Source organism: Podarcis filfolensis (assembly GCF_964270895.1).
Source record: "Podarcis filfolensis genome assembly, chromosome: Z".
Classification (NCBI taxonomy): domain Eukaryota; kingdom Metazoa; phylum Chordata; class Lepidosauria; order Squamata; family Lacertidae; genus Podarcis; species Podarcis filfolensis.
This window is the reverse complement of record NC_139617.1, coordinates 15,352,554-15,929,269: the sequence shown is the minus strand read 5'-3', so window position 1 is coordinate 15,929,269 and position 576,716 is coordinate 15,352,554. Positions and strand designations below refer to the sequence as shown.

The following is a 576,716-nucleotide window of genomic DNA, read 5'->3' as shown; positions in this document are numbered from 1 at the left end:
ATGAGAGGGTTTCTGATTCAACAGAATGCAATAAAGAAGAGAACTCAAAATGAGAAAAAAGATAAAATATTGGAAAAAATAAAAGAAGGAGAGAAGAAACTAAGAGCGAAACCAAAATCGCAAGAGATTCTGAGAGAAATTAAGTTATATCAAGTACAATATATGAGAATGATAAATCAGGAAGTAGAATGGAAAATTAAGCAGATGAGACAAAAGACATTTGAATTGGCTAATAAATGTGGGAAACTGCTAGCTTGGCAGATGAAGAAAAGACAAAAATTAAATACCATTACAAATTTGGATGTAGACAGAAAGAACATACAGAATCCATTGGAAATTAGAAAGTGTTTCCAGAGATATTTTAAACAACTATATACACAAGGGCCACAGAAAGAGACTGATTTAGACCAATTTTTATGAACAAATGGATTACAAAAAATCTCTCAAGAAAATAAGATAATGTTGAATCACAAAATTACAGAACAGGAGGTGGAAGGTGCCATCCAGAATATGCAGTTGGGTAAATCTCCAGGGCCAGATGGTTTAACCTCCAAATACTACAGATCTTTGAAAGATTGGTTAATTCGGCCACTAAAGGAGGTTTGCAATGAAATTTTAGAGGGGAAAAAGGCACCGGAGTCGTGGCAGGAAGCCTACATTACACTTATACCAAAAACTGAGTCTGAAAAGACGCAACTTAAGAACTACCGGCCCATATCCCTGCTCAATGTGGATTACAAAATATTTGCTGACATTTTGGCTAACAGGTTAAAAAAAGTATTAGTGGAAGAGATTCATAAGGACCAAGCTGGCTTTCTCCCAGGTAGACACTTGTCTGACAACACGAGGAATATAATTAACATTTTGGAGAAGTTGCAAGTGAACATAAATACCAAAGCAGTTTTAATTTTTATAGATGCGGAGAAAGCCTTTGACAATATTTCTTGGAGTTTTATGAAGAAAAATCTTCAGGGGATGGGGGTTGGCCAAGGGTTTGAAAATGGTATAAGTGCAATTTATTCAGAACAAAAGGCTAAACTAATTGTTAATAACGTGGTGACAGAGGAATTTAAGATAGAGAAAGGTACACGACAAGGTTGCCCAATTTCCCCACTGCTTTTTATTTCAGTCCTGGAGGTTTTATTAAATATGATTAGAAGGGACCGTCTGATTAAAGGTATTCAGGTCGGAGCCAAACAATACAAATTGAAGGCTTTTGCAGATGACCTAGTTTTAACGTTACAGGAGCCAGAAGCTAGTACGAAAAGAGTATTAGAACTGATTCAAGAATTTGGTCATGTGGCAGGATTTAAGTTGAACAAGTCAAAAACCAAAGTTCTCGAGAAAAATTTAACATCAATTGAGAAAGAGAGGTTTCAGAAGGAGACAGGTTTAACATTAGTGAAGAAAGTTAAATACTTGGGTGTTAATATGACTGCCAAGAACTTAAACTTATTTAAAGATAATTATGAGAAATGTTGGACAGAAGTGAAAAAAGATTTAGAAATATGGTCAAATTTGAAGCTTTCCTTGTTGGGCCGAATTGCAGCTATAAAGATGAATGTATTGCCAAAAATGTTATTTTTGTTTCAATCTTTGCAAATTTTGGACAAGATGGACTGTTTCAAGAAGTGGCAGAGAGACATTTCTAGATTTGTCTGGCAGGGCAAGAAGCCCAGAATAAAATTTAAAATATTAACTGATACAAAGGAAAGAGGCGGATTTGCCCTGCCAGATCTTAAACTTTACTATGAATCGGCAGCATTCTGCTGGTTGAAAGATTGGCTGCTTCTTGAGAACACAGACATTTTGGATTTAGAAGGCTTTAATAATGTTTTTGGGTGGCATGCATATTTGTGGTACGACAAGGTTAAGGCACATAAAGCATTTAAAAACCATATTGTCAGAAAAGCATTGTTTAATGTTTGGATAAGATATAAAGACTTATTGGAAAATAAAACCCCAAGGTGGTTGTCACCAATGGAAGCAAAGGCTCTAAAAAAGCCCAATATGGAGGCCAAATGGCCAAAATATTGGGAAATATTGGAACAAGAAGGAGAGAAATTGAAATTGCAGAGTTTTGAGAAATTAAAAGATAAAGTGCGAGATTGGCTTCATTATTACCAAATAAGAGAGGCTTACAATTTGGACAAAAAAAATTGGCTTCCAGGTGGAAAAATCAAAATTGGAAATTGAACTGTTAGATCCCAATACTAAGACACTTTCAAGAATGTATAACTTGCTGTTAAAATGGAACACGCAGGATGAAACAGTTAAATCTGCAATGATTAAATGGGCACAAGATATTGGTCATAACATCATGTTTGCTGACTGGGAACAGTTGTGGACCACAGGTATGAAATTTACGGCATGTAATGCCCTAAGAGAGAATATTATGAAAATGATATACAGGTGGTACATGACACCAGTCAAGCTTGCAAAAATCTATCATTTGCCCGATAATAAATGTTGGAAATGTAAAGAAAACGAAGGTACATTTTTTCATCTTTGGTGGACGTGCCCAAAGATTAAGGCTTTCTGGGAGATGATATATAATGAAATGAAAAAAGTATTTAAATATACCTTCCTGAAGAAGCCAGAGGCCTTTCTCTTGGGCATAGTCAGCCAATTGGTACCAAAGAAGGATAGAACTTTCTTTATGTATGCAACAACAGCAGCAAGAATACTTATTGCAAAGTATTGGAAGACACAAGAGCTACCCACCCTGGAAGAGTGGCAGATGAAGATGATGGACTATATGGAATTGGCGGAAATGACTGGCAGAATCCGAGACTTCGGAGAAGAGGTGGTGGAGGAAGACTGGAAGAAATTTAAAGACTATCTTCAGAAATATTGTAAAATTAATGAATGTTAAAATTATGTTTGGATTTGCAATAAGTGGTATTCAGCAACAAAAGTTAACAAGAATATGCAAAAATGAATTGATAAATGGATGAAAATATAGAGTTATAATATGCTATGATATAGAGTTAAGATAAATGAAAGAGGGTAAGGATTTGCTGAATTGATTATGTAAATGGGAATACAAAAAGGGGAGGTGTGAGGAGGTCAAGGAAACAAGCAAATGAGCTTAAAGATATCAAAAAATGGATTTGCTTTTTAATTATTTCCTATCTATTTGCTTTTTGTATTTTGTATTTTTTTTCTATGTATTTTTGTATTTTTTGTATTTTTTATTTTTTCTTTTTCTTTGTTTTCTTTTCATTCTGTAAATCTCTGTTTTTTGTAAAACCCTAATAAATATCTTATTAAAAAAAAAAAGATCTCCAGGTTGATGGACTATATGGATCTGACGGAAAGGACTGGCAGAATCCTAAACCAGGGAAAGGAGATGGTGGAAGAAGACTGGAAAACTTAAAGTGTATATTTAGAAATATTGTAAAAGTAATGACTGTTAGAAAAATGGTGGAATGATATTTTATGGATTTAGCAGAAATGCTATAAGAAGTTAAGTATATATAAGTAATTTAGTCTTAATGGGAAATAAGGTTAAAAAATATGTTATTTATTTATTATATGATAGAAAATAGAGAAAGATGGAAAGGATTTGCTGAAACAAGTACTAGAAGTGGGATACAAAAAGGGAGGTGTGAGGAAGTCGAGGAAACAAGGGAATGAAGGATAGAGTATGGAAAAGGAGGGATGTTTTTAAATTGTTTTTGTTTTGCTTCATTTATGTGTTTAGTTTAATGGGTTCAGGTTGGGTTTTGTATTGTTTATATATTGTATTGTATTGTTTTTGCTTTTTTCTCTTTCGTTTTTTTCTTTTATTTCTTTTTCTTTCTTCTCCTTTTTTGTAACTTTTAAAAGTAAGAAATATTATTTTTTTAAAAAAAAACAATAATGGTTGCCATTTTCAGAGCTGGGAAGGAATTTTCCTCCAGACAGATTGACCCCGTTTGGAGGCTTTTGTCTTCACCATAGCAATAGCCACAACTTTGCGGATAAGGCATTGAAGGAGCAAACGACCATAAGCAGTGTGCAGTAAAGGAGAATGAGTTCCAGATGGGTTGGCATGTGATATCATGAGAGAAGCGCATCCTTGGACTTCCGGGTTAGCGCCATCGGCGAAATGGCAGAGTTCCTCCAACCGGAGGAACTGTCTCCGTGGAAACTGGGTCTACCCGCTGCGGCGAAGGTGGGGACCCGCTAGAAATCCCAGGTGGAAGAAGCCTGGGAACGTGGGGTTCGGCAGAGCACCAGGAGCGCCTCCCCTATTTGTGGGGAACCCCATTTTGGGGCTCCGGAGCGAAGGAGGGTGATCGGCGCGGTGCCGCGAACTGACTGCTATTTTCATGGAGGGAAGCCGCATTGCCATTGCCGGAGAGTGCTGACTTTTTCCTGTCGACAGTTGGATTCTAAACAAGTACCCGTGAGTAGAAACGGAAAATTGGATCAAGAAATATTTTAATTTGGCACCGAAGCGGGAAGGTTCAAAACAGGAAGTCCGCCTTCCGCTTTCTGTAAATAGACTGAAGCAAAAATCTTGTAAGCTAATAGCCTGGAAAGTCGCTTTACAAAGGTCGAAATTTCCTTCATTTATAACCATTAACACCCCTTGGAAGCAGGAGAAAAGGGGGGGAAATTAAACTGTTCAAGCCTGCTGGAGAGGGAGTAAAGGAAAATAAGTTTCCACCATCTCAAACCTGGGAACGGGGTGCCAGAGGCAGAAATTATCGGAGACGTTCATTGACTGTGAATGGAACATTTTGACAGATAGCAAGAAAAAAGAGAAACAAATTGATTCCACTGCTGCCTGTTGCATTCTAAAGAAACAAAATATTTGAAAACTGAAAGTAACTTTCCTTTGTTGGACATGATTTTAAAAGATGGACACAAATTGTATCCTCTAGAGGGAGCTTGTCAAATTGTTGCTGCAGTTTACTTGGGGATTTCACAGCTGCGAGATTAACATCGTAGGACCAGACTGTGACCTTGAATAAAAATGTGTTTGGAAGAAGTCCTGGCGCTTGCTTTTTGCAAGACAAGTGCTTTGCTGGAGCAGTTGCATGAGAAGGTGGATTTGATGAATGAGAAGTTGGATTCGATGACTGTTGCAACTAGTCAATGTGGACAAATAGGGAGTATTGACATAGAAATTATACAGGGACCAATCCAGGAAACTGGTTCGACTGGGCAAATGCAAGGCCAGATAATAATGGAGGAAGCTACGGTGCTACCTCAAGCAACACAAATGGTGAGACCCGAGGCCCTGCAGGTGTATATTTAGAAATATTGTAAAAGTAATGACTGTTAGAAAAATGGTGGAATGATATTTTATGGATTTAGCAGAAATGCTATAAGAAGTTAAGTATATATAAGTAATTTAGTCTTAATGGGAAATAAGGTTAAAAAATATGTTATTTATTTATTATATGATAGAAAATAGAGAAAGATGGAAAGGATTTGCTGAAACAAGTACTAGAAGTGGGATACAAAAAGGGAGGTGTGAGGAAGTCGAGGAAACAAGGGAATGAAGGATAGAGTATGGAAAAGGAGGGATGTTTTTAAATTGTTTTTGTTTTGCTTCATTTATGTGTTTAGTTTAATGGGTTCAGGTTGGGTTTTGTATTGTTTATATATTGTATTGTATTGTTTTTGCTTTTTTCTCTTTCGTTTTTTTCTTTTATTTCTTTTTCTTTCTTCTCCTTTTTTGTAACTTTTAAAAGTAAGAAATATTATTTTTTTAAAAAAAAACAATAATGGTTGCCATTTTCAGAGCTGGGAAGGAATTTTCCTCCAAACAGATTGACCCCGTTTGGAGGCTTTTGTCTTCACCATAGCAATAGCCACAACTTTGCGGATAAGGCATTGAAGGAGCAAACGACCATAAGCAGTGTGCAGTAAAGGAGAATGAGTTCCAGATGGGTTGGCATGTGATATCATGAGAGAAGCGCATCCTTGGACTTCCGGGTTAGCGCCATCGGCGAAATGGCAGAGTTCCTCCAACCGGAGGAACTGTCTCCGTGGAAACTGGGTCTACCCGCTGCGGCGAAGGTGGGGACCCGCTAGAAATCCCAGGTGGAAGAAGCCTGGGAACGTGGGGTTCGGCAGAGCACCAGGAGCGCCTCCCCTATTTGTGGGGAACCCCATTTTGGGGCTCCGGAGCGAAGGAGGGTGATCGGCGCGGTGCCGCGAACTGACTGCTATTTTCATGGAGGGAAGCCGCATTGCCATTGCCGGAGAGTGCTGACTTTTTCCTGTCGACAGTTGGATTCTAAACAAGTACCCGTGAGTAGAAACGGAAAATTGGATCAAGAAATATTTTAATTTGGCACCGAAGCGGGAAGGTTCAAAACAGGAAGTCCGCCTTCCGCTTTCTGTAAATAGACTGAAGCAAAAATCTTGTAAGCTAATAGCCTGGAAAGTCGCTTTACAAAGGTCGAAATTTCCTTCATTTATAACCATTAACACCCCTTGGAAGCAGGAGAAAAGGGGGGGAAATTAAACTGTTCAAGCCTGCTGGAGAGGGAGTAAAGGAAAATAAGTTTCCACCATCTCAAACCTGGGAACGGGGTGCCAGAGGCAGAAATTATCGGAGACGTTCATTGACTGTGAATGGAACATTTTGACAGATAGCAAGAAAAAAGAGAAACAAATTGATTCCACTGCTGCCTGTTGCATTCTAAAGAAACAAAATATTTGAAAACTGAAAGTAACTTTCCTTTGTTGGACATGATTTTAAAAGATGGACACAAATTGTATCCTCTAGAGGGAGCTTGTCAAATTGTTGCTGCAGTTTACTTGGGGATTTCACAGCTGCGAGATTAACATCGTAGGACCAGACTGTGACCTTGAATAAAAATGTGTTTGGAAGAAGTCCTGGCGCTTGCTTTTTGCAAGACAAGTGCTTTGCTGGAGCAGTTGCATGAGAAGGTGGATTTGATGAATGAGAAGTTGGATTCGATGACTGTTGCAACTAGTCAATGTGGACAAATAGGGAGTATTGACATAGAAATTATACAGGGACCAATCCAGGAAACTGGTTCGACTGGGCAAATGCAAGGCCAGATAATAATGGAGGAAGCTACGGTGCTACCTCAAGCAACACAAATGGTGAGACCCGAGGCCCTGCAGGTGTATATTTAGAAATATTGTAAAAGTAATGACTGTTAGAAAAATGGTGGAATGATATTTTATGGATTTAGCAGAAATGCTATAAGAAGTTAAGTATATATAAGTAATTTAGTCTTAATGGGAAATAAGGTTAAAAAATATGTTATTTATTTATTATATGATAGAAAATAGAGAAAGATGGAAAGGATTTGCTGAAACAAGTACTAGAAGTGGGATACAAAAAGGGAGGTGTGAGGAAGTCGAGGAAACAAGGGAATGAAGGATAGAGTATGGAAAAGGAGGGATGTTTTTAAATTGTTTTTGTTTTGCTTCATTTATGTGTTTAGTTTAATGGGTTCAGGTTGGGTTTTGTATTGTTTATATATTGTATTGTATTGTTTTTGCTTTTTTCTCTTTCGTTTTTTTCTTTTATTTCTTTTTCTTTCTTCTCCTTTTTTGTAACTTTTAAAAGTAAGAAATATTATTTTTTTAAAAAAAAACAATAATGGTTGCCATTTTCAGAGCTGGGAAGGAATTTTCCTCCAAACAGATTGACCCCGTTTGGAGGCTTTTGTCTTCACCATAGCAATAGCCACAACTTTGCGGATAAGGCATTGAAGGAGCAAACGACCATAAGCAGTGTGCAGTAAAGGAGAATGAGTTCCAGATGGGTTGGCATGTGATATCATGAGAGAAGCGCATCCTTGGACTTCCGGGTTAGCGCCATCGGCGAAATGGCAGAGTTCCTCCGACCGGAGGAACTGTCTCCGTGGAAACTGGGTCTACCCGCTGCGGCGAAGGTGGGGACCCGCTAGAAATCCCAGGTGGAAGAAGCCTGGGAACGTGGGGTTCGGCAGAGCACCAGGAGCGCCTCCCCTATTTGCGGGGAACCCCATTTTGGGGCTCCGGAGCGAAGGAGGGTGATCGGCGCGGTGCCGTGAACTGACTACTATTTTCATGGAGGGAAGCCGCATTGCCATTGCCGGAGAGTGCTGACTTTTTCCTGTCGACAATTGGATTCTAAACAAGTACCCGTGAGTAGAAACGGAAAATTGGATCAAGAAATATTTTAATTTGGCACCGAAGCGGGAAGGTTCAAAACAGGAAGTCCGCCTTCCGCTTTCTGTAAATAGACTGAAGCAAAAATCTTGTAAGCTAATAGCCTGGAAAGTCGCTTTACAAAGGTCGAAATTTCCTTCATTTATAACCATTAACACCCCTTGGAAGCAGGAGAAAAGGGGGGGAAATTAAACTGTTCAAGCCTGCTGGAGAGGGAGTAAAGGAAAATAAGTTTCCACCATCTCAAACCTGGGAACGGGGTGCCAGAGGCAGAAATTATCGGAGACGTTCATTGACTGTGAATGGAACATTTTGACAGATAGCAAGAAAAAAGAGAAACAAATTGATTCCACTGCTGCCTGTTGCATTCTAAAGAAACAAAATATTTGAAAACTGAAAGTAACTTTCCTTTGTTGGACATGATTTTAAAAGATGGACACAAATTGTATCCTCTAGAGGGAGCTTGTCAAATTGTTGCTGCAGTTTACTTGGGGATTTCACAGCTGCGAGATTAACATCGTAGGACCAGACTGTGACCTTGAATAAAAATGTGTTTGGAAGAAGTCCTGGCGCTTGCTTTTTGCAAGACAAGTGCTTTGCTGGAGCAGTTGCATGAGAAGGTGGATTTGATGAATGAGAAGTTGGATTCGATGACTGTTGCAACTAGTCAATGTGGACAAATAGGGAGTATTGACATAGAAATTATACAGGGACCAATCCAGGAAACTGGTTCGACTGGGCAAATGCAAGGCCAGATAATAATGGAGGAAGCTACGGTGCTACCTCAAGCAACACAAATGGTGAGACCCGAGGCCCTGCAGGTGTATATTTAGAAATATTGTAAAAGTAATGACTGTTAGAAAAATGGTGGAATGATATTTTATGGATTTAGCAGAAATGCTATAAGAAGTTAAGTATATATAAGTAATTTAGTCTTAATGGGAAATAAGGTTAAAAAATATGTTATTTATTTATTATATGATAGAAAATAGAGAAAGATGGAAAGGATTTGCTGAAACAAGTACTAGAAGTGGGATACAAAAAGGGAGGTGTGAGGAAGTCGAGGAAACAAGGGAATGAAGGATAGAGTATGGAAAAGGAGGGAAGTTTTTAAATTGTTTTTGTTTTGCTTCATTTATGTGTTTAGTTTAATGGGTTCAGGTTGGGTTTTGTATTGTTTATATATTGTATTGTATTGTTTTTGCTTTTTTCTCTTTCGTTTTTTTCTTTTATTTCTTTTTCTTTCTTCTCCTTTTTTGTAACTTTTAAAAGTAAGAAATATTATTTTTTTAAAAAAAAACAATAATGGTTGCCATTTTCAGAGCTGGGAAGGAATTTTCCTCCAAACAGATTGACCCCGTTTGGAGGCTTTTGTCTTCACCATAGCAATAGCCACAACTTTGCGGATAAGGCATTGAAGGAGCAAACGACCATAAGCAGTGTGCAGTAAAGGAGAATGAGTTCCAGATGGGTTGGCATGTGATATCATGAGAGAAGCGCATCCTTGGACTTCCGGGTTAGCGCCATCGGCGAAATGGCAGAGTTCCTCCGACCGGAGGAACTGTCTCCGTGGAAACTGGGTCTACCCGCTGCGGCGAAGGTGGGGACCCGCTAGAAATCCCAGGTGGAAGAAGCCTGGGAACGTGGGGTTCGGCAGAGCACCAGGAGCGCCTCCCCTATTTGCAGGGAACCCCATTTTGGGGCTCCGGAGCGAAGGAGGGTGATCGGCGCGGTGCCGTGAACTGACTGCTATTTTCATGGAGGGAAGCCGCATTGCCATTGCCGGAGAGTGCTGACTTTTTCCTGTCGACAATTGGATTCTAAACAAGTACCCGTGAGTAGAAACGGAAAATTGGATCAAGAAATATTTTAATTTGGCACCGAAGCGGGAAGGTTCAAAACAGGAAGTCCGCCTTCCGCTTTCTGTAAATAGACTGAAGCAAAAATCTTGTAAGCTAATAGCCTGGAAAGTCGCTTTACAAAGGTCGAAATTTCCTTCATTTATAACCATTAACACCCCTTGGAAGCAGGAGAAAAGGGGGGGAAATTAAACTGTTCAAGCCTGCTGGAGAGGGAGTAAAGGAAAATAAGTTTCCACCATCTCAAACCTGGGAACGGGGTGCCAGAGGCAGAAATTATCGGAGACGTTCATTGACTGTGAATGGAACATTTTGACAGATAGCAAGAAAAAAGAGAAACAAATTGATTCCACTGCTGCCTGTTGCATTCTAAAGAAACAAAATATTTGAAAACTGAAAGTAACTTTCCTTTGTTGGACATGATTTTAAAAGATGGACACAAATTGTATCCTCTAGAGGGAGCTTGTCAAATTGTTGCTGCAGTTTACTTGGGGATTTCACAGCTGCGAGATTAACATCGTAGGACCAGACTGTGACCTTGAATAAAAATGTGTTTGGAAGAAGTCCTGGCACTTGCTTTTTGCAAGACAAGTGCTTTGCTGGAGCAGTTGCATGAGAAGGTGGATTTGATGAATGAGAAGTTGGATTCGATGACTGTTGCAACTAGTCAATGTGGACAAATAGGGAGTATTGACATAGAAATTATACAGGGACCAATCCAGGAAACTGGTTCGACTGGGCAAATGCAAGGCCAGATAATAATGGAGGAAGCTACAGTGCTACCTCAAGCAACACAAATGGTGAGACCCGAGGCCCTGCAGGTGTATATTTAGAAATATTGTAAAAGTAATGACTGTTAGAAAAATGGTGGAATGATATTTTATGGATTTAGCAGAAATGCTATAAGAAGTTAAGTATATATAAGTAATTTAGTCTTAATGGGAAATAAGGTTAAAAAATATGTTATTTATTTATTATATGATAGAAAATAGAGAAAGATGGAAAGGATTTGCTGAAACAAGTACTAGAAGTGGGATACAAAAAGGGAGGTGTGAGGAAGTCGAGGAAACAAGGGAATGAAGGATAGAGTATGGAAAAGGAGGGATGTTTTTAAATTGTTTTTGTTTTGCTTCATTTATGTGTTTAGTTTAATGGGTTCAGGTTGGGTTTTGTATTGTTTATATATTGTATTGTATTGTTTTTGCTTTTTTCTCTTTCGTTTTTTTCTTTTATTTCTTTTTCTTTCTTCTCCTTTTTTGTAACTTTTAAAAGTAAGAAATATTATTTTTTAAAAAAAAAACAATAATGGTTGCCATTTTCAGAGCTGGGAAGGAATTTTCCTCCAAACAGATTGACCCCGTTTGGAGGCTTTTGTCTTCACCATAGCAATAGCCACAACTTTGCGGATAAGGCATTGAAGGAGCAAACGACCATAAGCAGTGTGCAGTAAAGGAGAATGAGTTCCAGATGGGTTGGCATGTGATATCATGAGAGAAGCGCATCCTTGGACTTCCGGGTTAGCGCCATCGGCGAAATGGCAGAGTTCCTCCGACCGGAGGAACTGTCTCCGTGGAAACTGGGTCCACCCGCTGCGGCGAAGGTGGGGACCCGCTAGAAATCCCAGGTGGAAGAAGCCTGGGAACGTGGGGTTCGGCAGAGCACCAGGAGCGCCTCCCCTATTTGCGGGGAACCCCATTTTGGGGCTCCGGAGCGAAGGAGGGTGATCGGCGCGGTGCCGTGAACTGACTGCTATTTTCATGGAGGGAAGCCGCATTGCCATTGCCGGAGAGTGCTGACTTTTTCCTGTCGACAATTGGATTCTAAACAAGTACCCGTGAGTAGAAACGGAAAATTGGATCAAGAAATATTTTAATTTGGCACCGAAGCGGGAAGGTTCAAAACAGGAAGTCCGCCTTCCGCTTTCTGTAAATAGACTGAAGCAAAAATCTTGTAAGCTAATAGCCTGGAAAGTCGCTTTACAAAGGTCGAAATTTCCTTCATTTATAACCATTAACACCCCTTGGAAGCAGGAGAAAAGGGGGGGAAATTAAACTGTTCAAGCCTGCTGGAGAGGGAGTAAAGGAAAATAAGTTTCCACCATCTCAAACCTGGGAACGGGGTGCCAGAGGCAGAAATTATCGGAGACGTTCATTGACTGTGAATGGAACATTTTGACAGATAGCAAGAAAAAAGAGAAACAAATTGATTCCACTGCTGCCTGTTGCATTCTAAAGAAACAAAATATTTGAAAACTGAAAGTAACTTTCCTTTGTTGGACATGATTTTAAAAGATGGACACAAATTGTATCCTCTAGAGGGAGCTTGTCAAATTGTTGCTGCAGTTTACTTGGGGATTTCACAGCTGCGAGATTAACATCGTAGGACCAGACTGTGACCTTGAATAAAAATGTGTTTGGAAGAAGTCCTGGCGCTTGCTTTTTGCAAGACAAGTGCTTTGCTGGAGCAGTTGCATGAGAAGGTGGATTTGATGAATGAGAAGTTGGATTCGATGACTGTTGCAACTAGTCAATGTGGACAAATAGGGAGTATTGACATAGAAATTATACAGGGACCAATCCAGGAAACTGGTTCGACTGGGCAAATGCAAGGCCAGATAATAATGGAGGAAGCTACGGTGCTACCTCAAGCAACACAAATGGTGAGACCCGAGGCCCTGCAGGTGTATATTTAGAAATATTGTAAAAGTAATGACTGTTAGAAAAATGGTGGAATGATATTTTATGGATTTAGCAGAAATGCTATAAGAAGTTAAGTATATATAAGTAATTTAGTCTTAATGGGAAATAAGGTTAAAAAATATGTTATTTATTTATTATATGATAGAAAATAGAGAAAGATGGAAAGGATTTGCTGAAACAAGTACTAGAAGTGGGATACAAAAAGGGAGGTGTGAGGAAGTCGAGGAAACAAGGGAATGAAGGATAGAGTATGGAAAAGGAGGGATGTTTTTAAATTGTTTTTGTTTTGCTTCATTTATGTGTTTAGTTTAATGGGTTCAGGTTGGGTTTTGTATTGTTTATATATTGTATTGTATTGTTTTTGCTTTTTTCTCTTTCGTTTTTTTCTTTTATTTCTTTTTCTTTCTTCTCCTTTTTTGTAACTTTTAAAAGTAAGAAATATTATTTAAAAAAAAAAACAATAATGGTTGCCATTTTCAGAGCTGGGAAGGAATTTTCCTCCAAACAGATTGACCCCGTTTGGAGGCTTTTGTCTTCACCATAGCAATAGCCACAACTTTGCGGATAAGGCATTGAAGGAGCAAACGACCATAAGCAGTGTGCAGTAAAGGAGAATGAGTTCCAGATGGGTTGGCATGTGATATCATGAGAGAAGCGCATCCTTGGACTTCCGGGTTAGCGCCATCGGCGAAATGGCAGAGTTCCTCCGACCGGAGGAACTGTCTCCGTGGAAACTGGGTCTACCCGCTGCGGCGAAGGTGGGGACCCGCTAGAAATCCCAGGTGGAAGAAGCCTGGGAACGTGGGGTTCGGCAGAGCACCAGGAGCGCCTCCCCTATTTGCGGGGAACCCCATTTTGGGGCTCCGGAGCGAAGGAGGGTGATCGGCGCGGTGCCGTGAACTGACTGCTATTTTCATGGAGGGAAGCCGCATTGCCATTGCCGGAGAGTGCTGACTTTTTCCTGTCGACAATTGGATTCTAAACAAGTACCCGTGAGTAGAAACGGAAAATTGGATCAAGAAATATTTTAATTTGGCACCGAAGCGGGAAGGTTCAAAACAGGAAGTCCGCCTTCTGCTTTCTGTAAATAGACTGAAGCAAAAATCTTGTAAGCTAATAGCCTGGAAAGTCGCTTTACCAAGGTCGAAATTTCCTTCATTTATAACCATTAACACCCCTTGGAAGCAGGAGAAAAGGGGGGGGAATTAAACTGTTCAAGCCTGCTGGAGAGGGAGTAAAGGAAAATAAGTTTCCACCATCTCAAACCTGGGAACGGGGTGCCAGAGGCAGAAATTATCGGAGACGTTCATTGACTGTGAATGGAACATTTTGACAGATAGCAAGAAAAAAGAGAAACAAATTGATTCCACTGCTGCCTGTTGCATTCTAAAGAAACAAAATATTTGAAAACTGAAAGTAACTTTCCTTTGTTGGACATGATTTTAAAAGATGGACACAAATTGTATCCTCTAGAGGGAGCTTGTCAAATTGTTGCTGCAGTTTACTTGGGGATTTCACAGCTGCGAGATTAACATCGTAGGACCAGACTGTGACCTTGAATAAAAATGTGTTTGGAAGAAGTCCTGGCGCTTGCTTTTTGCAAGACAAGTGCTTTGCTGGAGCAGTTGCATGAGAAGGTGGATTTGATGAATGAGAAGTTGGATTCGATGACTGTTGCAACTAGTGAATGTGGACAAATAGGGAGTATTGACATAGAAATTATACAGGGACCAATCCAGGAAACTGGTTCGACTGGGCAAATGCAAGGCCAGATAATAATGGAGGAAGCTACGGTGCTACCTCAAGCAACACAAATGGTGAGACCCGAGGCCCTGCAGGTGTATATTTAGAAATATTGTAAAAGTAATGACTGTTAGAAAAATGGTGGAATGATATTTTATGGATTTAGCAGAAATGCTATAAGAAGTTAAGTATATATAAGTAATTTAGTCTTAATGGGAAATAAGGTTAAAAAATATGTTATTTATTTATTATATGATAGAAAATAGAGAAAGATGGAAAGGATTTGCTGAAACAAGTACTAGAAGTGGGATACAAAAAGGGAGGTGTGAGGAAGTCGAGGAAACAAGGGAATGAAGGATAGAGTATGGAAAAGGAGGGATGTTTTTAAATTGTTTTTGTTTTGCTTCATTTATGTGTTTAGTTTAATGGGTTCAGGTTGGGTTTTGTATTGTTTATATATTGTATTGTATTGTTTTTGCTTTTTTCTCTTTCGTTTTTTTCTTTTATTTCTTTTTCTTTCTTCTCCTTTTTTGTAACTTTTAAAAGTAAGAAATATTATTTTTTTAAAAAAACAATAATGGTTGCCATTTTCAGAGCTGGGAAGGAATTTTTCTCCAAACAGATTGACCCCGTTTGGAGGCTTTTGTCTTCACCATAGCAATAGCCACAACTTTGCGGATAAGGCATTGAAGGAGCAAACGACCATAAGCAGTGTGCAGTAAAGGAGAATGAGTTCCAGATGGGTTGGCATGTGATATCATGAGAGAAGCGCATCCTTGGACTTCCGGGTTAGCGCCATCGGCGAAATGGCAGAGTTCCTCCGACCGGAGGAACTGTCTCCGTGGAAACTGGGTCTACCCGCTGCGGCGAAGGTGGGGACCCGCTAGAAATCCCAGGTGGAAGAAGCCTGGGAACGTGGGGTTCGGCAGAGCACCAGGAGCGCCTCCCCTATTTGCGGGGAACCCCATTTTGGGGCTCCGGAGCGAAGGAGGGTGATCGGCGCGGTGCCGTGAACTGACTGCTATTTTCATGGAGGGAAGCCGCATTGCCATTGCCGGAGAGTGCTGACTTTTTCCTGTTGACAATTGGATTCTAAACAAGTACCCGTGAGTAGAAACGGAAAATTGGATCAAGAAATATTTTAATTTGGCACCGAAGCGGGAAGGTTCAAAACAGGAAGTCCGCCTTCCGCTTTCTGTAAATAGACTGAAGCAAAAATCTTGTAAGCTAATAGCCTGGAAAGTCGCTTTACAAAGGTCGAAATTTCCTTCATTTATAACCATTAACACCCCTTGGAAGCAGGAGAAAAGGGGGGGAAATTAAACTGTTCAAGCCTGCTGGAGAGGGAGTAAAGGAAAATAAGTTTCCACCATCTCAAACCTGGGAACGGGATGCCAGAGGCAGAAATTATCGGAGACGTTCATTGACTGTGAATGGAACATTTTGACAGATAGCAAGAAAAAAGAGAAACAAATTGATTCCACTGCTGCCTGTTGCATTCTAAAGAAACAAAATATTTGAAAACTGAAAGTAACTTTCCTTTGTTGGACATGATTTTAAAAGATGGACACAAATTGTATCCTCTAGAGGGAGCTTGTCAAATTGTTGCTGCAGTTTACTTGGGGATTTCACAGCTGCGAGATTAACATCGTAGGACCAGACTGTGACCTTGAATAAAAATGTGTTTGGAAGAAGTCCTGGCGCTTGCTTTTTGCAAGACAAGTGCTTTGCTGGAGCAGTTGCATGAGAAGGTGGATTTGATGAATGAGAAGTTGGATTCGATGACTGTTGCAACTAGTGAATGTGGACAAATAGGGAGTATTGACATAGAAATTATACAGGGACCAATCCAGGAAACTGGTTCGACTGGGCAAATGCAAGGCCAGATAATAATGGAGGAAGCTACGGTGCTACCTCAAGCAACACAAATGGTGAGACCCGAGGCCCTGCAGGTGTATATTTAGAAATATTGTAAAAGTAATGACTGTTAGAAAAATGGTGGAATGATATTTTATGGATTTAGCAGAAATGCTATAAGAAGTTAAGTATATATAAGTAATTTAGTCTTAATGGGAAATAAGGTTAAAAAATATGTTATTTATTTATTATATGATAGAAAATAGAGAAAGATGGAAAGGATTTGCTGAAACAAGTACTAGAAGTGGGATACAAAAAGGGAGGTGTGAGGAAGTCGAGGAAACAAGGGAATGAAGGATAGAGTATGGAAAAGGAGGGATGTTTTTAAATTGTTTTTGTTTTGCTTCATTTATGTGTTTAGTTTAATGGGTTCAGGTTGGGTTTTGTATTGTTTATATATTGTATTGTATTGTTTTTGCTTTTTTCTCTTTCGTTTTTTTCTTTTATTTCTTTTTCTTTCTTCTCCTTTTTTGTAACTTTTAAAAGTAAGAAATATTATTTAAAAAAAAAAACAATAATGGTTGCCATTTTCAGAGCTGGGAAGGAATTTTCCTCCAAACAGATTGACCCCGTTTGGAGGCTTTTGTCTTCACCATAGCAATAGCCACAACTTTGCGGATAAGGCATTGAAGGAGCAAACGACCATAAGCAGTGTGCAGTAAAGGAGAATGAGTTCCAGATGGGTTGGCATGTGATATCATGAGAGAAGCGCATCCTTGGACTTCCGGGTTAGCGCCATCGGCGAAATGGCAGAGTTCCTCCGACCGGAGGAACTGTCTCCGTGGAAACTGGGTCTACCCGCTGCGGCGAAGGTGGGGACCCGCTAGAAATCCCAGGTGGAAGAAGCCTGGGAACGTGGGGTTCGGCAGAGCACCAGGAGCGCCTCCCCTATTTGCGGGGAACCCCATTTTGGGGCTCCGGAGCGAAGGAGGGTGATCGGCGCGGTGCCGTGAACTGACTGCTATTTTCATGGAGGGAAGCCGCATTGCCATTGCCGGAGAGTGCTGACTTTTTCCTGTCGACAATTGGATTCTAAACAAGTACCCGTGAGTAGAAACGGAAAATTGGATCAAGAAATATTTTAATTTGGCACCGAAGCGGGAAGGTTCAAAACAGGAAGTCCGCCTTCCGCTTTCTGTAAATAGACTGAAGCAAAAATCTTGTAAGCTAATAGCCTGGAAAGTCGCTTTACAAAGGTCGAAATTTCCTTCATTTATAACCATTAACACCCCTTGGAAGCAGGAGAAAAGGGGGGGAAATTAAACTGTTCAAGCCTGCTGGAGAGGGAGTAAAGGAAAATAAGTTTCCACCATCTCAAACCTGGGAACGGGGTGCCAGAGGCAGAAATTATCGGAGACGTTCATTGACTGTGAATGGAACATTTTGACAGATAGCAAGAAAAAAGAGAAACAAATTGATTCCACTGCTGCCTGTTGCATTCTAAAGAAACAAAATATTTGAAAACTGAAAGTAACTTTCCTTTGTTGGACATGATTTTAAAAGATGGACACAAATTGTATCCTCTAGAGGGAGCTTGTCAAATTGTTGCTGCAGTTTACTTGGGGATTTCACAGCTGCGAGATTAACATCGTAGGACCAGACTGTGACCTTGAATAAAAATGTGTTTGGAAGAAGTCCTGGCGCTTGCTTTTTGCAAGACAAGTGCTTTGCTGGAGCAGTTGCATGAGAAGGTGGATTTGATGAATGAGAAGTTGGATTCGATGACTGTTGCAACTAGTGAATGTGGACAAATAGGGAGTATTGACATAGAAATTATACAGGGACCAATCCAGGAAACTGGTTCGACTGGGCAAATGCAAGGCCAGATAATAATGGAGGAAGCTACGGTGCTACCTCAAGCAACACAAATGGTGAGACCCGAGGCCCTGCAGGTGTATATTTAGAAATATTGTAAAAGTAATGACTGTTAGAAAAATGGTGGAATGATATTTTATGGATTTAGCAGAAATGCTATAAGAAGTTAAGTATATATAAGTAATTTAGTCTTAATGGGAAATAAGGTTAAAAAATATGTTATTTATTTATTATATGATAGAAAATAGAGAAAGATGGAAAGGATTTGCTGAAACAAGTACTAGAAGTGGGATACAAAAAGGGAGGTGTGAGGAAGTCGAGGAAACAAGGGAATGAAGGATAGAGTATGGAAAAGGAGGGATGTTTTTAAATTGTTTTTGTTTTGCTTCATTTATGTGTTTAGTTTAATGGGTTCAGGTTGGGTTTTGTATTGTTTATATATTGTATTGTATTGTTTTTGCTTTTTTCTCTTTCGTTTTTTTCTTTTATTTCTTTTTCTTTCTTCTCCTTTTTTGTAACTTTTAAAAGTAAGAAATATTATTTTAAAAAAAAAACAATAATGGTTGCCATTTTCAGAGCTGGGAAGGAATTTTCCTCCAAACAGATTGACCCCGTTTGGAGGCTTTTGTCTTCACCATAGCAATAGCCACAACTTTGCGGATAAGGCATTGAAGGAGCAGTGTGCAGTGTGCAGTAAAGGAGAATGAGTTCCAGATGGGTTGGCATGTGATATCATGAGAGAAGCGCATCCTTGGACTTCCGGGTTAGCGCCATCGGCGAAATGGCAGAGTTCCTCCGACCGGAGGAACTGTCTCCGTGGAAACTGGGTCTACCCGCTGCGGCGAAGGTGGGGACCCGCTAGAAATCCCAGGTGGAAGAAGCCTGGGAACGTGGGGTTCGGCAGAGCACCAGGAGCGCCTCCCCTATTTGCGGGGAACCCCATTTTGGGGCTCCGGAGCGAAGGAGGGTGATCGGCGCGGTGCCGTGAACTGACTGCTATTTTCATGGAGGGAAGCCGCATTGCCATTGCCGGAGAGTGCTGACTTTTTCCTGTTGACAATTGGATTCTAAACAAGTACCCGTGAGTAGAAACGGAAAATTGGATCAAGAAATATTTTAATTTGGCACCGAAGCGGGAAGGTTCAAAACAGGAAGTCCGCCTTCCGCTTTCTGTAAATAGACTGAAGCAAAAATCTTGTAAGCTAATAGCCTGGAAAGTCGCTTTACAAAGGTCGAAATTTCCTTCATTTATAACCATTAACACCCCTTGGAAGCAGGAGAAAAGGGGGGGAAATTAAACTGTTCAAGCCTGCTGGAGAGGGAGTAAAGGAAAATAAGTTTCCACCATCTCAAACCTGGGAACGGGGTGCCAGAGGCAGAAATTATCGGAGACGTTCATTGACTGTGAATGGAACATTTTGACAGATAGCAAGAAAAAAGAGAAACAAATTGATTCCACTGCTGCCTGTTGCATTCTAAAGAAACAAAATATTTGAAAACTGAAAGTAACTTTCCTTTGTTGGACATGATTTTAAAAGATGGACACAAATTGTATCCTCTAGAGGGAGCTTGTCAAATTGTTGCTGCAGTTTACTTGGGGATTTCACAGCTGCGAGATTAACATCGTAGGACCAGACTGTGACCTTGAATAAAAATGTGTTTGGAAGAAGTCCTGGCGCTTGCTTTTTGCAAGACAAGTGCTTTGCTGGAGCAGTTGCATGAGAAGGTGGATTTGATGAATGAGAAGTTGGATTCGATGACTGTTGCAACTAGTGAATGTGGACAAATAGGGAGTATTGACATAGAAATTATACAGGGACCAATCCAGGAAACTGGTTCGACTGGGCAAATGCAAGGCCAGATAATAATGGAGGAAGCTACGGTGCTACCTCAAGCAACACAAATGGTGAGACCCGAGGCCCTGCAGGTGTATATTTAGAAATATTGTAAAAGTAATGACTGTTAGAAAAATGGTGGAATGATATTTTATGGATTTAGCAGAAATGCTATAAGAAGTTAAGTATATATAAGTAATTTAGTCTTAATGGGAAATAAGGTTAAAAAATATGTTATTTATTTATTATATGATAGAAAATAGAGAAAGATGGAAAGGATTTGCTGAAACAAGTACTAGAAGTGGGATACAAAAAGGGAGGTGTGAGGAAGTCGAGGAAACAAGGGAATGAAGGATAGAGTATGGAAAAGGAGGGATGTTTTTAAATTGTTTTTGTTTTGCTTCATTTATGTGTTTAGTTTAATGGGTTCAGGTTGGGTTTTGTATTGTTTATATATTGTATTGTATTGTTTTTGCTTTTTTCTCTTTCGTTTTTTTCTTTTATTTCTTTTTCTTTCTTCTCCTTTTTTGTAACTTTTAAAAGTAAGAAATATTATTTTAAAAAAAAAACAATAATGGTTGCCATTTTCAGAGCTGGGAAGGAATTTTCCTCCAAACAGATTGACCCCGTTTGGAGGCTTTTGTCTTCACCATAGCAATAGCCACAACTTTGCGGATAAGGCATTGAAGGAGCAAACGACCATAAGCAGTGTGCAGTAAAGGAGAATGAGTTCCAGATGGGTTGGCATGTGATATCATGAGAGAAGCGCATCCTTGGACTTCCGGGTTAGCGCCATCAGCGAAATGGCAGAGTTCCTCCGACCGGAGGAACTGTCTCCGTGGAAACTGGGTCTACCCGCTGCGGCGAAGGTGGGGACCCGCTAGAAATCCCAGGTGGAAGAAGCCTGGGAACGTGGGGTTCGGCAGAGCACCAGGAGCGCCTCCCCTATTTGCGGGGAACCCCATTTTGGGGCTCCGGAGCGAAGGAGGGTGATCGGCGCGGTGCCGCGAACTGACTGCTATTTTCATGGAGGGAAGCCGCATTGCCATTGCCGGAGAGTGCTGACTTTTTCCTGTCGACAATTGGATTCTAAACAAGTACCCGTGAGTAGAAACGGAAAATTGGATCAAGAAATATTTTAATTTGGCACCGAAGCGGGAAGGTTCAAAACAGGAAGTCCGCCTTCCGCTTTCTGTAAATAGACTGAAGCAAAAATCTTGTAAGCTAATAGCCTGGAAAGTCGCTTTACAAAGGTCGAAATTTCCTTCATTTATAACCATTAACACCCCTTGGAAGCAGGAGAAAAGGGGGGAAATTAAACTGTTCAAGCCTGCTGGAGAGGGAGTAAAGGAAAATAAGTTTCCACCATCTCAAACCTGGGAACGGGGTGCCAGAGGCAGAAATTATCGGAGACGTTCATTGACTGTGAATGGAACATTTTGACAGATAGCAAGAAAAAAGAGAAACAAATTGATTCCACTGCTGCCTGTTGCATTCTAAAGAAACAAAATATTTGAAAACTGAAAGTAACTTTCCTTTGTTGGACATGATTTTAAAAGATGGACACAAATTGTATCCTCTAGAGGGAGCTTGTCAAATTGTTGCTGCAGTTTACTTGGGGATTTCACAGCTGCGAGATTAACATCGTAGGACCAGACTGTGACCTTGAATAAAAATGTGTTTGGAAGAAGTCCTGGCGCTTGCTTTTTGCAAGACAAGTGCTTTGCTGGAGCAGTTGCATGAGAAGGTGGATTTGATAAATGAGAAGTTGGATTCGATGACTGTTGCAACTAGTCAATGTGGACAAATAGGGAGTATTGACATAGAAATTATACAGGGACCAATCCAGGAAACTGGTTCGACTGGGCAAATGCAAGGCCAGATAATAATGGAGGAAGCTACGGTGCTACCTCAAGCAACACAAATGGTGAGACCCGAGGCCCTGCAGGTGTATATTTAGAAATATTGTAAAAGTAATGACTGTTAGAAAAATGGTGGAATGATATTTTATGGATTTAGCAGAAATGCTATAAGAAGTTAAGTATATATAAGTAATTTAGTCTTAATGGGAAATAAGGTTAAAAAATATGTTATTTATTTATTATATGATAGAAAATAGAGAAAGATGGAAAGGATTTGCTGAAACAAGTACTAGAAGTGGGATACAAAAAGGGAGGTGTGAGGAAGTCGAGGAAACAAGGGAATGAAGGATAGAGTATGGAAAAGGAGGGATGTTTTTAAATTGTTTTTGTTTTGCTTCATTTATGTGTTTAGTTTAATGGGTTCAGGTTGGGTTTTGTATTGTTTATATATTGTATTGTATTGTTTTTGCTTTTTTCTCTTTCGTTTTTTTCTTTTATTTCTTTTTCTTTCTTCTCCTTTTTTGTAACTTTTAAAAGTAAGAAATATTATTTTTTTAAAAAAACAATAATGGTTGCCATTTTCAGAGCTGGGAAGGAATTTTCCTCCAAACAGATTGACCCCGTTTGGAGGCTTTTGTCTTCACCATAGCAATAGCCACAACTTTGCGGATAAGGCATTGAAGGAGCAAACGACCATAAGCAGTGTGCAGTAAAGGAGAATGAGTTCCAGATGGGTTGGCATGTGATATCATGAGAGAAGCGCATCCTTGGACTTCCGGGTTAGCGCCATCGGCGAAATGGCAGAGTTCCTCCGACCGGAGGAACTGTCTCCGTGGAAACTGGGTCTACCCGCTGCGGCGAAGGTGGGGACCCGCTAGAAATCCCAGGTGGAAGAAGCCTGGGAACGTGGGGTTCGGGAGAGCACCAGGAGCGCCTCCCCTATTTGCGGGGAACCCCATTTTGGGGCTCCGGAGCGAAGGAGGGTGATCGGCGCGGTGCCGTGAACTGACTGCTATTTTCATGGAGGGAAGCCGCATTGCCATTGCCGGAGAGTGCTGACTTTTTCCTGTCGACAATTGGATTCTAAACAAGTACCCGTGAGTAGAAACGGAAAATTGGATCAAGAAATATTTTAATTTGGCACCGAAGCGGGAAGGTTCAAAACAGGAAGTCCGCCTTCCGCTTTCTGTAAATAGACTGAAGCAAAAATCTTGTAAGCTAATAGCCTGGAAAGTCGCTTTACAAAGGTCGAAATTTCCTTCATTTATAACCATTAACACCCCTTGGAAGCAGGAGAAAAGGGGGGGAAATTAAACTGTTCAAGCCTGCTGGAGAGGGAGTAAAGGAAAATAAGTTTCCACCATCTCAAACCTGGGAACGGGGTGCCAGAGGCAGAAATTATCGGAGACGTTCATTGACTGTGAATGGAACATTTTGACAGATAGCAAGAAAAAAGAGAAACAAATTGATTCCACTGCTGCCTGTTGCATTCTAAAGAAACAAAATATTTGAAAACTGAAAGTAACTTTCCTTTGTTGGACATGATTTTAAAAGATGGACACAAATTGTATCCTCTAGAGGGAGCTTGTCAAATTGTTGCTGCAGTTTACTTGGGGATTTCACAGCTGCGAGATTAACATCGTGGGACCAGACTGTGACCTTGAATAAAAATGTGTTTGGAAGAAGTCCTGGTGCTTGCTTTTTGCAAGACAAGTGCTTTGCTGGAGCAGTTGCATGAGAAGGTGGATTTGATGAATGAGAAGTTGGATTCGATGACTGTTGCAACTAGTGAATGTGGACAAATAGGGAGTATTGACATAGAAATTATACAGGGACCAATCCAGGAAACTGGTTCGACTGGGCAAATGCAAGGCCAGATAATAATGGAGGAAGCTACGGTGCTACCTCAAGGAACACAAATGGTGAGACCCGAGGCCCTGCAGGAGTATAAGCCGCTGTTTTGGAAGAATGAACTTGAATTAGGCCTGATGGAATCTCGAGCTGAGGAGGATCTCAACTTTGGAGAGATTTTGAAATATGCTGCTAAAGATCTTTTGGATTATATTGATGACTGTGGGGAGTGGGACTGTGGGGAATGGGATGGTTTGACGTGGGGAGATGGACATGAGTATGGATGGAAATTCCCTGGAGACCTACTCCCTAAGGAGAAAGGAAAGAAACTAAGAAAGAGACCAACAAAAGACAAGGAAAAGTGCAAGCATAAACAAGAAGAAAAAGATCTGCAGAAGGGGCATGGAAGAGACTTAAGAGCCTCGGATATCAGACTACCAGGTTGATGGACTAGATGGAATTGGATAATAAGGACTGACACAACCTGAGACCAGGAAGAAGGGACGTTGGATGAAAACTGGAAGAGTCTATAAAGAAAAATTTTTATTTTGGGAATTAGTGTAAAATTAATGAATATTAGGGAGAATGTTGGAATGAAATTGTCTGGCTTTAGCAGAAATGATATAAGGATAAATAAGTAGTAAGTTTTTAAGTTTTAAGGTATTTTACGGTATTTTATGGTAAGATAAGGTTAAGGTATTTTATGGTAAGATAAGGTTAAATAAAGTAAGGTAAATTGAACATCAGAATATGGTGAAAGATGGATAGGATGTATAGAGTTAATTAATTGGTTATAAGATAAAATATAGAAAGGATTTGCTGAAACAATGGCTGAATCAGGATACAAAAAAAGGGAGGTGTGAGGAAGTCAGGGAAATAGGCAGACGAAAGATAGGATATGGAATGACTGATTTGTTTTTAACTATTTTTATTTGTTTTTTTCTGTATTTTGTATCTTTTGGTCTTCTTTTTTCTTCTTCTTTTTTTCCTTTTCTTTTTATATTTTTTGTATTTCCTCTGAAATTTTAATAAATATTATTATAAATGAGAGAAGCGCATCCTTAAGTTGCACTGGATAAACTGATTGAAATCCACATTGTAGATGTGATCTTGAAAAGAAAGGCATGGTTCCACATACCCTGCTCAAAAGCAGCAACAAGTGAAAAAGACTCTTCATAATCCATCCATTTCCTTCCAGTAAGCCTACAATTGTTGACAAAGGAATTGGGGGGTGCTGCAGTTTGACAGTTGCTTTACTTGGTCAGATGGCCGAAATGGTTGGAGCACCATGGTATTTAAGGCATGCCTGCAAGGAGGTCTGGCCAGCTCTGACACAGAGCACTCTGCACCCAAAGGGCAGAAAATGCAATCAAACTTCCGAATCTGAACTACACACAGGCTAACACCAGGCAGGCCCCAGAAGAAGGATCTTTCTTGTGTCATTTTGTTTACAAGGGGTCCTTACTGTCATAGTAGCTTCTCTGCTAGAAGAGTAGCAGGTAAGTTTCTTTTCCTGCTGCTGCTTTTCCAACAAATATTTTAAATTGCTAAATTATGGCTTGGTAAAGGTAAAGGACTCCTGGATGGTTACGTCTAATAAAATACAACTATGGGGTGCTCATCTCCATTTTTGTTTACAAGGGGTCCTTGCTGTCATAGTAGCTTCTCTGCTAGGGAGGTACGAGGTGAGTTTCTTTTCCTGTTGCTGCTTTTCCAACAAATATTTTAAATTGCTAAATGGCGACTTGATTTTCTTATTTTTTGTTAAATGCCTTGATCTTTTCAGAAGGAAAGGAAAGGAGAGCAAAAGTAAAAATATTTTAAATAAATACACAAAGATATGCAAGGAACCCATTGCTGTATACAGTGTTAATGTTACCATGGATTAAACTAGGGTTTTTTTTTTTTATTTGTTTAAAAACATTGTATAATTTATTCTTTGTACCACACCCATCTGGCTCGGTTTCCCCAGCACCTCTGGGAGGCTTCCAAGCAGCCCATGGGGGTCCTTTAACCGGCCTACGAGTTGCCCCTGAACTGAGCTGCCAGCTTTGCGAGTCCCCACGTGCTGCACAAAACCAGCGCAGCGTGGCGTGGGGACTCGCTTCCACAGCACCGAAAATTGCATCTGCGCAGACACTGATCCTGAAAATTGTGGGTGCACATGCATGAGTGTGTGCATGATCTGGCCCATGGAAGGACCTCCACAGGACTGAACCGGCCCAGGCCAGGTAACCTTGCCAACCCCTGCTTTAAGGCATGTCTGCAAGGAGGTGTGGCCAGCTCTGACACAGAGTACTCTGCACCCAAAGGGCAGGAAATGCAATCCAACTCCTGAATCTGAACTACACACAGGCAAACCCCAGGAAGGCCCCCAGAAGAAGGATCTTTCTTGAACCTTTTACATTAAAACGTATTAAAAGTACATTAAAACATGGGCATTAAAACTCTGGGCGGCTTCCAACAAAATCTTAAAATACAATAGTTTGTCAAACATTAAAAGCTTCCCTAAATTTAATGTTATCCCTTGCTTGTATGTTCCACTGAATTTCATCCATACCAATGGGCCTGGTGTGAAACATTATCAAATCACATTGGACAACATTCCTTTTCACATATTTCTGTTCCCTCATTAAAATGGAAGCAAAGAACTATAGGTAAAGGTAAAGGACTCCTGGATGGTTAAGTCTAATAAAATTCAACTATGGGGTGCTCATCTCCGTTTTTAGGCCTTCCACTGAAGGAACTCCATCCCTTCCTGCTGTAGCCCTCGCAGGAGAGGATCCTCTAGGTGTTTATTGTGGGCTTTATCCTGCTGCGTGTGTCCTCCTACCACCTCAAGAGGGCTCAGCTTTCACAATGGCAGAAGTGGCTCTTTTCAGGTGTAGCCTATCTGAAGGCAGAAGAGAAATGTTCCCAGATACACTCAGTAGAGAACCAGAGGGCCAGAGCCTACCATTGTTGACAAAGGAATTGGGGGTGCTGCAATTGGATAGTTGCCTTGCTTGGTCTGATGGCCCAAATGGTTGGAGCACCATGGTATTTAAGGCATGCCTGCAAGGAGGTCTGGCCAGCTCTGACACAGAGCACTCTGCACCCAAATGGCAGGAAATGCAATCAAACTCCTGAATCTGAACTACACACAGGCTAACACCAGGAAGGCCCTCACAAGAAGGATCTTTACATTAAAACATAATTTACATTAAAACACCAGGCAGGCCCCAGAAGAAGGATCTTTCTTGTGTCATTTTGTTTACAAGGGGTCCTTACTGTCATAGTAGCTTCTCTGCTAGAAGAGTAGCAGGTAAGTTTCTTTTCCTGCTGCTGCTTTTCCAACAAATATTTTAAATTGCTAAATTATGGCTTGGTAAAGGTAAAGGACTCCTGGATGGTTAAGTCTAATAAAATACAACTATGGGGTTCTCATCTCCATTTTTGTTTACAAGGGGTCCTTGCTGTCATAGTAGCTTCTCTGCTAGGGAGGTACGAGGTGAGTTTCTTTTTCTGCTGCTGCTTTTCCAACAAATATTTTAAATTGCTAAATTATGGCTTGATTTTCTTATTTTTAAAACTGCCTTGATCTTTTCAGAAGGAAAGGAAAGGAGAGCAAAAGTACAAATATCTTAAATAAATACATAAAGATATGCAAGGAACCCATTGCTGTATACAGTGTTAATGTTACCATGGATTAAACTAGGGTTTTTTTATTTGTTTAAAAACATTGTATGATTTATTTTTTGTACCTCGCCCATTTGGCGGGGTTTCCCCAGCCATTCTGGGCGGCTTCCAAGCAGCCCATGGGGGTCCTTTAACCGGCCCACGAGCTGCCCCTGAACTGAGCTGCCCGCTTGGCGAGTCCCCACGTGCTGCACTAAACCGGAGTAGCGCGCCATGGGGACTCGCTTCCACGGGGCCGAAAATTGCATCTGCGCAGACACCGATCCTGAAAATTGTGGGTGCACATGCATGAGCGCGTGCATGATCTGGCCCATGGAAGGACCTCCACAGGACTGAACCGGCCCAGGCCAGGTAACCTTGCCAACCCCTGGTTTAAGGCATGCCTGCAAGGAGGTGTGGCCAGCTCTGACACAGAGCACTCTGCACCCAAATAGCAGGAAATGCAATCCAACTCCTGAATCTGAACTACACACAGGCTAACACCAGGAAGGCCCTCACAAGAAGGATCTTTCTTGAACCTTTTACATTAAAACGTATTAAAAGTACATTAAAACATGGGCATTAAAACTCTGGGCGGCTTCCAACAAAATCTTAAAATACAATAGTTTGTCAAACATTAAAAGCTTCCCTAAATTTAATGTTATCCCTTGCTTGTATGTTCCACTGAATTTCATCCATACCAATGGGCCTGGTGTGAAACATTATCAAATCACATTGGACAACATTCCTTTTCACATATTTCTGTTCCCTCATTAAAATGGAAGCAAAGAACTATAGGTAAAGGACTCCTGGATGGTTAAGTCTAATAAAATTCAACTATGGGGTGCTCATCTCCATTTTTAGGCCTTCCACTAAAGGAACTCCATCCCTTCCTACTGTAGCCCTTGCAGGAGAGGATCCTCTAGGTGTTTATTGTGGGCTTTATCCTGCTGCGTGGGTCCTCCCACCACCTCAAGAGGGCTCAGCTTTCACAATGGCAGAAGGCAGAAGAAAATTGTTCCCAGATACACTCAGTAGAGAACCAGAGGACCAGAGCCTACCATTGTTGACAAAGGAATTGGGGGTGCTGCAATTGGATAGTTGCCTTCCTTGGTCAGATGGCCCAAATGGTTGGAGCACCATGGTATTTAAGGCATGCCTGCAAGGAGGTCTGGCCAGCTCTGACACAGAGCACTCTGCACCCAAATGGCAGGAAATGCAATCAAACTTCTGAATCTGAACTACACACAGGCTAACACCAGGAAGACCCCAGAAGAAGGATCTTTCTCGTAGTTTTTTGAGGTAAGTTGCTTTTCTTGCTGCTGCTTTTCCAACAAATATTTTAAATTGCTAAATTATGGCTTGATTTTCTTATTTTTAAAACTGCCTTGATCTTTTCAGAAGGAAAGGAAAGGAGAGCAAAAGTACAAATATTTTAAATAAATACATAAAGATATGCAAGGAACCCATTGCTGTATACAGTGTTAATGTTACCATGGATTAAACTAGGGTTTTTTTTTATTTGTTTAAAAACATTGTATGATTTATTCTTTGTACCTCGCCCATCTGGCGGGGTTTCCCCAGCCATTCTGGGCGGCTTCCAAGCAGCCCATGGGGGTCCTTTAACCGGCCTACGAGCTGCCCCTGAACTGAGCTGCCCGCTTGGCGAGTCCCCACGTGCTGCACTAAACCGGAGTAGCGCGCCGTGGGGACTCGCTTCCACGGGGCCGAAAATCGCGTCTGCGCAGACGCTGACGCTGGAAATTGTGGCTGCACATGCATGAGTGATCTGGTCCAAGGAAGGACCTCCACAGGACTGAACCAGCCCAGGGAGGTAAACCTTGCCAACCCCTGCTTTAAGGCATGCCTGCAAGGAGGTGTGGCCAGCTCTGACACAGAGTACTCTGCACCCAAAGGGCAGGAAATGCAATCAAACTTCTGAATCTGAACTACACACAGGCAAACCCCAGGAAGGCCCCCAGAAGAAGGATCTTTCTTGAACCTTTTACATTAAAACGTATTAAAAGTACATTAAAACATGGGCATTAAAACTCTGGGCGGCTTCCAACAAAATCTTAAAATACAATAGTTTGTCAAACATTAAAAGCTTCCCTAAATTTAATGTTATCCCTTGCTTGTATGTTCCACTGAATTTCATCCATACCAATGGGCCTGGTGTGAAACATTATCAAATCACATTGGACAACATTCCTTTTCACATATTTCTGTTCCCTCATTAAAATGGAAGCAAAGAACTATAGGTAAAGGTAAAGGACTCCTGGATGGTTAAGTCTAATAAAATTCAACTATGGGGTGCTCATCTCCGTTTTTAGGCCTTCCACTGAAGGAACTCCATGCCTTCCTACTGTAGCCCTCGCAGGAGAGGATCCTCTAGGTGTTTATTGTGGGCTTTATCCTGCTGTGTGGGTCCTCCCACCACCTCAAGAGGGCTCAGCTTTCACAATGGCAGAAGGCAGAAGAAAATTGTTCCCAGATACACTCAGTAGAGAACCAGAGGACCAGAGCCTACCATTGTTGACAAAGGAATTGGGGGTGCTGCAATTGGATAGTTGCCTTGCTTGGTCAGATGGCCCAAATGGTTGGAGCACCATGGTATTTAAGGCATGCCTGCAAGGAGGTGTGGCCAGCTCTGACACAGAGCACTCTGCACCCAAATGGCAGGAAATGCAATCAAACTCCTGAATCTGAACTACACACAGGCTAACACCAGGAAGGCCCTCACAAGAAGGATCTTTACATTAAAGCATAATTTACATTAAAACACCAGGCAGGCCCCAGAAGAAGGATCTTTCTTGTGTCATTTTGTTTACAAGGGGTCCTTACTGTCATAGTAGCTTCTCTGCTAGAAGAGTAGCAGGTAAGTTTCTTTTCCTGCTGCTGCTTTCCCAACAAATATTTTAAATTGCTAAATTATGGCTTGGTAAAGGTAAAGGACTCCTGGATGGTTAAGTCTAATAAAATACAGCTATGGGGTGCTCATCTCTATTTTTGTTTACAAGGGGTCCTTGCTGTCATAGGAGCTTCTCTGCTAGGGAGGTACGAGGTGAGTTTCTATTTCTGCTGCTGCTTTTCCAACAAATATTTTAAATTGCTAAATGGCGACTTGATTTTCTTATTTTTTGTTAAATGCCTTGATCTTTTCAGAAGGAAAGGAAAGGAGAGCAAAAGTACAAATATTTTAAATAAATACACAAAGATATGCAAGGAACCCATTGCTGTATACAGTGTTAATGTTACCATGGATTAAACTAGGGGGGTTTTTTATTTGTTTAAAAACATTGTATGATTTATTCTTTGTACCTCGCCCATCTGGCGGGGTTTCCCCAGCCATTCTGGGCGGCTTCCAAGCAGCCCATGGGGGTCCTTTAACCGGCCCACGAGCTGCCCCTGAACTGAGCTGCCCGCTTGGCGAGTCCCCACGTGCTGCACTAAACCGGAGTAGCGCGCCATGGGGACTCGCTTCCACGGGGCCGAAAATCGCGTCTGCGCAGACGCTGACGCTGGAAATTGTGGCTGCACATCCATGAGTGATCTGGTCCAAGGAAGGACCTCCACAGGACTGAACCAGCCCAGGGAGGTAAACCTTGCCAACCCCTGGTTTAAGGCATGCCTGCAAGGAGGTGTGGCCAGCTCTGACACAGAGTACTCTGCACCCAAAGGGCAGGAAATGCAATCCAACTCCAGAATCTGAACTACACTCAGGCAAACCCCAGGAAGGCCCCCAGAAGAAGGATCTTTCTTGAACCTTTTACATTAAAACGTATTAAAAGTACATTAAAACATGGGCATTAAAACTCTGGGCGGCTTCCAACAAAATCTTAAAATACAATAGTTTGTCAAACATTAAAAGCTTCCCTAAATTTAATGTTATCCCTTGCTTGTATGTTCCACTGAATTTCATCCATACCAATGGGCCTGGTGTGAAACATTATCAAATCACATTGGACAACATTCCTTTTCACATATTTCTGTTCCCTCATTAAAATGGAAGCAAAGAACTATAGGTAAAGGTAAAGGACTCCTGGATGGTTAAGTCTAATAAAATTCAACTATGGGGTGCTCATCTCCGTTTTTAGGCCTTCCACTGAAGGAACTCCATCCCTTCCTACTGTGGCCCTCGCAGGAGAGGATCCTCTAGGTGTTTATTGTGGGCTTTATCCTGCTGTGTGGGTCCTCCCACCACCTCAAGAGGGCTCAGCTTTCACAATGGCAGAAGGCAGAAGAAAATTGTTCCCAGATACACTCAGTAGAGAACCAGAGGACCAGAGCCTACCATTGTTGACAAAGGAATTGGGGGTGCTGCAATTGGATAGTTGCCTTGCTTGGTCAGATGGCCCAAATGGTTGGAGCACCATGGTATTTAAGGCATGCCTGCAAGGAGGTGTGGCCAGCTCTGACACAGAGCACTCTGCACCCAAATGGCAGGAAATGCAATCAAACTCCTGAATCTGAACTACACACAGGCTAACACCAGGAAGGCCCTCACAAGAAGGATCTTTACATTAAAACATATTAACAGTACATTAAAACATGGGCATTAAAACTCTGGGCAGCTTCCAACAATATCTTAAAATACAATAGTTCGTCAAACATTAAAAGCTTCCCTAAATTTAATGTTTTCCCTTGCTTGTATGTTGCATTGAATTTGATCCATACCAATGGGCCTGGTATGAAACATTATCAAATATCATTGGACAACATTGCTTTTCACATATTTCTGTTCCCTCATTAAAATGGAAGCAAAAAATAAAAGTAAAGGTAAGGGACTGCTGGATGGTTATGTCTTGTAAAATTCGACTATGGGGTGCTCATCTCCGTTTTTAGGCCGAGGGAGCTGGCGTTTGTCCACAGATAGCTTTTGTGGGCCATGTACAGGGAAGATATGGGTAACACATGTTGTGACTGACTATAAAATAAATAAATAATAATAATAATAATAATAATAATAATAATAATAATAATAATAATAATTTATTATTTATACCCCGCCAATCTGGCTGAGTTTCCCCAGCCACTTTGGGCGGCTCCCAATCAAGTGTTAAAAACAGTACAGTATTACATATTTTAAAAAAGTGTTTAAAACAGTACATTGTTACATATTAAAAAATTCCCTGAACATGTGCCTTAGCTCTTGGAGACAAAACTATAACAAGGCGTCAGGAAACAAGTGGTCTTGCAGATAGCCTTCCTGGTTAGCTCAGTTGGTTCGAGCATGGTTTTATTATTATTCTTCCTTCAGTAATGGAGTACCATTAAGAAAACTGTTTCGAGAACCAGTCTATTTGCCATTTTATGGCCCATTCACTCCATTTGGACTTGAGGTGAGTCCAAGACGCCAATGTGTAAAATGCGGAATTTGAACCCTGGTATATCTTTATCTTCTTTCCCTTGTTCTTCTCTTCCCATTTGGAAGTTCTGCCTTTTTTCCATGTCACTCATGTTTTTTGTCCTGAAGACTGAGATAATTCAGAGATGCCAACATTTAAAATGTGTAATTTGCACAAGGTTGATATATTTGCATCTTTAAAATACACACGCAATCAAGAAGAAGAAAGTTTCTGGTGACAGAACAATGTATTCCACTGCACCTGAGGGCAACAGGCTAGGTTAAGGGAATGTATGGTAGGGAATGTGGCACATACAGATCTGACTTCCAGGATGTTGCTGCTGCCTCAACTCTGCCTAGTGATAGGGTTGGCCCTGAGCGGGACCAACAGAGTGTTCCTCACTCCTCCTTGTCACATGAGGTTTCAACACCTGACAAGGGCTTTTGACAATGGATAAAGTGGATTCTGGGTATATAAAAAGTTTCAGGAAAAGTTTCTGTACTCCTTTTAATCCTAGGAACATCTATTTCCCAGCATAGATTTGTGAGCCTCCCCCACTTTTAGTGGTTTTAAGAGGACCTTGCTTTATCATGCAAGAATCTCATTACAATTAATCTCCTGCGACAGAAATCCTTGTATTGTTAGGCAACTGCTCTGGGTTTTGATACTCTGAATCTATTTCAGTTTTATTGCCACATGGAATGAAATGGAGCAAGATGGGTCCTTGGTAGCCACAAATCAATGGAGAAGTCTTTGATCAACTGCCATGAGGTTCATTCAGATAACTAAAATATTTCTGTGCTCTTGGCAGCCTCCCTGGCAGGAAATGATCCATTAGGGCCTGAAGAGGGGAGAACAGATAAAAGTTAGGCAGGATGTCAAATTATCCCATCTCCTGCATTCCTACTGATAAAACTGCTCCATCTGGATGAAGCGTTTGCTTGCAGATCTCCCAAGGCCGACTAAAAAATTATTCCCAGTTAGGCCCACTTCAGTGAGATTAAATAGAGAATTATGTGTTTATCAGCACTGTTTTGGTGGGACTTACTGGAATGAAGAGTGTTGGAGGTCATCACCTTTAATATTTCACATGTGGATATTCTTTTATTTGCTTACAAAATTCCTATTCTTACAACAAAAGTCACTTTACTCCCTGATTGTTATGGCAGAACATGCATTTCATGGTGGCCTTATTAGGGCACATGTGCCCTATTTTACAGAGGGCGGTCCTCTACTGTTTGGAGGGCTACATGATCCATGTTGGGTTGAAAAATGAAGAACAATAAAAAGGGATGGCAGTAGCCTTGAAGGATATTGCTGACCAGCAAAGAGTTTTCCTCTCCAAAAGAATAATGCTGTATACATAAACACATTAAAAACACCCCCTTGTTAATCCTTACCCTAGTCAGTGATGGCCCATTGGAACTAGTAGGACAGAAGGCGGCAGACAAACAGAAGGTGGAGTCAAAGCTATGACAGCCAGAGACAACTAATGGCCAAAACCAAACCTTCAACTTTTAAGTAAGAAACAGGCATTTGGAAATAGAGGCTAACTGAGGGCAGAATGATGTTGGTAGGACAGTGCTCCATTTGCTTGGATAGACCAGTCTCCACGGGACCAGGTGATTTACCAGGAAGTGGGGATGGAAAACAAGAGAGTTGGAATAAATGTGAGGTTCAAGCCCTCATTTAGTGAGACTGAAACATGTAGATGTTTGTGGGGCAGGTCTAGCTCGTGGCTTGGGCAAGACTATGAAAGCAGGCAGAGGCTTCCCCCTCACTGAGTCTGGATAGTGCCATTCTACACCTTAACATAAGATGGTTGTGTGTCTTAGCACTACAAATAGATGGCAGTCTTTGGTAAACTGTCTGTCTGTAGGGCTTCTGTCTGAAGGAGCCTTCAGTGTGAAGATCTGCCCAGTTCAAGACTGGTTTTAAAGTACAAAATTTTAAGAAGGGAGAACAGAGACCTTGACATTGTTCATCAACTGTTAATACCTTAGTGTACGCACACAGCTATAGTATGCAACCGTGTGTCCTCTTTTTTTGCAGCAGGCAGTGCTTGAGTGCCTACCATAGTTAAGTGTGGTAGCCATAGTGGCTGCAATAGGTGGCACTGGACTTAGTTCTGTGTGGGTTGGAGTTTGACATTTCCTGTGATTATTCTGTTTCCTTGGATTCCTGTTTTCCCCCGACTTAGTATGTAGCCCCTGAATGTAGGGAATGTATCTCTCAGGATGGAAAAGTTCCACACCTCTTCACTATATTAACACCACTGTTTCCAGAGTCTCAATAGCAAGGGATTTCCACTCTATCAACCTAACAGTGCAAGGTATGGGGCAGGAAGTCACACAACCAAAGGCTGATGCAGGATGCAGGCAACAAATTTCTACTTAGTTCTAAAACAGGGGCTGGAAACCTCTAGCTCATGGGTCAATCTGGCCCATCAGGCCATTTCTCCCCACACCTGACATCACAAATGACTTCAGGCGGGTAAGGACAAGGCTACTTAGGAATAACTGGGAGCTCAAATTGAGCTCCTGATTGTTCTGCTGCAACTGGGGCTCCTTGTGGATCAGTTGCACCTGGCCCTCGAAACAAGACAATTTTTGCCTTCTCATTGGCTACACTGCATGAGGCCTGCATGACTTATTGGACTGCTCAAGGCCATTGATACTTGTCTGCACCTTTCCCCCTGCTGGGTGCACAGCTGCCCTACCCCTGTTGTGCAGAGGGTGGGGAGGAGTAATACAGGTGAGGAGAGGTAATATATTGCAGAAACATATATGTTTCTATGCCTCTTCAGGAGGAAACCTATCATTCTTCCAAACAGATCTCAAAAGAGCAAAATAGTGACTGCTTTAATTCCCAGCTCAAACCACCCTTAACCTTTAAACCACCTTAACTGCTAAACACCAGATAATTTAAATTATCTCGTCTCCAAATCCAGAGATTATTCATTACCTATGCATTTTTATTATGAAAAGAAGAGAGGAGGGAGAAATGCAATAAAAAGGCATGCCTCTTCCTGCTTGGGGAAATAATAGACATATTTGCATAAATATATTATTGGGTACAAATTGCCAGGCTTCAACTAGGTCGACTATTGCCTTGATAAACTCTCTGTGGAAAAGATACTGGAAAGCTTTCATTTTTATTTTAATTACAATGAATTTCTTCTTATGTGAAGGTGGAAGGGAGTCTTGTGCAAAGCCAAGTCTCTTTCTCCACTACCCCCACCGTCTTTACTTCAGGAAGCTGTTTCATTTATGGCCAATCCAATTTTATGCAGTCCAGATACATTTTATTAGCATATTATCTGTGCAGGTTATTCAGTCAGTCAGCTGTGCACTTTTCAGAGATAAAGTGACATAATTTCTCCTGTTGTGGGTGCTACAATGCTTCCAATCCCCCCGCCCTCTCCATACAGATAAAAGCAGTAGGGGAAATAAAATGATCATGAAGCTATATTTTCATCTTTGACTATATTAATGTCATGAGCTCAGGCTCTTAAGATCTTATAGGGGGGATTTTCTGAGAAAGACAGCCCAGAATATGTTATAGCTATAAGGGTATGAAAGGGAGTTGCCAAAAGAAGAAGAAGAAGAAGCACAAGCAGAAGAAGAAGCACAAGCATTTGAAAAAGGCTCAGATGCATGAATAAACCAACTGAACCCAGAACTGCCAAGCACTTTTCATTACTGCTTACAGGGAAAGGTTATACAAGCTCTAATGACTGTCTTTAATGTAGGGTGGTGGAACACTTTTCTGACAAGAGTTTTTAATTTCAAGGAAGCGAGCCCCAAATAATTTGGTGCCATTTCTGATTAACCCGCAGGACACTGGAGACAATCAGGTTTCCACAGGTGCATAGAGGCATTCTGATGTGGGAGGGAAGCGAGCGAGCAAGGGGGATAAAAGAGAAAGAAAACCCTCTATTCCTTGCCCACATAGGAAGGAGAGTCTTTCTTTGTATGTCTTCTTTCCCATATAAAGTGCCTCAAAATTGTACAAGACTGATTACAAGGTGCTTTTGGTTAAATATATCCTGCAGGGGTGGAAAACCTTAGGCCATGCATCAAATGTAGCCCTCCAGGTATCTCTGTCTGGCCCTCATACTCTCGCCTCCTCTCCCCAGGCTGCACACCTGATCAGCTGTTCTTTGCAACTTCCTTGGGTGTTTTTGGCTCAATCTTCAACTCTGATAATGCTTCTTGTTTTCCTGGATGGAGGATGGGGTGATGGTATGAGAGTCAAAGGTAATTCCCCTGCCCATCTTTGACATGTGGCCTACAGAAGGTTGCCTGGTATACTGTAACTCTTCCTGTAGGGCCAGAACTGGAATTTCCATATTGTTTGTTTGTTTGTTTGTTTGTTTGTTTAATCTCCATCCCACCCTTCCTCCCAAACGGTCTGGCTGGCTGGCTATATGGTTATAGTTTAATTACAGCTATTTATTAGTCTTTTCCCTCCAGAGAGAAGCCCTCTCAGAGGTATGTACAGAGAGAAGTAAAAACAACAGAACAGTAGACAGAAACAACATGAGAGAAACTGAATTAGATCACTGTAAGTGAAATCTTATGAAGGACTTCAAACTTAAACACTCTTAAGGAAAGGCAAAACTTTTTCTTCTTTTTTAAAGGTGAAGTCTAAAAGCCTACTTGAATGCGAGAACCAAAAGGATCTAGCAAATATTAACTGGAATATTAAATATTAAAGTTCCACAATGTTGGAGTCACCCCTACAAAATCTGTCTTGTGTGCTCGCTAGCCTCACACAAGCAAGAATTCAGTTCTTAGGCGTGTTTTCCAAGGAAGTATAATGGTTAGGGTTCTCTGCCTTTGATGGGATGAGTGTTACTTTTTTTATCAAGTAAGGCCTAATCTAGCAAAGGCTACAAACCCCATGGGGGCAGGGCGAGCCAAGGAAGGGTGCACTGCATTGAGCCTCTCTGCAGCCTCCCCCTCAGCTGTAGGGTGGCTGAGGCAGTGGGCAGATGCAAGCCCTGCGCTGCTCAAAAAAGCAGTGTGGAACTTGCAGGCAGTCCGTCGCCTCCCCCTCAGGAGAGACGCGTGGCTCTGGCATGCTGCAGGTCCCACAGTGTGACACCCAGTGCCCCCCGCCTCACCTAGCTATGCCTCCGGATTAGGCAGATTCAAGGAGAAGGGGGCTGTTGAAGGCTATTAGCCTGCAAAGTTGGAGGCAGCTTCTGGTTTCTGGAAATCACTCAAGGGGAGAGTGCTCCTGCAGTGGTGCAGGAAGGGGTGGGCGGTGGGTGCGGAAGTTATATTTTCGCCATTTTGTCACTACTACCCTCCCTACGCCACTGGGTTTGGGAGTGTTCTTTACTTAGAAGAACTCTCCCCTCCTGGCTGTAATGAGACCCAGGTAGCCTGTATTCCCACAGCTTCTACCTCTCCCGGCTCAGACTCAGCCCTCCAGTTAATTCCTGTCTGTACTCAACCCAGTCTTCCTACCTAAGGTGCAATGCCCTTTCCTCTTGCTGTAGATAGTCTCCTCAGAGTGGATGTTCAACTCAAGTCAGAACTAGTTCTCCCTCTGTCAAATCCTATCCTAATTCCTATCTCCCATCTCAAAATAAACTATCTCTGTCCCTATCTAACTCTCTCACAGAAACCGCTCCTTTTATTCTCCCTCACAGACTACTGCTCCTCCCCACTTGTGGTTAGCTGGCTTTGTAGCCAGTCAGCAAGAGGCTCCAACACTCTGATAGAGTTTCTGAGGGACTGCATCATCAGACTCTGGTCTGGCTCTGCTGTCCATCACACCTGCCTATAAACAGCAGCCATTTTGAGACAGGCTGGCAGTATTAATCCTGAGCCTGTCATGAACGCCTACAAACCACTTTCAATAACATTGATCTGGCTGTCAAAATGGGAAAAATGTCAACATCTCAAGCTATCCAATTATAGTCTAGGAACCACACTATTCTTTGCAGGGGAAAACAAAGGGTCTGTTTCTTAGCATCCCTAACATAAGTCACTGTTGTGTGCAGAAGAGAATACATTATGATAGAGATGCTTCTTAAATCCAATTGTACCTTGTTTAGTGAGATTTGTGCTTCAGGGGTGGAGAATGTCAGCACTATTAAGGCAATGGAAATGAAACAGATGTGCTCCGACACTTACAGGTGGGTCAAACATTGCAATAAAATTTTTAAAAATGACAACTTTTTTTTAAAAAAATGGGGTGAACATTTAAACATTTTTTTCAATCCCCCCCCAATACAGGTTCATTAATTAATGGTTGGTTATCTTTAATTCAGTTTCAGACTATGATGTGCCCCTCTATTTTTCTGCAATTTCTTATGAGATTGATGATGAACTGAGTTAGACACAAAATGTCAGAAAAGTAGGTTTATCACCCAATTAAAACTTAGGCTACAATGCAGACTTTATTGGGAGCAAGTCTCCTTGTATTGTAATGAGAGTTACCGGTATTTCTGAGCAAATATGCCAAGTTATACTATCCAGGTTACAGCACAAACCTATGGAAATTCACTGAGAAGTAGATGGAAGGATTTGACAATTTCATTTCTCTGTTTCTCACTTTTCCAATCTTAAATTCAGTTCTTCACATTTCTGCAGCAATGTGGGAATGCTTTTAAAAATATCCTCCTGAAGATTCATCAGTATTTTGGTATGAATTTCTCTTAATGAACACATTTTTATGTGCAGTTTTTACTAATGTGCACATTTTTGCAAAGCACTTTCTCATAATATCATGCCTTTTTGCTTGATATTATATATCAAATAATATATTCATTTTTATGCTCACTTTCCCCTGATATATAGATAGATAGATGATAGATAGATAGATGATAGATAGATAGATAAACATTAGCTAACTGGAAAACAGCATTTCAAAATTTGGATAAATGCTGATTTCAGAGAATGGCTGTGTGGCGTTTGCCCTTCTATGTGTGTGACATCATACTGGGTTCATAGGGAAAGGGTTAACTAATTGCAAAATGATAACCATTGGGAACCCAGGGGGCAGAGTTAACTGTGTATAAGGTTTAAGCAGAGACTATTTTTAGAGAGTTAGAGTTGTTGAGAAGACAGTCTGGAGTTAGAAGAGACAGAGAAGATAAGTCTGTAGGTTGGGCTAGTCTGGTGTGAGAGAGGGAGAGAATTTGTTAAGAGAAGTCAGTCAAGCAGTTGAGATAATCAGTCAGAAGGTATTAGGAAGGTATAGGCCGGTAAAGAAACTAAAGTTAAGATACTGACAAGAATATTATCTGAGAAACCATAAACTTGTTAATGTTTGTAAAATAAACTCTCTTTTTTTGTTCACTTTTAACAACTGACTGGACTCAGTGTTTTACCAGAGAGTAACTGCTTGGTGGCAGTGGGGAAGCGAGCACAGGTGTGGCACAGGGATCAATAGACCGTTAAACGTCCGGGGACCCTGTGTGATCACCACAGGCTGTGTCTCTTGTTGCAGAATGCATGACTTTTATAGATTCACCTTTAAATGCAAACTGAGTTGAATTTCTCCCCCATCCCTACTCAGTCATAAGTCCTGCTATAGTGACATGGAGCCTGTGGTCCTCCATGTGTTGCTAGACTACAGCATCTGTCATCCCTGGCTACTGGCTATGTGGTATTATGGGAGCTGGGGTCCAAAAATATCTGGTTCCTCAGCTCTGTCCTACTACATAATATATGGCCTTCTGTCATGTCAGTAGTTCTCCTATGGTACATGTGTGTCATGTGACAAAGACACATGACAGCAGAAGCAGCAAAGCAGGCTGAGAAGTGCTGGGACTGCACAATCTTTTGGGCCTACTAAAGTTATTCAGGCCTAACTGCTAACTGTTGAGTCATTCTGACATGTGACTTAGCAGCCATTTTCTCTGTGTGTTCTCTGTAAGATTTCAGTCAGTCAGTCTGCTTCAGTTGTGAGCAGTATGTAATCTCAGTCAAACTATCTGGAACCATGTTGTTTATGAAGAAGCTTATTTTAACTCAGTAAAGCTCTTATTCTTTAAAACTCTGCATTATTTGTCACTGATGATGACATCTCAAAAGACAGATGGGAATGGGGTTTTTTACTTTAAAAATGGTACCTGCCATTTGCAGTTTTTATAGTATTTATATTGAAAAAAATGCTTTTTTTAAAAAAAGTGTGTAGGTGCATTAATTAAGGATGCCTTTGTAGTCAAATAAACATATTTTAACCGATTAATATAAACAAACATTCTACTCTAACAAATAACACAAGAGGCATCCATAGCTGCTGAGGAATACGAAAGATAAAAATCATATACAGTGGTGCCTCAGGTTACATACGCTTCAGGTTACAGACTCCGCTAACCCAGAAATAGTGCTTCAGGTTAAGAACTTTGCTTCAGGATGAGAACAGAAACTGTGCTCCGGCAGCGCGGCAACAGCGGGAGGCCCCATTAGCTAAAGTGGTGCTTCAGGTTAAGAACAGTTTCAGGTTCAGTATGGACCTCTGGAACGAATTAAGTACTTAACCCGAGGTACCACTGTACAACATAAATGTTGTAGTGTAGACATAATCTTGAAATGTTTGGTTTTGAGACAGTTTATTCCACTTCTAAAATGTGCTCTTTTTAAAACTAATAAATCCACAAAACTTGTTTGCATTTGCAGTGCCAAATGCAATTAAGGTACTGCTTGCCTATTCTGTATAATTTCCTTATTGTAAGATGTTAAATAAAAGTGGGCATCAATAGATTCCCAGTGGACAGAGAGGCGGGCACATTCCCATTCCATTCTCACTCCTCTGCCATTTGTGATTACCCTTTGCTGATACTTGATAGTCACTTCTCTCTTCCTGTACAGCTGTGTTCAGAAGTACTGTCGTTATTCTTCTGGTCACTAACAAATGGTTTTTGTTTCTTTGTTAGATTCTGCAGCTCCACCACCAAGGAAAATCTTGTCAGTTCCCCCCACGGATTGAATTTTCTGTGGCATAGCTTTGCCATCCAAGCACATCTTGTTCTCAAGACCTTCACATTCTTCTATTCCCTGCATCTCAGCTTCCATCTTTTTATCCATGGAATTAAATTAGCAGATTTTGAGATAAGGAGGGACCGGATAAATTAACCACTGTGTGGAGAAAATGAATAATACTCTCTCGCATAATAGTAGAACGATACTTAGAGGTTTGTTTGTAGAAAAAGAAAAGAAAAAGAAAATAATCACATAGTATATAAATTTTTTTAAATAAACAAATACAAGAACATGCAATGAAGTAAAATGTTGAAAGAGTCCACTCGAAGTTAATCTCTGAAATTTGCTCTTACAATATTACCTCAGCATACCACTCACTAAAGATACGGGGCTAGATTGGAATTGATGAAATTGCTCAAAGTTATTACATTTTACATATTTCTGTAGCATTTTGGGAAGTATTATTGATATTCACATCTGTACATCCAAATTGATAAAATAAATGCACTTCTGCAACCATGCTTGAATGCCCTGCTGGACCAAACAAAATTTCCAGAGTGGTAGGATGAGAGTTGCTGCTCCTAGCAGTCTTCTCACTTATTAGCTGCGTAACAACAACAGCAAGATGCCTGACCACAAGCATCTTTCCTCTGGTACAGAAGTTGGGGCCCTAATGAACCACAGCTAGGAAAGACTAGCTGTCTGCTCAGGACTTCCAGGGAGAAAGATGACAGACTAGACATCTCTGGTCGACAGAAATAATTATGTGCTGATATCTTTGGCAAAGCCAAAAACATTGAGTATCTTGTCCAAAATGTATAACTTACTGTTGGAGTGGCATACAAAGGATGAACAAGTTAAATCTGTGATGATAGATTGAGCAAGAGATGTGGGACATAACATAATGTTTGAAGATTGGGAAAGGTTGTGGAGGAAAGGGGTCAAGTTCACTGCATGTACGATGTTAAAGGAAAATGTTATGAAAATGATGTATAAATGGTGCTTAACCCCTGTAAAACTAGCAAAGATTTATCATGAGTGATAATTTATGTTAGAAATGTAAAGAAAGAGAAGGTAGTTTTTATCATACGTGGGCCTATCCCAATGTGAAAGACTTCTGGGAGAAGATTTACAATGAATTGAAAAAGATGTTGAAATATCATCATCAATCTCATCATCATCACCATCATCATCAATCTTTATTACAGTCCAGAGACCCAACAAATCATTACAAAGCAACACACAATTCATACAGCCTACCTCCAGGTTAAACAAGCATTTTGTTCAGAATATAGGGATCATTGGTTCTTGCAACCACCGATAAAAACTTTGCCACTTGTAATGCTCTAGCATTTGTCCGGTCTTCCAATAGGAACCTGACATAGGGAGCCTCTAATTTTCCCGGGAAAGGTACCAGCAAGGGTAATATCAGTTCAGCCCTGGCTTGCTCATATTTTGTACAGTGCAACAAAATATGTTTTATGGAATCGATGTCTCGAGCCCACGAGCAAAGTCTGTCCTGGTAGGGAACTCCTCTCAACCTGCCATCCAACACTGCAGAAGGAAAGACGTTTAGTCTGGCTTTGGTGAAAAGCCTTCAATTTGGTTTGAAACTGTCATATTTTTAATGTAAGATGTTAACTTAAAGACATGCCTATATTGTACTCCTACTGCCAGCGGACTACAGACTGTGTGTGTTTGAGATCGCAAGTCACTGTGTGCATTATCCCATAATCTTTGCTTTAACGTCTTTAGGGCGATTTCATAACCCAGGTAATACAGTTGGGGGGGGGTGACAGACCAATAGAGGTGGCTTTTTTAGCCATGGTTTTCTGCCATTTGCTGACAAATTCCTCATTGATGAGGTGTTGGTACAAACCCTTCCCTAAATCAAACACTGAAATCCTGAGCCAATGTTTTAGGGCAGCCCACCACGCTTTAGTTGAAATTGGGTATTCACCAGCTTCTAACAGAAGTATGGAGTTGGGGACACAGTTGGGTACCTGCAGCAGAGATCGTAGAAATTTTGCCTGAAAGCCACCTAGCTTTGGCCGGTCCCCATTATGCAAGACATTTGCAGCGTACAGGAGTTGGGAAATGGGTTTTGCGTGGTGCTTCCAATATCCTGTATCATGGAATGTGAGCCCTAGATAACTGAAGTATTTGATTTGTTCAAGTTTATGGGCCATCCAGCACCCATTTAGACCAGGAGAAGCTTCTTTTGAAAACTAGAATTTTAGATTTTTCATAAGCTGCTCTTCTGCTAGGCTTACCAACTTGCCGGCAGTCACCCATCATCTCTACGTTCATATGCACGTTCTTTGTGATGTAGAGTGCCTGCCTGTTATCCTAGAATGTGGATTCAGCCGAGAACCTTCGAACTATCCTAAGCCTTCATTTGTTCTCGTTTGTGAGTATGTTTAGCTAGTGATGTTAAACAATGTTTTTATTTTCTTGTTTGAACCCTGTAAGAGATGTGCCAACTTTTAAGTTTGAATAATCTTGTTTTTAAAATAAATTTTGGGAAAAGGATTTTTCCTGTTCTGTCTTTTGTGCCTTCTGCTCAGGAAGTCTAAATCTAACGCCAGGAGAGGCGAGTCACCTGTGAGCCGGGACCACCCTAGGCCCCAGAGAAGATAAAAGCCAGTCAGCTTTTAGGTTGCGGGAGCAACGACGTTGGAAACCTGTTTCTGCCAGCACCCAGACCTGTTTTTCCAGAGTTCACGACCACAACAGTGGTAAATGATGAAGATGAAGATGAAGATGATGGACTTTTCGGAGCTAGCCGACCTGACCGGAAGAGTCCACAACCAGAATGAGGAGGAGTATCAGGAGGAATGGATGAAATTTAAAGACTATTAATCTAAATATGCTAAGATAACTTAAATAGAAATACTTGCAAGTACCAAATTGGCCTAGGATTTAAATATGTGATGTTATAGAATAATATGTTTAAATTTATAATGAAAAGAAAGAAAGATGTTAATAGACTAAGTAAATTTTATGTGAAAATAGTTTTGGAAAACCGTTACAATGATATACATAGAAACTCAACCAGGGGGATTCAATGAAGTCACCCAACAATGTTAACAAAAGTGGAATTATTGCAGTTAGGTTTTATCTTTGTTTGTTTGTTTGCTTTTGGATATTTGTTATAAATTTGGAAAAATCAATAAAAAATTTGAAAAAAACCCAAAAACATTAAATATCACATTTTCTTTAGGAAAACAAAGAGACCAGGGGATTAACCTCATGCTCTGAAAAGGCTGCAAAACAAAAATCATGTATAAATTCTGCCTAAGGAAGGTTCTAAACAGCTGAGGGGTGTAGGTTGGTCCTGCTGCTAGTACCCTTCTGGCTGTTAATAGCCGCAAAACTGCCGCAACAACCGCAGCAAACGAGGGTTGTTTAAAAGATAGGGAATATAGAATGCAAAATGATTGACAATTCAGACTGCCTGCTCTGGTCCAGTCCTGTACTGACAGTACCTTCTCAGAGTATGATATTGCGATGTTTCCTACATTTCAGCCATTCAAACAGTAGCTTGAGTTGGGCGGTAGCCATCGCAGATAAAGTGCCTTTGCCAGTGCGAGTGGAGGGGAGTTGGCGCTTTCAGCTTTTTGCTTTGCACCTTTTGGGCTTGGGAGCTTTCAGTATGTTAAAAAGTCATTGTCCACCTAGTCATAGGAGGAGGGATGGAGGGAGTATTGAGGTTCTGCTTGCCCTCTGATGGCCAGATGACTTTCTGTTGAGATTTAGACTTTCAACCCACTTTTTCCCTTTCTAGAGGCAAGGGACCTATTAGGATCATCCGCCCCTGGAGGCTGATGTATCTAATGGGTTTCCAGGTAACGCTGAGGGTTTTTTCTGTTTGATATGACTGGCACTCCTATCAAAGCCCTGGCCAGCCTCTGGAACATCTGAATGGCTCGGGCTTTTAACATGATCACTTCTGAGCATCCTTTCCCACTTGACTCCTTGGTATACTGCAGAACTTAGGGAAAGGAAACAAGTTGAAAGATGGCTCCGCGCAAGTGGAGGAAAGATCTGGCTGCATACAACTGAACAGTAGTGTGGACTCATCATTAAGCATACATACTGGTATTGAAGTTAGCAGTACTACTCAGCTACAAGTGATCGCCAAAGAAGAAGAAAGACAGTCTGACTCAAGGAGGTGGTGGAACCAATGGTAGCTATGTCTAACCACTGTGACTTGTTTGCAAAGCATTTTGAGGATAAAACCACTTGCATCCACTGAGATCTTGACTCTGCTGTTATAGCAGATGAGTCTCATGGGTGTCCAGAGCACTGTCTAGTCCTGTTGTTTTGGATAATTTTCAGATAGTAAGGCTTGAGGATGTGGACAAGGTGTTTTTGTATTAGTCAGGGCAACGACTTGTGCTTCGGACTCTTACCTTTCTTGGCTGATAAAAACTAGTGGGGTGGTGGTAATTGACTGGGCCAGGAAGGGTGTTCCTATTTCCATCTGATATGCAGGACGGCATAGCATTCTGATCCAAGTTTCATTAAGAAAACATTATCCATAATATCAGTAGCAGGCAGCTGCAGTCAAATTGGCCAGTCAGAATGGAAAATCCTATTTTAACAAAACCAATAAAAGAGAGCGGCAATACTATTTTCTTGTTTCCCTTGTTCAACTACAATTCCATAAAACAGTGGATTTGTAGGTTCTCATTAATAAAAAATAAATAAAGGGTGTGAGGGGTGGGTGGGATCGATGTGCCTATACTTCTTAATTCCACCCCTGGGCCTTTTCTATACTGAAAATAGTGTTAATTTGTTCCCCTTCCACTGCTGTAAATATTGCTCCCTTAGAAAATAAGTGATTTATTTGACTGGAACAAAATCCATCTTGTGTCTCCAAGTGGTTTAGGGTTGTATGATCTATGTCTGGATTGGCCCACTTAATGCTATTTATTGCTCTATGAATGATATTAAGATGGATTTCTTAAGTCTGGTGGAATTACTTTTTCTTCTTTCGTGCAATTTTTACTTGCCATAGCAAACAAGGCTTTGTCCATGTACCCATATAAAATAACTATTATCGTTCTTTTCCTCTGCATTTTTAAAGCATAAATATTATTGGCTTTGAGGCAACAATGACAGAATGTGCTGACATCAGAAAAATGCCAGCTCCAGCCCAACCAGAAGTAAAATGTATAGGGCATATTGAGAGATGGGTGGCAAAGCTGTGCATATGCTTTGTCCTCCCCAGCAGTATATATTGTGGGAGAGTAGCTAGAGGAAGCAGAGAAAAGCTCCAACCAGTATTATTTTTTCTATTTTTTAAATTTTTTGGAGTTTGCTTGTTTATTTTAAATTCAATTTATAAAGGTCCCTTTAGAAATGAAAAGATACAAACACAAGTTAAGCACACAGTTTGCTTTTAGTTTAACACTTTCTTCATCCATCAATTTTACCCAAAATCACAAAAGTAATATTACAAAGCTTTTGCAGTGCACGTTTACATATTCTGCATATACATCTATTCACTCTTCAAACAATGCATTTCCATTGCATTTGGCTTAAAAAACAACAACACAGCCCCTACATCAGGCTGGAAATATATAACGTTTTAAACCAATGAGTTTTTCCTCTTAAAAAAATATATATATTACTTGGAAAGAAGCCCATATTACACAAGACATGGACATAAGGCAGGTGAAAAATTAGAGGCCAGTCTCGCTCCTAAATAATGATTACAAATTATTCGCTAGTATATTGTCCAATAGACTTAAAGATGTATTGGGAGAGGAGATTGGAAAGAATCAAACTGGATTTCTACCTGGTAGGCAGATGAAGGACAATGCTAGAGATATAATTGATATGGCAGGCGCCGGGGTGTTTTTCTGACAGCTCAGAGCGCTGAGCAGGGCTGCGGCCGTCGGGGCGGCCGCCTATGGGGGTCACAATTTCCGTCGCAGTGACCGAGATGACTACATGAAAAAGCTCTATGAGACGGCAAACAAATACCACTTTTTCCACAGCCTGGCCCTCCTGGCTGTGCCATGTTTATGTATGCCACAATGGCTGCAAGGACACTTCTGGCTTAGAAATGGAAGCAGCAGGAACTTCCAACACTGGAAGACCGGCAGGTCAAGATGATGGAGTTCGAAGACATAATCCGGACTCAGCGTGACGAACTGTTTCAAAAGGACTGGTACAAATTTATATTTTATATGAAAGAAAATTGTAAACATTTGAAAACGTTTGTAGGCTTGAATTGAAATGTTTTGTAATGTAACTATAAGGAACTGATTTACTGATAATAAGGTGAAATATTATAACTTGACAAAGGGTAAATAAGTGCTTATAGAAATGCGAAGAATATGGAAAGTTATGTGGAAGTCAGAAAGAGGGAGGGCAGGAGGTCGATGCTCTTACAGAGTAATATATTAAGTCATAGAATTATGTGACAAAAGGTGAATATGATTTAATGGAAAACTCAGTAAAAATTACTTTAAAAAAATAAAAAGAGAAAATATATTAGGAGTGGCTTTTCTTTTAATAAGTTAATAAATGAACTACTTCATTGGCACAGCATCCAAATGAGGTGTAGTGGTTGTATAGTTCTTGATACGTTTTGTTTCATAGTTATATTTGGGTTACTGCTTTTTTTAAAAAAATGGTTAGCTTTTTGTATCATAAAGTTCACAAAACCGATTCCTAGTATACAACTGAAAGCAGAAATGGGCTCACGATTTCCATCGCAACGACCGAGATGACTACTTGAAAGAGTTCTATGAGACAGCCAACAAATACTACTTCCTCCACAGCCTGGCCCTCCTGGCTGTGCCCCACTGCCGCTATCCCATGATAGCCAGCAGCATCCTGCCTCTGGGCATGGGGATGTTCTCTGCCGCCCTGTATTACCACACCGTGACAGGGGACCCGATCCTGACCAAGGTGGCCCCGTATGGTGGTTCCCTCCTCATCCTCGGCTGGATCGCCATGGCCCCTTGGCACCCCGTTCTGTCCCCATGTGGCCCCCATCTCCCAATGCCAGGGCAGCCAGCCCTGCCCCTCCCTCCTCCCTTAGGCTAGCCAGAAGGGAGCCCTAGGAGAGGAGAGATTTCCAAATGTCAGAGTGGGATCCCTTGAGGTCTTTAGCCAGCCCTGAATGCGTCTCCGTCCTGCATCTTGGAATTCCCCAAATGCCGAATCCCTTTTTAAAAAGCCAAGATCCTTCCCCCCCCCAAAAAAAATTGCAACCAGATTTGAGTTTGCGATGGAGGCCTCAAAATGCAATGTCTGATTGGTGCTTTTCAATTGGTGTTTTTTAACTTAATAAATGATGAGAGTGATTTTACTTTTTAAAAAACCCACGCACTTTTTTTCCTGTGAATAAATTTATTTTTTGGGGGGGAGAAAAAAATATATAATTGATATAATGGAATATCTGGACTCCAGGAGAGACAAACAAGTCGCCCTAATGTTTCTGGATGCTGAAAAAGAATTTGATAATGTGTCTTGGCATGTTATGAAACGAAATTTAGAATTTATGGACATCAGTGAAAAACTTTTAAATGGCATTCGGGCTATTTATTCGGAAGAATATGCTAAATTGATAGTTAATAATAACTTCACAGGCAAAATTGAGATAACAAAGGGAACCAGACAGGGGTGCCCGCTATCGCCATTGTTATTTATAACAATACTAGAGGTCCTGTTGAGGAAAATAGAAGCAACAAAAGAAATAAAGGGGATTGGTGTAGGCTCAAAAGAATATAAGTATAAGGCCTTTGCCGATGACGTTGTCTTGAATTTAGAACAACCTATGTCCAGTGCAATAGAAGCTTTGAAAAAGCCTGATGAGTATGGGCAATTAGCAGGCTTTAAGCTCAACAAAAATAAGACAAAAATATTAACTAAAAATTTGGACAGTAAAGAAATAGAACTACAACAAAAGACAGGTATGTCGATAGAAAAAAAGGTAGAGTCTGGCTCACATCTAAGAACATAAACCTCTTTAAAGACAACTATGAAAAGGTGTGGAATGAAGTGAAGAGCGATCAGGAGATATGGACTAGAATGAAATTATCAATGATGGGTAGAATCTCAGATATCAAAATGAACGTGTTACTGAGACTGATGTTTTTATTTCAGACCATTCCGGTTATCAGTGGAACAAAACAATTTAATGTATGGCAAGAAGATTGTCTAAATATATCTAGAAGGTTAAAAAGCCAAGAATTAAGTATAAAATATTGACAGATGCAAAAGAAAGAGGCGGTTTTTCCGTACCAGATCTAAAAATTTACTACAAGGCGGCGTGTTTTTGTTGGTTGAGAGAATGGATAACCTTAAATAATTCAGATATATTGGATTTGGAGGGATTTGACAACAGATTCGCATGGCACGCCTACCTGTGGTCAGAGGGTTTTTGAACCATACTATTAGAAAATCATTGTATGAGGTGTGGAGCAGACATAAAACATTATTGGAATGCAAAACTCTGAGGTGGCTCTCACCTCTGGAGGCTTTTGCAATCAAAAATAAATAAATAAATATGGGAACTGAATGGGCGACATACAAAGACTTGCTGATGGAAGTGATAATAAAATAAAGTTAAAGACATTCGAAGAACTAAGAGGAAAAGTAGCCGATTGGTTGCAATACCATCAGTAACAAGATGTGTTTAGAGAGGATAATAAAAGAAACGGATTTGGAAGTAACAAATCTAAATTAGAGACAGAATTGCTGGGTAGTAAAATGAAAATGCTGTTGAAAATTATCAGTTACTACTGCAGTGGCACACAAAGGATGAAGAGGTAAAAAGTGTTCTGATTAGGTGGGGCCAGGATTTGGGGCACAATATTAATTTTAAAAGGTGGGGAAAACTGTGGACCGAAACAATTAAATTCACAGCATGTGTGTCATTCAAAGAAAATATATTTAAGATGATGTATCGATGGTTTTTACACATGTCAAACTTGCTAAAATGTATAGAAATCAAGACAAAAATTGTAGGAAGTGTAAGGAGAAGGAGTGGAACTTCCTCCATCTGTGGTGGACTTGTTCTAAAGTGAAAGCCTCTGGGACATAATATACGAGTTAAAAAAGGTTTTGAAATATAATTTTAATTAAAAAAAACCAGAGGCATTTCTATTAGGCTTAATTGGTGAGGAAATGCATAAAAGTGATGTAAACATGTTTATGTATGCCACAATGGCTGCAAGGACACTTCTGGCTGAAAAATGGAAGCAGCAGGAACTTCCAACACTGGAAGACTGGCAGGTCAATGTGATCGAGTTTGAAGACATAATCCGGACCGAGATGACTACTTGAAAGAGCTCTATGAGACAGCCAACAAATACCACTTCTTCCACAGCCTGGCCCTCCTGGCTGTGCCATGTTTATGTATGCCACAATGGCTGCAAGGACACTTCTGGCTAAGAAATGGAAGCAGCAGGAACTTCCAACACTGGAAGACCGGCAGGTCAAGATGATGGAGTTCGAAGACATAATCCGGACTCAGCGTGACGAACTGTTTCAAAAGGACTGGTACAAATTTATATTTTATATGAAAGAAAATTGTAAACATTTGAAAACCTTTGTAGGCTTGAATTGAAATGTTTTGTAATGTAAGTATAAGGAACTGATTTACCGATAATAAGGTGAAATATTATAATTTGACAAAGGGTAAATAAGTGCTTATAGGATTGCGAAGAATATGGAATGTTATGTGGAAGTCAGAAAGAGGGAGGGCAGGAGGTCGATGCTCTTACAGAGTAATATATTAAGTCATAGAATTATGTGACAAAATGTGAATATGATTTAATGGAAAACTCAGTAAAAATCACTTAAAAAAAATAAAAAGAGAAAATATATTAGGAGTGGCTTTTCTTTTAATAAGTTAATAAATGAACTACTTCATTGGCACAGCATCCAAATGAGGTGTAGTGGTTGTATAGTTCTTGATACGTTTTGTTTCATAGTTATATTTGGGTTGCTGCTTTAAAAAAAAATGGTTAACTTTTTGTATCATAAAGTTCACAAAACTGATTCCTAGTATACAACTGAAAGCAGAAATGGGGCACTTTATCCTTTTGCTTTGCTGCAGATATGCATGCTATTTTACCGTAGCTCACAGAATGGCATCATGGCACCTTTTTACTATGTATGTGAATTATTAAAAAAAAAAAAACTGTTACTCGTTGAAATTTTGTCTGGTCAATATATTTCAGCTTCATGTTTTGTAATGCGTATAATATTTTTTCTATTTTTAAAAAAGTGTCAGAACTCATGAACACTTCCCTTGTTCTCTAATGGTACCCACCTGAGAGGTGCTGGATCTGTTCAAGCAAGTTCCAGCTGAGAAAAAGGCCTGGTTCTAACTTGCCTAAGTGGGGAAAGTTGGCATTACTACAGTGAATGAACAGATGCAAGAAGCAGCATCCTTTGGCCATAGAGCACCAATGCCAGGGAAATTGAAGAGAGTCAGGGCAAACTTAGTTGCCTGACAGCATGAGTGAAGCTAACTCTGCAGACAGGTATATAGGACTGCGGAGTGTGCTAGGAACCAAGATATACAAAACACAACCTTTTTGGTGCCACTGCTGGAGTGGCACAAAAAGGATGAAGAGGTAAAAAGTGTTCTGATTAGGTGGGGCCAGGATTTGGGGCACAATATTAATTTTAAAGGGTGGGGAAAACTGTGGACCTAAACAATTAAATTCACAGCATGTGTGTCACTCAAAGAAAATATATTTAAGATGATGTATCGATGGTTTTTACACATGTCAAACTTGCTAAAATGTATAGAAATCAAGACAAAAATTGTAGGAAGTGTAAGGAGAAGGAGTGGAACTTCCTCCATCTGTGGTGGACTTGTTTTAAAGTGAAAGCCTCTGGGACATAATATACGAGTTAAAAAAGGTTTTGAAATATAATTTTAATTAAAAAAAACAGAGGCATTTCTATTAGGCTTAATTGGTGAGGAAATGCATAAAAGTGATGTAAACATGTTTATGTATGCCACAATGGCTGCAAGGACACTTCTGGCTGAAAAATGGAAGCAGCAGGAACTTCCAACACTGGAAGACCGGCAGGTCAATGTGATCGAGTTCGAAGACATAATCCGGACCGAGATGACTACTTGAAAGAGCTCTATGAGACAGCCAACAAATACCACTTCTTCTACAGCCTGGCCCTCCTGGCTGTGCCATGTTTATGTATGCCACAATGGCTGCAAGGACACTTCTGGCTAAGAAATGGAAGCAGCAGGAACTTCCAACACTGGAAGACCGGCAGGTCAAGATGATGGAGTTCGAAGACATAATCCGGACTCAGCGTGACGAACTGTTTCAAAAGGACTGGTACAAATTTATATTTTATATGAAAGAAAATTGTAAACATTTGAAAACCTTTGTAGGCTTGAATTGAAATGTTTTGTAATGTAAGTATAAGGAACTGATTTACCGATAATAAGGTGACATATTATAATTTGACAAAGGGTAAATAAGTGCTTATAGGATTGCGAAGAATATGGAATGTTATGTGGAAGTCAGAAAGAGGGAGGGCAGGAGGTCGATGCTCTTACAGAGTAATATATTAAGCCATAGAATTATGTGACAAAATGTGAATATGATTTAATGGAAAACTCAGTAAAAATCATTTATAAAAAATAAAAAGAGAAAATATATTAGGAGTGGCTTTTCTTTTAATAAGTTAATAAATGAACTACTTCATTGGCACAGCATCCAAATGAGGTGTAGTGGTTGTATAGTTCTTGATACGTTTTGTTTCATAGTTATATTTGGGTTGCTTCTTTAAAAAAAATGGTTAACTTTTTGTATCATAAAGTTCACAAAACTGATACCTAGTATACAACTGAAAGCAGAAATGGGGCACTTTATCCTTTTGCTTTGCTGCAGATATGCATGCTATTTTACCGTAGCTCACAGAATGGCATCATGGCACCTTTTTACTATGTATGTGAATTATTTAAAAAAAAAACCTGTTACTCGTTGAAATTTTGTCTGGTCAATATATTTCAGCTTGATGTTTTGTAACGCGTATAATATTTTTTCTATTTTTTAAAAAGTGCCAGAACTCATGAACACTTCCCTTGTTCTCTAATGGTACCCACCTGAGAGGTGCTGGATCTGTTCAAGCAAGTTCCAGCTGAGAAAAAGGCCTGGTTCTAACTTGCCTAAGTGGGGAAAGTTGGCATTACTACAGTGAATGAACAGATGCAAGAAGCAGCATCCTTTGGCCATAGAGCACCAATGCCAGGGAAATTGAAGAGAGTCAGGGCAAACTTAGTTGCCTGACAGCATGAGTGAAGCTAACTCTGCAGACAGGTATATAGGACTGCGGAGTGTGCTAGGAACCAAGAAATACAAAACACAACCTTTTTGGTGCCACTGCTGGAGTGGCACACAAAGGATGAAGAGGTAAAAAGTGTTCTGATTAGGTGGGGCCAGGATTTGGGGCACAATATTAATTTTAAAGGGTGGGGAAAACTGTGGACCTAAACAATTAAATTCACAGCATGTGTGTCACTCAAAGAAAATATATTTAAGATGATGTATCGATGGTTTTTACACATGTCAAACTTGCTAAAATGTATAGAAATCAAGACAAAAATTGTAGGAAGTGTAAGGAGAAGGAGTGGAACTTCCTCCATCTGTGGTGGACTTGTTCTAAAGTGAAAGCCTCTGGGACATAATATACGAGTTAAAAAAGGTTTTGAAATATAATTTTAATTAAAAAAAAACAGAGGCATTTCTATTAGGCTTAATTGGTGAGGAAATGCATAAAAGTGATGTAAACATGTTTATGTATGCCACAATGGCTGCAAGGACACTTCTGGCTGAAAAATGGAAGCAGCAGGAACTTCCAACACTGGAAGACTGGCAGGTCAATGTGATCGAGTTCGAAGACATAATCCGGACCGAGATGACTACTTGAAAGAGCTCTATGAGACAGCCAACAAATACCACTTCTTCTACAGCCTGGCCCTCCTGGCTGTGCCATGTTTATGTATGCCACAATGGCTGCAAGGACACTTCTGGCTAAGAAATGGAAGCAGCAGGAACTTCCAACACTGGAAGACCGGCAGGTCAAGATGATGGAGTTCGAAGACATAATCCGGACTCAGCGTGACGAACTGTTTCAAAAGGACTGGTACAAATTTATATTTTATATGAAAGAAAATTGTAAACATTTGAAAACCTTTGTAGGCTTGAATTGAAATGTTTTGTAATGTAAGTATAAGGAACTGATTTACCGATAATAAGGTGAAATATTTGACAAAGGGTAAATAAGTGCTTATAGGATTGCGAAGAATATGGAATGTTATGTGGAAGTCAGAAAGAGGGAGGGCAGGAGGTCGATGCTCTTACAGAGTAATATATTAAGTCATAGAATTATGTGACAAAATGTGAATATGATTTAATGGAAAACTCAGTAAAAATCACTTAAAAAAAATAAAAAGAGAAAATATATTAGGAGTGGCTTTTCTTTTAATAAGTTAATAAATGAACTACTTCATTGGCACAGCATCCAAATGAGGTGTAGTGGTTGTATAGTTCTTGATACGTTTTGTTTCATAGTTATATTTGGGTTGCTGCTTTAAAAAAAAAATGGTTAACTTTTTGTATCATAAAGTTCACAAAACTGATACCTAGTATACAACTGAAAGCAGAAATGGGGCACTTTATCCTTTTGCTTTGCTGCAGATATGCATGCTATTTTACCGTAGCTCACAGAATGGCATCATGGCACCTTTTTACTATGTATGTGAATTATTTAAAAAAAAAACCTGTTACTCGTTGAAATTTTGTCTGGTCAATATATTTCAGCTTCATGTTTTGTAACGCGTATAATATTTTTTCTATTTTTTAAAAAGTGCCAGAACTCATGAACACTTCCCTTGTTCTCTAATGGTACCCACCTGAGAGGTGCTGGATCTGTTCAAGCAAGTTCCAGCTGAGAAAAAGGCCTGGTTCTAACTTGCCTAAGTGGGGAAAGTTGGCATTACTACAGTGAATGAACAGATGCAAGAAGCAGCATCCTTTGGCCATAGAGCACCAATGCCAGGGAAATTGAAGAGAGTCAGGGCAAACTTAGTTGCCTGACAGCATGAGTGAAGCTAACTCTGCAGACAGGTATATAGGACTGCGGAGTGTGCTAGGAACCAAGAAATACAAAACACAACCTTTTTGGTGCCACTGCTGGAGTGGCACACAAAGGATGAAGAGGTAAAAAGTGTTCTGATTAGGTGGGGCCAGGATTTGGGGCACAATATTAATTTTAAAGGGTGGGGAAAACTGTGGACCTAAACAATTAAATTCACAGCATGTGTGTCACTCAAAGAAAATATATTTAAGATGATGTATCGATGGTTTTTACACATGTCAAACTTGCTAAAATGTATAGAAATCAAGACAAAAATTGTAGGAAGTGTAAGGAGAAGGAGTGGAACTTCCTCCATCTGTGGTGGACTTGTTCTAAAGTGAAAGCCTCTGGGACATAATATACGAGTTAAAAAAGGTTTTGAAATATAATTTTAATTAAAAAAAAACAGAGGCATTTCTATTAGGCTTAATTGGTGAGGAAATGCATAAAAGTGATGTAAACATGTTTATGTATGCCACAATGGCTGCAAGGACACTTCTGGCTGAAAAATGGAAGCAGCAGGAACTTCCAACACTGGAAGACTGGCAGGTCAATGTGATCGAGTTCGAAGACATAATCCGGACCGAGATGACTACTTGAAAGAGCTCTATGAGACAGCCAACAAATACCACTTCTTCCACAGCCTGGCCCTCCTGGCTGTGCCATGTTTATGTATGCCACAATGGCTGCAAGGACACTTCTGGCTAAGAAATGGAAGCAGCAGGAACTTCCAACACTGGAAGACCGGCAGGTCAAGATGATGGAGTTCGAAGACATAATCCGGACTCAGCGTGACGAACTGTTTCAAAAGGACTGGTACAAATTTATATTTTATATGAAAGAAAATTGTAAACATTTGAAAACCTTTGTAGGCTTGAATTGAAATGTTTTGTAATGTAAGTATAAGGAACTGATTTACCGATAATAAGGTGAAATATTATAATTTGACAAAGGGTAAATAAGTGCTTATAGGATTGCGAAGAATATGGAATGTTATGTGGAAGTCAGAAAGAGGGAGGGCAGGAGGTCGATGCTCTTACAGAGTAATATATTAAGTCATAGAATTATGTGACAAAATGTGAATATGATTTAATGGAAAACTCAGTAAAAATCACTTAAAAAAAATAAAAAGAGAAAATATATTAGGAGTGGCTTTTCTTTTAATAAGTTAATAAATGAACTACTTCATTGGCACAGCATCCAAATGAGGTGTAGTGGTTGTATAGTTCTTGATACGTTTTGTTTCATAGTTATATTTGGGTTGCTGCTTTAAAAAAAAATGGTTAACTTTTTGTATCATAAAGTTCACAAAACTGATACCTAGTATACAACTGAAAGCAGAAATGGGGCACTTTATCCTTTTGCTTTGCTGCAGATATGCATGCTATTTTACCGTAGCTCACAGAATGGCATCATGGCACCTTTTTACTATGTATGTGAATTATTTTTAAAAAAAACCTGTTACTCGTTGAAATTTTGTCTGGTCAATATATTTCAGCTTGATGTTTTGTAACGCGTATAATATTTTTTCCATTTTTTAAAAAGTGCCAGAACTCATGAACACTTCCCTTGTTCTCTAATGGTACCCACCTGAGAGGTGCTGGATCTGTTCAAGCAAGTTCCAGCTGAGAAAAAGGCCTGGTTCTAACTTGCCTAAGTGGGGAAAGTTGGCATTACTACAGTGAATGAACAGATGCAAGAAGCAGCATCCTTTGGCCATAGAGCACCAATGCCAGGGAAATTGAAGAGAGTCAGGGCAAACTTAGTTGCCTGACAGCATGAGTGAAGCTAACTCTGCAGACAGGTATATAGGACTGCGGAGTGTGCTAGGAACCAAGAAATACAAAACACAACCTTTTTGGTGCCACTGCTGGAGTGGCACACAAAGGATGAAGAGGTAAAAAGTGTTCTGATTAGGTGGGGCCAGGATTTGGGGCACAATATTAATTTTAAAGGGTGGGGAAAACTGTGGACCTAAACAATTAAATTCACAGCATGTGTGTCACTCAAAGAAAATATATTTAAGATGATGTATCGATGGTTTTTACACATGTCAAACTTGCTAAAATGTATAGAAATCAAGACAAAAATTGTAGGAAGTGTAAGGAGAAGGAGTGGAACTTCCTCCATCTGTGGTGGACTTGTTCTAAAGTGAAAGCCTCTGGGACATAATATACGAGTTAAAAAAGGTTTTGAAATATAATTTTAATTTAAAAAAAAACAGAGGCATTTCTATTAGGCTTAATTGGTGAGGAAATGCATAAAAGTGATGTAAACATGTTTATGTATGCCACAATGGCTGCAAGGACACTTCTGGCTGAAAAATGGAAGCAGCAGGAACTTCCAACACTGGAAGACTGGCAGGTCAATGTGATCGAGTTCGAAGACATAATCCGGACCGAGATGACTACTTGAAAGAGCTCTATGAGACAGCCAACAAATACCACTTCTTCTACAGCCTGGCCCTCCTGGCTGTGCCATGTTTATGTATGCCACAATGGCTGCAAGGACACTTCTGGCTAAGAAATGGAAGCAGCAGGAACTTCCAACACTGGAAGACCGGCAGGTCAAGATGATGGAGTTCGAAGACATAATCCGGACTCAGCGTGACGAACTGTTTCAAAAGGACTGGTACAAATTTATATTTTATATGAAAGAAAATTGTAAACATTTGAAAACGTTTGTAGGCTTGAATTGAAATATTTTGTAATGTAAGTAAAAGGAACTGATTTACCGATAATAAGGTGAAATATTATAATTTGACAAAGGGTAAATAAGTGCTTATAGGATTGCGAAGAATATGGAATGTTATGTGGAAGTCACAAAGAGGGAGGGCAGGAGGTCGATGCTCTTACAGAGTAATATATTAAGTCATAGAATTATGTGACAAAATGTGAATATGATTTAATGGAAAACTCAGTAAAAATCACTTAAAAAAATAAAAAGAGAAAATATATTAGGAGTGGCTTTTCTTTTAATAAGTTAATAAATGAACTACTTCATTGGCACAGCATCCAAATGAGGTGTAGTGGTTGTATAGTTCTTGATACGTTTTGTTTCATAGTTATATTTGGGTTGCTGCTTTAAAAAAAATGGTTAACTTTTTGTATCATAAAGTTCACAAAACTGATTCCTAGTATACAACTGAAAGCAGAAATAGGGCACTTTATACTTTTGCTTTGCTGCAGATATGCATGCTATTTTACCGTAGCTCACAGAATGGCATCATGGCACCTTTTTACTATGTATGTGAATTATTAAAAAAAAAAACCTGTTACTCGTTGAAATTTTGTCTGGTCAATATATTTCAGCTTCATGTTTTGTAATGCATAAAATATTTTTTCTATTTTTAAAAAAGTGTCAGAACTCATGAACACTTCCCTTGTTCTCTAATGGTACCCACCTGAGAGGTGCTGGATCTGTTCAAGCAAGTTCCAGCTGAGAAAAAGGCCTGGTTCTAACTTGCCTAAGTGGGGAAAGTTGGCATTACTACAGTGAATGAACAGATGCAAGAAGCAGCATCCTTTGGCCATAGAGCACCAATGCCAGGGAAATTGAAGAGAGTCAGGGCAAACTTAGTTGCCTGACAGCATGAGTGAAGCTAACTCTGCAGACAGGTATATAGGACTGCGGAGTGTGCTAGGAACCAAGAAATACAAAACACAACCCTTTTGGTGCCACTGCTGGAGTGGCACACAAACGATGAAGAGGTAAAAAGTGTTCTGATTAGGTGGGGCCAGGATTTGGGGCACAATATTAATTTTAAAGGGTGGGGAAAACTGTGGACCTAAACAATTAAATTCACAGCATGTGTGTCACTCAAAGAAAATATATTTAAGATGATGTATCGATGGTTTTTACACATGTCAAACTTGCTAAAATGTATAGAAATCAAGACAAAAATTGTAGGAAGTGTAAGGAGGAGTGGAACTTCCTCCATCTGTGGTGGACTTGTTCTAAAGTGAAAGCCTCTGGGACATAATATACGAGTTAAAAAAGGTTTTGAAATATAATTTTAATTAAAAAAAACCAGAGGCATTTCTATTAGGCTTAATTGGTGAGGAAATGCATAAAAGTGATGTAAAGATGTTTATGTATGCCACAATGGCTGCAAGGACACTTCTGGCTAAGAAATGGAAGCAGCAGGAACTTCCAACACTGGAAGACCGGCAAGTCAAGATGATGGAGTTCGAAGACATAATCCGGACTCAGCGTGACGAACTGTTTCAAAAGGACTGGTACAAATTTATATTTTATATGAAAGAAAATTGTAAACATTTGAAAACCTTTGTAGGCTTGAATTGAAATGTTTTGTAATGTAAGTATAAGGAACTGATTTACCGATAATAAGGTGAAATATTATAATTTGACAAAGGGTAAATAAGTGCTTATAGGATTGCGAAGAATATGGAATGTTATGTGGAAGTCAGAAAGAGGGAGGGCAGGAGGTCGATGCTCTTACAGAGTAATATATTAAGTCATAGAATTATGTGACAAAATGTGAATATGATTTAATGGAAAACTCAGTAAAAATCACTTAAAAAAAAAAAAGAGAAAATATATTAGGAGTGGCTTTTCTTTTAATAAGTTAATAAATGAACTACTTCATTGGCACAGCATCCAAATGAGGTGTAGTGGTTGTATAGTTCTTGATACGTTTTGTTTCATAGTTATATTTGGGTTGCTGCTTTAAAAAAAAATGGTTAACTTTTTGTATCATAAAGTTCACAAAACTGATTCCTAGTATACAACTGAAAGCAGAAATAGGGCACTTTATCCTTTTGCTTTGCTGCAGATATGCATGCTATTTTACCGTAGCTCACAGAATGGCATCATGGCACCTTTTTACTATGTATGTGAATTATTTAAAAAAAAAAAACTGTTACTCGTTGAAATTTTGTCTGGTCAATATATTTCAGCTTGATGTTTTGTAACGCGTATAATATTTTTTCTATTTTTTAAAAAGTGCCAGAACTCATGAACACTTCCCTTGTTCTCTAGTGGTACCCACCTGAGAGGTGCTGGATCTGTTCAAGCAAGTTCCAGCTGAGAAAAAGGCCTGGTTCTAACTTGCCTAAGTGGGGAAAGTTGGCATTACTACAGTGAATGAACAGATGCAAGAAGCAGCATCCTTTGGCCATAGAGCACCAATGCCAGGGAAATTGAAGAGAGTCAGGGCAAACTTAGTTGCCTGACAGCATGAGTGAAGCTAACTCTGCAGACAGGTATATAGGACTGCGGAGTGTGCTAGGAACCAAGAAATACAAAACACAACCTTTTTGCTGCCACTGCTGGAGTGGCACACAAAAGATGAAGAGGTAAAAAGTGTTCTGATTAGGTGGGGCCAGGATTTGGGGCACAATATTAATTTTAAAGGGTGGGGAAAACTGTGGACCTAAACAATTAAATTCACAGCATGTGTGTCACTCAAAGAAAATATATTTAAGATGATGTATCGATGGTTTTTACACATGTCAAACTTGCTAAAATGTATAGAAATCAAGACAAAAATTGTAGGAAGTGTAAGGAGAAGGAGTGGAACTTCCTCCATCTGTGGTGGACTTGTTCTAAAGTGAAAGCCTCTGGGACATAATATACGAGTTAAAAAAGGTTTTGAAATATAATTTTAATTAAAAAAAAACAGAGGCATTTCTATTAGGCTTAATTGGTGAGGAAATGCATAAAAGTGATGTAAACATGTTTATGTATGCCACAATGGCTGCAAGGACACTTCTGGCTGAAAAATGGAAGCAGCAGGAACTTCCAACACTGGAAGACTGGCAGGTCAATGTGATCGAGTTCGAAGACATAATCCGGACCGAGATGACTACTTGAAAGAGCTCTATGAGACAGCCAACAAATACCACTTCTTCCACAGCCTGGCCCTCCTGGCTGTGCCATGTTTATGTATGCCACAATGGCTGCAAGGACACTTCTGGCTAAGAAATGGAAGCAGCAGGAACTTCCAACACTGGAAGACCGGCAGGTCAAGATGATGGAGTTCGAAGACATAATCCGGACTCAGCGTGACGAACTGTTTCAAAAGGACTGGTACAAATTTATATTTTATATGAAAGAAAATTGTAAACATTTGAAAACCTTTGTAGGCTTGAATTGAAATGTTTTGTAATGTAAGTATAAGGAACTGATTTACCGATAATAAGGTGAAATATTATAATTTGACAAAGGGTAAATAAGTGCTTATAGGATTGCGAAGAATATGGAATGTTATGTGGAAGTCAGAAAGAGGGAGGGCAGGAGGTCGATGCTCTTACAGAGTAATATATTAAGTCATAGAATTATGTGACAAAATGTGAATATGATTTAATGGAAAACTCAGTAAAAATCACTTAAAAAAAATAAAAAGAGAAAATATATTAGGAGTGGCTTTTCTTTTAATAAGTTAATAAATGAACTACTTCATTGGCACAGCATCCAAATGAGGTGTAGTGGTTGTATAGTTCTTGATACGTTTTGTTTCATAGTTATATTTGGGTTGCTGCTTTAAAAAAAAATGGTTAACTTTTTGTATCATAAAGTTCACAAAACTGATACCTAGTATACAACTGAAAGCAGAAATGGGGCACTTTATCCTTTTGCTTTGCTGCAGATATGCATGCTATTTTACCGTAGCTCACAGAATGGCATCATGGCACCTTTTTACTATGTATGTGAATTATTTTTAAAAAAAACGTGTTACTCGTTGAAATTTTGTCTGGTCAATATATTTCAGCTTGATGTTTTGTAACGCGTATAATATTTTTTCCATTTTTTAAAAAGTGCCAGAACTCATGAACACTTCCCTTGTTCTCTAATGGTACCCACCTGAGAGGTGCTGGATCTGTTCAAGCAAGTTCCAGCTGAGAAAAAGGCCTGGTTCTAACTTGCCTAAGTGGGGAAAGTTGGCATTACTACAGTGAATGAACAGATGCAAGAAGCAGCATCCTTTGGCCATAGAGCACCAATGCCAGGGAAATTGAAGAGAGTCAGGGCAAACTTAGTTGCCTGACAGCATGAGTGAAGCTAACTCTGCAGACAGGTATATAGGACTGCGGAGTGTGCTAGGAACCAAGAAATACAAAACACAACCTTTTTGGTGCCACTGCTGGAGTGGCACACAAAGGATGAAGAGGTAAAAAGTGTTCTGATTAGGTGGGGCCAGGATTTGGGGCACAATATTAATTTTAAAGGGTGGGGAAAACTGTGGACCTAAACAATTAAATTCACAGCATGCATGTCACTCAAAGAAAATATATTTAAGATGATGTATCGATGGTTTTTACACATGTCAAACTTGCTAAAATGTATAGAAATCAAGACAAAAATTGTAGGAAGTGTAAGGAGAAGGAATGGAACTTCCTCCATCTGTGGTGGACTTGTTCTAAAGTGAAAGCCTCTGGGACATAATATACGAGTTAAAAAAGGTTTTGAAATATAATTTTAATTAAAAAAAAACAGAGGCATTTCTATTAGGCTTAATTGGTGAGGAAATGCATAAAAGTGATGTAAACATGTTTATGTATGCCACAATGGCTGCAAGGACACTTCTGGCTGAAAAATGGAAGCAGCAGGAACTTCCAACACTGGAAGACTGGCAGGTCAATGTGATCGAGTTCGAAGACATAATCCGGACCGAGATGACTACTTGAAAGAGCTCTATGAGACAGCCAACAAATACCACTTTTTCCACAGCCTGGCCCTCCTGGCTGTGCCATGTTTATGTATGCCACAATGGCTGCAAGGACACTTCTGGCTAAGAAATGGAAGCAGCAGGAACTTCCAACACTGGAAGACCGGCAGGTCAAGATGATGGAGTTCGAAGACATAATCCGGACTCAGCGTGACGAACTGTTTCAAAAGGACTGGTACAAATTTATATTTTATATGAAAGAAAATTGTAAACATTTGAAAACCTTTGTAGGCTTGAATTGAAATGTTTTGTAATGTAAGTATAAGGAACTGATTTACCGATAATAAGGTGAAATATTATAATTTGACAAAGGGTAAATAAGTGCTTATAGGATTGCGAAGAATATGGAATGTTATGTGGAAGTCAGAAAGAGGGAGGGCAGGAGGTCGATGCTCTTACAGAGTAATATATTAAGTCATAGAATTATGTGACAAAATGTGAATATGATTTAATGGAAAACTCAGTAAAAATCACTTAAAAAAAATAAAAAGAGAAAATATATTAGGAGTGGCTTTTCTTTTAATAAGTTAATAAATGAACTACTTCATTGGGACAGCATGCAAATGAGGTGTAGTGGTTGTATAGTTCTTGATACGTTTTGTTTCATAGTTATATTTGGGTTGCTGCTTTAAAAAAAAATGGTTAACTTTTTGTATCATAAAGTTCACAAAACTGATTCCTATGTATGTGAATTATTTTTAAAAAAAGCACCTGTTGCTCGTTGAAATTTTGTCTGGTCAATATATTTCAGCTTCATGTTTTGTAACGCGTATAATATTTTTTCTATTTTTTAAAAAGTGCCAGAACTCATGAACACTTCCCTTGTTCTCTAATGGTACCCGCCTGAGAGGTGCTGGATCTGTTCGAGCAAGTTCCAGCTGAGAAAAAGGCCTGGTTCTAACTTGCCTAAGTGGGGAAAGTTGGCATTACTACAGTGAATGAACAGATGCAAGAAGCAGCATCCTTTGGCCATAGAGCACCAATGCCAGGGAAATTGAAGAGAGTCAGGGCAAACTTAGTTGCCTGACAGCATGAGTGAAGCTAACTCTGCAGACAGGCATATAGGACTGGGGAGTGTGCTAGGAACCATGAAATACAAAACACAACCTTTTTTGTGCTTAGGAAATATGCACAAAAATCAACTGTAGCTCCTCTGGTGAATTTCCTGAATTAAAATCTCTTTCTGTCTCTTAAATTCTTTCCAAACCCATCTCCTATTTGGGAGTGAGCCTGGATCATTAATGTTCCAGGTAATGAGAGGCCTTGGTGAGTGCATTAAAGGAAGATTGGGACTCTTATCATAGAATGATATCATATAACATTGGACAACATTACTTTTTACCGATATGAAATTCAGTGCAACATGCCATCCGCTTGGCCAGAAAAGTCAACAAATGTGTCATTGGCACAGTGTCTAATCGGAAGTGAGGGCAGTGGAGGAGTCTGGTCTTTCTGCTTCTCTTTGGTCTTAAGAAGCAGCCATGGATAGCGACCCAATTCTTATTCTCTTGCTTTTTGAATCTTGAAAAATATGTACATTAGAAAAAAAGGTATCAATTTATTTTCTGAAATTTCAAACTGCTGCTGCTGCTGCCCAGGACTGACCTGCTGATAGCTTGAAGGGCCCTGCCCTGCTTCTCTTTACCTGGGTTGTGGCGGGGCCTGACAGGCTCAGTAAAGGACTGCTGCTCAACAACTCTGAACCCCCCCCCCCCGCACAATGGGTAGACCACTGCCAGCCCCTGCCATAGGATTTTATGCAGTGATCATTACAGACCCCATACATCATTCCTGTATACTTCTATCCCTGTACAATTTTCCTCAATACAATTTCATCCTTTTTATATTAATTTGGGGTCAGTCAAGCAAATCTTTCAAACATCACCACCACCATCTAATTGGGGTTTGTGTGACCCCAGCATCAGACTGGTAAAGCAGTTTCTACACATGTCAAAGATTTAAATAAAAGTAAAATTATCACGCAATATCTTGAAAGGGAAAGGTACCTGCATCCTTTTCAGATCCAAATAATAAAGCTGCATATGGTGTCATACAAAGGACCCCAAATCAAAAGGTTAGTTAAAGAGCCATTGAGAGGTGGGAGACAAACTATATAGAGAGTCTTGCTGTTTGCATTATTAGCTGCTTGTGTGCTTGTTCATGGCAGTCATGTTTTCAAGATGCTCTTCAATCTGACAGATAGAAACATTATTTTAAAAACAAATTTAAAAGGTGGGCATTCGATCCATTTTCACTATGAAGTCTCCCAATTTTTGCCTTCAACCATCCTCGAAAATTGAAACGCTCTCAAAAGCTTCACTAAGAGTTGACATCCTTGTGTGTGACATCTCGTTACACTGGCAGTTTCTTGAACATCCAGCAAGAATAGAAAAGAACTCAGCTTATGTTGACACAAAACAGCATGATGAATTGTGACACACAAACACACATCTGTATCACCACACACACACACACACACACACACACAATGTATTATTTTTCCCTGTGGTGGAATAATTACAATTCTTCTACCTGCACCAGGAATGGAGAATCTTTGGTCCTCTGAAGGCCATCATCCTTGACCACTGGCCATGCTGCCTAGGGAAGATTGGGGATATTGTTTAGCATCATCTAGATGGGCCTACAGGTCCCCCATCCCTACAGTAGACATTTCCATTCTTCACCCAATGATAGGTATATTCCCTGCTTCACTCTCACTAGTGAACCCACCGTGAAAAATTTGTTTTATGCTAAAGGCATCCTTAGCATTCTTTTACTACAAAATGCAAGTTATAAAAAGGAGCTTGTTTTTCAGACAAGGAAAGAGCACCGAAGAGAACATACCTATGGAGTGCATTACCAAAATACATCCCAGCAGGTATAAACTGAATGGAGAAAATAAAAAAGATCACTTTGTTTGGATCACAGAAGCAAATACGTGCTTTCTATTCAAAGTTCCTGTTTAATGGCTAAAATTTGCCAGTTTTCAAGAATTCCACAGCAGGAAAGGGAGCAAGGAAGGGAGCAAACTAATATATTTCTCCTTAAACAAGAAAACATTAAAATAAAAAGGAGTACTCATTAGCATGGCATGGTACAGAGCCAACAATATTCCCATTATTGCTTATTATTACTATTACCAAGACTCTTTTCAAAAATAGATTAGAGGTTTGGCAGCAACTCAGCTGACAAAGGAATTGTGAGAAGCAGAAAACTCCATCATTGTACCCATTATTTGCTTTAAAGGAAAACCAAGCACCTCTAAGTAATCATCAGGTATACTTTATTCATCAGCACTAACTATATATGAAGCATCCAAGTATGAAACTAAGGCATTAATAATGGAATAACTAACTCTAAGAGAATGGTTTTAAGTCCTTTTATTTTACTCAGCCCAAATTTGCCCAAGTCTGCAGCCCAACAAATTCTCAAGATCTTTACCGCACACTGTTTATGGTTGCTTGCTCCATCCCTTCCCACTGTAGCCCTCGCAGGAGAGGGTCCTCTAGGTGTTTATTGTGGGCTTTATCATGCTGCATGGGTCCTCCTACCACCTCAAGAGGGCTCAGCTTTCACAATGGCAGAAGTGGCTCTTTTCAGGTGCAGCCTATCAGAAGGCAGAAGAGGCACATTTCCCAGATACACTCAGTCGAGGACCAGACCTCCTTGGACAGAGACCTTTTCCATGGCACAGGAGCATCCTGGATAAAGCCTATTTGCACAGACAACTTTAACCCCTGCTTAGCCTGGTTAGTTAATAGCGCAGTTTACTTTGCTAGTGTTTACTTTGCTAAGGAAGCCTCCTACTTGAAGAACAATGCCAAACGACAAAGTGTTTGGTGTCGACTGGTCACTATTGGAGAAGTAGCTCAAAGCTTAGGTGCTGTACCCCCAGATTTTTGAAGAAAAATTCAGTGGTGCATCCCGAGATATCAGCCCATGTGTAGTTCAGATTCTGCAGTTTGAATGCACCCAAAAGACAGAAGATGCAGAGTGCCCTGTGTCAGAGCTGGCCCACACCTCCTTGCAGGCATGTCTTAAGGTTTAAGACCATGGGCCTCCAACCATTTGGGCCATATGACCAAGTGAGGCAACTGTCCAACTGCAGCAGCCCCATTTCCTTTGTAAAAGACGATGAGGAAACGAAAAGGTGAAGAAATAAGAAAGCACAGATTTTTGAAGAAAAATTCAGTGGTGCATCCTGGGGTATCAGCCCATGTGTAGTTCAGATTCTGCAGTTTGATTACACCCAAATGGCAGAAAACGCAGAGTGCACTGTGTCAGAGCTGGAAACTCAATGAAAAAATTTGAAAAAACCCCAGAAACATTGAATATCACATTTTCTTTAGGAAAACAAAGAGAACAGGGGATTAACCTCATGCTCTGAAAAGGCTGCAAAACAAAAATCATTTATAAATTGGTTCTAAACAGCTGAGGGGTGTAGGTTGGTCCTGTTGCTAGTACACCTCTGGCTTTTAATAGCTGCAAAACTGCCACAACAACTGCAACAAACGAGGGTTGTTTAAAAGATAGGGAATATAGAATGCAAAATGGTTGACAATTCAGACGGCCTGCTCTGGTCCAGTCCTGTACTGACAATACCTTCCCAGAGTATGATATTGTGATGTTTCCTACATCTCAGCCATTCAAACAGTAGCTTGAGTTGGGTGGTAGCCATCGCAGATAAAGTGCCTTTGCCAGTGCGAGTGGAGGGGAGTTGGCACCCTCAGCTTTTTGCTTTGCACCTTTTGGGCTTGGGAGCTTTCAATATGTTAAAAAGTCATTGTCCACCTAGTCATAGGAGGAGGGATGGAGGCAGTATTAAGGTTCTGCTTGGACTTTTCGGAGCTAGCCGACCTGACCAGAAGAGTCCGCAACTAGAATGAGGAGGAGTATCAGGAGGAATGGAGTTTAAGTTTAAGTTTGAATAATCTTGTTTTTAAAATAAATTTTGGGGAAAGGATTTTTCCTGTTCTGTCTTTTGTGCCTTCTGCTTGGGAAGTCTAAATCTAATGCCTGACCAATTGGTCAGCCTACCAGACCTGTTGAATTTCTGCCTGTATTTGTGGTAAAGCAATACAGGGCGGGGCAGCCCGGTAATGCTGAAGAGATGAAGATGAAGACGAAGACGAAGGTGAAGACGAAATCTCCTGTTTTTCCGGAGTTCCTGACCACGCCCGGCTTCTTGCTTTGGACCCAGCTTTGCCCTGGGTGGGCAGTCTCCAGACCCTCGGCCCAGGACCGGACTCTGACTACGCCTCATAGTAAACCCCTTCCCCCGGGATCAGCACACACCCAAATGGCAGAAGATGCAGAGTGCTCTGTGTCAGAGCTGGCCCACACCTCTGGAAATGATGAAGATGAAGACGATGGACTTTTCAGAGCTAGCCGACCAGACCGGAAGAGTCCGCGACCAGAATGAGGAGGAGTATCAGGAGGAATGGAGTGCCTGCCTGTTATCCTGGAATGCGGATTCAGCCGAGAACCTTTGAACTATCCTAAGCCTTCATTTGTTCTCGTTTGTGAGTATGTTTAGCTAGGGATGTTAAACAATGTTTTTATTTTCTTGTTTGAACCCTGTAAAAGATGTGCCAACTTTTAAGTTTAAATAATCTTGTTTATAAAAAAGATTTGGGGAAAAGGATTTTTCCTGTTCTGTATTTTGTGCCTTCTGCTCGGGGAGGCTAAATCTAACGCCTGACCAATTGGTCCGCCTACCAGACCTGTTGAATTTCTGCCTGTATTTGTGGTAAAGCAATACAGGGTGGGGCAGCCCAGTAACTCTGAAGAGATGAAAACGAAGATGAAGACGAAGATGAAGGTGAAGACGAAAACTCCTGTTTTTCCGGAGTTCCTGACCACGCCCGACTTCTTTCTTTGGATCCAGCTTTGCCCTTGCTGGACAGTCTCCAGACCCTCGGCCCAGGACCGGACTCTGACCATGCCTCACGGTAAACCCGCCCCCGGACCAGCACACACCTAAATGGCAGAAGATGCAGAGTGCTCTGTGTCAGAGCTGGCCCACACCTCTGGAAATGATGAAGATGAAGACGAAGGTGAAGACGAAAACTCCTGTTTTTCCAGAGTTCCTGACCACGCCCGACTTCTTTCTTTGGATCCAGCTTTGCCCTTGCTGGACAGTCTCCAGACCCTCGGCCCAGGACCGGACTCTGACCACGCCTCACGGTAAACCCGCCCCCCCCCCGGGACCAGCACACACCCAAACGGCAGAAGATCCAGAGTGCTCTGTGTCAGAGCTGGCCCACACCTCTGGAAATGATGAAGATGAAGACGAAGATGAAGACGATGGACTTTTCGGAGCTAGCCGACCTGACCGGAAGAGTCCGCGATCAGAATGAGGAGGAGTATCAGGAGGAATGGATGAAATTTAAAGACTATTAATCTAAATATGCTAAGATAACTTAAATAGAAATACTTGCAAGTACCAGATAGGCCTAGGATTTAAATATGTGATTTTATGGAATAATATGTTTATATTTATAATGAAAAGAAAGAAAGATGTTAAGAGACTAAGTAAATTTTATGTGAAAATAGTTTTGGAAAACCGTTACAATGATATACATAGAAACTCAACCAGGGGGATTCAATGAAGTCACCCAACAATGTTAACAAAAGTGGAATTATTACAATTAGGATTTATGTTTGTTTGCTTTTTGATGTTTGTTATAAATTTGGAAAATCAATTAAAAAATTTGGGGAAAACCCCAAAAAAATTGAATATCATATTTTCTTTAGGAAAACAAAGAGAACAGGGGATTAACCTCATGCTCTGAAAAGGCTGCAAAACAAAAATCATGTATAAATTGGTTCTAAACAGCTGAGGGGTGTAGGTTGGTCCTGCTGCCAGTACTCTTCTGGCTGTTAATAGCCGCAAAACGGCCGCAACAACCGCAACAAACGAGGGCTGTTTAAAAGATAGGGAATATAGAATGCAAAATGGTTGATAATTCAGACGGCCTGTTCTGGTCCAGTCCTGTACTGACACTACTTTCCCAGAGTATGATATTGTGATGTTTCCTACATCTCAGCTAGTGATGTTAAACAATGTTTTTATTTTCTTGTTTGAACCCTGTAAGAGATGTGCCAACTTTTAAGTTTGAATAATCTTGTTTTTAAAATAAATTTGGGGAGAAAGATTTTTCCGGTTCTGTCTTTTGTGCCTTCTGCTCGGGAAGTCTAAATCTAATGCCTGACCAATTGGTCTGCCTACCAGACCTGTTGAATTTCTGCCTGTATTTGTGGTAAAGCAATACAGGGCGGGGCAGCCTGGTAATGCTGAAGAGATGAACATGAAGATGAAGACGAAGGTGAAGACGAAAACTCCTGTTTTTCCGGAGTTCCTGACCACGCCCGGCTTCTTGCTTTGGACCCAGCTTTAACTTGGTGGGCAGTCTCCAGACCCTCGGCCCAGGACCGGACTCTGTCCACACCTCACGGTAACCCCCCCCCCGGGAGCAGCACACACACAAATGGCACACCTCTGGAAATGATGAAGATGAAGACGAAGACGAAGGTGAAGACGAAAACTCCTGTTTTTCCGGAGTTCCTGACCACACCCGACTTCTTGCTTTGGACCCAGCTTTGCCCTTGCTGGACAGTCTCCAGACCCTCGGCCCAAGACCGGACTCTGATCACGCCTCACGGTAAACCCGCCCCCCGGGACCAGCACACACCCAAATGGCAGAAGATGCAGAGTGCTCTGTGTCAGAGCTGGCCCACACCTCTGGAAATGATGAAGATGAAGATGAAGAAGATGCACTTTTCGGAGCTAGCCGACCAGACCGGAAGAGTCCGCGACCAGAATGAGGAGGAGTATCAGGAGGAATGGAGTGCCTGCCTGTTATCCTGGAATGCGGATTCAGCCGAGAACCTTTGAACTATCCTAAGCCTTCATTTGTTCTCGTTTGTGAGTATGTTTAGCTAGGGATGTTAAACAATGTTTTTATTTTCTTGTTTGAACCCTGTAAGAGATGTGCCAACTTTTAAGTTTGAATAATCTTGTTTATAAAAAAGATTTGGGGAAAAGGATTTTTCCTGTTCTGTCTTTTGTGCCTTCTGCTCGGGGAGGCTAAATCTAACGCCTGACCAATTGGTCCGCCTACCAGACCTGTTGAATTTCTGCCTGTATTTGTGGTAAAGCAATACAGGGTGGGGCAGCCCAGTAACTCTGAAGGGATGAAGATGAAGACGAAGGTGAAGACGAAAAAGTCCTGTTTTTCCGGAGTTCCTGACCACGCCCGACTTCTTTCTTTGGACCCAGCTTTGCCCTTGCTGGACAGTCTCCAGACTCTCGGCCCCGGACCGGACTCTGACTACGCCTCACGGTAACCCCCCCCCCCCGGGGACCTGCACACACCCAAATGGCAGAAGATGCAGAGTGCTCTGTGTCAGAGCTGGCCCACACCTCTGGAAATGATGAAGATGAAGATGAAGACGAAGGTGAAGACGAAAACTCCTGTTTTTCCAGAGTTCCTGACCACGCCCGACTTCTTTCTTTGGACCCAGCTTTGCCCTTGCTGGACAGTCTCCATACCCTCGGCCCAGGACCGGACTCTGACCATGCCTCACGGTAAACCCGCCCCCCCCGGGACCAGCACACACCTAAACGGCAGAAGATGCAGGGTGCTCTGTGTCAGAGCTGGCCCACACCTCTGGAAATGATGAAGATGAAGATGAAGAAGATGGACTTTTCGGAGCTAGCCGACCAGATCGGAAGAGTCCGCGACCAGAATGAGGAGGAGTATCGGGAGGAATGGAGTGCCTGCCTGTTATCCTGGAATGCGGATTCAGCCGAGAACCTTTGAACTAGACTAAGCCTTCATTTGTTCTCGTTTGTGAGTATGTTTAGCTAGGGATGTTAAACAATGTTTTTATTTTCTTGTTTGAACCCTGTAAGAGATGTGCCAACTTTTAAGTTTAAATAATCTTGTTTATAAAAAAGATTTGGGGAAAAGGATTTTTCCTGTTCTGTCTTTTGTGCCTTCTGCTCAGGGAGGCTAAATCTAACGCCTGACCAATTGGTCCGCCTACCAGACCTGTTGAATTTCTGCCTGTATTTGTGGTAAAGCAATACAGGGTGGGGCAGCCCAGTAACTCTGAAGGGATGAAGATGAAGATGAAGACGATGGACTTTTCGGAGCTAGCCGACCAGACCGGAAGAGTCCGCGACCAGAATGAGGAGGAGTATCGGGAGGAATGGAGTGCCTGCCTGTTATCCTGGAATGCGGATTCAGCCGAGAACCTTTGAACTAGACTAAGCCTTCATTTGTTCTCGTTTGTGAGTATGTTTAGCTAGGGATGTTAAACAATGTTTTTATTTTCTTGTTTGAACCCTGTAAGAGATGTGCCAACTTTTAAGTTTGAATAATCTTGTTTATAAAAAAGATTTGGGGAAAAGGATTTTTCCGGTTCTGTCTTTTGTGTCTTCTGCTCGGGAAGTCTAAATCTAATGCCTGACCAATTGGTCTGACTACCAGACCTGTTGAATTTCTGCCTGTATTTGTGGTAAAGCAATACAGGGCGGGGCAGCCTGGTAATGCTGAAGAGATGAACATGAAGATGAAGACGAAGGTGAAGACGAAAACTCCTGTTTTTCCGGAGTTCCTGACCACGCCCGGCTTCTTGCTTTGGACCCAGCTTTAACTTGGTGGGCAGTCTCCAGTCCCTCGGCCCAGGACCGGACTCTGTCCACACCTCACGGTAACCCCCCCCCCCGGGACCAGCACACACCCAAATGGCACACCTCTGGAAATGATGAAGATGAAGACGAAGACGAAGGTGAAGACGAAAACTCCTGTTTTTCCGGAGTTCCTGACCACGCCCGACTTCTTGCTTTGGACCCAGCTTTGCCCTTGCTGGACAGTCTCCAGACCCTCGGCCCAGGACCGGACTCTGACCATGCCTCACGGTAAACCTGCCCCCCCAGGACCAGCACACACCCAAACGGCAGAAGATGCAGAGTGCTCTGTGTCAGAGCTGGCCCACACCTCTGGAAATGATGAAGATGAAGATGAAGACGATGGACTTTTCGGAGCTAGCCGACCAGACCGGAAGAGTCCGCGACCAGAATGAGGAGGAGTATCAGGCGGAATGGAGTGCCTGCCTGTTATCCTGGAATGCGGATTCAGCCGAGAACCTTTGAACTATCCTAAGCCTTCATTTGTTCTCGTTTGTGAGTATGTTTAGCTAGGGATGTTAAACAATGTTTTTATTTTCTTGTTTGAACCCTGTAAGAGATGTGCCAACTTTTAAGTTTGAATAATCTTGTTTATAAAAAAGATTTGGGGAAAAGGATTTTTCCTGTTCTGTCTTTTGTGCCTTCTGCTCGGGGAGGCTAAATCTAACGCCTGACCAATTGGTCCGCCTACCAGACCTGTTGAATTTCTGCCTGTATTTGTGGTAAAGCAATACAGGGTGGGGCAGCCCAGTAACTCTGAAGGGATGAAGATGAAGACGAAGGTGAAGACGAAAAAGTCCTGTTTTTCCGGAGTTCCTGACCACGCCCGACTTCTTTCTTTGGACCCAGCTTTGCCCTTGCTGGACAGTCTCCAGACTCTCGGCCCCGGACCGGACTCTGACTACGCCTCACGGTAACCCCCCCCCCCGGGGACCTGCACACACCCAAATGGCAGAAGATGCAGAGTGCTCTGTGTCAGAGCTGGCCCACACCTCTGGAAATGATGAAGATGAAGATGAAGACGAAGGTGAAGACGAAAACTCCTGTTTTTCCAGAGTTCCTGACCACGCCCGACTTCTTTCTTTGGACCCAGCTTTGCCCTTGCTGGACAGTCTCCATACCCTCGGCCCAGGACCGGACTCTGACCATGCCTCACGGTAAACCCGCCCCCCCCCCGGGACCAGCACACACCTAAACGGCAGAAGATGCAGGGTGCTCTGTGTCAGAGCTGGCCCACACCTCTGGAAATGATGAAGATGAAGATGAAGAAGATGGACTTTTCGGAGCTAGCCGACCAGATCGGAAGAGTCCGCGACCAGAATGAGGAGGAGTATCGGGAGGAATGGAGTGCCTGCCTGTTATCCTGCAATGCGGATTCAGCCGAGAACCTTTGAACTAGACTAAGCCTTCATTTGTTCTCGTTTGTGAGTATGTTTAGCTAGGGATGTTAAACAATGTTTTTATTTTCTTGTTTGAACCCTGTAAGAGATGTGCCAACTTTTAAGTTTAAATAATCTTGTTTATAAAAAAGATTTGGGGAAAAGGATTTTTCCTGTTCTGTCTTTTGTGCCTTCTGCTCAGGGAGGCTAAATCTAACGCCTGACCAATTGGTCCGCCTACCAGACCTGTTGAATTTCTGCCTGTATTTGTGGTAAAGCAATACAGGGTGGGGCAGCCCAGTAACTCTGAAGGGATGAAGATGAAGATGAAGACGATGGACTTTTCGGAGCTAGCCGACCAGACCGGAAGAGTCCGCGACCAGAATGAGGAGGAGTATCGGGAGGAATGGCGTGCCTGCCTGTTATCCTGGAATGCGGATTCAGCCGAGAACCTTTGAACTAGACTAAGCCTTCATTTGTTCTCGTTTGTGAGTATGTTTAGCTAGGGATGTTAAACAATGTTTTTATTTTCTTGTTTGAACCCGTAAGAGATGTGCCAACTTTTAAGTTTGAATAATCTTGTTTATAAAAAAGATTTGGGGAAAAGGATTTTTCCTGTTCTGTATTTTGTGCCTTCTGTTCGGGGAGGCTAAATCTAACGCCTGACCAATTGGTCCGCCAACCAGACCTGTTGAATTTCTGCCTGTATTTGTGGTAAAGCAATACAGGGTGGGGCAGCCCAGTAACTCTGAAGGGATGAAGATGAAGACGAAGACGAAGGTGAAGATGAAAACTCCTGTTTTTCTGGAGTTCCTGACCACGCCCGGCTTCTTGCTTTGAACCCAGCTTTGCCCTTGGTGGGCAGTCTCCAGACTCTCGGCCCAGGACCGGACTCTGACTACGCCTCACGGTAACCCCCCCCCCCCGGGGACCAGCACACACCCAAACGGCAGAAGTTGCAAAGTGCTCTGTGTCAGAGCTGGCCCACACCTCTGGAAATGATGAAGATGAAGACGAATATGAAGACGATGGACTTTTCGGAGCTAGCCGACCTGACCGGAAGAGTCCGCGACCAGAATGAGGAGGAGTATCAGGAGGAATGGATGAAATTGAAACTATTAATCTAAATATGCTAAGATAACTTAAATAGAAATACTTACAAGTACCAGATTGGCCTAGGATTTAAATATGTGATGTTAAAGAATAATATGTTTAAATTTATAATGAAGGCATATCTTGCACGCATGTCTTAAGCTTTAAGAGCATGGACCTCCAACCATTTGGGCCATATGACCAAGTGAGGCAATTGTCCAACTGCAGCACCCCCATTTCCTTTGTAAAAGATGATGAGAAAACAAAAAGGTGAAGAAATAAGAATACACTGATTTTTGAAGAAAAAATCAGTGGTGCATCCCGGGGTATCAACCCATGTGTAGTTCAGATTCTGCAGTTTGATTGTACCCAAATGGCAGCTACATGCATTCTCGGAAAACACAAGATTATTAAATCATTTCCCAGCTGGATTAAATCCTGGTCATGGGGGCTCAGCCCCCCCCCAATATTGATGGGGCCACTATCCCCCATCGCCAGGTTGTAGTTATGGGGCTGCAAATGACAGTCACCTACAGCTGCAGGAGGCACACACCATAGGTAGCCGAGTTGGACATGGGAGAATCAGAACAGGTGGAATCTTCACCATCTATCTCCTATGAGAGAAGCAACTGTGACAGTAAGGACCCCTTTCTAAACCAAAAGATACAAGAAAGCAGGGGAAATGGGTATATGGGGCTTCAGCCCCCTCAATATTTCTAGACGGGGGATCAGTCCCTCCGATACCGAAGGGGCCACCATCGGCCACCGCTGGGTTGTTATGGGACTGCAAGTGGCTGTCCTGAGCAGCCACAGAAGACATGGGATGTAGGTAGCCAAGTAGGACATGCAATGGACATGGATGGACACTCCTGGGTCACATCCGAGGAATTTGACTGCAATTTGGCAAAAAGCTGATTACAGAATAGCAGCTGCCTCTTGAATTGTGCCCGCCATCCCTTCTCCTGCCTGTGGGTAGCTGCTTGGTCTGCCTATGCAGCTTCAGTCAAGTTAGCCTTGAAAAGTTTGTGCATTCTGGCCCCACCATTCTCCTCCCCACCTCCGCCACTGCTTAACTATTCGCCTACTTTTCACCTTTGAATCCCTGGATTAGTACATGTGGAATGTGCACATAAGCACAGAGAGTGAAATTATGTGAACAGTCAAGTCCACAGTAATTTGAAATGAAGCATTTCCAGGTACAGGAGGTAATTATCCCTCAGGTGAGAGACAAATTTCTTTCATGAGGAATTTCTTGGTAGGCTGAAGCAGTATTTGCCTTACAGCGCCTGTCACCAATATCTCCTGGAACTGAATCATAGGCTTTCTAAGCACCGATCATTGCAGGCAATTGTCAAGATCTAGTGGTGACCTGATGCTTAACAATGTAGCAGAAAATGTGATTTATTGTTTTTCATACCTCATTATCTACCACAAGATTCTCTGCGGGTCATTATGCCATCCACAAGGACCTCGTTAGAACTTCAACTGTTCCCCTTATATCCTTACCCATGTCATTTAATTCTGTCTTACGTGTGTGTGTGTGTGTGTGTGTGTGTGTAACAAAACAAAAGTGAGAGAAAAGGAAATGGCTCTATCAGGCAGTTTTTTACAAAAGGTACGCATTATTTTGAGCAGCAATTGAGGAGAGGTGGAGACTTGAAATATGCCACTTAAAAGCACACAATTAAGTTCTGCGTGTTGTTACATAAGCTAACCAGAGCAAATCACAAACACATGGAACTGGTCAAACTTTAGTCCTGTGGTGTGCTGAAAGGAGAATGTAGAGAAGGATCTAATTCCTGGATGTTTTGCAGAACAAGAGTGTTGATATTATCTGCAGGGGTGTCCAGTTAATTTACACCCTCTTTCCGCTGCGAAGTGAAAGCCTTATTCTTGCCTCATTCTTCGTAATGTTAGAATGGAGGAGGTCAAGAGAACAGGGTAAGTAACCAAGGAAGGTCACACATTTCATTACTTTGATGGGGTTCCTACTGTACATTAGTAATTTGAATGGTAACACTCCTGTGCAATATTGTTTGCATTTCTAATTAAAACTAAAGCTGCATTTGCACTGGCTGAAGATTTTGTTAAAGCTCAGTGTTTTGCAAGTTGTACTTATGCAGTCAGAAATAAATTTCATTGTATTCAATGCGGCTTTGCACCAAGAAACTTTATGTAGGAGCATAATGATCCTAATAAACTGGGCCTTGTGGTATTTACTTGCATTGAGGACATGACTTGGGACTGTCATGGTTAGCTCTAGCACTGCAGAATTAACCATTATACCACTCCTTTAGTCATATTTAAATCCTATGGAAATCAATGAAACAAGATGATGGAATTACCACCTTTCCCAATTCTTAGGGAGTCAATAAATGCAACTTCCCAGTCAGCAGGCCTGAGGCCAGTCTCTGTCAATCTGTATATTTTCTTCTATTGTCCACCCTTTCCCCTAGAATAGTTCGTATTCTGACTTTCAAAGCACACTTCCAGATCTGTTGCCTTGATCTCCATTCCTATTCTACCTTGTTTGTTGTTGTTCTTTTCAAAAGAAAACAAAGGGGGGGGGAATGATCCTCTCCTGCTTTCAATAATATAATTCAGGCATTGTTTCAGTGAAGGAAATAGGTTGCAGACAAGCTAGCTCAGGAATGCCTGATCATAGTCTATGGAAGGAGAGAGGGAGAAATCAGGATAATATGTCTTTGTATGTTTGAAGATAGGGACAGTTTCCAATAGATTTTGCACAGCATGGGTAAGGTTTGTTAGACGCTTGTTCTGTGGGATGCCGAATGCAGACAAGACAAAACAGTGAGTTACAAAAAAGAAAGGATTCACATCTGCACAAAGACCTGTCACTTATCCAGAGTCTCATATGTGGTAACAAGGACTGCTTTCGGCACTAATTAGTTCAGACCATCAACAAAGCAAAGCAGAGATAAGAACACAGAATTGGGATGAACTACCGCCTTCTTCCAAATAATAGCCATCCTGCCAGTTTAAGGAAGAGATGTAGTTTGGAGGCCACATTCTTGTGACCCGTAGGCCATGAGTGAAACCACACTCTCTTATTCTTTTGCTTTAAGTGTTCTATCTCTGAGGGTTTCAAAGATTAACCTTCCATACAGGAGAGAGGTCAACCCCAGATGCCTCAAATTCTGGTTGCAAATAGGAAAAGGGAACTGAAAGATGTACTACATGGTGCTAAGTAAGTATGGACTACACTGCCATTTTTGTGTGTGCGCGCGTGTGTGTGCATGCACCATTCTGTCATGTATGCTCTTCCAAAAGACATTCAAAAATGGATAAGAAAACTTGTTACAGTATCACCAGTTAAATGAAATGTTCAAAAAAGACAACTTGCCATTTGCCTCTAAAACACAGAGTAGATTGCAGCTTGGTATTGAAGAAATAATAAGCTTGAGCCCTGTGGGCCCAAGCCTCTGCTGATGTAGAACATCTTAACCCTTTAAGTACCCCCAACCAAGGGTCTAGAGCTACTACACAAGGTATCTGCTTTCAAAGAAGAGACCATAATCTTAGAGGCAGAGCACATACACTGCACGTTTAAGGTCCCAGACTGAAATCTTGGCATTTCCTGTTAAGAAGATCAGATAGCAAGTGATTGAAAAGACTTCTGCTTGACACCTTGGAGAGGTGCTGCCAGTCAGAATAGACAACACTGTGCTTGATGGACAAACCAGCTGACCTGGTATAAAACAGCTTCCTATGTTCCTAAAACTCACTTTGAAACAGCCTGGTGTTCTCTGGACTGGCATAGTCTAGTAATCCAGGTTATCAATGGTAGCAGCAGAGATGAATTTCTGAAACAAACTTGACAAGACTGAGGGTTTTTGCTGTCAGACCTGCTAAGTTTGTCTGCAGTTTTGTGCTAGCTTCCTGCACACACCCCTCCCATCTCCCTCATTTATTCAATGAATGACACGTTTCAAAGTTGTGGGGGGGGGGGAGGGCACTCTTAGGGAACAGACAAATAAAGTGATAAGTGCCAGCTAGCTGAAAATGAAAAAAATATAGCATGCTATGGAGCCTGGCAACCCAACAAAGCAAGATGCATACGCGAGGGCACTAACAATGAGCAAAAAAAAAGAGGCGAGAGCACAGTTTAGCCTTTTGAGAAGCAGAGGGGCTTATGGAATGTTTGTGTCAAGTTTTGCAACCTCTGGGGAACTTGCTTGTGATGCTGCAGAGTTACTTGGCACTAAGAAACCAAACATCACATCTCTCTTAACTGAACCATCCTACAGACTGGAAGTACTGTACATTACGAGTGCATGGCGAGTTGCTGCCAAATGTTTGCCTGCTTAATTTCCCTAGCACATAAGCAGACTTCAGCTGAAAGCACATGTGGGCATGTAAGCATGAACTGAACTACTGACTGAAACACTGGCAGGCATTTCTGTGGACACAGATGTAATTTTCTTCCAGCTATGATCATGGGGACAGCTGTACCTGCCTCTGTTTACAGTCCAAATTGCATTAACATTTCCCTGGTTGGAAAGACAGACACAGCCAAAGAGGGTACATCTGGTCAAGTGTAGAAGGAAGTCAGAAAATGGGTGATCGATACCCAAGTCACTTCTTTCCCCTGGGATGTAAACAGCTTTTGCCTTCTCACCCACACCCCACCACTTTCACGTGACAAAGAGTGTTCTCCTTAATGGAGAGCCCTAGTTGCGGTGGGGTCTATCAGGCCACCCCTTGGTTGCCAGGCAGGATTGGAAAGTTGGCCTGTGGCAATGATTAGTTGGTCGAGTTGCTGGGGCAATTTGGTGGGAGGGATCTAATGCTTTATATTCTGTGCACACAGCTTGGAAACTTTCTCTTTGCTGCGTGCATCGGAACACCCGCCTGCCCACCCTGAATTTAAGGGTTTTCTGCGTTGACCTTGCTATGCCTGTCATGGGGTCATCTGCTGTTGTGGCAGGGGCCTGGTAGGAATTTTGTCCATCTGGCTGATTGGCTGAGTCATTTGGTTTTTGCCCACTGCGTAGCAAATCGTCACAACTTGTAAGGTTGCGCTTTGGCATTGGTTATAAATTGGTTGGAGGAGGGTTTAGGACAGGCTGGGCCTGCCCCTCCATGGTTGCTGCGGAAAGGGAATTCCGTTAAAGGAACCCAGGGGCTTGTCATGCTTTCGTCCGAATCCCTGGAATGGGGCTAGGGCCGGCAAGCCCTAGGGAGCATGCGGGGAGAAGTGAGGGCCTGTCGCTCAGCTCCATTTCTCCCCAATATTGTTTTCCCTTACTGGCTTTTGGTGGAATCCAGAAGTCAGTTCTGTCCCCAGGCGGGGAGGGGGGGCAGATAGTCTTAACTAATGCCTAAGCAACCACTAACAATCATGTATGTTAATAAAGTTGTGGCCAAAATTATGCCAAAAACCTTAAACAACAATTATGTGTGTGTTGTGAGTTATTTGAGGGGTGGCTTGGGGACCTCAAGACACAATTAAACTTATCAAGTAACAGCAAGGTTGTGTGAAATGCCTGTAAAGCACATGGGGTGTTTCCCACATTCAGTACCAGAGAGGAAAGCAGGAATGTGTTTAATCTAAAGGTGTACTTTGATGTTTTGTTATAAAGCTTCTGAATTTCATGGATTAGGAAGTACTGAAATTTTCTACTATATATAAATGTATTAGCTGGGCTTCTATGGGTGAAAGAAAATCAAAAGCCTTTCTGCCTCGCCCTTTTCTCCTCTAAGAACGCTGAAGCCTCATTATCAACAGCTGTGCCTTTCCCCAGCTATTCCTGACTCAGGGGCTGATTCTGGTGGAACTTAGGAGTCCCAATAGCATCCAAAAGAGTCACCGATTCTTTCTACGGCCATACTACCCTGAACACGCCCGATCTTGTCAAAAGAGTCACAGATTCTCCATTACTATTAGCAAGCAACTATGGGAACTATAAGTGAGTATTGTTAAATATGTTTAAATGTTTTCACACTTAATATTAAAACAGCACAATCTTTTGGAAACATTGGTTTTGAAATTTTTGGTCTGGGCCTAAAGCTTAAGTTTGAATACTGCCTAAACGCAATAGGCTATGTAAAACGGCCTTTGCTTTTTGCTACTAAAAAGTTGTATTAATATTTGGTTTTTATGTAATAGGAAAACTGATAGACATAATAATATTTGTACCTACTTAACATTTTGTTTAAGTGAATAATTCCACACACACACCCCCACACACAAACAAAAAAAATAGTTCCTGTCCTCGAGTTTACAGTCTCATTGCTAATCCTTTTTGGGTAGTCTGAAAGATTTTTTTCTTTCTTTTTTAAGGTGGGGGAAACCCTGAAAGTAGGAATGCGTTTAAGCTAAAGTTGAATTGTAATGTTTGTTTATAATGCTTCTGAATTTCATGGACTGGGAAAAGCCTCAATGACCTTGCTCCCAGCCCTCCCCTTATTGCAAAAAATAAAATAAAAATATCTACAACCACAGGACTTTTAACCCACATTGCCTGAGATGGCTAAGCTAACATGTTTAATTAGAGAAAAATCATTACTAGGGTTTGTTAAGGACTGGAAGTTTCCTATGGACCTTTTGTGTGAAAGAGAAAATGAACTTGCAGTATCTGAATTTGAAGATTGAAAAAAAATACTCTCTTTAACATTCTATTTTCTATAAACCAATATGATACGTAGCTACTGAGACCCAGACGTCCTTTTATTCTAGTCTCTCCCTTTAGTTTTTTTCTTTCTTTCCCTGTCTTCTACTTTTGTTTTCTTGTATTTTCTTCCTTCTGACTTTCTTTCTGCTCTTTCTAATGGATACTATTTCTGTCTATCTTAGAATAAGAATCAATCAATAAATAAAAACTTTTTTTAAAAAAAGGATTTTTACACCACAAACTCTTTCCCCAGTGCTGTATCACAAACTGTTCCCCCCAAGAAAAACACCCTAGCAGTTTCTTGCTGCAGCTCCAGCCCCAAACCTCACCCTGCCAGCCCCACAAATCCCACCCTCAGCCAAGTTCTGTATGCCTCACCCCTTCCTTCTCCTCTATAAGTACCCCAAAGCCTAATTTTCAACAACTGTGTCTTTCCTCAGTTGCTCCTAATCCTGCAAATATCCTCCACCTGCTGACTAGGGACCCAATACAGCATCTATGCAAGAGGGAAATCCAGAGGCCTGATATCTAGCACGCCCTGTGGCATGACTGCACAGCCTATGGTGGCAAAGGGCTGGGGGCCCCCAAAATTTTAAAGGAGGGGTGGGCCCCTTCAAAATTCCCTGGGACAGTGAGACTTTAACACTCCCTACGGTGTGCTTGAGCCATCTACGGGGTCAAGGTACTCCCAAAATTTTCAATAGGCGTGGGCCCCCTCAAAATTCCCTGGGATCACACAATGTCAGCACACCCCATGGTGTGCTTGTGACATATACAGGATGGGGAGGCCAAGGACTCCAAATTTTCAAGGGGGTGCCCCCCCTCAAAAATTCCCTGGAGCGGTGTGATGTCAGCACACCCCATGTTGCGCTCATGCCATTATGGGGGGACATGGGCTGAGGGCACCCAAAATGTTGAAGGCCCACGAAATTCCATGTGGTCATGCCATTTCACACACCCCATGGTGTTCTTGTGCCATCTAGGGGGACATGGGCTGAGGGCCCCCAAAATGTTGGAGGGCCCCCCAAAAATTCCCTGGGGTCATGCCATTTCTGCACACCCCATGTTGTGCTCATGCCATCTAGGGGGACATGTGCTGAGGGCCCCCAAAATGTTGGAGGGCCCCCCAAAAATTCCCTGGGGTCATGCCATTTCTGCACACCCCACGTTGTGCTCATGCCATCTAGGGGGACATGGGCTGAGGGCCCCCAAAATGTTGAAGGGCCCCCCAAAAAATTCCCTGGGGTCATGCCATTTCTGCACACCCCATGTTGTGCTCATGCCATCTAGGGGGACATGGGCTGAGGGACCCCAAAATGTTGATGCCCCCCCAAAAAAAAATTCCCTGGGGTCATGCCATTTCTGCACACCCCATGTTGTCCTCATGCCATCTAGGGGGACATGGGCTGAGGGACCCCAAAATGTTGACGGCCCCCCCCAAAAAAATTCCCTGGGGTCATGCCATTTCTGCACACCCCATGTTGTCCTCATGCCATCTATGGGGACATGGGCTGAGGGCCCCCAAAATGTAGAAGCCCACCCCTCAAAATTCCCTATGTCCTTATCTAGGGGGTCATGGTCTGAGAGCCCCCATAATTTCCCTCAAATTTCCCTTGGGCCCTATGACATAAGCATGACCCATGGTGTGCTCATGCCGTTCAATGGGCAGGAGACAAGTGCCCCCCCCCAAATTTCAAGGCTGGGGCGTTCCCCCTCAAAGTTCACTGGGACCATGTGACGTCAGGATTCCCTGTTGTGTGCTTGTGCTATCTAGGGCAATGGCGGCCAAAGGTCCCCCCCAAAAAAATTTCAATAGGCGTGGGCCCCCTCAAAATTCCCTGCAATCACACAATGTCAGCACACCCCCATTGTGTGCTTGTGCCATATACAGGGTGGGGAGGCCAAGGACTCCAAATTTTCAAGGGGTTGCCCCCCTCAAAATTCCCTGGAGCGGTGTGATGTCAGCACACCCCATGTTGTGCTCATGCCGTCTAGGGGCACATGGGCTGAGGGCACCCAAAATGTAGAAGCCCACCCCTCAAAATTCCCTGGGGTCATGCAATTTCAGCCCCCCTCATGGTGTGCTTGCGCCATATAAAGGGAAGGGGGGGCCAAGGGCCCCAAAATTTTCAAGGGGGTGGCCCAATTTTTTCCCCCAAAGGTGCCCCCTCAAATTTCCCTGGGATCATGCAACATGAGCACTCCCCGTGATGTTCTTGCACTGTCTAGGGGGTCATGGTCTGAGAGCCCCCATAATTTCCCTCAAATTTCCCTTGGGCCCTATGACATAAGCATGGCCCATGGTGTGCTCATTGCTCATGCCATTCAAGGGGCAGGAGACAAGTGCCCCCCCAAAAAAAATTTCAAGGCTGGGGCGTTCCTTCTCAAAGTTCACTGGGACCATGTGACATCAGGATTCCTTGTTGTGTGCTTGTGCTATCTAGGGCAGTGGGGGCCAAAGGTCCCCCCAGATTTCCAAGGAGTGGAAGGGGCCCCTCAAAATCCCACAGGGCTGCACAACGCTTTAGTTATTAACTATTAAGTAGTTCCTGAATTATCCTTCCCTCTCCTCTTGTATTCTCTCCCGCCTGACCTTTGTGGTATACATGGGACCATAGCTATCAACGTTTCCCTTTTTTTAAGGGAAATTCCCTTATTCCAAATTGGATTCCTCGCAAGAAAAGGGAAAAGTTGACAGCTATGCATGGGAGGTGTTGTACAATATCTGTGGCCTTCCAGATGTCACTGGATTCCAACTCCCATAATCATACTTGGCCATGATGACTGAGTCTGATGGCAATTATGTGTCCAGCAACATCTTAAAGGTTACAGGTTCCCATCCCTATTTTAGATGGTAAGCTTGAGGATGGGGGGGGGGCTTTAAATAAATAAATAGGTTAATACTTTGCTGGATCACCACATCAGATTATTTCCAGCCCAGAGAAGTGTTGCAGTTGTCCCCAGCTTTTGATATTCTGAAACCTGAGAACTCCTCAGGTGCATGAAATTAGCTTGCAGGCTGTCCATCCCTGATCTAAAGCAGTGGTCCTTTGAACTGGGACTCGTCATCGTGTCCTGGGCTTCCTGACTCCAAACACAACTACAAATTAAGTGGGATGGGGGGGGGGAGAATGTGAGGAGACACAGAGCTAGCCTTACAACATTCGTTTAATAGTCATAAATGCATCATGAGCAATTCTAGACTTAATTATATTCTGGTTTTCCCCTTCAAAACAGTAGAGAGAGAGAGAGCGCTTTTTAAAAATCTATCCCTTTAAGCCTTAAAAAGGAAAAAAAAATACATGTAGGTCAGGAAGGTGAACGTTGCTTTGCAATGAAAAGTCAGCATTGCAATGTGCGTGCGCTTTCCCCAGCGAAGAGTTTTGTCACGCCCTTTGCATGCACACTTGATTCAAAAGCCATTGAGGAGTTCTGGCCCTCTGTGGCTTCAGGTGGAGACCTGACATATTTTGGCTGGAGGGAGAAGGTAAACTTTGACTCTGTTTTTTTTTTCTAAGAAGCCAGCTGTCTACAATATGCTTAGAGGTTTGAATTGTGAAAAACTATCCCAGTGGAGGTGAAAAAGTGTTGGTTAGAGAAGCAGTGGTAGAACTTTTGATATTTTGTTCTCTATTCTTTTTTATTTTTATTTTTAAACACACCCACAAATATATAGTCCAGAGTACACCTGAAGAGCAATAGGAACTTTTGCAAGGTTGACTACACTACATAGACATAAAGTATAAAAGACACAATGCCCCATGGCATGTTTATATATCAAAAGCATTTTTGTCCCACTTCTCAGTTAAAAATACTCAACATGGTTAAAGATGCAATTAAAACAATGAAGGCATAACAGTACAAGTGGTCGTATGAAACAAATATATGGGGTGGGAGGGTCAGCAGGTACCATTTTAGAAGCAAAAGGGCCTGGGAGACCATTAAAACCCATCAATAGCCTAGAAAGTCAGATGAGAAAAGGTATCAGAAGACAGAGCAGGCTTTCAAGGAGTTTCAGAGCCTCTCTCCCTCCTCTCAAATGAATGCATTTCAGGGCCTAACTTGACTTGATGGAAGTGTCTTTAGGGTAGAACCTGGACCAGCACATCACCCATGGGCAAAGTGGAACCCTTGACATCTTCTCCCAGTACCCATGGCGTTCCTTTGAGCTCTCCCCTCTGCCTGCCAATTAATTGCCCCCTCAGTCATGAAGAAGTGAAGTTGATTACCTTTTTCTCCCTTGAAAAGTACATAGAGCTGAAGAGGGAAGCTGGAAGGAGAATGCTGTTTCCCATTTTCTTCTTCAACTCTCATACGATTTTCATGGCTCGTATTATTATTTTTTGGGAGCCAATTTTAACTCGGATCCCTTGGGAAAGTGAAGAGGGTGGTTATGCATGCACTTGCCATCTTTCTATCTGTCCATGGTGGAAGAAGATGCAGCAGAGAGGGGAGGAGAAGCAGTGCCCACCGTATCATTCAAAAATCTGAATGTGTCCAGAGGCCTGGACTCTCCTTCCCTGGAGGTTTTTAAGCAGAGGTTGGATAGCCATCTGTCATGGATGCTTTAGCTGAGATTATTAGCCTATGTACTACCTCCACAATCAGAGGTAGTTGCTGGCAATTGGAAGTGGAGAATGTGCTGTCACTGTCATGTTCTGTTCATAGGCATCTGTGATAACTGGATGGTGGGCTAGGCGGCATTTTGGCTTGGTCCAGAAGGATCTTTTTAAATTTTAATTGAATGGTGTGTATTCTAAAATATACATATTTCCAAAAGACAGAAAGAAAAGAAAACAAACAAAACCAAAATGCACATCATGGACATAGCAGGTATATGAGAGAGAGAGAGAGAGAGAGAGAGAGAGAGAGAGAGAGAGAGAGAAAGCGTAAATATAGATTTTACAGTCCTGAATATATATAATACACATTTATTTAAAAAGAAACTCTAAGGAAAGAGTATTAACTTCTAATTGTAAAGAAAATAATAAGGTGTGCGTGGGGGAATAGACAAGCAAGGTAGGTCATTGATGAGGAAAACAAATGAGGAAAAATGAGTTTTAGTTACTTCCAGATGAATTCATATTCTGCGGGGACTATATTGAGATGGGGTGATTACTAATCTACGTCATAAAGGTCCACCAGATATCTGCTGCTCCCCAAAGCCCACACAGATGATGAGTAAGCTTTTACATTACTGTGCATTATTTTTGAGCCAGCTACCAGTAGTGAGATTTGAACCATCTTTCCATCACTGAGTTATGAGAAGGTGGACCGTCACCACAAGATAAAAGGACAAGTGGTTTTAGTGTTATTGAGGAGTTGTTGCTTTTAAATATGGAGAGAAGGCACAGAGCCAGATCTGGCTGGATTAAATTACCAATAATGGTACTAATTTCCCCCATAACTACAGTCCAGACAGTATGGAAAAATGGACACGTCCACCTTAGGTGCCAATGTTGTTCTTATGTACTTGTGTTTCAAATTATACATTGCTTAACATGGAGACTTTGACAAAAACAATAGAAAGGAAAAGTAAAGATAGAATCAGATATACTTAAATCTAATCTATTGGCAATTCAAACTTGCCTCCCTTTTTCTTTCACCCAGACTCAACCAGAATCTTAACGTTCTGAGTAGTAAATCTACCAGTTAACCAGTACTGGGATGTTATTGTTGTTGTATTTAATTTATATCCCACATTTTCTCCAAGGGGCTCAAGCTGATCCACACACATTTTCCCTGTTGCATTTTATCCTCAGAACAAAGTTGGTTAGGCTAAGAGATAGTGACTGACCTAAGGTCACCCAGAGGGCATTATGGCTGAGTATGGATTTTGAATCTTGGCCTCCTTAGTCCTAGTCCAGCATTCTAACTGTACCACACTGGCTCCCAAAGAAAAATAACAGCAGAGGAGAGAAGGGTCTGAAAACCCTGCAGTGCTCCTAGCACTGACATGCAGTAAAGGTAAAGGTAAAGGTACCCCTGCCCGTACGGGCCAGTCTTGCCAGACTCTAGGGTTGTGCGCCCATCTCACTTAAGAGGCCGGGGGCCAGCGCTGTCCGAAGACACTTCCGGGTCACGTGGCCAGCGTGACTAAGCTGCATCTGGCGAGCCAGCGCAGCACTCGGAAACGCCGTTTACCTTCCCGCTGGTAAGCGGTCCCTATTTATCTACTTGCACCCGGGGGTGCTTTCGAACTGCTAGGTTGGCAGGCGCTGGGACCGAGCAACGGGAGCGCACCCCGCCGTGGGGATTCGAACCGCCGACCTTTCGATCGGCAAGCCCTAGGCGCTGAGGCTTTTACCCACAGCGCCACCCGCGTTATTCTGCCCCAATTAAACAGATTCTATCCTGGCTGTACATTTGAGCCAGACTCCACTAGGGCACCACTCCTGATCCACCAGTCACCACTCTAATTCCAGTTGCTATAGCTCTCCTCTCTAGCACCACCCAGGGGGTTACTTTAAAAAAAGAAAAATGGAAAGTTGGCAGCTCCGCCTTCAGTGAGTTAGGGGTGGGATGAAATGTTTGGTGAACAAAGGAGGAGTGAAAGCCAGAATGCTGAACTAAGTGACAGCAATGATGCTAAGCTTAAAAAAAAGAAAAATGAAGAATCAAGGGGCAAGATGGAGATGATCAGATTTCTTGGAGGGGAAGTCACCCAGATGAGAGCTGTGAGCCCAAAGCTGCAGTAACAGCCATCATTTCTTCCCTGAATAGAAGCCCAAGACTGGTTAGTATTAGCTGCCAAATCTTGTTTTCAGTTCCTGACATATCCCATCCCACAAATTAATGTTGACTGGCACTGGGCCCCTCTGGCTTGCAAGGATGATTTCTTGTTGCCCTGCATTTTCTCGCTTTTAAATTCTCTATTGAATTTAATTAATCTTTCCTCAGGCTCTCGTGTCTGGCAAATGTGGACTTTTTCTTTTCTCCCCTCCTCCTCGTTTGCAGCCTAGCAGATTAACTGGCTCTTTTCTGCTACTATCATAGTCCCTTTCTCTTTATTAAAGAAAAGCATTTAGCAAACTAGACATTGTGCTTGGCTGGTGTGGCTGGCTGTTTGTCCTTACCTTATTTTTCAAATAGCAACAACGATAATAAAATAAAATGTAAATGAAGGTGAATCAAGACAAGTATGAATGATTACTGCCAAGTGAGAGAAAGTAAGGGAAGAATGCTTTTTATTTCAGTTTCTGATATGATATGTTCAAATACCTTTAGGGTACAAGATGTCAGTCTGCATTTCAACATGTGGTGTGACGTAATGCAAAATGACACGCCGATTGTTTTAGCACAGAAATGTAAGACAGGAGAGAGGGAGGAAGGGACTCGTTGCTTCTGTCAGTAAAGGAAGGCTTCTGAATAGAGAAATAGCCAGATGTCCTGCGAAATATTGTCCCCCCACCTTTTTGATGCAGTCTCTCTGGTGCCACCAACTGCACAATGGGAGAGTGTGTGTGTGTGTGTGTGTGTGTGTGCGTGAGAGAGAGAGAGAGAGAGAGAGAGAGAGAGAATTTTCCACCAGCCTTCAATACAGTATGAATAGAACAAAAGGAATATTTTAGTGTGGAGAAGTGAAGAGTTGTAATGAAAGTTGAGGGATATGACATGGATTAAGCAGAGGGTCAAATCTGGGCTCATGTGTCTGGGGGTGGAAGGATTTCATTCTGCTTCAAGGTTGAAAACCAAATATTTATCTTTTGCTGATATCAAATACATTGTATGCTATGCATTCAAATTTGTAACTATAGAGCTCTAAAGTGCTTTCAGAGTTCCCACCAAGTGAGCGCCTGAAAACAAAAACTAGAGGTGTGCATTAGCTCTGTGCGTACCCCAAACTGGGAAAGAATATAGGGAGCTTGGTAGACCAATGGCCTGATTCAGTATGTCTGCATGGACTGATAGCATCTCTCTAGAGTTTCAGACAAGGGGCACTCCAAGCCCTACCTGGAGATGACAGAGTAAGAAACAAGGATCTTCTTCATGCAGAGCAGATGCCCTCCCAATGAGCTATAGCCCTTTATTCTGCTGAGGGGCAGATGTTCTTTTTGGATTCTGAACACAATGAACAAACAATTGTGGTGAAGGCTAAATATTTTATTAAATTAACCAAAGAAAGCTACAAAGCATTACAATTATGCTTATGTCCCTGCAGTTTCTCATCAGCAATGGATGTGATTCCTGGAGCTGGAGCTTGGACAGTACCCTGCACTTTCTGCCATCTAAGAAGTTCTCTCTTGCAGAGGTAGGTTCAAGGGTTCTGTACTGCTGGGTTTGTCTAAGTCACATCTTGTGTTTGGATGGTGAATCTGTTGCCACCCAAGCGAAAGACTGCTCACACTTGGCAGCAGCCAACATAGATAATTTCTAAGACTAGCTGACTCTACCTATTCCAGATACAAATGTGGGATTGACAGAGGCCTGTTTTAGAGATAATGCAGCCTAGACTAGCACAAGCTTTTTTGCTGCTGTATCACACTGTTAACTCATATTTAGCTTGTGGTCTAGATCCTTTTCATGTGTACTACTGGCAAGTCAGGTGCAGATGGTTCTTCCTGCCTAAGTATAGAACCTCACATTTGCTCCCATCAAAAATCATTTTGTTAGTTTGGGCCCAGTTTTCCAATCTGCATCTTGAATGTTGATTCTTTCTTCTGCAGCATTAGCTGCCCCTCCTAAGTTGGTGTCATCTGCAAAACTGATGATCATCTCCTCAATACCTCCATCCAAGTCATTTAGAAAGATGCAGGTCTAGCCTTACTCTCAAGACACATGGCTATAGTACTAGATAAGCATTCAATCCTGATCATTACTGTGCTGTGGCTGAGTTCCCAGTATGTTTCCAAGCACAATTCAAAGTGTTGGTGCTGTCCTTTAAAGCCCTAAATGGCCTCGGCCAAGTATACCTGAAGGAGCATCTCCATCCCCTTCTGGCAGTTCCCTCACTGCGAGAAACAAAGTTACAGGGAACCAGGCAGAGAACCTTCTCGGTAGTGGCGCCCTCTTTGTGGAACACCCTCCCATCAGATGTCAAGGCAGTAAACAACTACCTGACTTGTAGAAGACATCCGAAGGCAGCCCTGTTTAGGGAAGTTTTTAATGTCTGATGTTTTATTGTATTTTTAATATTTTGTTGGAAGCTGCCCAGAGTGGTTGGGGAAACCACGGTATAAATATTTATTTATTTATTCCCCGCCCATCTGACTGGGTTTCCAATAAGACGCCTGGTGCAAACAAATGACTTCCTAAAAATCACTCCCCCTCCCCCTTCCCGCCCACATGACCTGAGTTGCTGTGTGTAAGACAAACCTGGTGGACAAGCAGCGGCAAGAACAGGCCCATCTGCTTCATCCAGCCAAGTCTCCATCACACATGCCAGGTCAAGTCCACAATCAGGTCGTGGATGGCAGTGGTCTTATTCATCATTGACCTGGCATTGCACAGCAACACTTTCAGGTCATGTGGGTTTCCCTTGCTGATTCCAGTATCCTTCTGGTCAGGACCAGACCTGGAGGCAGGGATATTCCTCAAACAACAACTAAGCCTGCCTCCTCGGTAATGACATGGTCTGGTCTTAGCGTAACTCCTCCTGCTGCCCGTTATCACTGAGATTGGGTGTCCTGGTGCTGCTATTGTTATTGTTATTGTTATTGTTATACCTTTGCTGTACAGCTTTAGGCACATGTTTGGGCTTTCCAGGTCTATGTCTGTTTTGGGTTTGGTTTTGGTTTTTGCCCTGACACTTTCACTGTTAAAAACTGCTCTTTACTGCTGAAAACAATTCTGTGGAAAAACCTAATTGACTTTTGTTCCAATTAAGCAGTAAAGACCAGGTTTTCCTAGGGAAAGCAGTTGTGCTGGGGGGTAGGGGTGGGAGAGTGCTTGGACATGAACCATGAAAGCTGTGCCAAGAAAATGTGGGGCAAAAGGTAAGTGTAGAATAGATGAACCCTGAGTATGTTCAGGACACTGAACTTGATGATCCTTTGGTCTGATCCAATAGGTCTCTTCTTAATTTTGCAACAGGGCTTTGGATATGGGCAATACCAAGCTTCCACTGTGCCATTTTTTAAACCAAAGCAACTTTCAAAACTTGTAAAAGCATGGAGATTCTGCTGCTCTGGGCGGTGGTGGTATAAAAACCCCACAGAGTATGCCTAAATTAGCGATTTGGATCCCAGCTTAATTCAAAGAAATGACTTCAACCAAGAAAACTGGGCCTCATCTAATCACCATTTGATTTTTTGTTTAATTATAAAGCCAAACACAACATTTCTGTGTGAACCACCAATGTTCATCTCTCACTATATACTTAGTTTAAAATAAATTAGTTCCTCACACTTCCCTTTCAAGCTTGACGGACTGAAAAGATACCAACTTGACACATTGGTGCTCAAGCTTTTTGTTGTCTGTGTAACAGGCTGGCACCCTTCAAAATGAAGCAGAATCTGAATAAGGATTAAACTCTGGCTGCTTAGAAAGTAGAAGTTCATTCCCACGGAGTTCTTCGTGTATAAGGCTTTACTTTAATACCTTTCCCACCATCTCTTGAATCTCCTCCTGTTGCTACTAAGGACCTTGATACCAATCAAGACCTCTTTTCACATTACACTAGCAGGGAGCTCCTGGGATATGAATCCTTCCTGGAGCACCAGACCTCCCAGACTAAGGTTGCAACTCACCCCTTGCCACAATAGGGGAAAGCATCACCAAAAAGAGAGCACAGGGGGTAATTTGCATATGATGTGCACCTGCAAATTTAGATGTATGGCTAAGAGTTTAGAAACACTTGCTATAGCTTACACAAAAATAATATATATCTCATGGCTGTAGGAAAGGCTTTCACCAGGTGAGCTATGTCCCTGCTCAGCCTTCAGCCCAGGTAACTAACTGTGGATGGGCAACTTACAACAAGACAAAAGAACAGTCTGCTGGATCAGGCCAATATCCCATTTACTCCAGCATCCCATTCCTACAGTGGTCAACCAATTGTCCTCACTTTAGCATTAACAGCAGTCTCTCCACTTATGTGCAAAATGACACCTTCCACAAGTGCAAACTGGTTGCCTTGCTGGAAGAGAAGGCACAGAAGCTTGAGGCCTGCTATCCAAACTTCCAGCTACTGGGCAAGATGCATCATTTCTGGATACAGCAAAGTGGACTATCCTGGAATACTGATGCAGGTAGGGTCCCCCTGCAGATAATTCTGTGCCACAAGGTTCTGTGCTGGGCCTGTTGTTGTTCAATGTCTTTATAAATTATTTGAATGAAGGCATTGAGGGAACACTCAACAAATTTTGCAGAGAGCACCAAACTAGGAGGGGTAGTTAATACCACAGAAGGCAGAGTCAGCATTCAAGTTGACCTGAACAGACTGAAGAACTGGGCCCAAATTAACAAAATAAAGTTCAGTAGGAACAAAAGGGAAGGTTTCACACTTAGGCAGGAAGAATCAGCTGCACAAATATAAGATAAAGGATGCTTGGTTAGCCAGTAGTACACATTCAGAGGATCTAGGGGTCATATTCTGATCTTAGAATACCTCTCCTCATCCAGGTGCTTATAACATTAAGGAACACAGCTGATGTGTGCATGTATAGGGTGGGAAAAGAACCATATCAGGAGCAACTATTACCAGCAATGTGGGAAAATGCAGGCATATGCCTTATCCTTACCCTTTTGTAAAGGATTCCCCCCCCCCCCATGAACTCTTCTAAAGGTTTCCAAGCTCAGGCAATGAATACATGGAGCTGTTTTGTTGCTGTTGTTTTTAATCCTCCAACTACTTTTTCACGCTGATATGTCTCAGGCTTATTTCATTCAACCGCTTAGCGATTTGTCACGACATATCCTATGCGCAGCTGGAAAAGCATTTGATTTTATACGCTTACTCTGGAGGTCCATTGTTTAGGAAAACCAATTGGGTGGGGATTGGGGGACAAAAATGCTTTCCAGTCCTATTAAGTGTGGTGAATATGCAGTGCTTAATGCCAATGAAATAATACTGAGCTGGAAATAAGAGGCATGGCCAATTTCTCCTGAACCCCATTGTCCTCCATGTCAGCATTTAAAAACATTACAGGGCAAAGATTTCTGGAGGAGTGTAAATGACTTGATTTAGGGAAAGAAAGAAAGAAAGAAAGAAAGAAAGAAAGAAAGAGGTTAGGGCTCTGGAATGTCCAGCTGCTAATCGTAGCAATGAACCCCAGATCATGAAAGCAAAATCTCCCTTTTGAATATGGGCTGAAGGCCAAAAACACTTTTTATTTGGGGGGGGGCATGGTTTGCCAGCCCACCCGTCCTTTCTGATTTTCATTCAGAAACCGAACTGTCAGAAAGATAGTGCAACAAGATGGACAATGAAGCAGTTCTACATAGTTAATTCATGGGTTCATAGTCCCTTTTGTGTGGGCTGCAGGCAATAGGTTTGCCCCTGCTTATGTTACAATGCAGATAATGAATAGGAGGCTGATCAATGGAAAAGATTCTGCGCTTCCAGCGAGGCAGCTGCGTTAGAAATCTGGAAGAGAAAAGAGGGTTTGAATGCCAAACTTGTTCTTAGCTTCTTGTTAAAAACAGGGGGCAAATGAATGCATCTTTTAAAAAGAAAAAGTATGTTGTTTCATATTCAGCAAAACCTGGCAGTAGCACACCTCCCCCCATTTATAATTTCAGCCATTCTCTCTTTCTCTCTCTGTGTGCACGCGCACGCATGCTTAATATTTACTTAAATTTATATCCCACCACATTCCAAAGCCTTGGGACAGATTAAAAGTGTTGTATCTGTAATAAGTTAGTCACTTGTCACTTAATGGTATACTTACTCCACTGGCAAAATGTTTTGCACCATCAGAACGTTGTTGCACAGGAAAATGCAAGTCCAAGTTGTGGGTAACATTGTTGTGCTTTGGGGGGCCTCTGAGTTTCCCCTCTCACTGCATTTGCCTGACAACACTAAAAGGCACCAGAGCTGCTTTTGCAAGGGCACTTTTAAGTGCCATTGCTTGCAGGAGGGCTCTTGGGGTGTGGCACTGGCAGCGAGGGACTACTTTTGGCACTTTACATCCCCAAAGGGAATGCTGCCATACCACCAAGGGGAATATTGGCTGCAGCCCAGCATTCACCATCCCCCCTCCCATTAGGGATTGCTGTATAGCTGGGCTACCTCAGGGAAATCGGCATGCGAGTTCCGCTCTTCCTGGTTGCGTCAGGCTGATGGCCTCACTGTTGAAGTCACAGCCAGGAGAACTCATGACAAGGATGAAACTCCCAACATGTGCAGCTGTGTGTACATAAGCATTGCATTGCATTCAGCATGCGTGCCCCCTTATCTGTGTATTTCATTACAAAGAGGTAGTGCTTGGGTCTTCAAGTGAGAGCAGCATTCTTGGGTCAGTGGGATAAATTTAGGTGCTTGCTTAGCTGTTGTGTTGAAATTGCCAAAGCAGGGGAGATGGGAGATGTGGTCCAACAACATCTGGAGAGCTATGGGTCTCCCCATCTACACCCTCCTATTCTGCAGTATACTTGCTGTTTGTAGCAGTATGTGACACAGAAGGTATGTGTTGATCTGTTAGGGTTCCTGGTTTGACAGTCCTTCCTTTGGTGAGGACACTGGACTAGAGCAGTCTTTCTAGACTGCAGGAGTTCCCACATGGGGTAACCTAAAACATCTGGAAAATGCCAGGTTGGGGAAGCCTGTTTCAGATAATACTAATTTCCCCAGATATGCTCGTTTTCTATGTGAAGTGACCTTTACTGTTGGTTGCATTTGGAATACATGCAATACTCACCTGCAATCCAAAAATAGATGGTTTTTGGGATCTACTACCACCATTCTATTTTATTCTCCATTTTAGGATGGCAAAAAAGATTATTATTATTATTATTATTATTATTATTATTATTATTATTTATACCCAGCCAAGGCCGAGCTCAGAGCGGCCTACAAGCAATAATAAAAACAAGTTGAATGATTACAACTTAAAAACAAAATTAAAATACAACATTAAAATATTGAAACATTAAAATATTAAAATGTAGCCTCATCGCAGGAGGAGAAGGAAAAGAAAAAAGAAAGAGAGGGAGGGAATCAAATTGGCTCCAAGCCAAAGGCCAGGTGGAACAACTCTGTCTTACAGGCCCTGCGGAAAGAAATCAGATCCTGCAGGGCCCTGGTCTCATGAGGCAGAGCGTTCCACCAGGCTGGAGCCAGAGATGAAAAGGCCCTGGCTCTGGTTGAAGCTAATGTAACTTCCTTAGGGCCCGGGACCACTAGGGTGTTGCTATTTATGGACCTTGAGGCTCTCCGTGGGGCATACCGGGTGAGGCAGTCCCGTAGGTACGAGGGTCCTAGGACGTGAAGGGCTTTAAAGGTCAAAAGCAGCAACTTAAATCTGATCCTGTACTCCACCGGGAGCCAGTGCAGCTGGAAAAGCACTGGGTGAATATGCTCCCATGGCAGAGACCCCGTGAGGAGCCTCGCTGCAGCATTCTGCACCCGCTGGAGTTTCTGGGACAGCTTCAAGGGCAGCCCCGCGTAGAGCGGATTACAGTAGTCAAGCCTGGAGATGACCGTCGCATGGATCACTGTGGCCAGGTCGGGGCGGGAAAGGTAAGGGACCAACTGCTTGTTATGCCAATCTCATGGGTAGCTGACAATTTCTACAAGCCAGGGCTTGTAGAAACATTTGCTGGAGATATCAAAAAGGCATAGCTGGTTTTCAAAAACAACAACAACACACCTCTCTTTTGCAAGATCTGCTGCCTGAACACCAACTCATTCTTCACTTCTGGAGTAGCACGGCTCATCTTGTGTATTAATGAAGTATGCATTTTTCTGGCCATTGTGTACCTCTGGGCCACATCTGTCTAAATTCTGCTGTCAAATAGAAGCAATCCTGATGATGGCTTTTTGCAAAACATGCAGGAAAACTCATCATAATTAATTGTTTTGCATTAAAAAAAACCCTTTAAAATCCAGTTGAAATCTATCTGGAAGCAAAAGAAGTTGTATTCTTTGCTTTCAGCTTCATATTTGCTTGCAGTGGACATGGGGTTTGCTTGGGTTTAACCCTTTTGGTAAAAATCAAGTCAATCTTAATGAACTGATGAAAGCAAAGAATTTCAGGGAATTATTCTGGCTTCTCTTTGTGTTAGAATGAGGTGCATTCGCTCTGTGAGTAAAATTTAAATGTTTGCTGAGATATCATTGCTGCTGCTGCTTTCAAATGTCACTTTGTGGCATCCATTCATTTGTATTATGTCTTTGGATATCCATCCATGTGAGACCTAGCATACAATCCCAAACTGTTCACATGCTGTTGAAGGTATAGTTCTGCATATTGATGGGTATATATGGCTGGCCATATGCTTAAAAAGCTTCACTACTCATCCAACAGCTGAAGAGGTTGAAATAAACTGAAGTTAAACTCACATTTGTCTCCAAGACCCTTCTGGCATGGAGCTGAAAGAAGGCTGGGATTTGGACTATCTCCTTTTTAGCCTTTGCTTTAGAATGAGGTACTGTAGCAAAATAACTGCAAAAACAACCAGTTATCCATGATTTGTTCATCTCCAGATATCATTTCGGGCACATTTCCAATTCTTCCAATTGTATTGTTAACGACTTGTTTTCACAGCAACAAGGATTGTGGTTGTGGTTTTCTTTTTTTAGAGAGAAACACTAGACCATATTATCTCTGCTTGGAAGTGACTCTCATCCCAATTAAAACATATTCTTGCCCACCTGTAACTATTGCTGGAATAAAACAGCAGAATAACAGTTCACAGAAAGTGTACAACCATTCACAGACAAGCCAAAAAGGGCATCAAGCAGTGCAGCAGAAATGGAAAACTGTGGACTTCCAGATGCTGCCAGGACTCCAACTCCCACAACCGCTGGTGATTGGCCATGCAGGTTGTGTTAATGGGAGTTAGAGTCCAACAACATCAAGAGGTTCCCTGTTATTTCAAGAACTGAAATAGCTCAGCAGATAGTCTGTATGGCAACTGACCTCACTGATAGACTGCACACTGCAGCTCTACTCTTGAAGCTAAGAAGATCTGGTTCTAAGTCTCCCATGAATGGGAGAAAAATGCAGCAGCAATAGGACCATTGTGAAGTAGGCCTGGATATTTCGGGAGTCTGAATATGACTCTGAATGTGCCACAGAGACTCTAAACTCTGTGGGTTTGTTTCTGAACTCTCCAGTTCCCAACTTTGCGGCTATCAGTTATTTCAATACTATGCAATTACTGTGAAAGATGTGATAAGGTGCTTTTAATGGTAGCCTATTGTCCGTAATCTGCCACCCAAATTCTAAATGACATTGAGATGATTGCAATGTCTAGGTTTAGATCAGGGACACCTCTTTTTTAAAAAAAGAAAAAAACATTTTCTTCTCAGTTCCTCACTACTTGTTGATTCAGAATGTAATTCGTCATTCTATTTATCAGAGGATTTTTTATTCTATTTTTTGAAACCTCCGTACCCTTTAATTATTGTTATTTTTGCAAAGAATTCACTTTGAAACTTGGGGATGTTCCACACATTTGCTCAGCTGTGGATACTGTTCATTGCTGTCAACTTTTGGATTTGAAAATAAGGGATCAGCAGCCTCACCTGTCCCAGAGACAGTCTATGGGATATCTAACAATCCAGGATAGCGGTGGGGAGCAGTGGGAAACGGTGCTGGAATAAGGGAATTTCCCGCAAAAAAAGGGAAGGTTGACAGCTATGATACTGTTGCTTTGCTCCCTTATGGAGGTTGGTGTAGCACGCACCTTAAACTCCACTGTGCACAAAGCTGATGGGAACTCATAAACTTAACCCCTGACTGTTAAGACCAATCGCCGACGACTCTGGGGTTGCGGCACTCATCTCACTTTACTGGCTGAGGGAGCCGACATTTGTCCACAGACAGACCACAGCAGCACACCGAAATGCCATTTAACTTCCCGCCGGAGCAGTACCTATTTATCTACTTGCACTTTGACGTGTTTTTGAACTGCTAGGTTGGCAGGAGCAGGGACTGAGCAATGGGAGCTCACCCCATCATGGGGATTCGAATCGCCAACCTTCCGATCAGCAAGCCCTAGGCTTAGTGGTTTAGACCACAGCGCCACCCACGTCCCCATGGGAACTCATACTAACCTCTTTTAATTAGCTGGACAGGTGTTCTAACAATTGGTGAGTTAACCATGTTTAACTATGTTTATCTAGTGTTATCTGTCCACCAGCACAAGGGCTCTTGTATTAGAGGATGGTCAGTTTTGTTGTTGTGCAGCAGAGGAATCCACTGTGTTAGTGTCCTCTCCTTCTAGCTGAAAGAAGCCACTGAAAGAGTCCAGCAGTTGCAGCAAGCCATATGGCACAACAACTGCCGCCGAGGCTCAAGGTGAGAGGAATTTATCATTCTTTCTAATAGCAAACGTAGTTGGTAGGTGCTGATAGAAATGGAATCGAAAGAAGAGGGAGGTTATCAGTATGGTAGAAGGAACAAGGTTTGCAGAAACACAATAAAAGTACCATACTTTTCTGTGTATAAAACGAGGGGTTTTTTATTATTATTGAAGAAGTATGTTAAAAAAAAGAACGGCTCGTCTTATACACGGATATTGCATAGCGGGGACGTGGGATTGGTTGCTGCCGTGAGCTGGAGATTTTCAGCAGCGATTGTGCGTGTTGTTGGTGGCTGCGGCAAGGACAAGTGTTGATTGGCTGTCACTGCGGCAATTTGGTGTGTGATTGGCTGGCGTGGGGACAGACGACAGGTTGCATTTGCGACGTGGGCGGGTGAGTGAATTTTGGCAATCTTTCCTAAAAAAAGCTCAAGAACTCTGGGGTATCCTCCCCTCCCCCCCAAAAAAGCTCAACAGCTCTGGGCAATCTCCCCCCATTTTCTTAAATTTTCCCCCAAAATAGGGTGCATCTTATACACGGGGGCGCGTTATACATGGAAAGTACGGTATGTTTTTAAAAACTCTCAGTAGTGCAAATGGAAATACAGCTAATGAAGATTGTGAATGCTTAGCAGTCAAGGAATGCTGGCTATCCAGTAAAAAAAAAAAAAAAGACAAAATGAATCAAGAGGAAAGGATTAGAATGTCCTGCTCTTAAACTCTTCATTTATTTGTTTGTTAATAAAATGTATCTACAGGTTAAAACTGGAAATAAATCATCAAAGCATTTTACAAAGAATATAAAAATGCATTAAAATTGGTTTGTTTGTTTTTCAAAAAATTGAACAGTCTAAAATAGACATAATAAGAGAAAATTACAGACTAAAATACATGAATAGGAATTCAGGGAAGCATGGCTAATAACACCACCTTTGCGCCTTAATTTTCTGTTTATCTTCTGGTGGAATGGGGTTGAGATGGATCTGCTCTTTTATGCATGTTATAGACAAGCATTTTAGGTTGCTTTTACTCTGTTTTTTTACACTTGTTTTTAATGTTTTTTTTGTAATTGCTTTGACTTCACCTTTTTTTTTTGGAAAAGAGCAACTAAATCATAATCAACAGCAATAACAACAGAACGTAGAAGCTAAAACTGACAGGGCTGGCAAGATCCCTGGACAGGAACTTTGCTGCAACATTTTGTCACATCTCCCAGTTCTATCTTTCCTTATCAAACTTAGCAGAATAGCGAAATATAAGAGGTTTCATATACTTGGTGAGCTTCACAGCTTTGCAGGAAAGTATTAGCTTTAAAAGAAAAGGAGAGAAGGCACACACAGAGAGAGACCTCAAAGTCTCCTGGCAAGTGCTGCAAATGTGCCAAAAGAACAATTTAAACCCTTATTGCGATGAAAGCAAGGGAAGCAGGGAATTGGACCCTTACTCTGTATGGAAGTTATCTGAACAACTTACAGAACAGCCATCCTTGAAACTTTTCCATCTAAAGGACTAGCCGTGCAGCATGGGGGCAGAGCTTTCTCCATGTTCCTCCTTTCTTACAACCGCAGTCGTACCTCGTGTTGCATTAGGTTCATGTTGCGTCTTTTCGGCTTGCGAACGCGGCAAACCCGGAAGTTTCGCACATGCCCAGAAGCGCTCTATCGTACTCTGCACTTGCACAGAAGCGCAGCTCTAGTTGCGGACTTTTCGGGGTGTGAACGGCACCCCGGAATGGATCATGTCTGCAACCGTATACCTGGGACTCCCTAGTGCAGCTGGTCCCATCTATCAGGGCTTCCGCTATGCACTTCATTTTGAAGCTCCAGGAATCAGCTGATAGTCAGGGTTTTGAAGCACCTCGCAGAGGGCTTTGTGAGAGCCACTGAGCAGCTGAGCATTAGTGCCCATAAACCCCTTTTGCTCCCAGCTGAAACTTAACATAGAGCAGGTGGGTGTGCCTTGAATAAAACTGACCCTCCAAGTGTCCCTATTTTCCAGGGTCAGTCCTGGATTTACAGAAGCTATCCCAGTTTCTGAATTGATCCCGGAATGTCCAGCTTTTCCTTAAAGGTAAAGGTAAAGGGACCCCTGACCATTAGGTCCAGTCGTGACCGACTGGGGTTGCGGTGCTCATTTCACTTTATTGGCCGAGGGAGCCGGCGTACAGCTTCCGGGTCATGTGGTCAGCGGAAATGCCGTTTACCTTCCCGCCGGAGCGGTACCTATTTATCTACTTGCACTTTGACATGCTTTCGAACTGCTAGGTTGGCAGGAGCAGGGACCGAGCAACGGGAGCTCACCCCGTCGCGGGGATTCAAACCGCGACCTTCTGATTGACAAGTCCTAGGTTCTGTGGTTTAACCCACAGTGCCACTCACGTCCCTTAGGTCGCCCCTATTTATATCAGATAAATGTTGGAGGTGTGGCATTATCTGACCCCAAGCCAAGAAGATAGGTAACAACCTTTAGAGACACCTGAAGGCAGCCCTGTATAGGGAAGCTTTTTAATGTTTAATGTTTCATTGGAAGCCACTCAAAGTGACTGTAATAATAATAATAATAATAATAATAATAATAATAATAATAATAATAATAAAACAGGACATCCCTATTTTCATTAGAGAAATGTTGGGAAGTATGCTCAAATGTCCTGGCAGGCCAAATGGGGAAGCCTGCTGGACCCAGCTGCTGGGTCCATGGGTCAGAGATTCCCACCCCTGCTCTATCACTTGGGTCAGAGATTCCCACCCCTGCTCTATCACTTGGGTTGTGATCTCTACCAATCCATCTCCTCCCTCCCACATGATTGCTTTGGGAGAGAAGGAATCATGAGCCCCCAGCCTATAAACCTTTTGGACCCTGACCTTGCACATCTATAAAATTAGGGTGTCAGTCTTTTGAATTTTAGGTTGTTCACTACAAGTGGCATTAAAGGCTGAGCTTGGAGTGTGATACTTTGATTTTCAGGAAAGAAAAAAAGGGGGGAGAGAGAGAGACTTATCCTAGTGATGAGGAATTAGGCCCTGAAGTCCTGAAAATTCTCTTGAAAACTTTACTTGCCATGAACTTTTTAAAAATGTATTTTTAATTCAAACACTTAGGAGAAAAGCCTATATCATATTTTTTTCCCTACCAGAACCCTTTACAGTAAAAGCCTGAAATATTAATATCTGACTCACCCAAAAATTCCTCCAGCTAAAATTGGGAAGATAGGGCCTGGTAACATTAACACTTGAAAAAATTATTTCCATTCTAATGTACATACTGAAGAAGGAAAGCAAAGAAGGATTTTATATTCATATAAAGTAAGCACCATGGGCAGCTGTCTTTTGGAAATTGCAAGGGAGGAAATCTACAGCATCTAAATCAATTGCAATGTACTGTATATCCAAAGAGGTTTTTCCAGACCCATAAAGTTCTATTCAGGCATTCATATTCTATGTTAAATCAACACACAAATGGAGAGTGTGGCACCATTCCTGTCACCCTTTGCCAGTTTCAGACACTTATCCACATCAGCAAATATGCAGATTTCACATTTTAAGCAGAACATCGTAGCTATTTTCAGCATCCCAACTCTCCCCCACCCCCAACGTTCATGGACATTGCAGGGCACTGTATTTGATGTGTGAAAGAGTCACTATTTTCTGCTGTTTGCGTCCCAGCTGTTAGTGTTTATACTAGGAGGGTTTCAGAATATCAGGTCAGATGGCTGTTTCACTCAGGGTTTACCTGGTAAGATGCTGTCATAGAACGCCTTAGGTTGGCTTTCCAAAACAAAGTTTATTCAGTTTCCTAACTTCACTTGGCTTCTTGCACATAATTAATTTACAACTCAATAGCCAACAACTTAACACCCATCCCTCATTCTTCAGACGCTCAAACATCACAGACAATCCTCCCAGATTAGGTTTTTCATGTATTTTTAATCCCCTGTTGGAAGTCGCCCAGAGTGGCTGGGGTAAATTGTTGTTGTTGTTGTTGTTGTTGTTGTTGTTGTTGTTGTTGTTGTTGTTGTTGTTGTTGTTGTTATATCTGGTGCCTTGAGTTTCTCAGCATCCTGTCAGACATACACATCTTTACATGTGAGTTTTCTGCAAGAAGGAGCTAGTGAAAGATGGCTACTCTTATCCCTAGCCTATAGTTTCTTCCTCTTGGCCTTCAGCAGCTAGTCACAGCAATCTTCCTCCAGTCTCTCTAAGGCTCCCCCTTCATACTAGCCTTCCCCAAACAAGTTCAAATTTTATAAACTACAGCTCCCATCATCCCTGAGCTTTAGCTACGCTGACCAGGCATGTTAAGACCTGTAGTCCAAAACACTGGAAGGGCACCAGGTTGTAGAAGTCTAATGTTGACTGTAAACCTGTAAGTGCTAGTATTAAATTACCATGCCTAGTACATTTTTAGCAATTTTACAAATGTCAAATGGTGATGGTGATTTTGAACTCATCTTGGACTTGAGGGATGGAGAGGTTTAGCCTTAAGGTTTTACAGCACTTCTTTTATATAAACTGTGCCCCTCGAAAGTTCCTAATAGTCTTGTAGAAGGATAAACAGCAGATAGAAATGCATGAAACTGCATTATAGTGAGAAATGTCAGTTTGTGTTTCTTAGTGCAGAAAGTATTGATCTGATGTATGGAGATCTTTCCTGTTCTGCTTAATGCAAGAGGGTTCTGGAAGCTACCAGAAGCTTCTCTGTATGAGAGAAGCAGACAGAAGGGTTAATGATTGTTTGGATTATACCTTCTGGGAAGCTGGTTTGAACTGGTTCTCTTATCTCTTCCAATTAAGGTCATGCTGACTATAAATAAAGGCCAGAAGGAGCCTAGATATTACCTTTCTCTTTCTATCTCTCTCTTTCTTCTGGTGTGGTGTTTCTGTACATAGGATGCTTAGTGCTAAAGTTTAGTCTTATTATGAGTTAAGTTTATAAATGCTGCAACTGGATTTTTGTATGAACTGAGCCAGTCCTGATTGTATTTGGATTTGTGACCATTAAGCTCCATTTGCCTTCAGCAACAGTAAAGCTCTGCTGAATGAAATATTACCTCTGGTCTATTTTTGGGAACTCTGCTACATGTTTAAGCTTTCCCTCCACACGTATGACAACGCATGACAAGAAAGACCATTAGTCAAATCTAACCTAGTATTGTCTTCTATGACCGGCAGTGGCTATGGAAGAGCCCAGATGAGGTTTTTTCCCATCACCTGCTCCCTGAGATCCATTCAGTAGCATATAGTCAGTATTAAAAGGTGGAGTATATGTATTTGATTTTTTTAAAAAAAGCAAAAGAAATAATTGTAGATGCTAGCTTTTGAATGTAAGCCTATAGGACAGTATGGGCCTTTGTTCCATAGGCATCAAAATACACGGGTGATTCAAAAATATTTTTTCTGTAGTGTGTTCTTTGTCCTCCTTTGTTTCATCATGCATCCCTTTCTCCTTCTCCCCCCTCCTGCAAGTAGGGCTGGTGGCAGAGAGGAGTCTTCTATTGTAGCCAGTAGATGATGTCTTCCATTCATAACTGGGCTGCTAATGTTAAGGGAAGGGACACAGCTTTGGAAAGAAGTGTTAGCTCTCCCCTCCCTCCACCATCAACACCACTACCCCATGCCACCATGAGGCTTGAAATAAGCTTTCTACTGTGTGGTGGTGGCCATGCCCACTTTTGCCTTGGACACTCCTACCCCTGGTATGCAGCCCAGCAGGGTTGTCCATGAAGGAATGTATCCCTTAAGCTGATGCCATACATTCCTTGTCTTAGGGTCTGAATCTTTAGGGGCTCAAGATAGATATTGATGAGATAAGCCTATGAGTTAGAACAGGGTATAATATTCATGCATTCATTCACTGTACTTCTGCACATTTCAGTCACAACTGGCACCACCCTGTCAGCTAACAGGAGTAATAAAAAAACAAAACCACCCAGTTAAAATATGACAATTAAAACTATATGTGTGTATCAAATAACTAAGTCAATTTATACACAAGGTGTGTGTGAGTCCTGGTTCAGGTTTCTCTGGGGGGGTTATAAAGCTGATCATGATACAAATCTAGATTAATGGAATCAACAAATGAATGTGGTTCCTGCCTTTCTTTCATCCCCATAGGAGTGCCTCCTTTGCACTGCATCACTTACCACTCAAGCAGAGACTCATTCCTATGTCAAGTTTTGCTCAACCCTCTCATCAAGTTGCCATTACCCTTGAGCACCTGGGAACCGTGTGCAGAGGTTCTGCAACCCAAGTTTCACCATTTCAAGGTGGGAAATTGATTTCCCTCTTCTAGGCATGCAAAGGTGCATAGTGCAGCCACTGATCCATAGCCGTGGCATGTGCACTATGACACAATCAGCAGTTGCTGATGAGGGAACATCTTACTCCCCCCCCTCCCCCCCAAAAAAGGGAGGGAAAGCTGCATCTTTTGCAAAAGGAAGAGCGCAAGGAGCAAACAGACTGTGTTGGTGAAGAATTCATCTTGCAAAATGCCATGAAGTCAGCTTGCTTCACCGCTGCTGGAGGCTATTGTCAGTGTTGCTAAGTAAGCAGTGAAAACAGTGTTTCTTTAATGAGAAAAGGCTTAGGTGCCATGGTGATTGCTTTTTATAGAGCACCTAACAAATAGATAGGGAGGGAGGACAGCCATTTCTGAAACAAGTGTTGAAAGTTGGAACCATGGGATATATTTCGTGTGGCTCTCCATTTCAAAGAGCAGTGCTGAAATTTGCAAGGAATTTAAAACCCAGGTGGGGAACTAAAGACCACCAGGTGCATGCTTGAGGCACTTAGAATGCTCAAGGGAACCTCTCTATTTTCTCTTCCCTCTGCAGCCTCTAGGTCTATATCAGCTGCCCCTCCAGAAAGTTCCCCAATGCTCAGGAGCAGGAGGGGGACTACAAGGGGTTGTCATAAGATGGGGGCTTAGCAAGCTTTGGTGCATATGAGGAAGGCTGCCAGTGGTCCTTAGGAATATAGGAAGAGCCTTGTTGGGTCAGAACAAAGTTTAATCTAGTCCAGCATTGTCTTTTCCGCAGTGGCCAACCTCAGGGAAGCCCACAGCAGTCCATGGAGGCACTAGCCCTCTCACACTAAATCCTAGAAGCTGGTATTCAGAGAAATGCTGTTTCTGAACCTGGGCATCATCATGGCTGATGTAGCCTTTGAAAGCTACTGGTATGTCTCTTCCTCTGTTAAAGTCATTGAAGCTAATGGTCACTGTCACATTTTCTTGAAACAAATCACATCAATTAATTATTGTTTTGTGTGAAGTAGTATTGCATTTTGTCTGTTGAGTTCCCTAGTAATCAGTTTCACTGGCTCACCCCAACTGCAATTACAGTGGTACCTTGGGTTAAGTACTTAATTCGTTCCAGAGGTCCGTACTTAACCTGAAACTGTTCTTAACCTGAAGCACCACTTTAGCTAATGGGGCCTCCTGCTGCTGCCACGCCGCCAGAGCACGATTTCTGTTCTCATCCTGAAGCAGAGTTCTTAACCTGAAGCACTATTTCTGGGTTAGCGGAGTCTGTAACCTGAAGCGTATGTAACCTGAAGCGTATGTAACCTGAGGTACCACTGTATTATGAGAGAGGAACCCAAAAAAAAGTTCTACCACAGATAATTTCTTGTAAACCCTCACCAACTCCCTCCTTATTTTCTAAACTTTAAAAGCCCCAAAGATTTCCCAAAGACTTAGGAAAGGGCCATGTAAAGGTGGATCTAGGAGTGTGCAACTGGTCCGATTAAACTAGTGATGAAGCTTCAGGGGTGCTGCAGCAGGCATCACAGCTATGGCACCCAATGGAAGGTGAAATTTGAGGTGCCAAGGTCCACCACTGGACCATAGCTCAATCATAGAGCATGTGCTTTGCATGCAGAAGGTCCCAGATAACAAACCCCAGCATGTCCAGCTAGTGCTAGGAAGTACTTCTGATCCAAACCCCTGGAGAGTCACTGCCAGCCAGTGTAGAACATACTGACCTAAATGGTCTGACTCAGATTCAGTTGGAATCTCCTTTCTTAGATTCAAGTTATAAGAAAGCAGATTCGGAATAAACAGAAAAAGCAAAAGGAGATTCCGACTATACATCAGGAGGAACTTTATGGCAGGAAGAGCTGTTTGACAGTAGAACAGATTCCCACAAAAAGTGGCAGACTCCTTCCTTTAAGGTTTTTAAGCAGAGGTGGAATAGCCATCTGTCATGGATGCTTTAGTTAAGATTCCTGCATTGCAGGAGGTTGGACTAGATGACCCTCAGGATCCCTTCCAACTCTACAATTCTATGATTGTATGAGTATAAGGCAGCTTCCTGTGGTGCGTATATTGAAGTTATACCTTGCATATCTGGCTGGGTTGCTCCAGCCACTCTGGGGCATAATAATAAAACATCGAACATCATCATCATCATCATCATCATCATTATTATTATTATTATTATTATTATTATTATTTATATACTGCCCTATATCCAGAGGTCTCAGGGCAGCTCACAGAACAAAATCAAAATATAAAACCACAAAATATATAATCAAAATAAAAAACAACAACCTAATAACACCCCCCCCAAAAAAACTCTACATTTTAAAAGGGCATAGGATGTCAATCAAATCAACCAAAGGTCTGGTTAAAAAGGAACGTTTTTGCCTGGTGCCAAAATTGCATAATGAAGGCGCCAGGTGAACTTCCCTGGGGAGAGCTTTCCACAGTGTTGCCACCCTCCTGACCTTTCGAGGAGGAGGTATATGAAGCAGGACCTCAGAAGATGATCTCAGGGTCCAGGCAGGTTCATATGGAAAGAGGCGGTCCTTGAGGTATTGCAGTCCTGAGCCATTTAAGGATTTGTAGGTCAAAGCCAGCACTTTGAATTGGGCCCGGAAACTAATTGGTAGCCAATGCAGTCGGACCAGGATCAGCATAATATGTTCAGACAGTTTTGCACAAGTGAGCAGCCTGGCCACTAAATCCAGCAATGGCTGAAGTTTCCGAACCGTCTTCAGAGTCAGCCCTATGTATAACACATTGCAGTAATCTAACCTTGAGGTTACCAGAGCATAGACAACAATAGTTAGGCTATCCCTGCCCAGATAGTGGTGTAGCTGGGCCACCAACCAAAGCTGATGGAAGGCACTCTGGGCCATTGAGGCCACCTGAGTCTCAAGTAACAGCAAAGGATCCAGGAGTACACCCAAGCTATGAACCTGCTCCTTCAGAGGAAGTGTAACCCCATCAAGAGCAGGCGACCTCCCACCCATCTGGTCTAGGGAACCCACCCAATAACAGTGCCTCAGTCTTATCTGGATTGAGCTTCAGTTTGTATGTAATAATAATAGTAATTCCTACTCCACAATACCCCTTTGAATTCAAGCTATCATTGCACCAAATATTATTTTATAAAAGAAAGCTTACCTTAAAAAAAGATGTCAAAGAGAACAACTACCAGACTTTTAGAAGACATCTGAAGGCAGCCCTGTTTAGGGAAGCTTTTAATGTTTGATGCATTACTGTATTTTAATATTTTGTTGAAAGCCACCCAGAGTGGCTGGGGAAGCCCAGCCAGATGGGAAGGGTATAAATTATTGTTATTATTTAGCCATATAACACATACACTAACTAGCAGTTCAATCGGCTTTGGGGCAGTTGCATGGCAAATTGTAGGCTGTCCTGGCCCATGTGCATTGGAGAGCTCCTTGGGTGTGCATAGAACCCATACACACATAGCCTGAAAGCAGAATGAATTGCACCACCTTTGGATCACAACAAGATATGGAAAACATTTGATGCCTTAAAAACATAAGAAGAACCTGTCTGTTGGATCAGGCCAAGGCTCATCTACTCTAGCACTCTCTTCCTTCAGCAGCCAACTTGATGCCTATAGGAGGCCTGCAAGCACAACCTGAACATGACAGTGCTCACCACTGTTGTACAAGTGGGCTGTCCACAAAACTAACAGTGAATAAAGAAGGCTATCCACCAAGGTGTAACCTCCCAAAGTGGGTATGTAACTGTGGGCTAAACCAGTTGGTTGTAAACTTTACTTTTCGTTCATATGCCAGCTTTCGCACTTTGTTGGAAGGGTGGCACATTAACTTGATTTTTTAAAAGATCATTCTATATAAGTGTTTATTTTGCTTCATTTTTCACATGCCTTTCATTCCACACATGGAATAAATCAGACCTTCAGGGTGGCACGACCGCCCACTGATACTAAGCAGGATCCTTCGCAATACAGTTTGGGGGCCTGCTAAATATATTTCTGTTTAAGGAGTGCTACCAAGGCATGTAAATTTAGCATGACGTTTAATATGCAATTGTAATTTACCTTTTTTTTTTTTACTGCTGATTTAATGTATATATTGAGAAAAACATATAACCTTGTTTTGCAACCAATTTGGGTGATAATTTTAATTTGTTTTTTTAAATAAAATAAATAAATAAACTGCTTATAAGCTTTTATGATTAAGCAGTATATAAAACTTGTGAAACAGATGTCTTCAAGGTGACTGGTACTCAAAATTCATAATACAAAACTATTTTTAAAAGAAAATAGTAAGTGCGATAGAAATTCTAAATAAAAAACACCAACAGCACAAAACTGAAAAGCATTGATTGCTGTGTTGCATCTGGTTTTGATGGGTAAAACTTTTACATCATTTCTCACCAATCTGATGCCCTTCAGATATGTTTTGGGCCACAACCCCCATCAGCCCCAGTCAGCAATACACAAAACAAAAGATAGCTGTTCTTCAAAATTTGTAGTTCTCTGGGTTTCGCAATGCAGTTCTATAATACACCCCCCAACCCCCCCAATATATATATATATATTAGGGGAAGTGTGCACAACAAAGCATGTTTGTGGAAAATAACATACCAAATGCATTGCACTGGGGGGGGGAACTGCTGGCAAAATGCATACATTTGGCAAAATTCCACACACTGAAACACAAAAAAGGAATGTGAATTTGCATGCAAACATTTAAAAAAGGCAAACATGTGAAAACAGGGTGAATGTAGGTTTGGACAAATGAGAAATGGATAAATACTGCCTGTGAGCTTCCTCCTCCTTCGTACTGATGTGCCCTTCTAGAACTCAGCAGGAGAGAGGATGGGACATAAGTAGAACTGATTGACTGGAGAGCAGGAGAGCTCAATCTGTAGAGCGTGAGACCTTTAATGTCAGGGTCTTGGGTTCAAGCCCCACATTGGGCAAGATTCCTGCATTGCAGGGGGTTGGAGTAGATGACCCTCATGGTCCCTTCCAAATCTAAAATTCTGTGATTCTTTCTGTGATTCTATGATCCTGCCTATCATTGGCGCTGACTCCAAATACTGCCGGGCTCCCTGGCTTCTGCCTTCCCTGGTGCCAATGGGCACCAGGCTTCACAGGATCCAATGCTGAAACTTAAAATTTGTACATAAAACTGCCATAAGATTTTGATAAAGCTGTGATCACTTTCCCAAACCTACAAAGGACAGAAATGTAATACAACAGTCGAGGACAGGCACTACTTATAAAGCTATTACATGCTCTCCTGACAAAATGGTTTTAGAAAGGAAATGAATTTTAGTTACAGGCACAGGAAATGCAGCCTGTAGGCCTCTCCCTTTTTAAAATCTATGATGACACACTTCTCCCAGATCAGAATATTTAGAGAAATGGCCACTGCAATTATTTTCTTGTTTGCTATAACTCAACTCCAAAAGTATTTCTTCTCAATCGCTGCAAATTTCATCTTGGTTGGCACTTTGGAAAATAACTCTTGAAAGTGATTTGGTTCCCACAGCACTTCGGGCTGTAAAACAGACATTTTAAAGGGAGGGAGAGGGAGGGGGAACAATTCCTGCCAAGGGCATTTCATGTTCTGTTCCTACGGAAGGGTACACAGAATGGAGGTTTGGAGGGCATCATCAAATCTTCTGGAAACTGTGGAACATTGCCAAGTGAAGACTTGCCAACTTTTTATCTGGCAAGGGCTCCTATGCTTTTAAAAATCTGCATGACAACCCCCCCAGAAAAACAACAGTTGAGCTTTTGCCATCATTGCATCAACATGTCAGGAAAAGCATCCCCTGACAATTTTTGGTCTGGTATGCTAATCTGTTGAAAAAATGCAGGGGTGAGCCATCTCAGGCATGGGGGCACATAAGGCACACCATGCTGCTCTGTTTAGCCCTCAGGAGTCACTGCGGGCCACACAGCCCCCCAAGCCATACCCCTCACCAACCCTGCTTCACACCTTCCTCAAGTGTTGTTGCCTAGCTGGGATATGTTCTGGAACTTTGATAATACTTCTTGCTTGCCTAAACAAAAGATAAATTGAGGGTTGCATCGAACTGAAGCCTGTGAACTAGGCTACACATTGTCAGAATCTTCTAAGCTGCTACAGGCACTGAGATCCTCTTTCCAGCCCTCACAGTAGCATAGCTGCCCAATCACTTCCTTACACTCTTCTGGAGTTCAGCATTTGGGAAGAAGCCAGGTTCTAATGGACAGTCGGCTGAAAGGCCGTCTCAAATGATGGATTTGAGAACCAATTTTGTTCATAACCAATAGCTGCTACAATCATCCGGTGGCTTCTGACTATTGGGAGCTTGTTTGCAGGCTCTTCTGTGAACTGATCCAACAACTGATGTGCGCCTTGGCCAGGTTTCTTGGTCTAATTGAAGGGTTACATTGTGCAGAGAATTCCCATTCTCAGGCACTCTTAGCTCAAAGTGCCAACTTAATCTCTGGTCTCAGTTTTTCAGCTATTCATGGAACAGGAACTAAAGAGGAACATCCTTAATACAGTGACTATTAAGTGCTATCTTGACAGGTAGCATTTCATATGACTGAGAAAGATGGGCTCAAAGTAAAGGACCAGGATTAAAAAAGAAAGAAAGGATTAACTTCAAATCTTCATGAAATCAAAAGGGCAAAGTAAAAAAACAGGGGCCTGCAACAAAATAGTGGAATGTTACTGCTCAGGGTAACAGTTGTTCCACTATATTCCACCTCCTCCACCACCCTATCTACTTCTGGTTTTCCATTTCCCCTCTTTCCCAGCATTCTGTAGCCACTGAGCATGCTCAGCCTGGCATTAGACTGCTTTGGGCATCCCTCCCCCTTTAGTGTTCTTAGCTGACTTAATTTTCAAAAGAGCCCTCAATAAAAGTGCCCATCAGAAGAGCAACTTTTCTCCAACCTTACTTTGCCTGAAATATAGTGAAATTAATAGACTCTTTCAGGCTTAAGCTGGTAAAACAGTTGTACGTTGAATGTATGACTCGTTAGGGTTATTCCTTATCATGATTAATGGCAAATCACTATGTGAAATGTGGGTCATTCATCAGCAAAGAAATGTGCCCTTAACACAGGTGCTTAGGGGAACTTGGCGGACTTCGTAGTAACAGAGATTGTAAATTTCTGTGTAATAGAGCTGTGTGTGGAAATTCATTGACTTATATCTACCTCCTGTTTTCTCTCCCCCAATATTCTGACCCACCATCGCTTTGCCTTGCAAGATGGAAATCTAAATCCAGTTTTGGGGAAGGGCCATTGCTGGGCAGTAGAGCACTCCAGGTTCAATCCCCAACATCTCCAGTTAGGGCTGAGTACTGTGTGCTGCTCTGGTTCGCCAGAAGCGGCTTAGTCATGCTGGCCACATGACCCGGAAGCTGTCTGCGGACAAATGCCGTCTCCCTTGGCCAGTAAAGCGAGATGAGCGCCGCAACCCCAGAGTCATCCGCGACTGGACCTAACGGTCAGGGGTACCTTGACCTTTACCCTGTCTGAAACACTGGAGGATCACCACTTTAATGCAATATTGAGCCTGATGGATCAATGGTATGACTTTATATAAGGCAGCTTCCTGTGTTACTGCAGCCTTGCCCAACCTGGTGCCCTCCAAATGTTTTGGATTACAGGCACGCATGCACGCACGCGCACACACACATTTACATATGTGCATTAAATATGTGTATGACCGTGCTGAACCCAGAAGTGACCCCAAAATGTCACAAAAAAGAGCAGAAGGGGATGGGGCAGATCGGGGTGTTTGCAGGCTTTTTCAATGGTGTTTCAAATACATGTGATTTCACTGATGCACACAGTGCCTCAGAATGTAAGCCCTGTGTAAATGGGGATTGTGTGTGCCTGCACAATTCCTATCAGCCCTAGGCAACATTGTCATGCCGGCTAGGGCTGGGGATGTAGTTTGCAGTTGTGTATCAGTTCAGTTGTCCAGTTTGCTGAAGAGGCAACTAATTAAGGCCCCTTGCAGTTCAAATATCATTATCTTCTGCTACTGCTATTTCGGTCTTGTCCATTGTCAAAAATTACATTATTGTTTTCATTTTTTTCTAACTATTGTCTGATTCTATCTCAGTTGCCTATCAAGGGGGCATCGTGCCTCAGGGTTACTGTCTGTCCAAGGAGATGGTTTCCCCACTCTACTCCACAATTAAATGAGGCTTTGGAAGTTGATTTTTCTCTCTCTCCACTATGTTGTGTTGAAATTGGAAACTGAACACAATTTAACTTCAGGTCTTCAGTTCTGTGTACTTGACTGAACAGGTAAACTGCTTGAAGTAGACCAACCAAAACTTGATAATGTTGGATCCACCACCACAGCAATGAACTTTTTATTGATTATTTTGCTTCCTTCCCCCTACCCCATATCTCAGCCAGTTTTTCAGTGTCCTGGTGAGATCCTTTTTGCCTGAGGCAACAGACTAGTAAAGAACAACATTTATAGTGAAGCAAATGAGTGAGCCATATATCTGTGTCACACTGGCAGACGTGCTGTATGAATGCCGTATGAAGGACTGCTGGATATTTTTTTAACGAATAAGATAAAAAGGGGTAGACAGGTTAAGTATCAAACAATGAATGTTAATGGCTACCATCATCGCCTCAACATCAGAAAAGTTAAAAGAAACACACATTTCAGTAATTCAGGTTGGACAGAGAGGCAAAGTAATTAAAATAACAATGAAGATGTTAAAAATAGTTGAACAAATCATCATTAACTTTGACCATGTATCAAGAATAATGTCATTATATTAGCTGCTGTTTCTTCTTTTTTAAAAAAAATAATAATTAATCCTCTGTCGGAAAAAGCCATAGAAACTCATAGCAAACAAGAATTCGAGAAGCATATTACCAAAAACATTAGTACCAACAATAAGAAATTCCTTAAATATATTAGCAGCAAGAGGTTGTCTAGGGAGGTGGTTGGACCCTTAGATGACAAGGGTGGCAAAGTTATGCTAAAGGATGATAAGGAGATTACAGAGAAGCTGAATGAATTATTTGCATCTGCCTTCACATTGGAAGATATATGGCAGATCCCAGTGCCTTAATTATCCTTTGCAAGAAGCAAGTCTAAGCAACTAGAGATGAAGTTCTAGGCCTGTCAGACAAAACAAAACCCAAGAAATTGCTTGGTCCTGATGGAATCCACCTGAGAGTTCTCAGAGAACTCAGAAATGAAACTGCTGAGCTTCTAACAAAAATTTGTAACTTCTCCCTCAGATCAGCCCCCATACCAGAGGACTGGAAAGTAGGCAATGTAACAACCATCTTGATAAAGGAATCAAGGGGAGAAATTGGAAATTACAGGTCAGGTATTTTAACATCTGTCTTGGAGCTCTCTGGGTGAAATAGGGTTCTCCCAGAGGAGGATTTAGAGGAGCACAAACGGTTTGGTCACATTGGGTATGGAGTCTCGGGGGCAACACAGGGGGTGCCACAACTATGATGTAGAATAGAAGGCGAGAGGCAGGAGGCACCAAATTTTGATGTTGCATAGGGCGTCTCTGAAGTTTGAGACCCCAGTGTCCACCACTAGTTCTAATAATTCTGAGCACCCTTATTGAAAGTGCATTTCCCTTGAGTCTGTTTAAAGAGGTATAATACTGCTTTAAATGCATGGTACAGATGGACAATGAACCATTATCAGAGTTCAAGGGCACAATCTAGACAGGCTAACTCTCAATAAAAGCAGGACTTGTGATGATGTAGTCCGGGGGAAAGTGGTATGGCCTAGGGTGAGAGTTGGCAGGAAGGAACACTGGACTTTAGCCTGTGAAGTTTTTCCAGGCATGCAGTGCAGCAAAAGCTTTATCCATTTAATTTCTATGTGCTTCATAGATGAGCAACAGAACCTTAATCTTGGCGCAGTAGTGAACAGGCAGTGCTGCTGTTTCAGCAAAGGTGCCACATGTCCATAGTTGGCTGCTCCAGTTAACATCCATGTCACTGCATTTTGCACAAGCTGCATCTTTTGGACCAACCTTATAAGAGCAGTCCTGCAAAGAGCACAGCAATCCAGCCATTAGGTTACCAAAGAAAGGATCACAATGGACAGGCTACCGGTGTCCAGAGACAGTCATAGCTGCCACACCAGCTGAAACTGGGAAAAGGCACTCCAAGCTACTGTGGCCACCTGGTCTTCCAATAATAGTGAAAAATGTAAGTGGACTCCCAGCCTTCTCCACAGCAGGCAACTTGCCAAATTTCCAGGCCTGAGAGCCACCGACACACAATGCCTATGTTTGCCAGGACTTGGTTTTAAATTATTGGCCCTCATCCATCCCACCACTGCATCCGGGCACTGGTCCAGGACTTGCATGACTGCACCTGATTCAGCTGTAACTGAATAATAGAGATGGGTGTCATCTGCATATTGATGACACCATGCCCAGACTCCATTTATATCTGTTGGTTAGTTTGTTGTGATTCCATGGAATGCTCACAAACATTCTAACTTCTGAGGGGGTAATAGGCTTCTGCCAAACAATGCCACTTCTGTGAGGAAAATGGAAATTCATGTTGACCTTAAGAATAAAACCTGTAAAAAGCAGGATGATATATGTGTTGTTTGTGGAAGTGCCCAGACAAAGAAACTTAGGAAATTAGTGTATCATAGGCCAGGAGCTGCACAGACAAAGCAGCAAAAGAAGTGGTTTGGGAAAACTAGTTCTTATATATACAAAACAATTTGGAAAGCCCCACTTCTGCTGTTTCTGCCAAGGGACAGTAATTAGGTCAAAACAGTTCATATAAAAGTGGAAATGAATATATTTTCTGCAGAAGGAAACATGGTTAGGTACAGCTAAAGAGGACAGGCGAAGAGAAGGTAAGCTTGTTCTGACATGTAAAATGGGGATGGATGCCTCTTCTACAGGAAATCATTTGAGTCATAACCCATTACCATCTGCAAAGTGCTTCCGGATCTTTGGGTGGAAGAAACTATAGATGGTCTAAAAATTTAATCACTCATTATTATTGCCCATTTATTGCTATTGCCTGTGCTCTGTTTCCCTTCCCCTGCATTAGCATGCAGAAGCATTTCTGATGGTCTGACTTCCTGACACAGACACTGCAGATGAAATTCGATCCATAAGCTATGAACAACGAGATGATTTGTTAAGGGAATCTCGCAGAATGAAGGATGTTGGGGCCAATTTGCATGACTTTCCCTTAAAACAGATGCACAGGAAAAATTAATCTCACGGAGATCTGGGGAACTTTCAAAAAGCAACCCAGAGGAACAACATTCACATCATGTCTTAAAAACTGCAAAGTTTTGCAACCTGAAGCCCTCCTCTTATTAGATTTTTATCTTTCCAGTGCCAGTGTAAAACACTGTACTAGCCAAAGCGCACAGATCATGCCTCTTCCTGCTGATCATTCCCTCTCACTGGCATCATCCTATCTCATGCTTTGCTGCTTGTTCAGCAACCCACTAGTGGTCTGCAGTATACGAACCCCATTCATCCTTTTAAACTCCCTTTAAAGCTAGAAGGAATTTGCAAAAGTAATTTTCTTCCATCATTGCAGAAGCGCAGGCACTCTTGATGACCCTGCCCACAATGTCTCGCTCTAAGGAAGGACCCCATTCTCAGAGAACAGAAAGGACCATGTGCACCACCACCACCACCACCAGGTAGGCAAGAGGGAATGGTTGAATGGGAGGGCAGAAGCATCAGTGGTGGGGGGAGTAGCACAGGCAGTGTTGGCTAGCCAATCAGCTAGCCAGTAAGTCATGGAAGGTGGCCAGCCCTGTCGGTGGCAAATGGAAAGATCCAGGGATGCGCAATGCTTTCACGCACACACCCCGTGAGTCACTGCCTAGCCACATAATTGTATCATTCCTAAAGTCTATCCTCAATGATCTGAATAAGTTGCACTCCTGAGTAAGCATTTGCAACCCAAAGAAGATATACCGTATTTTTCACTCTATAAGACGCACCAGACCACAAGACGCACCTAGTTTTTGGAGGAGGAAAACAAGAAAAAATATATTCTGAATCTCAGAAGCCAGAACAGCAAAAGGGATTGCTACGCAGTGAAAGCAACAATCACTCTTGCTCTTCTGGCCTCTGGGATAGCTGTGCAGCCTGCATTCGCTCCATAAGACGCACACACATTTCCCCTTACTTTTTAGGAGGGAAAAAGTGAGTCTTATAGAGCAAAAAATATGGTATTTAAGGCAGAGCTTCCCAAACTTTTCATGTTGGTGACACACTCTTTAGCCATGCATCATTTCACGACACAGTCATTCAATTTTACTAGCGAACCAGAGGTTAAACTAATGCCTCTCCGGCCCTGGGAGGAGTGTGAGAAGCCTATGCGTGACACACCTGCACACTGCAGCCACTAACATGTCGCGACACACAGTTTGGGAAGCTCTGGTTTATGTATGCAACTACAGCCGCAAGGATGCTACTTGCTCAGAAATGGAAAGAAGAGGAAGTACCAGTGAAGGAGGAATGGATAAGTAAGATGATAGACTATGCCAAAATGGCAAAGATGACTGTGAAAATTGTTTTAATTGTTTTTGTTCTGTGACTGTGCCCCCAAGTGTGTTTTATAAGCTGGTCTCCGACCGTAATAAATTATCTATCTATCTATCAATCCAGGGCCAAGTTGAAAAAAAGTTTATACAAGACTGGACTAAATTTATAGAATATCATAAGGTCCACTGTAAAGACATTAGCAGGATTGACATAGCATCTAAGAAGTAATGTGAATCAGGGTTATCAATGGACTTGTAACTGAATGGGAAACTAAAGATGTGTAAAGTAATAAAGGGGAGAAATTGGAAACCAGGGGTGGGGTGGGGTGAAGTCTAGAAGGGATGAATAAGTAAGTTATTTGGGTGTTAAATTTTTAAATTATTGAAAATATAAAAAAAAATAGGGGGGAAATGGAAAGCTCTGATTTAAGGTGTTGTTTTGGATTGGGATGGCTAGATCTGTTAGGAGTGAATCAGTTTTCCAGTCCTAAACACAGTTATCCACATTTCCACATTAGTTTGCAATTGTTTCAAAGAAAAGTACTCATAAAAATTATCAGTATTTTAGCGTTAAATAACAGCAGCAGCAGCAGCAGCACCACCACCACCAACAACAACAACACTAAAACCACAATAAATCCATAAACATTAAAACTTCTCTGAACAGGGCTGCCTTCAGATGCCTTCTAAAAGTTGTGTAGTTTTTTTATCTCCTTGACATCTGATGGGAGGTTGTTCCACAGGGAGGGTGGTACTGCCAAGAAGACCCTCTGCTTGGTTCCCTGTAACCTCACTTCTCACAGTGAGAGAACTGCCAGAAGCCCCTCAGAGTTGGATCTCAGTGTCCGGGTAGAATGATGGGGGTGGAGACGCTCCTTCAGGTGTACAGTGGTACCTCGGGTTAAGTACTTAATTTGTTCTGGAGGTCCGTACTTAACCTGAAACTGTTCTTAACCTGAAGCACCACTTTAGCTAATGGGGCCTCCTGCGGCCGCTGCACTGCCAGAGCCCGATTTCTGTTCTCATCCTGAAGCAAAGTTCTTAACCTGAAGCACTATTTCTGGCTTAGTGGAGTGTATAACCTGAAGCGTATGTAACCTGAGGTACCACTGTACAGGACTGAGTCTGTTTAGGGCTTAAAGGTCAGCATCAACACTTTGAATTGTGCTTAGAACCATACTGGGAGCCACTGTAGATCCTTTAGGACAGATGTCATATGGTCCCCAGTGGCCACTCCCAGTCACCAATCTAGATGCCACATTCTGAATTAGTTGTTGCTTCCGTATCACCTTCAAAGGTAGCCCCATGTAAAATGCATTAGAATGCATTGCAGTAGTCCAAGTGGGAGATAAGCAGAGCATACACCACTCTGGTGAGACAGTCTGCGGGCAGGTAGAGTCTCAGCCTGCATACCAGATGGAGCTGGTAGACAGCTGCCCTGGACACAGAATTAACCTGTGCTTCCATGGACAGCTGTGAGTCCAAAATAACCCCAAGGCTGTGCAGCTGGTCATTTAGTGGCACAGTTACCCCATTCAGGACCTGGGAGTCCCCCAACCTGCCTGCTCCCTGTGCCCAAGAAACAACACTTTTGTTTTTGTTGGGATTCAAGCACAATCTCTTAACCTCCATCCATCCTCCAACCGTGACAATCACACAGTTCGCTCACTGCCCTCCCTGGGTATCATTTGCATAGCCTACCTTTTCTCCATGGAGCTGAAAGTGGTATACATGGTTCTCTAAAGTGGTATACATGGTTCTCTTCCCCCACCCTTCATTTTATTCTCCCAACAACCTTGTAAGGTAGCTTTGGTCATCCAGTGAACTTTGTGGGTGAGTGGGAAATGGAACTCCGGTCTCCCAGGTCCCAGTCCAAGACTCTAACCACTACACAGTACTGACATATAAATGTGAAACAGCTTGTATTGGGACCTCAGTGGAATATCAACTAACCATTGCCAGAGAATTTTTTTGCACTCGATGGGACGGGTTCCTCCACCAATTGTATGTCATAGCTGACATTTTCTATGCACCTATTTTGCACATGTAAACAGACAACACTTCTGCATAAATTGAACATGCAACCACTCCTGACAGAATAAAAGAGTGTTTATTTCTGTTCTTGCTGAGAATTTTGTGCTCCTCTCTCTTTTCCAGTGTCTGTGTGTGTATATATATATATACATGTATACCAGCTGGTTATTATAGGCTTGGATCTGTTCATATTTGCTCTCTTCTCAACACCTGTGTAGTTTCTGCATCCTATTTTTGCACTGTAAGCTCCCTGCTTTAAAACTGCCAGGCTAAGCCTCCCTCTTGCATTGAGGAGAGCACACTACTTGTTCTTGTCATACATCTGTGCAATGAAAAGATATTGGCCAGGATAAGAAGAAGAAGAAAAATAGGCAGGTGCGAATCATTTTATTGGCCCATATTTTAAACCAGAGAGAGAAAGAAGTAAATCAAATTATATTAAATTACCCTTACATGCAACGTGAGTCACTTAACATATATCCTATAAAGAGGCTCTTGGTATGGACCTTTGAACATGTCATGTACAAGCTAATGATGAGAGATGGTGGTTGTACTTCTCACCAGATTGAGAACCCACCCGCAAAACTTGAATTCTGCTGTAAAACATTCATTATATACACTAATAGCGGTCTCAAGGGCTGTCAGTCTTTATATAGCCAAAATAGCATCATCCGCGCACAAGAGGGAGATACTAGCAGATCCAGGTAAAACTAAGCAGGGGCAGAATTGGTTCCAGGTTCCTGGGAACTCCTGGCACAGTGCTGCCAATGGACCCACACCCACCCTCAACACAGATGCAACATCCCCCCACCCCAGTGTAACCATGCAATATTTTTCTCTCTCTCTCTTCAGCTGCTGCCCCCACCAAGCTCATCTCCCATCTATGATGGTCGCTCGTCATCTTAATTTACCTAAAATGCAAAGCCTCAGTTTATAGATCTATCACTGCTACTTGCCCGGTAGGGGGCCAGTGGGGAGGGTGGTGAATTTCAGCACATCCTCCTGGGTTGCTATGGAACCCTCTGCGTCCCTGGGACCCTTCTCTAGTGCTTAGCTTGGCTGACTGCTGGCACATCCATTCCATCTATTCCAATTAGGGTGTTGGAATAACATGCTATTAAAATTTTGTTGCAGTAGCTGCCCTCCCTGCTCCCTGAGTCCTCATTACTCATTCGTTTTAAATTTTTCCTTTGACTTGAATGTTGTTCTTTGACAGTTAAGTATATAAGTCACTGATCACATTTCTTTTTGGCTGTTAATGGAGCTTTTCTATAAAAGATGCAACTCAGATCGGCTGCTTACGCTCTAAGTAAATGACAGCTCCTCTAATCAGATTACAAGTAAGAGGGGGAGAAACCCGTTGAGATTTTATTGGGTAACAAGCTGTTTGAGTTTTGATTCTACCAGGAATAGAAATTAACAGTGCTAATAAATGTTCCTGCTAAGTGACTGCATTCTCTGCAAATGGAATATAGAGGCAAAAACACCTTTTTAAAAACTAGATTTTTTTTCTGATTTGCAGAATTTAGTTCAATTATGTAGTTTCCTTTTGTGTGCCAGCACTCTGGGTTCAACTTTGTAAAGCAGATGAGTCACAGAGAACTGAGAGTTTTGTGAGCAGAGAAGCAAGCAAAAATAAAATAAAATCATCACTTGAACACGGTAACCTGCAAGCACAACATATTAATCAAATTTTTATAGCTGAACTGTGAGCAAAACGGCACCCTGATGGTTAGAGATGCTTTTCCTCTTTCTCCTTCCTGGAGTTGTTATCTTGATCACTCGAGGGCCTGACAGGATGTCGGGGACAAGTAATGCTAACTTGCATCTATGTCGAGATGCAAAAATGCTTTCAATCACCACCTCCAGAATACGTTTGCACCTTTAAAGAACTCATTTCTTTGCCACCATAGTTGCAAACTGGGTAGCTCTGGGCATTTGTTAGACTTCGAGATGCACTGTCGAAAATTATGGTGTTGCAAACATTTGACACAAATGTTGTGTGGCAATAGTTGTCAGGCACAGAAACCTTCACCTCAGGAAAAAAAAGAAAAGAAAGTACAAGGCTACACGAGTGTGCAAAGGCCAGGAAAAAAATGACATCTTGCTAAATAATATAGGGATCCTGAATTCAGTGAAGATGGGCGGAGGAAATTCTCTGCTGAAAACTGAAGAAGGTTGATGCTGAAGTTTGAGCCATGAAAATGCTGTTGCTTTCTCTTGGGACTGATAATAATTTCAAAAACAGCAACAACTCTATTATTCTTTGCAACTTTGGAATGGGATTATTAAAGCCATTCTAACAATTAGCAAATTCAACCACCACCCGATGGTGGCTTCCTACGCAATCATTCCCCTGACAATAGTAACTACAAGTGAAACCTGCAACACAATGTTGCAGAGTGGCAGGATCCTGTTCAGGATTCCAGCAAGCCATTGCACTTTCCCAAGATACTCCATTCCATCCCTCCTCCCCACCTTTCTATTTATACCCCTGCTCAACAGTCAGGTAGCAACTCATAACAACTATCTGTGCTCAGTCATCATCAGGCTGTTTTGTGTTTTTTGCTCTATAGAGAGATAAAGAGTCCCTTACCTTTCCTGCCCTGATCTGGCCACAGTGATCCATGCAACGGTCACCTCCAGGCTTGACTACTGTAACTTGCTCTATGTGGGGCTGCCCTTGAAGTTGTCGCAGAAACTCCAGCAGGTGCAGAATGCCGCGGCGAGGCTCCTTATGAGGTCCTTGCCATGGGACCACATTCACCCAGTGCTTTTCCAGCTGCACTGGGTCCCGGTGGAGTACAGGGTCAGGTTTAAGGTGCTGGTTTTGACCTTTAAAGCCCTTTGTGGCCTAGGACCCTCGTACCTACGGGACCACCTCTCCTGGTATGCTCCGCGGAGGACCTTAAGGTTCATAAATAGCAAGGAAGATTATCCTCAACCAGAGCCAGGGCCTTTTCAACACTGGCTGCGGCCTGGTGGAACGCTCTGCCTCATGAGACCAGGGTCCTGTGGGATCTGATTTCTTTCCAAAGGGCCTGTAAGACAGAGTTGTTCCACCTGGCCTTTGGCTTGGAATCAGCTTCATCCTCCCCCCCCCCTTTCCTTTTCCTTCTGTGATGGAACCCCTATTTGGGGACTTCCCTGGCTTTTTTCTGGCCCACGTGGGACCAGTCTGGATAGTTGGCCTTGGTGAAGATTTGATGTTTTCTCCCCCCAAACAGTTTTTGATCTGGGCTTCCACTGAAATGAGGCTGCATTTTAAGTTGTACTTTAATCCTGTTTTTAAGTTGTATTTTAATCAATTGTGTTTATACTTGATGTTAGCTGCCCTGATCCCGGTCTTGGTTGGGGAGGGTGGAGTAAATAAGTAAATAAATAAATAAATAAACAAATCTTGGGGTCAGCTGCAGTTCCAGATTTGAGAGGGCCACAGCACAAGATACCCAGAGCACTGGTGGAGGAACAGGGGTGTGGAGGGAGCGCACTGCCCCTGGCGGCACGATCCCAGTGGGGTGCCATTGCAGGATGCACACCACGTACCTGCGAGCAGCATGCCATGCCCCCAGGATGCACACCGGCCATGCCCCTGCCTGCTCCCCCCCCCCCGAGCTTGAATCTCCACCACTGACCCAGAGTGACTTTCTGTTCCTTCAGTCTATGCACTTGCCTTCTCCTCCAGACCCATCCAAAGTGACCACCGGGAGACAGTGCAGGGCAACTGAATGATGCAGCTCTATTTCCCTACTACGGTCCCTGCCACACCTGTCTCTCTTCTTTTGGGTCAGGTATGTGGATGTTTTGCTTTCTGTTTGATTGTCATTATTTGCAGTGCTGTTTAGAGCAGTGGTGGGCAGCATGAAGGGGCAGTGCCACACACCTGACCTCCTGGCAGCAGGTTCACCGTTGTTTATCAGATTTTCTGTTGCATACCATTTGACCCAACCTGGATCTTTCAATCATCATCTGACACCCCTTCTTCATGTGCCCCCTCCGTCAGAGGAGTGGCAACACAAGATTGGGCCTTTTCTGTGGTGGCTCCCCATTTGTGGAATGCTTTCCCCAGGTAGACTTGCCTGGCACCTTCATTACATATCTTTAGGCACCAGAAAAAGACATTCCTAGAGCCTGGATAGCTGAGTTGGTTAGAGCATGGCACTGTTAACACCTAAGTTGCAGGTTCAATCCCCGTGTGGGACAGCTGCATATTCTTGCATTGCAGGGAGTTGGACTAGATGATCCTCAGGGTCCCTTTCAACTCTACAATTCTATGATTCTCCTCTCCCAGGCCTTTGGCTAATTAAACAACAACAACAGGGAGGGGTGGGGCAGTTGGGCTATTGGTGGAGTCCAGAGGTGCCAAATTCGAGCCGTTGGTGCATCACTGCTGCTTCTCCCTCTTCCTCTCCTTTATGGAAAGTAGTAGCAAGTTCACTGCTGGGAGACTATTTGCATGGCAGAATACCTCCTCACTGACCTTCCTGGTTTCTAGGTAGATATGGATATTCTATATCATTGCTCTTGTTGAATTTTGCTGTTGGCTGCCTTGTGCATCTCATCGTCATTAGAGAACAGACAGGATACAAAGAGTATATAGTCAGCAAAAACAAGACCTGGAGCTGACTGTGGCTCAGATCATCAGCTTCTTATAGCAAAATTCAAGCTTAAACTGAAGAAAGTAGGAAAAACCACTGGGCCGGTAAGATACAATTTAAATCAAATCCCTTATGAATACACAGTGGAAGTGAGGAACAGGTTTAAGGATTTAGATTTGGTGGACAGAGTGCCTGAAGAACTATGGATGGAGGCTCGCAACATTATACAGGAGGCAGCAACGAAAACCATCCCAATGAAAAGGAAATGCAAGAAAGCAAAGTGGCTGTCCAATGAGGCCTTACAAATAGTGGGGGAGAGAAGGCAAGCAAAATGCGAGGGAGATAGTGAAAGATACAGGAAATTGAATGCAGATTTCCAAAGAATAGCAAGGAGAGACAAGAAGGCCTTCTTAAATGAGCAATGCAAAGAAATAGAGGAAAGCAATAGAATGGGAAGAACCAGAGATCTGTTCAAGAAAATTGGAGATATGAAACATTTCGTACAAAGATTACCATAATAAAGGACAAAAGTGGAAAGGACCTAACAGAAGCAGAAGACATCAAGAACAGGTGGCAAGAATACACAGAGGAATTATACCAGAAAGATATAGATGTCTCATATACCCCAGGTAGTGTGGTTGCTGACCTTGAGCCAGACATCCTGGAGAGTGAAGTCAAATGGGCCTTAGAAAGCACTGCAAATAACAAGGCCAGTGGAAGTGATGGTATTCCAGCTGAACTATTTTAATTTTTAAAAGATGATGCTGTTAAGGTGCTACGCTCAATATGCCAGCAAGTTTGGAAAACTCAGCAGTGGCCAGAAGATTGGAGAAGATCAGTCTACATCCCAATCCCAAAGAAGGGCAGTGCCAAAGAATGCTCCAACTACCGCACAATTGCACTCATTTCACACGCTAGCAAGGTTATGCTTAAAATTCTACAAGGAAGGCTCAAGCAGTATGTGGACCGAGAACTTCCAGAAGTGCAAGCTGGATTTAGAAGAGGCAGAGGAACCAGAGACCAAATTGCAAACATGCGCTGGATTATGGAGAAAGCTAGAGAGTTCCAGAAAGGCATCTACTTCTGCTTCATTGACTATGCAAAAGCCTTTGACTGTGTTGACCATAGCAAACTATGGCAAGTTCTTAAAGAAATGGGAGTGCCTGATCACCTCATCTGTCTCCTGAGAAATCTCTATGTGGGACAAGAAGCTACAGTTAGAACTGGATATGGAACAACTGATTGGTTCAAAATTGGGAAAGGAGTATGACAAGGCTGTATTTTGTCTCCCTGCTTATTTAACTTATATGCAGAACTCATCATGCGAAAGGCTGGGCTGGATGAATCCCTAGCCGGAATTAAGATCGCCGGAAGAAATATCAACTACCTCAGATATGCAGATGACACAACCTTGATGGCAGAAAGTGAGGAGGAATTAAAGAACCTTTTAATGAGGGTGAAAGAGGAGAGTGCAAAATATGGTCTGAAGCTCAACATCAAAAAAACGAAGATCATGGCCACTGGTCCCATCACCTCCTGGCAAATAGAAGGGGAAGAAATGGAAGCAGTGAGAGATTTTACTTTCTTGGGCTCCATGATCACTGCAGATGGTGGCAGCAGCCACGAAATTAAAAGACGCCTGCTTCTTGGGAGAAGGGCAATGACAGGCCTAGACAGCACCTTGAGAAGTAGAGACGTCACCTTGCCAACAAAGGTTCGTATAGTTAAAGCTATGGCTTTCCCAGTAGTGATGTATGGAAGTGAGAGCTGGACCATAAAGAAGGCTGATCGCCGAAGAATTGATGCTTTTGAATTATGGTGCTGGAGGAGACTCTTGAGAGTCCCATGGACTGCAAGAAGATCAAACCTCTCCATTCTTAAGGAAATCAGCCCTGAGTGCTCACTGGAAGGACAGATCATGAAGCTGAGGCTCCAGTACTTTGGCCACCTCATGAGAAGACTCCCTGGAGAAGACCCTGATGTTGGGAAAGATGGAGGGCACAAGGAGAAGGGGGCGACAGAGGACGAGATGGTTGGATAGTGTTTTCGAGGTTACCAGCATGAGTTTGACCAAACTGTGGGAGGCAGTGGAGGACAGAGGTGCCTGGCGTGCTCTGGTCCATGGGGTCACAAAGAGTCGGACACGACTAAATGACTAAACAACAACAACAATAAACAATACCCTGTTACTTAGCTGAACTGCAGCATGGCCCCAGCGTAGTTTTGATGAAACCTAGCCTTGATAAAAGCAACAGTGGGAAATGGGAGGAGGCAGGGGAGGAACTGAAAATATTTATAATTACGGATATTCAGCTTTCCTAGCTGACCAGAAGCACAGAAAATCTAACCATATTTCCTGCGAGGGAAGTGGATCCTCAAAGGAACTTGCCTCTTTTATATCCGCAGGGTGGCCTGATTCTTGAAAATGCCACAGTTGTGCTAAACACGATTTGAGATTGCATATGAGGGAGGAAGCAGTGATAAAGGACTTCTCATGCCATAATGAGAACCAGTCGCAGGGCTCCATTTTATTCGTCTCAAATGCTTCAGAAAATTGGATTTTTATTAAGTTTTTGCACCTTAATTTCCTCTCCCCACATTCCTACAAAGGATTATTACATAAAACACTGGTTTAAAAGCTGCTGCACAGCCGGAAGGAAGACAGTCTGTGCAGTTCGAGATGTTTTATTGGTTTCTGTGAACATTAGGCATGGTGTTCGTACCGGCCACCTACCAGCAGACCGAGACAAGGAAAAAATTAAGTCTGTGCCGCAGCAGTAATAATTAAAAGGCTTAGCAGCATAACTTTCCATCCCCTCTCCCCTCTGACCTTAGGTTTAAACTCTCCCCCCCCCCAAGGTTTGCTTATCTCTAATTTTTTTTGTCACTACTTTCAATACCCTTCTTCGTTCCTATTCTTTTCGACTTATGGAAAGCTTAATTAAGTTTAAGTCACCTTTGGTGCACCTTTTAGATCTTCAGTTTTTGTTCCCCTCCCTTATTTTAGGGTTGCTTTAAAGCCTTTTCCAACCTGTATTCCATGTAATATAGAAAACTAGTAGTTATTTTTTTCCAACAGCTGCTGGCCAACCCATCATTTTTTAAAAAACTGGGTTGTTGGCTAAAAACCCAGGGTGGTCACTTGGTGTTTGTTCATTGGTTTGATCATGATTAGGAGATTGAAAAAATAATATAATATAATATAATATAATAATAATATTTATTTACAATCTGTACACCATTTCATTGTCAAAACCTCTAAGCAGTTTACATAGAAAATTACCTATATTCATTTATGAAACATGGAACAGCCTGAACCACAAAAACATCACAAAAAAGATTGGGGCTGAAGTAAGTCCCACGGAATTTCTGAGGGGACGTGTCTAGAATCACACTATCAACCTAGTACAGTCATACTTTGGGTTAAAGATGCTTCAGGTTGAGCGTTTTCAGGTTGCGTTCCACAGCAACCCGGAAGTAACAGAATGGGTTACTTCTGGGTTTCGCCACTCGCACATGCGCAGACGCTCAAAATGACGTCACGCGCATGCGCAGAAGCGATGAATCGCGACCCGTGCATGCGCAGACACAAGTTGCGTTCTGCTCAGGATGCAAACGGAGCTCCGGAACGGATCCCGTTCGCATCCAGAGGTACCACTGTAGTGCTTGAGTGAAATGTGTGTTTGCTAAGAGAAATAGACAGTTCATATCAATATTGCATATAACACATGCATGTTTGCACACGGATGCATGTGTGTGGATACATACATACATCTGCTGAAAACTGCATAATAATAATAATAATAATAATAATAATAATAATAATAATAATTATTATTATTATTATTATTATTATTATTTATACACCCTCCCCAGCCAAGGCATGAGCAGCTTGGCTGCTCAGAGCAGCTTACAAGCAATAATAAAAACAAGTTGAATGATTACAACTTAAAAACAAAATTAAAATGCAACATTAAAATATTGAAACATTAAAATATTAAAATGTAGCCGCCTCACAGGAGAAGGAAAAGAAAAAAGAAAGAGAGGGAGGGAATCAAATTGGCTCCAAGCCAAAGGCCAGGTGGAACAACTCTGTCTTACAGGCCCTGCGGAAAGAAATCAGATCCTGCAGGGCCCTGGTCTCATGAGGCAGAGTGTTCCACCAGGCCGGAGCCAGAGTTGAAAAGGCCCTGGCTCTGGTTGAAGCCAATCTAACTTCTTTAGGGCCCGGGACCACTAGGGTGTTGCTATTTATGGACCTTGAGGCTCTCCGTGGGGCATACCGGGAGAGGCGGTCCCGTAGGTACGAGGGTCCTAGGCCATGAAGGGCTTTAAAGGTCAAAAGCAGCACCTTAAATCTGACCCTGTACTCCACCGGGAGCCAGTGCAGCTGGAAAAGCACTGGATGAATATGCTCCCATGGCAGAGACCCCGTGAGGAGCCTCGCTGCAGCATTCTGCACCCGCTGGAGTTTCTGGGACAGCTTCAAGGGCAGCCCCGCGTAGAGCGAATTACAGTAGTCAAGCCTGGAGATGACCGTTGCATGGATCACTGTGGCCAGGTCAGGGCGGGAAAGGTAAGGGACCAACTGTTTGATGCGGCGAAGGTGGAAAAATGTCGCCTTGGCTGTTGCTGTAACTTGTGCCTCCATGGAAAGGGAGGCGTCAAGGATTACACCCAAACTCTTAACGGAAGGCAATGGCACTAATTGGGCCCCCGCAAGAAAAGGGAGTTGGTCCCTCATCTCCATGCCATCCCGACCTAGCCATAGGACCTCTGTCTTCGAAGGATTTAGTTTCAATCAGCTCCCATGAAACTATCCAGCCACAGCTGAGTCGGTGTGGCCATCCATCAGCAAATAGAGCTGAGTGTCATCAGCATATTGGTGACAGCCTAGCCCAAACCTCCAGATAATCTGGGCAAACATAAAGATGTTAAAAAGTCTCGGGGAGAGAATTGCGCCCTGCGGCACTCCACACACCAAGGAGTGGCGTGACGACATTTCCCTCCCTAGTACCACCCTCTGTCCCCGACCAGAGATAAAAGAGCACAGCCAGTTACGAGCTATGCCCTGTATCCCCACGTCTGCGAGGCGGTGGTCCAGAAGATCATGATTGACCATGTCAAAGGCTGCTGACAAATCTAAAAGAATCACCAGTCCTGACCCGCCTTGATCCAGTTGTCTACGGAGATCATCTGTTAGGGCAACCAGAGCCGTCTCGGTCCCAAAACCAGGACGGAAACTGGACTGAAATGGATCTAAAGCCGATGTTTCCTCCAGAAACCTACCAAGCTGTTCGGCAACCGCTCTCTCAATTACCTTACCCAGATATGGAAGATTTGAAACTGGGCGGTAATTGGGTAGGTCTAAGGGATCTAATACAGGGACGCGGGTGGCGCTGTGGGTAATACCTCAGCGCGTAGGACTTGCTGATCGTCAGGTCGGCGGTTCGAATCCCCACGGTGGGGTGCGCTCCCGTTGCTCGGTCCCAGTGCCTGCCAACCTAGCAGTTCGAAAGCACCCCCGGGTGCAAGTAGATAAATAGGGACCGCTTACTAGCGGGAAGGTAAACGGCGTTTCCGTGTGCTGCGCTGGTTCGCCAGATGCAGCTTGTCACGCTGGCCATGTGACCCGGAAGTGTCTTCGGACAGCGCTGGCCCCCGGCCTCTTAAGTGAGATGGGCGCACAACCCTAGAGTCGGACACGACTGGCCCGTACGGGCAGGGGTACCTTTACTTTACCTAAGGGATCTAATGAAGTTTTCTTTAAGAGTGGACACACCACTGCTTCCTTCAGTTCCCCTGGGAATGTTCCCGTGTCAAGGGACAAATTGATAATTTCAACCAGGGGGTCCGCGCAACATCTGGACACTCCCTAATCAGCCAAGATGGGCACGGATCAAGGAGGCAGGTGGTGGGCCTACCAACTTGGAGGAATCTATCCACATCAGCAGGGAGTATCCGTTCGAAATGGTCCAACACTGGACCTGAAGTCAGTCGAGGGGCCTCCAGTTCATTCACTGTATCTAAATTGGCAGGGAGGTCACGGCGGAGCAACAGGACTTTCTCTGCAAAAAAGCTCACGTATGCCTCACAGCTATGGGTCGAATTTGTGCTTAAATTTGGTTGTCCTCCTAAGGACGTTATTGACCTAATTATTCTAAATAGTTGTGCCGGGTGAGAGCTAGCGGATGCAATGGAAGCTGCAAAGTAAGATGAAGAGGCAAGAGAAAACGAAGGGAAGAAGACAAAACTTTTGCCAAAGCTTTCTTCCCTCTGGCTCCCGTTCCTGATCACCTCTCTCTTCCTTCCCCTGTCACCTTGAACCCTTAGTACTTCTACCCTCCCTTCTGCTCCTCCCATTTCTTCTCTTCCTTTCCTTTTCGGTGGCTTTGAAACCTATTTTTCAATTCACACTTCTTAGAAATTTGCAGTTATCTAAGTAAAGGGTACAAAACATGCACATTTTAGAGGGAAGCATGCATACAAGTGCATATATTAATGAAAATAACTTGTAAAAATGCAGTATGTTAGGGGGGATTGCTTGCATAAATGAGCATATTAGGAATATGGGTCAAATAAATTAATAATTGTATTCCTCCCATTCCTCCCAAAGGAGCCCCAAGGTGGCAAATGCAAAAATGTTACAGCAATAAAATAAAATAAAATAAAATTATTCAAAACATTTGAAAACAATCACATATCCTCACAGGGAGCTGCCACCAAGAAGGCCCTACTATGGCTCAGTGCCAGCCAGGCTGCAGCCAGTGCAAGCACCACAGACAAGGCCTCACAATAAGGCCTGAGAAGATTGATATTGTGCTCCTTTAGGTATATATGTGGAGAAATTGTTGGGAAACTGTGTACGTGTAGCTACTCACACAGAGTCAGTTAAGGTTTGGCAGACAGCCAGAAGGCAATCTGAAGAAGTAAGTCTGCCTGGTGATAACAGAGACATGGAGACCGCTCTGATTGGTCAAGCTCTCTCAAGGGAGTGATAATGGCCTACTAACTGGAATGTGTTAGTTCAGAGGTTCAGAGGTTCAGAGTTCTGTGTCAGTGTAGGAGTTGTGAGTCCTGTCAGAGAGAGCTAGCAAAAGATCCATGTTCTGTTCGTGTAAATAGTCCACTGTATATAATAAACACCTAACTACAAGTTCCTGGTTCCTGCTTCGTCTATCCTGTCTGCAGCCAAGTCGCCAATTGCTTCCGTGGATTCTGCGTGTACTCTGCTAGGTCTGGCTAAGGTCCTGCAACTAGTCAGAAAGCTGCGAAACACCAGTAGGTTTTGCCAATAGAAATGAATGTTAATGAGGACATTTAAAAAATGCAAACTGCTGCAGAAATGTGGAGAACCAAATTTAAGATTGAAAAAAAAGAGAAACAGAGAGAAATCAAAATTTACAAATTCATCAATTGCTTTTTATGAGTAGATATCCCCAGTCTGCCAGTAGGCTAGTATACCAATCCATAATTATATCTGCATACGAATGAGCACTCATTGTGGCATTCCAAGGTAGAGGCTTGTGCTCCTACTCAATAGTAAATGCCCCTGCTGCATGTCATTTGTTCTGTCTCCTGTTGCCCTTTTGTAACCATGTTTGTTATTGTTTCTATTATCAGTGAATTGTTTGTAATATTTGCAGTTACTTTAGAAAAGCTTTAGAGAAGCTGTGGTTGTGCAAGAAAAGTCTGGAAAGCAATTCATACCATCACCACCACCCCACACAGAGATATGGACATTTAGCAGTCCATCTGGATACACATTGACCTTTAGTAGGAAATGATGGAAATAGGGGTGGAAATGGGTCAGTAAGTAGCATTAAAAGAGTTTTGTTTTGTTTTGGGGACTTCCGGGTTGGCGCCATCGCCGAATGGCGGACTCCCTCCGAGCTCCGGAGGGAGCCGGCTCGGCAGGGGCTGGGTTTTACCGCACCGGCGATGCGGGGACCCTTAGAAACCACGGCCACGGGGGCCGTGGACTTGGAGACTCGGCTAGCACCGCTAGCGCCCTCCCGACTCGTGAAGGAGCCTTTTTAAAGGCTACGGATCGGGTGCCGGGGAGAAGCGTGGTGCTTTGAGTCCTCTGCCATCCCTGCCGAGCGAAGCCGCATGCCATCCGGCGGAGAGCGCTGACTTCTTCCATTGAGAATTTGGACTTTTAACAACAACCCGTGAGTAAATTGGAAATCGGGTTTAAAAGAAGAAAAATTTTTTGGATTTGAGACGAGCGGGGGGGGATCTAAAAAGGAAGTCAGTCCCCCTCCCTATTGTAGACATTTTAAAACAAGGATTGGGAAGCCAAGGCCCAAAAAGAACGGTATCTTTGCTAAAATCAAGAATTCCATGATGGGAAAGTACAAGAATTGTGCTGGAGGAAGAATTGAAGGAGAAGGAAAATGCACCCCCCTCCCTGGGAACCGGGGCGATTGAGGAGTGAGCCTGGTGAAAAGAGCCGGTGATTTTGACAGCTGTCAAAGTAGCTGTCAAAGTCGGAATTTTAAAGAGGATTTTATTACAAGGACCTGGCTGGTCAAATTTGTTACAACTTGATATAATTTGTTAAGACTCGAATACAAAATGGCGAAAATACGGAGAACAATCGGATTTTTGGAAACAAAGTCACAACAACCCCCCTAGAGGAGCTTCGGGACATTACAAAGATGGGCGTAAGCCGGGAAAAATACAACACTTCGGAATTTCACAGAACTGGTTATCTCCTGGGAAAGCTGCAAAACTGAAACTGAATCTCGTCTACAGGGTGTTTAGACTAAAAGGAGACAACAGAATACTTTACTGAAGAAGGAAGGGACTGAACGCAAGTTTTTGTTCCTGAATAACAACAACCCATGTAGAGTTACTAAACTTCTGAATAAGAAAGTTTTAGCAGCGGAACAAGAGGAAGCTGGACTATAACCTTGAAAGAACAATGGGGGGAATTTTATAATTTGACATTTTTAAAGATTTAGGAATTAATTTTTAAAAAGTAATCCTAAAAATGGGAAATAATTCTGCAAGGAGTTGGGGGAAAAATGGGATTGATGGACTTAAGACTTCCAGGCTGGAAACATAGATTGGAGGATAAGGGAAATTAAACCGGGGAAGGGGAGGGAGAATTAGAATCCAAAGGCTTGCAACTATTTTCTGAATTGGTTTTTTTTTTTCTAATATATTTCTTATTTTTTTATACTTTTATTCTGTGTGCTTTTACTTTAATGGGAAAAAAGGGGGACATTGTGGAAAGAAAAGGGGGCGGGCTACGGGGAGAGATCTTTTGCTTTTTTTTATCAAGGGTGTTGCATAAGGTTTGTATAAATTTAAATTTGAACAATGGGGTATATAAATTGTGCTTTAAATCAGAAACAGAACTTGTGGAAACAACAATATGAAAGGGGAATACGGTAGGGGTGGGGGAAGGGGGGAGTCCCAGAAAGTGGATGTTTGAAAATAAGGTTCTGAATGTATCTTCATAATTTCTTTTCTTCTCTTTCTGTATTTTGGAAACTTCAATAAATATTATTTTAAAAAAAAAAAAAAAAAAAGAGTTTTGTTTTGAAGCTTATCACCCTCTAGTTCTAAAGTAATATGCTTTACCCTTTGCTCATTCTTACCTTTCTAAGTATGTACATTTCACCACAGTTATCTCAAGCTCTCCTTATTCACCCTACATGTTTATGCTTTCATTATTCACTATGGCCCTGTCCAGGCATTCAAAGCATCACATGGTTAAGATTTGTGCGAGTGGAGAGCTGGGGTGCAGCCTTGCCCTTTGCATTATCTCCCTTCTGCCTGGCCCAACTGTCCTTCATGAGTTGGAGAGTGAAGGTCTGCAGTAGAGAGCCTCCTTGACCTATGTAGACTTCCCATGTGACGTAAAGCCCAAAGCAGCCTGGGTTCTACATTGCCCAGGAGTGCCTGCTATATATCTTCACCATCCAAGGTGTGATGAGTGATGGGTGTCGGTGATAAGGATAGGCATTGTTAGTCATGCTGGCCACATGACCTGGAAGCTGTTCGCCGGCTCCCTCGGCCAGTAAAGTGAGATGAGCACCATAACCCCAGAGTCGGCCACGACTGGACCTAATGGTCAGGGGTCCCTTTACCTTTACCTTTATCCCTGCAGTAATCAGGGTGGTGGGGAGAACCAGGGCAAGCAAACATAAACTGAGAGAGAGTGCTTTCAGGCAACCTCTTCTTCTGGCTTCCTTCAAGGAATTGCACTCTGTATTCAGAACTCCCTGCCTCTTGTATCCCCTACATGCCAAGCCTGCAGTTGTTGGACATCCTGTAATGAACTGAATGATGGATTTTGTGGGTAAATTGTTTTGCTTGCTGAGTGACTGTCACTCTGTTGTGATGTATATTTACAGGGAACATGTTTGTTTGCCTACAGTGGGGGAGGAGAGGATAAAAGGAAAGAAATCAATTTATATGTGATGGCATAAGACTGCTAATTTTACTAAGTGAACTTAATAGTTCCTGTAAATTCTTCCTGACACCCATTTTGCCTCCTTCAAAAGCTGCTGGATTAAATTGATGGCAGCACACACCATGGAACCAGGCAGCACCATCCCCCCCCCCCCCCCGCTAGAAGCAAGACCAAGAAAGGAGTTGAGCAAACTGTGCTAAGTGTGCCAAATCTAGAGGCTACGGTGTAGGGGGTGGGACGGATCCCATTACTTTGCATAAGACTCACTTGTCCTTTGACAGGCTCTGGTCCTTGTCACTCAACCTCTTCAAACCCGCATGGGGTCAAACTACACATTACACTGAATTAGGGATAGGCAAATCTACCAGTTTCAATATCTTGAATCCTATGGAGATATCCCTGAGGGGGTGTTTGGACGAAGAAGAATGTGAAGAACTTGCCAAGTTGGAATTAGGGAACCCTAAGGTGACTCTGGGTCACAAGAGATCTCTGAACCCAGGGAGGAACCAAGCACCTGGGAGGCATAGATCTGAACCCAGGGAAGGGACCCAGAAGACTAGTAGTAGTTAGTCCCACCATTCTCCTATCAGACTACTGCCTTCCAGCAAGGAGCTGACTTTGGCTCCTTCAGGGGAGATGGCTGAGGGCAAATCTGATATACAACCAGCCTCAACTCTGCCTTTGACACCACAAACACAGGAACACCAGCACTGGCACAAACATCCAGCCCACAAGAAGGAGTGTCTGTTTCCTTGCCAAGTCCAGGGACTCCAGTCGCTTGCCATGCCAATAGCTGTGACTTCTTTGCTCTTCAAAAAGCAGGTGAAGGGAATGTGTTGCTTGATGGATCCATGTCTTAACTTATGCTTAGCTCATGCCTTTAACCTCTCATGCACCTGATGATTCCTGTACAGTGGTACCTCAGGTTACAAACACCTTGGGTTACAAACACTTCAGGTTACAGACTCCACTAACCCGGAAGTAGTACCTCGGGTTAAGAACTTTGCCCCAGGATGAAAACAGAAATCGCACAGCAGCAACGGGAGGCCCCATTAACTAAAGTGGTACCTCAGGTTAAGAACGGTTAGAGGTTAAGAATGGACCTCTGGAATGGATTAAGTATGTAACCAGAGGTACCACTGTAATCTGTAACAGGCGTACCTCATGTGCCAATCTGACCTAAGGATTAAAGCCTTTGCCAGAACTGGAGTCATGAGTTCAAATTATTCAACTGCAGGACATTTGCTGTCTCGTGTTTCCAGCCTAGGACAAATGGACCAGTGACAGGATTTCTAGGTTCTTTTTCATTTTGTTGTATTCCTAAATTTTCAGGTATGAAGTTGGTCTGAGGGAGAAGAAATAGATGGTGATTGTGTGTATCTGTGTTATCAACAATTGTCAGCTGTTTTTCCTTTTCCTGTTATACACTTCTCTAATTCTTATTGAGAAAACTGCGCAATATAGCTAGGTTTTCTGAAAAGGGTATTTTAAAAAAGCTGAAGAACATTAAGATCACTCAACAAAGTTTTAATCAATTTTTGGCTGAGTTAGATGCGTGTCAAGTTATCCATTGTCTTTAAGACGTCCACTATGTTCTTTCACCACCTGCCATACTAGGGCGGTCAATTACCCTCACACCTTCTGCTGCCATTTAAATCATACATAGGATTGGTCCAGAGAAAGGAAAGTTTTGACAAGCCAAAGGCATTCCAGGCTCTGTGGAACAACTAAAATGGGAAGAAAACTCATTATTTTTGTGAAAGCTGGCAACTGGTTCATAACCTACTGGGCCCTTATTTTTCTCTATGTCACTTTCCAAATAAGGGAAACTTGTAGAGAACCAGTATAATATATATTTTTTATCTTAATGAATACCAACCAAGGTGGTTCCAAATTGTGTGGGAATCTGAAATGCATTGGTTCTAGTTAAAATTTATTCCTTCCAGCAGGTTGGTACTGGTTCCACCCAAAAGAACAACAGATACATCTCACCATTTTAGGCACTGCATATTAAAATGACAAATACATTGGTGCAACTGAGAGATCCAAGCGGTGTTTTTTCTCTCTCTCAACAGAATCTGTTAACAATTGCTATGCTTAACTTCTTCTAAAGACAATGAAATGGAAGATATTCATAAGAGATTGTGCAGAAAGAAAGTCGTTTCCAGGTGAGCTTAGCAACCTGTCAGATTGTGAGATTTCATATATAGATAAGTTATATGAGTCTGGCCTGGAGAATTATATGGGAGGAATCATAAGATGGGGAAGAGAGGCCTTTCAACCTTGCAATAGAAGGGCAGCATAATCATTAAGGCAAAAGGAAAATGGCATTCTTCATGCGGGAATTGAGGTGGGGGGGGGCTGTCTCCAATCCCCGAAGGAAGTTTACCTGCCCAGACCCTATTGAGCCTATCAAATTTTAATGGGGATATGGTTTAAAAATAAGTTTGCTCACAGTTTCTCTTGCAGCTGATGAAGTGAGTTTCTGTATTTCATATAAATGTTATATGGTCCCTGGAGAGAGGCTGTAGATTAGTGATAGAGGACAAGTCTTGCACGCAAAAGGGCCCAGTTTCAATCCCTGGCTAGAAGGATCAAATAATAGATGAGTTGAAAGCCCTCTAAGCTGGGCTAATTAGACAAATAGCAGCTTGTTAACTTTCTTAAACTTACATTGTTTCTCTGAAACTCGACCTGTTCCCTGCACAAGCCCAGGTAAACAGAATTGGGGGTCCAATGCATAGATAAGATAGGAGGACAGGTTTGGATTTGTTAGCCACTAGGGGATGTTCTGGAAAAAGTCAGGCCTGTGCAAAACATGACCTGACTGCTTCAGCTTAATAGAGAAGAGGTTTCAATGTGACTTTTAAACTCACTGCTGAGGAAAAAGCAACAGGGGCTAGGGATAAGGATGGGTAGGTATGCCAATTTTAGTTTCTTTTTGCTTTTAGTTTTTTTAGTCTTGAGTTCAGTTCTCCACATTTTCACATCAGTTTGCAGTTGTCATTTTTAATTCCTCATGGAAATTCTTCAGCATTTTAGTGCAAGTTTCACCCAATATTTACCTGTCTGGAAACTGAATTTTGAAGGATGGCTGCGTCAGTTTTTGTATCATTCTGGAAAGTGCAAATTAGGTAATGTAATTAAGTAAGTTTGCCTTTAGATGTGAGCTGAGGATGTGATTCAGTTTGGACTGAGGCTGAAAATGTTTCTGAACATCCAAATGGAAATGGATGTGGTGGGGATGTGCTTCTCAACAATTAGTTCTGTGTCTGTTCATTGCCACTCGTCTAGTGATCCCTCAAGGGTGGAAGGATGTGTCTTGTTATTCCTTGGATCTATAGTTTTTAAAAGTTATGTCTATTGCCATGGGGGGGGGGGACAACACTGACTCATAAAATGCATGCCACCAGGGGTGATGTGGACCCTTCCATCTTTGCTTCTGCTTGGGGGCTGTTTGTGATTTATATGACCAAACTATCTCGGGGTTGGCACATTCCCACTAAATACGAGTTTATTTGGTAACATTCATGAATATTTGGCATGTCTGGTAGAAGGAAGAATCTTGTATTGCACTAAGGAATATATTTTAAGGCATTCATTTTTTAAAGCTTTTTACAAATATTTTGATTATCTTATTATCTTGCAATTTTATTTTTCCTGCTGTTAAGTACAGACAGGGTGAAACTACAGCACTGGCAGCTAACTACAATGAGCCCTTCGTATTTTTTCCCTCTCTATTAAGGCCACTTACTTTTAAGGAAAGAGCTGGTGCTGTGATTGCAATAACTTGTATGTGATATTTTATATGTATGTATTGTATCCTTATCTGTATATATTTTAATTCTACTATAAATGTCTTGCCTTCCATTCTGTGTTACTTCTTCAAATCTTGGAACCCCCTTCTTTTCTCAACTAATAAAACCTGCTATTTAAAAAACAACAACCCCCAATGCCATCTGTTTTCGGGGAAACTTAATAATTTTAAATATTTATAATTTGCAGTTCTGAAAACTGGCGTGCTTTGACTAACTCTTAAGAACATAAGAAAAGGCTGTTAGATCAAGCCAGTGGTCCATGTAGTCCAGAATCCTGTTCTCACAATGGCAACCAGATCCCTTTAGGAAGCCTGCAAGCAGGGTATGTGCGCAACGGCACTCTGCGCATCTGTGAGTCCCAGAAACTGGGGTTCAGAGGCATACGGTTTCTGCCAGTGGAGGTAGAACTTGGCCACCATGGCTAGCAGCTGTTGATAGCCTTGTTTGTTCTCCATGAATTTGTTCAATCCTCTTTTAAAGCTATTGAAGTTGGTGGGCATCACTGCCTTCTGTGGAAGGGAGTTCCAGAGTTCAACTATGAAGAAGTGCTTTCTTTTGTCTGTCCTAGTGTTATGAGAGAGAGACAGAGAGAGAGAGAGAGAGAGAGAGAGAGAGAGAGAGAGAATTTTTATCCATTTCTCGATGCCATCCATGCTTATAAAAACTTCTGTCACTTGTCCTCTTACCTAGGTAAAGTAAAGGGACCCCTGACCATTAGGTCCAGTCGTGGCCGACTCTGGGGTTGCAGCGCTCATCTCGCTTTATTGGCCGAGGGAGCCGGCGTACAGCTTCTGGGTCATGTGGCCAGCATGACTAAGCCACTTCTGGCGAACCAGAGCAGCACGCGGAAACGCAGTTTACCTTCCCGCCAGAGCGGTACCTATTTATCTACATGCACTTTGACATGCTTTTGAACTGCTAGGTTGGCAGGAGCAGGGACCGAGCAACGGGAGCTCACCCCATCGCGGGGATTCAAACCGCCGACCTTCTGATCAGCAAGTCCTAACCTCTGTGGTTTAACCCACAGCGCCACCTGCGTCCCTTCTTACCTACTACCTCCTACCTATTTCCCTAAACTAAAAAGTCCCAGATGCTGCAACCTTTCCTCATTGGGGAGTCACTCCATCCTCTTGACCATTAACCATTTACAGAACCTTTTCCAACTCTGCAATATCCTTTTTGAGGTGAGTTGACCAGAACTGTACATAGCATTCAAAATGCAATTGCACCAGAGATTTGTATAACACCATTATGATATTGGCAGATTTATTTTCAGTTCCTTTGCTAACGATCCCTCGCATGGAATTTGCCTTTTTCACAGCTGCCACACACTGGGTTTTGAATTGTCTTAATTGGTATTTCTTTGTGATTTATATTGTAATGGCCATTGGCTATAAACAATAAAGATCTGACGGACTGACATTTGGAGTGGGTTGACAAATATAGGTGTTTACATGCTAAAGCTAGAAGCCTACAAGCCAAAATGTGGGTGTTGGAATGCTTGGGCTTAAATAAGATAAATATCAGGGGTGTGCAGCAGCCAGAAGATTCATATTGTATCTGTAGCATTTGGAAGTAGCCCGAGCTGTTTTGGATTTGCTCTGTGACATTCCAATTCAGTTTGTTATTTGAATCTGATCTGTTAACTCTGGCAATGCCAGACTGGTGACTTAATGCTGGGAACATAGCAATGCTACTCCCCACCTGATCAAAATGAGCATTCATGTGTAGGAAAGTGACCTTGTAGCCAAAAAGAAAATCAAGGAGGCATTCAAGGACGAAGTATACATTTGTTGTAATGGCTGGTGTTGTTTTGTTGTCGTTTAGTCATGTCCGACTCTTCGTGGCCCCATGGGACCAGAGCACACCAGGCACTTCTGTTTTCCACTGCCTCCCGCAGCTTGGTCAAACTCATGCTGGTAGCTTCAAGAACACTGTCCAACCATCTCATCCTCTGTCGTCCCCTTCTCCTTGTGCCCTCCATCTTTCCCAACATCAGGGTCTTCTCCAGGGAGTCTTCTCTTCTCATGAGGTGGCCAAAGTATTGGAGCCTCAGCTTCAGGATCTGTCCTTCCAGTGAGCACTCAGGGCTGATTTCCTTAAGAATGGATATGTTTGATCTTCTTGCAGTCCATGGGACTCTCAAGAGTCTCCTATAGCACCATAGTTCAAAAGCATTCATTCTTCTGCGATCAGCCTTCTTTATGGTCCAGCTCTCACTTCCATACATCACTACTGAGAAAACCATAGCTTTAACTATACGGACCTTTGTCAGCAAGGTGATATCTCTGCTTTTTAGGATGCTATCTAGGTTTGTCATTGCTTTTCTCCCAAGAAGCAGTTGTCTTTTAATTTCGTGACTGCTGTCACCATCTGCAGTGATCATGGAACCCAAGAAAGTAAAATCTCTTAAAATGTAAAATGTAAAATCTCTTAAAAAGTAAAATGGCTGGTGTTAGTTACCTTCAAATATGTTCAGTAAATGCATGCTCCAGTTTCAACAAATGTCTAAAGTGCTCTGTCTGAAGACAGTTGACCAAGGAACCAACCAGAGGGATGGACTCGGCCTGAAGTGTTGGCCAAGACCTGGTGTGAGGCATGTTGTTGGATCAGTGGTCACAGTGCTATCAAATGAAAAATGAAACTTCTCAGAAATGAGAAGTTTAGTAAAATGGAAGTTAAAAGGCAAAGCTTAGGGAATTCCTGAAAAACCAAAGTAATAGAAACTTGGCTAGAATATATACCACAGATCAGGAAAGTTACCACCTGATCCCAAAAGCTACGACCACCAACTAACATAGCAATCCTAACTAAAGAAAGCAGAAGTACCTCACACCAATGTAAGTTTCCCCATTCTAAATGCTGCTCAGGAGTCTCTGTGTAGGGCTACTCCTGTCTGAGCCAGCAGGTGATTATGGGTGGTTGGTTTGATGATTGGGTCATAGGTCACATGACTGAGCTGAATGGGGTTTGAAATAGGTGTAAGTACCTCCTTGCCCCATCTCACCCTCACCACTCCCCCCAAAACACCTCTTTGCAGAGGTGACTTATGCTGATGTAAGTTCTGCATGAGCCCCAGTTGAGCTGGAGTGAGGGATTTATGCCAGCTGAACCCTATATCTTCCAAGTGCCCAGGGAAAAAAGGGACACCCCACCTTTTCATGCTTGCACTGTGCACTCACCTTGACAAAAGTTCTTTTTGGGGGTTGTGATCTTTCATGGTAACCCAAAAACACATGGCCCCCAACAACTTTTTGCAATGTTAAAAGTTGGACAGTATGGAACCCTGGCTCAGCCAGGTAACCCCAGGATCCAATGAATCTAAATTTTCTCATCCCAACATATTTTGGGTTTGGATTGCACTGTTAAGATTGCTTGAAAAGAGAATGAAACTGATAGCCTTCCACTGATAGCTTCTAATCGTGATGTCTATATGCTATGCACATGTTTCAGAAGTACAATGGTTGGCCATTGTAGGACAGAGAATACTGGACTGGATAGGGGCCTTTGCATGGATCCAGCAGAGCTCTTCTTATAATCCAAGAGTGCTATGCCTTCATCCTATTGACCTGGTCCATCCTCTAGGCCAGGGGTTGCCAACTCCCAAGAGACCGCAGTCTACTGACAAAATTAGAAACTGACAGAGATCTACCGCCTTTTGGGGGGCTCAGGTCAAAGTTGTTGAGCTTTTTTGAGGGAGGAAGAAAGCCCCAATTTTTGAGAATTCAAGCCTAAGCTCAAGGGGAAAGGGGGAACAACAACTCACCAACAGCCGCACTGAGTAAACTCCGTCTTCCATTCTGCAAATAGTGCAACAATGGAGGGCGGGGTGAGAAGGCAGGGCTGGATTCTATTTTATCAATGCTAAGGAAAGGGACCCAGCGATCGACTTCAGTCTTCCAAAACCTCCCGGGGATCAACCAGTAGATCGCGATCACCCTGTTGGACATCCCTGCTCTAGGTCATCAAACTTCTAAAATTTGAAGCCCAATTTCGAAAACCCTGACTCATTCTTCATCTTATTAGCATTTCTGTCTTGCAACCAGAGTGAGCCCGTGCAGAGATGTCTATGCCAATATTTTGATTGTTAGGAATCCAATGACTTTGATAATTGAGGGTAGTTATTGAGTTTATCCCAAATAGCCTTCTGCAGTGTATGTAAGGAATTTAATTCTGTGTTTAATTTAATTGTCAAATGGAATCCATGGTTGTTGTGGTTTAAAGCATTTATTAGCACTTAAGGATGGGGGAGCTGATGGTATTGATCCTTTGTACTTAAAATAGCTGAAATGATCAATTTTGGGTTGTAAACCTGAGATATTTCAATGCATTACCTTAATACTCTTTAAGCATGGCCAATTGTCAATCTCATTAACCCACAGAATGAAGTCATTTCTTACAAACAAAGCATTGATTGGTATTATATAAGAATGTTTGTCAAATCAAAATTCCCCTTTTGTGCTTAACCTCTCCTGCAAGGCAATCCCATACATTATGTCTCATTCTCTCAGATTCATTGATTTTGTTTCTTGACCCAACCTTATGACACAAGCAGCATCCCAGCAGAATTTGCATTTTAAGGATATCTTTTTTGGTGACAGTGCAAAATAGGACTCAGTAGATTAGAGATTTTCAGAAATGTAATTTTCACTCCAGATTTTCAGCCCCACCTTTTATTTTTAGAAACTTTAATTGCCTGCTTGAAACTAATATTTAATTTTGAACTAAATATATAGAAATATGTATGGTCTATATAGGCTATAAATAATAATTATTTTCAGAAGTACCAAAGAAAGAAAGAAAATCATCTTATGGAGTGACTACAAAAACTACTTCATGAAGACTGAACATGTGGAGGGCCACCGAATGCTGGCGGTTGATGGCAGTGGGGAAAGAAAATTGGGGAGATGAAAAGGGAGTGTCCTGAAGACAAACACTCCAGACTTCAAGATTTTGTTGCAGGTCACACATGTAGTTTTCAAATAAGTGTAGTAACCAGTTTGGTAACTCAGTGCTGGTTTTACTGATCTGCTTGGCTGGTAGGTGTGTCAGAGAGTCAGAGCAGGGGGGCTATTTTTTCATTGCTGTTAAAATTGTTTTATTAATGGGCATCTCCACAGTCCCAAAACATGCCCCACAAGCAGAACCTCCTGCTGAGGTTTCCTGGAGTTGAAGAAAGTATGCAGCATCCCAGCCAACCATGGTGAGTTCCAACAGACCAGTCCTACTTGTTACAATGACAGATCAAAGTGGGTGACAACAAAACCAAGCTCTTCTTGATTTAAGTCACTGTAGTCCTCCAAAGGAAATGATTCCTCTAAAGTGATCATCCATAGTGAGATTTATTCAGTCCTTGGCTTTCCTGGGTCCGACAGACTTTATGCTGCAGATCTTGGAGCCACCTTGACGGCTAGCATGCTCCCAGGTTGCTGGCAACTTGGGGATGGGCTGTGGTTCAGTGGTGGAGCATCTGCTTTGTATGCAGAAGATCCCAGATTCAATTCCCAGCATCTCCAGGAATGGTTGGGAGAGACCGCTATCTGAAACCCTATCTGAGACCCACCAAAGTCAGTGCAGAGAATGCTGAGCCAAATGGACCACTTGATTCAATATAAGACAACCCCTATGTTTCTAGCTATGTCACCAGTCTCAATGTGGTCCAGCACAGAGCCTCTAGGCTTGTGCAATCTTCCTATCCTATAGCTGAAGCCTCTTCCAGTTTTCTGGCTTTCTGTAGCTGCAATTTTCTGGGCAGCAATCTGGAAGTGTCATCATCTCACCCAACTCTCACACCAGCTGCCCTTTTTTTCTAGCATCTACTTGCTGGTTTGTGCCCTGGTTGCATTGCAGCCAATTTCAACCTAGGCAGAGAGCCAGGGACAAAGGTATAGCACAGCTCAGCAGGCATCCAGCATGGGCACCCCCAAGGTGGGCACATGTGGGAGACTAGAGAACCTGGCTACAGATGCCATAGTCTTCCCAGAGAATGGTCTGATGGGAAGACAGCATAAAAATGTTTCAGTAAATTAAATAAAGCATAAATGTTCTGCTGCAGCCTGTATCCATATAAGAAAAGAATCATGTGCTGGTACAGGTGGTTCAGTAAATCTGAGCCTAGGCTTTGCACATGAAAACATTTCTGGTACTGAATTTGATCCTCAGTCGCCCCCACTAACCTCTGGTTTTTCCCTGCAAGTCCTCTCCCAGTGTTCTGTGGCTTGGAGGTTTTTAACTGTAGAAGTGCTTGTTCTGTGATTAATGACACATGTATAATTGGTGACACACACTGTACCCTTCTGGGAAGAGTGGGAAATGGTTTTCCCCTTACTATGATGGTTTCATTCAGGGAGAGAGGCAAAGTACATCATTTTGAGGTTTGCTTTCATGCACTAAATGAAAAGGCAAGAATCCTAGGAGAGTAAAGTGTGGGTTCACTTTGGCCAACACTGTGCTCTAAAGTTTAATTGCTGCAAGGTTTTCTGTTAAACTGGTTGTGTTAGTTCTCTAACCCTCCAGAATGAAATGTATTTGTGGGGAAGGTAAGCAAGTTTGCTTGCAACAAGTTTGTTTACATATATTTTACTGATATTACTGATTCACATTAATTTAGTGAGTAGGGTGGAAGGGGAAGAACATGTTTTGGGGAGAAAAAAGTAAAGTGGAAAAGGAAGTGTAATGGTATGGATTTATTTACTTTTGGGTGCTGGATTCCTTCATGTGACAGACGTGGGGCCATTGGGTATTGTAATGAGATGGTGGGGTGGGGTTAGAATGGTCTACCAATTATCCCCTGTCCAATTTGGTGACTGATTCTAAAAAAAAAAATGCAACAAATGGAGATAGCAAGCAGATTCCCTTTTGCTGGGCAGATGGACCTTCACATAATAAAGACATGGCCAAGTATAAGTGATTTGTGATTGAAGATTCTTCTGGAAGATAGTGTGTCTTCCTCCCTTTCTTCCCTTGGCAAGATGTGATGTCATCAAATAGTCACTGTGTGAAAGAGAACAAGTCCATGTTTTAAAGACCCATGCCTGAGCATTTTCTCTTTTTTTGCCTTGCCACTTTCCCCATGAAAACATGCTCTTTAACTCTGAATCAGAACAAATGGCAATTCAGGTTTTTCATGGATTGCTGTTTGCTCCTATTTAGCACTAAAGACTGGGTTTTCATTTCATTTCACTTTTAATTTGTATACCACATTTCTATATTACTGTACACAATATTACTATTTACAAGCTGAAGAAACAACAAAATAGACAACTTTCACGCGGAAAGCACTGGTGGAGGGGCGGAATACTCAGACATGTTCACTCTAAATAGCGAACATGATAAAACATTACATGCAAAAAGCATAAGCAGTCTCCAGTGATGTCACTCAAAGGAAACTAACCTAGAATCAGTGGTAGAACCACTGAAAGCCATAATTGGTCAGAGATCGCACCTGCAGAAACCTCTGCAGTTGTCCTTACTTATTGGTGAACTGACAGTAGTAGGGTGGGAGACAGGCATGCTTGGGTGGATTGGGGGAGGTGTTGGTTCTGCTGAGTCCAAAACCCACCCATTTCCCCATGTCCCCAAAATGGGGAGCATCCTTGGCTCAGTAGTAGATGATTTGCTTTGCATGTAGAAAGTCACAGGTTCAATCCGCAGCATAATCAGGTATGGCTGGGATTTGTCCCCTGTCTGAAACTCTAGAGAGCCATTCTCAGTCAGTGTACATGATACTGAGCTAGATAAGCCCGTAGTTTAATGTGGTATAAGGCAGCTTCCTTTAGGATGGGAGAATACACCAGACTTGTACCTGGCATACTGATTTTCCCTCCCCATTAGGAAAACATGGAGGGGGAGAAAAACTAGACCCCCCAAAATTAGTAATGCCCAATCGCCAACTTCTGCCCAATCAGGCTTTGGATTTAGCAGTTCCTTCACCTGGAATTCTCCATCCACCGTGCCCTCTGGGTGCTCCACCTGATGTTGCCATTAGGCCTGGTCTTCTGAAATAAGGATGGGAGAGAAGTCTAAAGTTGTGATTCTTTACTTATAGAATACTTTCCCCAGTGGGGTCTTCCTGACACCATCATTAACATCCTCTCTGTACCAAGGGAAAACATATCTCTTCTCCCAAGCATTTGATAGATTGTGATAATCCTGTTTTCTACAGAGGGTATGTTTTTGCTGCTGTTTTATTGGGGTTTGTTTGTTTGTTTTTAATAGGTGATGATTATAAACAATGCTGTGTTCTTTTTTCTGATTTTATGCTTTATGGCCACTGTAAGGAATCAAAGGCCTGTAGGCCAAACTTGGCTGTTTTCTCCAATACACACCCACCTGCCTCACACCTAATATTTGACATTATCTATATGGTACAGGTAGAGATGCAGCTGTACAACTAGCCTTAAAATGTGCTCCTTGTTGAGGATTAGCAGGGAAAAGCAGGTTTCTAGTCCATTAACCAAACAAAACTCTATCAGCTGATAGAGCCAGAACCTGGTGGATCAACTGTGCATTGTACTGTGAAGCCTATTGAGTTACTGACTTCCGGTTAGAAGATGGCGCCTGAAGCAAGTCTCCTGTGAGTCTCAGCACAGTGAGTAGGAACTCTTAAAAAAATAATAAGGGGAAAAGATACACTCCCGGAAAACAAGCTTATATCCCAGCCAGATAAGGACTCCGGGAGTCGCCAGATGACACTTTAAACACCCTCCCTTCCTTTGAGGCTCTTCTGAAGCCCCTCTGAAATCCCGCTGAAGCCATCCAAAACTCCTTGAGGTTATCTAAAACTATTTGAGGCTAATTACAACGCTCCGAGTTTCTTTCAAACAAAGCCCTCAAATATACGGACGGGACAAAGTAACCCAAATCTAGTCCGGGGATGGTTCTCACAAGACAGAGTTATAAAGAACTGGGAATTTCTCTTACACAAGCTGCAGAACCTCCCCCCACCCCCAAGGAAAAAGCAGGCCAAAATCTTACACTATTGAAGTCTATCTGTCTATTTATATTCTTAGGGTTGATCCCGGTCTTACTGGACTGATAATTCTTCCCTTCTGTATTTCACAGATATGTGCTTTATGTATATATTGTAACGACTACTGGCTATGAATAACAATGTAATTTAACCCTGACTAAGATTCTGATAAGGATCTGACCCACAGATCGAAAAAGGCTCCTTCACCCCCCCCTGCTTTATGCTCTTAAAACTTTGTAAGGCACTTGAAGACTCCTTATGCGTCAAGCGACTAATAAATCGAATGGATGTGTGGGTGGTGATGATGATAATATGGAACAAGCATACAAGCAAAAGGTAGAAGCACAAAATACAGTTCAGTGGGGATTTCTCCTAAGCAATCAGAAAGGCACTTCCTGAAGGTGATAGCCAGACAGGTATTTTCATCCATAACATCCTTGCTGCTCCATTTGGGAGAAGGGAGATGCATCAGAATTTTTTGCCCCTTGTACAAAGCAAGAGATTTAACTCAAGCATGAGTCCACTGTGAGGGGAAAATATTTTTACCTTAGCCCATATAATTCCAGCCTTGGTTCCCCACATCCCTTAAGTGTCTCTCCCTTGATTAGATCTTGCCCTATTTTGCAGCAGAGCTTGGTGGGGTACTCACCAGGCACCAATCTATTGGAAAGCTGTAGCTAATAGAGGAAAGAGAAATGAAAAGAAATCCTTGTATTCAGCCAAATAGTCTGGAGCAGGGTGTCAGGCTCCCGCTGAGGTGAAGGCAGAATTGGTTTCTCTTTTTTTTTCTTTCCTATTCAGCACCACAGATGAAATTCCATTGACACACAGCTAATTTTGCAGCCTGCCCAACATATCAACGAAGATGCATGCTAGAAAGCTACATCTCAAGACAACTGGAGCTGTGTTCACATGACAGTGTCTTCCATATTCCTAACTATTAATTCCCACATTACATTTGAGCTTTAACCTGATGTAAAAGCCACTTCCAGAAATGTTGTGTTATGTAGCACAAGTTTAATACTCATTTCCATGTTATTTGCTTCCAGGAAAAGAAACAATTTTCATGGAATAATAACATGGAAGTGAAGCCAGCTATATTCCGCTATATTTCTGGAAGTGGCCTTTACATCAGGCGAAAGCTCAAATATAATGTGGAAACCAACTGCTTTAGTCTAAGTTAGGGGAATGCTGGGGAAACAGAATAAACTGCCATGTGAAAATATAAAATGGTGAAAACAGGAAGCAGGAAAAAGTGGAATAAATGAAAAACAGAAAAGGGAATAAACTGCCATGTGAATGCAGTCTGGGGACATGACTTGTCTTTTGTCTTCCATCTTACTTTAAGAACAGTTCTGTGCACCTGCACACAAGTGATTCTTTTTTTTTCCAGCTCTTTCATTATTTTAGATTATTTGTTTGTTTCAGGATTTATAAACCACTCTTCATTCAGAAAATAGCAGAACAGTTTACAGAAATGGGAATAGTGGAAGCTGCCTTGATACTAAGAATACTTATCAATCTAGCTTAATGTTTTCCACATTGAATGGCAGTGGCTCTCCAGGGTTTCAAGCAAGGAATCTTTCCCAGCCCTACCTAGAGGTGCCAAGGATTGAACCTTAGACCTTCTGCATGTAAAGCAGATGCCACTGAGCTATGGCTTTGAGTTTGTTGTCATCCCTAAGCACCATCAACCTAACATTGTAACCGATGTAAAATTGTGAGTGAGTTCTCTCTTTGAATTGGGTCAGTATCTCATGAGTCTTTGTCAAGCATTCCCCTAAGTTTTCATAGAATAACAAGTGTTGTTGTTGTTGTTGTTGTTGTTGTTGTTGTTAATATTATTAGTATTATTGCCCCACCCTTTTCCATAACAGGACTCAAAGTGGCTTTCATTTAAAAAAAAATGAGAACCACTAAACGCAGAAGAGGTGAAATCATTAAAAAACAATTCAAACAAGCAAAACTACAGCGGACGCTCGGGTTGCGAATGTGGTCCATGCGGGATGCACATTCGCAACCCGCAGCGTTCGCAACCCGCAGCGCCACGTCTGCACATGTGCGGGTTGTGATTGGGCGCTTCTGCACATGAACAAAGCACAATTTAGTGCTTCTGCGCATGCGTGGCCGCCGAAACCTGGAAGTAACCCGTTCTGGTACTTCCAGGTTTCGGCAGTCCGTAACCCAAAAAAACACAACCTGAATCGTCTGTAACCCGAGGTGTGACTGTATATTCTTTAGCTCAGTCAGTAGAGCATCAGACTCTTAATCTCAAGGTTGTGGATTCGAGCCCCATGTTAGGTGAGAGATTCCTGCATTACAGGGGGTTGGACTAGATGGCCCTTGGGATCCCTTCCAATTCTACATTCTGTGATTCCATGTAAGATGATGATGACGATAATGATTATATAAAATGATAACGAGCTTCTTCAAAGTGGTGAGCAGATTTCTTTTCAGACACTTGAAGGCAAAATAAGTAAATAACATTCTGGAATGATTTGGACTCCTGGGGTAGCGGTTGTGTCTGTGATGCCACAGTTTTAACAAACACACACACCTACTCAGAAGGTATAGCATGGCTGCAGATATGCAGTGGGATTAGGGCTGGGGAAGAAATTCAATTCAGCTTGCATTTCAAGGTGAAGTTACCTAATACACATTTTTAGAAGCAATACACGTATTGAAAGACAGCCATCCTTCAAAATGTGCATTGCACTTCTCTAAATTTTACAATGCAGTTCTGCAGCCAAGTAATGTGTGCAAAACAAATGCATATGCTGTGGTAAACAATGCATAAACATCCATATATTAGTGAGGGGGGGTGAAGCATTAAAGCTTGCCCTTAAATAAATGAATGTGAAATGTACACACATGATCCACCTATTCACTCTAGCAACAAAAATAAGGGACTGCTTTATATGCCCCAGTGTTTCAAATAGGATTTTCTCCCAGCGCTGCCTGTAAATGCCAGGGATTGAGGGTGACTCTTCAGGGTTCCAGCAGGGGTCCTTTCAAGCCCTACCTGGAGATGCCTTCTACATTCAGAGCAGTTGCTGAACCACAGAGCAGTGCTGTCTTTAGCATATGCACCGCCGGGGTGCAAAGATCCACCCAGCACCCCCAAATTTAGTTTAGCCCCCAAATTAACTTTTATTAGGCTTATGTCAGACCCCACGCTTACGCCTTATCTCTTGTTTACGAAAGAAGGGAGGAAAAAGAAGCAAACTTTTTTATTTGCTCATTTATTTGCAATACACTTATACTTAAGTATACAACACCACCACACTTAAACTTATAAGTATTGTTTAGGCACCTACTTAGGAGAAACATCAGTCGTGTCAAAGGTGCCGCTGACTCCGCTGCCGCATAGCAGCTCAATACAATACGCACATAATATTTTGATGTAAGAGGTGCCGTTGTGAATGACAAGCGCCATCGTTGAGTCTGACAAGTACCACCACTAGCACAGTGCATCTTTGGTAAATGAACGCACAAAGTTGAAAGTCCTTTAGTGAAACTGTAGGTATACATTTCAGTAATACCTAGGTATATATGTATTTTGTTTTTCTAGCTTGATCAAAATTATTTATTATTTCATAACAGGTAAATAGTTAAGAGCTTAGGCGGCTTCAGCAGCGGACACCTGGTGCCCCCCAGAATTCAGCACCCAGGTGCCCCACACCCCTTGCACCCCCGGGTAAAGACAGCCCTGCCACAGACCTATTATCAGGCTTTCAGGCTAAGTACAGTGGTACCTCGGGTTAAGAACTTAATTCATTCTGGAGGTCCATTCTTAACTGAAACTGTTCTTAACCTGAGGTACCACTTTAGCTAATGGGACCTCCCACTGCCGCCGCGCCGCCGCCGCACGATTTCTATTCTCATCCTGAAGCAAAGTTCTTAACCCGAGGTACTATTTCTGGGTTAGCGGAGTCTGTAACCTGAAGCATCTGTAACCCGAGGTACCACTGTATACTGGTCTATTCAACTGAGTATTGTCCACAATGATTGGCTCTCCAAGGTTTCAGGAAGGAGTATTTTCAAGCCTTGCTTGAAGATGCCAAGGATTGAACCTGGCACATTCTGCCCACAAAGCAGATGCTCTACCAATGAGCTATAGCCCTTCCCCCCTTCCTCTCACCCACATCTTCCTCTCTCGTGTCAAATTTTTAATTATAAGCTCCTGGGAACTGGGAACCGGCTCCAGATTGATGCTATTGTACAAATAATGAAGAATAGCAGGTTGGATGTAGTTTCAAACCTAGGGTGATTCGAATCTTGGATCTCTTTCTCTTTATTTTGGTATCTGCAGCTTTGCTCATGATGTCCTAAAAATGATGAATTGAAAGACAAGTTGGGGGGGGGGATGCCGCGTGATCAGAAGGAGCTTCTGGCACAATGTCTTGGCACCAGAACAGCTCATTTAGCACTAATATGGGATTCATGACTAAATCTCAGACTTCAAAGAGGTCACATAACACACGACAGATTTCTTGTAGAACAATTCTGATAATTTATTCATCAAGATGGTGCCTAGTAGGATATGACAGTGGGGAGGAAAAGAGAAGATTGTACAAAGCAGGATGTTAGAAAGGTATAGTAGAATTATAAAGTATTGGGTGGGCAGGAGGCAGCTTAAAATCTAATTAAGAAACAGCCAAAACTGGGGACGGGAAGAGAGGGGGTGAACATGTAAGGCAATTTAACACAGAGAACCAAATGGATAATTTTATATCTAACTAATGGGAATGGTAGGGAGACAAATTAGGCTGAGTCTGTGTCTAGAGAGACAGGGAAAAAATCTTTAACCAAAATGAAAACCAGCAAACCATCAGGGTTTTGGCACAGTTTTGGCACAGAAACTGCTTTGGTCACCCTGCATGACTTCTTTTAAGAGAGAGACTGGGGAGATGTGTCCCTGTTAATTCTCCTCGGCCTCTCAGCAACTTTTGATACCATTGATTATAGTGACCTTCAGGAGCTGGGGGTGGGTGGCACCGCTTTGCAGTGGTTCTGGTCCTACTTGGATTGTCATTTCCAGAGAGTGATGCTCTTCAGTCCCATGTAGGGTTTGATTTTATCTCCCATGCTTTTTAACATTTACATGAAGCCACTGAGAGGAATCATCTGGAGTATATGCTGATGACATGCTGATAAGCTGTACTTACCCTGTATATCTGTGGGTGAGGCATTGGATGTGCTGGACCATTTGTTGTCTTGCCTCAGTAATGGACTGAGTGAGAGCCAATAAACTGAAGCTCAATCCAAATAAGACTAAGGCATGCTAGTGGGTGGTTCCCTAGACTAGATGGACGGAAGGTTGCCTGCTCTTTATGGGGTTACATTCACTTTGACGGAGTGGGTATGCAGCAAGAGGCTTCTTCTGGATCCATTGCTATTGCTAGAGGGTCCATGTGGAGTGTCTTCTATCAGCTTCGGACAGTGGGCCAGCTGTGCCTCTACCTGGACAGGGACAGCCTAACTTCAGTTGTCTATGCACTGGTAACCACTAAGTTAGATTACTGTGTCACATGTGGGGCTGCCTCTGAAGATGTTTCAGAAACTTCAGCTGCTGCAGAATTCAGTGGCCAGCTTGCTCGGTGGAGCAAACAGATAAGTATGGGATTATGCAAGATCAGGGCATGGAGGGTAGAATTATGAATTACCAAATATTTCACAATAGTAGTTCATAACCAGGTATGAGTGAACATCATGCCCCTTTTAAAGTGCTGGCCATCTTGATATTATATATGATGCTGGACTTTTGTTGAAAAGGTGAGACTATTGCACACATATTGTGTTATTAAGGAACATAGTGGACTATTTTAAGTCTGATCCATCTTAGCAGTGTCTACATGGACAGGCAGCAACTTCCTGGGATTTCAGATGGGACACTCTTAATATTAATATCAGGGACTGAACCTTGGAGCTCTATACACAAAACAGATGCTGTACCACTGAGCTATGGCCCTTCCCCAATTAGTTTTCTTGTACAACAACTTTTCGTATGTATGTATGTTTGCATGTATGTTTGTATGTCTGTATAATAATTATTCAGAAACCTGTTTGGGGCATGTATCTGTAGTTTCAAATTGGTGCTGCATTTTTGTTTCATTTTTAACCTTGTTTAAAAATGGATATAACCACTGCATCCCTAATGGAGGTGGTGTATTTCTGAATACCAGTTTCTAGAAGCAGCAGGAGGGGAGAGCACTGCTGCACTTGTAGGCTTTCCAGGCTTTCCAGTGGATGGCCACTGTGAGAACAGGATGCTAGACTAGATGAGCCACTGACCTGATGCGGGTGAACAGAGCAGGAGAAAATATATTTCCATGCACGTGCCAGCTTTGGGCTATAGCATGACTTGACTTCCCCATTCTTGGATGTACAAAAATGATGCTGAGGAAGCCTGCTCTTAATAATGCTGGCCTCCAGCTTCTTATATTTTTTAATCTCACAATCTTGTGAAAATTGGCCCCACCAGGGGCTTCCAGAGCTTTCCATCTCGGCACAGCAAGCAGCTGCCTCCATCAATGCAGAGGATGTTGGCATAGGAACAAGGCAAAGCTCCTATCAAGACCTCCAGTCGTTTTCAGGCAAGCATGGCTGCAGGCATGTCTGTGAAAAAGCCCCCAGTTTGAAACACTGGAATGTGCCATCTGGCAGGAGGAAAGTGATAAAGTTCAGAGGCATGACAGCAGTGCCTGCAATTGCTCTGCTACTTCCCTTAACTTGGCTGAAGAGAAGGCTAGCATAAGGAAGAGCAACGGATGCAATGGAGATGACAAATCACTCCCTTTCTTCCATCACCTCCAAGATGAAGAGAGGAGCTCCAGAGTACAGGAGCTAGAATGGTTTCTGGAAGCAGCTGACGGGACCATATAGCACCGGTCCTAAAGGATCTACAGTGGCTTCCAGCATGTTTCCAAGCACAATTCAAAGTGTTGGTGCTGACCTTTAAAGCCCTAAATGGACTCAGCCCAGTATACATGAAGGAGAATCTTCACCCTCATTGTTCAACCCAGACATGAGGTCCAGCTCTGAGGCCTTTCTGGTGGTTCCCTCATTGCGATGTGAGGCTACAGAAACCAGGCAGAGGGCCTTCTCTGTAGTGGCCCCTACCCTGTGGAACGCCTTCCCATCAGATGTCAAACAGATAAACCATTATTTGAATTTTGGAAGATATCTGAAGGCAGCCCTGTATAGGGAAGTTTTTAATGTTTGATGCTTTATTATGCCTTTCTATTTGTTGGAATCTTAAGAAGCAGAGACATCACCTTGCCAACAAAGGTCCGTATAGTTAAAGCCATGGTTTTCCCAGTAGTGATGTATGGAAGTGAGAGCTGGACCATAAAGAAGGCTGATCGCCGAAGAATTGATGCTTCTGAATTATGGTGCTGGAAGAGACTCTTGAGAGTCCCATGGACTGCAAGAAGATCAAACGTATCCATTCTTAAGGAAATCAGCCCTGAGTGCTCACTGGAAGGACAGATCATAAAGCTGAGGCTCCAATACTTTGGCCACCTCATGAGAAGAGAAGACTCCCTGGGAAAGACCCTGATGTTGGGAAAGATGGAGGGCACAAGGAGAAGGGGACGACAGAGGACGAGATGGTTGGACAGTGTTCTTGAAGCTACCAGCATGAGTTTGACCAAACTGCGGGAGGCAGTGGAAGACAGGAGTGCCTGGCGTGCTCTGGTCCATGGGGTCACCAAGAGTCGGACATGACTAAATGACTAAACAACAACAACATTTGTTGGAAGTTGCCCCAGCTTCCAGCTTCTATTTGTTAGAAGCTGCTGGGGTGACTCAGTCCAATGGTCAGGGTACAAATAAAATAATTAATAATAATAATAATAATAATAATAATAATAATAATAATAATTGCTGCTGCTTATGTGCAGACCACCAAAGTGATCATAATCTTGGTCACAACATAGTCTTTAATCCCCACCCCAACCCTTGTCTGTGCTTCCAACTAATTTGGCTCTTCCTAACTAATTTATAGGGATGTGGGTGGTGCTGTGGGTTAAACCACAGAGCCTAGGACTTGCCGATCAGAAGGTCGGCGGTTTGAATCCCCATGACGGGGTTGTTCGGTCCCTTTTCCTGCCAACCTAGTAGTTCGAAAGCATGTCAAAGTGCAAGTAGATAAATGGGTACCGCTCTGGTGGGAAGGTAAACGATGTTTCTGTGTGCTGCTCTGGTTCGCCAGAAGCGGCTTAGTCATGCTGGCCACATGACCCGAAAGCTGTATGGCAGCTCCCTAGGCCACTAAAGCGAGATGAGCGCCACAACCCCAGAGTCGGTCATGACTGGACCTAATGGTCAGGGGTCCCTTTACCTTTACCTTTAACTAATTTATAATCTGGCATTTTAACTTTTTAACCACCTCTGCTACTCCCAGTACTGCTAAAAGGGGAAAGAGAACACGAGACTGGGAAGAATAGCACTTGGAGAACCATAGCTCAGTGGCAGAGAATAAGCTTTGCTTACAGAAGGTCACCTATTCAGTCCTCGGGGAGGACTGGGAATGTCAATGGAGAGCTGGTGTCAGTCTCAATGACACTGAGTTGGATTGGCCAACGGTTTGACACAGTAGAAAGCATCTTCCTATCCTCAGATGCAGCCTGTTCCAAAGCAAGGCTCCAGAACTGATACATGCCTAGAACTCACTCTTATGCACACTCACAGGTCTGTCTACCTTAACCCTACCTGGAGATGCCAGGGACTAACTTTAAGACCTTCTGCATGCAAATCAGATACTCTGTCAGTGAACTACAGTGCTTTGCCAAAAAGGCCAATGTTTTAATCCTTTAGTGGAAGAACAGGCCTGGGTAGCTTATGCACCAAAACTTGTGCCTGTTGTTGTATCCTGTTGCACATATAACATGAAGTATTTTTTCCATACAATGTATACCCTTTATTCCAAGAGGCTGAAAATCTACAGTGGTTATCATGGAAAGAAGCCATCAAATTTCTTACCCCTGTGGATTCCCACCTAGCTTCACACCAGTTTAATGGAGACTAAAATTTGGACATAAATTTCCCCATTTTATTGCCATCTCACTTGGCTGCCATTCCTCTTGATCAAACACCATGTACTAGTAAAAGTTATCCATCAAGGACAAGCAGACCTGCTAGATTTTCAGTATCACTAGGCAAAGGATGGAGGCTGGGAGAAACCACCAGCAGACAGGCATTGATGACAGATTGGGCAGGAGATTTACAGCACAACCCTATTCAGAAATCAAGTCCTATTGGGTTTGATGGGACTTTCTCCCAGGGAGGGAGAGGGACAAATCTGTCAATTGTTCTATTTTTTTCCCAATCTTAAGTTCAGTTCTCCACATTTCCTAATTAGTTTGCAATTTGTTGACAATTTAAGGGTCAGGAATTTGACTCGCTGTAGGAGGGGGGACTTACTTTCAGTGTGGGAAGCTGGGGTTTATTTATTTCATTTTATAATGTATATAAAAAACAGAGAGAAAAATTATAATAACAGACAAAAATTGTAAGATGGAGGAGTATAAAATAGGTACGTAGAAAGAGAATATTTGCACATGGGTGTGTGTCAATCTGAATTTATTTCCATGGTTTATTGCTGTAGATCATGGCATTAATAATAAGGGTAACATCTCTGGATGCAGGTGGCGCTGTGTCTAAACCACTGAGCCTCTTGAGCTTGCTGATCAGAAGGTCAGCGGTTCGAATCCCTGTGACGGGGTGACCTCCCGTTGTTCAGTCCCAGCTCCTGCCAACCTAGCAGTTTGAAAGCATGCCAAAAGGTGCAAGTAGATAAATAGGTACCGCTCCGGTGGGAAGGTAAACAGTGTTTACCTTGCCAAAAGCATGCCAAAAGGTGCAAGTAGATAAATAGGTACCACTCCGGTGGGAAGGTAAACAGCATTTCCGTGTGCTGCTCTGGTTTCACCAGAAGTGGTTTAGTCATGCTGGCCACATGGCCGAGAAAAACTGTCTGCGGACAAACACCAGCTCCCTTGGTCTGTAAAGCGAGATGAGCACCGCAAGCCCAGAGTCATCTGAGACTGGACTTAACTGCCAGGGGTCCTTTACCTTTTTGACATAACTCTAATAATACAGGAGACCCTCCATGATGAACTGTGGTGACTCTGGTACAAAGGCATTCAGGCATACCCTGATCTATCTACAGTGGTACCTCGGGTTAAGTACTTAATTCATTCCAGAGGTCCGTTCTTAACCTGAAACTGTTCTTAACCTGAAGCACCACTTTAGCTAATGGGGCCTCCTGTTGCTGCCACGCCGCTGGAGCACGATTTCTGTTCTCATCCTGAAGCAAAGTTCTTAACCCGAAGCACTATTTCTGGGTTAGCGGAGTCTGTAACCTGAAGCATATGTAACCTGAAGCGTATGTAACCCAAGGTACCACTGTATATCTGACCTAAGATTAACACATGCAAATTTAGACTAGATTTGACCCTCAGGGTCCCTTCCAGCTCTACAGGTCTATGATTCTGTGCGTGGACTTTTCTAAAAAGATTGCTGCCAAACTTATCTGAGATGTGTCAGCTTGCAAAACAAACACCCCAGAAATGGTTGATGTGGGCCTATATTGGAGTTGATTCATGATTTGGATACCTGCTAAAGTCATCTGTGGCAGGAGGTTTTAGCCTCTGCAAACGCAGGTATGCAATTTTAACCTGGTGCGTCTAGGCGGGAAAGCAGTCGTACCAGGAATTTTCCTCCTTGTGCCTCCACAGCAGAGAACTGGTTTCTATCTTGATTCAACAAGGCATTTTGATTCAACAAGTGTGTTGAGGGCTTCCTATTTTACTCCCACCCTTGTACTTTTGTTCCTAATTCTTCTGTCTGCTGCAGCTTACTAAAACTTTAATCTATAACTCAGTAGCTGTGGTAGTTTAGATATAGCACAAAACAAGCCAGACTCAAATTATAAGTAAAAAAAAAAGTTACAAGTGATATTTAGGGTTTTGTAAATTAACTTTATAGTTAAAAGGGGGAAATAAGGTAAACACTATACTTAAATTGGTTACTATTTCTTTAATGTGTGCTCTAATAAGGTTATTATTACCTTAAACAGCAGTTGCTTGTAAATACAAAAGCATAGTAAAGTACAAAAGCTTGTAAAGCTTACTTCCTCCTCCTATCAGACATTTATGCCAGTTATCCTTAGTGCCTCTTCCTCAGTCATTCTGTTTTACCACCACTTGGTACAAAGCACTTCTGTTGGTTTTCTATGAGCTGGACTTGCAAGCGGTTCTCTTTCTGGCCAGCTCTAGAAACTCCTTACTCAGCTCTTCCTCACTGCCCTTTGATGGCCTTTATGCCAATCTTCAGCTTAAGCTACTGATTCAGCTCTTTTGGAAACAAACTACAGCCGTACCTTCGATCATCATCATCATCATCATCATCATCATCATCATCATCATCATTTTATTTGTATGCCGCCTTTCCATAGTTAGAACAATGCTCAAGGCGGCATACAACATGACAAGATTCACATAAACATCCTGAGCACCCTAGAACATGGACATTTTGGCTCCCGAACACTGCAAACCCGGAAGTGATTGTTCCAGCTTGTGAACACTCTTTGGGAACCCGAATGTCTGACGGGGCTCCCGTGGCTTCTGATTGGCTGCCAAGGTATGACTGTATACGTCAATAACCTCTAGCATACCCTCCAACATTTCTCCAATGAAAATAGGGACATCCCATTCCGTAATGATAATTTTACTATTTATACCCCACACATCTTACTGGGTTGCCCCAGCCACTCTGGGCAGCTTCCAACATGTATAAAAACATAATAAAACATTAAACATTTAAAAAAAAAACAACTTCCCTGTATACAGGATTGCCTTCAGATGGCTCAGGGGTCAGATAACTCCATACCCTCCAACATTTCTCCAATGAAAATAGGAACATCGTAAGGAAAAGTGGGACATTCTGGGATCAAATCAGAAACTGGGACAGCTTCTGTAAATCCGGGACTGTCTCTGGAAAACAGGGACAGTTGGAGGCTCTGTTCTTGTCTGCCTTCCACCGGAGGCAGTTTTAGGGTAGGGTGACTGGTGCAGCTGCACAGGGTGCCACACTGCGGGGGGCACAAAAACAATACTGTAGAATGGAGCGAGAGGCAGGGGACACTGAATTTTAGCATTGCACAGGGTGCTGCTGAAATTTGAGAGCCCCAAATCCCCCACTGCTTCTACCTGCCTCTGCTCTAGCCTTCTCTCCCAGCTTCCTCATCATATTGTAGTTAGCAGTCTCCACTGTTAACTGTGGCAGAACAGGCCTATCTATATATGTTCCAGTGAGCATACCCTTCAACCAATCGGATTTTAATGGTATAGAATTCTACCCCCTCACCAAGCCACTTCTTCTGTATAACACGATGCTGGGGGTGGGGGTGGGACTAGCTTCTTGGGCCAGTTTTATGCAACTTTGTTTTACGCAGCTGCCATCCAGCAACAAAACTTAGCATTTCAAACTTGGCCTTTCACATTCGCAGTAAACTATAATACATTGTATATAAAACAAACTCTACCTCAGTAAACACATTTCTCCACAAACCCCAATATGGGAAGCAGACCTTTCAGTCAATTCAAATGACCTTTCAGTCAATTTCAAATGACCTTTCGACCAATTCAAATGGATTATGATCTCATAATGCCAGTGGGTTGCTATATCTTTGATAGTGTCCTCATGTAAGAACATTCTGGCATTTAGAAAGCATCCCTAATACACTTCATATGAATGTTGGTTGGCTTGAGAGACAGTGACTGGTCCAAGCAGTCATTCAGCATTGGAACCTCCATGACTAGTAGTAGCCCTTGTTAGACACCCTCCATGAATTTAATTTCCATTTAAAATCTATCTAAAGTGAATAACCATCACAACTTCTATGAATTGTGTGCTGTACAAAGCATTTCTTTGATCATCAGAGGATTCATGACAAATACCTTTCATTGTGTGGCCCAGATTTCCAGTAAAGTGAAAGGGAAGGGAAACTTTCCCCATCCTACAATGGAGTCGTGTGTTCCAGTTCTGCACTCCTCCCCCCCCCCCATGCCATGGACCACCAGGGAGTAGGGACCTATATTTTTTGAAACACTAGAAGCCAGAATGCCAATAAATCAACAGACAACGGGAAGTCCATGTATGAAATCTCCATTTCAGCCATGGGTGACCTGAGGCCAGACACTCTGTGTTAAAACTCCTTTACAGTGTCATTTTGAGGATAAAATGGGATGACGCCATGTATATTACCCTGAACTCTGCAGAGGAATAGAGGGATACAATAGTAATAAATAAAAACCAAAGAACAATGAGGGCTTATCCTCATAATGCAATTAATAACAGTGGCTCATTTGACCATCACCAGAATTTGTAGATCTCTAAACGCAGACGTATAAAAAATGTGGCTATCCCAGAGATTTAACATTAATGGACAATTTGACTGGAAAATTATAAGAATGGACAATAGCCAAACAGAAAGATGAATACTTTGACTTTTTTTCATATGTGGACACACACAAAAAACATGGTTATTCACCAGCAACCCATAGCAGACTGTGGACAGACTCCTCTGTTAAATCTCTCTTCAGAGTGCACTAGTTCCTGCTATTCACACATGCTCTGTATATCAATCATTATAAAAAATAATGAACAGTTAAAAAGGAGAGAGAAGCAGTGGTGTCCATTGACACACACACACCCCGCCCCCGCTCTTCAACCTTTCCCTGGAACTCCTTGCAGATGCTATTCAAATTCATATTAATGGTTGCTGGAGGATAAGGTAAAGGTAAAGGTGCCCCTGACCATTAGGTCCAGTTGTGACCGACTCTGGGGTTGTGGCGCTCATCTCGCTTTAGTGGCCAAAGAGCGGTGTACAGCTTCCAGGTCATGTGTCCAGCATGACTAAGCCGCTTCTGGTGAAGCAGAGCAACACACGGAAACGCCACTTACCTTCCCACCGGAGCAGTACCTATTTATTTACTTGCACTTTGACGTGCTTTCGAACTGCTAGGTTGCCAGGAGCAGGGACTGAGCAACGGGAGTTCACCCCGTCGCGGGGATTCGAACCTCCAACCTTCCGATCAGCAAGCCCTAGGCTCTGTGGTTTAACTCACAGCGCCACCCGCTGGAGGATATTTGTCCATAAATAGGGGGTTCTTATTGCAGTGTTTACTTCTTTGTGGTGCCTTGTATTTATATGTGAACAAAACAGCAGAGAGTACCTCTTTCTAATGCCAAGGACTTTTGTGTTGACTGCAGAAGAGAAAGTTCTGTATGTGCAAAGGGAAGGATGAAGTCCAGCTTCTACATCAAGGGAGAAGGTAAAATCTTATAAATAAGCTAAAACAGTGGCGGAGAAGGGATGAGTGGCTTTCTAAGCCCACCTCCTGCCCCAGTTGCTGAGAACTAATGGTTTTCCATAGCCTCAGCAGGAACGTAGAATGGATTTCTGGGTTTCTTAAAATTGTTTCTAATGTTTCCCCTACTCAGAGTAGAACCATTGATGTTACTACACATTACTAACTTAGGTCCATTAATTCCAATGGGTCTACTCTGAATAGGACCTAATTCTGTTTGGAAGGGAATAATTAATGAGCTAAGTCAGGCCCAGGCAAACTTGGCCCTCCGGGTGTTTTGGGACTACAACTCCCATCATCCCTGAGCACTGGTCCTGTTAGCTAGGGATGATGTGAGTTGTAGTCCCAAAACATCTGGAGGGCCAAGTTTGCCAATGCCTGGTTTATCCAATTATTTCCATGGTGCCCTGGGAAGAGATAAAGGTAAAAAGGTGTGCTTTTGAACTGCTAGGTTGGCAGGAGGGGAAGAGATAATAACTGATCAGAGTAGTATATGTCTGTATCATGGGCTGACGACGCAACGCCATAGCTCAGTTGTAGAGTTTCTGTTTTGCATGCATAAGGTCCGAGGTTCAATCCCAGGCATCTCCAGGCAGCACTGGGAGAGAATTCTGCCTCAAACTCTTGAGTGCTGCTGTCAGTCAATGTAAAAATACCGATCTAGATTGACCAGTCGTCTGGCTCAGTAAAAGGCGGCATCCTATGTACCTGCTACATATTTGAATACCTGAAGAAGGCTCATTTTTGCAGCTAATTGCCTGGCTACAGAATCACAGGATTAACGGTCTCATTCCTAAAGACGCTTGTTACAGAGAGAAGGATATGAAAGCAGAGAGGAAACATTATCAGAGCAAAGGACCACAGATGATGTAGGCTGAAGAAGACCCAGGAAGTGCAACAAACAGGGAATGAGATTATGTACAACAAGGCCATCAAACATGGAAAGGGTGTTAAGCATCCTGCTGACAAGCTGAATATAAAAGTGTTAATTCAACTTCCCCAGCACAGTGGAGGAAGACTTCACCCCCTCCTTGTTTATTTCTCACAAAGTAGCTGTTTGTAGAAGCGCTTCTTAAGTGGTCGCAAGTAAGTTTTTGGCACCTCTGAGGAAACCAATATGTTATGGAATAGAGTTCACACACCTCTCACAACTCCTCTTCTGGCTGAATACAATTATTTTCTTATTTAAAACAAGTGTATTGAAGAATGGAGCAATGCAGCATCTCTGACTACATCCTCACCATGCATTTGAAGTGCATGGCTCCTCCCCCCCCACAGAATCCTCGGAATGCTCTCCCCAGGGATGTTCACCTGGAACCTTCATTATGCACCTTTAGGCACCAGGCAAAAATGTTCCTCTTTAATCAGGCCTTTGGTTGATTGTCATTCAATGGTCTTTAAAAATGGGGTGGGGGTGGGGGGTTGTTTCTCTTTTTATTTTGATTATGTATTCTGTGTTCTTATATTGTAATTTTATCTTCTGAACTGCCCTGAGATCTCCAGGTATAGGGTGGTATATTAATTTCATCATCATCACCACCACCACCATCATCTATGGTTCCCAGGCCTCTTGAGGGGAAGCTAAATGGCTAGGAACGTGGTGATGTCTGCCTGAGATCTTGGTCTTCAGAATAGACAATACCAAGAGATAAGCCAATGATCTGATTCAGCGGAAAGCAGCTCACACGGTCCTTATTTGCACCAGAGATTGTATGCTGGTAATGGATCTCTAGGGGTAGGACTTTAAAACAAATAAATGAAGTATATACCGCATTCCTCTACTGAATCTTTATTAGCCAACTCAAAACTCGTTTAGCTTCATGCATAGGTATATCAAGGTGTTTTGCCTGAAAAGAAGCCCTCAAGTTCATTTTTAGATTTCACTGCAGATTGAGTGACAGTTTCAGGATGTGTGAACCCATTTGACAAGTTTCACTGTAAAGCGATGAAAGGGTGAATCTGTTAATTGTGTCTTTTCTCAGGTTCTAATTTTTCTAATCACATATTCTTAACTCTTAAATTCAGTTTCTTGCTTTTAAAAAAATAAATAAGCAGTATTAAAATCCCTGTGCATTTCTGCTAGTGTGCACATTGTTATGTGCAACTTTGCCTAACATATATCTTTTTGTGAGCAGTTTCCACTGGTATATTACAAGTTTGCATGTTATTTTCACTAACAGACACATTCTTGTTCAAACTTCTCCCCCCCCCCAAAAAAAAAATATACCTATGATTTTGTATGCATTTTTGTTGTTGTTGAATTGCTTCATATTGGTTTGGAGAAGTGTGAATTTCAAAGTTCCATTTCATTTCATATATTGGTTCAGGAAGTACAAATTAGGTAGGTTTGCATTACAAATTTCTCCCCCATGCAAAATTGGAACTCTTTAGGTTTACCCTTGAAATTCCCCAGACTTCTTCTTCTTCTTTAACAATGATTTCCACTTGAAAGTTTACTTTAGCTGGCATTTTGATGGCAACCTTAAACTAATATGCAACGTTCAGCCTGGCATTAGTGAAGGCTGGTAAGCTGGGACGAGCCATAACACAATGAAGCCAAGAGCTTAATTTCCTCCTTATCTAAGCAATACAGCAAGCCAGGCACAGATTTTAGGGAAAGAAATGGAGAGCCTCTTGCAGGTGCATGGAAACACTAAGTGCTAGTATGCCATCTGCACCTGGCTAATTACAGAGATCACTGGGGAAATCCAAAAGCATTTTTTTCACCCTGATCCCAGAATGAGCAGGTTTCAACTTCTCAAGCACCAGAAAAGGATTGTGGTTAATGGTCAATGTAAAGCATCAAGGCTGGGATCTTCCCAAATCTGGTGTCTACTGGCAATGCAACAGCCCAAACATCTGCATGCCAAAGACGTACAGATGTTTGTTCACTGGGGCCTCGGAACAACATTGTAAATGACTGCTGGATGGGGGGGGCTTGATGGAAAGATAACACTTTTGTAACAATAAAATGGGAGAGAAATGTCTTACAATTAGGGAAGGGAGAGCAATGGTAATATGGATTGGGGGATTAGAATCTGCACTAGTTAAGTTTGGGGAAAGCCACAATAAATATTTTCCTTTCATTTAAATGGTGAGTTATTTTACAAAATAGGGAAGAAGCACATACATGGAGAGCAGGGGTAAAGATCAGCATTTGGGAAAGGAGGAGCAGAGATCAACGTGGGGTAGCAGTGGGTGTGAAGATCAACACTGGTAAAGTAGCAGCTTCTCCTTCTCCACCTTCTCTACTGGCCAGCCCTCTCCAGCCTCACTGAAAAGAAGGCAGAGTTCTTCCTTCACAGAGGCCTGAGGCAGAAAAGGAGGCCAAAGCCAAACCAGAACCAGAGGCCAAAGAGGGAGAGGGGCGACAACGGGCAGCAGCTGGAGGAAGTGTTAAGGGGAAGTGGCACCTATGGGATCAGCTGCCTTGCAATCACCTCAAGTGGCCTAGTGGTTGAGTATGTTCTGCCTTTAGGTTGTGAGGTAGGTTTTATCTCCTCACAGAAAAAAAGAAAGGGAGGAGGGTTTCTCTGGAAAACGAAGCTCCTGAGAATGTTTGTAGATGGGTTCCTGTGCCAGCTTATCGAAAAATACACACACACCCCTTCATAGTTTAGAGTCACCAGAGGCGGATGTACTATGAAACCAAGGAAGCTTAAGCTACAGGGCACCTAATCCCAGAGGGGCACCAGGGGCATTAGTCCACATTGCCTAATTTTTTTTGGGGGGGGGGTCCAGTAGACTCAATCTGAGCCGCACAACTCGGAAACTATAAGGCATAGGACATTTTTATTCACATCAGTGACTTCGACATGTGAGATAATCCAGTACAACAATTTTAATCAAAATCTGAGATGCAGTCATTATTTTCTTTAAAGAATTGTGGTGATCTGTCATGGAATAACCCAACTGAAGAAGATAACAGTGGTTACCTGGACCTGGTTGCTGGTTGTGAAGGGGCCCCCATAACAGTTTAAGCTTCAGGGCCCCAAACATGTAGGTCCACCACTGAGGGTCATCCAGATCTTCTTGGGCTCCCCAGGCTGATGAGCCCCATCTGCCCCTCACTTCCCTCTGCAGCATGTGCAGAAACCACCTTCTTGACCATTGGACCCACTATTGGTCTCATCTGCTCAATCCACCAGAGCCTGTCTTCCCATGCAGAGGAAGTCCCCAGCTCACCAAGGGTTTGAGACTCATCAGGACGGCTACGCTCACCTAGTTTAGCCGGCCAGTCAAAGCCATTCTGAAGGGGTGGCTGCTGTCATTGACAGCTTCTAGAAGCCACAGGTGAGAGTTGAGTGCAGGGTGGGGACCAAAGGTGTACAAACTACTCCAGAAGGAGCACAGTATGTCCCCCACCAGAAGTACTACCCCTGCCCTAATTCCCCATACACCCCATTGCTGGATCCAGGAACCCAGAAATTACAAGGGCCACAGGCATCATGCAGACTGATCATCCCCATCCAAACACAGAACAATCCTTGGGGAATGCCAGGTAGTGCCTAAATATCATGGAAATAGACATTGCAAAGGAGAGTGGTATATATGTGCTGTCTTGCTATGAATTTTAAATGAGGAATAACTGACCTCTCCCTTCCAACTTCAATGTTTTAATCCTGGCTCAAGACTTCCTTAAGGGAGGGTTAATCACTCAGTGAGAGAACACCTGCTTTCTACACAGGTTCAGTTCCTGGCCCCTCTGGATCAGCTATCAGGTGATAGGAACGACGCCTTTCTCTTCTAGTAACCTTGATGAGCATGTGCCAGTCAAAGTCATAGAATCATAGAATCATAGAGTTGGAAGAGACCACAAGGGCCATCGAGTCCAACCCCCTGCCAAGCAGGAAACACCATCAGAGCACTCCTGACATATGGTTGTCAAGCCTCTGCTTAAAGACCTCCAAAGAAGGAGACTCCACCACACTCCTTGGCAGCAAATTCCACTGTCGAACAGCTCTTACTGTCAGGAAGTTCTTCCTAATGTTTAGGTGGAATCTTCTTTCTTGTAGTTTGGATCCATTGCTCCGTGTCCGCTTCTCTGGAGCAGCAGAAAACAACCTTTCTCCCTCCTCTATGTGACATCCTTTTATATATTTGAACATGGCTATCATATCACCCCTTAATCTCCTCTTCTCCAGGCTAAACATGCCCAGCTCCCTTAGCCGTTCCTCATAAGGCATTGTTTCCAGGCCTTTGACCATTTTGGTTGCCCTCCTCTGGACACGTTCCAGTTTGTCAGAGTAATTTATGCCGGACAAATAGTCTTGTATAAGGTGCCTTCCCATACTTTCCACCCTTTAGGACAAGAGGCAGGAACTGAGTTGTGATGAATGTGGGGGCACCTAAACTTTTCCTCCACTATCGCAAAACACAGCAGATTCCTATGTCTGTTTTCTAGTCCATCTTCTCAGACCCAGACACACAGCCCAAACAGAAATCAAATCAGGCAGAGATTTAAGAGAGTAATACATGAAACCCAATCAAATCATTGCAGGAGGTAAGACCCAGGGGGATTGCCTGAGAGTTGCTCTCACTTCTCATTGACTTAGCTCGTCCGCAAACAAAATAAATATGGAATTGTGTTTGCTTTGGCAGCATACAGGTGAAATGTGTATTGACAAGTGAAGCTTAATTTAGAGGGATGAGATTCTGACTCAACCACCTCTAGCGAGCGCTCGCTCTTTCCAGTCATGCAACTACTTTAAAAGGTGGGGAGGGGAGAGCCCAACTTCCTTTGTTCATTTCTGAGGCCTAACTTTTGATGAAAACAAGCAGTCCCTGAATTCAGCCAGTTTGAAGGGGTGGAAGCTGAGAGGGGAAGTTTCATAAGGAGTGCATCTTTGTGTGTGTGTGTGTGTGTGTGTGTGTGTGTGTAGCTTTTTACACAGACAAGTCGAGCATTAACAATTTTAAAAGTAATAATCAAGGAACAGCACTATTGACTCCATAAACTTTCTGTTGTGTTATAAGCAGCTACTGTGTATAACATGTTTCCTACCGGTTGTCTTTTCGTCTGGCCAAGACTTTCAGAATTCACCATGTGTCTGTGGTGTCCTTGTTGTTGCCGTTGGGTCTCATTTCTATCTTAGAAATCCATACCATTGGATAAAAAAACCATCTTATTTGTTTTCATTTCTCATTACTACAACTTGATTAGGCAGTTTTCCATGTAGTGATATGTGCCAAACCGTATTTGGAAGGAAGGACAACATTTTTGACGACGATTCAACCTGGATACAGAGCAAGGGTTGGATCCCGAGAACCGAGATTGACATAGGGCTGATGGAAGTCACCACCTTTTCTGTCTTGCAGTTCCTCTGAACCACCAAAGAGGGTTTTTGGTGATTCATGGGGCCCTCTTGAATAGCACAGGGATGAGGAGCAGGAATCCACAGTGGGAAAAGTGAGTTACCCCAAATCAGGCAGAGGCAACCTGCTTGACTCTTCCTGCACATTAGCCTACAGTAGGTTTGGAGAGCCTTTCTCAGCCCAAGGGCCACACTCCCTAGTGGATGACTTTCTAGGAGCCACATGCCAATGGGTAGTGGAATTACCAATGTAACTCTTTTCATTGTACAGTAGACTGCAGTCCAGCCAAACAGTAGCTAGAGGTTTCTATACTTATATCTCTTCATCAAGGCAAGCAATTCCACATTCAAACCATACTAAAACAATGGAGAACAGTTACTGAAGCCCATGGTTTAGGGAAGAAGCATGGGCTCAGCAGGAGTCTAAGGGGCCAGTGGCATCGGAAGGTGGGGGTGGGGGGGGTGCACCCCAGGTTCCATGTCTGGGGGGTGACAAGAAGGCACCCCTCTGGCTGCTTGTCCTGCCGCCCCAGCCCGGGCGCAGCAGCACAAGCAGCCATTGCACCGCTGCAGCTGCATGTGAAGGATCCTCCATTCACAGGTACAGCCGTGAGCAGAGGATCCCACCACCGTCTGTATGGCATTCGAGCGGTGCCAGCAGCAAACCACTATGCACAAGGCAGGCTCGGTGTTTCACGCATGCGCTGTACATAGCAGTTTGCTGCCAGCACCGCTGGAGCGCCATATGGATGGCAGCGGGATCCCTCCGTCACTGGCAGGTGCTGCTTACAGTGAGCCGGGGCCCCCCCTCCCAGGCTCGCTGTAAGGGGCTCCCGCTTTGCCGCTTTACAGTGAGCCGAGGTGGGAGGGAGGGAGACAGATGGGAGCCGTGGCTCCCAAGAGGACAAGCTGTGCAGCTTTGCCAGTGCCCTGGCAAAGCAGCATGGCTCCCCCCTTCCCTGATGGCTCGGGATACTTGGGAGTCATGGGGGTGGGGGTGCAGAGACGTAGGAAGGGGGTGGACCACCCCAGGTGTCATCACTGAGGGAGTGACATTCGGCGCCCGCCCGTGACTCCCAAGCCTACCCTGAGCTGACGATGTGGGGTGACAAATTTTTTCCCCACCGGGTACCACCTGGGCTTGCTACGCCTCTGCAAGGGGTCAGATATAAAGGCAAATATAAAGGCTGACCTCCTGGGTAGGGTTACGAGACATCCCCGGATTTGCAAATATGTCCCCAGAAAATTCCGTCCCCAGAATGTCCCCGGATTTTATTAAATGTCCGCGGGAAACGTGGCAGCGGCTATCTCAGCAGCCTGGACCCAGGCTTTATTGAAAAAAATCTGGTAACCATAGGCTAACTGGATGCAGGAGAGGAGTTTAAGTGGGGAGGGAAAGAAAAACACTGAAGGGACGAGAAGCACGTGTGAGGGGAAGGAGGTGGCTAACTGGATGCAGGAGAGGGGAATTTTAGGGGCAGGGAAGAAAGGAAAGCAAAAGTTCTCCCCCTCCCAAGCCAGACTCCCTCTCTCTCCCATCTGCATGTTTTCCAGCTGCCTGCGCATCCCTAACACGCTTCCCTGGACGCAGCAGCAGCACCGGAGCATGGAGAAGAGGAGGTGGCGGCTGTTGGCTGCGCTCCTAGCTGCCAGAAGCTGAGCTTCGTGGGCTGGAGTCTGCATGCAATGCGGCTAGGAAGGAATTAGCAGGAAGGACACGATCCTTTCCCCTCCGCTTGCCGTGAGGGCTATGAATTTCCTTGCTCCTTGTTGCGTTTGTCTGCCACTAGTCCCTTGCTCAGCGCATCTGCTTACTGAGAGGTGACGGCCGGCACTGAGCAACGGAAGGTGAAAGGATCGTGTCCACCTGCTAATTCCTTCCTAGCCGCATCACCTCTCGAAAAGCAGACGCACTGAGCAAGGGGACTGGTGGCAGACAAACACAACAAGCAGCAGGGAAATCCGCTGTGCTTAGCATGTGTGCCGGTGTTCGTCTTGTTTTGTTGGCGCTCGGTTGTGGGTACATGTTGTGTGCCTGTGCTTCGCTGAAGGAAAGGGAAGAGCTCCATTCGCGCTTATTGCCCATTGTTCCGCGGCGGCTTTTCAGCCGATTCCCCATACCTTGCGTTCAACGCGTCCTATGTGTGTTTGCACCAGAGCTTTTAGGGAGGAGCAGCGCGCTACGCTTGCCATCCCGATGCTCATGCTCATCCCTCCCCTTTATGCCCCTTTCCTCTTTGGGGCATGCCAGCCACACCTGGATTCTTTAGAACACTCCTGCGCATTTCTTCTGCAGGATTTAATACATTGCATGGTGGGGGTTTATTGTTGTTTTTAAATCAACCAAAGCTCAGTTTTAAAGCAAACTTTGATCTGTGGTGTTGACTTTTTTCTTTATTTTTTTTATTTTTTTTTTCTCTTTTCAAAAATATATATCATTTTTTATTTTTTTTATTTTTTTAAAAAAGTGTCCCCAGATTTATTTTTTTAAAAATTGTTAACTCTACATCCTGGCCCCAGGCTTACAGCATTCAGAAGGGCCCCTGACCCTTGGTAGGGTTTGGGAGTAGAGGTGCTATAGAGGGGAGTCAATGAGTGGAGTAACAATGAGTTTCTTTGTGGGGAATGTCTTCCTCACAGTGCCAGTTTTCTGAGATATGGTATGCAGGGACTGGTGAAAGAGAATATTGATTAAATAGGGGCACCCCAAATTTGGAATCTTCTCCCTTCTCATGTACAAACAGCACCAACACTGATTGTGTTTCTTTGCCAGATAGGAAAGTGGCTATTTATCCAAGCATTTGGCTAAGTGGTGTTCCTCAGTTTTTTGACGTTGTTAGTGTGTCAGAGTACATTGTTGTTTCTAGTTAAGCTGCTTTTAATTGAAATATTGTTTTATTGCTTTTTAATATTGTGTCTTACTCTGAAATTGTTTGAGAAATTAAGAGCGGGTTATACATAATTTAATTTAATAAATATAAATAGAATAACTATGTTCTGCTTTCAGAATCCAACTCATAGAGTTGGATAGAATATGCACACAGTCTCAAATGTGGGTTTTGAAACTGCTTTCCCATCTCACAACATGGCAACAACTACGTGTCACATGATAAGAATTTTGATTATGCCCTGAGGTAAAAATAGGAAGGGTAGTCACTTTTCATTAACACTCCCAGCCTTGGGGAAAGGAATCCCACCTCAACCATTTTCCAGGAGACTGGATAATGTTTACATTATGTAAATCAAACAAATTTTGCTATGTGATGGTGTCGGTAAGGCCATGTAAAGTAAATTCAGAGTGAAGGATAGTCTTCCTGCATGATATTGCCCTCAATTTGAATTGGTGCAGCTTGCTGTCAGTGGCATAGTCACTTTAGCCAAATGTTAATCTTTTCTCTCCTGGCCACTCTTCTTCCAAAACTTGTAGCTTAAACCTACTGCGAACTAAGGAGTGCTAGGCAGCACCATGAAGGTAACACCACACAAATAAACATCTGGGGCAGAATGAAGTATAGTTCCCTGCGCCTGCCTTTCCTTCATGATTCCTTCCCAAGAAAATGAGCATATGGGCCACTATCTCTCCAGGACTTATTTTGCTCATTGCCGAAATCCAGCTACCTGTGGGAAGGAACACAGCAGCTGTTTCCTATTACACTGCACTGCAGTTTAGAGCAGGAAATGAAAAACACTCTCTCTGGAGCACTCTAAAGTGGTTCCTGTGGCCCACTAGTGGCTCTTTAAAATGAAAGCTTAGTGTCTGAAGAATCTGAACTTATGATGAAATTCTTGAGAACGTTTCAGAAACTGCGTTTGACTTCCATCTCTAGAGAGGAGGAGGTGGCGGCAGCAGTGGCAGCTTGGCTGATATTCCAAAATGTGGAAAAACTAAGAACCCTTCCATTTTCTGAGTCAAAATGCTAACCCTGAAATCATGTAAGTGTTCAACTTGCGTATGTTGATAGTTTTCGAAAGCAGGTGACCACAGGTGTGTGGATGTATGTGAGAGAAAGAGAGAGAGAGAGAGAGAGAGAGAGAGAGAGAGAGAGAGAGAGAGGCTTTTCCATTGCTTCTAATATGGTAAAGGTAAAGGGACCCCTGACCATTAGGTCCAGTCGCGGATGACTCTGGGGTTGCGGCACTCATCTTGCTTTATTGGCCGAGGGAGCTGGCGTACAGCTTCCAGGTCATGTGGCCAGCATGACTAAGCCACTTCTGGCGAACCAGAGCAGCACACGGAAACATTGTTTACCTTCCCGCTGGAGCGGTACCTATTTATCTACTTGCACTTTGATGTGCTTTTGAACTGCTAGGTGGGCAGGAGCAGGGATATGGTATTTAATGGTTAATGCATATTTTCATGCTGGCCTGTTATTCAATGCCTCTTCTTTTAGGAACATAGGAAACTGCCTGAAAGAATTGGTCCATCTAGCTTAGTCTTACAAACAAAAACTGGTAGCAACACTCCAGGGTTTCATGCAGAGAAAACTTCCCAGCTGGACCTTGAGGGGGTTGAGGGTCAAACCTGGGATGTTTTGCATGCAAAGCAGATTCTCCACCACTGAGCCATACCACCTAAAGAGCACCTAAATAATGTCAGATAGTGTGGTAAGTATGAACAAGCTGGTACTGAGTATTCTATATAGCTTTCGGACCATCTTCAAACAACACGATGTGTTTCAGGCACACACTTCTACTGAAACCCCTTACATCAAATTAGAGCTCATTTCTTCCCGCAGAAGCACTTCTGTTAAAAGGAGAATAGTTCATTGGCACTGGCCCCTTGCGCAATTAGGTCTGGCTTAAGAATGCTTGCCTGTGCACACCTCACTGGTGCAGGGCAATATCCTTATGATTTTCACAGCTGTACATCAGATAACTGACACGAAGAACTGGTTTGTACTTCATTCGGGATCAGCTCCTCTTCATCATGAATCGTGAAGCATTGCATTTGATCAGAAAAGCAAAACTGCTGGGCATTTCAGGGACTGATCAGAGAGCACATCGTTGGCGCACTCAATGGGACAAAGTCCGAGATCATGAATTCAATTTTGCACAATTACCATCACTTGGACACTGACAGTGAAGGAAGCTAACGTATAATAATCAAGCACATAGGCAAGTGACGATTTAGGAAGATTTAATGGAACTATGATTTGAGGACTGGCAAGGAGGTTCAATTTGTCATTTGGAGTTCATTAATTATCACTTGTCCCAGAGGCAAAGGAAAAAGGTCTGCACTCATAATCTTATTTCCCTGCAAATGCATGGAGCAAACACTTGCCTTATTACAGCTACTGTGATGGGAAAGTATGGTAAATAAGTCTACTAGGGATGGAGGCCTTTGTTCAGGTTGCATTTTAAAGCAAACTAACCTAATTTGTCCAAAAGTTATATGTGTATATAAAGCCCATAACATGTTGGAACCAGGTAAAAGCCTCAGCGCCTAGGGCTTGCCAATCGAAAGGTCGGCGGTTCGAATCCCCGCGGCGGGGTGTGCTCCCGTTGCTCGGTCCCAGCGCCTGCCAACCTAGCAGTTCGAAAGCACCCCCAGGTGCAAGTAGATAAATAGGGACCACTTACTGGCGGAAAGGTAAACGGCGTTTCCGTGTGCTGCGCTGGCTCGCCAGATGCAGCTTTGTCACGCTGGCCACGTGACCTGGAAGTGTCTTCGGACAGCGCTGGCCCCCGGCCTCTTAAGTGAGATGGGCGCACAACCCTAGAGTCTGTCAAGACTGGCCCGTACGGGCAGGGGTACCTTTACCTTTACCTTTAACCTAATTTGTCCAAAAGTTATATGTGTATATAAAGCCCATAACATGTTGGAACCAGTTTACCTATGACATTGGCTTACCCTACTTAACCCCTTCAGTCAGTGGAATTGGCACAACTACTGGTGCCACACAACAGCCATTCTTCATTTGCAAAAACTCAATCATTTAGTGTGGCAGCATCTACTTTGGAACTCCCTGTCTGTTGTATCAAGCAGGCACCTTCCAGGTATTCTTTTCGGCGCCTGCTAAAAAAAATCTAGTTTTTACAAACCTACCCAGGTGCTTAGAAAGTTGAATTATTATTAAATCTGTTTCAGTATTTTAACGCTTGTGTATTTTAAAGTACTGGTGTAAACTTCTCTTGGTTTTATTGTTTTGTCTTCTTGTAAACAGCTTTGAGGGTTTCTTTTTCTTTTGCAGTCAAGCAGTGTATAAATTTAATGAAATGAATAAATAAGGCCCTCAAAGCAATATGGACAGAGTTAGAACGCAGACGGTGCTGGATGGGCCAATGGTTTCACTCTGTATATTGCAGCTTCCTAGGCCCCTTTGTTAGTTCTGTAGTGGTGCTGGTGAGCAGTGCTCACCCCCAGATTTACTATAGCATAGAAGAGCAGCATGATAAACAGCTGCAGGGAAATTTAGACAAATAGAATATATGCAAGCTGATTAGAATGATTGATGGCCGGCACATTCTATTTTATTCACACGTCTCCTTGTAAATCCCTGTTTGTTTCACAGCCAAGCAAAAAAGGCTGCCAAGAATTCATGGAGATTTCTCCCGGGCATTCTTGTTTCCAATACAGAGAAAGAAGACCTTAGAGTCTGGGGGCATGAGACCTTGGTTTAACCTTGTGAGCTGGAGGCAGGCCCTTGATCTCTCTTCACTGTTCTTGTTCCAACTGCCTAATTGCATCTTCCCAATTTTCTCTACTCTAGAGTGAGGGACGTTTGCTTGCTCCTTGCCAACTCCTCCATCAAAGACTATCCCAAGCATGAATTCCCGCTTAGTGATATCTGGCTACAGAAAGCAGTTGCCATTTTGACATTGGAGTTAAATCAATGAAGATTTGTTATTTATTTTTTCATAACAGTCCATAAAACCACCTAGGTCAACTTTTTTTTGGGGGGGAGGAAGACATTAATGTTACACAGAATTCTTTATTTTGGATGTGACTAAGCTAGGACCTCCCTTCAATTTCTCTTTTACCAGTGTCCATGAATAAAAATACAACCCCATTTTTTTTGTATTGCCGTAATATTTAATTTTTTTGCAATCAGCCCAGCACTGTACCTAGGGTTATCCTATTTTATCATTACTACAAACATAAAAGGATAGATTAATTTGAGAATATGGAGGTGTACTCACATTGCATTCAGCAAGTGTACAAGCTGTGGACCTGTGTATACAACAGCTTGACTGTACACTCGTACATTATTCACATGTAACGCTCAATGCATGTAGAGTCTGTGTAGTTGAGGCACGTGAATCAACAACTGCATACTCTTTCACACAAATACTTGCGCACATGTAGCTGTAGATAGTACTTGTGTTCAGTATAACATGGGAACAAACCTTATGATTGGCTCAGATAAGCATGACTAAAGGAAGTGATCTGGGTTTTCAGATATGAAGAGACCTGATCTGCACCTCGGGGGTTAATATGCTCAGGGGCTAGTATGAAATTTAGTTCTTCACAAGTTCTCACACTTTCAAAATGTTCTGACACAATACTCAGCATCAGAAAGCATTTTAAAATGTGTATTTTAAAAACGCATCCAGGCGATCTGTTCTAGAGGTGGCAATAAGCCAACAGAACCCTTTAAAACACAGTGAGAGGCACAGTGAGACTTAGCTTCAAATGAGCTTCCTGGGGCACCTTCGTCAGGAAACATTTTCTTTGAGCCATTAGCAAGAGCTCCACCCAACCCAGAAAAGCCTGCTGGCTGGCGAGCTCTATTGGCTAGCTTGGACCATCAATCAGTAAGCTTTGGAGGGAGGGCTCAACTTCCAAGATGCCTAGCAAGCTAGGCTGCACAAGGCAAGCAAATTAGGGGGAGCACACAAAATTTTAAAATTGATTTTTAATGACTTTGAAAACAGGACAAAATGCATCCCATTTGAAGTTCAAACAGGACAGGGAATGTTGTTGTTCAAAAATGGGACCATCCTATTTTTTAAGGGATGGGCGGCAACCCAAGAGAGTTACAGTCCAACTTCCCATCCTTGTCCATTGCAGCATTTAGCAATAATAATGCTATTTATCACTGCCTCCCAGTCATCTAATACCTTTCTCATGCTGTTTTTGAGCACAGAATCCCCCTTGAAAGAGGGACTTGTTCACCCATTCTTTTTAAATGTACATGAATGATGCCATGTATATGGAAGACACCATATAAACAAAGAAGTAAGCAAGCAATGAGCTAAATAATTTGGTTTATGCCACAGTAAGTGTGTTAGTTGTTGAGGAAGGATGCTCTGGTGCCTAAGAATGAAGCAGTTTAGGACATGTAAAGCTACAACGAGCTTTTGCTGCAAATGGTCACTACAACTAAAAAGAACAGTGAATTTTATGTAAGACCCAAAAGGCATAAAAAAGGATAAATCTCTCTGGAGCATTGCAGCACATCATTGGTCTCGTCCCGAGAATGTCCTTTTGTTCACCTTCTGCCAGGCTAACTCCGTTTACATGCAGAAATATTTCTGGTCTGCAACATTTGTGCTAAGAACTGGAGGGTCTTTTTAGGACTATGAACTGTGACGCTCCAATAACAAGAGTCCTTTCCTGGCTCAGTGGCCCAGAACAAAGGTTGCAATGGATGGGGAAGGGGTAGAGTTGGGAGAAAGAGGGAAAGTTCTGAATTAACCTGGGAGGATGATGTGCTCTGACAGTAGGAAGCAGCTACTCTCATGCTTTGCTGCAGTGGTAGGAGAATAAATACAGGCTGAAGGCACAGCACAGGGTAGACAATAGAATTTCTGCTGAAGAATGGAAGAACCAGGGTCATGGAATTCTATACATGATGCAGAGGATGCACATGGAAGAGACGGTTGTACAGTGTGACTATGTAGATGGGGGTTGAGCAGTTAATTCCATGCTATTTTGGTCTCACTGGTGCTGAATTATAGGTCTATACCATGCCATTCCACCCTACTCTATGCATTTTACTCCTGCCTTGCCGTGAGTGCTATCAACGTTTCCATGCAACTTTTGTGCAAAATACATATTTTTAGTGCACGACTTAGCTGTATGCAGTTTTCTGTGTGGGTTCACCATTGGCACATGCACCAATTTCAAACATCAACAATGCATGAGAAGTATACTTACATTTCCTCAGATGACTGAGAGGCTGTCACTGTAGAGCACTGTAGAGTGCATCCTACAATCCCTTGGCATCTTGCCCACCATCATCTTATACAAGCCTCCAAAAAGCTAAATGCCTTTAAAAAATCAATTTAAGAATGGTCACCTGCACCTGTGTGCTACATAGAATTATTGTCCTCTTTTGAGCCTCTTTTGAAGCTCAGCAACATGCTGAAGTAATACCCCATACTGCCAAATTCTCATTGAGCCAAGATTTGCTCAGTTGTGTTTGCTGCAGGGTGGTAGGATGGCAACAAGGGAAATAGCAAGTCACATCTTCATGTGTGTGGGTGTGTTTTACACCTGATTTTGCTGAACGGCCGGGTAGTGTCAGCCAATTAATGTAACATCCTGTTAAAAGCATATTTGGGCACTCAACTCCATGCAATTCCAGTCATTCAAGGGGGAGAGTGGGGCCACACTCATAGGCCCCACCCACACTCAAGGGCCTGGACCTACCATTTCGATAAAGTCTGGAAAGTCTGAAGTGAGGAGGCTGTTCTCATTGCTAATGGAGATGATAAAAATACAAATACAATGCTGGAATGCAATGTGGTAGACAGAGCAGGCTTCCTGCTTCAGACATTCTGGGTCTTTGAATTATAAATAACGGAGCTCAGATTATACCTACTTCAATCAACTGTTGGAAAACCTTGTTGCATTTTTTGAAGCCATCGAGTTCATTTAACAGTAATGAATAAAAAATAGACCATGAATAAAAATAGACCAAGTTGTAATAAACTCATCTTGCCATTGCCTCTTATCTCGTATTCTTAATGAAAAATGTGAGTTTAGCCACTGAGCCAAGCTCCAACATTGTTTCTGACTGCTCCTTTATGGATGGGGTTGTGTGCACTCTCCAATTAGATGCCTACATAACCCTTACAGCAGTGACCTTATGAGAGGTTAGTTCTTTACACTATGCTTTCACCAAGTCATTCGTATAACGTAGTAAGAAAAAACAGGGTCTTATAGGATCTCATTCCATTTGATACTAATGGCCCTACCATTAGGCAAAGTGAGTCAACTGCCTCAGTCAACTTCTAGGAGAGAGTTCCCTGGCTGTTCCCACCTGTTGCAAGTCAGAGCTCTGTATTATACATGACCTGTATTAGCTTTTAGCGAAGTGCACAGCTCACCCCCCTAATAATAATAATAATAATAATAATAATAATATGGCAGTTTAAAGGAGACCTGATCTGATGCCCTGGGGTGATCTCAGCTGACCCAAGCCCTGAATTCTCCCCACTTCTCCTCACCACCAAACTGCCTTCCCTTTTGACAGTCCTGGATCACTCTGGATGAACCTGATCTGATCCTGAGTGGTACAGGGCTTCTCTAACCGGATCTGGTTGAATCCCAGGTTGACCCAAATTGGCCTAAGTCACTTTGGGATCTGGAACCCAGCTGGGTTTGGTGCACAGCTCTACTGGCTCCCTGAATTAAACTAGCCTGCTGCCTCAGGTGCACTGGCGGATTCTCTTATGTCACTAGTACTGAAGGAAGACACTGCTGCCAATTCAGACAGCTTCTGTATGTCGAATAGGGAGGGAGAGGGAGCCATCTAGTCCCTCACCTCAAGGCGCAAAATGTCTTGGGCTAGCCCAGCGCATATACACATACACATACACATTCCCCTTACATTATCCAAGAGATATGCTTACCCACTAACCTCTTTAATCTGAGATTATCCCAGAGTGTTCTCCATTCAACATTCAGTTGGATTTTGCAGACTTCAGAAAAAGAAAAGGTAGAAGAACCTTTCTTTTTTTTTCTTTTTTCTTTTGCTGCTCTCACTAATATTTTCATATATCTCTGTTAGCAGTAGCAGGCTTTACACAAAACTGTTACTAGCTGCGACAAAACAGTCTTAATAAGAGTTTCAGTGGCTCCTCGCCTATGATCTGATGTGTTACATATACTGTCACTCTTCAGCAAAATGCCTAGCACCTATATTAAGCTTTAAAAATACCAGTGTTTTTAAACAAAAACACCACTTTCAAATACTGTGCACAGATGACACATTGGAAATGAGATTTACTTCCTACTGTGGAGAACTTCAGAGACAGGGAATGTTGCCAGACAGGTAAGGGCTTTTTCTGGGTTTTTTAAAAATCAACAATTTCATTGTTCTATTCTTTTTTTATATAAATATTTATTAAGTTTTCCAATTTTATGCAAACACAAAAAGAAAAAGAAAAAGAAAAATATTAAAAACAAATCAATTTCAATAACAATTTTTCAGTAACATGTTTCTTTGACTTCCTCATACCTCCCCTTCTTGTTTTCTAGTTCAAATTGTTAATCCAGCAAATCCTAATCTCTTAACATTCCTTTTAACTAACACCTTATTTTCCAATCAACTTTTTAAATTTTATGACTTAAACAATTTTAATCCCAGTTATCTTTATCATAACAGCTAGAGACCACATAAGTTCAATCCAGCATCTTTTCAGAGTTCATTAATTTTGTAGTATTTCTGTAAATAGTCCTTGAATTTCTTCCAATCTTCTTCTGCCGACTCTTCTCCCTGGTCGCGGATTCTGCCGGTCATTTCTGCCAGTCCCATACAGTCAATCAACTTCATCTGCTATTCTTCCAGAGTGGGTAGATCTTGCGTCTTCCAGTGCTTTGCTATAAGTATTCTTGCTGCCGTTGTAGCATACATAAAAAAAGGTTCTGTCCTTCTTTGGCACCAAACGGCCGACTATGCCCAAGAGAAAAGCCTCTGGTTTCTTCAAGAAGGTATACTTAAATACCTTTTTCATTTTATTATAAATCATTTCCCAGAAAGCCTTAATCTTTGGGCACGTCCACCAAAGGTGAAAGAATGTACCTTCAACCTCCTTACATTTCCAACATTTATTATCGGGCAAATGATATACTTTTGCAAGCTTGACTGGGGTCATGTACCACCTGTATATCATTTTCATAATATTCTCTCTTAAGGCATTACATGCCGTAAATTTCATACCGGTGGTCCATAACTGTTCCCAGTCAGCGAACATAATGTTATGTCCAAGATCTTGTGCCCATTTAATCATAGCTGACTTAACCGTTTCATCCTGTGTATTCCATTTCAGCAGCAAGTTATACATTTTTGACATAATCTTAGTTTTAGGTTCTAGCACTTCTGTTTCTAATTTAGATTTTTCCACCTGGAAGCATTCTATTCTTTTTGTAAACCCCTTTTATAGTTTTTTTCTTTTTCTTTCAATCAAGCAGTGTATAAATCTTAGGAAACAAATTACAAAATATAGTAATTGCTTGATTAAAGCAACCACAACAATTATTGGGGAAGGGCCATAAGCTCAGGAGTAGAGCATCTGCCTTGCATACAGAATATCTGATGCCCAGAGCAAAAACCCTGAGGAGCTGCTGGCAGCCAGTTGAATAACCTGGACTAATGGGCTGTCTAATGGTCACAGGAAGCTTCCTATGTTCCTATTACAGAAGCAGCAGCAGAAACAACAACCTGTTGCACTCCCAACATTTTAGACTACAGCTTCCATCAGCCCCAGCCAGCGCAACCATTCTCGTTGCAGTTCAAAACATCTGGAGCATATCAGGTTGGCGAATGCTGCCTTTTTCAGAGGCATTGATTTGCTTAGAGCGCTGTGTATTTCACGTGGCTGCCACCTTAGCAAGCTTTGCTCCCAAACACAAAAGCAGAGACTGAAGAGGTTTTCATCATGTAGTTGGCTGAAAGCCACTGAAACAGGGGAGTTTATCCTTCAGAGCGGTCCTTTTTCTTTATGTGAAAGGGATTATGCCTCTTGTGATTTGGTGCACTTTTAAAGTAGCCATGGCACCATAAATAATGCTTTAAGAGAGAGGAACGATTTAGGGGCTGAGCAGAAGGGCAATTTCAGAGAGCCTGGAAAGCACCTGAATTTTCGCAGAATCACTTAACCCTGACCCTTTTTCATGTGTCACAGCTACTAAAGTAGATGATTAATATTAGGAATATGATATCTTGGAAGAGTGCCAGTTGAAGGAAAGGACTAAGTATTTGAATTAATTCTACCAGCCATCTCACTTTGGTACGTATTTAATTTGACTGCATATTAAGAAGATAGATATGTCTATTATTGGGCAAGAAAGGGGCTTTGCTTGAATAATAACATTACACCCCATTTAGAAATGATGTAGTTTGGAAAATATGGCATTTACTGAACCTAAATGTAATTTGAAAGTGGTTTTAATACTGCTGGTGAAACCTCCGCCTTGACATACATTTTATGTTCATAAAAACGAAGAAGACTACAGCTGCATTTCTATGCACACTTACTACCTGGTAGCAAATTCAATTTAACTCCATGGGACTTCTGAGTAAACATGGCTGGGATCAGACTGGTCTGTGACTATGAAGAGCCATATGTGATGAAGAGCATGTTCCTGAGGTCTCAAGTAGGATCTCTGGCATTTCCTGTTAAAAAATCGTGGAGGACAATGCTACCAACAACTGGTAGTCATGCTGGCTCTGTCCTACCTCCACTGTAAAAGACATTATTCTTCTGGATATCAGCTGTTAGGAATAACTAGTGAATGAACTGCTATTGCACTCAGGTCCCGCTGGCAGGCTTCCTATTGGTATCTGCCTGACCACGGGAAGCTGTTCTTACAATCTCAGGCAACAATACCTAAGAACTTAGCACAGCCCTGCTAGATCAGACCAACATCTGACTAGTCTAGCATCCTGCATCCCACACTGGCCACTCAGGTGCCTCCAAGAAACCAGCATGCAGGGCCTGAAGGCATTCAGTAGCATGCTATTTCACTTCCTCGTCATTACTAATGGCCATTAAGGGATTTATCCTCTGTGGATTATTTTAATCCCTGCTTTTAAAGCCATCAAAGATGACCATCAACGCATTTTGTGCAGTGAATTAATTAGGTGCTGTGTGAAATTATATTGCATTTGACCCAAGTCAGTTTCATTGTGTGATCCCATCATTCTAGTATTATGAGGACAGCATAACTTCTCCCCGGCGACTTTCTCAACACAATGGTTTTGTTTGTTTGTTTCAGTGATAAAACTATGAATATGAAAAGAGATCACTAATGCATGAGAAAATGGCATGTAAACAGTACATTTACAATGGGCTGCTTATCTCATGAAGGATATCCATGAACGTGATGTGATGGTGTTTCATTTTCTTGCAATGATAGGATCTGCCTAGTAAAGCAAACTGCTGGAATTACACTGATATAATAGACCAACTATATTCAGGCTTGCGATAGGATAGAAGGGAAGTCATATAATGCTGCCCAGAAGCTGATCAACAGAAAATCAGTCACTGGGACAAATGACCAAGTGGAATAAGGGGTACCTTCAGCAACTATCCCTTCATTCAAGAATGGATCCATTGATAAATGAACATATTGGCCTACACATAAAGCATACAGGAGGAGGCTTAACAAAGTAGCAATAATTGCAGGTGTTGGCTGATCTTGTTCATCCTGATGTTTCTGTTAAACTAAAAATAGCTTGGATTTAAAGGACATGCCCCAAAACCAGGTAAATGTCTAAATTTCTCCCTCCTCTTACCCTCCTAGTATTCCCAAGGAGGAAAAGTGTGTGTGTGTATGTGTGTGTGTGTGTGTGTGTGCATAAATCAAAACACGTTAACAAATAGAGGAATGTAAGATTGTTCCTCCACCTTCACTCACATTCTGCTTTGTCAAGAATAGGAAGACACTGGCTATGGCACTTCATATTTTGCTCCTATTACCACTTTAGGAACGTGGCCTTATCTACTGTGATTCAAAGCTGGTCTTCAGCTACGAAGTGCTACGTTAGAAAGAGAAGCTGATCTCATAGATATATATTCATTTATTAAATTTCTGTACCACCCTTCTTCTGAGAACCCCAAGGCAGTTTACAAGATAAAAACACTAAAATACATAACATAGTTAAGAAACAAAAACAATACCCTGCCCCCAATTCAAGTACAGTAATACCTTGGGTTACAGACGCTTCAGGGTACAGACTCTGCTAACCCAGAAATAGTACCTCGGGTTAAGAACTTTACTTTAGGATGAGAACAGAAATTGTGTGGTGGCGGCGTGGTGGTAGCGGGAGGCCCCATTCTAAAGTGGTACCTCAGGTTAAGAATGGACCTCCAGAACGAATTAAGTTCTTAACCCGAGGTACCACTGTACTTCTTACAACATAGTTTGCATACATTGTACTATATTTTTCTAACCTTGAAAAGTGAACCCAATGTACTTTTGTGTTCCAGAATGTCTATTAAGTAGGGCCTGTTAAATTGTTATGGAATATACCAAGGGCACCTGAAACTCCCCTCCACTCTTTAACAGACACGTTAACAAATAGAGGAACTGCACCGTTAAAATTTCATACTAGATCCCATTTTATCAAAGCCATATTGTTCAGTAAGTTATACGACTAAGATTCATTGGTTAAAAAGAATTTGATCCAATAACTAATTACATAACTTGCATACATTGCACTTCATATCTTCAACATAAATGTATGTTACCAGTGTGATTTACAATGTGTTGTTGTTGTTGTTGTTTAGTTGTTTAGTCGTGTCCGACTCTTCGTGACCCCATGGACCAGAGCACGCCAGGCACTCCTGTCTTCTACTGCCTCCCGCAGTTTGGTCAAACTCATGCTGGTAGCTTTGAGAACACTGTCACACCATCTCGTCCTCTGTCGTCCCCTTCTCCTTGTGCTCTCAATCTTTCCCAACATCAGGGTCTTTTCCAGGGAGTCTTCTCTTCTCATGAGGTGGCCAAAGTATTGGAGCCTCAGCTTCACGATCTGTCCTTCCAGAGACTTACAATGTAGTATGAAACAATAAAAGTATTTTTAGAAGTAAAATAAAACATACAAAATAACAAATGTAAACATCACCGATCAATTCAAACAGATAGAGCACTTTAGATTTTACTAAGTTAAAAATCTTAATATTAGCTATTCTTAAAGGCCCAGGGGAGGAGAAATGTTTTTGCCTGGAGCTGAAATAATAGTGATGATGGCAATATAATACATTATTATTATTATTATTATTATTAGTAGTAGTAGTAGTAGTAGATAAGATGATGATGATAATAGTGGTAGTAGTAGTAGTAGTAATAATAATAATAATAATAATAATAATAATAATAATAATATACTCCTGTGTGTGAAAAAATAGGAAATATATCTTCCATTATGATGCCAGCTGAGAGGTAAGCAAGCATCATCTAGAAACAATCAATGTTCTTTTATTTAAGAACTCCTTTTTGTATATAGATCTAATAATTCAATAATTTTAGAAGTACACTCAGTCAAGTAAATAATATACAATTCATCAAATAAAATGAAAGATTAGCATGTATTATTACATGCTAAGTGTTAAGGCATCAACTACCCAAGGCTATAATATTTCGTTTCCAACAGTGGAACACACTGACTTGCTAGAAAAAATTGTCTTTACAATAGAAGTTGAGTGCCCTACATAGTTCATCTTTGAGTTGCCATTCTGCTGTTTGATGTGATAAGGGTTGGCAGATCCAGCTGACAGGTTCCCATGATATTTGGAGGTCTTTAGAAGAGGATGCATGTTAGGCATGTGGTCATTGCTGTAAAGTTTTAGAAGCTCTGATCTCTGCCAATTCAAAATTCCAAGTCTCTCATTACTTTCCCACCAAATAAAGGTTAAAGCATCCCAGAGCACAAGTACTCTTTAATGAAGTAATTATGAAATTGGTATTACGTAATGAGGCAATATGTTCTAAGAATAAATATTTATGAAGCGGCTCTGAGAACAGACATTGCATTTGATTAAACTTCCACATCCCATATGTTCATTGCTACGTTCATTGTGGGTATCAAAATGAGAGGGCACATTTGAGATGTAGTGGATAGTTTGCTGATTCAAGTTGCCATAAACTGGGCCTAATGAAGAGCAGTCAACATTTGACTATTTTAATGTACTTACAGATAATCCAAGCTGCATAACATTTCATTATCTGCCCCCTCTTTCCTTGAATTCAGGCAAAAATGCCCCAACCTACTGCTGCAAAGGGGATGGAATCATGTGGCCAGTGGAGTCAATCACTCTAGGATATGCATGGGCTTTTTAAAGGTCCGGCACCCACTCAGGGTCTGTCTCTTTCTTCCAGCCAGACAGCCTGCCCACCTTCCCTTTTATTAGCCGATTGCCCATTTGACATCTAATGAAGATTTTTGTGTGTGTGTTCCATCACCTTTTTACCAGCTACTCCATATTGCTGCTCCATATTGGCCTGGATGGGTTTCATTTGATGTAGGGGTAGGTAGCACGGGCAGGGAGGTATATTATATCATAGACCTTGTAGGGAATCAGAGGCACTATTTAGATGAGGAGCACTTGAGCAATGATCCTCACATTGCTACCTGGGATAGCTTGGGATAGGGGGGTATATGTTTATGGGTGTTTTTTTGGCTCTGGAACCTGATCAGCAGAGATAGGGTGGACTAGCAGAATGCCCTTTGATATGGCACTAAGAAGCCCAATACCGTCGAAGGGGCTTGAACATGGGTAGCATTGCTTAAGTGATAGGCGCTGGTGATTTTCTCTTCTACGTTCTCAGATCTGAGTTACCTGCAGGCAGGGATGGAAGAGCAATTCAATTTGGTATGCATTTAAGGCTGAATATATCAAATTTGCACAGTCTGTAACAATATGCAGGCTGAAACACAGCTATCCTTTGAAATCCGCACTTATCTGGATTTTTCAATGAAGCCCTCCAGCCCATGTTTATAAACGTGTATATATTAATTGTACATAAAAATGAAGAAAAAATTGAAGTGAAAGCAATATACAAGAACACATCGTATTAGAGGAAATTGCTTGCAAAAATGTGTACATCAGTCGAAACTGCATATAAAAATGCGTTAATTAGGGTAAAAATTCACACTAAATGATAAATTTTGCTAATTGCTTCAAAATGTAGAAAACTGAATTTTGGAATGGGAAAATTCCAAAACTGAGAGATCTGAAATTGGCAAGTCTGAAGTAGAGTTTATTTGCTGCAGACCTTCTATACGTTGTGATCATTTAACCATAAACTTGTCCTGTGTCTTTATTCTGAGTTTTGGGGCAAGTAGATGCTAAGCATCATATTACCAGAGCTCATGGATTTGTATCAATTTGGATTTCTGGTCAATTTCAGTTTCCAGCTGAAATATTTTGGGATAATGTCTGCCTGCTCTGACAATAAAAGGCAATTTCATGTACCAGTTAGTAGGGATGTAAACCTGCACATTTTTTATTGTGATGCTAGGTATGGGATTTCTGAAGATGTGTTACATAACACTTGGTTGGGTGATGATGCACTATAGTTGTGGATCTAATTTAATGCAAAGTATCCCGCCAATAACCTTCTGCTTCCACTCATCCCTTCCCTTTCTTCCCTCTGACTTGTCTGTGAGCTCAGAGGAGCCATCTATGCTGGAAGAGCCAAAGACAATGATTCTGTCATTGTTTTGTTTACCTCGTTTACTTTGGAGCACAGAGAGAAACAGACAATATATGATTTCTGAAACATTGCTTGGCTACTCCACCATTACTGTCTTATAGTTTGTCCCAATATTACAGAATCTTTGGTTCTGAACGTGTTTGACTTGAAATCTTAATTATATAGTCATCTCCAGCTCCATATATATTAAAGCTTTTCTGCAGAGCTAAAAAGCTGCTGATTTGACTGGCGTGATTTGCATGTCATTAGCAAGAGACCTGGTGCCCTCCAGTATCCACTAGCATTTCCGCGGGCTCTTGCCTCCCCTAGCAGTGGTTTTGTGTTTTGGCTTGTGGTATTGCTAAGATGGAAGAGGCAATAAATTACCCTTATTACCTTAATCATCACAAGATTGCTGAATAAGCTTCACTCCATCATACAGAAATCACATCCCAGCAGCTGCTACAGCTCTTTAAGATTAGCTGCTGTTTCCAAGCAGCAAGGATATGAGTCAATCAATATAAAAAGCATTACGATTGCACAGAGTACCACATGCAACAGACTCTTGCATATAGTTCAGGCTCTGATTGTATCTCTAGAGAGTTTACACATCTGATGTGAATTAATACAGTAATAGGATCCTTGGAGGCATTTTCATTGCAAATTGCAAATGCAAATCAGTGTGATAGGCCAGATTTTTCTTATACTTCCTCTTGAAATACATTTCTCGTACCAGTGTCTCACTCTCAATTTTGTAACAGGACTTGGAATTGTGCTCAAATGAATAGCGTTGTGGAGATGAAAACAGTTATGCTAAGTGCCTAACAAGGGGAAATGGCCACTCTGTTGCCCAAGGGATCAAATACAATAGGAACATCTACTAGTAAAGGCAGCTCATTCGGAGAATCATCATCTTGGCCAGCCTCTTCAAAATATGGAAACAAACTGGCAATTTCAGGGGCTGCAATTTTCAGTCTGACTGGCATCTCTTAATAATTCATTTTGGTGCATTGTGCTCACTGTAGGATATATCTGTCAGCAATTAAACTTGTTATTAATGGTAGTAGTACAGCTCAGTTAACCATGGGTCACCTTCACCCTAACCATATTAGTTCAGCAATATGGTACAAAGTCCAGCAAAGGGGCTCTCTGCTGGTAGGAAAATCATTTATGCAGAAATGGTTAACTCCAGCCAGTGTCGGCCCAAGATACTTTGTCACCTGGGGTAAACCACTAAATGCCCGGCCCTCTACCAGGAAAGAAAGGGTGAGTGGAGATCTGCACTGGGAACAAGGGTCGGGGCAATGAAATCATCCTTCTCTGATGGTTGAAGTGGGGAACTGAAGTCCATTGTTGCGCAGAAAGGAGCCTACTCTGAATCATGCTGTGTGTGTGCAGAACTCAGGAGACCCCAGTGAGCAGCTCCCACCATTTACTCCTTAGGGGTGGGAGGATATCAGCAATGCCTCCTATTTGCCGAGAAGCCACTGTGGAGGCAGCCCTGAAAAGCGGCCTCTTGGCAAATAGGAGGCACTGATTATGGTCTCCTACACCCTTGGGGAGGAAATGGTGGAGGCTGCCCTCTGGAGTCTCCAGGGAGTGTTCTGCAACCATTGTCACTGCGGCGGTAGGCGACACATTCCTTGGAGGCCAGACCTGCTGCCCTTGTGGATTCTGCTGCCCGAGGTAGTCGCCTTACCTTGCCTCATGCATGCACCGGCCCTGACTCCAGCCATTAAATATTCATTTGAGATTATTCCCATTTGAAATATTATATTTTTTATCTCTACTGCTATCATTAGAGAATATCAGTAAGGGAAACCATTCTACTATCAGAAATGTCCTTTGGATATTTTTTAATGCATTGTTCACAGTTTATATGGTGGGGGGGTTATATTCTGATGGGCAATAGATAGACTGAGTTTATCTTTGTGATGCAACAGGGTCAGGTGACTTGTTAAGCTTTGCAACCCATGATGATGTTTCTATCCTTGCTCAGCAATATCCCATTTTCATAGGGCTTCTTCTCTAACCTAGTCAGGTAGTTCTTAATTCCTTCAAGAACATGTGTGAAGCTTCATCAGCAGGCTGTCAACTTAGCCCTAATATGGTGCCGTGCACTGGATCCATCACTTGTCTTCAGAAACACAAACAATCTGAGCGACTTATGATGCCATCCTCCAATTGGGTTTTATCAATTGCGAAAGCTAAGTTGATTATCATCATGGGGCAGCTCAATGCTGAAGAACATTATCTGGGACTTTATCAGCCTTGGCAGCACCATCTCTAATGACAGCTCTTTGGATCAAGAGACATCAAAAGAATACAAAAGGAAAGCCAGGCTTTTGAAATACTTTGCCACAAGGGTACTCCACCAGCATACTATCCAACTGTCAACAGAACTGATCATCACTTTTACATGGGTGTGAAATATGGACAGATCACTGCAGGCATATCAAGCAACTTGAAAGATTTCACATGTGCTATCTAGTAGGTCTTCTGGCAAGGTAGTGTCAGATTTTGCACTTGTTGAAAATAATAATAAAAAACAGACCAGCAAGGCATTTATCATTAAAGGCCAGCTTTGATGTGTGTGTGTGTGTGTGTGTGTGTGTTTAAAACTGACCTGCCCAATGCAAGACTTTCAGGCTAAGCTTTCCACAGAGGGCTTGTCCTTCTGGTTGGCTGTCTCCATTTGTCACTTGTTTGGTCACCCAGCATGCTTGGTGTTGTCAAAGCAGCTTGGTCACTATTACCATGCATATATGCATCATAGCACCAGAAGCATGCTATGTATTGCACCAAACTCAAATATTATCCCTCTGTAGAAGACTTAGAGTTTCCCTTGACATTGCCCTTGTCTTTGCAAATGAGTGGTTGGATAAAGACATTTCTCTACCTTTGGAAGAAGAAACCTATCATGGTCTCAACACTGGACAAAGCAAGCAAGGAAGTACAAGGACAGGGGTCAGCAAACTTTTTCAGGAGGGGGCAGGTCCACTGTCCCTCAGACCTTGTGGGGGGCTGGACACCGCCTCTCCCAAAAGCACCCCCTCCCAAAAGGACCCCTGCCGCCGCCACTCACACCGTTGCCGCCTCATCTCCGGCAGTGTTTTCATCATCCTCTGCCTCTGCACAGAGCCCATGCTGTTAGCCTGGGTGCCAGAGGCAGCCTTTGCGCCGCTGCCACTTCCTTCTGCTCGGCTTTTTCTGCTCAACCACCTCTGAGCGCCGCCACTTCCTTCCTGCTGAGGTGGTCAGCAGGTCATTAGGAAGCAGCCCAGCAGGAAGAGCCGAGCGGGAGGAAGTGTCGAAGGCATGGAGGCCACGTCAGCGTAGCCGCCCACCCAGAGGCATCTGCGGCTTCTGATTGATTGCAGGAGCTTCCTGCAGCCAATCAGAAGCCTTGTCGTGGAAGTCAGTCCCCACGCGAGGCCTCCGCGCTGCATCACGTTAGCGCGGGGACTGACTGAGTGGGCAACAGAGTCCGCAAGGTTCACAGGCTGGATTAACAAGCCCGGCGGGCTGCATCTGGCCTGCGGGCCTTAGTTTGCTGGCCCCTGCACAAGGCTGAGATCCAGAGGAGACCAACAATTTGTTCTGGGGCAAGAAAGTCTGGTAAGCAAGGAGAATCCTAGATCCTTGCAGGAATTGTAACAGAGGGGGCTTGAATTGACAATCTAGTACCAGTTGAAGGCTTTTAAAAATTGCACACTTTCCCCAAACAGGTTTTATGGTCCTTTTTTTTAAAAAAAAAAAGTCTCAATTCGGGAGTGGGAAATGCAGGGAATGTTGGTGTTTTCAATGTGGCGAATCTCAAGCAGCTTCATTATCTCTGATTGGGCCTGTAAAAAGTAATTTTTAGGGGAATAAGTGGGTGACTCTAGGCAGGGGCTGGTAGCTAACAAAGAGTTTGCAGTAACAGCTTGTCTGCTGCAAAACTGGGACATGTTTCCCACTCTTCAGTTAAAAGTTTTTATCTCTCAGTCCCTTTTCCCTCAAACTATACTTGTGCAGGTACTGACAAAAATGGTTCCCATTGAGTTATTAGACTAGTTTCATTCATTCATTCATTTAAGTGCTGTAAATTATTTGAACTAGGAAAAAGTGACTCTCTAATTTAAGGTCTTACGCTTATCACAAATTCTTTAACGCAATTTACTGTCTTAGAAATAAAACACAAGACATGTTTTAATGTGCTCAATGACTGCATTATATTGTTACATTTTAAACTTGTATCACAAGGTGTTGACAGTTTAAAAAGAATATAATCTCTGAGTATTTCCCCCCAAAATTAGCCGTTACAGAAGACATTTGCCCTGCCCATTTCAAACAAATATATTTGACACTTCAGAGTAAAAAGGATTAACCCACCCCACCCACTCCCCAAACCAAAACTTCATAGCACAGAGGTACTTCAAAGTGATGATGTTTAAGAGGTATTAAATAAACATAAGCAACTGCACAAAGTATTGCAAAGCAAAAACAAGGTGTTTTTTTTAACAACAACAAAGAAGTTAGGATCTGTTGATGACCAAATCTGAAATCACCAAAACTAATTTTAATTTGCAAATAGGGAAACGTTGGTATTATACACAAAGGTTTTCAACATTTTAGTGCATGACATTTGCAATGTACTTTTGATATCTATCATATTAAATGCTATCATCCAACTCAGAATTATGTGCTAACCTGCACTCAAATAAATGATTACAATTTGCACTAGATGGCAACTTAACATCTTGACAGGAGGCTGGAATTTACGTAAATAACTAGGTTAGAGAGAATTGTTGTGTTTTATGGTATCTCTGAAGAAGTTTTAGTGGAAATAGTTTTTGCTTACAAAGAGTATTTCTTAGATCTGGGGAACATCAACTATCTCAGAAGACTAAAATATGCTTTCAGACATCCATGCAATGTTTAGGCAGCCCTCTTTAAATAAGACATGGAAGTGGCAGGTGCAGTTACATGAAGCTCACAAATACAGTATTTCTTTGCTTTCTACAGTGGTGGATGGCCCAGCATGTTCCTTTTTTTTTTTTTTGCCTGAAAGTGTGGTTATTTCCAGAAATCACTGACCATCCACAGCTTCTGGGCAAAAGGAGGAACAGACCTGGGGAACACCGTGTAATTTGCTGCCTTTATGGGCGCAATAGTGGTGTAATTAATACATTTGCCTATACATATGCACAACTGATGCATATATTCCTTATGAAGGACTACATATCTCAGCACACTTTACTTCCATACAATCAAGTGAGGCATTCATGGGTGGACTGCTATTATAAATGGTATTGGTGACTCGTGTACTTAAATAAATGTGGAGTGATTTCCTCTATATGCTGCTAAGTGTCTCACTTCCAGAGCTGCAAGGGGAAGGAGGATAACAGTGGAGATAGAGTTGTAAAGTTTTGTTTTTACTTTTACAAGTGCCTGCAGTATGTTATAAAAGGGGCTATTTCATGCTATGTATTTATTCGACTCTATAAAATCTTTTTATCCTTTCTCTTTTTTGAATACACTATGGCACATGGGAAGCAAGGACAGTTTCTTTTGTTAAACAGAAGTGTCAATACATTAGACACTGGAATCACTGCTGTGGGTATTTTTTTGTTGTTCTCCAACCTTGTTTAGACATGGTGAAGGAATGCCACAAAGGGACAACTTTCATGCAATTATGAATTGATTTCACTCTGCCATAATCAAGTAGATATTAATATAGCATTTTTTAAAAGCAGAAGTTAATAAAATATTCTCATGTTAATTACTGAAACTCTTACATGCATACTGTCATAAGGTTACTACATTTACCAGCCTGTCCTCTATAGTTAGGCAAAACAGCTAACTAAGTGAGTTCTAACAGCCAGGTTGCCAAAATTCATGTAGGATGAGTGTAGGAAGTTTAGGCTTCCTTCCTCTGCTGGACTGTATAAAAACATTTAACAGCACTTTGTAGGGCAAAGGCCTTAACGTGACCTGTCACAGACTTATTTTGAATATGCTCCTATGAACCTACACTATGGGCCTTCCTGCATGTCTCACCCTAAAGTGGCTTATGGCCTAACACGTTTGCTCTCTCTGTGCCTACTCATAATATCAGGAATGGAATGAATGGAAGCAAGGCAAGAGTTGCACTACGGAATGGTTGGGCATCTGACCCGAGGATGAGTTCTACCCTAAAAGCACGGGCAGCTGGTACATTAGGGCAAATGGGGCATTACCCACCAACCTCATTCTGCTGTCAGCCTTCCTACTTGCAGCATGTCCAGGAGTAGTTGGCTTGGTATAATTCAGCAGGGAGGACAAAGGGGACAAAACTAGAATTAGCTGACTTCTGTCTACTATTGACACCAGCTCTAGCTACTGATGTTCTCCTTGCCTTCTACCCTGCCCATTCCAATGAGAGCCAGTCACCACTGTTTAATAGTGTTATTGAAATTACCTGCAACTACCACATTTTTTCTTCTTCAAAAAGGTGCCTACACATTTCCACTAAAACTCAGATTAAATGTATAATTAGAGCTGTACAAAAATGTTTAGCAAAAGTGGATGGATTTTCTTACACAATTTAATCCATAAGAGCTTATTTTGATAACTTTTTTTTAAAAAAAAGTTCCTTATGGCAATCTATCCCCAAGTAAAAGTTGCTTGTTCGTGAACAACCGGTGAACCAGAAGGTGGGCTGTGGCTGCTGGTTCTAGACAGCAAAGCACAAAAGCCCATGAGCTCCTGGCTCTGGTGTTATGCATGTTCCAGATAAAACACACTGTGTGACACTTAAGAGAGCAAAAATGCCATCTGAACTGGTCTCTCGTTACATGAAGGTCTCAAGAAGCAATGATCAAGCAAGCTCAAATAAAATATAAGCAAGGTTGTAATCCTAGACATCTGACATATTGGAGATCTATGATTAGACCTCCCATCCCTTAATTTACGTTAAAAGCAATTGTGGGGGGAGGAGGGATGAATTAGATCAGGACTATAGTACCTGAGCTGCTCTTTGCCCTATTAGGGAAAATGTGTGTGTACCCATATGTTTTCCCTAAGAGGAGAAATAGCAGCAGTATATGTGATTTATTTCATTTTCTGTATTTCTGTTCTTTCTGGAAAGATACATTGAAAAGACACTTAGATTGGGAACACACACCATGGGGGAAAGGGTTTAACCTCCTTTCCCTGGTGTTACGATCCCAGTCCTATTCAGGGGCCCTGGAGATCTGAACACAGAACAACAATATCTAGTCTAGCATGGCCCTATGTTTTTAGACAACTTAATTTTGTGGTGGGAGGAAGGAATGTGTATAGCTATACTGCATTCTGAGGTAGTACATATAGTGATATATGCAGATGTAAAGGCAAAACATTTAATTATGTGACATTTATGTATAGCTGTGATAAGCTCTGTAAATAGGGGTCAGTTGAAACAAGGAAGCTTTATTCACCATGGCCTACATATACAGCTCAGAATGTACCGTTTAAAGTGGCTTGTTTAGAAATTCTTCATAGTGGTTTAATTTTCAAATAAGGAACTTTGCCTAAAAGGGCTTTTTTGGTCTTGTTTGAAACTGGTACAATTATATTTAAGATGTCACTCCTCAACAAGAGAAGGGCAGTTGTATGAGAGCATAGCCTATTATACGTTATGCTTATATGATTTGTACATCTTTTTGCCTTTTGAGAAATGTTAAGATGCAAAGCACTTAAAAAGATTAAGTGTTGTGCTCAGCAGAGTTCCACTTGCGCTGGGGCAAAACAGCAGAAAGCCATTTAAGTGGATCCTCCACCCCCACCCCAACCCTCTCTAAAGCTGCGACTGGGATTTGAAGGACCTGCTGGAATAGCAAGGAAGGTTTTGTGTGAGGCTGTAGGTGAAAGTGGTGAAACTGGTTGCCCCCTCCCTTCATTCAGTAGAAGCTGCTGCTCAATCCTGGTTCCCACTGCAAATGGAAGAATCCTTTCCGTTCATGGAAGGACAAGTTGGGAACCAACTCAATGTTTTTAGTTAATAAATTTAAAATATGAATGCATGCTAATATTCTGCTATATTCTAAATACATTTCATGTTAAATGTATGTGAGTGCTAGATTCCTAAGCGGTATTTCAGTGGTTGCATAAAGCTCCAGTGATTAACTTTCCATGAATAATTTGAGGCCTAGTCACCCCATCCAGTCCCTCTGCTTACAAGGGAGTTTGGTAGAAGGTTTCCTAGGAATATCTATTTGGAAATATATCTTCAATAATTCCCCCTCTTAATATTAGAAAATAAGGCAAACACTGTTCAGAAAAAGGTGCTATGACCTCCAGACTATGCTTTTACTAGGTCACCAGGTAAACATATGACAAGAGTGGGAATCATATCAATAACAAAAGCAAGGCTTTTTGTTTTTAAATCTGCATTTTCAAATAGAATAAAAAGCTATCAAAAGACTCTGTGACCGAACATAATATTCAGAAAATACTTTTTAGGCTTTATAGATACAAGCTTCCTATATTTACAATATATCTTCTTCTAACACCGCCACCCCCCATTTCCCCTTTAAGAGACATGTCCATTAAATTACATAACATGTTCCAAATGTGGAATAACATGACTGGGCTAGTAAAACTGAAGCATCAGGCCATCTTGCATCTTTTTGGACTTGCTCTTTGTCAGAATTTGGTTCTGCAAAATCTCTGGTTGCCAGCTACCAGGCTGCTCAGAAGCATGGCAGGAAACAGAAAAAAACAACAACGCAACTGCCATAATAATTAACATTAGTGCAAAAAAAAAAAAAAGTAGTATGTTCACAGATGCTCTAATAATCACTTTAACATTTTGGCTTTTAAATTCTAGCAAATTGCTTCTTCTTTTTCTGAGATTCAGTACATTGTTTCAAAATACTGTGCATTAGAAAATATACACTTTGCCCATATAAGTGGCTTACCAATTTGGCTTTATGTACTAAACACATTTTGACATGAGTTTGAAAACATAGACTAGACAAAAGCAATTTTTTGCCTTATGCCTACTAGTCAATTCTCAACAGAGTGGGAGGTAACAGCAGAATGCCTTTTCTTTAACTAGAAACATTTGTGTTTCTAAGAAAGATGTCTAGCAGGGGTTGGGGAACCCGTGGCTCCCATATGTTGTTGGTACTCCCACAAAAACCCTAGCCAGCAAAGCCTACATGGTTTTTTCATTCCTTGAATTCAAACTTGTGAGTAGCCTTGACCCAGACATGTGGGTCTTAAGTAGCTGCAGGATGTAGAACCTGACCTCATATGCTGCTACCCATCTAAACAGGCTGGTTCCATTCTCTTTTGGACAACTAGCGCAAGAAAATTGAATACTGCATGGACAAAAAGCGGCTGATAATTCCATTATAATATAAGCTATTTAGTGGTGAAGTACAATAATTTGTGGGTAACTGATTTTTCTTAAAAAAAACCAAACAAACCAGTATACACCACTTATTTAAAATGCAGCAAATGTGCAGCAGGTGGGAAAGTTTAAATAGAATGATTATACCCCTTGTATATATAACACTGAATCTAGCCACCCCGTCCCAACCAAAGAAAAGAATGTATAGTTGCTAGAATGTCAGATGAGGAAGACATAGTCTGAGCTCCTTGGTTAGCTTCAAAGTTCACTGGGTGACCCTGAGCCAGTTGTTCTCTCTGTCAAACCCACAATATGTGGATGTTTTGAGGATAAAAACCCTTCACCCTTTGGAGTAAAAATGGGATACATAGTGTTGTTAATAATACCCCCTTTCCCCGGCTAGGAAAACAATGTATGCTTTTTGTGATATTTTATTGAGAGGGACATTTAGTGGAAAACGATAGTGAAAGCAGCTTTCACTACAAAATCAGGCCGCTGTGAGTATTATGGCTCTTGCCGAAGCTCACAGTCTAGGTTGATTTTGTTCCTGACAGTTTTGAGCACCAGCTGACCTCCCCTCCCTCATACAGAATGCACATCAGTTGCTTAGTGCCCCACCAACATGGCTCCTATAAACTCACTGTTGTAAGGTATTTTGCACATCTGAGTGTTTCTCTTTAATCATCTGCAGTAAAGAAAAAATATTCCATCATATAAAACACACCACATCCTCCTGAAGTGTGTGTACATGTGTGTGTGTGGTGGTGGGGGGCGTGTGTGTGCACGGAATGAAACAGAAAATGTGTTAGGAGCAATTTTTACAGTGCGTTACTACACATGTGGCATACTCAAAGGACAGCTTTTGGGCTGATCAAAATGTAGTATGGTCAAAATGCCTCAAATACACATGTGTGTGTGTGATGTGCTAGGGAGCACTATATAGAGTATCTCTTTTCCCCACCCCGCTACAACTATTTTAGCTCATTGCCTGGGTCATCTCATCTCAACATGTACTATTATAGCTTTTATATAGCATGTTTGATTGTATCTAGAGAATCTAATTCTGATTACCTTCATATTAATAGATTATGTTTCTGAAAGCTTTAACAAAGGCAATGAGTTTTAGAACCATCAAAATAAGTAAGAATTTTTCCTCCAAATATCCATATAAAGTTCATGTAAGTGCATAATTAGAAAATACATCTTTAAATAGAGTCAAAAACATATTCTGCAAATGATATGGTTTAACTTTGGTACAATCCTATGTTCTCATTCTTAAAAAAAATTTTTTTTAGCAGTGATAAGAAGCCATATATCTTTCTACGACTGATGCTGTAGATTTGTGATAAAGTTTAACTGAAACCAAAATAGCTGAATCCATCATGCTTAAAACTTGAGAGATAAGATTCTAAAGAAATTGATGGGGGCTGTACAGTGCTTTCTCAGGCTTACAAAAAAGGCCTGTTATGATGTGTGCTGTATCAGCTTCAATCTGAATTAATTAATATGCAAATTTTACTTTTTTCCTTTCATGTCAAAATAAGAACTGCCAATGGACTCCTGTCCTCTTTCGTTGACCAGATCTTTTGATGCTGCTTGTTTTAAAAGCAATTTTGTATGTTATTCATCTCCATTCATATAAACCATTCCCCACACTTTTAGGAACAATCTACTGCACACCCTCCCTGAAATTCATGGGAGCTGCATAAAAACATAGTAGATTGACATGTGTGAGTAATACTAAAGAAGAAGAGATAGGAACATTACATTTTAACACTGCTTATATCTATTGAGGATTGCATTTTTAATATACAGTAAGTTGTGTGGGTTTTTTTGCACAATAACTTTTGTAAAAATACATATTTATTTTTCTGGTTGTTATTTTCTGGAATTCATTTGAATTTCATTTATCTTCATTGTTGCTCTTTCCACATTTAGCTCTTTTCACCATGTCTCCATTTAAAGTAAATAAAACACTTCCCAGTTCTTTGGCATTGGGAGGGGTTCATACTGCCGTGATGCTTCCATTGTGACGAGAACGTGACCTTTCCAAATTTACTCGTCTGTTATCTGGAATATAAAGGGAAAAGGAAACATTATAAGATTTTAAAACATGGATACTGCAATGTCAAGAGGTTTTCAAGCAGTCCTGAAAATAATTTCAAAGCAGTAGATAAATAAATTACTAGGTGGATGGATCAGATGGTACAGCTCCCAGGAATTCAAAAGTTCTGCAATCAACAATAAATTAATCTCCTGATCTGAAACTCTGGGGGTGATAAAGGCATTCTGTGGAAGAATTCTGTGGCACTCTCCCTTGGAATTAGTAGGTGACAACCAAAAATGCAGGGGAAAGTGTTACTAAATAAAGATGTCTCTGTGCCCAGTTGCTTTGGGAAAGAGAAAGTAACGTTATCCTTCCTTGAGAGGCAAGTTCACCAGCATCATTCATAAAGTAGGAACAGATGAGATAACTCACTATTCCCTTTACACACACACACACACACACACACACACACCACTTCCGACAAATTACCTGGATGAGCAACTTCAATATAAACTATTACTGCACAGCAATTATTGCAATGGAAAATCATAGCATAGGAAGATTATTTCATGGGCTACAAGTCCAATGTCCTGAAAGCACAATTTTAAGTCAAGCATGCTATAGTTGAAAATATATTAACAAACATGCTATTTCCTCAAATGTGTTTAGCATCTCCTGACCAGTAAAATGCAAGTGACATGGCTGAAATTCCTGTGTGATACAGACATGCAACTGATTAGCTTAAATCGCATGACAAATGTTAGCTCTCTGGAGATAAATAAATGTGACACATTGAGAGAAGAGTTAAATAGTTCTGGGAAGGGTTCAAGAAGCAATGGGTAGATTAAAAACTAATAAACTTCCATTTACTTCTGTATAAGTAGCTAGAAAAATGGATTTTAGAATTCATGGATAAGTGCCTCCTAGCCACTTTACTTTTGGGCAATGCCTCTCTCCCCTTTTCCTCCTCCTGAAATCCCTGTATTAAGAAATTTGAAGTTATGCAGCCAACCACACAATGAAAGACACAAGTGTCCCATCCTACTGCACCTGATGATAGGCTGAACCTCTTCTGTGAAACCCACAAACTATGACATTAATTCAGCAAATCCTGCTGAACTAAAGTCCAATTTGCATAAAATGTACAATATGTTTTTATTAATCTCTTATAAAAGACTATGGGAGGTAGAGGGCATCATGCAAATACAGCCAGCTTTTTGCATTAATCATGGAGATGAAAACTCTGGAACCAGTTGGTGAGCACCTCCTACAAATATACATCTCTGCCATGAAGGGATGAAATCATCACATACAAATAATAGGCCCTAAAAGACTTGAATCGATTGTTGTTTGAAGAAGTTCTAGAAAAGGAGGGCGTATCCCTGGACTACAAAACCTCAGTTAAAAGAGTGACAACTTCACGAATTTGGATAATGTCTAGTAAAAATAGATAGAAGATACTCTCTTTGGGATTATGTTGTTGACAGAATGCAAAACCAAACTACTGAATTTTTAATTAACACCTACAATCCTGTGGTGCTGTTAAAATGATTATTTGCTGTTGCATTTAGAATGTTTAAGTTGCTGAAGAAATGGGGGGAGGACCAGGGAGAGATTCTTAGCTATGACCCGATAATTTCGGCTCAGAAGAGCTATTTCCACTTTAAGGGGGCTGGAAAAAAACACGTTTGCCAGATTTGGAGTTTAAGCTATTTTTTTTGGAAGTGAAATATGTACACCAACATTGGACAAAGCATTCAGCTTCACAATAGGAAAGAATGACAGGTTGAGAAGGCGCATAGTGTCTGTTGCTTGTATTTCTTATCCTTGTACCATACATGCATTTTACATTATAGAAAAGAAAAACACTCGCTTCCCTTATTGCCTCTGTATAAATCTCAGGGCAGATAACAATAATATTAAATAAGCATATATTAAAACCACCAAATGTGATAAAATATATTCAGCAGTAACCTGCTCATAATTACCACATACTCATTATACCAGTGACTATTAATAAATGCCTAAGTAAACAGGTGGATTTTAGACTGTTGCTAGAATGTCAGTGAAGTTGATGCCACACATTTCAGGGAAGGTATTTCTAAGTTGAGTAATTTTTTTTCATATTACCATCTGGTGTAATTCCCCCAGCACCTTTAATTTCAGTCACCAGCACCTTTAATTTCAGTCACCAATGGAGTTCTTTCAGCATCAGTATTATGTGGTTCCTGATAGCTGTCCTACCAATATATTGAAAGCCACATTTTTCATCAATTGCATTACAATAATCTAAAGGAGTGGTGATCAGAGCATGGCTCACAGTGGCTAAGCTATCTCTATCCAGAAACCTTAGTAAGAAAGAATGGAAATTTGTAATTAACATGAATTTCTATTTGAAAAGTGGACTGGAGAATAACCTGTGAATAGGATGACCCACTGGATTGGATAGGCAGGCCTTTTAAATCCTTTTGCCTCCTCTTCCAGCCATCCCACCCTCCAGTTCTAAGTGGCAGAGCAAAAAATGACCCCTCTCCCCCAAAATATAACCATAGCCAGGATGACTATGCCCAGTACAAAATATTTTTTTTTTTTTAAAAAATGCCACATTTGGAAATTACGTAACCCCACATTTCCAAACCAGGACAACAAAAGCATATGAATCTACACCATGGGTAGGCAAACTAAGGCCTGGGGGCCAGATCCGGCCCAATCGCCTTCTCAATCCAGCCCACAGACGGTCCAGGAATCAGTGTGTTTTTACATGAGTAGAATGTGTCTTTTTATTTAAAATGCATCTCTGAGTTATTTGTGGGACATAGGAATTCATTCAATTTCCCCCCAAAATATAGTCTGGCCCCCCACAAGTTCTGAGGGACAGTGGACCAGCCCCCTGCTGTGCTGACCCCTGATCTACACTCTGTGAGACTAAGATAATGCAGAGGAAAAAACAGAGGTGGGTGAATGTCTTCCAGCACACTCTTCAAACAGAAATTCACAGCAAAGACCAATTTCTGTTTTTTGCTTGAGTGGACTGGAGGACATTCAGTGAATAGGATATAACAGAGCAGTTTTCTCTAAGGACAGGGTGGGATTCCTCTTCATCAAAAGCAAACAACCCTCCATAGGCCCTTTCTATCCAAAGCAGCATAAACTGAGGAAGAAACAGTATGAGAAGAGGCCCAGTGGCCTCCCTGGAGCATATGCATTGTGTGCAAAAGGCCCAGGTTCAACCTTGGTAGGGTTGAGAAGAAACCTCAGAGAGATAAGACAGTACTGATTCAACCATTTGTTCTCAGAGAAAAGAACATGCTCATACTATGAACGTTCCCCTAGTACTGCTTCCAATGAAAATTCATAGTATAAAAAGAACATTCCAATCTGTGCACAAACAGCAGTATTTAAATATTCATGTTGTAATCAGACAAATTAAATGCCTTCTGTACTTTGACTGGTAAGTTGTTGAATTAATTCTCTTCTGTTTAAGTATGTACAAAACCCTAGCTGAGAATCAGTTTGTTTTCAATTGATTTAGCACATGGTTCCTTCAAAGCATGTGGTATGCTACAGATGAAAAGTGCTCCCCTTTCTGCCCGCAGAATACTCATCTCTCCATTAGGGCACATACCTCGGCTATACATGGCCCAGCCCAGCTCAATGGGGCTGTTTGGGTGTCTCCCGAAAAGAAATATTTTAGAGGAAAAAAGGATACCTCCCGATGGGAGGAGGCTAGAGAAATAGAGAATTGTGTATGGAACCAACATATAGTCCCATCTGTTGCTTTGCATCTTATAGCAACATTTTGGAGGCTAAGGGTGCTGGGCAGACAAATGTATCCAGGGCACAAAAAATCTTTTGAAGTTTCTAGTGATTTTTGCTGTCTTTAAGTGAGATATCCCGGGAGTATAGCGAATACTTGCTGTCAGTACACAACTGAGTGCAAATTGCTTCAAACAGACTTATCTGGCATATCCAAGTTTTATCTGTTGCAGGCAGTATTTGCTCAAAGTGGCTAAGCAGGGAATTTGAAGCAGCGGCAGCAGCAACAACAACAACAACTACTACTTACTACCACAGAGGCACACAAACTTGCTATTCCTAGAAACAGCAGTACTGTGGAATGAATGGTTTAGCAGAAGTTTATCCCACAATAAACTGATCCCAATTGTGTGTGTTCAAAGAAATATATGTGGAATGTGGAAGAAAGGATGTGTGAAGAACTGGATGTTGCATGGATGTGGTAGTTTAAAAGTATTCTTCTAACAATTATTTTTGTACTTCAGAGTTGAGTAGTTAACTCTGAAGTACAACAATAATTGTTAGAAGAATACTTTTAAACTACCACATTCATGCAACTGACACAAAATTTAAATGACTGTATCAGAGTGGCATTTAAGATCTTGGGACAAAACAGATTTGTACGCTAAGCTGCAAATGCACATTGCAACCTGCTGGTGCTCCAAAGGCCAAAAGCTATGGCTTACTCTCCAATACCCGAAACAACACTAAACTAGGAGCTGAAGCTGCATTATCAGCTGATAAATTAACCTAAAAGTTGAAGTTGCCTTCATACTTTGGGAACTTGTTGTCTCAGGATGACAGTTCCATAAATGCACTTCTGTTTGCTCCAAAGACAGTCACATAGAGCATAGAAGCAAACATGGTAAGTGCTTGCATGGCGGAAGGTATTCTAACATTAGAGAAGAACAATACTTCTTCAGTATTACTGTGATAACACAGAAGAATAACTTAAATGTGTATATAATAGGGCATAACTCATGCAAGTTCAGACATTTCATGGCCAATTGCAGTGTTGATTCTAGCTTTTGAGGGAGTTCAGACAAGAGATCCCCAGTAGGCTCTATCCTTCTCTTCACTGCCATCAACTACTCTCTCTCTCTCTCTCTTTCCCTTCAGCGCCAACTACCATTGTCACCCAGTCTCTTCACTCCCATACATCTCTTGGTTGTTCCCTCTGGTTGCAAGGAGGCATAGGAGCAGGAGCAGGTAGTTCTGAAGGCCAACAGTGGACTGATGTTAAATCCTGTAACCAGCCCTGACAGATGGGTTGTATTGGGTTACTAGTAAGAGGATTTACATGCATAATCACCAGTTCTCATTGAAGCGTTTCTGAAAAGTGGTGGAGGGAGCAAAAGCTTAGTGTTTGCTCTCACACCCTTACACATGCAAACTGTACATTTATTATTTGATTTGAACACATCTATCACACCTATGCTGCCAAAGGGAATCAAGACAGCTATCAGTCAGTATACACACACAGAAATGAGCAAAATCCTTAAAACTAGACAACATACAGTCAAACTAATAAATTAACAATATCCTTAACTAAGCATTCTGCCTTTTATTATCTACATGACTAGGCTTTGTGTGAATGTAACCACAGGGAATCCTGCAATGACATTTCTTGTGCAACTAATTTCTTTGTCTAATGTCTGATTGGTAGTGTCACCTAGGTTTATAACAATTCTTCAAAGATAAAGTAACCCATTATTTTAAAATTTATTAATTTGGTACATGTTTTATGAGAATAGGTTTTAGAAGCAGCTCCTTTGAAACAAGCTTTCGGGAAGGTATACAGACAGATGCAGTTACTGTGTCTGCCATTTCTGTAATTCTGCATGAATTTGAAAACCATTCTCCCTGCCTCTGAAATGGAATGCAGTCATTCATTTTAATTGCAAAACCCACTTAGAGCTGATTTTGAAATTGTAATAAAGTGTGCCAGGACACAAATGCAATGAACATAATACATTGGCTATGCAACTACAAGGCTCTGCCTTTTTGAGCTTTGTCAGGGATATCTATTGTTCTTGTAACAGCTAAAAAACATAAATACCCCATGTTTTTCTCCCCCTATCTCATCTGATGCACGTGAGGGAAGATTAACTTAGCTTGTAACTGCTTCTCTATGAAATATACCACCCTGCATTCTTGTTCTTAGGTCAATTATGTGGCTGGAACTTTTCAATCTGCAGAGCTCAGGATGACTTGAAACTCCCACATAGCAGTAATTTCATAACAATCCTCTCTCTGTGTATCTAAACAGTCAGCTTTCCATAACTGTCGAGCCTCAAAAGTTTAGGGGATGTCTCAAGAGTCCTAATCACATTTTAGTTCTCATGTTTGCAAATCAAATGAAAAGTTGCACTGGCCAAAACTTGTCATCTGATTTTAAAATGGCTTTTTTTGTATATATAAAAAAACTTTCTATATTGCATTAGCAACATTTGGAAGTGGTGCACTGGAGACAAAAAGGTGTACAGGGCATAAGCTTGTGAAAATACCCTTAAGAGCTATTTTAGATAGCCTGGGAGACATAAAAGCATCCAGGAGAAGAGGGAAGGACCATGACAATTTACGCAGCTCTGCTACTCTTTTCAGTGAAAGAAGGCTAAAGTTTGAAGCAATGCCCTTAATATCTAGTTACCTAGGCCGTTATTTTTATAAACCAGACAGGGTAAAGAAGCAGTTGTTTTTCCCTAGCAAACACTATTTGTGAGGGCTTTAACAGGAAAGGGGCTATAAATTCAGACACAGGAAATTCAGACACAGTTCTGGCACCTCTTTTTCTAAAAAAAATTGCATTGAACAGGACTACGAACCAAACTTTGTTATTGGGAACAATAAGCATTTACAAAATGAGAATATACCCATGAACGATGCAAGTATGGTCACTTCCCTCCCACTGTCTCCTTCAACCTCCTAAAGAACAGAATGGGAACCTGTGGCCTCTAGATGTTGCTGGTCTCCAACTCCCATCATGCATCATGACCATGCTGCTTGGAGCTGATGAAAGCTGGAGTCCAACAACATTTGGAACGCCACAGGTTCTCTTCCCAGGTGCAATCTACAAAACCAGAGTTTCTAGGAAAGCTGCCTGTATCATTCTCCAGAATTAAAAGCCTAGGACCTTTCTCAGGGAGCCAAGGAGTAACAAGTGAAAAAAGAAAAACAACAACTTGCCCCTCAGAATGTGGCTTTCAGCGTCTATTTTGCTTACCTCTGATCTAGAAGGGAGAATAGAAGATTCTATAGATATATTCTGGAGGGAGAATAGAAGAGTCTATAGATAGATGGAAGTGCAACACTTCCAAATGTTGCTAATAGAAAGTTTTTTTATATATCGAAAAAAAGCAATTTTAAAAGATGGCAAGTTTTGGCCACTGCAACTTTTCATTTGATTTGCAAACCTGAGAACTAAAATGTGATTAGGACTCTTGAGACATCCCCTAAACTTTTGAGGCTCGACAGTTATGGAAAGCTGACTGTTTAGATACACAGAGAGAGGATTGTTATGAAATTATATTCATATATGTATTACTATGTGAGCTGTAGGGATGCGGGAAGTGCTGTGGTCTAAACCACTGAGCCTCTTGGGCTTGCTGATCAGAAGGTTGGAGGTTCGAATCCACACAATGGGGTGAGCTCCCGTTGCTCTGTCCCAACTCCTGCCAACCTAGTAGTTTGAAAGCATACCAGTGTGAGTAGGTAAATAGGTACCATTGTGGCGGGAAGGTAAACAGCATTTCCATGTGCTCTGGTTTTTGTCACAGTGTCTCACTGCGCCAGAAGTGGTTTAGTCATGCTGGCCACATGACCTGGAAAGCTGTCTGTGGACAAACGCCAGCTCCCTCGGCCTGAAACAAGATGCGCGCCGCACTCCATAGTCGCCTTTGACTGGACTTAACTGTCCAGGGGTCCTTTACCTTTACCTTTAACTATGTGAGCTGACTCTAATAGCAGAAGTGGCTTTTGGTCTCATATTATCTAAAAGCATTCCAGAATTAAATGTCCAGGGAGCATTGCTTTAATTTTATTTTCTCTGGAACTCAGAAGGAATCATTTAAAATGTTGCTGTGACAGAACAATATATAAACTTAAAGCTAAAAAAAAGCCTGGCAGAGTGAATATGAATGAACACACACAAAAAACCCTCGATGCCTATTTAGTAATAAAAAGGGCTGTTGCTAAAGCTCCACCTTATTAGACTAATTTTTGTTGAAGTAGTAAAGAAGATGGGGGAGAAAACACCCTTGTAAAGGCATTCATATGGCCTGTACCTTTGGGAGGCAATGAAAGCATTTGCATCAAATATTTATTTGTACCTTCATTTAAAACTTTGCTCACTGGAAAAAGCCTAATGAGATACACATCTAGTTCTTATGAAAGACCCAGGGGACAATATTCATACAATTCCAGGGAACTTTAGTACAATATAAGCAACACAAAACCTAAACACGGCAGACCAGAGTGAATAGAGGCGAGTGCATTACATTTTCTGCTTAAAGGCTTTATTAAGGGATTAAAAAGCTTAGAACCCAAAGGAAAAAAAAACCACAAATACAACAGCACAAGGCATTAGAATAGTGGCACCTCCTGATTTCTAAACAGAAGTGAAAAACATTAAAACAGAAGCAATGCCAGGCTTGACTGGCTTCTTTATTGGGTTCCTCTTCCTTCAAAAACTACTTACTCGGTGGAGTCTACAGTAAGATTAGTGAGTGCCATAGAGGTTCCCATCTCTACAAAATCTCTCCCCCCAAGTAGGATGTTATGAACCTTGAGCAAAGTGCCTGTTGGGAAGACTTGTTGAATTAATTTGCACAAGCCAAGCATTTGGTTGTTGTTGTTTAGTCGTTTAGTCATATCCGACTCTTCGTGACCCCATGGACCAGAGCACGCCAGGCACTCCTGTCTTCCACTGCCTCCCGCAGTTTGGTCAAACTCATGCTGGTAACTTCGAGAACACTATCCAACCATCTCGTCCTCTGTCGTCCCCTTCTCCTTGTGCCCTCCATCTTTCCCAACATCAGGGTCTTTTCCAGGGAGTCTTCTCTTCTCATGAGGTGTCCAAAGTATTGGAGCCACAGCTTCAGGATCTGTCCTTCCAGTGAGCACTCAGGGCTGATTTCCTTAAGAATGGCTAGGTTTGATCTTCTTGCAGTCCATGGGACTCTCAATAGTCTCCTCCAGCACCATAATTCAAAAGCATTATTTCTTTGGTGATCAGCCTTCTTTATGGTCCAGCTCTCACTTCCATATATTACTACTGGGAAAACCATAGCTTTAACTATACGGACCTTTGTCGGCAAGGTGATGTCTCTGCTTTTTAAGATGCTGTCTATGTTTGTCATTGCTTTTCTCCCAAGAAGCAGGCGTATTTTAATTTTGTGACTGCTGTGACCATCTGCAGTGATCATGGAACCCAAGACAGTAAAATCTCTCACAGCCTCCATTTCTTCCACTTCTATTTGCTTAGTTTTTTTGATGTTGAGCTTCAAACCATATTTTGCGCTCTCCTCTTTCACCTTCATTAAAAGGTTCTTTAATTCCTCCTCACTTTCTGCCATCAAGGTTGTGTCATCTGCATATCTGAGGTTGTTGATATTTCTTCTGGTAATCTTAATTCCTGCTAGGGATTTATCCAGCCCAGCCTTTCACATGATGAATTCTGCATATAAGTTAAATAAGCAGGGAGACAATATACAGCCTTGTTGTACTCCTTTCCCAATTTTGAACCAATCAGTTGTTCCATATCCAGTTCTAACTGTAGCTTCTTGTCCCACATAGAGATTTCTCAGGAGACAGATGAGGTGATCAGGCACTCCCATTTCTTTAAGAACTTACCATAGTTTGCTGTGGTTGATACAGTCAAATGCTTTTGCATAGTCAATGAAACAGAAGCAGATGTTTTTCTGGAACTCTCTAGCTTTTTGCATACCCCAGCGCATGTTTGCAATTTGGTCTCTGGTTCCTCTGCCTCTTCGAAATCCAGCTTGCACTTCTGGGAGTTCTCAGTCCACATACTGCTTAAGCCTGCCTTGTAAAATTTTAAGCATAACCTTACTAGCGTGTGAAGTGAGCACAATTGTGCAGCAGTACATGCTTGAAGAAAAAGAAGAAGAAAGGGTGGGTGGCCCAGCTTTAAATATCTCTGCCTGCCCCTCCCCCATTGGTGAAAATGCAAGCTTCCAGAGCCAGAAGTAACTTCATGCTAGTCTTCTAGTTCCACAGAAAAGGCGCTCCTCACCTGGACTCCTTTTCGGGTTGGATGGGGGAGCGATCATCTGGCTATGCAAGAATTTGAATGCCAGTTTCTTTTATTCACCACCTTGTACAATATTGTGATATTGGCTCACAGATGCCTATTAACTATTAACTCCAAAGTCTTCTCTGTCTTAGACAGTCTTTGGCAAGTAAATATAATACTCTGTGTCATCTGAGATAAAACAATGCATTAGAAAGCTACTGTGTAGAGAAGAGATTGCTTTCCCCCACACTCAAACACTATTCTTTTTGCAATTCTTTGGCTTTTCTTCTGTAAATTGTAAGCTACTGCTGACAGGTAATGTGGTTTGCATCAGACGTAGCTCAGGAAAGAAGAATCCATCTTGAAATAGCAGTAATATTAAGGAAACATAGTATAAGAGCACATATTAGTGGAAAGCATCCAGTTTGATCCACGGGAAATTGTTCGGTTGTTGTGGAAAATTTAGCAGTAAGGAGATCACGTAGCTCTATATTTCCTTTGCCTGGGATACACCCACAAATGGTGCAGACAGGCACTGTAAGACTGGCTACTATTTGTCCTGAAAGCAGTGTTAAATAGGAAAAACAGACTGAGTAAGCCTAGTAAAGGTTTAGAAGAAGAAAAGATGGAAAGCAGGGACTTGAGAGTAGTACTGAGATACATAAAGGGTTGGCTTTAGGAAGGCTAGTGATAGGTTCTCCTTTTCAACTGCAGATAGAAGGAAGACTTGGCTTGAACAGAACTAAATGTAACGGTGGTTGCCATTAGCCCTATTCAGCTTGGTGTCAGGTGAGATGGGAGCTGGAGTCCAGCAATATCTGGAGAGCCACCGTTTCACCAGCCCTGGCCTGAACACAGTGATAAGAGCTCACTCGCATCCTGCCACCTTGTGCCTTGCTTTCTCTCACTCTGCCTTAATCCTCTTTCTTGATTAAGAGATCCTCACTTCTTAAAGTGACTTGTTTGTCTGGAGTTAGCTCTAGCAAGGAATCTATTATTAGACGTAAGAATGAATAGTTATTTTTCTGACACAAATGCTTTATAGAGAGCTCCTGCTTAAAGTAAAAGATTGACTGATTAGGTTACCAATTTAATGAGATCATGATTTTGTGTGTGCACAAGTACTATATTCCAAGACAAATCTGTCTAAGTTGGCGAAGTGTGGGAGGAACTACTGTATTTACTATGTTCAGTTTAGTTAGAGATTAGATCATGTTGCTATCTGGAATTATGGATGATATGCACTCCAAGAGCATCAGGTTTTTGGTTTGTTAGTCCCATGTAGCAAATACACATTTTGACAACTCCAGAGCCAGGCTCCCTAGCTATATAGCAGGTTACTAAAGGTGCTCCAGTTTTCTGAAACCTGCTGAAATTTCTATGGATCCAAGACAATTAAATGATCCATTACATTAAAGTCAGTATTTCATCACTGTTTTCCCTTTTCTTTTTTAGAGTTCAACATTGAAAAGGAGGAAGCTCTGAAAAGAAAATATTTGCTACATCTATTGTATCATCAAGTTTCCTTTCCTTTTTTTTTCAAAAGCCCTCCTTTCATTTTAGGTTTAAAAGCATGGGGTGTATGTGTCTGACAGACCGATGAAAAAGGGGGCAGCTGGCTTTGAGTTCTTGGGTGAGTCTTAAGACCATCTATGGGTAAATCGAGATCAGAAAGTATTTCAAGACAAGTAATCCATACTCCATTCCTTAGGTCTAGCAACCACTTTTCTCATTATCTCCTCTGAACTTGCAGATCAATACAACAGACCCCAGAATTGTATCTTGCTGATTTATTAAATTTCTAACAGACTGTGAGACTAAAAAGAGATTTTGAATACATTCACCTTGTAGTATCAAGCACAGTCATTCTTTCTTTTGGCTAATTAGACTTTTAAACTCCAACTATTTTTTAAAAGTACAACAGTTTGAATAAGGCTTCCTAAAAATGCGCAGCAAAATAAATCTGAATGTGACCTTTTAGAACTGACTTAAGGTGACATTTATTGGAATTAGTTTCCTTTGTAACTAGAACTCAGAAAAAGATCAAGTGACAATCTCCCGGCATTCAGTTTGGGTGATAATCTATAGGGTCAAACTGAGGGAAGATGTACTTGTGGTTTGCTGGAGAAGGCTCAAATGTTACATACAAGTGTTAAAAATATGGTGTGGGAAAGGTGTTACTCTTCTACACTAGTGCTTTTTTGCTTTTGTAACCTTTTTCACTTATTTGGAAATAAGTGGGCTGCAAATCTAAATAGCAGCAGCAGCAGCAAGCAACATCAATATATAAAAATAAATACTCTTCTGCAATTGAAATAAAAAGTAGGGAGGACAATGAGATTGTTTTCACTGTACACATTTTCCTAAATATCTCTAATCACTGTGATTCAGCATCTTTCCATTGTCCTTTCAGCTCACAAAGAAAAGAAAAAAACCCAAGTGCCTTAATCACAATCCTAAATCCAGAAGAGTGATCCTATGCATTCTTACTCTGAAGTAAGTCATTTGAAAGTGAGCATGGGACTGTAGGCATACTTTTAAAGTATACTTTTCCGTCTATAAGATGCCCCCATGTATACAACACCCCCTATTTTGGGGGGCTCAAATTTAAGAAAATGGGGGAGATGGCACAGAGTTGTTGAGCTTTTTTGAGGGAAGAATTGACCAGAGTTGTTGAGCATTTTTATTTAGGGGGGGGTTGCCGAACTGAATATAACTCACCCAACTGGCAAGCACTAACAATCACAAGCAACACAAGCCTAATTGCCGAAGCGGCAGCCAATCCAAAGCAGTCCTTGCCGCCTCCACAAATAACCCGCCCAATTGACAAAGCAGCAGCCAATCCAAAGCAGCCCTTGCAGCTGACACCATTCACCCACCCAATCACTAGATCCTCCTCGTGGATGCAACCAATTGCCCGTCCCCCCACTGCACTACCCATGTATAAGATGACTCCCCTAATTTTTTACTTTATTTTGGCGTAAAAAATCCTCGTCTAATACACGGAAAAGTGGGGTATTCTGTACTTTAAAGTAGCTTTATATCACAATCAATTTTATTTGCACGATTTGCCCTTTAAAAGTCATGAACCTATCCAGATTAAACTTTAAGATTTTTGTTGTTGTTGTTGTCTATTTAATACTCCAAATTTAACTTTGCTTCCCTCAGAAACATCACCACTTAGGAGAAATGCTTTTGAAATGACTGAAATCTCTTCCATGTCCGTAGCCTATGATAAGCCTTATTTTGAAACACTACCACATGCCTGCCTCAAGGGTTACAAGACAAATCAATCTCCTTCCTCCCTTCCTCCAAGGGTAATTGGCCTTTAAAATCACACAGGAAAATAGGTCTCTTTGCCAACAAAAACATAGCCGCGTACAGCCATTTTCTGCCTCACTTTGATTTTCAGCTCCCGGATGGGAATGTAGCAAAAGGGACGGGACAGAAAAAACTGCTGTATCAAGCAAGACACTGCAAAGACACACATTATAAAATAAAGACTGTAGTGAGAATAACTTGAAGTTAGAATTCAATCACGTCATATTTATTACATTTCATTTCAACAGTACAAGCATGTTTCATTTTATATTCTGGTTATTACAAAAGAATTTCACTGAATGTAATAGAGTGATGATTCAGCTAAGTGTACTGTTTCTGAATTTAAGAGCAACCAGTTATGATCAGGAGATGGTTCCCTTCCACCCCATCTAGTAATAAGAGAGCTGCAGATTTTGATTGACACCTAATTATCCAGACCAGAAAATACCAGGCAATTTATGGTCATTCACACCTCCTTGCTTGACTTCCAGATGTTGTTGGACTCCCAACTCCCAATATCTCTAACCACTGGTCATGCTGTCTTGGGCTGCTGGGCTCAAAAGAGCTAGAGGGACCAAGTTAGAAAAGACTGATGATGTAAATGTTTTCATATAATTTTTAATATGTTAAATATTTGGTATTTTTTCCTTAGTTTTCTTTGAGGGAGAGCTCCTTGTAGCTGACCATTTGAATAAACTACGGTTTTGTATTACTTCCTGCTTTCTATTCTAAACAATATGATGAATACAATCCATATTACTAATTTAATGCATGAAAACAGTTTCCTAATGTTTGCATATTTATGAATGAAGATTGAATATTCTTTAAAAAAATTTTTTTGAGTTTATTTACAACACACACACACACACTTGTCAAACTGAACATGAAAATAATACTACAGAGTCAAAACAGAAACAAAAAACAACAGGACATAAAACAAAACAAAAAAGTACAAATAAAACATGATAATGTACGAAAACTTATACAAAAAAATAGTCTCATACACCCACACACCATATTTCAGTTCTTCTTTTCGAAGACTGAATATTCTATTAAAGTACAATGAGCCCCCACAAGTAAAAGTTGGAGAAAAAGATACAAAGCTGTTTTTTTTCCAGGAGTGGGGTGGGGGGAGGAGAGGATCAAATCCTTTTGAAGCACAGTACTGAAACTTCCACTAAACATTTAATGTGAATTTTCTCTTTGGGACCGTGTATACAGGTGTAGAGCAATTATTAGATTTGATATCTGAATGAATTCAGGTTCCCATTAGAGCTTCAATGCTTCAATGACCCCATTATTTCCTTTCAGCACTCCCAGACCTGATCAACTTAATTATTCTGACTAGTGAAACATTTAGGACATGAATTTATGATTTGTTTAAAACCAAATGGGACAACTGAAAGTACTTGGGATGGGGGGAACCAACACAAAAGAAAAAATGCTTCTATTATGTATCTGAGAGACAGGCCAGGCCTATGATAACATTATTATTGTTCTTATATTATACTGCATTGAAATTCTACATCTGTTTAGACTGGAATATGTTCCCTATTATGCCTGAGTAAGACTGTTTGACCAGTATGATTCCAAGTGACTGAGAAGCAGGGCTTCTTTTTCCAGTTCCGGCATCTCTCAGGTGGTCACCATTGCCATTCTAAGAAAACAAGGGAAGTGTTCATGGTGAGTTCCAGCACCTCTTTTTCTAGAAAAATGGCACTGGTGATGAAGATGTTCAAAGCAGACATTCCCCCAATGACTGTTATTCAAAGCTGTGGAACAGATGGAAAACATTATACTGAAAAGTTTCTGAAGGTGACTATGTTAGACCAATGTCTTTATACTCATTCTTATGGTGGCTTCTGCAGACAGTCAGAAGTGGCGTTAATATCTATAGAAGCATTGGTTTTGATCCAATACCAAATGTGCAAAAAAAGAAAAAAAAGAAAAAGAAAATAGGGTTGAGAATAGGGAGAGAGGTTGATGAGATGAAAACGGGATGTATGGTAGGAGAGCAGGAAGCAGTATTGAATAAGGATGCATTTTTGTTGGGAACATTAATGAATAAGTCTATAAAGGTTGGACTTTAGGAAGGGTGAGGGTGGAATGAACAGAACATGTGAGAATTTTTTAAGCAAATATTCCATTGGAGGAGATATAGGAACAGGACTGTTCACTCTATTGGCATTGCTAAGTCCCCAGGTTAGCTGAGCTCCTCTTTTCTTGAAACTGTTTCCATTCATTATTACACAAGAAACCCTACTTTCCTACAACTGGCCATTATAATTACTTTGTAACTTGTAAGAAATGGGGTCTGCTTTCTTTCTCCCCTCTTCTCTTTTTATCTTCTTTTCCTTCTGTGCTTTGTAGAGTCTGTGTTTATTGTTATAGATCTTAATATAGACTGCTTTAGGAGGATTTTTGGCTAAGCAGCAGGGCAAAAACCTTTTAAATAAATAAATAAAGATATGTCAGCGTGAAAGAAATACAAATATGAGCAGTAATGTTATAGTTCACTCTGAATCTGTGTTAAGTGATAAATGCATATAAATAAATGCAATCTTTAACACAATGTGAAATGCAGGGATTCTGGTAAGTCATCACTAGTATGAATAGTTCTAGAAAGTGGAATAAGAGAAGCAAACATCAAACTAAAGTTGGATGTAAAATTCATTCACTGCTTGATACATGCTGACAAAACATCCTACTCGAGGGCAGGATGAATTCTCGCTTTTGAAAAAGAGAGAAATATTATGCATGAGCCAACGTACATTTTAAACCTGAATAACAATTAATACCATTGAGGAAGACATGTTGCTGAAACTCACTGGGCAGTGTATTTCCCCCCCCCCTAATAATTTCCCCATATAACACCAGTTTGAGGTTCATCTCTTTCCTTTTCCATTTTTGTGTGCTGCCCTCCATTTTTATTTTTTGCTATTGCAAATAGCCACCTGATGATCTAAGGAGGAAATTAGCTTTTGAACCTTCTTACCAGTTTTTCAGTCACCACACCACACCCCCACACCCTTACTGGAAGGCAGCCTGGATGAAATGCAGCTGATGAACTTCTCTTGGAAATTATTCCAAAAATTTTCCCACTTCCTAACATGTCAAATATTTAGAAAAGTGCAAAAAACACTCACAAAGCAAACAAATCTCATATTTTATCAATAAAAAAATGCATAAGATGGTGGAATGGAGCAAACAACAACAACAACAACAACTGCAGACATAGGTGGGGATACCACTATTGCATTCTCCTCATATAATAAACTCATTGTGAATGAAACCTCACAGCAAAAGGTCTTTCCCAGATCTGTGCCTGATGTAATGATCTTCATGATCTTCTATTTGCAGGACAGCTTTTAAAAATGGCAAGACTTGTATTTAGTCTAAAGTAGTGCAGTCCAATCTCCCTGTATAAGATCACTCTTATTATTTAATAAGATAACTCTTATTAATGGCCAAAACTAATTTAGGTAAAGTTTAGTTGGATACAATAAATATACATCACACACACAAACACACAAAATTCAAAAACACAGCATAAAAACAACAAAACATAAAAACCAAGACACAACATAAAAAGCAGTAATACAGTATTATAAAAGAAAAGGTAAAAACTTCTTGTATCCCCCTTACAAGTCACATTTTGGCCACAACACAAGGTAAAGCAATATCCGGATTTGATCATTCCTCAAGCATTTGCAACACCTGTTATAATTCTTAGTTTGCATTAGCCTTAAAAAAAGAGAGCTTTACTTCAAGGCAACAAGAGTGCGAAGACAGACAGTAATGGGTTTTGAATTTTAAGTAAACAAGCTGCCATCACATTAGCATCATCTCATCTGGACACATTTGTCCCTAAAAGAAGAAGTCTGACATCAGAGTGGCCCCTTTCCCTCCTTTCTCTAATGATATGTAACAGCTGCTGAGCCTGCAATAAATGTGTTTATGTCCAGTTAGATTGCCATCATTTTACAACCCAATCTGATTTTTTCCCTCTCTCTCTCTTTAAAAAAAGTTAGTCACAAGAGACCAGCACCAGCTCCTGCTCGAAGGCATTTCCTGACATCAGCTTTCACTTCACACTTCAGCTGAAAGTACCAGATTTGACAAAACACACAGAAAGCCATGAGAGAAGGCTCTTCACCTTCTATCCAAAAGTGCCTGACAGGAGTCAATAGTGATTCCTTCACAAGGCTGCAATAATAAAAAGCTGCTAGATGAAAGTCCGAGGGAAAGCTTTCTAGCTATTCCTTACAATATTTTATTAAAAGTGGGTGTAGAAATGTGGTTGCCTCAGCAAGACACCCCCCCCCGGTTCAAACTCAATCACTTTCAGCAGCTGGTAGTTTAAATACCAGAAGTTAGTCGTCCGTGCACAGATGTTGTACTCTTTACATATAGTGTATAATATGAAAGCAATGAATTCAAAGTTCAAGGTGCTGGTGCTGGTAAGAGGATACCTCTTTTCTACAAAGGGGATGGATTGCAATCTTCTCAGCTTTCCTTCCACAATTTTACAGAAACTGACTACAGCGCTTTTCTTTCTAGCTGACAATTACTGACACTCCTTGTCAAAAGCAAATAACTTCCCCCATATCCTTGCAATAGCCTCCCTTTTGTATTTTTAATGTTCCAGGAACCATTTTTGTCGGGGGTGGGGGGTGGGGGAGAGATAGTGGCAACTCTGCAATAGCCTGTAGTCTACATGTAAAATGAAATATTTTTAAATAATACAATAAAGGCAGCCTATCCACAATTATTATTTTTAGAATAAAATATCAACATTTTTTATTCATGCCTAGGCTAACATTTGCAATTCAGCAGTTTGCAATATTTAAATGGAATTGAATATGCTATGAGAAAACTGAAGACTGCATCTTTCTTGTGTGAGTGACTGCTGCAAGGAACAATCATTAGTGCCTGCCCGTTGCCTTCATCATCTAACATTAAAGAGGAGAGCCTGTCTAAGGCTGGCTAGATAGTCTTGTCACTTACCTGTGGCTTCCCCCAATGCCTACCTACTGGGAAAGGATAAATATTGTATGCTTCTACAGCTATAAATTATTTGTGACAAAAGCCTGTGCAAGTTACAAAATGAGAAGCTGTTTCTTGTTTTAAAGGACTGGACAAAGAGTTATTTGGAAGACAAAACAAACGTTTGAATTCATGATATGAATGAACACAGTCACTGCATGTTCTTTTGGTGGAACAGGAACTACTTTTACCTGTTCACCATGATTCAGGATAGTCATTCTGCACACTGAGAAAGGTCACAACCACCAATTTCACATGTAAAATGGTAAATACCACATTTCTGCACATATCTGCTTCTACCCCGAAATGAGGGAGAAGACAATGTTGAGATGTACAGTAGCAGATGCTGGCAGGGCATCGTTTCCTAGCCCTAAAAAAATCACCTAGCAATCATCTACTCATTTGTGTGGAATATTGCAGGGGTTCTGTGGGAATTGGGCTTCCAAAGGTTGAACAAAACCTCCAAGGTCTTATGCTTCATCACTCTGATCTAGAAAAGTATATAAAAAACCTGCTACAGGTTTCCCTAGGAAGTTAAGGATAACTAGGCTTGTAAGATGGGCATACATAGGATTTTCAGGCACTCAGAAGTCCTGGGTTGAACAGCATGATATAGATACAACAAATAAACCTAGCAGGCTCCATTTTAGCTTTAAGTGAATTTTCTTTGGAAGAGAATAGAAGTGTCTGTTTCTTTTACTGTATCTTATTGTTGTTTTAATATTGTTGTTACCCACCCTGGGATTTATATGAAGAGTGGGATTTAAATATAAATACACATGGGAAGTCAGTGAGGAGTAACCCTTGGTACTGGCTGAAGTAACTGGCTTTGAATCATCAGATCGGAGAAAGATAATAGCAACATGGAAAGAATTGTAAGATTACACACAAACAGATTGGTGATTACCAGTCTTATTATTATTTTTTGCCAATGCATACAAAAACAGATTAGTTCCAAATGACTCATTGTAAGCTTCTGGATGAATTATATGCATTTCAGTAATTTTCTCTACACCTATTTTCACAGAAGTGCCACAGCTTCTGATGAGTAACACTTGAATGCGTCCTGTTTCCATTATACTCTGTAATGGGTTTTCTGTGGGGTCAGCAGCATATGTTCTCAAAACTTTCAGTATATTTATACCAAAGAAAACACACACACACATCTTGTGCTAGAGGTATGTGATGAATTTCTGGATCCTATAAACAAGTTCCTAAAAGAAACTAATGAGAAAATTATTCGGAGGAGGTCTTCACTCTACAAGTAGTGCTCGTTATTTCAAGTAAGCTCCCATCAAGGTGTTGTTCATTACCACAATCACAATTCAAACGATGGCTAAATGAAAGCAAGCAAATATCACCTTCTGCATTAGAATATGGGGGTGACTGCCACTAGGACAGCATGCCCTCCACCAGCACTACTGTATCCTGGGGCTTTCCATATTAAAACATCAAAAAGCTGTTAAGTGCACCTCCAAGTGCCTAGGCAAGAGACATGTAGAAAATTGAGTGGCAGTTTCAAATCCCTTGATGCCAGAACTTCTAGCTTTCTGACACCAAAAACTCTTACAAAATGTATTCCCACTAATGGAAGGAGCTCTGGAGCAGTCAGTGCCAAGGTTAACTTTTCTGCTGCCTGTCTCAGTTAGTGTCAGATTCTTTTGGTTACATGCAAGCAAATATTGCATTTTGACATTCCATTGAATCAACATTCCCTTTTCTACCTACACAATTCTGAATTTCAGTTTCAGTTCATTTCCGATATAATTTTAGCCGAATGGGAAATGAGTGTGTTAAATGAGAGCTCTCTTTTATAAACTCACAAGATATTACTTCTTCTTTTGACTCTGAATGAACTATTAATGTCAACAGAGGCAAGGAGAGCATGCATTCAGCCACAAAGTGCACTAATAGAGCTTAATATTAAATACTCTCTAAGTACGTTCTTAATGTTTGTCTTTTCACTGAATGTCAGAACACGACTGACCCCTTTGCTGCTAAATTACTTACTCCCCAAATAGTCTGCCATCATTTTTTGATTTTCTGTATTTATCTAGAGATATTTCAGTCACTTTTTTAATATATTAAGAATTTAACAGAATAAGAAACCTGCTGATTGATCTCTGGAGTAAGCAGAAAGCCCCTGACACTGGGGAGGGGATAGGAAGGGAAGACTGCTCCCTGGAAAGGGGAGAAGTGGGTGTGGTGAGAAGCTGCCTCTTCAAAGCCCACACTCTCATCCTCCAACAAGGATGACAGAGAGTGGAAGGTCTGGATGGTGAAGACTTGATTAAACCCCAGAAGGAGAGACCACGATGGAAGGAGTCTTAGGCAAAGAGAGAACAGACTGCTGGCTTAAGGAACAATGGGGCTCAATTCTATTTCCTTGTGATCTGGATGGCACAAAGCTGGAGATGGCATGGGAGACAATCCAAGTGTTTCATCTTCTTGACCTTGCAGGCCACCAGAAGGCCTATGCCACTGGAGGCTGCTGGCTGACTGCCATTGCCCAAATTCTTGGTACTTCTATGCACATCTGAGGGGGCTGCAGAGGAGCAGAGTGGCAAAACCCCATCTGTGGGTCTTGTGGGCCTTCTTGTTACAGTCCATTACAGCCATGAGTGGGAACCACAAGTTCCAATTGGTGGGAAATTTACTCTGGCTTTCCCCCTCTTCTGAGACTTGCTGGCCATTGGATGGCTGGGTGCACTGTTGCTGGGTGAGATTTCTACTCAAAGTCTCAAAGGAAGCCTCTACTCTGGAGACAAAACTAAAACACCTTCTCACATGTGTAGGGGAGGGAAGTTAGGATCAAAGGAGAGTAAGGTGAAAGGAATTAAGGAAGCAAGAAGAAGGCTGTAGCTTCAAGGAGAAGGCTTCAAGTGAGGGAGAAGTTAATAATGAGGGAAATAAACCTGAAAGAACTATAAGAGTAGGAGCCAAGAGCTGCATAACTGTTTTGTTCAGGCAGGAGCAAAAAACTGATTGGGATCTGCCCATTCCCCCAAAGAGTTTCTCCTCCTGCCTTGTAACCAGGATCTAGCTGCAGCCAGATCGGGTGATTCCATGGGGCCAGGAGAAGATCTGCACACAGCAATCAAAAGGAATGAATGCTGAAGAGGTTCTCCAATTTTCTATATGCCAATTACATCTACTACATCATCTGTCATCTTAACCCAAGACCCATTGTTTTGCCTTTGTCAACTACATAATTGTAATTTTGCAAGCCATATTTTACATCTATAGTCTTTTGCATGGAAAATATATTATTTTCCTTGAACTATGAACCTTCCATTTAAATCAGGGATACCTGTGAAGCGACTTCCAGATATTTTGGAGAACTCCCAGTATCCCTGACCACTGGGCATGATGAATGTGGCTGATGGGAATTGTAGTCCCCAAAATCTTTGAAGTACTATATTTTTTACCCCTGCTTTAAGTTATTCTCCAAAATACATTTGCTTACTCAAAGAATGTCTCTCTGTATCTTGTTACAAGCACAAAAGGAGAAATTAATAAATATGCAAAAATTAAAGTTAAAGTTTAGGGCTGTCATTCCTCCAAAATATCTGTCTGTCTGTCTGTCTGTCTGTCTGTCTGTCTGTCTCTCTCTCACACACACACGGTATATAATGTTCCTGTTACTAGGTACTTTAGTTGTAAACCTGTACCCCCTATTTGAGACAAAAGCTAATTGCATTTCTGTAAAGTGCTTTGAGGATTCCTCTCCCCTTTAGAATCAAGAAATGAAAAATGAATTCAAAAACATTTACTTCTGAGTAGTCATATATAAGAGTGCACTGTATAATGGAAGTGGGCAGAGAGAAATTTCCCTCCCTATCTAATATTAGAATCTGGTGTCATTCAATGAAGCTGAATGTTGGCAGATTCAGGACAAAGTACTTCTTCACACAGTGCAAAGTTAAACTATTGAATTTGGTCCCACAAGTGATAACACCAAAGTATTGGTTTTAAATGTAATGTAATAGTCTCGTACCAGCATTTGTTGCCTTCCAGTGGCATTACATGGACCACCCCATTTACAAACCAGGACATATAAGCTTGGGCTGCTGCTGAAGGAGGAAAATAGCATAACTGTGCTTCATTCTTAGCAGTGTCTTCAGACACAAATCATATCTCCTGTGTGGGAAAGCCGAAGTGAGAATAAGGAAAAATCCAGGAAAAGACACATGAGAGTTTGGTGATGACCCGTGATGTTGTGTGAAACAGGAAAGGCTGCATGCACATTGCATAACATTCAAAGAATATTATTTTCCCCATGGTTCTGGGAATCTCCCAGGTAAAATCCTCAGACCAACAAACTAAAATTCTGAGGTTTCTTTGTGGGAAAGAATGCATTTTCTATGTGATTTAAATGAATGGTAGAAAGTTAAGAATAGGTGGCTGGGCATGTTCTGGAAGGCAAGGAAAGGGGATTTTGAGAATGGTGTGAGGAGCTAGCATACCCTCAATGGGCAGCGCAGCCACAATGAAGCATTTGCTTGGAATTTGCTTTGGGCAACCCAGAGATATGGACTGTACTCCTATGACCAACGTTTGGGTTAACACTTATTCTTTCTTTCTCAATTCTCTTCATTGGAAACACTGATATATTTTGCTACTTCTTGCTTTAATGCTTGCTTCCCTTAAGATAAAGTAGCTTCCTTTTCCTACTTTGGCATATTTCAATATTTTGGCAGCTATTTATAATGAATAATAATAATAAGCCGCCACCCCCAAACCAATTAGTGCCATTCTTATTTTCTCCTTGGTGTAACAAAAAGAAGAAAATAATACAAGAGATAGTTAATTGTATATTATGTTAATAGTCTACATTTTAGGAAAATAAGACTTGAGTAGCAATTTTAAATTATCTTAAATAGAGTTTGGTTGCAACTACCAAGTTTAATACTAGCTCCTTTTCACTTAGTGAAATTCAAGTATTTATCAAAATACAGCAAAACGTTTTACCAAAATTCATCAAAGAGAAAAAAATAGTATCTGAAAAACACTGCAATTTGCAATCTGCTATACAGGTTTGCTCATAAATTATGTAAAGGCCATGAACTAAACCTCAGGTATTTTCTGAAATACATGCCACTGAGAAAAGTTTTGAAACTAATTCACCATTTGAAAATAATAGTTGCAGGACTTTGAAAGCTGCGGAGAAAAGGACTTCAAATTATATGCTGAATAGCATTGATTATTGTTGAAAGAGGCAGGCTAATTCATTATTGTTGTTATTAATTTGTCATCTTATACAATGCTTCTTACATACAACTTACAGGCAACTTGTGTACACAGCAAGAAAAACAAAACAGCACACCTTCATGCTTAACATTAAACAAGACAACCCCTAAAGCATACATACACTCACAAACAGCAATAAGCATGAATATCATCATTCTTCAAAAACCAGGCATTGAAAGAATGTTAATGTCAGTGCGAGGTGTACCTTGTTGGAGAGAATCTACTGTAGATGCAGGGGTAGATGCAGGGCCAGCCAAAAAGGCCCTGTCCTTTGAGGCCACATTCTGAACCTTCCTCAGGAGAGACTTCCCATTAGGCTAGATTAGGCTTCCTCAACCTCGGCCCTCCAGATGTTTTTGAAACTACAATTCCCATCATCCCTGACCACTGGTCCTGCTAGCTAGGGATCATGGGAGTTATAGGCCAAAAACATCTGTAGGGCCAAGGTTGAGGAAGCCTGGGCTAGATATTGGGGTCCTAAGTCATTCATTTAAACTAGCACTTTAAATGAATTCAAATCTCCCTCCCTACAATCCGTTTCCCCAAAGAAAATCATCACCCTGACTCACAAGTACCAGAAACCAGCAGTACTCTCTAGATCCAGAAATTCTGATCTGGGGTAGTGTTATTTATATCTTGATGCATATGATGAAATAGGCCATTTCCCACAAAAACTTAGCCCACAATTTGTTGGTCTTTAATATGGCAGAATAATTTTCTTTCTTTACTTATACCTATTTTTATGCATATTACTATTTTATTGAGTTTTGTTTCTATGAATCAAACACAACTATAGCAACAAAGAAGCTAACTAAAACAAAACAAAAATAGAGCAGGAAAACAGATCGGAAAGTAGATAATTAGTCCTTTTTCTTTCAGCAACACTGTCTTGATCCAAATCACTGGAGGTGGCAGGGATATAGCTGCTTTTTTGGAAATGTAAAGATATATTTTATTACAGAGCTGTGCAATGTTGTCTTCCTTGTCTCTAACATCCAGATCAAATTTTACAAAGTGGCTTGCTCGTGTGGCAACCATCTTCATGCATACAACTGTCTTGTGAAGTTGGTCAACTGTGAACAATTCATTTTTCATTATGTCAGTGTCCCCTACTTACATGTGATCAACTTGCATATGACCATGTGCAGCACCAGGAATAAATAAATAGATTCAAACTAAGAAATGGCAGTAGTGAACTGCAGAGTCCTTGTGGCTCACCAGGAGGCTCTGCAACTAGACCCTTCCTGGAACCCAAATCGGACTTAAGTGAGGCTTAGGAAGCCCCAAAGAGACTGAGGCACAGTGGAGATTTGTTTAGGCTGCTCAGCCTCCCCACCTAGCAGCTGACATAGCAGCATAAGACACTTTTCTGCTTGTTCTCCAGCCTCCAGCTGACCTCAGCTTCAACTCTAAACAGGTTCTCCCACATGTGATTTTTGCTTATGTGCACAGGGGCCTGGAAAGTAGCTCCTGTGTAAAGTATGTGTGGGGGGACGATGACAATGCACACCTATGCTTCCCTTTCTTTTCTGACACGTCATCAGTGAGACCACTGCTATGAGACAGATATTTCTTGGGCAACAGAGGGCCCAACTAGTACTTCCACTGAGGCGTAAGGATCTGTAAAAAAAATAAAGAAATCATTCACACTCCAAGCCTGTTATTAAAATAAATGTTTTTTAATTAATTAAATTAAAATGAAGAGTAAGATTCAAGGAACAAAGGGAAAGAAGGATAGTTCTATAAGGAAATAAACAAACATTAGATGTTTGCTATGCTATTGAAGACTACTGTAGAAAGTCCTAATATTCATACTTGAGGGGGAGACCTAATTATTATTATTATATTGGTATTTTGAGAATGTTTGTTTTATGTAAACTGCTTAGATTTTGGAGATTAAGCAGTTCATAAATTCAGTTAAATTAATAAAATAAATAAATTGATTTGCTTTTAATCCTACCCCTCTTCCAGAAGGAGTCCAGGGCAGCTATATGATATCAGGTTTAAAATAAAAACATTAATAATAATAAAATCAACAATCTTCACAAAAGATTGCAAATGACAAATGACTGTTGTTAACATGCTGTATTCTAAAAACATTAGTTGCAAAAATGGTAGGAGACACATTCATTACAAGAAATTTACTCCTAAAGACAGCGAACACATGCAAGTTTGGTCTGTAGAATTATGCTTGCATATAAAAGGTGTACATTTTAGATAAATATGTAAGCTTTATAGAAGAGTGATTCCAACTGGCTGTGTATGAGTGATTTTAAGAATCTTAGGGGAAGATGTTAATGCAAATATATTCTTAATCAGGCAAGAATTGTGCTTGATTGGTTTGTTGCCACTCAGAATTGTAGCACATCTTTTAGCACTAATTTCAATCTACTCTTCAAGGAACCCTAGCCATAAGGAATCCCTTTAAGTAAGGCAAAATAACGTAATCAGGCAATGATTTGTCCACAATATTTGCAATGCTAATTCTTGGGCAGAATGCAGTAACATTAAACTTCAGACCAGGGAAATGCAATAACAAACGTTGCCAAAAGAAAGTTGTGATTGGCTTGGTGTGGAAATATAAACACCTCACTTAAAATTTGTTAGAATTAATTAACTGTTGTTCAACTCTATCCAGACCCTCATTAAGCAACCAGAAGTGACAGAGAAATAATTGCAGGGCCTTTGCATTTCACCACGTGTACAGTGTTGTGAATTAACTTTGAAATTTTGGTGGCAACAAAAAGCAAATGTAGGATGAACCAAAAGAAATGCAAGTTGACTGAGAAAACTGCCCTCAGAGACCATTGGGAGAATACTCTATATTTAGTGAATCACCCATGCTGATGAAAGCGTTAATTGGTATAAAGGCTGGTTCGTACCCAATTAACCTTTTGTACTTCAAAAGATAAGTTGTACTAAAAGGAATTCTTGGAATTTCCAGCACAAATGGAAGTTGCCTGTTTGAGAAACACAACGGGTAGGAATAAGTTCCATGACAAAAATAGCTCTCTCTGCTCTGTAATGCTTTGAGCCCCTGCAAACCCAACATTATTATTAGTCACAAAGTAATGGCAAATATCAGCTGGGGAGGAGTGGTTCTTTGGAAGTGATAACATCTTATTTAACACAAAGCTCATACAACAGATGAGCTTTCAATGCCTTGTCTGTTTTTGGCCTGATAAATGCTTACTCCAGAATGGGAGATTGAACACAATTTTCTCTATTTCTTTTCTAAACAAAGCAATTAAGATGAACTTTATACCAGGATAATTATGTAAACCCAGAGTAAAAAGAGCTCTCAGTAGTACTCTTTATGGCTTGAGATCAACTGCACTTAAAGCAGTCGATGAATTCTGGAATTCATCAGAATAATTGAAATGGTATGTATCAGGCTGATTTGTCATTATGAAAAAATACAGAGAATAGGTGAATACATTGCCATGCATTTGAACATACAGCTTTGCACTGGGCCATGTAGACCTACTGAATGTTAGGAATGTTAGACATAAAAATAATAATACTGTAACATTTTATACTGAAATACCAATGAATGCATTAAGAAAGTTGGGAGGGGGTCCTAAATATTATCATTCACCAAATGCAGTCAGGTACCATGCCCAAAATCTCCAGGAAGTTGTATGAGTCTTGAAAGCTAAGGATCTGCACAAGACATTATGTTTCATGAGGCAGAGTCAATCCCTGCTTGCACACTGATCACGTCCTCCTTCCTGGTCCTTTCCCCAAACTCTCCCTTGCAGCATAGGCATGCAGAGGTTGACCAAAGTTTCACACCTGACAATGCTTCACTCTGACTAAGAAACCTAGGAAACACAGGGTCTTTCCAGAGTGAGGCATTGTGAGTCAAAAGCCTAGGGCTGCCATACATCCTGGACATTACCAGAATTTCAAAGGCGGAATTGACATCTGGGGGGAATTTCCGAAAGGTGGCCTTGTTCTGCATCTTAGACAAGTTAATTGAAAAATCCCTTTTTTATGTTTTTGTGGTGGGGAAATCCTCAACAACTTGGGGTTTTTTCCATAAAAAGCTCAGCAACTTTCGAGGTGTCCTGGTTTTTACTTTTTGAAATACAACAACCCTACTGACGCCCTCAGAGAGTACGTGCTCCACTTCTGCTTTGACAGAGTTATAAACAATACTTTGAAGTTTAATGGCAGCAAACTATTACTAGTGTTAAACTTTAAACCCTATTTGCCACAACAAACCAGGTCCACCTCTCTCAGTATGCTATGTTTTAAAAAGGATCCTTCTTCAAAGCAGGGCGTGGATGACTAGATGTGAGAAATTAGCAGCCAAACCTAACAAATAAATATTATTACTAGGTCAGACAAGAAGGGGCTGAGTCCACAGAGCTGTACTGCTGATATGCAGATACTAAAACCATAGAAATACAATTGGTAGAGAGGGCTCTATGTGATGTCATTTCTCCTCCTCTCCTGGAGAGGAAGGAGTATTTTGGTATTTCCTCTTCCTTTCTTCATTTGAGCCGTGTTGGATGCAGACATGTCTCTGCTTGCTCCAGCTCCAGGCACATGACTGAAGCTGATTATACTGTAAATATAAGTATTTTGCCTGCATAGATATGCTGCTGTCTTTGCTGTGAACCAATGCATGTTTATAGCAAGTAAAGATTATTTTTAAACTGACTTTCCAGGTTGTCTGATTTTTCCTCCCTTCAGATGTCAAGGAGATAAAGAACTACATAACTTTTAGAAGACATCCGAAGGTAGCCCTGTATTGGGAAGTTTTTAATATTTGATATTTTACTATGTTTTATATATGCTGTAAGATGCCCAGAGTGGCTGAGGAAACCCAGTCATCAGATGGGCAGGGTATAAATAATAAAATTATGATGATAATGATGCAGGGTAAGAAGGCAGAAGCTCGCTTATCTCATAGCTTCATAGCTGGACTTGCTCAAAAGAATGTTTTACAACCTAATTCCTATGCTTTTAACTTTGCTGCCAAGGATGTGAGGGATAAATTGAAATTAATATATCCTCTTCTGCTCATTAAAACTCATTCTACACCAGATGCTACTGGAGAGTCCTGTAGGAACTTTCTTGACCACTTTGCTACCATGGCAGAGTAACCGCAGTGCCCCCGATACTAAATATTCACAGGTGAGAGGCCAGGCCACAAGGAAGAGTGCAGATCTGTTGTGCTGCATGACACAAAGTTTTCAGTGTGACTAATGGGTGGTCAGCTATGATATATGCAAATTATTTCAGAGACCAAGATATTAAACCTTCTAAATAATGTATATTAGAACTGCATGCTACAATTATATCTGTTCTGTATATGATTGGTTATGCCCTGAGCATAATTGGATACAGCAATAACAACAGTACAGTGGTACCTCAGGTTACATACGCTTCAGGTTATATATGCTTCAGGTTACAGACTCCGCTAACCCAGAAATAGTACCTCGGGTTAAGAACTTTGCTTCAGGATGAGAACAGAAATTGTGCGGCGGCAGCGGGAGGCCCCATTGGCTAAAGTGGTGCTTCAGGTTAAGAACAGTTTCAGGTTAAGAACGGACCTCCAGAACGAATTAAGTACTTAACCCGAGGTTAAACTGTATATATTAGTTGTTTTATAACACATACATGAGCAAAACCACATATGGGATTGACATTTTTTAAGACAACCAGGGCAACCATAGGAATACAAGTTGTGTTGATAACAAATATGGGTATCAGAAATTAAGATGAAAAAACTTGTATGATGAGATTGGCACCTTGACTGAACCAGTGTAATAAAACACAGAATTTAATGTTGCTATTTATGAAATTGGGGTGGGAGGGAAGCAAACTGGATACCACCTTGGAATAATAATTTCAACAAACATATAATAAGTTCAGTATTACAAATAGATACTCTGGACATAATACCGAAGTACACAGCAAAAATAAAAATAATTAGAAAAAAAGAGCTAGCGAGTGCTAGTCTTGCTGCACTGCAAGGAGACACAGCAGTCTAGCTTATATTCAGTTCATGGGCAGTGGGTTCTATTCACCAGGCTAGATGGCTCACCGCTGGCTCACTCATCTTTCCTACAGAGGATGCTGAGAGCAGCAAATGTGAATTGCTGGATAAGGCAATGATTGTAAAACCTTTCCCCAGCCTCTCAGATGTTCAGGCTGCTACTGCTGCTCTTACTGCGTTAAGTATATGGATATCAGATAGGAACATTTAGCCAGAAAAGTATCAGCCTATGTCAGATTTAAACTGATCTTTCCATAGCATAATTTGTCTTTGCTTGTGTCAATCACTTCTTTTTAACAGAACGCAATTGCTAAAGCTTTAGCACACTTGTAAATGCCTAAAAACAACCCACTGCCTTCAGAGCTTTGCTAGCTATTCACATATCATGGAAGTTTACTGCTCTTGGGAGACATGTACCTTTCAAAAATGGCTAGTAATCTAGAAACACAGCATTTGTTCTCAGCTGGCATTATTTTTCTCAAGCATGCTTTATGGAACTTGGCTCAAAAGGGTAGAAAATGTTATTTTGCAGTGCTGCCATTGTAACTCCAATATCAGAAAGCTTCTGTGGCTTTCCTTCTGTGATGGCACAGTTCATACTTAAGTAGCCATGGACACAAAATCCTGTGGTTTCAGGTAAATTTAACACCTTTAGAATATTAATAATCAGTTGGAAGCAAGCCATAGCACATTGTTGGAAATGGAAGAAAAATAAATTATGGGAGTGCACAAAACTATTTTCTGCCAAGAGCTTAAAACGCTCTATATTAAGCAGCACCGTCATTCAGCATTATTAATGAAGTTTAAAGGTGTGGGCTTAGATATCAAATAGAAATGATCTTAAAACATAGCCACATGAGTAGCACCCTCATTTATCAATTCCATCAATAGACTTGAGGAAAATATTAATTTGGAACTCTTCAAATCTGCATTTTATTGACTCCCTCAGCATTTCTGCTGGAAGATCTACTGATGAATGGAGCTGACTAGACCTTGTACTAGACAGTGTCCTCGAAGCTACCAGCATGAGTTTGACCAAACTGCGGGAAGCAGTGGAAGACAGGAGTGCCTGGTGTGCTCTGGTCCATGGGTCAGAAGAGTCGGACACAACTAAACGACTAAACAACAACAACAACAAGAGTTTGGATTTGATATCCCGCCTTTCACTCCCCTTCAGGAGTCTCAAAGCGGCTAACATTCTCCTTTCCCTTCCTTCCCCACAACAAACACTCTGTGAGGTGAATGGGGCTGAGAGACTTCAGAGAAGTGTGACTAGCCCAAGGTCACCCAGCAGCTGCATGTGGAGGAGCGGAGACGCGAACCCGGTTCCCCAGATCACGAGACTACCGCTCTTAACCACTACACCACACTGGCTCAAAAAGACCTTGTGCATTATTCACCTAGCATCCTGTGGACTAGAAAGGTGAATCTTTTCTGTCCTAGAAGATGAAGTAAATGTCACGTGAAGCAAATGAAAACCTTAAATGCGTTATAAGTTTAGAGGCAGTCTTAAAATGTAAATATTCATGTTTGGTGTTAGGAGATACAATTCAATTCAATTGCAGTTTGAAAAGCTTGCTCTTTCTTTACGAAAGACTCATGCATTGGCTTTCTCTATAAGTGGTCTTTAATGACTTCCAGGCACAAACTCTATTTCCCTCCCCACTTTAGAACTTGTTTTAACATTTCTACAGTATTGTACCTTTAGTCTTTAATGCCTTCTATGTACTAGTCTTTGGATAAGATTGGGGGCAAGAATTCTGCAGCTACCTGGAGACCAGGAGCAGCACTATTATGTTGTAGTCCCATTATTTTATCTTCTTAAGCACTCTGAACTAGTGCTGAACTAGACTCTGAATGAACAAGACTAATAATGCAGTAAGAGCCCCTGTTTCTGGTAACTATACTCCTGCATAATGTTTTGTGCTTGTTTGGAGGTTCTAGCAGGGGAGTGCAGCTATTGTATACCCTTGACCGAAGAATGGTACACTCCTTCTATCTGGGATGGTAGTCCTCTTCCACCGAGCACGCAGCTTCGGGAGGGACGCACATGGAGCAGTGAGGGAGGAAGGGGACACCCGCCTAGCCAGCCAGATCAGCTGAATCAACCCTGGCGATCAATGGGGTGACAGATGTTGCAGCCAGATCGCCCTCACATCCCTGCATAATGTTTTGTAATGTGTGTGCATATGAGAGTGCTTTGATTTTCTGTATTAACATGGTGGGTTTTTTAGCTTCTTGAAGTTGGATGGGGCAAGGTGGGACAGATGGGCAGCAGGAAGGGTCTCAAAAGAGTACTTGTGGAGGTGGAGATAAGGATTCCATAAACAGAATAGCTTCCACTCTCTGCCAGGGCATTAAAGGCATTACCGCATTTTACTGAGAAGGCTTTTCTTCTCAGTCAGAATAATTCAAGTCAAAACTTTACAGGGTTTTATTCATGCATAAATCAGCCCAGACTAATCAGCCTATATTTCAAAGGAAAGAATTGTTGGGGGGGGGGGGAATATTCACAGAAGGGAGAAGTATCAAGTTTACATATATGGAGGAATATTAGCTCAGTAGGCAGACCATGAGACGCTCAGACCATGCAGTGACAGTCCCGGGTTTACTGAAGCCATCCCGGTTTCTGATTTGTTCCAAGAATGTCCTGCTTTTCCTTTGGACATATCTATTTTCATCAGAGAAATGTTGGAGGATACGGTAGGGTGTTCCTATTTTCTTTGGAGGGTATGGAGTTATGCAAGCCCCAAGCCAAGGAGATAAGTAAATATACAACCTTTAGAAGACATCTGAAGACAGCCCTGTATATGGAAGTTTTTTAATGTTTAGCTTTTTATGATGTTTTTATATATGTTGGAAGCTGCCAATGTGACCAGGGCAACCCTGTCAGATGAGGATGTCCCTGTTTTCATTGGAGAAATATTGGAGAGTTTGGACTCTTAATCTCAGGGTTGTGGGTTCGAGCCCCACATTGGGCAAAATATTTATGCATTGAAAGGAATTGAACTAGATGATCCTCACAGTCCCTTCAAACTACAATTCTATAACTCTGTGATTAAATTATGAAACTTTCTAAAAGTCCATGTAGGCCAAGAAATCAAATACACAAAGCAATTAACTTTAAGCTTTTTACTTGATGCTATTGAATAACTGAAAGGTGACCCCTGTCAGCCTCCTGATAAGATAATCATTAATACTATTTGTTGTAATTAAGTTCCGTACACTGTAGTTTCACTTGGACTTAGCTACAATTGTGACAGGTGCAGTTCAGCTCAGCATACTGCATTGCAGTGAGGTCAAGAAATGTGGGATATTAATCTTCATTTTATTTATTATTTAAAAACTTTTACATACCAAAAAAACCAGTCTCTAGCAAACCAATGGGATGAGAAGAATTGTCTGCCTTGTACCCAGAGTTGCTCAGGAATTATTAAAAACCAAAAAAATCAGTGCAGTTTTGATAGCCTCAGTCCGACGTTTTGATTCAAAATAGTGTTCATCTGTATCTAAACATATTATAGGTTAAGATGTGTCCAAATGCACAGCAAATAGACAAACAACCTTCCAAAATACAGTGGTACCTCGGGTTAAGTACTTCATTCGTTCCCGAGGTCCGTACTTAACCTGAAACTGTTCTTAACCTGAAGCACCACTTTAGCTAATGGGGCCTCCCGCTGCCACTGGAGCACAATTTCTGTTCTCATCCTGAAGCAAAGTTCTTAACATGAAGCACTATTTCTGGGTTAGCGGAGTCTGTAACCTGAAGCGTATGTAACCCAAGGTACCACTGTATATGGTAGATACAAATGAACTAGGTGAAAAACAGATATCTGCATTTAAATATTGTGAATGAGGTAGAAACGTGTTCAACTTCAAGGCAGAAGAGAACAAAATGTTTAAAAGAAAAGAAATGTATGCACTGAATGTGTTTTTTCAGCCTTGGTTATAATTTAACTGAAAATCCCATGTGCTGTTTAACTCGGAGATGCTATTCAAATATTTGAGCTCAGTCCCTCCTTGCTTTTAAATTCACTTGGAAGGCCAGATTATTAATTCCTCATGACAGAAAATCAAGATTTAATGAACAGTTGATAGCCCTTAGGAATAACAAAGTAAGTGTAAATGATAGCTCAGACAAAATAAAGTGGTCTTAACACATATAGTTAAGAAATAACATTATACAGAATAATGAATGAGTAGTGAATGTTAGTTTAGACATTCTCCTTTGGGAGAAGTGACTAATTTTTATGAAGTCTGAAAATGTTGATTAAATGCAGTACAAAAATTGCATGTATTAATATGCAAAGTTCAATAATGTTTTTATATATAGAAGATTTTATGCTATTTGTTGAACTACCACTATCTTTTGGCAAAAAGGAAAATGACAATTTCAGCAACAGTAAATAAAATTAAAACTTTTTAATTCATGCATTTATGCCCAGATATGCTGTTTGAAGATCTTTACTACTACATATCAGCTACATGATTTGTAGCACGCTGCAAGCTATCATTATAGGTATATGTTCTGCTGGTATTCTAAGCACTTATATCAGAGCCCATCCAAGTTTGGGCGTTCATGTTGATCATTTGACCAACATCACGTGGGTTGTAAATGAAATGGTTATAAGATGACGAAGTGGCTCCTATTCTTCCTCTTCTCCCCCTGCACATCAGTCACATCCAAAAACTAAAGGCGGTACAGAAAATATAAATGCTAAAAACTGTACATACTTTCCTTTAGTCTCATTTTTGCTGGCAGAAATATTATACAACAATGTGAGGGCAACTTGCTTCTATCTTAGCTACCTGAGCCATTACATACTTTAGTTCAGTTGACAGTCTAGTTCAGTTAACCAGAAATTTGTCTCAACAGGGAGATGTCTAATTCAAAAGATTAGCTTTGGGGCAGGTATCCTAATTGTCGGTAACTGAAATACAAGGAGAAGGATGATGTGGTGTTGGGAAAAAACCTCTTGCTTACATTGTGCACTGGATCTTGCTAGACCCACTTTTGTCACAAAGACCATAGAATCATAGAATTCTAGAGTTGGAAGGGGTCCTGATGGTCCAGCCCCCTACAATGCAGGAATCTCAACTAGATTATACATGATGGCCATCCAACTTTTGCTTAAAACTTCCAAAGGAGAGTCCACCACCTCTATTGGGAATCTGTTCCACAGCTGAACAGCTCTTACCATCAGAAAGTTCTTCCTGATGCTTAGTTGGAGTCTCCTTTCTTGTAACTTGAAGCTACTGGTGTGGGCCCTAGCCTCTGGAGCAGAAGAAAGTAAGCTTGCTCCATCCTCCATGTGACAGCCCTTTGGATATTTGAAGATGGCTATCATATGTTCTTTCCGTCTCCTTTTTACCATTGTGAATTCAGTTCAGGATGTGCAGATCTTTGATAGACCATATACATTCATGGCCTCATGCAGGAGGTGTGCCTCAGGATTTATTTACTGCAGGCTGATCCTCCTGCTGAGTAGCTACAGTGCAGATAAATTATTTTACTATTTCAGATATGTTTTATCCCCCCCCCCATTTTTGTGGTTTTTGCATTGGAATCCTTGTACCAATTTTACTTAATCAAACTATGCAACTAAGTATTTATGCTTTTACCAGACAATGTACTTCCTGAGAAACTGACTAGAATATAGAACAGCAGTGAAGAACCTTTATTCTTTGTAAATTACAAAACGTAGGCAAATTACCTCTTCATAAGTATTAATCAAGCACAGGGAATGCAAAAGTGAAATATCCTAGATGTTTTGAAGCCTACTAGAATGATTGCTGTAGGCTTTATCCTCAAATATGATACTGTTATTAGGATAGAAAATCATGAAAAGTATCTCATTTATATAGAATACAACTGCCCCTTTCCATTTTCTAGAAGTTTGCTCTTAAAATTCTCTCATATTTAGTATATATTGTTTTTGGCTGCAGTTCTACTGATGGATAATGGATAATGGCTTATGGATGTAGGACTCTTCTTTCTGTCAGTATTTTACCTGCTTTAATAATGAAATAAATCTCAATCCAAGAAATATGACGAAAGTTACATACAAGGAACAGAGAGTTAAACAAACTGATGCAGATGAATTTATGAAGCAGACAAACTTGAAAAATTAACTCTTTAAAATGTTTCAAATCACCAAAACGATAATTAAATATGTGCTTTCATAGATTTTGTATACACAGATTTTTCACATTCAGCATATCTGGTGTTGGTCTTGGCTAAGATGCAAGGCTTGATTTTTAGTCTTTTAGCTCAGTGAATTCAAGAGTTATAGGTGGAATGGCTCACTGTCGCTGAGAATTCCCGATGATAGGCATATAATTTTTCTAAAAAATAAAAACTATGCTGAGCATTCATTTTAAAAATGGCTGAAACCAATTTTTAAAAAATAAGCACTCTGCAATGAAGTAGATCCCTGCCCTCAACCACATTCAGATGAAGAACCAATCCTTCCACCAATTTCTGTTGATGATCTCAAATAGTTTAGGCTACAGTTTGCCACAACCAATGATCAGAATTAACAAACAGAATCACAGTAAGGTTCTTCAGAGCAGGTATCTCCAGATGAATGATACTTGATTGTTTCCCATAATCATACCATGTTAGAGATAAACAAGTTGATATTGTACATGTTTACTAATGAAGGGTCACCAACATTCAGGCATTTAAACTGTTCATGCGTTACTTCCACATTTTTTCTGAAGTGTCCAAGCCCTACAATATTTATACCTTCTGCAATAATGTTTTGCTTGAACGTGTGCTCCATGCAGCAAAAGGCAATTATTTTATCTAGAGACCTCTCCCTAAGGATGCCTGAGATACTGGAATTCAGATTCTGTTAGCAGCTGTCAACTGTCAATCTCTTTTACATAGAAACATAGAATTGTAGAGTTGGAAAAAACCCTGAGGGTCATCCAGACCAACCCCCTATAATGCAGGAATCTCAACACATTGTCCCCCATCCAATTTGATACCATACTGGACCCTGCTTAACTTTGCAAATGTGCTAGCAATTTTATTGCTGTACCAATATGGTTCATGATATACATACAGTAACTCTTACCAGTTTATGTCTAGGGGGAAAAACACATTGTGTTTTGAGCTAGTTCAAACAAGTTTTAATTCTGTATTCAGATGCTTATTTTAAAAAGTTCTTCGTTGGTTATCGTTGCTTTTTTGTTTAGCATGGGAGAAATCTAGAAATATTGCTTTCCAATAATGGCCAGGGTCACTAGAAATACAATCCATCATACACTTTACAACTTCAAGTTGTTTTGCAGAGGACTCTTATACTCCAAAACTCAAGTAGTTATCCATTTGCTAATTACTGACACAATCTTATTTGTCCAACACTTCTGATGAGTTATCGAGAACAGTTTTTTTTCACTTACCCAGGGAGGGGGGGATCCCTAACAGGTCTCACTTTTGGCTGCAAGTGACCAGTGTTTGCCAGGTGTGACCCACTCTGGGGACAGCATCAGGTGGGGAGTTTGTCAAACCGTATTGCAGGTGTCCTAAGGCAAGCTCAGGGAGGACAGAAATCTCCCGTGGAGCAGAAGGGCAAAACCTCACTTGATACTGATTTTCACTATGAATACAGACCATGAAAGTGAGGTTTCACAGTCCTTCTGACTTTCTGGGTTTTAAGCAAGAGGTGTCAGAAAAGTTACCACAGGGATAACTGGCTTATGGTGGCCAAGCATTCATAGCGTTTTCACTTTCTGATCCTTTGATGTTGGCTCATCTTATCATTGTCAAGCAGAATTCCCACTAATAGGGAATGTGAGCTGGGTTTAGACTGTTGTGAGACAGTTTAGTTTTACCCTACTGAAGACATGTTGTTGTGATCATAATCCTGCTCAGTATGAGAAGAACCAAAGGTTCAGACATTTGGTGTATGTGCTTGGCTGAGGAGCCAATGGGGCAAAGATACCATCTGTGGGATTATGACTGAATGCCTCTAAGTAAGAAGTCCCCCTAAATGTAAAGATACCACAGCACTGAGAAGCCTCATTTGGCCCCAGATCTGGCTGCCCAGCCTGGTACTGAGAGTCATCTGTCTCAGGAGTGAAAGTGGCAGGAAGGGGCCTGCCTCTTGCCTGTAGCATACCGTATGTTCATGGGGAACTCATTGCTATATCATTTATAGACAACCTGATTCTGGGTCAGGGTTTAATACACAGCAGAGTAGTTGCCTCACTGCGATCTCTTCATTCTTTAGCTGCAATTCCTGCATTGCAGGGGGTTGGACTAGATGAACCCCTGGATCCCTTCCAGCTCCACAATTCTGCGATTATATATTAAAGGACATGTTAATCTATGCAATTTCATATCAATGACACCATGTCATCTGCTGGAATTACTAAGGCAGACAAGAGTATGCATGTGTATGCATGAATGTTCAGAGCATGCCATAATCCCATCCACTTTGCATGTTCATCTTTGCACTATTCCCATGTATGAAGGGAATACCTACAAGCCTAGCCAATAGCTTCCAACATTATATGGCTTCAGAAAACCACTTCTCTTTCATAAGAAAAAATCAGATAGTGATTTCTGAGTTATAGGGAATTTTAAATTCGCCCTGACCAAGATAGTAGTATCAACCTGTGGAACAGAGGGTTATCAGAAAGTTAGGCTACATATAGATGGGAGTTTGGTTTGCCTTGCTTTGCCTGAGTACTTGCTTTACCTCTAAAATACTAACCACTTATCCCAATCCTGGGCTGGGTAAAAAAGAAGTCATGCAGCTCTAGATTCTGCTAGAAATCTCCTGTCATATACACTCTGCATTAACGATTGGGAAGATAATCAATTTTGAGCCTGTTTTTCCTAAAACAAGTGGATTTTCATTATTTATGAACAATATATAGCCAAATGGAATTTCTACTTGTGGTATATTGTTCAAATCAAACTGGTAGATTGACTCAGCTCCTGGAATATTTTATCCTTAAGAATATTTTGTTTCCTATATTTCAGTGTTATGTTTCTCTGTTGTGGACACTAACGGATGAAAGTAAGCGACCAGTCACAAAAGAAATCAGGCAAATGGCATAAGTAATTTCTGCGTGCTCATGAGAAAAGGTAAAATAGAGAGTAGAGCATTAAAAAAAAAATGACAAAAAGAGGTAAAAAAATGATACACAAACACATTTTTCTTCACAATGTAGGAACAATGTTAAACTCTTTCATTAAAAATATGAAAGGCACTTTAGGTATGGTCCATCAGGTTGGTTCTACTGAACAACCAACAGCTGCTAAAAATAATTTAGGTATCACACCAATGGTCTTCAACTGGTGGTTTGGGATTCACACCTGGGTCAGGACATAATTCAAGGTGGGTTGAAACAGCAGCACTGGTGGCTTATATAAAAAAAGATGTAAGAGAAATAAAGAATTGGTTCACAAATGCATGTTTGGGTTAAATGTGGCTCCTGTGCCTGAAAAGAAGATCTAGATGAACAAAATAACAAGATTATTCCTAGAAGGGGTGACAATCCACATTAACCTGACTAGACATGGATGGGAGTGATAGAGCACAGCAGAATTCATGAGGAAGAGTCTGTTGATAACTCAAGTAGGTATGGTGAGCACATTCATTTTATTTATTGAACAAAATGTATAGGTGGCTTATTTATTTATTTTTAAATATCTAACATAATATAGCAAATCTTAAAACAACTAGCCTGTCATGTGCTCAAACGCACTGCAGCTTCTGTACTAGGGAACACCTCTGCATTAAGAAACAGAAGTAGAGTGTTACTAGCTCTTATTTAATAGCTACAACTGTTAATGTTTTCTGTAGTAGATGTAACAGGAGAAAACTGCCGTTTGGAAAAGCTAGCCACTCCATTTAAACCTCATTCTGGGGATCTGTAAATGGAAATTTCATTTCAATGGATGAACAATCTCAGTAGATGAGAAAAAGAAATTCCTTATTGCTTTGCTACCTGGACGAATAAATTTGTGCTAGAGCACATGTTAATTTACACAAGGTTAAACATGTGTTAGTACTTGGAACTGACAAGAATTGCCAGATTTAAAATCCTGTAGGCATTACATTCTCTTTTTTTACTGCTATTTTTGCTTTCCCACTAATACTTTCCCACTAATAAATCTTTTAATCCTAAAACTGTACACTTCATTGAGGTCAATAGGAACATAGGATTTCATTTCAGGAATGTGAAATCAATATAAATTTATATTCTTCCATTTCTAAACTAATCTACTATCCTATACTCATTTGTCCAGATGCCTGGAAGGAAAATCACAAATCCAGAAATAACTTTATTATTATCATTATCATTTTTAGTTATCCTTGAACCTAAGGGCCCAGGGTGGGTTACAACACAATATTAAGCACAATAGATTAAACACAGTTCAAAACCGTTTACAATCACAAAAATAAGACGGATCCTAAAAACATGCACCTCAAGTTTCAAAAGCCAGGGCAAATAAGTGTTTCTTCAGAAGCTGTATAACGAAGGTGCATCTCTGTGGGAAGAGTTCCACAGCTTAGGTGCTGCCCAGTCCTCTCTTGGGTCATTCTCTCCCTGACACTCTGAGGATGGAGGAACTGCCAATTTTAGCACCTGAAAGGGTCTGAAGGGATGGAAGCAGTCTTTCATGTACTCGAGGACTATGTCATTTAGGGCTTTAAACACTAATGTGAGCACTTGAATTGGGCCTGGAAATGAAACAGCAACCAGTGCAGCTGTTTTAAACAAGGGTTATACGAGATCTAAATGGAACCCTAGCCAGAAATCTGGAGTAACCCAAGTTTCTGAGTCGTCTTCAAGGGCAGCCCCACATTGCAATAAACCAATCTGTAAATTACCAGAGCATGGAGTACAGTGGCCAAGTATTCTCTGTTCAAAAGGGGCTGTAGTTGGTGAAGCAGCCAGAGCTGGAAAAGGCACTCCTAACCACCAAGACCACCTGGGCCTCTAGTGACAGTATTGAATGCAGGAGTACTACCAAACTGTGAGCCTGCTTCTTCCGGGGGAGTGCAATCCTACCCAGTGTAGGCTGCCTCCCAACCTCCCAGACTTGAGAACTCAGAACACATAACACCTCTGTCTTTTCAGGATTAAGCTTCAGTTTATTGGCCCACAACAGCCCATCACTGCCTCCAAGCACTGGTCTACTATATTGATGACACTTCACTTCAAATCTGCTGATGACAGCTCCCAGGAGCTTCATAAAGATGTAAAATAGAGTGGGGGACAAGGTGGAATTATGTGGGACACCACAGGACAACTCACATGGTGCTGAACATTTGCTTCCCATGACTACTTTCTAGAAATGGTCCTGCAGGCAGGAGCAGAACCACTAAAGTCCACCTCCTTGAGATGCTCCAGAAGGATATGATGATCAACAGTATCTAAAGCCACCAAGAGATCAAAGAGAACAAGTAGCCTTGCACTCCCTCCATCTCTCTCCCAATAAATGTCATCAGTAAGGGTGAGCAAGGCTGTTACAGTGCCATGACTAGGCCTGAATCAAAACTTTAAAAGATCCAAGTAATCAAATGAGGGTTTTATCTTAAACAGTATGAGTTTCAATGATTTCACATGGATTATGAAATGGGAGGTTGTGGATTGGAAACTGGAGAGGCACTTCCACCACAGTAGAAGATTCAGGTGCTTTCATTCTACTCCCTTTTCCTCTTTGTGCGCAACTTTGATAACATGGACCTCCTATTCAGGATACATTTACATGTGACATATGGGGGGGGGGGTTAGCAGCACCTTGTGTCAGATCAGAGATTAAACTCAGGATTATTGGTTGCTGGGAACATCAATTATTCTTTTTTTCAAGCATATGCAAATTCAGATATTGCAAGGGGGAAGCAACATAGGTGGGCTCATATTATTTGAATTAAAGCTCATTCACAGTTGAATGAAACTTGGAGTCCAAAGCAGTATCTCCAGCAACCAAATTACCTAACCTTCTATGACCTTTCTTTATTAATTGTAGTCCTTACCAAGACTGTAAAGAAACTTATTGGGCTATAGTCCAGTAAGATACATATCCCTGCATACAGATTTTCCAGAGTGTCAAATATCATAGCAAAAATCACAAAAATGTCAAAACTCATTCATATTTAATAAAAGTAAAAATTATAGAATCCATTACTCCTCTGACAGCTGTGACAAAGTCTTAGCCTTAGGTACAGTTTATTTTCTACATTTATAAGCAGAGTATGCATGCATGTATATGTAAAACCACATTTCATATTCTGCCAAATATGATCTAATAGGGTGGAAAGCTGATTTTATGTATATATCAATAGTCAGAGATGCTGAGCTGGCTTTTCCCGCCTCAGAATATAGCCAGCTACACTTCATGTTTCCACTGGCAAATTATATTTGACATTTAATTTAAAAACTAAGTTACCCTAATTTAAAGCTCTAGTACAACAACAGTGATAAAGCAGCGAAGCTGTCTATGGGAGCAAAATATGTTTTTTCAGTTCAAGATCATTTTAGTTATAAGTAATTGAAAATGCAATTTAGAATTCATTACTTTGGATGGTTAATTACACCAGAACAGCTACTGTTCCGAGTGATGATGAAGAAATAAAGTATAATAATTTTCCCTCTAAAAATGTATTAGATATATAACAGCCAAGAAACAATAGAAATTATGGTATGCATTTGACAAATAATAATACATGTACTCACTTTGCATTTTAGGCTTTCTGCCTTTCTACGTGGTCTATGTTTTCCACAAATCAAATATTTTATACATGCAACTTCTAGCAGGTTACTTCATGTGCAACAAATACATTTGCACTTTTACATTGCTTTAAAGCAGTGCACTGGTTTCTTTACAGTATTTCTGCAATTTTTCCATAGGCTTCCCTTTCCATTATACACAAGTGAAGAGAAAGTTTCAAATCACTATCAACAGGCATTTAGTTCTGCTCTGATTTTCTTGCCTCACCTGCCACTTCGGAGAAATGTAGGAGAGGAGGATGATAACTCTGATTAGATGATGATTAGAACAAGAGCAGAAAATCTTCCAAGCTTCCAAAGCTCTTTTACTGCAAAAGTGAACTGATAATGGTCAAATCTGCACTTAGCAGCCAATTGATATGATCTCATTTTACAAGCCCAAATTAGTATGAAAGTTGATTTGTTCTGTTGCTTTTGGCATGCAGAAGCAAATATTGAGAATTCCTGTGCTTGGGTAACCAACTTTCCTACTATTTTTCAAGACCTGTAAAGTCACTATCTGGACACATCAAAACATTCATAAACCAAGTTCACTGGAAAGTTTTCTTCAGCTTTACACCCATTTTCTAAATTATGTTCATGTAAATTTCTCCAGGACCAAGGATGGGGGCTCTGGGCCCTTTAGGGACCAAGTCACTACTGAGGAAGAGAAAAAGGAGCAACTTTTGCTATTCAGCACAGCTTTTCTCCTGTATATGTATCTCAGCCACATACAGCAGGATCTGGTAACACTGGCTGAACACAAAGATTGGAAAGCGGGTGGGGACAAATAAAACACTAGTGATTAAATCTATTTTTTTTTTGTATTTTAAGATAGGCTTTCAATCTTCTATGGGAGCTTGAATGCTGTGACAAACATAGATCCCCCTCCACCTCACGCTGCCCCTGGATTAACAAAGGTTTTGCTAGTACTTAGCAAGGCTTTGTGAAATTGCTACGTTAATGGTATCAGGTGATTTAATGAGTGAACTATTTAATGAGTAAATGGTGCAAGAGGCTGGCCTGACCTCTAGGCCCCTTTTCAGGCAGATGGCTTTTCTTTCCTGAAATCCATCTCATGAAAAACCTAGGGAAAGAACTGCACAACAGCTTATTCAGAGCAGCCTGGCCACTGCTGCTCCTCTATTGCAATCTACCCTCATCCCTTTGTAAACATTTCCATGGGGGATCCTTACTTTGAAAGGGAGTGTGGCTATACATTGAGTCAATAGCAGGGGCTTCAATGAAGTATGAATGTATGCTTGGTTTTCATATCATTACTGAGCCTAGAAAGGTCTCTTGAAGTCTTGCACAGTGGTGCCTCAGTTTTTGAACGTAATCCGTTCCGGAAGACCGTTCAAGTTCTGAAACATTTGAAAACCAAAAATTCAGTAGCAGACAGCTAGGCCTCAGGATCTTGCACTCAGCGGAAGCCGCCTGGCATGTTCGACTTCCGAGGCGTGTTCGAAAATCAAAGCATTTACTTCCGGGTTTATGGCGTTCGAAAACCAAAATGTTCGACTTCTGAGACGTTCGAAAACTGAGGTACCACTGTACTTTGTTTTTCCTAGTTACCATTTAACACTCATCCAAATGTTTTATCTAGGGAGACTTGCCATGTTAAAAGACATAGCTATCACAATGTACAATACTGCTACACCAACTTAAATTGCTAATGGGCATATAATTTCCCAACTCACAAATGAATACAATCATGTGTTTCAACCACGTTATGCTACATAAGCAAAAGAGGTGCTGCTTGTGTTACAGACATCCGATTACGGGTGAAAAACAGATCTTAGAGGTGTATGACTTTAGTAGAAAGTCATTGGAACCGGGAAGGACTTTTTCCATTCATTTTTGAAACAGCAGAATAAACAGGATGTGAAATACACATCCTAAGGCTAAAAAAACCCAGTTTCACTGGGGAAATAATTTAGAAGGCAGAGGGGAAAAACAATGCTGATTTAATGTTCAGAGAACATCACTTTCAAGTAATATTTTAACAGCATTTTGGCACCCATTTGGCACCTCTGCTTGTTTAATCATGTACAATGACTCACTTCCACAGAATGATTCACACACCCTTTAAAATAAAGGGATCTGTAAATTTCAGACCTAATCTTTAGGAAATTATTTTTTGAAAAATAAAAAATAAAAAAGTTAACAGTTCTGAAGTAGTTATGGAAAGCACTCATTTTTAATGTGAAGTAATGAAGAGAAAGCAGTGGACTTAGAGAAAAGCTGCAATAATTTACAAACTAAACAGTTACTAGGAAGATCAATAGTTTATATTTTCAGCTTTACTGTGCACAATTTTTTTTTATTGTTATATAAAAGTCAAACTTTAGACTAAAAACAATAAAATGTCAAATGCTGGCATTTAGGCAGAAATGCTGATGAAACATCGGATAAAATGAATGTTGAGAAGTCTATGACAGACTGTTCCACCTGTTCAGAGCCCCACAAATTATATGTAGATATCATGTCACATGTTATTTAAAGTAAGTGTGTGTGTGTGGGGGGGGAGAATCCCCTGAGCAAAGATAAAGGGATTTTTTGGATCCTTTATTTGAATACCTGAGGAAACATAAGTTAAAAGAATATGCAATATGCTATCAATCATAATGTTCCAATAAACTTTATGGAAACCATGACCTGTCCCTTTTTAAGGTGAGGGGGCAGGATGCTGGGGGAGGAGTAAACCGTGCTTTCTAAACTTCACTGAACATACTAGGATTTTATTTTCTAAATTTATATCATAAATGGTCTCTAAGGAGCTGTAGTCAACATGAATTTTGTTTTGCCCTCACAACAACACTGTGAAGGAGCTTAACCTTCACCAAGTGCAAATTTGAATTCTGGTTTTCCCAGCCCTTGCTCCAACCACTATGCCATACCAGCTCTACTACCAACTCAATACATAGGGGTGAGAGATCAGACTACTACTTTAAAAAATAAGGGGGTGTTCCTAAGTATCTGAACTGAACAGCTTCTGGCCACTTTTCTAGGCTATTTATGTTTAAATGTGTACACTATAACTCTCATATTCCCTAGCATGTACTTTTTGAAGCTCCTTGTATAAAGTTAGCACTGCAAGCACTCTGGGGTGAAATTACTAGGATCACTCAAGCCTTTCAGCCTGGATCATTCTGAAAGGGATACAGTGAAAAAATTGGGTGTTCCTTTCTCCCTCTCCTCTCCTCTCTCTCTGTATATAAATTTATTTACGCTGGAGTAAAAGTACCAAATTTATTTCAAACTGCTATTCATTTTCTATTTTCAACTGCTATAGATTTAACATAGTGTGATACAAGCAGTCAAGCTCATAAAGTTTTAAAGGTTTCTATCTACCAATATTAGATGGCTTGCTCACTTGGCAAACACAGCTTATTACACAAAATGTATTTTTGTAGAGGCTTTCACACACTGGTGACTTACAGCAAAGTGAGAGAAAAGCCCAGGCTATAGATATTGCAGCAGGGGACTTTGAGTTGGTATCATTTAGAGAATATTGGGGATCTTGATGGAGCAAACATGATTAGCTTTCCATCTCTGGAGATTTATGTTCAAACTAATGGATGTCTCAAGAGTAAAGTCTAGCTATACAGTCACATACATTTTGGACTGCACATTTCGCTAGGTGTAAATCTACACATCACAACAAATACACTGCTTTGGATTGTGATTCTATGTTTTGAAGTGTTGTGCACAGTTCTGAAATTTGCTATGGGAATTATCTGCCCTGTATTTAGTTCTTTACCATTCACACTAAAACATTCTGAGATAGGTTAGATTTCAAGTTAGTGACTTGTCCAGAGTCCTGTTTCATCAACTGTCCCTGAATGGTGTGGTCATAGATGCTTTTTCAAAATAAGGGTAATCTGACAACCGTAGACAATACAAAGTAACATGATTCTTTCCTTCTTGCAAATTATCAGCGTTTTGTTCTGTGTGTTTTAAAATAAAATAAAATAAAATAAAATAAAGAATTACATGTTTTATTGAGACACTTTAACAAAATACATGATTTAGTTTCTTTGAGAAAACAATGCCAGGGATAATAGCGGTAATTTAAAATAAGATATTCTCCACACAAGAGCCCTAGATTCTTTCTGTGGGGGAGAGAGCATAGGATTATTTTAAAGTTGAGTGGGTATACACATGTTAAAGCAATAGAGTGGCTGCCAGATTTTGGGATACAAATTTCATAACATGCTTTCAGCAGTGAGCATTTATGCAGCAATGTGGTGAATTTATGAACAGAAAAATGAGAAATCAGTTCCATCCCTTGCTCACAATGCCTACTATATCCCTTTTAAAAGAATTAAAAGGGCAGGCTTAAAAGTACCAGTATTTCTATTTGAACTAGTCTAGCATATTCATAGACTTGCATAAACTGTAAGGCCTCCCACACATCCCACCTCAATCTTTTCAGCATAACTCCAGCAACACTTTGGATTAAGGAAAGAAGGAGAAAGACAAAAGAAGCGCAACAGAGTTAAAAGACCACATTACTGCAGCCAGAAAATAAGAACCTTTCGTTTCTGAAGACAAACATGTTCTGAATAAAATTTGTGTTGTGACAACTCACATCTTTGATCTGGTTTTGTTTCATTCTCTGAATTGATGACAGAGCAAACAGCTGAGCTAGTCATTGCGATTAAGAGGTCAGACACTGAATTCAGTACCTATTTTATCTATTTTCTCCTCATCTGGCACTTTAGCTTTCTAAGTTATTCATATCAGCAGGGGGGCTATGGATGAATACCACCCTCTGGTCACAAACAGAGACAAGCTTCATTATCAAATATTGCTCCAAGTAAATAAACTCAATAGGTGCTCATATAATCCTGGGCATATTTACTGCCTTTCAAACTCAATTATTGTTTTATTTTTTCTCTTTCTCTCTCCTGGCTTCTCAGCCATTAATTCCATTTTGAACAGCTTTTAAAAAAAGTTTAAAGCCTTTTATAAAGGGGGAAGCACTTTTGTCCTTACACAAAGAATAGCAAAAGAAAAAAAGGAAAAAAAGGTACTCCTGTGGACTGGGTCCGTTAAAAATCAGATTATTTCCACAGCATTCTTCCATTGTTCACCTGCCAGTAAAATATGTACTCTCATTGTCTCTGTTTGAATGCCTATTTTTATCCAGCTGAGGGTATATGGTCATTTTTGTATTTTATTACTGACTTCTTAAGGGTTTCTCTCTCTCTCTCTCTCTCTCTCTCTCTCTCTCTCTCTCTCTCTCTCCCCCCCTCCCCCCTTTCTAAGGCATGTTTTTCTACTCTCAAAACTGGGCCACATGCCTCTAAGGAGAAAGTAGTGCATTATTTCATTCCCACCTTTTCTTCTTTTTTGGCATCTTTGAGGCCTGCTATGCCCAGAAGTGCTTCCACTCAAGCTGGACCATCAAATCAATTATCACAGCAGTCTGCTTTCTAAATATGAATGGCAATGAATGACAACAGGCAAAGCAAACTTTCAGCTTTGATTTGTCATTGGTAATGTAATTTTTTTTTTTGTTCTTGTTCTTGTTTTATAGATGTTTCTTGGAGGCTGGTAATTTGGCCGAACTCTTCCCCCTGCTGTCTGCAGCTGCACTGTTAGATGCTGAGATTTAAAAAAGAATAGAAAAGTTTCACCTTTCCAGAGCCAAAGTCACAACAGAAAAATGGTATGGAGAGCCATTATAGCTATGTGGGCATGTCCTGCTGACCCCCTCTCTGGATTGCTTTGGCCTCAGAGGAAACATTGCAGTACAACACTACCACTCGTTGGATCTATTTAGTATTCTTTACTCCTACAGTATTTGAGAAATCAATTGTTTTCCACTGGTTGTATTACAAAACAAGATCCCAGTTAAATGAAGTTTTTTTCTTTAATAAACCACAAACATTAATGGCCAAGTTCTACACTTTCGGTGCAATTCTTATCATAATTTTACCTCTTATGTATAAAACATGAATTGTTCTGGCCAAACGCTTATGAAAGCAGATTTAAATGCAGACTTCATCTTTAAAAACGGTTTAAATGCTAGTGCTAATTGTGTGAGAAATCTTTATTCCATATTCTGATGAGAAATGAGTTTCACATTCTTTTCTAAACAGAAAGGACTTCATTAAATAGGTTTCACAAATTACATGTGTCAGATATTGTAATATTTATTTTAACTGAAGTGGTTAATCAGTTGCAATGAAAATAGTCAATTAAAACCTTAATTCACCTACAAGAAGCTTTTGGACATCATTTCCCCCCCTTCTTTGCCACCAAGGACACAAAAAGTCCTGGTTATTTGGAAAACTGCATTGAAGGATTCAGCTAGTTCAAAGAGCTTTAAACTAAATCCTGAGGGGGAAATACCTGGTTCCGAGGATAATAGCTTCATTGATGCACAGAAAATTGAGGCGGTGCACAGAAACTTGCTAAAGGGCAGAAAACTACAAGAAGGAAGCAGCTGAGGGGATGAATCACGGTTTCAGTTGTCTCTACCCCAATGCGCAAAGTATGGAAAACAAGCAAGACAAATGTGGCTCTAAATAAAGGATAATAATACAGGTGAATATGACCTAACAGGCTTTACTGAAATGGTTGGATAAGACTTATGACTGGAACGCAGAAACTGAGGGGTAAAAAGTGTTGGAGGCAGAAACAAGGGAGAGCAACCACCAAGCCAGAGTGAAAACTTGGATGCTGCCTTCCTATGGCAAATTACCAAACATTAAAAAAGGATATAGTAGTCATACTGGACTTCAACTATCCTGATATGTGTTAGAACTCAAACACTTCCAAGAATATTAGGTCCAACGAATTCCTCCATTGCCTCGCTGACAATTTCATTACCCAGAAGGTCTTGGTCTTCACTAACAGAGAGGAACTGATAGGCAAGGTGGAAGTACTGGGAACCTTGGAAGTAAGGCAAACAATTCCAACAAGAAAGAAAAGTGGGAGGCGTCTAAAAGACCCAATGTAACCTGCCTGAGGCATGGAAGATCTGTAGGATTGGAAGACTTCTTCCCCTGGAGATGGAGGCAAAACTTCAAGACCCTTCCTGTCACATCCAGAGGGAGGACATCAACCTGCGGAAATGATGTCCTCAAATGCGATCAAGCAAACATGTTCTACGCCTTTTAGATTATATATTTTAATTCTTTTTTTAAACTGGCTATGTTGAGGTATCTGATTTTCTTCTGCTATTTACTTATTTTATCATTAGAATGTTGATTATATTGTAAACTGCTCTGAGAGTCCTTGGGACTGATGTTCTGAAAATAAACAAACTGCTTAATGGACTGCTCCTGCTGGTAATTTCCAATTTTAGGTTATATTAGGTACAGTGCAGAAATTTGCTACAATGCACAAATGTTAAGAGATAAAAATTTACATAAAAAAGAAAACTCTTTTAAATGAGTTTGGATATGAATCACCTCAGGCCAATTCTATAACAGAAAAATTGTTAATGAATGTGATCTGTTGTCTCTTTTCTATTTGACCTAGGCTTTTGCATTGAGAACAGAATATATTTTTAATTTTATGTGAGTGGGCACTTTAGTAATATTTATATGATAACTATATGAAGAGAAAAGTCCTACTGATCCCACATTTCTCCTTAAGTGATACAACACTTCAAGGATATGCAAGGAATCCTGCTGCATGGGTAGAGTCTGGATTATTTACAAAACTACAATGAAGAGAATAAATTAGACAATGCAGCAACATAAATGGAAAAGGCTTCCAATTCAGCAAATTGGAATGCTCTGGTGTTAATTCCCTTCATCAAATTCTGTTTCACGATCAGCACTGAAATGTAGAATCCAGTGACCATGTTGCCTGTTCTTCTGAAATAATTCCTGTTCTACAACTAATAATTTCTTTCTATAACCAAGATTCAGAATACAAATTATCTTTAAGGATCTTTTTATGGTCTTCCATTGCATGTGACTTGTAATGTTACGGGATTTAAAGTAGAAGCTGCTGCATTATTAGCAAGCACTGTGAAAACACATGCCAATACACCACTATACATAATTTTATTTTAAGAACAGTTTATTAAGTCTTCCCATATAAGAAATAAAAAATAAAAGAAACAGTAAAAACTCAGTGCATATATACCTCCATATTTGGTTACAGCAAACTTAAGAGCAAAACAAGCAGGCAACAGAAAATCTTCCACAAGTATATAATCCATAACAGAAGAACAAATAAATGCTAAGTGAAGCAATCAGGGAACAATAATAGAACTAATCAACTAACCAAGTATAAACAGAGGAAAAATTAACTCAGCCTCTAATCTCATTCTATAAAGCCTCATGGATGAAGCCAAACATGTTCTTTGACCCTAACATACAGTATTTAATAAGATAAAACTATTTCACATAAGAATTCCTTCCCTTTCATTGACAAGTATTTTTCGCTCCATAAGACGCTCCTGACAATAAGGCACACCTAGTTTTTAGAGGGGGGAAGCAAGAAAAAAAAAATTCTGTGCAGAGCATGTAAGCGGCTCTCGCTGTTCTTGCTTTAAAGGAAGCAAAGCGAGAGCTGCTTACATGGCTTCTCTCCCGCTTTGCGCAGCTCTCACTTTCTTGCCCATCCCTCCTCCCGCCTCACTGTAAAAGCGGAGGAAGAGACACCGGGACAGGTGCCTTGCTTGCTTTACAGTGAGGCGGGAAGAGGGATGGGCAAGCAAAGTGAGAGCTGCGCAAAGCGAGACAAAAGCCATGTAAGCGGCTCTCGCTTTGCTTGCTCCCTTCCGTCCCTCCTCCCGCTTTGCTGGGAAGCCAGAGGAGCTGCGCAGCTCTCGATCTTTCTCTGCTGTTAGCAGAGCAGCGCAGCGCCTCTTGCTCTTCTGGCTTCCCAGTGAAGCGGGAGGAGAGATGAAAGGGAGCCCTTACAAGGAGCCCCTTCCGTCCTTCCTCCCTGTTTCGCTGAGAAGCCAGCAGAGCAAGAGTGACAGACGGGAGCCATGGCTTTGGCTGCGGAGGCATCCCTCATCTCATGACTGCAGCGGTAGCCGAGGGATCCCTCAGCCGCCCAGTGCATTCACTCCATAAGACGCACAGATATTTCCCCTTACTTTTTAGGAGGAAAAAAGTGTGTCTTATGGAGTGAAAAATACGGTAAGTTTTGCCATAAAAGCCACTAACCAAATTTGAAAATATCACTCTTCCATCAAATTACCTGTTAGTAATTTCCAATACAGTACTGGGTTACCAGCATAAGGGCTACAATTAAAAAGGAAACTAATAAACTCTTACCAAGTATCTTGTTGCCATCATCAAAAATGGACAGCAGCACCATAAGTGACTCTGGTGTCACAGCTGACTCATAGTCAACTGGAGCTCATGAAAAACCTGCCAAAATGAGGAGTTGTCCCACCCTCCAGATCTAACTGGCAGAGAAGGGAACAACCCTATAACCACTTTCCAAAAAAACTTAGGCAATAAACAAAGTGGTGGTGGTGGGGGACACACCATCATGTGAAAATGCAGACATACAGGGGAACTAAACATCATGTGCTCTATATAAGGCACAGGGAGTGCCCTAAAAACCACCTCCATGTTCCTCGTCTTAGAACAGAAGGCATCAGATCCAGAGAGGAGTCATCCTGTCAACAAAATCATCTCTAGTCCACTTTCACATACTTCTGCTCTCAGTATCTTCCAGAGACCATTCTGCCATTTGGGGATGGCTCTGGTTCTGATAAGGAAGATCCAAAAATTATTCAGATGACTCTCTAGGGGGAGGGGCCACCGTGTACTCCCAGACCAAATTAGAAGTGTTCTGGAGGTCTGTTCTTAACCTGAAACTGTTCTTAACCTGAAGCACCACTTTAACTAATGGGGCCTCCCGCTGCTGCCATGCCGCCGCACGATTTCTGTTCTCATCCTGAAGCAAAGTTCTTAACCCAAAGTACTATTTCTGGGTTAGCGGAGTCTGTAACCTGAAGCGTATGTAACCCGAGGTACCACTGTATATCAATTTATTATTCTGTTAACAATAAATGGATGAGAAGAAAAAGTGTGAACCAAACGAAGAAAAAAAAAGGTGAATATTCTATGGCTTTTTAAATGTGTTTCTGGCATTGGGGTTATTTGTGTTTGTTTGTTTTCTTATGTATTCAGTATTCTCACTTTTTATTTTTCTGTTGTAAACTGCCCTGGGATCTTCGGATGAAAGTTGATATACAAATTTAATAAATAATAGCAATAATAGAATATCTCCTTGAAAGGGCTTGTCTATTATCCCACATGAGTGGCACATACAGATTTTTTTGGTCTTTTTTCCACAAATACAGTAATTATTCTGATCCCAGAAGTAGAGGTAGGCAGCATGAACCCTGGGAGCCTATGAGAACAGAAAACAATAGTACGATTTTTCCATATTCTCAAGAGGGTTTCAGAGGACATTCCTTCACTTCAGGATATGTCAGAGCAGTATTAACCCTGGGTGATCAGCACTTCACAAAACCAGCACCCCCTGGAAAATGTTCCTGCCCAAAGTTATGCCTGCAGAGGACAACACATCTATTTTGTAGTGTTAAGCAAAGATGTGTGGAATTTATTAAACAGTCTATGACCTTTTAAACTGTGGGAAAGTTATTGCTTTATTTGTTGCTATGTTATGTTATACATTTTTGTTTTTTATATTGTAAAATGCCCTGTGATCCTTAGATGAAGGGTGGTATAGAATTATTATTATTATTATTATTATTATTATTATTATTATTATGAGGGATGCCTGAGTGACAGCACTGCATATTATCTACAATGTGGTAATTTCTCTTCAACACTGCTGAGGTCACTGCCCCCTAAACAGAATGGGTGATAATTCCTACCATCACCTCAACAGATGCTCATCAATGCCAATTGTGGCTCTGCTATGGCTTGCTGAAACCATCTGGATATGGTGTTTTTTGTGAACTCCTTGCCTGCTAATAGGCCACTAAAAGTCACAAACAGGGAATCAGACTTTCTGTATGTAGCTGTTCTAACCAAAAACAAAATGCTTTAATTCGTACCAATTCTGTTCCTGAGAATGAGCTAGATTTGGGCAGGAGGCAATGCTATCTCATGAAGCCTATGGAAGACAATGTTTTCTTGTGGTATGAAAGATGGATCTGGCTGAAGGAACATTTTGTCACAATGGAAAACACACAACTGAGGTCTGGAGAAGAGAGGTCCCAGCTCCAAAACCTTCTAGCTGATATAATCGTTCCTCAAACCACTGTTCTAAGGTCAAGCAGTTTTGAAAAAGATATGGCTATGGATTCAAGTGGTCACATAAGAGCCATAAGGGTACAATTTTAATTCCATATAGAATTCCCTCTTAGACTGGTCCTGCCTAATGTTAGGAGGGGTCAGTTCAGAAGGCCACACTTGGAATGGGAGCAGGAAAATATTTTAAAGACTTTTAAATTTGCAACTGCAAATGCTGCTGACGGCTGCAATTTTGTTCAGCCCTGCTTGGAAGAACCACAGGGCATTTTATATGACTTTTCCTTCTGGTTTTCTCACCTTTATTGAATACTATGAAAGTAAGGCCTTCCCTAAGGTGCCGTACAATCTGTTGATCAAAACATTAACCTGGAGCCGGTGCAGCTCAGCCAGATCCTTTCAGCTACTAGGTTATCAAATGGAACAACTCTGGTCTTGGATGCAGGACTGGTCTCTAGTGAAGTAGGTACTTTGTATTCATGAGTTTCCTGTGGTCATAGGTCAACATATCTATCATTTTTTGGAAACCATAATTGTCTTGGCCAATTGTCTTCGCTATAAAAATCACCACCATTCTTTTAAAGTTTTTATCTGTTTGAGGCAATGAGGTGGGGGGATATAAAGAAAGGACCTTGGCCGTGCTTCCCCTTGCACACTTCCACCCTGTCAAAAAACCTTGATATGAACCTTGGGACTTGGATGTTGACCATAAGGCAAACAGGTCCTGGTCTGGTTGACCAAATTGCTGTGATATTTTCTGAAACACTCATGGGCTAACCGTCCTGACAATAGTCCTGGTTTACCCAACCTTCATATTGGCATGTGTGGAAAACACTTCCAAGCTCCCTCCAGTGATGTCCCTCGGTCCTCGACACCACTAGTAAGCATCACCTCACTTTTTGCAGTAAGAAGGTGGAGTGATAGTTCCTGGGTATGTTCATTCCTATTAATACACTGAGTCATAAAGGTAAAGGGACCCCTGACCGTTAGGTCCCGTCGTGGACAACTCTGGGGTTGCGGCGCTTATCTCGCTTTACTGGCTGAGGGAGCCGGCGTTTGTCCGCGAACAGCTTCCGGGTCATGTGGCCAACATGACTAAGCCACTTCTAGCAAAACCAGAGCAGCACACGCAAACACCATTTACCTTCCCACTGGAGTGGTACATATTTATCTACTTTCACTGTGTGCTTTCGAACTGCTTCGTTGGCAGGAGCAGGGACCGAGCAACGGGAGCTCACCCCGTCGCGGGAATTCGAACTGCCGACCTTCTGATCGGCAAACCCTAGGCTCTGTGGTTTAACACTGAGTCATAGGGGTGTGCTAATGAGAGACTGAATAGGCTACTGTGGTCAGAGTTTCCTGGTAATATACATATCAACATAAAAGACAATAGCAATGAATAGAGCATTGAGAATGACTAGCGAGTAAACTAAAAGCTATAACCATGTGCTGGCGAAGGTATGGGCAGTGTTTTATTCCATGTGGAAGCAACTGTAGCAATGGGCCTAGGGGGACATCCAGAAGACCTTGTCAACTAAGATTAAGGCCAAACATTTGCAAATTGCACCTGTATGCTTAAGCAGCCACTAAAACATTTATCTTTTGACATATGGGCAGAAAATGATGTGTTTGTGCAGATTTTTTTGCTAGTGGGGTTGACCTACTCTGAAGTGTTAGTCCCCCCCCCCCCCCAGCATATTTCTTGCTTTTACAGGCTAATGAGTGTGATTTTTTTTCTACCTTCCCATTCATAGAGATTCACCTTGGCCACTCCTCTTGTAATTTGGAAAATTAACACAATAGTGGCAAAAGAAAGACCCTAAGCTGTTTAAAGTGGTATCCTGCATCATCTGTGTTAGTTGGTTGCAGCAAAAACCAAAAGTCTTGTGGCATTTTAAAGACTAGAACACTTACTACAGTACAAGCTTTGTGAGCTAGATGAAATGGGACTCCAATCCATGAAAGCTTATGACATGATAAATAGGCTAGTCTCTGAAGTGCCATAAAGCTTTGTTAATTTTGGTACTGATGCATTACCTATTAAGGTTGCTAGGGGCAAGAGTGGAAGGAATTTCCACCCGAAATATGGAGGAGGGAAGATGGAGTGTGTGATCCTGCAGCATGCTTGAACATGGGTGAGCAATTGACAGTGCCTCATGAGCACTAGCCCTGTATTTCTGTGTCTATACAATCTTACACTGATGCACACAGCCACAAGCTGACTTACGGGAATTTTTTGAACGGTGGCTAGTCTTGTGAAAACTGGCAATTCCTGATTCAGGGCACACTAGGGTTTTGTTTGTCTTGGCTGTCTGAAGCCCTCCTCCTCAATTTTATCGAAACTGCTCTCCCCCCATCTGCAAGTGACATTAATCATGCGGTATCATATCACTGCAGTAATTGTTTGTTCAAGCAGTTCGCCACTGTTTTGAATGTGCTTCAAGTTGACTTCTTTTAAACCACAATTTGTTGGTTCTGGTGAAACAATAAATCATGGTTTAACAGAAGAGAAAGCTTCCAAACTGTTCCTCCCAGCTATATGCAAGGCTTGTTTCACCCAATTCCAGCTTGTTCACATTGCGTCAAACTATGGTTCTCTAGAGGCACCCAGGAGGCATTCCTTCACTTTGAGAAGGACAGTCATGGCCCAAAAATTATTTCCAAGGGGAGGGGCTACCCCACCCTCTTAGACTGGTACTGCCTAATGTTAGGATGGATGGATCTAACTAGCACAATAATAATGTTTTTGTTTTTTTAAATGCATTGACAGCTACATGGTTTTTGAACAAAGTGGGCAAATATTTTAGTCCCTTCCTAGTATACATAACACAGATAAAAATAGGTTTTTTTCCCTTCACAGCCTCCTGCAGTGTGAGACTTGCATAGTCCACAAAATCCTGCACACAAGAGTTCTTTAATTAATCTCACTCTACTTGCCAGACATTGTATGTTTCAAGCTAGTCAGGTAAAATAAGGCTATCCCAAGTGAGTTCCTATGATATAGATGTCCCTTAGTATTAGGAAGCATTCTCATTCAATAGTCAATAAATATTCATATAACTGCACTCTGCTCAATCAGAAGGCTTAGATCACATAGGCCTCCATTAGGCCTCAGTTTACTGTACTTCCAGGGCAGGATATGAGCATTTTGGTCAGTGTCCTTTTCAAGATATTGGACGTAATGGATGACCCTTGAAAATAAAGCAGTCTTATGTTGAATGAAAGAGGCAGATTTAAATAACTGTATTTTCAAGCCAACCAAGGAGATAATAAATTATTTCCAGGATATTTGACAAAATTAAAAGAAATAAACTTCACTATGGTTTATATTTTTTATTTGATAACCTGATTTCCTAAGAGACCAAAACAACTTGGCTGATTTCACGGGCATCCTCAGAAGTCATAGTTCTATCACTTACAGTAGTATAACATAGTAAAATGACTTTGCAGTTTATACTAAAAGCCTATTAAATGTAAGCTTTGCAATCAAAATTCCATACTAATAAATGTTGATTTATGCTTAAATTACCAGCCATGCAATTCCAATTTACAGATTATCCACAGTTCTTGAAAAATCAAACAACTGATGGTAAAGGATTAATGCTCCATCTCAATTTTGGTCCATTTCTCTTCTGCTCATCCGTTTGCTTCAGTTGACTGACAATGCTTAAAGGCTGACCTAATGAACCTTTCAACCCCCCAAGTCTTCACACATCCCCCCAATAAGTGATGAACGCAAGTTCCACTCTGGGCATTGTCTTGCAAGCCCCCAGTAATATGACTGCGATGTCAAAGGCTCCAAAATCGACTGTAAACATTTGATGAAGGCCAATCCCCTCCAGGGATGCTGTCGAATTGATTTTTTCTGCCACTGCATTCCTTTGGAAGCATTTCAAATAACACAATTTAGTTAAATATGCAACAAGTTTTGCATATCTTGGCATTAGTTTTTTCAGTTTGTACATAATTCTAAAAAATCTGTTAAGATGACAGCTGAAAAACTTGGTTTATTATTGACTGAATCTTATTACAAGTAGACAAGGGCAAATGCTCAGTTTTATATATCTAATATGCAGTATTGCCTACTGAGATCAAGCAGGTGCCTTCACTGTACTCTTTTCAGTGCCTGTTAAAAACATTCTTGCTTAGAGAAGCCTACCCAAATGCTTAGGAAATTGAGGTAATTTTAATCTGTTTTAGTATTTAGCTTTTTATGTTTTAAAGTATGCCTGTGAATTTTTCTTGATTCTCCCATTTTATTGTTTGTAAACCGCTTTGAGGTTTTTAACAATCAAGCAGTGTATAAATTTTATGAATGAATTAATTAAATAATGTTGCTATATGTCCTTTTACAGTGCAATATTTTATTACCAGTTTCCAATGGTTTGGGAACATTTTGCAAAACAGAACATATAGTATATCACATCATCTTTATGAAAAAAAGAAGCTGCCTTACACTAAGTTACACCATTTTGTCCATTTACCCAGTACTGCAACCAGGGTCTCAGGCACATACCTGTGCCATCGCCTACTACTGGATCCATTTAACTCAGTGTTTCCCAAAGTGGGCAATACTGACCTCTGGGGAGTGCTGGAATGAACCTGGGGGGTGGAAGTAGCCTTGGATGCAATGGGGGGCATTGAATAAAAATAGGTAAGGTAAAGGCAAAGTACCTCTGGACAGTTAAGTCCAGTAGAATTCAACAATGGAGTGTGGTGCTCATCTATGCTTTCAGGCCAACAGAGTGGGTGTTTGTCAGCAGACAGCTTTCCTGGGTCATGTGGCCAGCATGACTAAACTGTTTCTGGCACACAGAACACTGTGACTGCCAGAGTGCATGGAAACACCACTTACCTTCCTGCCTCAGGGGTATCCATTTATCTACCTGTGCTGGTATGCTTACAAACTGCTAGGTTGGCAGGAGCTGGGACAAAGCAACAGGAGCTCATGCAGATTTTAACTGCTGATCTTATGATCGGCAAGCCCATGAGGCTCGGTAGTTTAGACCACAGCACCACCTGTGTCCCGCTGAATAAAAATAAGGGGGTGGTGGAAGCATAAAGAAAAAGAAGAGAAGTGAAGTGAATTTTGAAAAACCATTTGTACATGTTTCATCTGTTGTGCCATTGTGGGATGGTGATAATGCCTCCCTTGGTTCCAGCGGTTGTGCTGGAAGTGAGGGTTTTCCCCAGGCTTGTATGAACCCTTTCCAGCTTCATTGAGGCCTGGGAAGTGGATGGCAGCTTGCCCACCTATTGGACCAGTGGTTAGGTGGGCTGTGGCACCAGCCCTGCCACTGGGGCGGATTGGACTGTTGGCAGGTTTCACTCTGGTCCACCCAATAGGTTTTTAATACTGGGGCCTAGTACACCTCCTCATCCAGTTTTGAAAATCATTTGTACATATTTCATCTGTTGTATAATGATGCTTACAGATGAAACATAGCTTTAAAGTTGTAGTGATTGCTTTATTTTCCAAATAAACACACAAAATGCAATATAACAAAGTGGTCAAGTCTACCAACAGGTCTTAACAAGCAAGTGTTGGCAGGCGAGTGTGTCATGCATTGTTGGGAAGTCCAGCATGCATCAGCAGGAATAAGTGCACTGAGTATGTTACTCAGGGGGGTGCCAAGGTTTTTTGTTTTTTTCCTGAAAAGGGGGCATCTTGGTTTAATTGAAGATGCCACAGATTTAACCTGGGACCTTATATATAAAAAGCATGTATTCTTACCATTAATTTGTGCTCCTCCCAAAAAAGATAGTTTAAATTTCAAAAATATGCATGTATGTTTATAAATGAAAGCAGAACACTGAGATAAGAAATAGAAGATTATAATTTCAATGACTACCACAAGATGTGGTGATGGTCACCAATTTTAGTTATATTTAAAGGAGAATAAGTCAAATTCAATTGTATGTGTTGATTTCAGCAGAGGATAGTATTAGCTTTGTTACCTGTTTGAAGCATTAGATATGGGGCCATGTAACATTTTAGTAAGAATTATGAAGCAGAACGGGGCAGTGAGGATCAGCAAACACATCGGTACAGTTCATTTACAATAGAGCTGACCTATATTCAAATGTCTCCTCATTCTGGATTTCCTTTGTCAAGTCACAATCTCTCATTCTAACTCACTTTGCAGGATGGTTTGTGGATATATGAGATTATAAAGAAATTTGCATGCTGAAAAATGCTATAAAATGATTAATAACAGAAACTAAAAGTGTATCATTTTCTTGTAGTCCTGAACTTCAACATCATTCTCCAAAGACTGTAAAGTATGTTGATATCTGTGGATTAATATTTTGTAGGACAAAGTTGTAATTTGAAGTTTTCTAGAGGATAACGAATTAATTAAAGTTATAAGAGCACGTACACAAATTTGGCAAACAAGACAATCAATGAGAAGTTAGAGTACATTATAGAAATTAGAGTACATTAGCTATAGGAAGAAGGTAATATCACAAGATGTGAAGAAGCAACCTGATAAGCTTATTAGATGGGTATAGGAGAATACTAATAAGATTATGAATTTTGGTTCAGCTTGTCCATCATTCAGAAATCTCCATAACTAAAGAAAGTATCTTCACAGCAGTCTGTGTTTAATATTGACAGTGTCTGATTTAATTTTTTCTTGTTCTATAATGCTAAGCACTAATTAGTTTCAACCTCTTTCTTCAAGCATGGCACAACACAGCTTATTCTAGCAATTAGAATGCTTAAAGCTAAGCCCATTCACAAAAGTTGAAAAGCAGAACTTCTAGGGTTATATGAACCTTAATAATATTAATGGTAAAAAACTAAAAGTCAAGACTGGCTCCTTATTTCTTTTAACAGCACACCTGTATTTAGAGTCACCAGTACATGATGTGCCTTTGGTGGACACAGATGCACTTCTTAAATGCATCTGCTTCCCATGTTTTTGTTTGGAAGAACAGCTTCTAGAACAAAGCTTCAAACATTTCCCATGGCTTTCTTCCTTCGGTAGTCCCACCAGTCTTCTGGTCTTTCCAGCCATATTTTAGTTTAGGCCTTCTGACAGGAATCAATTTGGCACAACACATCCTTACAAACAATCTCAGTCCACTCGCAGGAGGCTTCTCTCAAAATTCTTTTTGGCTGGCATTGGACCCCATTATGTTTCACTAAAATAAGCACCAGTGTCTCCCCTCTATGCTAGAAACGCTGTGGAGAGATTGGTACATATTTCCACACCTGGTAGGGCTGCACACTGGCATACTCCTTTTGGGAAAAAGTATTACACATTACAAGATATAGTCTCTTTCACAAGACTATAGTCCCTTTCATCACAAGATAGTCCCTTTCACCCAACCCGGCTCTTACTCTATTATCACTGGATTTGAACCTAGGCAATAGCCTCAAATGCAAAGATTTAGTGTTCTCTCTTTCATCAGCAGCCAGCAGGATCCATAGCTCAGTATTGGAAGCAATATATTAAAATCCCAAAGAAGTCTGGCTAAATAAAGTTCGGGGTGATGCTCTTACCCACCACTGAAGGGTAACAGAAGGCACTATGGGTGAGACATGGCTTCTTTTCTTTTCTCTTATGAATGAGACCCAAAATCATTTTACTCCACATTCCTCACAGGAAAACTTATCAAGAGGGTACATAAATTAACACTGCATAGGTAAGTTTATTGAATATGTATTATGAATGGCATATGAATGCTGTTGTTTTGTCATCTTTGTATTTAATCAATTTAATCAATTTATTTAATCAATAAAATACATTGGGGGGGGGAGAATATAAATACTGCCCACTGGCTTTAATCCAATGAAGACCTGAGCAGTATTCTTAAAGATGGAATGCTTCATATAACATTACTGCAAAGGAATAAGACTTATTCCACCCCACCCCAAAAGAAGACGACTACAAGTGGTTTCTTTCTAAAGAGGAGATTGTACAAATGGAAGTAATTTATGATAGAGTTAATGGGAGAATAAATTGTTATTTTTTCAGAGCAGTCATAAAGATAAGAACCACCTGCAGGATCAACTGCCAATCTAGCCCATCATCCTGTTCTTACAGTGACCAACCAGAAACCTATGGGAAGGGCCTAAGTCCAACAGCATTCTCTCCAGCTGTAATTTCCAGCAATGGTATTCAGAGGAATATTGTCTCTGACAGTAAAAGTAGAACATATCCATCAAGGCTAGTAGTTTTTTATTGCTTTTTCCTCTATGAATTTGTCTAATTTTCTTAATTATTATGAATGAACTCACTGATAAATCCCTGGGCCTTAAGGGATCCCCAAATTTATGCAGGTACTACTGTGTTAGTAAATTCAACTATAAACATTAAGAAAGTCATAAGCACTGCAAGCAATATATATATATATAGAGAGAGAGAGAAAGTGAGCGCTATTTGTAATTTTCTGCAGCATTACTGCCACCCAAACAGGGAAGGGAGTATACGGAAATAAGGATTCTGTAGAATCTGTCTTGTCTTTATACCTATCTCTATCTGAAAAGAAATTCAGTTGTTGAAAAGCATTAATGTCTGCACTGCTATATAACCAAAGAAAGGAAGTTAGAAGGCTTAATTGTGATGATGACCAAACAGCTTCAGAAAAATTCAAGGTGAAAGCCTTGAGTCTGTCTTTAAAGAAACTCACATGCATCATTTCAGGATGGCAACAAGACAGTGTTAGCTTGTAAATACATGTTGTATGAAAGCAAATATAAGCCTAAAATATTAATTTCACATTGGTGCTCCTCACAGAGCTAGATGGATGCAGACACAGCAATCTTTTGACTTCTGAACACCATTTGTTATCAGTAATGGATGCTTGCATCTGAACAATATGAAAATCTGCACGGAAATAACATTAGCACTGCAATCAAGCTTCATTTACTAGAAAATCACTTCTGGATTGGTTTATAACTTAAAGGAAGAGCTAATGCTTCTTAAAATACTATTTTTGGTTTAGTTATTCAGAACCTCTGTTATAAAAGAAAAATCTTAGAAGAGATTTTGCAGGTGGTGTGTATGTGTGTGGTAGGGGGAAGGGGGAAGTCAGGTTATTAATTAAACAATGGTTGCTTAAAACTCCTGGAGCTATGACAGGCTTACCTAATTATACATTCAAATAATGACCCTAACAACAACTAGATGTCCTTTATTATTTTGCTTTGGCAATTTGAGGGTCACACTTAAAATTCCAGGAAAAGAAATATGTAGTAAATTTGTAGTGAAATCTCATTCAGTGAAGTCATATACCACATCATGCAGAGGTGATTCTGGACCTGCAGAGTTTAATGTTTATTGCTGAAAAATGTGAAAAGTATAGCGGAGGTAGCAGAATCTGAATTTAAGTTCTAACCTAATGAAAAGAAGTGCTACATTTACACACACACATTTTTTAAAGAAAAAAGAGTATCCAGTGCCCCTCCTGAAAAAAAGAAAGGTTCCCAGAATGTTGTCCCTGGAAATGTTGGCTGGATTATGATAAATGGAAAATATGACAAAGCAAGTGCAGGCTTGGCGCAGTTCTGCATGCTCTGACACTTACTGCACAAAACTGTCAAGACTACAACATACCATCACCAGAGAGACTTTTGAAAAATGAGGTGAGATAGGAATTGGAGAATGGCCATCTCCTAATTTCTTTAGAGCATATCAGAGCATATCAGAAACAGAAGATCACATATCCAAAGATGATAATAGTTAAACCCTCTTCTATCTGTTCTGCACCACATACATCTTTTACAAATAGCCATATGAATCTCACCCTGGTCTTCACATCTTGTGATTCATTTTGGACTACTATGTGTTTGGCAATTTCTGTGTTTATGCAGGTCCAAGGAGGGATAGAAACTATAAATAGGTTTATAAAGCCTCCAATGGGTTGGAAGACTTCATTCAGGTGAATTAGTCACAACTGATGAGGTGAGCAGATGAAAAAAGTGGATTTTCAGTTATGTGTCTGTGGAGTCTTATGTTCATCTAATGATTTTTGAAGCAGTATAATTGAAATGCAGCTTTGACAGCTTCATTTTTGTGACAACTCGAGATTTTAAAGGAACACTTGGGCAAGATGCTCTTCCTGAACCAGTCTGTTTCTTCACTGCTGCCCATTCACCTACCTTAATAATAAGAAAAGCCCTGCTGGATCAGGCCAAAGGTCCACCTAGACATTCTGTGTTTATAGTTGCTAAATCCATAAGCAGAACATGAGTGCAATATCTCCCTCCTATTCATCATCAACAGCAGCTGATGCTTAGAGCATATTGCCTCTGTTACTGAAGGTAGTAAGTACTAGTCATCATGACTATTAGTCATTAACAGCCTAACTCTTCCTGAATTTGTATAATTCCCTTCTAAAGTCATTCAAGTTGCTGGGCATGGCTAGATCTTGCGGTAACAAATTTACCTGCCACACTGTGGTAGCAGTAACTACGTGCTGTAGGAAGAAGTTCTTCATTTGGTTTGCCCTGGACCTTCAGCTTCATTGGATGATCCTAGTTCTAATATTATTGATATTTTTTCTGTGTTTTACGCTTTTATAATTTTAATTATTTTATTCTACACTGTCCACATATTCTTTTTATGAGCTGGCAGTTCATAAACACCCTTATAAATAAATAAATAAAAATGAGAGCAGAGTTACTTTTCTCTACCCACTTTGTACACAACATGCATAATTTTAGACTTTTCAATCCCTTTCCTAATGATCTTGAACATTGACTTTGCCTTTTTCATACAGTTAGTTTGCTGCTATGATCACAAAATGTATTTTTCTCGTCGGTAACCACCAGTTCCAGATTCCATCAATGTATATATGAGGTTAGGATTTAATATTATATTTGTCCCTTTCTACTGACAATATCTGCAGTTTTGCATCGAGCAGCAACAGCAGGAGGCCCAGAAGGGACCCCCTTCTTGAAGCATGGTCCTCAGCAAGTAGCTGGTTGTACTGACCCTTAACACTAACCCTGCTTGGTTATGATACATTCCAGGCCTCTGATTCAAACACAGCTGCATTTTGTTTGAAAGCATAAGATGCAGAAGGACACAAAACTGTTTTGATTTCTATAACATAACACATTTGGTATTCAATAGTACAATGCATGCTAACTATAAGAAAGATCTAACCTTGAACTTCCAGTACATAATGAGAATGACTGAATGCATAGGAATGTTGAGTACTCTGCAGAATACACGGTTTCTCACTTCTGTTGTCCTTCATCATTGAACAATATATATGGCATAATATAAATGTTCCTCTGGTATAACAAAATCATCATGTTAACATTAGTATTCATGTTTCTAATAAAAGATGGTTGGCCTTCGGCCTTTTGCTGGAATTCCAGCTATGTGCAGTTCCATTGCCTTGTAAGCATAATAGTGCAACAAACTATGTTTTCCCTTCTGCTTTTTCTTTGACAAAAATGTGTAGGTTAAGGGGTATCTCTTAATTGTGTAAAAAATGTGTAACACAAAAGCACACTTCACAATGTTCAAATAGCCTCTCATGAATTAAAAATGAATTGCTTCCAGCCAATAAATGCCATGCCAGCAATCTAGTGTACCAAATGCACACATGTATATCAAGTTTGATTAGACTAATAAAACTCAATATTGTTAAATTTAAGAAATCTTCACTATTATTGCTTTTATGCATCTTTTATGTATCTAGCTAAGTGATAGTTTTATGTTCTCCATGAATGATAAATTATTTGAAAGCTATTTAATGAATGAGAAGTATTGTACCACATTTTATTTTATATAGAACTCTCCATATGGCAAGCCTATAAAACACAGCATTTCAGGAGAGGGAAACAAACTTAAAAAACTTTTAAGGGTTAGGTGCTGGACACTGATGATCAGCAGCATAATAACCATCAAGGAAGGGAAAGGTTGAATGAAATCAATAAAAATGAGAACTAAGACAGATACCAAACGCTGCAGTGAAACAAAGCAAGTATAGTTGCTGTGAAAATAACACCCCAGATCTCTCAGTTTGGCTAGGGGAAGAGTCACTCCAGAAACAGGAATCGCTGAAAGTTTCACAAGCCAGGAGGTTGAAGCAACATTTTTGCAATTTGTTTTTTGTGTTATTCGTAAGTATATTTTTCAAATAACACATGGAGGAAAACTGCTAGTATGACTTTTTGGTTCATCTAGTTCCCATCTGTAGCCCACTTAAGGTAAGTCTGGAAGACTTAAGAGGAAATTATGTGCATTTTGAACATGAACATAAGTTATTAAGAGCCCTGATGGATCAGGACAAAACATAACCAGTCTAGAATCCTATTCTCACAGTCTGTATCACTAGTCTATATCTGTTCTGTATCACTGAGACCTGAATGGGTGAGTAGGGTGGAGCTGGTCCCAACAAGACAGAAGTACTGTTTTTGGGGGACAGGGGGTGGGCAGCTGTGGTGGACTCCCTGGTCCTGAATGGGCAACTGTGCTTGGGTGTGGAGACTTGGGGTCATCTTGAACTCATGGCTGTCCATGGAGGCACAGGTTATTTCTGGGTCCAGGGTGGCTGTCTACCAGCTCCATCTAGTGCGTCAGCTGAGACTCTACCTGCCTGCACACTGTCTCACCAGAGTGGTACATGCTCAGGTTATGTCCCACTTGGACTACTGCAATGCGCTCTATGTGGGGCTATGTTTGAAGGTGACTCTGAAAACTACAATTAATCCAAAACACAGCTGCCAGACTGGTGACTGGGAGCAGCTGCCAGAGCCATATAACACCACTCCTAAAAGACCTATGTTGGCTCCCAGTACATTCCCAAGCACTCCTAAAGGGGACTTTAACTTAACATACATGCCAAGGCTCTGCAATGGCCCAGGACTTCATGCTGCCATGACAACCATGGGGCTGTCCCAACATGTCACCAGCCCAACACACGTGGCAGGCCCACACTTGGGACCTTGGTTTCTCAGCTGGGCAGGAAGAGGGTGATCTGAAAGTGGGGGATATTGACATCAGTCCCTTATCATGGTCAGATTATTTCCTGTTGAGCTGACTGAGGGCTTGAGATCCTTACAATGTCACACACACAGGAGTTCAAACACACAATAATAGAAATGGAGCAGCACAAGTAGCTTCCCATATGATAAACATCTATCTATAAAACTGTTCACACTGTCATGCAAAATGGGGACTATAGGACAATGATGGGTGAGTGACCAGCACACTATTATGTCAATAAATATGATACTAAAGATCTAATGCCTATGACCACACCAAAAGCATTGAAATAACAATTAGGTGAAATGTCTTCAAAACTTCTGCTTCAAATGGGGGGGGGGGATATTGAATGTGTGAATAAATAAATAAAAACCCACCAAAGAAGACTTTGATAAATCTCTGTTACATAACATAAAAACAAGTTCTATCAGTTGATTTCATGTAAAATTATATATGTGAATCAGGCAGCATAATCCCAAATTGGAAGCCTAAGGCTCTCCTCACTTGAACAAATGTAGCTGTCTTATATGGAATCAGGCCATTGCTTCATCTAGTTCAGTACTGTATGCCCTGACTGGCAGAGGACTGGGTGATAAATCTTGCTGAAGAAGTTGATGGCAACTAACAGCTAAGCCTATTTAAAATTTTACACTTGCTTGCAACTGTTATAGAGTTGCTTGGTTTTATTCTTCTCTCTATAATGCACTTTGCCTGATTACTTACCTACTATTGTTGCAAATTGTAGCATTTCACTTTTTTAAAAAATCTCATCTGTGAAGAAGAGAGTAACCGTCTTCATGTTATCAATCCTCCTTATAATTTGGAAAATGCTCTCAGGCCTCCTGCTGTGTATTTTTAATGCACTTCTGACATTCATGCAGTTCTTTAACCAATTTCCTTCTCTTTCCTAGTTGTTTTTTTTCTGAATTCAACAATGTTAAGTGTATGTGGTGTGGTGTGTTGTGGTGTGTGTGTTGTGGTGTGTGTGTGTGTGTGTGTGTAATTGAGAGAGAGAATGTACAACTGAGCTAAGCAAGGAACCATCTCTCAAGAGCAAGTGGTTTGCTGAACATTCACATCTGCATAATTTTAATGTGCTAGTCTGCTACTACAGTGTTTCTCAATGTGAACATTACATTTTCATCATATGTTGCTTCACAAAGATACAAATGTTAAAATTTTGAAAACTGGACATTTGAGATTCATTGTCTCCCAACAACAGACAGACAACTACATAGATCAAGAAGCAAATAAGCCATCTAGTGAATGGAGCTAGCCTTATATTCTCTTACCCACAGGAACCAAACACAGCACACAACACAGAATCATATGTATGTGAACTTAGATGTCAATTTCACTATGTTCAGTGATGCCTACTTCTAAGTGTGCGGTGTAGCAATGATGAAGACTGAACTATACTATAGAAGCAATCAGTTAGCTAGCTATCTTAATTTTAACTAGGACTTAGTAATAATAATCATAATAACTTACTCTGATGTAAGGCTGCAGCATTCTCCACTTCCAGATAGTCATTTTGTAAATGATGCTCAGAGGAACTTAGGAATCCTGTTGAATTCTGCCCCTAGTCACACAGTTCTCTTTGTCAAGCACAAAATAACTACAGTCAACTTACAACTAATGTTGGAGGTATGTTCCAAGGATAGTGTGTAAAGCAAAAATAGTACAGTGGTACCTCTGGTTAAGAATTAAATTCGTTCCGGATGTCCATTCTTAACTTGAAACACTTCTTAACATGAGGTACCACTTTAGCTAATGGGGTCTCCCGCTGCCGCACGATTTCTGTTCTCATCCTGAAGCAAAGTTCTGAACCCAAGGTACTATTTCTAGGTTAGCAGAGTCTGTAACAGTCTGTAACCTGAAGCATCTGTAACCCGAGGTACCACTGTATATGGTCAAGACAATCCTTTAAAAACCAGGAAATGGCCATACAGCACAGCACTTACAGGTGCATGACAATTGTTTTGCTCTTTTGATCTTGATGTTGTTTCAGGAGAGGAGAGGAGGACAGGAGAGGAGAGAAGGACAATTTAGGATCACCAATAGCCAGCTGCAGTCAAAGTGGTTGTCTGTGGTTCACCTTCAGAGGTTGATTGCATGGGCTCATTTGCTGCTGCTGGTTTTTTTGGTGAGAAATGTGGCGATTGGGAACTTCCCACTGCTGTCTCTTGAGCGGATCAAACATTAACTGATAAGATCTCAAAATGTCTGTAATCCCATGTGAGATTGAGGCTTTGTTTCACTGACAGATTAAACTGTCAACAATCAAATCATCTATGTGTTTTACTGCTTGGAAGACTTGAGCAAAAAAGCTGAATTCACTCAAGTTAAATGCACATGCATTGTAAGTCAACTGTACATTGAAAGTCTGAGGTTGGGAATAATTTTTTCAGTTTAAAGTATTTTGGATAAAACATTCCTAGCAATATGTATATCAGTCCCACTAAAAAAACATTTTTGGGAACTGATTATGCACAGAAAAAATGGAGAGCAAGAGAACTAAATTTATTAATAAAAAGAAGTACATTGGAAGGAAAATAAGTTCATATAATCCTTTCCTAACATGACTTTCACTGAAGAGAATTTGCCAAAATGCTACCTTCTTTCTAATTAATGTGCATTGTGCTTCAGGGTACTCAATACTGACAATATAGCCAAAAGCAGCTTACATAATAATTAGCATATGCACCATAGTATGCATTTAAAAGAAAAATGGAAATTCTTACTGTGAATTTCTATTCCCAGGGTTTCTTGAGGGTTTCTTGTGACAAAGGTCTAATTTCATAGGGCACAGTGGTTTTGCCATCCTTTTGCCCTAATTTACAATCTGATTAGGGACGCAGGTGGCGCTGTGGGTTAAACCACAGAGCCTAGGATTTGCCGATCAGAAGGTTGGCGGATCAGAAGGTCCCCGCAATGGGGTGAGCTCCCGTTGCTCAGTCCCTGCTCCTGCCAACCCAGCAGTTTGAAAGCACGTCAAAGTGCAAGTAGATAATTAGGTACCGCTCTGGTGGGAAGGTAAACAGTGTTTCCGTGCGCTGCTCTGGTTCACCAGAAGCAGCTTAGTCATGCTGGCCACATGACCTGGAAGCTGTATGCCAGCTCCCTTGGCTAGTAAAGCGAGATGAGCGCCACAACCCCACAGTCATCTGTGACTGGACCTAACGGTCAGGGGTCCCTTTACCTTTACAGTCTGATTGGGAATGTTTGTGGCATACCCCGGATGTGAGGAGAGCTTTGAGTTTCTACCTGGACAGGCCTTTTTTTCTGGAAACCAGAAGCACTGTTCATTTCTTTTGGGGAGACATCCCCAAGGCAGTGGGTTTCCTCTCCCACTATTTCAGGGTGACTTAAGGAGGCCATTATACAAGCATTCCATGCACTTGGAGAAGTGCCTCTGGGTGGTCTCACAGCTCGTTCTCTGAGGAGGGCTGCTACTTCAGTTGCATTCAAGGAGAGTTTCCCTATTCTGGAGATTTGTAAGGTGGCTACTTCGGCTTCCATGCATACCTTTCCAAAGCAATACATGGTTGATTCCTGAGTGTCTGCAGATGGTGCTCCAGAGGATATTTCACCCATGACCTGCCTTCAGGTAGCACACCTTGAACGTTATCGCTCTTATATCTCCCAGACTTAGAACTGCCCTCCAGGATCCCGGTGTGTGTGTGTGTAAATTATTACAATGATTTTCTGTTCCCAGGGTTCCTGGACAGTAGTGCCCACATGTTGTTCTGGAAGTTGCTTATTGTTCTAGGATGTTGGGTGGCCACCTTTGGCAATTAGAATTAGGGCTGCCTAGGGTGGCGCTGTGGTCTAAGCCACTGAGCCGTTTAGGCTTGCCGATCAGAAGGTTGGTGGTTTGAATCCCCGCAACGGAATGAGCTCCCATTGCTCTGTCCCAGCTCCTGCCAACCTAGCAGTTTGAAAGCACACCAGTGCAAGTAGATAAATACGTACTGCTCTGGCGGGAAGGTAAACGGCATTTCCATGCACTGCTCTGGTTTTGGTGTTCTGCTGCGCCAGAAGCGGCTTAGTCATGCTGGCCACATGACCCGGAAGCTATATGCCGGCTCCCTCGGCCAATAAAGCGAGTTGAGCACCGCAACCCCAGAGTCGGCCACGACTGGACCTAATGGTCAGGGGTCCCTTTACCTTTATGGAATAATCATCAGGAAATTTAGGACCTGAATACTGTAAGTATGATGAGTACGCACAACACACTGTATTATTTCTGTCTAATTGAAACATGAGCTAGCTAAATAAAAGTGAAATATCTGATGATGATTCCTGAAACTGACATTTTTTATTTTACTTTAACTGTTAAATTTGTATACTGCCCTTCATCTGAAGACCTCAGGGCAGTTCACAGTATAAAAATACAGAATAATACAAAAAAAAAAACACATTAAAAAAAAGGAACAAGACATGCTACTAAGGTATGTGCCATGGTGCTGCCAGGCATGGAATATCCAGAGTGAGGAATTAACTTTGTATTGTAAAAAGTACACCTACAAGTTATGGAAAGGCATGTCCATCAGCCCTCCGTCTCTCAGCTACTCTTAGTGTTCACCCGATGAGGCAGCTGCTACAACAGAGAGGCCCTGCCCCTGGCCTCAGCTTATGTATCTTCCCTACCCAAGCTGTATGCAAGCCGGCGCAAACTATGCATGTGTGTAACCTGCTTCTACTCCTCTCGCTTCAATCCTCTTCTGGTCTTGGGAGACAGTGGAGCAGGAGAGGTGGGGGCAGGATGAGGAAGTGTGGAAGCCCTTGAGTCTATACCAGCCTGACTTATCTCTCCCTCCTCCTGCAACTGTTCTTCACTCTCCAATCCTGCAGCTTCTCCTGCCTCTGACTCTCGTCTTCTGGCTGTTACATGTTCCCTCAGTTCATGCTTCCCTTCTTCCAAGTCAGTCTCCAACCCCTCTCTCCCAGTGTCCACTCATCAGTATCCAGCCTCCACTCCTCGGTGTCCAGCCAGTCCCTGACAGTATGAATAATTGAAGTCAGACCACTGTTATCCAGGCAGAGTTACAATCTACACTGATAAATGGCTTCATGCCACATGACATACTTTCAGTGACAATCAAGGAACACCCCCAAGCTATCTACCTGCTAGAGCACGACATAATTGAAATTTTAGGGGAAATAGACCCCCTTTCAGTTCAGGTTGAATGCCACTTACCTGGGCAGTTCAGTCACATATTAACAGTGCCTCAGACTAGTATGCTTTAGGTCTCAATGTATTGCTGCTAATCCAGTGCATTATTATGCTAAGGCATTGACAAAAAGTATTATGTGTCACCGATTGATAGGAATCATAGGGACAAGGACCGCCTGAATCTTTATTTCAGAGAGAGAAAGAAAAAATGAACTAAAATGTTCCCAAATGGCTATTTCTTGGAACCTCCTACAAAGTATTTATCAAGCCAAATGATTAAAATAAAGTCAAATGATTAGAAATGAATTACTGGTGATTATTATTTAAAACAAAGATATCTTTATGTTTTTCTCCATCAGAACGATTATTATATCATATGCTAAGTAAATACATCTTCCCAAGACTGTGCTTACAACCAACTCTTCTAAGATACATAATTTAGTTCTTACTTATTTTAGAACTATTACAAAATAAGCAGCATGAGAAATTGAAGTAATTTACTGAATATAGGTTTTTATATTGCCTCAGGACAGTTCATGGACGTCTGTGACTAAAGCAATTACTAAATAACATTTTTTTGGGGGGGGATATGATTATAAATTACATGCATTGAAATGGGCTCAAACATATAAAACATATAAAAGACCTGTTAGTGATAAAGAACTATTTTCTGTTAATTGAGCACAAAGCATTTTTAATCCAAAACAACATAATAATCTCTCTCTAAAAAATAAATAAAGCTTTGGTTTCAAAAGACCATAGGCTTACATTTTAGTAATGGACTAGATGAGAGACAATGAACTAAAGCAGAATCCAGACAGGACTGAGGCACTGTTAGACCAGATGGATGGTGGGTTGCCTGCTCTTGATGGAGCTATACTCCCGTTGAAGGAGCAGGTATGCAGCTTGGGGGTACTTCTGAATCCATTGCTGTCAACTGGGCCTCCATGGCACAGAGTACCTTCCATCAACTTTGGCCGGTGGCTCAGCAGCATCAGTTGAAAGGTTATCGTAACTCTGTTCTCTATGCTCTGGAAAGCCTAGGTTAAATTACTGCAATGCATTATATGTGGGGCTGCCTCTGAAGTTGGTCTAGAAACTTTAGCCAGGTTGCTCATTGAGGCAAAATTATTTGTGCATATAAACCAATCCTGGCATGACTGCATTGGCTGCCAGTTAGTTTCTGTGTCCAATTCAAAGTGCTGGTTTTGAGCTATAATAATAATAATAATATTTTTTTTACTGTTTATACCCCACCCATTTACCTGGGTTTCCCCAGCCACTTTGGGTGGCTTCCAGCAAAATAAAAAAATAATAATAAAATCAGACATTAAAAACTTCCCTGCCTTCATATGTTGCCTAAAAGTTGTCTAATTTTTTATCTCCCTGACATCTGATGGGAGGGCATTCCACAAGGAGGGCACCACTTAAAGCCTAAAATGGCTCAAGACCACAATATATTAAGGATCACCTCTCCCCAGATGAGCAAACTAAGGCTCTGTGATCATTATCTGAGGCTTTTCATTGTGTGACCCCTCCATGAGAAGTGCAGGGGGTGGCAACATGAGAACAGGCCTTTTGTGTGGTGGCTCCATGTCTGTGTACGCTCTCTCCAGGGAGGCTCACCTGCTGCCTTCATTACATATATTTAGGAAGGAAGGAAGGAAGGAAATATTCCTCTTCAATCAGGCCTTTGGCTAATTAAACAATCTATGGCCTTTTAAATGTGTCAGATGGGTTGTGGTTTGTTGCTATTATGTTATGTATTTTGTGTTTTTATGTTGTAAATCACTCTGTGATCCTTGAATGAAGAGCAATATATAAATTTAATAAATAGTAATAGATATGAAGAATTAATATTTTTTAAAGCAAGCAAGACTTAAGGAACCAGATAAAACCATGTAAACAAGACATGTTTAGTATTTCTGAAGTGCAACACATTTATGAGAAATGCGGAAGGTATATGTTACAGCTATAAAAGCATCCCCACATTGACCCCAGCTCAAAAACTAGGTCTGCATACACCGTGGGTAGGCAAACTAAGGCCCAGGGGCCGGATCCGGCCCAATCGCCTTCTAAATCCGGCCGGCAGACAGTCCGGGGATCAGCATGTTGTTACATGAGTAGAATGTGTCCTTTTATTTAAAATGCATCTCTGGGTTATTTGTAGGGCATAGGAGTTTGTTCACCCCCCCCCCAAAAAAAAACATATAGTCCAGCCCCCCACAAGGTCTGAGGGACAGTGGACCGGCCCCCTGCTGAAAAAGTTTGCTGACCCCTGACCATGAAAGGGACCTTTATATACATGATGATAATTGCCAAGGCAAAATTCTAGAATTATAACAAACTGGAAAGCCCACACTAGCTGGAAGATCTATACTCTGGGTTCACCTCAGATTGTATAAATCTTTTGCCTTTTACTAGCTGGAAGATCTGCATAAGAACTGGAACACTGTATGCTGTAAGCCTTCCAGAGTGGCTAGGGAAACCCAGCCAGATGGGCAGGGTATAAATAATAAAGGTCCATGGCACTGGAACAGTTGTATATTTCTGAAATTAACTGCTAATCTAAAAATGGGCTAACAACCCAATTTTATGATTGTTTATTTTGAAGTAAGTCCTGCTGGGTGCAATGCTGCATATATGCCGTTTACCTTCCCGCCACAGTGGTACCTCTTTATCTACTTGCACTGGTGTGCTTTCGAACTGCTAGGTTGGCAGGAGCTGGGACAGAGCAACGGGAACTCACCCCGTTGCGCAGATTCAAACCACCAACCTTCCAATTGGCAAGCCCAAGTGGCTCAATGGTTTAGACCACAGGTAATGGCTAAACAGCCATAGTATGTACCTCAGAGCTATAACTTTGCTGTAATTAGAAAGAGGGGGAAATGATGGCACATAGTAACACCGCAGCTGCAGTATTTCTGAACTAGGACACTCCTAAAAGGGCAGCAGCTATTAAGGTTTCCAGAAATGTAATTCGATGGTAAAAGATGTAGCAGCTTAGTGGATTTTTAAAAAAAGAAAAATTGTTAGAAATGTGTGTGGGGGGTGCTTAAACTAATATTAGAGGGAATATATTTCAGAATTGGTCTTGTTTTATAATCTCATAGCCTGAGGCTAGGATAAAAGGTCATGGATAATTGGTGAAAGAGTGATGGATACTGTTCAACATATGTCCTTTTAAGAAGTTTCTGGTATGACAGGATGCTGGCAGAATTGTTTAAAGGAGAAGGGATTTCACTATCATTGAATCATTAAAGAGGAAAGCCAGGTAAGATTCAAATTCCACATTTAAAATACTCATCCCCTTTACAATATTTACATAAGTAGGAGAGAGAGAAATTGTGACTACTTAACATGTTTCAGTGCCAGTGTGATTTAATCATATTTCATGTAGATGTGCAGTAGATAGAAGAGCAAACATTTTGCTCACATGCAGCTGACTGTATTACAACAGTCAAAACCTCAGTGAATATGTAGGGTGCACTTTTCCTTTTTACAGCATAAATAGGCAGAAAGTTGATGCAACAATATTTAATTATATTTCGTTCAGTCAAAATAAAATAAATAAACCATTAGTTTGCTATACCATGTTTTGTGACATATGAATGAACACCTGAAATACAGTTTTTACTATTAAATCTGTATGTCTGAACCTGTATTAGGATACAATACTGAGTCCTTGGGAAAGGTAGGCCACGCAGTGTCAAAAGTACATAAAAAGAAACATGACATATACACTTCGTTTTGTGGACTTGGACCTCAGACACCTGCACTTCAGACTACAATAAGCCTTTAATATGCACAGACTAATATGTGACATTTACAACACATTATGGTAGGATCAATACTACAACCTCCTATTTGAATTTACTCTACAGGGCAATTAGTAGGATTTGTGGAGGCTATTTGTGAAAATATTAGACGGTGTAAACTGATTAGACAGCAAAGAAGCTAAGGAAAACATATTACTTTGTCTCAACAAAGAGAATCCTCCTTTATACCTGGGAGCATTCTGTCTTATCTATGTATCTATCAGAAAACATTTTAGCTAATACTATTTCTATAAACACAGGTACACGGGATACAATTCCACCTCCCAGCCAAAGATTACTCATAATAATCTTCTGCAATAATCAGATTTGTTGACAGCTTACAATTTTGTAAGATTGCATAAGGAGCCTGTCCACTGGTTCCCTTTCATGATCATATTTAAAATTCCTAGCAATTTCATATGAACAGGAGTTGAACAAGGAAGGAAGGAGATGTAACAATCTTCCTCACCCACAACTACAACCAGCGAAGGCTAATATTCCTGGATCTAACAAAGGGACAAGGAAGCATTACATTGCATCTCTGTCCTAGAATTCTGTAGAATTACAATACTATCTATTGCTTTCTTCAGTTGGTAAATTATACCCCACTCTGCTTGTGCCTATATTGAGACCTAGCACTAAACCATTTCTTTTCCTTTGCAAAGTAAATATATACACAATAGAAACTTAGTATAAATATAGTAAATATTAACAAATGGTTAGCAAATATGTATGCATTTTTATAGTCACATATCACTTTTAAGTAACACTAAAGTAGGTTATAGTCTTATGTGCACAGACAATCATAAGCCTTAGGTTCACCCATTCCCTTCTTCCCCATCCTCATGTACCACAACTAGAAACTTCTGATCCTAGTGTGTGAAAATCAAAAGGTCAATTTCCTCTTCCAACTCCTATATCTGTGCTTTCAGTCTCTCAAGCCAATTCCTGCTTCAGCTTCAAATGCTTCCTCCTCTATTCCAAGAAGTCTGCGCTGAGTGTGTTCTCCCTCCCCGCTGTTAGAGTTGGCTGAGCAGGCACAGGGTGCTTCTTGGCAGGACCAATCTTGCATCAGTAACTGCTCGACTTAAATATACAAAGCAGGATATACCTCTTCAAAAATAGATTGACTATTGCCAAAGCGCAGCAAGCAAATAAACAAAATCTAACTATAATAAAAATTCACAATTCCCAGAGTCTAAAGATTTCAGCTAAGTCAATTTAATTATGGTGCTGATTTTCCACAAACTGTTGAGTGTTTATTTATATTTAATGCTGTATCAAGCACACAGGGAACCCTCTGTTCCTTTCTTTTTTGCCCTCTACAATTATCTGTAGATACAGTTAGAATTTTAAAACTTGTGAATGCATATACATGTCCTGCTGAGTTTTCACATGAGTCAAAAACAGTAATACAAGCTTTCCCCAAACAGACTCCCTTCCCCCCTGACTTTGAACATAAGATACATTTCCTCACCCCAAAAAAAGTTCAGTAAATGTCCTACCCTGAGTTCTTGGCGTTCGTTTCCTGCGATCCCTGAATGCTGCCCCAGATTGCAGTGCCTCAAGTAGATTATCCATCACTCCTGTCTCGTCGCCCTCTGTGAATAGCAGAGGAAGTAAAATTAATCTCTTTGCAATTAAGGCTATAACACAGGGAAAAAATATAAAAAGAAAAAATAGGGTCACATTTACATAAAACCACTAAATTAAAGACATATATTTTACTGTAATGAAAGCTGTCAGTTTCATGTTACACCATTGACTAGTTTGTTTATGAAGTTCTATTAAACAAAATTGATGCCAACCTCACTTGCTGTTCTTCTGACTTTAAGACCTTGTCTCCTGTATTATTGATGACATGTTCCATATGCAAATAAACAGGTGCTGATCAGAAACATCTTTTGCAGTCCTAAGTTCCTTTTGAAAGATCCCTATGCAAGCCTGCTTAGCAGAATTGATGCACATGAAGCAATTTGATACACTCATCAACACCAGGTGAACTTCCCATAAGTTTTAATAAGGAGCAAAGACATCACTGCCATTCCATTCAGTATAGACAAGGAGCTCTTCCATACATGACCTTCACTCACTTTAATAGTAGGGGTATATACAATGGAACAAGCAAAACAAATTATTAATCTGCCACGTATGTTGAAGTGAATGGGAAAGCAGGGAATTCATTTTTAGTCCTCTCAGGTACCAAGGTCACACTTTATACAACTGTTCTCTCTCCCCCACACCCATGTTAATACTTTAGGCAGATGCAATTATACTAAAACTTACTTATTCAAATAAAGAACCTGCAAGTGAAGACCGACGAAAGAAACATAATGCTCACCAAATCCATAGGCAGAAAATAATCCACCACTTTAAGCAGTGAGGGCTGGGGGGGGGTCTTAAAATCTCTTTTATCCCTAGTATACTAAGGGAAGCTGGTTAAAATGATTTATTTAATTATTTGTCCAATCCTCACTTGCATGGTTAACACTTCATGTTTCAATTTGTTTTGTTAATAAGGTCTTGGAGAGGTATGTAATAATGCAAGACATACAGGGCAGAAACAGCTATAAGTAGTAGAAGACCAATGAACCATGATGCTTATTTTGTTCCTACCCACATTATAGGCTTATCTGCAAAAGCTAACTATATATATACTCTGAAAGCAAATAACAAGAGTTTGATATTATTATTGCTATTTTTATTCTGCCCATACCTATGGCTTGTCTGTAATCAAATACAATGTAACTTTACATCACTTTGATGCAACTTGGATTATTATGTTCAGCATACTGAACACCATTTCGTGAGACGAATAAAAGTAACATTATATATAAAGTTTACAAACATGCTTTCAGTCATACACACACATTATAGACTCATATATTTTAATGGGCATTAAATGTTCCTGCCTACCTGCCAAATTGCAGCCTATAAACATACGAATATTTCAAATAGAAATGATAGAAATGTTTACAGACATATACATAATCCGTACACACCTCCATTACAATTGTATTTACTTGTTCATTATGATGCGCTACAATGGTAATCTGTTTGAGCTGAAATGATGTAATGTTCTCCATGTCAGAAAGTACTATCTCAAAATGGAGACATGATCTTCATCTTTAGAAAAGCACTTGATATCACTTCCATGGGGAAAAGTGAACCATTTCAGAAAGCTGGTGAGATTGTATATCTGAACATTCATCCCCAAACACGAACACAAATCCTCCCAATACACAGAAAACAAGGATATCACCAAGATGACTAGTGTCAGTGCTGTTTTTCTAGAAAAAAAGATGCCGGAACTCACCATGAATAGCTCCCTTGTTCTCTTATAATGGCAATGGCACCAAGCAGGTGATCTCACACTTGCCTTTAGAAATTATAGTTCTATGAAGACTCTACCACCTGATTTTCGCAAAGTTTAGAAATCATTACTTACTCTTAGCAAACACCATTCTTTACTGAGGTTGAAAACCAATGGGAGTTGGGGGTTGGAAGTCAGCAATTTAAGAGTCATTGCACGCAAAATAGTAATAAAAGAGCCTTAGAGGGTGCATGTATATTTTCAGCTAGAGCATGATTCAGTTTGAACGCTTGTAAAAACTAATAAAAGGTGAACCCCAGAAACTAATAACCTGGAATCAGAAAGCTCCCTCACTACCTCCTGTTGAAAGGCCACAGAAATAGGGGGAGAAGCCATACCCAAGGCAGAAAATGAGAGGAACCCCCCAAACTGGAAAACCCAATTAAAGTTCCAAACCCTGACAGCCCCAACTCAACCTACCTGAGAACAAGAGAGTAGACAGCAATACTTTTGCTGATCAGGTGAATAAGGTAGACCCAATATTAAGACATAGGGGGAACCAGGACATAAGGAACAAAGCTGGGCAGAAAAAATGGACTGAGAAGCAAAAACAAAAACCCGACTGACACCCTTCAGGTGCACACACAATCCCAGCACAGAATGGTACTCTTGTCTAAACGGCATATTGACAGGACCCTCCTGAAGCTGCTCCAACTTTCCAGTATACATGCAGCTGAAGCTATAAAAAAAATCAGGGAGAATGAGTGATCTCACTAACAGGAATAGTTCAAATGCCGTACTGATAAAAGTTTGGGTTGGATGTGGGTGATCTGGCCAGAGCAGAGAAAGATAGAATACCTGAGAACATGGAGCACAGCAGCAAAAATAAACAAGCCTCAAGCACTTGTGTTGAATGTGCCGTTGAAGAACACTTCAAAATGGCAGTCCTGCCCAAAGTTTATTGAGGGAAACAACAACTCTGTCCAGCCCTGCCGCAGCCATGAACCACACAGAAAAACCTCTATCAACTAAACTAAGCAGCTAGAAAGAATGCCCTGGGTGAAAAGTGCCCCTGCCCTGTGAGGGAAGAGGAGAAAAAGAAAAAGAAAAGAGAGAAGGATAACCTGAGGGAAACATTCATTATTTTTTTTATTAAATATTTATTGGTATTTTCAAAAAACACACAACAAACAAAAACAAAAAAAAACAACAAAATATTCGAAACTAAACAAAAAGAATAGAAAAAACACATACAATTTCTGATACTTATTTTCCTCAACCTTGTTTCTCAGACCTCCTCACACCTCCCCTTCTTGTATTCCAATTTAAATTGTCAATTCAGCAAGTCCTTAACTTATTTCTTCACCTTAACTTAAACATTTATTCTAACATACTGTTATTTTACTTTACTTCTTTTTTCCATTTCCTCCATTTATTTTTGACAGCCTTATTCTCACTTAGTTTAAAAAAAAAGAAAAAAAAAACCAATTTCACCTTATTAAAATTACACATCAATACTTATACCTCATTAATTTATTCTTGAACCTTTTTCCTAAGGTCGACCAAAATTTCCCTTCCACGGTTTACCCAATTTCCTTACCACTAACAAAATATAAAACAAACAAAGCAATGCAAATTATCCTTATGTACCCTTTGGATTCCCAACCTCCACCCACCCTTCTCCCGGTTCCAGTCCCCAACCAATATCCCTCAGTCTTTATATTATTTATTTAGCCTGGAGATCTCAGGTCCGAGGCCCTTATGTCTCTCTCAGTTCCTTTCTGCCGGTCTCTTTGATAGACCTTGATGTTAAGCCCCAGGTCTCGGAGGGGCTCCGGCCCAACAGAATCGGTGTTGCTTCTAGCCAGTCCTCCATACTTAAAAGCAAAAGCAAAGCCTATGGGGTATTCCAACTCTTGTTTCAAATTTCTTTCAAATCCAAATGTCCCCACAGCTCCAGCTTCCACCTTCAACAAATTTATAATCCAACCTGAGGGAAACATTCAGTCACACCAAATCACTTACAACCCAAACAAAGAATCTAAACTAAAAGGATGAACACTTTTCACTATCAGTAAAAAGAAAACTTTTTTGCTCAAGCATACGATCCAGAAAACAAGCTTCTACCAAGCACTGCTCAGAACAAACCTGCAAACAGGTAGCCCCTCCCCCTGGACAGGAGGACAGTAGAAGACAGGACCCTACTGGCCATCACTAGTGGGAAGTGTCATCCCAATCAGAGGAATTTCCTCCATCTGAAGCCAGCAAAAGAACTTTGTTATGATTGCTTTTAGTGCATAACCAATAGCCCTCCAACTGTGAGGCTGCCTGAAGACATAACAGAAAGGTACAACTATCGTCTGATCCCAGTGCAATAACTCCCATTGCTTTGACAAGTTTTCAGGTTGGCTTCAGTTTCTTCAGTATGCTCGCTTAACAATCCAGCCTAGTTAACGTCAAGTATTTCTGCTGTTTTGTACATTGCTCTGATCCATGAAATCTGAAGAGGAATATGAAATGATTCAAAACTGAAGGTGATGGGAGGAATTTAAGCACAATTCCTTTAAGCTTAATATCATCAACCATTTGGATGTGGGTTGTTGAAGTTTCCATTTGAAAGCTGCTTAAGTGTAGCTTTTGTACGGCATTAATTTATCACACGATCATACAATTGTAGAGTTGGAAGGGACTGTGCTAGTCCAACCCCCTGTAATGCAGGAAATTCAGCTAAATCATACATGAAGGATGGCCACTGAACCTCTGAAAAAGGGAACTGGAGACTACTTAGAGACAAAATTGATGCAGAGCTGGACGATGAAATGACAAAATTGGAGAAAGCACATGGTGAAATGAAAATGCCTTTCATACAAGGGCTTGGAGGGGAAGGGGAAGATTAAACCATAATTGGTCATCTGGATCTAGCATTGATATAATTGATGGTGGGGGGGAGGGAGCTTTGGGAAAACTTCAGTCCTGCCTTTCTTCAGTTCTAACAGAAAGCATTTGACATACTAATTGGAGTGAATTCAGAGAATGATGCTACTAAATTTATGGTACTCTCTCTGGAAAAAGAGTGGAAGAAAAGTAAATGTAAAGTCCTGGAGGAGGAGATTAGAATACTAGGGTAAACACAATAGGAAATGGAAACAAGAAAGGAAATGGAATTTGAACATATGGAACTGGGTGAGAATTAAAGGATATGTAACAATAAAAGAATTGTGGAATATTATTCCAATATGTGATCACAATGGAGAGATTTTAACATGGACATGGATGGAAGAATGTACTATTACTTGGTATGGTAGTGGGAGTTAAAGGAGAAAAAGTTGGTATTAAAGAAAAAACATGGTTGACATATACCAATAATAAAACAATTCAGGAACGCCTCTTGGAAGAAATGAACGATTTTGAGATGCTGTGACTTTTACATTAATTTTCTATATCTTATTCTATAATGAAGACCTTTAATAAAACCCTTACAAACTGAAAGCTGTCTTTTGCATCATCCTAATTTGTGGGGGCGGAACACGGGTGGCGCTGTGGGTTAAACCAGAGCCTAGGACTTGCCGATCAGAAGGTTGGCAGTTCGAATCCCCGTGACGGGGTGAGCTCCCATTGCTCGGTCCCTGCTCCTGCCAACCTAGCAGTTCGAAAGCACGTCAAAGTGCAAGTAGATAAATAGGTACCGCTCCTGTGGGAAGGTAAACGGTGTTTCCGTGTGCTGCTCTGGTTCGCCAGAAGTGGCTTAGTCATGCTGGCCACATGATCCGGAAGCTGTCTGCGGACAAACGCTGGCTCCCTCGGCCTATGGAGCGAGATGAGCGCGCAACCCCAGAGTTGGTCACGACTGGACCTAATGGTCAGGGGTCCCTTTACCTTTACCTTTAATTTGTGGGGATAATTTTAGAATAGTTCCTCACCACTGTAGAAAACTGCAGAAGTAGGGAAATGGTGAATTATGGTATGTACAGTTTGGTAAATGGCTGCCTGTATTTGCCCCATGCAAAAACACTCCTGAAGGTAGAAAATTGCTCTTTTGCTAATGCTATGAGCTGCTGCTTCAGCAGAATAAATTCACAAGAGAAAGACATGACAGTCTTAAAAGACTGATAATCTGTGCTCAGAATCTGTTGCTGCAATTTATATTTCTTTCCTCACAAATGGTAGCTGGGAATGAAATAATGTTGAATTACTCCATTCCATCTTAAAAAAAAAATACATGAAAATGTAATATTCATTTAAGTGTACTTTTCATACTAACAACCAGTCCTCTGCAAAGTGATTTTCTATTTAATGCCTCAAATGTCTTTTGGTATAATTTAGAAGCAAAGGGGAAAAATGGACTGAGGGCTAAATGCTAGAAGCACTTTTATAAGCTAGTTGCGTCACCACTAAACCTTGCTGCTAAATGTTGTTCTCTTAAAGTGGCATTTCCCAGTTCACAGCTACGCAACTCAGCCAATTTAGATATGCAAAAGACTCTGCTCTGCTACGCACCCAGTGATAGTTTTTAGCAATTTGTGCATGAACGGAACAAGCTGTTAAAGGTGGAGACCCAGAATAGTGCTCATCAGGCACACTAGGCTACCAAACCTAGTTTGGAAGATGTAACAGGGTTTAGTGAGTTGGGAGTCTGTGGCAGAGAGCAGTGGGATGAGGGAGGCCAATATGAATTAGGCTGGTGAAGAAGCATGGTGTCTCCCCTTCCTGCTGCAATAAGCTCCCTCCCCCTTTGTCTTACAGAATCAGAAGAGGCATAAAAGGGGGAGGGGGTTGGCTGCACACAAGCACAGTTTCCAATTGTTTGGAAAAAGCCCTGAGGAAGTAGGGACTTTCAGGCTTCGCAATTGATTTTCCTGGATGAAGACAACCAGGAATGAGCTGCTCTCTTCATTAGCAATGGCATTCTATAAAGTTTGTGGGGATTGTGTTTTTGCCAATAAACTCCATCTTTGAACTGTGTGATCACTGACCAGCACGCTCCTGTGACATATATGTACTTCTTGACTATTTCTGTTATGTAAATATTTTCATGTTCTAAGCCACCTTCAGCATTGTTTTAATAATAATAATAATAATAATAATAATAATAATAATAATAATAATAATTTATTTATACCCCCGTGCATCTGGCTGAGTTTCCCCAGCCAATCTGGGCAGCTCCCAATCGAGTGTTAAAAACAATACAGCATTCAATATTAAAAACTTCCCTAAACAGGGCTGCCTTCAGATGTCTTTTAAAGATAGGAAAGCTGCTTATTTCCTTCACATCTGAAGGGAGTGTGTTCCACAGGGTGGGAGCCACTACCGATAAGGTCCTCTGTCTGGTTCCCTGTAACCTCACTTCTCGCAATGAGGGAACCACCAGAAGGCCCTCGGCGCTGGATCTCAGTGTCCGGGCTGAATGATGGGGGTAGAGACGCTCCTTCAGGTATACAGGACTGAGGCCGTTTAGGGCTTTAAAGGTCAGCACCAACACCAACGGAAACATACTGGGAGCCAATGCAGATCTCTCAGGACCGGTGTTATGTGGTTCCGGCGGCCACTCCCAGTCACCAGTCTAGCTGCCACATTCTGGATTAATTGTAGTTTCCAGGTCACCTTCAAAGGTAGCTCCACATAGAGCGCATTGCAGTAGTCCAAGCGGGAGATAACTAGAGCATGCACCACTCTGGCGAGACAGTCCGTGGGCAAGTAGGGTCTCAGGTAGGGTGGAGCTGGTAGACAGCTGCCCTGGACACAGAATTAACCTGCGCCTCCATGGACAGCTGTGAGTCCAAAATGACTCCCAGGCTGCACACCTGGTCCTTCAGGGGCACAGTTACCCCATTCAGGACCAGGGAGTCCCCCACACCCACCCGCCTCCTGTCCCCCAAAAAGTACTTCTGGCTTGTCAGGATTCAACCTCAATCTGTTAGCCACCATCCATCCTTCAACTGCCTCCAGAGACTCACACAGGACCTTCACCGCCTTCACTGGTTCTGGTTTAAAAGAAAGGTAGAGCTGGGTATCATCTGCATACTGGTGAACACCCAGCCCAAACCCCCTTGATGATCTCTCCCAGCGGCTTCATATAGATATTAAAAAGTATGGGGGAGAGGACAGAACCCTGAGGCACCCCACAAGTGACAACCCAGGGGTCTGAACACTCATCCCCCAACACCACTTTCTGAACACAGCCCAGGAGGAAGGAGTGGAACCACTGTATAACAGTGCCCCCAGCTCCCAGCCCCTCTAGACGGTCCAGAAGAAAGTTATGGTTGATGGTGTCAAAGGCCACTGAGAGATCCAGCAGAACTAGGAAACAGCTCTCATCTTTGTCCCTAGCCTGCCAAAGATCATCAACCAGCATGACCAAGGCAGTTTTAGTCCCATGGTGAGGCCTGAATATTGATTGGAAGGTATCCAAATGGTCCACATCCTCCAGGCATGCTTGGAGTTGATAAGCAACCACCCGCTCAATCACCTTGCCCAAGAATGGTAGACTTGAGACTGGGCTATAGTTGGCCATATTGGCCAGGTCTAAAGATGTTTTTTTAAGAAGTGGTTTAATGACCGCCTCTTTCAGCAGGTCTGGGAAGGCTCCCTCGCAGAGGGAAGCATTCACCACCCCGCAGAGCCCATCCCCCAGCCCTTCCCGGCTTGTTTTTATTAGCCAGGATGGGCAAGGATCAAGGAGACAGTTGGTCGGTTTCACTAGTCCAAGCAGCCTGTCCACATCCTCGGAAGTAATAGATTGGAATTGATCCCATGTAACATGACTAGACAGGACTCCAGCACTCTCCCGCCCCGGCCCTGCTCCCACGGTGGCATCTACCTCCTTCCGAATCTGAGTGACTTTATCTGCAAAAAAACTTTGCAAAAGCATTGCAGGAGATTTTGGGGTCCCTACCAAGCCCCAGTGACAAAGGTGGTTCCGATAGATTGCGAACCACCTGAAAGAGTCTCCTGTTGCTGTTTTCTGCAGATGCAATAGAGGCGGTGAAGAAGGTCTTCTGTCGCCATTGCCACTTGGTAGGCTCAATGTTGAGCTCTAGCCCGTGTCTGGTTTGATTCAGAATGAGTTTTCCACCACCAGAAACTATAGAAATATACAAATATTATGGTGATCGGCTTTCATTATGCAAGTGCTAATGCCTGCACCACCTATACTCATGCAGCAGGAAGCAACCCCTCCCACCATGCCAAAGCAAGGAAAAGGGAGCACCCCACCCTGTCATGGCTGTGCTGGAACCACTGCTTTCTGCGATTCCAGGAGGGGACAGTTTCAGCTCCGAGGGCCAACTGGAGGTTCCCTCACTATGAGATGTGAGGTTACAGGGAAACAGGCAGGGGGCCTTTTTGGTAGTCTCACCTGCCCTGTGGAACACCTTCCCATCAGATGTCAATAAAATAAACAACTATCTGACTTTTAGAATACATCTGAAGGCAGCCCTGTTTGGGGAAGTTTCTAATGTTTAATGTTTTACTATGTTTGATGTTTTAATTTGTTGGAAGCCATCCAGAGTGGCTGGGGCAACCAAGTCAGATGGGTGGCATATAAATAATAAGTTGTTGAAATTAATCCTCAACAAATGTAGCTGCTGAGGTAACCCTTATAATTCACTTCTCAAGGCACAATTATGAATGCTTCCTTGATAAATGCCATCACCAAAACCTCAGATAAGCATCTGTGTTCAATGCAAATGTCTTATGATCTCCTTTGCAGTTAAGCCTGAAAGTATTATGATTGCTATTTGACAAGTGATAAGTGAAAAGGCCTCTTAATTCAGTAACTCAGTCAAAATCAGCAGTAAGTATTACAGTCAAACTATATAAATATATTATTTTACAAGCTCCTATTTTTATGTAGTATCCAGTCTTTCACTAGAATCCAAAAGTGTTAGCTCTTTCTTCCTAGAATACTAAGTCTTTTAATTCAAGCAGTAGGAATGAGGAAAAGAAAGCTGGCTGAGGCATATTCCAAGGCTCATTAACTTAAATAACTTCTTGCCAAAATTTTACTGTTCTTCAACACAGGGGACACTTAGGGTCTCTGCAGGAAACCTTTAATGGGCCATCTTGAAGAACAATATATGTGAGCAAATGTGCCATCATACTTTTGGTATATCTAAAAAGGTAAAGGTAAGGCACCCCTGACAGTTAAGTACAGTCGCGGACAACTCTGGGGTTGCGGCGCTCATCTTTCTTTACTGGCCGAGGGAGCCAATGTTTGTCCGCAGACAGTTTTTCTGGGTCATGTGGCCAGCATGACTAAGCCGCTTCTGGCGAAACCAGAGCAGCGCACAGAAACGCTGTTTGCCTTCCTGCTGGAGCAGTACCTATTTATCTACTTGCACTTTGATGTGCTTTCGAACTGCTAGGTTGGCAGGAGCCGGGACCGAGCAATGGGAGCTCACCCCGTCGTGGGGATTCAAACCGCTGGCCTTCTGATCTGCAAGCCCTAGGCTCAGTGGTTTAGACCACAGTTACCACCTGCATCCCTAGGCTTGGTATATCTAAGGTATACTAATTATATTTTTTCACAATACAGAGAGTAACACACTGCACAGTCAACATTAACATAGTGCATTCACACACCAGCAACTACTATATTCTTGAAGTCCTTAAATGTCTTCAGACCAGGACTCATCTTTAATTCCAATCTGCAACAGAGACTTCAAAAAACCTTAAAATATTTGTCTTTTTGTTTTACTACTACTGTCCTTTCATCCCTCTTCCCTTAAAAAAATAAAATAAAAAGCTAACAGGTTTCACCTGGTGATTCTTAGATAATGGATCCAGATTTACCAGCTGAAAGACAATGCTGTGGTCCAATAAGAAATGGTATGTGTGTACACACACACACACAAACACTGGCAGGGAGAGGGAAGCACCTTCACTGGCCCAGTAGATCAGCTACCCTTGTGTCCAAAGGTGTGACATAATAAATAAATTCATATCCTGCCTTTTACCCAAGGATCTCTAGGTGGCATATATGGTTCTCTTCCTCCCCCTTTAATCAACTATGTGAGGTAAGTTAGGCTGAGAGACTGTGACTGGTGCAAGGTCACCCAGTGACTTTCATGGCTGAACAGGGATTTAGCACCAGCCTTCCAGGTCTAATTACTACTAACCACTACTCGGCATGAAACTGTACTCATAATCTCTTCAAGCTTTTAAAATATATATCCTTAACCATTCATTTGGATTTTGTGTGCAAAGGTAGGCCAGTTAAGTGGTGTGAAATTTTTAGGCAGAATATAGAATTAACCAAAATATTGCAGAAACTGTTTGTAATTTTTAACCCATCTATTAACACTTTTTATGCTTGCATCCCAAATTGTATGCTGTCCATTATACTTCTTATACTGTACCTTATCTGCTTCTCTTTTTCAAGATGATAATGACAACAGCATGCATTGGCACCGAAAAAAATGACATCACCATCCAACAGCTGCTAGCCTTGGGCTACATTTAATTTGACACCTGGTAAGTACTTCTGAAAAATCCCCCAAATGACTTTAAATACACTGGGAAAGCATTGCTATTTTTAGAAAATGGCAATCTGTCCTAATTTTGTTCATACACTTTTCTTAACAACTTTACAAAGTTTGGTATGAACAAGACTGAGCTAGTACTAGAGCATTACTTTGCATTACATTTTGTGTGTGTGTATGTGTACACATTTAAATGGTAGGAAGGTTAAAAGTGATTTGTAGCTTTTGGGATTTGTCATCTCCTTTCAGGAAGCCATTTCATGGTCAAGTATTCCTATACTCCATGCCCACAAAGAAAATGCTTCATCTACAAGGGATCATCTTTAGGGCCTTATGAAATCATTTGGTTGTACTCTTTGTTTGTACTCTTTTCTACAGGCTTCCATCGCATTCTTGTACCACTTCTTGATTAGGGTCTTGACATAATTGCCCAAATAGATGGAAGCAATGGATAGTCTCGCAGTAGCTTCTTAATTATGTACTACATGACACTAGCAACCACATGGGAAGCAAGTCCTCTGTAGCCTTCAGCAAAGCTGTTCAGCACTACTGTACCAAGTTAGCTACTTGTAAGCAGTGTTTTCCGGGGGCGGGCGGCGCAGGTGTATGCATACCCCTAAACATTATGTGAATCTAAGTTTGGCCTCATTAAGGGGCAGTATTTCAATATGAGTAGGAAAATGAGAGTACCCCTAAACATTTTTTAAAGAAAAAAAAGCACCGATTATAAACCTAGTACAGTACAAAGATGGTAACTAATTGGGTGCAGTTACAGCGAAGAAGATACTACCTGCCTATAACATTAATAACTACTACAAGTAAACTTTTAAGTGGCTAGCACATAGATTACAGTCATCTAAAACCACCACTTGCCACAATTTCATTGCTAACTAAATGTATCCTGAATGCTAAATAAATAACCTTCAGAACCAGGTTTTCTAGTAAGCATTTTTCTGCAAAAACAGTGAATAATACTCACTTTTTAATTAAAACACAGCAAGTTGTGCCAGTGCAAATAAGTGAAGCTATACCTCGCATCAGTTTGTAAAAGAAGATGAATAATTAGCAGATTGCTTATGATACGTCTAGGATCAGGTTAACATATTGAGAAAGAGTTGGCAAGATACAGATATGGTTCATTTTTAAAGAAATGAACACTTTTTTCAGAATTAAAATATGTTTTTCAAAGTTCTCCTGATTAAAAAATGCTTAATTTTAATGTTCAGCATTATCTCAAGTGGATCTTTCAGAACTGACCTAGGTTCTTCTTTTTTTCAACCATGCAGAACACAAATACATTGGTATAAAACAGAAATAGAAGTTGGGATATATGAATGTGGAGAACAATTGAAGGTGACAATGTATGCGGAGTACTGTATGCAAAAATGATCATTCAAAAGTAATTAAACTGTAATATAATTAAAACAACATAAAAAACAACTATACTAAAATAGCTAATAATTTAAAGAATAGTATGGAAATTATACAAAGGTCAGATGCAAAGTCCAGGAATGATAGAAAACTATCATAAAAACTAATGCTGAAAGGTAGCATGTTTTATATAAAAAATAAAACTTTAAAAATAAGAAAATAGGCATCAGGATTCATCAAGGCATTCAGTGACATGCTATACCCAAAATCCTGCCTTAATGAGAAATTTCTTTTGCTTCTCAGCCTTGCTCTTTATCTCTTGCCATGCTGATAATACATAACTCAGGGGGTCAGCAAACTTTTTCAGTAGGGGGCTAGTCCACTGTCCCTCAGACCAGCAGGGGCCCGGACTATTTTTTTTTGGGGGGGGGAATGAATTCCTATGCCCCACAAATAACCCAGAGATGCCTTTTAAATAAAAGGACACATTCTACTCATGTAAAACCACAATGATTCCCGGACCGTCTGCTGGCCGGATTTAGAAGGCGATTGGGCTGGATCCGGCCCCCGGGCCTTAGTTTGCCAACCCATGCAATAGAGAATTCTGGTTTGTTTGTTTTATTCCAACTCCACCATTACTAGACTGCATTTGATTACAACAAAACCATCATGTTTTTCTGTTGGTGGTAATTTTTCCTCAATCACCCGAGAGCTTGTGGTTGAAAGGGTGTACTGTACCTTTACTGTAAGTCTTTATGTGTCTAATTCAACAAAAGAGTCCAATTGGTTTCCTATTTTTATGCAGAAAATTGTGGGGGGGGGGCATGTTATTTCTCCCTGCAATTTCCCTGCCAAATGACTGAGTAGTGAAGGGCAAACCCTGTCCAATTCTAAACAGCTGTGGGAGCTTGTCTCATCTAGTTTCATAATCTAATACAAATTCTGAGAGATAGCCAATTTGTTTTCAGAAATATGTTTGTATTACATCTATATTATAGTCCAACAAACTTAAGAAAAACAAGCTAATCATCACAGTGCTTGCATCCTTTTAGTGTTACTTGCCTGATCTTCCTGCAAAGACTACCATGCCCCCATTAAATAACTTGAGGAACAGACTGGATACTGGAACTCACACTGGGTCGCCGTGCTTGCTTTTCTGTGCATAATTTCATTACCATACTTACAATGACATAAGAAAGGCTAGTTTCATCACGGACCCCTTTAAAACCTTGGGGTTACTGTCTAAGAACAGACTTCCCTTTCATATCTGTGCTTTTTAGAACAACAGCCTCCATTGAGACTAGGGCACCATAGAGAATGTGTGTTCAGTCATCTTTGCCAATTATTTTGTTTTTGGGGCTTCAGGACCAATATCCTTTGTATGATCTTGATTTCTTCTGATTCCGAGAGCTCTGTGGCTTATCCTCTCTTAACCCTGCAGGAGCACACTGAGAAAACAGCCACTTTAAAGCACTATTGGCAGCAATAAGAACAAAGCTGCTGCATGCACACCCTCTAAAAGAGATTAGATTATTTTCATGCAACCCTAAACTTAGTGTCTCTCCTAGCAATGTTTAGATTAGCAATGTTTTACACCAAATGTGAAAAGCCTTTAAGGACCACTTTACACGGGTCCATTGTGATTCTTGAAATAGCAGGATATTCCTATTTATGACCATGTCTGCGAAATGGGCAGCTTGAATCCTGCAGTGTCACGGGGTAAACTGGATTTCCAGTGGCACACAATATTCCTGTCTCGTTAGGTAAACCGTCTTAATGCCCAGGAATGGAAGCCACAAAAAAGCTAACCAAAACTTATTTCGCATGGTATATAACAGGGGTGTCTAACTCCCAGTTCAGGAATCTGATCTGGTCCCCAAGGATTATTTTTTTCCTAGAACCCGCTGATGTTGGCTGCAAAGGCACCTAGCTAAGATGGGCAAAGCTCAGTCCCCTATTGGAGATGCAAACTGTCCCCTCTCCCCAGCCAGCAGATTGCTCATTTGATGAGCAGAGAGAAATTTACAGCCCCCCACTCAGCTGATCTGCATGAATTAGCTGAGGAGGGATGCATGCCTGTGTGCATGCCCAAGGCTCTATATGCCTTTTGTGTTAGGGCTCGGCATGCAAGAGTGTGTACTGGACACACTGTTATACTGCCACAGTTGCCACTAGCATGCAGGCATGGAGAATTGGCCATGGTTCAATGTAGCCCTCATGACAAAAAACAAAGCAAAAAAACAACAACACAAAACCAAAAAATCCTGCTGTATAACCTTTGGACTGTGTTCAGCCTTCAAAAACACATTGAAAATCATTCTTTGAACTTTGGATAGCATTACAGTAACAAAGGAATAATTCATTTGTTTCTTTAAAAAATATAGCTTTTAGCATACGTATAAAGTAAAGGTAAAGAGATCCCTGACCATTAGGTCCAGTCACGCATGACTCTGGGGTTGCAGCGCTCATCTCACTTTACTGGCCAAGGGAGCTGGCGTACAGCTTCCGGGTCATGTGGCCAGCATGACTAAGCTGCTTCTGGCGAACCAGAGCAGCACACAGAAACGCCATTTGCCTTCCTGCCTATTTATGTCTTTGCACTTTGACGTGCTTTCGAACTGCTAGGTTGGCATACAAAGTAGCCAAGTTTATTTGCCTAGTTTTCCTGGAGATTGAAAATAAGATGCAGGCTTACATTCCTGAAGCATTGTTGTTGTTTGTTTGTTTATACCACTTTGAATTGTTCTTACATCTAGATTTAAGTATTTTCGAGGACTTCAGGGTTACGTTTTGCAATATAAAAGAAGCAGATGAAAATACCATATTCGTACACTGGACTGTTTTCAGAAGATGTGCAACATCCAAAAACACTTGCGGAATCCACCATATTCATTTAGCAGAATTAAAAATAAGAATGGATAATAACATTTCAGGTGCAGGTTTTCATAATGAACACATCTTCTAAAGTAAGTTGAGAAAAATATCTCAGTCTACTGCTATACATTGGTAGAGTTCACCACTCTACTTTTATATTATAATAAGCAAATTCCAATGTGGATAAGTTAGAATACAGGAATTTTAAATCCATGGATAAAGACTTCCCAATATTTTTCTTCTCTTCGCATAAATGAAACTGATCACACATTCTTACAGCACATAAATCAATAATTAAGGAATCTCTGCTTAAGTAATATAAGGAATTTCTAGACTGATGAAGAGAAAGCTGCAGATATTCTATTAAAAATATCAAATTGATACAGTACTATCAAGTTGAAATCTACTGAAATCATTGTCAAAAGCTGTAAAGTCTATTTCTTAAATAGAATGAATCTGTGTATTTGCAAATTGGGATTGTCACTTGTGGCTTTCTCTGTGATACTGCTCAAAGTTCTCATTTCTTCATTTATAAAAAAAGTGGTAATGTAAGCCAACAGATGGAATTATTACCTTTCTTTGAGTTTGATGCATTCTGTAACATTTTTTTTTTTTAAATGAAGCACAACTCTGGCTTGTGTGCCATAAGTGACATTGCAACTTTCTGTCTATTACTGTTTGGTTTACAATGCCACTTTAATGTAAGCTTGCAAAACTTGTGCCCCACTAAACCAAATATATCATGCAAACTCATTTTTTTGCAGTCCCAGACACGGAGCAAAACCAGGAAGCTTCCTGAGATCCTGATGCAAGTGCCTGTGTTGAAATGTGTGCAAGTATAGCTCAACTCATCTAACAAAGAAGTTTCAAAAAGTGAAGAAAGATACAGCCAACAGATATGTTTCCCCCATTTAGTGAAAGCTCTTTGTGGCATCTTGTGGACTTATGAAAGTATTTCTGTGCAGAGAGAGTATCTGGCATTTTACTGTCAAGTTGCATGGGAAGAAAGGGAGGTGAACATGAAACAGGTGTCCCAGGATGCCTTCAGGAGCTGATGAGAAGCTCTCTCAGGAGCACTCTGAATGAAAGCTAAGCAGACAGAAATAAGCAAAGGGACTTAACTTTCAGTGGAGCATCTGTACTATAAAGTGTGTGGAAGTAACACCTATGGTTCAATAAAGATGCAATCTACTGCTTCCTTACCTTCCTTCAAAGGTACTTGCTACAATGCATTTCCCTACTCCTAACCTGGATTATTTCCAGACTATTTTCATGTGTAAAAATATTCACTTTATACGTGTGTGTGTGTGTGAGAGAGAGAGAGAGAGAGCGCAAATGACAAGGCTTTACAAGTTGTACATGATCCTGTATAAGATCACAAAATTGCAGAAAACCTAAAAAACATTTAAGGCTAATTCCATACACAGAAATGGAACCATCAGATACTCACACACCAACCTGTGCAATCCAGACTAACATGTGCCACAAGGAGAGAGAAACTACTGCAAGGAGTGCCTACAGAGCAATTGCTCAAGTGAAGGCAAGGTTAGGGGGCACAAAGCAATGTTGTGTCCATAATGTTTCTATGCCTGCTATACTGTTCTCTCTCAGTTGTTCTTCTTGAAAGACACAGTCCAACGTGCCACTTATCAGTTGAAGAACACATTTGTGAAATGCTCTCCCCAGGGAGGCTAAAGATATGTAATGAAGGTGCCAGAAGAAAACATTTCTCTTTAACCAAGCCTTTGGCTGACTGAACATTCCATGACCTTTTAAATGGAGGTGGGCATTATTCATTTGTTTTGCTTTTGTTTTATTGTGTAGTTTGTATTTTCATTTTGTATTTTTATGTTTGGATGTGATCTTCAGATAAAGGATGGTATACAAATTTTATTAATAATGATAATAATACCAAATTGTGTTTCTGTGACAGCCAACACTATACCCCGCCTATGGAGTCCATTTGGTGCATTCTGCTACTAATAATCAGGTGTAAAGTAGAGAAGTATAGAGAAAACAAGTGATGTCTAGGCATCTTAGAATCAGATAATTATTTACAAACGGCTTAGGTGCACGGTAAAACTAAAGTTTATGCTGTGAACATTGTCTCTTCTATCTTCTAATGCTGTGGTAATGGGGTGTATCAGTTGTATGCATCCGTAAGCGGAAGGCAATACTGACAAATTTAGCTATAACTAGGGTTTCTTTGCACTGGACTGTTAAAAAGGCATGAACATGTTGCATTCATTGTGTAAAGGGCTATAAGGGCCAGCCCAGTACATTTTGGCACCCGTGGCAAACTACAAAATGACGCCCTCCCTCCCCCACTCCCCGCCAGAGAACAATGAGTGAGTGAAGATTGAGATCATGAATGGGGTTGGGTAAAGATTTACATTGGGAACAAGGGTGGGGAAAAAAGCATCAGCACCTCCTATTCACCAAGAAGCCACTGTAAAGATGGCATGAGAGAGGGGTTGCCAAGGAGGCATGGATTCAGCCTCCAAGGAATGCTGTTGATGCCACTGTGGCGGTGGCAGCAGGCAATTCATTCCTGGGAGGCTGGATCTGCTGTACCTGTGAATCCTGTTGCCTCATGGGTGGGCCAACCTTGAGTACAGGGAAGCTATTAGCAATAATGTCGTTGTTAATATTAATATATATATGAGCTTATTAAGTGACTTGTGATTCAGCTTTTGGGATTCAAATGTTTTTTCAAAAGTAAAGTACCTTGACATCCCAGATAGCTGTCAGCCCCCTGTAATGAACTCCATTCCACTGTCTTCATCTGTGCTAAGGGAATGTTAATATACCTTTCAAAACAATTAAATCAATACTAATTGTGACTGAAGCAGCTCATTCTTCCATTTATCCTTGCACTGCTAGTTAAAAAGTAATTTTAATTGTCATGGTAATCAGATATAATGGAGACATTAAATAACATTTGCATCAAAATTACTGCCATCGAATTTGCTCTTCTTAAAAGGCTATGTATTTATTGTCGTCCCCCCCACTCCATACACACACACACACACAATTGTTATGTATGCTGAGTTACACATCTAGTTCACTATAGCAAATATTCAGATCAAATGTGCACTTGTTAACAGGAAGGCTGTTAAAAGTGTTTCAAATTCTTGCCATTATTCAATCCTTTCCCTGGCCATTGGACTGCCAGATGAGATTGTTTCTTATATGTCCTTTGACAAAAAGATGCTAATGGGCAATTAACCCCTTTTGAACATAGCACATTATGTAAAGCAACTCAGCTTTACATTACACAAATTTTTTATTAATGCCTCCTTTAGGGCCCAGTGTCAAAAAGTCATGGTGGATATCTAATTGGGACATAGAGATAGATGATAAGCAGTGGAATACTCTATGGAAAAAGCCTCCATACAGGTCTTTGTCAGCTCAAACTTTCTTTAATGTTAGTACATGGCTGGCACCTTACTCTGCAACAGCTTCTGTTTGTGCACCTAGGTATATCATCAGAGGGGCTGCCACATAGTTGGCACCTAGAAGCACATGTGGTAGGATGTCCTAAGGTTGAATTTTGGAATAAGGTGTTTTCTGAAATCTCTTTAATAACTAACTAAACTTCTGATGCATCTTTCTACTTGTGCTTTTGAAACTATATATGGAAACAGAACAGGACTTGGAATGTAAGTCACAACAGCAGCCCAGAGCTCCACTGCCAAATCCTGGAAGCTCTTCAATCTTAATAATTTGGATTGCTGATAATCTAGTCTGGCAACTTGTCTGCCTTGAAAATATATCTCATGAACTAATGGTTTCTAAAGGGAGGATCTCAGAATACTGGGTTTTTAAAATTGTTTTTGCTATATGACATGATTTATTTCTTATACGAATGTAGCCACTCAATGTCATCTAAGACTTTATATAAACATTGTCCTCAATAAAGATGTAATTCACAGGTGAAGAATACTTTTATTTTTACATATCTCATTTGTAAAAGGGAATCTTTGTATGATTCAATACTTCATTATTCATTTTGTAATCCAGTCAGTAATGCTTTAAGGGGTTTTTTTTATTACTTGTTTTCTTTACTTCTGTTATGTTTGTAGTTTTTAACAAAATCAACAAAATATTAAAAGTGGGGAGAAATTCAAAGTGGAAGTAAAATAAATAGCAAAATTTAAACATGGAAATGGTTCGAATATAGTGTCATGGTGCTGTCAGGCACGGAATGTCCAGAGTGACACTGACAAGTTAGGAAAAGTTATGTCAATCAGTCCTACATCTCTCAGGTACTCCTAGGTGTGCACCAAATGAGGCAGTTGCTGCAACAAAGAGGCTCCACACTCGACCTCTGCTTATGTATCTCCCCTTTCTGAGCTACGCCTGGGTGTAACCTTTGCTCCTCCCGCTTCAATCTCTTCTGGTTCTGGGAGACAGTGGAGAAGGAAAGGTGGGGGCAAGAGGAGGAGGAGGTGTGAAAGCCCATAGCCCAACCTATCTCTTCCTTCTCAACAGGTAATATAAATTGGGAAGGGTAAAAAACAAGCAAGGGGCTATGCTTTGTGATAGGCATCATACAAACAATAGCTACAGCATTAGAGAAAAGCTTGGGTGCAGCAGCATGTATTCTTTTCTCTTTTTTAGAGCCTTGAGTCAAACAGCAAACCACTAGCTCATTTATGCAATATTAGACTATGAATCTAAGGTGCTGCCTTTCTCTAAAATAGAAAAAAGATACTTTAATGTGCAATGTTTTTATTCCAAAACTCATCTAATTGGTTCAAATTCTGAGAAGTCCTGTTGCCTCAATTCACCCTAATTATAAGGCTTGTTCTACCATTCAACTAATACACCTTGGCATCTTACATAAGATTTGTCAAGAGAGAAATGTTGTTATTTTTGCTAGAACTGAATCCTGTCAGATTTGCTCACTGGGTAGAAAAGACAAGTCACAGTCACACACTGAGCATTTTTATGTGTTTTATGATTGGGATGGATTAAGCTCTGCCTCACAACGGAACTGAAATGATCACAGAAGGGAGAACAGCAAACTGCAGGGTGAAGTAATCTCTCGTTCAATCTAATTCATATTTGTGTCATCTCTCTTCTCCGTTTCAGGAACCCAAAGGGATGGAAAATAAAGCATGCATTTCAACTGTCTTTTGGAACTCTGCAAAGCACAGATATTAGGGGCCTATTGATTCTTCCTCTCCTTTCCTTCCTGCGCCCATTCTCATAGAATGCTGATGTACACATTATAGTGTCATTTCAACTAACCAGAAATCTTAACGTAAGGTTTTCTTTATCATATCCAATTGTCAATCTGTAGTGAGGCTTGCAGCTGAACCAGCTCTTGAAAGAGCACTGCTGAGAGCGCATCCATTTATAATGGGAAACCTTCAAACTACAGAAGAGAGATGTTAACTGCTGCACACCCACTATTATAAAGATGTTTGTAGAATAAAAAATTAAAACACTGCAGTGATTTTTAGAACAAGTAAATCCATTTAAAAACACACACATTTAACTGTACCAAAGGAAAACAAGTCAATAACTCAATACAAAATGCTTTGGAAAAGACTGTAAGAAATGGCAGTGGAAGAAGGAACAAAAAAACTAGATATGGAGAAGATGCCTGGACATGCTATCTCTTTCTGCACCTTTAATGCAGCAATTAAGTCTTTTTTACAACTGAGAGTGGTCTTAACCAGATCAGATCTATTACAAATGCTTACTTACCTTTATTCATGTCAATCAGTTGCTTCTTCTTCTGTTGCCGCTCCAGTTTCTCACGTTCTGCTTTCTCTTTTGCTAGCTTGGCTCTCTTACTTTTCTCCTCCATCTCTCTTCTCTTGTTATTTTCCTTCAGTGCCTCCTGCATTAGGAAAGTGAAACACAGTGTTTTTCCATTACTTATGCACAGCAAATTGAGAAAACCTTGTTTGTGTATAGACCTGAGTTGTATTTTAGTTGCCTGGAGAAAGATCATGTCGCCTTTGAAGGTGCCAGGTGAATAACATAACAGTTTTCTAACTAACAATAAAAAACACCCCTTCAAGTCTTTGTGCCTTTCAGTCTGAATTTTTTTTGACATACAAGCCTATCCAGAACAGAAATTCAAAGTAATGGAAAATAAATGCCTATGTTACAAAATTATTAATGGATGACACCTTGAGCAAGTGAACAAGTCCCCCATCAAGTACAGATAAACTTCAAAGTGAAGTTCAGAAATACATTGTGCCCACTCAACCAACAGACACTTGGTATTAATCTACTATGGCATACCTCCAAAGGAAACAAAAGAACATGTAGCAGTCCATACATGCCTAAGAAAATGTACAACTTCTGTATCCTGACTATGGTTTCAATATAGCAGAAACATGGAAATATCTTCCTAATGCAAATTTCTTTCTTTGGAAACTTACATTTGATGAAGTTTTAAATCAACAAAAACATTGCTAGTCTTTTCAAATGAGTTGTAACCACTACCAACCAGTTTTCTTTTGGAATGTGTCTAACTAGTGCACATCACAAACAATAATTTGAAATGAAAAGACAACTAATAAGTTTAATATATACAAAACCATCTTTGGGGATCTAGCAGGCAATTATGACCAGACACATGTGTGGTTGTTGTTGTTGGTTTTTTGGGGGGGTTGCTCTTAGGTCCTGGAATTAAACCTTTTAAAATACACATAAAGGTTCTTATGGTCTGGATCACACCAAATGGCCGTTTCCACTCTTGCACTGCAATTTTTTAACTTACTTATGGGATCTTAACAAACCATAGTTTTCTGTTTCATCCACAGTGGTACAACAATGTTGATGCCATAGCTTGCCTTGTTTGATTTGCCAAATAAGAAATTGTAGCACAACAGGAAAGAAGGGAAGAGGAAAAGTGAACATATAAGCTGAGGTTTAAGCCTACTTATGCACATAATATGTTACACTAGTGGCCAAAATTGTGGAAACCTTTTGGAGAAAGTGTATTTCTGAGGTCTGATGGCTCATAACACCACTTTGTTTTGGAGTAATACCATAAAATTATACATCAGTGGAAAGATAATCTAATGAAGAATATAATGCAACAAAGTTTGTTCAATTATGTGTATTCTATCAAAAGCTATAGCCAAATAACCAGAAAAATGAGTATTTAGAGAGCCAATCAGGTGTCATCTTGTTTTGGCAATGATGGTTCATAACACCACTTTCATTTGGAGTAAACCTTTAAATTATTTATCAATGGAAGAACCTAGAACCTTCTCTTTATGTTCTATATAGGTGTCATAAAAACACACCTTAAAGGGTAGCTTGTAACACACCAAGGAATGCACTCACAGATACGCCTTCTCAACTTCAGTCAAGTGAAAACTCTACTTCCTACAGGAGTTCTATCTGTGCAGTGAAGCACATGGGGAACTTGGTCAGTATGAAGGTTCTGAGTCCTTCCAAACACCCGCAGTTGGTCACCACTTTAACAATTAAATTTGCTCTTATGTTGTGCCCGTTGGGTGGATATCAAAACTCATTGGTAGGATTTTTTTTTATTATTATTATTTTTGCACCTAGTAATAACAACTGCGCCTTTTTAGGTTTTTAAAAATAAACTTCCACAAATGCTTCATGTCTTTGGAAATCTCCATAAACTGATATAAGCTACTCTTATACATTAAAACTCACCCTGAATTAGAATGTCATTAAAAAAAAAGTTGTAAGAGAAGTTAGCCAATGCCAGGTCTGCTCATTTGTCAAAGAGGTTTTTGGTTGTCTCATCTAGGACAACTCAGAAATATTTAGTGTCTTTGATGCTGTAGTGACTGATTCGTCTATAGTGAATCTGACATACTACAGGAACAGAAAAGTCTGTGCTAGAAAAACAGACCACAATGTAGTGTAGTATATAAATTAAGAAGGAAGCCAATTAAATGAAGTAAGCAATTTAACAGTTGGGGGGGGGGGGAGAGACACTTGCAAACACATTCCAAATTGTGTCACCTGCCTCTATACTTGTCTACCTAAAGGTGAACAACAGTAAATATAAATGTTAAAATGCCTTGGGGTCAAATCTGTTATGAAAAGTCAGTAATTTCTCTTTTCCTCAACCATTAAATTTAATGGCATATGAATTAAGCCATTTGAATCTCCCTTGATGAGCTTTGTGGACAAACTTACAGGAGGTGAAGTCTAATATTAGGATTCAGAATGTGCATATAAGACCAATAAAAATGCTAAGCTTTTCCTTACAAAAATAAAATAAAATCCAGATTACCTCTTTATCTGCCTATTTCATTCAAATTATCTTCTCTCTCTAAGGGTAAAAGGCAATGAAAACGAATGCTTCTATTAGCATGGATGTTTATCCTTTAACAAAGTCGGGTGCTACTGAGACCAAGTGCTTTCTCCAAAGTAGAGCTACATTTTGAAGCAACTGAAATTAAATGTATAGTAACTGCATTTATCTCAGAATCTTTTTCCAGGGTAAACAGAAAATCTAAACCTCACAAATAAGATAATATTTTATTATATTTGGGAAATACTGCTAACATGAAAGCTTCAAAACCAGAGGAAGTCCCTCAGGGTGAAGTGTTTAACACAGGTGCTGTTCTGAGATGCTAGTTTTGAATGGGCATAGCCTTCTTGGATATAAATGAGCAAACTGAAATCACCCACATTGCAGTCTGTATTGGCATAGCCCAGCAACTAAACTTACTTTATCTTTCCCAAATTACTGTTTATTGGTTTTTGCTTTCAAAGTCTCCTGTTAAAAATTCTACTTTCTATTCAGGATGCTAGGTTGAGGGAGATAAGAACCAAGAAAAACAATAACTTTAGAGCAGTTGTTAGGAACCCTTTTTCATGCAAGAAAAAATAATAATGAATGAACAGCTAAGTAGACAAGGTTGGTGAGGCTATATCACTGAGTCATTTAGAAAACAATTACATATAATTGGGTAGAAATGAGAAAGGATTAAGTGCACCAAAAATTAGTTGGGAAAAGCATTTGATGTCCAAAAGAGGGAATACTTTTATGTGTTATTATAACTTTATCTACTTGCTAAATCAGATATATATATATATATATATATATATATATATATATATATATACTCACATACTCCTAATGATTAAAAACAAAACAGAAAAAGATGATAGTAACAAAAGCATAAGTTACAACAAAAACAAGCTTTAGTTTTTTTGTGTTAAAACTATCTGAGATCTCATGTGAGTTTAGCTGAAGAGAGAAGTATCTCTTTTTCTTGGGAAATTGGTTAGTTGTGGTATTTACTATAGCTGCAACCTACTGAAGTAAGCAGAAAAAAGTCCATGTTCCTCCTTTTCTGTTAGGATTCACATAAATATACCTCTAATATTCAACAGAGTTGGCCTTGTTGCTTTCTAAGAAGAAAAATGAATGGGTTTATCATATACGCTATGTCCTGAGGTTTGATGAGCAAAGCTTTGCAGACCAAGGCAAAACAAAAAAAAAAATTTTCCTTCCAGTAGCACCTTAAAGACCAACTAAGTTAGTTTTTGGTATGAGCTTTCGTGTGCATGCACACTTCTTCAGATACACTGAAACAGAAGTTGCCAGATCCTTCTATATAGTGAGAAGGTGGGGAGGGGTATTACTCAGAAGGGTGGTGGGAATGGGTGATTGGCAGATAGCTGTGATGAGCCTGTTGACGACTCTTAACGACTGCAATAGGTCTTACAGGAAAAAGCAAGGGGTGAGAAGGTGAAAAATGGCTTTGTCATGTATAATGAGATAAGAATCCAATGTCTTTGTTCAGACCAGGTCTCTCCATGGTTTTAAGTTTGGTAATGAGTTGCAAGGCAGTTATGGGGAAAAATCTCTGAAGTAAAATATTAAAAATAAGCAGAAAGGAACTGACTGTACACACCTCCTTGGATATTAAATATACAGTCAGGTACTATGCATTATGCACTTATATTAAAGATTTGTTCTACTCCAAAAGGCTTTTCCTTCAAGCTTGCCTAACTCACTCTGTCCCCACACCCTCCTCAAAAAAGCTCAGAATATGTAAGAAGAGGAAAAATGCATTTCCTGTCACTGCTCATTAGTACAATGTACAATGGCTAATAGGAAGTTAATGTGTAACATATGAGGGCCCAGGGTGAAAATTTCTAACCTGTTACTCATCCAGTTCTGGATAGTTTTAGTTTTATTTCACTCCTTTTGCACCTGAATATCCTAGTAATCTCCTTGAAGTTAATTACAAATTCAGATAACTTAGTTTGTTGAGCAACAAGACAAACTAACAACAAAAATACCCCAAGCAAGTAGTATCCAAAGCGGCAGATAAACTGTGTGCTTCCTAGTCAGGGGGCATGAAAAAAAGAGAGACCGACAGACTCTGCTTACACTGAACCTTCTGGCTTGTGTGGAAACATCACATCTGACATGAAACTTCAGAGAAATGTCAAAAAGGATTATGATTCCTGGCACACCAAGATATTGTGATAAATTCAGCTGGGGAATGAACTTCACTAACTGGCAGGTTGCTGATCTAGAAGCAGCAGTATGGGACAGCAACTCAGCAAAAGTATTCAATCTGTAATGATCTAAATATGGCCTTTAAGTAAAATGCTGTGTCCTCAGCTCAGGGGTATTCTTAGATCCATTTGAGTCACAAGTGACAAAGAGCACCTGCTACAAACTTCGGCTGGTAGCCTTGCAAACTAGCTTGGATGGAAATAGCCAGGCTTTGATAAACTTATGCAATTGGTTGCACATGGGACTGCCTTTGAAAACAGTATACAAATTGCAGCTAGTGCAGAATGCATCAGCTAGATCTTTAACTGGAACTAGAAGGCATAAACATATAATACCAGTACTGGCCCAACTGTACTGGCTGTCAATTAGTTTCCATGCCTAATTCAACAGCCTTAGACAGCTTGGCACCAGTAAACATAAATGACCATCTTTCCTTATATGAACCTGTCCACATCCTGAGATAATCATCTGAAGCCCTTCTCTGCATGCCACCTTCAAGTAAGGTCTGGAGAGTGGAGAGGATAGTACAGGCCTTCTGTGGAACAGCCCTCTCTTTATTGGATTCTCTATGCATACAGATCCCACCCCAGCACCAACTGGGTCTCCATTAAGGTGGAAGGCAAATGCACTTTTGTTTTCCTGGGCATTTGGGCAGCACCAATGATATGACTGTATAGTTAGATTTGATTTAAAATGTTTAGGTGATTTTGTTGTTGCATTTGTAGTTTTATTGTAAACCACTTCTGAATTTTATTAGTGAGAAGCAGTGTACAAATTTAATATACCTAAATTTCTGACTTGCATAGTGCTTTTACAACATATACAGCAGAATGATATCCCAGATGAGTAACTGAAAGGCACACAAACAACTTTTAGAAGATTTAAGTTATTTGAAGATTTTAAAGAAATGAAAACTTTCAGATGGTTTAGTTTGCAGTTACTTTGTATTATTTATTTAAAAGAAAAAAATACTTTCTTTGCAAGATGGCTCACACACAGGAATCATGCCAGATCAACAGGCTGGAAGATGAAAGGATAGCATTCAGTGTTTTTAGTTATCTTTTTAAAACCTAGCCCAGAGAAAAGTAATGATCAAAAGTAAAGGTTTTCATTCTTTCTGGTAACTTCATTGCAGATTCTTCAGAAATAGTTGTAACTACGCTTTTGAATTATATAGAAAGACCTGCAAGTTTCAAATATTTTGCAATGCACATGATGGATTTTCTCGAGTGCTGTGTACTGTTACCTAAATGACTTTCTAGCCATTGATAGAATTATTTATAAAATCATATTTTTCATATGAACTAGTATTATTGAGGACAGAAAGCATCATCAACACCATCCCAACCAAGATGATGATGATGAATTATTATTATTACTTTCTTGGTAGTGAAAGCTAAGGAGACCTGAGAGAAAACAGAAGAGAAAGTGCATCATTGCTGCAAGTTTATTACTGGATAGAACATAAGTTGAGTAAGCAGGATACCAACTCTATTGATAAGAAATGTGTGTGGCATGTGCTATGCTTATTGTTATTTATGTACTTATTTATTTACTGCCAATTTCTTTTCCTATACTGTCTTTAAAGGAAAAAGTATTCCCAATACATTTTACATGTGGCCCCACAAATAATAATAATAATAATAATAATAATAATAATAATTACTACTACTACTACTATTACTACTACTATACCCTGCCTTCTGGCAGGGTTTCCCCAGCCACTCTGGGCGGTTCCCAGAAGAATAGTAAAAACATGATAAAACTTCAAACATTTAAAAATTCCCTAAGCAGGGCTGCTTTCAGATGTATAACATACAATTAATGAAAGCAGCAGTGTAAACATTCCATTTCAACATGAACCAAACATAAAACAGCAAAAACTACTGTTTATAAAATGCAGAATATTACGAATTAAATTAAAAGTGAACTGAAACACACAGGATTTTAAAGCCCATTTAAACATAGCTGGGGAAAGGGTTGGGTGTTTCTCTAATGAAATGGCATTTCCTAAGGATGGGACAATGAGCATAAAACATCCTTCTGTCTATTGTGCTGACCAACCTGATGGATCTTTGTGGCAGCTTCATATAGCTGAAAGTAGGTCTTCAAATGACCTTTAAAACCCTAAGTTGCTTGGGATCAGGCTAACCGACACTTTAATTGGACTCAGAAAAACACTAGCAACCAGGGCATGTGTTACATGCTCTAATTGCTTACTGTATTTTTCGCTCTATAGGACGCACCAGACCACAAGACGCACCTAGTTTTTAGAGGAGGAAATCAAGAAAAAAATATATATTTCCCTCCCCCCCAGCCCCAAAGAGCAGCGGACAGACTGCGCACAGCCTGCTCGCTTCTCCCAGAGCTTCTCGGGGCTGCTGGGGGAAGCCCGGGTTTCCCCCCAGCCCCAAAGAGCAAAGAAGCCAAGACAGAGAGTGGGATCCATCCCGCTGGCTGTCTCGGCTTCCTCTTTAGCTGCGCGCAACCTCGTCAGCTGGGAGAGGCTGCACAAGGCTATGGCAATTCCTCCACCTCCCGCAAAAGCCCACAGGAGCCGCGCACCCTTTAAGGAGCGCGCAGCTCCTGCAGGCTTTTCTACAAGGAGGGAGAAGGGACTGACTGGCTGCGTCAGCCCCTTCTCCCTCCTGGGAAAAAGCCTGCAAGAGCTGCACGGAGCTTGTGTGCGGCTCTTGGGGGCTTTTCTTGCCTGCCTCCCCCCTGCATTCGCTCCATAAGACGCACACACATTCCCCCTTACTTTTTAGGAGGGGAAAAATGTGTCTTATGGAGCGAAAAATATGGCCGCCTTCAAATATGCTCCATTTAGTTTTGTAGATCTCTCAAACCAACTAACCTGCTGTGCACGTTCACCATAACCCAACGTTTCCTTTGGCTGATGGTAGGAATTCCTAGCACAAAAAGGTGTGCTTAATTAAGTCATTTGATGCAAAGTCACTATTGCAGCCCACTGTCCTCTTGACTTACAAGCAGTCATCTGTAAATCACCCAAACACATTGTGGTGTTTGCCCTCCTAGGTGTGTGACATCATACTGGGTTCATAAGGAAAGGGTTAACTAAGTGTAAAATGAGTAACCTATAGGAACCCAAGGGGAGGAGTTAGAGTTGTTAAGAAGTGAGTCTGGAGTTAGAGAAGAGAGAGGGAGGATAAGTCTATGGGTTGGGCTAGTCTGATGTGAGAGAGTGAGAGAATCTGTTAAGAGGAGTCAGTCAAACAGTTGAGATAATCAGTCAGAAGGTATTAGGAAGGTATAGGCTGGTAAAGAAACTAAGGTTAAGAAACTGACAGGAATATTATCTGAGAAACCATAAACTTGTTAATGCTTATAAAATAAGCTTGTTTATTTGGTTTAATTTTAACAACTGTCTGGACTCAGGGTGTACCCGAGAGTAATGGGTTGGTGGCAGCGGGGAAGTGAGCACAGTGGTGGCACAGGGATCAATAGACTGTCAAACGTCCGGGGGCCCTGTGTGATCGCCACACACATCTCTCCTGCTCCCCACAAAACGTCACTGCTTTTATTTGAGATTAGGTATGGTATGCAAGTGCCACTTTCATTACTATGCTAATAGAGCTCAAGCTATGCCTGAGCTCCACCCAACTCTCAGATTTTATCTACATTTGTTTGAAGAGATTGTTCCTGCCTTCTTCCTGAATCTTCTTGAGAATTGCCATTGGAGGATTTGTAACATTAACTTTGACAACTTAGACAAGTGTCACTAACTAGGGATTTGGAGAACTTAAAAAAAACATTGGATTGTGTGCTTTGTAGTGTTTTCCAATCATAAAGCTAATGTTTCCAACTTGATATCTTCCAGTGGGGAATTTCAGTGAAATGTGCCTCACATTCTTAATCATTCTATTTTTAACGCAGTCACCTATTGTATATACTCGAGTATAAGTCAACATTTTCAGCACATTTTTTATGCTGAAAAAGCCCCCCTTGGCTTATACTCGAGGGAGATGGGCAGTGGCGGCGGAGGGACGAGCAGCCCGAAAGGAGCCCTTTCTCGCCTCGACTCCCACCACCGCTGCCTGCCTCTCGCAAGGGCAGGCATAGGAGCCGCGGTTGGGAGAGGCGCTGCGCTGCGCCTCTCCCAACCGCGGCTCCTATGCGTGCTCTTGTGAGCGGCAGAGGTGGCGGCGGAGGAAAAAGCAGCCTGAAAGGAACTCTTTCAGGCTGCTCCTTCCTCCTCCTCTGCCTTTGCCGCTGTTGGCGGCAGAGGAAGAGCAGCCCGAAAGCAGCCCTTTTGGGCTGCTTGTTCTTCCTCTGCTGCTGCCGCCACCAGGTCAAGTCAATAAGTTTTCCCACTTTTTGTGCTAAAATTAGGTGCCTGAGCTTATATTTGGGTCAGCTTATACTCGAGTATATACGGTACTTACCCCTGAATCATAAACTTCATAGCATGTCATTTCCCAAGGAATCTCAATTTGTGATTAGGAATTTTTTTAAATATATCCTAAACTTGTTTGCTAATCAGAAGCACTTTAATATCAAATGAGTTGGACCATTCTAATAAATTTATTCATTTATTCAGTGCTTTCCCCCCTAGAAAAATAGGTGTTGGTACTCACCATGAAATTGTTACAGTAAATGCCACACTTTTTAACAAAAAAAAAAGGAAAAAGAAAAAGAAAGAGGTGCCAGTACTGTAAACCCTTGAGTGCCTCCTAAAAAAAGAACTGCATTTATTAAATAAAGAAAAGACTGTTTAACTATAACCCTCCTAACGAATAAGTAGTCCCACCTGAAACAAATGCCAACATGCAAATGTCACAAGCACAAAAGATTTGGAGGAAGCTGAGTGGAATCACAGTGGAGCATAGTGTAGGCATAAATACAGATGCACAGGTTAATGGGGAAACATCTGTGCTATACTGCTTTGCCTTAAATGTCTCCTTCAATGTTTGTTCAATAAATGTCCCATTCTTGGTTTTCCAAAACTGGTAACCATGCACAGATGCCTGTGATGATGGTAAACATATGCACCCCATAAATACACAGGATAATTGTTTTAAAACTGCTTATTTTTAAAAGGCTTTTCTATTTTTGTGCCTCTTGCACTATATTCCTCAAGCTTTTATCTTGTACTTCTGGCCCCTCCTTAAAATATTACATATGTCTAAAGCTCCCTAATCTCACTTTGTCTAATTTTCTACTGGCACCTGATTTGTATTTACCACATTGATTCCATAATGCTGGCTTGTGGTTTTCAGACTGTCTACATTTCAGCCATGCAAAAATCAGAAGTTTATACAGTCACACATACACACACGCCTTTCTATACAGGCAAGCAAGATGAATTGTCATAGTTCAAGGTCATATTTGAGTTACACAAAAGCATTTGGGTGTACAACAGAGCTTGGAATGGATGTGACTTGGGGAGAAGGAATGTGGCCTGAGAAGAGTTGCAAGGGTCAGACAGAGAGCCCCAAGAAGCACAGTTGCCACCCTTCCGCCCGTGCCTGAGGCTTCCCACTCCTGGCCTACAGTGAACATAATATAATAGGATACATTTGACCCAACTAACTCAGTATTGTTTACACTAACAGGCAAAGACTGCCCACAAAAGCTGTCTCTGAAGGTTGCAAGGAAACACCAACCTGGAGCTTGAATCTGGGACCTTCTGCATCACGGCCCTTCCGAAGCAGAGAAGGCACTCAACATTCACTTACCTTTCAAGGAGCACATCTGTGTCCTGTCACATGATTGTGCATTCTAGAGAACTTCAGAGCTTGCTGTAGGACAGTGTTTCTCAAACTTGGGTCCCTAGCTGCTGCTGGGCTACAACTCAATGCTGGTTTCACCATAACGTTGGATTTACTAGGAGTGCACCCTAGAAGTCCCAGTACTGCCCTGCAGAGGGTAATTAAGCTGTCTTTTAAAAAAACTTGTATGCAATTATTAATTGCCTTTTGAATCCCCGATAAAATTCTATGCAACTCTAGGACTTCCAAGATCACAGTTTGAAGACCACTTAACACAGACTTTCCCCTTTCCATCTAAAGCAATATGCTATTCTCCCTATTTTTGCTAAATACATGCTAAATTGCAACAGAAAGGACTGTAGCACTTTAGGAAACAAGCAACCACCAAGACTGACTCACAACACCATATTTCTTTAACTTTACTGTTTGGGATATTTATGGTTATACAGTGGTATGAACTTACCGTATTTTTCGCCCTATAGGACGCACTTTTTCCCCTCCAAAAATGAAGGGGAAATGTGTGTGCGTCCTATGGGGCGAATGTAGGCTTTCGCTGAAGCCTGGAGAGCGAGAGGGGTCAGTGCGCACCGACCCCTCTCGCTCTCCAGGCTTCAGGAGAGCCCCACTGCCAGCCCCACAAGCTCGGGGGACAGCAGGGAGGCGGAACACCGCCATCCCGCTGTCCTCCGACTTGGTTAGAAGGCTGGCGGGGGGAGAAGCCATCCCGCTGTCTCCCGACCTGGTTTGGAGGCTGGCGGAGGGCTTCCCCCTCCCCCAGCCCCGCAAGCTCCCAGCATGCAGCTTCGGCATCGCTCTAGCTCCTGTTTTGGGGGCTGGGGTCGGGGGAAGCTCGGGCTTCCCCCGCCCCAGCCCCGCGCCTGGGGGGGAAAAATAATTCCCCCCCTTTATTCCCCCCCCCAAATCTAGGTGCGTCCTATGGGCCAGTGCGTCCTATAGGGCGAAAAATATGGTAATTAGTTTCGGAGGTCCGTTCTTAACCCAAAACCATTCTTAACCTGAGGCGCGCTTTTGCTAATGGGGCCACTTGCTGCCACCGCGCCGCCAGTGCACGATTTCCATTCTCATCCTTTCTCTAAGTTCTCAACCCGAGGTACTACTTCCAGGCTAGCGGAGTTTGTAACCTGAAGTGTTTGTAACCCGAGGTACCACTGTACTGTACAACTTCCATCATAGATTAAGATCAGTTATAACATAGGACTTTCTTTGAGCTGTCTGATAGCAATCTCTTCTTTGTTTTTTCTTCAAAATAGAGTCACCTTCAGATATTGAATAGTTAAAGATGAAGACTAAAATTCAGGCTTCCTTATGCCAATACTAGACTATTGCTATTTCCTGACTCCCATCCATTTTATCAGGGCATGCACAGAATTTCCTGCTGAAATGAAACAGAAGGCTGCACAACTGCAATACCTCATTAATTGCTCTTAACACCTTTTATTAGGGAGGGACAATAACTCAAAAGTTGAAAGCATGCTTTGCATGCAGAAAGTCCTATGTTCAATCCCTGGCATTTCCAGTTAAAAGGATCAGGCAGCAGGGCTGGGAGAGGGACCACTACTGGTCACAATAAATAATACTGGACAAGATACACAGATAGGCTGACCTGGTATAAAGCAACTTCTCATGTTGCTATTAGAATGAATTGTGAAACCTGTGTTCCATTGTTGGGACAGTCTTAGGTTTATAAATATTCTGGACCTTCTCTGTCAGATATAGGTGCTCAGAACAAGCATTACATTCATATTATTTCTATAGGGCATGTGGTTTTGCTCTATGTCTTCAGATAGATAGATCCTATGGTAAGGAAGGGACAATATGAGCTCATTCTCATTCAAGACACATGCAGAGCAAAGACTATGATAAGAACAATGACATGACAATTGCGGGGGGGGGGGGGTGACAAAAGTGGTTCCTCGTAGGAGATTTTAGGAATAAGAACAAGAGCCTGCAGGAAACACCAACATAGAATGCAGAAAGTTAAACAAATCCATTCTTCTTCAGTAACTAAAGAAGGTTTGCAATCCTGCTGTAGCTAGAGTCTTACATCCAGATGTGGACAGGCCATGAACTAATAATATGAGACCCTACATTACAATGCTGAGAATCATAATTGATTGAGTTAAAAATGCATTAAGTTTACCATTATATTCTTCTGTAGTACAAACAGCCAAACTTCATTCCATGACATAACCCTAAAGCAAATCTTCTGTATGTTGATTGACTCACAATGTCTGTTGTTGACATAAAACAGCAGCTTAGCTTTTGAACATCTTTCACAAAAGCTCATCTGCCTCCATTGCCAGTTGATAAAGCTATCAATTTCTTCTCAAATACTTGTTGTGCATTTAATTCTATGGTGCAATGTGTCTTTATTAACTTCTTGAAAATATTTTAATGAAAGACAGAAAGAAATTAGTGGTACAATGGACAATTATCCTAACAAGCATTTGAGAGAGAGAGAGAGGTGGATGGGAAGAGCATTCAGAATGAGTTGAGACAGGTGTGAGGGATCCAAAAGTATAAACGGAAGGGACATCTGGAGTGAGACTTGGCTTGACCATAGCTGCAGGTTTGAAGACAGAAATTTATATTGTCTTCAGTCCCTGCCTCAGTCATTGTTTGTAGGCCTGCCATATTATAAGGCAGGGATAACCCACCAACTATTATCCTTCTCCCAAATACTTACAGTGGTACCTCGGGTTAAGTACTTAATTCGTTCCGGAGGTCCGTACTTAACCTGAAACTGTTTTTAACCTGAAGCACCACTTTAGCTAATGGGGCCTCCTGCTGCCGCCGCGCCGCCGGAGCACAATTTCTGTTCTCATCCTGAAGCAAAGTTCTTAACCTGAAGCACTATTTCTGGGTTAGCAGAGGCTGTAACCTGAAGTGTATGTAACCTGAAGCATATGTAACCCGAGGTACCACTGTATTTCCCAAGATAAAAACCACATTCTGCAGAGAAATGCCATTCACAACTTGTGCTTAACACTGTACTCCACCTCCCTTTCTGTATATAGCTTATTCGGTATTTCAGTAATCCTTAAGACTAACTGTCCTAAGACTTTCATTTCGCTTAATAAATATACATTCTCTCCAAAAATTGTTTAAGTATGACCAAGTGATAACTCTGCGGGATCTATACTTAAAGTTGACTTTCTATGAGTTGTTACCAGTGCTGGGTTGTAACCATGTTGCAGATTTATGTTTAAACATACTTCTTGAATACCCCCACCTACCACACTTTTGGCTGCTTTTTAAAAATGTGCTAAGGTATAATGTGAATGATGATTATGTAAAACAATGGAATTGCTTGTATAATTGCAGCAGTATATCCTTCATTTAGTCTTTATGGCACAGATGCAGTTATACCTACCATTCTATAGAACTTAGCTGTACTCAGTGTGTACAAACTAGCTAACATGGGAAAAGCCTGAAGACAGCAATCATGTAAAAATATATTTAGGAAGAAAAGCAGTAATATCATGTTCCATTATTTCCGAAGAGAAAGAAAAGGTTAGGGCATGATTATGCCCCCAGTATTTATTTGTCTTTAAAACAAAGAAACTGTCACACAACATAAGAATTCAAGGCATCAAAATAACAAATACAAAATGTTGGTCAGGAGCACCTGAGGTATACTTGACTATAAAATACTTATTTCATCATGCTCTATAAAATGATGTCACTTCATAAGACAAACACCACATGGTTTCTAAAACATGAGAACAGCCTGTAGTGATGAAATCTATGCAGGTTGAATAATTTATCCCTTCAATGCCAATTTGAGATATGGGATATAAGAAAGTAATTCAAAGCAGTAAGAAGAAACACAAGAAAACAAACATGGTTCACAGAAGTAATGCCCTTTTTCAGAATACCAAGTCTCTCTGTCCTGAAGGAAGGAAACAATTTTGATGATAATCAATACCTGCAGAAGCTCACAAAGCAACTGAGAAAGGTCAGAGCCTATACTATCCACACAGCCTTCTTTATAACTTGCTTTCTTCTTGATGCTTACTGATAATGCAATAATAACTTATTTATAGGGAACATTTTGTTGGAAAATCATATGTGAAGAGGAACTGCAGGACCCAAAGGGATTTTTCTTGTTTTCAAGTCACTGATAATGCTTTGATCAGAATAAAAGAAGTTAGTTTCTTCTTCTAACATTGATTGTCTGCCCCACCCCCTTACAAAATCTTTCATACATCACAATGACTTTTAAAAACCCAGAACATGTGAAACAAGTACAGTGGTACCTCGGTTTATGAACAGTCCTGTTTACGAACAATTCGGTTTACGAACTCCGCAAAACCGGAAGTAGTGCCCCGGTTTGCGAACTTTACCTTGGTCTAAGAACGGAATCTGAATGGTGGAAGGGCACTGGCAGAGGGAGGCCTGATTAGGGAAAGTATGCCTCGGTTTAAGAATGATTTCGGTTTAAGGACAGACTTCTGGAACAGATTAAGTTCATAAATCGAGGTACCACTGTATTTCGTTACATTTTATTATTTGTCTATTGGGGTAGGGATGGTAAGTTTCCTTGAAATTTCCTTTGAAGATTATTCAATCTATTTAGGCAACTTTTCACCAGCCTTGGAAGTTTATTTCATTTAATGTAATAAACACTGAACATATTGATTTCATTCTTATATAATGAAAACAGTCTATTTTAAGTGAATAAGACTGTGTTTGTGTGAAACATGAAGAGACCAGGCAATACACCAGACTTAGGGTAAAGCAATTTGGGGTTTCTAGTTGGGCCAAGAGATTGCAAAGCTATCCTGAGCTGATGTAGACCATATATTAACTGCCAAGGCTGAGCATTGAAGCTGCTTCCAAAAACCAGCCAGCACAATGTTAATCCTAGTAGTAGAAGAAGCTTGCAAATATCAACATCAGTCATCTTTGTAGCATTGCAATCTTGTTTTCTATTTTGTGCATGGTGTGTGTCACTTACAGAACTCAGACCATACATATCATCTGAAAGAAGGTTTTGATGGATGTCAGACAATCACATGGGTCAGTACTGCCACCTGGCATCAAAGGCAAGGGATGTTCAGAGTTGGAGAGTATGCAGCTACTTCCTATCCTCACTTGCTGAGATGTTATGGTGAAGAATATTAGACTTTGGGCCCAAATTGAAGCCTTATGCAGAAAAGATAGCAGTTGTACAATCATGTTATATGGAAAAAAACTTTGAGAAGGACACAGTGGGGAAATATGGACCACAAGCTTTCATAAATCCTGTTTGAAGATGGCCGATGTGACGTTGTAATAGCAGCAACCAGTTCAGGACATCCATATCTCTGCTCAATGTTCCACTTGGATTGAACAGATTATGCTTGACCCAGCTGAAAGGAAGGTAGGATTCTGCCTGAAGATGGAAGATTTCACTGTAGAGCTGTCAGTGTGAATGAGCACTGATGGAAGTAGAGAAGGGCAAGGCACACTGCCCACAACTCAAGCCAATTAATGCTGTGGGCAGATTCCATCAGAGTCCATAAACTGTGGGTAAACTTTCCCTAGCAGGGGAGCTCTCCAGCAGGATTGTTCCTGGATCTTGGCACAGACACCCTTGTGGAGATTCTGGAGACACGTCAACCAACAAAAATATTTGTGGAATGGTCAAAGGAGCTTGTACCAGGTATTGGAAATGTGTGACTGGAACAGCAATAGGAACAACTGAAGCTTAAAAGTGTGGTGATAAGCCCAAGGTACAATCTGGGTGGTTAATACAAAGAGACTCTGGGCTCTCACCAGAAGTGTGACATCTACAGAAGGCTTTTGCAACAGTGAACGAGTCATTTCCCAAATGGCCACAATCTGTTCTGGAGAAAAAGAAAAATGATGGCAATGTTTCCAGAATGGCACTCAGGTATATATGCTGCCTCATAATCAGGTGGTTCTTTTCCATGTGTGTGTTGTTGTTTTTTAGAAACCTGTGGTCCCTCAGGGCTGAAAGAGATTCAAATATAGTTTGAAGCATGATGAAAAGTGTTCACTTGTACCAATAGATCAGTGGTTTTCAAAGGATGTGTCAAGAGAGGATGGCAAGTATAGTGGAGAGATTCAAGGGCAATCAAAGAAATATTTAAACATTTCAATGTGTTGCCAAAGTGTCGAAAATGGCCCTCAGGTGTAGATACAGACTCACAGCCAGGTGGCTCTTTTCAATGTTTTTTTTAGAAATCCGTAGTACCTCCAAACTGAAAGTGTGATTCGAAGCATGATGAAAAGCGTTCACCTGCACCCTTTGCAGCTGAGGAAGACTGGCCAGGTTTTCCCCCAGAAGCTGACTACAGATGTCATTGGAATGGCTGTCTGTTCAAGGATGGGTGGAATGGGCAAGCATCATGGGCCCTACCAAAGGGGTGTCTCCATGGAAAAGGTTGTGATATGTGTGATATTGAGTAAAGAGAAGATAGGGCTTCTGATCTGAGTGACAGTAGTTAGAATAGATTTGTGCTTCTCCCGGGGCCTACCAAGATCTTGAAGGCCTTGTCTCCAAACAGGTTAGTTCCCAAATACAAAGCTATAAATAAGTTTATTCTGGATGTATTATCTGCATCCCAATGGCAAAGCCAGAGGATTTGACATGTAACAACATCATCAGCCATTGAGTGGGCAGTAAAGTGTGTGGCATCCAGGGTTACATCTTGCATGAAAGCAAGATGCTCTATGAAGTTGCAGCAAAGCTTTTCAAACCTGCTCTGGTTCTTGATATTGATCACTCAACAGTTCATCATTAGGAGATGATGATCTAAGGACATCACTGTAGCCAGTTTTGACACTAAACTGCATATATAGTTGGAAAGGGGGACTATATATTCCTTTCCCCTTACTCACTTACAGCTATCAATGCAATCTAGCCCCTATGCCAGGGACCAGCAGCAATCTGGTGAGTGTGTGATGGTGGCAGGGAAGGGGGGGGGAGAGGCTGACCCAGGAGAGGGGCCTAACAATTTTTGGGGTTTGGTGTCACCCATAAGGCAGGAGGCAGGGTAGGAGGAATAGGAAGGGTCAAAGCAGTCAGATATGGAGGTGGGGGCACAGGTCGTGTTGGAAGTGGAGGAAGAGGCTGTTTGGGTGAGTGGCAGGCTGGTCAAATCCCTGCAATCCCCTGTCTCCTAGAACTAGGAGAGGCTTGAAGAGGGAAGCACAGTGACAATTTCCATGCAGAAAAAAAATCTCCAGTTGCTTGAGCACACTCCATCAGACAAAGGAACATAAGCTCGGTGCAGCTTCAAGTGCTCCACTGGGCACAAGCCTGGAAAAGTTAATACCATCTATGGAGATGCTAGAAGTATGTGTCCATATGTATCTGGTGCTGTAAGTGTGTGCTTTTGTCAATAAAGAATTAACAGTCGGCTGTTTGCCTTCCTTGACTGGGTGTGCTCAAGACACCCCCATGAGTGGAAGAACAAAGAAGTTACAACCATGGCTTGCAAACGTGAAGGAAAAGAATGCCTGTTTCTTTGGTCAACTGATTTGTCCCAGAGAGTGTTCTAATGTGGTAACACAATGGACAAACCAATCATAAATACGCTGCAGCACAGCAGTTAATAGCAGTTAACCTCGGACTACAGATGTGTACTACCTCCTAACCAACAAACCATGCCTCGTTTTTATAAAAGTGTCAAGTATCTTTGAGTACCTCCAATTACTTGATTTCAAATTATTTTTATATTCATCTATCAAAATTAAAGCACAGAAAACAAACATACTTTTTTCTGGATGATACTTCTTTGTCATGAATGTGTTGGTGGTGATTTCCAGTTACAACAGATTTGTAAAAATACAATAAAAATATGTTCTGTTTTCTTAAAATCCTATGGTTAAGAATTTACAATAAAATAAAATTGCATGTAGTGAAATTATACTCTGAGAACTGTTTACATTACAGACGCTTCAGGTTACAGACTCCGCTAACCCAGAAATAGTACCTCGGGTTAAGAACTTTGCTTCAGGATGAGAATAGAAATCGCACGGTGGCGTGGCGGTAGCGGGAGGCCCCATTAGCTAAAGTGGTACCTCAGATTAAGAACAGTTTCAGGTTAAGAACGGACCTCCAGAACGAATTAAGTTCTTAACCCGAGGTACCACTGTAGTTACGCAACAGATTAAGGCTTGCTGCTGGCAATATGGATCAACATGCTCAGCAAATGGCTGAGCAGTATTGATAATTCTAGGCAATTTGAATACTCCCTGAAGGCAAGCATCATATTCTGGGCCATGTTTTTTTTCATCCACCCCTTATGATGCACTTAATTACAACTACCCACAGGCAGCCACTGGGCAAAACATAAGCAAGAGCCCAATCTAAGATGAGTGAAAGTGAGAAATGGTTGGTGGGAAATTTCTGTCTCACAGATAATTCTATACACATGTATGAGACAGCTATGAAAAACAAACAAACCATGATCCACTTGAAAAATGTACTGGTATTCAAAATCTAGGAAAAAACTCCACACAACAGATTGCATTTTAAGACCTACAAGCAGATTTCAACTTATGGAAAGTGCTTTATTGCCTCTTCCTTTCCATCACAATACCTGGCAACACCCCTCCTCAAAATGCTACACCTGAAGTTGGGGATCAGACTATTTCCAGCCTGCCACTTTTACATATTTTTGTTCCTAAATCTATTCCTTAACGTTTTAGCATTTATTTGCAAAATTGTTTTTTGATATATATATTTCAAATTATGAATCTCTAAAGGCATTTTTATACTTTTCCTCTGAATCGAGAACTACAGCTGGATAAACAAATGAACAGAAATCAATTGACCCCCACCACAGAAGCGGAAAAGTTTTCATTTCTGCAAGCAGCTCTTTGAATCCAATTCAGCAGTTCTTGCATCATAAAGAGACTAGTGTGTGATATGAGGCTTACACACAGTTCCTGATAGGGCAGAGAGTTCCATGTTTCTCTTAAGCTCTACTTAAATCAATGGGGCTTAAGTGCATATTAAGTATACAGAACATTATTAGGCCGTGCTAAGAAGCAGCTAGTTGTTTATTACTGTCATCCTATCAGAGGCATCTAAAATTTTAAATACCATAGTTTTTTAAACAGTTAAAGAATACCCCCTAGATAGGAGATATGGCACCTTATAAACTTTATGAAAACAAATCACTGCACATGGAAAAAAAGTAACAAAAATTCCAGCTGTTAAATTAGAATATTGGTTAATAATCTGAACTAGTTTTATACTTGGCAACATTAAATCCATCTTAGTTATCTGTCTTCATTAACAGCATGTGCTAGAAACCATATATAATATAAAAGAACAAACTAAGAAAGAAATGCAGTTAAGTGTAGAAATAAATAAATTTATTTAAAAACGTAAGGGAGAGGGGGATACTCACCAAGAACAGTGTCCGGAATGCACTTATATCTCCAAAGAATTCCTCAACACTAACAGTTTTGGGATCGAAACAGAAGTAGTCCCCCAAATTGTCGTATAACTTGGTCATATTGTTGTGCATGTTAGATAACTTCTCGTACTGCTCTCTAGCACTCTTCGCAAAGCTGTACACTTAAAGTTAAGGAAGTTCAAATAAAATCAGTAGCAAAACAACAATTTAAAATAAGATTGCTTTATCACTTAAATGCATTCCTCCCAATTACTGAATTTGTTAATTGATGACTTTATATAGAAACCATGCTTCACACATTCTAATATGCTTTAAGCACAATAAAATCCACCAGGCTATTGTTTTTTCACATGTGCCCAACATTACTTTCTATAGAACTGCTGTTTGTATGGCAAGGTATGCAGGTTGTGCTCCTTGAGTCTGGTCTTGACCAAAGTGTGAACACTGAACCTGCGAAGAATAAGGAAATAACATCACTTATAGAAACACATTTTCCCCATGAGATCAGCAGCAAGTCTAACCAGTTTATTGTGATTTATTTATTTTAAAGTGGTTTTACTTATAACACAACAAGAAAACAACACATAAACCATGGTCAAAAAACAATCTAAAAGATTATCTGATTACTATGCAAAAAAAAAAAGGAAAAAAAAAGATTCTTCCACATAGTAATATACAGATAATAGCAGCTATCTACTGTCGTCTTCTTTTTGGCATTTTTCTTAGCTATCACAAGACATTAAAGCTCAATACATCTGGAACAAAAAGGCAGATGACCATCATTGGTTTAGATGGTTCCTATATTACATTTATCTATTCACACTTTGAAGTCAGGTGCAGGGAAACCACCAGAATATGGTTACAGGAAAGCATTTTTTTAACCATCAAAATGGTCAGATACAAATAGAACATACATAAATAAGAAATATGGACTTAATTGCCTCTAATCCTACAACACTGCAGCTTTGACTATCTGGGGGCTATTTCAAACACAAGTAGGGAACGCTAAAAATTGTGGTAGAGCAATTAAATGTATACTTAATCCTCCCAGCAGAATAAGTAGCTTACAATATTTTAGAAATGGGGGTGTTAGCAATACAAATATTTGTTTAAACACAGGATATTTTTCAGTGCTATTGGCTGAATATTAGTGTGCCTTCCCATGCAGTGAAGTAAAATTAAACAAGGAATGGTTTGCATTGTTCCAAGTGCCACTATTCTGTTATAGTAAGCACACTGCAGCTTTTTATTAGCAACTGAAGAGGACTGGAAATCAACCTGAGATCTACTTAACCTTCACAACAATTGCAGTTACAAATTGCATAATTGTTACCTAAAGCGGAAGGAAGCAATCTCACACAGAAGTTAGACTTTTAGAACAACGTGAAGGCAAATAAAGGTTAACGGTTATTCTATTAAGAGAATAATTAAGGCATATTGCTCCCATTCTTCTGTTTCCAATTAAATAAATGTTTCATTTAATTATTTTTTTTAAAAAAAAGTTGTTGAAAATGTAGCTTTTCATTTTAACCAATGGCAGGCTGAATGGTTGTGTTATAGTGGTGGCTTTAGCCTTGAACAAGCTGGTATTTGCAAGTGGCACACTGACTTTGGAAAGCTTTTCCTTATCAGGTGTGAGTTGCACCAACATTGACTGAGTTTCAGCAGCAGGAAACAACAGGGCTGCTGACTCAAGCATTTGACTAAAGGGTGTTTCTCACCTGGTTAACATAGTTGTGTCTACGTATATTGTTGTTTTTACTTAAGCTGTATTTAAATGAAATGTTCCTTTATTGTAATTTAATGCTGCATCTCACTCTGGGATTGTGTGAACGGTGAATAATTTAAATAAATTAAGTGTTTGCTGCACACCAGTACTGCATTTTCCGTATTTCTGCCAATGTTCTTCTAGTGAGCACACCAAATCTTTAAAAGTCAGGCCAATTTATGTATCTTTCTGTCTATAAAGCTGCTGTTTAGATGTACACAACATAGAGACATCCAAATACAAAGCACACAGAAAGGGGATGCACTGGAGTTTTGCTACCTCATATTTTAGACTCGACCTGTCAAAGTTTTGGCTTCTGTTTTAAACCTTTTTAAGAATGTAATCTTGATGTGCTGTGAATAGAGTGATAAACTGTAGAGTCTTCCAGTGATATATTCTACTTATTGTTTTTGGTAACTGATTTCTAATAAAAAATGAAGCACCTCTTAAAATTGTGTTTGGGATGGTGGGGCAATGGATCAAACATTCATAGTTCTTTTAATGTAAAGAATTATAGACAAACCATTGCAGAGAGAAATGGTAAAAAACACTTTTTAAAGTTGAAACTACAATAAGGTTTCAGACATAAAAGGGGGTTGAGACAAAATGAAGAGCAAATTATATATATATCTGAGATCCAAAGAACTATGAACACAGCTCCAAGAGTCTAAGTGGGCTATGGACTTCTATTTCCTTCAAAGAGCAGTTCTGCACCACACCCCCAACATACCACAGGTTAACTTATTTTGAAACCCAGCAGAGCTTCAAAATCAGTCATGTAAGGTTGATGGACGTAGACCAGAGATCTTGATTCAAAAATCTGCTCAGCCACAAAACTTACTAAGCTACCTCGGTGCAGTGTTTTTTACCTTAACTTAACCTGATGCATAGGATGGTTGATATATTGAAGAAGTTTGGGAATGATGGTGAAAACCATGTACACTGCTCTGCGCTGGGTAGGAAAAATAATTTTCTCGGTGGCTAAAAGTGTCAAAAAAATCCATAAAACCTATAACACAACACAAGATTTAGAAAACAAACAACCTTTAATGCAAGATACAGAAATGCATCTAAACTATATAATAATGTTGTCTCTCTTGACTGCTAAGATGCAGGCAAGTGAGGTTTCCATTATTCAGCTGTCAAGGAACTCCCATTTCGAAATGTCGAGTGCCGACTGCATTTGTCTTTTCCCTGTGGAGGAACTGCATGAGGGGATTTCACTTGCTCACTTTTATCAGACCTACCGTATTTTTCGCACCATAGGGCGCACCGGACCATAGAGCGCACCCAGTTTTTAGGGGGGGAAATGAAGAAAAAAAATATTCCCCCCCCAGCCCCAAAGAGCAGCGTAAAGGCTGCACACAACCTCTCCCTGCCAGAGCTATGGAACAAGTGAAGGCAGCAAGCGGGATGGATCCCGCTCGCTGTTTTGGCTTCCCCTTTAGCCCCGTGCAGCCTCTCCTTGCCGGGAGACGCTGCACAGGGCTAAAGAATCCATAGCCCCGTGCAGCCTCTCCTTGCCGGAGGGGTTGCGCGCAGCTATGGAAGAAGGCAAGGCAGCGAGCGGGATGGATCCCACTTGCTGTTTTGGCTTCCCCTTTAGCCCCGTGCAGCCTCTCCTTGCCGGGAGACGCTGCGCAGGGCTAAAGAATCCATAGCCCCGTGCAGCCTCTCCTTGCGGAGGGGTTGCGCGCAGCTATGGAAGAAGGCAAGGCAGCGAGCGGGATGGATCCCGCTCGCTGTTTTGGCTTCCCCTTTAGCCCCGTGCAGCCTCTCCTTGCCGGGAGACGCTGCGCAGGGCTAAAGAAGCCATAGCCCCGTGCAGCCTCTCCCTGCCGGAGGGGTTGCGCGCGGCTATGGCACAAACCTGCATTCGCTCCATAGGATGCACACACTTTTCCCCTCAATTTTTGGAGGGGAAAAACTGCGTCCAATAGAGCGAAAAATACGGTACTTCCATCTTAAAATGGCTGTCTTCTCCTCTTATTAGCAGAATGTAAAAGCCAACAGGCAGGGAAGCAAGCAAAATGTGAGTCAAGAGGAAGATGTGTAAAGGAACTGAGAGAAGGAAATTAAATATTATTATTACTATCATCATCATCATCATCATCATCATCATCATCCAGTAGCACCTTAGAGACCAACTAAGACTGTTCTTGGTATGAGCTTTCATGTGCATGCTAAGAACAAACTTAGTTGGTCTCTAAGGTGCTACTGGACAATATTTTTATATTTTTTATATATTTCAGACCAACATGGCTACCTACCTGAAAATATGATTATGATGATGATATAAGTTGGCTGTTGCATATGGATTTGTGATAAATATCAGCCAGTCATATTACAATATGAAGATAATTTGTTGCCAACAAATTTTGTTTGACAAAAGTGTGTCTGATCTGTGACTGCACCTGGGTGTCCAGGTTTTGCTCCCTACCTCAATAGCCTTCTGCTAAGAAGTAAATTCTTCTCTTTTTAGAAGGCTTTTGGGCTGCAAAATCTTGCAGAGCATGGGTTTTTACATTATATAGATGTGTACCCATTAAAAACAAAAATGTGATTCTGCTCTCATTGTTTCCTCTCTGTCACAACATTGAGCTAGTTTACCCGAATTCATACTTTTGGAGACTTTTAATAAATATTTTAAAAGTTAGCAAGCTGGTGGAAGTTATTCCAGTTACTAAATTAAGTACGTGTAGAAAAGAGAGAAATGCTTTACAAAGCCTGCAAACAATGAAGATATGAATGGAATGACGTGGCGGGGGAGGGATATCTTTCACAGCAGGCAGCATACCATTGTCAGCATAGAGTATAAAGGACTAGGGACTAACCTGATGGAATAAATTGACACTGACACTGACACTGAAGTGAAGAGGGAAGTGACAAATGAACAGCTTCCAGAGAACAGCTGACATAACTAATTTAAAGGGAACATGTAAAAGAATTTTGAAGTTTTCTCCTTCATACCACATACTTCATAATACTATATGGAAGCTGCTGTTTTCTGAAGATTTTTTTTTAATAGTTCACACTGGTCCCAATATGAATTAAACAGACTTACAGAACAGCAGTAAGACTACATGATACTATTATTAAAGAAGGGAAGTGTCATTTTCTAATATGCATATCCAAATATTGTTATTGACTCTGGATAAACCACCACTTACGAATCCATGAAAGCTCTGCAGACTTCTACCATTTCGTTTTTGTAGCTCAGTGGAACAGAAAGGGAAAGAGAAAACTCAATAAAAAGGGCAGTTGGACAACCACCTTTCTTTTGCTGGGAGAAGGCAACAAATAAGGACATAATTCTGCTAGAGCTGTAATTTGAAACATTTTATGTTTCAGCTAACACCTGTGCTTTGTTAATTTCCTTCATTTTTGCTGCATATTTGACAGTAAACACCACTATACAACTGGATGTTATTAATCACTGTGTGCTGCCAGTGGAGGGAAAAGAAAGAAAGGGGTTGGAAGAGGTTTGCAACTCGTGCAGAGCCGCTTCCCAATGAAAGAACCCCAAGCAATCATAGGGAACAAAGAACAACTTGCTATTTATAAATATAAAATACACTGCAGTAGCAGAGCAAAATAACAGCACAAGTAAATGTTTCTCTTTAAAAATCAAGGTTTGCTATAGTAACAACAACAAAAGCAACACAAACAAAAGATTGATCATTGACATGCATAGCATTATGAAGAAATGAAGTGACCTCGGCTATCTAGTTCTTTCATTAACAAAAATACATGAATATTCAGTAGGAAGAGTGGGAACAAAACAATTCAGTTTTCATAGGTCCTGTTCCTTGCAGAAATCACAAGGCTGATGTAGCACATATATGACATGTATAAATGTTTTATGTGCTTCACACAGTTTACCTCAATCCTTTTTCAATGATGTCATCCATTAATTCCAGATTGTGAAGCTTAGTAATCACCAGCAATTCTTACCAATAATTCCTCTCAACAGATTGTTAATTCATACAACTGTGCAATCTAATTGGCCCCTAGCTTGATGCAGTTGTCATTTGAGGTGTTTGCGGCAAGCACAAATTATTGTCTTGAATGCCAGAATATCATTTTAAAACAAATTGGCAAGCCTTGTCAAACCTTGACCCTAACAGTCGAATTATTTGTGAATGATAACTTGGAAGAAAGCACCACCGAATTTGAAGTGAGTTTCTCCAAATTAAGTATGGACAGGAGCCTAGCCTAAACCATGTTAAACAGGACATGTTGATACACTGAGATTTAGAACTGAACTGACCACAGCAGTAATATAAACAGAGGCAAATAAAATAAACCTTGGACAGAAATTATCATTAGTGAGCTTTGATGCCCTTTTAAAAAAGTTTTTGAAGAAATAGCTATCACCCTGGAAGGGACTTTTTCTCATCTTTAGTGACAAAATTAGTGTAAATATGTAACAAGATAAGAAGAGCCTGCTGGATCAGGTCCATCTAGCCCAGTGTTCTGTTCTCACAGTAGCCAACCAGAGGCCTGTGGGAAACCAGCAAGCAGGACTTGAGCATAAAAGCAGTGTCTCTCCTTTGATTTCTAGCAACTTGTTTTCAGAAGCATTCCAAGTATATGACCATCATTGCCTCCTGTGGGAGCAAGTTCCATTATCGAACGATGTGAAGATATAGCTGTCTAAATGTAGCATATAACTAAAGGAAATCCAACAGAAAAAAAGTTGCACTATAAAGAACTTAAGAATACTGACTCAAACTGAAGCACCAAGTTTTCAGGTATCAGTGGTACAAAAAATTGTAAAGGAAAGGCAGACTGGAACAATGGAGTCTTCAAGGCATATGTTTGAAGGTCTATGCTAAAGGGGTGTTTTGTTGTGCCATAGGAAATTTCACAAACATGGGGGCTACCACTGAGAAGGCCCTTTCCCAGAGTTTTAGCCACATCCATTGGCCATGACTTGCTGTTGAACTTTGGGACAGAGCTTACTAAAAGGCTTTGGGGGCAGGAATACCTTCAGATAGCTAGAACAACAATTTAAGTTTTTTATTAAAAAAAATGGCACTATTGAGTAAGAGTTTCCTTTACATTCCTCTTTTCATACATTACTGCAGAAACTCAGCATGACATTTATTGAAGCTTACTTAAACCTGATGCCTATTACCATTTTATAATGAAGACACATGAATAGACTATAACCCATGTCCTTTTGGTTTAATTAATATTGAAGGTGCAATATTTTTATTATTACAAATTATTACAAATTCTTCTTTCAATAATATACTGAAGGAACAATTTTCTGGTCAGTTCTTAAGGAGATATCTGAAGAAGTATATCCAAGAGAATAATCAATATGACATGCCTATGAAAGATATGCAAAAACTGCACTTTTTCTAGTTGCAACAATTGATGTCAAGGTTTGTTTTTGTTTTTTAAAAAAGGAGAATGCTATACTCCATCATCACAGAGAGTCAGAATTTTATATCAGCTTGTTCTTTTTGCCTGCCCTGGGTAACTCCTCCTGAAGGAACAAGCTCACAGTTTGGGGGTGCTTCTGGCTCCAGCTCTGTCACTGGAGGCTCAGGTAGCCTTTATGACTAGAAGTGCCTTCTACCAACTGCAACTGGTTTGACAACTACAGCCATTCCTGGGCTGGAAAAGCCTTGCCACAGTAGCTTATGTGTTGGTTACTGCAATGAGCTCTATGTGAGGCTTCCCTCACGCTTGATCCAGAAGCTGCAGCAAGTACATAAAGCTGCAGCATGACTGCTGACAGGAGTGAGGCCTTGTCAGCATATAACACCTCAGAGATGTGCTGTGGTTGCAGATTTGCTATCCTCTAAGTTCAAGGTGTTATTATTAGCATATAAAGCCCTCAACAACCTTCAAGATCACCTTACCCTACACATGCTCTCTTGACCACTTCGATTGATGGAATTGGCATTACTAATGTCACATAATACCCGCTCCGCATTTGTAAGAACATAATCATTTAGTGTGGCAGCACATACACTTTGGAACTCCCTGCCTAATGAAATCAAGTGCCTTCAATGTCCTTTTTTCAGCGCCTGCTAAAAACATTCCTGTTTAGACAAGCCTACCCAGATGCTGAGAAAGTATAGGTAATTTTAATCTGTTTTAGTATTTTAACTTTTTTATCTTTTAAAATAGGGTTGTAATTTTCCCTTGGTTTTACTGCTTTGTCTTTTGTAAAGCACTTCGAGGGGGGTTTTATTTTTACAATTAAGCAGTGTATATATTTTTTATAAATAAAGAAAGTAAATAAATGAAGGTATACAATTTTGTTTGGATTTGTGTACATTTTATTTAGGTTAACTTGTGATATCCTTATATGAATGTATAGCCCATTTAATTGCCCATTACTTGCTTTGGGATTTTCCTATGCCTACGTACAAATGAACAAATTTTAATCAGAAATTTGAAGGCAATTTGTTTCATTTCAATTTATATTTAAGACATTTTTATTCTCTACTTATCAGGACCTAGCAGTAAGTTAAAAATACTATTTATGAATCTGTCTCCACTTTTGACATCCCTTTCCCAGAACATTGCAACTTGCATTGCTTTCCTAGCGAAAAGCCCCTCCTCTAAACACACACACTTTTGCTACTGGGACAAATAGCTGCTTAGAGAGGATTTTCATTGGGAAAATGTGGGAGGGGCATTAAATCCCTTCACCTCTCCTACAGTGCTGAACAAGTTTGTGCCTCTCTGCTAATGGTAAAATAAATGCATGGAGATGCATTCACGCATCTCCATTGTAACATATAGTTGAGTCTTTGGTGCTCCAGGTGAGGATGAAATGGAATTATCTGTTGATTGTGTGCTAAAACCCCCAATTAACTGTTGAAACATTAAAAGAACAAAAAAGGGAGGGGCATTATTTCATAATATAATCTTCCTCAATTGCTTTGAGCTAAACAATACTTTAATATTCCTCACGGAAACTTTTAATGTTCAGCTTCTGCTTACGCCCCAAATTTATTGTGAGACCATCCATACTGAAACTAATATTTGGAATTAATCCAAAATATACATGGAGCAGCTGAGATGTATGCCTACTCAAAGAGCATCTGATAGCTCCTGAATTAATACACAGGAAACTCCACAAAATGGATTCAGGTTAATAGTGAAGGAAGTATACTAATGACCAGACAATTATATACAGATTCCTCCCTGCTAATTCATCCAAATGAAAGTGACTGAAGAAAAACACTACTATTGGGAAGTTTAGAGTGGCTGCAATAGGGAGGGGAAATAGCATTATTGTTGACTTTTGACAAGTTTATTATATAGAACCTTCCCAAATAAATGGAAAACCAGCCCAAACTATGTAAGAAATAATCACGTCAAAACTTGCAATTTGCTCAAGTTTAGCAATATATTCTTACTGAGTAATATGATTTCCCAGTGAAAAAGTCTGGCAGACATGGACAAAAATATGGACCAGGACCACGAAGAGAAATTACAAGATGTTTAAGAGTTCAGAACCGCAAAATCTTGTGTCATAAGCAGAGCCAGGGTAACTGGGCAAGCTACTGAAGGCTTTGAAAAGATGTCTGAAACGATTACAGTGGTACCTTGGAAGTCGAATGGAATGGAAAGTCTGTTCGACTTCCAAAATATTTGGAAACCAAGGCGTGGCTTCTGATTGGCTGCAGGAAGCTCCTGTAGCCAACCGGAAGCTGCATCGGATGTTCGGGTTCCAAAGAATGTTCACAAACCGGAACACTCACTTCCAGGTTTGCGGCATTCGGGAGCCAAAATGTTCGACTTGCAGGGTGTTTGGGATCCAAGGTACGACTGTATACTATTCCCTCAAAGTTCAAATATACAGTGGAACCTGTACTTACCACCATAATCCGTTCCGGTGGCCCATCCTTTAGGTGAAACGGGTTGGTGGTAGAAGCGCCACTTATGCGCATGTGCAGGTGGCGGCAGCCACTTCTGCGTATGTGCAGGCGGTGGCCGCCACTTCTGTGCATGCGCAAATGGCAGAAGCTGCTTCTGTGGGTGCGCAAATTGCAGCAAAACCAATATTTACTTCTGGGTTTGCCACAGTCGCGACTTGGATCGGGCCCAAGTAAAGGCAGTCCTAAGTAGAGGTTCTACTGTAGTTCCCAGCCAGCCCTTAGGCCTCCCCTGGCCTAGCCAAAATGGTTTTCCAGTTAAATTTCCTTGAGCAAGTGCCAGATTCTTCAAATTCCCAAGTTCTTTACTTTCCCTGCCTATTCCCTCAATTTGCCTGCTTCCCCAAAGCTGCCTAAAGCTCTTTCTAGATCTAGTAGCATCATAGAAATATAGAAGTGTATAGTTGGAAGGGACTGAGAGTTATACAGTCCAACCCTCTGCAATGCAGGAATCTCAACACATGGACCTCATCAACACTGATACCGTACCAGACCCTGCTAAGCTTTTCGCATGTGCTAGTAGTTTTACTGCTGCATCACTAGGAGGAGGGTCAATATTTTCCCTTAGGCTCTTCTTCCATTGTGCTCTACCTTTACTCCCAGAGCCCTGCATTTCTAGCTTCCCAGCACCAGCACCTTAGTCCTCACAAGATCCTCCACCAGATTTACCATATCAAGGCTTACTGATAAAGCAGATGTTTTGAACACAGAAGGTTCCATATTCAATCCTAAAATTTCTAGGTAGGGTTGGGAAATCCTGAGACCCTACAAGCTAGTTACTGATGCCAACAATCAGCTAGCTGCAGCAGTTTCCTCCATTTCAACATGATGCTATAGCTTTCTTAGAAACTGCAACACCTTTTTAAAAAAAAAGTGTGTTTGTGATAGACAAAAGCAAAGATTCTGAAAAAACACACACCAAAGTACACTTTCAAAACATGTTGCAAGACACAATGGGGAATCGACAGGTCAACACCATACATTATTTCCTACTGTGTGTGGCACATGTACCCCTCACAGGGGTTAAATATGTGTGTGTCATCAACATCCTAAATTGCGTGAAGGAGATTTCTGGACAAAGAGAAAGGCCATAAGGGACCACCTCCAGACCCCCCCCCCAACTATCTTGCAAGATCTGACAGCAGTTGAACAGAGCCCATATTCATATTTTTCGAGCCTCCCAAAGGAAAGGTCATTTGTACAGTGTGACAAATTGCTTCATGTTCATACTATTTGTTTCTTCGTTCACTCTTCTGCAGCAGTATAAGGAATGAAAAGTTGCTAAAACGGAGACCGGGGTTTTCACAAAGGAAGCAACTCATAGAGCAGAACAAAACCAAACACATTACGAATGTTATATTTCTTACACCTAGATTCTGTTCAGTTACTTATAAGTCCCACTCATACACAGAAAACTGTATCTAAATGCCTGAATTTAGGACCAAAGCAGCAGACAGCCTCAAGATGCAGATATAAATTATCTATGGTTGACAGCAATATCAGAAAGACAACCTTCAGCCATGCAAGTACACCTGCCTACTGAGATCATCTTCAGGGGCCCGCTTGTGTGCCCCCAAATCCTGGAAATACACTTGGTTAGGACCAGGGAAGGCACCTTTTTGCTCACCATGACTAGACTTTGTAGCTCTCTTTGAAAGGAAATGCAACTTGCATCCAACAGACTCTTGTCTTTCAACATCTACATGCATCCGCTGGGAGAGATCATCAGGGGGTTTGGGCTGGGTGTCCATCAGTATGCAGATGATACCCAGCTCTACCTCTCTTTTAAATCAGAACCAGTGAAGGCGGTGAAGGTACTGTGCGAGTGTCTGGAGTGAGTGTCTGGAGGCAGTTGGAGGATGGATAGCGGCTAACAGATTGAGGTTGAATCCTGACAAAACAGAAGAGTGGAATATATCTTTTTAAAAATTAAATAATTTCTTCCTCATCTGGCAAGTTTCCCTTCATTGGCTTAAAATCTACTACTTCTTTATACCATTATGTACACCATTCAACGGAATATATGAAACCATACTAGAACTGAGATATTTCTATATGCTCATCTCAAATTTTCTACCTGTCATGCACAAATAAGCAAATATGCACCAATATCCATTTGAGAATGCTATCTCATACAAAGAATGGCAGGACTGACTTTGCCCCAGTGCTAATAAAGCAAGCATAATTTTTTACCTAAAGTTAGACTTTCAACCTAACCAGATTTGATTAGAAATTACTTTCAAAGCAACTGCCACTAACTTTGGAAGCAACTTTCATCATATATGGCTCACTAAGCTGTAGCACATAAGACTCCATGCCAAAAAAGGAAATAACAAATGAATTAGCTAGTAAGCTCATGGGAAACACTATGATATTGGAACTGCATTTGGTCTTAGCCAAAAGGCTGAGAAATAGTAATTCAGTGTTTGACACCCAAAAAAGGTTAACACACTGTGTTTAATGAAGGCACACTGAAAGTTTGTGCATCTCTCACTTCATAAATATCTAACCTTTTCTGGCCTTGCTGTAAAGCCTGGTTTACACAATTAGTAAATAACACATTTACTTTGTTTACCCATTTTAAAGCTTAATGTGCAAAGGTAAAATATATTTGTGAACCCCGGTTTGTGCAGGAAGATTCAATAACTAAGAAAGATCAATGGATTTCAACTAAGAAACAAAGCAACTTGGACATCTGGGTTACTCCTAATGTAGCATCTAAAAAGTGATTCACAAAACTTCACCTGCAGTGATAGCCATTGGTTCCTGATTTCACTGTGAATGAGATCTATGAGTGTACACTTCACATGATTTGTTACAATACTGTTATGCATGTTGAAATTGGCTCTAGCAAATACTTAATTAAGAAAACTGACTGCAGTGGAAGACACCAATTATACCACTTTTTTCTGTCAGAAAGTGTTTTTCTGAAATCAAATAATTCTTTACATATTATCATGAAGATTCTACAAGACCAGTAAACTAAGCTTGGTGATAGAGAAATTGGCATTCATTTAATGATCACATTGCATTGGTGTAAATCAGTCATGAAGGTAGAATGTGTTTCAATTTTTCTCTAAGAGGGCATAATCAAGAGTTTATTCATCTTACAATAAACATGAAGTTTGTTTGGAATGAGTTCAGCAACTCAGTCACACCAATATAATCACACCCCGGTTTCCTCTACCCTCCTGCCCTTCTCTCCACTCCATGGGAAGATGAACATAGAGAGTAACAGAGTGGTATGTTAAATATCATGTATTCTGGCACATCTCTGCTTATGCTAAGCACCTGTTTAGTTTAGTTACAATTCTCAAGAATAGGTTCTGTTTAGCTCTACTTGTGTAGTATGGCGGTCTGGATTACCACTGCTATTACTCCTAGAGATCCATAGCAGCTCAAAAGATTGAAACACTGCAACAATTTGGGAGATGAAACCACACAAAAAAACTGCCAGCATAGAGAAATGGGGAGAAGGAGGGGGAGAAATGAATGAACATGCTGAAACACACGCACACAATTCTAAAATATTGAACACAAAAAGGGTGACAGCCCTTGCAAAAAAAGAGAGGAAGTCCTCCCATACAAAAAAACCACTTTTTCCTTTGAAGGAAAAAGGAGGAGGAAAACAACAGAAAGAAAAGATATGAGCTGATCTAGAAGCAGGCGGGATGTCAGATCTTTCACAGGTGAGGAGAAGGCATCATGCCAGTTGAATCATGACAGCAGGCCCTCTTTTATTTCTGCCAGGAATGTGCACCACCATGTGCATCTTTATTATAGGACTTTTCTGATCAATTACTGTCAAATCCAAAAATCTCCGATATAATAATAATAATAATAATAATAATAATAATAATAATAATAATAATACCCCACCCATCTGACTAGGTTGCCCAAGGCACTCTGGGTGGCTTCCAATATACAAAAGCACAACAGAACATCGCACATTAAAAGTTTATTGATACAGGGCTGCCTTCAGATGCCTATGGAAGGTTGTATAATTATTTATTCCTTTGACATCTGATGGGAGGGTGTTCCACAGGGCAGGCGCCACTACCAATAAGGCCCTCTGCCTGGTTCCCTGTAACTTCACACCTTACAATGAGGGAACCACCAGAAGGCCCTTGGAGTTGCACCTCAGTGTCTGGGTTAAATGCTCGGGGTGGAGATGCTTCTTCAAGTATAAAGGGCTGAAGGTGTTTACAATTGTATTCATGCATCCAAAAGCATAGAAATAGTTACGGCTTCTGTGCCGTACCTTTTACGTTTGAGAAAGAAGTCTAGAATCTCTCCTTGTTAAGTAAGACAGCTTAACACAAATCAGACTGTACATCCGAAATGGGGAGCCTCTACATGTTGTTAGACTTAACAGTCAACAGGCAGCAGCACCAGCCAGTGTGACCAATAGCCAGGACTGCAGGAATGCTGGAAGTTGAAGTCCAACAACATCTGAAACAACATCACACTTTCCTTGCTCCTGGTATAAAGGTAAAGGTAACCCTGACCATTAGGTCTAGTTGTGGCCAACTCTGGAGTTGTGGCGCTCATCTTGCTTTATTGGCCGAGGGAGCCGGCGTACAGCTTCTGGGTCATGTGGCCAGCATGACTAAGCTGCTTCTGCCAAACCAGAGCAGCGCACGGAAACGCCATTTACCTTCCCGCTGGAGCGGTACCTATTTATCTACTTGCACTTTGACGTGCTTTCGAACTGCTAGGTTGGCAGGAGCAGGGACCGAGCAATGAGAGCTCACCCCGTCGCGGGGATTCGAACCGCCGACCTTCTGATCAGCAAGTCCTAGGCTCTGTGGTTTAACCCACAGCGCCACCCACTGTTCCTGATATACATCTAAATAATTACTGAAAATGTAAAAGAAAATATTTAAAACAGTTGATGTCTGCTACCTCATCAAAATGTATAATTTAGTTAGAGTACAAAGATGTACTCCATCCACGATTCAGATAGTTCCTTTAAATATTTCAAAGAGCTTGGGTGAACCCCAGAGGAATTTGATGGTGGGATCTACTTTCGGCTGTCATCCCAATCATGGTTGGGACTCTTTTTGCAGCTTAATCTCTAAAGAAGAATCACAAGCTAAGAAGGGTCAATGTGATGGCTGAAGTGCAGTGGTACAGACATTTGGTACATAATGTAGACTGCATGTAGACTGTCAGATAAGTGGTGGGTTGAAAGCAAATTCTGACATTATAAAACTCCATGATATCCGCTGACATACTCTAGCAAAAATGCATTATAAGTAGCTACGCCACAGAATGCTCACACTATCACTTCCCAGTGGGATTCTTTTCCTTTTGGACTAAAGTTGTTTTACTATATACCGAATTTTTCCATGTATAAGACCAGGTTTTTTCCCTAAAAAATAATGTCAAAAATTAGGGGGTGTCTTATACACAGATAGTGCCGAGAGTGGACTGGTGATTGGTTGTTGCAGCAAAAATATACATGGGGGCGTCTTACAGATGAAAAATATGGTATATTATTATATAATTTATATTATATAGAGAACAGTGCTCCCCCTCGGAAATTATCCAAACACACTCTTATTTTCAGTGTCCTCGCAACTTCATGATAATCGGCCTAGCATTTTTGTATTCAGCCCATTATTTCTGCAATGTAAAAAAGATTTTTCCAAGTTGGATAAACATTTTTATCTTAGAGCCATGCAGAAGCAGATTTCTGTGTAAGGCAGAAAAAGGGGTAATAAAAGATACCATGGTGTCTGGAAGAAATCTGTGAAATCTGTCAGTTATCCATGTTCTATTTCCCTTTTTTCATATAAGGTTGAACAAGATTTTGAATATTACAAGATGGACAAATTATGCATATTTAATGCCACCCACCTATAACAGGGAGCAAGACTGAAAAAGAAGTCAGAAGAGTTTAAACACGTACAGTTAAACAATGAATTACATCTCCAATATTTGAAGTTAAAAAGTAAGAACTGTATGAAACACTCTAATTTAAGAGCCTGGTGACCTTTTGGTACCAAGATATGAAAGAATAAAGATTGGATATGAAAACGTGGGTTTTGTTTCTTTTAGAAATAATTTTTCATCTCTGGAAAGTATAATACGGTAATTCACCATCATTCAAAGAAATAAAAAATACACTACAATTTAAGCACTTGTGATTTGCAGAGTTCATGCTATAAATGCTTTGGCCCTATTTTGGCAAAGAAACATTTTGTTTGATTCTTCCTTCAAAGATTTTCAAAAGAACCTTGTATAAAACATATCTACATTGGAAAATATATATATTTCCAATACTGCAGATTGTGGGAAACATTCTATTTTTTCTTCTTCTGAATATATACATCTTTGCCTTCTTTATCCTCTACAATAGACTGAAGTAAAGGCTATGACTAACAGGCAGTGCTCATGGTTTGCATTTATGAACCCACACAATTTCTATTTAATGGAAAGCTCTTCTCTATTAATATTGCCAAGATGGCTGTATTGAGTCATTGACAAAATTTGGGTGAGATAGAAACATTTCAAATAAGAAAACCATGACTACTGGTCTGTCTTTGTGTAAGTAAGTTTGCTATGACTCTACTTCCTAAGAGCATTCATATGTGTTCAAAATAAGAGATAGATAGATCAAAGTTTGCATTTATGCAAACCAAAATTAAACAAGTTAAGAATAACCTTGCTGGATCAGGTCAGAGGCCCATCTAGTTCAGCACCATGTTTTCATAGTGGCCTACAATATACCTATGGGAATCCTGCACACTGGACCCAAGGGCAACAGCATTCTCCACTTGTATGATTTCTAGCAACTAGTATTCATACACATATTATTTCTGATACTGAAAGCAGCATTCTACCAACATTTTTCTCCATGCTTACATCTTTCACAAAAAAACGAGAAGCAAATATATGTGGCGCCCCTTATAAAAAGACCAGTCCTGCTGGCATCCTAAAATGTTGGTTCTATATTTTATAATATTTAGGAGAAACACAGAATTGTAGAGTTCGAAGCGACCCTAGAGTCATCTAGTCTGATCCCTTGCAATGGTGGACTTTTAATTCTAACATGCTCATGTTACTATTTATTTTCTTTATTAAGGAAAAATATAATTGTGCATATAATTCAAATGAATTAAACAATACCGGTTAAAATACAAAGATTTAGATTCATTAAAGTGTTCAGGCAGCCCATAAGATTTAAATTTCAGATACTTTTCGTGGTGGCCACAAATAACTGTAATTTCTGTTTATGAACGAATTAGAAAACAACCTGCAAATATATGGCAGCAAAGAATTTATCAAACACAAAATATGGTAAGAACAATGGAACTCTGGTGTACTTTCCCTGGACAGTAGATTAGTAAAAAAAATCTGCCACAATAAATAGAGAAAACTTCATCAGTAAAATATGGGTAGAACAAATAAATAAAATGCTTATTTATGATACAGCATGCAACTTAATAATGTGTTCTGCTTTCACATTAATTAAACATGACTATTTGGATAACACTAAAAAACATGTCACAAATTGCTTACTAAAAATGATGAGAATCTGGCACAAATGCCAAGCAATCTGGGAACAGGACCCAATGGCTTTTTCAACCAGTGCCCTTGTCAATCAAACTCTAAACCCGAGGGCAATTTTCTCATCCTGATAGACTTGGTTCTCTCTTTTTCAGTTTTTTAATTCTTTTTTTAAAAAAAATATTATTTATTATATTTGCTTCATAAAATTTATACATTGATTGATTGTAAAAAGTCTCAATGTGGTTTACAGAAAGATAAAACAATAAAATCAAGAAAAAATGCAACCATGCTTTAAAAGAGATAGGTTCTGAGTCAATAGTTTTGACAGTCACCACTTTGGGCCCACAATTTGACAAGTGGAAAAATTATCTGAAACATCAAATCCCTCTCAGCCCTCTATCCCAACAGTGACTGAATGCCACTAGGTTATAGCCAAATTCTTAATTTTAACATTTCTCTACTCATCCTACGCTCAGGTCTACGCACTGATAACCTCTACGTTAGATTACAGCAACACATTATATTTTGAGTTGCTTCTGAAGATGATATGGAAACTTCAGCTGATGCAGAATTCAACAGCCAGGTTGCTCACTGGAGCAAAACAGTGAGCATATAACACCAATCCTCACTTCACTGCACTGGCTGCCAATTAGCTTCCAGGCCCAATTCAAAGTGCTGGTTTTGACCTATGAAGCCTTAAGCAGCTCAGGACCACAATACACTTGTACCTTGGAAGTCGAACGGAATCCGTTCCAAAGTCCGTTTGACTTCCAAAATGTTTGAAAACCAAATTGTGACTTCTGATTGACTGCAGGAAGCTCCTGCAGCCAATCAAAAGCCGTGGAAGCCCCGTCGGACATTTGGGTTCCAAAAGAACATTCGAAACCGGAACAATTATTTCCGGGTTTGTGGCGTTTGAGCCAAAACGTCTGAGTTCCAGGGTGTTCGGGATCCAAGGTACGACTGTACCTCAAGGACTGTCTCTTCCCATATGAACCACCCTGAATCCTGAAATCATAATCGGAGGACCTTATTCATGTACCTCCTTCACAAGAGGTCCAGAGGGCTGGCAACATGAGAATAGGACTTTTTGGTGGTGGTTCTCCATTTGTGGAATGCTCTCCACAGGGAGGTTCATCTGGTTCCATCATTACATATCTTTAGAAGTCAGGCAAAAAAATTCCTGTATAACCAGGCCTTTGGCTTGTAACTAAACTTTCTTCAGAGGATTGGTGGACCCTCCTGGGCACTTTTTTGTGAAAAAGGGCACTTAAGCTGCAAAGGGTGTGGTTATGGCTAAACTTCTTAACTTTAAGCAAGGGAGTATTTATATATTTTTTTCCATAAAAAAGAAATTAGCCTATTACAATAAGGTCTGTAGCATACAATCGTCTCCAGTAAAAATCCAAAAAAAAAAAAAAAAGCACAGCAATTTTCCTACATTATGCTCTAGTGAATATACATGTAAGATACAGGTTCACGGCACACAAGTAGAGTTGTCCTCACTCTGCCTAAACAAAGGTGATAAATTAGAACTTTTAAAGAATACTAATAAGAAAGCCTAAATCTCAATAATTTCTTTTGAATTAAGCCATGCACAACATCCTGTGAAATAGCTGCCCTTTTCACCTTACTCAGCACCACCAGCTCTACAGCAGAAGCACTGCAGCATCTTTGCCCTGAACACCATATTGGACAAATGTTTAGCGAATGTTTTTACCATCAAGACTCTAGCAAAGTAATTCCATTTCGTAGCACACAAGTGCTTCATATGATCAGATTTCCATGGAAACCCTTGTGTATTCATGTAACCATAAACTCAAACAAATGAGCAAGATATAGTTGTAATAATATGATGTGAAGCAATGTCAGAAATAACATCTACTACTAAGACACAATCAGACTAAACTATTTTGTGTTAGATTAAGATACTCTTAAGTGAAGGCAGCTGCTGTTTTTCTCATCTCCCTACTCATATTACAATACCCTCAATAAACTAAAAGGGCATACAAATAATTTAGACTATTAATTGTAATTTGAATGCAGTGACTTAACTCATCCTAGAAAGTAGTCAGAGTGGCATTCAGTTTACATAGGGTAAAGGGTCAAATGACCCAATTTACTATGAAGGTGGCTTGATCTGGAGTTTTTTAAAAGTTGTCTGTTTCTACTATAGCTGTCTCAGTTGCTTATTAGAAATCAGAAGAACAAAATTAGTGTCAAAAGTGCTTAGAAAAACTACACTTTCAGTGTCTCAACCAACTGACCCCTCCTACCTCTAAAGACTGTTCTGTTGGCAAAAGTGGCTTTTGAAAACAGGGGGGGGGGGAAAGGAGAAAAGGTTTACTATGAGTTGAAAAAACAAACTTATTTTTTCAAAACTTTCATTAGAGGTAAATAGTATCTCAAAGTAGCCATTAATTTTAATGGGAATAGCTTTGTTTTAATTTAATTGCAGAAAATGCTTTATCTGCACTTTAGGACAGAATGTAAAATGCAATAAAGTCATTAATTACGAAAACTAGAATAATCTTAAGGAAGAAGCTAGTCTTACTTTTAGAGTTTTTTCATTTAAAGCTGCACTATATAAAAATGTAAAACATTATCCCACTTAAAAGAGGGATAATAAAATGAAAACACTTAATCATTATTTAATTTTATACCTTTTAACTTACAAAAATATTACAGGTGTATCTGCAAAGTGGTCATAGCTGTATTTGAATTGGCAAAAGGCCTTAATTCTACTCATCATCTCAGCTTCTTAGGTAATGAAAAAGCAATCAGCTGGAAATTTATGAGACTTCACGAAGTCCGAAAGGCTCTGTGTTGCCTTATTTGTTGTAACATGCTTGACAGCTTATTTTAAAGAGAAAAAAACCTATAACCTACCTTTCATTGTACATGTAAATGTTGTTGATTATACAACATTGTATGCTGGTTTCAAGACTTAACAGCCAAGGAGAGAAGTATCAAGTTCACAAATATTACCCGTTGCTGAGCCCCAACACAAGCTGACAAAGATCTATCAAACAACCAACCAATCCTGGTATTTGTGTCCTATTTGAATAACTAGAAAGAACAGACTCAGATAATTATGGAGTAACCATGCTGGGAGTATCACAGGGCGAGATGAATCAATTAACAACCATTTTTAAGTAATGTAAAATCTGCCCTGATTAACTGAGTAAAGATTTTTTTAAATAACAATAATTAATATACGTACTTATTAAAAAATTTAAGAGTATGTATATTAGCAAAACATCTTGATTTATTTTGTTTAGGCAGAATATTATGCCAGAGGTAACCTGGGTTGCACCAAAAGCCTTTATTTGTTGTTGTTGTTTTTTAAATTATAGAGAAAATCTCTGAACAATGGAAAAAGCTCACCTAAAAACTTTTCAATGATAAAATAACTCATTACTATACAACAAGTTACAATATACAACAATGATCACTGCATCCCTCTCGTTTTTTTAAGAAAACAAAAACACCCCAGATTCATGGCCAGAAACTATAATTGAAGTTCTTCCTAACCAAGGATCCTTAATTATTCCAGTCATAGTGATAGATTTCTTTACTAAACCAAGATGCCAATAGATGATCCTCCATAACTGAAAGGGTTTGAGTAGCAAGAACCCTTTCAATAAATGAATCCTGACGGCAGATTTAAAGAATGGTTTGACACCCTATATAAGGACCCAACAGATATTTTTTTGTTAACAATTATTTGTCAAAGGCATTAAGATCACAGAGCAACACATGTCCAGGGAGCCCATTATCTCTGTTGTTGTTCGCATCTTTTTTAGAACCAACAGCAAGGTTGAGAAGAACCAACCAAAGGATCCATGGATTTAACTTAGGGTTGAAAGAATTCAAGATTTCACTGTATGCAGATGATGTAGCATAATTTTTTAAAAAATCAGAAACATCAATACAAAATACATGGACTTTAATAAATACCTTTCAAGCAGGATCCAGTTACAATATCAATAATACTTAATCAGTGAGTTTCAGAATAAACCCGACAACTCAAGTGATAAATATCTTCCACAAAGACTTTGGATTTCAATTAAAAATAGAGCAATAAAATACTTAGGGGTTTTGTTGTACCCACATTCACAAATAACCACTGATTACAACTACAATAATAAAAGCACACAAATAGATGATCTTAAAAGGTGGCAGACACTACAACTTTCTTGGGTGGGTACAATATCGGCTATCTCTATGAATATTCTATCCAATCTGCTATTCTTACTATCCGAAACTTAATTCTCTACAGAAGAAGATACTAAAATTTATATGGTCAAATAAACCAAACAGGATAGCAAATAAAGACATATCAGAAAATAACATAGAGAGGCATTGGAATACCAAACTTAATAGGATATTATCAGGCAGCATCTTAACAATTCTCGATTCAGCTAGTAGGAACTTTACAATACACAATTAAGGAAACACTTTGGTATAAACCTAAGAGAAAGAGACATGATCCATAGGTTTAGGCCTCTACAAAAGCAATTTATAAACTCTGGTTTCATGCTTTCCAAATTTTCTCCAATGATTTCAGTTTTAAGAAATGGTTTCACAGGCAACCAATTTTAATCATTTTTAGGTTTTTGTTCAGGATCAAATTACTTCATATAAACAGGCAGCAATAGCAAAATGAAATTCTTGCTGTGAATTTCTATGCTCAGGGCTTGGTTTATTTGGGGGGATTTAGCTATCCGCCCCTCACTCACTGCCACACCACATAAGGAATAGTTAAGTGCTATATATTTTAATTCACAAAACTATTTGTTGAGCCTTTAAAGCTCAACTCTTTAAAGATACTCTTCCTTGGAGCCCTTTGACTTCACGTATCACCCTCCACCCTCCAAATATTCCTCCTGGAATACTGTGCCCAGTTCTGGGTATCACAATTTAAGAAGGATAGTGACAAGCTGTAATGTGTGCTGAGGATGGTAACCATAAAGGTGTGGAAACCAAGCCTTATGAAGATCAAGGGAGCTGGGTATGTTTAGCTTGGTAAAGAGGAGATATTATAGTCAGTGGGGTTTTTTCCAGCAGGAACTCACCAGAACACTGTTCCGGCACCATTGCAAGAGAACAAGGGAGGTGTTCATGGTGAGTTCTGGCAACTCTTTTTCTAGAAAAATAGCACTGATTATAACCATCTTCAAATATCTAAAGGGCTGTGGCACGAAAGATGGAGCAAGCTTGTTTTCTCCCGCTCAGAAGGGTAGGACCCATACTAAAGAATTCAAGTTACAAGAAAGGAGATTCCAACTAAACATCAGAAAGAACTTTCTGACATTAAGAGCTGTTCAACAGTGTAACGGTCTCCCTCAGGAGGTTGTGGACTCTCTTTCACTGGAGGTTTATATAAAGATTGGATGGCCATCTGCCATGGATGCTGTAACTGAGATTCCTGCATTGCACGGGGTTGGACTAGATGACCCTCAAGTTCCCTCCCAGCTCTGCAAGTCTATGAAACAGCTCTGTACTGAAGCAAAAGAAATGCACAATGTTGGTCTGAAGTGCATATATATGATATATCAGCATATTATTTGAAACAATAAAAAGGAACTTGTAAATGAAAGTACAGGGTATGATAATCTTTCTTTAAACATGTTAAAGCACACATAATGTATTTTATAGTAGACACATTTAAGCCGTTTTAATACTCTGAAAATCAAGATATGTCTCTTAGGACAGCAAATAATTTAAGCTGATGAATGTAAGATTTCCATGCAACCTTTTGCATCTTAGAAATCCAACTTAATTTACACATTAGTTCAAGTTACCAATACTTTCTAGAAGAACAAAGGATAAAATATAGAGTAAGAATACAATCATTCCTGGTTATTTTAGAAATCCACATCCTGAATGACTTTCAAAGATGTTTCAGCTGCCATTTCACACGTGTAAATTTGTATGGTATTTGTCATCATCTCACATTTAAGTATTCCTTCATTACATTTATGTGAACAGCGTATTTGCTCTGGGGATTGAAAGGGCAAATTTTAGATATTTAGATATTTTATTATTCCCTGTCCATTTTTCAGCTCTCCCTAGGCTTCCTATTATTGCTCTATCCACCCTACTGTTTGCATTATCTGCAAATTTAATTAAAGTTCTCTCTAGCTTTTTCTGCAGATCTCATATAAAAGACTTAAATAAAGTTGGTTCCAACATGGATCCCAGAAGTAGCCCCACTAAACATGTCAGGGTAATAATATATTGCTATTCATTACCATTCTTTTAGGTTCCCCCAATTTCACTTTATAATAAAAACAAATTAAAGACTCCACTTATTTTGACCATCCACATTAACAAGTGCTACATGATAATATTACTGCTTTTATTCATAGTTAGCTAGGAAGTCATGGTGGCTGTAGATTGAGACCACAAATCTAAATGCAACCCACCAGCCATTTGATTGATAATGCACCTCTATTTGCAGTTAAAATAGGGTTTAGTCTATGGCTGAAGAATTGCTGCTGCAGGACATGGCAAAAATGTGCAATGATATATGTTATATTAGAATCCACTCAGACCAGAATACATCAGGTATTTAAACCTGTTGTTGATTATATTTATTCAAAATATTTATGCAGTTATTTAATAATGAATGGGAAACAGTGTTTCTACATACTCAACCCCCTTTCCTCCAGGTATCTAGAGTACCAGTCCTTTTCCCTTGCTTCCCTTTCAAGCATTCTCTTCTAGCGGTCTTCCTCATTCCGACTCTCCCCAACATTCAATCTCTTTCTCTCTCTCTCATGTTGTTCTTATGCTTCTATCTCTCACTTTGTTACAAAGAGGATGCCTGGGTTCATGTAAAACAAGTTTAACAATAGATATAAAGATCAAATCATAGAGAAGTAGAGTATATGTGTTTTGCTCTCTTAACTCTGGTTCCTGTATTATATTCCAAACTAGAATTTTTAAGAAGAGCCATAACTCAGTGGTAAAGCATCTGCTTTGCATGAATAAAGTCTCAGGTTCAATCCCTACATCTTCAGGTAATACAAGGGAAGAGTCTCTATAGAAACCCTGGAAAGCTGCTACCAATTATTGTGAGCAATACTCAGCCTAGCTAGACCAATAGACTCAGCATAATGAACAGATTATAAACTAATTGATAGAACTACATATGTAATTAACAGTCATGCACATCTCATCATTTCAAAGCTGCATATCTGTTTGTAATCTTTGCAAATAATGCAACTATATCTACTCTCTTCTCCACTGTATCTTCCAAACTAAGATGCGTGAAAGGAAGATCAAATAAGAAATTCATTCCAAGTTACTCATACTTCTGCTGTTATGGAGACTATGTGTGTGCTTTTACAGAACAGAGTGCAATAGCTGCTACTGTGCTTGAGGTGCTTTGAGGTAACTTATGCCAAATAGATTAAGTTTATGTGGGAAGACAACACCTGAGGAATGAGACGTGGAACAAGGATAGGCTGGATCAAGTGCAAGTTTAGCTGAGACGAGACAAATGGCAATTTAGGAAGAAACACAATATCCTCCAATCTAGTGGGGCTTTCTTCAAAGCAGTCTGTGGTACAGCATAATGGGGAGGGTACAGATAGAAGTTGGTATTTATTAAGAGAACTTCTACTACAGGCAAGTATAAAGCAGCTCACTGGACCACACACTATTGTGGTCACAATCCAACCAAAACCCTGTTGGCATCCATCTGTCTCAAGAGACAATGGAGTGCACCTCTGGGGGTGAAGTTAAACCACTGGAGAATCAAAGCTGTCTCCTGTGTGGTTTTTGCTGCGTTAGCAGCACCTAAGTGATTTCTCTGGGGCACAAGCCTGGACAGTGTGTATGGAAGTCCTAGGCTGCTCAGACAACATGCCCCCTCCTCGACCTCACTGTTATGGTCCAAAGGAAGGCAGAGTGATTTGCTTGGCACCAGGAGTTGCCAGAAGGAGAAATAGAAGGCACCATCCAACTCTCCTTAGACTTTTCTTCAACTTTTAGAATCATTTGTGTTAGAATACAAAAGAAGTTGCTGCCCATCTTTTAGTTGATCAAAACGGTTTCAAGAAATGTAATCAACTATACATTACTGGAGACTATTTTTGTGTGGTACGTGCACATATTATGTGTACACAAATACAGTGGTACCTTGGAAGTCAAACAGAATCCGTTCCGGAAGTCCGTTTGACTTCTAAAATGTTTGGAAGCCACGGAAGCGCCATCGGATGTTCGGGTTCCAAAGAACGTTTGCAAACCGGAACACTCACTTCCGAATTTGCAGCATTCGGGAGCCAAAATGTTCGACACGCAAGGTGTTCGGGACTTTATTCATTCAAAAAAATGCATCCACAATTACAACTAGAAATAGTTTTGTAAAACTAAAGACTTTCTAGTCATTTAATAAAATGTAGGACAAGTAAGTAGAGAATTCCTATGACTCACTGAAACTCACTGTACTTGATAAAAAGGCACAGCTCAGATGTGGGTGGATATGATATTCCCTCCTGCATGATATCCTTAATCATAGCTGGCAAATCTTGTGTCTCTTAATTTAACTACACAATTATAATGTTTCCAGTTTCACCAGGGGACGAAGGCAAATAAACAAGGGGCAATAAGCTCTGGAAGAATCTAATGTCAGCTAAGATCTCTACACAATGTTGTTAAATCCTACCTAAATGTATGTTTAATTTCACTGTCATGGAACTGTTAAGAATGCAAATATACTTAGTTTTGCTATTAGACTTCTACTCAGATTTTATCAGAAACGTGTTTCTTTCTCTATTAATTACAGTGAGTTCCAAAAATGGTAACCAGTAATATTTTTGTTAAAGATAGTGCCCCTCCTCTTGCTGCTACTTCCCCATACATATATTGGCTATTAACTGTAAAAAATTATATTACTATACTTGACCACCTTTCTTATCTCAGCAGCTGTTTGCTCACATGCAAATATTCACAGCAGGATGCTATGAATGAAGAGTCATTTTAATTGTGCCTATGGTACACTGTGCATGTACAGTGCCTGCTTCCAATCAAATGTGGGACCCCTCCTACGGCTATAATTATAAATTACTTTGGAAAGTCATATTGCTCTTAGAGCCAGTTTGCTACACATCACAAAAGATTCCTAAGCAAGAAATGAAACACCCCCATTCAGACAATTATGTGCATCACAGTCACAATATTTTGTACATCAACATCCCTCTGCAAGTCCCCCCACCCCAAGAAACCCAAATCCTTTGCAGGGGTCAGCAGACTTACTTAACACTGTGGGCTGTTTTCCTATGGGGAAGAGGAAAACTGCCTCAAACTGAGCAAAATATCCTTATACTAGTTGAGCGCCACAAATCATCCTGTATGATACAACCCAAAGGATTCTGTTGGTCCCTCACCTTCTGGAAAGACTTTTGGATGGCAGAAGAGCGCAGGGAATTTCAGGGGAAATGGGAAGGAGAAATTACTGAAAAAGCTGCCTTCTGTTCACACAGGCATTGAATACAAAATTCCTCAAGCTTACCTAAACATAGCACTGCTTTAAATGCTTCCCATGTTGCTGTCGTTCCCCTAGCATTGTCCCTAACAGTGTCCCCCACTAAGAAACCACATTAAAATAACCATAGGAGAGTAAAATGTAACTTTTTGTTTACAGTGTCTACCTTCTCAGCTTCACAATTATACCAGGAAAAAAATACATAAAATTATACAGCCGTGTAATACACTGAGCCAAATGCTGCCATATTAGTATTTGTCATAACATATTTTTATATATTTCCTAATATATTCCTGTTCATCCAGCCATAAGTAAATGTGCTAATGATTTACGCTACAAGGAGAAAAGGTATTTTGCTAGTCTTATTCTCATCATCATTACGTGAAAGAAAGAAAAGAAATAAGCTTGGTTCAGATGGAATTCTGCACATGCCCTGAGGCTAAATATATAATTTGGCTTTGCTCTGAGCAAAGAGAATATAATTGAGAAGGACAAGGAAAGCCATTATTGTGTAAGTCTGTGAGAATCCCAGTAAATGCCTGCCATAATCAGGAGGTTGCATCTGGCCTCAGTTAATTCCAGCATCTAGTAGCACATCTAACTCAAACAACACTCAAATCAAATCAAACAACACTCTCAAATCAGTCAGTAATCTCCCACTGGGAATAAATAGCCTACCACACCCTAATTAAATAAAGCATACTTCTATATTCTCTGAGAAATGAGAATGGCATAATTACCTCTCCTTGTGCACAGCAGCATGTCCTAAACAGTATATTGTTTTTTGCTTTGTTTTTATATAGAGGCAAATATCCAACTAGGTTGTTTAGGGGCCAAAACATTTAATCGGGCTGCTGATGCCCCACACCCTTAATTTTAAAATATATAATTTTTTAATATAATATATATATAATGTTAACGTAAATTGTACTTATTTTAAGTGTGTTATTTTTGTAAGCTGCCCTGGGACTATTTGATGAAAGGAAGAATATGTTGGCAGGTAATAAATATATAATACAGCCCCCTCCCCACCCCAGTCCAAGAACAGAAATGAGAGGGAATCCACTCGCCCCTATAAAAAAACAGAATGGCAAGATTCCATGCTATATTTCAAGGGTTACATATACTCCTTTGAATCAGGGTGCATCACAAGAGATTGAGCAACACATTTTAACAAGCAAGAATAGCTATAACAAATGTTTGTAGAGACTTATGCAATGAATCTGTGGTATTTTTCTTCCTGAAGGATTCTTCTTCTTCTTCTTCTTTTTTATTCATCTGCTATAGTGGAGAGAAAAACACAAATCTATCTACCAAGGGGCATGCTGGAGAGTTTCCTAATCCTAACTGACTGGTAGAGAAAGTTTTACTCCAGGAAGAGGACTCAGTGTATCAGATCAGCAGGGCATCATTAACACACTGACAAGGAATACTGACAGAATGTTAATGACATTAACACCCCATCAGCTATCAACACCTGGGATTTCCTCAAAGCTCATTATGGAGAAATAATTCACTTAAAGTATGTTGAGATGCTATTCCTGCACAGCACATTTCCCTTTGCAGTCAAGTCTAAACGAGATGAGGATTACATTGCTGCCTTATAACCAACATTAAAATCTGAGCATATTCTACACTACAGCCTTCCCAGAAGTGAGTGAAAGGGATAAAAAAGCCAAGATAGTCTTCTCTGCTAAAATGTCATAGTAAATAAGGAGAGGGCTTGATGGTTTTTCTATAGATGTATTTCTTAACACTTAAAAGGGTTTGGGATGAATACTTCAATGTCTGCTACAAGGAAATACATCCATCGTATATGATGTATAATGAGTTGGACCCAAATATTCCTGCCCCCATTTCATTGGAGGAAGATTCCTTCAACTGGAGGAAATGAATCTTCACTTTAAAGTATATCAATCAATAAAGTCTACCTCAGAGAATTATTTAAGAATGTATCTGATTACTCAAGTTCTTGTACTTGGATCCAGACAACTGTTTTAGACACCCTCAAATACCTAAGCATATCTAGTTTTCTGCTAACGGTTTCATGATACATTAGATTAGGAGTTGTTTTTTGTTTGAAATTTGATGCTGGGTCCCAGTTATTGTAAATATGACAACCACTTTTAAGAATCTTGATTAATTGACAATAGAATGCCTTATTAACACTACTTCCCATTATGATGCTCTATCACCCTGATATCTGGGCACCTAAATATCACCCTCCATATCCTGTTCAGGGCTACAGGCTTCTTGGAACAGGAGCCTTACAGTGTTGTTTTGGGTTTGAAGATGACATCAATCCAGTTTTATTTCCCAACTTCACTCACTACATGCCTTGGGACTTGTCTTGGGACTACAACTCCCATCATCCCTAGCTAACAGGACCAGTGGTCAGGGAAGATGGGATCTGTAGTCCCAAAACATCTGGAGTGCCGAGTTTGACTATGCCTGGGTTTATCTAACTATGTTTGATGTTATAAGCCCCACTGAGATGTCTTGGTGGGACTGGTCAGAGGAGGAGGAATATGATGACAGTATGGAACTTGATCATGGGGAGCGGCCCACCAATCTTGTAGGTGTTGACCTTATCTCTGGGGAGGGTCTGAGTACCTTGTTGGGGGGGAAAACCTGCCTCACTGGGCATCTCAAGCTTCAAGGAATAGCTGCTCAAATTGGCCCCCGTTTCACCTCCAACCAGTGAAGCATTCCTCCTCAACCCCACAGATGTACCACAGACTACATTCAACAGTGAACAGACAGTGTCAACCCCACCTCTGTCTCCAAGGATGTGACGCCAGTTGTTCTGGTGTTAACAGACCCAGTCTACTCACTTGCTTGCTCAGTCCCATGGTTCAGGAATCAGACCCATTGAAATGAATGTGCCCACCCAGCTCTTCAAAAGGAGATCTCAAGGGGCATGTCCAGTGTTTGGGGAAAGTCTTAGCCTACACCTAGCCATGAACTCTACAGCTAATTTACACACTTTGTAACTTGATATATGTTTGGGTATTCTGGAATAATACTTTTGGAAATAATTGTACTGAGAGTCTGAGTACTATGCCCACAAATGGGAGAAGTGCAGCTTTTCTACTTGCTTTCCCACTGTGGAGATAAGAGTATAGCACGAAGCGAAATATCTGTTGCCCTTTTCAATTATCTGAAATATCCTCCCCCCTTAGAAATATAGCAATAGTTCCAAATCTATGTTGGATTTCAATTGTTTTGTTTTCCCATCAGATATTAATGTTCTTATCCAAAAGTATATTATCTCACAAACTAAAGGACTGAGGGGGACAGTTAATTTAGTGCAATAAAAACTAAATGGTACAGTTTTATTTAACTGTGCTGGCTTCCTGTTGAAATGTGTAGCATTCATGTCTCAAGTTTTATTATTGGTAATTACAAAATTATGCAATTATCACAAAAAGATGTCTGACTCTCATAGTGCAACTGGTAAGTTACAATGCAGCCTCTCTTTAAGTAATAGAATAATGCAGAGAAATGAGCTACAAGTCATATATAATGACTTTCCTGGTGGATCACAGTTTGTACAGAAATATAAAAGCAACACATGGTTCCAACTAGTGAATTAATTTAATCATTATATTATTTATGTATTTAAAGATCAGTTATTAGGCTCTGTGAAATCCTAATATTAAGTTCTTTGAAAATATTTTGCTTTTTTCTTTAAGAGAAGCACAGAATAAAAAAGCCCTCACAATTTAATGTAATTCCTATCCCATGTGGACAAACAGTTATACTTTGGTGACAATAATGAAGAATAACCAGCCATCTGTAACTTGCTGATATAGAATGCAGAGGACTTTCATTTTAAAATGCCTTAATTACCTGCAGAAAGAGAGAAACAATATAAGAAGTCAAAGCCAAGTTCACAAGGCTCTGAAATTGCTTTTCTTTTTCTAAATTATCAAAGCTAGGCTTCTCAGTGTTGAATGTTTCCAGGATGATTTTAGCAGAAGCCTTATTAAAGGAAGAGTTTGCTCAAGCAGAAAAGCAGGAAGAAATTGCCAAAATCCTGGTGGCAAACCTAATTGAGCTTCCATTCACAGAACAGAAGCATACCTGCACAGTCCATCCCAAGAACAGTTTTATGCAGTTAAAAAGGAAAATTGTGAGGTGGTCCACATGTCAACAAAGAATCACTGAAGTGAAACATGACATCCTAGTAACCATTTTCTTTTGCCTTCCGATCCCTAATCTAAAACAAGAATCAAGTAACACAGCGGTAGTTACTGGCTACATTTCTGCATAACCTCTGCTAACAACAGATTCTAACAGATTCTAATAAAACAGTTTCACAGAGATGCCTGAGGCCAAACTGTCAGAGAGGTCAGGGCCGGGGCTGGACCACCTATGATGCGGACTGAAGCATCCACCTTGAGTGACGGAACCCTGCAGGGAAGCGCTGCTGCCAGGGTCACACAGCTGTGGTGACTTCAAGCAAGATCTTATGAAACTCTTGTGAGATCTTGCCAGAAGCTGCTGCCACTGTACAACACCAGTAAGCAAAGCTTTGCCGGGAGTAGGTGGGGGCGCACCTAACACTTTCACCTCAGGCAGTAAAACAATATTGGCTGTCCCTGGTTTAGGCTGTCCTATTGCATTTTGCAGGTGAGGGCTCATACATATGATTAAATGCTCCTACATAAACAAAAGAACAAGAACAAAAAAATATTAAGAAAGCTCATTTTCTATGTGTGTGGATATTTTATTTTATCAGGAGAACCCCTACCGGCAGCATGAAGTGGTGGTGTCATCAGTGAGAATTAAACCTAAGAACACTTCTTTTCCCAATACCTCCAGGAAGAACCAAAGGTGGCCATGCAGGCTTCACATAGCTAACTTCCTCAAATGAATGCCAGTATCACTGCATTTCAACAAATCCTGTTTAATAATATACAGCACCTCAAATGTTACTGTTTCTGGGTCATGCATTGCCACAAGACAGCTCCCTGGTTTCAAAAGATATGTGAATTACAAAAATCAGTAGGGATGACTATTCATTCCATTCCATCAAGCAACAGCAAATGAGAAGCGGGGCAGATCCATTTTCTAAAACTGTTTCCATTCAAGCTGGTAAAGGGACCCCTGACCATTAGGTCCAGTTGTGACCGACTCTGGGGTTGCGGCGCTCATCTCGCTTTATTGGCCGAGGGAGTTCTGAGACTCTCTGAGGGAGATTATTCTAGATCTCAATGAACCAGACCAGGAACTCCTACTGTCACAAGCATCTTCCATACTCATCATTCCTAACCTATGCAGAAGGGAAAAGGTGCTGAAAGCTTCAATCTCAATAGGAAGTGATCTGACCATGACAAGGGAATGATGTCAACAATATCCCCCACCTTCAGATCACCCTCTTCCTGTCCAGTTCAGAAAGGATCGTATAGTGTGTGACCTGCCACCTGCATGTGGCCTGCGACCTGTTGAGAAAGCCCCATGATTATCATGGCATCCATGAACTCTTGAGCCACCCTAGAGCCAGTCACCTCACCATATATGTTGAAATCCCCCAGAAGTAGTAGTCTGGGAGTCCCCAACACTGCCTCTCAGACCAGCTCTGTCAGCTTAAGCAGGGAGACTGCTGGACAGTGAGGCAGGCAGTAAACCAGCAGAATCTCTAATCTGTCCCAATTGCCCAACGCTAGGAACACACACTCTAGATACCCCACGAAGTGGACAGAGAGCCTGGAGAGAGAGATGGAATGTCTATACACTACTCCCCCTCCCTGACTTTCAGGTCAGCCCTGAAGCTTCACTGAGTACCCAGGTGGGCACAGTTGGGCAAGACCAACTCCACCTTGCTCAGTCATCCAGGTCTCAATCATACAGACCAGATTGGCCCCGTCATCCACAATCAGGTCATGAATGAGGAACTGACCTTGTATTCAACAGCGGCAGCCACATACCAGAGGGCTGGCTGATATAACAACAGCATTTCCCCAGTTTGGAGGAGGGTCTGGCACATGGCACAATCACTATCTGCCTGTGCTATGTGTCTCTCACCTGGCCTGCCCCACCATACCTCCCCCTACTCTGAACGACCATGATGCCCCCCCCCCCGCTCTTCCCCACTCCCTTCTTCCAAGGCATATCCCGCAAAAACCCCTCAATGTAACAGTCTCTTCCTCCGGCCCCAACACATAAGACCTCCATTGAAAAAGCCCTCCCTGAATCCCACCATACTGGGCAATTATTGGCCAGTTTCCAATATCCCATTTTTGGGCCAGGTCCTGGAGTGTTTGGTAGCATCCCAGCTCCAGGAGTTTTTGGAGGATGCAGATTATCTATATCCATTTCAATCTTGTTTCAAGACTGGTTATGAGACAGAGACAGCTTTGGTTGCCTTGTTGGCTGGTTTGCACCAGGAAGTGGAAAGCAGGAGCATGTCCCTGTTGGTTCTGCTGGACTTCTTGGAGGCTTTTAATACCAACCATCATGGTATCTTTCTGTGCTGTCTTAGTGGTATGGGACTTGGAGGCACTATTTTACAGTGGCTCTATTCCTTCCTAGAGGGGTGAATCCAGAAGGTGGTGCTGGGGTGGTCCTCTTCAATAACTTGGTCATCGGCCTGCTGGGTCCCTCGGGGTTCTGTTATTTTCCCCATACTATTTTAACATTTACATAAACTTGCTGGAACAGTTTGTCCAGAAGGCTGGTGTGCTGTTTATATTGTGATTGTATGTTTTTAATTCTATTAATGTTTGTTTTTTAATTATGGTTTTATCTATGTTATATGCCATTCTTTATCGGTAAGCAACCTTCAGTCCCTGTCAGGGAAAAGTAGATAGATGATAGATAGATAGATGATAGATAGATAGATAGATAGATATAGATAGATAATGGTGATGATGATGCCACCAACTCCCTCCCCTAACTCCTGTGGAATGTACAGAAGGCTGGTGAGAACAGCAGGGATTTCTCTAATTTGCACTGGGGTTTTTGTCTATGAGAAAAATCACATTCCCTGTTTTTCTAAATCTCTGTTAAGTGTGATGTCAAGGTAAAAAACTATATTGCCAGGTGTAATCCATGACTAAGTGCTATTTGCTCCCAACTATTTGGTGCACTGATTTGTGGAAGACTATGTACAGGTTGGAAGGTGGTGGTGCTGAAACTTTTATTCTTTTCCTTGCAATATTTCCACACTATCCTTTGTAGAAAGGCACCAGCTAGAAAGCAGGCCTCTTTTTTCCTTTTCCTTTTTTGGCAGGGAAATGTAGAAACCTTCAACGACTATCTGTAGGCAGTGCACCCCAGAGAAATTTCACTCAAAAATGATGAATATTTCAGTGTATTTTGCCTCCTTTGTGTTTTAAAGATACACTCAAGGGGCAACACCACATGTCTGGCCTAGACCTCCCAAAATTCAACAATAATAACCACAGCGCATGCAGATATATAAAGTTGTTTGCATTAAAAATCTTTTTCAAGTATTTCTTCAGTATATGAAGAATCCATAAGGCAACAAAACAAGAGCCTGTTATTAATGGTAGTAAGCAGCAAACTAAACTACGCATTAAAATGTGACATCACATAAATATTGTTTCTATCCTGTCAAATTTGTTTCAATGTTATGGTATAATTAATGCTTACAGGCAACAATAAAACTAAGACAAGTTTTTTTAAAAAAATGCAATGACCTATACTTGGCATCTACCTTTCAGGCTAGAGGTGTGAAGAAGTGCAATGAAGTAAAACTATTTTATTAGCTGTGTTTCCAAGTTTTCAATTGCCATTGGACATAGGTTAAATCATAATAGTATAAAAATAGCATCACTTAAATAGTAAGAATTTCTTACCTTACTTCTTTTGTTTCAAAACTAGGAAGGTGGAGCAGAAGTCCCAATCAGGTGACTCTACCTTGGACCGCAACAAAGTAATCAAAGTAAGTTGTCACTTTCAGTGCTGTCAGACAGACTGCTGCTACACAGCTGTAGCAAGTGCATTATTGAAATATTGCATATCTGACCAGTAAGAGGAACATAAAATAAACCAAAAGCAAAACAGATGGAAGACTGTGGACTCAGCTATACAGCTGCAAATAAAACATTTTAAGTGTGTTGTTGTAAAATGCACTATACGGCGATGGTGAGCTATGGGGAATTCAATATATTTTTCAAAACTTTTTTAAAAAAGCATTTCAGTGTTTTTTATATATGTGTAGATTCCATCTGTGTCAAATGAACCACATTAAAAACCTGCTTTCTGCAATACCAAACCACAGAACATTATTATGAGAAACCTACAACACATGCAATTCGAGCACACCCAGAATCTTCCCTTATCAGAGAAGGTAAGATTGATATAGGCTCTGCTCACAAGCCTCGTATTTGCACACTACCTAATGCACAATAGTTTGGTGTGATGTCTTAACTTACTACTAGTCATCCCCCAACGACACAAAATGGGAGGAAATGCATTTTGTGTAGTTTTTTCATGCAAAGCCTGTGCACAAAAGATTCATAAAAATTAAGAATATAATGTAATTTGCATATTTCACTAGCAAACAAATACTGGTATTAATACGGAAAGGATATTATCATCTTCTCAACAAATTTATCATGTGGATCTTCTGTTTTAGGGAACTTCTTAATATCATTTTCCAAACGCTGTATCTGATGTTCCATGGAATCGAGGTTGCTTTTAAGACTCTGAGCTGAAACTGAGGGAAAATATGATAACTCAGAAACCAATTCTGGGTGTAGGAAAGAAAAGCAGTGTCAGAAATAAAATCCTTGAAAGCTGTGAGGATAATTCCATTAAAACGTGCTCCCATTTTTCTGAATTACTGCTCATAAAAGTTCTACTCTTCATGAAATAAGTGAGAATATATAATATAATATACCAAATCATCATGTTTAATGTGAGAATGTCACCATTTTATTCTGCCATTAGTTCAAATTAATCCATTTCTATTCAAATTTATTGATAGAAATGCTAATATTTCATTCCTTTAAATCTAATTTGTAGATTAAACAGCAACTAAGGTTCAAAAGAGATTCTATCTTAGTAATGCATATAGTTGGTTATATAAATGATTTAGAGAGAACTGCAGAAGAGCTCAAATATTTTTCTTCTTGCTCTGTAATATTCTGTATAGGCCTGTACCTATATGAGCTTCTTTCCTGCACACATTTTTTAAAACATTGAGATAATACAAACTACTGATGCTTAAATTTCAGGTAAGCAAAAAAGGACATGCAATCCATGGGGACCACTTTTTAGTATAACAGTATATGTTACTCAAAGTTTTATTAAATCATATTTGAGTATCTTTCCCTCTCCCCTTTATCTGTGATTATAGGTGACCTTGTTAGTTCCTTATATACTGGGGGTTAGGTTAGAGAAATGGCCTCTTTGCTACTAACTGGAATTGGCTTTAAGTGCAGGTAAGTTTTGTTCACCATAATTGGTTTCAGTTAGTGGTAAAGAGACCATATTCTAAACAAAGAACCAATAAATCTTTAAAGTTAGTCACATGTATAACACTAGTAGATCATGGACTGTTCCTGCATTATTTTAAGAAACTGGGAGTGAGGCAGGTTAGCAATGAGGCTGGTCTACAGTCATGAATGAATACACTCTAGAATCTGGAATAGATTCTATGATCTACTCTGGACATACAGAGAGAGCAATGCAGAAAGTGCTTGCTAATGTCACTGATACTTTGCTTCACTGGTAGAATACCTTGACAAAGTTAACACACAAGGAGGCAAATGGAGATGTCATCAGTGAAGCAAAACCTATTTCCTAAATTCCTGAAAGTGATGAGGAGGCAGAGACAAACACACAAGGACTCTCAGCTTTCATTTCATAACAGAAGTATAACTCTAGCCCTCACAGTTTCATAGAAAATATTTAAAATGTTATTGTGCCATGTAACCTACACAGTATTTCTCAAAACACAATGACTGTACCAGAATGTAAATATTACATTTGTGAGATATACTTATGATACTCAAACTGTCAATATGAATATGAAAGGGGCTTGAATTAGAAAAAAAGAAGAAGAAGGGACAAATAGAATCTAAGAACACAAAAGTTATGATGAAAGACTAAAGGACTTTAAAAGTTTCTGCTCCAGTAGTGCCTAAGCTAGTAGCAGGGTAGGTGATCAGTGATTATGAAATTCATTTACAAAAGTATTTGGTACTGTTATCATAATCATCATCACTAATTTATATTGTATTATCAGTGGAGCCTCAGAGAGCATAAGTGTACAATTCTCTGATCCAGGAAGCTTCTGTTCGAAAATTCAGCACAGGGTGGGAAGGGGCAGAGTAAGGAAAGGGTAGTGGAAGTGGGCTGAGCTGGGAAGCAATATTAGATTGTTTCAGGCATACAATATAACATTGTTTTGATTACATCTTCTAAGAGTGTGTGTCTATGTGTGCTCACAAAGTCGTGCTTGTGTACAAATGAAAACAACAACAAATAACTACTTCATGGGTGGAATTCTAGCATACTGGCAGGAATTAAGCGGGCTACTAGAGCAGACAAGAACACATTTGCTTGTAAACAAATGTGTTATCTGAATTGCTGTCTTGTTAGTGACCTTAAAAACCCATGCTGCATTTAGGGAAACTGAATGCTGTTTCCCTCCTCCCCACTTTCACCCCAATAATGACTTATTTCAAATTTGACAGATTATTGTCAAAATGAACAACTTTCATAGAGGACATAATCTTGCAAGTTGTGTATTAACAAAGGCAAAAGGACAAAGACTGAATAATTGTATTCTGGTGAAGAAGAAACAGTGCTATTGACAAAGCTTTCCACAATCACAATTGTAATCAGTAAGAGCTTCTGTTATTAAATTGCCCATTTTGCATGACCAATATGGCTGAAACATGTTCAAGGAGCATCTGTTATTTATTTCAAAAGCAAGTATAAAGCATCCAGAACTTTCATCTACCACACAAAGTGATCCCACAAAAATAATATAATCAGCAGTGTCCAAAAAGAGTCCACTTGTAAATTTTATGCAAGTCTTGATTAATCATGTTGTCAAGTGCACTAGAGTAGGACTGAGGAATACTTCTGTGTCATGTGAGTGAAACATATATAGATCAAAAATAAATTAAGCCTGACTTCAAATATCAAAACGAGCAAATAAAAGCCATGGGAAAGAGATATGGGGGTCACAGCAGAAGCTCCCTAAAAATGTAAGTTAATAGTTCTACTGCAGCGAGAAAGCCAACCTCAGTACCATAAATTATTTAGAAAAGGTGTTGAAAATATAAATGGTTTTATCAATAGTAACTACATGTCTTAGTATGCAATATTATGCAGTTCCAGACAAAACAAGTAAGATGAAGAAAGGCATTATTTGTTTCATTTATACTTAATGCTCTACATGGTGCTTCCTTTAAAAAGTGCTCAGAAACTTCAACTGGTTCAAAGAGCTGCAGCTGGATTGTGGAGCGGGGCTGGTTATAGGGAGCATTTGACTCCCTTGTTACAACAGCTGGTTATGAGCTATAAAGCCCTATATGGCATAGGTCCAAGCTATCTGAAATATCCTATTCTCACATAAAAACTTGCCTGAGTTCAAGGGAGACCCTTTTCTTGGTCCCACGACACTCACAGGCACACTTGGTAGGGTCTTAGGAGAGGGCCTTTCTCGGTAGCTACTCTCAGACTTTGGAACTCCCTTCCTAGATTGGCTCCCTCTGTGTTTTTCTTCCACCGGTAGTTGAAGAGCTTCTTATTTCAATAGGTTTTTGGGAACTGGCTGCTTTTAATGAAATGGCTGGTGCTGTTTTTACTCTAATTATAACTATGTTTTAATAGCTCTTTTATATTTATATATTGTTATATATAAATCTTTAATTGGTTTTCTTAATAATGGGTTTCCCCCTGTTTTTAGCTGTCCCTATTTTATCTGTCTCCTGAGAAATCTCTACGTGGGACAAGAAGCTACAGTTAGAACTGGATATGGAACAACTGATTGGTTCAAAATTGGGAAAGGAGTACGACAGGGCTGTATATTGTCTCCCTGCTCATTTAACTTATATGCAGAATTCATCATGCAAAAGGCTGGGCTGGATGAATCCCTTGCCGGAATTAAGATTGCCAGAAGAAATATCAACAACCTCCAATATGCAGATGACACAACCTTGATGGCAGAAAGTGAGGAGGAATTAAAGAACCTTTTATTGAGGGCGAAAGAGGAGAGCGCAAAATATGGTCTGAAGCTCAACATCAAAAAAACGAAGATCATGGCCACTGGTCCCATCACCTCCTGGCAAATAGAAGGGGAAGAAATGGAGGCAGTGAGAGATTTTACTTTCTTGGGCTCCATGATCACTGCAGATGGTGACAGCAGCCACGAAATTAAGAGACGCCTGCTTCTTGGGAGAAAAGCAATGACAAACCTAGACAGCATCTTAAAAAGTAGAGACATCACCTTGCCAACAAAGGTCCGTATAGTTAAAGCTATGGTTTTCCCAGTAGTGATGTATGGAAGTGAGAGCTGGACCATAAAGAAGGCTGATCACCGAAGAATTGATGCTTTTGAATTATGGTGCTGGAGGAGACTCTTGAGAGTCCCATGGACTGCAAGAAGATCAAACCTAGCCATTCTTAAGGAAATCAGCCCTGAGTGCTCACTGGAAGGACAGATCCTGAAGCTGAGGCTCCAATACTTTGGACAAATTTTATCTGTAAGCAGCCTTGAGTCCATGTCAGAATATTACTCTGCCTACTCCCAATCTCCTCATAGCTGACTGAAAGGAAACTAGATAATCCATTTCATCCAAGAGTAACTGGAGTTGATAAACTAATTACCACCTTCTTAATCATCCCAAGAATGTAACATTAGTGACCGGGCAGTAGCTACTGTAGTCCTCTGAGTCAAATGTGGGCTTCTTTGTGAGCAGACGCATTACTGTTTCCTTATGGTACCTCCCGCTCCTCCTACAGTGATGATCAACCACAAATTGAACCCATATAGTCAGTCACATGTGGCTTGCTCTGTGTAGTTAGGAAGACAAGAATCAAGATGGTCTCACAGCTCCAAACCTCTTGCCCACATCGTCAGATTGCAAAGTCTGAAGCATGAGTATTGGGCTTTGATAACCAGAGAAGAGATTTGTATTATCATCCAGGAACATATCTATGCTTGTTGACTACAAGTTGGATTTAGAAGTATGTTTCAAAGTGTGCATATATATATGCACAAACAGAAAGAGGAAGAAAATACTTCAGTCACCATGAATGGCGAGACACACCCCTGGTGATGATGAAAGACAGGTTAAGAATTCCTGTCATACCATAATTTTCTCTTTATCAAGTCATAGAAGCACAAATAATTCATAACTAGCTTAAACAGGTGATTGTTTAAGGAGCAATTCATCCTTGCAAGTGTCTGGAATCCAGGAAAGGTCATAAGCCTCATTTATTTGCCTAGACAAGTAATTTACTAGACTCTTATGCATTCCGGCTGCACAAATAGCCTACAGAGAGAACGAGGAGGCGGGGTGGAAAACATCATCCTCCCTCAGATTATCTGTGTTGCCAGTACATGAGCACTCTAGTCCTGGGTACTTCCTGAAAGGTTGCTAGGGTCAATACTAAGTAATAAAATGTTTTTCTGTGGCTGAACTGGGAATCCCTGTGAGAATGTATAAATACAGCTGCAATGGCTAGAAGGTCCTTTGAATACTAGTTGGAGAAGAATATTACAGAGTGCAGACAAGATGACCAGCAAGGTCTGCTTCTATCATATGCCGAGATAATGGCTGATACATATTATTAACATACAAGAGTCCAGAACAGAGCATACGTAATTTTAAACTAATCATCAGGCCACAGTTTTGAAGCATGGAAATAAGTCTCACATTGATGTACTCCTGCCCATCTCTCTTCTCCCTGATTTGCATTACTGTTTAGAAGGTAACTACAAACCCATGTTTTGACAGTTCAGATGCAATGCAAAAAATTATTTCATGAAAGCAGTTAGTAGGGATTAAAGGATCTGCCAATTCTTGTTCATTCATTCAGTTCACTACATTTCATAAGCAATTTGTGATTATTTTTTATCCTCATGAAAATTCTTCAGTATTTTAGTTTTTCTGAAATTTCTCCTAATAAACACATTTTCCATGCAGTTTGGACTAATGGACACATCTTTGAAAGCAATTTCCCCTAATATGATGTATTTCTGTATGAACTAATGTATTTATTTTTATACACACTGTTCTCTATTTTTTGGGGGGGGGAGGGGGGTTGTATACCTGATTTAGTAAGTTTGAAGGATGACTGTGTTTCAGTTTTCATGTTGTTTTGGAAAGTGCAAATTTTATAGATTTCCCTTTAAATGTGGACTGCTTCAAATTCCCCCTAGCATTAGTAATTAATCGATGTACAGGATGGGAAAAGGGGGCATGTAAGTTCTTTTCATGGTTTGGGGTTATGTCTAAATCACACCAGTACTGTCAAAAGTGGGGGGGGGGGGGAGACGACGACACTTTCACTAACAGGAAAAGAATGACAATAGGAAAAAATATAAATGAATTTGCAGATGCACACATTTTTGTGTTGGTTGATTTGTGGACACCTGAATCTCAAATCAAGCAGTCTAACTACAACAATAATTGCTTTTTCAACTTATTTAACACATTTCAAAAATAAATGCTTTAAAACGTAATTACCATACTGTATCTATTTGCATTTTTACAAGCTTCCAGCAACAGACTAGCAAATATTTGAACTAATTATGAACTTTACAAATTATAGATGCACTTTTTTCTGAGGAAATGCATACACCAATTAAACCATGAAACTGATTTCCAAGAGACATGGAAGAAACACTATTGTTCAAACAGCTGAAAATGTACAGGACAGCACCCTGAAGGGTAGACTCTAGGGAACTGGCTAGCAGAACACACCACTGGATCTAATTAGTGTTTTTATCCCGGAAGCGGGTTTAAGTCCAGGACATAACTTCCAACCCTAACTTTTCAGGAATCTGTCACTTGCATGTATTTCACACATTTTTACCAACTAAAATTTTATTTTGCTTTTCACAATAGAGGAACAATCATTAGGATCCCAATTTTTCATAACCATGCTGATTCACCAAGCTTGAAATTATATCAGATGACAAAACTGAACTCCTAATATCAGATATTGTGTTACTGTAACTTTATTATCATTGAGTTTTGAATAAATAATTCCTTAAACACCTAAAATGTGCCAACATTGTAATGGTAGTTCTTTAGTGAGGCATGGGGAGACAATTTGAACAATAAAGAGGTGAAATGCAAGGATCATTCATACTTACACAAAGACATGGGCATATGGTTGCCACATGCTATTTAAGAAAAAGTTCTGTTACCCTGGCCCAGTAGGAAATTGGCTATGCATAGCACAGTTACATTTGCCATGCTGTCAATCAGTAAAACACTTCTACTACCACCCCTTCTCTGAGCATATTTTCAAGATTTTTTTTTTAATGAGTGGTGTTATTGAGCAGATAATGAGCAGATAAATATGTAAGGTATATGGGAAAATTCCTCCTCCTCATACACCAAAAGAAACACAGCCTGTCTGAAGCATTTGGGGGTGGAGAAAGATCAGGTCCACTTTCACTTCAGTATACTGTATATAGATTAGTTGAGAAGGGGAAGCAAGGCAAAACAGAGTATGCCTGGCAACTGAAAAACTGGAACATATTCCTGTTTCTAGGTAGTCTGTATGCACATCAGGAGTTCTCTTCAAGTCCCAATGGATTTGCCTACATAAAGGAGGTTTCAAGTTTAGGTATTGTGCAGAATCAATAAAGAAGGCACCATTGTCAAAGCCAGTACTGATTTGATCCCCAAAGTATGATCAGATTACCTACTGTGCTGGTGCTGCATTAAACACGGTATCTTTTGAGCTTTTGCTTTTGTTCCAGTTATATAACCTGCGAGGAACTAATAACACATACAGAGTGCTCTGCTTTGCCTTACAGTATTTTGTCTTCTGCATTATTTTGGATTTTCACTCTTTAATGCAATTCATCAGAAATACTATCCCTAAAAGTCTAGGTTAACTGCTGAAATACAACATTTGTTTTTTTATCACATGGGTCCTTATCTAGCTCAATCACTACAATGAAATATGCTGCCAAAATAAGTTAGCACTTGTTACAGTACTATTTAATTAGGCACAAAGATTTTCTTAAAACAAACAAAAAAAAAATTCAAAGTACAAAAAGGTATAAGAAAAACAAACAAAAACCACAAAAAACTGATCTTGCCATTTATATTGTTAGTGTTTCCCTTCTACAGGTTTATATTTGTCTTATTTTGTCAAAGATAGAGAGATTTTTGAACCCAGGTTTACACTGCTCTTTCCACTTACATTTCCATGGGAGGGGCAGATATATTTTTTTAAAAGGTAACAATCTTTCATAATCATTCTAGTCCAGGGAGGCTTCTGGACTTATCAGAATTTAATGAAACATTCAATCTAAGAAATAAATTAACTGACATTGTGGGGATCGTGTTTAATGAAGCAGGTATGTGCAAAAGGTCTATGCAGCAATAGCTGTATAATGTATGGAGAATAAAGCAGAAGACTTGTCAATTGTTTGGGATATAATGACTCTCTGTGGAACAAAGATTGGTGAACCTTAGAAGTTCATGAGTGAGGCCATGAGCCAGCAGAGCTTCCTTCATTTTTCTTGATGCAGCAAAACAGTTTACAAATGTTGGTAGTAACTGCAAGTCTTTTCCTTTCTGAAACTTTCCATTGCAAAGATGTATTTCGATGCTTCATTCCTGTGAGCTTTCCAGATCATGACAGACCAAGAGTAATGTGTAGACAGAAACTAACTATTTAGAAGGCAAGCAGTAACAGAGAGGCAGCAGCTGATAACTGGAAACATGATAATCTATGACCATGGAAGTGACCATGGAAGCATGCCAAAGAAGCCAAAGAAGAATACCATTGGTAACAGAATTATTTTTTTCAGTAATTGCCAATAAACTCCTGGATTGATTGATTGATTGATTGATTGATTATTTAAATATTTTTATTTCACTCTTCACTACAACTGCTGAAGAGTAGGTTAGGGTGAAAGAGTGTGACTGGCCCAAGATCACCAAGTGAGCATCATGACTGAGCTGGAATTTGACCAGCACTCCATTAGAATTATTTTCGTATATTTTTGTTTGAAATGTTGAAAGGCATCAGATAGAACATACAACAGAAGCAAGAACTGCAGCTCAAAAGACCAACACAAAAGGTACGTAATATGGAATGTATAATATCTATCATCTGGTAACCTCTAGGTTAGATTACTGCAATATGTTATACATGGGGCTGCCTCTGAAGATGGTTCAGCAGTGGGTTGATCACCAAGACAAGACAGCTTGAGAATGTAACACCAATCTTTTCCCAACTGCACTGACTGCCAAAGTTCCCAGGTCCCATTCAAAGTGCTAGTTTTGACCTGTAAAGTCTTAAATGGGTCAAGACCATACCTACACAGACCCAGTGTTCATCATCTCAGGCTCTTCTTTGTATGCCCCCTCCATGAGAGGTCCAGAGAGTGCCAATACCAGAATGGGCCTTTTATGTGATGGCTCCCTTTAGTGGAATGTTCTCCCCAGGAAGCCTGACCTAGCGCCTTCATTACATATCTTGAGGCACCAAGTGAAAACATTCCTCTTCTCCCAGGCCTCTGACTAATTAAACAATCTATGTTTTTCTAAACTGTATGTGGGAATTATCGTTCCTGTTTCTTCCTATGTTATCTATTTTTGTGTTTTTATATTGTAAACTGCCCTGTGATCCTCGGATAAAGGGTAGTATATAAAATAACCAATTAAAATAAAATAAATAAAATAAAATAAAATAAGGAAGGATCTGAAAACTAAGAGAAACAAAAGAAAGTAATGTCCTTGCCCCCAACCTTTCAGAAGATGAGTCTTATTCTTTTGCTGGCCCTGGACACTCTAAAGCAGTTCAACAAGTTGTACATCTGGTGAAGTAACAGACTGAAAGAAGGATTTCAACAATACATTCCCAAACCAGGCATCAGATTAGAAAGCCAAGTCTCAATGAAGCATCTCAATAGAAGCAGTCTGAGAAGGCTTACTTATTGTATATACTTCTTACATCTAATCATCAAGCTGTATTTATTAATGTGACAGCTGGATAGGTTTTTGTTTGACTCCAAGCCTAACAATTAAAGCAGCAATGCACAACCACGAGTTTACCTATTAATGGTGCCTCTTTTGTCTAGGTTACAGTATGCAAAGCCACAAAGTCAAATGCTGCTTCTGCATTCTCTTAAAAATAATCCTATAAATAATATAATAATATAAAATAATATAAATCTTCTGTGTGTATATTTTTTGTATACTGTTGAAGTTGAAACAACCATTAAAAATTACTTAGGTATATTTGGAATTTACCTTATAATATTAATACTTACACTAATATCTTAACATGCAAAATCATTTTAATAATTCAAAATGCCAGACAGCTTGGATGAGAGGCAAGAGGAAGGTGGGGAATTGGAAAGAGAAAATAATTTATAACTGTAAATTATAAAATGAGTTCTTGTAGAAATTCAGCAACGAACTATGCAAACTATGCAACTCCTTAAAAGAAAATAGTTATTAGCTCAATCATTTCCTAGCAAGATCAAAAGGGGAATTCAAGCAATACTTGTGGTTTTTAAATTATTAAAAGGAACAAAAGAAAACCTAGCCACTGCTTACCATATGTTACTCAAGGAACTAATGGAAGTGCCTATCCATACAGCTCACTTTTCATACTTTTCATATTTAAGGTGAGATCTAAACCCTTCTCCCACTCATTCATTCAAGGGGGGAGGGGAGAGAAAAATGCTTTCAAATAGCAGGCCTTTGTGCATTGCACTGGAAGACGTTGAGAAGGTGCTGCAACTTAAAGGGGAAGTGGAATTATAAAAATTCCCACACGTGAGAGAAGCAGCTGATTACACCAGTCTAGGTTCAAAGATCAATAATCAACTAAGGAAGACCTGAAATGAATAACAAAGGGTGAACATTTTATATAAAATGTATTGAGTACATCATTAAAGATGTGCATAAGGAGAAGGCAGAGTGTGCAGAAAGATTTGTAAAACAGCCAAATATATCCCCCCCCAGGTTACAAAATTCAATCCACATTCACTTTTATTGTCCTCTAGTTTAGAAATCAAAAGTAGTTTTTTCCTTGTTTGAAGAATCAATTCGTTATTCAGTACTAAGACCTCTGCCAATGAAGCTATGTCACATAAGGCACACTTTATTGTGTCTGATGTACCTAATTTCCTTGTATTAACGTGCTCACACAAAATGTTTTGGACACAGCATACTAGTGATTGACTGACATGGTAGAATAATGGGATCTGCTTTGAAGCATGAAGGTAGATCTTGAATTTAAGACAAAACACAAGTTTTCAGATGCTATATTTGACAGAACGGTCACAGATGCAGGAATAAAATTTAACATACCAGAATGCATAATCACTTATGCCATTTTGGTGAGGATCTATTCCAGTTATTTAGAAAATATTGTGAATTTTCATTAGCAACCACAGTGTAACAGTACATCACATACCAATTTGAAAAAATATTGCGTACCAACTTTTAAACAGCACATTTTAATGCTTTCATTTACAAGTGAGCCTCTCCCCCCTCCACTCATTGAGTAATTTCTCAACCACAATTGTCGTGCATGACTAGTCTTTGTTGCTTTGAAACAAAAGCAAACACAACCACAAAACAGAACATAAGCATCACACAAAAAACAACAACTGTGAAAGTCCATTCAGCTGGCACATTTTGGCAACTGCAAAACAATGGAACCTCAATCAGGCACCAAAAGCGATAGGGGAAGCTGATCAAAGAATGATAGCTCCAGCTCTTCCTATGTTAATTCCTTCTTCTGACATTAATTCTGACATTAATTCCTTATTTTATCTCTGAACTTGCAACAGACACTGTAAGCACCATCCCAAACTTCTGGGTAACCAAGCTGTCCAGAAATGTCCTGATAAAAGGTGAAACTCCCTATAATGACCCCACCAAGTTGAAGAACAAAGGCATCAAATCTGACAATTTCAGATTTAAGAGCTCAGCCGAGCATGATATTTCTAATTAATTGGAAGAAAATTCTGAATTGCATTCCTAGAAAATTCTAGGACCACTTTAAGACAGAATGAAACGTCCTGGTGTGGGTATTTTTCAGTCAGGGTATATGTAGTGAGACAATAGCGGGGGAGGGGGAAAGCAAAGAGTGACCAAGCCGACAATACAGGGAAAAGTATAGGGGTGGGATAATAAATGACTTTATTAAAGCAACACTGTTTGCAAGTTAAACCTACTGAAAACACAAGGCCTTCCCACTCCGACAAGACAAATGCACTTCTAATTTAGCTTAATAAAGTGAGAGACAGACTAATAATTAAAAACAGGTTGACAACTGAATTTAATTGCATACTGAAGGCAACAGGGTGCTGCAAAGGCACTGCACCATGTTGAACACATGCACTAGCAGGGGAGGAAAAAAATTAAAATTGACAGTGTTAATGTGTGTTTAAAAATAGCATATTGTTCATTAAATGAGAAGTGAATAACTTGTACTAAAAATATTGTTATTTTGTAATTGAAGGATAATCATGAGAACTCTAGAACAAAGACTGTACAATGCCATGGGTTTCAAACTAGAGACCCTAGGACTGACTGACTGACTGACTGACTCACTCACTCACTCACTCCACTCCACTCACTCACTCATAGTTTCAGCCAGTGGTTTTTTTATCTTAAAAAAAAAAGTTTAGGGGTACTCTCATTTTGACTCAAGAAAATCACCATTTTATAGTTCAAATCAGGGAAAATAAACACAGTAAATAGACAAAAGTACAAAGATTCACAAAATGTTTAGGGGTATACATACCCCTGTGTCCCCCCCCCCCAGAAAAAAGCACTAGTTTCAGCTGTGCCATTGTGACAACTTGCTACAGAAACAGATGCTGGCTTGCCTTCGTTTCATTGCAGCTTCACAACAGCCAAAGAGTGGAGTTGCAATGACCAGTTCAGTAGAGGTTATATGATAAGAAGCCAAGAGAGGCCCACCTGGGCTAATAAAGCTGCAGACTGTCCTGGCTGCTTAATCTAAACTTGTTTTTTAGACAGACTCCTAATTTTATTGGACTGGTTGGTTAATGCCTAATACTCAGCTCGCCCTCAACCCTGATGAAAAGCAACTGGAAGAATAGATGTAACTAAACCAAAGCACCTATAAAATCTATACTACTTGGTTGTACCACTGCAAACACTGTAATAGCAAAAAATTGCATGCACAAGTTTTTTAGTTTATCCATTCCCCAAATCTAAGTGCAATCATTTACATTTGCTAGCTTTCTTTTAATGGGCTAGGCTTTTGCATTCACCCACATGAGCAAAATGAAAATATTAGGCTTCTACCTCATTAGTGCCTTTCATGCTCTTTTCCGCTCTCATACAAAAAATAAGAGAGAAGCGAGCTAAATGTTGACACTCTCTAGAGGTTTACATTCTGTGACAAGATTCAGAGTGAATTTGGTTTTCTTCCAAGGAAGCCTCAAAACACAGCAAGTACCAAATGTATTTTCCCCTCAAATACACCTAATCTGAAGAGGTTTTAAAATATAATTGAATTATAGTAGTTTAATATTTTCAGTTAAGTATCAGCATGAATCCCTAGGGAAAATCAGAATTCAGAGTTAACATTCTCTGTTTCTATGGGGCTTAATGGTACTTACCTAACAGGCATGAATACTGAAGACACCCGCCATCTTAGAATATTGACTTTAGCACACATACTGTACTCTAAGGCAGGGGTTCACAAACTTTCTACTGCCTGAGCCCACTTGAGATAGCTGAAAATTACTGAGGCCCACCAGTTGGAAAATGGTGGTACAGAGGCAGAGCCATGCATAAAATGGTGGCAGAGGGAGGGCAAGTTAAATTGTTACATTATTTGCCAATGCTGGCTCAGGAGGCATTGTGGTTTTAGGCAGAATTTGGTGATCCAGAGCTTCTTATTTTATATTTTCCTCTTCCAACTATTTGAACCGGATCCTGTAATTTCTTGTCTCATTATATCATTCAACGCTCAGCTTGTACCATTTGTCACCACCCAAAATCCGCATTTCTTTTATCCCTTCTTCCTAGTCCTTTTACTTCCTCTTGTGCTTCTTAGCGTTTTCCTTTTTCCACAGTCTGATTTACTGTTATTAATAAATAGTAACAAATATTAACCTTCTCTCTGAATTTCTAATGTTTTTTCAACACATAATCTGGCCCTTTCCTCTCAAAGAGAAAGATCTTCCTTTCCCCCCACTCCCAATCTGAATTTCTTTGTCTCCCGAGTTACTTTTTTTTACTCAGCATGTAAGGGGTTTCTAGTGCTGGCACTGGTCCAACCCAAAAGGTGATGGCACAGGCAGGAGTGGAGCAGGCAAGTCATAAGGCACTGAGAAGGTTGTGGCTCTTTCTACCATACCACCACTTGGACTATGAGGCAACTGATATCCCTGTTGTGTGGAAGGGTGGATATAAATTTAACAGAAAAATAAATTAAACTGTGCTGCATGTTGTGGCATACTGAACTGGCAGAGGAAAGAAATTGCTCTTAAAATTCACATAAGCCTATATATCAGCCATCCTGAGGCTAGAGTACACCCAGTTTGGTCAGAGTCTTAATGGTAGTAGAGGCGATGAAGTGAATAATCTGTCTAGGTCGAATGTCAGCCTGCACATGTTTGGCCCTTCTCAAAAGGATGTTAAAACAGATCCTCCACTGAGCTATGGCCCTTCCCCAATAATATCTAATAACTAGTAATACATAAGAATAACCCCTTCTTAGGAGTGTGTGCTGTATGTTGAACTGCTGGAAGTTTGCAGTTAAAATATCACCTCCACCTTGCACTCACCAGCACCCGATTTAAGGCACTGAAGGCAGTTCCCATGCACAGGGCACAGAGCCAAGGGGATGCAAAATAATAATAAATAAAAAAGGAATTATTGTGAAAATAAGAAATATTAGGGAGGCACCAAATTTTGTCCTCACTCAGGACACCATATTACCAAAGTCCGCCTCTGCACTCAATTTCTTTTTCTGTGTGCCATACCTAATTATCTGCAACCTGGAGACAGTAATACTGACCAACCTTCCAGGTTATTACAAGAATTATCAAAATAATGTATGTTAGCTGCTGAAACATCTACATAGACATTCTAATTGTTATTATAGTGGTATCTCTGGTTACGTACTTAATTTGTTCTGGAGGTCCGTTCTTAACCTGAAACTGTTCTTAACCTGAGACACCACTTTAGCTAATGGGGCCTCCCACTGTTGCTGCACCGCCACCACCCGATTTCTGTTCTCATCCTGAAGCAAAGTTCTTAACCCGAGGTACTATTTCTGGGTTAGCAGAGTCTGTAACCTGAAGTGTCTGTAACCCGAGGTACCACTGTAATTACCATACTAAACATAAACAGCTACATCTGCAAATACCTGCATTTCGCATCTTCTTCATCTCTTTGATTCGACCTAAAATATTCAACTGTTCTTGATAAATTCATGGTGTAGTTTTCATCTGGTAAAAACAACCACTGGTTGGTTGATCATGTGAAACTGTTATCAAGGATTAGCTGCTTTCTTTTGATCTGATAAAGCTCTATCCATTGGAATTGATCCTGTAAATTGGCAATGCATTGCTAAGAAAATATAAAGATAGAACAAGGTTGAGGTTTTCTCCCACCCAGTTCTAAAGTGATAAAAAGGTTTTCTACTAATCAGATCCAAACTACATGTAGGACTCCTACTAGAACCTCACTGGTGTGACTTTTCCTAGATATCATTTGAATGACAGCACTGAGTGTTCCATACAGTGCAGAATGGTGCACAAACGAACACCAAGAACTGTGCCACATAATTTACACTGCATTAATGTCGCACACCCTACCCCAAATTAGCTATCTTTAAGAGTACCTGACTTCCAGTCAAATATGATTTTCAGTTCAGCTGGAACTAATCTTCTCATTCCTGTCAAACACTTAAAATGAACTTTCCAGAGCATGCCTCAAGCTACTGGATGCCCTAATGGTTATCACAGGCTGTTGCATCCAATTCATTTACATTGGTTGAAAGTACAATACACACCACTAAATTCAAAAGCTGTAGCATTTTAATCCCAGGATGTTAATTAGCAACTACTTTGGACAATGCTGCAAACAATGTCACCTAATTGTCAGTCCCCCATCAAATTAACAGTCTAGTTTCACTGTGTATGAAAACTGAAACATCTTTGTGTTTGTGAGGACAGAGTTACAGTCATTCAAAACCATACATCAGGATAATTTAAGTATTTTTGATAAATATCAATGTAGACCTAGGGTTTCAGTTGGTAGCTCTCACATGAAATGAAACACGGGAATGCCTTAGAAAAAAATCCAAACTTCTTTGATCTGAACATTTTAAAATTAAACATGACTATCTTTAAATTAATGGAGCTTCTATTGCAGATATAGCCAGTGTGGTGTCCTCCAGATGCTGTGGGCTTCCATCAGTCCCAACTAGTAAGGCCAACTGTCAAAGACAATGGAAGTCACCCTGTTCTGCTGCTCCTATGTTTGATGTTGCAGGGCGGGGGTGTTGACGGGGCGGGGCGGGGGAGAGATAGCATCATCACCATTCTGGGTAGGTGGAGATGTTGAAAGATCTCTGCCCAAAATAACATGATGACAGGGATCAACTTTGCCACTATTCCTTGATCATGTTGCCCAATAAGCACAAGGGGCATCTCTTAGTAACAAATAAGCAGGTTCAGAATTTTTGGGTTTTATTCACCCCCAAAAGCCCACCTAAACAACACAGGGAACAGACTCCTGAACACTAAATAAATAAATAAATAACCATACTAATGATGATGGAAGAATTGGGATGTGGTGCATCTTTGCAGATAGTAAGGTTTGAAATAGTAAGTAGCAAGCAGATTATCTGACAAAGTGACTTCTTGTAAAATCTTCAAACAAACTGGGATTCACACTTATCAAATAACGCAGTGCAATCCTGTGAAGTGGAATGGATAGTCGTAGATTTACCTTGGGCTACTTTCAGAAATCTCATTTTTGTTAAAAAGAAAATGTGTTGTAAATGCACAGGAAAAGGATTTCCTATATAAAAATGACTTTTTTGTTGTTGCCATCTATCATTTCTTATTTATGCACTTTTCCTGTTTCTAAAGTATGAATCTCTATTTTATAATTTAAATTCAATGAGTACATTAATGCATCACTGATGTGATGAATGCAATCTACTTTGCATTCAAGTAAAAGCAACATGTTGGATTTCATGATTGTGGATTGTACCCTGAAAGCTTTATATTCGCATAGCCCTGAAAAATTCTAAAACTTAAAGTCATAATAGGTACACATTTATTTATTATACCTTTATTGCTACTTCAGTTATAATTTCAAGTAACTCTAAATAAAGAATAAACAGTTAAAATGTGAATTAAAAACCAAAATCAATGCAGCATAAGACAGGCAGCAGGAATAAAGATACATCTAAAAAACTTAAGAAAATGAGGTTTGTGCCCAGAGCCAAAAAGACAGAAAGATAGGTGGCAGACAAATTTATCTGGGGAGAAATTTCTAACACTATCAATGAAGTCCTCCCTCTGGTAACCACTTGTGTCAAGTAAGATGGTCAGTTACTCCAATCCTAAATTATAAAGCGCTTTAAAAGTTGAAACTAGGGCCTAGAAACAGGTGCCAACACAATTGTCTTAATTATGATCTTAACACCCAGTTTGAGTAAGCAATTTGGCTGCTACATTCTGCACCAATTATACTTTCCAATCTTCAAAGTGAGCCTAATGTATAGTGTGTTTCTTAGACTGAAGTTTATATGTATGTGTGCATTAATACAATGTAAGAATTGGATGTAATTTGTATCCCACTATTCTTACAAGGAGTAAGGTATCCATGAATTAACCTATTTTTACTTGCTCTAAAATGGCTCTGAAGTTGACTTGAAATCTCAATATTATCAAATTGTGTCAAGCAATAAGAACAGAAAATGAATTGTGAAAGCTGGTTTTAGCATGTAAAAGGCTTACAGAAAAATTAAGAGAGAAGCCGGGTATGTTCATGGAGTTCAGGCAAAACGGTAAGATACAAATGGACCTGCAGTCCTGAGAAGTGCTATCCAGATCCAAGCAAGATTAAGCTAATTCAATACAAATAAGATAGTAGCCAGATTTTGAAATATTGCAGAAGCACTCCAAGCTCCCAAACTACCAAATGACTTTTCAAATGCTACATTTAATAGATTGTGCAGTAATGAAAATTTCATATAACTGCCGTGAGAGACTTGTGAACAGTAAGGTCATAAGACATGAAATGTATAACACTAAGCCAATGTAATCATAAAAGTCAAAGCAATTATGCTGTTACTCTGAAAAACAAAAAGCAAACACACACACACACAAACAAATAAACTGGTCCAAATACCCATGTTTGAATTAAAATAAACGAATAAATATTCACCCAGGGGAAAACAAGCTAATCTATTGTTGCAAAAGGACTTAATTGTTACCATTAAGTCAAGTTGTCACAAGACTTAATTGTTACAATTTCTTTTTAGCATTTAAGTGGTCTTTCAACATAAAAAGGCTCAAACATTTAATTCATTTAAAGGTAAAGGTAAAGGGACCCCTGACCATTAGGTCCAGTCGTGACCAACTCTGGGGTTGCGGCGCTCATCTTGCTTTATTGGCCGAGGGAGCCGGCGTACAGCTTCCGGGTTATGTGGCCAGCATGACTAAGCCGCTTCTGGCAAATTTTAGCATGCACAATAAAAATACTGTGAGAATCTACTTAAACTGTGGAACATTCTCCCTCCTTAAGTCATATCAATCCCTTGCATTCTTTGGCTAAATTTGGGCACTGTATCAAGTCATGATCTGCTCTAACCATAGGTAAGAACCCAAACCATAGTTTGAGTTTCCAAATGCTGATTTGAAAAGCTGCTTGTCTGTTTCCCTTTTCCCATTGGTCTTTGGAAACAAAAATATAGAAACAAACAAAGCAAGCAAGGCAAGGTGAGTAGGATTTGTACTTTAGAAGAGAAAGACGGGGGGCGGGGAGTACATGGCTTTGTGGCTCAGCGACTGGCAAGGCCACATGTGCACCCATTCTATGCCAAATCTGCAGTATCACATCTGCACCACTCAAATTTCAGTTGTGTTAAATTTGAAGTTAAAGGCATAGTTGCTATAATTTAGTGAGAAATGTTTTCTGCTCTCATGATATGATTTATATTGGTGCTGCCATGTTGCCAGGAAATTAAAATGAAACACAGCAAGCATTTATGTGAAATCTATATTGCTCTGTGGTCTTGTGTTTGTACAGCAAGCCAAATCATGCAGTGAACTAGAAAAAATGAGCATAAGTTAAATGGAATCCCATTCTAACAGCAAGCTCTATAATCAATTTTGCAACACAAAACTGAGGAACGAAACAAAGCATGGCTTACTTACAAATGCATTGTAGGGGGACATGAAGAAAATTTGTCTATTTTTTAAAAAAGAAACTGGCAAAATGGCAAGTGTTATCTGGATCTGAAAAGTTTAATCAATGTACCGTATTTTTCGCCCTATAGGACGCACTTTTCCCCCTCCAAAAATGAAGGGGAAATGTGTGTGCGTCCTATGGGGCGAATGCAGGCTTTCGGTGAAGCCTGGAGAGCGAGAGGGGTCGGTGCACACCGACCCCTCTCGCTCTCCAGGCTTCGCGGACCTCTCCGCAAGCAGCGGGAGCGCTCCCGCTGCTTGCGGAGAGTTGCCTGAATGCTGAAGCCTGCGCGCGCTGAGCTCAGCGCATCCAGGCTTCGCGGACCTCTCCGCAAGCAGCGGGAGCGGTCCCGCTGCTTGCGGAGAGTTGCCTGCATGCTGAAGCCTGCACGCGCTGAGCTCAGCGCGTCCAGGCTTCACGGACCTCTCAGCAAGCAGCGGGAGCAGTCCCGCTGCTTGCGGAGAGTTGCCTGCATGCTGAAGCCTGCACGCGCTGAGCTCAGCGCGTCCAGGCTTCGCGGACCTCTCAGCAAGCAGCGGGAGCCAGCGCTGGGCTCCCACGGCTTGCAGAGAGCTGCCTGTTTGGGGGCTGGGGTCGGGGGAAACTCGGGCGGGCCTCCCCCGCCCCAGCCCCGCGCCTGGGGGAGAAATAATTTTTTTCCCTTTATTTCCCCCCCAAAAACCTAGGTGCGCCTTATGGGACAGTGCGTCCTATAGGGCGAAAAATAGGGTAGTTGCATTAAATGTTATGAATTAGCCTTCCTCAAGGCAACTTCTGATTAACCTAAAAAAGTCCCATAGGCTTTGGTATCTTCTAAATTTCATTTCTACCATATAGTTTGTGTAATCACTATTTAGTCAAATTTAAGTAGCTCTATATAATTGCCAACACATTGTTATATTCATATTTGTAGCAGTGATAGATGGAAATTCCACAGGGCTATTTCATCTGCTCTCCTGAAGTGCCAGTTCCACTAGTGTCCTCCCAAACCCGAGTCATTAATTAAGATTCTTAATTAAAATATGCAATAAATCCTATTAAAAAACCACAGACATGAAAACATGACTCAGATTCAGAGATCAAAGAAATGTCTCTATGCAGGAGCATCTTGAAATAACAGCAGAATACCAATACAGGTGTGGCCTTGTATATAAAGTGCATTACATAACACTGTTATCAACAGCAAAAAAGCCCACCTCTGCATCCTAACAAGCTGATAATCATCAGGCCATGGAAGGAGTAACTGAATTCCACTACAGTGGTTGCGAACATGATCCGTGCGGGAGGCACATTTGCAACCCACAGCGTTCGCAACCCGCAGTGCTACATCTGCGCATGCGCGGATCATGATTCGGCGCTTCTGCACTGAAACCCGGAAGTAACCCGTTCCGGTACTTCCAGGTTTGGCGCAGTGTGCAACCCGAAAATGCGTGACCTGAAGTGTTTGTAACCCGAGGTACCACTGTACTGAATTTACTGATCATTTATTTGAAAATATGGAAATCCATCCCAAGTAATAAAGCACTGTCCTTTTAATCTGCAAGTGGAATCAGAGGAGGAAAGGACTCTTGACAGACTAATACATTGTGTTAGTCTGCCAATGAACTGATTTATATATCACAATAATCTTACCATAAAGCATGCTGCTTAGTTGCTCCCACTTCACTCCAGCCAGGAGAAAGAAGTCTGGCTCCCCTTTTAAAAACTGTAGTAATTTGCTAACTAGGCATGCTTTCACACATTTAGCACTTGTTGGCAAGTATGCTACAACTGTTTTCTTCCTGTAGAATTCTCTAAGCTTGTAGAACACACAATTGTTTATACTGAGCTGGTTTGCATGTCATAATAAGCCACGAGATGCTCCTGGCAGGGTGGAGGGATCAAGCTGCGTGCATTAGCTACTCATGGATTACTATAATATGCAAACCAACTCAGTGTAACACACAACTACTGTGTGTTCTACAACTCTAGAGAATTCTACAGAAAAAGAAAAATCTTTTTACAGCCTAGCTGCCAAGAAGCTTCCACATGTGAACACAGCATAGGATAATATTAGATTTCTAAAAATGTTCCATTTTTTTTTTTAAATGCCTTACTTATGATTTTTAAAGATAAAAAAAATGTTACCTGCTATACAACCTTCTATATGAATTAATCTCACACATAGCTCCTTGAGAAAGGTCTTTTATCTGTAGCCTCATAAAGGTACTAATGAAACTTTCATGATATAAATGCTTTTTGTGTGTGCATACACATGTTGGATTGTGTGCTGTGGGGGTTGGTTTTATATTGCCTAGTTTTGCTTTTTTGTGCACATATTGGCTTGTTTTGCATTTTTAAGATGTGCAGGAATAAATTTGTTCACTGAATTAGAAAAATAATAATAAAGAGGTCCAGTGCATTCTGATTAGAAAGCCTGTTTAAATGAATCTGCTTTAAAATTGTCAGTGTACAACTAAAGAGGGTAATACTGTTCCACAACAGTTTAATTACCACTTCAGGTTTTGTCTGGTTCCCACCCCCCTTCAGATATCAAAGGACTGTTTCTTCCTCCCAGTGAAAATAAAAAGACAGTGGGGAAAGGGAGCACTTGAGTTCAAAAAGCCCTAGTTTAATAGTGACAACACAGCTATGGTTTTTAATTAAGGCATTACAACATCCAGCCATTCAAAGCAAGGCACACACTATTTGGAAGACCTACAATAAGCACTGCCTTAAAAAGGCAAAACCAATAAATTAAAGGATTACTGCTACTGACCTGATTCCTGTCAGTTCAGGTGGCACAGTTAAACTACTACAAGAATCTGAACAATAATAAATTGTAGCCATTTTCTGAATAGCATCTAGAAGTGTATAAAACTACATGGTACAGCATGAATCAAGTTATGAGGACCCTTAATTAAATATACAAGCCCGAACTTCATCATAAACCGCACCCATTTGTCCTGCTTAACTATTTTAAATGAGAAAACAAAGTCTATGTTCTGTGGAGTTGTATTTCTGCTGCCTTTTTCAAAACAAAATAGCCAAACGCCTTCAGCAATATCATTTTCTTCTTGCTATACTTCAGAGAGGAGAGATTAAGAAAGGGAAACATCACTCAGAACTGGGTTCATTGGGGGGGCGGGGAAGACCTTCCAGGCAACTGATGATACTTTATTCCTTTCACTAATCAAACCCTCCTTGACCAATGAAATATCTGCTGTAGTCCAGCTACAGAGTTTCACAAAATAACTTTTCCCATTCATCTTGTTCTGGTCTAGAACCTATCCTTCAGCCACCTACTTTATTCTACTGTATAAGGGACTTTTCAGAAATTTGTTCACGGCTTTCATGTTTTGATTCTGGACCACCTAAGCATTTTTCTTTTCCACATAAGTTCCCCACCCCTGCAGATCCTTTGGTCCAAAAATATATAATACAGCCAACCCTCCTCTGTGTGTTCCTGATGGCCTCACCCTCATTCCTTTTCTGTAGCTAAAGGGTGTGCTCACCTTGGAAGTCAAGTTTCTTTTGAATGCTGTCATTGTCTCATGCATGTAGCTAAGGGTGGAGGTGATGCCTTCCCTAGATCCACAAAAATGTTCTCTTTTGGGGGATATATCTACCCATGATTTCCTAGAAAAACTCAACAATTTTGGCTGCCCTCCCCCCCAACAGAAATCCTGGCTATGACCATGCATAGTCCCAGGTGTAAATTAAACAGTAAGGGAGTTCCATCCAACTAGAAAATTCACTAAGCACATGCAAAGAGATTCTTAAGACAGCTGGAACTACTGGATGTTTTAAGAGGATTAAACCAAATGTTGGTTGAGGTGGGCAGGCAGCTAAAGCTAATAGGCAGAACTGAATAGATAGCCTCAGAAAACAAAATAAAGCTGAACTGGAGACCAGCCAACCACATGGCCACAAAGAAGTAGAGTGGCGAGATCTAACATGGGGGTGGGGGGAGTCAGTGTCCCCAAGAGCCTTCTAAAGCTGTAGAAAGGGGAAATACTAAGAGATACACTACCCAATGTAATTTAAATAATGCTGTAGAGGTGGGTGAAGAAATCAAACTCTTTACTGCCAAGAGATTCAGATAGCGACACATTAGAAAAAAGGGGAGAAAAACTTCTTTCCCAACTCAGTTTAAATTATTATATTGGTCATATTCAGAAGATGGCCAAGATGCTGCGGTCATCCCAATTCCACTCTTCTTCTTATTTTTAAGTTACTTTATCTCTCACCACTACTCATTGTTCAAGAGCCATCACAAAAACCGAAGTTATTATTGCTGTGCAGGAGATTGATTTTGCTTTGCAGGGGAGGGGGCAGAGTTTGCAGGAGGAAGAATGACAGCAATGAGAGTTGTATTTCATCCCCATAACCCATGTCCAATCTTTCACTATCAAGAACCAGTTACTAGTCTAATCAGGTACAATCAGTGACACAGTAAACACCCTTCTTCAAGTAGAGAACCTTCAGTTCAGCTAATCTTTACTGCATCATTATTTTGAAAATACCTGAAATATTATTGTTGTTTTTAAAGTGGAGAATACATGCTTTTCCAATAACATAAAAGTGCTTTTAATCATTTTTTCTTCCCACCTCACCAATCATTTTTACTGTATTAAGGATTTTCAAAGCAGTATCACCAAAAATTGAGAAATAAAAATCCAATTATGAAACACAAAATATTAACTTGTTCTTATGGTTTCTTTATATGCACTGTCTTCAGATTCATAGCAACAAAATTAAATTTAATTATCATTAAATTATCCTGAACAGAGCATCCTTTGAAGGCTTCCAATACACAAATATATTAAAAGTTTAAATTGAACAAATAAGCCGTCCTTGAAGTTCCTTGCTGACATTTCTATACCAAAGAACTCTGAAATGTCCACTCATGTTTCCTCTATCAATGTCATTAAGTGTCATTTACATGACAATGCACCATTGATTACCGTTCCTTTACTGTATATTTCTCATTGAAAGATATTAATTACCTCTTCCCACCTTTTCTCTCGACTGCATTTCAATACACGATGACTCAACAACTGTGACAGTTAATTGGTTCGCAACAGTTTAAGCCTTTGAAAAGAAACCATCCTAAGTGTTTTATAATTCAAACCTCTGGTTCAGTGGTAGAAAAGATAAGGGGCATACATTTATCAAATATTTCCCACCCTGATGTATAATCAAATTATAAAAAGCCAAACCTTGTCACCATTCTTTTTGCCCATTTATAAAATAAAATATAAAGCTTATATATATATATATATATATATATATATATATATATATATATATCTCTATCTATCTATCTATCTATCTATCTCTGCAGCAATGGCCATCACAACCACTTAGCTCCACAACACAGTATTCTGGACTACTATTCACTTTTATTAACAAGACAAAAAGCATATAATTATTATTATTCCCTTCCAGAGGAGTAGAAATGTTATTCTGTTACAAGAAAAGCAAGCTCTTGCTGCATCTAAAGGACAAATAAATTTATTATTGCATCTGTTTGCACTGAAGAGAGTCCACTTCATCAGATGCACAAAAGGTTATCCTTGGTTGGATATACATAGCCACAACCAGGGAAAGGGGTTGTGAAAGTACAGTTGTACTCACCTGAAACTTTAACTGAACCTACCCTGTATCTTTGCTGAGTTGGGGGGCAGTGATAAAGCCCCATAGGAACAGTTAATATTTTCATGGGTTATGGATATCCAGTTAAGTCACATCAAATATACCCCACTATAGAGTAAGGAGAAAAGTGTTTTACCTAAACTACCGCATAGCCTGACTATCCTTCATTCCCGTGTTTGAGGAGGGATAAACTCAGAAGGGATAGTAACTCAAAGCCACCAACTCCCCAAAAATTACAAACAAAAGGGCAGTAACAAATTAAAACAAGGATTAACAACACAAGCAGAATAAAACTAATTACTGGGAGATGACATCTTATGTGTAAACAACGCTACCACAAGCAGTAAAACAAAAATTTGGTGATACATTCTCATTCTCTAACACAATTGCTCCCATTTAAGGTTCCAGCTAGCTATGCCATGCTCTAGAATATTATGGCTGCTAGCAATGCAAAGAGGTCAATTCTATCTCCCAACTTCTTTCAGTTTCCAAATTTATCTTTTCCAAATGACACTCAACATTTCATTGCTCCTGATGACCACTGAGCATGCTTATTTCTCGGTCAGCTGTTTTCATTTGTACTTCTGCAAATCTGAGTTCCTTTGCAAACACTGATAGCTCAGCCTTGTTTGTCCCATTTGGACTACCATATTTTTCGCCCTATAGGACGCACTTTTTCCCCTCCAAAAATGAAGGGGAAATGTGTGTGCGTCCTATGGGGCGAATGCAGGTTTTCGCTGAAGCCTGGAGAGCAAGAGGGGTCGGTGCGCACCGTCCCCTCTCGCTCTCCAGGCTTCAGGAAGCTCTCTGCAAGCCTTGGGAGCCTGGCGCGACTTCCCGCCGGGCTCCCAAGGCTTGCAGACAGCAGCCTGTTCTGGGGTCGGGGGAAGCTCAGGCTTCCCCCGCCCCAGCCCCGTGCCTGGGGGGGAAATAATATTTTTTTCTTTATTCCCCCCCCCAAAAAAAAACTAGGTGTGCCCTATGGGCCGGTGCGCCCTATAGGGCGAAAAATACAGTAATTTCTGTCAGTCAAATTCACTACTGAGATATCCACAACTTGTGATACTTCATTTGGAGCTGAAATAATTGTGTGTCTGTTTTTCATTTGAATAAGCTTATAGGCATACAACTAACCCCTTTCTTTAATAAGATGAAATATTTTGCTATGACTTAAGAACAGATTAATGATGATTCCGGCATGTTTATTATCTATTCTCTCAATCTCCTAACCTTTTCATATTAAAATATGACTTCCATGCTGCTCATACAGGATGGGTTATCTTATGTGCTATCTGAAATTTTGTTGTCCTTTTCTTCCAATTTCCCATACAATTTTTATACCCTTCTAAAAAAATATTTTAAATCCATAATAAATCAGTTGGTTAGAGTGCAGTGCAGATAATATCAAGGCTGGAGGTTCAGTCCCCGTGTGGGACAACCACATATTCATGCATTGGAGGGAGTTGGACTAGATGATCCTCTGGGTCCCTTCCAACTCTAGAATTCTAGAATTCTATTAAGTTAAAAAAGTATTTTCCCCCTATACATAATTAATTTTGCATAAAAGGCATGAGATCACATTCAGAGGCTCTCCTCCAGCTATTTCCTTCATGTGCAGTACAGTGGTGGCTGTGGAAAGAATTGTATGAATACCTCTTACCTATTAGTGCATAGAGGACTTTAAAGCCCTGAGTTTAGTTGTTAAAGTATGGAATAATTTATGCTGCTTATCAGTTAACACTGTTTACAGAAAACTTAACTAGCTTTTATCTTATAGAACGGAACAAATTTAACTGAAGCAAAGCCGACTTCAGATTTATACAAAAAATTAGGATTAATAGGAACTTCAGATCCATTAATAAATGTTTCCCCCTCCTACTGATGCAATGGTTTTAATTAAACTTCACCAACCCTTTTAGTTCAATCCCTTGAGCTGACCTCTCACACACTAGAGGTTTTAAATCAAACTGCAAAAAAATCCTCAAAGCTGCAACTTAACGTGTTAGCCACAGGAGAAAACCAATAAAGGATTTATCAAACATGTCTAGTAACCAGTAAGGCTTTGTAAAAGAGATTTTTTTATAAGTTTATTTTAAAAATAAAAAGAAACTCTATGATGACCATGTAGACTAATCAGTTAGCCGGGATCTATCAAAAACATATTTAGTATTTATTTAAGTACCTAGCTCTTTACTTGCTTTTGAATTCTCTCTGTCTCTGTCTGTCTGTCTGTCTCTGTCTCTGTCTCTGTCTGTCTCTGTCTGTCTCTCTCTCTCTCTCTCTCTCTCTCTCTCTCTCTCACACACACACACACACACACACACACTTTGTGAATTATCACTGACATCATTTTTGTCTGAAACTTGGTAAAAGTAACATTCTTGATTCTGGGATATGCAGTCAGGAGTGAATTTGCTCTGATACAAATCACTATGATCTGGAACTAAAAAACTGTTAGTGAAGGGAAATTAAGCACAAGCACTGATCTGCATACTGGGACCCTGCTTTGCCTCTGAGAGGAGCTCGCAGCTACTTAGCCTCCCTGCCCTGTATCATTCTGAACAAACCAAGATTTGGCTTAGAATGTTGTTCAAACCTGGGCCTGTTGTTAAGCTCTCCCCTTGCTAACCACTCAATCACTCAATGGAGCTCTTAGACACAAGCAGCAGCTCATGTTTAGGGTCTCTTCTTCAGATATCAAAGATGATGAGGGCCCAGGCATGCAACAATGTAATAATAAAACACTATGGGGCAGATACAGTGGCACGACTCTGCTCCTCAGACATTGTGTGCTATTTCTTTACAAACGATTAGATTAGATGGGGGCTACTATACAGTACCTTCACAGGTTGACAAGCCCTATTTGCCCTTCACTTTCCATGTAGAAACCACCTTCTGGACTGTTGGACCCACTATTGGTATCATCTGCTCAATTCATGTGCAGGGTGAAGTCCCTAAGTCAGTGAGGGTTTGAGACCCATCAACTACCCTCACTGGCTTTAGCTGGCCAGTCAAACTTCCGGGGGGTGTGCCCACTGTCAAACGTGGCAACAGCTGAGTGCAGGATGGGGACCAAAGCTGGACAAACTACCCCAGAAGGTGCACGGTGTGTCCCCCACCAGAGGTACCACCCCTCCCCTAACAACCCATATGGTCCATCTAGGAGAAGAAAAACTCTGACCCTAAACCTCCGCAGTCTTGCGGGATATCTTCAGGAGAAGAAAAAGCCAAGGAGTAAACCCTACACAAATCCAGAGTAGAGTCCCGAATATGGTTGGATGGCACCTTCTACATCTCCTTCCAGCAACTCCTTCAGCCAAGCTAGTGCCAAACATATTGCTCTGCTATCCTTTGGACATGGGAGGCAGCAGTCACGAGTTACCAATCTCTGCAGCCACAGCAGGTGCTGTGATTCTCCAGCAGTTTGATTTTGCCCCCGGAGGCACACTGCAATGTCTCTCGAGACAGACGGATGCCAACAACTATCCATTAATACATACGGTCCAAATACTTATGAAAATAGCAACTGGGTATAAACATCTTTACTCTGCTTTTTTATCAAAATATTTGCAGAGCTATTTTCAAAAAGGCTGTGTATATGTGTAGATATTTGAAAACTTCCATAAACAAATAAATAAACAAATATGCCCAAGCAGTAGAAGTTCTTTATCATTATTTACTATACCGCTCCTTGTATTCTGAACCAAAGGCAGAGTATATTTTTAAGCATGGTACTTGATGGTGCCGATCAAACAAAAATTACATATTTATTGTCTGATTCTGACAAATTCATGACAGAAAAAGTTACAAGTTTTGCTCAGCAGTTCAAAAGCTGTGGATAAATTTTATTTAGGCTAATATGGTAAATTGCAATGATTTAATTGAATTTTTTAATTTAAACATTTATCTCAATGCTTTTAAATGTATTTGCATATGCAGTGCATTCACCTAGATAGATAGATAGATAGATAGATAGATAGACAGATAGTTTTATTACTTTTTAAACTTTACTATATAGTATATCAGTAGTATTATGGTATATTTTAATGTAAATATATATCTATTTAACAACACTGTTCTTCAATATTGTATCAGTGTTTTTTGTTTTTTATTTATCTATTTATTTATTTATTATTATTATTATTATTATTATTATTATTATTATTATTACAAAAATAAACAGTGTGTGTTGTGGAAAAGATGTTTTACAAAATTATGTTGCTGCAATTAATACTGATTTAAGTAGTTTTGCAACAGATAAGGAAAATCATCATTGTGAGCATTATAACTGCACATATGGATAATAAAACAAGGTAGTTAGCAAGCTAAACATTATAATGATACCAATGTTACAAGGTGCTATGCTGTGTTATTACTGTTAGTGCTTCATAGAAAAACATTTCCTCCCTTTTCCTTAGGTCAATAAACATCTAGAAGGGAAAAAATGTATCTGCGAGGATTATTAATGTTTACAGGTTACATAATCCTACAATCTAAAATGAAATGTTCCAAGCACTTTCCACACCTAAGTAGATACAAATTACTCTTAGTGCCTTATCTCGCCATATACCTTTGCTTGCGCTCTCCACATGTTCAAGTTCATCTGGGAATTTTAAGATGTCCCGATAATTCTCTTCACAAATTTCAGACAGAAAATGTAACAGTGTTGTTTTTTGATCAGAGGATTTAGTATCTCTAATCTGTAAAAGGAAAAAGAAAAATAAGGAAGGAAATGCATTATTCCTTAGTAATACATTTCCTGTTCTTTTTAAAGAGACATTTTCATCATTTTACCCACAGTCCTGCATCTGCTTCCAGCTCTAAATCACACCATTTTCAAGGTAACACTAGACACATAATGTGGTCTTACAAGATTTTTATCCTTAGGTTAGGTTACACAGGCTGAAAAAAGAACAAGCAAACATAGAAACACACACACAGAGAGAGAAGTAGTTTACATACTGGAATGTTTGAATTTCACTGATATTTGCACTAAACATAATTTAGGTCCTGAAGAAAAAAATAACATTCCTGACCTCCTAATCACAGTCTGCACTGAGCCTAACACTAACTGCAATGTTCAACAAATATTTATATTTTTTAATTCTCTAGATAGAGAACCATTATTACCATTAGCATAAGTCAGATGTAGTGGTGCACTATGGTTAGATCTGATTAGCCAAAGGCAGGATTTTGCACACAAAACGGAAGATTAGACCATATGAGCTCATGGCACACTTCTGATTCTCCTAACCAAATGAAGGTGGTTACTGTACTAAACTATAGGTTTGATTATTAGACAGATATTTAGATGTTTTGCAACCACATGTTCAGCTTGATGGTCTGCCCCACAGCGGTGTGAGTGCACGCACTATTACATGTCTCAAAGTGAAAAATAGCACCTAGTCACTTCAAAACTACCAACAAGATGTAGTAAGCTCCTGACTGCTAATGCAGTTTTGCTTTCACTCAAATATTGCTTCTTTCTGTATCATATTTGTATAAATATTAACTGTTCAGTGAATCAACAATCATGAACGCTTCAGTGCATATATCAAAACTACTGCTCCTGCTTGCCAGCCTCGATACAGTACATGAATTCTAATGGCAGTCTCCTTTATTTAAGCAAAATTAAGTTCTGTGCTCGCTGCCAAGGGTTGTTTACAAATCACCGCTTTCTTCAATAACACCACATGCTGCAATATAACATCCGGAAAGATAATGCATTTTTAAGGATTTGCAATCAACATAAAGACATTAGTTTTGTAGCTAGCACTAGGCAGGTTTAATACATGCTTTCCTGGATGTATTTCTACATCTGCCACTAAACAATGCCCTTCCCCACTGCTCCATAACTAGAACAGTCTAAGGACAGATTTGCAGAAACAACCAGCATTGTGGTAGCTGATTTCAAAGCAATGTATTTGGCAAGGTGTTCATGTATAGCATCCATTAATCTGAAACTTGGGGTTTTCACTGCAAACCTCTTCCTAAAGTGCTATCTGTTGGTTTTGTAACATGTAATACATGGGAAACAAGTGGAGCATGGTAGCGAGGAGAGAAGAAAAATGTTGAGAGAGAACTTTTATTCAATGAATTAAACAGTAATAGATGATTTATTTTTAAACAAACTGCACTGAAGGCTGTTTTAAAAACATCAGCCTGAGCTTGGATCGTAATTAGAATAATTTGAAGACATGAGTTTCTATAACAATGGCAAATAGACTTTCACTTAAGCACTGCTGCAGATCACCACTATAATGAACTAGCAAGCAATAATAAACAGCAAGTCTCTGCCTACCATCAAGCCTACTGTGTCTGGAACAACATCTTCATTCCAGTTATTTGCCTTTTCTGTTAAGTATTCATAGGCACATCAGCAACCTATAGTTGATTTATACCCTACAGAGGATTCTTACAACCGTATATTAGTGGCACAATTATAGTTTCATTTGACATTTTGACTCAGTTGCTTAAAAAAAAAAATCTTAATGATTATGAACTGTTACTTTTTAATTGGCCTCAATGCAAAATGCATTTGATGAATACAACTGTATGTACACTACATAATGGCAGACTACGATGGAAATAACTTATGTTTCTTTCAAAAAACAAAATGACAGATTCTCATCTCAGTTTTCTAGATGGCTACTAAAGCTCGCAGGTCCCAACATAAGCAAAATCTGTGGGCATCATTTTATGGCTAGGGTGAAGAATGGGAACAGGCTGAAGTGTAAACCATTAAAAGAAGGCAGGACAGATTTTGCAAATGTGCAATTATAAAATGTATGAGGCTTCATTAACAATTAGTTATTTTCACCCTGTAATCCTTATCATAGATATTCCTCTTAACATCTTAACCTACACACTTCAAAAAGCTTGCTGATGACCTTGCCATAGTTGCACATGCCCTGCTTATATCCAGACAAGACTATATTGCTATGTGCTCTACATGAAACCACTTTACAAAAAGGTTTGAAAGCTCCAGCTGGTTCAGAATGTAACTTCCCAGAAATGTTCAGGACAAAGTGGCTCCATCACATATACTATATCAGCTGCAATAGCTGCCTGTACATTTCCAGGCCCAATCTAAAAGTGCTACTGGTGACATTTAATCCTAAATAGTTTGCAACCAATTATTTGAAGGACTCCTTGCACCTGAACAAACTTTCCTCATATTTAAATTGGGATGGCCAGATGTCCTTCTTTACAGATGACACTCCACTACAGTGGAACCTCGGGTTACGGCAGGGATCCATTCCAGAGGCCCCGCCACAACTCGAAAATGATGCAACCCAAAGCATTGTGTCTGTGCACACGCACGGAGTGATTTAGCGCTTCTGCATGTGCGTGAACCCAGAAGTAACCCGTTCCGGTACTTCCGGGTTTGGGCCGGTCGCAAGCCGAGGGTGATGTAAGCCAGAGGCAACGTAACCCAAGGCTCCACTGTATTTGAAAGGCTCTCCAGTGCAAATCCAGTTTAAAGAGAATGAATGATAAGAAGAGGGAGCAAGGGCATGAGACTATGAGATGCACAGGTTACTTGGCCGATCTTCCCCATTATGGTAAGATGTTTTGTATTACTTTTAAAATTACAGTAATTATTTCTAGATTTGCATATACACATATAAATTAGCATATAAAATTTTGCTGTTCTCATTCTCTCTCCAACCCCACTTGGTAATCAAAAAATCCCAGTGCTATTTTATATAGACAGTGTGACTCTTATATAAGTATCCCAAGCAGGATATTATCCCAGTGGTGGTGTTCTCTGAAAGGCAGGGTCCTGGATTGTCATTTCATACAGCCATGTTCTTTCACTTATGCACTTAAGACTTTGTTTTAATGAAAATACTCTATGACACACCCATTTTGAGACACTTAACATTTCATTTACTTATTCATACTAAACTATCATACTAAGAGTTTGTTAGAACCGATGTCAAACCTTTTATTGCTAAAACTGTATCTTGCTACATGGTGAAGCAATTTGAGACAGCTACTGCAGAGATGTAATTGTTCATTACTTGGATTTCCACCTAGCCCTTCTAATGGATTACTTAGAACTGTTGGTTCACCATCTCTGAAATAACGTATTCATAAATCCATGATCCTATACTGAAATATATGTGTGTGTGTGTGTTACTGCTTATGTCAGACTAGCATTTTGCAAAACTATTTTTTAGACCTACAGAACTGAGAAGGCCAGTTGTAACTGTTTGATATTAAGTTATTAAATTTCCCCTGTAATGTTATTTTTGACTACAAGATCTGTGAAGCAATTTTTGCTGAAGTAGCCAAAGTGGACTTTGAATATATGAAGAATTATGTAAGTTTTCAGTTTGGTATATTAAAAATTAAATCCGATCATAAAAGGGTTACTTATCTGTGGAAATTAACTTTTTCCCATTAGATATGTTTACTTAGCTTGGATTTTAAATTGTGCCACCTGAATATCAGAACGGGAAATTTTTTAACAGGCCAACAAATGTCCATTTTGGCACATATAGAGCAGGCCAGATCAAATACCCTGAGCCTTTATCCTACAGGACAATAAAACTGAACTAGGGATAGATTCCTCTATTTACTTCACAATTTTATAGGTCAGTCGTATGATTTCAAAATTAAATAGCTGCTGGTCAAAGTAGACAAGCTTATTAACTATTGGGTAGCTTTATATGCCCTGCAACACATATGTACAGTCTTGTTGACAATATCAATTTTTACATACAGAATTTTTAATACACACACAAACATACTGTATGTAAAATTTGGGACCAAGATAGTTGCGACTAATTCCCCATGCTTCAAATTTAGCAGTGCACATGGGGATGGGGGAGGGAGACCTTAAAACCAGGTTAATCCATGATTGATTCATCTACATGTCTCGGTATACAAAAAGATTTAAAGAGTAACCATTTTCATAACATGCATTTCCAAATGATGTTGTAATCTTTTACATTCACCCAAATAATTTTTCACTGTGGTTTAAAATAATAATTTAAAAGAAAAAAACCCAAAATATGTGAAGCGATTACATAGTGTTTTCTATCTATTTCACAATGTAAATAACAAAACTTTGTGTGGGGCTTCTAAGAAATATTGTACCCAAACACCCCACTTGAATCCACAGTTGAGCAGACTTCTTTATAAAACATTTTTCAACTGGATATTTCAAAACATATTTTAATCAGATTTAAGAAAAACTTCTAGAACTTTCCAATCAGTATTAGATATATCACCATATTTTTCTGTGTATAACACCCCCCCCCCCCGTGTATAAGACGCCCCCTATTATTGGGGACTCAAAATTAAGAAAATGCACTATGCACTATCCATGTATAAAACGACATCTTATTTTAAACTTCAAAAATTTAGGAAAAAATATAGTCTTATACACGGAAAAATTCAGTATTTTATTATTAACTTCATTGATGCCACACAGGAATGTGGTGTTTCCGTCCCAACTCTACCAGATACTTTTCAGTGAAATTCAGGATTCTTTCCTTGGGTTGAACGTTCACATATCAGCCTAGCAGAAACATTTATTGATCCATAAGAGTAAGCAATGTTAACAAACAGACCTTCCATCTCACTACTTGCATAAGAAGGTCACCTGTGCAAGAGGGGCAAGTGCCAGGTAACAACTTGTTAGCTGCTCTTAAAGTATTATTTCCAAGCTAATATCTGCCAAGAAATAAGACTGTATAGGTAAATATTCAGGAACCAGAGGCAACATTATAGCAACATTTAAAGATATTCAACACTACTACCAACAGTTACGTATTTTTGTGTAGCTTAGGCTTACCTTGCAAAGAAAGCTAATATTAAAGCCAAGTGACTGAGCATTTCTTGAGCCTGAATTCATGTAGTTTCCTATCAGTAGCACAAGTTCCAACAGTCTGCTAAAATTTTCACTCTTCTTCAGTTCCTCACAGGCGATTGTTACTGCCATGATGCCAGGCTTGATATTGTTTATGTGCTCTTCAAATGTAAGTTTGAAAAGGATGCCATTGAGGCGAGGCCGTAACATTTTCACCGAGCTCATCTGCAAGATTAGAAACAGCTTGTGGATTATGTGCAAAAACACTCTTCATGCAATACATCAGAACAAAATAAAAAAAATTCCTTCCAGTAGCACCTTAGAGACCAACTAAGTTAGTTATTGGTATGAGCTTTCGTGTGCATGCACACTTCTTCAGAGAGAAGGTATAGAAGGTATCTGAAGAAGTGTGCATGCATACGAAAGCTCATACCAATAACTAACTTAGTTGGTCTCTAAGGTGCTACTGGAAGGAATTTTTTTATTTTGTTTTGACTACGGCAGACCAACATGGCTACCTACCTGTAATCAGAACAATATGATCACTTTTAAAATATTATTTTCCATAATGTATATATGCCACCTGAAAAGACATATTTGCTCTACTTCCCATAGAAGTAGTAGAAGCCCATGTTTCTTTATTCCTGAGACACAATTACTGCACATTTTTACCATTTAGGTTAAAAAAAACACAACCTTGGGTGGTTACACCCAGTCAAAGGCAACTATGGGGTTGTGGCGCCCATCTTGCTTTCAGGCCAAGGGAGCCAGCGTTTGTCCACAGACAGCTTTCCAGGTCATGTGGTCAGCTTGACTAAACCACTTCTGGTGCAACGGAACACTGTGACCAAAACCAGAGCACACGGAAACACTGTTTACCTTCCAGTCGCAGTGGTATCTATTTATCTACTTGCATTGGTAAGCTTTCAAACTGCTAGGTTGGCAGAAGCTGGGACAGAGCAATGGGAGCTCACTGCACTGCACTGATTCGAACCGCTGACCTTCCAAATGGCAAGCCCAAGAGGCTCAGTGGTTTAGACCACAGCACCAGTATGTAAACAGTATGACTCAAGGGTTTACCAAGGAAAAACAAAACTTTACTGATTCTGAGGACCCTTTTTCCTCCCTTCAGAAAATATCTCTCTTTTCTCCTCATGCCATCTTATTGTACCATCTTCATTCATCTCTATAATACGCAGCAGTGGGCTTTTAAACAGCATTATTCCATTAATCTCTGCCTATCCTTCACCATTCCCCCTTTCTTTGTGTCCTTTTCTCATGCTGTTGTCTTTTAGACTGAAAGCCTAGGGACTGGATCACTTTTAATATACTATCAGCACAATGCCTAGTTGTTGACATGTTTTAGTATCCTTGTCACTGATATTCACAATGTAATAACCTGTTGATTCTTCCCACCCACTCTCATTAACCCCTTTCTTTTGTTCTTGCAAGGAGATAAAAGGGAACATCCCCATATAGCTCTATTTCCTTTTTCCTAATATTCACACACTGTGTGATTCTTGCTCTCTTCTTCCCGTTCCTGCTATTCAAAAGAAGCTATTGATAGGGGAAAGAAGGGAGAAAACTCTGTCAGGCAACTTAGAGTCCAAGCTTAAATCTTCAGAGGGCTGAATAAGACCAAGGGTGACACACACATTTTCAAATCCTGCTTCAGTAATTATTTTGTTTCACAGCGTAGATGCCCCAGTTAAAAACACTGGGAGCAGAAGACACACTGTCTCACTTTGCACAGGATGCTAAACCAAACCATAGCTTAGCATAACTGTGTAGGCACCTGGAGAAATCATAGCCACTTTGCTCCTCCTCCAGTCCTGCTGGCATGGCTTGGCTTAGCAAGTTGTCAGAATCTAGACTTATGGCTTATCTTCTACAGATAGCTGCAAGATGTTTTTTTTTTTTTTTTTTTTTTTTTATTTACGGCTATTAGCCCATAAAATATGTACAAACATAAAAACACAGGGACATAAAAACAGATATATCCGACAACAGAAGGTGAACACCACGATGCAAGGGTGGGTCATTGAGCAGAGCCAAGTGACGGCTTGGGGCCAGGAAAGCTCCAAGGGATGGATCACAGAAAAGGAAAACTAAAGACGAACTCCGACATGCACTCTCAACATAACAGTCCAATTAGTTTTGATGTTGTTGTTGTTTTTTGGTGGTTTTTGAGTGTGAGATAACCACATTCAGAAATCTCGCCACCTGCAGAGTTACAGAAGGATCTGTATCCTGCAAAAGCAGTGCGGCGTGTGACTCAACAGGCCTGCCAACCAAGCGCAGTAAAGCAGGACCCAGGAATTTAGCCCTGGCTATGCTATGTAGGGGACAGTTGAACATTATATGTGAAAGAGATTCAACAGTTTCCCCGTCACACACGCACAGCGGAGACACCAAACCATTGGAAAATCTGTGGTTCAGCAGGTTTGATGGAAAGACATTGAACCTTGCACGAATAAATGCACGTCGGTGTGGTACTGATGAAAGAGATGACATGTATGATGGAAGGCCAAGTGGTGGGGTTATTCCGTGATACCTGGGGGAGCAGACACCCCCACCCCTGGCGAGGTTGTGTTGATTTTCAATGTCTGCTAATCTTTGCTCAATAAGGCTTTTGGCTGAGCGTAAGTTCATCTTTAAGGAGTCCGCTGGGGAAATTCCGATGCTCAGAAGTTTGGCATGGATTTTTCCTACCCACGGATTGACAAAGACGTCCCGCCAGAGGCACTGAAAAAGGTAATGGTCGGGAAGCCTATGCCAGCTGGACAGCCAATAGCCAAAGACTCGCTTCCAGATGACAGTCTCCAATGATGCAATCCTTAACTCCAGACGTATGGCTGCATTGCTCACACACATGGGGAGTTTCAGAAGGCGACGGAGAAACTGATTCTGCAATGTCCCCAGTGATGTTAAATTGGACCCTGGGGCCCAGAGTGGGGCAGCATAACAGAGGGTGGAAACCACTTTTGCGTGGTATACCTTCAATGCAGAAGGGATGTGAGAGGCTCCGTCGGCCGCAAGAAATTGGAGTAGAGTATAAAGTATTGTTTTCCCTTTGTTTAGTAAATAGCTGCAAGATGTAAACCCAATTTTAAAAAAACAAAACCTTAGTTATAGCTCAACTAGAGCAGAACAAACCACAAGCTAGGATCACACAATAACCAGGGCTCAGCTCACAACAGCACAGCAGCAGGAAGACTGGATGAGGAGCAAAGTGGCCATAATCTAGGACAGGGGTCAGCAAACTTTTTCAGCAGGGGGCTGGTCCACTATCCCTCAGACCTTGTGGGGGGCCCGAAGTATTTTTTTTTTGGGGGGGGAGAATGAATTCCTATGCCCCACAAATAACCCAAACAAACAAACAAATGGACACATTCTACTCATGTAAAAACACCAGGCAGGCCCCACAAATAACTCAGAGATGCATTTTAAATAAAATCTACTCATTCTACTCATGTAAAAACTCGGATTCCCAGACTGTCTGCGGGCTGGATTTAGAAGGCAATTGGGCCAAATCTGGCCCCCAGGCCTTAGTTTGCCTCCTATCTAGGAGCTCACACATCCTCCAAAAACCATCATTTGGCTTAACATTGTGTGCAAACTGGGCTATTTTGTGTTTAATGAAATAGTAACAAAAAATTAGCAAGAAAAGGGTAATAAACATAATATAGATGTGTATACCACTTTGTAATTTCTGAGGGCCATATACTAATTACTGCACTTTTATTCATAATTTGAGATGTTTTCCAAATATATGCAATTTGGAATTATTGTTAGTTATTTAACACAGAACCAAAACAAATGAACAAAAACCCTCCTTTGACCAGGTTTATGGAAGGAAAAATATTTAATTAATACTAGCTTAACCAAAACTGTTTTTTTTCCCTTTGACATTAGGAGGGGAAATGACTCCATTATATTTTTAAGCCATGTTCACAGCCAGTCATGAATCTGTAGGAACATTATTGGGGATACACAAATAATGCCACAGGCAGATAAAATCATTAAAAGCTTCTAGTCTCACAACAGCATTCAGCCAGACTAAGCCATATAAGCACCTAAAAGTATTTGATTGAAACCAGTGACAGTTGTCAGATGTGATCTTTTACTGCATTTCAGATGCCTTACTCTTTTTTTAATGATTCATTGCATAAGTGCTCTAGGTCACTGAACACAATTGTGCATTATGCAAGGGTTTATTTGTATTATGAGGTCATTGTCCATCAAAATGCTACCAAGGGAATTTCATTATTTTGAGTTGATCCTACACTTTATTAAAAGGGGGAGGAAGAGGCATTGACAGATTTTTATAACTGTTACAAGTGCGTTATTTCCCTATGGACCATCTGATTTATGCTTTTGCTACTTACAAGATTTCTAAACAGTGTTCCAGTCCTGTCACTGAAAATAATCAGACCTCCCTTTGAACAGATGGGGAATTCAGTCAACCATGTCCCCCTCTCCCAACAGGTTTAGTTTCTGAGCCAACACAAAGTGAGAATCAAGTGGAATTTGATGGTCTACAGCAGGGGTAGGCAGAAAGCAGACTGAGATTTGCTACTGGGTTTCTGGGTCCTTTTCAAAAGATCAAAAAGGATGTTTGACATCTAATTGTTTAATGATAGCAACCATTTTCCCCTAAAAAATAGGATGCTAAAATGAAGAAAGCAGGGGGTAAGAGTGGAACCAGCAATCCCCACCCCTTTGAATGGACTGTGAGCTCATGATGGTGGCCTTGTTTGCTCATCAACATAAGCCAGAGTACTACTTACCACAGCTGCACATATGTACTGATTCCCCTTCAGGCTTCTAAAGACAGTCATTCTTTGGCTTAGCATCTTGGCCAAACTCAAGATCATAGTTAAGGTCTTTCTCCCTTAGGCATGACTTGTAACCACAGGGCAAAACTTGGCTATATGTTGTGGTTAAGGAGGAGAAACCTTAAACCCTGATCCCTGGTTTGGTTGACAATCTGAGCCAAATATTGATTTCGCTACTATGCTGACCTAAAAGACCTAGGGAGGGTACAAAGCTGCAACCATCTCTTCAGCAGCTAGCACGTCTATGCTAAGCAGTGGTTTGCCTTGGTGTGGAATGGGAATTCAATCACTAAAAGCAAGTTTCTGATCTCAGAAGTGTCCTGTTTCTTATTAACATAAGAAGAGCCTGCTGGATCAGGCTGCATCAACCAGATGCCTACGAGAAACCCAAAAACAGGACAGTAATTCTAACTGTGTGGCCACCCCTTTCTAAACTACTATTTTCCAATTTGGCCAAGAAGGTAGAATGGTGGGGGGTAAGCAGGTCACGGAAGCGTGGTATGTCCTTATGCTGTATAAAGGGATTCAAGATATATGTATAATAGAGCCATGCTGAGAAAATCTAACTTGTCTAACTTGTCTAAGACTTGTCCTGGTCTAACAGGGATTCTGTATATTTCAAAAACTCACTTCCAGCATTTTAGAAACAAGCACAGTTCCACTCAATTCACCCTCACTTGCTCTTTTTCTAAAGTACCAATAAGAAAACAGAAAAAGAGGCTACATTAAGAACTAGATAACACAGGAGGCATAGTTTCATTGATAGTTGTGGTTTGAAAGAGTTTATATGTATGTGATGGTTAAATTGGACACTGTTTTTTTTGTAGGCTTCCCTGATGAAGAGCAGCAAATCGTCTACTAAATAATTAATAAATCAGGGTCTTGACTACTTAACTACTACACTTCATTATTAGCTTCGCTATTCTCTTCTTTTTTTGCACCGGTAAGAAACAAAACAGAAATCTTAGGATTTCATTTGAAGAGATTTGCAATACTGTGGCCTAGCACTTATTAGAAGTGTTTCTCAAATTTTGCTTCCTTTTCTTAGTATGGATAGGCATAGTGTTAGCATTTTTTATTCACTGCTTTGTGGGAAAATATTATTTGGTTTTGAAGAGCCCATTTAAGCAAGTTAGGTTTCTACTTTAATATTAAAATGCAGGCACCAGTAGGATGCATTTATTACAAGTGCTGGCATACTAACCAAGCTATATAAAGCGCTAAATAATAATGGTAATAATAATGGTAACTAATCATACAAGAAGGTGTTTGGAAATTTGAGTATAGGAGCTGACAGGAAAGCAATATAATCAAACGAAGTATTATTATCATCTTTTTATTATTTTTATTTCATAAATTTTATACATCACTTGAATTTAAAAAAAAATAAATCAAAGAGGTTTCACATAAAGATTAAAGTACAGGTAACTTGCAACTTACACGCATTTACCCGCATTTCAACTTTACGCGGCTAGTTGAAATCACATAAATTAAATGCATGGAAGGCAAAGAGCTTAAAAGCTCATTTTGTACAAGCTTTACTTGGCATTGACACAGCTTTGAAACTTTCACACTTGCTTACTGTGCTCTGGGATGCTCTCACAAAATCGTGCAGGCACTCAGTCGTCCTTGTAGATCTCGCGAGAGCCTCCCAGAGCACAATAAGCAAGATGGAGAGCTTACAAACTCTCTGCCTTGCTTAGAGGGAAGGGCTCAAGACCCATCTGACGTGCCACTTCTTGAAGATAAGATTGGTTATGCGGTGGTTTTTGAGTATATGCTTTTTGCATATGCGCCCCATCCCCAGAACGTTAATTCTGCTTAAGATGTGAGTTACCTGTATGTCACTAACCTATACAACTCACGGTGAATCGTTAGCAATAATATTGCTTTAAGATAACAGGTGAGTTTTTAATCTCAGAGGCTTACAATAGCACACTGTGGCAGCAAAGACTGGAAACTCCTCTTTGCTATCTGTCATTAAATTTCATCTCACTCATATTAGATGTGAAACTTCATTTGATTCTAAGATATAACTCCAAAAAACTGTAGTTCATTAGAATATATAATTCATCTTAATGCTTCATCTAAATGAAAATGTGATGCTCCAATTTTCATGCACAAATAAGAATATTAAGCTAATTAGTCTGTTATAATAAGTAACCTAATTACAAAGTGTGACTTTTCTAAATGAATTTTAAACATCTAATTCTGACCTTTATTAGGTTTGATGGGTATATTGATTATCCAATTAAAACCTTATATTAATAATTAACTTACCTAATTTGTATATGCAGATAGGTATACACATTCTGAAAAGAAAAACTTCAAATAGAAGGCAGCCTTTCAATCATCCTCTTCTTACTTAACCTGTTCTTAATAGCAGTATCCAGATTATTATAGCAAGAGGTCTTTTAGCCAAGCTATGATCTATAATTGCCACCTGAACAGGAGAAATCTCCATACCCTGTCATGTTAAACAGATTTTTTATTAGAACCTAATGCTTCAATGTCAGAAGTATGTGCACAGAATTGATTTCTCCCTCTTACAGAGAGGAAAAGAGAACACCCATGTACAGTTATACACTAGGTGTATATACACCTATTTTGATACAGCTTGGCAAAGAGTTCCTAAAACATGCTCAATACAATAGAAAACTGTGAATACTCAATGACAATGCAATGTTATAAATGAAGTGGCTTTTCAAACATATATTGTAAATCCTACAGACAGAAAAGCCATGACATTGAGCTCTATTGCAATTAATTAGTGTATAGCCAACCAGAAGGGTGTGTGTGAATAGTATGGCCTTCTCACCATACTTCTTTCTTGATTCCCCCTTTGAAGTAATTCTCCTTTTAAAGAAGGCATTGGAAGTTAAATTCCCACATATGTATATAACATGTAGTTTGATAGTAACACTCTCTTCCCAAAACAAATATAGGAAAAAAGCAGCTATTCAAAATCGGGATAAGCCTTAAGAAGGACAATGAGATATTATGCTAAGATTAATTTATTGTTTAAAATAGGGAAGAGCTGTGGAAGGCTTAGCTACCATGAATACGTTTCAAAAATAAAGATATAAAACAAGTGAGCATCTATCTATAGTAGGTAGAAAGGGTGGAAATAGCTTTTGATTGAAGCTTCACAGTTTCCTGAAAAGGAGCATTTGAATGAAATTTTACACAAAGCAAACAGATTATATTGCAATATAAAGGCAGAGAAGGAGTCAGAATGTATGCTGAAAATAAAAAGCACAGCCTTAGGCAAAACATTTAGTTCAAAATCACTTTATGAAGTCTATGTTCAGTGATCTACAGCCAGGTAAATCTTTATTCAATCCAGCAGAATTACTTCTGATATGTGCAAGGATAATGGATTTGGGTGTTTTCGGGTTGTTTCAAGTATGGATTTTCAAATATACACAATAACAATTCCCCCTTCTCCTAGGAACACCACCTCAACCTAATCTTAAAACTTAATTCACATGTTTAGGAACTGAAGGTGGCTTCACTCAGAAGTAACTAATGTTCACATGCTACGTAAATGGATTATTACTTGGTCAGCTATAGTAATCAACCTAACATATAGTTTTAAACAACCAGGAATTTTATCCAATGCTTTTGCTTGTACTACAGGTCATAAAGAACAAAAGTGTCTGTGAAATCTACTTTGCACCAAAGGAACAGCAGAAGTGGACACCTCAGGAGTCTGTCTATCTATCTATCTATCTATCTATCTATCTATCTATCTATCTATTTGAACCCTGCCCACTCTGGGAGGCTTCCAACAAAGATTAAAAATACATTAAAATGTCACACATTAAAAACTTCCCTGAACAGGGCTGCCTTCAGATGTCTTCTAAATGTCAGGTAGTTGTTTATCTCTTTAACACTGATGGGAGGGTGTTCCACAGGACGGGCGCTACTGTGGAGAAGGCCCTCTGTCTTTCAGTGAGGGAACCACCAGAAGGCCCTCGGCGCTGGACCTCAGCGTCCGGGCAGAACGATGGGGGGTGGAGACGCTCCTTTGGGTATACTGGGCCGAGGCCGTTTAGGGCTTTAAAGGTCAACACCAACACTTTGAATTGTGCTTGGAAACGTACTAAAAGATGTAATTGAAGCTTAAATGACATCTATGCTAAAAAAACAAAAACTGACCCAATGCTTTTTAGGAAAAAATATTCACGTGACTGTGGGGAATACCCCCTAAAAAGCCTCTAAACATCCACTTTTTTCTGCTCTCCAGCACTCCCTCCCATGCTCTTTCCACACAACTCCCTCTTCAACCATGGTTGAAGCGGGGCTGGCTAGAAGCTGTGCAGAAAAATGACTGCTGCTGCTACTGCTGCTGCTGCTGCTGCACATCAGCTGCTAGGCTGGGAGGCTGAGCAGCCAAAACAAGCCCCACTGTATCTCCTGTCACTTTAGAGCTTCCTCCGCTTTCACTGAAGTCCTCTTTGGGTTCTGGGGTCTCCTTGCAAGCCACAATGACTCTCCAGTTCTCTCCCACCATTTCCTGTTTTGAATCTTTCTATGTATGTATGTATCTATCTATCTATCTATCATCTACTTACTTACCAGCACTGCATATATACACGGTCACACATGAGTCAATCACATGTATGTGGGAGGGGGTTGTATAGTATAACAAACTCTTAATACAAAGAAGTGGCCCAAGTTGAAGGATGTTGCTGTTACCTTGTCAGTTCTTGGCTGTTAATCACAGCTTCAAATGCACAGTATTTTAATCATAATGAATCCAGTTGTCCTCAATTTTAAAGAAATGTGATATATAAAGACAGTCAAATGTTGTTTTTTTAGAATTTCTCACATGTCACTATTGCCCTTTCTCCAAGGAACCTAGAGCAGCACTCACAGGGTTAGAATATTTTATCCTGAAAACAAACATGTCAGGGTGGTTTGGCTTTGAGAAAGTGACTGCCCAATGCCACCCTCTGATCATCAGGGATGAGCTGGAATTAAATTTGGCCTTCTCAGCATTTTAGCCACTCTACACATTGGTTCTTTTCAATGACTAGACACAAAATCCTTTGTACTAAGATTGACAGGGGAAGTCCTACTTGAGATTCCTTCACCTGATGAAAGTTATGAGGATGCAAAATGTGAGAAGCAGTGCTTTATCTCTGGATCAAACTGTCTTCCAAGCTGAGTCTAGCACCACATTTCATTAGCAGAGGAAGATGCATTTATTTGTTCAGATCTTTGGAAGGGATAACATTATGCCAGTTAGTCTTTATTGCCTGCTTCTGTGATCATAGGTATTAGGTGTTGATAGCTTTCGAGATACCCCAGTTATACCCCAGTTAGTGTGGTTAGCTTTAGAGATACCCAGTTATACCCCTCGTATACCCCAGTTAGTGCGGTTGCTGACCTTGAGCCAGACATCCTGGAAAGTGCAGTCAAATGGGCCTTAGAAAGCACTGCTAATAACAAGGCCAGTGGAAGTGATGATATTCCAGCTGAACTATTTAAAATTTTAAAAGATGGTGCTGTTGAGGTGCTACACTCAATATGCAGCAAATTTGGAAAACTCAGCAGTGGCCAGAGAATTGGAGAAGATCAGTCAACATCCCAATCCCAAAGAAGGGCAGTGCCAAAGAATGCTCCAACTACTGCACAATTGCACTCATTTCACACGCTAGCAAGGTTATGCTTAAAATTCTACAAGGCAGGCTTAAGCAGTATGTGGACCGAGAACTCCCAGAAGTGCAAGCTGGATTTAGAAGAGGCAGAGGAACCAGAGACCAAATTGCAAACATGCGCTGGATTATGGAGAAAGCTAGCGAGTTCCAGAAAGACATCTACTTCTGCTTCATTGACTATGCAAAAGCCTTTGACTGTGTCAACCACAGCAAACTATGGCAAGTTCTTAAAGAAATGGGAGTGCCTGATCACCTCATCTGTCTCCTAAGAAATCTCTATGTGGAACAAAAAGCTACAGTTAGAACTGGATATGGAACAACTGATTGATTCAAAATTGGGAAAGGAGTACGACAAGGCTGTATATTGTCTCCCTGCTTATTTAACTTATATGCAGAACTCATCATGCGAAAGGCTGGGCTTGATGAATCCCTAGCCGGAATTAAGATCGCCGGAAGAAATATCAACTACCTCAGATATGCAGATGACACAACCTTGATGGCAGAAAGTGAGGAGGAATTAAAGAACCTTTTAATGAGGGTGAAAGAGGAGAGCGCAAAATATGGTCTGAAGCTCAACATAAAAAAAACGAAGATCATGGCCACTGGTCCCATCACCTCCTGGCAAATAGAAGGGGAAGAAATGGAGGCAGTGAGAGATTTTACTTTCTTGGGCTCCCTGATTACTGCAGATGGCGACAGCAGTCACGAAATTAAAAGACGCGTGCTCCTTGGGAGAAAGGCGATGGCAAACCTAGACAGCATCTTAAAAAGCAGAGACATCACCTTGCCAACAAAGGTCCGTATAGTTAAAGCCATGGTTTTCCCAGTAGTGATGTATGGAAGTGAGAGCTGGACCATAAAGAAGGCTGATCGCTGAAGAATTGATGCTTTTGAACTATGGTGCTGGAGGAGACTCTTGAGAGTCCCATGGACTGCAAGACGATCAAACACATCCATTCTTAAGGAAATTAGCCCTGAGTGCTCACTGGAAGGACAGATCGTGAAGCTGAGGCTCCAATACTTTGGCCACCTCATGAGAAGAGAAGACTCCCTGGAAAAGACTCTGATGTTGGGAAAGATTGAGGGCACAAGAAGAAGGGGACGACAGAGGACGAGATGGTTGGACAGTGTTCTCGAAGCTACAAACATGAGTCTGACCAAACTGCGGGAGGCAGTGGAAGACAGAAGTGCCTGGCGTGCTCTGGTCCATGGGGTCACGAAGAGTTGGACACGACTAAACGACTAAACAACAACAGCTTTAGAGATTACTTTTTTGTGTCTGATATGTGGTATTATACTATGTCACAATTAATTCTGTTTTAATTATTTATGCATACTGTCCTGGGGTTTTTAAGTGAAAGTTTATAAATCTCATAAACAAATGCCATGTGGGCATACTACTGTGCTACAAGACCTTGAATGTAGAACTTCAGAAGTGATTACACAAGGAGCAAAATATCTACTTTTATCAATGCATGACTTGCATAGAAGCCACTTAGTCAAAATGTAATATTATTTTAGATCTACATTGTGGCCAGTAGGTAAAAAGGCGTAGGCCATTTGCCACTGCAAGGCACCTTTCAAATGAACCAGATAGCAATAAGATATTCTATTGTTTTAGATATTTGTGAGCACAATACTGCTTCAGAAAACAATTTTGAAAGCTGATGCGACTAGAAAGAGCACATGCATTGCTGCTGTTGGCTAGCATATTATTGCACATATATGTATGTTATTTAGACAGACTTTAACAAATGTTTTTAAAGGGGATAATTTGGGGGATGAATTTATTATTTTGAGCCATTTTGGGTAGAGTATAAGTTTACTCTGTCCATGTGGTAAGATGACTGGCAGAAATTCTTTTCTGCATGCTCTCATCATCAGTAGCAGGAAGGGTGGGAACCAGCCTAATGACAATTTTATGGCACGGCTGTATTATTAAGACAGCGTATAGCTATGCACTAATAAAAAAGCAGCTACTATTTTTAAAGAGATGTTCTCAGAAATCTTTGGTAAACTTGCCAAAATGCACAGTGGACATTAATTACAGGCTGAATTTATGAAACAGAACTTACCACAACTCCAAATTGTTCTGGCTCACAGAGATCATCATACTCATTCTTTAACTCGGCTAAGGCACTGAGCTCTTTCGGTTCAGGGAGGTTCTTTACCAAATTCTAGTGACACAAACAGAAATAAGAATTATTTTTATATTTATTAATCATAGGTATAGATGATATAGATATAGATTTATTATGCTTCAACTAGCGATGTGAGATGAGAATATTCTTGAGCATATTTTCTGCTAGAAAATTATCCACAAACTGTAAATTCTAATGTAAGAACCAGTTTTACAACCCACATTTAAAAAATCTAGTAAACAATCAGTCAAACTGTGATATTGCCAGTGTAAGTAATGAATAATGATTTTTTTTTTATCCAGTTATATTACTGGTCATTGTGTCATTCCCCATTGGCAATTCTGAAATGTGAGCTACAGAAAACATTTTATTTTATTCTTTAGTTTTAAAAATGCTATTCATTCAATGTGTATATGTAATAGCCTTTTTTTCTATTTTGGTGTGACCTTATTCTTTGCAATTCTATACCCTTGGCCATACAGTGTGATTTATTTATTTTTTACAGAAAGTAGCTTTAATGATCCCATCCACACTGTCAATCAGTGTTTTTTTTAATATTCCTTCTACTTTAAAAGCTACATTTCATACATAATTAGAATTCAAAGTTGATGGTAAATATATGGTTAGTGGCAGGCTAAGTGATTAACGTGAGTCATTCACGTTGAATTTTCAAGTTTGGTGCAAAAAATCAAAGAATGTGAATTCACTGCATTGCCCCATTGATTAAGAGTATCGTTCCATTTTTTGGTTGCCATCTGAACAAGTTTGCCCATGAATAAACATGTATATTAACTAATTATATCATTTTCAATGCAATAAAATGAATATTCTCCTTTTTTAAATGAAAATTCTCTAATATTATCATTAATTGAGACTATTCTCCAAAAGATTGTTCTCAAGAATTTAACATCACTAGCTTCAACTTAATAAAGCAGAGCTTTCCAAACTTTTCATGTTGGTGACACACCTTTTAAACATGCATCATTTTGCAACACAGTAATTCAGTTTTACTAGCAAACCAGAGGTTAAACTAACCCCTTTCCAGCCCTGGGAGGCTTACGGGAAGCATTCGCACAACACACCTACACACTGCAGCAAACACACCGTTTGGAAAGTTCTGTAATAAAGATACATAGATGATCCTCAGGGTCACTCCAAACTATACAATTCTATGATTCTGTATAAAACCTTAGCCTAGGTCCAGGGACTATTGTTTTAGGCCCCACATAATTGTTGTTGTTGCTGATAATTATGTTATCACCTAACCTTCACTGTAAGATTACAGCATTAAAAACAATTTTAAAAATCTATAATCAAAAAATAAAAATAAGGTGGGTCCTAAAAACATAGACTTCAAGTGTCAAAAGCCAGGGTAAAGAGGTAAGTCTTCAGCGTGTCTGAAAACTGTAAAATTAAGGTACCCTCCATGTTCCTGGAAGCACTCTCAATGAATAAAAACTTAAAATTGTTTTTCAGGAGAAAAAATGATTGGGAAAGTAACAGGCAACCCCAATGGTGTGACTCCACTGTTCACACCCCGTTCTCAAAGCAAACACTAACGACAACTGAATTGAAAAATTGAGTGTTGTTAATAGTGTGATCTATCCACCAAAAGGAAATATCTCCACCTTCTTCCTTTTTCTCAGCACCTCTCCCCTTTGGAGCTCTGTGTGTTTCCCCAATATGTTGGTTTCATTTCTCAGAAAAGAAAAGATGTAGAGGAATTCCCTGATCCGCCTCAACATGCCTTGTTAGTAGTGCAATTCAACTCAAGAATATAAGAGTCTGCCATAAATCATTCCATTTTGTCTTGTTATTGGGGTACACACAAAGCTAATGCACATTCCTAATAAACGCAAATGAATCACAGGCCTTTCTCTCAGGACTATAAACTAAAAGCAAAAAACCACAGGAACACTTTTACGCTTTGCATGACAAGGACTGGTGGAATATGGTAGGGGAGGTATGCATTTATGTTTAGTTAAAACCAGATTAATATTCGTTTTTCAGTATTAATTGTAACTTTCCAACTGCACATACACAATGAACATGCCCTGAAGAACATGTCTGGCTCTGTGCCCACACTATATTTACAAACATTTGTTGTTTCTCTGTCCTTGGTCACACATGGATTTGCCACATAGACATGTTCAAATACACATGTGCTGTTTGTAGAGGCTATCAAAGTTTGTGGAGAAACTCAAAATACTTTTTTGAGTATTTTTATGATCATTTTAATGTGGCATTCACTGAATTTTCTTTCCACTGCAATCCTGTTGTGGCAAAGCATTCTTCTAAATAGTGGTGAAAATGTAGTTTGTCATCACCTGCTAAAGCATGGTGTATTTTCTTACTACCATTTATTGGAGCAAGGGACTCCTTCACCACAAAGTTGCAAGAGGCAGCAAAATCACTTTATCAGAGTCAACCACCATAACCTAACATTTCACCAAATGCTACCCAGATTCATTTTTTCTATTTCCATTTCAGTGTGAACAGCTATTGGATCTGTATGTATAAAGTTAAACTGTACTTAAGAACATCTGATTCTGACATTGATCAGAATTGAGTGAGTTTTGTTTACACCTTATGTTGCAAAATATTCCAAGGAAGTTTCCCTGTTTCCATATGTAAATGCTAGATGGAAATGTCATTAGACTGCAGGCTAGTTTATAAAACTATGCAGAAGGCAAACAAAAAATAACAACCTTGGATTAACAAGCAACCTTCATTATGATGAAGGTATGACAGTTGTCCCCAGTTCTAATTTTAATACATACCATACATGCACCCGTTAACACATTCACAGCATAACAGAACAGTACAATATTTTGCATAGAATCACATTTCAAGTGGCACCTTACTGATCCAGTTTTAGACAGGATAGTCAAAAGAAAGTGTTTGTGACAGCATTAAAACACTTTGTATTCAATCGTTCATGCCTCATAGCTCTAATTTTATGGCATGTCAGCACTGTGATGTTAAAAAACTGTCTGTTAAACAGAACTGAGACATTTAACTACTTTCCACATTTCTGCAATTATTCAACAGTATTCCACAAACTTTTATTTTCTTTAAATGTTAATTGCACACTTAAAGGTTAGTTAAGTGAAGATATTGAACCATGGTGCCTTTTCTTGCATACAAAAATGTAACCTTTCTTTCTTGTCTCAAAACATCTCATTAAGTCACTCAAGCCTTGGTCACACATGGATTTTTCATTATAAAACCCATCATAATGTACCCAGATTGGATACTTAACAAATTTAAGGATATATGACACACACAAGTTGTTATCAATATACTCCCAATTATTATACCTATGACTCTTAGTTAAATCTACTGGTACAGACAGCACAGGAGGCTGCCTTATGCCAAATCATATTTTGTGTGTGTGTGATCTGCACTCTCTCTCTGTGTGTAATGTACTGCATGTTGGGTTGTATGTTTATATGAATGCATAGATTTCTTGTCTCAAACAAGAAGCTTTCTTTCTTGTTTCAAAACATCTCATTAAGTCACTCTCTCTCTCTGCGTAATGTATTGCATGTTGGGTTGTATGTTTATATGAATGGATAGGTGGATGTGTTAGGGTGGTTTTGGCCCTGGCCTTTTTGACATGTCTAGCATGCAATCGCTAACCAACCTTAAATAATGGTTTGCTGCTCACTTATTCACCCCCCGGTTCAGATATAATATGAAACCAAGGCTTCATTCTTTATCCTGCTCGTGCCAGGGAAGGAGTAAGATGAAAGCTATCAGACCACATGCTACCCTTTTGCAAAATAAATAAATAAATGATAAGCCAATAACTCTGGATTTGTGTTAAATGACCTAATCTTATATAACTGATTTAGTTACAAAGCTTGTATTTCAAGCTTCCTCAAAAAAATAAGCAACTTCTGCTGAATAGTTAAGCCAAATTGGTTATTTTTGGTTCTAATTTTTAGCAAATAACAATGTATTGTTAGTGGGTTTTGCAGTCAGCTGCCTTTCACTTTATTGTCTGGAACTTTATATGTGAAGGCCTGTTGACCATTCATTCATTTATTTTAAGGAGACTATGAATCCCAACACGATGACAATTTGGAAATAGTTCTTATTGTGTAGCATGTTGCCTCCCACTAAGATTTCTGAACCTCCATAAATTTATTTCTAAAACACAAGGAAAGTCGTCTGGCAGTCCAGTATTTAAATATGAAATATTCTCTTTCCTGCACTCTCCTCTGAAAAAAAGCATCAAGGAGAAGAGGGGGAGAGCCCCCATCATGTTTTCTAACCCCTCTACTTCCTCCGCCAAATTGCTGGGGGGGGGGGAGAGTTTCATGCTTGTATCCTTTGCCTTGGGAAAAAGTGACATTTGCAAGCCACAGGAGCCAATCATTTTGAGGCTTGTGCTTGCATAATCATCCTGAAATTATCTTTAAATGAGCAGGCACATCTACTGGCTGCATGCAAGGGGAGGCTTCTGCATTTTACTCTCATCATAAGCGTCAGAAACTGGGAGCAGGTATAGAACGAAATGTAAGATTAACGGAAGGTTTACAAATTTTAAAAGGGTAATTAACTGCCCCAATTGCCCCATATGATGAGGTCTCAAACAAAGAGGAGATATTTTTAACTTGAAACATGAGTGCCCACTAAAATAAAATTAGCAATCTAATCTGTAAATTTGTTCCTAAAAGGATTGTTGGGCGATTTGTATAGAACTTGAGCAGAACTTAGTTGGACACAACCCATTTAAAACAGTCCTAGGCTTTCCAGAAAGAGTGAAGAAAGCATTTGGAGTGGAGAACCTGGGGGCCTTCAGATATTACTGGACTCCGACTCCCACCATGCCAAATTATTGCCCATGCTGGCTGGGCCAAATGGGAGTTGGAATCCAACAACATCTGGAGGGTTATAGATTACCCACCTCTGATGTAGTTCAAATGAACACTGTGAATTAATATTTCAAAATTTACAGATGGCAACACAGTGGTTCAAGTGGAGCACACATCTAGGTCAATCATAGTGTTAATTTAAGACATTTAGAGTTTACAAGCAGCTCCGTTCTGAATCAGTTTCCCTATAGCAGGTATGTCAGGGGTGCCAATGTGGTGTCCCCCAGATATTTATTATTCATATAGATACCATGGCAGAAATACTAATTGGATTCTAACTCTCACTAGTCTTAGCCAACATCACTAATGGCCAGGAATGATGGGAATAGTAGTTATACAGCTTCTGAAAGGCACTACATTGGCAACCCCTGGTGTATGTGATGTCATGAACCGCATACCACACTATGGTGAATATTTATTACTAATTATTATTTTATTTATTATATTTGTATGCCACCCTTTATCCAAAGATCTGAGAGTGGTTCACAGCATAAAAATACAGAATAATACCACAAAGTACATAATAAAAATAAGAACATGTTACCAAGATATGGATAATTGAATAGGTTATCATTCTGATGATTGAAACTGAGATTCTAAGAGATGCTATGTTAACTTACCTGAATCAGTGCTTCACTCAGTTTTAATTCATCCACTTCTAGAATAATACATTTTATTTCTTCATAAGGCATACGGAAAGATCCCAGGAAAATTGCTGAAATGAAACACCACTATTTCAGAGTCTACTGTCAAATGGAAATGACTTTTACTTTGTATTGTTACGTTAAAATTGTCATTGGAAAAGCATCAATTAAACAACAACAAAAATCATTCCAATAAAAAAAAATACCTTAAGTATGATTGGTATTTAGGCATGTCTCCCACATAAGGTGGGCATAGGATTACAGCATAGGCTTTTGTTTGAGGAAGGGGCAGTAGGGTTTATGGTGAGACACTAAGTATTAATCCACTGTGCACACCAACATGGGAATAAACTCATCTACACACAAGTGAGACTTCTGCATTTAAATAAACTCTAAATGTTCATGTCAGGCCAGATTAAGTCTTGGAGTGGGGGTGAGGCCTGGTGGAGAAAAACATGACCTTATAGTAACAGGTAAAAGACGGACGGTTAAGTCCAGTCAAAGATGACTATGGGGTGCGGTGCACATCTCACTTTTCAGGCTGCGCATTTGTCCACAGACAGCTTTCCGGGTCATGTGGCCAGCATGAATAAACTGCTACTGATACACGGGGGACTGTGATGAGTGCCAGAGTACACAGAAACGCCATTTACCTTCCTGTCACCTATTTATCTACTTGCATTGGTATGCTTTCGAACTGCTAGGTTAGCAGAAGCTAGGAGCGGAGCAACGGGGGCTCATCCTGTCACATTGATCTGAACTGCTGACCTTCCAATCAGCAAGCCCAAGAGGCTCAGTGGTTTAGACCACAGTGCTACCCGTGTTATAGTACAAAGATGCATCACTCTGATTAAATAAACTAAATACGGGTCCTGATGAAAGAGGAACCAGCTCTATGACAGCTCTAGGATTGCAAATGACTTCCACACCTCTTAAATAATACCTTTGTTGTTACATCAGTGTCCTAAGACACTGTTTATGGTCAACAGCACAGGAACATTCTTGGCTCTGGTAAGTGTGGAGAGGCATAAGTATACAGGAGTGTTCTTTCTCCTAGGCATTCAAGTTTGACCTAACTATGAAACAGGTCACTCCATCATTACCTTATTGAATCAGAGTACTCTTGAACATAATTTCATCTACTGCTGATGTCCAGAGTCACAGTCTCCCAGGTAACATTAGCTAATACCTCAAATTTCATGCAGTCCAAGGAGCCACAGCTAATGAAGACAGCAATGCTTGTCAGGCAACAGTTTCTACATTAAGACATTTCTTTCTAACTATCAAATGAATGACAACAGAAAGGTCTCACAAAGTTTTTTAAAACCCTTAAGGTTTAGGCTCAGACAAGGACTGTGCAAGATGAAAAACCTATTACATACACAAATTCTGTGCAGTCTTCCCATCCAATATCCGTAGCTCTTTAACTCTTTTCTTAGGCAGAGACACCTTCTTTTCTTCTGCATTCTCGACAGGCTTTTTCACTGCTAAACAAAGGGGACATTTATCAGTATGTGCAGACCTAACAGAAGCAAAGCTTCTACACCCAAACTGTTTAAACTTTCACAATATTTCCATGGCTGTGCTTTTTATGTTAAACTTAAGAATTTCCATTAATAAACAGAAATCAACCCATCATGTGCATGGTGAAAACCTGCATGAAACATGAACAGTGATATTTCAACTTTGTTGTGGAATAAAAAAAAATGTCATTCCTAAAATTGATTAATGAACTGCTTCAGAGCAAATCCAACAGGCACGGTCTAAAGCTGATGTGTAGCTAGCTCTATTGCCCTTGTCCATCTACATCAGTGATTTGAGAGAACAAAAGTGTTATCACAATTTCTTCAGCACATCAGAGCCTCCTACTGGTTGCAACCAGGCAATGCCAATCCCTATGTTATTTTTTCAATGAGGCCACACATTAATGGAACATGGTCAAGAGAAATGAATAACGGTTCAGGTGTCGGTAAAGTCAGAGTTAAATGCTTAAAAAAACAAATCAAATACAGGATCTAAATTAAACCTGTTGGTAAGCAACCAATATTTTGTTTTCATTTAATACCGTGATCTATTTTGTGAGCAATAACGTATTTGTTTATCAAAGCAGAAGAAAAGCTGATGCAACATGCTGTAAGAGTTTGTTTTCCATTGTACTCTTAATGCTATGTACTGCATGTGCAGCTGAGAGATGGATCTATTGTTGCATTGCCTACACCTGTAAACTAATGTATTCCCCTGAAATGATAATTTTATTATGACACCTGCTTGGTGCCCGCACAAGAAACAACGACATTAACCAAGGTAAGCCAAAAATTTGAAGGAAATTAAATGCATCCAATTGTTCTGGTGATAAGGAAAACCCACAAGAATGTAATGGTTCAGAGACTTAATTAAGCAAAACTTCACTATTAGCTCATCCCAAAATCTGGAAACGCATGGGTTTTGAAAATTAACAGCTGCACAATACCTAATGTGTCTCACACTTAATCATTAACTCAATTACTGAACACCATTAAACATTACCTTTGCATGATTTAATTCTTCTAACGTTAAGACAAAGCAAAACATTGTCACCAACAGTGACCACATATAGCAAAAGGCAGGGGTTATTGAACTTTTAACCAAAAATGCCTGTTTTATATAGCAATTTTTGAGGTACAGGAATATCCAGTCGTTCAAAATATATACTCAGTTGTCAGATATTTGTAGAATAGTAGCTTACATTTATAATTACTAAGATCTCAGAATCAAAACTCAGATTTACAATATCCCATGCCAATAACAGCTTCCAAACAAATTTAGTTACAGGAACAGGGAAACTGAATTGACACAATTTATGATGAAAAAGTATAAAAGACACATCATCCAGGATATCATAAATGAGTGCAGAGCAATGTCCTTCCACACATCTAGTCACCTCCAGATATAGATTCTGTGATGTACTGCTAACCTATGGATTGGCACGTGTTTTGGAAGAAGTATTGTCTGCACTGACTAACACAATTTTACTGAATCTTCATCTTCAAATATAACAGTACTATAAAAATACTAGTTTGATCATTCAAGCTAGTTGATACTAGTCTAGAACTATGCCATCAACTCCAAACAACAACCCCCCCCCATCAAAGATGCATCCAGAGACGTCTCACTGTGTTGGTCTTTATTATTTATTGTTTATCTGTTATGTTTTATTTGATTCTGTATTTTAAATTTCTATTTATGTTGTGCCCCCCATATGTTCTGATGAAGGATGGATTAGTTTTTAAAAAATAATGTTATGAGGTAGGGAGCATTTCTCTCATGGCAGAGTCTACCTGTGGCCATCAACAATTTCCTTTCCCAGTGGGACAAATGAACAAACCAACATTTTTGATCTCCCAGTTTGACTACTCTATTCTCATAAGGGAAAGTATAGCAAAAAAAAATATACAGTGGTATAATTTTACAGCAGAGATGGAGAACAACTTTTGGCTGGAAGACTACAGCCATATACAGCCAACCCTCCTCAAATCACATCAACAGTCAATCCCCTAACAAATTTGGGAGGAACTGTGGTGTATAAATTTAATAAACAAAGTCAAGGCAATGTAAAGCTGTGGCTACAAAGGTTCAGTTGGGAGTGTGCAGCTACAACTTCAGCTTAGGTGATGTTTGAATTTTTGAATTGGGCACCTTATCCCATCAAAAACTCAGCAGCATGATGAGATAAGGTACAAAATTCAAATAATAATGTTAAGCCGCAGCTGCAAACGAACTTTTCTTCACAGCAATGGCTTGAATTCACCACTGTTTGATGACAGCTGATAAACAAGTGGGTATGGCTTAGCTGATGTCATATGATGTCAGGTGATAAGACATCTGGGTGGCCTTGGCTTAAACAGCCTTGAGAGCCAAATGAGGATACCTGGTGAGCCTAATTGGTGAGCCCATGGACTAGAGTTTTTCCACCTCTGTTTTACAGGATACATTTATGAAACTAAATATTCAGCTGTGATAGATGAAAACGTAAGTAGCAATAGATGCATTCAGCAAACTGATATGAAGTACTTTTAGCAACTGCTTTGCCAACACAGAAGAATACCTCTATAATCTATAAGGTTAGACAGAGAGAAATGACACACACACCCCACCTCCACACACCCAAAATTGGTTCTCATTCAGCAGAAGAAGATACAGTTTGCTATTCTCTGGATGACAGTTCAGGTTATCATGAGGTAAGTTTGTCACACTGTGAATATTGATCTAACACTGCCACTAATCGCGTCTTTTGCAGGGTTACAAAACAGCTGCAAACAAACAGTGCCTATCTGTTCCCATAAACAAAAGTCTTAAATCACTATTCCAGTCAAAAGAAAGTTTTCAAATCTAATTAGCTGGAAAGGCTTGCATTACCTATTTAATAGCATATGCTTTTAGGAATCAAGATAACATCTGTACGGTGAACGTTTTAGGGCATCTTACTATGCATGTTTCATATAGGGCAGAACCAAGATGGTTTAACTCACAGCGCCACCCGTGTCCCCCTAGGTTGGTATACTACATTTTAAAACAAACCAATACATATTTCTAAAACCAATTAAAATTCATACAAAGTACACTCAATATAAAGAGAGGACAACATAAGAGCACAACAGGTACCACACACTGACCTCAATGAACTATTCATTCTTGCCTCCAAAAGCCCAGAGGAAAAGATACAGCTTCACTTGCCATGATGTTGAATGGGAGACAATGAAAAGGCCCTACCTTAAAAGACCTAGTGATAAGGCCCTACTAATTCAAGTGAGGAAAATGTCATATTCAGAAAGTCATGCCTTCCCTTTGAAATAGCTTCATTTCCCTTAGTGACATCACTATACAGTAAAACCTCATAGACTCGGTAATGACGTGACTGTTATCAGAAAGTGCTAGCTTTCAAGCATAAATATGCTACTACTAGAGACTGCCTCCCCTGCTTTCCCTAATCACGCTTCTCATCTATCTGCTAACGCCTTCCCCACACATCTGACCATTTCCCTACCACCTCACTTATCTCCCACCACCAGCCTTCCCCACAGCTTACCCCAAGCTCTTCTCCCTCCCCTCACAGCTTGCCTCATCCCCTTTTAAAGTGAAGAGGCTCTTCACAGAGCAGCTTGTCAAACTGCTCTGTGAATAACCTCTCCTCCCTCTGTTAAATTTTGTGGCAACTGCTTTTAATACTGGGTGCTTCACAAGTCACAGAATGGCTTTCCCCATTCCATTAAACAGCGTCTCTTGGCCAACAACTATCAAAGCTGCTTCATCAATCTCCTGCCTACTGGTCCTCAGGCTGGAGTTCACAAGGCCACCCCCTGTGAACTGCACAGCATGACAACAACCTTAATTTTTTATGTATACCTCGGGTTAAGTATTTAATTCGTTCCGGAGGTCCGTTCTTAACCTGAAACTGTTCTTAAACTGTTCTTAACCTGAAGCACCACTTTAGCTAATGGGGCCACCTACTGCTGCTGCTGCCACCACCACCGCTGCGCGATTTCTGTTCTCATCCTGAAGCAAAGTTCTTTACTCAAGGTACTATTTCTGGGTTAGCGGAGTCTGTAACCTGAAGCGTATGTAACCTGAAGCGCATGTAACCCAAGGTATCCCTGTATAGGAAGATGCAGTTTTTATGTATAGAGTGGTACCTTTGGTTACAAACTTAATTCGTTCCGGTAGTCCGTTCTTAACCTGAAAGCGTTCTTAACCTGAGGTACCACTTTAGCTAATGGGCCTCCTGCTGCCGCCACCCATCCAGCGCCGGATTTCTGTTCTCAGCCTGGAGCAAAGTTCTTAACCCAAAGTACTACTTCCAGGTTAGCGGAGTCTGTAACCTGAAGTGTTTGCAACCCGAGGTACCACTGTATGGGAAGAAAGATTCACTGAATACAGCAATAAACAAGTATGAAATTGAAGCTGGAGAGAAGCATTTCAGAAAACATTTTGGCCTCCCCTGAAGCTTCTTTTTCATGTTGAGTGTGTCATTAATTATTAATTGGGTAGGATCATGAACTTTTACATTTTGAAGACATGACAACTTACTTTGGGAAGGCACACTAGAAAATGCTGCTAATCCTACCCTAGAGCAGTACAGTTTACTATGAGGGGCAGAACAGGAGCTAATGAATGAAGCATCCGGAATGTGGCAACGTAAGAACAGGCCTTTTCTACAGTTGCTCGCCATTTGTGGAATGCTCTCTCCAGGGAGGCTCACCTGGCACCTTCATTATATATCTTTAGGTGCAAGGCTAAAACATTCCTCTTCAACTAAGCTTTTGGCTGATTAACATTCTATGTCCTTTAAAATTTGTTTGTTGGAGGGAGGGTTACTGGATTGCTTTGGTTTAGTTCATGTTTTTATTATTTTAAAAAATTATTATTTTGTTTATTTATGCTGTAAACCACCATGAGATTCCTAGTATTTGTTTTTGCTGGCATCTGTCTATCTCAAAAGACAATGGAGTGCGCCTGCTGTGGCTGCAAAGACTGGTAGAAGATTTTTCCTCGGGGCTTACTCCCAAAGCCTTTCTAATGAATGAGTACAGCCATAAGGCAGCAGAGGTTTTGGATTGGAGCTTTCCTTCTACGAGATGGGTTATCTTCCATCTCAATGTTCCATCTTGAGGTTGGCAAGCCCCATATGCCCCTCATTTCACCTTCTGGACTGCTGGACCAACTATTGGCCTTGTCTACTCAATCCGCCAGAGCCCTTTTTTGCAAGTTGGGGCAGTCCTTAACTCACCAAAGGTTTGAGACACCTGGTTTAGCCGGCCAGTCAAAGCCGTTTCCAAGGATGTGGCCACTGTTGCATGTTGACTGCTTCTAGGGGCCACGGGTGAGAGCTGAGTGCAGGGTGGGGACCAAAGGTGGATAAACTACCCCAGAGGGGGGTACAACATGTCCCCCACCAGAGGTGCTATTCCTCCCTAACATCCCACATACCCAAGGGTGATATATTAATTTTAAAAATAGATATAATGAAATAAAAAAGGGGGCATTCTTATGAACCACTAAACCTCTGATCATCACCACTCATAAAATTATGATGCAGCACTGTCATGCTTGCTTCCTAGTATTTTGAAATTCCTCCTGAAAGGGATGGGGGAAGCATAAAGCAATGTAAGTTTTACAATTGCTTAAGCATTCATGGCTAGTAAATAAGGTAGCATTCTTAAGTAGGTGTTTCAGTTTTAAGAGACTTTACTACATGTTATTAATTGTTGCCTGGTTCGAACCCCCAGGTTCGAATGCATATTTGACTATCAGAAAGCCATTTCCCTTTGTGTTTATGACTCCATGCGGAAAGAATGATGTTAAAGGGAGTGAGTATCCTGGAAAATAGACTAACACTTTAGTGCTTATGAACCCTCTGTTGTGGAAAGTTCAAGAGATATGAAAAGTCAGCATGTAGTGTACGTGGCACACAGCACTCAACACTGAATGATGAAATCACAATGCAACTGAAGAAAAGCAGCCGGAATATAGAACAAGAGGTCAGTACAGCACCACTTAAATTTCTTCATGTTTATAATACGTGAAACTTGTTCTTATGAAGCAGAGGATTTAAACAAGTGGGCTTTTTACCTTCTGTTTCAGTCATAACATTTTACCTACACTTAATTAAAATGTTGAAGTATTCTGAAGCATTTGTAGTATACAGAGAAATTAATAGAAAATGGATAGCTTTCTACTTTCATTTTTTCTAGACAGTTTCATGGTTGGCTTTCAAAAATAAGAGAGTAGAAGAGTCTTTGTTAAAATTATTAGCCTTTAAACATTATTCAAGCTGTGGTTAAGTGGTTTCTCTTCCTCCTCAACCCCCACCCCGGTCAGGTTGCCAGGATACAACATCATTAATTCTCTTCAACAAGAATTCTTATTCAGGGTGATCTACAATGATGTTTAACAGTATTATTCTTATGAACCATTAAATACCTAAGTTATGGTAGCATTGCCTGCTTCCTCCAACTGTATAAAAATTGTGTCTGAAATTTAGGGGGGAGCAGTATGTGAAGTCAATAACTAAAGTTCTATTTTATAGATGGGAAAAGTTTCACGAAATCAATGTGACCGCTAGCCTCCCCCCCCCACACACACACACACTTGCCTGTTTAGTACAAGTGTCTATCTAGTTTGGGACACAATAAGGGCAATGATGCATTCTGAAGGGATGCACTGCAACCAAATCCCCAAGGAAGGAATTGTTCGTGACAGTCAGAACTGCTCCTGGGTCATATCAGAATGGAGCTCTGTCTGCTTTTGCTTAGAGCGCAGTTCTGACTCTTTCAGGTAACTCATGGGAAAGAGAATAAAGATTTTGTTCCTAAGAGGAAGGGAGGGAGGTGCCCTCTGTGAAGCAATACAATGGAAGAGAGGCCAAATGCAGCACTTTGTAATACAATAGCAATCTTTCTGAGCCTTCTAATTATTTTTTAAAGAAGGAAATATATAAATAATACCCCTGTTCATCATTCCAAGCAACTTTCCTCCAGGTGTTTTGTTCCCCCTACTTAAAAAAAACTCCCTAGAATTCAATGCTAACAGCATTCCTCTGAAATCTAGTAACTCTGAGAATATTTTGATGAAGTTTATTTTCTTAACATACATGATACTTAAAGGCAGCTATGGAGAGATGGTTCAAATGCAATTCTTCACTTGAAAAATGGTGAAGTGGCAAGTACTGATCTTGAAAGGGAAGGTGGGTGAGATCTGACAAGGAATAAAGACTAAACAGAAAGAAGAATGTAGGATAGGTCCACTGAAGCAAGGTAATTAACGTGACCCAAACAACTGACGGTAGCTATAACTCAAAAACATTGCTATCCAATCCTGGTCTACCCAACTGTTATTGGCTATAACCAGTGCTTTTTTTTTAGGGGGACACAAGGGGACACATACCCCTAAACATTTTGTGAATCTTTGTACTTTTGTCCATTTACTGTATTTATTTTACCCGATTCGAACTATAAAATGGTGATTTTCTTGAGTCAAAATGAGAGTATACCTAAACATTTTTTTTAAAAAAAGAAAAATAGCATTGGCTATAGCTAATAGTTAGTGAAGAAAGAGTTTAACCACGAGTCTCAGTTTCGGTGGCATTCTAAGCCAAACCTTGGTTTAGCTTAGCTTAGCACAATGTTGCTTTAAAAAAGACTAAAGGTAAAAAAGGTAAAGGACGTCTGGACGGTTAAGTCCAGTCAAAGGTGAGAGCACTCCTCTCACTTCAGGCCAAGGGAGCCAACATTTGTTAACAGACAGCTTTCTGGGTCATGTGGCCAGCATGACTAAACCACTTCTGGTGCAACGGAACACCGTGACGTAAGCCAGTGGGCACGGAAACGCCATCTACCTTCCCGCCACATCAGTATCTATTTATTTACTTGCACTGGTGTGCTTTCGAACTGCTAGGTTGGCAGAAGCTGGGACAGAGCAACGGGAGCTCACCCCATCATGCGGATTCCAGCTGCCGACCTTCTGATTAGCAAGCCCAAGAGGCTCAGTGGTTTAGACCACAGTGCCACCTGCTCCCATTAAAAAGACTAGCAGTTGTGAGCTCCCCTCCATAGGCTACGTGTTTATGTGGTCTCACTAAAAGAAGCCTTGGTTTAGCAAACCAGCTAATAGTATTTGTAAAAGGCAGTTAAATTTCAACAGCAGTCAGAGACTACATCAAAACTTGAATATAAACACAGATTTTCCCTTTTCTTTTTTCTCCTTAACTTCTACATACATACACACACACACACACACACACCTTCTCTCACAGAATTAATGCACCTGAAACCTCTAAATAGGTGGGGCTTGATTAACTTAGGGAACATAATGTAAGATAGTAGAATTAGTGATATCTTTACTGCTGCTTGACCTGTTTCTAAGCAATTTTTATTTCTGCAGCCGGATGTCCATTTGTTATGAATAAAGACAACAATTTACAATGACTTTTTCTTAACAATTCACAAGTGGACCTGGACACTATTTAAATAAGGATTTCTCTTTTTACAAAATTATTCAATGTACAATTCTGCTTTCATAAGCAATGGACCCTGTTCACCCCAGTCACAGTCAGCATGTATCCTTTCCTGTGGGAAGACTTCAACAACATCCCTTCCTACATAACAATAGATAAGAAAGGCTTTCAGAGCCGGTTAAAATTATTTAGCCTCCTAAAAACTCCCCATTTTTGTCCCTGAGCATACAAGATGAAAGACTATTACCATTTTGACATTTACTCAAAAGGCAGGCTCTTCTGGGTGTTGCAATAGAATATATCAAAGTTATTCCGTATAACTTGTTACAAGGACTTAGACTCTACAGAGAAATAGAAAAAGGACAAACAACTAGTCTACCAAATGGTCAGAACTTTGTAAAATTCCTATGTACAAGAAACAAAAAATAAGAAAATTCTAGCAGCTTCACTGAAATTTTCTAATGTTACATCCAGGGTATTCTCAGAGAAAATTATATTACAACTGTGATCACTTGGGCTTTATGGAAGCAGATATTCACTATTATCTTCCACATGACAATACTCAATATCGGGCTAGGGGTGGAGGGAGAAGACAGACTGATACGGAATCAGATGCCGTTGATGAAATTATCCATATTCCCCAACCTGCTGAAGACAATACAATATGAGATGAATTGAGAATAGCTCTTCATCCCAGATTTCCAAAGCACCTGCTAGCCACACCCATTTTCCAATTAAGTCAACAGCTGTGTGATCTAACTGCATACATATGATGCCACCTGGAAGAGATGCAAATTGCACATTTATCAGCTCCTGCAGTGAAAATAAAGTGTCTCTGCTGCATTCCAATCCTCCCTGTAATCATAAAAGCCAACAATCCTGACAAGGTGGTTTTTTGTTTTGTTTTTTAAGGACAAGGAGGATTCATTTTCAGACTGTGATATCAAGTTAAATCAAAAGTTACTGTATCAAAGCCTGCCAGATACGAAAACTACATTAAAAATGAGAAGAATAATTGATGTAAAGTTGCATCTGTTTGTCAGTGCTAGCATAAGAACAAAACCAAAAGCATGTGAGATAATGTTGCTTCATCGTCAGCTTCAGATTATTCATGCATACCTAAACAAAGTGCAATGTATATCATTACAACCAACTCTTTCCAGAACCTTTATTTTTTAAGTGAATAAAAAAACAAAACAATTCCGGGACAAAAAATAGCAGATTCAGTGTTGTTTATGATTCACCATTTAGATGTTAACCTGCCAAAATAACACCTATTTGACTTAATGTGATATAATATGAATATTAATATTTTAAAATGTGACTCTCTTTGAGTAACAGAAGATGAGGAGACATATTCCTCTATTTTTATAATTATTTTATTGTTATTAAAATCCAGTTGTGAGTTATAGAAATCAAACCTCTGGAGTTTCCCTTCTCCATTATCAACTTGTGACAATTAGCACGATTTACAGCCTGGGAATACTATTAAGCATCTCTGTGTTTTTGTGTATACATATAGAAGAGATCCCTGGCATTTTAACAAACATTAAGGCCTTTCAGCAAACAGCCCTCTGTAAGTGATTCATTAACAAACTTCATAACCAAAAGGCCAGTTTCTTTTAACTGGTTTTCAGACACTGGTTGTTGAAAGACAGCTGTGAACATAGCAAACACAATTCTTAGTCCAAAGAGTTACTTATTACATAGATATAAAGTCTTCCGCCAGAAGCATTCTACTGAGAGTTTGTATGAATAATTCTACTTTATCCTTGAATTTAAATTAACATAGTAGAAGAACACCTGTAAATATTCTTCTTCATTTTAATTAAATACACAAACTCCACCTGGGATAAACATGAAAAAACAAGGAAAGAGATAAGTATTCCACATAGTTCAGCTATTTATCCAAAACTTCAAAGTACCTACTTTTGCCACAAATATTTCAGATCCTTCATCTTATTTTGTACATTTCTCTCTTTTGCCATATGTGCCCGTGCAAAAAAATACATATTCATCAGCCATTTATCCAGATAAGGGAATAGGCATAGCATATTCACTTGATGTTAAACCTTTTTCTGCCTATACAAATCAGACAATCTATATTGCTTGCATACAAGTTTCCAATTTCTAATAGAACTGCATTCATTACAAAATACTGGGTAAAGTCTTTGATGTATTCCAATTTCAGCCTTTAAAAAACCTTGTATAATGTGGCAGCTGCAAACAATATATCCTCTTTAAGTTTATGAATTACATGTATTACTGTGGTTATCACCATTAAAAAAAATTATATCACTTATTCAGGTTTTCTATGTTAGGGAGATAAAGAATTACACAACTTTTAGAAAACATCTGAAGGCAGCCCTGTTCAGGGAAGATTTTAATGTCTGACATTTTATTATTTTTTATATTTTGCCAGAAGCCGCCCAGAGTGGCTGGGAAAACCCAGCCAGTTGGTTGGGGTATAAACAATAAAATTATTATTAGTATTATTTGTTTTTAATCAGTCCCCACATACAAAAGTGATAGAAGAACAGATACAGTTTCAGGCAAACATTAGTTTCTGGTGCCATCATTATTCCTCTACCAATACGTTCAAAAACTGACTGAAAATATTTCTGACCCAAATAAAGCTTCTCTTTCACATATTTATATCAGTATTCAAGCCACTGTATAATGGAATGGTTAATAGTCAACCACATTTCAAAGATCCAGAGAGCACTGAAGTCTCATTTGAATTCACAGTGAAATTGCAGGCCGAGATACCAAGTTTTTACAAATGCATAATTAACATTTAATTTATGAGTGATTGCCACTAAGAAAGAGGACTCTAGAAACAAGATTTGACAAATTCAAGTAGGAAAAGTTTTACCAATCATCTAGAAGGTGTCATGGTTGAGCATGGATAAATATGGGCCTTAAACATATGAATATATTTAAATATTAGTATCAGACTAGACATTAGCCATCAAGCTGAAACTGAATCCTGACAAAATGATGGCGCTATGGATTAGAGATCACTGCATCTGAATATTGCACAGATAGCCTGCTCTGCACTTCCCTTCAATTAAGATGCAAAGCTTGGGTATACTTCTAGAACTAGCTTTGTCACTAGAAGCCCAAGTGTTATCAGTGGCAACAAGTACCTATTATAAGGTTTAGCTAGTGTGTGAAACAGTGTCGAACTTGTGGCTGCTTTGAAGATAGCTCAGAATCTATATCTAGCACAGAATGAAGATGCCATAGTGGTTAACTGGTTACATTTAACAACAGTGCAGTACTGGTTGCCTATTTGTTTCTTAACCCAATTCAATGTGTTGAAAGCTCTAAATAATGTGGGACCCAAATACCTGAAGAAACACCTCACTACAACTGAATGCCCACCTTTTCCCTTACCAGGTGAAAAGCACAGGGCACTAGATACAGGATACAGCCTTAGCAGTTCTGCCCCATCTGTGGAATGACCTTCCTCTGACTTGTGTCTGGCACTGACATTGTTTACCTTTCAGCAGCGGTTGAAGACACCTCTTTGCACAAAGCTATGGGAGGGTTTAAGGAACTATGCCAGTTATTTATTTATTTTTATTACATGCTTATCTGTGTTTGGAAATGTTTGGCTGCTTATTTGCTGAATTTTCTTCTTCCATTTTTGTATTTTATGCATCCCACTCTGGAGCCTTTTAGTGATGGGTGGAATTATATAAACTGAATTAAGAAGAATTAGAAGTGCTATCTAGGTCTTTAGTTGCAAATTTAGTCTTTTATAGCAACCATTTAGCAAGTACTCTTGTTTAAGGAATGAATGGATTACAACATGGAAAACCTGATTATAAATTACTGTTTCAACATTGTCTGTCCCCTCCTTTCTCTTTCTTTCCTGTGTCTTTTCAAGCAGTGGGCTGATTTACTACCTTGAGAGTAGAAACACAAAATGCCCATAAAAAGTTCTAAATATCATTGTCTACATACCATTCAAAGGTATACCGCTATATATTACTGCAGAAAGCTGCGCAACAGTCTCACAAATCACACTATCCTTACTGTACAAATCATTTTAAAATTAAAGAGTGAGGAAAAACTTGAGAGAGAATTAAACTATAACAATTTTAAAATAAAATACACTTTGAGTGCTAAAAGCCACTGTTGTCTTCTATTTCTGGAAGGAAGCATATGACATACTCCCTTAAGGAGGTGTATTCAAGATTGCTTGCTCTGAAAAGTATTCTGCCCACTTAAATAATGAATTGCAACCAAAGAAAAGTTTTGTCTTCCCTCTATTTCTCCTCTTCATCTTCTGCAGATCAGGTGGTGAATGTGTCAGTCTGTTTCATGGTTGCAATAATGAGCTAGGTGAGGCCCAGTAAACTGCAGGTTCATCCAGCCAAGACTGAGACATGGCGGGTAGATGGTTCTCTGACCATATTTGTGATGTTTAGCCTGCTTTTGACAGAGGTCACGCTCCCTCTGAAAGAGAAGACCTATCGTTTGGGAGTCACTTGAGGTACAGGCAACCTTGGTGGCCTGCAGTGACACCAGCTTTAGTGAGTTGCCCAGCTGTGACCTACCTGGACAGGGATAACCTGGCTGCAGTCCTCTGTGCTCTGGTAACCTCGAGATTAAATTAATGAAATGCATTCTATGGCAACTGCCTTTTAAGATGATCCAGAAATTGCAGTCAGAGCAGAATCTGGCTGCCGGACTGCTGATAGGCTTGAGGAGAGACAATTACATAACACTGATCTTGGCACAGTTGGTCAGGTTGCCTATATGTTTCCAAACCCAATTCAAAGTGCTAGTTTTAAGCTAAAAAGCCCTTTACAGACAGGATCACAACAACATTCTTTCAGAGCACCTCTCCTGTTATGGACCTGCCTGAACCATTCAGTCTTCATCTAAAGCCTTCCGCAGGATGGCCTTTCCAGCTGTGACAATCCATCTGTGGATTGCTCTTTCCTGTGAGGTCCATCTGCTGCCATCATTAACATATTTCTGGTACCAGGTTAAAACATCTCTTCTCCCAGTCAGGACTGCCTCTTGTTGTATAGTGAGCTATTTGTTGAAATGTTATTGCTGCTGAATTTTTCTGCTATTTTCTGGGGGGGGGGTTACTAGTTATTGAAATGTATCCTTTTGCTTTTAAACAATGCCTTTTTGGCTCCTAACATTTCCGCAAGACACAGCTCCATCTGGTACGTAGGCTGAGACCCTATCTGCCTGCGGACTGTCTCGCCAGAGTGGTGCATGCTCTGGTTATCTCTCGCTTGGACTACTGCAATGCACTCTACGTGGGGCTACCTTTGAAGGTGACTCGGAAACTGCAACTAATCCAGAATGCGGAAGCTAGACTGGTGACTGGGGGCGGCCGCCGAGACCATATAACACCGGTCTTGAAAGACCTACATTGGCTCCCAGTACGTTTCCAAGCACAATTCAAAGTGTTGGTGCTGACCTTTAAAGCCCTAAACAGCCTCGGTCCAGTATACCTGAAGGAGCGTCTCCACCCCCATCTTTCTGCCCGGACGCTGAGGTCCAGCGCCGAGGGCCTTCTGGTGGTTCCCTCATTGCGAGAAGCAAAGCTACAAGGAACCAGGCAGAGGGCCTTCTCAGTAGTGGCGCCCGCCCTGTGGAACGCCCTTCCAGCAGATGTCAAAGCGATAAACAACTACCTGACATTCAGAAGACATCTTAAGGCAGCCCTGTTCAGGGAAGTTTTTAACGTGTGATATTTTACTGTATTTTTGGTTTTTATGGAAGCCGCCCAGAGTGGCTGGGGAGGCCCAGCCAGATGGGGTATAAATAATAAATTATTATTATTAGTAGTAGTATTATTATTATTATTATTTAGATTTTTTTGTAGTAAGCGGCTAATAAGTTGAATAAATAAATAAGTTAAGGTCAAAGCAAATGAAGAGGGAAGACTTTGAGAGAGCAGAACAAGGTGCATGCAAGGTCACAGCATGCCCCAGTCTCCTAACTATGACAGGAAACAATGTCTGCACTGCAACTATAAGATAAGTGAAAACAGAAATAGATCAAATTCCTACTGCGGCACTTCCATTTTTCTTCCACACAGACTCAATTCCAGTCTAAAAATATACCTTAATAAATTCCAGTTAAATGTCTCATTTTCTTTGCTATTGATCATTTACTTTCTAATGGTCATACTTGAAGCATTGTTCATCTTTTAGAAGTCACCCATTCCCACTGGTGATAGCTAGACAGAAGTTATATTAAAATGGCTAGCATTTCCCAGGCTGTGTCATTAGGAGTTTAATTGTGGTCAAACATAATAGCTACTCTTGCTTGGGTAGCAACTTAGTATTGATTTTAAAAGCTTAGATGAGTTCAATACTTTGTTTTAATGCCCTTTGTCACCAACCTAGATAGGGATGTAACACACATCCTAGAATTCAAAATGTCCTTTTTCCGCTCATTGCAGAGATTACTACTGTGGATATCTGCAAAGTTGTGACAAATCTGGAGGAAAATATATGTGTTTTCTTTAAGGATTCTGTCATTTCTAAGCTAGGAAACTGGAACTCCAAGTTGACTCCAAGTTGACAAATAGCAATATATATTGCTATTGCTATATTATCTATATATAATATAGCTATAGGAATATTCTGTCCTGATAAGTTAACTTCATAACTGATGTGCAAAACAATTTTCGTGTGTGTATGTGTGTGTGTGTCCTGCTTCACATATATGTCTACTTTTACAGTGGTTCAGCTAATAAAGATAACAGTACATAAAACCAAAGAGGTCAAGTCTCTGCCAGGCGCTCCTGTTCTTACTACTCTGTCACAAAAAGGAAAGTTTTTATGCTGCTTCTCTTATATTTAGCAGGTAAAACTAAACCTCACTAAATTCAATATAATAACTTCATAGAGAAATTAATATGAGAAATTTATACCAATTCCAAAAATATAGAGAATAAATATGATGGCTGTGGTACTCATCAGCAAACAGACAACTTATTTAAAATAGATGCAATAGTGACATGCAATACTCAGTGCTGTGGCTACACATACATCAGGCAATACAAAAAATCAATCACTAAATTATTCATCAAGCATCCTGTTCCTCACTAATGATGATCAAAACTAGTTTTAGTTTAATGACTAAAAAAGATCTGACAATTACACACAAAAGATTAGTATTTTTATGACATGCATCTTATGAATGGTTTTCTTGTGTGTTTAATCATTTGTTGCATAGACTGAAGTATTCTGGTAAGACACAAATGCCACATTATCTCAGAATGTCTAATCAACACACTTTTAGATACTGGAAGCTGTCTGCCAACAGTCTTATTCAGCTTTGCTGTCAATTTCCACCCATAATTCAAAATATTGTATTCTGAAAGAAAAATCTAATATGTGTGTAGAACAGGGACATAAAATTAGGCTGATGGTATGATTTTTTAAGAAATTTCTAGTATTGCCCATGAATTTGGCAGAAAACATCACACACATATGAAATATATATATATATATATATAGACATTATTAAGAAAAATATGTCTAAACCCATCTATTTCATTCCGATTATCAGCTTTCAATAATATTTATTTCTTCAGTGCATTTAGAATCTTTGTGATCTTTGATTATTTTTGGGCATGCTATTGTATAGTAAATTAATTTTAGCTATACACTTGAAGAAATCCAAATCATTCCTAGGCAAAAATGGCTGCATTACGCCCAACTGTGCTTTAGCAATAAACGCTAAGATTCAATATTCATTGATATCCTACAAGAAATTTATTGTACAGTGGTACCTCGGGTTACAAACTTAATTCATTCCAGAGGTCTGTTCTTAACCCAAAACCGTTCTTAACCTGAGGCACGCTTTCACTAATGAGGCCTTCCGCTGCCGCTGCTGCACAATTTTCGTTCTCATCCTGGGGCAAAGTTCTCAACCCGAGGTACTATTTCTGGGTTAGCAGAGTTTGTAACCTGAAGTGTTTGTAACCCGAAACATTTGTAACCTGAGGTACCACTGTATGTCAAAAATTAAAAATAAATCTATAACTCATACCCACATTCTTTTTGTGCAACAATAAAAGTTTGTCCATAAGAAAGTGTCAAATATTGGCACCCAAAATATTCATTATTTCAGATCCATATACCGTATTTTTCGCCCTATAGGACGCACCGTCCCATAAGGCGCACCTAGTTTTTTAGGGGGGAAATAAAGGGGAAAAAATTATTTTCCCCCCAGGCGCGGGGCTGGGGCGGCGGAGGCACGAGCTTCCCCCGACCCCAGCCCGCAAACAGGCAGCTCTCGGCAAGCCGTGGGAGCCCAGCGCTGGCTTCCGCTGCTTGCGGAGAGGTCCGCGAAGCCTGGACGCGTTGAGCTCAGCGCGTGCAGGCTTCAGCATGCAGGCAACTCTCTGCAAGCAGCGGGAGCGCTCCCGCTGCTTGCGGAGAGGTCCGCGAAGCCTGGACGCGCTGAGCTCAGCGCGCGCAGGCTTCAGCATGCAGCAACTCTCTGCAAGCAGCGGGAGCGCTCCCGCTGCTTGCGGAGAGGTCCGCGAAGCCTGGACACGCTGAGCTCAGCGCGCGCAGGCTTCAGCATGCAGGCAACTCTCCGCAAGCAGCGGGAGCGCTCCCGCTGCTTGCGGAGAGGTCCGCGAAGCCTGGAGAGCGAGAGGGGTTGGTGCGCACTGACCCCTCTTGCTCTCCAGGCTTCAGCGAAAGCCTGCATTCGCCCCATAGGACGCACACACATTTCCCCTTCATTTTTGGAGGGGAAAAAGTGCGTCCTATAGGGCGAAAAATATGGTAATTAATTCAGGGCCTCTAATAATGACTGTGTGCAGATTCACATATAATGTTGAACCATAGTTTAAGTGGGTTTTCTTGGAACGATGGGTAGAACATAACATTAAACAAACAAACAAACAAACAAACAAACTGGTAGATGTTCAAGCTACAAACCTGTGATCACACGCACTCAGATACAATATTCCCTCTTTCTCCCTCATGGTCATGATTTTGCGAGTGTTTCGTTTCACTATGGTATATAACAGTCCCTAGTTAGCTAAACAAATCATTTTCACAACCCATTATAATAATGATAATTATTATTATTACTTATATGCCCCCATCTGACTGGGTGGCTCCTAACAAAATATTAAAAGCACAGTAAAACATCAACCTTTAAAAACTTCCCTAAACAGGGCCCCCTTCAGATGTCTTCTAAAAGTCTGTTTGACATCTGGTGGGGGGGTGACATCTACAGGACGGGTGCCACTACTGAGAAGGCCCTCTGCCTGGTTCCCTATAGCTTCACGATTCACAGTGTTGTAACTGCCAGAAGGCCCTCAGAGCTGTATCTCATTGTCTTGGCTGGACAGTGGAGGTAGAGACGCTCCTGAAGGAGTGTCTTTACCTGAGGCCAGGACTCATGCCATTTAGGGCTTTAAAAATCAACATCAACAATTTGAATTGTGCTCAAAAACATACTGGCCCAGTATAGATCCTTTAGAATTGGTGCTATATGGTCCTGGCAGCTGCTCCCAGGCACCAGTCTAGCTGATGCATCATGTATTCGGTAGTTCTATGTAGAGAGCATTGCAAGTGGGAGATAACAAGAGCATGTACCACTCCGGCGAGACAGTGCACAGGCAGGTAGTGTTTCAGCCACCATACCAAATGGAGCTAGTAGACAGCTGCCCTCGACACAGAATTAACCTGCACATGGACAGCTGTGAGTCCAAAATGACCCCTAGGCTGCACACCTGGTCCTTTGAAGGTGGCGTGTTTAAAAGCAAGGGAAAGGAGAACAGTGTCAAAACATTTTTTAAAAAATAAAAAAATTGTCCAGTAGCTTTCATGTTCAGATACCTCTAAGGTGTTACTGGACATTTAATCTTTTATATATATTTCAACTGTGTCAGACCAACACGGCTACCTACCTAAATCTAAAACATTTTAAGTTAATCTTTGCACGTTGCTGGTATAAAGTTTTGCCCCTGATGAAGCAAATCATTAATTCTGAAATGCACTGAGTACAATGAAACATTTTTACATTAAGAACTTTAAGTACTGTTTCCCCACCCCCTGCATTCAGAACCATCCCATTTTGGTTTGTTTAGAAACTGTTAAGATTCTTTTAAAACAAGACCTCTAAATCATATGAAACAAGAAGCTAAATTCTTGAAAGTTCAGCTAAATGTTAGTAAAGTCCAGCTGTTCATGGGGAGGAGGGGGAGCACTTGCAACACTAAGCCTTCAATCAAGCCCATCCTAGCTTGCAAATCTAGCACTAAATCAGGCTTTCCCAACATGGTGCCCATGGATACGACAGTGTCCTCAAGGTCATACCAAAAAAACTGTCACATTCTCTATTCCCCTCTGTGACAGAAATACAGTGGTACCTCAGGTTAAGTACTTAATTCGTTCCGGAGGTCCATACTTAACCTGAAACTGTTCTTAACCTGAAGCACCACTTTAGCTAATGGGGCCTCCTGCTGCTGCGGCGCCACCGGAGCACGATTTCTGTTCTCATCCTGAAGCAAAGGTTTTAACCTGAAGCACTATTTCTGGGTTAGCGGAGTCTGTAACCTGAAGCGTATGTAACCTGAAGCGTATGTAACCTGAGGTATTACTGTACAAAATTTGAGGAAGCAGCCACCAGTTTCTTACAAGCTGTCCATGTTACCCTCTGAGATTCTATGATACCTGAGCAAAGACACTAGCAGTGTTTTCATTACAGGTAGGTAGCCGTGTTGGTCTGCCACAGTCGAAACAAAATAAAAAAATTCCTTCCTGTAGCACCTTAGAGACCAACCAAGTACTGAAAGTGTTTTCATTGTATGTCTGGGACATTGAGGAGGTGAGAGAGAAAGAAAAGACAAAGAGAGACATGGCCTTCCCAATCATGAGAAGGGAAGGAAGGGAAGGAGCAATGAGAAGGGGACGGGAACACCAATGAGGTGTGAAATGAGAGAGGAGATGTGGGGGGAATAGAGAGAAGCCATGAGGAAAAGTGAGGGAAAAACAATGGAGTAGCCATGTGGAGAGAAATGTAGTCGGCCAAGGCAGCCATTAAAGTATTATGTGCAATGTTATAGTTGATGTGAATAAAAATTACACTTTAGGACTTTTTTTCAAAGTACTGTAGCTATAATAATCAGAGTGGCTTCTTAGAGGTGAAGGCTGAGGAAATTGAAGAGGAAAGGAACTGGCTTAAATAGTCACAAAGTACAGTAGTACAGTTTGCTCTACTTGTATAATTATACAGTGGTACTTTGGGTTAAGAACTTAATTCGTTCTGGAGGTCCGTTCTTAACCTGAAACTGTTCTTAACCTGAGGTACCGCTTTAGCTAATGGGGCCTCCCACTGCCGTCGCGCCGCCACCACACAATTTCTGTTCTCATCCTGAAGTTCTTAACTTGAGGTACTACTTCCGGGTTAGCGTAGTCTGTAACTTGAAGCATCTGTAACCCAAGGTACCGCTGTAATCGAATGTATCCCACCTCACATATCTGGTTTTAATGTTCATTAGATAAAATTACTGAAGTCTATACGAATATATTGTCTTGCTTTGACATTGCAATATGAAAGATAGGTGTTTTTGATTTGATTTAGGCCATCACTAGCACAACTTCCCCCACAACATTTAAGTTTCCTGAAATCCAAAAGCTCAAGTACTATTTTAAAATTCTCTACCACAGACCAAGTTCTGAATTTCTCTTCATTAAACTCATGCAAAAATCATTTCCTATAATATAGGAGGCCCATAGATCAAGACTACTTATACGAATGTATTCATATTTCATGCTAATTAGTCCCTGTACACATAATCTCTTTCCCTAGTGTGTCCAGTACATGTGTCTCTGTCCTCGATTGCTCATTAAATTTGCCACAGTTCATTTGAGCACTGTATCACTGTGACTGAATTAGACATTTTAGAATCCAAAGCTTCTTGCTTCCTTCCTCCTGTGTATTTCTTACAAAACCTTTACAAGAACAGCTCTAGTTCTGCTGTAGAAATAATGCATACAGTAGTCAATATGTTCTCTAAATGTATAAACAAGGTTATCACAAAGGTAGACCAGTGTCCTTAGTGCCTCAATTGTGCATGCAAGTTGTATGCCATGGATCTGACAAGTTCTGAGAAGTAGCAATCCTTATCCTGTTTAATGGGGACCTTGGAGACCAACAACGTTGAGAAAAATATAGTGCTCACTGTTATACTGAGGCACCTCTTCAGTGATTGTAAATCCCAAACTCACTCATTCCTCCTCACCTCTGCCATTACTTAATTTTAGCATGGAGAATATTAAACAGAGTGTTCCTAAGTAGCTAAGATAACATTCCCACCTGGCCTGGATCACTTGAAAATTAATTCTTCACGAATATCAGAAGGTGGTTAGGAAGAACTAACACTGAAGCAGAGAAATCTCAAGTGTATTAACTGAATTCATTAAATATCCATATTTTTGTTTAACTCTCTTTTGCCTTCTCTCGCGTATTATACAAGACCAGTCCTAGATTGCCAGCTTTTCCTTCAAAGGCAGGTCATGGTATTCACAAGGCATGATATTCTTAATTCACCAATTCTAATGGTCACCATGATCTATACATGCAATTTACAGTATATAAAAGGTAAACCTTAAAAAGGTAAAACTTAAAGGACTCCTGTATATAAGTGACTACAAATGAGCAAGGCCTTGTTTCTCTATTTTTTGGCTCAGCAAAATGCCCCTCCCACATCATACACCAAAGAGAAAGTCATCATTTACATGTTCTCTTAGTGGCATGACTACCACTTCCTCTGCAGTTGCATATACAGTTGTACCTTGGAGCTTCCTGCAGCCTATCGGAAACTGCAACTTGGTTTCCGAACGTTTTGGAAGTCAAACGGACTTCCGGAACAGATTCTGTTCGACTTCCAAGGTATAACTGTACTGATCGGACTATTTGTACAGACTTTCAGTCATGTGGTTTCTTCCAGCTGCATATTAACAAAACATGCAAGTGACTTATATGTTCTGTAATTGTGCTGTTAGAAGCAACCACATGAGTGAAAGCCTGTACAAATTCTCTAACAGGAGCAACTGTAAAGACAGTAGCAGTAAGGAACTGCGGAATGAGTGTCATGATTTAAACTGTGTAGCCAATGGTTGTGCTGAAATAACACAAAGCTAGATTTTAGCATTTTGTGTATGAGCCTGCTGAATGTTCCCTCCTACCTCTCATCAGCAAACACCAGGAAGAGGACATCACATGCTTCTAAAGTTTCATTAACCACAATTTGCCATTATATGTGAAGAGGAAAATGCAATTTGCTTATACTGAATTCTCTATAATTCTATAATTCTATCAATTAGATTATTCAACAATTCAAGATCCAACATCACAGTGTAATTGACTTGTCACAGTAACCCATATTTTAAACAACAAACGTAGCAGCAAACCAGTTTAGTTAGTCTAAACTGCTGCTTTGCATTTCCTTCTCTGGGATGCACCAGGAAGAAGAAAGAGTGGAAGAACATGTAAACCTGAAGTTCAAACACACTCACGGATTGCAGCAGTAAGCTGCAGCTCAGTGTTACATTGAACCTGAGCCAAAAAATCTACCTCTTAATTTTGGAATCCAAATTCAGACACACTTCTCTCTATAAAACAAGATAACCACTAACAGAATTCAGTAAAGGCATTAAATGCTACAATAAGTGAGGATGTCAATATTCTACAACCTAAAGTAGGTTCTGAAGACTTCCAAACAAATGCTTACAAAACATTTCACTAAAAACTCTCAGATAAGACTCCACAAATCTGCGAGTCATCTTCAACCACTGCTTTAAGTAATAAACTCAATGTAAAAACTAGCCTTGGAAAACTAACTTCATTTTGCCTATATTTATATCTATCTCTATCTCTATCTGCATTTCCTTATGAAAGAGAATAAATCTACACTCCCACGGTGGCTATTTTACTTTGAAAAATAGGTTCCTGTATAACTGTCTGTTGAACAAAAGATAAACCAGAGAAAGCTCAATGTTTACAAGCTCAATGTTGCTAGAAGCATTGGTTTGGGCTGGCGTCACTGGAATCCTGCTTCTTATTGAGGTCTTTTGTATAGGGATGAATGAAGTGGACTGATGCTCTCTCAACAACAAAAAAAGACTCACACACCCTACAACAGAAGCAGGTGCTATCGAATGGCTAGTGTTTGCAGAGTGGCTTCTCAAACAAAAAGTTTACACAAAAGAGAGAACATACAAGCAATTCCTGGGAGGCCCACACAGCGAAGCTTTTAAACAATGGCCCAGCTGCAGCAAAGCTGCGTCTATCATCCTTAAGGTCAATTTGCAATCCATGTTCTTCTGCAGCAATTTTGGCTATGAAAGTTTAATGAGAATGAAGATTCAATGTCTGGGTTGAATTTTGCTATAGATAAAGTGTTTATTAAATTATTTCCTATTTGTGAAAGTTATCCTATTTGTGTTCTAGGCCACTTTGTCAAGGAACCATTCACCAATTTTTTGAAAAAATCAAATATCCAGAATTATACCCCCCCCCCCAAAAAAAAAACCTGAGCAAGGCAAGCCACAACTAACTTTATGAATAAATTCTTACTGATGAAACAATAAAAAAAGAACTAACTTAGTTGGTCTTTAAGGTGCTACTGGAAAGAAAAATTTTTTTTTTGTTTTGACTATGGCAGACCAACACGGCTACCTATCTGTGATGAAACAATGACACAGTCCTAAAGTCACACACATAGGTAATATGACTATCTTGCAGCTTCTCCACTAACACTGGCAATATTGACATTCGTATAAATCATATACTGAGATACCTAACTGTTTTGCTTCAGTTCCCTATTCCCCAGTTGAAAATTAGCCTTTTAATCTTTGAACAGTTATCCGTTATCCACTGTGTGGCACTCACATACATAATGGGGTGTGAGGAGTGATTAAAAAAAAGGCTGGGCTGAAGTTATTCAGCATGAGCTATCCAGAAGATCAAGAGAGCCACCTGCAGTTTGAGGCCAAGAAGACTCCAACATAGGGTTATTTATTCCTTTATTCCCATTAATCACCTTCAGAGATTTCTGATTCCCAAGCCTATGCCTGCATCACGGCAAGCACATCACCCTTGTGACTAACAACCATTTGCAACTGAAGAACCAGTCTTGTTCATAAATGTGCCCTCTTGTGGCTGGTTCTGAAATCAGAGGAAGCCTAGTGTGCAGAAGGCAAGGGAAGGAACCCAATATTTGATTTTAAGTAAGTAAGTACGGCCCAATATACTTTTATCTCCCAAAACACTGTGGAAGTTTTATCTGTTCATGCCTGCAACCCAAATTATGCAATTTTATATTACTAATTTTAGAAGAAATATTTTCATATGGAGATTCCTGAATATAAGTGAAAAGAATCATGAAAGTTTCTCTCATCTGGAAGCATCTGCTTGTTGCTAAGTATCTGACAGCTTTGCTGCAATATATTCAATGCTTTAATTGTCCTAAGTTTTAAGGAAAGTAATAACGTAGTTGGACACAAAGCCACTAAAATTCAGGGTTGCCGTCATAGAAATGGGTGAAGGGATAATTTTATACTGCGTTCCATTTTTTCAAATAAATAAAAACACAAATTATGTGAAATGACCAAAATGCAAGAAGAAGAAGAAAAGAAGTAGTTTCACTCACCCTCTAGAAACTGGCAATGGAACTTTGTCCTTATGCACAGCTATTAAAGGCTTTTATATATCAATTACTATCTTTCCTGATCTACAGTACACAAAATAAATTTCTTCAGAGTATCACTATTCTTCACTAGCAGAGTACACAACCTAAATTACAAGAGCCAAAAATTAGCACAATCCTTTTTGTTCAATTGTTCAACTGGTTTAAGTACAGACTTAAACCAACATAAGTCTTTATGTTAGGTCTCTTTCAAGTCAACCAAACTGCTAGACATTATTTTTAAGCGACACTGTCAGCTAGCATTTGGCTACATCACTAATTTCTGTCAACATATTCCCGAAAAAATGGCCTAATAGAATTATTGACCTTCAAAGATGAGTTTAAATACATCAAGAACTCTTCTGACACAACATTTCACAAGGTGTGACATTTCACAAGGTCATTAGTTAAAAGGATAAAGAATACTGTAGCCTGTAAAGTCATAATGTTGCCTTTATTAAATCATGCACAATTAAAATTAATAAGGTCAAACATAATTCAGGTCCCCATCACCTCCCCCACTAGAATTATTTAAACTGCATTAAAATATGATACTTCCCCAATAAAACAATCAATTTTAAAGTTTTCAATAAAAATAAGAGGTTAATCAACTCCATAACACAAGCTGTTGTTGGATTCGCAATGCAATCCTGCACACAGTATCATGTAATCATGGAAACTACCAAGGGTCATGTAGACCAAACTCCTGCAAAGCAGGAATCACAACAAGACAGTATTCTGAAGAGAAATATTTAATTGGCTTACTGATCAGTTTCAGGCAGCTGAAGGTTCACTGCTATGGACCTCCAGTTGCTACTGGACTCAAGTCTCATCAGCCTAGGCAGCATGGCTGGTAGTTAGAGATAACAGGAGCTAACATGTGAAGCAGTATTGAACAGCAGGTGCAATGAAGCTGTATCTTAGTGTACTTCTAACAGACCCAGATAATTGCTACTTTTAAGCCTCTACTCTTTTTCAGAAACCAAAAAAATACAATAGTCAGAACTATGTCTAAGAACGGAAACCTGCTTTGTGAATATGCATCAAGCTTATTCCATAAGTCTTGTGACTTAGCCAATCTCAATTATTAAGAACTATGCGTCAGATAGCAATTATTGAAAGATTGATAAGTTAAACAGAAACCACTTAACAGTCAATTTTGCCTGCCCTATTGTCACCAACACATTTTGCACATTTAAATCCATTCCTGTTAATTATAAGGTTGGTTTCATTCAATTATATCATATTCTAAATCCAAAGAGAATAGCTCCAGAAGCACACACACCCTTGGTCATTTGCATTCTTCCAGAAAGGTAAACTGTTCAGTTATCTGCTGAGACAAAGCAGATCTTTCCTCCTTTCAGAGTCACTCCCACAGTGATAGGTGATTGTATGTATGATGTAATTGCCTTCCTACCAGAAAAAAATAAGTATATACCAGAAAATGAAATATTTATTATTAAAAATAAATTATAAACATACTAAATAGGTTCTCACCAACTTATAATAAAATGATCTTAGTGTATAAAAAAGATTTGTTTAAAAAGCCCTAAAATATCAACCACTAGTCACATGTATACCCTGTCACTGAAGCCATCGCTTTCCAGGATTACGCCTTGTCATTTGGAAGCAAGGTTTACCCATGTGGCACCATCCCAGTTGTTCCAGTTTCTTATCCAGAAGCAAGCCCATCTACAACCAGTTGTACAGGGGAAGTGCCATAAATCTTGTCATACCCTAACCCTATGGTTCTTCCAAAGGTTGCTGTTCATTAGGTGCATCAGAAAAGGCTGAGGAAAGTAAGTCTGGTCTCCATCTGACAATCAACAATGGCCATGCTACTGCCTCTTCTCCAATTTTCTCCTGTAATGCCACTCACCAAGTTCTTTAAATAGTTTGGCAGAATCAAAGGAAGTTTGTTCACACATTCAAAGAGTGTTTTATATGGAGGAAGCGTCTTAATTACCAACTACAGTGGAACCTCGGGTTACATACACTTCAGGTTACATATACTTCAGGTTACAGACTCCGCTAACCCAGAAATAGTACCTCGGGTTAAGAACTTTGCTTCAGGATGAGAACAGAAATCACGCAGCAGTGGTGTGGTGGCAGCGGGAGGCCCCATTAGCTAAAGTGGTGCTTCAGGTTAAGAACAGTTTCAGGTTAAGAATGGACCTCCGGAACGAATTAAGTATGTAACCAGAGGTACCACTGTACTACTCTCTTCACCAACAAAAGAAACAGCAACCTATTACAGGCAGCGATAATTTTAGGCACGTCCAATTGGCACACAGGCGCGTGGGTACTTTTGGACCCAGAAGAAGGCAAAACAGAGCAAGATGGGGTGTGTTTATACACATTCTGCTGATGCACGCAGGTCCAGCAACAGAACTCCCATGCAAAATGGTCACCACCAGTGCTGAAACTAGAAGGTCTTACAGAAGCAATGCTATATGGTATGGAGTCTGCTGTTCAAAACAGACAGAAAACTCCAAACTCCTTCAATGTGTCTAACACAATTCTTCAGAACTTCCCCTTTTTATTTTACTTATTTCCTGAGTAATTGGGATTCCGCCCCCTCCCCTTATGATTTCATACTTGAAACAAAGTTTATCAAATGAGGTACGTCCCTTCTGCTTCTACCAGTGCCCATGTCAATTGTTTCTGCTATTGTTTCTAAAAGTGTTCTGTATGTATCTGACCTAAGTGTTTCCATAATTTGCCAATCATAATATTTTACCATGAGTTCCACATCAAAGTAAACAACTTCTGTGCATGCATACTAGAAAAGGCTTTTCTGGCAAAAAGTAAAAGTGAACATCAGATATCTGCAAAAGTTCAATCAGGTTGGGACAAGAGTGCAATGACGAGATGAAGGTAACCCCTGCATGTTACTTTAATTTGCAATCACATTTGTAATGAGTTTATAAATATAAAATGAAAATTTGCAAATGAACTGAAGTCTACACTGTGTTCCCACACTTGTAACTGTATTAAAAAGGTGCAAGGATTTTCCACTTTTCACTGAATGGGAAGCCTGGGAAGCCTGAACAGGAAGCTAAAATTCAGTTTGTTTCACACACACACACACACACACACACACACACACATACACACACACACAAAGCCACACAACCCTAGCTGACAGTTAAGCAAGCAAAGATTAAATAAAATCAATAAAAGAATTAAGAGTGCTTAACTCTATACCTCAGGTTACATAAGCTGTATAGACAAACATATGTTCTCACACACTAGTGAGCTGCTCTCCCCTCCCCCTAACATTATTTTGTTATTATTCTTGGTTTTTTTAAAGCCCAAAAGTCATTAAAAAAATTATGATGAGGATTCAAATGCTATGATTCTAATTCCCCCCATCATTCAGCTGAAAGGTGACACACAGTTAAAAATAAATTTCACATATTTGTCAGTCAAGACCTTCTTTATAATCTTGCATTCATCTATATTAGTGCAGATTCATAAAGAAAACAGCAGAAGTTTATGGTCCCCCTTGATAGGGGAAAAAAACAACAACAGATATTTCCACTTCACTGTACAGAACACAAGGAAAATACATCAATGTATTTGTCTGAACCGAGTTTCAGACTTTTCAAGATGCAACATTACAAATAATTGTAGCTATCAATCTTGGCATCACAAAAACGTGCCTTTGGAACAACTAAACCCATGGCAGCTATATCTAGTTTCCAAACTTGCTGACTGCCCTGAGATACAAGTTAAGGCTTCTGGCATCATTTAGTTCCACTTCTCTATTCACCAAGCTATAAATGTACCTTCAAATAAGTCAAATAAGTCAGTTGAAAGCAATATAAAATTGTGTCTGCTGAATTTATTTAAGAGGCACATAGTTCTTGTAGACATAGTCACGTGAATACACAGGTTTAGGAATGATAATGAAATTTAACACTCAGGTTACCACTCCCAACATGGTATATTATAACAAAATTATTAAGTCTGTAGGTAAGCAACATTTTGTTTATAATAACTATTTAAAAATTCTTGTTTTGTGGTACTTAATGAACAACATTTGAAAGTCAATGAGTAATGGTAAATTAGTAACATAGCCAAATTAAAAGTGGCTAATAAAAAGGTTATAGATGTAGTAAAGGCAGATGTGAACATTCAGGGTAATCCTTCCTGGTTTTCCAGCAATACCATATCACAGCTTGAAGTCTGACAGACAACATCTGCTGCAATCAAAACTGTGGTAAAAATAATTTTAGCAGCATTTTTACTGTTGCAGGTTGTTGTTTTTAATATTTCACTGCAATTCCACTGCTAAAACGCTTCCATCGTGGCCATCAGTTTATTAGACCTGTTAGTGCTCAACTTCTTGTCACTTCCTTAACTATTACCAACCATAAATCTCACCCAGCTGAAATACTTCTTCTGGGTTAACTTTAATGTATGGTTATCATTTAATCCCTCATAATATAGCCAACAAATCAGACCTCAAGGATTTGATGATGTCTCCATTTACATTTTCAACAGGGATAAGTATAAGGCGATTTGGATATAACATAGGAAAAGGGGGAGAGAAGAGAACTAGACAGGAAGGGGGGGGAAACTAAGCCTAAATTAGAGTTTGATATATTACTATTGCACTCAGTAGAGATCTCTTAACTGAATTTGACTGGAGAAGCAATGCTGCAACAAACCTGACAACATTTGACAGTTATTTGCCTTAGCCATGTAGAGGAAATTCATGTCTAGCATACCCCAGGAGCACAATTACTATGCTGTTATGCAATTTACACAAAAATATGCCTTGTGTCCAAAGGCTAGAATAAGCAAATTTGAAATCATTGTACTTCATATCTTATGATACTCACTAAAAGCTTATTAAAACCTATTTCTGGTGTCTGTTTATCACCCAGGAAACCCAATTTGGATCTACATGAGAAGAGACTGAAAGGCCTCTATCAGGAAATATGAAAATAAAGGCTTCACTCCAAGTATTTTAACCGTATTGCAACTGCAGAATTCTATAATGCTCTATTTGAGAATTATACACATAAATCAATCCTCACCTTTACATTCACTCAAACACCAACATAGCCCTTTCTCCTCCAACAGATTCTATAAAACATTCCTGCCCCATAACCTTGGCTTTTCAAGCTCTACAACCCTTAGCAGTTGGAAAGTCTAGTTGGAATCTGTCTGTCTTGAGACACAACCAAGTGTGCCTCTAGGAGTTAGGTCAAACTACTGGGTTAGCAGCACCAAAGCAGCTGGTTTTTTCCCCTGGGGGTACTCAAGGGTACCGGCACCTGTTTTTTGTTTTTCAAAAGTGTGGCACTTACTGTAACAACTTCATGGTGAGTACCAGCATGTATTTTTCTAGAAAAAAAACTGCATCAAAAGTGACCTCTCCAGGGCGCAAGCCTGGGAATGTGTAAGAAGGTCCTGGGCTGCCCAGACAGCAATATCCCCCTCTCAACCTTGCTGATGTGGTCCAAAGGAAAACAGAACAATACATGGGGAACTACTTAGCTAAAGGAGTTGTCCAAAGCACCATCCAGCCATCTTAGGGACTCCACTTTGGATTTCTTTAGGATTTACTCCTTAGCCTTTTCTTCTCTTGGAGATGACCCACAAGGAAGTGGAGGCTTAAGTTCAGTTTTCCTTCTCCCAGGTGGGCTACCTTCTCAGGTTGACAAGCCCCATCTGCCCCTCACTTCCCTCTAAAGCAGTGTTTCCCAAACAGGAGTCATATGGCCCCCTGGGGCCCCCCAGGATATTCCAAGGGGGGCACAGGTAAAAAATTGCATAAATGGGGGGTCACACCACGAGCCTAGGGGGCCACAGGGGGAAGTGAGAAGTGAAGGAAAAAACCCTTTTTAAAATTAAAAAATCCTGATTGGCAGGCTATCCGTTTGGCCAATCACAAGCGGGTAAAGGGGCAGCCCACCAGGGCCTAGCGCTCCTTTTTGCCGCATATATTTTCATGGAGCAGTCCTGGTTTGTTTCCAGCAGGAGAAGGCGATTTCTGAGGCTCACATTTAGACCAGCAGAGCCCATGATCCAGAACCCCAGGTCAGGTAAGTGCGGTAGTGAGGTGGCAATGGGTAGGGCTGAGTGAGCCAGAGCTGCTTGCTGCTGCCACCAGTGCTGGGCTGGGTGGCAGCCTGGGCCTGACTCCTCAAGGTACGGGGTACAATCCACCCCAGCGCCTAGCAGATCAGGCCTTCAGATGTTTCCCAACCTTTTGGGAACCTTCCCAACCTTGCAGAGCAACCACCCAGCTCTACAAGGAACGGGTTAAAATCCACCCCAGCACCACACAAGCAGGGTCATTTGGTGCTGCTGACTTGCATCTAGTAAATAACTAAGTGTCTACTCAGAAGAGTTCAGTGGGCCTTGCTACCAGGTAAGGGTGTGTGGGGCTATAGGCAGCCAGGGCTCCTCCAGATTACAAGATCATTTTGGGTCAGGTCAGTGAGGACCACTTGCTTTTTAAAATTATTCCATATATCAGAACTTTCTGTGCGCCTTTTGGACTGAACTCCCCTTCCTTGGAGGTTTCTGGACTCTCCTTCCTTGGAGGATTCTAAGTAGAGGTTGGATGGCCACCTGTCATGGATGCTTTACCTGAGTTTCCTATGTTGCAGGGGGCTGCACTAGAAAGATGACCCTTGGGGTCCCTTCCAAATCTCTGATTCCATGTTTATCTGCTTCAACAATATTTCATTATGTTCCTATCATTTTATGTAACTGTATTTTGCATAAATTATAAAAAATATAAATAAAACATGTTATGTTTACAAACAAAACATTTAAATATATACCTTTCTACCATTGGGGGGGCATAGGCATAGCCAGGATTTTTGTTAGGGGGTAGGCTTTTGTTAGGGGGGGCAGAACCTCAGGTGTGTATTGATTTGTATTGATTTTTACTTATTGGAGGGCAGATTCCCACCCACCCACCCACCTACCTTTGGCTATGCCCATGGGGGGCACAGGAAGGAAACAAGGTCGGAAGGGGGCCATGGTCAGAAAAAGGTTGGGAAACTCTGCTCTAAAGCACAAGAAACCACTTTCTTGAACACTGGACCTACTATCGGTCTCAACTGCTGGAGCCTGTCCTTGCATGAAAGGGAAGTTCCTAACTCACTGAGGGTTTGAGACACATTAGCTACTCTCACCTGGTTTAGCAGGTTATTTAGGGTTTTAGAGGAGTGGTAGTACCTCTGGTGGAGCAACATGTTGTGTTCCTTCTGGGGTAGTTTGTATCCCTTTGGTCTCCACCCGGCACTCAGCTCTCACCTGTGGCTCCCAGAAGCTGTCAGAATGCAACAGCAGCCACACTCTGGAAATAACTGCCTTTTCTTTCCCTTTGTCCTTTATGCTAGGACTCCCTTCCATAGCACAGGTGATTCATGTTTACTTTAGAATGCTTCCTCAAAACTCTGTTTGATCTTTTGCTCAACCACTCAGTCAATTTAACCTAGATCAACTAAGCCTGACTACATTACTCTGAACTTACACATATTCTGTACCTGTTACCCTACCTGCATCTCCTTCATTCTTTCCTGTTATCTTCCCCTTTTAAATGTAGACTGTATGAATCTTGGAATTATTGCCCAATGGTATTTATTTATTTATTGCTTATTTTACTTTTTAAAACACCATGCACACTAGTGGTATAACAATATTAAAAGCAAAAAATTACATATCTATTATTCACATACTATTTAGGGGAAAAGAACGAAGTACCTACCTTTCATGTGTGTAGCAAAAGTGAGAGCCAGCTTTGCAAACAGATCTGGGTTTTCAAATTTTTCTTCTTTTGCTTTTATCCAAAAACAATTCTCTGTTATTTCCTGTGGTTCAACCTGAAATAAAATTTGTTAGGTGCTTAGTGACTGTGCAATCATCAGTTAAGTACAATGCATGACAATGACAAGATGTAAGCCACAAATCGAACAGGAAATTTTTAGAAAGCAGTATTTCAACTTCGAACTTCTTCATCAAACAAAAGAGAAGTGGGAGTGTAAGCATAAAGAGATAAGCTTTCACAAAAATAGTGCAACAGACTTGGAAAGAGTACGGAACTGGCACCTTCTGATGCTTTTTAATGAAGGTGAAAAAATTGATCTCAGCCCTTTCCTTTCACAAGTTTTCAGAATGAAGACTGAACTTTTCCGGAGTAGGAAGAGGTTAACCTGTGCCCCACTAGGTGTTGTTGGACTACAACTTCAATCACTGATCACTGGTACTGGTGGCTAAGGCTGATAGTAAATGTAGTCCAACAACATATGGAGGGCACACTGAACAGTCCTGTCCAAAAGAGCTCATTGTGTTCCTATATTGTACAATAATTTTATGTGCAGATAAAATGAAGATCTATTCAAATGCATTTCTCTGAACATATTGAATAAGATAATAATACATGGTGTTTATACATCAGAACCCTAAGCCTGACAGAATGTTAAGAGTAATGTGTTATGCCATGCATTCCTAATGTATATAAACTTCAGAAAGGATTACCTTCAAAAGTGTCATTAGATTAAATTTCTGTCCTGAAGTTATATAAAATCATGCACATAAATATCAACATCCTCCGCCTCAGCTACTAGACTAGAATGAAAAGCAATAAACCTATTTATAAAAACAACCTATATCAGTGAAGTGAACCTCACAATGGTGAACAAAGAAATCATATAACTGTGCTGTGCAATAATCAAAGAAAATGTCCACATTTTATTTTAAAAGGGACAAAATATGTGGATATGGTTCTAAAAATAAAAAATAAAAAATGCAGCTGTCCTCCTTAAATAGACAAGACAGCCTATGTCAGGCTAAAAAGTTAACTACCTTCCTTTAGTGCAGATATAATGAAAACTGTTTATGATGGCTTTGTAAAATGCTGCTATTGCTCCTGTAATTTTCACTCTTTAAATATATTCAGATGGAAAATGTCTAAGTCATACCAAAGTTCATAAATTTTGGAAACAATTTGTTTACAGAAATCAGTGCACTTGTACATAAAAATGTGATCCTGGCCCCTAAACTACGGATTTTGCTTATTTTGTATAAAGGTAATGCAGATATGTAAACAGTTAATTGTACATATATCTACTTATTTGGAAATTGCTCAGAGCTGGAAAGATGCTTCATGATATACATTAGAAACATGGTTCAATAAAGTTATGTCCATTGCTATCATGGATAGATAGATATATTCAAGTACCAAGGTTGATTATAATCCTTCTAATTTCACATTTATTTGGGGGGTTATTAAGTATATGACATCACAGTCACACAGGTAGCAAATCCCCTTGAAATAAAATTTTATTTGTTGATGTCTATAAACAGGCAACACCTTTTTCTTTTTCCCCATTTCCTTCATTGCACAATGTAAGTTGTATGGGTTTTTTCAAAAGTATCTTATTGATATTCCGTTATGAATTAACTGCATAAATAAAAGTAGAGAAGAGAATAATAGCAACAATAACAGGAAGTCATTAGAGTACAGTGTCATCAAAAAAGGGAGGGGGGCGAAATAGAACAGAAGCAATCCCAGTTGTGGTTCATTGGATGTAGGTGTCAGATTAAAGTGTCATTCCATCTGCAATGTTCTGTGTGATGCTGGTGGATGAAAGTCATGCTCAATAGTTTGTACACATTAAATAAAAGGATAAAAGGTAAAGGTAAAGGGACCCCTGACCATTAGGTCTAGTCGTGACCGACTCTGGAGTTGCGGCGCTCATCTCGCTTTATTGGCCGAGGGAGCCGTCATACAGTTTCCTAGTCATGTGGCCAGAATGACTAAGCTGCTTCTGGCGAACCAGAGCAGCACACAGAAACACCATTTACCTCCCCGCTGGAGCGGTACCTATTTATCTACTTGCACTTTGACGTGCTTTTGAACTGCTAGGTTGGCAGGAGCAGGGACCGAGCAACGGGAGCTCACCCCATCGCAGGGATTCGAACTGCCAAGCTTCTGATCGGCAAGTCCTAGGCTCTGAGGTTTAACCCACAGCGCCACTCGCGTCCCAATAAAAGGATACTATGTTGCATAGAAGTTTGTGTTTTCTTTCCAGTATGGTGCTCTCATTGTAAAGCTTGTCCATAAGTACAGTTCCCTGTCTGTGATAGCCAGGCTTCAAAAAGATTTGCATTAAGGGTCCTCCAATACCTGACAATTATTAATCTGGCAGCAGTTCACAAATAGGTAATGAGATATTTATTAGGCATTCCTTGGATTTCTAAAGGAAAATAAGATAATAGTGCTATTTGGGGGTTTGATTAGACCATAAATTGTGTTTTTATATCCCATTTATAATTTTATAATTGTATTCATTTCATTTCATTTCATTTTTATTTTTGTTTGACTTTACTATCAAAAGCTCATTGTGATGAGCTTATATTATTTTGCTGTTAATTCTTGTTTTTATCTTCAAGTGCATCGTGATATTGTTGTTCAATAATAATATTTTTAATTAAGTTATGTTTCCACAGGTATGCACAGCACTTCCTACAGCTATCACTACTTTTAAGAAAAAGTGTCCCAAATCCCTTCAGATTACTCCATCCTACAAATGAGTTTTAAAGGTTAACAAATTGCGACTATTGAAAATTTATCAGCCCTAAAATTAGAAAGAGTTTAAATTCTAGAATTCTTATGTTCAAAACGAAATTCCTGCCATTCTTTCCTTTAAAGATCATAAAAGTGGTGAAAATATTGGTGAAATTAAATTTATATACCTTTGCCCAGTTGATTCTCTTCATAGACACTTCAGGGTTGTACTTCTTCTTCTGTTTCATTCCAAAAGGCAGTGCTGGTGCAGCTCCTATAGGTGGAATCCCTCCAAACGGAGGAGGAGGTGGTGGTGGTCCACCAAACATAGGTGGAGGTGGAGGTGGTATAGACCCTCCAGGCAAAGGAGGTGGTGGAGGTGGAATACCACCAGGAAGTGGTGGTGGTGGTGGTGGAGGAGGTGGTGCTGCAGAGGCTAAACCACCTGGAAGAGGAGGTGGTGGTGGTGGCGGAGGTGGTACTCCTGCAGGAGTTGAGCCACTTGAAGACACAGGAGCCTGCAAAATAAGCATGTTTTAGATCTGAGGGTTGAAAAAGGGAACAGAGAAAATGCTGGCCACACAAGAGACACCAGAGGCATCAAGTAAATTCTCATGTAAATGACAACCTGCATATTACGAGAACCAGAACATTTTCCATGTTTCCCAGATTGCTCATGTAAGCAAGGTTGTTCCAACTATATTCTATTCTACATTGCTGAAGGATTTCACAGAGATGAAACCCATAATGAAAAAGAATGTGGTCTTTACCAAGGGGGGATGGAATCATTTTCAAATCAGTATGAGTCATTTAACAGAAATGGGTTATATTTTTGGCACTACATTAGTAAGTGCCATATGCAACTTTTTAAAGAGTTTCTTCATATTAAAATAGATCAAGAGAATTAATGAAGTGACATTTGAAAACAAGAAAAAAAGGTCCATTAACAAAATACTTTCCAAGGGCTTAAGATATTTTTATCTGTGTGGTATTCATAGAACTGTTAAAAAGGAAGCCAAATGGCTGAAACCGAATTATCATCTTAAGGTTCCCATATTCAAATATTCACTACCTCAGAAAATCCATCTTCAAAATGATGTTAACTGTGCAGGCTGAGAAATTAGGAAGAGGATCTGGCTCTTGGCTGTGATGCTTAAAAATGTTCACTTCTACTGACAAGATAACACCAGGGAAGTTTATTATCTATTCTAATATAAGCTTTCAGCAATACCATTTGAGTGAGGCCTTGGTCAAAATACCACATAATATGGTACCACTAGGATAAAACGTCATAAATTAGAAATCTACTCTCCAGACTTCTCCGTCTAGAATAAACTTCACTAGAGCAAGTGATTTTCTACCAGCAGACTCCAAATAGCTGAACTTTCAAACTTTTATTTTTCAACTCTTCCTTTAAAAGAAAAGACAGTCTGTCCTATGATTCTACCCTCTTATCTCTAAATAGAGATATGATTTCTATAACTGGTATACCTTCTGTGTCCTGTGTACTGTGTACTGTGTACACACAGTACCCAGCTGACACTAAATGTTAACTAACAGTGGCACAGAGACAATTCTGCTTCTTAGGGATTTAGTAAGCATTTGAGCTCATTAATATGACCAACAAAATTTCTCAATGCCACCAACTGTATTTAAAGTGCCCAAAAGAAGTTATCTTCTGTAATATCCTCTCAGTGCAAGTGAATCAAACATAAATTTTCATTTACATTTTGCATTATATGCCTTAAGCAACACTCATTTCCGGAGAAGTTACACTAAGCTTTCTAACCAACAAGCACATTAAAAGAATAAAACAAACATCATCGCAAAACCAAAATGCACATAAAAGAGGGTTGGCAGTTGCTTACAGAATATCTTCAAATATGGAAGAGTCTTGTGTTTCCAAGATGATCCAGTGTTCATGTTTTAATGCCACAGATGTGACTATTGCTTACAGAGCAATCAGAAAGGGCCATAAAATTCAATAAAGAAGCATATTTGTACATGATTTCTTCTTTCAGCCAAAGTGATTCAGGGTCGTATCAGAGCTAAAGTGCATCCTCCTCCCCAATTTATTTAAATAGAGTAGTGGTTAAGGTGTTGGACTAACATAGATTCACATCCACACTCACCCATCAAGCTTACTTAGTGGGTTACTTTGGGTAGTTACTCATTCTTTCAGCCTAACCTATCTCACAGTGTTGCTGTAAGAATAGAAGGGGTGGGGGGAGGTAGCATGTATGCTGCCTTGAGATCATTAGGTAAATTTTGTAAGATGACCAGTCAGTGATGCTCCTGCTCACACATAGACCAGTAGAAGGAACCAGTCACACTGTCTGAATTGAAACAGTGATGCAATATTTCTCCTGCCATCTATCTTTAGCCCACTGCTAGTAATTTCCCCATAATTTTTTAAAAGTTAATTCCATACTTCCCCAAAGTAGAACACATTTTGAAAACATGTAAAATCCATCTTGTTATATTACCTGGGTTTGTAACTGCTGGATTTGAGTTTCAAGTTCTTTGATTTTCTCTTCTCGTTTTTGAAGCTCAGCTTGTGCCTCCTGTCGAGCTGAGAATTCTTCATCAAACTGCAATGATCACCAACATAGAAGCAGTCATCCATCTTTGTCCAAACATAATGCTTTAACTTTCACAAGGGTGTTATATAGATTGAGTAAAATAATAGAAGCCTGCTAGGCTTCCTAGACTAGCCAAATATTTTTTTCTCCAATTTTCCTGGGCTTAAAGCATTCACACCAATGAATATCTAGAGTCAGCTTCTCACACATTCCTGTCAACTTGCAGGTACACAAGACTCAACATCTTAGGCATTTTCATTAGAATCTGCATAATCTTAAGGACCTGCTTTTAAAACTTAATATTATGCATATAAATGCTGTAATATTTAAAATACTAAAAGGGCAGATTTACTTCAGTCCACTTCCTCCAAAAACATTTGACAGATTTACCTCAGTCCTCTTCCCCCTGAAACATTTTGGTCCTAATCAAAAAGACTAGAAGTGCAGAGGAATCTTATCACTTGCTATAGAATGTCCATTCCCACAGAACTTGCTGGGAGCAGCAGTTGAGGCCCTGGCGCAGAATGGCAGAGCTTGTTTCCCTTTTCAGGCTTTGGTGTCATGGAAGGGGGCACTTCTGGTTCCTTTTGGCACACCAACAGACAGGTGCTCACTTGCAAGTCTCACCAGTAGGTGAGCTGGAGGATGTGGCTGGGGAACAGACCTGAGTAAGAACTTATTCCTTCTGGTTCGCTCTATCAGCCACACCAGGACTCTTCCAGTTAGTCAGTGCTGGATTTCCTACCTTCCCTGTCTTATTTCTATGGTTTGCAGGCTACCTAAAGGTGAGCAGGTAAGCCCTGGATGGATCTTGTTATGGATTTTATCAGTTGCTATATTCAGGGCCAGGGAGAAATTTTCCCTGAAGACAAATTGGGCCTGTCTGCTGGTTTCATCTACCTCATAGCAATTGCCACAAACTTGCAGGCAGAAATGCATTGGGTTGCATCCTTAGGCCAGGTGGGTGGAGGGTGGGCCCCGTTTGCCCTGCAGTCGTGGGCTATCTCCTTAAGGGAACCTGGGGACACTTCTTGTACAGATTCCCAGCTCAGGGGTTAACAGGCCTTATCACCTCCACTGAGTGATCTTAGTGGTCACTAAGAGGCACTGCACAACACAGGGTGACTCTTAACTTGGTCAACTCTATACTTAACCAGCAGTTTGGCTGGTTGATTTCAGTATATATACACCCAATACCTATGCCAAACCATCTGACACCTGTAACCGATAAAACTGTGGCCTTTTCAGTCCCAATATTGTTACCCCATGTACTTTGTTGATGTTATTACTCCAACCCCTGCCACTGGCTCCACTCTGCCTGGGCCTACAATGTGAAAACTTTATGACCACACAGGAAACGGACCATGATATGGGGAAAACATTTCTAAATTTACTTCCTCCCAACCTGGTACTGTAATGGGGTGGGGCTGTCACTTCAACTGTGTTCAGTTAAATAAACAATACATGTACAACCTTCCACAGCCTTTTGTTTACATCTGTATTTGAACAGCAGACAATCTTCTAGATAATGCTAGGCAGAACTGAGTGAGAGTATGAATGCATGTGTTTGTCATGTACACAAACAAAACAAATAGAATGTTGTTATACTAGTTTAGTTAATGTCATTTTCTTTCCATCATAAGGTAGGTTGTTCTGCTAGTATGAAAATCCAAAGCTTTTATGTGATGCAAATATACTTTGCAATTAAAAGAAGTAAATTTTCTTATAGGCTATCTTTAAAACTAGTTAAATTTGATTTTCATAGATTTTCATTTGAAAAGTGGAAGTCTAAATACAAAAAAAATGGTGTGTTGGTGTTTTTTCAAGTTCTGTAGCTTTCAAGGGTGATGTACCATTATTCAAATTTACCAAATCTGCTCAGTTGTAGGAGCCACCAGTATATAATAATGGTTTCAATGGAAGAAGCATTCCCAGCATGAATAAGTGAGGACTTTAAAACTCAACAAACTTTGAAAGGAATACTGAAGCACATGTTTCCAATAACTCATAATAATCAAATTTGATCAATTTATTTTAGAAAACATGTTGAACTGGATGGTAGCTAATACATGCACAGTATCTTGAAAAGTGTTAATCCCTTTTCAATATGCTTATTTCTCTAGTACAGCAGATTTTTCAAATGCTTTATTCAAGATAAAGATGAATTAATAGAGAAGACTGCTGCCAGAAATATAGAGAGAAATAAAAAGACTGAGATTGTAGCAAAATAGCCTATGCCATGATAAATTACCTCTACAAAATTTGCCATAGTACATGAACCTTTTTCAGATTATGTGTAACATTCTAGCAGTCAAATATATTGATCCCAAAAAAGCAGCATCTCTAAAAGATTTGTAGGTAGAACTTCTACAGAAGAGAGTTAAGCTGATTGACTTAGCAAACTTTAACCACTCCTCTCCCCGCAAAAAAAAACCCCACAAACACATACCCCCAACATAGAATATTAACCTAGTGAAATCAGAATGCAGTAGATGAATGGTTTTATACTGCTCTTTTTCAAGAAGTCCCCTAAATAAACTACTGTTGAACCTGCCCTTTCAACCTCCCTATGGGCTTATAGGGAATGATTCCATATAGCTAACACAGTACACGTGGTTGGCACAGCAAGGCAGCCAATAGGAGGCAAGTTAAAACTGCTTTGTTCAAAATGCAAACCTATCCTTCCTGGCCCTTCAGCATAGGAATAGCTCGAATTCCCCATTTGATCAAAACTGACCAAGAAAAACCAGAGTTTTCCCACCTGCTTATTAGACAAATTCAAACTGTGATGTGGGTCTGTTGCCAGGACCATTACATTTTGATCACAGTCAACCATGTCAGCGCTAGTCAGGAGAAATAGGCTACTTCATCCAGGGAGAAACCGGGGGTTTGGTCTGGGTGTTGCATCAGTATGCGGATGATACCCAGCTCTACCTCTCTTTTAAATCAGAACCAGTGAGGGCAGTGAATGTCCTGAGTGAGTTTCTGAAGGTGGTTAGAGGATGGATGGCAGCTACCGGACTGAGGTTGAATCCTGACAAGACAGAGGTACTGTTTTGGGGGGACAGGGGGTGGGCTGGTGTGTAGGACTCTCTGGTCCTGAATGGGATAGCTGTACCCCTGAAGAACTAGGTGCGCAGTCTGGGAATCATTCTGGACTCACAGCTGTCCATGGAGGGGCACGTCAATTCTGAGACCCTACCAGAGTGGTGCATGCTCTGGTTATCTCCTACTTGGACCACTGCAATGTGTTCTATGTGGGGCTACCTTTGAAGGTTATTTGGAAACTACAACTAATCCAGAATGTGACAGCTAGACTAGTGACTGGGAGTGGCCACCAGGACCACATAATACCTGTCCTTAAAGACCTACATTAGCTCCCAGTAAGTTTCCAACACAATTCAAAGTGTTGGTGTTGTTGACCTTTAAAGCCCTAAATGGCCTTGGTCCAGTATACCTGAAGAAGCGTTTCCACCCCCATCATTCAGCTCCAAGGGCCTTCTGGCATTTCCCTCACTCTGAGAAGTGAGGTTGCAGGGAACCAGGCAGAGGGCCTTCTCAGTGGTGGCGCCTGCCCTGTGAAATGCCCTCCCATCAGTTGTCAAGGAAATAAACAACTAACTGACTTCAGATGTATAGAAGATATCTGAAGGCAACCCTGTATCAGGAAATTTTTAATGTCTAGTGTTTTACCATTTTTATGTGCTGTAAGCTGCGCAAAGTGGCTGGGGAAACCCAGTCAGTTATCAGGGTGTTGTTGTTGTTGTTGTTGTTGTTGCTGCTGCTGCTGCTGCTGCTGCTGCTGCTGCTGCTGCTGCTGCTGTTCAGCCCAGGACCTCAATACCTCAAGGACCACTTCTCCTCATATGAACCGACTCACACTCTGTAATAATCATCTAAGGCCCTTCTTTATGTGCCTCCTCCAGAGAATGGCAACACAAGAATGAGCCTTTTCTGTGACGGCTCCCTGTTTGTGGAATGCATTTTCTAGGGAGGCTTGCCTGGCGCCTTCATTACATATCTTTAGGCACCAGGCAAAAACATTTCTCTAAAACTAGGCCTTTGGCTGTTTAAACATTCTATGGCCTTTTAAATGTGTTTGTGGGAGGGGGTTATTAGCTTTGCTTTATTTTTGTTTGTATTATGCATTTTGTGTTGTAATTTTTATTTTTATTTTATGTTGTGAACCGGCTGTGATCTTTGGGTGTAGAGCGGTATAGAAATGTAATAAATAAATAATACATAAATGAAGTTCAGATAAAGAGTTCAAATTTGCCCTGTTTCAGGCACGGTTAATTTGCTAAATTTCAATTACAGTGGTACCTCGGGTTAAGTACTTAATTCGTTCCGGAGGTCCGTTCTTAACGTGAAGCACCACTTTAGCTAATGGGGCCTCCTGATGCCGCCATGCGATTTCTGTTCTCATCCTGAAGCAAAGTTCTTAACCCGAGGTAGTATTTCTGGGTTAGCGGAGTCTGTGACCTGAAGCGTATGTAACCTGAGGTACCACTGTATATCTATCTCCCACTTAAGATCCCAGGGCACATTGCAACAATATAGAAATACAATATGAAAAACTATTAAAACAATTTAAAATTAAAAAAGAAACAGGTTGTAAGTGTCTATTAATTATGGGATCTCAGATTATAGAAAGAAAAAAAGTGTTCAGTGCCAGAAATTTCCCTTGTACCTACCTTTTTGGAAAATTCTGAAGCTTTTTGCTCACTTTCTTCCACTTTTGCTTTGTCCACGCAGCAATCTAAGAAAATTAAACCATAAAGACCAATGCAAAATCCACTTTACAAGGCAAATATGCAGATGAGGTATACTGAATGAACACTGATTCTGAGCACAACATTTTCAAAAATTTAACATTTCTTGATTCAATAAAGTTTAAAAAATTCATATTTTTAATTACAAATTCAACTTTGTAGCAATGTGAAGCTAACTGGACAGCGCTAGTTCCTCATCGGCTGAGCAGAAAATTGCTTTATAAGAGATTTTTCTACCTAAAAAGTTTATGATCCAAAGTTCTGACATTTAACGAAAACATAATAGCCACTGAAGCATTCCTGTTCTCTATGAATGATACACATTTTTATCCAGGAGCACTTTCAACAACTTGTATTTGCCTATCATTACTCATATTTGAATCTTTCTATTCAGCTTGCTAACTAGTCAAACATGAATGGGGGGAGGGGGACAAGCTCACACATTTTGGAAGAAGACTGAAAGCTACAGCATGGTACAATAGAGCCCACTGTAGTCACTGCTAGCTGCTCCAATGCATGTGCATCTATTTCGGGTTTCACCTAACCAATAACACTGAATCAAGAGAATTTTGATATGCACATGGAATATTTGTAATAATAGAACGAACAGAAGGCCTCCATATAGAAGTACTGTGTGTGGCATAGATTCCACTAATTAAAAATCTAGAGCATAATCCACATAAAAAAATTAACCCCCTTTTATACATAGTGTTTTCAATAGAACACTTATACATTCAACTCTCTACCAGAGGAAGAACAGAACTTAAAATGGCTTAACTTTGGTTGAAACATGCCTATACTACATAAATGGTGATCATGGGGTGGGGGGAGAGAATCCTTAAACAATAATTACTAAAATAGTGTAACATTATGATGCTCACATACCTACAAGGTGAGTGAAATCTACATCCAACCTTCCTCTACACTTGAAGTCAGGATCCATACCACTACAGTGCAATACTATCTGTGAAACGCATTCTTCTATTATCTTGTAATATTGAGGTCTGGTTGCCAAAAAAACACAAAAATGTATTGATTTTAATAACCAAGGCACTTTTAAAAATAAAGAAGAAACATTTTAGTCTACTTAATAACTGATGGAAGTTAGTCCATTTTCATACATAACAACTGAAGGGTTGCTGTTCTGTTTATGGTGGTATAATCCTGCAAATGTGCAAAAATTTTGCGTGCAGAGGATCTATCTAGGTTCAATATGCTATTTACCACTTCTCCGCTCGGTACAATTCCACAAAGTATACACGAAGCTATTACTGGAGATGGGAGACCCCAATCAAACCTTCCTGTCTGCTCCTCATGCCAAGAGGGAAGACTGGATGGCAATATAGAAGGAATAATCAGATGTCCTAATTCCCTAACAAATCCTCCATGTATGGGAGCTGTGGAACTACATCATTTTTCTAGGTCTGTAAACTATATGTAAATAAAGCTTTTCCATACCTCATCCCCTTCCCAAAGAGCCTCACTTTTGTCCAGTGAATTGTGTGCACTAGTACATACAAATAACGAGTAGTGTGACACTCTGTTATGTGAACACCAAATTTTAAACTGAAATTCAAAAATTGCTGACTTACTGGACATAAAAATCGCTGCTGACTTACCGAACATAATAATCATTCCTGATTAGTAGAAAATGTTGTAAAATAGATAGGAAGTAGTTTTCAGATGCTGTTTCTCTCAGCATGTTATACAATAGGTGGTAGACCTCATTCACATCAGTACAAGGATTGTCAAGGAAATACCAAAATTGTTCTACAGAAAAACGCACCCATAAATTAACACTGCATTCTTGAAGATTAGGCCTAAAGAGCCCTTAAAATTTCTTCTGTGTGCAAGGCAGTGCACAAGCCTTTCTGCACACCTAAAGTATCTATTTAGATCCCAAAATAACTATTCATGTAATGAATTACTATTCTTAATATTCCTCTTCATGGAATTTTGATTTTCTGCTACTCACAAACATGAAGCGTATAATTCACTATTAAATATAGAAGTACAGTCGTACCTTGGTTTTCGAACAGCTTAGTTCATGAACCAACTTGGAACTCAAACACCGCAAACCCAGAAGTAGGTGTTCCGGTTTGCAAACTTTGCCTTGGAAGCCAAATGTCCAGTCAGAAGCAGCGCCTTCGTTTCTGAACGTTTTGGAAGTGAAACGGACTTCCAGAACGCATTCTATTCGAAAACCAAGATACGGCTTTATTCAAACTAACACTATGTACTGTTCCAAAACTTCAGCCTTCTTTGAAATCAAGATTTGATTGATGCTTGTTTGATTCCCCTCTGTCCTATCTAGTTGAGATGCTGCTCTTCTGATAAGTTACTGGGTTCCTTGAGAAGCCACTAATTTTTATGCCACTAATATCTTCAGTGCTTAGAAACATAGAATTAGTGCAAATACAATATATTACATAGTTTTATTTATTTAAATTATAAATAAATAAAGAATATAAATTATTTATTTCTATTATTTATCTATGCAGACATCAGGGTGGGATCTTAAAACAACCAACCAAAACTAATAATATGTAATAAAATGTGTCATCAAAACAACAAAGATAAAACTGAGTAATTATTGAAAATTATCCAAAAATATATAAATAATATATAAACCTGGTAAGAAAATTCTCACTTTTTCATTATATGATTAACACAGACTGACAAACCTGACCGTAAAGTGAAATTAAGCATTTCTATTACCAAGGAAGTAAGAATTGTTTTCTGAATTTTGAACTAAAGTTTTAGAAAAGTTACACTGTTAGGAAATCAGAGACATATTATTACACTTAGCACTTACCAGCATTAAGCTACTGGTCTGCTATAAACATAAACTTAGCCTCCCCTGCCCATGCACTCCCACTACTCCAATCTAGTGCAGTTACAATGACTTTAGAAGCTTTGCAGTATCATCCAAATCTAGAGGAACTGTGATTAATCTTAACTATAGTTTGTGAAACAAGCCAACTTTCAACCAAAGTTTATGAAGTTTACTTGCTTCCACTAGCCAATATATTTTGACTACAGTTAACAGGACAAGCTGCCAAACCTCCAAAACTGGAAAGGAAATGGGCAGGCAAGTAGGAAGGGGTTGTAGGACTGGGAACCATAAATTAGGAAGCCAAGAAGGCACAGGCTGAAAGGGATAAAATCTGTGAGAAAAGAGATGACAGAAGCATTAGGTGTAATCCTTGGTAAAGTGGTCACAAGAAACAAAAGCCAAATTAAGTGTCACCTTTGCTTTTTGAGCTCCTCTTCTACTTATGTTTAACTATAGAAGCTGGTTATCATAAGAGAAGGGAATATATGTGCCTCTTTTAAACTTACTTTTCCCTCCGATGTTTAAAGTTATGTCTTACGATACAACCATGTGCATGATTAATTGGTTTTAATTATTTTAAAATATATTTTAGCTGTTTCTATTTTAGTTGCAAGCTGCTGTCAGAGAAAAAGGTGGGAAATAAATAAATAAATAAATAATATCCAGCCTTTCCCAAATGGATGCCCTTCAGATTATTATTATTTTACTACAACTCCAATCAGTTCCACTTAGCACAGCCATATTGGCTAGAGCTGACTGGAGTTGTGGTCCAAACATCTGGTGGGCACCCAGTTGGGGAATGCTATCCTAGATCATGCAAGGTAATTCCACTAGTTGTGACTACAACTGTTACTGCAGCATTGTGACCTGAGAACCCTAAGGAGACAATGGGGTCAAGAAGAAATACTGGGGATACGAAATTTCACATACTGATTTCCATTAGTTGGCCAATTCTCTCGCATCTAATTCTCCTTATACTTTATTTCCAGACATTCAACGTATACTCTTCAATAGTTACTCCTAGTCTATAGCTTCTCAACTATCTGTTTAAATAAGATGCACTTTCTGTGAATCAAGGGGAAAGTTCCAAAAATTGTATGTATGTCTTATTGACTTATTATTAGTGCCAACTGGTCTATGCCCAGTTTGAAATAACATGCCAGCACATATTCTCCACTTCCTCATGCATGCCCCAAGTAATTAGATTATAATACCTAGCACTACTGCAAAAAGCTACTTTCTGCAAGCATTCATTTCTAATAAAATTGTACAGTCCTTTAAAAGGATATTCCATTTCCACTTTGATGTCACTGAGGCGGTGGGCCAACTCAATTAAGTCTTCTTCTTTGTTTTCATCAAACACTTTCAACTGAATATCCAGTTCTTCATTCTCCTTCTCTTTTAGATCCTATTATTCCATGAAATAAATTGAATAGTTTATCATAAAACTTATCTTAATGGCATACTTTTCAACTCTTCTATACCTACAGTACAACCAAGCATAACCACGCAGTTGAAGGTCATATGTTGAGTTTACAACCACCGTATGTTCTTCTCATCCTCTGTATATTTAAGTAAGAAATATGTTTCACCACAGTATGATACATACAGACTTAGGACTATTGGTTGCTGATACATGTACATGATACACCATAGACAAAGCAAAAGTGTAACAGAATTTTTCACCTTATTATGTACTTTATAGGCATACAAACATCAAAAACTTTCTAGATCAAATAAAAACTTCATCCAGTACAGCAGCTGAAAAATACCTTGAAGGAGTCATGCAGCTATGACACAAATTGCTTGCAACACTGACTGCATTTGAATGAAGCACATGGATATATTCAAGCACAACAGTCCCAAGTATGGCTTATTGAGAATTCTGCTTAAATTGCTGCTCCTACTCTGCCACTACAACTGTGAATGCCTATTCCATGTAATGTGCTCATTAAGGAACTGGTTTTGCTCATGCATTCTCCATGAACAGCCATAAACTAAAATACTATGTGAAAGTGTTACCTTCAGTTGCATAATCACAGTAGACTGGCATCTTTATCTTGTAGTCATGTTGCACTATTAATGCTTGTCCACATTAACCTCAAAGTCTCAATTTGAACAATTCTAATTCAAATGAGGTTACAATGGTGCATATCTGTCCAGAATACGGAGCTCTTTCAATGAGTTTTTTTATTATTATAGACTGTCAGACCTTATGTAAAAAGGTGTTGATGGTATTTAAATTTCTGAATTTTGAGAGTGGTCTGGCTGTGACAAATTCATTTCTCAAGACTACCCATGGCGAGTATCTATCCTTGGGTGGCACTCTCTGCTGGAAATGTATTTCATTCCCAGTTGTAGGTCCTACAAGGTGAAACTCTTCCTCCTAAGGAGTGTATGTATATGATCATATCCTATTACCTTATATCAGAACAATCACTCTGCCTTCATAGACTATGAAGACATATGAAAGGATAGACATTAAATCTATCATACTGAGTATAAAGCATACTGGCTGAAGAGTACTATGTTCTAAGCAGCCTTTATACAGTGGAGCTGTATTCCTCCCTTCCTTTAAATGCTAAGTATGAACAATTATTGGCTGTTAATAATATGAATCTGGTTTAGTAGTTGATTTCTACCAGTTTTTGTTTGATTTAAAATACTTCTAACAAATTGCAATGTATGTATCATTACAACATACATCTGGTGAACTTTAAACCTCACAGTATGACTATGTTGCTTTCTGCATCCTGCATAGTACTCCTGTTTTTATATAAAACAATTTTTTGCCTAGGTTCCTACTTGTGTTTAAATACTAGAGTTATTATTAATTTGTAACACAGTAAAAACAGCATGCATCAAAGTTGTTGTTGTTGTTTTAAAAGAAAAAAAAGAAAAATCCAAACTTTTACAGCATGCCACACTAGAGATTGTTGGGATTAATATATCACCTTGAAGTTCTTTTACTATGATCCCTTTTATCTCGCAGATTTCAAAAGACATTCGATAATCACAAGTGAGGACATTCAAAGACGATAATAGGAGAAGTAAGATGACCAGGTGTGGCGCCTACAACAAAAATGTCAGCAATGTGGAGCCCACAGTTAGCCACATAGAACAGAACTCACTGTATTGAGGAATGATGACTATCCCATGTTCATACCAGAAGTATCAAGTAGGCAGAGACCTGTAAGTCATTGAACCATGCAACACTAAAAACTTATCTTGTTTTTAAGTAATAATATGGAGATGTATAAATGCAAAGAAGATGCAAAGAAAGTCAAACTTTTCCCATGCATTATGCATAAATAATAAAACCTCTTGCAGGCAAAATGAAAGCATTACTTTGATGCAAACAATAGCAAACAAAAAGAAAGCAGTATATAATAATCATGTTATTTAAGAAATCAGTATGGTGCTTTTACTCACAAGAAAGCCTGCTGGATCTTGGTCTGCAATGTATTATGAAGGGGCTGAGAAACATTATCAGAAATACTAACTTTTTCTTTCTAGATTTCTAACCATCCACAATCTACTTGACTTTGAAATAGTCCTGCTGACAAATAAAGCTTAGCTGAGAGTTATCCTGAATTTAAGCTCATTGAAAAGGTCACGATCATTATCCAACACCTAGAAGTGAATGATGAATTATCCCTCTATATCAGCTACTATTTGATCCAGGCCACTATTTCAATGAAGCAGAGAAACTTAGTTCAATCTTAAGAGGCCTTAAGTTTTGAAAGACACTTAAAATATTAATAAACCTATTTTAATTTACCCCAAATGTTATTTTCACTAAAAACCTAATTATACTAACTTGAAGGCTACATACAAATAAGAAGACTTGAATTTGTAGAATAAAAGGTTTAATTAAGGGTGAACATCTGCCAGTCAGGATGTTCCACTATAAACCTGTCTGTGCAAAAGTTGTTCCTAAGAACCATTCCTTAATTGATCAGACCTACTAACACCCTGCTTTATTAAATGAGTAAGCAACTGATTATCTGCACTAATCTATCACCTTCACTTTACACATCTATATTCCCTCATTAAAATGTGGATCCTTAACTGCACATTCAAATTAAAGTCTAAATTATGCCAAAGGTTAGGACATAATTATGACTGCAGACGGAATTTCAAATAACCTAATAAAAATATGAATCTAGACACCAACAGAAAATAATTTTGCCTTATATGCCTTATAAGATCCTTCGGAACCTGGCTGTAATGTATTTTGTACTATTAACTTTTCAAGTTTTGTTGTCAAATACGAAACAAAAGCAAGCCTTTAGATAGATGTATTTTAATAAACATTTTTTTCTGCCAGTCAACAACTATTTTAAATTTTCAATAATAAAATATGGTTATTTTTCAAACAACCTCTCTTATATTTATGTGTTGCTCAGGAAAAATGATAACTTCAATTGAAATACACCATTTTGTGCCCAGTTCCAATTTGTTAAAAAGGTAAATGGACCCCTGACCATTAGGTCCAGTTGTGACCGACTCTGGGGTTGTGGAGCTCATCTTGCTTTATTGGCTGAGGGAGCCGGCATACAGCTTCCAGGTCATGTGGCCAGCATGACTAAGCCACTTCTGGCGAACCAGAGCAGCGCACGCAAACGCCGTTTAGCTTCCCGCTGCACTATCTACTTGCACTTTGACGTGTTTTCGAACTGCTAGGTTGGCAGGAGCAGGGACCGAGCAACGGGAGCTCATGGGGATTTGAACCGCCAACCTTCTGATCAGCAAGTCCTAGGCTCTGTGGTTTAACCCACAGCGCCACCTGCGTCAATTTGTTATACCTATACTAATTTTTTTAAAGGGGCGCAGGTGGCACTGTGGTCTAAACCACTGAGCCTAGGGCTTGCCAATTGGAAGGTTGGCAGTTTGAATCCCCGCGACGGGGTGAGCTCCCGTTGCTTGGTCCCAGCTCCTGCCAACCTAGCAGTTTGAAAGCACGTCAAAGTTCAAATACATAAATAGGTATCCCTCCGGTGGGAAGGTAAACAGTGTTTCCGTGCGCTGCTTTGGTTTCGCAGAAGCGGCTTAATCATGCTGACCACATGACCCGGAAAAACTATCTGCAGACAGACGTCGGCTCCCTTGGCCAGTAAAGCGAGATGAGCGTCGCAACCCCAGAGTCGTTCACAACTGGACTTAACTATCAGGGGTCCCTTACCTTTTATACTAATTTTAAAACAATGGTTTTATATATACATATATAAAAAATGGTACTGCCAGAATCCCAACAACCTGAGCAAGCATGGAGTGGTATTTAATTCTAGTCCTACTCAGAGTAGACCCACTGAACATGGGCATGACTAAATTAGGTTCATTAATTTTAGTGGGTCTACTCTGAGTAGGACTTAGTTGAATACCACCTACACTGACTCCCTCTTTTGAATGGGACAAGTAGCATTGTAAACTGAGACTACAACCAGACAAGCAAAGGAAAAGACAGTTTTTATAGAGCATTTCCATGGAGCATATGCATGTCACACAACAGTATGATATGATTACAGTTAAGTGCACAGCCCATCGACATAATTAATATAAACAATAAGCAGAAGTAGAGAAGAATGTAAAGACTAAAGGAAAACGTGCTAGCTCAATCACATCTTATATTCTGATTCCAAACTTCTGGGGGAATGTCTCACCATTATGTAGCCAAAATCTCTTGGAGAACCATAATGCTTGTAGAATACATAAAGAATGCCAGGCCCTTCTTTATGCAATCCCTTCCCTGAGAGGTTAGGAGAATGGCAACACAAGAACGGACCTTTTCTGTGGTGGCTCCATGTTTGTGGAATGCTCTCCCCAAAGGGACTCATCTAGCACAGGCATCCCCAACCTGCGGCCCTCCAGATGTTTTGGCCTACAACTCCCATGATCCCTAGCTAACAGGACCAGTGGTCAGGGATGATGGGAATTGTAGTCTCAAAACATCTGGAGGGCCGAAGGTTGGGGATGCCTAATCTGGCACCATTGTTACATGTCTTTAGGCACCAGGCAAAAACAGTCCAAGCTTTTGGACATTGAATAATTGGTGTGAGGGTGGGTGGGTGTTATTACGCTTATTTAATTGTTATGCTATCTATTATTTTGCTTATTATGTTTTTATTACTGTGCTCTGTAAAATGTGTTAATGTTGTACATCGCCCTGGGATCTATTGATAAAGGGCAGTATATAAAATGAATTAATGCTGGTGGTGGTGGTGATATCTTGGGGGCGGGATGATTGGGGGGAGAGACCCAAACAGCTTAGTGAGAACTAAGCATGCTCAGTGAACACAGAATGCTAATTGGTCAGGGTGAGGGAAACGGAAAGCCAGGGTGGGTAGAAAGAAAGATAGAATGGAGTATCCAGGAAGAGGACTGACTGGCTGGAACCCTGGACAGGAACACTCTGCATATTTTGTTTAGAGTCCTTTTATATTAAAACAGAGAATTAGGAAAAAATATAGAGTAATGTCACACCCAGAAGGTAACACTTGTAGTTTAGAACCCACAAGTTTTGAAAAATATAGTAACCATAATTTATGTAACGGCTTATGTCTTCTTTCAAAAATTCTCTAACCAAGCACAATTTATAGAAAATAAGGTATGATCACCTCACAAAACTATTTTGTTTTCCTCAAGTTCAACCTATGGTCTATATAAACAATCCTTAGGGAAAGTCAAACTCATTAAATAGAATTAATCTAATTCTTCTTTGGCAGTGAAATAATTCAACAGAGGATTGAGGTCATAATATTTTAAAATGCTAAGGTTTTTAAGAAAATAGGTGATAAAGTTGCCGTTCTCCCCACTGAACCATATTATAGTTGCAGCATTTGCTTGATGAAATACCAAGTGTTCGATGTTATAAGAGAGTGTTGGGGAAAATTATAGCCACGTGTTAAAATGCAAAAGGCTGATGCTGCAAGGGGCACTTACCCAAGAAAGTTATTGTCACTTCTGCTATTTATACAGTATAGGGGTGGCCCTGAACAGCCCATCTAATACTATTATGGAAGTGCACTTTCAGCAACCCATTTATTTTTGTAGCTAAATAAATTCAGCTTTCCTTGGAAAACGTAGAACCAATAATTAGATATAAGTGTTGTTCAGTTGTATACTGGGCTTTTAGAAAAAAAGAACATAACTGAAAGTATATCTTGATTTTATACTAATGGAATAAATTTAGCACAACAGCAAGCTAAACAGAGAATATGTTACATGTTTTTTTCAACTGAGGTTGATATTCAGTGTTACATTAGTAGAACCAAACGCTTGTGTTCAGCCAGTCCGATTTTTGCTCTCATTTCCCTAGACTAACATATCACAAACTGCATTGGAAGCTACCCAGGATTCCAAAAGCTGTTTTCTATGTACCATAGGTGCAGAGGGCTACTGTTTGAGATCTTTTAAATGCTGGTCTAAGAGTCATAACTCTTATTACTTGTTTATAGGAGCTGTTTATAATAGAAAATTACAAGAGCATAGTTTTCTATTCTATATACACTTAGATTGACTAATGAGAAAAGAAGTTATGGCATCAGGAAGATGAAATGGATATCGGAGATTGGAATTTTTATTACAAACTTCTAGGAGATTTTAAGAGCTTGCACAGGAGTCAAAGTATACTTATAACTTCAGTTCACACAAATAGATCCAACACGGCTATCAAGTATAGGGTATGATTTGGGGAACATAAGCTGTGCCACTAACAAACTATACCCAGATTAGCTTTATACTTGCATTACCACAACAAACCATGCCTTCTTTTATCATTTTGTGATTTCCCTTCTATATGGGCTTCAAGAAACTTTTCTCCATCACAGCTTGTTTAGAATTCAGAATCACAATCAAATATTGTTCTTGGCAACTATGATGGCATTCTATCAACTTAATTCTGGGTTATATTCAGTGCTCATGCAATGAGATTTCACCTTCATTCACTTTGTCCATGCAGCCCTCTGTGAAGCATCAAAATCAAAATAGAGAGTTGGGTCACCACATGCCACCATATATCTTTAACTTACTGGCAGTAGTGCCTTTGCATTAGTAAATCAGTGTGCAAACAATTCACTCCCTTTATCTGTGCTCCAGCTGTTCCTGGTAAATAACACATTCTTTATTTACCAGATTCTTTTAGGGGACCTAGCAGCTATCATTTTCAATGTCTGTCTTACCTTCTTCCTCTTAAAAAATTCTGAGAGTACTTTTTAGAAAAATAGTATGTATTTTAAATATACTGTAAAATGTTTTAAAATGCTAACTGGTAGGAGGGTGGCCTTCTTGAGGCTCCAGGAGAAAGACTTTCCAGCCTCTTCCCATCTCCTTATGCTGTGGTGACCCTTCCCAGTGGAAGCCAAACAGGAGGAAGAGAAGCTGTGCCAAGCACAGCCCCGTCTTCAACACCACCAACACACCCCAGTCTGGATCCTCAGGTTGTCTTCCCATGCTGCTTCCCCAGGCACTCCCTGGGTCTCCAGAGTTGAGTTTTTAATCTGCGCTTAATCCATGAAGGATGAAACAAGGGAGAAAGGACGAGCTGGCTGGAAAAAATATGAGGAGGGGGAAGCTTCCTCTTCCCGGTTTCCCACTCGCCTCTCTCCCCATGTGCAGGCAGTACTAAATCAAGTAAGAAAGCAAACAAGAAAAAGTGGAGTGGTAGGGTACAAAAATTGCTCAGAACTTCCCAGCTGGCTGTGCCTCCCTTTCAGCATTTAGCAAAACTCATCTCTGTGATTTCCCTACACACCCTCTCTTCAAGCATTGGACCTTATGGATGCCACCATCTTAGCACGGCAGCAGGTTCAAACATGGACCATAGGAACAGTGGCAATAGCCCCATCAGGAAGGCAGGGCTGCTGCACTTTTAATTTGAGCACTACAGAAAGAAATCCAATAGGTGAAACTCTCATGACCAGGGGTTATAAACAGGGACGTTTGTGAGGGAGTTTAGAGAGGGAGTTTGAGGAGGAGAAGCCCACAATGCTGTCTCATGCTGTGTGTGAAACCAAGAGACATGGGCATTGAGGGGGCTGCTGCAGTAACCTGTGCCATGATTGTCTTCACCCTGAGAACATGCAAAACTACACCTGCAGCAAGTGCAAGCTGGTTGCCTTGCTGGAAGAGAAGGTACAGCAACTTGAGGTCCACCCAGTGCTATTTTTCTAGAAAGAGGTGCTGGAACTCACCATGAGCACCTCCCTTGTTCTCTTAGAATGGCAATGTAGCCCACTTGAGAGGGGCTGGAGCCCACCTGAGAGGTGCCGGGACTGAGTTCCTATGAGTTCCCACCGGAAAAAAGCCCTGGGTCCACCTATCCACACTGGGCAAGATGTGGAGTGCACCTAAAGAAGTGGGAGGCACCTAAAGAAACCAGTGCAGCTGCATAAGAAGTGCATATATACAGTGGTACCTCGGGTAAAGTACTTAATTCGTTCCGGAGGTCCATTCTTAACCTGAAACTGTTCTTAACCCCGAAGCACCACTTTAGCTAATGGGGCCTCCTGCTGCTGCTGCACTGCCTGAAGCAAAGTTCATAACCCGAGGTAATATTTCTGGGTTAGCGGAATTTGTAACCTGAAGCGTATGTAACCCGAGGTACCACTTTAATATGTAGAAGACAGGGGAAATCACAAACTAAGAGTGTACAACACTTTCAGGGAGAAGCTGAGGCAGGTCAAAGCACAGAGTGAACTCAGGCTTGCAAGAGAGGTTAAAAAGAATTTTAAAAGTTTCTTCAGCTATGTTCAAAGCAAGAGGAAGGCAAGCAAGTAGTAAGTCCTCCACATGGAAAACTGCTATTGGGTGACAGAGAAAAGGCAGAACTGCTCAACATCTACTTTACCTCTGTCTTCACTCAAAAGAAAAAATTTTTTTTTCTTTCCAGTAGCACCTTAAAGACCAACTAAGTTAGTTCTTGGTATGAGCTTTCGTGTGCATGCACACTTCGTCAGATACACAGTGTGTATCTGACGAAGTGTGCATGCACACGAAAGCTCATACCAAGAACTAACTTAGTTGGTCTTTAAGGTGCTACTGGAAAGAAAAAAAATTTTTTTGTTTTGACTATGGCAGACCAACACGGCTACCTATCTGTAACTTCACTCAAAAGGAAAGTGATGCCTAACCTGGTGATGACAGAATAAACAATGCAAGAAAGGAAAAGCCCAACATAGGAAAAGAGGTGGTACTTTAAATGAATCCAAATCTCCAGGACCTGATAACCTGCACCAAAGGCTACTAAAGGAGTTAGCGGGTGGAATCTCAGAGCCTTTGTCTATAATCTTTGAGAATTATTGGAGAAACTGTGAGGTCCCCACTAGAGGTGGGCAAATGTCTCCATCTTCAAAAAGGTGGGAAAGAAGACACAGTTAACTACTGACCAGTGAGCTTGACACTGATACCAGGAAAGGTCCTAGAACAGATAATTCTACAGTCTGTCTTTGAGCACTTAGAAAAGGATGCTGTGATAACTAAGACCAAACATGGATTTCTCAAAAACAAGTCACGCCTGACTAAACTCATCTCTCTCTCTCTCTCTCTCTCTCTCTCTCTCTCTCTCATAGTGTTACAAGTTTGATGGATCAGGGGAATGCTGTGGATATAGTGTATCTTGATTTCTGTAAGGCTTTTGACAAAGTTCCCCATCTTGTGCAGAAGCTGGTAAAATGTGGGCTAGACGAAGTAACTATTAGGTGGATTTGTAAATGGTTGACTGACCAAACTCAAAGAGTCCTCACTAATGGTTCCTCGTCATCTTGGAAAAGAGTGACAAGTGGGATACTGCAGGGTTCTGTCCTGGGCCCGTTGTTGCTCAATGTAGTAATAAACAACTTGGATGAAAGTACTGAGGGGATGCTCATAAAATTTGCAAATGACACCAAACTGGGTGGGGGTAGTTAATGTCACAGAAGACAGAATCAGGATTCAAGATGACCTTAACATATTAGAAAACTAGGCCAAAACTAGCAAAACGAATTTCAGTAGGGACAAATGTAAGGTTCTACACTTAGGCAGGAAGAATTAGCAGCACAAATATAAGATGTGGAACACCTGGCTTGCCAGTAATACATGTAAAAAGGATCTAGGGGTCCTGGTGGACCACAATCTTAACATGAGTCAACAGTGTCATGCAGCAGCAAAAAAAAGTAAATGCTATTCTAGGCTGCATCAAATGAAGTATAGTCTTCCAAACAAGGAAAGTATAGCCCCTTTCTATTCTGCCTTGGTCACAACACACCTGGAGTACTGTATCCAGTTCTGGGCACCACAATTTAAGAAAAATATTGACAAGCTGGAACGTGTACAGAGGAGGGTGACCAAGATGATAAAGGGCCTGGAAACCAAGCCTTATTAGGAGTGGTTGAGTGGTATGTTTAGCCTGGAAAAGAAGAAACTGAGAGGAGATATGACAGCCATCTTAAAATATCTCAAGGGTTGTCACATGGAAGATTGACCATGTTAGTCTTCTCCTGCTCTGGAGGCCAGGACCTGAACAAATGGCTTCAAAAGGAAGGAGATTCCAACTAAACAGAAAAACTTTCTGACAGTGCTGTTTGAGAGAGGAACAGTATTCCTTGGGAGGGGGAGGACTCTCCTTCCTATGAGATTTTTAGCAGAGGTTGGATGACTATCTGTCATGTATACTTTAGCTGAAAATCCAACATTGTCGGGGGTTGCAGGGGGTTGGACTAGATGCCCTTGGGTCCCATCCAACTCTTCAATTCTATTGTTCTATTATTCTAATGATATGCTCAATATACTTGTATTGTTTAGTTACAGACGGCACCTTTTTCTTGCAATTAACAGCAAACACAAGATGGAAGTTTATTGTTATCTGTCATAACTGCAAAATTATGATAAATAATAAGTTAATAATTGCAAAATGCTTTGTTATCATTATCTTGCTCTTCTTGTAAGTCATTTGAAGATGGGGAGCTGATCCTTAAATACTGCAATTCCAGATAGCAAAGTCTATCATGCAAAGGTGGATTTAAAACCTAAATCCCCATGTCTGTTTTACTTATCCAATATACAGTATATACTAAAAACAGATAAATTCCTAGATGAACAGGATAACTAACCATGCTGTCGCATTTTGCTCCCATTTCACTATGATTACAAATTATAAATAACCATTAAAGTCATACTTGGTTGCAGCATGAAAAACTTGTGCATGATTTATCACCATAAGGCAAGCAGTCATGGTATTCAGTGCATTAGTAGTACCTCTGCAAATAACTTACTGGCAATATTTTCTTTAGTCCACAGCGCAGGAATTCATTTCTCAAGTGTATCCTAAAATCAAGATCTTCAGGGGAAGTGACAAGGGCATTTATGAACTGCATGCAGGCTGCCTGTAATTAAAAATTATGGTAAAAGCAGCTTATTAGATTCAGCCTTCTCAATGCACACAAGCAATAAACATAGTAGGGGGGGGAAACGTTCTTAAATAAGGAAATGTACATTCTAACTAAAAACTTATTTTATGGAGCAACACAGTAATATACTTTACAATAAAACTATATTGCCAATAATGCATCCCACTTAGACTGACCTCCATGAAGTATGTGTCAAAAGCTGTGCATTGTAATTAAATGCTGGTGTTTGAGTTAGATATAACACTGTAGATGGTGGAACTTATTATTAAGAGATATTATTAGGGCAGTGCGGCCCTTTTCATAACAAGTGGGCCACAAGAGTACTTCAACACAGAACAATGCCTTGTCATGCACATGGGAAGGCAGAGCAACGCCAAAATTTGGCGCACACGCATATACACACATCCTTGCAGCCCTCACACTGCCTTCCCAAAGGCAACTAAATGAGGTGCTAGGCTTTGGGAAGGATTGCGAGGCTCTGACAAGGTAATAGAGTCCTCCCAGCTTATTTACAAAGCTGGGAAACTACAAACGTGACTTTGAGAAGGTGACAGGAGGACTGGAGGACGCTGTCAGATCCTCACACTTTTTCCCCAAAACCCAGTACTTCAGGATGGCAGTGTGAGGGCTGCAGGGCAGATGGTTGTTAAATGTTGCCAAGGGCTGCTCAAGAAGGTCTCAAGGACCACAGGCAGACCTCAGGCCACATTTTGGACCACCATGTATTAGAGAGTACCAAGTTTAGCTAAAAAATTAAAAGCAAGTATTATTTGGGAAAAGCTACTGGCCAGTATTTTCTAAGAGGGAGCGAAGACAGCCTCATTTTTCACCATTTAGTTTTTTAGCAGCACTGCAAGTTATACATGAAATCTGTGCCCAGAGATACCAGAAGAGTGTAACTTTTCTATACAGACTGCTGCAAGCTGGTGAAATCTTCCAGTACCATACATGCATACAATGCTGTCATTGTACTTGCCTGAATGATCCTTGTTATGTTATGACTGTGACATGACTGAACAAGCCAAAGTACATGTCCAATCGAAAATTAATAGAGAGAAAAGGTGCCATCTGCTGTGATTGTTTTTGCCAGAAGAAATTCTGGCTTAATTGCTTGTATTAATACTGGTAAAGTGAACATTTCAGTCAGAAACGAGTTAATGAGTCTTGCAGTTGTACCTTCAGTCAAGGAGTTTGGATGAGAGAGATCATAAAACTTGCAAAAGCCTTTAAAGTGGATTCACTGTGACACCAGTATAACCGAATGCATCAGAATGGCAGTACATGTAATGCTATAAATATATGTGTTGATCTTAATATGTGATGTAAAGTTATATATTCTTGATCACAGGGAGTTTCCCCTTTTCTTTTATCTAGCTCTTACCCCTTGCCTTAGAAGCAGGGCACTGGGCACCATAACAGAAGGTCTAAAGGGCAAAATGACAATAACTTTTAAGTGTTCCCCTTAAAAAAGGAAAAGAGAACCTAGATTACTTAGACTACCGCAATGCGTTCTACATGGGGCTACCTTTGAAAGTGACTTGGAAACTACAACTAATCCAGAATGTGGCAGCAAGGCTGGTGACTGGGAGTAGCCACCAGGACCATGTAACACTGGTCCTAAAGGATCTTCACTGGCTCCAAGCACAATTCAAAGTGCTGGTGCTGACCTTTACAAAAGCCCTACACAACCTCAGCCCAGTATACCTGAAGGAGCATCTCTACCCCCATAGTTCAGTCCAGACACTGAGATCCTCCTTCAAGGGTCTTCTGGTGGTTCCCTCATTGAGAGAAGCAAAATTACAAGGAACCAGGCAGAGGGCCTTCTTGGCAGTGGCGCCTGCCCTTCAGATGTCAAGGAAATAAAAAACTACATAACTTTTAGAAGACATCTGAAGGCAGCCCTGTATTGGTAAGTTTTTAATGTTTGATGTTTTACTATGTTTTATATATGCTGTAAGCCACCCAGAGTGGCTGGGGAAACCCAGCCAGATGGGCAGGGTATAAATAGTAAAGTTGTTGTTGTTGTTGTTGTTGTTGTTGTTGTTGTTGTTGTTGTTGTTGTTGTTGTTAGACTATAAGGTACAGAAACTTTTCAAGGAAATTTTGCTGTTCCACCAATAAGGATAGTTAGCAGCAGTTTGAATAAGCATTCTGCCCTTGCAAGGAGTTACAGCGATTAATTGTGATACTCTTGTCTGCAAGCAGCCTAAAGTTTTAAATAAAAGTGCAGGAAACATTCTCAACTACACTTTGGTAGAAGTAAAAATTGATGTAATGCAAATCTAGACATGTCCAAAAATACTAAATTAAAGATTTTTCAGGGAGGGGGAATACAGATAAGGACATGCTTATTTTAGTCCGTTTCAACAAACATCAGACTAAGCAGACATCTAGGCTGGCACTGGAATCATACACATCTCCATGACATTTTTATACATCACTTTTATATGTCTGGACATTTTATATCACCTAGGACCAAGTAATAAAAAGAATTTTGCTTTACATTGCTCAGTGTTACAGAAAAGAAACTTGGCAATTACATTCTTCATAACATAGCTTGCATTCATCAAAGAAAAGGGGATGCTATTGCAGCATAACCTTGACCTTTTATGGAACATAATCTTTCCTTTTGGTTCTTTCTACCACTCAAAGTTTTCATATTGTCATGTCAAGATCACAAAAATAATTTTTGTCTTATGGCCTTAACCTTACAGGGCAGAAGTCATGAACTCAATCGTTATCTCATTCGCAAGTTGGTATTCCAGGACTTGATTTTACCTTTCTTGTGATGCAGAGCTAATATACAATATGTGAGGGGAAACCCTCACAGTAAACTGAGTACCGGTAACCAGCCACCTGAGTACTGTATATTCATACCTAAAAATACAATAACCTACACCACTGACATACAAATGGAAAAACCTTTCTATTATGTAGATCAGTTATGTAGACCACAACTTAAGGGACTTTGTGAGTGCGTGGCCTCCACACACACATTTGTGCACACAATTCATCTCTTGAATGCAGAAGGATTCACTCACAATTCACAACATGGAAACACTGTCCATGTAACAGAAACATGTAGCCCCATGTGTATGGCTCACATGCAGCAAGTACATAGGAAGCCGCCTTACCCTGAGCCAGACCATCTAGCTCAATACTGTGTACACTGACTGGCAGCAGCTCTCCAGAGTTTCAGACAGGGAACGTGCTCAGTCCTACCCAGAAAAGCCAAGGACTGAACTAGGGACTTTCTGCATGCAGAACAGATGCTTTACTGCTTAGCTACAGCCCTTTCCCCAAGCAACAATTGAAAACTTCTGTGACTGGGAGATAACCTGCTGACTGGTTGGATTCTGCCCAGAAGCAGAAGACACTTGAACTAGGACAGAACTAAACAAGAGTCAGGGAGAAGGAAGGCATATTGTTGTGTGTGGAGACCATGCAAGTATTTATTTTCCCATGCTACAGCCAATGAGACTATTTTCATGTAGAATAAAGGGCCATGTTTTTCATAAACAGAGATGTTAAAACTATTGGGCACTTAATTTCAAACACTTTCTCAAAATTTTTTATTAACACTGCATTAAAGGAAAGAAGTTGTCTAATTTCAAATGTCTAAAATATACATGAAACTGTGAATTAAAGAATCTTGAAGCAAATATTTATTTGGCGCCAAACCTTTAGCCCTCCAAAAAAAGCTATGTCATAACTATAATCTTCAGCAGCCACTTGTTACACAATTATTTTTTTACAAATCATTTAGTATTATACAAAATAGTTTAAACTAAGATAATAGTTATGGTTGTAAACCAAGGAATCCCACCTGTAACTGCAAAGCTTCATGATTCTCAAGCCCCTCCACAATGTTTGAGAACCGCTCTCCATTATTTCTCTCAGCAGCAATTGTTATGGCTCCCAAAATTTTGTCCAGACTGAAACAGAAATTTGTTATTTTAAGAATAAGCATTATAAGGTATTCATGTACTCATAAACATATTTCTTTTTCTTAATAGGATTTTGTATTTTTTTCAAAGTATGTGTATACAAACAGAAAACTTAAACCAAGACATTATGGTTTGAATCTGGAGGTAAGTGAAGGAAGATCACAGATAGAAAATTTTCACATTCTTTCCTCCCACAGCAGTCAAATGCATCCCATTAAAAGTCTCTCTGGAAGGCTGCAGTGCCTTGCTGAACAATGTGCAGGGTGGGTGCTGGGGAAAGGGACAGTTGCTCAAACTGAGGTGGAGGTTCTCCAAAAAGGCTTCTCAGGGGACTCAGGTGGAAGAAAGGGATAGATAAGTTAAGGAAGTTCACAGAAGGAAACTATCTTAGGATTGAAGGCTATAATATTACCCTTCTCCATATTATGATATACAGTATTATGTGTTTAGAGGCAGGCAGGTCAGTTTTAAAAATTTCTCCAACATAAGGATTCATGGTTCGTTTTTTATGTCTGAAAACATACATACACACACACACTTCTTGCAACATACTTCTATTATGGAATGCTGATCTTAATTCTTAATTCTTTTTTTTTATTCATTGTATTCCTATTCAACCTTTCCTCTGCAATGAGCTCAAGGTGGCATCCATAATTCTTCTCTTTATCATTTAATCCAACAATTACGCAGTGTGGTAGTTTAGACTGAGAGGCATTGATTGTCCCAAGTTCACCCAGTGAGCTTCTTGGCTAAGTGGGGATTTGAACCCTGGTTTCCAAGATCCACGTCCAACACACTAAACACTACACCCCACTGGCCCATGGTGCAAGAAAGTCACCACCCCTCTACTTCTCCTGTGACAATTCTACTCAGTTCCACCCAGTCTTTCTTTCTTTGCACTAAAAAAGCATGCATTATGACACTCTCAGCAATGCAGGTCGCGCCTCAAGCCAAAATTCACAGGAAAGTGTGAAAAGAAAACATGAGAAGAGCCCTGCTAGATCAAACCAAAGGCTTATCAAATGAAGCATCCTGTTTCCCACAGTGCCAACCAGATGCCTAAAGGAAGCCCAGAAGCAAGTCATGAGAGTAACAGTCCTCTCCAGCAATTATTCCCCGGCATGCTGCTTCTGATCATGAAGGCAGCAAATAGCCATCAATACTACTGCACGTTAATAACCTTATTCTCTATTCAAAGCGGGATGCTGCTGCTGTCAAGAGTAGGGATCATGAAGTCTCTTGGGCCATAAAATAGAAAGGCAAAATAGGTTGGGTGGACATACAGAAGATCTTGGATATAAAACACTGAATTTAAATTGACCAATATATGTGTATGATGTTACTTACACATTTTCTTCTCCAACAATACAAATGGCAGAAAGTATTTTTACTGTTTCAGTCATCATATTTGGTTGCTTTGGATCAATCGCTCTGGCAAGTAAAAGAAGGCTTCTTTCATCTCCTAGGATTCTTTGCAATCCATACTATAAAAAATAAAAATTGGAATAGTTAGATCCAAAATAATTCCCCTCTATACACACATGCTAATCAAATTACAGTTTCCACAACTTGAAATAAATTATTATAATATCAAAACATCTGTGAATGATAGCGTTCTAAACCCACTTTGGGGGCAAACCCTCTCCCCTCTGTCCAGTAAATGATGTGTCAATGAGGTTTTCAAGCTTTACTACTGTTTGTGACAGATTAGCTCCAATTCCAGAGGTGATGATTTGGAAGAATCCTATCTGATCTCTGCTGGGTCTTACTTTACCTATGCTAATCAGAGGAAGCAATGAGAGAATCCAGTTTAAAAAACAACGCTACCTGATGGGATTGCTGCTTGAGGCTACCAGTTTAAATGTTAAAACTTCCTTGCTAAAGTGCTTGCATTTCTAATTAAAAAGGTAAAGGTTGAATCTCAGCTGACTGAATATCCTTTGTTAAAGCTCAATGTGTTTGACTGGTTGAGCTGGTGCATCAGAATGCAAGCTATACTTAGTTCAATGGAGCTTATTCCCAGATATGTATGCATAGGTTTGCAATCATGCTACAAAAATGTTTAGTCTTTAAGGCAGGGGTCGGCAAGGTTTACCTTGCCTGGGCCGGTTCACTCCAGCGGAGATTCCTCCGTGGGCTGGATAGAACGCATGTGTGAGCACGCGCACCCGTGATTTCCGGCATCTGCATCTGCGCAGACACAATTTCTGGCGCCGCAGAAGCGAGTCCCCGCACAGCACTGCGCCGGTTTAGCACAGTGCATGGGGACTCGCCAAGCGGGCGGCTCGGGGGCCGGTTAAACGACCCCCATGGGCCGCTTGTGGCCCATGGGCCTTAGGTGGCTGCCCCCTGCTTTAAGGCCACAGGACTCCTCCTGGAGAAAAACTGGTAATTCCACCTTCAATTTAGAAGGATGGGATGGGGGGATGCAGTGGACCTATATTAGAAACGAGTGTTACATACCTTGCATTGTCTTATTTTATTATCATGAAATTCCAAAAAAAAGGTAAAAATATTCCAGAAAAGTAGTCTATAATGTAATAGAAAGTCAAAGTTTTTGGTTCTCTATCCTTTCTTAAGTTACCAGTCAGTAAGCTCCACTGCATTCAAAAGGACTTACATTTGTGTGCACATGGTTAGGACTGTGCTGTTAGTATAACATCTTTATAAGATCGCTAAGTATTTTTCCAGATTGAGTCCACCATGTGGACATACCAAGATGCACACCTCATGTGTTTGTGTGTGTTTCAGTGTTTCCTTAATAATAAAAAAACCTATGCGGGGGCACTTTTTTCTTGCCACTGCTCCCTCTCATTCCACATAACTCTGCAGTATCGGTGGGTTCTGAGTTTAAGTTATTCCACATGCTACCAGTTAAGATTAGCAATGGCGAACAGCATGCAGATGCATGTTCACACTCAGCTTGATCTGAGAGGCTGGACAGAAGGAGGGCCTTTAATGATGGCCATCCATGTGGTGCATAACCTCCAATCCCAACTCAACCACACAATACTTTAATCTGTTAAATGGACATCATAACTTAGTGGGCTGACTGCAGGATGGAGCATGGAAAAAATTGTGACTGTGTTCCTACTCTCAGAAATGTAATTGTGTGTATCTTCCAAAATCTCGAATGTAAGTTTTCACAACACTTTATATACTTGTTAACCAATGAAGTAATTGATAAATTAGCTGCCCATTATTCTCTCTTCTGACAGAAGTAATTACAGAAAAACAGGTAAAGTATTGTCACCCATAGGCCAAATTTCCCTTTCCTAATTTCAGCTGTTTATAAATACACACACACACACAGAGAGAGAGAGAGAGAGAGAGAGAGAGAGAGAGAGTCACTCATGACCATATAAACTGAACTCACTTGAAGGAAAAATCAGAAGAAACTGAAATTCTTACCTTATTATTCATAAATGCTTTGAGGCACTGTATAAGCTTATGCTGATTCTTCTTGTCAATACTTTCTTGCCTTTAAGGGGGGGGAGAATACCAACAGTAAGACACTGTATTAACTGCTCCCCCTTTTTAACTGTCCCTTTCCCTGATCATGTCTGTACTTACTGTCTCTTGTCCAGAAGCTTCTCAAGAACATCCAACAGAAGCCCAAGCCCTTCATGTCCAAAATTGTTAACCCAACTGTATAAAAATAAAATGCAAAATAGTTTACATTTCCTTTTTTACAGAATCACAATAGGCAAAAGTTAGTCATACGAACCAAGTGCCTGTTACAGACAAAGGGGCTCCAATGCACATACAAGAGGTTGATGATAATGTTGAATGTGTATATAAACACAGAGATTAACCTCCAACATCTGTCTCACCAGCCTAGTTTGTGATATTAAGGAATCCAAAACTGCTAGCATCTTATGGAACAGAAAATCCCTGTGTTATAAGTATTACAGTATTATGTGACATAATATTATTAGGTAATAAAACTACTTAACTGCCTCAACAGCAGCAGCAGCAGCACATGCACCACATGGATTAACAGTTTGTTTATCTGGAATCATTAATCTTCTAAGCATTTTTCCCTCCCAATGGAAAAATTCACACAACACATTCACACAACAGAAACGCACACGAGCACGCGTGCACACACGAAAGGCAGTCATGGTCATAATCATCAATTAAGCTTAATAAAGCATGTTAACAAGTTAAGAGCGGTTTCAGGTTAAGAGCGGACCTCCGGACCGAATTAAGTTTGTAACCAGAGGTACCACTGTACTTGCAAAGTTCATTTGCTTCCTGTTTTTCTCAATCTTAAGGATTTCATGATTATGATCTAGAGGATATGTAGTTCAAGGCCAGAGAAAGACGAATGGACCTATGGCTCTACTAGGGATTTTGTGTTCCCTTTAACTCCTTTGAATTTAACACTGCCCTGAACAATAGAAAGCAGGATTGAGACACCAACCCCACTGAAGCCCTTATTTGCATATTTTCTTACTTCTTCCCATGGATTTGTTAACCTGCTTTCTTAGAGGCCTCTGTACCGCCAGTGCGCAATTTCTGTTCTCATCCTGAGGTAAAGTTCTTAACCCGAGGTACTACTTCTGGGTTAGTGGAGTCTGTAACCCGAAGTGTTTGTAACCCGAGGTACCACTGTATGTCACTTTTACTAAACTAAGTATTGTAATTCAGCTGAAACTGAAATGTGTTGGAGATATAAAGGCTAAATAATGGCCAACTGTAGTCTGCAATCTAGCAATGTCCTACGAACACACATACCACACATAACCACCACTGACCAGGAAGCTGAAATATTAATGCTGAAGGAGAAGAATGAACAATAGAGTTCTGGTAAACAGTATAAGTGAAGCGAGGGAAGTGAAAGAATTTGGCTGCAGGAAAAATAGCACAGGACTTAGGGAAAGAGTTGTGTTTGGTGGTTGGAGAGCTAAAGAAAAATTCTAGGCTTTGGTCAACAAAAGACTTATTGGTGAGCCATTCTGAAGGCAAGTTGCAAGGCAGCAAGTCAAGATTCCCCTCCTATTTCCCAAAATAAAATGTCAGCAAATCTCACTGGCACGAATACCAACCCTCCACATCACTCAGACATCTCTAGATTGGAAGCCTGTGGGCAGTTGATACTCCTCTCAGAGAGCAAAATACGGACCCCCTAGGCATCTAGTTACTGATACATAGAATGTCCACTGTCCAAAGGCAGCATTTCTTTACTTTCTGGTATTATTTTTCTAACCCCATTCCCCAATGGAGTGGTTTACCAGTGAATATACAGGTAAGTTTTTCTTCTTCCTCTATGATCTCTGAGCTCTACTGAACTAGACAGATAATCAACAAATCATAACCTTTCATTTCTGAATTTCTGATAATCTCTGGGAGCACTTTTTTAAATGTTTGCATCTTCCAGATTCTTCACTGACATTCAAACTATTCTTCTACTTGTGTACATACTGTTACATAAGTGGTACCTAAGAAACTATGACATTTCTGATGCAGCTTTCAAAGTGTTTTTAGCCACTGCTAGTAAAGCAATGCTAGTAAAGGTAAAGGTAAAACACAATATATGCAAGAAAGACTATGGATATGTGAAAATGGCAATTCCATCAACACAGAGGTCCATTAATTCAAGTCTGCACTTCCCATATAAACTGTGGCTTTTATAAAATGAGCAAATTCTTGTGCAGGAGGCAAAGCATGCCTGAAGCAACAGACTCGTGTGAAGAAATTCAGTGTTAATATGTTGTCACTTTCAATGTTAGTGCAACACCAGAGGGTAGAGTTCAGTGGTATGTATGGTATGCAACAGAATGCACCTCTAATGGTGTTCCATTCCCAGCAGTAATCTCAAAGCATAAGTCACATCACCGAACATCAAATAAAAGAGTGATATTTCAAAGCTGCATGGAGAAATAGAGAATGGTAGGAAAATAGAAAGGTGTAGTCCTCCTTGCTCCAATAATCACATGGTCAACTGTTACATGTTACAAGTTATTTAGTATTAAGTATGTGTAATAGTCAAGAAACTAATAAAAGTGTCTTTCCTTTTGCTCTTCTTTTTTATTAGCTATCTTTAAAATGTTACTTATGGTCATGCCAGCCCATGGTACCCATCACTGCCTAATGGGGGGGAGAAAGACAAATGTTTTCCACAATGAGTTTACAGTTTAATCCTTACAGATTTATACAGATTCATTTATATGAGCTTCAGCACTGTCACAATGTAAACTATAAACTCATTGCAGCAAGGACCTGTGAAGGAGCAGGTACACAGATGGCACTATATAAACAATAATATAATAACCTTATAATTTGCCTTGCGTTCCACATTTTCTTATTTTTACAATATAGTTGCTGAGGTAGATCTAGTCTTTTGAATTTATTTAAATTAGCAGTAGAGCTCCCAATAATTAATGGTAAAGCCTTTGCTAATTTGCTTTTCTCTATCTCTCTCCCTGAAGCATTACCTTTATGTCTGCAAACTTCCTGCCCAAGTTCCTTCAACTGTACAAGCAGGAGAGCTGACACACAAATTTAAGTGGCCAAAGGAAAACCAAGAGGATACCTTCAGAACAATGCAACTCAAGAGCTGCTGTTGACATTTTTGGAATTGTTGACTTCATATATCTAAAAGATTGAGTTTCTGAACTCAAATAAATGAGCAGAGTATTCAGCACACCAAGCATTCAATAATATTCCATTAATGCTTTGAACATGCAACAATCCCATTTATAAAACAAAACCTATAGCAAGCTTATATTTTTATTGCAGCAATTCCCATCCTTTGTTGATAAAAAGCGAAATACTTTGAATAGTCACATGGAAAGCATAAAGGAACAGCTACTATCATATCCACAATTACCAACATATTTCAGCAGTCTGTCAAGAGTGTGTGCTAACTATTCATATTTTTTGTTCTGTATTTTATTTTTGGTGGTGTTTATACAACCCTCAGTCACTAGATGGCTCTCTAGAGCCATCTAGGTTCAAGATTGCTACTTGAAGCAATGCATAATAAAGATCATGAACAGACACAATAACTCATCAGAGTGAAAAAGACTATGGACTAATAAATGACAATGTGTCTGTGAGGGAACCTAGAGGAAATTAAAAGTACTGGCTATAAAACTTTTACAAACCTCCCTTTGTTTTAATATCTTCTAAAGAGCATTGACTTATGTTTGTGGAGAAATCAAACATGCAACTATGCAAAGGGCATGGCCTTCTTTGTAGTGGTGCTAAAACTGTGCATCACTTCCTCAAGAAGGTTATCACCAAGTGGAATCATTGGTGTCTCACCAGTATTAAATATTAAAGCTGTTGGCTATCTTTGGGTGGTGCTGGTAGTGGTGACATTTTCTCTTTAGAAAGCCTTTAACATTTGGTGCCTCCCCCAACCCTCATGCTGCCTTCCTAAAGCCAGGTAAGCAATGCGCTGGGCTCTGAGAAGGAGGCATGAGGGCTCTGACAGTGTCCTAGAGTCCTCCCATCTCCTTCGCAAAGCCTAGTTAGTGCTTTCTCTAGGCTTTGCGAGGAAAGCTTTGTGCCTCCTTCGCAAAGCCCAGTGCCTTGCTTAGCCAGCTCTGGGAAGGCAATGCAAAAGCTGGGGGGAATCAAACTTTGGTTTTGCTTCCCCCCTGCCACGCGACAAGGCAGCATGCTGTCTGCGGGTTCCATGTCAAAGTACTCTTACGACCTACCTGGTATGAAAAGTTGGGTCACCCCACTTTAGATTCTTTTTGCATCTATGTATGTATACATCTTGGGAACTCACACAATGGTGCTGTTTGTATGCTACTTTTATTATTCTGTATCCTGCACTGGGTGACTTTTAGCTTTAAAAAGCAGGGTAGAAAAATTAAACAAATAGGCATAACTTTTAAAGTACTAAACCCAATTCCATAGTTCAAAACCACAGACTTCTGAGAACCTATTCCAATGAAGGTTAGGTCATACATACCCCATCTCATTCTCCCATGCCTACATGAAATAGTAAAGTATTAACTTTAGATTTAAGATTACAATTAATTCAGCAAATCATTGAGTTATGAATTCACCGAATCTTGGACATATTTCGTTACCTTGGGTTACTAACCACAATTACTACCAGAAGTACACAGAACAAAGTGGAACTTCATTTCACTTCTGGTTCTATTACTATTCCATTTTGGAGGAAGGTTAAACAGAATCACATTTTAATTTTTGCATTGCAATAGCCAAATTATTTAACTTGCACTACTTGAAAAGAGTGAGCCTGTTACACACTGAAACATTGTAGTCAAGGAGGCTGTAGCACTTAACTGACAGCACGCTAGTTGTAGATTTAACAAAATTCATGCCTATTAACTGCCTAGCCTCTCCTTCCATTTTCTTTATTTTCCCCATTATGTGACATGGTTGATAATTTGTTTTTAGGGTTGAATGAATTGGTGGAGTAAGAGACGAGAGAAGGCATACTTAAGATTTTACTGTGCATGTTCATATTTAAAAAGTCTTGTTGAAAGGTTAAAGCAAGTTATATATAAGGCTCAAAGGAAACAATAAGTAAAGCTGATCAAGCAAATAGTTACATTTTAATATTTGTACCACTCTTCTGCTCATATGTCATAAAAAAACCACAAACCAGAGACTGTGAGTATTAAAAAAAGGATAAGGAACTACCACCTTCCTCCTAGGACTCTACCTTCAGATGTATTCAAAGAGAGAACTCTAGCCTCAACCACAGCACAATCTAGTTTCAGGCTTAGACACAAAGTTATTAAGAATATGAATGTATTAGCAGTGATACTTCTCTGATAGAACCCAACAATACAAAATTCAACTGGATGTTAAAAGGAGGCTTGAAAGTCATCTGAATAAAGACAGCAGTAGAAACTATAGTAGCAACTGAGAGCACCAAGAAATAGATAAGCCCAAGAATCACAATTTAGACAAGATTCAAAAGGTGACAATAAAAGGGGGAAATGTGGCGAAAGAATAGATAACACTAATTCGTGAGATGAATGCAAGCACAATTAACAGAGAAGGCAGAGGTAACAATAAAACAGTGATGGGGTTGCAGTCTTAGTCTCAAGGACTCAGACAGCCTGAATGTTTCAAAGCAGGTCTCAAAGGACTGAATTTGCTTTCTTGTCTTTACACTGGGACAGACACATCAAGGTCATGTTTACATGTTAAGTTTCCTTTCTCACTTTGCCTTCAGCAGCCAAAGGGAAGGGTCCTCAGAAATGTGCGGGGTTTGAAACACTTTGTCTAAGTATGCTATGTGTTTTGCAGTGTTAGGACCAGTATAAACAAGAAGTACATTTTCATACAAGTATGATCCAGGAATAAAGAGCCAGACCCAGAAAGCCTTAATTGGATGAAAATGCAGTGGTGTAAAACGCGAAAAACAAACTGCTGGTTGTTGTCCACAGAAGTTGAACAATGCTGTCAATAAAGGTAAAAAGCTGGTGTCAATGTCACCTGTCCTGATAGAGATATTCTGATAGCCACAGCAGGTGCTGTGATTCTCCAGCAGCTTGGCTTCACTCCTGGAGGTACACTCCATTGTCTCTTGAGACAGACAGATGCCAACAACCACTTTTAAAGCACTCTTATGTCATGTTAACAGTTACAGCTTCCCCTAAAAGAATCCTGGGAACTGTAGCTCTACAAAGGCCTCCTAACAGCTCTCAGCACACTTAACAAACTACAGTCCCCAGGACTCTTGGGGGAAACCATGACTGCTAAAATAGTATAAGAATGTTTCAAATTTATGGTGTGGAATCCCTCACAATGGTTCTCAAACTGGACAGCTGGGAGAGCGGGATTCACTGTGTGCCACTGTCCAGATCTGGCCAAAATTCGGATGCAGGAGAGCTGGGGGAAATTAACAACATCTGCAAAGGAATTCTCATTCCTCATAAGACAGACAAGGTCAGCTGATACTCCCAACTCATACAAAGGCTTCCTTGCTGTTCCCAATATTAAAGAGTTCTGCTCTTTTAAAAGACTACTTGTTCACCACCTCGTCCACTAATCTCAGTCTCACAGAAACCAATATACTGTTTTCACAAAATCTTTGCGTTTTGGAAGAAATAAGCCAGAGTATATATCCAAGAGTAAATGGATCTAGAAGAACTATGCAACCAATGGGCACAAATATATATATATATATATATATATATATATATATATATATATAACACTCCACCATCAGCCACCACAAAAATGACTTTGATCCCATAATGCCCCAGACACAAAACAGAGGCACTTTCATTCACAGGTTCACATGATCACCCTTTTCCATTACCTATACCTTCCCACCCATCACCTTTTCTTAGGGGGGTGCAAGGGACTGCAGAAGGAATTAGGCAGGAAAACTCCAGTGAATGTTGTTTAGATACAAGTCCTTGTTTGCTATCCTATGCCATACACCTCACAAGCTACTTCCCACATATTTGAAGCTCACATCCATTGCTAAAAGTATTAGAATACATTTTTTGTTCTAAGAAACAGGAATAGTTCTAAGAAACAGGAATCCTATCTATATTCGTATTTTTACTTTGTACTGTGACAGAGTTGTTCCTGTGCAACCTAGTAGCAAAGGATAACTGATTATTACTAATAAGTCATGTGAAAACAAATGCAATATTTATCACTATAGTGGTGAACGACTATAATAATAAATATAACAGAGTGTAAGAATCCCACAGTCAATTATGAAGCCAATTATATGTGATTTCTCAACACATTATTTACATCTTTGTGCTTAAATATGTTGTTTCCAAATCATTTTTTCTGCATGAATAGTAAATGCTAACACTCAGACACAGCAATCCACACCAATCAGCTATATAACGAAGTGTTTCATGCTTAATGCTGTTTCTACCATCCCATTAAATTTAAGAGGTGACTGCTGTCATCGGATCTATCAAAGGTGATAGTTTGTGCTGGTTCTGGTAGCCTGCAAACAAAAGGTCCTAATGCTGTTATTGAACACATTTAAGAAGAGAGATATTGAGGAACTAGGAAGGGCAAGCAACTCTTCAACAAGAATGTGTTATATAAAACTTTCAAGATCAAGTGAACCAGGCTCCATATTTATTGCACTCTGCTCCATGGACCAACTTTGACAGATTGGTGGGGTAACTCAGCTGTTATCCAACTACTGTCATGATGATGCCAAGTGAATAATAAGTGTTCCCAGCCGCCTGTTGAAGTTTACCCCCAGTGAAGGGGGAGAGGTCTGATCCACCACCATATTCCCTATGGGGAACACACTGGCAAAGCAGCCCCAAGCAGGACTGAACTCCATCCAACAGCTGATATCACCTCGTGGAAGGCAGCAGCAGATATGACAGGTGGGCATGGTTTGGGGGAAATGGCCTTGCAAGTTCATACTCTATGCCCTTTCCTTATCTACCACTCTCCTACCTCCCTTAAAACCTCTATTAAGACAAAACATAATTAAATGAAGCATCTGTCAAAATTCCTTGCATATCAGCCCACTATGATGTATTAAACAAGATGTGGAGACATTTTGAATTCAAGAAGGCATATTAACAAAAATACCAGACATAGAGCTTTTCACAGCTTACCCAGCAACAGGTATCATTTCTCAGTCTTTTGTTTCATTTACCAAGGATAAATAACCTAATTAATTATCAGCCATCACAGTGTTCAATCCTTCAAATAGATTTTTCAATGAAAGTAGGTCTTTAAATAAATGCTGTAGTCACAACAGTATCTCCTACACAGTATAGGTTTTTTTAAAAGTTTGGGGGATCAAAATAGAAGCTGCATACAAACACACACACACACACACACACACACACAATAGGGACTTCATCCTTTTGACACAAAAATCTAAATTAGGGTTTCTTCTACATGAAGTCCCAATTATGTTTTAAGGCCTAAGTAAATAATGCTCATAGTGAAAAACAAATCATAATCCCTGCAGCAGGAGACATTTTTATTTGGAACTGGCTAATTCTGTACTTTTTTAACATACATCACTTTACAAATGCAATTTCCTTGGATAACAATTTTCATTACCTACCTGACTGGATTACTCGTTAGAGAGACTCTCAGGGACTCTAAGCAGTTCAGAAGTTTTTCCTCTGAGATACCCGATCGTAGTTCATGGACATATTCTTGAGATGACAGAGTGCATTCGTGTTTACTATTTTTCAGGCCTCCCTTTTTAGGGGAAGAAAAAGAGAGTGTTATAAATGTATCAGAATACAAAGAGTTATTTTACAAACACATATGTCAACTTAAGCAAGACTGGTGTTTCACCATATCTCCAAGTTTCACTCTTATCAGAAAGTTGTTTTTGTTCCTATTTTTATTATGCATGTTGTGGTTTTTTATATTGTAATTTTATTGTGTGAACCGCCCTGAGATATAGAAATGATGGGCGGTGTACAAATTTAATTAATAAATAATGATGATGATCATAGTTCTTGCACATCCAGTGATCTATGGTGGTCCTATGCAGAAATAACGATTCTTTAACCATAGTTAAGGAATGAGTTGTTGGAATGTACTGTTCATTCCTACAATCCCATCTCTTCTCATGCCTTCTCAACTTTAAACCAGGGTTAGAAGTTACTGTGAAATCCAGTTAACCATAACACTGCACAACACACAAAGTACCTCTGAAATGTAAACACCCAATCTTTACTAATTTTGAGGTGCTGATCACGAAAATTACAATAACATTTGTTGATTGGCTCCTATTTAGGAGATAGAAAGACTGTCATGTAAAAATGACCCAGTCTGCATTAAGTACATAATTTCATTTGGCAATGTTATATTTCTAATTCCAGATTGTGAAATATGGCGTCATAATGCACCAGTCTGTTATACACACCACTCCCAAGACCAAGGGCATACAGCTGAGTAATACAGTTGAGTCACGACATTGCAACTTTAAGATGGCTGAAATAAGATGTTGAGATTGCTGATAAGAAGTGAAGTCTCACAGGGTGAGCAAGTCATTTGTGTGACTTCATGTGTTAAGCTCCCATTACTCCTGTGTCATAAGTACTACACAAGTAATCCCTGCACTGTAAATCCAGAAGTAGTGATGCCTCATAAATGTGTTAACAATTGTTACATTAATAGGAAATGTTTGTAAGCCAGAAAAGGGCCATAACTCCAATAGTGTGGGGAAAAGGTGTTATCAGCTTTATTTTGGATGCAATATCAGGGAACAGGACAAGGCCTGGACCCCACACATATGCTGCAGTATGTGTGCAAGAAATCTTCCAAAATGGCTGAAAGGCATAAAAGAGGGGTAATGTCATTTGCTGTTCCCTATGCACAAAAACGACTGCTCCTTCTACATGGTACTACCTGTTTCTGGAGGCATCACAAGGAAAAAGAAGTGAGCAGTAGTGTGCCCGAAAACACCATCTGATTCTCACCCATTCCAGTGAGAACACGCTGCCTACATGAAAGAAAGCTATGACAACCTAAAATAGCTGTTAGACTGCTTTCAATACAGCAGGTATGGATGACATCTCTGTGGTGACTTGAAAGCAGTGTCTGTGTTGATGGGTCTGCAGCTGGGATATACAAATGCCACTGGGTTTTTTGTGTGTGACTAGGACTACCGAGCAAAGACATTCCACTATGTGAAGAGAGAACGGTCTCAACGGAAATCTCTGAAGGTTAGAGAGAAGAATGTGGAACACCCAGCACTGGCAGAAACACAAAAAATCCACCGCTACACATCAAACTTGGTCTTATGAAAAACTTAATAAAAGCCATAGACTTAAGACAGGATCAGCTTTCAATCTAACAAATTCCGTCAACTCAGTGCAGCAAAAATTAAAGACAGAATTTTTGTGGATCCTCAGATCCATGAGCTCTTTAAAGACCAGATGTTCGACAACCTGCTTCAAGGTGACGAGAAAAAAGTTTGGGATGCATTTTGTCTTGTGTCAACTAACTTCCTTGGGAATGTCAGGACAGAAAACTACAAGGAACTGGTTGAGGTCACATTGTCTCTGTATCACAAATTTGGCTGCAAAATGTCCTTAAAGATACACTTTCTCCAATCCTACTTGGATTTATTCCCCATCAACTGCAATATGGTTAGTGATAAGCACGGTGAACAGTTTTCATCCGGAAATTGTAACAATGGAGAAATGATACCAGTGAAAGTAATCCATTTCCATGTTGGCTGACTACCGCTGGATATTTGCCAGAGACAATCCTGAGCAGCTATGCAAGTAACAAGCAAAGCGGCATGAGATGTAGAAGGCTTTTACCAATACATGTCATATATACGTATTTCTTGATTATATAATAAACTATTGCAGCTCTCTAAGAAAAAGTAGTCAATTTTGTATTTTCATTGTCATATTCATGCTCAGCACCTAAAAATCTATAGGAAATGGCTATTTTTATCATAGAGGCATGACTTTTGTCAAATTTTGTTGCGCAGTGTAATTCATGCTAACCTGTAAAACAAAATAAAGTTTAATTTGTAATTCTTTGCCGATCAAAACAAATAACAGATTACACATTTCTTCAATTTCCCTTGTACTCAACAAAAACAAATTAACAAAATTAAACAAAATTAATATCAATATCAAAATGACAAGGTTTCCATTTTTAGGCTAATCTTTAGTGCCTTTTTTGTAGTATACCTGCTATGGGACATGTGTTTTGGGCATATGTGGGAGGAAGCACAGGCCACAGAAACAAGGAAGTGTATGCTTAAATACACGTTCATAGAAGTCATGGGTATCAACAACCATAGCTGGTTATCACATTTGTTAATGCAATCAGCATTCTACTTTGTGTTACCATCACAATGCAACAGGGAAGTGGTCTTAGTTCTTGAACAGTGTATACCCTTAAATAATTCCTAACTCAATTCATACAAAAATCTGTCAAATTTACATGTGATACTTTTTTTGCTTAAGGGAGGTTTTTGGGGTTTTTTACACTTCTTACCCTCCCCTTTCTGTTTTATGGCAACTATAACTTGGCTGAATATTCACTAAAAATGAATGTCTAGAATTCAGAACTCAATAAACCCATCTTAAGTTAATCAAGGTGGCACAGTCGCTGATATTAATATCAGCTTGATCAGTAACACACATCAATTTTGCTTCAATTTTAAACAGAAATATTTATACTGTGAGCAATAATATAATGAAGCTTTGAATATTTGCTTTCTTTTTAATCCTGCCATAAAGCATCAACAGTACAAAGCTAGAATCTGTTCAAGCACTGTTTGTGAATTTAGTGTCTCTTCATTCACCTATTTTTAAGACTTTAGCTGCAAGTATGGCTTTGTTTTGTTTTAAATTCATGAATAACGGAAATGGATCTCAACATCAGAATGTACTATCTCTTGATACAGTTCATAAAGTAAAGGACAGAGGGTGAAAGAGCAGATGTGTGAGAGAGAGTAGGGTATATCAATGCAGCAATCAAAAGACTGCTGACTACTAAATTATTATGGCCCACTCTCACATGCATACATCAACTCTTTCCCCTTCTGTTCCTGACACTGAAAGCTGTACCGAAGGTTGAACATCCCAAACATAACAAATGCTTTCCTCTTGAAGTGGAGGATCTGAAAGGTGAATACATTTAAATAATGATTGTATTTAGAGATTCGAAGTGCCTCTCCCCTAAATACTTCCCATTCTACCACCTTCCAGAACAGTAAATTCAAACTACATGTTCAATGCAAACATCTGAATAGCAGTAACAGGCTTATACTGAAATGTAGCTTGTGGTGTCTAAGTATAGGTACTGTGAGTCGTTCCATACTTCTCTATAACTGTCTTTTTTATACCCATTATATGTCTGTATAACAAAATTCCTGTTTCTCTTCACTGCCACTTTGCATTACTGAAGTAATAATTCTAGCATCATCTTGGAAGGCAGTTTAAGAGTGAAGGTCAATATGAAAGCAGCACAAAAATGGTTTATAAAAAGAAAGATTTGAAGCACACTACAGGAGACACCCAGAGCTTCCAGGCTAAAAATGTATAAAGGGGGGGAATCAAGAAAGGTTTCCCAGAAATGGAAAGCAGCAGACAAGGTACTAAAAATGCTGCTGCAAGCATTGCTGAACAAGTTTTTAAACTAATAAAAAGGCACTCCTAGAGTCAGCAGAGAAATGTAAGAGCAAACTAGTCAAAGACTGAAAAAGACAAGGTAATTTTCCATACTTATAGATTACAAAAAACCAGAAGCCTCAAAAGGCAGTCACTATATAAGCCATATGGACCTGTCATCTGGAATTCATTAGCTTAAATCATATCAAGTTAAAACCTGCTTTCCAACATACACAAATCTGCAGGAGTGGCTATAAGACTTATCTAATCTAAGAATTTGACCATCATCACATACTGCAGGTGGTAATGCCGAAGCCTTATTACAAGACATGGAAAGAATTAGACAGACAATTATGATTCTGATCTCTATGGGATATTTACACGGAACTTTTCAAAATAGCCGACTATGCATAAGTCAATTCAGTATCACTATGCCAATAACAAGGCCAGTGCAGGTGATGACATTCCAGCTGAACTATTTAGCATTTTAAAAGATGATGGTGTTAAGGTGCTACACTCAATATGCCAGCAAGTTTGGAAAACTCAGCAGTGGCCAGAGGATTGGAGAAGATCAGTGTACATCCCAATCCCAAAGAAGGGCAGTGCCAAAGAATGCTCCAACTACTGCACAATTGCGCTCATTTCACACGCTATCAAAGTAATGCTTAAAATTCTACAAGGCAGGCTTAAGCAGTATATGGACGGAGAACTCCCAGAAGTGCAAGCTGGATTTCAAAGGGGCAGAGGAAACAGAGATGAAATTGCAAACATGCGCTGGATTATGGAGAAAGCTAGAGAGTTCCAGAAAAACATCTACTTCTGCTTTATTGACTACGCAAAAGCCTTTGACTGTGTCAACCACAGCAAACTGTGGCAAGTTCTTAATGAAATGGGAGTGTCTGATCACCTCATCTATCTCCTGAGAAATCTCTATGTGGCAAAAGAAGCTGCAGTTAGAACTGGGTATGGAACAACTGATTGGTTCAAAATTGAGAAAGGAGTACGACAAAGCTGTATATTGTCTCCCTGCTTATTTAACTTATATGAAGAATTCATCATGTGAAAGGCTGGACTGGATGGATCCCAAGCTGGAATTAAGATCGCCGGAAGAAATATCAACAACCTCAGATATGCAGATGAGGCAGAAAGTGAGGAGGAATTAAAGAACCTTTTAATGAGGGTGAAAGAGGAGAGCGCAAAATATGGTCTGAAGCTCAACATTAAAAAAAAACAACTAAGATCATGGCCACTGGTCCCATCACCTCCTGGCAAATAGAAGGGTAAGAAATGGAGGCAGTGAGAGATTTTACTTTCTTGGGCTCCATGATCACTGCAAATGGTGACAGCAGTCATGAAATTAAAAGACGTGTGCTCCTTGGGAGAAAGGCGATGGCAAACCTAGACAGCATCTTAAAAAGTAGAGACATCACCTTGCCAACAAAGGTCCGTATAGTAAAAGCTATGGTTTTCCCAGTAGTGATGTATGGAAATGAGAGCTGGACCATAAAGAAGGCTGATCGCCGAAGAATTGATGCTTTTGAATTATGGTGCTGGAGGAGACTCGTGAGAGTACCATGTACTGCAAGAAGATCAAACCTATCCATTCTTAAGGAAAGCAGCTCACTGAGCGCTCACTGGGAGGACAGATCCTGAAGCTGAGGCTCCAATACTTTGGCCACCTCATGAGAAGAGAAGACTCTGGAAAAGACCCTGATGTTGGGAAAGATTGAGGGTACAAGGAGAAGGGGACGACAGAAGACGAGATGGTTGGACAGTGTTCTTGAAGCTACCAACATGAGTTTGACCAAACTGCGGGAGGCAATGGAAGACAGGAGTGCCTGGCGTGCTCTGGTCCATGGGGTCATGAAGAGTCGGACATGACTAAACACCAACAATGTTTAATCTTATATCACCAAGAACAACTGAACTGTGGGCCTGGAGCATTGGTTCAGAATATAATACCTTTCATATGCAAACACAGATCAATCTATATTTAATCCTCGCTTATTTGAAGCAACAACAGTTCAGAGGACCAACATAACAGAGAACAAAGACTAGTTTAAAAGCAGAAGCCATGCAAGGAAGAGAAGAAGGAAGCAAAGAAACCCAATGCTCATACAGGCTCATTGACATAAACATTCACTAAATCATTTTAGGGTTATGTCTGAACAGCCACTGTGGCTAATTATTCATATTCTAATTCTCAGCAGTTTGGCACATATTCAGGTAGCAGAAGAGTGTATCTATGCTTATTTAGGCAAAAATTGTGTTTCCTCCCAAAATACAGCCTCTATGTCTTTCCAGGGATGAGCAGGTAAGAAGTGTTTAGTGCTTTCTAATGAGTCAACATCATCATAATTACTTTCCATTTCATTTCAAGTGTTAGACTGCTTCATTTCTTCTCATTAAAGGAAAGCCACTCTGAAAACATTCACAGAACTATGCTATAAGAAAATTATTTTTCAATTTGTTTTCAGAAGCAAGAATGTACTCTTCTTCTATTTTAAACAGCCATAACCATTGACAAATTAGTGAGAGTTAATGTGTATATTAGTGAATGTTGCACTTAGCATTTATATAGAGAATGTCAAGCATTTCAAGCACTTCACAGAAATTAGCATTTTCAACAGCCTTGTAAGGTAGGTCAGCATTCTTATTCTCATACTATACATGGGATGTCTAAGTAGAACCTCTAAGGGAGTTAAGTAAAAACTATGGCAAATGGAAAATTTGATCAGAGGATCTTATCTGCCTCAGACCTCACACTTTGAACCACTTTGCGCACCCCCCCCTCTCTCTATATATATATAACGTACACTGCATAATTCATACAGTAAACATTATTGCATTTCTCCCATATTTATAGTTTGCATATCTGCTGGAGACTTTCTCTCTCCTGAAATAATTTTTTTAATTAACATAGTTAAAATGTGACTAGATAATTAAAAAGTCACTCTCTCCACCTAACCTGCATCATTGGTAAGAGTTGCTCCCCCCCCCCCCACAAACCTTACTTTACAAAGCATTATAAAACTGAGTAATAAAATTCATAAATTTTTGGAAAAAAACTTTTGCAGGTAAGCTTTATGCACATGGAAAGGAGATAAAAGAACCATTTTTTCCCTTCAAAGAACAGTTTCTTTTAATCTTCATATACAGAATAAAAACTTCATTTTAATTAATTAAATTAATTTATCTATTGTATTTCAGCCAAAAACTTTCTTTTCTGCCTGGAGTTTGGCTTTTAACGTGGAGGGTTTTTATGTATGTATGACCTCTTTTGCTGGAGCAGGAGTTGCTAAACGTGTCCTCTTTTGTTTAGACATATTTGTGTTTACTGTGATTGGTTTTGATATTTACAGACTTACTTCTGTCTGTAAGTCATTTTGAACTTTATGAGTAAAGCAACTAATAAATAACAATAATTTATAAATAACAACAATTTATCTAGCACAAAATGGAAAAGGCAACTAACATACAGGTAAACAAAGAAACAAAATCATCAAAACAAACATATGCCTTCCTGGTACCCTCTACAGCCTGAATAAGCTATTTCATAACGTAGACTTCAGTTCTTGAAATCTTATTATTTTAACAGGAGAAATATTCAATCCACATGTGATTTGTTAAACTGTCATATTCATGATTAACAGTATCTCTACACAATGGTCCAAAACTATTTTAACTACCATGGCTTCCCCAAAGAACACTAGGAAATATTTTTTTTTCAAGAACAGCAAATACTGTTGGATATCTTTTACACAGAACTACAGTTCCCAGCTATGTTGGGAATTTGACAGCAAATGAGTTTTTATACTGATGTTATAAAATATAGACATGCCTTACATGCTTCCCATAACTTGTAGCTTCCCATAACTTCTACCATGACAGATATCAACTTAAATTGTTCTGCCACAATTTCATTTTCATGACCCATACCCATTATGTAATCAATAAAGCTTCATTACAACCTCAAGCATGCTGCAATGAAAATTGGCTTCTCTACTCTGTTTGGATTACTGTTAATTGCTTTCTCCTCTGGCAAAACAAGACATAGCTCTATAATTTACCTTGTTTTGTTTAGGTACTACATCGGTCACTTAAACCCGTGAGGCTTTTAACTTTTGAGTTCATTATGGATCACCAGCTTCCTCTAAATAGTGGTTTTCTATACAGCAGCTATTTATGGTAATGGGCTTTTAATGCCCATGTGTTTATCATGCATTGCATATGCACAATTACATTAGTAAACAAAAAAGGGTATCAAGTTCAGATGAAGTTTTTATTTTGGGCTGACACTGGGCAGAATGCAGTAAGGAGCCACAACAAATGAAAAGCAGTCAGAGGGAAAGAACCCATCAAAAAGGTGGGAGAAGCAGCTCTTTCAGGTCTATGCAGATTCCATAGTGCCTCAGTAGAGCTGGCTCCATCCCTATTGGGGATTTAGAAAGAAATACTATACAAATTTAGATGTTCTAATTTCTGCTAAGCGAAGAATAATAAGCACTCTGTGTTCTTGATCTACTTTTTGCCTGTTACAAATAAAGGTCAGTGATCCTGTCTCAAGGCACTGTAAGTGCTTTATAAAGCATTCTGCTTTTGCATTGCTTTATAGACGCTCTCTCCAGAGAGGAGCAAATATTCTCGCTTACACATATTCTCCACTCTAGAGAAAGTGATTAGTGTAAGATTTCTGTAGAAGAGGGATGAGGAAGCTATGGCCACACCAAATGCCTGCTAGGTTTGAATGCTGTCTCCAGCTGTGTGATTAATGCAGAAGTACAGTAAGTTTCAGTTGCCAACTTCTGTATGTGGAATGTAGTGTGGTGTACTGGGGGTGATATTCAGTGTTGGGAAACCTGCTTTGCTTGCAAAAGGTCACAAGTTCAATCCTCAGCATCTTCAGGTAAGGCTGGGAAACACCCCTACCTCAAAACTCTGGAGAGCAGCTGCCAGTTGGTGTAGATAAAACTTAGTTAGATTGACCAATCACGTTGGTATAAACTAGCTCCCTATATTTCATGTTCATCTTTGCCTCTGGAAACAAAATCTCATGGACCAGTCCTGGCAAAATGGTGCTGGAGGTGGGAGTGAGTATTTAACCCCTTGTCCTCTGGGTTTCGGGTCCTGTTGTTATCCTCTCTCTCACAGCTGTAATAAACCTACCATTAAAATTATGGACTGGTCATTTCTTCGTCAGAGGGCAAATGGGCAAATTTAGCAGGGGATCAAATACTTTTCCCCCTCACTGTATGGCTTGATTTTAGATACAAAGGCAGTAAAATTTCAATCCTTAAGTGCCTGGTTGCTTGGTCAAGCTACTAATGAACAGTCAGTCTTGAAAGGTTAATGAGGCTAGAGATTCAACAGTTGAGATCAGTACAGATCTCTAAGCTCATTAGACCAATATCACTTGATAGCATCAGGTAGAAAAACAATAATTTATACCTACTTATAATATCTGCATTTGCCCACAAGACACTCAAGGATAGGGGTACTGGTTAGAAGAGGAACTCTCCAGAAGATTATCAGTACATTACACAATAACTTTTAAAATTGAGATGGCTAACCTTTTTTGGTACAAGGACAACACTGATGCCTTGTGGTGTGTGTGACCAATATTTGCTTGTACACAGGGGCATACTTAGGCTGGCCTGTCAAAGATGCAGTCCAGAGAGGTACAAAAATCAAACCTCTCCACTTTGCCTCAGATGGGAATGAGCTTGCTCCCCGGGCCATTCCTCTGCTGCTCTGGACAGCTGGGCAAAGTATGCAGGCTCCTCTGGGTGTCTTGGCAGTAAAATTCAGCCACTGGTGCGGGTCATTACAACAGCCCTGCAGGGCCCCCTCCCCAGTCGGCCAGCAGCATTATTAGAAACGTGAGCAGAGTGCCCAGCAGGGCACAGAGGGAAGAAAGACAGAGAGCTGAAGAGTGCTAAGGGCACAAGGGACAGTGGTGATTTGGATACATCTCCTAGCTAAGGGCATAAGAGGCGGGCAGGGGGGTGCCGATACGGCTCTTGCTGAGAGCACAAGGATGCCTAGGTATGCATTTGCATGCAAACTGCACATACAGGAACACAGATCTCTCACATACATGCACACACACATACTATCAGCATTTCCAGACCTCTCCACTGCAGCCACTGAGATGGCTTTACACTTATGTTCCATGAAAAATAAAAGGCAGCATTTCTTCCCACCCCATGCTGTTAGCTCAGGGGTAGAAATGATACATTTTAGTCTTAAAAAAACAAAAACAGAAAACTTTGTTTCCAGTCTTAGCATAGAATTGCCTAGTTCAAAGTTCAGAGGAGGAAAGACCATTCTGTCTGCTCTTTAGGGAGGCTCCCTAAAAGAGTAGGTAGAAAGCTTTATCTCCTTATCAGATTGGGAAATACAGCTGCAGGGCCTGTTGTGTCCTTTCCTATGGCTTGGTGGGCCAAATGCAGGTCACAGATTAGCCACCCTTGTGCTAAAATTATGTCCAGATGGGAGGCCTGTTCACTAAATGTCCACTCCTACACCCACCCACCTAAATTTCTATCATTAAAAAGCTGAAAACTTATTAAGTTTACTATTATGCTAACATTGCCATTTATTTTGCCCTACTGTAGTATGGGCAAACAGATTTTATACATTCTGAATACATTCAAAAACCTGGAAAATCTATTGGAGAAGAGCTGATAGGAAAAAATAAAGAAAGAGAATACGTGTGCTATGCATAATAACTGTACCATACCAGCTTCAGCTTTCCTAAAACTATTGTTTTCTCCAGATTTGAAGAGGGCTTCATCCATCAGCTACATTTAACAATCCTTAAGGTTGTGTTGGGGAACCTGTGGGACTAGGACTCCCATCATTCCTGACCATTAGCAATGATGATTGGGGCTGCTGGGAATCAGAGAGTAACAACATCTAGAATGACCACAGGTTCTCATTTCCTGCCTTCAGAGTCTTCCTATTCCACCTAAAGGTATTAAATTATTCAGCAATGCTAAGTTTATTCTTATGTGAAGATGACTCACCAATCAATGCTGTTCTGCAGGGTAACTTTGTTTACTTTTAAATTCTAATTCATTTATCACAGACTGTACTTTTACAGTCCATTACAATTAAACTCCAAATTTACACATACACATGTGTAGTGGGTTCTGGCCCAGAAACATTAAATCACTATAAAAAATTTTAAGTCTTATCATTCAACTGCATTTTTCTGGCAATTTACTCTGTAATTCCAAGATGGTGAAAATGGTATGGTTCCCCACCACCACCACCACCACCACTTTTCCTTTTCATTAATCAACAAGATTTTAGGGATGGACCATTCTTCCTGGATAATGGAGATTTAAAATGCCCCCAAAGAGTGTGGGCTACATCAAGGAATTCCTGTTTGTCCTTACTCTGCCAAGGCAATTCTCCTGACCTAGAATTTGTGGTGACAAATCAAAGGCATACTGGCATCATGTAGTGAAAGAATCCAACGTGGCAGCATCTTTTTTCAAGTTACAGCAGCAATCCTGGTGCAAATCAGGAATCACTCCTATGAAGTCACCATTCTTTAAACACTCCCTATTTGTAGCTATGATTCTCTTACCTTATCTGTGTTAATTGTGCAATGCATCAATATGATGGACTCATTTGGGACTTAATTTTTCTCTTTATTATTCTTCCCAAATAAAGGACAATGAAAGATGAACAAATGGGAGGGACTCAGATTTGCGATAGTAAAATTAGTGATTTAAGAAAAATGTTTCTGCACAATTTAATTATTGCCCTCTGATTCAAAGTTCTTTTATCTGGTTTCAAATACAGCTAGAGTGCATGCCTCATTTTCTCTGTACAATAAAACTATAATATAGAGCTCTTGACAGATTCCATCTATCTAGGTGGTACTACTGCTGAAAAGTATCAGCTAAAATACGTAATTCAAGCAGTATTCTGGCACTGGAGTATCAGCTAATCAGTCTTTAAGGCTATGATGCTCAAAATCTTGAAGAATGAGCAAACATCTCTTTATCAAAAGGGAATGAATTATCACTGTGGTTTTGGTAAGTCACAGGAACTTGGCTTATCTCAGAAGACTGGTTATTATTAATAGGCAGTTCCTAAAGCTCCTTAGCTCTATATGGTCTCTGCCTGAATTTAATGAAGACAGGTCAGATATTTTTCACACTTCTTTTCACCCACAGCATCTCTAACAGGATTTCTATGTATTTGGTAGTTAATTATATCAGGGACCACACCAAGCACACTAATCCTTCTTCTGTCTCTTTAAGCAGTTTGACATGCTTGATCAAGGTATTTTTCATTTATACAGCTCCCAGCAATGCCATCAACATTGTCAAACTTACAAAATAGCCAGATTTAGCTAATTAAGCAATGGCTGAAGCCCAATTCAAACCACTGTAAGTCTGAAATAGGTCCATTTTGAGCCTAACACTGATTGCGTACCTTAATATTTATTAATTTACATATCACATATATAACAAAATGGGTTCTGAGCAATTTACAACTACAAAATCAATCCATAATTCAAATACACAATAATATGAAAACTTCCTTATAAGAGCTGGCATCATCACATCCTGTAGGTCTAGAAGAATATCTACATAGGTACTGTTGTTACAAGTAAGTTGTTACAAGTAACCATGCCACCTGTCCGTCCACATTACTCTTACTCAAACGTATTTAGGGAGTAATGCCAGATACTACCCAACAGTGGCAACCATGACAATTTTTATATAAAGCTTTTAGTACCAGAAAAATCTATGCTACAGTTTTATGAAATGTGCCCTTTAAAATGATTAAATAAACTCTGGAAACAGTTTATTTAAGAAATCACCAAATACATAAAATAATTCATGGAAGTAAATAATTATTTTATGTATCTGGTGATTTCTTGGATTTATTTGGGATTTAAGCACTCTCAAGTATTTCAAATCTAAACCTTTTGGCAAAATCAAAAACTGGAAGAGGATTTCATTTCAGAACTAGAATTCCACTCTTCCACCTACCCTCAGATTAAATTTAACCAATATTTTGAAATATGTAAATTAACTAAGATGATGTAACATGGCAGTTTCTGAAAACCCACTATCCGAAGTCATGCATGCATGTTTGTATGAAACAGGGCATCAGGAAAGGATCCTCCATAAGCAAATACCACCCTCCCAATAACTACAGCTACGGCACTAGCTAAAGTATGCAGTGATAATTCTATGGCAGAGCTTTCCAAACGTTTCATGTTGGTGACACACTTTTTAGACATCCATGATTTCTTGACACAGTAATTCAGTTTTACTAGCCAACCAGAGGCTAGACTAACACCTTTCCAGCCCTGGGAGGAGTGCGGGAAATGTTCACACAACACACCTACACACTGCAGCCAACACACTAACATGTCCTGCGCACAGTTTGGAAAGCTCTATTCTACAGTATCTTCTATCTGAATTCTCTTAAAACTGCTATTTTTGAGAGATGGCTTTCAAACTCCATTTTCAAAGCCTTTCACCTGAATATTCCTAACCACAGTTCATAGTGGTTAATTCTTAACAGGATTATTGTCTCTCAATTTCTTTTTGCTTGCAGCAACCTATCAGCATTACTCTGTTCATCTTCTTTTGCTATAGACATGCTAATTTAAAGTGCTAAAGCTTGGTTCTGTTTCCTTTAACACAATATTCTGTGATGGAGAACATGAAAGGTGATTCAACAGTCAATTCTTTTAGTTGCTTATCTGTAATGAACTATAAAATGGACAGAAACTCTTTTTATAGAGCAAGAAGAATATTTATATTAATGTGAAATAATTTGAGTATATTATGGCTCAGTATTTAAGTTATTCATTTTTGAAGACTAGTATAATACAAACAGAGGAACAAAGCAACCGCTTTGAAATTTTTCAAGACAGTTCCACTGATGTATCTTTGTTACAATGAAAATGTATAGCCTGCAATACAAATTATTAAAACATACTTCAATCTTCATCTACAGTATGTCACTTTACTGCCTACAGGAGCGTATGTGTTAACATTGCAATAGCTGAAACACTAACATTTTTGACTAGTTTAAGTTCCTAAGAACCAAAACAATTCTATTCTATATGAAGCTAAAGAAAAATCTCAGCCTGTTTTCAGCACACAAGAACTGAACACTGCTTCAAACCTTTATTTCCTGCTCTCTTTTTTTAAAAAAGCAGGCTTCGTTTACTTTGAGAGGCAACAAATTGCACAAAAGCAAAGAAAAATGTTTCAACTGCAGCACTTTGTGCCTGGTTTGCATTTAAACCAGCTTCATTTCTGAAGTGTGTTCTGGAAACACATTCTGAGGAAATTCATTGTTCTACTTTCATGTTTTATTGTGTTAAATCTCTCACTGAAATTATAACTCAATTTTGCACTATGTCTGAATATATAAGGAACTGTCAAATCTGCTCCCAGTGAAGGATTACAGCAGTTCTGCTGGTATGGGGCTCTAGTTTCAAATGGCTACCTCCACTACCAGTAGTCTTCTGCATTGGGCTGTTTGTGTTCACTTTTCACCAAAATCCACCCTAGACCAAGGATGTATATCAAGGAAAGAAATGGCAATAAGCAGCAAGCTCTATAGACAACTAGCTTTAACAGACATTACTACTAAGATTTAAACAATAAGTATTTTTACATTTAAGTCCTAATGTTTATTTATTTCTTAAGTATATATACCACCTTTCTGCCAAGACATGGAAAGCAGATTACTATTTTAACACTAAAATATATGAATGTTATAATATGAACAGTTGGTCAGGGGTCTGGTGGTGGAAGGGACAGTCCAGATGAAGTAGGCACTGATGTTGACTAGCTGCCTCCTTTGCTCCTTTGCTCTCTTTTTCCTTTCCCCAAGGCAGCTGTGATAATGTCATGGAATAATTGCCTTAAAAACCTGTTAAACAGCAATGTGATATATATTATCCTGGTTGGGGGAAAGAACAGGATCCGGTCAGCAGGCCAGATTCTGAACTACCCAACCCCCTGCAGGACACTTTGATAGGTAAGCCAACTTCAGAAACAAAAACTCTTAAGTGTGCTTTCAATTCTTTTCCTTCCTTTCTTTGCCACTCAGCTTGAGTTCAGACTGTTGATGCAAAGAAAAATGTTCCTTTGCAACTTGGATTGAACTCAAGTCAGGCTGCAAAGGAAGATCCCTGTAGGCAATACCAGCAGGGTTTGCAATCAGTACAGATTGGATCAGCATGGATGGAAATCTCTGCTTTCAGCAGGAAGAGGCTGCACTCCAGGGCTTCTGATCTGGAACCACACGGTTCTTGGCTTTCATGATGTAAGACAGTTAGGATATATATGTAAGAAAAATGCAAAAGGTGTGCACTTCCCCCCCACCCTCTGCAGTAAGAAGCAAGAAAACCATTTTCACTGGATACTAGGGGGTGGAGATGGTAACCAAGCCCAGCAAATGCTGAATACTATATTCAGGCCCACATCACCCCCCAATCCAAATATCACAATGAGAAGTAATTCATTACTGTCTGACAATAGAAATTACCATTTTCAAACTATTGCACTTGCCACAATGAAGTTTTAATTTTGCTACTTAAGGCTGCATCTGAACTTTAAAAAAGCAGATCTGTTTAGGAAATCTGGAATAAAAAGTTGCATTTTAATGTAAGTTTATTGTTCTAAATTTGCATGCCAGAAATGCATTATACATATCAAAGAGACATTCAAGAGGCCAATACAAGTACAATAATTGCAAACAATATGCACATTTTTCCAAGTGTTGTATTGTGGATCTGCAAGTGGTGACAGACTACAGTGGTACTCACCGGAACTTTATTTCCGATAATCTGCATGCAGTGATCAACGGAGAGCAGTAATAAGAGATAAATAAAAAAAGCAGAATTAGTAAGCTGAAGCATTTCACACAAGTAGCCAAGAGCTTAGTAGTTAGTAACTGTTAATGATATTTAATGTTAAAACATAGAATATATTCACAGAGTCATTTCAACAAGCTGAAAAACAAAATACAAACTGAATTATAATTGTATACTTCCAGAACGTTTTAATATGAAGAAATGGGCTTATTTGGCTAGGGATATGTTATTTATTAGTTCATGCATACACAAGAACTGGAAATGCTTATTTATTAGGCACACATTTAATACCTGCCATCAAAATTAAGCACACTCTTTTGAGTATCGTTTTATAAAAGTGGCATACTGCAGCAAATAACTTAATTTCCAGCAGTACTTTCATTATTTTCCACAAAAATACTGTATTGAGGAGATGCCTGTAATACCAGCATTTTAATTTGGATGGTACTTCACTTGAATTAAAGAAACCCATCTGAATGTTTAAGTGCTTAAATGTAACGCACTGGAGTAATGTTTTTTCCAACATGAAATCTTATGTATTTCTCATCTCAAACTGGGAATTTGTTTTTAGAACTATCAGGGTTTGTGACAGGGGACAAGTTATTGCCCTACATCTCTCCTTTGCACTGATGTCCAAGGACATGGGATTAATTGAAGAAAAATATGCAACCCTGAATTGGGACAAACTAGCACTAGATAGTCAATTAATAATTATCTAGCAGGCAGTTATATACAGCTCTTATGGCACATGCAGATGTATGTTCTACAACAATTATAGAAACATAGTAGCTCCTGTAAGTGGTCCCACCCCCAATTGCCACAAGTGTGTCTGCAGGATGACCTTGCCCGAAGTGGGTGTGGGTGTGTGGGTGTGTCAGTAACAGCTTTTCTAAACAAGTAAGTTGTCTCACTGCAAAAAAAATTTAGGAAGTGGTCTAATTGTTGTAATCTTATGTAAACTGTTTTGTGAAGACCACCTGAAAAGCCGTATATAAATACCGTAAATAAATTAAATAAAAGTGCAACACAGCTGGCCACAACTGCTGGATAATAATAGAACAGTATTTTGCTATGTACTTAGGCATTCCAACAGTCAATGCAGACAACTGCTATTGCACCAGCACTGAGAACTTCGTGGTAGACCTGCCTGCTGCCTCATCAGAAAAGCACAAAGTCACATTACTACATAGAGAGCATTTCTGGGTAAAGTAATATTTTTGATTTGCAGAAGGCACCAGTTTTATCTTGAACCCTTGAAATAAACCAGATTCCCACCTCACCCTATGTTTTAATGCCTTTCATTTCCTAAGAATGAGCCATAGTCAGGTAATAGAAACAGTGTCAAAATCAGTATGTCTAAAGCAATGCCCAGTTCTCAAGCACCCACTCTAGGATTTTAACTGATTTAAATATTGAGTTATATTCTGAAAACACACCTAGAAACCTTATGGTGCACAGTGGGTAAAATTTATCTGAAAAAATAAATTATAATTTCTCCACTTCCTGTATCCCAAATTGTGCTAGCAGGCCAGTAATTTTGGGAATCAGATACCAGCATGGACACTCACCCACACACCCATAATTCAAATAATATTTTCTGCATATAATTGTAGCAATAGGACTGCTCTATTTGGGTATTTTGAAATGTATGAATTGGAGTACAGTGGTACCTCGGGTTATGAACTTAATTCATTCTGGAGGTCTGTTCTTAACCCAGAACCATCCTTAACCTGAGGCGGCACTTTCACTAATGGGGCCTCCCACTGCCGCCGCACCACCGGCACACGGTTTCCGTTCTTATCCTGGGCCAAAGTTCTCAACCCGAGGTACTACTTCCGGGTTAGTGGAGTTTGTAAACCGAAGTGTTTGCAACCCGAAGCGTTTGTAACCCGAGGTACCACTGTACTGAATTGGCACATAACAGAGACAGGTAAGGGAGATAACAAATTGATCAGCATACTTTTAAAAATAAAATCATGCAAACTGTCAAAGTCAGATAAGTGTTATCAGTAAGAGAAGAATGACAACATGCTTCATATAAGGCTGGCTCCAAGTTTAAGGGTCACAGTTAACAGTAATCTGTGCCAGACAGCTGGGTTACCCAACTGGGATTGTAGAGGTTGATGGGCAGTGGGATGACAGGTCTTTGAGAGTGGGCTACATATCTCTTGCACCTTCCCCTCATGTTTTGAGATGTTTTGTTTCAACTCTGCATATATGTCATTTGGGTGCAATGCAAAGCTAAGTTCTGGTGAGACCCCTTGCTAGCCACATTTGTTTCCCAAAGGCATATAAATTAGTATATGCAAATTGCACTTCCACCCCAAGTTTTTTAAGTATGTAGCAACACGGGGTGGGGCGGGGGTGGCTATTTTAATTTCCACAACACCAAGTATGAAAACATAATTGTAAATAATTAAAATGGTGAGTGGTTCACAGATCCAATCACCCAGCATGGATAGAGAGGGGGCAAGTGTAAGAAATGGGGTATCAACAGCTGCCCAAGGACTCCTGGTACCAACACCTGTCCCGGCTATCAAAGAAATGTTTTTGAATTCCTTAAGATCAAGGTCACAGTGGAAAATAATGGCAAGTTACTGCACCTCACTGACACGTATTCATTTGTTTTTCAAACAGTACTCTGCTCAGTAAGATGCAGTTTGTGGACAACTTTGCAGCTGAGATTTTGCTATAAACATTGCCCCCTCTAGCTACACTTTTCTTGGCCTAGAGTTGGCTGGCAGAGTTTGGTTTAGCACCAAGTTCTGAAAAATGTGTTTGGTATACTAACTATTCTTGTGTACTGCTAAAAAATGGTGTGTGCTTTCTCCCTTCTAAAGCAAAGTTGACATTAAAGTTATTGTACTTGAAGAAACAGTTGTAGTTATTCATCCTCTGCCCACTCCCCTGCCCACCCCCCAGTCAGATAATGTACAGATTTCTTCCAGCTTTCTTTTCTCTCATCTGAAGAGCTGCTGCATATTAGAATGTTACTTATTAGACTTACATTTCAACCATGTGAAGCATATGCTAAGTTTTGACATAACTGGCAGGACATTAAAAATATATAAATCTTAAAGTTGGCACACCAAGCTGCTTTACTAATACAGGACAAAAAGCCATGCTACAACCTCTGGAAAAAGTATACCTTTATTATTCATTGTTCAACATTAACTTTACGATCCTGAGATACATAACCATGCATAATTACCACATGTTTATCCTAATCTGGCCTTTGACATCCAAGATGTATATTTTTAGGACCCACTCTATTCTTGTAATTTGTTTTAGAATGTTTTAATGTTGTATCTTAAATTGTTGTGACCTACTCAGAGCCTAGGGCTTGCTGATCAGAAGTTTCCGGTTGCTGATCATGTTATGCTGATCATGTTATGAGCAGTTTCCGGTTACAAACGGCCCTCCACAACAGATTAAGTACGTAACACGAGGTACCACTGTATTGTCAGTGCAATAGTATCCATTTGTAGTAAGGTTACTGGTTACTCAGCAACTAAATTACACTCAAACATAGAGCACGGGTACCCATTAAATTTGCAGTTGAACAGGCGAAATAAACTGTAGCACGGAAGACAGTAGCAGTAGATGATCAATTATTCACAGTGGAGCAGGTAAGGGGTCCTTACCCCTAGCCCAGCACACCACTGCCACCAATTCCTCCTACAATCCTTAGTAATAATGGCTGCTTTGGATCTTTTCTTCGCTCCCAAGGAGATGACGAGGTCACAGAATTTGGACTCTATGACTGAGCTGCCATCCACCCCAAACTGACTATTGTAAGAGAAGCTTTGGAGCATATGGGGGTGGAGACAAAAGCAGTGATTTGCAGGTGGCTACCAATAAGGGACGCGGGTGGCGCTGTGGGTTAAACCACTGAGCCTAGGGCTTGCCGATCAGAAGGTCAGCGGTTCGAATCCCCGTGACAGGGTAAGCTCCCATTGCTTGGTCCCTGCTCCTGCCCACCTAGCAGTTTGAAAGCACATCAAAGTGCAAGTAGATAAATAGGTACCGCTCCGGCGGGAAGGTAAACGGCGTTTCCGTGCGCTGCTCTGGTTCGCCAGAAGCGGCTTAGTCATTCTGGCCACATGACCCGGAAGCTGTACGCCGGCTCCCTTGGCCAATAAAGCAAGATGAGCGCCGCAACCCCAGAGTCGTCCGTGACTGGACCTAATGGTCAGGGGTCCCTTTACCTTTACCTTTACCCTGGGACCTTAGGGTAAAGAGCAGGTACAAGTAAAATAAATTGGATTCACTAAATTTATCCTGAAAAAAACAATTTGGTTAGACTTTAACGCCACTTAAGTGAACAAAGAAGGATTTTCATCAAGCCCCCCTAGTCCTGGTGTACCCATTATACCTCACTGGCTTATACACACTTAAGCTTGCTCAACATCATTCGTTCCAATGTTCACCAGTGAGAGCAAGAAGTAAGGCTACACTGTATAGCTCACTTCTCATGCACTGTATAAGTGTCTCTAAAAATTGGGCATTATATAGTTGTACATGTAAAGGTTTATTCCGGATCAGGAACCCCAACCTTTCAGAGTTCTAGATCCTAGTGAAGTCCCATTCCCATAGTCCTTACTCTCATGTTGGTCAACACAAAGCAAATAATGCCCCAATTAGGATTTTACTGCTATGTAAAAATAAACTTGAATGGTTATATGAAATATTACAACAAAGTAGTATATTAATGCAAGGTTAGGAACACAGTTCTAATCATTATTTAAAGATGATGATCTTTCCCCATACAAATACATCCTAAAAAATAGCTTTAAACCCTTCACATTATTCTTATCAATAATACTTTTAAATCCTGATGAAGTTCAAGCAAAATATTTTCAGTCTATTATCCTACATTTTTGTTTTAATGAAGCTGTGAATTGCACGACTGAATTACATAGAGTAAGATGTAATGCCTTCAACTCTGATTTTTAAAGACATGTGTATGAGGCCCGTGTGTCCAATTAACAAAGTGGCTGCAATGTGTATTTTCACTCATAACAGCTGAGATCAACAAATAAAACAAGTTATTTCAAATAAATTTAGTCATGTGTAGTTTAAGTTTGATTGTGTGTGCTGTTACACTGCCTCAACTTTGGAATTCTCTCCATTCTGCTCCACATTTATACACAAATTGGGCAAACACAAATATAATCTCATTTACTACTTCATTTTAATACATGATTATTCATGCACTGTTATCTGCATTTTGCACTCTGATTTAGTTATGTAGAATGATTATATTTCTGCCTTTAGGTATTTGAAAAATAGTACTGAATATGCAAGCTTGGGTTTCCCAAAGCACTTTACTATAAACAATAACTTGAATACAAAACTGGGAAAAGATTCATTGGAATTTCAAAGTAAAACCGTGCACATCATGTAATTCTACTGAAATAAGGCTAGTGGCAAATTTCACTTATCACTTGGAAACATATTTCTGCCCTTGGATACCCAGGCAAATTAGAAAGCATGCAGCTAGTATGTCTGGATAGTGCTACAATGTGTGACTTAAGTTGACATTCAGCAGCTTGTAAAGGAGTGCCACAAGAGCTGAAGGAACAAATGGATTAGACGTTAACTTCAGGTGGTTCTCGGCAACTGCTATGTATTGTGAATGTTTTCATTAAAAGAAAGCGAGGAAATGATCAAGAGACATGCATGAAGACACGCATGAAATCTCTTTAACATTGGATTAAACCTAAAATCCTAAATAGTTTTACTCAAAAGCAATCTCTGTTCACTCACTTCTAAGTAACATTTAAGGATAAAGGTGTTTGTCGCATGTATGTTCAAAAATGTTTTAAATGGATACTGTGAAAATGATAAATGAACAACATCAGGTGTTCAGCAGGTAAAAACCTGGATCAGCCAAAGTGATTTGCAGGCCCAATCAACAAGCTGTTCAGGGCACCTGCAAATATCTGTACAAAGGACTTCACATGACCCAACAATCTCCTGCTTGTTGGGTCCTGAAAACTCCCTTGCAGAACATTCTACAGTGGGGTCTTGCACAGCATTCAGCTGATTGCCACAGAGAACTCTGATACTTTGCATGATTTCTCAACAAAATGTGTGGGCAAAAAAAGTTAGGTTAGATAATGTCATTGTGATTAACAGGTGTGTGACCTCAACTGCCTGTCATATTTGGTCCATGGGTGTGGGTGTGTGAAAACAATCTGGTCCACTGTAGCTCCGCCAACTCTGAGGTAGACAACGAACAGCGGGGAAATATACCTAGTGGGGGGAAATGCTTCCTCACTTGTCCATTAACGGAGAACTTCAGCATCATAATACTTCACCTTAAAAAAAATTAAGAGTTCTTTGTATGCTCATTGAAAGTCAACATTCACTGAACATACAAATATGGTATTCTTATGAAGACACTTAAACTGTCCCACTTTCAGACTTGGAATGTGACACTGTGCCCATTTCAAAGCCTAGAGGAGCAGATTACCTAACAAACTGTACATATTGTCCCATGAAAAGCAACGGGTTATTTCACGGGAAGGAAAGCTGCAAACTAGAATTCAACAACCTCAATCTAGGTCACTAAAGTGATGTTTTATTATTATCGTCGTCGTTGTCATCAGGTGTTTATTATTTCCCACTACTTCTACAATTAGAATCACTGGTTAGGTTTCAAAGAACCCTTTATGTATGTATATGAGTGCAGGGAGGTAGTTATTGTGTTGTTTGTTATGTTATTATGTTTGTGCTTTTATACTGTAAACTGCTCTGTGATTCTTGGATAAAGGGTGGTATATAAATTTAATTAATTAATAGTAACAACAACAATAAAAATGCAAGCAAAAGTCATTTCCCACAGTAGTTCCTTGCTACATCAAATAATTTAGTGAAGCTGTCCTAATAGGCTGTATATGGGACTGCCCTTTGAATGAATCAATTTGAAAGCCAGAAACTACAGAAACTAGGACAGTCAGCCAGTACCAAAGAACATGGTTTGAAACTAGGATACTTTTACACCTTGTTTTCAAATTACTATCAGCATCTCCCACATTTGTGGCATTTACTGTGTAAGAGATACTGAGAAAAGTCCTAATGATTATTCTGGAGCAGTGGATTTAGGATACTTAATGGTTTACAGTAAAGACAGCATCATGTTTTAGATTACCAAGCAGTTGTGAAATATGTAATACATTCTAATTAAGGCTTTTATCCATCGTTGAAGGCATTTTAAAGGATTTTATGAAGAAAGCTTTGTAAGCACTCTAGGAAGGATAAACTGAAGCAGAAATCTGAAGATTTGAGTTGAAACTGCAGATGATGTTAAGAGTATTAGTCTGACCTATCTTTGAGGGTGGGAGACTTCCTACTTACAGATTTGGCAGTTGCAGAAATGTACTGGACAACCATCTCACGTTTTGTGGTCAAGTCCTTATTCCGTAAAGGAGCTTTTCGTTCTTCATTCAAGTTCATGTCTTCCTGTAAGTAAATAATCATAACATTGCCAGGATTGGATTAATATTTCATAGTTTCAGTTAATCTTCATGAGTACAGATGCTAAGAATTGCTCTGTGTTTAAAGAGAAAGGAGGGATGACTGGTTTACTCTAGACAGGCTATTTCACATCATCAGCCTAAGCTATCTGTTTATATGAACAACATTAATGCACAATTTCCAGCATGCTCATATACACACATGCTCAATGCTAAGCAACAGAATGCAACAAGTCCAGTAGTGCAGTTAACTGCCCAAGTAATAATTTGGGGTATAACTCTTCACTCACATCTTAGTAAAACAAAATAAACTATGTTTTAATGTGAGCATGCAGTGCCCTGGTGCACACAGCTGGAATTTTGGCCATTTCACTCCTCTCTTGGTGCACCTATGAGGAAACAGGTTAGAGTCTGGTTTGTTATGTAGAAACCCAAACTTATGTTTAGTTTCTCAAAAAGACCACAAGTAATAAGCAATTTTTTAAAAATTGACTTACCACTTGTGTGGAGAAAAAAGAAACCACAAGCCCAGGTTCAAATGCAGTAACAACCTTAATTCTGGTTTGTTTCCTCCCTGGCAACAAAATATCAGGAGCAGAGAAGGTCCCATGGTTTCATCAGTGTGCATCAGCACATTCACATTAAAACACAGCTTATTTTAACTATTTTAGAATGTTTCATGTAAATGAAGCCAGATACAAACATCTTTCCATGATAACATTCCAGGTAAGGAAGCAAGCAATGATCTTGAGAAAGACACTGAGAATTGCCTCTCTATGATGACAATAGCTTTCTGAACCATAATCTGCATATACTGTTCAGGCATCTCCACCACACTACAACTCCTGGCCACTGATTTATCTCAAAAAAAAAAAAAAAACCCCAAATTTTTGGGGTAACATCCCCATGGCAACTGAAACGTGCCTTCCAGTCCTCTATCCAAGACAATCAAATTAAAATGTATGTTGGAATATTCACACACTAATCTATCTCCTTCTCATTCACTATTTAATTAGTGTCTGCATTGGTCTTGGAGCAAGGATTAACCGTTTTGCTCAGAAGCTCAATAACAGAGTTACGACAACTGATAACACAGAAGTCTAATTTTATGTATTGTTCACAATACAAACACATGCTTGTCAAGCAAAAAGCTTACCATCATTTTTTCAAACAAATCCATAACTTCTTTTTCTGATAAATTCATTGAACGTTCATCAAATAGTGGCTGAGCCACTGGCAATTCATTTATAGAAGCCTGGGAGTCAATGGGGTGCTGAATGAGAAGTTTCTCCTTTTTGACGCCCGATTTCCTAAAACTGGTTATTCTGTCACGCTGCAGAAAGAACACAAATACTTTCTATTAGGGGTAACATATAAGAGAAAATCATTTACTTCCACTTTGCATGCTAAAATTAATAATCATGCTGAAGAAAATTAAGCCATACAGCTACAATTCTGAGACTGTACTTCAGAGCTTTGTTTTGCCTAATCATGGGGTGTACTCCCCTTTAAAATGCAATATTTCTGCACAGAATATAATGTACAATTTGTCTATTTAAATCAGATGCAATTTTAGTCCAAATAATGTGGTGCATAGCAGCACTTGCCTAGAAACAGGGCAATGTGTAGTCTTTTAAGTTCTGAGTCTCAAAATTCTCAACCAAGATAGCTCAAAATAGCTCAGAATTTGGTTTAAGTAAAAGTGAAATCTAAATCTGTATAAGTCAGACAAGTTGAGAAAATATGCTCATTTTGTATAAAAGTATTTTGCTACTAATCAGGAAAATCTGGATCTGACTGGGATTTCAGAAGATATTACCCATCCTTTTTGAACCGTATTTCCCCCCCAGCCTTTAATGCTAGAAATCACCATGTAAGGATGAATTTCCAAAACTAAACTCTATGCTTGTGTTCACAGATTTGTAATGTATACAGTTCTATCTATATAGGTAAGCATTCAAAGTCTTCAGGTAATATCCAGTTCTCAACTGCAAACCAGAGGACAGCTGAACTGGATATATCCAAAATGGCAGAGCCATGGATTACTTAATTATGTTCATGAGAGGCTTGGATCAAAACATCTTAAAAGTCACTCTAGGTTTAAGTACAGTCTCTTTTTTAGGATTCATCAGACAAACAAGTTAGCTGTTATATTGCTTCAAGATCTTTTACAAGCATTAGCTGAAGGGAACGTTAAGCAGCACAGAATTGTCAGTAAAATGGTTTAGTAGATTTCTTCTCTGTGCAAGTACTGCATGCAAGCTTGCATATTCAACAGCCACTACGTCTCCTACTGGATGGTATTACAGGAAGCATGGGACAAAGTTTTGCTTAAAATGAATTAACTGGATACAACCCAGGTACGTGAGAGATGGGTAATATTGAAGCTCTACAGGAAATGCTTTCCACCCTTGTTCTCCATGCACATAAAATGCAAAATTACAGTGATAGTCTATTTCTTCAAAGAATACAATAATTTGTAATATCCATTATAATGGATGTGCTCTTTAGCATACTTTAATAACACTTATTAAGTATTCATTATAATGGACGTTACCTGTGGCAAATATATCATGAGTGATATAGACAGCAGGTGTTTGTGGCACATTTTGATAGGAGCTGTAGAGCTCATATACCAACAGAAAGGCTAAAGTGAGGCAAGACTACAGGCACCTTAGCAGGCTATAAGTTAGATGCAAATACCACATCAAGGGATAGAGAGGTAAATGCTACCTCAAACTCTGGACTTGACTTGTAAAGCACTTGCCAAAATGATTGGCCACCACTACTCTGAAGTGTTACAAGGTGCCACATGTCATATTACTAATGAAAGAGACAGTATTCACATCTACATCTGAAAGTCTTTTACAGCATCAGGGTTGAAAGGATTAAAGTCAAGGAAGTATCAGGGAAAATAGTTATTTAAAACCAAATAGGCAAGAGATAGCTTTTCCAAAGTTTGTTCCCTTATAGCAAGAACAGTGAACCTACGGCCCTTCAGGTGTTGCTGGAGCACAACCCCCTTAATCTCTAGACACTGGTAATGCTGACTGGAGCTGATGGGAGTCCAACATGTAAAGGGCAAACAGCTTCCTCAGTCTTTCCTTACATGGTGGAACACTTCACAATATTCATTTCCTACTGGTCATAATTACTCTTATGCAGCAGAAGCAGCATGCACTAGAAAGAAACACAAACCCAGCATGTAAGACTCTTACCATATCATCTGCCAAAGTTTTTATCTGAAGATTCTAGTTAATTTTTTTTTAAAAAAAGAAGAAAAGAAAACAGTATATTACCCAACATACCTTTTGAAATTAACATGAAGTTCCCGAAGCTTATTTTTTACTTGTTTCTAAAGCTTTTGTCATTATTTTCTCACAAAATGCTTCCATACCAGGTATAACGCATTTAAAGCCAGCACTACTAAATTTTATTTTGACTGTATGTTACTAGTATACCATATCACTTCAACCTTTACTGTATCATTGTCAAAAAAAAGAGAAATTGGGTGTTTGATGTTAACAGAGAAAAATAAATAGCATCTAATACAACATTACATTGAACTGAACACACAGCAAAATATTTATACACAATACAGGACAGTCTTTGACTAAATAAATAAACTGCTTAGGCAGCACTGTGGTTCACACCTTTTTAGTCACCAAACAAAGCTTTGTTCAAAAAGTTTGAAGAAAACTTCTGAACTATATGATACTCTAAATATATTACAAGTGACAAAGACAATGACAATCTTCTAGCCAGTCCTTGTTATAGGTTTGTCTAAGGAGCTTTCTGGCTGGGTTGGTTGACAGTGAGAAAGAAGATGATATTATGAGCTGTATGAAGCTTTTCCTATCCTCATCAGAAGGCTTTCATTTCCTGGTAAAACCTTATTTTATTGTTTGAAGAATGGCCCAGAGATTTGCCTTAAGAGAAAATCAGCTTGTGAGGCATGAACAGTATCTTACACACTTTACTTAGTACAGGACATACCAAATGTACAGTCCCTCAAAATATGATGTAGCACTCTTTATACTTATACTTCCAATGATTTATCACAGAAATAAAATGGTTCAAGGCAACTGTGGATCAAGTTATTGTCCCCTTATAGTGCTAATAGAAACACGGACATTATCTTAATACAGCGGTAAAGGTAAAGGGACCCCTGACCATTAGGTCCAGTCGTGGCCGACTCTGGGGTTGCGGTGCTCATCTCGCTTTATTGGCTGAGGGAGCCGGCGTACAGCTTCCGGGTCATGTGGCCAGCATGACTAAGCCGCTTCTGGTGAACCAGAGTACTTAATTCGTTCCGGAGGTCCGTTCTTAAGCTGATACTGTTCTTAACCTGAAACACCACTTTAGCTAATGTGGGCTCCTGCTGCTGCCGCGCCACTGGAGCACGATTTCTGTTCTCATCCTGAAGCAAAGTTCTTAACCCGAGGTATTTCTGGGTTAGCGGAGTCTGTAACCTGAAGCGTATGTAACCTGAAGCGTATGTAACCCGAGGTACCACTACATAATAATAAATTTTATTTATACCCTGCCCTCCCCAGCCAACACCGGGCTCAGGGCAGCTAACACCCGATATAAAAACAAATTGATTGAGATACAACTTAAAAAACAAGATTAAAATACAACATTAAAATGCACTCTCATTTCAATGGAAACTCAAATCAAAAACTTTTTGGGGGATGAAAACGTCAAGTCTTCACCAAGGCTAACTATCCAAACTGGTCCTACATGGGCCAGAAAAAAGCCAGGGAAGTCCCCAAATAGGAATTCCATCACAGGAGGAGAAAGGAAAAAAGAAAGAAAGAGGGGGAGGGAATCAAATTTATTCCAAGCCAAAGACCAGGCAGAACAGCTGTCTTACAGGCCCTGCAGAAAGAAATCAGATCCTGCAGGGCCCTGGTCTCATGAGACAGCGTGTTCCACCAGGCCAGAGCCAGTGTTGAAAAGGCCCTGGCTCTGGTTGAGGCTAATCTGACTTTCTTAGGGCCCGGGACCTCTAGGGTGTTGCTATTTATGGACCTTAAGGTCCTCCGCGGGGTATACCGGGAGAGGTGGTCCCGTAGGTACGAGGGTCCTAAGGCGGGAAGGGCTTTAAAGGTCAAAACCAGTACCTTAAATATGACCTTGTACTCCACCGGGAGCCAGTGCAGCTGGAAAAGCACTGGGTGAATAAGCTCCCATGGCAGGGACCCCGTGAGGAGCCTCGCTGCAACATTCTGCACCCACTGGAGTTTCTGGGACAGCTTCAAGGGCAGAATTACAGTAGTCAAGCATGGATCACTGTGGCCAGGTTGGGGCAGGAAAAGTAAGGGACCTTTTTTTTACAGCGTTATTCTGGATAAAACTTATTGGCCTTTTGGCTAACATCAAGTGTAATATACTAGGTTTATTATATGAGGTACTTGAGTTCACTTAGTGTTGTTTTACTTGGTTCTCTCTCTCTTACAGACACACTAAAGTATATAAGAATTGACACATTTTGGAATTAGATTCTTCTCTCCCATATAGCCCTGAACTCAAAATTCATTACATACACATAAACTCAACACTACTTTTTCATATAACAGTTTAGATCTAACTATGGAACTCATGCTGTATTCTAATTATCCTAAGTGTACTCACCAATAGACACATTTCACTAAATTTTGCCTGTTACTGCCAAGTAAATTATGTTGGAGATGTTGTTCATTTAAGCAACTGGTTTTAATGTGCTTTATACACTAATTTAAAGTGTAAAAATATTGATACTTCACTTTTAGGTCTATTGCAAACAAGGACCAAAGCTATTACAACTTGTGTTTCCTTATTTTTAACAATGACCAAATAACTTATCCAATGACAAAACAAGTCTTTAGTGTTCAATCACTGATACCATGTGAAAGTATACATGTCAAGCTGTTACCAGTCAATTATTGCAGTTAGTGTCCCTGAAGTATATCTTTTACTGATGTTTAGCTCCATTAACAGTCTGAACTCTAATCTTCCTGTAATGGCAGAATTGATATGAGGAACTTGGGACTAAAATTCATCTTACTGACAAGACTACAAAGTTTCTGAAAAACGCATGATCCCAAACTATTCAGAAAACTGAATATTTATATGGGCAGGAATAGTTTGCCTATTGTAATTCATTTCTCTAAGGCAGCCAGTCCCAACCTTGGGTCCCCAAATGTTGTTGGACTACAACTCACATCATTCCTGACCACTGGCCCTGCTACCTAGGGATGATGAGAAAGGCTGCTATAAAGAGTACATCCTTAATAACCAAAAAGCAACTGCATTATTTCAACACTGTCCAGTTTGAAAAAAACTCTAAAAACAGCCACACAAAAATCACCTGCACCCCAATTTTGGCATATTTTTATTGAAACTTTTCATCATACAATACACTGGTATCTCCAGTTGCACACGGGATCCGTTCTGGAGCTCCAGTCGGATCCCGAGGTGTGCATATCCGGAGGTGCTGCTTCTGCGCATGCGTGCAGTGCGCTTCTGCGCATCACGAAACCCAGAAAAATACTTTCTGGTTTGCTGCGCACATATCCCAAAGGATACGGAACTGGAGGTGAACGTAAGTAGAGGTACCACTGTACAATTAAAAAAAACTACTATAAATAAAAATAAAAAAGGAAAGGAAATGAAAAAGAAAGAAAAATACAAAGCCCTCTCTCAAAAGTAGATCTTAACCCTTGTCTCACACAGAAGAGGGTGGATCCTCCCAGCTCTCACCTGGGAGCTTCTGTTTCTTCTCTCAGCCTCTTATCCTGGAAGATATCCCTTCTCTGCATCTCACAAAGTGCTTTTCACAAGCCAGCCATCCCCTTCATACCCACACCCCAATTTTGAACTCTCTGGTGGAAGCAGAGGAGAAAAGGAAGACTATGTTCAAGTTTACATTGTCCTTCTGGCTCTCCATTATTATTTAAAGAAAATACTTTGCTAAATTTCAAATTCTGTAGCGTGCATGAAGTACAGTACATAGCTTGCAACTATTATACAAATGAATCTACTAAAAATACTATTAAAGCTACAGCACCAGTAAACCCATTCAAGTATACAACAGCTTCATTTAAAAAATAGTTTTAAAAAAGCTTAGTTTAAGATATTAAATTCAGTGGCAAGCAGCTCTACCACATGGAATTAACTTCAACTGACCACTAGGAGTCTCCACAGAACTAACAACAGTGAAACATTTGATGAGGAAAGTGCAAGAGCAGGAAGATTAGGGCAGCATTTCTGAGCAACCACACCCACAGCTTCTAAAGAGGAGGAAAACCACAAGGACAAGAAAGTGGGAGCACACAATGGTATACAAAGCACCAAGAGAGTATACTTTAGCTGCCTGCTGAAATCTTTTCTGGTTGGATGGGCCTATTCAGACACATAATATGGGTATATTTTTATTACTTACGTGGATGCTGCTCTGGAGTTTTCCAGGAGGAAGGGTGTGATATATAAATTTAAATAAATAAATAAATAATGCATGCTCTGGCCATACTTGTGAGGCAAGTTGCTTGTTAGGTGACTAGAATGACTAGCAGATGTTCTAAAGGAAAGCTAATGATCAGAACATAGCTAGAGATATTTGAGCATTTTGAATGGAAGAGGCCAAGATAATGTGGAAGCTAAGGAAAGGGGGTGATTGTGAGGTGTGTGTGTTTCACAAAACCATTTGGGGGCAGAGTCAGAATGCCCTGGGGGTGGAATGCAAAACTCTCCAAAAATGTAGTATACAAAAGCAGATATGCTACTTGACTACCCCTATGTTCTAATCCAAGTAGTGCTGCCCATGGAACTTCTCACTACTCAAAGAACTGGAGAACACAAAACAATATGATAGTTGTCCGAATATACACTAAGTTAAAGTTTTGTTACCATTCACAAACAGCACGTTCTAAAATTCAAAACATATAACCGAGACCATATAACACCGGTCTTGAAAGACCTACATTGGCTCCCAGTACGTTTCCGAGCACAATTCAAAGTGTTGGTGCTGACCTTTAAAGCCCTAAACGGCCTCGGTCCAGTATACCTGAAGGAGTGTCTCCACCCCCATCATTCTGCCCGGACGCTGAGGTCTAGCGTCGAGGGCCTTCTGGCGGTTCCCTCATTGCAAGAAGCAAAGCTACAGGGAACCAGGCAGAGGGCCTTCTCGGTAGTGGCGCCCGCCCTGTGGAGCGCCCTTCCAGCAGATGTCAAAGCGATAAACAACTACCTGACATTCAGAAGACATCTTAAGGCAGCCCTGTTCAGGGATGTTTTTAACGTGTGATATTTTACTGTATTTTTGGTTTCTATGGAAGCCGCCCAGAGTGGCTGGGGAGGCCCAGCCAGATGGGCGGGGTATAAATAAAAAATTATTATTATTATTATTATATTATTATTATTATTCCATATGCCAGATGTGACTGTAGACCCAACTCCTGGGAAATATAAGTACTTGTAGTGGTCAGTTGTCTAAAAAGTATGCCCAGTGTCCATCTACTGTAGAGGATGAAAATCTGTCCCTTGCTAGCAGATATGCTAGAACTCACAGGGTCCCAAAAGAAAGGATTAGTCCATTTGATCCAAACATAGGATTTCCAAAGCTTCTAAGCCAAACCTAAAGCTTCACAAAAAGCATATGACCTCTTCCTTGGACAGTATCACTTCAGAATGCAGATAGATCACATGCTAAAATACAATCCCATGTAAGAATACATTCACACACAAAACCAGCCCACTGGCTTCAGTCATCCTCCACAACATAATAGCTGTTTTCAGAATCCTAGAGGGTAATTCAAAACCACAACAGTAGAAATTCAGAAAAGGCACCACCAGTCAAGAGAATGCCAACATGTTCAATGAACAGTATCAATAAAGCCAATAGAAACAAGATTTCCTTCAGAAAACAGAAATCTTGTTCAAATAAGGAGGAAAAGGAACACAAACTCTGGCAAAAGAAACACAAGCAGGAAATAAGGAATAAAAAACAATTTGAGGAGCACATCACTAAAAACAAAAAGGCCAACAATGACAAGGTATTTACATGCATTAGAAGCAGGAAATTGCCAATGGAAGTCACTGGACCTTTGAACAACAAGGAAATCAAAAAAGGAAGGAAGAGGCAAATATTAAAATGGCAAGTACAATTCAGTGTTAGCATATGTAAACTAATGCATATATATGTTTATAAGATCTGAACTTGTAGTAACTAACCAGGAAAGAGACCCTAGACTTGTGATGGATGTCAGTGAAAATGCTGACCCAATAGATAGCAGCTGTGAAAAATGCAAATGATGTTAACAACCCAAATCAAAACGTTGTTATACCAATCGCTCAATATTCTCAGTGGAGAGGATACATTAAGTAATATGTTTGAATGTTGAATATGCAAGTGTATTTGTAGAGACAATGGGTAGAACAAACACTATTAGAAACACTGCTGGATAAGTGTTTAATGGTCATTGTATGTGTATTTGTTTAAAAACCAATTATTATTTTTTTAAGGCAAACTCTATGTTAAGCAAAGTTGGCAACCCTTAAAGGCTGTCCCTTTACCTGCAAGGTATGATTTCAAACCATGTGATCAAAAATGGACAGCCTGACATTACTGTGACATGAGGTGCCAGACAGGTAGCTGGCACTGCCCACTTGTCAAACCAAGCCCTTGGGAGTAAGGGAAAATAAAGATCTGGCTGGCAGGCCTAATCCAGTCCTGCCTTGTTTAAAAGGCAGCCTAATGCCTTCACTCATCCTGTAATTTTGAGGTTCGTTTTCATGGCATGAAACAAACTCCTGATCACTTTCATGCTCGTTGATATGGTTCCAAACTAAAGAAAAACCCTATTTCAGCAATACTAAAATATAATAGACTGCAGCCCCAAGATTCTTTGCTGTTCCCATTTATGACTCTTACACGATCGTTTAAGACTATAATCCTACACTTACCTTGAAGTCTCACTGAATTCAATAATACATACTTCTGAATGTGCATGCATATGAGTGTACTATATAGAAAGTCTGGGACCTGACATGCTCTGAAAGTATTTGCTGCCTATGTTTCTTTGTAAAGTTGGTAAACTTGGTGTGGTTTGTGGAGCCATTTGGGTGGGGAGGCACCAAATCCACACAAAGAGCCTCTTGACATAAATTACTATCCATACTGAAAAATCTGCAATTTCCCGTGTTTCAGTCTCTGCAACTCTCAAAATGACTCAGATTAAGTAACCTTCTACAATATAGACACATGTTGGTTTGTGTTCAAAAATGTTACAGGCAAATATTTTTTATATGCTTCGATGGAATCTACACACACATAAAAACATTCTGAAAATGCTTTTATTAAACTGAAAAACAGCCATAGTAAGCATTCATTCCAATGGACACTTAAACTTATTTCTATTCTGAAATGTTTGTTGTGGTTGTTCCAATATGCTGTCTAGCTAATGTCTGCTACAGCAAACAGAACCAACAATATATGGAAGAATTTGGTCATAATTTGTGCCAACATGGAAGCCAACTCTCATGAATTCATTACTGACAGCATAGTATCAACATATATTTATACTTTGCTCAGTGAAGTCTGCATAAAACTCACTATTTTCCTATGCTACATCTGTACTTAAATTATTGTTCATTGGTTTAATTTACCACCAGTTAGAGAAGTAACAAGGATCCAAAGCTGGTGGAGTTCTGCAAACTGTTCTGAACGACTATCTCTTACTCTGTTTATAGAGATTTCTGCCTTCAGTTGAGTACAATAAGCCAATTGTTGTGTACTTTAGTTTTTTTCTGATATGTGCACCATCCATAGTTCCAGAAGCTTACTGGAATATTTTTTTAAGGGGAAATTATTGGGTTGTTTTTGTTATGTATTTTCTGTTTTTTATATTGTGATTTTATGTCATGAACTATGGGTATAGGGTTGTATATAAATTTTATAAATAATAATAATACAGAAACATGTCATTCAAATGACATTCATATGTGCATCAAGACATTCAGTAACTTTTAAGCAATTCCAAGAGAAACTAATGGGCTAAATACAGCCCATTCTTACACATGCTTACCCACGAAGCCGAAGTACTATCACCAAACTGTTTAAAATGTAAAATGAAGTTCAATATAAATGTAAACTAATGCACATTAGGGAAATATATATATAATTTCACATATACACTGACAGGGTCAGAACAGACGGTAGCTAACCAGGAAAAGAATCTTAAGGTCTGACCATATCCATCAAAGCTGAATGATGGAAGATTGAGGCCAAAGAAAAGGAAGTAATTCACTACCATCATTAATTATTATTCTTCATTAACATTTGCAATGCAGGAAGGGTTCGCACATTAGACTTCTACCATTTACATCCAGATGTGTTTCCCAAAGTGGGCGATACTGGCCCCTGGGGGATGCTGGAATGATCCAGGGGGTGGTAGTAGCCTCAGGTGTAACTGGGGGAGGGTGCTGAAAAGGGGCAGTGGAAACATAAGAAAACTGTGAAAAACCATTTGTACAGTACATGTTTCATCTGTTGTGAAATGCTTACTGCCAGATCTCCGCTGGATCCAGTGGTCATGCTGGACGAAAAGGGGTATACCTGGGCTTCAGTATACCCTTTTCAGCTTCACCCAGGCCCAGGAAGTGGCTCACAGCTTACCTGCCTGTTGGGCCAATGACAGGCGGCAGTGGCACAAGCCCTAACACTGGGCAGATCGACTGAGCCAGCAGACTTCACTCTAGTCCGCCACGTGGGTTTTTAATCTGGGAGCCTAGTCCACCTCCTCGGCCAGTTTTGAAAAATTGTTTGTACATGTTTCAACAGTTGTGTAATGACACTTACCGCTGTGTCTTACTTATAACAACATCTTTATTTACTATGTTGTAGGATGTAGGTAGAAATATAGATACATAAAAGAACACAGATTTGTCACTGCATCTTTGTTTGTTTGCTTAAAGAAGGTAGATTTCCAGAGAGGCACTGAATATTTTTTTCCTGAAAATGGGGTGGTAAGCCAAACAAGTTTGGAAACCTCTGATCTAGATGGAAAGCAGTATTAACCCATATTACCAGTCTTAGAAATTCTCTATTAGACGCAGCATGTTTTTTTACTGTCATGGGTCCAATTGCGACCACATGGAGATCTCTGGATGCCAGGTTGGCATCTGACAACTCCATCTGCCTGGCACCTCCAGTTTTCATAAGCAAGTAAGTAGAAGCTTATTTATTGCATTATATCCTATATCTTTCTCCAAGGAGTACACAGTTCACCCTCCTCCTTATCCCTACAACAACCCTGTGAGATAGATTGAGAGGCTGTGACTGGCATAAGGTGACTGGCCCAATGAGCTTTAAGACTGAGGGGGGATTTGAACCCTGATCTCTCGGGTCCTAGTCTGACACTCTAACCACAACACCGTACTGGCCTCCTAGAGTACTTCTGTTATGGGGCAGCTATATAAATTAAGTAGGAAAATAAATAAATATAGGGAAAGCCAATTGTCACTACAAGAAGGATCTGAAATATTTTCCTTGAAGCTTGAATTTGTTGTATTCAGGATTGTTTTATTTGATGTTTTAATGTGTTTTAAAACACTTTGATATCCCCCCCCTTTAAAATATAAGGCAGTATGGAAATCAATTGAATACTGGGATAGCTCAGTTGGTAGAGCTTGAGATTCCTAATCTCAGGGTTGTGGGTTCAAGCCCGGCAGGGAGTTGGACCAGATGATCCTAGTGGTCCCTTCCAGCTCTATAAATTCTATGAATCATAATAATAATAAATTTCATTGCAAAAAAAAAAGGTTCGTAGACATTCCGTTATGACAACTGTAGCATAGGTTTATAACACTATGTATTACCGTATTTTTTGCTCTATTAGACGCACCAGACGATAAGAAGCACCTAGTTTTTAGGGGAGGAAAACAAGAATTAAGAAAACAATGCAAAGCATCCTGAGCTAAGAGGGAGCGCTCCTCCATCTTCACTCAGGAGGCTTTGCAGGGCTATCCCTGAAGCCAGGAGAGCAAGCGGGATTGGTGCACACCGATCCCTCTTGCCCTCCTGGCTTCAGCGAAAGCAAGCCTACTGGCTTTCCTCCCGCAAGAGCCGTGCGCTCTTTAAAGAGAGCGCGGCTCTTGGGGGCTTTTCTGGGAGGTGGGGGAAGGGACAGAGCCGTGCGCTCTGTCCCTTTCCCCATCTCCCGCAAAAGCCAGGGATAGCCGCACGAAGCCTCCACAGGGCAGCAGGATGAAGGCTCCCCGCTTCCCTGCGGAGGCTTCGTGTGGCTAATCCAGAAGCTAGAAAAGCTGGAGGAAGCACTGCACAGCACTCCCTCTAGCTGTTCTGGTTTTGGATATTGTATTGTATTGTATTGATCTTTATTACGGCCATTGGCCCATCACACGACAGTTTCCCATACCAACATAATGTACTTAAACCTCCAAATTTAAAACCGCCAAAACTTACAAACAACAGACAAGAACCAAAGCAAAACAAAAACAAAGGACCAACATCATACATTACAATAAATTTGTAACATAAACATCGCCCTCTGCTTATAAATTAGTAGAAGACATCCATGGTGATATCACCTAATTATAACCTAAAACATAGATCATAGTTTAAAGGGATTATCCGAGCCGCACAGGAGTCCGTTTCTCTTCTTTAGGGATAGGACGCTGATCAAGAATCTGGCAACCATGAGTGATCTTAGGGGGTCATCATCATTTAATAGATATCTCAGTTTGGCTTCATTCGTATCATCGACAATTCCCTTTAGATATTGAGCAAGAAACTTGCTCCTGGCCGATGAGTGAAGAGCACAGTCAAGAATTATGTGATGCAACGATTCCGGTGCCCCACAATTACAATCTGGTTTTGGATAGCCCTGCGAAGCCTCTGCAGGGCACAGGGATGAAGGCTCCCCGTGCCCTGCGGAGGCTTCGCGTGGCTAAGCCAGAAGCTAGAACAGCCAGCGGGATCGGAGCACAGCGATCCCACTGGCTGTCCTGGCTTCTGGCTTAGCTGCGCGCAGCCTCTCCCAGGCAAGAGGAGCCTTCATCCCCTGCCCACGAGAGGCTGTGCGTGGCTAAGGCTCCCCCAAGAGCTGTGCTCCCTTTAAAGAGCGCACTGAGTGTGTGTGTGGCTCTTGGGGGCTTTTCCCCCAAGGAGGGAAAAGGGCAGCCCATCTCCCTCCTTGGGGAAAAGCCCCAAAGACCCGCACACACGCTGCACACGGCTCTTTAAAGGGAGCGCTGAGCAGAGCCTCCCACCTGCATTCGCTCCATAAGACACACACACACATTTCCCCTTACTTTTTAGGAGGGGAAAAGTGTGTCTTATAGGGCAAAAAATACGGTACTACAGTAGCACAACATCCAACGACTCTGGCTTTGTCACATGGTTTGTAATGAGAAGAAATAAAAAATAATCTAAGTCAATCCATTGTGTCATCTGTCCTTCTTGCACAGTTAACCTACACAAACCAGACCACAAGATACTAGAGATAGAATTCAGGCTCCCTGTAGGACAAATAGGTTCTGATGTTTCAAAGAAGATAGCAAAGCCACACACTACTAGAGAAAAATAGAAAAATGTCTGTCCAACTTCAAATCTAGCATGGCCAGTCATATCCCATTAACTGTACACATTAACACCACCTGTAGTTTTGAAGCCCCAGACCTATTAAGAAGAGAGAGTCAAAGTACCTAAAAATACTGCTAGCCTCCATAAGCTCACCTTTTTGTCAATTGTGAATTGACTGCAATCAGTATTTCACTAAATAATATTCATATCCAATTTTACATACTTTCTTGACCTGTCACAACTTACAGAACTGAAACAATGAAGGTCTACATTTCAGCACAACGTACAGTTCTGCCTGCACACATGAAGTTCACAGCAAAATTTAAAGCAGAAAGCAAAAACAATGTACCTAGAATATTTAGGTCACAATATATAAACACCTTCCTAACAATAAGGCCATGATAACTTGAGTCTTTTTCTCTAGGAAACCTCTTATGCATAATCCAACTCACTGGCATGCATGGTATGTAGTACTAAACACATTGCTGCATTTCCTGTGCTGCATTTCCTGTGCTGGAGCAGAATTATTTGGAATCTCAGATTTAGAAAAAAGTATTTTGCTTTGCTTTCCATTTTAAACAAATTTATCCCGCAGTCAATGTATAATTTCAGGAATTATCAGTAGTTAAATGACAGTCACATCAGGTTAACACAAATCATATTGTTACATAGTATAGTACTGTGCTGTAACAAATCACAAACTATCCCAAGAAAGACAATACAGTCAAACCTCAGTTGTCAAATGTAATCCATTCTGGAAACCCATTCAGCTTCTGAAAAGTTCGACCACCAAGGTGCGGCTTCCAATTGGTTGCAAGAGGTTCCTGCACTCAAGCGGAAGCCACATGGGACATTCGGCTTCCAAAAAAAGTTCAAAAACTGAAGCATTTACCTCCGGGTTTTCAGCGTTTGGGAAAGCTAACTACAGTGGTACCTCATGTTACATACCATCCCCCTTACGAATGCTTCGGGTTATGCGCTCTGCTAATCTGGAAGTAGATGCCCCTTGTTGCAAATTTTGCCCCGGGATGCATGCGGAAGTCGCACTCCAGCGGTGTGTCAGCAGCGGGAGGCATCATTAGCGAAAGTGCATCTCATGTTACGAGCGGTTTCCAATTACGAACAGACCTCCAGAACGGATTAAGTACATAACAAGAGGTACCACTGTACAGTGGTACCTCAGGTTACATACGATTCAGGTTACAGACTCCGCTAACCCAGAAATATTACCTCGAGTTAAGAACTTTGCTTCAGGATGAGAACAGAAATTGTGTAGCGGCGCAGCGGTAGCAGTAGCTAAGGTGGTGCTTCAGGTTAAGAACAGTTTCAGGTTAGGAACAGACCTCCAGAACGAATTAAGTTCTTAACCCGAGTTACCACTGTATTGTCAGGTACTGCTCCGGCGGGAAGGTAAACGGCGTTTCCGTGCGCTGCTCTGGTTCGCCAGAAGCGGCTTAGTCATGCTGGCCACATGATCCGGAAACTGTACGCTGGCTCCCTCGGCCAGTAAAGCGAGATGAGCACCGCAACTCCAGAGTTGTCCGCGACTTGACCTAATGGTCAGGGGTTCCTTTATCTTTACCAATAAGTTATATTTGTGGGCAGAGTGACTGATAGATCAAAGTGAAGACAACAAAGTGGGTCCAGAATTTAGAAAGTTAAATTTGGCAGGTTTTCAACCCTGTAAATTATGTGCAAGGCAGTTGCCAGGACAACTTCTTCAGTTACAAGGCCAAAAATAAACTGAACAAACTTTATCTTCAGAGATATAGTCATTTGGACTATGTTCTCAATAAAATAGTACCTAAACTGAATTTTACTTTGGGATCTTAAGGAAATAAGATGTTTGAGATTTCAGATTTGAAAAGCTGTACAAGTTTAGAACCTGCTCAAAATATTAATTCTAAACACTTTAAAACAAGGCAAAACAAAACAGCCCAAGAGACTGCTCTGTATGCCCTCCACATGCTTGATACTTTCAGAACTGCTCTAGGACGTTATTTTAACACTGACCAGACAGATTATGGTCTGGTCAGTTTCATCCTGAATGATAAATTGTGGTTGCTACCACAACCCCACAACAGTGCAACATGGCATGGGCTGGGGCTAGGCTCCCTTCTTATCAAGGAAAGAAATCATCCTTAAAGTGGAGTGACATAACTGTTCCTGCGGAAACTGCTCTATCAGTTCAATTATATAAGTCCTCAACACTATAAGCTTTTACCAGCAAATAACTGTTACCATATTATTAATATAACTGTAAAGCATCCTTGTTGCTAACTTGAAGCTCAAAAGATAGTTCATTATATCTATACTTTTTTGTTACATAACATACAGAAAAGCAGCATATAGCAACTAAAATATGAAGGGTAGCACAGCGTGCAAGGCTACAATCATCCTTCCCAAGTAGGTTTTATAAGAAGAGCTACATAAGCAATACAGAACAGTCACAACTGTAGATGTGATTAAGTCAGTTTCACTGAGCTTAGGTGTGCAGAATCTTCTTACAAATTTGAGTATGAAAGAAGTGAGAGGCGCCTGAATGTTTAGGTGGGTAATGAAAATAGTCTGGCACACTTCCATGCAATTTGCCACTTGCTTACGCACCTTAGAAGCGTGGCCATTTCCCACATGTGACCAGTGGAGTACCACGCTGCACATGCCTCCCCACCAGTTACAGAAGAACAGTGCATAACTTTGGTAACTTTGATCAAAATTCTGTCTTCCAGACCTATAGGATCAGTATAAGTCCAAAGGATGTAACACACATCCATAACAGCAGGACATGTTTTCCTCAACAGGACTTTAAATGAGAATGATACCCAAAACCATTCATTTTCCTAAGACAGTGTTGTTCTGTGGCATATGGGGAGGGAAAATATTATATCCAAAACTGGCTTAGATTAGACCTGAATGCAAACAAGCTTTGTATCACATTTTTCTGATGCAAATAGCATCACTCATTTTTGAAAATTGAATCATATTGTTAAAAACACAGCTACAGAAGATTTCCTGTTACAATTGTTGACCCACAGGTGGTTACTGTTAGTTGTAGTCAATTGCAGGAAGAGGCAGCTGTATATGTGGGTAATATACCACATCCAAAAAACCAAAACATTACTCACAAAGTGAAAATCAAGATTGGGTCCCTTAGATCCCAAGCCTTGCACATCCTTAGCACCAGCATACAGACACCGTTGAGCTTGTTCTGAGTTTAGTGCCAAAACATGGTGTCCCCAAACCAGTGTTCAAAATTAGTCAGGCACCAGGTGTATTTTGCACCTGGCTATTTGCCACTTGCGACCAAGTGAAGATGCCTGACATCTCCACAATCTAGAGGTGCATGCCTGGGGATCACTGGATCTTGACTGTTTTCACACACTAATACCACATCTTCCAGAATTCGCTCACTTAGATTTTATCTGCACAATCAGATTAAATTTCAGAAACCAATATTTTTTGTGCAGCCTGAGCAGGAGCAGTGAACAATGTTATAGTTAATTGTTGCTTGTCTTCACTTACCCCACCCTACTGCCTTGCTCACAGTTATGAAGAATATTCTTACATTATGAATGGTCCATGTCACCATTAAGAAAAAGTGGTAGAAACAGGCCAATATATATGTGGACTGTCCCTGGATCAAGTGACTTTTCTTCTTAAAGTTGTCAAAGCTCTTTACCTTGCTCGAGGTTGTCATCTGAACTAGCCAGATGCTTAACTGATAATCAATCACAGTCAGTCGATCATTTGAAAAATAAGGCCTTAGAGCCGTCTTGCCCAAAAATAGCAACTAGGTATTCTCTGTAACCTTGACTTAAGGAGCCATTTGGACCCTAGCTTATATATCTGAGTTTCTAACACTGCCCCAAAACACACACAAAAATAGTTAAACATGGCATACCATTGTCAAAGCCAGGTAAGAGTGCTTTGTATTTTTCTGTCACACCCCATCCTTAAATGCTAAAGGGTCAACACAGAAGCTATTCCAGGTCCAGTATTGCTCATGCATATTTTTCAGGCCAGCTACACTTAAAATTGCCATCTCTAAATCAGCTCCATTTGTCAGCACAATCCTATGCAAAATTATGTGTATCTCTGCATAGGATTATGCTGCGAGTCTTAATCAAAGCTGAGAGAAGCTAATTTACTATTCATTTCTGCTGGAAGGAGAAAATGGTCAAGGGTTCCTACCACATTTATTAGTATCTCTTCTAAGAGTTGCTTCATATGCCACATCTGATACCCAACTATAGAATTCCTGGCAAAAATCCATGAAAATAGCAAATTATGAACAGTGTCCATATGCATAATAAACCATGGCTTGGAACGTGTCAATGATGAACCAGAAGGGGAAAAAATGTGACATATGAAACACCATTAAACTAAATTTACACTTTAAACAATGAAACATGTAAAGAATATCCTATGTTCAAGCCCAGGTATCTTCCACTAATAAGATTTTGGATAGCAATATGGATAATATCTTTATAAGAATTGCTCTCAGAATGGACTATCGAAGATTATGTGAACAAGAGTTTGATTCAGTGTAAAATAGCCCAAAGTAAATACTACAAGGCATCATTCAGTGGAATGTCACCACGCAGACACCATGCCAGCCTCACACTACCAACTGCAACCTATGACTGGCTCCACTTGGCATTTCTCCATACATAGGGGAACCAGAAGTCTGACTCCAAAGCAGCCAGTGAAGGGCAAGTCTTGCTTGTTTCAAAAGTCGCTCATTGCTCCACTGCATAATTCCATCATAATCCACTATGGAAAAACCAAAACCACCATAACCCCAGAACATTCCAAAAGAGATGGGATACCCCGTCCACCTCAGAAGAACTTGACACCAAGCCAACACCACACTACCTGAGAACAAGGGTGCCACCCCACTCCCTGGCAAAGTATATGTGGTAGTTGTGAACCAGCAGAAACCTAACAGGTGTGGCTCTTCCAAGTCTGGAGATGCAAATAAGAGAAAATATGAAACTATTAAAGTCTTGTCAGATGGTTCTTCAAGATTTAGAACATTGCTAAGACCAAAAGAAATGGACAACTCTTTGGATATGGTTGCTGTCTTCTTTTTCACAGTAGGGCTCCAGTGCCATCAACAGCTACATACTACTCAGGGAAGCAACAGATGTCCAATATGAAATGAAGTTATTTCCAATCACTGCATATTGGGGGTAGTGAAAGGTTTATCTGTTGAGTATCTACTACCAACCCTATCCTGCTGCCTGGCCCACACCTATCCTCCTCCTCCTCCATTTATTTAATTATCTGAAGGCCCAGGGGAAGCAACTTTTTACTGGCTTTCTTCATGTGTTTTTAACAGTAGTCTAGAATGCAGAAATGCAGCAAGTGAGGATTTTCTACTACTGATACGAAGAGCAATGGAGTAATTTAATCCTGTACAGTGGTACCTTGGGTTACATATGCTTCAGGTTACAGACCCCGCTAACCCAGAAATAGTGCTTCAGGTTAAGAACTTTGCTTCAGGATGAGAACAGAAATCGTGTTCCGGCGGCGTGGCAGCAGCAGGAGCCCCCATTACCTAAAGTGGCGCTTCAGGTTAAGAACAGTTTCAGGTTAAGAACAGACCTCCGGAACGAATTAAGTACTTAACCCGAGGTACCACTGTAGTTCATGCTACAAAAGTATTTGTCAGTTTCAAATAATGCCACACCACCACTTGTTTGTTTTTCTGCCTGTTTAATTTACAGTGGTACCTCGGGTTAAGAACCTAATTCGATCTGGAGGTCTGTTCTTAACCTGAAACTGTTCTTAACCTTTAGCTAATGGGGCCTCCCGGCGCCGGCACACGATTTCTGTTCTCATCCTGAAGGAACGTTCTTAAGCGTCTGTATCCTGAAGCGTCTGTATCCTGAAGCGTCTGTAACCCAAGGTACCACTGTATTTCATCTGTTTATTTGCTGACTTTATATTCCACCTTTTCTCCAAGGAACTCAAGGTTGTGTGCATAGTTCCACCCCTCCACATTTAATGCCCACAAGAACCCTGTGAGGTAGGTTAGACTTAAGCTAGTGACTAGCCCAATTACACCCAGTGAGCTTCACCCAGGAGCGTCTCCACCCCCATCGTTCTACCCGGACAGTGAGGTCCAGCACTGAGGGCCTTCTGGCGGTTCCCTCACTGCAAGAGGCCAAGTTACAGGGAACCAGGCAGAGGGCCTTCTCGGTAGTGGCGCCCTCCCTGTGGAATGCCCTCCCACCAGAAGTCAAAGAGAACAACAACTACCAGACTTTTAGAAGACATCTGAAGGCAGCCCTGTTTAGGGAAGCTTTTAATGTTTGGTGTATTACAGTATTTTAATATTTTTTTGGAAGCTGCCTAGAGCGGCTGGGGAGGCCCAGCCAGATGGGCGGGGTATAAATAATAAATTATTATTATTATGGCTGAGTGGGCATTTGAGTCCAGCACTCACTTGAGTAGCACTTACTAACACAACACTAACACTTTGTGTGTGTTTTATTGTGGTGCTGTTCAAGTCAAAGGAACTAGGCCAGTAAAAGTTGCCAACATTTAAGAGCCTACCTAGGTTCTCTTAAAAAAAAAATAACAAGCTCAGGCACTCTCCCTCTTTCTGCCTTCAAAGGGCTGCCAACTTTTCAAACAGTACTTAAAGCTGCTCCTAACAGTAGTCTGGCCTGCAACAAGGAGCAAATTAGAGTATCCATCTCTGTACCATGAAAAGCATCACCTGCTGCTTTCTGCATCTCAAACTTCTGTGGAAAGTCCTAATAACATGGCCAGTCACTGCAGTTGATAACCAATCTTCTGTGAAAAGCCACAGGTGAAAGAATTTAGAGTCAGGATGGTATAGGACAGGCTTTCTCAAACTCGGCCCTTCAGATGTTTTGAAACGATTCCCATCATCCCTGACCACTAGTCCTACTAGCTAGGGATCATGGGAGTTGTAGGCCAAAAACATCTGGAGGGCCGAATTTGAGGAAGCCTTGTATAGGAGTTAGGCATGTTGATTTGGCACCAGGGAGATCAAAGTTCAAGTCCTACTAAGCCATGCCACTCACAACTATCCTTCAACCATAGTGCATCTGCCTGTTGTTAACCAGAAGGTTGGTGGTTTGAGGCCACCCAGAGACAGCTGTGGGTAGGATTCCTGCATTGCAGAGTGTTGGACTAGATGACCTTCGGGATACCTTCGAACTCTACAATTCCATGATTCTATGTGACCTGTTATGAAAATGTGTAGGAGGAAGAACCAGGTAACAATGAACAAAAACAAACAAAATAGTAAAGTCAAGCCTCAGTGAAAAGCACAAGAGATGAGAAAAGTAAAGCAGCTGACCCTTAATTTCCCACCTCACCCCAAACACACATAGCTATTAAGGAAGCCTATTAAAGGCACTCTTCTGGCCACCTCAAGGATTACCAACATTTCAAACAACCCCAGCAGCTGTGCGTTTAACAGTCACTTGATCCATAAAAGTCAAAAGGAAAACCCAGTCCACCTCCATGCCACAAGAGCCTTAACCAGCCCATTGCTGCCTCGCCTCAAAGCCCCTGTAGGGCACAAGAGCAGAGCCTCTAGAGACAGCTGGCAACCCAAGCCTCTGTGCAGGATGTCACAGGACAAGGGCCTGTGAAATATGCTCCACCCCTAAGCAAGCCTAGTCAATGCATTCTCCCCTCCACTTCCACACACATGCACAGCAGATTGCAATCTTCCCAGCCCACCCCAGTAACTGCCCCTTTAGCAGCAGCAACCAGAGAAGTGTGGGCTCTGTGCTGTTTCACGGCGTCTTTTAGTCCAGCTTCGCAGGATTTCCCCCCCCCCCCTAGTCGGAACCCTTTGGTCGTTTATCATTACTGAAATTGGGGTTTGTTTGTTTGTTTGTTATTGTTTTACTGCACGTCGCCTAGAGGCCCTCGCGCGAGGCGGCTGACGAAACAGAAGCAACGGTGCCCCCCGCGAGCTTCTAGGGTTTTTAAAAACTCTCGCCTGAAACGCCCCCCAACACCTTAACCCCTAACCCCCATCCCACCCGCCCTCCGTTTTTAAAAAGACCGGGCCAGGCCAGGCCGGGTGTGCTGCGAGCTGCCCCCTCGACCGCATAACACCCTCCACCCCCCGCAAAGCTTTAAGCCCCGGTCAGCCCTGCGCCCCCCCCCCCACCTCCTCACTCACCAGCTTGGGCTTGTTCTTACTCTCATCCTCAGGGGCGCGCCAGCCGCCGCCTCCGACACCGCCCCGCCTCGGGTTCATCTTACCCGGCGGTTCCTCACCGCCGGCTCCCTGGTTCTCCATGCCGCCTCTCTTCCCTTGCCTCTCTCTCTCTCTCCCTCACTTCCCTCAGGCACTCATGGCGGGATGAAGGGAGACGCCCGCCGCCCCGCCTTGCGAAGTCTCTTTCCCACCCCCACCCCCTTTTTTTTTTGGTCGCCGCCTTGCTCTCCTCACGCTCGCTCCGCTCCTGTCAGGGCACTCGGCGCGCGACTGGCGGCTTTCTGCGCACGCGCTCGTTTACCCACCCACCCCTCCTCCTCCCGCTCCCCCTCCCTTGCGCGCGCCCTGACGGCAGACGGGCCGGGGAAGCGAAGGAAGGAGACGGCGGGACGTAAACTCAACACTCCCCCCCCCCTCCCGTGTCTCTCGCGCACAGGGGTCCTCCTGTGTGCGCACGCGCAAGCCTCTTGGCACGCTGAAGCCGCTAAGGCGCGCCGATGCCCTCACTCGTGGCTGAGGGTGAACGAGGGATGGGGCCCGGAAGCGGTTCGAAGAAGACTTGGGTGAGCGCCGAAAGGAAAAGCCTGGCGGAAGTGAGTGCCCGGATGGAAGGCAGGCAAGGCAGGCGGGAGGGGAGAGAGAAGGGTTTTGTGAAAGGGAGACGAGTCACAAGAAAGTAGTGGATTAAGAAGTAGGGGGAGGGGGCAGCGTCTGTCAAGGCTCAGACCTCTCTTCAGACCTTCCCTGGCACAGGGATCCTGGTGCCTCACAGCACAGGCGGGAATTCAACAGGGTCCCTCTGCCAGGACACCCCACTCTCGACCTGGATATTGCAGTATTCCAGCTACAAAAGATATTTCACAGATTGAAAGTGCTGAATTGGAACTTATCGAGGAGTTTGAGCCGATCTGTCTTGGCATGATAGAGACAATGCTTTCCTGCCATGCGACTGGTGCTCATTAACCTAGCAGCCCTAGAATGATTGCTTTTATCACCAGTTACTGCTGTGGTGAATTATCACTGCGGTTCATTTGCTTAAACTTTCTTTGATTTGCCACATTTTCTTTACTTTTGTTAGCCCTCCACGTGAGTGTGTGAGATAGAGAGACGAGATGAAACTTCATGATGCATGTGATGGAAAACTTCTGCCATAATAAATCGGTCAATCTTTGTTCCTTGTACTGTAACAGAAACACAGCCAGCCTAACCTACTGTATTCCCCCCCACACACACACAGAATACCTGAACTGCATATATTACTTTCATAAAAAAGAGAAGGGAGAAAGGGGTGCTAAGGAATAACACATGAAATTATTGTGTTGGAATTTAAATCTGGGCCCCCGTGTACAGTACCAATACAGCATTCTGTTCCCTACACCGTGTTGAACCATCAGAATGTAAAGACATCTTGGTCACGTACATTATCTTCAAACAATCCTAATCCATATTGATATCCAACCGTATGATATGAGCGCACATGTGAGAGACTACTATCTTGATTAAGGTCTCATCAGTGACTAGATGACTCCTTGAGAACCACATGGGTTGATGGAAGAAAGGTGGGAGATATAAATGAAATTTTAAAAATAGAATAGCAAAGGAGATGTCTGTAATATAAAATAAACACAACTTATTACATAGATACTCAGTAATCCCTGCTGGAAGTTTCACACACTGCTTTCAACGTTTCCCCTAATTCTAGATAAGTTGTGCCTGGTAGTGGTTACTGACTCAGGAGAAAAAAATGCATTTTTTCTGCATTGTTTTTGTACACCTTACAAGGCTTAGCTAGGAACTGAAAATAGATTCCACACCAATGCCTTGGTGAGCTTTGTGCCAGTCTCCAATTAAGCTGTGGAGCTTCTGATAAAAGAGAGGTGTGTGATACTAATATATTTATTAATTAATTATAATAAGCAGGCAAACCTCCAGTACCTGCTAGCAAAAAGGGTGAAAAAATATGGCATATGATTGTAATTGGGGAGGGGGGAGGGGAAATACTAGACAGACTTTTTCCACAGACGTTCTAAACAGTTTCAGATTATAACTTTTAATGATGATCCCATGTTAGTGACCCCAGCCTCAGCAACTTCAATCTCTCCACTACAAAAGTTATCTTTCACTTTTACAATATCTTTTTAATACACAATTTTGTTTCTTGGCCCTATAAAAAATAATAAATCATGTATACCACATATGTTAGACCAAAGTTCTTATGCAGCAGATCTGTACTTCTTATGGAAGCCATAGAATTAATTGCTGATCTTACAGAGCTGAGTGTTGAAATTGTCTCAAAGCAACATCTGGATGTCTTCAACTTCCCTGCTGGTGCTAGATAAGTCTTTTATTCTATCCCCTGGCTTAGAGAATAGTTAAACGAGATGCTTTTTTACTGTCCTTCATAGCTATTAGACTACATTTGAACTATTACCTGAGGTTAGCTTCTAGAACAACAGCTGCATATACCTGGAATGTGAGTCTTGTGTATGACCAGCGCTTGTTTGGTATTGACTATTAGAATAACAGGATGAAATTATGTGGGTAGTTGGAAAGGAGAGTATGATGTCTTCTGTATTCTGAAATACTTTAGTATGATCACAGGAAGTATGGTCTTCCTAAAGGACTGTCTGGCATGGAAGGGAAGCATGGATGCATCTTCATTCAAACATTAAGCATTTCAATATTGTGATTTTATGAGACCTGTGGGTATGGAGCACTATACAATTTTAATAATAAATAATGAAAAATAAAATAAATAAACAGCCCTATAAACTACACATAACTCAACCACTTTGTTGATCAAAATCAGCACCAAGCATCTTGAAGCAGCTGTCAGAACTGCAGTACCATGGCACGGCTCATCCTTGACATCTGCCTTGAGCCTAGCTTCACTTTATTCCCCCCCCCCCAGCTACTCCAAGCAGCAATGGACAAATGGATCTGGCTGCCATTTTAATTTCCCCCAGCATTTTGGATGAACTTCACACTGGGTACATAGCAGGAAATGAAAATGGAAGGTAGACATACATGTTGCTGTTGTTATTATCACACCAGATAAGCCTCCTAGGACCAACTGATGTTTGCAGTTAGGTATGTACCAGCTGATAAGATTCAAATAAACTAGTCCCGATGGGCAAAAATCACTTCTGTAGCTTTGGAAAGCCACATGATCTGTTTTGGAGCTATTCCACCTGTGCCCTCATCTGGTCAGGTGAAGTGATGGGACATCCTGACCGAAGTGACATATGCTGCTTTGTGTATAAAGAGTGTATGGATGTTTGCTTGGGTGCATCTCCTTGCTGTTGTGTCCATCCCATGTCTGTAAAGGCTGGGAGACCTGGCAGGCTGATTTGCTCTAAGTCTACACCTTTCCTTTAATAAAGTGCTAGAACTCATCAATCTGGTGTTTTGGACATCCTCCTTTGGTATCCTTGGACCAACCACTCCCATGATCCCTCCTTTGGGTCAGCAGTTCAGAGCAGAAGCTCTCTGGGGGTTCAGGCCAGAAGTCTCTCCCAGCCCTACTGGAGATACTGGGCTTGAACCTGGGGCAATCTGCATGCAAAGCAGATGTTCTTTCAAGGGCCTGCTGCCCATGTAGTGTATCTAAGGATGGGAAAACTATGGCCCTCATGTTATGGTATACTACAGCTCCCATCATATCTGGCCATTGGTGATGCTGACTGGGACTAAATGGAGCTGAAGGCCAACAGCAGCTGGAGGACGACATATTCCCCCCATCTGATGTATTCCATCAGCCAAGCACTTTTTATCTAACTCATTTTTCTATTTTGGAGCTTGTCAGAGGGAGGGAAGGTGCTCAGGCAACCAGATGGAAAGTGGTGGTGAGGAAGAAGACTCAACTCCCCTCACCCATATGCCCCTTTCAATGAAAGAAATTATAGAAAGAGCATGTTTGTGGGGCAAACACAAATGAAAAAAATGTGGTTGTCATTGCTATGTCCAGATTGACCTTCAGCTACTTTAATCAGAGAGTTTGTGCAGTCATTTATCAGATACACAAAGATTTCTCCTATGCCTCACAATAGTTATTACCACTGCTGTTCGTGGGTATGATAGCTGTAAACACCATTTGCTAACTTTGACAGTAGATAATAGCGCTGGCAGAATACCAGTCTTGTTACAACAATCATAAAACTGTAGTACTTAACGCTCATTTTTATTAACTATGCACTGCATAAAGTGAAGTTTTTAGTGTTCAGCAGTCTATTGCAGAGATGGCAACTAATTCTGTTGATTAACAGAGTTCCTTTCAGCTTTTGCCAGGGGCAACAAACAAGTCTGCATGAGTTTTTCACATCCATGGCTTTTCACAACTGACAATTGGACTTAAGTGTCTCAGATTTGAACTTATAATTGAAAGCTGTACCTTGCTGAAGACAGGTTCTCATATATCATGTTGCTTGCAACTGGATCCGTGTCACCTTGAGGAGTAGTTGCATTTAGACAACTCACAGATCCCCCATTCAGCAGGGAATAAGTCCTCAAAAACCCCTTCTATACTGTTCCTGTCACCATCCTTGGGCTTCTAGAATGTAGCTTCTCTTGCTTCCCAATCATGCAACTGTGGAGTCATCTTTGGGCCCTTTAAGGATTGCTGGCAGCTCTCCCAGGAAGTGGAGCCACCTAAAGGGTAGGTCTTGCCTGTCCTCTTAAGCCTTCCAGTGACTTTAATCCTTGGCTGCAACAACTTTCTGTAGCTCAGCCAGCAGGGACTACAGCATGCAAGGCCAGAAGAGATTCTGACCATTCCTGCCGCTTCTCATGTAAGCTCTTAAACCCTAACAGAGCAGGATAATCACCAACTTTTCTTATGGAGCATTTTGTCTGCTTTTATCTATTTTATTTAAAAGCTTCTGTAAACCATTTACTATTTCTAAAATCTCTAAGCAGTGTACAGTCTAAAAAACAAACAGCATGCCATTAAAGGTAAACACAACCTAAAAAACCAATAAAACATGTAAAAGCAAATAAAACATGAAAAAGGTGCCAGCGAAAACCTGGGTGTGTGTGGAGGATAAGTTTTCACGGTATAGGAACAACAGCAGAACATGTCTATTTTCTTGTTACTGCCCTATGATAGTGTTGCACACCACCTCAATCTCCAGGTGCTTACGTAGAGTTCACATTGCCTTTTGGAATGAGGCACAGCAGAGACTCTTTATTTGCAAATATATACAACCTTTTTTTTTTTAATAAATTTTTTATTGGTTTTTCAACACATATTAAAAAGACAATACAACACAATACATAAACAAACAAACATATAAACACGTATAATTTCTTGACCTTTTTTTCCTTAAACCTTCTTTCAGCGACTTCCCCATACCTCCCCTTTCTGCATCCCTGTTTTAAATCTTTTCAGCAACCCCTAATTTCAATTACTTATAGCACTTTCTTTAAATCTTTTTTCTCATATCCAATTGTTTGTCACTGCATTTCTATTTTGCATTACCCAAGACATTTTAACATTCATTAATTTTACAACAATTCTTAAGACAAACTTTAAATTTCTTCCAATCTTCTTCCACCGTCTCTTTCCCTTGGTCACGGATTCTGCCAGTCATCTCCGCCAGTCCCATATAGTCGATCACCTTGGTCTGCCATTCTTCCAGTGTGGGTAGTTCTTGTGTCTTCCAGTACTTTGCTAGGAGTACTCTTGCTGCTGTTGTAGCATACATAAAAAACGTCCTATCTTTCCTTGACACCAATTGACCTACCATGCCCAGGAGGAAAGCTTCTGGTTTCTTCACGAAAGTGCGCAAATATATACAACCTTATCCTATGACGGAGGAGTTCACATCCTTAACACCCCAAGGGCATGGTGTTAATCAGGCATGGCTCTGTCTCTGCCTTTCCAGTCTGCTGCTTTTGCATCCAGCTTCTAGTTCACATCACTCAATTCTCAACTCTGGCTTTTTGTCTTTCTAGCTAACAGACCTTTGAGGTAGGGAGGTCCACCCATTTGCCCTCTGCAAATTGTTCCCTTAACAGCCCTTAAGAAGAGGACCATTATCAGCCTGGCCTGGCTATTCCAGCAATTGAATCTGTGCTGGATCCAGGAATTAGACCTCAGGTGCCAAAATGTATTGGGCTGGTCCTGACTCAGGTGTAAAAGATGGCTTATGGAGACAGTTGTGGGAGGGACAGCAGCAAATGGTAGTTGGTTTAAGGCTGACTGGTGGAAAGGCCTTCCTCTCTCATCTCCCACAGAGTGAGAACACTCATATTTGTTCTTCATGTGACAACTTATATAGGAAATTCATCCTGTGTGACATGGATCTGTTTCTAGTGCATTTCGGATATCGTGGCTTAATGTGCTCAGTTGCCAGCAGATAAAATGGCTAAAATAAGCTGATAGTGTTAGATTTTCCATCTCTATAGCTCTTGCCATTCAAAATTACTACCTGCTCTTTCATCTCATTCCACAGATTCCAGAAGACTCAGAGAGTTCTTGACATAAACTTTTCCTCATTTCAGACTATTGGCAGCTCATAAAGTAGTCATATTTAGCATCACAATCACTATGTTCTGCATTCATGGTTGGAGGAAGTATGCTAGTTGCTAGGAATAACAAGTGGAGACAGTACTGTTTCACACTGGTCCTGCTTCCAGGTCACCTATAGTCTGTCTGGTAACTGTGAGAGCAGGATGTTGGACAAGATGAGCCTTTGTTCTGATCCAGCCTGGCTCTTCTTATGTTCACTTGAAGCTTCATACTGGACAGTATGGAACTGGACCCCAGTTACATGGACTCACAGTTTTTGGGATGGCTATTTGCATATGAAGGCAGGGTGAGGCAGAAAACAAATGCAGCTGGGAACAAAAGTGGGTACAGACAGGTGCATATTCTAATGTGTATGTATTTAGAAATAATTTAGAAATAGTTACTATAATTTTAATAAAAATACAACATTATTACCCTAGTGGGTGAAGACTGTGGCTAGTTGACCTGTGTGCCTGCTCTATCTGCTGTCCAGGTTCAAGACTCCTTCTTATGGTTCTTTATATTAAAAGCAAGCTAGAATCAAACAGCCCTTCAAAGAGTGGCCTCCGATAGCCCTTCAAATATAGAACTTGTTGGGAATCTCAGGTGAGATACCCATGCAGTGGAAATTGCTCCCAGTACCAGTCACCATACAGAAGCAGAACTTCAGTAGTTCAGCTAGTTTACTGTTGCAGAAGATAAGGCTCAGTAAAACAGTTCTGGGTGTAGATATATACAGCTTGTAGGCTTTTGCAGATACAGATATATACAGATACAAACAAGTACAAAGTATTTCTCTGGCTCTAAATAAGTCCAGTAATTCAAGATGTAACACTGGACAAGGTTAACACCAACAGACTTACGACGACTCACAAACTAACGGATTACTGTGCTGACATTCATTAATCACAAATATAGTCAAGGCACTGAGCCTTGCACCTGCTATAAGCTCACCTTTGAGGTGATTTATGCTCATGAAGGAAATTAACCTCTTCTCATGTCTAGTTACTCCAACAGACTGTTAATCTCTAGAGCAGGACAGATAGCCACCCTACCAGTTTTCCAAGGCATACTAAGACTGATTGGTCATAAGACTGAGCTTGAAATGATTGTTGCTTCAATCCTTAGTTCACATCTGAATACCTAAGAGAAAGTTTCAAGGGACCAGCAGAAATTGCTCTCTGTGGAGAGCCTTTTAGAAGCCTTATGGGTAAATGCATGTAGATTTCTAAAGATGCTAATTTCCTGTTTGATGAAGCAGAACATCAATGCAAGGGCAGTATAATTTCTGTTGATATGGAAACAAAAAGGCTAACTCCAAGGTTAGAAGCAGTGTTCATTGCACACAATGAGGAAATCACTAAGTGCTAATTGCTTCCAGTGATTTAACCACAATTTGCAAGCATAATTGCTGTTCCGATTGTTGTCTCTGGAGGATAGAACTTTGGGTGTTCCCTGGTGTACATAAGCTTTATTGGGCTTGCTAACCAGTAAACAAGGCTACAGTCCTATACCCACTTCCCTGAGAATAAGTCCTATTGAACTCAATGAGACTTACTTCTGAGTAGTCAATTAGAATGCACTCTGGTGGACGTGGGTGGGGGAGCCTGTAAAGACACTAGAGAAATTGGACAAATGCGTTAGATTCTATCACTGGCAGAAGGAAGAGATGCTGTAAAATGTTGGGTCCTTTGTAGCTGCCCAGTGGCGTAGCGTGGGTTGTCAGCACCCGGGGCAAGGCAAGTAATTTGCGCCCCCTAAACCGTGGATTTGCGCCCCCTAACCCATGCATTTGCCCTAACCCCAGATGTTGCGCCCGGTGCGGCCGGCCCCCCCTGCACCCCCCACGCTACGCCACTGTAGCTGCCCAAGGCTGGGTACCAGGTTTTCCACCCAATTTGGTTTATGGAACCTTCCAAATGCTGCAACAAACTGACTAATAGTGTACTTCTGAACACAGTTTCTCAGAAGTAAATCACATTGAGATCAATTTGTAAGTGTGCTTAGGAATGTACCACACGGGGAGAGCCAGCATGGTGTGGTGATTCAAGTGTCAGAGTAGGGCTGGGGAGCCGTGGATTCAAATCCCTATTTACGCATGAAGCTCGCTTGGTAAACTTGGGTTATCTCAGCCTAATCTATTTCACAGGGTTGTTGTGAGAATAAAACCCGGAAGTGACAGGTAGGGAGAAAGAAGGAGAACCACATACACAGAGATTCTTGGTGAAATGGCAGGATATAAAATATGGGTTCTCTTACTATTCACTTGTTGTATTTCCTTGGCAGTGAGAGAGGTTGGGTGTCTTTGGTTGGCTGTAGTCAGAACTGTTTTTGTGTGTGAGGGGGGATGGGTGTGTATTTTTAAATCAGGTTAGCTAGATTGATTCGTATGCTATTGGGGGATTCTTGTTGTTGTCTTGTTGGGCTGTGTATGTGATAAAAGGAACCTAACCAGGGTGAAGGCGTCTTCTTCTATTTGTCCCCATGTCAGTTTCAGTTTATTGGTTAGTTTTTCTAATAAGGCTGTTTCCCATACTATTTGATACCACAACCCCTCACACACACTAAGTAGAATAATAGAAGCATAACCACACCCCACACCCCTCCCCCTCTTACCCCCTTTTTCAATAATAATAATAATAATAATAATAATAATAATAATAAAATTTATTATTTATACCCCACCCATCTGGCAGCTTCCAGCAAAGTATTAAAATACAATACTGTAATTTTCTTCTTCTTCCTAATTGTTTAAAACAATTCATAAACCAAGAACTCATACATTGACCACTAATAATGAAACATATGTTGTAGATATTTTTCCACATTTATTATGCTATTTTTGTGGTATACATATGACATGAGAAAACTTGGTATACTTATTTGTATGGCATTATTCTTGTTTATAAAACCCAATAAAAATAAAGGATAAATGTAAAAAATAAAGTGCAGTAATTGATAGGGTTGCTTGGTAGGTCCAAAGTAGAGCCTAACCAGGAAAGGTGCTCTTAGTTTCACAAACAGGAGTTTTTTGTGCAACAATAGCATACCCTCCAACATTTCTCAATAGTAAATTCAGTATACTCGTCGCATAAGGAAAACCACTTCGGTGGGATTTAGTGGTATACCTCAGTAAACATAAATCTATACTTCCCTTAAAAAGTATAGGGAATATATTTATATCACATAGTTTATTGCCATAGCATTTTTTTCAAATGTTCAGAATTTAAAGATACAAGATTTCAAAATCTGGTGTGCAAAATTTGGCCTTTGTCATGTTTCCATATAAGACAGATGGTGTAGCAGGAGGCAAAATAAGAGCAACTGGGAGGTAATTGCATTTAATGCATACTAGTAATCAAGTAAAGAAAAAAGTGGTGGTGTACCTTTTGAAACAGAGTTGGCAAGTAAATGATATAATAAATGCTCAACACTCACCGTCTGTGCCAGCTTGGGAAATATGGATGCATTGATTTAGATCCAAGTCCCCCATCTTTAATCTGATTTGTTCTGGGCTTACTTCTGAGTAGACATGTAAGCTACTCTTTGGGTCTTTTCTACAGGGTTTAAAAATGGTCTGCTTCCACTTAGGAATTTGAAATATTTATATGAACATGGAAGTATTTTCCCATTCTTTGACTTCAGAGAGATTGTCGGATGTGGACTTAAGTACATCTTCATTTTCCATGTTTGCTTGCTTCTGCTCTGCTCTGACATCGTAGTGGCCAAATTGTCTGTGCTACAGACTCTGTGATAGAAATCAAGCTAGATATCTTCCCTGTGGATCTGGATTTTGCTGTTCTTCTATGACATTTTCTAAGCCGCAATAATGGGAGCAGGAGTACAGCCTGAAAGTTACCACTTATGAACACATATGCACAACCAAAATGTTTTGAGAACTTTTGGTGCTGCCTTCTGTGCTGCCTGTTCTCAATCACCTTTTAAAAACAAAAGGGGAGAGATCACATATGGTCTGTGTAAGCACATGGGGGTGTATATCTGCAGCAACAAGGCTCACACTGCGATGCTAAGGACACTAGCGCATTGGCACCACAGGACTGGGAAGAGCCGTCTTCCAAAGAGAAGGTGATCTAGAAGAAAAGTTCACCTGAAGGTCAGCTCTCCTGAGCAAACTTGTTTCAGGCTTAAAAAAAAATAATTCTTATTTTGCATTTATTTTAGGCAAAAAAAATATGTTGCACTCTGATTTACAGCCAAGAGTGGAGAAATTTGCTATGCAGATTGACAATTCTATGAATAGCAAGAAATGCTACCACTTTCAGTGGGGTAGTTAGGTCATTTCAGATTTCATTCCTGCTTCCCCCCCCACACACACACACATTAGATCGTGAAAGTTTTTTGTGAGTCTTTGAGCAATAAAGTAAATTTGGCCCTGTAATTGTAATCCTTCAGGATTACAACTCCCCCTGTTTTTTGGCGGGGGAGGCTGCTCGTTTACTCTTCTGAGTGAGGGTCTGCAGTTTTGCTAAGAAGCCACTTAATGCATCAAAAAAAGAAAAGGACAAATGAGTACATCAGTTTGCATAAAATGTCCCTTACCTGCTAGCTTTTATCAGCCATGAGGGGCAAGGGTCCAGAGCACAATGGTCTCCCTGAGCCTTACCAACTGAAACTTATCCGACACAACAGGAGAAGCCTGTGCTCTGGGCAGCCCTTAAGATTCATCTGCTGTAATAGTAGGGCTGCCAGACGTCCAGACTTCCAGGAGAATTTCTGAAATGTCCTGGAACTTAGGTAAGTCAATCGAAAAATCACACTTTTGGAGAGCATTTTTCTAAAAAAAAAAAAAAATGCTCAACAACTTTCAGGGTGTCCTGGTTTTTACTTTTTGAAATATAGCAATGTAATAGCAAGGGACGCAGGTGGCGCTGTGGTCTAAACCACTGAGCCTAGGGCTTGCCAATTGGAAGGTCGGCGGTTCGAATTGCCACGAAGGAGTGAGCTCCCGGTGTTCGGTCCCTGCTCCTGCCAACCTAGCAGTTCGAAAGCATGTCAAAGTGCAAGTAGATAAACAGGTACCACTCCGGCGGGAAGGTAAACGGCGTTTCCGTGCGCTGCTCTGATTCGCCAGAAGTGGCTTAGTCTTGCTGGCCACATGACCCGGAAGCTGTCTGTGGACAAACGCTGGCTCCCTCGGCCTATAGAGCGAGATGAGTGCTGCAACCCCAGAGTCGTCCGCGACTAGACCTAATGGTCAGGGTACCTTTACCTTTATGTAATAGCAAAGTCAAGATCTCAATGGATGCAAGCAATTTCATCCTCAAAATGCTTTGCAAGCAAGCTGCCATCAGTTCTGCCACTTCCTTCAGATTGGACTGTAACAGGTCCTGCACTACCCGGAAAAGCTCTGCTGGATGAGGGTACAATGAGGGTACAATGGAGGTAGCAAAGCATGCCTTCCTTCCTGCCTTCACTGTCTCAATGATGAGCCCTCACCAGTGTTTGATTGCATTAACTGAATTTTTCCTTCACTTGTATTAGATGTTTGGGACAGTCATGCATCTTCCTTGGTGGAGAAGATACCCAAGATTGCAGCGTACTATTTTTATATATATTAATTCTTATTTACTTTATGAATTGCTTCTCATGAGTCATCCCAAAGCAATTTACAATAACATTAGAGAGAGAGAGAGAGAGAGAGAGAGAGAGAGAGAGAGAGACTGTATAAAAAATTAAAGCAATTGCACTTATAAACACTGTATATTTGTAAATATGAAGACAGTTTAAACAACTGCAGGACATACCATGGGTGTAGCCAGGGGGGCAGCTGCCCTTAACCAAGTAAACAAATAAAAATACTTAATTAACTGACCAATTATGTCATGGATAAATCAATTCTGCCCCCCTCCCTACATAATGCCTTCTCCCCAATAAATCCTGGCTGTGCCCATGTCACATATGCAAAATCAGTTCAAACTGAAGACAGAAACAAATTGGGATAATCTGTATGCACAGAAGTTTTTTTTAGGTCCTATATAGGTGCAGAAGCAAATTTACATGTGATGCTTTCTAGACTGTCTAAGGAACACCTGCTCAGCTCGTTCCCTCTGGCTAAACCTGAATTGTTTCTCACTTATTTACTCTCATAGTATCTCCTGATGAATAAAGGTTTTTCAGCCCCACCCTGTTGTTTGGCTCCAAAATCTCCCTCCGCCCACAACATTTCTCTTCGCATAGGTGAGGGGAAAGCATTTAGTATTTGTTCAGAGGCTCTCTGCTATTATTATTGCATATATGCACAGGTTTGATTCACTGCATTCATTCTTAAAATGTAATTTATTAATCCTGTCTCATCATAGGGATGAGCAGCCCTGTTCATGCTATGGAAGCGTGAAATAAAAACAGCATTGCCGCAAACAAGTCAAGACCATGAAGTGACTTTGTGCCTGCGAGTTAAGCCAGTTCAGCAACAGCAGTGCTGGCATAGTGCCTGCTCAGGAGGGTAAGAGCAGGGCAGGTATTTAAGGCTCACCTTGCCTCTGAACTTGGCAGACGATTCTGTCTTGTCTCTTCCTATTGTTCAAAGCAGCACAACCAGTTCCAGTGGAAAACCCTCTGCCCTGGAGCTGACATGGGGCTAAACCTAATACGGATCACCCAGTGCTTCTAGATGCTTGCTACTGAAGATACACTAAAGCAAGATGGGCCAGCTGTTAACTTGAATATTGCAATAGTTTGGGAGGGGTTTTTGCATGGTTTGCTTTTTATATTTAACTGCTGCATTGATTTTAAGTGTGAAGTAAATAATGTTGTTTTATTGTCCTTGTGTGATAGTCAACTTTGTTTTGTTCAGAATACACCCATTGAAATTAATGAGCACAGCTACATTAGGTGCATTAATTTCAATGGGTTTACTCTGAACAAACCTCAGTTGGCTACCACCCCTTGTTGATGATTTATTAACTGGGATGATGTTATCCTGAAAGGCAGCATAAACGTCAATTCAATTTAGAAAATGAAATAAACTAGGAAGAGTCACCTGAGCCCCAGACCTTACTGTGAAATCAACTTTAAATCTCAGGACTCCATCCTGAAAAATATATGTAGTAATAACAGAGAAGCATGTACTGAGTGCTTCTTCTTTATTTATGCACAGCCATAACGCTTGTACCCCTATGGACTCAGATTAAGTGATCCTCCAAACTGCAGAGGATCCGCCATGATTTGGTGATCTAAGAATGTGTTGTAGGCTTGTAGGCTTACTCCTACTCTGCCTTCTTCCTTCTCAGGCACTAATAATTATTTATTTGGAATGGGCAACCTGGAAAATTTACTTCTTCTCCATTGCTTAATAATTGTTTTAAGATCAACAAATGAAATTCAGTTAGCCTTTCTACTGCCTAATGATTATTGACCTGTGGGAATGTAGAGAGGGATTTTTTTTAACACAGGGGCACCAGTGTTATGAAATGCACTTCCTGCTGAAAAATTAGACAACCCCCAATCTGTACTGGTATTCCATTAACTTTGGAAAAAGCACCTATTTCCACAGGCATCCCCTTGACCTCTCAACATGAGGCTCCTTGCTGTGTTGTTTTGATGGGACAATTTTATTGTGTATTTTGATAATGGATATTTTAATGCTTGTGGTGGAATTGCTTTTTTGCACTTGTAAATAGCTTAGAATTCCAATTTGGCACTAAATTGTATAATATTAAGTGAAATTAATAACAAAATTTATATTATTCGACATTTGTATGCCACCCCATATAAGAAAAACATCATTTTCCATGTTGCTCTAACTATACTTTGCCATAATGTCCAGATCAAACAACTGTGCATAGTCCTAATTTCTACACAATAATTACAAACTGAACTCTAAACATTATTTGCCTAATATGGAGATCACAGCAAACTGTAATTATAGTGGCCCAGAAATGAAGGGGGGGGGGAATCAGTGCATGAATGTTCATGAGGGAGGAGTGGCTGTTTGTCATTGAGATCTATAGTCTGTGACTTGTTCCTGATCCCCCATATGAGGATCAGCCAGGCAAAGTCATTGTGATAAGGAGGTATGGTCAAGGTCCCCCCCCCCAGGGTGGTTAGAACTCCCTAGCCCCATTCAGAAATGAAAGAGGGAAAGGCAAGTAAAGCCAGTTATGTGAGTTTGTTGATAGCCTCATCATTAGAATGTTTTGTTCTTAAGATAATTAAATAGCTGATTTGGGAGAAATTAATGTCCTGTCTTAAAAAGCAGAGACATCACCTTGCCAACAGAGGTCCGTATAGTTCAAGCCATGGTTTTCCCAGTAGTGATATATGGAAGTGAGAGCTGGACCATAAAGAAGGCTGATCGCCAAAGAATTGATGCTTTTGAACTATGGTGCTCGAGGAGACTCTTGAGAGTCCCATGGACTGCAAGAAGATCAAATACATCCATTCTTAAGGAGATTAGCCCTGAGTGCTCACTGGAAGGACAGATCGTGAAGCTGAGGCTCCAATACTTTGGCCACCTCATGAGAAGAGAAGACTCCCCGGAAAAGACCCTGATGTTGGGAAAGATGGAGAGCACAAGGAGAAGGGGACGACAGAGGACGAGATGGTTGGACAGTGTTCTCAAAGCTACCAGCATGAGTTTGACTAAACTGCGGGAAGCAGTGGAAGACAGAAGTGCCTGGCGTGCTCTGGTCCATGGGGTCACGAAGAGTCGGACACGACTAAACGACTAAACAACAACAAGAACACAAGAAGAGCACTATTTGGTCAAGCTAAAGGCCCATCTAATCCACTGTGGTCAACCGGGACCTGCAGCAGCACTCTCTCCTCCTGTGATTGCTAGCAACTGGTATTCAGAGGTATGCTGCCTTTGACAGTGGAGGTAGAACACAACGGGGCTGATCCATTGGGGATAATGAAGCACTGCCCCACCAAACTCATTCTGCTCTCAAGTCAGCCCCCAGCTGGCTACCTTCTTCCTTCCAACCACTCTGGGTCCTGCTCTGCCTGCCATTGGCTCTCATCTACTACTGGTCTTCCTGCCTTCTGCCCTACCAATCCCAATGAGCACCAGCCACCACTGGTGGAACATAGTCACCATGTAGTGACCCAGTTTGAGAAGGAATTCTCTGAAGCTGTCTTTCTCAACTTTGGGTCCTCAGATGGTGTTGTACTCCGTTCCTAGTTAGCAGGCCCACAGTGGTCAGGAATGATGCAAGCTGTAGGCCAACAACACCTGAGGACCCAAGGTTAAGAAAGGCAGCTATCTCTGCTCTTTGTGACAGATTTTTATTTGTAGCAGAGAGATTAGATTGTATGAAGTGGATGTTGTCACCCAGCCAAAAAATATCAAGGTTTGTTTATACATACTGCCTTTTAAAAAAAGGTGGTAAGAACCCTTATTTCTGGTGAATTGAAGAGCGAACCAGGAAACTAAGCATAATTTGGCAATCTTAAATGGCAAGAGTTATTCCCTCAAATCTGCTCCTTCTAGGTAAGTAATCTTGCCATGTCATTTTGCATAGCAACAGAGATAGGTTATTGTTGAAGCTGAGCTAATCAACAGCAGGCTTTTCCATTGCTAAATAGAGCTAACCAAGCTGCTTATGAGTCATCTTGGCTGGCCTGGGGCTCAGCTTGTTTAACCAATGGGAACTTTGGTGACTTGGTGCAGAATTATTTCTGGGAACAAAACCAGTGTTTATGCCCTAATAAATCCAGGGTTTCATATGATGTCAATTCTATTCAGAGCCCTGAAATTAAGAGACATGACTAACTTAGATCCATCAATTTCAATGGGTCTACTCTAAACAGAACTTAGTTGAATCCAAACATTTTAGTCTTTTCTAAGGGCTGGATTAGAATGCCCTTTTGAGATCTATGTCAAAACTAGCATATATATTTTTGGGGGGAGGGGAGCGTAAACTCTTTACAGTGTAACAAGGATACAAAGTAAAATCAAAACTATGATGCTTGATTAGTGCTGAAGTTCTTAAACCGCTCATGAAATTAATATCCATATGCAGCAGTGGGTCATGCATAACCGAAGTGAATTTAGCCAATAACAGGGAGTTTGGAACTGGATAGATGTGTGGTTATTAATGTTTGTACTCTGTAGCAGCTGTGAAGGCAATTTCCATTTTATAGCAGCAGTTGAGAAATAAACTGCATTGTAAAATCATTATTTATAAATAAAATCCTTATCTGCCCATGAATATTAATTACCCCACTCCACAGATGTTACTAAAGGAGTTTCCATATTATTGGGCTTGTTATGGCAACTGAGCAGTTCAGTGATGCCAATTATTTACCAGTGATCTGCATTATCACCATTGCCTGACCCAGAGTCAAAGAGCAAGCAGGTTAGGATTAAAGCACGTTAGGTGACTTCAACAAATAGGCTTGCTGCTCTCATATATAAACTATGAGAGCAGCATAAATATTGGCTGCAGCCACCCAGATAGAGGTGCCACCTGGAGAAGGAGGAAGAGGAAGAGAAGTCACTGCCCTGCCGTTGCTGCCACTTTATACAGCAGCTATGGTGACCCTTCTGTGTAAGACAGAAGAGGACAGGTGTGCCGCCTCTTCCCAGGTATCTCCTGTGGATGCTGCTGCACCCCGCTTCATTTGTGAGCCGGCCCTGATTATGGTTAAGAGTATGATTAGCTGAAATTCCCCATTCCAGTATTCTAACCGAATATTATCCACTCTGTATGGACGTGGTTCTCCAGAGTCTCAAGGCTAGAAGGAGGGCAAAAGGGTCTGATACAAGCCAGCTTCCTATGTACATTCCAAACATGAGTGCATGAGGATATAATTCTGCATTTCCTAAAATGTAGGTGAATCGTGACTAATAAAGCGTTGTTGTATTTTACAACTAAGTGTGAGCTTAGTGAGGACTTCTAGGATGAAACAACTTGGAATATGAAACATTAAAATCCATACTAGCTGATAATTAAAAGCAACTGCTTCAACTTGAGTTGTTAGAAGGTTTTGCCAAAGATGTTCCTTACTTCTCAGTCAACAGTTGCTGGAGCTGCAATTTGCCTAAATAAAGCTTCAATCATGGGGAAAATTGACTGCATGCAGAATTTAATACTAATGCAAATTGTAGACTAACAGCCGCAATTACTGTCTATAAAGTCACCAGCAGATTAATTAAAATTGTATGTAGCATTCTCTTTTATAAGCTGCATTTCTTTCTTTCTTTCTTTTTATAAAAATATAATTTGTTCTATAAGGCTAACTGCTTTCTAGGGACAAAGATACACTGCACCTCTTGTACTGAAGAGTTCACATTCTCCATTGATGTACTTAATAGTAACTGGGCTATTAAATTTAGAGAGGGGGGAAATAGTTGATGGCTTACTTAACCTTGCCTTTTAAAGACCTTTCGCTGAGATGGTGCAAAGCTGTTTTTCACCTGGGTATCTATTAACAACAGTGCAGCCACTTCAGGTGAAACTTGACAAAAAGAACCAAATAATAAAAAGGCGCAAATTGAAGTTAACAGCCTGTTCTGGAGAGGTTCTGCAATGAAAGCCAGACAGCAGAGGTTTGAAAGAGACAAAGCCATCACTGGGACTTGCTGAAAATGCGGGGTTAGAGCAATATCTCTTCACTTTTATACATTTGTTGCCTTTTTAGTTGAGAGAATACAATTCTATTCTGAAGCTCCCCAACGTAATATGGAATACTCTGTGGAATTCATGGATGCATTTCAAAACCCTTTAGATTTTCAAGTTCCTTCTCATTGCAGCTGTTTTGGCAGTCTAAAAAGATAAATTAGAAGGGCAATGGCAAAGTGGTACTGCTTCTGTTAACAAAGCCATTTTACCAAGTTTTCCATGGGTAAAGGGAGGATTTTGGGAACTGGGTTGGGTTGGGTTTTCTTTCTTTTAAATGGATTGACATCTTTGCTTAATTCCAAAGGATATAAGGGGTAAACTAGAAGTTATACAAGAAATCTGTGAATAGGATTGCCACTTAAAAAACAACAACAGTATCTGGAATGTGGGGAGATTTGGATCATGGTCATAGTGCTGGAGCTTTTACTCTTTTCCCCCCTGCTGTTTTCCTGTTATAATGACAACAACCCATTCCACAATAGCATTAAAGTGGCATGATAGTACTTTAAATTTATGCTGCAGAAGGGTCCTTAGCATAGGAGCGAACTCCTAGGGGCCAAGTTCCTTGCAGCCCCCCAATAAAATATTTGAGGGACCGGACCAACCTCCCCCTAAGCTTGATGGGCTTTGCCATTCAGATGGGGTTTGTGTGCTGTGTCTTGTGATTGATTACCGTATATGGTGCAGGGTGTTACCTGGGTCCCCCCAATATTTTATTCAAGTTGGCACCCCTGGGCCTTAGTTCACACTCTAACAACACCCCTCCACACAAAGGTTGGGCTATATATACAGTTTAACAGTGCTGTGAAACAGCTGGCAAAGCATCCCTGTTCCCAATGAAATTAAACTTGTTTGTGGTATGTTGGAGGGGAGGGGTATTCCTGTTTATTCAGCTGCATGTGGATTAGTTTAAATTTTAGAGTCCAAACAGCTTTACCATTTGCGCAAACATATTAGGCAAACTGTGTAGGTACAGCTGTTTCCAATAATTAAATTAAGAATCTAAAAAAATAATAGTAGTAGTAGTTGTTGTAGTTGTAGTAGTAGTAGGCCTAGCTGATTCTCATTGACATTTCGGGAAGAGAACCAAGCTACACTGTCAGCTTCCCAGTCACAGCACTTTCAGAATTAAGCTTTCTTTTTTAATAAAAAAAAATCTGTTGATGTAGCAGCAATGAAATAAAATAAAATAAAATGTTGATGAGTAAACATTTTAATGCAAGTGTTATGAGCAGCAACAATCTGGAAACAACTTTTTTATTTTTTTTTATTAGCCATTGAGCATTTTATAACATCCAAGAGACATCTAGCTTAAGATAATTGCTGAGAAAAGCAACACTGGGGAATACCTTCAGGGAGGAAGAGGACACTATGAATTAGAAAACCGTTTGTGGGATGATAATAATAAATTGAGGACATATCCTCAAAGCACGTACATTGATTGCCACACTAGAACTTGCATAAGTCCTGAAATGTGTGGGTGGAACTCACAGAGCCATCCTAACTCCTGATCCACAACACTGGAGGTTGGGGAGGGGGTGCTAAGCCTGTCTTAGCTCTCACCGCTGGATGAAAAACTTGAACTCAGGTTTCCGTTTCTGCCAAATTATTTAATGCATACTTCTGTGATACATGGGCAAAGTAAGGGTTAAAGGCACAGCAGGTAAATTGCATGGCTTAAGCATGAGCTGAGAGGTTGATGCAACAAGAGCAAGGCTGGCATAAGAAAAATGAGAGGAGCTTCTGCTCTGCAACCAAATGGGCACTTCTGTGAGAGGGCTGGGCTTGTGAGGTTTGTTCATGTTGGTACCGGTCTCTCTATGTCCTTAGCAATGGAGATGGTGACTCACCATCTGACTTACTGCCAGCTGCCTCCTGCAGAGGAGGCTCCATACTGGCATGGGGAGCCAGGTGGCTTTTTGGGAAGTGCCTGACTGGAGGTGTGCAACATCACAGGGATGGGGCACTTATCTGACAACCTGCTTGAACCTTCACCAGAATTCAGCTCCTGACTCTCATGATCACTGCCCCCTCCTCCAGCTCAGGCATTGGCCACAATTCTGCCACCCCCCAAATCCTGCTTGGGTGCTCCCCATGGGTCATGTAGCTCCAGCTCTCTAGCTCTACCTACCTATTTGGGTTCTGCCCATCCCCTCCATGGCGTTTCTATGGGGTTCATGACATAGTCTGAGGTGGAGGTGGCACAACTGAGCCCCACTGAGCTCTGCTGTGGTTGGGAGTGTTCCTCCACCATGGATGGTCCTATTGCACCGGCCAGTTATGCAGGCTACCATTTGCAGTGATGTAACAGTCCTCAAATGGAGGAAAATCCTAAGCTGGTCCAGTAACTGGAAACAGCCTGGCCACCAAGCAATGACTCTATTCTGTGCCAGCCTGGAGCTGGTACAGCAATCATCAAGGAAGGTATAATCTTCCTTTCTGTCCTGGCCAGTGGCAGTTTCACTGCTCCATTCAGCCCTGCAGCTCCCAGCTGGGACTTAGGTTTGCTCCATCAGCAAGATAGTTAGGAATGTCAGCAGAAGGAATAAATCAGCGACCCAAGGGACAGCACAGAGTGAGGGAACAACAAGCAGGAAGTGTCTCAGCATAACAGAGAAAGAGAGGATAGCAGAGACCCGGGGTATGCTTACATTGCTGCTTACTTTCCATCCAGTGCACCCCAACTACTAGTTTTTGAAGCCACATTCACACAACATTGGCCACAATCCATATTGACGCTGTGGGTTCTTGACAAATAGTTCTGCTTGATGCATTTTTTTTCTTCTCAAACCAACCTCAATCCAACTAGAAAACCTAAGCCACACTTCATGGTGATCATTTGACAGCCATTGTGCATATCCAGATGAACAATGCGTGCACAGACAACAGCTCCAGGGAGTTCCAGGGGGTTGCAGGGACAGGGAAACCGAAAAGGCCATGCAAGTCAGGTGAAGATACCCCCACCCACCCTCTGATGTGAACAGCATCATGCAAATGTGGCTTGAAGCACAGTGGGAGGAAATGACTTTGCTGTATTTCAAGCTGCTAACATGAATATACCCACAGATAGAGGAATCTAAGCGGTCTTGTGTGATAATAATAATAAGTTCCAACCGTCTCAAGACTGATAGCAAACTCCTCTACTCCACATTGTAGACCAGTATTTTTATCTTCATGCTATGTTTTAATGGCAGATTTTCTCCCAAATCAAATCAAATCAAATTGGAAGAGGCCATTTCAATAAAGATGCAACATTTCTTGATAGCATAAATGACTGTGACCTAGAACAGATGGTCATTAAATTGGCCAGAGCAGGGAGGTGACCCTGAATTTAATCTTAAGTGGTGCCCAGGAACTAGTGCCAGATGAAATAAATGTTGAACTGATAGGGAACAGTGGGCATACTGCGATGAGGCTCAGCGTCTAGTTAAGTGGATAATTGCCAAGAGAAGTCCAACACAGTCACATTTGACTTCAAAGGAGGAACACATTTACACAGCTGTGAAAAGGGTGAATGCCAATTGCTTCACCTCAAAATGCACCTGGAAAAGGTTCAAAAAAGGGGCAGTGAAAATGATCACAGGGCTGGACCAACTCCCCTACGAAAAAATGTTGCAAGATTTTTAGTTTAGGAAAAAACACACATCTGTGCTTCTCCTTTACATCTGCAGGTGTGGCAGTGGATGTGATGGACTGGATGTGTCTTGCCTTGGCAACGGACTGGATGAGAGCCAAGAAACTGAAGCTCAATCCAGATAGGACTGAGGCTGTTCCCTAGACCAAATAAATGGGAGGTTGCCTGCTCTCGACGGGTTTACACTCCCTCTGAAGGTACATAGCTTGTGGGTATTTCTGGTTCCTTTGCTGTTGCTTAAGGCTCAGGTAGTAGCTGATAGCCCAGCTGCACCTCTATCTGGACAAGGATAGCCTAACTTTTTCAAATAATATTTTATTAAGTTTTCCTTTTTTCCCTTTGTCACAATCAAATAAAATCATGTCATCACATACATCTTTGCTCAAACTGAGCATCGACTTCCTCCCTTCCCACTCCCTGGCTTCTATAGATATTCACATTCATCTTAGCATTTCTATATCCCCCTATTTACCTTCTTTCTGCGCTTAAAAAAACAGTAACTCTGATATTTGTAAAGTCTTAACCTTACAAAATATTTTAAGTCAGTCCTGCAAACATTTTCAATGTTTACAGTGTTCCTTCATATATTGTAAAAATTTACTCCAGTCCTTTTCAAACAGTTCATCACACTGGTTTTGGATTTTCCCTGCCAGCTTCGCCAGTTCTGCATATTCAATCATCTTAGTCTGCCATTCTTCCAATGTTGGAAGTTCCTGCTGCTTCCATTTCTGGGCTAAAAGTGTCCTCGCCACTGTCGTAGCATACATAAATATGTTTATGTCTTTTTTGGGAATTTCTTCTCCTATTATACCCAACAAGAAAACCTATTTTTTTTTGCTAAATGTATTTTTAAAAACCTTTTTCAATTCATTATCTATCATATCCCAGTAGGCTTTCGTCTTAGTACACATCCACCACATATGAAAGAAATTCCCTTCCTTCTCCTTGCATTTGTATGTTCAAACCCAGAGACCTCCCCCTTAAATAAAGACACATTTGACTCAAATTTTAGTTTTGGTTTTTGGCAGAATTTAGGCCACAACTTTATTGATTAGTGAGTGGTTTCATAGGCTCTGGTTCAACTAGCTCCCTACACCCTTGCAGGTAGCGCTGACCCAGAGCTCTATCATAGGTAAGCGAAGGGTGACCTGAGACAGGTAAAAAGCCTGGGAACAGACTCTGTTCACTCTGCAGATGCTCCCCTGGACTCAGGCACAGGAACAACCCCCTTTTGGGGGTTGACCAAACCAAGTTGAGTCCCTGGATTCCTTTAACGGAATACCCTTCACATAGGGATGGCGAGATCTTTCCCCCATCCCTATCACCTGAACCAGTGCCTATCCGCAACCCTACAAGTTGTGATGAATTGCTACACGGCAGGCGAAACCCAAATGGCCACAGCCAATCAGCCAAGTGGGGAAAATTCCTGCCATGCCCCTGTCCCAATGACAGACAACACATGACGGCATAGCAAGGTCAATTGCTAAAATTAGAGAGAGGTGGGTAGGTGTTCCGATGCACAAGCCAAAAGAGGAAGCTCTGGGACACACACATGAGTTTATATAGGTCCCTCAATAGGACCCTCTAGGACCGTTATAAACAATAGTGGTGACAGTGGGCACTCTGCCTAGTTTATTTTATTATCTCAATCTTTTCAGTCAAAGTATTATTGACTAATAGTCTTGCATTTTGTTCAGAATATATAGCTTGAATACCATTAAGAAACATTGGACCCATATCCATAAATTATATTCCCCTCCCCCCATAAAATACCAAGACACATTATCAAATGCATTCTCGGCAACTATAAACATCAAAGCTGCTTATTTGTCTTTCCTAGAATCCAAATATTCAGTTATATCAATTATGTTCCTGATATTGTCTTTCATTTGTCTCCCACGTAAGAATCCAGTTTGGTCCTTTCCTATCACCTCTCTCAATATTTCTTTCAGTCTATTCACTAAAATATTAGCAAATAGTTTATAATCATTGTTCAGAAGTGAAATTGGCCTATAGTTTTTGACCTGCATTAAGTCTGTGTCTTGCTTAGGGATTAACATAATATAGACCTCTTTCCATGTCTCTGGGAGCTTCTTACCCATCAAAATACTATTCATAACATCTTTTAAAGGAGATGCCAGTTGGTCTATAAACTTATTGCAAAATTTTGCTGTCAATCTGTCCGGTCCTGGGGCCTTTCTAATTCTGCTTGTTTAATCACTGATTGTACTTCATCAATCGTTATGATGGAATTTAGCTGGTTCTTTTTCTCTGTGGAAATTTTCTGCAGTCTATTCTTTTCCAGAAATTCTTCTATATTTATCTTATCCTCTTTTTCCTTTTTATATAATTTATTATAAAACTTTTGTAAATTCTTCCTCATTTCTCCCAGATTGTCTATTGTTTTCCCTTCAACTGTGAGTTTAGTAATTGTATTCTGTTTTTGTCTCTTTTTTAACTGCCAGGCTAACAATTTGCCTGGCTTATTTGCAAAACTCAAAGCTCCTTTGATTCAACAATTTAATTTTCCACTCAATCTCTTGATTTATTAATATCGAAAACTGAGTCTGTAGAATTTTTAAATTTTGTTTCACTTGGTTATTAGCTGGATTTTTAAAAATCAATTTCTTTTCATTTTCAATTATTTATTTCATTATCTCTTCCTTTTCTCCCAGTACGTTTCCGAGCACAATTCAAAGTGTTGGTGCTGACCTTTAAAGCCCTAAACGGCCTCGGTCCAGTATACCTGAAGGAGCGTCTCCACCTCCATCGTTCTGCCCGGACACTGAGGTCCAGCGCCGAGGGCCTTCTGGCGGTTCCCTCGCTGCAAGAAGCCAAGTTACAGGGAACCAGGCAGAGGGCCTTCTCGGTAGTGGCACCCACCCTGTGGAACGCCCTCCCACCAGATGTCAAAGAGAAAAATAACTACCAAACTTTTAGAAGACATCTAAAGGCAGCCCTGTTTAGGGAAGCTTTTAATGTTTAATAGGTTATTGCATTTTAGTGTTTTGTTGGAAGCCGCCCAGAGTGGCTGGGGTATAAATAATAAATTATTATTATTATTATTATTATTATTATTATTATTATTATTATTATCATCATCTCTCTCTCGTTGTTTTTTTTTAATTGAGTTTTGCTGAATTAAGAAGCCTCTTATCATCGCTTTACATGCATCCCATATCACATTTAGGTCAATTCCTTTGTTTAAATTCAATTCAAAATAATCTATTAGGATGTTTTAAGCTTTCCCCATTATTTTTTGATCATCCAACAGTCCCTCATTCATTCTCCACCTAAATGAGGTTTCTTCTTTTCCTTTCAACTCCATAGTTATTGTATTATGATCCAAGAGAGTTCTTGGAAGAATTTCTGATTTTATTACCCTTGGCGTTAAATCTCTGGAAATCCAGATATAATCAATCTATCCTGCACTTTGATTTGGTTTTGAGAAGAAACTAAATTGTCTTTCTAGTGGGTGTTTTAATCTCCATATGCCAATTAAATCACTGTTTTCCACTAACGTAAAAAAAATGTTTCCCTTGACATGTATCTTTTTTCCTTTGAGTTCTGTCCATATCCAGAAAGCCCACCCCATTAAGGTCCTCCATTAGAATAATTCTTTGATCCAGAAATTCAAACAGCTTCTCCTCAAGTTAGGATAGCCTAACTTTTATCATCTATGCTCTGGTAACCTCTAGGTTAGAGTACTGCTAACATTTGTCATGTGTTAAGTATTGCTTTCACAATTCTGTGGGACTTCCTCCCATCTGAGATCAGGCAGCTCCCTTCTCTGTTCAATTTCTGGCAGCACTCGATGAATTGTTTGTTTTTTTTAATTTCATAAGGCCCCTCCCCTCAATTTTATGGCTAATTGGCTTTATGCTGTATCACATTTGCATCGCTGTTGGACTCCCCTTACAAACTGAGATATTAAGCAGTATGTAAATCATTAAAATTAATACATTGGTGTGTGCTTTGAAACACAAAGTAAAAATCAGAAGTGCAATTGCTGGATGGATGGTGCTGACTAATAACAGGCACATGATGATGAGTTTGGATTTGATATCCCGCTTTATCACTACCCGAAGGAGTCTCAAAGTGGCTAACATTCTCCTTTCCCTTCCTCCCCCACAACAAACACTCTGTGAAGTGAGTGGGCCTGAGAGACTTCAAAGAAGTGTGACTAGCCCAAGGTCACCCAGCAGCTGCGTGTGGAGGAGCAGAGACACAAACCCGGTTTCCCATATTACGGGTCTATCACTCTTAACCACTACACCACACTGGCTCTCTTACATTGATTGTGTAAGCTGTTGTTAGCATGCCACAATGCTAAGACCTTATCCAAACATATTTTTGAAGATCAAAGGGAGGGATAAGTTCAGGGTTTTGTTTTTTTCAGCCGGAACTCACAGGAACCCAGTTCTGACACCTCTCAGGTGGGTACCATTGCCATTCATGGTGAGCTCCGGCTGGATAAGTTGTTTTTGTTCAAGTTACTTTGGACAGACTCTGTCCTAAAAATGCTTGGAATTTATTCTGGCATTTGGGGGAGGCGTACTTTGGTGGTAGAAACTGCATGGCATTCTTCGTATGATCACTTCACAAGTTTCGCATTCCATCCTGTAGTTTGTCTGGGTGAAACCCTTAAACATACTTTCCAAACAAGAGCCAAGTTAGACCTAACATTGTGGCAGTGGGGGCGAAGAAGAGAAGGTGGGTGCTCCCCTAAAAACAACTTTGGCTGCCTCCCCTAAAAGAAGCTCAAAAACTTTGGGTGGGTGCTCAGCAAGTTCCACCACCTTTTTCTAGGAAAACAGCCCTGCCTAGCAAGCATGGACAATGGTGCACCAAGGAGGTGACCTGAGGCAATCTGTCTTGGCCAGCATGTTCCTCCCACTCCACTGGGACACAGGTGGTATGTCTGGAAATCTAATAAGAAGGAGAGTCCTGGGAAGACCTGTTCCCTGCTTTGCAGGCCTTTTTCACCTGTCCTGGGAGGGCGGGGCCCTGACCGACTCTGGCTATAGAAGCTGAGGCTGCTGAACAGAATCTTGGGCTGGGGTGTTGCCTGGGGAGTTTTGTTGTGGGGAGTGTGTGTGTGTTTTTCTATCTCGTGAATTATGTGGAAATTGTTTCAGTTTGGCTGTGTACCTTTTTGATGTTTTGTTTATTCTTTATGGGTACTTTTGTTACGTTGCAGTTATATTTTTTTTTCATGTTGTTAAGCTGCCTTGAGCATGTTTGGAACTCTGGGAAGATGACATACAAGTAAAATGATGTATGTATGTATTATAGCTGTTTTTTTCTCTTCCTTTTATGGTGATGCATAAGTGATCAACATATACAGGTGATGATACATCCTGCACATTACTCATGCACATGGCTATTTTACACACATGTAGAAATCATATGAAACAACAAGGGCTTCATGGTGTGAGTGTCTTTAGTGATCTAACATTTAAAACAGTTTGTGTCCCCCCTTTCTATGTGCTTTTACAAAATATAAGCAAAATATTCCTGCCAAAGCTAAGCCACCAATAAGCTACTTAAAAGAAATGTTTACTTAAAAGGACACTTTAAAGAGCAAATAACCCACGTGAAAGCCAATGAACCTTATTGATTTCAACAGATTATTTCTCTTTGTTGTTTGGAAAGCATGCTGATATCCTCAATCACCTTATAAGACTAGCAGCGGCTTCTTTATTTCTACACTAGTTAATTCCTGATAATATTTGCAGATGGAGAGAAGAACCAAGAACAACTTTTAGAACAATTATATGGAGGCTTTTTTAGTTTACGGAAATATCATTCAATGTACCGGTCAGTTCTGCTGCTTGCTCGATGCAGAAGGAATGCAGATCTAAAGCCCTTTGATATTTTCCTCGTGATGGGTTTTGAAAGGCCTTTATGATCATCTAAATAAATGATAAATCCATCCACATTTCTTACCTCCTGAAATAGTTGTATAGTTCATACCTCATCAGATTTCTGCATTTTCAGTGAATTAGTCCTCAATTATTAATGGCTATAGAAGAGCAAAATGTGAACGCTAAATGCTAATCATGATTTCAATGTATATATGTGCGCGCGCACACACACACACACACACACACACAGAGAGAGAGAGAGAGAAAGCTTTATGCTTCCTAACCTGCTAACCTAATGATCATACTTTCTAATTCCAACAAAATCAAACCAATTCACCTCTGAAATAGACAAAACATACTGTATCCTGAAGTGTAGAACAACATATAGAATATTGAGACTATATCAGTTGTTGTTTTTTAAGTGTGCTATTTGGATATACAAAATGACTTTATCCTAAAGTTTTTGAATTATAGCCAAATATACTTACTTAATGGCCTTTAATGACTGGTGGGTATTAGCTACTGAACACATCACACATCTGCTTAGGCGAGGGCTAGAGAGAAACAAGTTTGGCTAGTGGAGTTTGGCTACTTTTGAGGGAGCCTGTATCTCTTTTCCAGCTCAATACAGATTCCTTCTTTACCCTCAGGTAAAAGCCTCAGTCTTCATGGACTGGATAGGAGCTGGGACAATTGCAAATTTACTTTATCTTAGACTGCAAGTCTCAGGGCAAGATCTACATCATTAACTTGCAACTGTTTCATAAACAAACAAACAAACAAACAAACAAAAGCTGGAATATTTTATAGCTCAGGTAAGTGGGGCATACAAGCTGGATTGTGACCCACCCCTGGGATGCTAAACTTGACACTGTTCTTGATTGACTCCATCTGCACTGTACATTTAAAGCTCTGTTGTATCACTTTAATCAGCCATGGCTTCCCAAAAAAGGAATCATGGGCACTGAAGTTTATTATTCTGCTTATTATCCTGTCTTCTGGAGCTCTGAGGCAGCTTTGTGTCTTTTTTACATTTGTTTGACCATCGATAGCTACCGTATATTCCCTTCCTTTCTTGTTCCCCCTTAGTCCCAATTCACCTAGCTTAACTTTCTGTGGAGCCACATTAAAAGACGTATGGTAGGCATAGAAGGCTTAACAAACTACATGTCCCAGGATTCTTGGGTGGAGGTGGGGGGGGGAGCCATGGTATGGTGCTGCTTTAAATGAATAGTGCAGATGGGACCATACTTTGCCTGGAAAACGTAGCAGCGTTTTTTAATGCATTGCCTGTATATTCCACCTTTCCTCCTAAGAGCTCAAGGTAATGTACATGGCTCTCCCTCACACCATTTTATCCTCACAATAGCCCTGTGAGTTAGGTAAGCCTGATATGCTATGACTGCCCCAAAGTAATGTGGTGAGGTCCATGGCTCAGTGGGGATTTGAACCCTGGTTTCCCAGGCTGACACTCTAACTTCTACACGACTGGGTTCTTTGCTTTCTTCAGCTTCCAGCTCAAGACACTGACCTCAGGTCCTCTAGGCTAGGGCATGCACCTTCCATGTCTAGATTCAGTTGGGTTGGTCCCTGAAAGGGATAGACAATAAAGGTAAGAAAACACTTATCAGTATGAACTGTACTGCAGTGCTCCTGCCACACAATGACAGAGGAATGACAATTGATATAGAGTGTGCCACACTTTATTTGTAAAGGCGATTATTCTATTAGACAATTTCCACTGCCTTGACAAATATTGTTGTTGAGAAATGGTATACACCTTGACAATTAATCCAATCACGGGCCTATCTGGGAGCACAGATGCTGAGAGCTGATGCTTCATTTATTTGCTCCTTTCCAGTTCTGCACATCAAATAGCCAAGCTAATCAAGTTATCGCTGGTGTCTTGCAATGGAGCGGAGAGTGATTAATATCATTTCGTAGGAAGTCGCTTTGGAAAGCTTGGTGCGGGGGGAAAGGAGGAAAGAAAAGGGTGGTGACATGAGATGAGGATATGTTTTCAGTGGGCTATTCTAAGCATGGGCCATTATTGTTGGCAGAAAGCTGATAAAAACATGTTGGCGTAAGTGATGGGTGGCACACATTGCCTTGCTCGGTGTGTTTAAATCAAAGTTGTTGTTTATAGCCTTTGGTGCTCAGGTATGTAAGAACACCAGCTTGATAACAGCAGCTTTGTGGGAGCAAGGCGGGGAGAAAAACGGTGAACTTTCAAACCATAGAAATAATACCATTTTATCTCATCAGCCACCAACAGCTTATATTTATGTGCTTCTTCATCTGTATTTACGTACCATAGATTTATGACTCCGACCACTTAAGTCATTTCCCAGGTGTTGCTATTCTCCCCCAAACATAATTTTTTTGCCATATGGATATGCAAATGTCAAACTCTCTGCACGGAAAAAGCAATCCCAGAACATAGTGCAGCCAATTACATTTTAAGTAACTCGTAACTGTTATCTCAAGCTTTCTCTTATGTAAGTTTTATATTCTTGCAGAAATTCACATTTCACACTAGATCAGCTTCTTTCCCAGTATTCTCCTGTTTGTTAAATCATTTTCAGCCATGTAACTTGTGATGCTTGCTTCTTCCACCACCACCACCTCACCCCATATGGGGGAATTGCAAGGTTATGGGAGGACCTTTAAATTCCAGCCCAACGTCTGGATGTGATGAACCAAAATAAAGTTAAGTATCAGGCCTCCATCTGGCTTAAATGTGATAAAGTAACACTTTTTAAAATAGGGTGCGGGAGAGCAGGGGGATAAAAATTTGAGAAGTAACCATGGCTTTGGAAGATGTATTTTTTAAGCAAATAACAAGCCAATAAAACATACGGCAGTGGAGATAGCTAGACATTTCAAGCAACATTCTTTTAATTTTCACATATGCTTAACACTGTACTTTAAAAGCACAAAGTTCTTTAAACTTCTTATATTATCCTCAGAAGTAGGCGATGAGTAACAGAGCAAGCATCCAGATTGGCATCCCATCATCTTCTCTTAAAACAGCTTAGTCGGTAGAGCAGGAGACTTTTAATCTCAGAGTTGTGGGTTTGAGTCCCACGCTGGGCAAAAATTCCTGCATTGCAGAGGGTTGCACTAGATGATCCCTGCGGTACCATCCAACTCCAAAATTTGATGATTCTATGATTCTAAGGTAGCCTGTGAACAGGACTAGCCCTGCCAAAGTGCAAAGGCAGTTTGCTGCATGGGACAGAGCCCCTATGCTATCTTCTTGGCAAGGTGGGTCACTTTTGATTACCAGAAGGAAGAAGAGAGTGGCTGAGGCAGCAGAAAAGTGAAAACACATCAGCAGAAGTGCAGGATTGGCTCCAGTGATGCATTTGCACCATGCCTACCCTCAGGAGTGGAGCTACTATGAAACTAGTGAAGCTTCAGGGCCCCTAATCTCAGAGGGGTCCCAGAAGCGGATTTAGTCTACATTGCTTTTTAAAAAATGGATCCAGTAGTATATATTCCAACAATCCCAAAGTGTGAGAATCAGTAGCACAGATATTGCAAAGGAAGGGTGTTACAGTAAAACAATTTAAAGCAAAATCTGAGGTGTAGATTTTTATTTTAATTGAAGAAGATATGAGTGGTTACCCAGACCTGATTGCTGGTTGTGAAGGGCCTCCAAAATGTAGGTTCAACACTGCTTCATCCCTTTCCTTCCCAACAATGAACAATAACCCACCACATAGTATGGTGGCCCCACCCCAGCTCACGGTGGCATACGTAGTTCCCCCCTCTCTTCATTTTATCCCCACATCAACCCTGTGAGGCAGGTTAGGTTAGGAGACAATGACTGTCTTGAGGACACCCAACGAACTTCATGGCTAAGTGGGGATTTAAACCCCAGTGTCCCAGGTCCTAGTCCAACACTCAGGCATGTGCAAAGTCTGGCCCAGGGGCCTAATCTGGCCCTGCTGGTTGATTTAATCTGGCCCCCCATGGCAGTATATGTCCTGGGGTAAAATCCTAAAAGAAGTTCAACAACTTTAGGGTAAAATTGTAAAAAAGTTTGGGCACCCCTGCTCTAACTAGTACACTGCACTGGCTGTCATGAGTTTAGCCTCTGCACAACAGCCTTGCACAACACTGCCTTGATTACTTAAAAGTTGCTTCTGCTTGAGCCCCTGGAACTTTTAACAAGCTACGACGGGCTCATAAAGCTTCTTCCTCTGATTCTTCTGCTGGCACAGCTGAGCTGATGGTCTGGCAACTTGCCCTTTGGACCATCCGGTGCTTGTTTCCTGGCAGATGGTCAACTTCCATTCACAGCTCTGAGTTCAACATTACTTCTTTGACCACATTCTCATTGCCAGCCACTGTAGCAGGATTTTAGAAGCAGGCTAAAGAGCAAAGTTGTAGTAAATCCTATCAGATAGCCTATTTATTCTAGAGGAATGCTAAAGAAAGTCTCCATATCTTTTAGAAATTCTTGATTTCTGTTGTATTTAATCCCCCCACCCACCTGCACCCTAAAAACCAGAATGAAAACCAGTGTGGGTTGAGTAGATTGCCTTATGAAATTTTAATGCATTCTGTTGGCGACAATATCATTTGCATGGACTTATTCTAAATGAAGCAATATCAGAGTGTGTTTGCATTCTGATAGATAATATATCCCACAAAGATCTTTGGGGTAGAAGAATCTCTTTAGTTTCGGCTCCCTCAGTTTCTAATTTTTCCAGTCTTAAATTTAGTTCTCCACATTTCTACAGCAATTTCCATTAAAAAAAAAAAACCTGAATGAAAAAAACACTGCCATTTTAGTGGAAAATTTGTACACAATTTGTAGATATGCAAATTCCAAGGGATAGCTTGGTTTCAGCTCTCATATTGTTTTAGAAAGTGCAAATTTGGTAGCTTTGGCTTTAAATGTGAACAGAATCAATTAATTTCCCCAACCCAAATTTCAGGGATGAGGAACCTGGGGCCCTCCAGAAATTACTGGACTACCCCCGACTATCAGGGACGCTGATAAGAGTCCAACAATGCCTCTACAAAGGCCCAAATATGTATCCCCAAGTTAATTCAGATATTACTTGGTATCCAAACCAAACTGCCACAGTGAGCAGGAGTTAAACTATGTAAGGAAATTTATATGTCTCGAACATAGGCACATAGGAAACTGCCTTATACTAGGTTACTCTAGTGGTATGTTTGGGTCAGTATTGTCCCTGAGCTCTGGCCTTGCTAGCTAGGGGTGATGGGAGTTGTAGTTCTACAACATCTGGGGACCCACAAGTTGAGAAAGGCTGGTCTACACTGAATGGTAGCAGCTCTCAAGGGCCTTTGGAGATGCCCTCCCTGGAGATGCTAGGAATTGACCTTGGAAACTTCTGCATGCAGAGCAGCTGCTCTACCACAAATCTATGTCCCTTTCATAGAAGGGACCACAAGGGTCATCTAGGCCAGCCCCCTGAAATGCAGGAATATTTCGACCCTGAGATTAAGAGTCCCATGTTCTACTGATTGAGCTATCCAGTCACCTGGTGCTGTTCATCAGGGGCGTAGCTAGCTGCTCTGGCACCCAGAGCGGTGGGGGCTGGGCAAACCACCCACGGGGCGGGGCGATCCGCCCAGGAGGGCGCCATCGCGAGCTGCCCACAGAGTCCACCTGGCAGATGCAAGCCCCACTCTGCCGGTTTGGGCAGCGCGGGGCCCCGAGCTACCGTGTCACTCCCAGGAGAAATGCATGGCTCAGGCACACTGCCGGCCAGGCCCCGTGGTAAGTGCTGCCCCCCACGGTGTGCCATTTTGACACCTCCCCCAGGGATGACACCCAGGGCAGCCTGTCCCCACTGCACCCACCTTCCTTCGCCCCTGCTGTTCATAGGGCTGTGCTGGAAATCTGTTGCAAGAGGAACTCATGGGCCTAAGGAGATCAGGCTTCAGCCTGATTTAAATGTTTTTCGATAATCTGCAGTCCTTATAAATCACTGATAAGTGATTTATAAGGACTGAAATCTCAGCTCTACCTCTTTTTATTTTCTTTGTGCTTCTCCTTCAACGACTCTGAGCCAAGCAATGTTTTTGGAGAGAAGTAGTGGTTGGTAGGGAGGCATTAAAGCTAATAATGATTTGTGAATTCTTCTTATGATGCCTGTTCCCGGAGCTTAGAGAAAGCGGAAGGCGCAGCAGAAACAGGAAGCGAAACTGCCACAAAGCCTTGCATAAGTCATTAACAATGGGACAAAGAGACAACCTGCGAAGAACATGGCAGTTTGCTTCATATATGAAACAGATTAATGCTAATACTGTGAACAGCTGGATAGCAGGATACTCAGTAATGAGGAAAGCCATTTTAATTTGATTTTAGTCTTACTTTTTAATTGAAGTTATTAGCGCTGTAACAAAGAAAAAAAGGAAAAGGGGGGAAAGCACACAGCTGCTGACAAAAAAGAAGGAAGCAATAGGGCTTTACTCCTAGAACTAATTAGCTGTGGTCTTGGAACCAGGCAGGTTCAAAACGGGAGAGGGGAGTCCATAGGTGAAGACAGATTATTGTTCCATATTTAGCGCACAATTGCATCTCATGCAGCTACTCAGAGACGGTGACAGCAGGAGAGCTACAGAGGAGTCTTGTGCCAACTGCAGAGAGCCCTGTAGGGCTGCTTTGATGCTGACCTGCATATGCATATGTGAGCATAAAATAATTCCAAACCTTAGGCACCACCAATTGCAAGGGGTTGCACAACTTGTTTCCAAGAGGCTTTCAGTTCCACTTTACAAATCCGATGCTGTCAAGCCTCTGTAAGGGTCGGCCCCGAAGGCAGAACCTGGGACTGTGGTGGAGAGTGGGTAGGGGAAGGAGAGTCAGCTCTCAGTTTGGCCAGGCCAGTTAACTGACCCCAAATAGTCAGGGGTCAAGTTCTAAGGCAGCCATCAGGGATAAGGCAGAAGTCATCAGTCTCCAGTTCAATGCCTTTCATTGTTTGAGCTGGCTGGAAATTATGGGAGTTGTAGTTCAAAACATCTGGATGCCATCAGGGTGACATAGAAGCTTAGGTAATATCATCACACAAGATGCAAGATACTATGGCTTTATGGGGCCCTGTTGACAGGGACTGCTGGGTGACTGAGTTGCTTGGGAATGCAGTAGCTATGACCTGAATCACAAAGGGGAAGCTCTGGCCCTCCAGATATAGCTGAACTACAGTTCTCATCTTCCCTGGCCATTCACCAGACTGGCTGGAGCAGATTGGAGTTCCATAAGTTCCCTATCCCTGACAATGATGGTGCCCTCAAACTGAAAGAACTCAGTCTACCAGGGCAGTGGAAACAGCACTGATGGAAGAGGTGGTCAAGATTCCCCACCCCTGCTGACCACTAAGAGCACTGGCTTAAGACCCTCCAATAACATTTTATTTATTATTAATTCATTTTACTTCATTTGTACCCTGCTCTTCAGCAAAAAGGTTCCCAGAGCCTCTTACATACAACAAAATGGGAAAGTCCCTACCCACAGGCATACAACAACACGACACACAAGGGGAAAGGGACAAGGAGGGAAGAGGAAAACATTTTAAAGTATCCAGGATCCCTGACATGCACTTAGGGCAGTTTTCTTTCTTGCTTTCTTTCTTAAATATATCTTTATTTGCTTTGAAATATTACAGCCAAAGTAATCAAAGCAAGTATTTAGGGCAGTTCTCTTGCAGTGCCCAGTTAGGGCAACATAATTGAAGAGCCACTTCACATGCCAGCAGGAGCATACACATGTGAAGTCATACATTCTTTCATTTTTCAAATATGAAGCTTGGATTGGAAGTACAGCCGACAGAAGAGAGTGTTGACCACGCAAAAGTTATGAGTTATCCAGAGCCATCATACTAACTCCAAATCAATCAAAGGGCATGATGATGCCAACATCCCTATTGTATTTTTGTGCTTGAAAAAAATCTTTGATATTAGGGATTGTTGGGATATTTGGTTCACTTTGCATGTAAAGACAAATCTATCAAGTTTGCAGTCCCAAAAACAATACACAAACCAAAACACAGTCATCCTTTGAAATTTGCACTTCTATGAATTTTGCAATGCAGTTCTTCAGCCAACTAATGTGTGCTAAAATGCATTAGCTAGGGTATAGTGTGCATAAAAATAATATATCAGTGAACATTATAAGAAATGCACAAATGAATTTTCACGTGGACTTTTTAAAATAAAAAATTACAAATTGATGTGGAAATGTGTAGATTTGAATTTAAGATAGTAAAAATTAAAAAAAAAATGAGAGAAACTGAAATTGAATATTCTTCCATCTCCATTAATATCTTAGCATACAGTGCTTAAGCTCCAGAGTCCTTGGCCAGATGGGTGAGGTATAAATAATAAGTTGTTGTTGTTGTTGTTGTTGTTGTTGTTGTTGTTGTTATATTATGTGCTTCTGCAGTCCATGCTTGCACAATGTTTCCATTGTAGAAAGTAGGGTACCAGTTCTGCAGGCGGTTTCAGTAAATAACATAAGCCCACAATATCCTCACAGTCAATGTTTTAGATATCTGAAGTTCTCAATTCATGTGGTGCAAACTGGCTTATTGCTACATTGCTGACAATGCACTTCAAGAATACTTGAATATTAGATTTCCATCACTTTATATAACCGTGTGCCTCAATCCATAATGCAGGCTGTCTTCTTGCTGCATCCTCATTGGTAACTTTTTGTCATCTTCCCTCATCATTCACGAGAACAATGAAGGAGACAACAGCCTGTCCCAGACTGATGGGATATCAATCACATTCAACTGCCGGGGCAATCTGAAGAGCAAGTGTTGTCTGTTTTTGCTGCTGCATTGGTGATGGATTATCCTAATGAGTGATGAATGCAATGGCACTTCATTTCCCGCTTTCCCCCTTCCTTTTTGTTCAAGGGTTCACAAGCAGAGTCCTTCCAAACCACCTGGGTTGCAGTATGTCAGTATCAAAATGATAGCTTGCTTTCTATGCAGCACTGCCTTCTTCCAGACTGATTGTAAATTGTTTTTGTTTGTATGGAAAACGTGTCCTGCTTTTCCTTTTCCTTTTTTTTAAAGCTTATATCTTGTGTTGAGCGCCTTGCCAGTTTCTCAGAGGTGTGTGTGCAGCTTGAGTTGCTGGATTTGACAAGTGTGGTCTGGGATTACATGTCCCAGTCATTTCAAGGACTGAGTTTGCATTAGTGGTGAGTAGAAATGGTTTGGGAGCAGGTTCTCTCTGGGAGTGCCTATGCCAGCCTTTGCCAATACCTCCAGATATTTTGGACTACAACTCCCTAATGCTCCCTAATACAAGGGCAGTATGATGCATTGATCAGTTAAGCCTGCAAGGGAGGCTCATTGGCTCCCAGCTGTGCAGAACAATTCCCATTAGAGAGGTTTTAAGGCAGGGCAAGTCATGATATGCTCCATCTGGCAGGAGAGCTGCTAGGATGATGGACAGCGACCCCTTGTGGCAAGTCAGAGGGCAGCTTCTCTGTGAAGTCCCTGGACTGACCCCATTTGATCCTCCTGGGGGTAATAGAGCAAGCAGCATGTGCCTCCAGCTGTTTTGTACGGCAATGCCCTTCACTCATGGACAGCACAGCTGTGCTGTCTGGAGTTGTACAAAACAGCTGGAAGGCCTGGCCTATGCCCACATGAACTTCAGCCTTCAGATCAGCACTAGAAGCCCAGCTCTTGCTCACCATTAACTAAGATCAAATTGGTGGGGAAAAGAGACAGTGGTATCCCCATGATAGAAAGAGTTATAGAACTCTTTCCCCAGGGAAATTCACCAAGACCCTCTGCTTTCCTGGTTTTAGATGTGCACAAAGATCTTCTTGTGTTGGATGTTTTCCTGAACTCTTGTTTCCAGCAGTTGCTATTGTCGCATTGTTCTGCTACTGATTTTTTTTTGTCCTGAATTGTATTTATATAGTTGTAAATTTCACTGCATTTTGTTGTGAAAATTGTGGTATAAATAACACAGCTAACTAAATAAAAGTGAAACTTAAGTGAGCACCAGTGGACATGGGAGAAATTGACCAGCCTGAAAGAACCAGAATCTGATAACTTTGGTCCCATCCAAAGAAGAACTCTGTTTTCATGTGCACTTTAAACTCAGGTTGGCACAGCTAAACTTACCTCCTTTCCTCTATATTCTGGAATGGTACTTTCACTTCTAGGGAATACACACACACACACACACACACAACATTAAACATTACTTTGAGGGCCTGCTTCCAAATTCTTTGCTGGGGAAATGAGGACTTGGATACCTGACATGTTGATCACCCCAATAATGAGAAACACAGTTAAAGTACATAGGATAACAAGATGCGGGTGTAACACGATGGCAGAATAATTGCAATACTGCTAGCTTCAATTGTCTCCTGAGAGCAATTATGGAGGCCAGGAAAGAAAGCTGTAGCAAGATAGCTCCAAGCACAACACCAAAAAGCTAAAATCTTCCCGGGCCAAACGTTCCTTTTATGTAAGTTTTGGTTGCATTCCTTTTATAACCATTCATTTTGTAGGTGAGCATAACCTAGCAATGGGATGAAAAAGGCAAGGTTGAAGTAATCAAAAGAAATAAAAATAGGGCAGCCATGCAGATTGTGTCCTCAAACTCCCTGCCCAGGAAGTTGCAAACTTGGACTCATCTTTTTATTTTGCCTCCTCCTTATCTAATTTGCTCTGCCTCTCATACCTGATCTGCTAACATGACTGGAAAGGCATTTAATGGTTTGGGAACCCGGAGCATGTTTTCAAGCTTTCAGGGTAAGCGGCTACACAGCTGTTGTTTTTTTACTACAGTCATACCTTGGATCCCAAAAGCCCTGGTACTTGGACATTTTGGCTCCCGAACACCGCAAACCCGGAAGCAATTGTTCCGGTTTGCAAACGTTCTTTGGAACCCGAACGTCTGACGGGGCTTTCACGGCTTCTGATTGGTTGCAGAACCTTCCTGCAGCCAATCAGAAGCTGCAACTTGGTTTTTGAACGTTTTGGAAGTCAAACGGACTTCCAAACAGATTCCGTTCAACTTCTAAAGTACGACTGAATTATTTATTAAATTTGTATACCGCCCTTCATCTAAAGATTGCAGGGCAGTTCAGAATATAAAAATAGAAAGTGAGAACACAAAATACGTAATACAAACAAACAAACAAACAAACAAACAAACAAACAAACAACCTCCCAATAAATTATAAGCCCATAGAGTATTATCAAGCCTGATTATCAAGAAATGGTTTCATCTGGTGCCTAAAGATAGGTAATGAAGGCACTAGGCAAGCCCCAGGGAAATCTCAGCAGCCTGCCCAGATTCTAGGCACTAGTGGGAGACAAGCTTACGTCGTCTTCCTGACACAGTTCTTTACAGATTTCTGGGGTGATTTTTGCAGCCCCTGAGCTTGGCACCCAGTGCAGGGGAACAGGTCCACCTTTGGTAGTGGTCATACTCAGACCTAGATTTGAAATATATGCTCACCAAAGTTCTTATATTGTCCATTGATGAAGCTAGGGCCAACCTGAGGACTCAAGCTGGAGGCTGAAGTGCCGAAGGTACTATTCTGTGGTGCATGCAGGAGCAGGAGGCCTGTTTCCTAACATGCATACCAGACATGACCAATCCAGGTGCCAATTTTGAGTGCTGATGCCTGCCTGTCTTCCTGCCTGCCAATTGCTGTTTCACATGGTCACACTCTTCTGCTTCCCAAGGCAGCTGCCAAGTGGGAGCCCGGAGCTGCACCAGGGAGTCAGAACCGTGGGACATACTAAATGCATCAAAGCCAGGAAGGCTTGAGCAGGAAGCCTTTTTACAGTCGTCTCTGTCTAGGAAAACCCAGTGCCAGCTTGGCTGGCTGGCTTTGTGCCTGAGAACACTTCCCTGCCCAGGAAAATGATCTAATCTGCAGTCATAGGGGTTCATCACAAAGGGCAGCTGCACACAGAGCTGAGGATCCCCAGTTGTAGACTCAGTTTGTTGTTGTTGTTACATTTTTTTTCTCCAAGCATCTGGAGGTGGCATACATGGGTCTCGCCCTCCCCATTTTATCTTTGCAACAGCTTTGTGAGGTAGGTTAAGCTGAGACAGTGTCTGATTCAAAGCCACCCAGTGGGCTTCATGGCTGAGTGCAAATTAGAACCCTGGTCTCCCATGTCCTAGTCCAACACCCTGGCCATTGCCCTACTTCTCCAATACTTCTGTACCTGAAGATAGCTTGGAGGCTTGAGTATACATGATTGTGTGTACTCAGCTCACCAGCCTAGCTTCCAGTGTCAGGCATGAGTTCCCTCACTTTCTGCTCAAGTCCCCAGAATGTCACCACATGATAATGAAGATTTTATAAAAATCAAGTATCTTAGGCAGGGACTTCTGCACCCAGCTGGAAAAGCCCTTTGAGACAAAAATGGGGGTCTGTTGTTTGCAGAAATAGTGTGTGCTTGTAAATCTCAACAAGAGATGCTGTCCCTACACTGGAATCCCAGCTTCCAGTTACTGTGGATCAAACTTCTGATATCTGAGGGGCTTCCATGAGAAAGTTTTTTTGGGGTATATATGTGATAAGACAGTCTCTCAAGTTAATACAGCAGTACCAACAAAGTCTTGAAGTTGGCCCGGTAGCAAATTGGCAGTCAGTGCATATCCTGCAGACAAGGTGTTTTGACTTTGTCAGAAGAATATATGTGCCTATAAATGGCCTTGTTCATGCACAATAAGAGCTTGGATCAACAAATATCTGTTTCCGGAAAACCAGTGTTCAGGGCAGCTGTGACTCAGTCCGCAGAGGCAGAAACAAGTCTTAACTGGAGCCCTTGTATTGTGTTGCAAGGGCTAGCTGATGCAGAACTCAGCAAAGATCCTACCAGTTCTATTAGTGGTGGTTTTCCAGGCCAGCCACAATGTGGTGCTTCCATATTTAAGAAGGACTGAAGCAAAGCAAAGGAATGCAAACAGAAGGTGTAATAATTCAACAATGAGGCAGTTGAACAAGGTTAATAAGACCTTTGTTAAAGTCAAGATGAAGCTGCAAACTCAACCATGCCTATTCAGAATTGAATTCAGTGGGGCTTACTTCCAGGTAAGTAGGCCTAGGATTGCAGCCTAGGCCCCTCCTGATGCCTGCCTATATGGTAACTACCAACCACAAACAACAGGAAGGAAAACTAAACTAAACTTCTTTGAGCCTAAGGGGCAATAAAAAAATTGCTAAGCTGTGTAGCTTGGGAACACCCCCAAATTCTGACAAGGAATATCTATTGTGACGTAATGGAAGGAAAGAGCACAGGAATGTTTCATTGTCCAATGTGGGGTTGTTGGCAGGGGAGTCAAGAATGGTCAGGGGAGATGGAATTTCCTGGGTTGGTTCTGGGAAATGGTTCCCCCACACCGCCTCTTCTGGCTTAGCAGGTTCCAGAGAAAATTAAGCTCTGCATTGCTTTTTGAAGGTGCAAGCTTCATCCTTCTATCCTCTAGGGACAACACTGGTTGTTCTAGGCAAAGGGATGGCAGCATGGAGGAGCTGGTGAAGCTGCTTGCTTTCAAGGATTACAGTGCAGTCCTACTCATATTAGACCCAATTTACACAATTCATTCATCCATTCGTTCATTGAATTTCTAAACTGCCCTTCGTCTGAGACCACTGGGTGCCTTACAATATTAAAAATGCATATCATAGTAACAAAAAACTCACTACCCCCCCCATTTAAAAGGCCATATAGATTATTTAATTAGCCATATGCATAGGAGAAAAGGAATATTTTTGACTGGCTCCTAAAGATATGTAACAAAGGTGCCAGGCAAGAGCATTCCACAAGTGGGGAGCCACTGCAGAAAAGGCCACGACTGATTTAGGTCCATTAATTTCAATGGGCCTACTTTGGGTGGGACTAAGTTGGATGCAACCCAGAATCTTTGCAGTGGGGGAGGAGGAGGAGAAAACCACAACAACTTGGCTCCACCTGTGTCACCTGCTTGGCCATGAAACCACCTCACCAAGTCCAGGGACCACCAGGATAGTCACATAGGTGCCTGTCGTCTCATTGATCAGGTAAGGATGGCATCTGGTCATTGTCATTAGGCAAACACCCTCACTTTATATAGTTTTGGATGATGAACATATTTTTTTTTGTTTTGGCAAGTCTACTTTTGTTTAAACTGTTATTGATTTCATCTTTGTTTTTAATAATGATGGTTTTATATAACTTTGTTTTTAATTGGTATGTAGACTCTCTCGCTGCATTTTCATCCATTATTTTATCGGGCATGATATTTATCAATTTTGTTTGTAGAGCTTTTTGATCAAGTGGTTTTATACACTTTCCAAAAACATTAGTGGAAACCCCTCTACCTTCAGGGTTTAGCGTGGAGCTGGACTTAACCATATTCAAACATTTGTTTAAATATGGGTGAGTCTAGCTATGCAAAAAGGAAGAATGCCCTTTTGCACCCAGTAACCACAGTAGGATTGCTCAATGCAAGGACTGTAATAAAAGCAGAGCAGGTGATTGCTGTAATGCCACATCATGCATTATATGGCAAAAAAGTGACAACCGCTGACAGGAACACTGCTGTACAGAATGAGAATGAATGCATCCCTTTAAGTAATCGGATTGTTAAAAGAGAAGTAAGGTAACATAAGGATAAGAAGAAATAGACTCCTTGAACATAATGGAAGCTAAGTTTTCTGTAGCATCAAATGTTAATTCTAAAAACTGCCTGGAGCACCTTTTAATAAGGTTTGTGCTTCTTCTGTTTTTTAGATGAGAAGAGAGGAGAATTACGAACAAGGGATGGGTTAAAGAATTCCCTAGTGATTTGTGATCTGTTTACTGTGGGAGCCACCTGCGCCTCTACTAAGAAACAGGTATCAGGTGGGTGGAGAAGAGTATATATATATATATATATATATATGCACAATTTGGGTGAGTATTGAGTTAAAAACAGCTTTGGTTAAATGAATGCTGTTATCAACATTGAGTATTAACAATGTGGTTTATATATATATAAATTTATGTTATCTACTTATAAGACATTTTAGAAGTATTTCATTTTCTAATGGACCTTCTTCCCTCCAAGTTGATAGAAATCCGAGATTCACTTTATTTATTTTTCTATTTTTTAAAATTAAATTTTCTGTTTTAAATTTTAGAACATTCATTTAAACAACCTTAAAATATCAATGACTTCCCTTCTTCTCTTTCCATGGTTCATTTTGCATAACATAAATCCCTGCATATTTTATATAAACTAAACCATTCACTATTCCATTATTACATCCATCAAAACTTATTTACCCTGTTGAATTTATCTTAATGCTGCCCATTTTTTCAAATATACACAATTTTCTTCCATATATTCAATGAACATTTTCCAATCTTCTTTAAATGTATGTTCTTCTTGTTCTCTTATTCTATATGTTAGGTTCTCAATCTGCGCATATTCCAGAAATTTAAGTTGCCATTCTTCTTTAGTTGGGACTTTGCTCATTTTCCATTTTGGGGCTAACAAAACAAAAAAACAGAGATTCACTTTAGAGCCAGAGGTTGGTGGTGAGATGCACTTATCTTCCCAACACAAGTACTGACATTGCCTTGGGAACATATGAGGCGACCTTATATCATGTCAGACCATTGGTCAGGCAAGTGATCAGTCTAGCTCAGTATTGTCCACAATCATATGCTGACTTGCAACAGCTCCCCAGAGCTTCAGATAACTTGGATTCCTAACCATACCTGGAGAATTAAAACCTGAATCCTTTTGTATGTGCACTACCATTCAGCTACTCTGTATTAACATGGCTGTGAAACTGTCACGGGCACCTATTGGCTAATGCCTGTGATATCACTGGTGACGAGTGACATCATTGTTAGTCTTTGTCCATGTGGTTTTTTGTTTGTTTTTTAGTGTGTATTCAGCATGGTATAAATATGAAGATATTATTCATTTGTAAATAAGTGCTAAACATACCCTTTTAATATGGGGCATTGAAAAAGGTTTTATTTTTGTTGACTGCAGTTGTTTTCAGGGTGGAAAGGCTCTCACTCTTATATATCCAGTAAATACTGTAAAAGTTACATTTCTAACTTGTTCCCAACAGACGTGAATGTTTGGATTTATTCACATGGGTGGGGGGTTGGCTTTTCCTGTAAGCGTTCTTATCTATTGTTCTACATCTCATTATAAAAGAGTGATACCCCTGTGTGTGTCTTTTTTTAATTGGATACCATTTCTGTGGAGGCCCTATCCTTGGTATTCTAATTAGAGGCATAGAATAACAGCAGCACAAGAGAAACAAGCAACAGAAAGGAACTATGCTCCTCCTTTCTGAACCATTTGATCGCCATCTTCAAGGAGCAATAATCTCTTCATTTTCAGACTGTACTTACTCATCGAAGCCCTTCTTGAAAGTCTCATTTCCCTTTCACCTGAAAATGCAAAAACCTTGTGAGACACAGCTAGCGTGCTGGCAAAGATTAAGAACATCGGTGCCTGCAGTGGATCAGCTTTGCACTCAGCGGTAGGCAATGTTGTAATCAGTGGGAATTACCCATATGGGGTTTAAAAGACATTGCGATAATTGAGCCTGAGGTGGGGGGGGGGGGGAAGACTCACAAAAGCCGGTGGAGGCTTACATCGAGCTGCTACATCCTGGTCTTAACTGTGGTTCTCTGGATAGTTGCTGTTAAATTGGAAGCCGTCGCCATTTGGCGTAGTGCAACTACATCTTTGAATGCAGGCCTTTTCTCTCACCTAACAGGCCTCTTGCCTTTCATGGCTTCATCAGGAGTCAATCTGTTCCATTAGGACTTCATCAATAATTACTTTAGAACAACTGAACTACTTGATGCTGCTAATTTGCAGAGATTCCAAGTTTCCCCAAATAATAACTCATTAATTCTGAAAGGCAATTAGACCCGCTCTTCAGCCGAGGTTGTTTATTTAAGCCTAGATAGTTAGGAATCTTTATGAAAGTTCTGCTTCGCTTGCTAGAGCACCTGTTACAGGGCCAAGTGTGCCCCTGAAGGCAGGAACATAGGAAGCTGCCTCATACCTAGTCAGACCACTAGTCCATCTAGCTTGCCAGTGTCTATATATACCAGCAGCAGCTGTCCAGGGATTCAGGCAGGGAGTATTCACCTACCTAGAGATGCCAGGGATTGAATCTGGGCCTTCTACATGCAAAGCATATGCTCTTCCCCTGAGCTGCAGCCCTTTCCCTGATTTTGTTTAGTACTTCTGTGGCTGATTAGAGATTTGAACCCTGGTCTCTCAGTCCCTAGCCCAACACTGCACCAAATGGCAGCTAAAACAGCAAGGAGCTTCAATTCACAAATTGTACCGTGGAACAAGCTGCTTTGTGGACGAGAGTCCTGTTCATCAGATGCAAAGTTGGATATAATTAATAGTCCCTATTTTGTCCCTTTGGAGCCTTTGGAGATGCTCTGGTAGTTTGCTTTTTTGTGTGTGAGTTGCTTGCACTTATCATTTTTTCAGAGTTCAGCTCCCTTCCCAGGGCCAAAATGGATGACACATCATTTCTATCATTATGAAATGTGTGAATGGAGTTTACCAAGTAAATTGCTGGAATAGGAGCCCAGTTTTGAATGTGACCCTGGTGTGGTGCTGGAGGGTTTTAACCTTTGCTGCAATCCCATTCTGGACTGTCTGCCCACCCCCCACTCCCGTCTGCTAATCGGTTTAGGGGGGGTGGCGGAATCATACCAATGACAGCTTTCCCCAATGAAAATAGCAGGCATGGTGAAGCCAGTTCAGGCGGGTAAGACTACAGTGGGGTGCAAAGGATTAAAGGCCCTTTGCACTCTAGATCAGGGCCCCAAGCCTGCAATTTACTTTTGCTAATTGTTCGACCCTCAACAATGGATGCATGTGCTTGGAAGCCAAGGAATCAGGTCGTGCACAGACTGCCATTTCACAGGCTGCAGCTATTGGAGTATATTTTAAACTGTGGACCTTTTGTAAGACAAATCCGCTTCCTAATAATATCTTTAACCGAAAGAACAAATGCTCTTCTGACTTTCAGATTGGTAGAAGCTGATTGTAAAGGAGTATAGCAGACAGAAATTGCAGCGGGCCCAACTGCAATGGATAGCAGTAGGAAGAGGAGGAGGAGGAGGAGGAGGAGGAGGAACATATGAGATAATGCAACCATGCTCCTTATCTGTTTGTGAAAAGTTGGAGGGTATGCACTGGTGTTTGTTGGCTAGATGACATTCCTAGATAAATAATGAAATTTGCTCTCATAAGAGATAGTGATGGCTGTCAAGTGGGATGACTTTAAAGGAATTTTAGACAATTTCGTGGAGGATGAGGCTATCAACAGCTATTGGCTATCAACTAGTCATAACGGCTGTGCTCTACCTCCACTGTTGCAGGCAGTGTTCCTCAGAAATCCAGTTATTGGGAGTCACAAGTGGGGAGAAGGCTGTTGCAGTCAGGTCCTGCTTGCAAACTTCCTATTGTGGCATCTGGCTGGGCACTGCGAGAATAGGATGCTGGACCTGATGAGCCTTTATTCTGTTGTTAGTCACTATCCCCTTGGGACTGATGTTTTGAGTTACTTTTACATGGGTACAAATTGGAAGGGTGGGCTAGTTCCTGTTGACCCTCCTTTTATTTATTTATTTTCTATACCACCCTCAATCTGGAGATCACAGGGTGGTTCACAATGTAAAAAGACAGAAAGAGAACACAAAAGACGCAGTAAAACCAAAACAAACCAATAGCACCCCCTCCCACAGACACATTTAAAAGGCCATAGCATGTTAATCAGCCAAAGGCCAGTTTAAAGAGAAACCTAAATATATGTAATGAAGGCACCAGGCAAGCCTGCCTGGGGAGAGCATTCCACAAACAGGGAGCCGCTGCAGAAAAAAGCCCATTCTTGTTTTGCCACCCTCTGGACCTATCATGGTGGAGGCACATGAAGAAATGCCTCAGATGATGATCACAGGGTCCGGGTCAGTTCATATGGGAAGAGGTGGTCCTTAGTGTATTATGGTCCTGAGCTGTTTAAGGCTTTATAAGGTAAAACCAGCACTTTGAATTGGGCCCAGAAACTAATTGGCAGCTAGTACAAGGTGGGCCAGGATTGGTGTTCTATGCTCAAACTGTTTTGCCCCAGTGAGCCGCTTGGCTACTGAATTCTCCATCAGCTGAGGCTTCTGGACCATCTTCAGAGGCAGTCACACATACAACGCATTACAGTAATCTAACCAGAGCATAGACAGTAGAAGTTAGACTATCCCTGTCCAGGTAAGGGTGCAGCTGGGCCATCAGCTGAAGCTGATGGAAGGCACTCCAAGCCACTGAGGTCACCTGGGCTTCAAATGATAGCAAGGGATTCAAATTTAGTACCTGTTCCTGCAGAGGGTGTATTATCCTATCAGGAGCAGGAAAGCACTCGTCCATCTAGTCTAGGGAACTGCCCACTAACAGTGCCTCAATCTTATCTGGACTGAACTCAGTCTGTTGGCTCTCATCCAGTCTGAGACAAGGCAATGGTCCAGCACATCCACTGGCAGCAGCTCTCCAGGGTTTCAGCCCTACATGGAAATGCTGAGAATTGAACCTGCAGAGCTGATTCCCTGCCACTGAACTACATACAGCCCTTCCCCATATAGCCCCAGTAATATAGTCAAGAAATCTGGAATGGCTGCTGATTGGTGTTAGTGGCGCTGGGTTGGCCCCAAGATTTTTTTGGGGTGGGGTGCACGTTACATGACATCACACAGTCTCTCAACGCCATGCAGGCTGGTTCAGCCTTCTGTGACATTGTGCCAGCACCCCCCCTCCAATATTGCAGGGGCTGGGCCCTCTTCAGACACATACTGAGGGGGAGGAAGATACCTACGCCTCCTAGATTTGGCCCACCTGATTTGTGTATAGGTGCAAAAAGCCTTTGGAACCCACTTTATTCTGAATTTCTTTTGCACAGCAAACCACAAGAACAAGTTGTCAGCCATCCCGTTTTACTAATCAAGCTGCCAGCTGTTCATTGGAGCTATAAGACTTTTTTTTTTTTTTTTGCTCAGGGATTAAACCCCTTCCTTGTTATTTATTTGCTGGCCCAGCTGCTTTCCAGTTTAGTTTAGTATTTAGTTTGCAGCTGACTTGTACCATTTAGAGAACAAAATCAAACAGTTTGGAGAACAAAAAAGCTACCCTCTAGGCAGTAGGAAAATTGCAGCATTTCCCCTGCAATAAACCATTAATTTCACTTTGATTTTGGTGTTTGAGTAACAAATCCCCCCACCTTTTTTTTGCAGGGAGATCATTTTCTTTCTCTTCACTTATCTACTGTCAATGAGTCTAGTAATTTGGAATGTGTTTAGACACCAAACTGCCCTAAAAGGAAGGACTGTTGTGATACAGTCTCTATGTTAGAGTGATGATGGAGAGATAGAAATGGCAGCTTCTCAAGGACTCATTACTGGCACATAGATGGCAGCTTGTGTCTTGCAAATCTTAAGCAGCCAGATCCTGTACAGCAGATAGCTGCTGGGTTCAATTTAGCTGTGCAATAATATGTTTTCACTGTTGCTGCTTGCAAAAAAAGGCCAATGCGATTTAATGTTACCTCAGTTGAACCCTGTTGGCATCCATCTGTCTTGAGAGACAATGGAGTCAAACTGCTGGAGAATCACAGCACCTGCTGTGGCTGCAGAGACTGGTAACTCATAATTGCAGCCTCCTGCGTTGTTTTTGCTGTATTAGTAGCACTGTGTACATGCAATTAATAGTTTTTGAATCGCATGTACACTGGAAGCTGCTGTCTACTGAGTCAGAGCTTTGGTCCATCGAGTTCAGTATTGCCTACACTACCTTGCAGCAGCTCTCCTGAATTTCAGACCCAGGTATTATATCTCAGTATTGTACTCTCAAGAGCCCTGCCTGGAGATACCAGGGCTTTGAACTAATCACCTTCTGCTTACAAAGCACTACCACTACCACTGAGCTATGACTCTTCCCTACGGGAAGTTCCACTTTATTTTATTCTCTTCTCTTCTTGTCATTTGGAGCACTGTTTCCAAAGTCCGGGTACCACATTTTAAGAAAAATGTAGATATATTGGAACAAGTTCAAAGGAGGGCAGTGAAGACAGTTGGTGGTGTGGTGTGGAAAGCAAAATTTAAAGGAACTGAGTATGTTTAGCCAGGAGAAGAGAATGTTGATGGTGCTCATGAGAATATTCAAGTAGCATGTTGTTTCCTGTTCCAGGGTGCAGGATGAAAGGGTAGATCTGAGTTGAACTGTAAGGGAAAGGCTGATTAGAAGGACACAAAACTACTAGACTACTGCTGTGTGTGATTCATAGGGGTGTCTTAATCTTCAAAGATTTGAGCTCTGCAGCCAGGAGTGCCTTCTACCAGCTTTGGTTGGTTCACCAGCTGTGACCATTCCTATATATATATGTATAATTTTTCAAAATGGTATGAAATAACAATCCCACCAACCAACATTACTCCCTTCCCACACCCACACTCCAAATACAGGTTCTTTATGAGAAGAAACACCATGGTGCATCTGCAGCAGCACAACAAGATGCCCTCATCTGCCCCAAAACATGTCTCTCCTGCATCTGTCTCCACAGCCACAGCAGGTGCTTCAACCTTCCAACAGTTTGACTTCACCCGCAAAGGCACACTATGTTTCAGATACCAAAATAGTTTTGCTATGCTTGGATACTACGCACCTTAACTTTGGAAGGGAGGACCAATTGCAGTCTACTTTTGTCTGGGTGTGCTCTGGAGCCCTTACATTAGGGTTGGGGAACCTGCAGCCCTCCACTTATTGTTGGATTGCAACTCCATAATTCCTGATCATTGGCCGTGCTGATGGATGGAGGCTAAGGCTGATGGGTGTTAGGGAGGGCCAAACTTCCCTGATTCACACATTCAATTCATTTGATTCTTGTGGCACTCTCATAATGGCTGTTTAATTCAGTTTATTATTTATATGCCGCTTTTCTGTTTGGGACAATCAAGGCAATTTAGATGGAAAAGGCACATATATATGAAATAAGTGGCACTCAGCTGCTGTGCCACAGCATTACAGTTTGGGAATGACTGGTTTAAGAAGATCTTACTGCTTTGCTGCATCCTTTGTTGCAGAGTCTACCCTTGCGAAAGTGATAAATGGATTTTCCAGCAAAACAAGGCGGGCACAGGAGGGTGCCAGATATGACCTCCAACGTGAGAGAGATCTCAAACTTAATGAAAAGCTTAGGAAGCCAATGTACAGCGAGTATTGCATATGCTGCTGGGGCCTATGACTCTAATTTCAATTCCATTCACAAGAAAAGGTTAGATAGGTCTAAAGCTTTAGAATGTACATAAACCGTGTCTACTATGGCTCAATGACCAGATCTTTTTCTCTGCTTCTTTCTCCTTCCCTTTTCTATTTCAGGATTTTAATTCAGACTCTTTGCTGAGTCTTTGGTGTTGTACACAAAGCACATCCATTTCGATTTCTCTGGGAGGATCCACACCATACATTTAAAGCGCATTTAACACGCAAGGCTACCCCTTAAAATACACCCACAGGCACCATGTTAGTGTCCCCCATTTTAGAGCTTGCCCTTCCCTGGTCCCTGAACTGCAAACACAAAATGTCAGGATACTTGCAGGTCCAGGCATTGTGCTCACCAGTCCCCAACCCCAGATAAATAAAAGACCACTAAGACTGGTTTGGATCGAAACAAGACAAACTTTATTAAATGCAGATGAAGGAGGTTTGGCTTGGACATGGCACAATCGAAATACTTCTGGCCCACCCACTGGAACTGACGCGTGGTCAATCCAGGTGGGGGTTCCTAAGACATCAAATAGGGTGACACCCTCAGGGACCGCCGTCTGGAGGAGTATCTTCGGCCCTGGCTCCCCTGGGCACGCAGACATGGCCACTCCCCCTGGATCCCTTTAACACAGGCTTTCTCAA

General features: G+C 40.5%; 1 protein-coding gene, 3 long non-coding RNA genes and 1 pseudogene across 17 annotated transcripts; 3 read left to right on the top strand and 2 right to left on the bottom strand.

Moving 5' to 3' along the window:
- The first annotated feature begins 46,985 nt into the window (after positions 1 to 46,985).
- LOC310754689 (transmembrane protein 256 homolog) lies at positions 46,986 to 49,014 on the top strand (annotated as a pseudogene). The gene is made up of 3 exons: positions 46,986 to 47,704; positions 48,248 to 48,252; positions 48,373 to 49,014. The product of its transcript is annotated as a transmembrane protein 256 homolog (transcript).
- Positions 49,015 to 124,193: 75,179 nt separating this feature from the next.
- Positions 124,194 to 190,175, top strand: LOC310754406. 2 transcript variants are annotated; one of them, XR_014543808.1, is made up of 3 exons: positions 124,194 to 124,321; positions 137,633 to 137,725; positions 189,665 to 190,175. It is a non-coding gene; the product is annotated as an uncharacterized lncRNA (long non-coding RNA). The 2 variants fall into 2 exon arrangements; XR_014543809.1 differs by lacking the exon at positions 189,665 to 190,175 and adding an exon at positions 138,721 to 139,428.
- On the bottom strand, positions 139,520 to 142,014 carry LOC310754374. The gene is made up of 2 exons (XR_014543775.1): positions 141,839 to 142,014; positions 139,520 to 139,939 (listed from the first exon to the last, which is right to left on the bottom strand). It is a non-coding gene; the product is annotated as an uncharacterized lncRNA (long non-coding RNA).
- Positions 190,176 to 191,816: 1,641 nt separating the features above from the next.
- Positions 191,817 to 526,452, bottom strand: DIAPH2 (diaphanous related formin 2). 9 transcript variants are annotated; one of them, XM_083595832.1, is made up of 28 exons: positions 526,128 to 526,452; positions 506,586 to 506,618; positions 504,524 to 504,700; positions 503,249 to 503,353; positions 495,839 to 495,859; positions 479,988 to 480,127; positions 471,545 to 471,619; positions 471,383 to 471,452; positions 469,319 to 469,455; positions 467,851 to 467,959; positions 463,890 to 464,000; positions 452,931 to 453,049; positions 450,425 to 450,541; positions 449,691 to 449,809; positions 448,728 to 448,792; positions 443,938 to 444,042; positions 441,640 to 441,969; positions 438,650 to 438,764; positions 406,600 to 406,704; positions 405,194 to 405,288; positions 399,625 to 399,726; positions 387,031 to 387,270; positions 381,793 to 381,922; positions 352,533 to 352,657; positions 317,271 to 317,435; positions 297,370 to 297,505; positions 276,120 to 276,215; positions 191,817 to 199,058 (listed from the first exon to the last, which is right to left on the bottom strand). In XM_083595832.1, exons 1-28 carry the CDS (start codon positions 526,245 to 526,247, stop codon positions 198,994 to 198,996), a joined length of 3,327 nt encoding a protein of 1,108 aa, XP_083451958.1. In that variant the 5' UTR covers positions 526,248 to 526,452; the 3' UTR covers positions 191,817 to 198,993. The 9 variants fall into 9 exon arrangements, with proteins under 9 accessions (XP_083451958.1, XP_083451959.1, XP_083451960.1 ...); XM_083595833.1 differs by having other exon boundaries at positions 406,600 to 406,701; XM_083595826.1 differs by lacking the exon at positions 191,817 to 199,058 and adding an exon at positions 274,319 to 275,700.
- A 60-nt stretch (positions 526,453 to 526,512) lies between these two features.
- Positions 526,513 to 570,263, top strand: LOC310754362. 4 transcript variants are annotated; one of them, XR_014543751.1, is made up of 4 exons: positions 526,513 to 526,759; positions 547,931 to 548,090; positions 568,520 to 568,630; positions 570,135 to 570,263. It is a non-coding gene; the product is annotated as an uncharacterized lncRNA (long non-coding RNA). The 4 variants fall into 4 exon arrangements; XR_014543754.1 differs by lacking the exons at positions 568,520 to 568,630; positions 570,135 to 570,263 and adding exons at positions 549,734 to 549,793; positions 550,569 to 550,580; XR_014543752.1 differs by lacking the exons at positions 568,520 to 568,630; positions 570,135 to 570,263 and adding an exon at positions 552,703 to 553,042.
- The last annotated feature ends 6,453 nt before the right edge of the window (positions 570,264 to 576,716 follow it).

Bases quoted from the DNA above. Each gene is read 5' to 3' on its own strand.
- DIAPH2 (XM_083595826.1), bottom strand. From the start codon at position 526,247: ATGGAGAACCAGGGAGCCGGCGGTGAGGAACCGCCGGGTAAGATGAAC. The intron at 464,001-467,850 runs GTGGGATTCCTT...TTTTAATTACAG, and splicing joins ATGAAGCTTTGCAGTTACAG to GCAGCCTGCATGCAGTTCAT. The intron at 381,923-387,030 runs GTAAGCCTAAGC...TTCCTTTTACAG, and splicing joins ATATTAGCTTTCTTTGCAAG to ATTAGAGATACTAAATCCTC.